The 576716-nt window shown below is 41.4% G+C and overlaps 5 protein-coding genes across 23 annotated transcripts; 3 read left to right on the top strand and 2 right to left on the bottom strand.

The window, feature by feature from the left end:
- Positions 1-145941: 145941 nt before the first annotated feature.
- Positions 145942-177542, bottom strand: ERMARD (ER membrane associated RNA degradation). Of its 12 annotated transcripts, none has more exons than XM_030556814.1 (20): positions 177458-177538; positions 176370-176525; positions 173557-173721; positions 171940-172108; positions 167151-167290; positions 166450-166551; positions 165065-165154; positions 163669-163766; positions 162711-162847; positions 160332-160446; positions 159491-159593; positions 159041-159070; positions 157568-157636; positions 156687-156860; positions 155610-155693; positions 154386-154465; positions 153244-153372; positions 151263-151472; positions 147950-148063; positions 145942-147270 (listed from the first exon to the last, which is right to left on the bottom strand). In XM_030556814.1, exons 3-20 carry the CDS (start codon positions 173593-173595, stop codon positions 147096-147098), a joined length of 2058 nt encoding a protein of 685 aa, XP_030412674.1. In that variant the 5' UTR covers positions 173596-173721; positions 176370-176525; positions 177458-177538; the 3' UTR covers positions 145942-147095. The 12 variants fall into 12 exon arrangements, with proteins under 12 accessions (XP_030412674.1, XP_030412672.1, XP_030412671.1 ...); XM_030556812.1 differs by lacking the exon at positions 177458-177538 and adding an exon at positions 177052-177451; XM_030556811.1 differs by lacking the exon at positions 176370-176525 and having other exon boundaries at positions 177458-177542.
- Positions 177543-177565: 23 nt separating this feature from the next.
- Positions 177566-194654, top strand: TCTE3 (t-complex-associated-testis-expressed 3). Its single transcript, XM_030556822.1, has 4 exons — positions 177566-177726; positions 192613-192831; positions 193731-193889; positions 194489-194654. The coding sequence occupies exons 1-4, from the start codon at positions 177646-177648 to the stop codon at positions 194597-194599; spliced, it is 570 nt and encodes a 189-aa protein (XP_030412682.1). The 5' UTR covers positions 177566-177645; the 3' UTR covers positions 194600-194654.
- Positions 194655-198032: 3378 nt separating this feature from the next.
- PHF10 (PHD finger protein 10) lies at positions 198033-222603 on the top strand. Of its 2 annotated transcripts, none has more exons than XM_030556805.1 (12): positions 198033-198139; positions 204485-204591; positions 205257-205387; positions 206343-206420; positions 207442-207575; positions 207681-207830; positions 210711-210820; positions 214402-214555; positions 215151-215306; positions 220413-220521; positions 220820-221008; positions 222378-222603. In XM_030556805.1, the coding sequence occupies exons 1-12, from the start codon at positions 198071-198073 to the stop codon at positions 222461-222463; spliced, it is 1473 nt and encodes a 490-aa protein (XP_030412665.1). In that variant the 5' UTR covers positions 198033-198070; the 3' UTR covers positions 222464-222603. The 2 variants fall into 2 exon arrangements, with proteins under 2 accessions (XP_030412665.1, XP_030412664.1); XM_030556804.1 differs by having other exon boundaries at positions 206337-206420.
- A 935-nt stretch (positions 222604-223538) lies between these two features.
- C3H6orf120 (chromosome 3 C6orf120 homolog) lies at positions 223539-230361 on the bottom strand. 3 transcript variants are annotated; one of them, XM_030556806.1, is made up of 2 exons: positions 230058-230361; positions 223539-224588 (listed from the first exon to the last, which is right to left on the bottom strand). In XM_030556806.1, exons 1-2 carry the CDS (start codon positions 230312-230314, stop codon positions 223976-223978), a joined length of 870 nt encoding a protein of 289 aa, XP_030412666.1. In that variant the 5' UTR covers positions 230315-230361; the 3' UTR covers positions 223539-223975. The 3 variants fall into 3 exon arrangements, with proteins under 3 accessions (XP_030412666.1, XP_030412667.1, XP_030412668.1); XM_030556807.1 differs by lacking the exon at positions 230058-230361 and adding an exon at positions 229504-229983; XM_030556808.1 differs by lacking the exon at positions 230058-230361 and adding an exon at positions 229731-229983.
- Positions 230362-239905: 9544 nt separating this feature from the next.
- Positions 239906-460193, top strand: WDR27 (WD repeat domain 27). Of its 5 annotated transcripts, none has more exons than XM_030556801.1 (25): positions 239906-240147; positions 247590-247791; positions 248142-248283; positions 250946-251070; positions 260687-260800; positions 269047-269098; positions 269783-269853; positions 270852-270966; positions 271639-271771; positions 277846-277949; positions 278391-278458; positions 282871-283004; positions 288938-289020; positions 295759-295837; positions 298262-298336; positions 304546-304649; positions 307243-307332; positions 313870-313991; positions 315346-315479; positions 324180-324277; positions 325448-325569; positions 343495-343592; positions 347989-348091; positions 369677-369775; positions 459322-460193. In XM_030556801.1, the coding sequence occupies exons 2-25, from the start codon at positions 247597-247599 to the stop codon at positions 459367-459369; spliced, it is 2508 nt and encodes an 835-aa protein (XP_030412661.1). In that variant the 5' UTR covers positions 239906-240147; positions 247590-247596; the 3' UTR covers positions 459370-460193. The 5 variants fall into 5 exon arrangements, with proteins under 5 accessions (XP_030412661.1, XP_030412660.1, XP_030412659.1 ...); XM_030556800.1 differs by having other exon boundaries at positions 239906-240513; XM_030556799.1 differs by lacking the exon at positions 239906-240147 and adding an exon at positions 240636-240865.
- Positions 460194-576716: the final 116523 nt, after the last annotated feature.

Genomic DNA, 576716 nt, shown 5'->3' with positions numbered 1-576716 from the left:
TTTATTTTTTTTGAGAAAGAGAGAGATAGAGATGCATACATACATATTATATATATGTAGAGATCTACATCCCTATGTATTGCAAATTGAATATATTTGCAATGAACAGCTTGTAAACAAGTTGCCAATCAAGAATTAGCCTCTGCAGGTATACACGTATAATTCTAACTAACATATACATTTGAAGATTTCACAATCTGGACATGAACAAAAACAAAAATGAAAATCAGTAATTTGGGTAGGGGGATAAGTTATCCATTTGTCTTTACTGCTGAACATTTTGCTGTCTTTGTTCTTTTTCCCTCCCTGAAAAGAAAGGGAGAAAGCGAGAGAATACTTGTCCTTAAATGTCTCTCCAGACCAGAGGAAAGAGAGCTGTGAATATAATCTTGGAGAGGGCTGCTAACTGCCAGCGTCAGAAAGGACAAACCTCCAGCAGACAGATTAGAAAGTGAGCTGTAATAACAAATAGCAATTGTACTTGCCCCCCCACCGCCCCCTAAAAAAACCCTAATCCCAGATTCCCATCATACCAAACAATTATCCAGCATTATTGTATTTGTTTGCATACAAGCTGTGCCCACTGAGGCTAATAGAAATGTTCAGAAAATGCCAGTAAAATCTCTGAGGGGGAGGATCCAAAGCCTCATGAGATTTCTTTTTCCCACCAACACATAATTAATCAATCCCCTCCTCAAACAAACACACACACACAAAACAGTGGCTATCCAGGCCCTGAGTCTAAACAAAATGAGCATGAGGCAAATTAGACAACTCATTCTCTGTTCTAGCCATGTTTGATCAAGGAAGTGGAGGGCTTGAATCACTGGCCAGTCTATTGGTCTCGTGATTCTTACAAATGGACAACCCTGGGTTAATGTTTGACATATCTCTTAAAGGGAAGGGATACCTCTCTTAACCTGTCTCTAGCTAGTCTGCAAGATCCTTCAGAAAGCAAATATCAGGTCACTGCCCATCAATCTCCATTCTCCCTCCTCCTTCCCTCTCCTGTCCCCACACATTTGTAAGACAATCAACACTGTGTATCTTGATTAAATAAAGCAAAACAAAGAAGGAGCGTTGGCAGAAAAATAAACCCATGAGTATATAATATTACAAAGTAAATGGAATAAAAGGAGATGGTAGTTTAAACAAATGAATGGGGCATCAATTCATGTAGTAAAAATTAAGTTCCAAGAAAAGTACTGTTGGCATGATCCTTTGAGGTATGACTGCTGAAAGTCCTCACCTGCCACTGAAATCAGGCGGACCTGAGGGCACTCAGACCCTCACAGGTGGTTCTCAGTACCACACATGAGCCCTGATTCAGGAAAGCACTTAGGCATGTGTTTAAGTCCATCCTTATTCTGGAGAGCCTTAAATGTATGCTTAACTTTAAGCATGTGCTTAGATGTTGTCCTGCATAGGGATGATTTCCTGAATCTAGGCTTCTATCAGGCCTCAGGATGAGTTCAGAGGAGTCTTTTATAAAGGAGGTCCAGTTTGCTTTGTGTGGAAACAAAAGTTCACACAGCACTTTATATAAGTACAGGAGTTAGGCCAGTAAGGCAAATTTCCTCTTCACCCTTAAGCTTGAGCTGTGATCCAACTTTAAAGCCACCATAAAGCTCCTTTGGGTTGAGCATTGGCCTGCTAAATCTAGGCTTCAGAGTTCAGTGCTTGAAGGGGCCACTTAGGGAACTAGGGCAAAATCAGTACTTAGTCCTGCTAGTGAAGGCAGGGGGCTGCACTTTCAGGGTCTCTTCCAGCTCTATGAGATAGGCGTATCTCCATATATATTATGCTGAGCCCAGTGTGTGTTTATTTTTAACTACCTACCTATTACCAACCTATATTACAGTAGAACCTCTGAGTTACAAACACCTCAGGAATGGAGGTTGTTCGTAACTCTGAAATGTTCATAACATTGAACAAAACATTATGGTTGATCTTTCAAAGGTTTACAACTGAACATTGACTTAATACAGCTTTGAAACTTTACCGTACAGAAGAAAAATGCTGCTTTCTTTATTTTTTAAGTCGTTTACATTTAACACAGTATTGTTCTGTATTTGTTTGTGTGTGTGTGTGTCTGCTGCTTCATGATTGCATACTTCCCATTCCAAATGAGGTGTGTGGTTGACTGGTCAGTTCATAACTCTGGTGTTCGTAACACTGATGTTCTTCTGTACTCTCAATCTTTTACCTCTAGGTGCAGCCCACATTAGTATTTAGTGAACATTATGGTCAGATGTCAGGAAACTGCCAGAATTTTTATGCAAATTCATGTGGTTAGCTTGAACAAACTGTTTGTCAGCAATGACTTTGGGTGGGGGAATTTAGGATAGGCAAGGCTGTGCGTGTGTTACATCCTTAAGATACATATTGCACCTGGAAGTAGAAATCAAAATTGTATCAGGAAATCTTTCCCTCTTGTTTTACAATTTTGTATTTCTTTAGCAATATATGCAGGGATGAGCGTGGTTGCAGTATATAGGTCAGGTAGATGAAGGGAGGTTACACTTATCTGAACTGATTCAAACCTGAAAGTAGACTTGATTTGGAACTTGTAAAAAGTTCAGGTTTATTCTAGTTTATTCCCACTTCTCATTTTACCCAAACTCATCCCTAAACATTAACAGACAAAATATGCCATTACCATTGTGGCAAAGCTACAGTTTAAAAAACAAAATTTAAACATGTAAAATATGGAAATGAACACATTAAAGGAAAGTAGATAAATAATCAGATATCTTCAATGTCTATAGACTCAAATAAATTTACATGTGTAAAATATCATATCACACATTTGTAGAATAACTCTGCCTCCCTGTACACACCCAGACACCTTCCACCCACTAGCTTTACAACATACACATACACATTCCCAACATAAGCTACAAAGAGTCTCAAATCAACTTCTCCCAATCACACATGGCCCATCCACCCTTACAAAGACCTAATTATTCTAGTTCATCTGCCCACTCTTAGCCAGACATACCAATATCTTGTATCTTAACCTTCATATAATCAAGACTGGAGATTTTTCCTATTCCAACTTCACATCATGATCAAAAAATTACAAGATATCACATCTGATTTTCCATATATAGTCCACAAGCAACACCATTTCCTTCTGTACTATTCCACTATGAGGCAGAAAGCCCAGTGAAACCTATTCTTCTTCCTTAAATGGACAGGAAATCCCCTTCCCTATTTACCTGATCAATTTGAGTCAGAAATCCCATCTTCCTTTTAAAGGTCACATATCCTTCGTTACTCAGTCTACTGTACACACACATATATATATATATAGGCTCAAATACTGTCAGTTAGCCACTGGCCTGATTGGGGGCTAGTAGATTTCCAGTCCCTCCCTGAGCAGCCCAATGCATAGAGGAACTATACAGGCTGCACTAGCCCTTAGGATCATGGAGACTGAGTATTCTGTAGTAAACAGGACATTGGACTGTGAACCTGCAGCTCTGCCAATGATCTTGGGAAAGCCACTTCCTCTTTCTGTGCCTCTGTTTCCCTTTCCGCTCTTTGCATGTCATTTATTTAGATTGTCAGCTCTTTAGGGTAGGAGATGTCTTTTACTATGTCTTTGTACAGTGCCTAGCACAAAGGTGCCTCTAAACACTACCATAATACAAACAATAACAACAGCAGTCTGCTCCAGGGGCGCATAGAGGGGGAGGAGTTTGCCACGACTTTATCTCCTCTTTTCCCTCACCCCTGGAGAGCACTAAGGTTTCATTTCACATGCTACCCTGAGCACAGGCACCGTGATTGTGACGATGGTTGTGTGAGGACTGCAGAGAGCCATAGAATTCAATTTCTGTACAAGGTACAGCAGGGATTTGAACCAAGGACCTCAGACCCAGTAAGTGAGGACCTACTACATCACTGGCGTTGAGATTATACAGAATGGGCAGTACCTTTTCATTTATTCAGAGGTTTTAAAATGTTCTGAACTGTAGTTGTGATATAAATGAACCCCTTGTAAATCAATGAGGGGACTATCCAATCAAGTTCCAGCCATTATTGGACTTCAAACATGAACTTCAGTCTAACCAAGATCCATGTCCCAGTATCCTCTCAACATTTCTGTATTTCTTACAGGACAGTCAAAGCAGCTTCTATCCCTGCCATGTGTGCAGAGTGCTTTTCTTGGCAAGAGTGACTTATTCACAGAGCTTGTTTTTAGAAAGGATTTTAAAATTGGAAACAGCACACTTTTATTTTTTTGTTAAGCATTCATTTTTAAACGTCGAACAATGATGACATAGACCTGTAAAAAGCAAAAAAAGAGTCCTGCAGCATCTTAAAGACTAATCGTTAGTCTTTAAGGTGCCACAGGACTCTTTGTTGCTTTTTACAGATCCAGACTAACATGGCTACCCCTCTGATACTTGACATATATCGGGCTTACACTGATGTCTCATGGCTAGAAATAGTGCACAGTGACCGCTGATGCGATCTCAGACTAAGAATGCACTTGGCATGACTCTTGATCAGCCAAGAAACTCCACTGTGGGTCCATTGTTAGACTTTAGAACCTCGCAGTGGCATCAGAGAAGCGATAATGTTCACAGCGAAGGAGTATACGAGGCAATAAATTTTTTGTGAGAGATGCCAGTTGAAGCGGAGGCATTTGAAAACCACAAGAATACGCCAAGGCCAGGAACATTATTCCTGCTATACAACAAGCAAAACAGAAGACTCAACAGACCATAAAATGAAGGGGAAAATCATGTTTTTCTTGCCTCAGGAGGGTTTGAAAATTCAGTGCTGCTGCGGCTACTGCTGCTATTAAGGACTTTTCATTTATGTCAATTCAGGGGCAAGGCTTAGGTGAACAATGGCTCAAGGGCATTTAACTCTGAAAGTGCTTCACAAACATTAATAAATAGAGCTGAGCAAATAATTTTCAGTGAATTATCCAATGAATGTAGCTTTACAGAGGGCTAGTTTGTGCCTTTGTCTTGATCTGTTGAGGGTAGAAGTAAAGGGGAAAAGGCTCCCTCCTCTACTCTTGCTCTGGCTGATCTTGGGTCTGTATCTGCTGCTATGTAGCCCCTGCTCTCCAGATACTTCACCTTGGATGGAGGCAGAGATTTGAATCTGCCCATCCCTTCCATTCACTTGCCAGAGTAACTAGCCAGGGATAAGGATTAGAGTAAGCTGAATCCTTTTAAGGGTTGAAGTTACTTACTTCTTATCCCTGCAATCAGAGGGGAGCAGGGGCAGAACTGTAACCAGTAGGGTTTCTCTACCTCCAAGGGCTACATCTGGAATGGCATTTGCCCCCTGCTCACAGCTATGTCTAAAGGCACAATCTAGCCCTGAGACTTCAGGAGCAGATTCCAGTTTCCTAAGATCTATTAATTATTTGCACAGATTGTAAACTCTTTGGGACATGAACCATCTTTTTTATATGTATTTGTAAAGTGTTTGATCAGGGCCTACTAGGACATGTTAGAATAATAATGATATCAGTAAGAATAATTTATTTTAAAGTAGCCAGTGAGTTTTGCAGTTTCTTTAACTCTATGAATTGATCATGAATAGTTCTTGGCAAGTGTTCAGTATCTATTATTTGAATCCTGTTAGTTAGCTGTGATTGGACTGGTAAGACTCATGGTATTGTTTATTTTCCTTGACTGGATTAGTGTTCAAGCATTTCCATCACAAACACTCCTACATCACAATCAGAAATTCATTTTCTGTGAATAACTAGGCACATAACCCTGTGATTTGCTTCAGTTAACGTTCATGCTGGTGAAAATTGCATGGATAGTCACAGAAAGCACATACAAGAGGCATGAGCATGGCTGAAGCAAATCATTTAAGTTTTTGAACAAAAAACCATAGAAAATTTTGTACAGCAGTCACTCAGCTCTATTAGACCCCTGTTCAGGAAAGCATTTAAGCATTGCTTAACTTTAAATGTGATTTAAGCATGTGCTTAAGGGATTTCCTGAATAGAAATGATCTTAAATGTGAGCTTAAAGTTAGACACACGCTTAAGTGCTTTCCAGGAATTGTGTGACAACCAGAAATCAAACCCAGACCTCTCTCTCTCCCTCTCTCTTTATATATATATAAATAAAGGTGAATAATTCTGCAAGAGAGTGGTGGAAAGGAATGATGGAACTGAACATCTACATAGCGTCAGAAATTCAATATTGTGTACAAAAGGATAGCGTTGCATCAGGCAGTGACTGACAGACAATTTTCTTGCTGCCTGTGTGTTAATCATTATTCAGTGATTAATGCTCTTACTGCATTTGTTTAATCCCTTTAGAATGGCAAGATTCTGCATTGACAGATTCTTTAGCAATGCAGATAGATATCAAAAGCTTCAGAGTTCATGTTCTTATCCAGATATTGGGCCTTGTCCTGTTTTGTGTGAGCTGGAAATAATGCAAGGGGACCCTTTCTAGGGGTGTATAAGCACTTCTGCTTCTAGTCCCAGTTGAAAAAGAAAGCACAGAGGTTCACTAAATGCAATAAAGGAGTTAAACCAGATTCTTTTTAAATCCCTAAAAAGGTTTGTTTGGGGCTTGGGTGAAGTTTATCATTAGTTTTTTGATATTCCTTTAAAATATGTAATTGCTGAAGTTATTTCAATATATTAAAGTGAATGTAGTGTTTGTGAAAGCCCTGTGCAACACCACCTGCCTCTTATAAAGCACTTTCATCCCTAGATCTCAAGGTGCTTTACAAAGCAGGTCAGTTTCATTATCCTTATTTTACAGTGGAAAAACTGAGGCACATAGCTGTGAAGTGACCTGCTTAAGGTCACCCAACAGGCCAGTGGCAATGCTGAGAATAGAATCCAGGTCTCCAGGATTCCTGTGTAGTGCTTGTCTACCTGGCCAGGCTGCTGCTGGACTGGGACTTAGAAAACCTGAGTTCTATCCCTAGCTCCATCCTGGACCTGCTGGGTAATTCTAAGCAGGTCACTTCCCCTGGAGTCTCAAGTTCTCTCTATCTTCTGAACCAGGGGTAGGCAACCTATGCACATGTGCCAAAGGTGGCACACAAGCTGATTTTCAGTGGCACTCACACTGCCTGGGTCCTGGCCACCTGTCCAGGGGGCTCTGTATTTTAATTTAATTTTAAATGAAGCTTCTTAAACATTTTTAAAACCTTGTTTACTTTACATACAACAATAGTTTAGTTATATATTATAGACTTATAGAAAGAGACCTTCTAAAAACATTAGAATGTATTACTGGGATGCAAAACCTTAAATTAGAGTGAATAAATGAAGACTCAGCACACCACTTCTGAAAGGCTGCCAACTCCTGTTCTGAACAAATGCGATATAGGCAGTAGCAAAGAAAGCTTTTCCATATTGCTCTGCCAGTGTGCCTCAACCCTGACCTGGAGGAAGCATCTGTAGGGATGAGAGAGTTTTCAAACCTCTATATGTGGTCCTTATCTTCTCCAAACAGTTTTTACTCCTTCTTCATTCTATTACTTGTCTATATATATCCTGCATAAAGTGGTACAAGGAAAAAAGTTTCATATATTTGGAAAACAGATTGATCCATGTTTTATGTTAATTAGAGCATTATAAAAGGGAGGCTTGTAGTGTGTATTTTTGCCATGGGAGATAGCAGGGAAGAGAAGGCTAAGAAACTGAGAAGAAGAGATAGTTACAATTCACTGCCAAAGTCATTCTTGTTAACCACAGACAATCCCTGGACTTTCTCAGGGGTTCATTCTGTGAGGCGGTGAGCATCTTCTGTTCCCACTAAGCTCACTACATGATACAGCAGCAAGTGCTATATCAATGCCAATAAGCAGAAAAAAAAATCAGTAGAGACAATCAGGCTGTTCAAGAGAAAATTAGGAGCCAATCAGTAGCTAGCTTTAACAATTAAACCATACATACAAAGTCACCTTCATGATGAGAAAGCAGTATCAATACTGATTAACTGAATATACATTAAAGCTTGAAAAAGTGTTGTGCTGGGATTTCGAATTGGATGAGATATTTGCAGTCACTAACCAGTATTTGTTTTGGAAAACATTTTGATGCTTGCTTCTAAGAGTTCTAATTTAATGTGTAAGGATCTCTAGGGAATTTAGTATGGTTACCAAGAGGTCAAAGAAGAACTTTAAAGCAGAACTGAGGGAGAACAATAAACACAGCTTTATTAGAGCATGGAGGACAAAGCTTTTGTGCATTGGGATTGTAAATAAATCAAATATAGAATAGGTAAAGGTGGTATCAAAAGAAATCAAGTTCTGCCTCATTGTCTCATTTCCCAGGCATTTGTAGCTCAGCCCATCAGTCTGGAAGTGTCAGGGCTGGGAAAGGCTGCTGTCCATGGTGACTGCTTATTATTCACAAGGACTCATCCATAGGAACAATAAGGATCAGCTAGAGAGGAATATTTCCACAGACAATGCCCCAGTCTAATCGTTTTCTGTTTTTATTCTTCTTGAAGTCAAATCTTTTAACAGCAGAGGAGCAGGTGTACCATTATTACCCTTAACTCCCTTTCATACTGACCCCAGAAAAGGCAAGAGCGCATATGCTTATTAAGGCCAAACCACAAACCAACAGCGAAAGGGCACAGCAGAACCAGGCAAACATGATGCACAAAGATATGAAGGGTGCTCATCTATAATGATTTATCCAATTAGATTGCTACATGGAAATGACGAATTCCACTGTTCCAGGGAAGTGGGCCCATACTGATGTTGTGGATCAAAACTTGCCAAAGGGGTCTTTGAAATCTGAACTCAGATCTAGCAAACAAACCCAGTTTTTAAAAAGGGATTAATAACAACCACCATCCATATATTTTGTAGTGTTCATTTTGCACTTGACTCTATGTTGATGGCAATGTTATTGGTTTAAAAAAAAAAATGAAGACCCCAGAAGATCGTAACCCAGTTTGAAAGGAAAGATTTCAGGCTTCTGCCTGATACTTTTAAATGTACTTTTATTTGTAGGTGTTTGTAATGGCTTTCCTGCCTGTCTCATCCTGGCATTAGAAAGCGCTCTGATGAGCTGTTTGGGTCATGCCACCTACAGCAAACCTCCAGCAAGTGGCTTTTGGTAATGCCAAAATGGTGACTGGAAGCAGGATCACTGTGAGAAATGCTAACAAGACTAACAGTCAACAAAATCCTTTTCCTCAGGAGGTGAAGAAAAGAAAGTGAGCAACTGGGTAGGAGTTCAACAGTGTCAAAAGGTGACCAGGTTCAACTGTTCCCTAATTTACTACCGCTGATTGACTGAGAAAGCCTTCTTCTTTTGGTAATAACTTGGGCCCCAGTCATGAAATAAGATCCACTCAGGTGAACCTCCGCACTTGTGTGGAACCCAACTAGAATCAATGAGGTTCTACAAAGATACAAGGGGTCTGCCTGTGCTAATGTAATGCAGGACCTGGGATCTACGGAATAAATTTCTCCACCCTGGTACCTGAACTGAACTATCTGCGCAGATCCTTTGTGTTCTACATGCCCTTATTCCAATTGTCCTATTTGCTTGCTCATACAGCTCTTAAAATTCCACTTAGTAAGTCCCTAATTCTCTGATCAGCAAATGCTGTAAGGAGAGCTGGTAAAAAAATTGGAGTTTCTTTAATTGAAAATTTGGAAAATTTCTACTACTGTGACCTGCTGTGACCTTCCAACCCATGATCCCCATGTAAAAGCCACTACTGCTCTCTCAATCACCTCTACTTGAATGATGTTCTTCTTGTGCTTTGGGCACCTTCTTTATGAGTATATTATATTTAGATATATTTTTTGGTCTTAATTATAATTAAATGAGTCTCTGACTTGAACTACCCATCAGATTTAAACAGGCCATTGTGATGGTTTTGGCGTATTCAGGTAGCGGGCCATGGAAGCGTTCAAGTCAGAAAAGGGAAATGCACAAAAATGAGGAAGTTAGTTAAACGGAAATTAAAAGGAACAGTGCCAAAATTGAAATGCCTGAAAGCTGCATGGAAACTTTTTAAAGACACCATAATAGAGCTTCAATTTAAATGTATATCCCAAATTAAAAAACATAGTAAGAGGACCGAAAAAGTGCTACCTTGGCTAAACAAAAAAATTAAAAGAAGCAGTTAGAGGCAAAAAGGCATCCTTTAAAAAGTGGAAGAAAAATCATAGTGAGGAAAATAGAAAGGAGCATAAACTCTGGCAAGTGAAGTTTAAGTTTGGCTTACTGGTCTGTAGTTGTCTTTTTAAAAAAATTGGTGTCACATGAGCTATCCTCCAGTCCTCAGGTACAGAAGCTGATTTAAATTATAGGTTACATACCACAGTTAGTAGTTCTGCAATTTCACATTTGAGTTCCTTCAGAACTCTTGGGTGAATGTCATCTGGTCCTGGTGACTTACTACTGCAAAAAGGAGAGCTGATTCCTCCCAAACCGGTGACCAACACTGTAGTTAGATTCACTAAGCATTCACAAACTGTGCTTCTGAGCCCCCAAAACTGGTTATTAAGAACCTGAAAAAAAAAAACACTGCCCCTTTTATTGCATTCCAGTCTCTGGCTTCCAATCAGCACATAGGTCCAGTAAAGTGAGAAGTTACTTAAAACACTATTCACTATCTAAAATGTTTTTCTGATCCCCAAAGTTCAAGCCACATTACCAGATCAATATTAGTTTGGATCTTACCTAAAATACCACACTGCCAGCCAATCCTTTAATATCTAAAACCAAAGGTTTATTATTAACAAAAAGAATAAGAAGAGAGTTGTTAAATGGTCAAAGCAAACAGATGCATACATATGACTTCAGAGTCCATATATCAGGTTCTTGTCAGCACTGCTGAGTTTGCTGGCTTGTAAAGTCCCTCTAGAACACATCCAAAGCTTGGGTGGGTCTATCAGTCCTTTGATCAAAAGCTCAGTTTGTAGAGAAGTTACTCCAGAGGTGAGAAGCAGGATTGAAGTCAACATGGAGGTGATGCAGCAGTCTTTTTATATCTTTTCCCATGTGGCTTGTACATCCTTTGTCCCAAACACAAGCTCACAGCACATGGGCATGGAAAAGCACTTGGAGTCCCCTGTCCACCAGCATGGCCCTACATGTCTTGCTGACTCATAGGCATAGCCCATGTCTTCTCTCAATGGGTTCATTGTACCCTTGCTAGGCCATCAAGCAGGCTAGATAGTGCTTATATCAATCTGTCTGGAGGTGTCACTCATATACATAGCACAAGTTTAAGATACCAATATAGCACACATATTTATAACTTGTGATGTAAAGATGATATATACATATAAACAAGCATTTCATATTTAGCAAATCATAACTTCTCCATTGATACAGTCAACTTGTGGAGCTCCTTACCTGAGGAGGTTATGAAGGCTGGGACTATAACAATGTTTAAAAGGGAACTGGATAAATTCATGGTGGCTAAGTCCATAAATGGCTATTAGCCAGGAAGAGTAAAAATGGTGTCCCTAGCCTCTGTTCTTCAGAGGATGGAGATGGATGGCAGGAGAGAGATCACTTGATCATTACTTGTTAGGTTCACTCCCTCTGGGGCACCTGGCATTGGCTACTGTCGGTAGACAGATACTGGGCTAGATGGACCTTTGGTCTGACCCGGTATGACCGTTCTTATGTTACCTTACATGGCATATCTTGTATAAGATTCATTGCCATTTTGTAATATTGTAATATTATAAATGCCACCCATATTCCATACAGCATCACATGAGGTATCTGTTGGAGTGCTGCAGAGATCTATTTTTGGCCCAGGATCACAGCCTGATCTAAAACTTACGAAACTCTGTGGGCAACTTTCCATTGACTTCAATGGACTTTGGATCAGGCCTTTATTCAATATCTTTAGTAATGACCTGCTGAATGGAGTAAATGATATGTTAAGGTGTCAATGACTCTAAACTGGGAGAGCTGCCAAACTTGTGAGAATGCAGAAATAATAAAAAGGGATTTAGAAACCTTAGAACCTCAGGCAGAATACAACACAATGAAATTCTACTTGGGAAAGTTGAAGCTAAATCAATTTGAGGAAAAAAAATCCAAACCAAAGTAGTCAATGAGATGGAAACACTGAATGCAGAAATGCTGAAAAAAAGCTCTTGGATCCCAAGTTAGGCAGGAATTTGCAATGTGCTGTATCTGGAAAAGAACATTCTAGATTTGAGTCTCATATTGTGGAGCAGTGAGGTAATATTCTCTCTCAATACAGCTCTGGGGTGACCTCACCTCAAATATTGCATTGATTTACGAGCACATTGTTATCAAAGAAATATTGACAAGCTAAGCTGTTTGCAGTGTTGTTGTAGCTGTGTTGGTTCCAGGGATATTAGAATGAAAGAGCTTATCTCAAAGCTTGTCTCTTTCACCAACAGAAGATGGTCCAATAAAAGATATTACCTCATCCACCTTGTCCCATTGATGACTGGAACAGTTCAGAAAAGAACCACAAAAATTACCAGTGGCCTGTAGGAACTGATTTACTAGGAAAAAGTAAGAGTTAAATACATATAGCTTAGCTACAAAATGAATTGGAATATAGGAAATTGACATAGTAGAGCAGATAGTGGTCTATCTAGTCCAGAATCCTGTCTCTAATAAAGGCAAGTATCAGATGCTTCAGAAAGAGTCCCAGTGACACAACTGAGCCTTGGATCAGGCCACATACCCCTAATGGAAGCTTCCATTCAATGCTTTCTCCAGTGCTCTGGCCCTTTGATTAAAGCATGCCCATTTGTATATTGGATTTTATTGGGGAATGAAATGCTTGTCAAACTTTTGGAGGATGATGCAATAGACATTCTTATAGAATTTCTCAGAGAAGGCTTATGGTATATTAACATTTTCATCTTCACTCTTTGACTAAATTAATGAGCTGAGCTATACCATGCCACTGTCTCTGTTAAGCTCCAGGCATTTCATAACTGGATGGAGTGCTCTGTCCATTCAAGAAATTCCATTTTACATCATCTGAGATTTTAGCTCAAAAAGTCTTGTGGAAGATGGAACTTTGGCATTTACTTTGCCTCTTATTTATGCTGGTCAAAAGTGAGTCAGCTTCTGATGCCATCTCATCTAAAAATGGAAAAGAATCAGAGGGGGAGTTGTTTTTTTCTAACACTGAACAAGGAACTTTATTAAAATAAAGAAAAGAGTATTTAAAACTACTCCATGTCTCTGTTTCACCACAGAGCTCCTTCTTAAAACTCCCTAGGCTCCTTTTGGCTGCCTTCCTGAGACAGCTCTAAAGAAATGGTATACTTATGCCTCACCAAAGGGAGCAGGATTTCACTCCAAGGATAAAGAGAAATTGGTTGTATGGAATAGATGAGCATATTAGAAGTAAAGATATAAAAATGTAGAGAGGGAAAAGCTAGGCTGAATGCCAGAAAAAATTTCTTGAGAGCATCATGATGTGAAAACTCCATTAACTTGGGATATTCAGAATTAAACTGGCCAAGACAATGTACTGTAGGGTACCATTTTGTATTAGGAGGGAGAATGGACTAGATGACCTAATTGATCTTTTCCATCTCTTGCTTTTCTAATGTCTGTGATTCTCTCATTGCAGCAATAAATCTACTCAACTCTCAGCAGTTACATTAGCGTTCTTGTGATCTGTGTGGGATTTTGGGAATAGAGAAAGAGCTAAAGAGAAAGATTTTCTATATCAAAGGTGTTTGACAGATGAGACAAAATAATGAGGTGAAGAAAAAAAGGGAATTTTGCAGATGTATTGTGGAGAGTTGGTGGGTTTTAAGTCATGTTTAGGGCATATAATTTTGGGCATTTTTCAGTAGGACTGCAAAAGCAGGCACATCTTATCGTATTAAGCAAAGTGTACAGAACAAAGTTAGCCTGTACTTTCTCTTTCTCTTGCCTCCAGGAATTAAGGAGACTACTTATGTATGTAAAGTCAAGCTTGTGGATTTCCTCAGTGATAACATTGTGACATCCTGCTGCGTAAGAGCTGTCAAACTTGGACCCTGGGTGGTTCCACCCATGGCCAACTCCCTTGATTTATGAGTCATTCTCGAAGAGGCATTTGCTGTGACTAATCCATGCTGATAAAAAATAAAGACACATTCTCACTCTAGAGCTTCTGTTTGAAAGAAATTACTAAAGGCTGCATAAAAGAGCAGTTGGAAGTAAATAACTATCGTGTTAACACTCAAACGGCTGTGCAAATTGTTAGAACTGTGGGGTTTTGCCTGCCAGCATGAACTGCATGAAAGAGCTGCAAACACTGTCCTCCCACAGCATTGCTGCAGAATAAAAAGGAAAAAGCTTTGCTGAGGTAGCTTGCAGTGTTGGAATCATAACCAGGTCACTTCCTTTCTGGCAGCCTATAAAAGTGCCACAGGAAGCCTGTAATATACACTGACGCTAAGCCATAAAGAAAAATGGGGGAGTGGGAGAGCCAGGATAATGGAAATGTAAATATAAAAAGAAAATCCTCTGCAGACTAAAGACTGAAATCAGTTCAAACAGGAAAAAAAACCAGACACCTGCACATGCAATGTTAAATTGCTCATTTTCTGCTACAGTTTGGCAGCCTCTCTGTCTTCTTGCCCATGCTCGGTGCTGTGAAATCTCTAGGCTCAAAGGGCCAGATCCTCTTCTTACTGAACCAAGTGATAGATTCCAACTGGCTTCCATGAGAGCAGGATCAGGCTCAAAGTTAGAAACATTTTATGTAACAATCATGCCACCATCAAGTGCTGGGTAAGCAGAATTGTTTTGGCAAGTTGCTCACTCTTGCAATCACTGTGAACATGAAAGGGATGTCGTTTTACTGCTCCCGTCGCTTTTAACTATCCGTAAGGTACAGAGCAATTGCTGTACTGGAATGGAGCAATGGTCATCTAGCTCTGTATCCTGCCCCTGACAGTGGTTTGTACCGGATGCTTCAGAGGAAGGTGAACACCCTCCCCTCTGCCTCAGATGAGGCATATGGCCAATTGTGCAAAATTTCTTCAGGAACTCAGCTGGTGATCAGCTTATGGGCTGGAACATGAAGACTGATAGCCTTTGTAAAGTCTATCCTAGCTAGCATAACTGCAGATGCTTTTCCTATCACACAGACGTCTGATTCTTTTCTGGATTTTGCTGCACTATTTATCTCAATAAGGTATGCAGCAGTGAACCTCTCTTTACCTCTGCCCTTATCCCACATGTTCCACTGGTCTTTATACACTCAAATGGTACGTCTACACTGGGGGTGTGATTCCCAGCTTGTATAGACATACCCATGCTAGCTCTGCTTGAGCTAGTGCCTAACAATAGCAATGTACTGCCCCGAGTACAATCCTGCCACAGACCCACTGCTGTTTTTAGGTGCCACCTCCAGCAGAGCTAGAACAGGTACGTCAAATGTAGATGTGCCCTAGGCGGCAGTGGTTGTAGGTTAGGGGGGTTCAGTAGTATTGCAGTATCATTGAGGCAGGTTTTAGGATAACCTATTTAACTGATGACAAAAACAATTTCTAAATAAACATAGCACCACAGCTGCTGTAATCTAGTCAGGCTTCACCCTCTGTCTCTGCAACTGCTTCTCCTGTGTATATGACAGAGAGACTGAATTAACAGTAAGTGTAGCACTGTATACTGTTTTGCAGGATATGTGGCTGAACCCTTTGTAGCACACTGGGGAGATGGGTTGGGGGCAGGGAAGAAAAAGAGAGAGAGAGGGAGAGAGAGACAGAACGAACGCTGTCATCTTTTAGCTTATCTAGACTCATGGGTGCTAAGTTACATGGGCCCATGGTGCCTGTGCTCCACCAATATTTAGGAACGTGGGCCTGGTTCCAACAACGTTTGGGCTTACCGCGCTTTGAGGGGCTCTGCACTTCAGGGGGACATGGGGTCCAGGGGGGCCTTGAGGGTTAGTGAGGGGCCTAGCGCTGGCAGCTGGCAAATCTCCTAGTAGAGGCAGCTCATACCTGCAAGGGAGCACTTTTGCCAGCGTACCTTGAACCACTTCTTTGCAGATACAGCTTATTCCATTTGGAGAACTTTTCTGCCAATATAACCGTAGGGCTTTTGCTGGCATAGGTGGATTTTTAGGTGTGATTTTTTCCCCCCACAATCCTAACCAACATAGCTATGCCAGCAAACTTTTAAATGTAGACCAGACCTAAATTCTGGGAGATGCTCAGATATTACTGTATACAGGTTAGAAAATTACATAGTAGATAGATTTGATTGATCAGTGCCACATAAATCTAGGGTCTCTGATGCATAATTTAGGCCTAATATGGTATAGTGTACATGGGGAGTTACTGGTGGCAATGAATCTCTACATTAACAGAACAATATGCCATGTAATCCAGGGCTCTATATATGATATGCTATATTATGATACTTGTACTCCAAATAAAAATTGTTGAAAAGAAAAGAAAAAGGTTAAAGAAGAGAAAGTGATGCTAAATACAAGCTGTGATGGGTTTGGGCCCTGTGGGGTGTCACTTGATCTGCTGGGGTGCCACTGAGTCAGCCTATTCTGCCAGCCTGGGTCCCCTTTACCTGGCTTTGCTGGGTTAGGCTCACAAGCCTCCTCCAGGCAAGCACACAGGCAAGGCCACACCCAGCTGCACAGAGAGACAGATCTGCTTTGGAAAGATTCAGCCTTAGGGGCTCACCCCAACACTCTGGTGCCTACTCCCTTTAAGGGATACAAACCCAAAGGTTTGATGAAATTCACCCCCTCCCTCAATGTGGAGGGATATATTCACAACTTCTTGCCCCTTCCTCCTCCCTCCCCGGTTAGAAATTACCTAAACTGGGTTATATTATAATCAAGAAATACATTTTTTAACTACAAAAGGTGAATTTTAAGTGAATATAAGAGATAACAGACAGAACAAAGCAGATTACTGACCAAATAAAGCAAAATACTCAAGCTAAACTCAATATATTTAAGAAATGGGTTACAAAATGTAAATTCTCACCCTAAATGTTATTTTAGGCAAGTTGCAAAGTTTCTGTGGTTCATAGTTCCAGCTATATTCCTTTTCAGACTGGGCCCATCTCAGTCTGGACTTCCCCTTTGACTTCCCTGCAGGTGGCTTTAGCAGTCTCTTCTTGGACAGACAGACCATGGAGAGGAGGAGGAGTCCCATTTGCCTGCCTCCCTGCTTTATATAAACAGGATTTATACAAGGCAGGAATCCTTTGTTTCCCAAACTTGACCTACCTTCCCTTCTAATGCAAAGTTACAAGAAGTCCCAGGTAATGTTTAATATCAGGTGACAAGACCACCTGACTCTGTAGTATCACAGCATCCATGAGTCAATGGCAGTATGGAGTATCTGAAGGAAGGCTAAGCCTTTTCACAGTCCATTGTCCTTGCTTATGGGCCATCCACCCTGTCTGGCCTTTCCATTGTTGTACCTGAAGTGTTAGCAGTGGACGTCACCCAAACTAGCACAGTTGAAATACAGATACATAGTGTGACAAAGTTTCTCCTCTACCTTGGCGAGTCCTGCACTTATTGGCAGATTTGCTCACCTCAGTGATCTTCCCCACAGTCTGGGTCAACTCCTCCTGTGTCTGATCAGGAGTTGGGAGGTTTGGGAGGAACCCAAGCCCGCCCTCTACTCCAGGTTCCAGCCCAGGGCCCTGTGGATCTGCAGCTGTCTATAGTGCCTCCTGTTAACAGCTGCATGACAGCTACAACTCCCTGGGCTACTTCCTCATGGCCTCCTCCAAACACCTTCTTTATTCTCACCACAGGACCTTCCTCCTGGTGTCTGATAACGCTTGTTCTCCTTAGTCCTCCAACAGCACACTCACACCGCTCCTCACATGCACTTCCTCTCCTCTGGCTCCTCCTCACCTGACTGAAGTGAGCTCCTTTTTAAACCCAGGTGCCCTGATTAGCCTGCCTTGATTGGCTGCAGGTGTTCTAATCAGCCTGTCTGCCTTAACTGGTTCTAGCAGGTTCCTGATTACTCTAGTGCAGCCCCTGCTCTAGTCCCTCAGGGAGCAGATGCTTGCTTCTCCTGGGGCTAGTAGCTGATATCTCTTCAACCGCTCTGCTGTAGAGGAAGGAGGGAGAGGGCTGTTGCTGTTGCTGTTCCTGCTGGGGACTGGGCCCTCGCTGCTGCTGTTTCTGCTGCTGTTCCTGCTCCTGCTGCTCCCCTGGCTGGGCTAAACACCACCACCTACCCCTCTCTCTGCTGTCTGTTTGCTGGCTGGCTGGTGGTCCCCCCCCCACCTCAGTTACTGCTGTTCTTCCACCTACAGCCCCTTGGGGGAGGGGGGGCTGCTGTCCTGCTTCCCAGAGAAGAGGGGAGTAAGGGACCCCAGCTCTTGTTGCTGAGACCACCACCCTCTGAGCGGGGTCCCTCCTGCCTGGACGCCAGACCACCACCGCCTGGAGCTGCTGGGCCTACTGTGGCTGTTGCTGGGGAGCTGTTGGTGCCCGGAGGAGGAGAGGAAGGAGAAGAGGACCACCTGCTGCTGGAGACAGTATGAAGACCACTGTGGAGGGGGCTTTTCTGGACTGAGTCTTTTTCACACTGTGCTCTTGTGGTGGGGGTTTGGACTGTGTCCGCTGGGGCACCGGGGGTGTGGCGTGGAGCCTGTCCCCAGTCCATCCGTGTCCCCTTTGCCCCCACCACCATCGTTGCCCCCTCCACAACCCCCGCTGGCTGTTTTCCTTCTGCTTTGGACTCCTGCCTCTGGGACTGAGCTGCTCGCCTGGCTCACCACGCCCACTTCCACCATTTGGGCCTGCAGCAGCAGCAGCCAACCATTGACTTTTTGGCACAAGTGCCTGTGGGTGCCCCACCTCCCCCCTCATACTGGACTGACCCCCTCCCCTTTGCCACATTTGTCCACCCCACCTATTTCCCTCTGCTGCCTGATAGTTCTGCCCCGGCCCTGTAGCTGTCCCCGTGGTCCCTCTACCCCAATCTCAGCTCGCCCTTTCCCCCCACCCTGTGCTCCCCCAGCCCTGATCGGTTCCCCCCCATGCGCCCACAGCCCCTCTCAGGCGCTTGTGCCCTTCCCCATTTGGTTTCCCCTTGTTCACTGCACTCCCCCCTCTGCCGTTGCCCCCCTGCTCCCCTAGTGCAACTGGAGGAGCCGGAACCCCCCTCTGCGTTGGTGCCCTGCAACAATCCCACCCTTAGTCCTTGGTTGCTCCCTACGCCCCTTTAGCCTTCCCCTTCTGGCGCCCTCCTCTCCTGCCTGCAGCCTAGCGGGGAAGGGTGGCCGCCTCCTCTCCTTCCCCTCCCCTCGCTGTTTGTCCCCCTCCCCGCTCTCGTTATGGCGGGGGATGCGGCGGGGGAGACCCCTCGCAATGCTCCCACTACCCCTCCTCCACCTGCCCCCGTGTCCACTGCCCGAGCCTCTACCTCGACCGCCGCTGCCGATCCACTTACCACCGCCCCTGCTGGGGCACCGGCGGCGGCGAGTACTGGGGAGACCTCCGTTGCTGCCACTTCTCTCGCCCCTTCTGATTCGGGGGGAGCCCCCCCAGCCGGTGGGAAGGGTTGGGGTGGGAAGAAGGGTAAGGGCCCCGCTAGAAAGGCTAGGCCCTCCATGGCAGAGACTGCCCCGGCTGCCGCAGCCCCGCTACCGGCTGCGGCATCCCTCCCCGCTATTCCCTCCACCAGCTCTGCAGGTGTCCCTCCCCCGGCCCCCAGGGCGTACGCCTGCTGCTGCTCCTCCGACCGCTGCTTCCGCCAACATCTACAGCAGCCGGGGCCCCTTTCCCACTTTGACCAGGAAGCACGGTGTCCGTTGCCTCCTGGTGCCCGCCTCGCCCCACGTGGAGACCTACGTGCGGGCGTTGGCCAGGGTAGTGGGGCCCACGGCCATCGTGGCGGCCTCCAAAATGTACGGGAAGGTGGTCTTCTTCCTGGCATCCGAGGCTGCCGCCCAAGAGGCGGTAGAGACGGGCCTGGCGGTGGGGGGCGTGTTCGTCCCCCTGGAGCCGTTAGAAGACCTGGGGGTCCGCTTGATCTTGACCTCCGTCCCTCCCTTCCTGCCCAATGCCGCCCTGCTGCCCGCCCTTTCTGCCCTGGGACGCCCCGTCTCTGTCATCAGCCCTCTCCCCTTGGGCTGCAAGGACCCCGCCCTCCGTCATGTTCTCTCGTTCCGCCGGCAAGTGCAGCTTCAACTGCCGCCGGCGGCACGTGGCGGAGAGGCGCTCGAGGGGTCCTTTCTGGTCCCTTACCAGGGAGCCCACTACAGGGTGCATTATTCAACGGGGGAGGCCCGGTGCTACCTCTGCCGGGCGATGGGGCACGTCCGGAGGGACTGTCCCTTGGCCCAGCACGGAGGAGCATTCGGGACCCCCGAGCCCCGGCAAGGCGCCGGCCCTGTCATCGCCGGTCCCCCTAGCTGCCCGGCACCTGAAGCTGCCCCTCCTCCTCCTTCTCGGTCCACCTCTGTGGAGGAGGGTGTGGCGGGGCTACCGCCAGCCGTGGGAGAGGGCTCGTCCCAGGGGGAGTCCTCCCCGGTTTCTGCTGTCCCACCACTGCCTCCTCGAGTCTCTGAGCCATTGCCCTTACCCCCCGAGCCGACCCCTGTTAGCCAGCCCCCGGATGATGCCATGAAGGGCTGGTCCTTAGTGCAGGGGAAGCGGGGCAAGCGGAAGGCTCGAGTTTCTTTACATACTTTGGATTCGGAGGCCCCTCAGAAGAGCAGGAAGGGGGGCGCCGATGTCGAGTCTTCCGCCTTGTCCCCTGATGACTCCCAGTTTGTGGTGCCGGCTGGGGATGCCGTGGCAGCACCGGAAGGTGACACCGCCCCTCCTCCGGGGTCCCTTCCCGTGGATGCCCCCGAGGGAGCCTCTCTCGCCCCCTTCCCACTTGGCGCCTCTGAGAGCGCCGCGGTGGGTATCGCTTCGGATGCTGGTGGGGAGGGCCCTGGGGTGGTGGACTGTGATCTCCCTCCCATCTACGCAGAAATCGAGGCCCTGGGTTTGACCCCGGTCACGCAGGGGGAGGACGACCCTCTGCCGGCGGGCCTCGATCTGGGCGACCTCACTACATCCCCCCTGTCCCTGGGTTCCCTTCCCCTACCCGCTGTTTCTGCTCCCACCTCTGAGGGTCCCCTGGAATCTTCCCTCGACTCGGCTGTGGGTGGCACTCTGTTGGCAGCTGCCGAGCCCCTTGGGGCGACGGCCAGTGCCCCGCTGCCGAGACCCGCTTCCCAGGAGGTGTCCCTCTTGGGTGTGGAGGACCCGCCCTCCTTCCTCAGCGGGGACCCCATTGACCACCATCTCTCTCTGGGTGCCGAGGCTGCCGCACGTGCCACAGTGGCTGAGCCCGGCATCATTAGGGGTCCCCTGCCCACTTCCCAGATCCTTGAGCCTAGCCAGGAGGAGCCACCTTCCGGCGTCTCACCTATGGAGGCTCCGGATCCTGCCTCTGCCTCCTTCCCGGATTCTCTCCCTGATCCATGCCCTACTCCTGTTGGCCCTGTCCTTATCCCCCCCACTTCCTGTGATGCCAGTGCCGCCCCTGGCAATACCTCCCAGGGAGCGGGTTCACTAGTTCTTTCCTGTCCCGACCCCCCAGGGGCTGCTGTTCCCCTTCCACCGCCCCTTCTTGATTCTGAGAGCGGGGCGGGTTGTGTGGCGTCGGTCCATCTGCTGCCACGTTGGGGATCTGCCCCCTGCCTACCCGCCTCGGTGGGCCACGGGGCTGTGACGGGGGCCCCACTGGGGGCCAGTCATCGATCAGTGGCCCCACCCCCCCATGCGCTGAGGGAGGAGCTGCGGGAGTTCCTCGAGGACGTCCGTGGCTCCCGGAACAAAGTCCATCTTGCGCTCCAGCGGTGGGGGGGATTTCCATCAGGTCCTCCGGGCCGCGAGGGCCCTCATGGGGGAGGGTAAGAGGACCGGGAAGCAGACCGCCGCGGCCTACCGGCGGGTCCGTGTCTTCCGTGACTCCTTACTCACCTTCGGGGTTGGTCACGGATTGCTGCGCGGCCTGCCGGAGGCCGTGGGCGTGTCTGCCAGCGAGGATCACCCCCAGCCCTCCTCATGGCGCCGATCATCCTTGCCACCTTAAACACCCGAGGCTGTAGGATGGGTCTCCGCAGGAGCCAGGTGCTCCCCTTCCTCCGGGAGGGGGGGTACTCTGTGGTTTTCCTGCAGGAGACCCATACGGATCCTGCCGCTGAAGCTAGCTGGCGGCTGGAGTGGGGGGACGGGGCCTACTTTAGCCACTTCTCTGTCTGAGCGGCTGGAGTGGCGACCCTGTTCTCCCCCGACCTACGGCCCGAGGTGCTAGGGGTCGCCGAGGCTGTGCCGGGTCGCCTGCTGTACCTCCGGGTCCGTGTGGAGGGGCTTGTGGTTAATCTCGTCAACGTTTACGCCCCGACATTGGCCCCGGAGAGGCTACATTTTTATCAGCAGGCGTCCGCCTTCCTTGGCTCCCTGGATCCTCGTGAGTGCCTGGTCCTGGGAGGGGATTTTAACACCACCCTCGAGGAATGGGACCGCTCGGGGACCGAGCAGTGCCCGGCAGCTGCGGACGTCCTCCGGGAGATTGTCGACCGCCACTCCCTGGTGGACGTCTGGCGCGACCACCACCCAGACGACGTCTCGACGTTCACCTTCGTCCGGGTGGAGGCCCATCGTCGTGCCACTCCCGGCTGGACCGTATTTACCTGTCACGTTTCCACCTTTCACGGGCCCACTCCTCCAGTGTTCGTCCGGCCCCCTTTTCGGATCACCACCTTGCCACCGTGACGGCCTCTCTCTGCGCGGAGAGGCCGGGGCCGGCCTATTGGCACTTTAATAATAGTTTGCTGGAGGATGTGGGCTTTGTGGCATCCTTCCGGGAGTTCTGGCTGGCCTGGCGAGGGCAGAGGCGCGCCTTTTCCTCGGCGCGGCGGTGGTGGGATCTGGGGAAGGTGCGCGCCCGGCTCTTCTGCCGTGACTACACTCGGGGTGCCAGCCGACGGAGGGATGCGGCGATAGGGCAGTTGGAGCGGGAGGTCTTGGAGCTGGAGAGGCGTCTGGCCGTCAACCCCGAGGATCCATCCCTCTGCGGAGCATGCCGGGAGAAGCGGGAGGAGCTCCGGGCCCTCGAAGACCATCGGGCCCGGGGTGCTTTTGTTCGATCCCGCATCCACCTCCTTCGGGAGATGGATCGCGGCTCCCGCTTCTTCTACGCCCTGGAAAAAAGGAGGGGGGCCAAGAAGCACGTCACCTGCCTCCTGGCGGAGGACGGCACCCCCCTCACGGATCCAGCGGAGATGTGCCAGAGGGCCAGGGCCTTCTACGCCACTCTTTTCTCCCCGGATCCGACCGATCCTAACGCTTGTAGAGTGCTCTGGGACGGGCTCCCGACGGTCAGCACGGGCAACCGGGACCGGCTAGAGCTGCCTCTCACTCTGGCCGAGTTCTCGGAGGCCCTCCGTCACATGCCCACCAATAAATCTCCGGGCTTAGACGGGCTGACCGTGGAGTTCTACCGCGTGTTCTGGGACGTCCTCGGCCCACACTTGGTCACCGTCTGGGCCGAGGCTTTGCAGAGCGGGGTCCTCCCTCTCTCGTGCAGGCGAGCCGTGCTGGCCTTATTGCCGAAGAGGGGGGACCTCCGCGACTTACGGAATTGGCGTCCCGTCTCGCTCCTCAGCACGGACTACAAAATTGTTGCGAAGGCCATCTCGATGCGGCTAGGGTCCGTGCTGGCGGACGTGGTCCATCCAGACCAGACCTACACCGTCCCGGGCCGCACCATCTTTGATAACTTGTCTCTGGTCCGGGACCTTTTGGAATTGGGGTGTAGGGATGGTCTGTCATTCGCCCTCTTGTCCCTGGATCAGGAGAAGGCGTTCGACCGGATGGATCACGGGTATCTCCTGGGCACTCTGCGAGCGTTCGGCTTCGGACCCCTGTTTGTGGGTTTTCTCCAGGTGCTGTACGCTTCTGCGGAGTGTCTGGTCAGGCTCAACTGGACCCTGACCGAGCCGGTCAGCTTCGGGCGGGGAGTGCGGCAGGGGTGCCCCCTCTCGGGCCAGCTGTACACTCTGGCGATCGAGCCCTTCCTCTGTCTCCTCCGCAAGAGGTTGATGGGGTTGGTGCTTCGGGAGCTGGGGCTGCGGCTGGTCCTGTCGGCATACGCCGACGATGTGCTCCTCATGGTCCAGGACCCGGGCGACTTGGCGCGGGTGGAGGCTTGCCAGGCTGTGTACTCGGCGGCCTCCTCCGCCCGGGTCAACTGGGTCAAGAGCTCTGGCCTGGTGGTCGGGGATGGGTGGCAGGCGAGCTCCCTCCCACCTGCGCTTCAGGCCATCAGGTGGAGCGCGGGTCCGCTGCTCTATCTCGGCGTTTACCTTTCTGCCACGCATCCTTCTCCGCCGGAGAACTGGCAGGATTTGCAGGGCAGGGTGACGGAGCGGCTCCGGAAATGGACAGGACTACTCCGGTGCCTCTCCCTTCGGGGGAGGGCACTGGTGCTTAATCAACTGGTCCTGTCCATGCTCTGGTACCGACTTAACACCCTGGTCCCGGCCCCGGGTTTCCTGGCCAACCTCCGGACTGTGATTCTGGAGTTCTTTTGGCCAGGGACGCACTGGGTCTCTGCAGGGGTCCTCCACCTGCCCCTGGAGGAGCGGGGGCAGGGCCTGAAGTGCTTACGCGCTCAGGTCCATGTCTTCTGCCTCCAGGCCCTGCAGAGGCTCCTGTTTGGTGCGGGTAGTCCGGCGTGGAGCGTATTGGCGCACGCCTTCCTCCGCCGCTTTCAAGGGCTCCGATACGACCGGCAGCTCTTTTACCTCCATCCGAGAGGTCTTCCGCGAGACTTCTCCGGGCTGCCGGTCTTCTACCAAGACCTCCTCCGGACCTGGAAGCTCTTTTCAACGACCAGGTCCGTGGCGGCCACCGTGGGGGTTGACCTCCTCGCGGAGCCCCTGCTACACAATCCCCAGCTTCGTGTGCAGGTGGCGGAGTCCCCCACGGTGTGCCAGAGGTTGGTCTCGGCGGGAGTCACCAGGGTCGGAGACCTCCTGGACTACGACCGGGGAGACTGGCTGGATCCCCTGACGCTCGCTCAGCGCATGGGGCTCTCCAGACCTCGTACTCCCCAGCGCGTACTTCAGGAGGTGAAGGCCGCTTTACTGCCCGCTGCTCGGGCTTACCTCGACCGGGTCCTGCGAGAGGGCACGCTCCGCCCACCCTCCACCCCAGGCCCCGTGGACATTTTTATCGGGCCCCTGCCCCGTGGACCCAATCGGCCACCTCACCCTTTCACTGCCAGCCGGCTGCATGATCTGCAGCCGGTTTTGTTCCAGACTGCGCCACGGAAACATCTGTACTCGCTCGTGCTCCATACCCTTCACTACCTCACCCTCGCATCCCGCCCCGATACCAAATGGCGGGACCTCCTGCCGCCTCTCGAGGGTGAGGAGCCCCGGTGGGCCAGCTTGTACTCTGCCCTGGTCCCGAGGCCCGCCGGGGATATCAGTTGGAGGCTCCTTCACGGAGCCGTGAGCACGGGCGTGTACTTGGCGCGGTTCACATCTGTCCCTAGCACCTGCCCTTTCTGTGGTGAGAAGGAGACCTTGGCACACGTTTATTTGGAGTGTGCCAGGTTGCAGCCCCTGTTCCGGCTCCTCCTGAATATTTTCCTGTGTTTTTGGTTGCACTTTTCCCCTCACCTTTTTATCTACACGCTCCCCATCCGTGGCCCCACGAAGTCGCGGGATCTCCTTCTCAACCTCCTCTTGGCCCTGGCCAAACTGACCATCTACAACACCAGGGAGAGGAGGTTGGCCGACGGGATTTCCTGCGACTGTAGGGCCTATTTCCGTTCCTCCGTCTGCTCACGCATCCGGGCAGAGTTCCTCTGGGCGGCGTCCACTGGCTCCCTTGACGCCTTCGAGGAGCAGTGGGCGTTGTCCGGGGTTCTCTGCTCGGTGTCCCCATCGGGTTCCCTTCATTTAGCCCTATGACCTCACTCCCGATCCTGTTTTTTTTCATTAGTTGTCCCCCGTAATTATTTGGTGTCCCAGACCTGTGGGTCCTCCCCTTAGGCTGGGGGGAGGCCCTTTAGAAGTGGGCGGGCTTCGCCCGCACACCCCCGCTGGATGCCAATAGGACCAGTATATTTTTTCCCCCTACCAGACTCCTGTACCCCACTGGTTTGGGTCTGTCACAATAGTCAATATTCCTAACTTCAGATACAGAAATGATACAGGCATACAAATTGGATAATTGCATTCAGTAAATTATAACCTTTCCAATGATATCTTACAAAACCCATCTTGCATAAAGTACAGCTCAGTTATGTCATATTCATATCATAAGCATATTTTCATAAAGAATATAGAGTGAAACATCACACCAGCAATTTTAAAATGCCTCAGTCGTAGACTGATCCATTGATTTCATAGGGGGTTAGAAAGATTTCCATTGAGTTCAATGAAGTTGGGTCAGGCACTATAAGCATGATGGCCTCCAGTTTCTCACACAAAATCACGTACACAGTTATTAACACTAATTGGTGCTCTTTTTACCTTTGTCATCAGAGGCTGATCTATATCCTACTGGAGGTTCTTCCAGGTCATTGCAAAAGCAGATTGCTGGGGCATTCTGGGGAAGCATGAACTCTGTTGTCCATGCTACACCTGTTCTGTGTTTAAAGATGTCAATTTGGCGCCTTTCCTTAGCACTGAAATTCATGTTAAAATATAAATACAAATATTGAGCTTAAGAGAATCCAATAGGATTTTAATCGATTTTAGCTTTTAAAGTTAAAAAAAAATAGGCAGCATCTTTTTCACATAAGGGATATTGTTTTTTTATAAATAGCAATCTGAAACAAAGTTGGATACCCAGCAAGCAAGGCTGCACCCAGCGCAGTTTATCATTTACTAACAGCAAGTTACACATTGTAAAACGGTGTAACCTAGCCCCATGTTAATTTTTAACCGGATGCTAAGCCTCCCATGGCAATGTTTTGAGATTGGCCCTTCATCTGGTCAACTGGTGTATTATGTTTCTGATGTGTATTGGCTCTCCATTTTAGAATGAGGGCCCCTCTGGGGAGAGGTTTCAGAGGGGCAGCTGTGTTAGTCCGTAACAGTAAAACCAACGAGGAGTCCTTGTGGCACCTTAGAGACTAACAAATTTATTTGGGCATAAGCTTTCATGAGATATAACCCACTTCATCAGATGCATGGAGTGGAAAATACAATCAGCAGGTATAAATATACAGCAAAGATGGGAGTTGCCTTACCAAGTGCCGGGGTCAGTATGTATCTATGTGTCTGGGGAGAGGATGTATCTTTTCTTAGTTAATGTACATTGCCAAGCACTTAATAAAGAGCAATGCCATTACCAAAGAGCAGTTTCTTAGGAAAATGCTAAAAATGTGTCTGGGAGCTGTATTGGAGCAAGAGAAATAATGCTTTTTTTATTTTTAAAAGTGGTTCCCTATTAATTTAACATGCAACAAAAAACAGTTAAATAACCTCTTCACTAGGAACAGATGAAGAAATTTGATAAATTAAATACCAGCTGAAATTCAGACCAAACCTGAACAGAAGCTTTTTGGTTAAATTGACTTTTAGTTTTCAGTTTTAAGGTAGTTCTCACCCTTTTGGATCCCAGCCGGGACCGGGAGCTGAAGTGTTAAAATACTCTGCTGTGCCTTTGAGAGAGGCTATTCTTCAGGTATTATATAAGTTGTGACCAGAAGCAGGATGTACTGGTGATCTTGTGAGAGAGCCTGTCCTCATTTGATTTCCAGTGCAATCTCACAGATTCAAGAGATGTTCAGATAGTTCAATACAGTTCGGATAGGTGTCCAACATTTGGGTGCTTATCTTCAGTGTTTATGAACCTTCACATTCTTCAGCTTTACCTGCCCATCACTGAGTTCCACTCCAACGTGCTTTTCTTTTAACTGGTCTATTCCTATAACTAATGAATTCAGCGAAGAAGACTGATGTTTTATGGGGTACGTTACAGATTGGATCCCACATGGTGCATTCATTAGGTTAGTTTCCCATTCTCTTTCTCCTTTTGACATACTAGAATTTTATTCTTTCATCCTATCTAACCTATCTATCTGCAGTACCTATAACCCTAAGAGCTGCACATGGCTACGTGTCTATCTAGTTTTTTACATGACCGCCGTAACCATATTCTGTGACTCTCATGAATAAAAGTGAGAGCAATCATATCTCTCTACTCCTTCTCTGCCATCAAAAAGAAAACATGTGGGGGCAGGGTTTTCCCATTTATTTATATATTTATTGGTGGTGGTTCATTTTTCTATATACCTATCTATCCATGTAACAGCAAGGGTAGAAAAGATGGTCTAATAGCTAGGGCACGGACCTAAAACTCAGGAGACCTGGAGGTAATTCCTTTTTTAGCTGGGCAATCTGTAGGACTTTGGGCAAGTCGCTTAATCTACCTGTGCATCCATTCCCCATCTGTAAAATGGACTTAGCAGATCCCTTCCTCATGCAGAATTGCGAGGGGAAAAATCTATTAACGGTTGTGAGTAGAGCTGATTAAAGCTTGGAATTTCCAGTCCATGAGAAATTCAATACTTCAATATTTGTTTTCATACTGTACTAGAGCAGGACAAAAGGTTAACATACCAAAAAAATGTCTGCTGCAGAAGTCCAGAAAAATTTTAGTTTTTAAATATCAGAATGAATTCCTGGTTTGGTTCAACATCAAACTGTGTCCACCCGAGCCATTGTGGTGCCTCATAGGAGTTGTACTTTGAGTGCCTCATCTCCTCCATGCTCCATTATGGGCCAGGTGTCTTGGCCAAACTACATATCCTATGATATATAGTGGGCATATAATTCCAATGAGCATCATCTCAATTCAGCCAGCAGGGAGACTACAATTCAACATGGGAGATGTAGTCCAGCCAGGAATCTTGGCTCGTAAAGACAGAAAGGGAATGAGGCACCTGAATTACAATTCCCATGAGGCACAGCAGCAGCTCAGGCCTGAACCAAAATATACCTTCATTTCACCTTTCCTAACCAAAAATAATAAATAAAAAAATCCCACAGAAAAATTCAAATTTTGCAGAAACTTCATTTTTCACCGAAAAACATTGGGAATTTTCCATCCAAATCAGCTCTAGTTGTGTAATGCTCAACTATTGTGATTATGAAGGCTGTGTAAATACTTAGATAGACCAGGGTACTCTTGTAGCAAAGACAGGATGACAGGAAGGGTTTGGAGGATCACTTGGGATTTTGCCCGGCTAGGTTTGGCTAAAGGCTTCATTGTATTTTGAAACATACTTGGATTTGGTATAAAGAAAATAAACACTCAGAATTATTCTTTCTATTCATTTGCAACAGGGACACTGTCCTTAAGCAATTGCCCAAGACTCCAGAAAAAACCTGCTGGCAAAGGGAAATGTATCTTTAATTAAATTGGGAGCAAAATTATATACCTCTAACTTTCCCTTTCACAAGAATCCTCCTGAAGGAGGGGGCTGTTGAGATACAAAATAGAAACATTAGCAATATCCCTGGCATTTCTAGAGACAGGACGATGAGGGAGGGAGTGACAACTCTGCGACTACTTTGGGAATTGGATGAATTATTTATTAACACTGTGACATAAGCCATCCGTTATTACCTACACATAAAAAACTGCAACAGCAGCTCAAACCGGGCTTGGTAAACTAGTTTAGTCTATTTATCTATCCAGGGGTCTGAACATGTTTCTGGATTCCCTGGCCCATTCCTATTCTGGCAAAGATGAACTCTGAGAGGTCCATTCTAGTAGAATAATTTATAATTAAAGCTATATTTTTCTAGTGATGGTGTTTCAAGGATGTTAGCTTGTTCCTCAAGTCTCTGCTTCAGGGATGTGAATTCTCCCTTGATTCACCCCTGGAGCCAGGGTAATACAGAACAAGGGCAACCCCTTGTTTGGATCGATCTGTTCTTCTATCTTTCATTTGTATTCTGGTTAGCCCCCTGGTATTTTAAGTGAGATAAAATAAACAGTGACTAGAATCTTCACTCAAAGTTTAAATCAAATCTGATCTTAACTGCTTAGGAAGTTTTTAAAAATTCACTTAACTTCGTTTTCCTCTTCCTCCATTATATTTCATGTTTGTGAACTTTTTAACTTCTGGATCCTGGTTAGGACCAGAAACAGAAATGTCCCGATCCTAAGGAAAAAGCTACTATCATTGTATTTCCAGCCCAACCAGGAACAAGGAATGCTGGCAATCTTGCAAGAAACCTTGTGCTCATGAGATTTCCAGCCCAATTTTGTAGTTTCATAAAGATTTGAGTTGTTCGATCTTTGGGTGTTTCTCTAAACTGTACCTCTGAAATTTTCAAGGGTCGTCCATCACTGGGTTGTTTTCTTTTCTGGTAATGGCAAAAACAAGACAAGAAAGCAAAAACAATTGCTGTGGAAACAGTGCTGGGAAAAACGACACTCCCAAAGGGACCTCAGGCAGTCCCCAAAGCCCTAGAGAAACCCAAAGTGCCAAGCTCGTCTATGACTTTGCTTCCATTTGAACAGAATGAGCTTGCTTGTCTGAGATCTCTGGAGCGCACATATTAAAGCCGATGGCTTTTGTCCAGAATCTGTCCCCGAAAAGCACCATTCCATCAAGTTCATTTGCTCCTGTTGATTCAGCAGAACACGTCAGGGTTCAGTGAATGGCAGATAGTGGGAGCAAAGGTGCTTTCTTTCCCGCCAAACGCATCTGCTTTATATGTCTATGAAAAGTAGGCAATTGTCACTCTCCGGAGCTTTCCAGACATTCCCTTCTCTCAGCATCACCATTCACTAGCAAGATGGGTATGTGAAAAAGAGTAGTCTGAGTGGAGAGATGGCAGAATAAAATATTCTCATCTCTGCCCCGCTGCGGCTGAGAGCTTGTTTAATAAAATAAATACTGCTAATAATATTGTTTAAATAAAGTACTAATGTGCTGCAGGGTTTAGCTATGTCTTCCACTGCCCAGCTGAAGCCATTTAGAAGAAAGTGATACCCTGGGATGTCTTTGGGCAATAAATCACATTCCCTGCTCTTGTTTCATTTAAAAGCGAAGGGTGCTGAGTTTTACTGGGCCCCCTCTTGTCATCACAGTCTGTGATTTGCAGTGCCAGGGCCAGACTTCTCTTCCCTTTTTTCTCCCAACTGCCACGAGATCACATTACATTAGACAGAGAGGTCTGCCAGGTCACGGCCCTGGTCACCGTTGCCTACTTCCTGTTTCCTGAAAACTCCATACTGGGAATATTTTTCCTTTTATTTTTCCTTCCGAAAAGCTAGTTGAGGGCCTCATCCAGTCAAAGGCAACCATGCAAAGAGGCTTGATTGGTGTGTGTGCACCTATATGAGCCAGAGAGGGAGAGTTGGAAGGGGAGGCAAGGAGTGAAGTTACAGTCTTGTGTCTGGAAAATGCATTTCATACTGTAGCACCACTTGTGACAGCCTTTCAAACGAACCATTAGCCTAGCAACAATGCACTGGTGTTACTTGGAGCTCCCAGTAGCAGGGTGTACATGTGGGAATTGTTCCAGCTGCCATTCTGGTAACTGCTAGTTAGTAAACTTGAGCAAAATAAAACAAATAATGGATGTCTAGTCAACCCTGATTCACAGGGGAGAATGGAGCAAAGTGCATCCCTGCAGAAAATGCTCCTGATGTGATTAAAGAACAATTTACTCAGATTGGCTTAAAAATCAATCTCATGATTTTGGGGGAGCCTTCACTAATGATTTTTTTAATAATTGGGTTTGACGATAATATAAGTGCTCAGCATGTGCCAAACTTCATTCCATTGAAGTCACTGGTAAAACTCTCATCGGCTTCAATGGGGAAAGCATTAGGCCAAATGCTGAGCCCTGTTGAAAAATCCCACCCAAAGATGTCTACCACCATCCTAAGGAATGTTACCCCAAGAAACATGGCTCCTGCTTGCCTGCCTCATGACTGAATTATTTTCAAAGCTCCTCTCCGGCCGTGCAAACAGTTTAGAGCATGGTTGCGTCTCACAAGACATTTCTACCACTGGGCTCCATTGAAGCCAACACAGCTATGATGTGAGGATGAAAATGGGGAGGAAATAGAGAGTTCAAGCAGGCGCAATTATAGCCAATAATGAACAGGCGTGGTGAAAATCCCATGACTCTTGTCTGAAAAGATCCGATCCTTAATTTCTGCTTCAGGGAGGTGAAATTCCCCCTTGATTTACACATTCCAGTATTCTTGAGTTGCTGGACAAGATGCTGAGGAGTGAATTATTATTAACCGGGAAGGTCCCTGTCCCAAGGAATGTAAGATCTAAATTATACAGAGAACACCACACAAATCCTAGCATGTTTTGGGTCGGGAAGTGAATTGGGAAAGAGAGAATCAGCCATGGAAACGGAATATTGCTCTTTGCAGAGCATAATGCATTCCACAGAGAGCCCAGTGTAGAAGATGTTTTGTTCCACATCATTCTTGTTAATCACATTTTGTAATTTTAAAAAAATTAAATAGTTTTCTGTTGAAAGACTTCCTGGAAGAAGTGTGTTATAGAGAGGTGTTTGAATGCATAGAGGGTAGTTGCTGGTACACAAAACGTTGAAGGCTCTTTCAAGTATACGGGGCATGAAAAGTGAAAGATTTGACAGAAGTGATTAGACAGTAGATCAGCAGAGAGCTACTAGAGTTGGAAATGGAATAAGAAGAAAAGAGAGGAAAAAGGTAAGCAGGCATGACACTGCATAGAGCCTCAATGATACAGATCAGATACTTGAACCAGCAGTGGCGAGCAGGTGGGAGTTAATGAAGGGATTCAAAGAGGGACATGACATGTCTGAGCAGCAAGAGCCAATGATGTTTGTAGGAGCTGCATTTTGGATGGGCTGGAGGAATGTGAGGTGAGATCATGGCAGGAACAGAGGAGAAGGATGCAGTGGTTAAAATTAGAGAAAACCAATGCATGGATAAGGGATTTAGCAGTCAGACCAGAGAAGAAAAATATGGATGTTAGGGATGTTCTAAAGCAAAATACAACAGAATTTGATAACTGCAGGCTAAGTGGCAGAGAAAATGGTGGAGTTAGCAATGGGAATGGAGAAGAGGAGAGTATTTTGGAGGAAAAAAGAGTTCAACTTTTATCATGGTGAGTTTGAGTTGTCAGTGCACATCCCAGAGGAGATGGTGGAATGACATTCAGAGATGCAAGATGGAACAGAAGTGGACAGGTCAAGGTGGATTGGGAGATTTGGGAGTTGTCAGCATAGAAGTTATAGGTGGAGTCCCAAGAGTCTCTCAGGGATAAGGTGTAGGTAGAGCAGAGGAGGGACCAAGTCCAAAGTCAGCAGAGAAAGGCAGGACTAATTGAAAGGCATCATGAGAACCAGAAGAGTCACAAAAGCTCAAGAAGCGGAAAGAACCAAGGAGAAAAACTGATCAACAAAAGACAGACGGGGCAGGTAGCAAAAATAAACAGGAAAAATACAAAGAAGGCTCTGTCTAATATTGATCATACACAATAACACTTCAAAAAATCGTAGTGTGTGGCCATTAATGGGGAGTAGAGCTTTATACTAAGGTTTATCTTATAAACTTGCTTGCACATAAGTAGGTTGTGTGTATCTTTGACTAGTTAAGTAGTGTGATATCTTAAATTTTCTGAGAGGAGAACTATTCTTGACCCTGTGATTTATAAACAGCTGTTTCTGGAGAGCATGTAGACCAAGGTGAAGGAAACAAGGCCACTGCATGCATTGCTCTTTTATCACACATTCAGGTTTCTCACTCCCTGCCATAGGTTTGCAAATCTAATGCAACAGAGTTGCTTAGAACACATTCATTTTTCTCTTTGCTTCAGAGTCTCTCAACTCACCCTCCTGATGTACCAGTGAGTTGTGCAATAGTGTTTGAACAAGCAACAGCACAGGTTGAGTGTGCCAGAAAAGAGGTAGAAACAGGAGCACAGTGGGGTTGCAGGTGAAGATTTGGAGTATGCTTTGGAGTAGTGAGGATTCAGGAGAGATCATGGTTGTCGTCTTGTTACAAATTTTGTTAGGAAGGTGGAAGTTTTTCGTATCCCCTTGCACTAAAGGGCTAACAATACATTAGCTTCTCCAGGAAGAGAGGGCTAATGGACATTTGGATGTCCAATGGCGCACAGAGTCACTTCATTATATTCTCCTATTGGTTTGTGCAGTAAATTTTACACATAGTTCCATTCACTACAGTGTCTCTTATCAGGGTAGACCTTGCACATCAGATCCCAGTATCAGAATCCAATATGTGCTGGCAGAGTGCACACTTGGGTATGTCTACACTGCAATCAGTAGTGTAGGCATACCTGAGCAAGCATTGATTGAGTTAGCTCACTAAAAATACCAGTGAAGCCACAGCAGCACAGGCAACAGCATGGACTAGGCACCCAAGTTCACTTGGATCCCTGGGTATGTACTCAGGTGGCTAACCCATGCTGCTGCTGCTTCACTGGCACTGCTATTCAGGGGCAACATCTGTGGGGTAGTATGTAGGGTCACATGCCCCCTCAGGTTTGCTGCTTGGCTTGTACTGAGCATGCTCACCCAGCCTGAGCATGCTCAGTAACACGGCTAAAGCCAGCTGCCCTCACTCTGCCCACGCACTATCAGCAGGCACGGGTCATCTCTGCTGCTATTGTTAGTGAGCTACTTTTATCAGTGCTAGCTCAGGTATGTGTACACATGCTGTAATCACACCTCTGATTCGAATGTAGTCATACCCTCAGAGAACAGGAGCATCTGTCTGCCATGTAATCATGATGGAATGCAGGGAAGGAGACTACTGGTTCTTTTCAAGGTCCATATCCTGCAGTAGCAGGGCCATTAAATACAATTAGGGTTACTGGGGGCACAGCTGGGTTATCGGCTCAAGAGTGCGAGAATTCTGGGTTATTTGTGATCTAGGAAGCCCATAATGGGTAGCAGTTTTCCCTGCCACACATTGGGGTCTGTGCCATAGAGAGAGAAAATTTGTGGAATTTTTTTATTTGTGAACACCTCAACAGTCCAAAACTGTGGCATTTTACTTCAGAAAGGGGAACTATGCAAAAATGAGGAGATTAGTTATACAGAAATTAAATGGTACAGTGACTAGAGTGAAATCCCTGCAAGCGGCATAGACACTTTTCAAAGACACCATAATAGAGGCCCAACTTAAATGTATACCCCAAATTAAAAAATGCAGTAAAAGAACTAAAAAAGAGCCACCGTGGCTTAACAACCATGTAAAAGAAGCAGTGAGAGATAAAAAGGCATATTTTTAAAAGTGGAGGTCAGATCCTAGAGAGGTAAATAGAAAGGAGCACAAACACTGACAAATTAACTGTAAAAATGTAATAAGAAAAACCAAAAAGGAGTTTGAAGAATGGCTAGCCAAAAACTCAAAAGATATTAAAATGTTTTTTAAGTACATCAGAAGCAGGAGGCCTTCTAAACAACCAGTGGGGCCCCTGAAAGATCGAGATACAAAAGGAGCACTTAAAGATGATAAAGTCATTGCAGAGAAACTAAATGAATTCTTTGCTTCAGTCTTCATGGCTGAGGATGTTAGGGAGATTCCCAAACCTGAGCCGTCCTTTGTAGGTGACAAATCTGAGGAATTGTCACAGATTGAAATATCATTAGAAGAGGTTTTGGAATTAATTGATAAATTTAACAATAACAAGTCACCGGGACCAGATGGCATTCACCCAAGAGTTCTGAAAGAACTCAAATGTGAAATTGTGGAACTATAAACTATGGTTTGAAATCTGTCCTTTAAATCAGCTTCTGTATCCAATGACTGGAAGATAGTTAACGTAATGCCAATATTTAAAAAGGGCTCTAGAGGTGATCCTGCCAATTACAGACCGGTAAGTTTAACGTCAGTACTGGGCAAATTAGCTGAAACAATAGTAAAGAATAAAATTGTCAGACACATAGAAGAACATAAATTGTTGGGCAAAAGTCAACATGGTTTCTGTAAAGGAAAATCATGTTTTACTAATCTATTAGAGTTCTTTGAAGGGGTCAACAAACAGGTGGACAAGGGGGATCCAGTGGACATAGTGTACAAGTTCCCTCACCAAAGGCTCTTACATAAATTAAGTTGTCATGGGATAAGAAGGAAGATCCTTTCATGGATTGAGAACTGGTTAAAAGACAGGGAACAAAGGGTAGGAATAAATGGTACATTTTCAGAATGGAGAGGGGTAACTAGTGATGTTCCCCAAGGGTCAGTCCTAGGACCAGTCCTATTCAACTTATTCATAAATGATCTGGAGAAAGGGGTAAAAAGTGAAGTGGCAAAGTTTGCAGATGATACTAAACTGCTCAAGATAGTTAAGACCAAAACAGACTGTGAAGAATTTCAAAAAGATCTCCCAAAACTAAGTGATTGGGCAACCAAATGGCAAATGAAATTTAATATGGATAAATGTAAAGTAATGCACACTGGGAAAAAATAACCCCAACTACACATACAATACGTTGTGGGCTAATTTAGCCATAACTAATCAGGAAAGAGATCTTGGAGTCATCGTGGATAATTCTCTGAAGATGTCCACGCAGTATGCAGCTGCAGTCAAAAAAGCAAACAAGGTGTTAGGAATCATTAAAAAGAGATAGAGAATAAGACAGAGAATATCTTATTTGTCTTCCATAAATCCATGGTATGCCCACATCTTGAATACTGCATACAGATGTGGTCTCCTCATCTCAAAAAAGATATACTGGCATTAGAAAAGGTTCAGAGAAGGGCAACTAAAATGATTAGGGATTTGGGATAGGTCCCATATGAGGAGAGATAAAGATGCTAGGACTTTTCAGCTTGGAAAAGAAGAGACTATGTAGGGATATGATAGAGATATGATAGAGATATATAAAAACATGAGTGGTGTGGAGAAAGTGAATAAGGAAAAGTTATTTACTTGTTCTCATAATATAAGAACAAGGGGTCACCAAATGAAATTAATGGGCAGCAGGTTTAAAACAAATAAAAGGAAGTTCTTCTTCACACAGCGCATAGTCAACCTGTGGCACACCTTGCCTGAGGAGGTTGTTGAAGGCTAGGACTATAACAGGGTTTAAAAGAGAACTAGATACATTCATGGAGGTTAAGTCCATTAATGGCTATTAGCCAGGATGCGTAAGGAATGGTATGCCTAGCCTCTGTTTGTCAGAGGGTAGAGATGGATGACAAGAGAGAGATCTCTTATGTCCCAGGAAATAATGATATACAGCAACTCTCCTAAGAGAACATGGCACTGACAGATAGAGCAAGTGAGTGCTACAGGTTTGTGAGACTGGTGTGTGTGCTGCCGAATGGCAGTCAGAGAGCAAAAGTTTGCCTCTGACATGTGTGCACAACTTCCATTAACTGGTCTGGGAGTGACACATGTCTCTTTGAGGGCAAGACTTGGCCCACGGTGTAGTTCATGTCTGCAGCAATTGTTCTATCCTGACTGTACAGAGCAATTGTAGTAATTCTGATTTCCATGGCAATCCTGTGGGGAAATGAGGGGGAAGCCTCAAGGAAAGGCAGAAAATTGAAGATTTAATGACTTATTGATGCTCACTCAGCCCCCTACTCACTGTTAAGATTAAAGGCTCAACGTGCTTCCTGTGTATCTAATGGCTGGAGTTTTGTTTTGTTTTGTTTTGGCAGAGCAGTGCTGGGCCTCTAATACCTTCTTCACTGTTTCTTCTGTCAGGAAATACACCATAGGGAGCAAGGATTCATGTGTCAAATCTCTCCAGGGGCCAAAGGGGCTGTATGGAAAACAAATGGGAACAAAATAGCTTTAGAAGCGGGCTTCAAACCTATACAAGAAATGTAAAAATCTGCTTTCAAGCTACTCACAGTCCTGAATCAGTAGCAACCACAGAGTCAAATTCTACCCTCACTTACACATATGCAACCCCACTGAGTTCAATAGCCTCACACAGCTGTGAGGGGAGAATTTGGGCCTGGATGTGTAGAATTTAAAATGACCAGCAAATATATTTCAAAACAGATTAACTGAAAATCAATGTATCCTTCAGAAGGCTGCATTTAGGAGTCTGCATTTCTGCCACAAATAATGACAATCCGGACTAGGCTGAACTAGTCCTCTCCCAACTGCTGGCTGTCTTTCAAACCCAGTCAAATCTCAGTATGTTTTGAGGTTCAGTAAACTGGAACATTCTCCCCTACCAGGGAAGAGAGAGGAGCAATGCCCCTCACTTACTCATTTCTCCCACCATCCTTGTGACTTTCCGTTCATACCACACCAGTCACTCTGAAACTCCTTCAGCCCCTTACTTCAGTGTGGATGGTTTCTCTTCTGGAGCCCAGTTGTAGTTAACCCAAATCTCACGGCTCTGGGGTGTGCAACACATTTGGAAGCATATCACCCCAGAGCATGGGAAACACAATGTCAGCAGCAGTAGGGCCAAGCAGAAAGAGTGCTAACAGTGCTGCTGGAGAAGGGAAGCAGCATCTCTAGACTCTCCAATTTGAAGAGGTTGGAGGGGTAGGAGAAAGAAGGCTTTGGGTCATCACCCCCTTGGAGATATGAGAATGCATGGGTTTCCATAAAAGACCAGCATTCCAGGGTAGTTTTAGGGGCAACTGTTTTCCTTATTATAACAAAGTTTCTTGCTCAATGTTAGACAGAAGAAACTTTTTCTGTGGTTCTTTCCATTGGGGATGGGGAATTTACTATAAGAATTGGGTTAAAATAAATGGATAAGCAGTCAGGCTTTAGGTCCCGAGGCCAACTTTTAGGTGTAGCTTATTCACAGTGAAGCTGACCTCTGAAGTTCATAAGGTTCACCCATTGCTAAGAACAACTCTCTGAAACAGCATCCCAGCTCTCTTGGATGATTGCATTGGATGTCTTCCTACCACATTTCCAGGCCTCTTATGTGGTGGCTTCAGTTTTTGCTGGGGAACACAGACCCTCAGCTGAGGCTCTGCCATAAGTGAAGGACAAATCCCTTTTCAGATAATTAGCTCCAAAATGCAAGTATATTTTTAAATGACAGTTTAGCACAACTGTGATCAAAGTTTCACAGGGGCTTGTGCAAACTTTTTTGTTCAGTTTCACTGCCCAGGTGTTTATACCACCTGAATTTAACTTTCAGTTTTATGGTTTAGATGAACCCAAATACTCAAAGGGAAATAGAGCAAAACTCAGCCAAAAGCTCCAATTTTGGCCTGATTTATGCTCTTTCACCAGGCAAATCCAGAGCTCCATGAGTTTTCACTCCAAATCAATCCAGGTTCATAAATCTCTGTGAAACTTTTCATGAACCTGTCCCAAGTTTGGGCTTTGCAGTGCAACCTGAAATGGGAAGAATTATACCTGGCTTCATTATAAAAGTTAGGCAGAGGTTTAATTTTTAAGATGATGCATAAACATACAACAGACAACGTAGCCAATGTCATTACGCCAAGAATGTGTTTCCTGTCTGATTCAAATCTGCCATTCAACAAGGCCCTGATCATCAAAGCTCTGAAACCTGTGTGCTACTTTAAGCATGTGAGCTGTGCCACTGACATCTGTGAGACTACTCAGATGTTTTGAGTTATTCACGTGCTCAAATCCTCTGATGAATGAGGGCTCAAATGAGCAGGCCAGTACTGAAATCACCCATTCAGTATCATTTGAAAAATGCCTCAATTTCCTTTTCCTTACGTTATGTTGTCATTTTAAATTTCCATTTCCTCTCTTTTTAAAAAAAATACATTGTTTAAAAGGCTTCCTAATTCCATCCTCAATGAGTCTTAGGCTCACTCATTTTTCATCCAGAGAAATCTGTCAACCTGCTATGCAGAAATTCTTCATTCTTCCCACTAGCTAAATCCTTCCTCAGTTTTAAATAAACCATCTCCAGTAACTTACAAGGGCACTTGATTGTCTTGCCCCCATACAGTAGCATCTCTATGTGGTTACTATAAGCCAAATTCATGTTAACCTTCTCTTAGAGCCAAAGAGTTTGTGTGTCTGTGTGTGACCATACAGGGCGGTTTGTTTGTATGTGAATATGATGGTGTGATAGGATATATGACACTCTGTGTGTGTGTGTGTGTGTGTGTGTGTGTGTGTGACTGTGAGTTTCTGTGCGCGCACACACACACACACACACACACACACAATTTACGGGGGGGTAGCTTAGCTATAAAACATTATTCAACGCCATGCAAGCTATATAAGTGAGCGTTCACTCAGGCATTTCAAGCAGTGAGCAGAAAGGTCTTTCCAAGCTAATATCTAAGGCTGTGAAAATGGGACATTTTCCCCTTCAGTGCTGCAATAATCCACCATGCAAGGCAGGGTTAAATTTTCTCTTTCATTACTTGCCAGTCACTCCAAGTGTTGCTAATGTCTGAAATCAAATCTGAGTGTCTCTCTAGCTGGTGTGGTTCTGTGGGCCTTTCTTCTCCTCTTTCTCTTCTGGTTGGGTCCTCATCCCCCATGAACCTGTCATCACATTAAATATGTATTATTTAACTCAGCCTGTGGGAGAAGCAGTGATTATGATGTATGTTAATGGCCACATCTGCAGCTGGATTACCCCCTAGGGCTCTACACGGCTCATATCTAGGCCCATGACATACTGCCTCAAAGCGGAATCATAACCAGCAAATTTGCACCTGACTCTGTAAAATATGATTGCTCCTTTTCTTTTTCATTTCCCCCTTAATCTCCTCTGCCCACACACACGCCCCCACCTCCTCATGCCTGCAGACTGCTCCTAGGCTCCAGTAGAGCTAACTGACTGACCCCTTCCAGCACATCAAGGGGGAGGACATGAAAGTGACAAGACTCGTGGTGTGTATGTGTGTGTTTGTGCATGCACACCGTGCTTAGAGACTTCCCCCCTGCAAAAATACTAATGCTTAACATTAACAATGCATTGTGTTTTTCTTGTAGGACACGCTAAAGAACCTGCCAGGAAAGGTAAATAATTTTTTTTTTTAAAGGCCAGGATAAAGACACCAGTCTGGGTGGCAATGAATGTTTGCAGTTCACTTATAGAGAAAGCAGAGATAGGTCTGAATTGCAAAATTCAGATCTGGATCCAGGTTTGGATTCAGTGCCCCTTCCAAAGTTTGGAGTTGTTTTGATCAGGGCTTACTTTTTTGGACTATTCTTACCCTAAATGCAGAAAGTTCTACTAAAAATTGCAATCTGCTGGCCTGGCTTTCTTTGGCCTCAGCAGGATCTTAGCTACGACAGTGATAGGCACCTTATTAAGAGGAGCCTAAAATAGATCGATAGATAAGGATAGATTGAATGGAAAATATAGAATGGCATTTTCAAAACTGTTCTCCAAAATAACAAGACCTCATGCAACAGAGGTGTCTCTAACACCTGTCTAATCAAAACAGGGAGCTAGTTTCAATGTTATTCATATAATAGACATGCTATATTGCCCGTGTACAGCCACGGCATACTGGTATAAAATTTCTCCAAGACCAATCAATTATCATTGCTGTTCCACTGCATTCTTACATTAGGGATATTAATTTCTTCCAGCTTCAGTGACCACCTCTTACATAATCTTGCTGTTAAAAACATGTTAATCAGTATAACAAAGGCTCTTTGAAACTACAAATGCAAAGGAATTTTGGAAGTCTAGATGGTAAGGGCTTTGCCCAGGGCCCCATGCATGACGCTGCATAGAGCGGCTCTGCCTCCAGAGCAGAATGGGAAGCAGATTGTGACTTGGAGTTTTTATCTGCCTCTTGATTGTGCCAGTGATCCAGGGACAGAGATGTCCCCTGCTGCAGCCCAGTGCCTGGTACAGCATAAGTCTCCTAGTGTACTGTCACAGCTACAATGACAGCTGTGTTGGGCAGGTGGGGATCAAGGATCTGCATGGGAAAGGGAGGGGCTCCTGTTCAGAGACTGCTTTCACTCTGCCCTTCTACCCGCAATGCAGGGAGCCAGCACAGGTGTGTAAGGCATCCTCTTATTCCATGTACGATTGCATGGATTGTTAGGCCATGATGAGCAGTGGCAGCTATTACAAACCTCTTCCTTTTCTTAAGCATGGGGTCAGATTGTGATTCCCTTACATTACACAGTACTTTGCACCATTGACTGCAGTGGGATTTCTCATGGTGTAAGATGCTACTCAACATAAGTAAGAGTATCACACTCTGACCTAGTTTAAGGTTTCTGGGCCAGATCATCAGGCGGCGTAAATGAAGCCAACTGATTTACATCAGCTGAGAATCTGTTTTTAACAGATGCTTTTGCCTTTCAGGACAGGGATGACTATAGTAAAGCTGCTCATGCATTTTATTTTTGTATTATTATTATTATTAATAATATTATTTTAGTTTGCAAGTCAGAGTTCACTCCGAGTATATCACCTCTAACACCAACACGCTCCGAATTGAGAGGGTCAAACTCAAAGTTTAACAAAAGAGGTTAAGAGATGATTTAATCACAGTTTAAGTAACTACATGGGGAACAGAAATTTCATGATGGAGGTCTCTTCCATTTAGCAGACAAAGGTACAACAAGATCCAATGGCTGGAAGTTGAAACTAGACAAATTCAGACTGGAAATATGGTATCATTTTTTAAGCGAGGTTAATTACTCCTTGGAACAATTTGCCAAGGCTTTCGGTAGATTCTCCATCACTGGCACTTTTAAAATCAAGCATGGAGTTTTTCTAAAAGATCTGCTCTATTACAACCATAGCTATTGAATTTGAAGCAGGAATTAATACAGGGAAGCCCTATGACCTGTATTATAAATGAAAGGGTGTCATATTAAATGACCACAGTGGTCCCTTTTGACATTGAAATCTATGAAAAAGATGACCAAAATATAGAGAAGGGAGAAATTTTCTCCTAAGAAAACCCGTGGAGAAGAGAATGAGGATTTCTGCAGAGAAAACTTTATATGGAGATCTCTGGCCAAGAATAGAATTGTTTAATCCGCAGAAGTATCAGGCAGATGAAGAAAAAAAAGGAGGACATTTGCAAAACATTACAAATTGCACCAAATATGTCAAAGCATCAGTGCAAAAACTTTCATCTATTTTTTAAACCAGTTTCTTTGACTTGCCATCATTTGACATGTTTTGCTGAAATGCCGCACATTTTTGCTATATTCCAGGAAATTAGAGAAGAAGGAACCGCTTGAAAGAATACCTAATAACTCAGTAATAAATTAAGGAATGTTTACATTTTTACTTCGGTAATTGAAGAAGCAGAGGATTGATGGATTAAGGCCCAGAGTTAGTGCTCAGACCTTTCAATGGGTGCCTTAAAAATAAGTCTAAATAAATAAATATGGTCATTTCCATGAGTGCCCAACACAACACTACATTAACCCAAAGGATAAATGCTGCTTGAAGGAGTTGAAGTCAGTAAATAGAAAGAAGTAAATTGGATGAGTCCATTCTGTTGATCCTGTCAATTAACAATGGGGAACAAGAAAGGATGAATAAAAGGATGAAATTTTTTTCCAGTTATTTTTTTCAGGCAAAATTATTTGCCAAATTCAACCCAAACTGGCAAACAGTTTTGGTGCCCTCCAACTCAGATCTACTCAGCACCTCTAGCAAAATCAAACCATTTCTATTTAGTTACCTCATTGTGGGTGTAAATGCCAAACTTTAGGCATCTCCATTTTAAAATGTTGGCCTCAGCATTTACCTACTGCGGCCTGACCTTATCTCCTGGTCTCAGTCTAGGAAGATACTAGGTTATTGTGTTTATTATTTATTATTTGTATTGTGGTCGCTCCTAGGAACCCGGGTCATGGATCAGGACTCCAATATGCTAGGTGCTGTACAACACAGATCAAAAAGAATAGTCCCTGTCCCAAAGACCTTACAATCTGTAAGTGCCTCGTTACCACAGATACCAAGAGTGATAAATGCTAAGCCTGCTGTAAGACAGATACAACTATTATCACCCAGTGACACTCCCCTAAATGGTTTTGAACACAACATCCCTCATTAACTTGGTATCCCTCAGGTGATTCTATGGTATCTCCTCTGCATTTGCCTATATCGTTTTGTCTGGATGGAAACCTTGTTATGAACTGGGGAACACAATTGATTTAACATAAGAACTTGATTTTTAGTTATTTTTCTTCCATTCCATTTCAATGCATTTCTGTGGCATCAGTGGAGCTCTGTGAAGGCCCTTTTGTAGAGATAACAATACCTCCACACTGCTAACTAAAGACTTCATTTCTTGCAAAAGGTTGAACATCTGCAAGAAGATGCTGACTGAGTGGCCTGGTCTACTAGAGGAGTCACTGGGTGCTGAAGGTGTCCAGCAGCTGTCAGTGGACTCTGAGCATCTTTTGCAGGATCAAGCCCTGTCTATGCCTTTTATTGCACAGGTTCAACTCATTTCCTCCCATCAGATTATAAATTAATTAGCACCTACCCATTTTCTAATGGGAAAAAAAGGTCCATCACTCATCACATTTCCTATTAAAAAATGTTCACATCATACAAATAGTTTGGTGATGTAAAGATGTAAAAACAGCCACATTGGACCAGGGATATCCATTTCAGTGGTTAACTAACTAATCTTTAAATAATTAAACTAGTATTAATTATTTAGTTATTATTTAGTTTAATACCTAACTTAGCACCTTTATGAGGATTCATAAACCCACATGGGAGCTCTGAAGTGGATACACGGATTGTCTGTGTCTTCTTTAACTGGACCATTTACACAAGTATCCCTTTTCTAAAAAGCACCTCTTCTTTCAGACGCCATATATTCATATGGCCAATCTGTTTTTTTCTTGCGCACGTGAATCATTTTTGATCCTATAGAATTGCCTGTGATATACAAACAATATGGAGCCAAAGTCTACTCTCATAATGATGTAAATTCTGAAGTAACTCATTGACTTCAGTAGAGCTAGTCTAGGTATAATGCAACTGAGAGCAGAACTTGGCCCATGGGATTTCAAATGTCCCTCCCTTATTTCAACATGTTACTCAGTTCAGACCCAAAGTTACCTATGTGCCACACAAACTTGCTTTTATTGATGAAAATGATTTACATAAGAAGTAAAGAATCATGAAACTGATCTGATAGAGTTCTCTACTCCAATGGAATGAGTCTTACTACATTTGAAGTTTCCTCCATGAATAATTTTTCAGGGTCCTTGTCAGACTCTGTGTCCTATATTTGGGTCTTAGCAGGTTGAGACTTAAGGTCACAGTCACGTAGATGCAGTGGCCAATTCTGCTTTCCTTAATGGAGCAAAATCCCCATTGACTTCAACTGTAATCAAAGTCTTTTGGACACAGTCGTCATGCTGCATAGATAATATGCACAACTTACCCCAGAGAGGAAACAGCAAAAACCCAGTCATGCCATCACTAAGTCACAAGAGTCATTCTAGGGTGACTGTTTTCACTCTCCCATTGCAAACTGGTACCAATTAGACTAATTTCCTGGGTCCAGTGCGGGCAAAAACTTTGTGTCCTGTGAACTGATTCATACAAGATGCCCTCGCTTCTTTTGGCCATTATCATTAACTCTTCCTCTTTCCTGATCCTTTGAAAAGTGATGGTTCCCCTCCCCCCCAGGTTGTTCATCACCATGAAAGGGGAGGGGAAGGAACAGCAGCAGCAGTTTGACAAATGACCCCGAGCAACAGATTAAGCAAATGGTAAAAATTAGCTGTAATACAAACTCCCCAAACCACCCCCTTTGCTTCCCCACCAGCAACCACATCACAGATAGGCTGCAAGAGATCTTCTAGAGGCCCTTAATTGGCAAGAACACATAAAAGGAGAAGAAGTGGGGGAAAGGATGACAAAAGTGCATGCAAATTGTTCACTAAATATAATTGTAATTCAGGAGAGACTCACAGCCTAATTGATTCTCAACTCCAGCATAGCACAGGCATTAAGAAGAATGTCTGGCAGGGAATGCCCTGTCTCCAACAAGCACTCACACCCCAAAAACTATGTCACAGTGTGTCATAAACAGATAGTTAAGGGTTAATAGAACAGGAGTACTTCATGTCTCTTTTGCCTGTAAAGGGTTAACAAGTTCAGTGAGCCTGGCTGTCACCTGACCAGAGGACCAGTCAGGGGACAGGATACTTTCAAATCTTGAGGGAGGGAAGTTTTTGTGTGTGCTGTTAGTGTTTGGTTGTTGTTCACTCTGGGGGCTCAGAGGGACCAGACATGCAACCAGGTTTCTCTCCAATCTCTCTGGGCTTGTCTACATCACAAAGTTGCAGCGCTGGTGAGGGGGTTACAGCGCTGCAACTTAGGAGGTGTACACATCTGCAGGGCATCACCAGCGCTGCAACTCCCTGTTTGCAGCGCTGGCCGTACTCCCGTTTTGTCTCGGGTGTAGAGGATCCAGCGCTGGTAATCCAGCGCTGGTAATCAAGTGTAGACACTTACCAGCGCTTTTCTTGACCTCCGTGGAATAAGCAGGTATCCCAACATACCTGAGGAAGCCTCTGGTAATCAAGCTGGTCTCCTTCCCCGGTTTGCTCTCGCGTTCCCCGAACCCCGAGCAAGCAGGTCTCCTTCCCTGCGGTTTGCAGGGTGGTTCGGGGAACGCGAGAGCAAACCGCGGGGAAGCTAGTCTCCTTCCCCGGTTTGCTCTCGCGTTCCCCGAACCCCCGTGCAAGCAGGTCTCCTTCCCTGCGGTTTGCAGGGTGGTTCGGGGAACGCGAGGGCAAACCACGGCGAAGCTGGTCTCCTTCCCCGGTTTGCTCTCGCGTTCCCCGAACCCCCCTTGAAGCCGCCCAACAGCGCTGCAGTATGGCCACATCTAACACCACTTGCAGCGCTGGTTGCTGTAAGTGTGGCCACTCTGCAGCGCTGGCCCTATACAGCTGTACTAATACAGCTGTAACAACCAGCGCTGCAAAATTTTAGATGTAGACATACCCTCTGATACAGGTTCTTATAGATTCAAAATAGTGAGTACTAGGTGATAAGGCGAGTTAGGCTTATGTTTGTTTTCTTTATTTGCAAATGTGTATTTGGCTGGGAGGAGTTCAAATGTGTATTAGGCTGAAAGGATTTTAATTTGTACTTGTATACTTAGGCTGGGAGGGTATTCCCAGTGTCTATAGCTGAAAGACCCTGTAAAATATTCCATCTTAAATTTACAAAGATAATTTTTACTGTTTTTTTTCTCTCTTTAATTAAAAGCTTTTCTTGTTTAAGAACCTGATTGTTTTTGTATTCTGGTGAGACCCCAGGGGACTGGGTCTGGATCCACCAGGGAACTGGTGGGGAGAAAGGAGGAGAGAAAGGTTAATTTTCTCTCTGTGTTAGGATTACTTTCTCTCTCAGGGAGAGTCTGGGAGGGGGAGAGAGAAGGAGGGCGGAAGGTGCATTTTCCTCTCTGTTTAGGATTCAAGGAGTTTAAATCACAGTGATCTTCCAGGGTAACCCAGGGAGGGGAAGCCTGGGAGAGGCAACAGTAAGGGAAAGGGTTTACTTTCCTTGTGTTAAGATCCAGAAGGACTGGGTCTTGGGGGTCCCCGGGTAAGGTTTTGAGGGGACCAGAGTGTACCAGGCACTGGAATTCCTGGTTGGTGGCAGCGCTACAAGTACTAAGCTGGTAATTGAGCTTAGAGGAATTAATGCTGGTACCCCATCTTTTGGACGCTAAGGTTCAGAGTGGGGGATTATACCATGACACAGTGTCTTACACAAATGAAAACAAGGGAACTCAAGGGAAGCCAAGCCCTTGCTAACTCACCCTGATCTGGAGAGTCTCACACTACCTTGACATGAAAGGCATGGAGTGAACATGAAGTTTTAGCCCTCATTCTGAATTTTGGGGGAGATCTTCCAAAGTGACCAAGTGATTTAGGAGCACAAGTCCCATCAAGTTTCAATAGGAGTTGGGCACTTAACTCCCTAGGGCACTTTTGAAAGTCCCACCCATATGTATTATTGTCGGGTTAAGTCAGACCCTTGATGTTGGGGGTCGTACAGACCTACTCCCCTTACAGTTCATTCTGATAGTCTAGCTAGAAGCTGCCTCCTCCCTAGTCCTTCATGCAACTATTTGATTAGTGGTGTGAGTGCCTTCTCTTCAAAATCTGTAATCCGGAACAGACTCAGTATCACACTCACTGCCTCATTGACTTGCCAACTTATCTCAAATCTCATCTGAAAATGTCACTTTTCTCTCCAAATGTCCCTTAAATGACAGCAGAGAGAGGGAGACATTAACTCCTTAAAGCATTCTGGGATAGAGTTTATATGAAAGATACTATACAAAATAAGCAGTTATATTGTATTACTTTTTAATATTTTAAGGGGGTTAAATTTTCAATTGGTGTAAATGGGTGCAGTTTTACTGACTCCAATGGACTTTAGCCCATTTATACCAGCAGAAAAGTTTGTATTTATTGGAATAAAAATCTCCTCTTCACATAGCAGGTCTTGATTCCAATATTCTGCTTTTCCTGAACGTATGGATCTCTCTTGCCGGCAATGGGAGACATGGACATATGGTTGTGATCTGACACATGGATCAGAGGGGAGAATCCTGCCCCTAATCAGATTTTAAGGCACACTAGAGACTGCTTTACTTCAGCACAGTGAACATGACAGGGACTACCTTGGCAGACTCTAACCTGTCTCTCATTGATATCATAAGTCACAACAGCTCCCCTCACATCACTAAACATAATCATGAAAACACTTCAGCTGCATTTTCTCTCCCTGTACTACAATGCCATATTAATTCTTTTTAGCCAAACAGTAGTTACTGCATCTGCAGATTAAGTAGCTGATTTTCTAAATGGAATAACTTTCATTTTTTATTTCCTAATTTTCCATCATATTAAAGGCAATTAGTCTGAATCATTCTCAGCACTTCACAGGCAAAATTTCATTTTAAATCATTTGCATGAAGAAGAGATATGCAGGCCGAAAGTGGAAAAGTCTTTCCTGAGTCTGGTGAGCCAAGCACAAGGAAGAGAACTCAAGGTTCAGGCATACTTCTGGGTCTTGGCAGAGTTCATTTCTTAGTGTTCACTGTTCCTGAACTGTCCATTTTCGATGGAGTGTCTGGAAGATCAGTAGAGGCTAATGCTACCTCACCACATCACAGTAAAACATGGTGTCATGCTGCAGTGCCAAGTCTGAGCTGATCATTTCTGTGTATTATAAACAATTGAATAATTGTAAGGGGCCCTAGAGAATATATTTTGATGAACGCAATGTGCCCAAACGAGAACCTCTCAATCCAAACACTTTTGAATTTCAGCAGGTTCAAATGTCAATCTACAGATCTAAATCTATTCTAATAATTCTAATTCTAACTTGAATCTCATCTCTGAAAGTCCCCATTTTACAGTTCTCCGTGCCAGGTCAGCTGCAGTTGAAATCTCAGAAGAACAAGCATTCGTATGAGATATTGGCCCAAGTGGTAGGCTTCATCTTGTGCAGGAATCTTGTGACAGCAGATTATCTCATGAGATCAGCTAATCTAAAGATTTTCAGCACTTTGGGCTAAAATCTTACGAGACAGCTAATTAAATTTTTCTGTCACTGAATTTGAACCTCAGTTCTGATTGGGCCATGAACCCAAATCACATGCCCTAGCACCATCTCCTCACATCTTGATTTGACCCTCTCAGTCGGTCTATAGTTTATAACTTCTGGTATCAAAAGATTTGTGCTATATGTTCCCCATGTTTTGCACTCTGGTGAGGTAAAGCCTGGAGGCAGTCAGACTAGTTCTACGGGTTGGCATGCAGAAGACACAGAGGAGAGAGGCAGCAGAAACAGGGGGAAAAACCCATGACCTATTATTTGCAAACAAGTTCCTGCTGCAAATATGCTCCAACAATTCTAAATACAGAGGAGGGTGGCTTCTTGAAAGTAGTCTCTCCTAGCCCCTAATATAGCCATCCATGGGACCGGCTCACCCACCATTTAAAGATTCTATTTTTCCTAAGGCATTCACTACCATAGACATGATTGGCCCTGCCCCGTAGTGCCACTAGTGTTTGCTCCCAACACCAAACCAGAAGATTATATCTTTTGATGAGTGGGGAAAAGACAAGGGGTCCCACAAAGGATGGAGGACCGTGGTAGGAGAATCTATCCAGGAAAGAGGAGCAAAGCTAGACAAGAAAGAAAATCAAGAGAATGCAGAAATAAAAGGCAAGGAGGGACCAAGAGAAAAAGAAGGACAATGACAGGCTAACAATGCTGGAGCACTGTCAGGGCATGGACTGGCCCAGTGCATGGCAATATTGCATACTAGCACCTATCTCAAACTACCATCTTGTTCTGTGGAATCTCAGCTTTATTTTTTTAATAGCAAGTTTGTAGCTGTTATGCTTTGAAGAAAATATCAAAAATATGAACTAACACTGTATCTACGTTATGGAGACTATACCAGCATGGTTATGTCAGAACAGCTATGCCAGCATAACCCTGTAGTGTAGATTGCAGCCTACATCAATTGAAGGGTATTTTCTGTTGGTGTAGGAACACCCTTCCCTGAATGAAGTTAGCTATGTTGATGGAAGCAATCGTCCGTCAACATAGTTGCGTCTATACTGGGGTTACGTTGGCATAGCTACGTCAGTCAGGTGTGTCTTTTTTCAGCCTAACTTTTAAGTGTAGACCAAGCTTGAGTGTAACAGATGCAGAGAAGACTCTGCAGAGATATTGGATAATAATTGTGATAAGCACAAACTTCCCCATTCATCTCAAAGAGGGGATAACTCAGATGGCCCAGTGATGAGAATTTAAATGTCAGTATTTGTAACCATTTTATTTCTCAGGTAAGAAAGGAGAGGGAGGGTTCCAGATCCACTATGAGTGACATCTCATTTTGGCGATTCAGATGAGTGGAGCTTACTTTGTGGGCAGAGCTGGGATGAGTACCCTCTCAATTCCCCCCCCAGCTGAACCCTTTAGCACAGTACAAGGGGACCTTAAAGTCTATGAGTCTATGAGTCTATGTTGTGGGAGTTGGAAGAAAAATCTATTAATCCATTTCAAGGAAGGTTCTTAAAAATGGGACTACTGGCCTGGGGGGTTGTGTTGATAGCACTATCCCTATCATGTACCACTCTAAAACCTTGTAATCCAAGTTAAGCGGGGGATAAATGTTTAAACCCCAATTATATCACTACTGCATGGTAAATATGATTTATTAACTGTTATTTAAATGGAACACTAATAAACCATTCATGTTAGTGACACTCTACTATTACTAATTTAAGCCTGATGTGAGGAAATGTTTAACAGTGCTATAAAAATGACTCTATGCAGTGTTAAATCCTAGCACTGGGTCTCATGATCCATGAAATTAGATGGCCTTGGAAGACAGCGTCACTTATTAACTTTGCTGGCACCATTGTAAAACATGAGGCAAATATTTTCAATAGGAAATTTTGGACCGTCCAACATACAAGCTCTTAGATACTCAGGTAGCTTCAACTATAATCTGAGCTGCCTGATGCTTATTCAAAGTCAATTCTTCCCTGGTTAATTGCTTCCATAAACACAATCATCTTGAAAAGGGGTCGCACTCTTAAGAATAAATAAAACTATCCATTGGGATAGTTCTCACTACCTCCAATGGGACAAGTCACTTCAACAGCAAATTTTTGTTGGAGGACACACAATTTCATTTTTTCCCAGCCTAATTAGCCTGACACATTTAAATATATTTTATTTGAATAATAATAAGTATTATTTAATAATTTGTTAGACATCAGGCTGGGAATCTCCTAAGAACACAGGCTTTCTTGTGAGATTTTCTAAACAATCCAATTGTTGTTGGGATGGAAATACTGTAGTAACTTTTCTCATGATATTTTGTTGTTTTCTTCATGTCAAAACCAGAAAATACAAATGTGCTTAAAAATGCAAAGAAAAATGTGGAGAAAAATAACAACTACACTTTTCTAAGATTCAGACAGTTTGGTCTGAACTGGCACTAAAGTTTTAGGTTGGTCCCTTTGTCTCCAAGTTGCTTAGCAAATTCTTCAGAGATACCTAATCTTTACCCACCTAGTTCATTCCCATCTACTCATTATCATGGCTTTAGAATCCAGTTAAAGACCTGATGCACATTGTGTCTGTATTTTCCTTAGATATGCTGTTTGCTTCTAATTTTTGGCCTAACATTATAGACAGACAATCTTACTTTTTTCTTCAACTGAAGCACTTAATAAAGGTACTTTTAACTGTGTTTAATATAAGTTCTGAGTTTTAATGATCTAGAGTCAGAGGTGATGTGAAAGCTGGTGTAACTTATACTTCCTGGACCACATTCAGATGCTAAGAACAGATAGCTCAGTGGTTTGAGCATTGGCCAGCTAAACCCACCATTATGAATTCAATCCTTCAGGGAGCCACTTAGGGATCTGAGACAAAAAAATCAGCATTTGGTCTTGCTAGTAAAGGCAGGGGGCTGGACTTGATGGCCTTCCAGTTCTATGAGATAGGTGTATCTCCATATATATTAAGTCTAGAAAGGAGTTTGGTATAATTTACACTTTCTTCCACTCCCTATGCTGAATATGTTATACAAGCTTAGACTCAAGATCAAGTTCAGATGAGATGTGAAATTCCAACACCTTTCACTTTCCAACAACCACTCTGCCCAGTGTGGAGGACTCTGCACTGCTTGGATTTACAGCATAAGGAGCTGGAGAAAGTGTAAGTTAAAGTAGGGTAGAAACTACTTAAACTTACACTTTATTCTAGGTCCTTAGGCTGCAAGTTAATAACACCTAGATCTTATTTAGCACTCTTCACTAGAAGAGCACTAAGTGCTACAAAGGTAGGTTTGTAGCATTAGCCTCATTTTATGGCTAGGGAAACTGAGGCACAGTGTGGTGAAATGATTTGGCTAAGGTCACCGGTGGAAAAGCCAGGACTAGAACTTGGATAGCCTGAATCACAGTCTAGGGTGTTTGTCACTCAGGCCATATTAAGCCAATTAGAGTCTTATACATGAGAAAAGTCATTGTAAGTAGGTCTGAGGGAGTCTCAGTGTAAAGGAGTCTAACTTATACACCACTTCTGAATTGGACCATGTGGAGATCTACTTAATGTGTCCTGATCTCTCCAGTTTCTCTTTCTCAAAGCTGATTCCTAGTTTCAAAACAATTATCAGAACCAAACCAAAGTGGTTTGTAGGCCATTTCGCCTACATGCTTCTCAGAGGTAATTCCAAGCAAATATTTACAGAATATTCATTGGGAGTTTAAATACAAAATTCAACACACTCATATTGGCACTCAATGAGAATTAGTCACTCTTCCTTTTCTCACTATGAAAAGGGCCCCAAAAAACAACTCTGTTCTCCTTTTCTAGCTGCTTAGTATATATGTTTAATCATGTAAGGTAACATTTTCAGAAGTGCCTAAGATACACAGGGTATATCCACACCCGTGACTGGACCATGCCAGCTGACTTGGGCTCGCAGAGCTCGGAATAAGGGCAGGTCTACACCAGAACCGCTATGTCTGGTGAATAGTATCAGAGGGGTAGCCGTGTTAGTCTGGATCTGTAAAAGCAGCAAAGAGTCCTGTGGCACCTTATAGACTAACAGACGCTTTGGAGCATGAGCTTTCGTGAGTGAATGGTGAAGATGCTCTATAGTGACTATGTGGGCAGCACTTAGGTCACTGTAACTTGTGTGGCTCAGGGGGGTGTCTTTTCACACCCCTGAGAGATGTAAGTTAGAGAGACTTAAGTAGTACTGTAGACCTGCCCTCAGGGGCTATTTAATTGCAGTGTAGACATTCAGGCGTGGGCTGCAGCCTGAACTCCAGGACCCTCCCACCTCACAGGGACCTAGAGCCCAGGTGCCAGCCCTAACCTGAAAGTTTACACCACAGTTAAATAGCCACTTAACTCAAATACCACGTGCCTGAGTCAGCTGGCATAGGCCAGCCATGGGTTTTTAATTTCACTGTAGACATACCCACTGAGCAGTAACTTACACCACAGGTAGTCCCCAATTATTTTACTCAGCTGCATGTGTTTAGATATATAAATGCCCTTTAGATGTGTGACTACAGGTTTTATACACACACCCTTCTTGGGTGGAAATTAGAGAAAGATTTTTGAAAATATATCCCTATGAGCTGATAGTCCTGCAAGAGGAGGGGAGGAGTCAATGGAGGCAACACCAAATATAAGCCCCAGGAGGATTGCAAGGGGGAATAGGAATCGAGAGGACTTGCAGCCGGTGGGTGTGGGAGATAGACAGGAGAAGCGCACTGTCACCAGGAAAAGGCAGTTCTACGCGATTGGAGACTTCTTACTGAGAAGAATAGACAGGCCTGTGACTAGAGCTGATCGGGAGAACAGAAGGGTGTGCTGTATGCCGGGTGCTAAGATACAGGATGTGGACCCAAGGCTGAAAAGGATACTAGCGGGAGCAGGGAAGAATCCGTTGATTGTCCTTCATGTGGGAACGAATGATATGGCTAGATACTCTCTGGAATGTATCAAGGGAGACTATGCCAGACTGGGGAAGACGCTTAAGGAAATCGAGGCTCAGGTGATCTTCAGTGAGATTCTGCCGGTTCCTAGAGAAGGGCGACAAAGGTGTGACAAGATTATGGCGATCAACAGATGGCTCAGGCAGTGGTGCTATAAGGAGGGCTTTGGGATGTACAGCCACTGGGAAGCATTTACGGACAGAAGACTGTTCTCTCGGGATGGACTTCATCTGAGCAAGGAGGGAAATAGACTTCTAGGATGGAGGCTCGCCTACCTGATTAAGAGAGCTTTAAACTAGAAATTTGGGGGAGATGGTTGGGAGATATTCGGGAGATCTCCATGCCGGAATTTAACCTTGAGAGGGAAGTAAACAAAGTAAGAGAGGATACAGCCATGGACAGAAGAATTGGCATAAGGAGGAAGGGTAGTGTAGATAACAGACTAATAGGTGATGTTGGCGGTAGAATGTCCATGCCTACCAGGGTACAGAATGTGAGTGAAGCCAAACGGCAAAAATTAAGATGTCTGTACACTAATGCGAGGAGCCTAGGGAGCAAAATGGAGGAACTAGAGCTACTGGTGCAGGAAGTGAAACCGGATATTATAGGGATTACAGAAACGTGGTGGAATAGTAGTCATGACTGGAGTACAGGTATTGAAGGCTATGTGCTGTTTAGGAAAGACAGAAATAAAGGCAAAGGTGGTGGAGTAGCATTGTATGTCAATGAGGAGGTTAACTGTAAAGAAATAAGAAGTGATGGAATGGACAAGACAGAGTCTGTCTGGGCAAAAATCACACTAGGAAAGAAAGCTACTAGAGCCTCCCTTGAGATAGTGCTTGGGGTGTGCTACAGACAGCCGGGATCTGATTTGGAAATGAATAGAGACCTCTTTAATGTTTTTAAGGAAGTAAACACTAATGGGAAATGTGTGATCATGGGAGACTTTAACTTCCCAGATATAGACTGGAGTACAAGTGCTAGCAAGAATAGTAGGGATCAGATTTTTCTGGATGTGATAGCTGATGGATTCCTTCATGAAGTAGTTGAAGAACCGACAAGAGGGGATGCCATTTTAGATTTGGTTTTGGTGAGCAGTGAGGACCTCATAGAAGAAATGGTTGTAGGGGACAACCTTGGTTCGAGTGATCATGAGCTAATTCAGTTCAAACTAGATGGAAGGATAAACAAAAATAGATCTGGGACTAGGGTTTTTGATTTCAAAAGGGCTAACTTTAAAGAATTAAGGAAATTAGTTAGGGAAGTGGATTAGACTGAAGAACTTGTGGATCTAAATGCGGAAGAGGCCTGGAATTACTTTAAGTCACAGCTGCAGAAACTATCAGAAGCCTGCATCCCAAGAAAGGGGAAAAAAAACATAGGCAGGAGTTGTAGACCAAGCTGGATGAGCAAGCATCTCAGAGAGGTGATTAAGAAAAAGCAGAAAGCCTACAAGGAGTGGAAGAAGGATGGGATTAGCAAGGAAAGCTATCTTAGTGAGGTCAGAACATGTAGGGATAAAGTGAGAAAGGCTAAAAGCCAAGTAGAGTTGAACCTTGCAAAGGGAATTAAAACCAATAGTAAAAGGTTCTATAGCCATATAAATAAGAAGAAAACAAAGAAAGAAGACATGGGACCGCTACACACTGAGGATGGAAAGGAGGTTAAGGATAACCTAGGCATGGCCCAATACCTAAATAAGTACTTTGCCTCAGTCTTTAATAAGGCTAATGGGGAGCTTAGGGGTAATAGAAGGATGACAAACGGGAATGAGTATATGGAGGTGGATATTACCACATCTGAGGTAGAAGCCATACTTGAACAGCTTAATGGGACAAAATCAGAGGTCCCGGACAATCTTCATCCGAGAATATTAAAGGAACTGGCGCATGAAATTGCAAGCCCGTTAGCGAGAATTTTTAATGAATCAGTAAACTCAGGGGTTGTACCGTACGACTGGAGAATTGCTAATGTAGTTCCTATCTTTAAGAAAGGGAGAAAGAGTGATCTGAGTAACTATAGGCCTGTTAGTTTGACATCTGTAGTATGTAAGGTCTTGGAAAAAATTTTGCAGGAGAAAGTAGTTAAGGACATATGGTAATTGGGACAAAGTACAACACAGTTTTACTAAAGGTAGATCGTGCCAAACCAACCTGATCTCCTTCTTTGAGAAGGTGACAGACTATTTAGACAAGGAAAATGCGGTAGACCTAATTTACCTCGATTTCAGTAAGGCATTTGACACGGTTCCACATGTGGAATTATTAGTCAAATTGGAAAAGATGGGGATCAATATGAGAATTGAAAGGTGGATAAGGAACTGGTTAAAGGGGAGACTACAACAGGTTGTACTGAAGGGTGAACTGTCAGGCTGGAAGGAGGTTACTAGTGGAGTTCCTCAAGGATCGGTTCTGGGACCAATCTTATTTAACCTTTTTATTACCAACCTTGGCACAAAAAGAGGGGAAGTGCTAATAAAGTTCACGGATGACACAAAGTTGGGAGGTATTGCTAACATAGAGAAGGACCGGGATATCATACAGGAAGATCTGGACGACCTTGTAAACTGGAGTAATAGTAATAGGATGAAATTTAATAGTGAAAAGTGCAAGGTCATGCACTTAGGGATTAATAATAAGAACTTTAGATATAGATTGGGGATGCATCAGTTGGAAGCAACAGAGGAGGAGAAGGACCTTGGGGTATTGGTAGATCATAGGATGACTATGAGCAGCCAGTGTGATATGGCCGTGAAAAAAGCTAATGCGGTTTTAGGATGCATCAGGCGAGGTATTTCCAGCAAAGATAAGGAGGTGTTAGTACCGTTATATAAGGCGTTGGTGAGACCCCAACTGGAATACTGTATGCAGTTCTGGTCTCCCATGTTTAAGAAGGATGAATTCAAACTGGAACAGGTTCAGAGATGGGCTACTAGGATGATCCGAGGAATGGAAAACCTGTTATATGAAAGGAGACTCAAAGAGCTTGGCTTGTTTAGTCTATCCAAAAGAAGACTGAGGGGAGATATGTTTGCTCTTTATAAATATATCAGAGGGATTAATATTAGGGAGGGAGAGGAATTATTTAAGCTTAGTACCAATGTAGATACAAGAACGAATGGGTATAAACTGGACACTAGGAAGTTTAGACTTGAAATTAGATGAAGGTTTCTAACCATTAGAGGAGTGAAGTTCTGGAACAGCCTTCCAAGGGAAGTAGTGGGGGCAAAAGACATATCTGGCTTTAAGATTAAGCTTGATAAGTTTATGGAAGGGATGATATGATGGGAGAGCCTAATTTTGGCAATTGATCTTTGATTATCGCCAGATAAGTATGCTCAGTGGTTGGTGATGGGATGTTGGATGGGATGGGATCTGAGTTACTGCAGAGAATTCTTTTCTGAGTGCTGGCTGGTGAGTCTTGCCCACATGCTCAGGATTTAGCTGATCGCCATATTTGGGGTCTGGAGGGAATTTTCCTCCAGGGCAGATTGGCAGAGGCCCTGGAGGTTTTTCGCCTTCCCCTGCAGCGTGGGGCATGGGTCACTTGCCGGTGGATTCTCTGCAGCTTGAGGTCTTCAAACCACAATTTGAAGACTTCAGTAACTCAGGCATAGGTTAGGGGTTTGTTATAGAAGTGGATGGGTAGGGTTCTGTGTCCTGCTTTGTGCAGGGGGTCGGACTAGATGGTCACATTGGTCCCTTCTGACCCTAGAATCTATGAATCTATGAAATATTTTCAAATGTGGCTGAGAAAATATCTGGCTTCTTGCTCTCTGCTGCACTGTTATTTATGTTCTTCTTTAATAAAGGAGAAAGCCTCCTATAACATAATCTATCTATGGAAAGAATGAAACACAATTAGGAAAAGAACACACCTCTATTTAGCAGGTGCAATATGGAGTCTGTGATGACATTTTGCTTCTTCCATACTTCACATTCCTCCTACCTAGCTTTTGTGTCACTTTTGTTACCCTAAATGTTGAAAAGCAAAGATCTTCTCCTTTGAAGAAAGATAATTTGGGGCAACAAGGAGTTAAGAATTAGGTAATATTAATTAAAGTAAACAGCACTCTTCGTTTTACCTTCCAAAAATGTGATAATGAAACAATAAAGTCAGTCATTGATTCCTGGCATCTTTCCAGTATTCTGAAGTTTTGTTATGATTTACTGGACACAACAATGTCAGGCAAATCTATTATCTTCCAGATTGCTGTTTATCTCAAGCCCGGTCTCTAGACCTAGCTTTTTTTTTCAAGGCATGCAGCTTTATCTTGAATTCCCAGAGACTGACCTGTCTGACTCCTGCTAGAAGACACTATGGTTACTTTCCAAACTATGCACAGATATAAACATATAAAACAAACAAAAAAAGATGGTGATGCCAGAGGCTGAGTTATATTTTGCACTTTATTTGTTTTCAAAATGCTGTTGGGTTAATTCTACCCAGCATCATACAATAGCATACTCTTATCAAAATGCTGGCAGACTGCTAAATATTTGACCTTATCCTCTGGTGAAAATGTAAACTCAAATTCCACTGACAACAATTCTACCTCTAAACTCCTTCCTCTGTTATATCCATTATATGTGCCAGGCTTTTCACCAGGGACCTAAGCCCAAGTCCATTGAAGTCAATGGGATTCTTTCAAGTGACATCAGTGGGATTTGGATCAGGCCCCAGTTTATTAGCGATGGGACAACAATTGTAGAGTTTGATCCTAGTCTGATTTTGGCTGGAGTTCAGGATTTTAACTGGAGGATGAATCAAGAGCTGGGCTTGAAAACATTTCTTGCAGGATTTGTTGCTAGAATCTGTACTCCCAACCTCTATTAGCACTAGCTTGCAATAAACTGATACATTTTTAATTCATTTTTTTTCCCTCCAGTGACATAGGAGATTCCTTCTGTCACTCATACTTCATCATTCTACCAACAAGTTCTACCATAGGTTGGCTATTCAGTAACAGAGAAACTATAACATGGTAGCATATAATTTAGAGACAGTGTCTCATAGACAAGATGTGCTTTTTATACCATGATGTAATTGTTTAGATGCACCTAATTTCTTAATTAACTGAAAGCTTGACATTAAATAGGAGAGCACTATAAATACTGTGCTCACCAATCTCTTGGATTCCCAGCATATTGAAAAGATTTTCCTTAGTGGTTGATTTCTGTAAAATATGATCTCACAAACTATCAAAGGCTACTAGAATTTACTGAAACTCAGATTAACCCTTTCCCACGTGGGGCCAGAAGCATGGTAACAAATAGGTTTCAGGGGGCACCTGAGTTTTTCCTGCTTCTTTGCAGTGCCTCAGCCTACTCTCCCTAGTCCCACCCAAGGTTGGAGCCCCATCTCTTCTGCTCCTTTGAAGCACCATGGTATCGCACTTAAGCAGCAAGTTTTCTGTCAGCATATTGCAAATTGTGCACCCACACAGATTTTTGCTTTTTGTTTTCATGACAAAATATCAGGAGTGGAGAAATTGTTTACGGCCATTGTATTGTGAGGGCCAAATTCTGCTCTCATGCACGCGGGTATAAATCTGAAGTTAACACCATTACAGTGAATAAAGTTAGTCTGGATAATGGATTTACATCACTATAACTAAGAAAAGAACTTGCTGCCAGCCTATCAGTTCGGGGGGATGTGTGGAATCATACTCAATTGTTGTGGAAGAAGACAGAGTAAATCCACTATCCTTCCATGCTACTGTTCATTGTCCAAGGCATACTCATAGGCACACGAACCTTGCCATCATTGTGCACCTCATTTTTTTCTTAGGTTGTTGTCAGTTTTCCAGTCAGAGAGCCAAACCAGATGAACTTGATAGAAAAATGCCCAAAAGGCTCTGCTGGAAGAAAATGTTAGTGATAAATTTGGAGACTCATCCATGTTATTAATCTGTTCCTCTAAGCTATACCTTGGACAATGTACAGTATCACAGAAATATAGTGGATTTAGTCTGTCTTCTGCAACAGTTGAGTATGATTCCATACATATTCCCTAGAACTGATAGGCTGGCAGAAAATATAGAATCAAATATCACATGCACATTGGTATGTACCGTGCCATGGCTCCACTGATGAATGTATCATCTTTCTCTGGCTGGGCTATAACTGGATTAAGTGAGGGCTTCTTGCAACTATGGGTTGCTACTAAATGCTAGTGGGTGATTTCTATGATGTCTGTGTTGGTGATGAAGTCTTTCCATTCAGTGCCCAGGATCTTTTGTAAGCATCTTATTTTTGAAGCCATCTAGTTTTCTGTCTATTGTTCTGGCAGATCTCACAGCACCATGTTAGCACTGAAATTACATTTGAGTTGAAAATTCTCAGTTGTGTTCTGGTGCTGTACACCTTTGATTTCCATACATTGTTGAGTTTAGCAAATGCTGTGGATGCCTTCCCTATCCTTGATGTCACTTCCTTCTTGAGGTTTCCATAGGCTAGCATGGTGTTGCCCGGACAAATTAACTTTGAAGTGTTTTCTTGCTGTCAACATCAGACTTTTCAGTGTCTAGGCCTCTAGAGACTGACTTTCACCAGGAGCCTTCTTGCAGCACGAGGGATCTGCAGCCTTTTTTACTGAGATGATAGCTTAGTTCCATTTCTATAACCCAAGAGTAGTTTTTTTTCTTTTAATACAGCGAGGTGATTAGCCTTGTGCTCAGTCCCCCCCCCCCCCCACCAGTTTATCTGGCCTGGGACTGGCAGCCACATCAAAGTGCAACAGGTGAGGTTTACACACAATTACCAAGAAGGAAACATAATGGAATATACCTGGTCAAATCACACATTCCACGCTTTACTCAGCTCTAATTTGAAGGGCAGAGGTCTCAAGAGGTGAATAGCAGGTGAATTAACCCCCTCCACTATCTAAACTATTTCAGTAGAAAGTGCAGACAGTGAGGTAGTTATGTATTTGTTTCTGGCAGTGGAAACACCAAGGGGTCACTTACTACCTTTCAATATAATTTATTTGGCGGAGTGGTGAGACTTCATATACTTACTGTGACTCCTGTCTATAGTTACTCTTGATCACTAACCATTTAGCCTGAGAGCTTGCAACTAAATACAATACAGTAGGTCCCAGTCATTGACTGAAGTCTGGCATGAGCAGCACATCCAGTGTTCTCTACTGGCTGCCCTCATATAACCTCCTGGCTTTCTTTGGTACAAGTGCTTTGGAAATGTCATGCTGCATGCTTTATTTCTTTATTTAAGCCATCATCACTTTAATAACAGGTGCTGGAGAGGCCTGTATTCCCGAGTACAGTGAAATCCTAGAAGCATGGCTGGTATGTCTATGTTTCAAAAGTTTAGGGAATGAGAAGCTGGAATGAACAGCAATCACTGGACAACCCCGGCTGAATGCTTCCTTTGTTTTCAGTATGATAACACTAGGAAGAGCTAATTCACCATCAGAGAAAAGTTTGTAGGCCCTATTTATATTAATTGCTGTGTTTGGGTGTATATACCCCATCTTAAAGCAGGAAAGGCCAGGCAGGGGATCTGCCTCTTCCTGGAGAGCCTGCTTTGCCTGCTGATTGGGGTGAGAGACTTTCTAAATGGACTCAGCAAGACTGGTATTGAAACCAGAAGACAAAGTGGTTTGGGGGCTCTCAAAGGTAAAGAGCAGGGATAATTCCTCCTTCTACTTATACATTCCTTCTAGCTGAGGGGAAGAACTGAGTCAGGAACCTGCCAGAGCCAGCCTGACTGATGGGCCAGGAGAACATGAGGAGCAGCCTGCTCCACCACTGCCTGAGGATGGCGCTTTGCCTGAGGAGGTTCTTGAATAAGGGGCTGTCTAGAAAGTTCGTAACATAGATTTTGCTGATTTTCAAGACCTACCCATTCCCTTGTAACACTGAAACAATCATGCAAAATTAAGGACCCCCTTAATGTGTTATATAATCTATGGACAGCCCCTAAGACTGATTTTTTGTGTCTGTTTTTTAGAAATACTGAAAGGACACACCTCAGGGTTTCTCAGTAGATTTTTCCCAATGACCCAAAGCTGAAGAAAGCCTGGGTCTATTGTGCTAAAAACAGGTTGGGGCCATAAAAGGGACAGTATTATAATTTTCCTTTGCATCATTTCTCCTTTATTTCCCTGGCATGATTTTACAGCCACTGGCCAGCCTTCTACACTGCTTTTGATGGTTTCTTGACCCTAACATCACCTTTTGTAACTGGAAACAGAAAAGAGCCTGAACTGACTCAAAAGGTGTATAGCATTCTTTATACAGCTTCCCTTAAGGTATACTTTGTGGGTTCTGAATGTGCAACAGTTAAATGCAAACTCTTGCTAGGCTATGATGTCTGAGTTGACAGTCATTACCTGTATCATTGGAAAGGTAATTTTCCCTAGACTTTTAATGATGTCTCTGATATTGCCTATGAGTTTTCAGACTTGCTCTGCAAATGGTCAGCCTTGAACTCCTCCACCACTATAAGAGTTGAAGGTCACAACACCATATAGCTTTGGAAGGCAATTGTCCCTAGATTAGCAATGAAGTCTAGATTTGACCTTTGAGCTCAGTGTCACTAGAACTGGGGCATTCTTATGTTTACTCCTTAAAAGGCTATTTCCACTAGTAAGTACTATTTTAATAGAAGTATTCTCCTGAATTGCATTGGTTGGTGTGCTCTTATATTACTATATGCTAGACATGCCTCCAGAAATCAATATCATTCTAGGAAGCGGTGCAAATGCCAAAGATTTTGACTATCCATTCACATTAACAGTGAAGAAAGATTTGTCAGTGATCCTCCCAATGGCACATATCTGCTCAAAAGAAAACTCTGTCTTTTTTTCACCATGTATTTATAAGCCTTTCTTTTGTGAGGCATCCTGTTACGCAAGACCTTGGCTGCAATCCAAACCATATTGGGCCCCTTATAAGCATCCCTTTTACAATCTATCTTTTACAGTAATACACCAGTCCCTTGTTTCCCAACAACAGCTTTGTATACATAAAGCTTTCTTACTCCCAAAGAAGCCTTCAGACCAGTCAGTGGTATGATGTCTGCCATAAATAGCAGTTCCCGCCACTCAGTAGCATTCATCTGTAAAGGCACTATTCTGAAAACTAGCCGCTTCTTCAGAATTTGGCAGGTAGATGACACCTAAACCCACATCTGATTTAATTTGTTTCATATTTGTGTATGTGTTTTCCATGTTCTAGACTGTAAAGATACCGTCACAGTGTTTAGTTCAGTTAGATCTAAAGCATGCGAAGTATATAGCAACTATGCACTGATACTAGAAGAAAAATCCTCCTGAGCTAGTTAAAAACTTTGAGGGCTGATTTCATTTCCTGAGAATGTGGACATTTCAATTTCCCCTATCCAAAAAATCAACTGGCACCAACCCAACACCAAGGAAAATGACTGACTAATGTATGGGTCGTACTGTACCATGCAAGGAGGTAGCACCAACACCTCTGAATTAATTTCAAAATGAGATTATTTGTCAGGATAGACCAGAAATTGAACAGAATGAAGTGGATAGGTACTACCAATGCATGCTCATACCTTCCATCTTAAGTAGTTTATATCACTTAGCCCAGTTAAAACATGTCTAGCCAGGAGACAAAATACCTCATTTTCAAATATGTCAGAGTAGTCTATTAAGTCCACCTTAATAGAACAGACAAGATTATAACTGTTGTTTTCATTATTTGTATGGGTTTCTAATTTAATTCTGTTTGTGTAATGTAATAATATATACACATGAATGCCCTCTCATGGAAATTGTAATTGTTGCCTTCCAACTATGACTCAGCCACTTGCCTAGGGGATGGAACTCTGTTAGCAAGAGAATAAAATACAACTAAATGTTTTCATTAGCATAAAACATAAAGGGCAAATAAGCAGATTTTGTGCCCAGGCTGGTAAATTTTCAGGCCATTTCGAAAGTTGAATTTTAGTATGTAGGACAGAAAATGCCTATTGTACTAGCAACCCAGAATCCCTACCTGGAAGTTAGATGACTCTGTTTTTGAAGACTGGAAAATAAAGCAGGGTAGATTCTCAGCAACAAATGTGTTTACAGTGACCAAAACAGTCTCTAATGTCAGATACCAGGTGCCACCTCAGCACAATCATAAATAATAATAAAGTCCCTTAGCCTGATTTTGATCAGAGTTACACTGGTGTAATTCAGAAATAACTCCACTGAAGACAATGTATTTACAGTAGTAGAAAACCTATGTGAAAAAGAGAATCAATCTTGTGTCTTTTCCTTAAAAAAAAAATCTGAAAATCCCTATGTGTACAATATGCCACATCTCTCAAGATACTTGACATCTTGGAGTCATGGTTACTATATCTTTACTCTAGTCCAAATTATAATATCTTTATCATTCACTTTCTTCCTGCCAGTGTTGTTTGGCAACACAGTGTCTCCGAACTGCAACCTAGAGAACATGACAATTGGACTCTTTGAAAGTAGAAAAATTGGCATATGGGCTGTATTATTGGCACTTTTCCCAGCTGAGATTCACAAAGGCAAGACCTTTTAATCATGTACCAAGACCCTATCTGCACAAGATAGTCTACCTGAGCTGCTTTGAATCCAACTAGGCTTCAGTACAGGCCAGTACAAGCCCTGAGTGGACCCTGGCTTTGTATTTGTCTCACTAGTCTTGTCTGAAGCCCGTGCTCCACGGTCTTAATTGCTGTTGTTACCTGCGCTAGCTGGATTCAAGTGAGCACAGGTAGGCTAGCCCATGCACAACTTTTGTTGTTTAGACATACCCTAAAGACACTCTTGAAATGAAGTCACTTGCCAAGACCACCAGGATATATTAATTTGGTGCTCAATCCTGCTCCTCTTGATGTCACGAGGAGCAAATTTTCAAGTCAGATTTTTAAAAACATATTTGGAAGAGAATGGGAAAAGGGGTGAGGAAAGAGAATTTTCTCTATTAGTTCTTCACCTGAAGATATCACGGGACTAATGTGATTGGAATAAACAAGTATAAATGTGTGATTTCAACAGAACTTGAACTCCTATGGTGTTGGGTATTAATGTAAGCCACAGCTGAAACTATGGGCTGTTAGACTCTATTGGTTCAACCAAGAGCATAGGCCACATGACTTTTCCACTGGAATGCTTTCAAGGTCTTTTTTTTCCCTGTTCCTAACTGAACTCAGGAACCTTCATGCAAACGGACTTAGTCACAATTAGATTTCATCAAAGACTGTTTATCTTGGTTTTTAGCCTGCTTGGGTTAAAACCAAGATAAATTGCAAGTTGGCTAAAACCACTAATAAACACCCACTTTTTCTGGTCATTACAGTTGAGGAATGTACAATTCATATAGGTCTTATATTTCCACCACCCTATCCTGTCCTTAGTCAGCAATTTGTCAGGTAACTGAAAAACAAAGTTCAATAGTCTCTCTCAAAATGTATTTTTCTCTTCTTTCCCCCCTTTCACTTTTGTGCGTCATAAAACATTTACAAAGGAATAAAGCAAAACTGGCCCAGTGGAAAAGCAGCATGTTGCCACATGTGAGACAGAGAGCAAGGAGGTGACTCTTAGTTCATATTCCTTGGAGACAGGTACAAGATACCATGCCAAGTGACAAGAAAAACAAAAACTCACACAAATCAGAGATGGAAAATAGCTATTAAGTCAACTTTTCAACTCCACTCCCCAGACTACATCAATGTAAAACTAGCCTTTTCACTATTGTATATAAAATAGAAACTATATAAATTGGTAATCTCAGCTGACACTGAAATACAGGCGCCTCTGGAATGAACAAGATCTCTACCAAACAGAATACAAAAACACTGCACAACTATTTAGTGATAGATAACTTCCCAGTTGAAACTGTCAAGGGAATTTAGTTAGGCAGCATGTAATTAGCCAAACTAGAATTTGATCAGTGTGGTTACAACTTTACTGCTGCAGAATTTAATGCAGGCAAGTGGTCAGGATCCCGATTTTACTGACTGCAGTTGTGAGTGGCATTTCACTTATACCTAGGCTGAATTTGGTCTGGTACTACCAGTGGGCTAGAATTTAAGGGTGCTTCTCCTGTATTTGAGCCTCATATTGATTTAGCTTAAGCTAGTTCTATACTTATGGAACACCAATGACTACAGTGGAGTTAGTCCTGATTTACAACTTTAACTAGTAGAATCACAGAATAGAATATCAGGGATGGAAGGGACCTCAGGAGGTTATCTAGTCCAATCCTCTGCTCAAAGCAGGACCAATCCCCAACTAGATCATCCCAGTCCAGGCTTTGTCAAGCCTGGCCTTAAAAACATCTAAGGAAGGAGATTCCACCACCTCCCTAGGTAACCCATTCCAGTGCTTCACCACTCTCCTAGTGAAAAAGTTTTTCCTAATATCCAACCTAAACCTCCCCCACTGCAACTTGAGACCATTACTCCTTGTTCTGTCATCTGTTACCACTGAGAACAGTCCAGATCCATCCTCTTTAGAACCCCCTTTCAGGTAGTTGGAAGCAGCTATCAAATCCCCCCTCATTCTTCTCTTCTGCAGACTAAACAATCCCAGTTCCCTCAGCCTCTCCTCATAAATCATGTGCTCCAGCCCCCTAATCATTTTTGTTGCCCTCCACTGGACTCTTTCCAATTTTTCCACATCCTTCTTGTAGTGTGGGGCCCAAAACTGGACACAGTATTCTAGATGAGGCCTCACCAATGTCGAATAGAGGGGAATGATCACATCCCTTGATCTGCTGGCAATGCCCCTACTTATACAGCCCAAAATGCCATTAGCCTTCTTGGCAACAAGGGCACACTGTCAACTCATATCCAGCTTCTCATCCACTGTAACCCCTAGGTCCTTTTCTGCAGAACTGCTGTCTAGCCGTTTGGTCCCTAGTCTATAGCACCGGTTGTAGTAGAGCTTGGCAGTGAAAAGGTAAGTATATTCCATGGAAAGTTTTAGAAGAAACAAAAAGTTTTTTCATTTTATTCAGAAATTTTTGTTTCAGTTTTCAACAAAATATTTCTAAAGGGAATATTTTGAAATGTTAATTTTGAAGTAAAAACCCCCTCTCACACTTTAAACTTTTATTTTTTGATATTGGAAGAAGGAAGGAGCGAGTGAGAGAAAGTGGGATTTTTCACACCAAAATTAAATAAAGCACTGGGGATGATGTCATGTAGAAAACAGACTGAAGTTAATAGACAGGAAAACATTGACACTAAAACTAATTCTTATCTGTGTGGCTCTTTTGGATATTGGCATATAGCATGGCACTACTATGGGACAAAAAAATTACTGGATGACTTTTAGTCCATGTTATTAGCTTCTGTAGAGGTCACTATGAGCCTGATCCACTGAAGTCAAGACTCCTAGAAAATACATTATAAGTAAATACATTAAAGATGATGAGGCACTCAGATTCTATGTTTATGGAGGCCATTCAATAGATTAGAAAGATTAGAAATGCGTTGAGTAGGCTGTGCCTTGAATCAGACCTTGTATATCCAAAGGACACTATGACTTGAAACTGAAGTCACAATCTGATTAGTAATCCCATTCCATTATTTTATGCTGGGAAAAAGCTTTTGAAAGATAGAGTGATTTGTACTCTACAGACTTCAGAAGAACAGCAGATTTGGGGCTCTAATCCAAATCATATAGATTCTTCAGACAACATTTTAAAAATAACAGAGAAATCAAAGCAGTGCTTTGGAAAACTCACCTGCTGTTCAAAATGATGTTCAATATCATGAAGCTCATTATTACTAGGGAGCCTCTGTTAAATGCATCCATGTTGGTACTCAGAAAATTAAGTAGAAAGAGGCCGAAACAATAGAAGCCAAGAATTTCAAAGGTAACTAGTGATTTGAGTGCCATAATTTTTGGATGCCCAACTGGAAACACCTTTAAGGCATCTAAGTTTCAGAAAGTGCTGAGCAACAACCTTCCAAAAACAGTCCCCTTTAAAGGTACCTCCAGCTGGACACCCAAAAACCACTAATCACTTTTCAAAATCTTGGCAAGAATTCAGATAAGGATGTTGCCCCAAACTTCCCTGAAATTGAGGAGTAATTCAAAGTCAGTGCTCAGGTTCTTGTCCATAGCAATCACAATTATAACTTATGAACTTTGGATCTGGTTCCAGATTCAAACTTTCCAAAAGTCTGGAGTAGTTCAGATCTGTGATTCCATTTTAAAGCCATCTCTAAATTTCGATTAAAGTTTATTATTTTATTGAAAAAGTTTGATTTAACCTGCTAAACTTTTAAAAATGTTACTAACCAACCATAGCAGCATAAGTTCAGCTCTCATATACTCAGACAATTACCAGAATCAGAGTTGTATTCTTAGATTAATAGATTTTAAAGGCTTGAAGGAATTATGATCACTTCATCTGACCTCCTGCATAAAACACAAAGCAAAGAACCTCACACACTAATTCCTGCATCAAACTCATAACTTCTGTTTGAGCTATAGCATAGCTTTTAGAGAGATTGTTACATGAATGTTTTCTGAACGGCAGTTGTGTGGCATCATATATATCTGTAACTGGAATCATCATTGATGACTGTAGTGGCCATCTGTTGTCTCCTGACTTAAGATGGTAAGATCTCCCGGCAAGAAACTAGCTTTTGGTTATGTATTTGTACAGCACCTAGCACAATATAGCCCTTGTTCTATTATTAGAAGCCAGATGTTCTGGCAATACAATAATAATAATAAATAATAATAAATGGCAAGGAAAACCCCACATCCGAATGGATCACACGCATGTTCTCTCCCCCAAAAATAGTTAGATATGTGTTCTTCTATAATGCTATTTTTTTATTTGATAACAAGTGGGCCAAAACTATAAAAATGGCTTGTTGCAAAGGGAAGGTTGGGGAGGAGGAAATGACCTTAACTTATAAGTGATACACTCAGATGGTCAGCTTTTTAATTTTTGTGTTGTTGTTGTTGTTGACTGGGCCGGGATCTGGGGGTTTCTTGCCTGGACTCACTTAGGTGAAGGCAAAAAGAAAGAAATGGGAAAAGAGAGCGCCTTCCTCTGCCTCCTCTTTATGAGCTTAACCCAAAACTCGCTGAAGTCAATGGAAAGATTTAGCAGATTTAAATGGGTTTTGGACTAGGCCAGCGCAGGATTAAACCACAAGTTTGAGCCATGAGCTCTTTCTAGTCTCTTTGTAAACCTCCCACTATCCCCAAGTCCCACAAAAAATCACTATCAAGCTCTTTTTTTTTTTTTTTTACTTCTTTAGTAAAAGCAACAAAACTCAACAAATGTGGAGGTTGGAGAATGAGCAATTTTGGAGATATGAGCAAAAATAAAAAGGGTTTTTTTTCAAAAAGCCAAAACAGGAAAAAAAAATTAAAAGTCATAATTTCACATTTCTTTTTCTACCTTGTTTCCCTCCACCCCAAAAAAACACACTCCAAAACCTTCTCAGTAAAATTCTACCCCAAAATGAGATGTTGCATGTTAAATTTGGAGGGAAATTTTGCATGTGATTTCTTTTAGGGAAATGTGGGTTGAAACTTAGGCATAGAATGGGCAGCTAACATCAAGTTTAACTATGGAGCATCTACAGCTACAGTATACGGTCCAGAACACAAGACTTTATAGCAGCGATTCAGCAGTGTTGGTGACCATTATTGGAGAAGGCTGTACTATTTATTTTTATGAGGACACCTTTTTGCTTTTCATTAATCCAGCCAAAAACATTAACTTCTGGGAACGGTGTGAAATTCCTCAAGCCCTCCTGCACCGCATTGCAAGCTATATTCTGCAAGATGGTCTAGATGCTGTTAACCTAACTCCAGCCTGCATGTTTATCCAGCAGAGTTGTACCAGCTGCAAAGAAGCTGCTACTATTAATATACAGCATGGCCTGATCAGAAGAGGAAAGTCAATGGGGAAATGTCCAGTCAGTGGTGGCAGCAGGCAGGCATCCAAGCCTGAATTACTGGCAGACTGTAAGTGTTTTTATAATTTTCCTGAGGGTTTTTTTTTTTTAAAAACACTGTTCACATTCCTCGGAGTGATTTTCTCTCTACCCCCACCCCCCGATTTCTATGTACATGCATGCGTCACTGCACAATTTTTCAACTTTGTTTCATGGTGTGATTGGGGGGCGAGGGGGTGGGAGCAGAGAAGTTGCCACATGTGACCCTACAGTGTGACAACCTGACCAGCTAGGGAGGAGCAGAGGGAAGGTTCTGAATGGAGTCATTCTTGAAGTCAGTTTGAATCAATTTAATTGTTAAAATCTGGGGGAGAGAGGGAGGAAGCAGACCGCAGACTAACACTGTGGGGTTAATGGAAAAAGAAGTGATAAAATATAACCTTATAGCCTGCTGTGCAGCAAGTCTCTGAGAGATTAGAAAGTTATTGAGCGAGAGAACAATTAAACTGATTTGTAATTAACGCGGCAGAGAGTAAAAACAGCAGAGTTAATGGGAGACAAAATACCACTTGCTGGGTTTGTCCCTAAAAATGTTTCTGTCCCTAACCCTTTTCCTCTGTGCCTCATAACAACTTTGAAGAGTTGTCAAGTCTGAGTTTGAGGGTAGCACCACTGTGTGTGGTGGCATAATTAACACTTTCATTGCTGGGCCCTTTTCTGTCTAACACAGATTTCAAAGGTGTGCTTAGTACACAATCATTATGCAGCTATAAAATGGAAGCAATTATTTCTGATACTTCAGACAGCTGTATAAATATTCACCAAGGGCAAGACTGTCTTGCGTCCACAGCCCTGTGCTGGGGCAGCGGGGAACCACTTTCTGTAGAGAAATATCTGGAGACATTCTGCCTCAGAGAGCTCCCCACAGTGTACTCTGGGGAAGAGGACCAGGCAACACCCCTTAAAGGGATGCAGATACTGTCTCCCCCACCTGTCATAGACTCACAGATTCCAACTGATCATCTAGTCTGGTCATCAGGTATAACACAGGCCACAGAACTTCCCCAACCTAATGCTTAGACCATCCAATTGTGATTTTAAAATTGCCAGTGATGAAGAATCCACCATAACCCTTAGTAAATGGTTCCAATGATTAATTACTCTCACTGTTAAAAATTTGCACCTTGTTTCCAGTCTGAATTTGTCTAGCTTCAACTTCCAGCCATTGAATCATATTATACCTTTCTCTGATAGATTAAAGAGCCCGTCATCAAATATTTGTTCCCCATATAGACACTTGTAGACCTTAATCAAGTCACCCCTTAACGTTCCCTTTGTTAAACTAAATAAATTGAGCTGAGTCTATTACTGTAAGGCTGGTTTTCTAATCCTTTAATCATTCTCATGGCTTTTCTTTGAATCCTCTCTAATTTATCAACATCCTTCTTGAATTGTGGATGACAGAACTGGACACCGTATTCCAGCAGCAGTCACTCCAGTGCCAAATACAGAGGTAGAATAACCTCTCTACTGCTACTCAAAATTCTCCTATTTATGCATCCCAGGATCACCTGAGACTTATTGGCCACAGCATCACACAGGGAGCTCATTCATGTCCAGCTGACTATCCATCATGTAAGTACAGCCTACATTCTTTGCTCCTAAGTGTCTACATTTATATTTAGCTGTATTAAAACACATACTATTTTGCTTATCCCCTTGGTGTGTGGTAACTTATTGCTGGCCTATCCAGCTACTCTGGCCAGCGAGGGGGGTAGAGCAAAGGCTCCACCCACTCCCTTGACCTGTCCTCCTCTCTCACTTGGTCTGAGGAGTCAGTGTGTGGGCATGTGGCCTTGCACCAGACCCAGGGTTTGGGTAGCCAAATAGCAACATAGCAAGGCTCTTGCTCCCTGTGTGGCTGTGTCGTCCAAACCACAATCTAGCTTAAATCAATGTGATCCGATGATTGAAAAGACTTGTATGCTACAGTGAGTTTTGCTTAGGATGCCTCTATTTCTGTGAGTGTCATTCACACACTTCTATACTATTCGGCACATTGGGTTGCAAGTTTTTTATATTTTTAGTGCTGTAAAAGAATCGATGTAACAAAATACAGCAAGAGGATTTTCCTTTTTTAAGCAATACTGTGATAATTAAGGAGGCCAGAGAACAAAAGAGAGAAGATGGGGAAATAAAAGAAGAGGGGGAAGTGAATGAACATGCACTTGTAATGAGCTACTTAATTCTATTACTATTAGTATTAATAATAGTTAATGAGCAAGTGCTAGTGTAATTTCTTTTTTTCTTTTTTTTTTAGCGTTCATAAAGGTGGTTGCTTGATAAGCCTGGGGAGTAAAATCTTTTATCCATAGAACAGATACAGCACATATAATGACACAGGAAGCCTCTCACACTGCCCTGCCAATGAGTCCAAATCCTGCTTTAAAGGGGCTACCTCAAGTTGTGATAGGGGAATGTAGTTTCCATGGCCCAGCCAATCTGTGGCCTCTTTGCAGAGACTGCCAGCTAGGATGCCAATTAGTGCCACCTGGGGCGGTGGTTTAATGATAGGGACACCTGTTTCCTGAGAAGTGAAGCGAGTCCTATTTGGCATGCTCTGCCAATGAGCCTCGTTGGCTACAAATTGATTTTCAATAAAAGCAAGCAGCTTTGTTTATAAACTACTATAGGTAGACTGACGGCTTCATGACGAGAGCACAGAAGTAACAGTCATTACAGCAGTATAAATGAGTTTGTTTATTCAGCAACAGCACATCTGCCAGGCTGTTGTGAAGTAATCTGCTGCTACAGCATACAATTAATTCATTCTCAGAGGCAAAAAAGAGATAATAATCCACATATATATTTTTTCAAAATCCACCAGATTTTCAGGGAAATCCTATATGGAATATTTTGTGGGGAGCTGCCTGGCCATTACTATGCCAACAGGAGGACTATTGGTCCTTCTGTGTGTGACAGGGATATTGCCCTTTAGGACAGTCCTGCCAGGTCATTAGTGTGTAGCCCACCTGATGGGCGAATGCAGGGTGCATAGGGCATAAGACTATGAGAAATACTGAGTGTTTTGGTGTTACGCAGAGCTTGCTGGAAAATAACAATTCTGTTTCATGAACAATATTGGGGATTTGAAATTTGTTTTCTTTCCAATGTGGAATGAAAATGAGACCTTTCAAGCTTTTTGTGAAAAACCTCAAGCAAGAGACCCACTTCAGAATGGCCTCATGGGTAGGGTACTCAGCTGGGATGGGGGGAACCCAGGTTCAAGGCCCTGCTCTGCCTGATTTTCAGCAACAACTTTAACCTAGGTCTCCCACAGCCTGGTGAGTGCCCTAAGCACCAGGCTCTAGTGGCTGTCGCACATGAACAGTTCAATGTGCTTTGTGTAAAAAAATAAATAAACACACCTTGATCAGCTCTAGTACTATGTAGCGGGAAACATAGCTAGTAACAGAGTCTAGTTGGGAGTAATCAGTCTTGAGTAGAACTCTTAAATGGGTGTTTTTATGCTGTCCCGGCCTGAAGCAGGAAATCAGAGCAGATCTAGAGTTCCAAAAAATCATAGAGCTGGGGGTTGCTTGGATGCAGGGTTTTCATTTGGATCATTAAAATGTTGGAGCTATTTGTAACATTTAGATCCAGATCTTGGTTTAAATTTTGAACATTCTACAGTTTTTGGAGATGGGGAAGGGAGGAATTTAGGAATATATGTAAACTTCCTGCATGTTGTGTGATTCCTTCATGCAAACATCAAGAGACAGATAAGCCACAATATTTTTGATGCAAGTGAGGCCTGGAAAACTTATTACAATACCACTGAACTGTCAAATGACTAAACAGAGGCTTGTCTTTTGACACGAAGAGCACATTCGTGATCAAAGACAATGGTAGCTATGAAATACTATAGCTTGGCATGCAGTCAATATTTCACAGCTTCCATACTGATGCTTATTTCAATGTCAGCAAAAGCAGAAGAACACGTTAACAAGAGAAACAATTCAGACTGAGGGTCTCGATGGATGTAAGGCTAAGTGTGCTAAGTGTGACTGTATGGCATCCTGGACAATTGAAGCTAATATCTTTTAAATGAGTGAAGAAAAAAGAAAGAAAAGAGAATGCTACCGTCCTGGGACCAAAAACTTGTTTCCCCAGCCTCCCCTCACCCCTCCTCCAACCTCCAGTTTGTGATTGGAAGTGACTGGCAGGCCCAGCTGATATTGCTGCTGCTTGTCCGGCCCCATCCAATGCTCCTGACAGATGTTTTAATCTACTGTTTGAAGAATGACTTCTACACAGCTCTGCTGTTCAAACATCTGTTTCTGTTTAGATAGACAGAGTCATTTCAAACTGCACCGGCCATGCCACACACTGGGAATTGTTTAAACGGCAACCCAAGTTGCTTACATTACTCCATTACAGCAAGAGGAGGATTTACTGCAGCAAAGCTTGACATATTTTTAAGCCCTGTAAAATAGATCATTCATGAAAAGGGAACAGTTTAGCTTCCTAAATACATCCTTTTTAAAAAGGAGATATTCACAATTACAAATCCGAGAAGACATCTCTGGAAAGCAAGGCTTTCCTTTTCTATGCTTGTTCAGGTTTCAGCTCTAGAAATTCTAGTTAAGCTTTGATTTCACTTTTATCCTTGATTTTTCCAGTTTTCATGTATGGTGTGTGTGTGTGTGTGTGTGTGTGTGTGTGTGTGTGTGTGTGTGTGTGTGTGTGTGTGTGTGTTTTAATATGCCACCTCTCGCCCTGCTGTTCTCAACACCGTATGATTACTATTACTCCAAACAGCATATGACACATTGCATGTCAGAAGATATTAAAGCAAGGTTTCCCAGTGGGAAGGAACATCAAGAATCCAAATTCAAAATGACAGTTCTATGAGCCCCACATGAAATCAACCAACACAGCCTAGTAGGAAGTAAAGAACTTATATACTCTTAGTTGTTTATACCTTCCATACACCCTCTGAAGTTAGAGAGGATACATTTACCTCTGCTCTCTCTTCCCCAGCTTGTCTATTAATTCAAACCTTGGCTCACAAGAGGTATTTCCAAGCTGCATTCTCTGTAATACACACATAACAGGGTTTCATTTTCAACTGTCAAATAATTGATGTATAGGGCATGAAAGGATTACAGGGACTCCCAGCCATCAAGTGGGAGCTCCCGTGATTTGGCCTATTGCTTGTGTTAATGTAACAGGTGTGGTGTGCTTTGTTACTGTGTTTGGCTTATTTCCAGTGGTGAAGAATCCCCTTGGGTTCTACTTTTAAAAATAGACGAAATTGGAACGCTGCCTACAAAGTGATAGAATGAGCACACTGTGAGTTTGACCCCCTCCAGTTCTAACAGGAATTAGCAGGATCAAACCACATGCTGCATGATCATCCTATGTGTTTTCTTTACTATCCTTTGCCTCTCTGGGAGTTTTAATACTTTTCAGCACAGAAGTCTATGCAACAATCATCCTGGTCAATAATTCATCCCCAACGGTAAGCTTCTTTAACTCGCACCTTTATCAGTAAAACATACTAAGACATTTTCATCATTCTACAATGTTTATTTTCTTCATGGACAAAAGAACAGGAAAAAGTTCTGAAGGATTATAAAGCAGAGGCTATATAAGTGAATATGAATACTTTCTCACACATACATCTCATCAAATTTATTATTATTTATGATCTATAGGTTGGTTTTTGGCCCACATTGATCAAGGTATTTAGGAAGGTGCATAACTTTAGGCCTGTGAATAATCTAATTGAAGTCAATGGAACTACAGTACTCACATTCTTGAAGTTATGTGTATGCTAAATACTTTGCTGAATCAAGACCACTAGCAATTAGCCTGGAAATAGGGGCTAGCTACAGCTGCATAGCGATAAACCATTCTTTCAAACAGGTATCAAAAGCAATCAAAAGAAGCTAATGACATTTTCTGTGACCCACCTTTTGATCAACTTCTCCTCAGTTAAATAAGTAAGGGGAACTGAGGAAACACTTTGAATTATAAACACATATTAGTTTCAGGTAAATATTGCTAGGAAAAGAAACAAGAAGCTAAAGTAAAATAAAGAGAAAAAAATCGATGTTATATCAAGGATTAACACCACATGCTATAGAGGAAGTAACACATCCCGCTACTGTGAAAGGACTCAAGGAACCATGGAGCCCTCCTTAATAAGGTATTTGAACTAAGGAATCAATCAAAAATGGGGATTAAGGAAGAGACACATTTTGCCTTGATGAAACATGGCATGCACTTTGTTGAGACATGACAATGGAATTCTAATGAAAACACTACATAGTGAGTGAAACTTCTTCCTCAAGTCATTGTTCACATGGATCCCACTTCTGGTATGCACATGCCCTGTGCAGACAAGGTTGGATTATTTTGGCCAGCAGTGTCCTTTGGGGCCACACTTGCACCCTGTGTGTCTTCATTCCCACCACCACCACCACATACACACACAAAGGCATAAGCAGTGGAGTAGTTTGTAGATTCCTAGACCAAAAGGAACCAGTGTTATTATCTAATATTACCTCCTGTATAATACACACCATAGAACTTCCCCAGGTATCTTTCAGTTTCTTCTAACCACCCATAGTTGCAAGACAAAATCCTTGGCAGCATCCATTTCTTTTGCACACTATGTGACTTAAATCCATTTAGTGTTCATGTAGTTAGTTAATTTAGTATATTAGGCCTTGTCTACACTACATGGGGAATTCTATCTAGGTTGCGCAATTTAAGTTACATGAATAGCGTAACTCAAATCAACGTAGCTTAGATCTACTTACCGTAGGGTCCACACTTTTTGAGGTCGACAGGAGATGCTCTCCTATTAACTTCCCCCTACTTTTCTCAGTCCAGTGGAGTACAGGAGTCAACAGGAGAGTGATCTACAGTCGATTTAGCAGGTCTTTACTAGGCCCACTAAATCAACATCCAATTCACTGATCGCCACTCGTCAATCCCCCAGTAAGTGTAGACATGCCCTGAGTCCAGATAGTTTGCAGAGTGAGTGCAAAACGCTACCAAATCAGAATGGTGGTGTTTCGCACACAGCCTGCACAATTGTAAATGGTTACACAAGATGCAAGATAATGGAGAATCAGCCCTTTGTCTGCACAATTAGAAAGTGTGTGTCTGTGTTTTACTTTTTGGGAAGTGTACATTTGCACATGTATGGATTTACATGTGTGTGTTCATGCATGCAGTTTTGTGTATGTTTGCGTATACATAAGCATATTCTGTATGTTTGTCCTCAAATTGTACAAAAAAAATTCTCACAGCTATCAAATGCTGTTAAGAGACATGTTCTTACAGCTTTGCACAAAATACAACAATTTTTACTCTGACCTTGAAATTGTCCTGAAGACTCTTTCTTCTGAAGCATAACCATCATTTCAAAACACTAGTTCATCCTTTATTTGATGAATTTATCTTTGAGGAAATTGCCAATTTTATATAGAGGGTGGAAAGAATGCAGAATTTTTGTTAGTAACAAAAGGCAATATTTCAGCCTGGATACAATTAATGTATATTCAAAAAATGTCTTTGCTTTCAAGGATTTTTATTCTATAAAAATACAGATAAGTAATTTTAGCTTCTCTCTCTCTTTCTCTCACACACACACACACACACACACACACACACACACTGCTTAGTGAAGAAGGGAATCTAAGAGAGCTAATTAACATTATTATGTAATTAGGAATGATCTGTCTTAAAAATCACACAAGAAAACCATGACTGTTTACTGTAAGGTTGCATAAGGCAACATGGCTAACCTGTAAAAATGGGATCTATTCCGTGGTTCAGGGTCAGTTGTCCAGGATAGAGATTTTCACATGAGTGTAACCAGTATTGTGTGGATTGAGGTGTTCTAGTGACCTTAGCCTGGGGTGCTTAGCACCTAAATACCTAAGGCAGTTAACTCTACTACATAGGAGGATACTTATCTTTATCCTTGACTGAAGACATAGGAGAAGAGCTCCCTGTCATGGGGAGCATGATAGGGCTGTCAGATGAGGGGTGCTTTAGCATCCTTGCTGTATATAGAAGAGGAAATGTTTGGACATGCTCCACATGTGCCTGCTAAAGTTAAAAAGGTGTGTATGTTGGGAGTGGGTGCATCTAAACCATTCAACCCCTAGTCCTACCTTGGGTCAGTTATCCATTCTACCCAAACAAATGCTACTGATTATATATAACAAAGATAAATGCTACATTGCAGTGCTGTGTTTATTAAATCACTGCATTTGTAGGGAATTCCTTGGCATTGTTTGTCTGTGATATAAATATTTTAAGTCTCTGTCGGTAACTGAAGCTTGTGTGTGTATATTACACAGCGTACTCCCTTATCCGGTTAAGAGAAGCAACAGATGCAAATTGTCTAAACAAACATTTTGTTTCTTGCTCCAGCTGGCTTGATCATCATCACTCCTTCTATCCCAGCCTCCTTTAGTAATTTTTGTTGAGCACATCGTTATTACAGGCGAAGACATTAGCTATGGTCTTCCCCAGTACTAAAAGAAGCTTTCACGAATTCAGCCAACAGTTCCATCCAGTCAAAACCATTGGGTACTTTTATTAATTCCCCCTTCCTTGAAATTAATCCTAGCTATTCATAAGAACAGCCATACTGGATCAGACCAATGATCTATCTAGCCCAGTATCCTGTCTTCCAACAGTAGCCAATGCCAGGTGCTGCAGAGGGAATGAACAGAACAGGTAATCATCAAGTGATCCATCCCCCATTCTCAGCTTCTGGAAAACAGAGTCTAGGGACACTTCAGAGTATAGTTTTGCATCCCTGCCCATCCTGGCTAATAGCCATTAATGAACCTATCCTCCATTAAGTATTCTAGATCTTTTTTGAAACCTGTTATATTCCTGCCCTTCACAACATTCTCTGGCAAAGAGTTCCACTGATTATCTGTGTGTTGTATGAAGAAATACTGTCTTTTGTTTGTTTTAAACCTGCCGCTTATTAATTTCATTGAGTGATCCCTAGTTCTTGTGTTATGAGAAGTAGTAAATAACACATCCTTATTTACTTTCTCCACACCAGTCATGATTTTATAGATCTCAATCATATTACCCCTTAGTCATCTTTTTTCCAAGCTGAAAAGTCCGTCTTATTAATCTCTCCCATGGGCGGTGGGTATAATAGGCCAGGGTAGGCTCTGCCTCTCCCGCTGCTACCATGGCCACCAGACGCCCGGTTGCAGGGTTTAGCAGCCAAGTTTTTGCTTTATTATGACCCATGCAGGTTCCAGGGCAGCCAAAGAGGCACATACCACCTCCTCAGCCACCCCGGAACCTTAATGGGGCGTACCAAAAGCATCCTCTAATAGACACTTTTCCCCGGGGGTGTTTAATCCAGGGACAAGAGGCACAGCATGGCTTTGGCAGGGGGGAGGCTCAAGGCTTCGGCCCGCCTGGGCTCCTTCTGGCAGGGATGGGGATGAGAAGGCTTGGGGCTTCCGCAACCGGGGGTGGCTCTCCAGGTGGGGTGGGCTTGTGGCTTCGGCTGTGGGGGGAGGCAAGGGAGGCTTGGGGCTCTGGCTGTGGAGAGGGTGTGGGCAGAAGGGGCGGAGCCAGGGGCTAGCCTACCCAAAGAGGGGCGCCACCCGCCACTCATGATCTCTCCTCATACAGAAGCTGTTCCATACCTGTATTTGTTGCCCTTTTCTGTACCTTTTCCAATTCCAAATTATCTTTTCTGAGATGGGGAAACCAAATATGCATGCAGTATTCAAGATGTGGGAGTACCATGGATTTATACAGAGGCAATATGATATTTTCTGTCTTATCATTTATCCCTTTCTGAATGATTCAGAACATTGTTAGCTTTTTTGACTGCTGCTGCACATCGAGTGGATGTTTTCAGAGAACTATCCACAATGACTCCAAGATCTCTTTCTTGAGTGGTAACAGCTAATTTAGACCCCATCATTTTATATGTATAGCTGGAATTATGTTTTCCAATGTGCATTACTTTGAATTTATCAGCATTGAGTCTCATCTACCATTTTGTTGCCCAGTCACTCAGTTTCTTGAGATCTCTTTGTAACTCTTCAGAGTCTGCTTTGGACTTAACCATCTTGAGTAGTTTTGTATCATCTGAAAATTTTGCCACTGTTTACCCTTTTTTTCCAGATCATTTATGAATATGTTGAATAGAACTGGTCCCAGGTCAGACCTCTAGGGGACATCACTATTTACCTATCTCCATTCTGAAAACTGACCATTTATTCCTACCCTTTGTTTCCTATCTTTTAAACACAGTTACTAATCCATGAGAGGATCTTCCCTCTTATCCCATGACAGCTTACTCTGCTTAAAAGCCTTTGGAGAGGGACCTTGTTAAAGGCTCTCTGAAAATCTAAGTACACTATATCCATTGGATCACCCTTGTCCACATACTTGTTGACCCCCTCAAAGAATTCTAGTAGATTGGTGAGGCATGATTTCCCTTTACAAAAAAACATGTTGACTTTTCCCCAACAAGTCATGTTCATCTGTGTGTCTGATAATTCTGTTCTTTATTATAGTTTCAACCAGTTTGCCGGGTACTGATGGTAGGTTTACTGGTCTGTAATTGCCATGATTGCCTTTGGAGCCTTTTTTAAAACTTGGTGTTACATTAGCTATCCTCCTCTCCAAAAGAAATTAGGCTACCAGCATATTTAATAAATATAAAGTGTGACCATTTTTAAATTATTATGTTCCATTTATAAATAGTTTATAAAGTGTTATTAGATTATGAATAATGTTTTAATAAATGGTTTATCAATCATTATAGAATCCAACATGTTAACACTGAAGAGCTCTCTTGAGCAATGACACTTTTGGTTAGCTCTGGAAAACAGATTTCGAGACAATAGCAGAGGAAGAGAGCGAAAATCTGGATCATTTATACACAAGGCTGAATGAAATGGTACCAAGTTGCATGCAGAAACTATCAAGATACAAGAAAAATGTTTTTGTTTCAAAAATATTTTATGGAAGAAAAATGTTAATGGATCAGTGAAGAGAACTGAAAAGAGACTGTACATCAAGAGATGGTTTGGAGTCTGTGATGTGGGGAGGAAGGCTATTGAAACATATCAAGGATGACAACACCACATCTGTCATTCAGCAAGTCCTGGAGAATAACAAGGAACTGAAAAGGGCAGAGCAGAAATTGGTTCTAGGCAGAAATCAAGTGCCCTGCATGAAAACTAGGGGCAGATTGGTACATGAACCTTTTAAAATATTGGATCATATAAATACGTTCTATCAGGATCTATGCAGAACAGAACTTCAACAATTTCAGCCCCTTCCCAAGTGGCACTGATAAACAGCTTGGTGAAATGCTGGATATTCTACCAGAAGAAGCTGATGACTCCATGAAAAAGGGCAAATACCCTGGGCCACATAGAATCACAGTTGGAATGCCGACTGCTGGAAGATCAGTGCTGGTGCCGGAACAGATCAAATTTTTCACTAAATGTCCAAAAAGCAATGAAGTCTCAGCAGTATGGAAGACATCAGCTATGCTGTTGCTTTTCAAAGAAAGTACGTAAAGTCTGTTTTGTCTCCTACCATCCAATCAGTCTACTGTCATGAGCATATAGGCTGCTCATGAAGGTCCTTACTAACAAACTAACTGTACCACTGGATGCAAACCAGCCAAGAGAACAAGCTGGCTTCAGACAGGGTTATTCCACCATGAATTCCATTCTCACAGTGCAAGAAGTTTGCAGAAGTGTCAAGAATACATTTGCCCCCCATACTTTACCTCTGTGAATTATGAGACCCTTCAATAACATGTATATGAATGCAGTGTTTCAAGCATGCCTGCTGTTTACATCAAGTTGCTTAGGAACATTTTTTAAAATATGAAAGCCTTGCTCGAAGTCCATTCAAAGGGAGGCAAGGCCCAGATCAGAAGAGAAGTATGGCAGGGCATGATTAGAATAACATTAGATTATGGCTGTACTAGCAGTAGTCTTCAAAGAGCTTGACTCATCAGACAAAGTGGTAAACATTAATGGATTATGGCTGAACTATCTGTGATTTGCAGATAATAGCACAGGGAGCTATCAGGAAGAGAGATGTGTGTCTGAATCACAAGATGACAGAGGTCATTTCAAATGTACATGGTGCACAGGCACTCAATAGCCAAATTCAAGGTGATAGAGTCAAGTAAATGGAAGACTAGGTCTCTCTAAGTTAAATTGATCACAGAGACTGAATGCGATGGTAAAATAGAAAGAAGACTTAGTTCAAGCTGGGTGGCATTCAGCAGCCTAAAACAGTTTTTTTCAGGAAGGATGCCCCTTGCCTGAAGCAGAAGTTGTATAGCACATGCATTCTGCCTGGTGTCACCCATGGTGCTGAAACTTGGACACTGAAAAATAAATTGGAAAAGCCCTTGAAGAGAAGCCTAAGAGGAGGGGAGAAGGCAATGTTGGAGATCACATTGAAGGGCTGGAAATCAAATGGGGGTTTAGCAATAAATAAAAGATATATGATGTCTTTATTTATTAAAAGGAAAGAAAGTGAGAATTTGCTGGACACGTTGTGATATAGGCAGACAAAGCATGGTCCAAGAATGTTTTAGAATGGTGTCCTGTGGATTGCAAATGAAGCAGAATATGGCCAGGAATTTGATGCAGAGATGAGCTGACAAAGTAGGAAGGAGTTGCTTGGAGGGGAATAGTGCAGGATCAAAGAAAGTGATTCTTAAAAGGGGAGGTTATTGTCTAACAGTGAACTGCAAATGCCTGATTAAAGAAGAAAGTGCACTTGTATCCTTTGTTCTTTACATGCACATTCTCATACAAAGAATGTAGCACTTTAAACTTGAGTTTTTATAACTGTAAAGTAATTGGCTGGAAGAATAGTTTTTGAAGTTAGAGAATCCCAGTTTAGCTTATTTGTACATCCTCTATACCTTGAACTATATCATTTTTATGTAGGTCTGATAGACCAGTTTAAGAAATGAAATAGAAGCCTTCTCACACCCATCATTAATTCCAGTTTCTGAATTTTAAGAAGGAGTCAATTCTTGAATCAAATTCAGGATAACAACAGAACACAGCTCTTCTTTTTCCAGTTTCTAAAGAATTTCCCTAGTTCCCCTGTATAGCTCTTGCAGACTCAATCTAAGTAGAATCCTCCAAACCGCTCATGCCTGCAGTGATGAATCTGAAAGCAAGAGATTTCCTGTAAAGCTCATCCATGCAACTAGCTCTTCTTCCTCTGGAGTTTTCTGCTGCATTATTCCAGAGGTGTGGCCTCTACCAGTGTTTCCAGAATGCCAGTGTGGCTGGAGGATGCTAGCAGATGTGCCCCAGAAACATGAAATTAAGTAAGCCATGTGTGTTTCATAATATCTCAGTACATATGAAGGAATCTCAACTCTGACTAGCTGCTGAAGAAGTCCCCTCAAAGTTGTGATTAAGAGTAGGAGGTGGGGAGCATTGAAACGGTGGCTGTCTTAGCTGGGGCCAGGATTGAAAGGCCTTTAGAAGGGCAAAAATGGACAATGTGCCTGGAGGAGAAAAGACGATGAGGGACTGAGCAGGTGTGGGAAGTCCTATCAGTAATAAAGAAAGGAGGAGGAGTGGTGGTAGCCAAGGGAATGCCTGAGATAGCTGAAGAGATGCAGATCTCAGGCAGCCATTACAGAAACTGGACCAGTGCCAGCTGTTCATCTGGCAGTAAAACTAAGGCATGGAAGGCACTGGGAAATCCTGGAGGAGTATAGCCACTGGTGAGAATGGAAAGGGCCAAGGTAGGTCAGAGAAATGTCACAAGGAGACAACAATGCTTGGAATTGGAATAGTCACAGGGACAGAAATGATTACTGGGACTGGAATGGCTGCCACTGAGAAAGCAGCAGAAGAAGCAGCACTCCTGATATTTATTGATTCCAGAAGGGTGCAGCAACAGATCTGAGTGGTGCATTAATCCAGAGGAGCAGAGACTAATTGAAATATTCTGAGCTAAGGAACCAGAGGGGATGACCATGGCACTTGAAGATGACAGCAATAAAATGAAAGGTGGGCAGAGAGAGAGATCAAAGAGCCAGCAGTTTGGCATTGCAGGGTCTCTGCCTGAAGATCAGAAAAAGATTCTGTTTTAAAGTGTTGCAGAAAGAAGTGTGGCAGCTGGGATGGAATTCTGTGGTGGAGGATGAACCAAGATATGGAATTAGAAGCAGGCCCTGGAGAAGGCAGTAGAGAACTGGAGAGGATGTCCAAAGTCTATTGCTCTGAAGGTAGAGATTTTGTACAAGCACTTGCTTTTGCTTCTTAGGCCTCCTCCTCCCCACTTTCTTGCTTCCTTCATTTAGGTTGAGGGTATCTTCCACATACCCAGTGAATCATGAAGAGGCTGATGGAGCTATATTACCTGGGTTTACTGGGAGAAGAAAAATGACTCCTTGGTAAAAAATGGCATTGGTGCACAGGTTAAAGGATAATGAAGCTCTGGGGCTTAGACACTGAGAAGTGTTCTCTGTGACCCCTTCTGTTCACTTATTTGCAAAGGTTATAACAGTTCCCAGAAACTCAGTGGGGAAAACTGTAGTCACTGTCTCATCCACCACAAGTCTCATGATATCAGCTATTACCGAGGATGACCAAAAAGGGTCATACCTGAGAAATAACGAAGAGGGGCTGGAATACTGTGTGTGAGAAGCTGCTCCCATATGTCTCTGGGTCACCCTATTCCCTCAACTAACCCTCCCATGTCAAGGAGGGTTGACTGGGGGATGGAGAGGCCCAGAAGCAAGCCCTATATGGATCTAGCTCCATCAGAGATAGGATGGTGGTCTCCACTGGGAAAAGAGAGGGAATGCGGTGGCAAAGAGAAAGTGGAAAAAAAGCAGAAAAGCCTCTAGATTAGCTAATGATAATGTATAAATATAGGCAGGCTTGGGGAACATGATGGGAGAGGTTCAGGGTGCTTCCAGGCACATATTCTACCAGCAGGTGAGGGAATGTGAGGTTTGAGGTAAAGGTGAACTGGAATTTGGGGACAGTTTAACAAACCAGGCTGCCCTACTACAACTGACACTGTGGAACATTGTTTCATGGAACGTCCTTGGTGAAAGGAAGTCAGGGAAGGGCTTGTTAAGATAATGGCCCTTTCTATTTTGTTGGGGAAAATAGGGCCCAAATTCCTCTGATGTGAGAAATAAGGAGTGGGAAGGGGGATGTTTTATTCCTGATTAACATTTCTCTCTCATTCTTATGGAAGGCAAGGAGCAAGGTGTCTCTAAGTAAACATATTCTCACTTGTGCTAGTCCTTAGGATGTAGTTCATCACGCTCAGGATGAGGTCCCCATAGGACGGTAAGGGATGGACAGTGGGACTTGCCAGGTGTATTTTGCAGCTGGCAACATGTACGAGCTCTACAGGGAATGTATGAACCTACTCCCGTTGAACAAAATGGAAGGTTTCCTATTGACTTCAGTGAAAGTAGGGTTTGGCCCTGTATAAAGTGGGAAGACAGTGTGTTCTAATCAGTGCATACGGTGCTGGACCTTAAACCAGCTGACCTGGATTCTAGTCCCAGCTTAGCCACTACTCTGCAGTCTGACCTTGGATGAGACATTTCACCTTTTGGACCTCTGTTTCTCCTCCAGCTCAGGGTCTATCTAATCTATTTAATTTAAATTCTCCGGGGCAGGGACTGTCTCACTGTGTTTGTACAGCACAAGGAGGCCATGATCTCAACGAAGGCCTGTATACATTATTGTAAGACAAAAGCTTTTTTAATAGTTGAGCTCTTTGGGTAAGTTACACTGTTAACTTACAGTTTAGGTTGCGATGGTAAACACAATTTGCATAAGACTTACAAGATTTTTAACTTGATTGGTTGTGATAAGTCAGCCAACATTTCTTCACCCATAAATTTCACCTCTCTAAAATCCTCCTCCTTTATCTGCATTACAGGTTCATTCAAAATTTTTAAAATATAACTTGTATGCAAAAAATTAAAAGCAAAATCATCACGTGCACATACCCACATATGAAGCTGCAATAGTTGGCATAGAGATATAATCTGCTTCTAGTCTCTGTGTAGAAGCAATACCAGTATTTTTGTTAGTTTCTACGAACAACATGTCTCTAGCAATAGTTCTACTCAATATTCCATCTCCCTTGCCTGGTCCTCCTGGAATAGCTAAATAGAAGGCTAAGCGTTCACTGTAAAAAAGCGTATTTCATGCACCTTCACAGTTTGTTTGTTTTTCAGAAAGGTTTAAAGTCAGAGTTATCTGCTTCAATATGGCAAGAAATGTACATTTTGCTTTTTGTATTTTATAGGAATCTAGTGTTGTCACAAGAAGGTTTATTAACAGGCAGAATTATAACCTTACAAATTTTGCATTCATATAAATTGACACAGGATTGTAACAGATGGGCTCTGTTTGGATTTGGTTTTTTTTAACAGCTCTGAGGAAGGTTCTCAGCTAAACTGTATTAGACTATCCATCAGCTCAAGGACTGAAAAGAAAAAAAAAATCCCATTCATTTACAGCTACAGCCCTCCAAGTTAAAGCCCCTCTCGCTTAACAGCAGCAAGTGGCAAACTTAAGGAAGCAATGGGTCATGGGAAAGGTCTCATTAGATCAGTGGGAGCACACACTAAACAAATACAGCCACATGGATGTACACATTTAAATACTGCCCAAGGGAATATGTGGACATATGTTCAGCGTGGCTGAGAGAAGCAGGCTTTAGGCCTCAAGAAAGCTGAGTTTAAAAAAAAAAATTCCATCAATCAGTCCCTGGTCCTGTGAAGTATGAAGATGAAAACTGCAAAGGAAACATGTGCTCAGCTCTCTTCACCAGCTGCCCCATTAAGCAGCACTGCCCTAGACACACTATGATCTCAATTCCAGGCCGCTTAGGCCAGGAGCAGAAAGAAAGAAAGAAAAAGGAGGCTAATATCACTTAGCTTTTCTCTGACCCATTCCCTGCCAATGCCAAGGCAATTTGCTTTACGTTAGCCTCATTCTTTTCCAGGGGGCTTGTTGGGTTTATATGATAATGGTGATGCTGCTAACACTGCAAAGCAAAAATAAAAGAAGAAACTCAAACATGAGAATCTCATAGTGCTGACCCAGCTGGTGCCAACTGGAACTCACCATTTGAGGTGATTGTGTCACTTGGGCATTGCCCCTCTTATGAAAATAAGGTAAAATCAAAGTAAAATAAATGTCTTTATCTCTCTATGTGCCACTTGCAGCAGTCAATTGAACAGCACAGTGCTCTTCCCTGTTGCAGATCACAGTGCCATGCAGGGATGCTGTATGGGTGCAAATCCTACCTTTAGTACAGTATTGATGGGGTTCTGCTACACAAAGGTATGTGTGGGCAGGGGGTAGGGATTATGGGGAGGGAGCAGAGGGGCATGGTCTGGAGCAAAAAAAGAACAACAAAACCTCCACCTCTTACTGCACTCAGGGTGCAGAGCAGAAGCTCCTGATTCCTATTTACATCTGGATTCCACTGTTCAGGAGGGCAGCAGTGGGTCACCAGTTTGGCTTGAGTGCAGAAAGCCATCCTCTGAAGAAGCCTGGAGGGTGGGCTGGAGGATGGAATATGGGAGACAGTGGGATACTTGGCTGTCAGTGAAGAGCACAGGCTCTCAGAAGAATGAAAAATAATCATCTGGACCATGCCTGAACCTGGAGACTCATGCTACCCTCCCCACAGGTGCTGTATGATGTAGAGGTTGGAGTCACCCAGGGGATGATGCTTTACCAAGCACTTTCAAACTGCTCAGTCTGAGGGATGAGAGGTGGTTTAGATGCTTATTTTCTTCACATCTCTTCACCCATTCTTAGTTAGATGCCTGTGTATTTAGAAACAATAAATCAGTTGCTAGGACAGTTCCATACAGCAACACACCATTTAAGCTATTTGATTCCTAGACTCCACAGACATGGCCAGGCATGGGTCATGGGCCCCAAATAGTCTGTACATTGGCCCCACACAGAGTGGGATAGCTGTGCCATGTCCAAGGGTGCAGAAGGGGCCATGCTCTGGGAAGCATTCTCCCTTCCTCAGGCGTAGTATCTCCAGGAGATCCCACTAGGGCAACGCCCCTCCTCTGCACCACCCCCAGCACAACCAGGGCTTGCAAAGCCACAGTTTGGTGCATACACTTGTGTGTGTTGTCAAACATTTGCCAATCAACCTGAATCTAAAAATGTACTTATGGTTAGAAAAGTGACTGGGGGGAAAATGGACTCTTCATACACCTCTGATCTACCTCGAGGGAGTATTCAAAAATCAGATCTGTTTACTTTCATGACTAGAAATAAGCTTTTCCTCCTCGCTCTGCAGAGCCAACACAGCAATGGGAAAGTAAAACGGATTCTGTTCTGACATGCATCAAATTCTAGTTTCAGAATCTTTATCACTGTCAAGGAGGTGGGAAACAGAGACCCTGAAATTTGGTTTTCTGATCCCGAATCGCGTTTTCAGGGCTGACAGTGGAAAAAAATGTCCTTCTATTTGTAAACTGAACACAGTGGAAATGGACTCTTTGAGAGACAGACAATGCACATGCAACACCCAATGTCATTTGTAGTGTCACTTTTTTAGGCTAACCCTGCCTGAGCGTCAGCCAGGGGGCACGAGCAGAGTTTTGTCCCACAGTTGGGTAATATAATTTGAGCTGATTGACAACAGTGTATCAGTACTGGAAATCTGATACAAACACTCTCTTGTATTTGTTGTCTTTAATTCCACTGCCTTTTCTCTGAGATCCAGCAACCGAAGTTCAGCTTGTTTTCCCCTGGAACACAATGTTTTTGCCTCTGGCTCCGATAAAGTGGAATTGTTTACCTACTCTGTGTTTCCAGATCCTGCAGCCCTAGTGACTTAAGAAAGAATGTGTGGTACATTGGCCAGATCCTTTTTGTTTTACTTCTTATAGCAACTGTGTTCTATTATATTTGTTTCAGATCAATCTATTTTATGCCAGGTAGGAAGAAAGAAGCCTAATCTGATTTGGATGTTCATTGAAAAACCTCCCAAAAGTTTGAATAAGTATCTTCTGTGTTTTTCCTGCAGGATCACTCCAGTGCACACAACTCTGCTATAAGAGCTAATGTCAGATCTGATCCTGTAAAATCTGACAGGTGACTGAAATCGTACTAAGCCTGAACAGGACTGGAGTTTGCTGAGAAAACATGTGCTGCAATTTGTGATCACTAAGTAGAAAGGTCAGATTTCTAGCTTTATGAGGCAATGGCTTGAGAGGAACATGGAGGAAGGGGGAAAATTCCAATGGCAAAAACCAGTGAGATAATGGAAAACAAAGAATATTTTTCTCATACACATGTTCAGCTGTCCCTGCGCAACAAAGCTGTGATAGCTCTCTCCAGGGAAAGGGAGCTGAAAATTGGTTTAAAAGGGCCAGGCAATAAGAGAGAGGTTCAGGAATGTGTGAATTTGGTGTTCCAGTGATCTCCACCGACAAGTCATCACAGAAGACTTCATCACATCACTCTAGCAAGTTCCGCATAAGCAAAGAGCATCCATTTTAAAAGAAAGCCAGGATTTTTGCCAACCGGCAAACTGTTGCTGAAGGACACAAGGTGAGTAATCCCAGTTTTTTGGCATACATTGCCATGCTGTGCACATCTCCTGTTCAAGTCAATGAGAGCAAAATCCCCACATAACACAGAAAATGTAGGGTTTTGTGTTATTTGACATTCTCCCACTGAAAGAGGAGGGGAATTTTTGTAAAGTGAGAAGGGGAAATTTGCAAGTATTAGCTAGAGAAGATGTACTATATAGATCAGTATTGGACATTATTTACACACATTTATTGTTGAATACTGTAGTTTGAAATAAAATATTCTCAAAAAGTTGTAATACTGGTCTCAGGTAATTAGCTCTGTCAATTCAGGCATACAGCACTCCACCAGCCCCCTATTACCCACTCCCACACACACAAACAAAAAGCTCTTCAAACAAAACAAAAGGGAGAGGGAAAGAAAGGGAGAGAAGCCTGCATATTATGTCCCTCTTGATCTGCAATATGGATCTGTTCCAATCTAGCAGGTAATTAAATGATGAGGCGTCCTTTTTCATCCACATTTTATGTTCACAATCAGGTCTTTGGAGTATTTATGTAATTAAATCATGTGATCCCCAGTAATGAAACTCTTAATTAGCAAAAATATAATTAAACCGGGTTTCTTAAAAACTAAATGTCACAGCACTTTCTAAGGTGGTTTGCTTTTAAACATCCATACCATTGTGTTAAAACTGAAAAGAAAAAAAAAAGGGCTGAAACTAGTTTTTAAAAAGTACTCTGATAAATGACTTCTGTCATGCAAAAATCAGCAGAGTACAGCTTTTTAATTTTTGCAGAACAGAAAAAAAACAAGGTTCAAGCAGAGACCTTTGTATGGCAAGTTTCACTCCAGTGATTATTTAGAGTGAAACTACCTTTTCCCGGGCACGCCTATTAAAGCTTCCTGGCAGGGATCTTGCTATCAGAAGGGGAGCCGCTTCTGTCTTGGTATCTCCCCCACCCAGATCCTCTTTGTGGCAATACACTGCCACCATCTCACAGGCATCCTACTAGAAGCCCCAGGCAGCTGCTCCTGTCCCAGTGTCCATCCTCCCTCCCCCCCACCCCCACACCCACCCACACCCACCCCTTTAACAACTGTCTTCAGACTCTGCTCTGTTTGTTTATTTATTGGTAACCTTGTCCACCTGCCATTCACCATGGATCTCACCACGCTCCTCTTTTACATCATAGTATCTGTCCTCCTCCTTCCCCTCCCCACTGGTTCCATTTCCACATCCTTGTTACCTTCTCCCCTGCCCATCTCCATCCGATCTGTTCCCCTCCCCTGCACCAGCACAAAACCAGATCCCACACCCACACCCTCCTCCTCACCTCTGGTCACATTTGCCTCAGTTCTGGCCCTCCCTACAAGTCCATCCTCTACACCACACAGCCCTTTCCCTGCCACCCGCTCTGCCCCTCTCATACCACCATTCGTAACCTCTCATCCCTTCTCTACTGTCCTCCAATTCTCTTGCAGTCTTTGGACCACCCACTTGATCACTAAAAAGATCACAGCCATCCATGACCTCTTCATAGCTGGCAGAGACCTAAGTCCCTTTGTCTTACACTGCCTCTTCAGCTGCCCTCCCTTATGGAGGTCTCTCCTTCTCTCACACTCCACATTATGGATCAGACAGGGGTGTTGGGCTTCTCCTCTCTTGTTCCTGCTGCTTCCAATACTCCCTCCTCCCCATTCCCACTCTTTCTCCTCTTTTGGACATCACTACATCCAATATTTCTCTCCTCTCCCCCTTCATGTTGCTGCCATCTATGGTCCACCCAACTCCTTCCCATCAACCTGCCTCTCCAATTTCAACTCCTGGATCTTTCTTCCTCACCTCACAGTCTCCCACACCTATCTTTGATGACTTCAGCTTCTCTGCTGATGACTCATCTGACCCCTTCGCTGCACATTTACCCACCCGCAGCTCTTCATTTGACTGGCAGCCCTGGTTGAATTGTCCCACTCACCAAGAGACCTGTTCATTTGACTTGATCTTCACCAAGGACTACTCTCTCTCTCTCTCTCTCAACTCTCTGATGCTGAGAATTCCAAAAGACTCTAAGGAAGAACAGTGTCCTGTTGACAAAAGCTCTCTAACATATCTTTTCTGAAATTTTATAATGATCTTGTGTCCTCAAACATGCCTGAAATGGCCCTTTGGTGTTCTCTTCCCCCATTTCAGCTTCATGGATCACCTTGTGCACAGGTGACTTATGACTTTTGAAGTGAGAATGAAGAAGGATAGAGCCCCAGTAGCAGAGCTCTCTGGCTGAAGCTGATCGACTGTAACAAACTTTTTTTTTCAAATCTTGCATGTCATGGCTTTTCAGGAAGCAAGGAAACATTTCTTTGCCTCCATTATGTACAAAGTCTAGATCAGAGTATTTTGTTTCAGGTGGTGAATAGCTTGGAAAATCTAAGATGTTTTCATTTGATGGCTGATTCAAGTGCCTCCTCTTTTAAGATAATTTCTTTATAACTTTGCAGACAAATCTTTCAGCTTTAGATGGAGCTGTCTGTTTCCTTGACAGCAGGGAAAATTCTTCAGAGGACAAATGCTGCTACTTCTATGCTTTGTCACTCCTTGAAGTACTGTAATTGCTGGAAACCCTTCCTCCACAACCCATGCTCTGGATCCATATTTGTCCTGGCTTCGAGGAAGAGAGGAACCCATTGTTGAAGATTATCAATGCTTCCTTGAGGACAGGTTGCTGGCTTGTATACAGCCATTGCTCAAGAAACCATCATTTGATGGTGACAATCATTGATATTCGCTGATTAATTTTGCAAGAAGTCAACAAGTCTACAAGGCAAGGTCAATATTCCTAGAAACTTGCCATGACAATGGTTTTGCTCTTTGCTTGTCCAATTAGACAGACATATTAAGAACACTTTGTGACTGAAGTTGGGAGTGAGGCTAGCATTTCATATGTGTCTCCTTTCCCACAAATGTGGATCTAGTTTTCTTGGAGTGTGATTTACTCCTTCTCATAACACAAGAACTAGAGGCAACCAAATGAAATTAATAGCAGCAGGTTTAAAACAAACAAAAGGAAGTATTTCTTCACACAACGTACAGTCAACCTGTGGAACTCTTTGCCAGAGCAGTTATGAAGGCCAAGACTATACCAGGGCTTAAAAAAGAACTAGATAACTTCATGGGACTAGAATAGGTCCATTAATGGCTATTGGCCCGGATGGGCAGAGATGCAAAACCATGCTCTGAAGTGTCCCTGTTTGTGATTGACTTATGCTCCGGATCACAGGTTTGTGACATATTAAAAATGTAATCTAAATTATCTTGGAATGTTCTTCTTATCCATTAAGTGTCTAAACCTTTTTTGAATCTGCCAAAGTTCTTGACTTCAGTGATCTTGGGACAATGAGTTCCACAAGTTAATTATGCACTGTGTCAATTTTTTTAAATCAGTTTTATATATTTCCAATTTCATTGAATGTCCTTTTGCTTGAGGGCAAATAGGCATGCCCAATTTCCCTTCTCTATACCATGGACCATTTTATTTACCTCTATATCCCCTCCTTAACTAAACAGATCCAATTTTTCCACTTTCTTGTATGAAAGTGTATAGATTCATAGATTATAAGGCCATGCGTCAAAGACATGTTGTAGCCTATCTCTGGACTTCCGATTTTTTTTATATCTTTTGAGACAGGGTGACCTGAACTGAACAGAGTACTCCAGGTGAGATTATGCTATCCTTTTACAAAGGCATTGCCATATGCTCAGTATTGTTTTCTATCCTAATCTTCAATCTCCCCAATATCCTCTGTGAAGACTGATGCAAAGAAATAATTTAGTTGATTGCAATGTCCTTGTGCTCCTTCATTGCTCCCATGACTCCCTGCTAATTCAGTGGATCTACCCATTCTTTCACAGACTTCCTGCTTGTAATACACTTCAAGAATTTCTTATTATTTATTTTTATGCCACTGGTTATTTGTTATTCAAGTTCCCGTTAAGACTTCCTAGTTTCCATCTTAAAGTACACAGGTAGAATATATGCTCCTTATTACTGGATTTACGTGCTCTAGATTTCCATTTTCTGAAGATTATCTGTCCAGTCTGAATAATCTCCTGAGCCTTGTCATTTAGCCATACTAGTTTTGTCTTGACTTCCATCATCCTTTTGCTTGTTTGTTTGTGTAGGGTTACGCATGCCGTACAGCATTTTTAAGCAGCCTCCAAGTAGAATCTAAGGATTTTAATTTCCCACTTTGAGATTAAGGGACTTCTGGCACAAGGACAATATAGTATTAAATACCCACTTACCTAAAATATACCACATAAATGAATGACCCTTGGGGTTGCTATCCCTCCTGAAATTTGTGGAGTATTCCTTAATTCAGCTTTGCTCTTGCCAGGTTATAGCATTGTGTCTCAGCACAATGGATGCCATTAATTTTGGGGCATCCAATATGTAAACAAACCCATTTTATTACATGGGGTTGTCTGCAATGTTTTCTGGCAAAGAGGACGTCATGAATAGCTTTTTGAAGTCTAAATGTACAGCAACTGCTTTAAATCACAAAATACTTGATCCTTATTGACAATTTCCATTTACAAATCTGAGCTCTTTCCATTAATCCTTTCCTCTATTGATTATTTCTTATGGTTCCTCTATCTTTTTGTTGTATTTTACATGTGGAGTGACATCTAAGATTTTCTTCTCTACAGATTCATAGATTCCAAGGCCAGAAGAGACCACTGTGATCATGTCATCTCACTTCCTACATAACACAAGCCATAGGACTTCTCTGGATTAATTCCTGTTTGAACTAGAGCAGTGGTTCTCAACTAGGGGTACATGTACCCCTCAGGGTACTCAGAGGTCTTCCAGGTGGTACATCAACTCATCTAGATATTTACCTAGTTTTACAACAAGCTACATAAAAAGCACTAGTGAAGTCAGTACAAGCTAAGATTTCATACAATTACTTTTGTATACAGCTCTGTATACTATACACTGATAGGTAAGTACAATATTTATATTCAATTGATTTATTTTATAATTATATGGTAAAAATGAGAAAGCAAGCAGTTTTACAGTAACAGTGTGCTGTGACATTTTTGTATTTATATGTCTGATTTTGTAAGCAAATAATTTGTAAGTGAGGTGAAACTTAGGGGTATGCAAGACAAATCAGACTCTTGAAAGGAATGCAGTAGTCTGGAAAGGTTGAGAGCCATGGAACTAGAGCATATGTTTTAGAAAAACATAGAGCCTTCATTTTAAGATTACCAATGATGGAGAATCTACCACAGCTCTTGCTAAGTTGTTCCAATGGTTAAATATCCCCACTGTTTAAAATAAAAAGAACAAGGAGTACTTGTGGCACCTTAGAGACTAACATGTGGGCTGAAGCCCACTTCATCAGATACATTCAGTGGAAAATACAGTAGGATGATATACACACAAACACACACACGAAAAAATGGGTGTTGGCCATACCAACTCTAATGAGACTAATTGATTAAGGTGGGCTATTATCAGCAGGAGAAAAAAAACCTTTTGTAGGGATAATCAGGATGGTCCATTTCAAACAGTTGACAAGAAGGTGTGAGTAACAGTAGGGGGGAAATTAACATGGGAAAATAGTTTTTTGTTTGTGTAATGACTCATCCACTCCCAGTCTTTATTCAAGCCTAATTTAATGGTATCCAGTTTGCAAATTAATTCTAGTTCTGCAGTTTCTCATTCAAGTCTGTTTTTGAAGGTTTTTTGTTGAATAATTGCAACTTTTAGGTCTGTAATTGAGTGACCAGGGAGGTTCAAGTGTTCTTCGACTGGTTTTTGAATGTTATAATTCTTGACGTCTGATTTGTGTCCATTTATTCTTTTGCGTAGAGACTGTCCAGTATGGCCAATGTACATGGCAGAGAGGCATTGCTGGCACATATCACGTTGGTAGATGTGCAGGTGAACGAGCCTCTGATAGTGTGGCTGATGTGATTAGGTCCTATGATAGTATCCCTGAATAGATATGTGGACAGACTTGGCAATGGGCTTTGTTGCAAGGATAGGTTCCTGGGTTAGTGTTTTTGTTGTGTGGCTGCTGGTGAGTATTTGCTTCAGGTTTGGGGATTGTCTGTAAGCGAGGACTGGTTTGTCTCCCAAGATCTGTTAAAGTGAGGGATCATCTTTCAGGATAGGTTGTAGATCCTTGATGATGCGCTGGAGAGGTTTTAGTTGGGGACTAAAGGTGACGACTAGTGGCGTTCTGTTACTTTCTTTGTTGGGTCTGTCTTGTAGTACATTGCTTCTGGGTACTCTTCTGGCTCTATCAATCTGTTTCTTCACTTCAGAAGGTGGGTACTGTAGTTTTAAGAATGCTTGATGGAGATCTTGTAGGCATTTGTATGTGTCTGAGAGGTTGGAGCAAATGCAGTTGTATCTTAGGATACGTCTACACTACGGGATTATTCCGATTTTACATAAACCAGTTTTGTAAAACAGATTGTATAAAGTCGAGCGCACGCGGCCACACTAAGCACATTAATTCAGCGGTGTGCGTCCATGGTCTGAGGTTAGCATCGATTTCCAGAGTGTTGCACTGTGGGTAGCTATTCTGTAGCTATCCCATAATTCCCGCAGTCTCCCCCGCCCCTTGGAATTCTGGGTTGAGATCCCAGTGCCTGATGGGGCAAAAATCATTGTGGCGGGTGGTTCTGGGTAAATGTCGTCGCTTACTCCTTCCTCCGGGAAAATAACGGCAGACAATCATTTCATGCCCTTTTTCCCTGGATTGCCCTGGCAGACACCATAGCACGGCAACCATGGAGCCCGTTCAGCTTTTTTTTTTTACTGTCACCGTATGTGTACTGGATGCCGCTAACAGAGGCGTTACTGCAGCGCTACACAGCAGCATTCATTTGCTTTTGCATGATAGCAGAGATGGTTATCAGTCGTTCTGTACCGTCTGCTGCCATTGTAAATTGGCAGTAAGATGACGGTTATCTATTGTTCTGTACTGTCTGCTGCTATCATGGGTGCCCCTGGCTGAGGTCGGCCGGGGGAGCAAAGGCAAAACTGGGAATGACTCCCTGAGTCAATCCCTTCTTTATGGTTTCTAAAAATAGAGTCAGTCCTGCCTAGAATATGGGGCAAATAAACTAGAGAACCAGTGTATCAGAGAGCACAGCTGCTCCGTGTCAGATCCCACAGAAATGATGAGCTACATGCCATTCACGGGGGGTGCCACTGCAACAACCCCACCCGTTGCTTCCCTCCTCCCCCAACCTTCCTGGGCTACCGTGGCAGTGTCCCCCACATTTGTGTCATGAAGTTATAAAGAATGCAGGAATAAGAAACAATGACTTGTTAGTGAGATAAAATGAGGGGGAGGCAGCCTCCCGGTGCTATGACAGTCCAGGCAGGACATTAAGCGGTGTGGGGGAGAGGAGCCCAGCATGCCGCTGCTATGATAGTCCAGGCAGGACAGAATCTTTTCTTTACACAGGAAAGGGAGGGGACTGATGGAGCTCAGCCCCCAGCTGCTATGATGAGGATGGTTACCAGCCGTTCTGTACCATCTACTGGGAACGACCGGGAATCATTACTATTTTTACCCAGGCGCCCCCAGCCGACCTCACCTGAGGCCAGCCAGGAGCACTCACGGGCACATGACAAGGACGGCTAGCAGTCCTACTGCACCATTTCCCACCAGGGAGGGGAGAGGAGCGGATACTGCTCTTCACTGCCGCAGCATCTTGTCTACTAGCAGCATTCAGTAGACATAGGGTGACATTGAAAGAAGTCAAGAAACGATTTTTTCCCCTTTTCTTTCACTGGGGGGGTGGGGAGGGAGTAAACTGTTGAGCTATACCCTGAACCACGCTGGACAATGTGTTTGAACCTACAGGCATTGGGAGCTCAGCCAAGAATGTAAATATTTTTTGGAGACTGCTGTGGACTCTGGGATGGCTGGAGTCCTCAGTACCCCCTCCCTCCCTCCATGAGCGTCCATTTGATTCTTTGGCTTTCAGTTACTCTTGTCACGCAGCACTGTGTAGCCTGGAGATTTTTTTCAAACGCTTAGGCATTTCGTCTTCTGTAACAGAGCTCTGATAGAACAGATTTGTCTCCCCATACAGCAATCAGATCCAGTATCTCCCGTACAGTCCATGCTGGAGCTTTTTTTGGATTTGGGACTGCATCGCCACCCATGCTGATCAGAGCTCCACGCTGGGCAAACAGTAAATGAAATTCAAAAGTTTGAGGGCTTTTCCTGTTTACCTGGCCACTTCATCCAAGTTCAGATTGCTGTCCAGAGTGGTCACAGTGGTGCACTGTGGGATACAGCCCAGAGGCCAATACCGTTGATTTGCGGCCACACTAACCCTAATCTGATATGGTAATGCCAATTTTAGCACTACTCCTCTCATTGGGGAGGAGTACAGAAACCGATTTAAAGAGCCCTTTATGTCGATATAAAGGGCCTCGTAGTGTGGACGGGTACAGCGTTAAATCGGTTTAACGCTGCTAAAATCGGTTTAAACACGTAGTGTAGACCAGGCCTTACAGTTTAAAATATGTGCCTTATTTCTAGTGTAAATTTGTCAAGCTTCAACTACCAGCCACTGGATTTTATGCTGTTATCTGCTATATTGAAGAGCCCTCTCATCAAAATTCTGTTCCCCAGGTAGCTACTTACAGACTGATCAAACCACCCCTTAAACTTCTCTTTGTTAAGCTAAAGAGATTGAGCTTCTTGAATCTTTCATTACAAGTGAGGCTATTTTTTTGAAAATTTGAATACATTTAACAGCAGAGGAGCAGGAAAACAAGGATTATGTCATGGAAAGAGAGAGATCAAGGGGCCCAGGGGCTGGGGGAGGGTTGGGTACAAGCCTACTTCACACTTACTCTGCAGTGGCGGCTCCTGTTTGGTGGGATTGGACCCAGATTCCCACTCTGGGCATTGCAACCTGGCCCACTTGGTCACAACATCACTCAGGTTTGGCACATCCACCCCGCTATGGATGGAGACTGACATCTGAAGGGCCAAAATTGATTGGCATTGTGACCTAGCACTCAGGATTAAAATGCCATTCACATCTACAGAAGGGCAGACACACCAAATCTGAGAGGCTCTGCCACCATGTAGGCCAGGTTGTAATGCTCAGAGAGGAAAGGAGCTGCTGCTGCAGGAGTCATGAACTTTATTTGAATTCATAATTATGTGAACACTGATCTCCACCCCAAAATAGTAACCTTAATTATAACAGATGTTCTCCAATCATTTAATCAGTCTCATGGCTCTTCTTTGTACCATCGCCAATTTTTCAACATCCTTTAAAAAATGTGGACATTAGAACTGTATGACGCTAGAATACTGTATGCAGTATTTCAGTATTGGTGTCAAAAATGCTGTGTACAGGAGGTAAAAACCTATCCCAGCTCCCATTCACTACTCCCATGTTCGTACATCCAAGGATCGCATTAACCCTTTTTGCCACAGCATTACACTAAGAACATAACATAACATAAGAACGGCTGTACCGGGTCAGACCAAAGGTCCATCTAGCCCAGTATCCTGTCTACCGACAGTGGCCAATGCCAGGTGCCCCAGAGGGAGTGAACCTAACAGGCAATGTTCAAGTGATCTCTCTCCTGCCATCCATCTCCATCCTCTGACAGAGGCTAGGGACACCATTCCTTACCCATCCTGGCTAATAGCCATGTATGGACTTAACCACCATAAATTTATCCAGATCTCTTTTAAATGCTGTTATACACTGGGACCGCTTGTTGAGTTGTTAGTCCACTGTAACTCCTACATCCTTTTCAGAGCCACTCCTTTCCATGATACAGTCCCCCATTCTGTAGGTATGGCCTGCAGTCCTTGTTCCTAGATGTGTGATCTTGCATTTGTTTGCATTAAACTTGTCTGAAGGAGCTCAGTTACTAAGCATTCCAGATCCCTTTGTATGACTCTTCTATCCCTCATTATTTACCATTCCACCCATCTTTGTCTCATCTGCTAATTGTATCAATGATTTTATATTTATTACCAGATATTTGATAAAATTATTGAATAGCATTGGGCCTAGAGCTGATTCCTATGGAACTCCACTGGATATACTCCCCTCCAATGAGGATTCTGCATTGATAACTATTGTTTGAGATCTGTCTGTTAGCCAGCTCTTAATCCATTTTGTGTGCTTAGTTGATATTGCCTGGTGCTAGTTTTTCAAACAGAACATCATGCAGTACTAAGTCAAACAAAATCTTGCAAAATCTAAGGATATTACCTCTGTGCAATTGCCTTTTATTTACCATACTTTTAATTTCATCAAAAATGAAATTGAGTTTGTTTAACAAGACCTATCGTCCCTAAAATCATGTTGACAGGCATTAACTAAATAAAATCCCCTCATAATATCCATCTTCTTCCTTTATCTGCCCCAAGATCCTCTACCACAATAGAACTTCCTTCATTCACAAACCCTCTCTGATACATTGTTCGCTTCTACTCATGACAGCCATCCTCCAACAACTGAATTCAGTCCAATCCATTTCCTTTGCTCTGACTCAGTTAAACTGCCTGACCTGAAGAGTCCCTTTGTGTTTTAATCCAGCTCACCTACAGCTCCCTTGCTTTTCCTGTCTGTCACTTTCCACATGGTGTTAAGCAAGTTCCAGTCCGTTCTGCTTTTCCAGTGGATGCAAAGTATTTGTGGGCAGGGGTATTTCATTAGTGAAACACAGCTATATTAAAATGCCTGAGTTCAGGCTTGAGGGTACAGGCAGTACCAGGTGCTCAGGGAAGCTAGGTAGCGAGAGAAGTGAACTCACTCGTGAGTAGGGCCTGTGAGTGAGAGCAGAGGAGAGGTATCAGGCAGCTGTAGCTTCTTTTATGCAAGGGATTCTCAGGTGTGTAGCTGAAACAGGGTAGGAAAGGGAGGAAGTTTGTCGGGGGGCAGTGGAGAATATTAGAACAGCTCCAAAACACTGGTGATAATCCTGTGCACTCTATCTATGGATCTCGAAGCATTTTACAAACAGTCACGAAATTGCCTTTCCAACATACCTGTGAGTTCAGGAGGTCTTATCCCTGTTTTGTAGAGGATGACACTGAAGCACAAAGAGATGAGCATGTGACTTGCCCTAGGTCACCCAGGGAATCAGGGGCATGCGTAAGGTGAGGGCAAGCTGGAGCCTGCAGCCCCCCCACCCCCAATCAGTGGGGGCACAGAACTCCTCCAGGACCAGGGCAGGGAAAGGGAGCTCCTCTGGGAGTTGACTGCTCTTCCTGGGGTAGGGGGCATGAGGCTTGGTGGAAAGGGAAGAACCAGCTCCTCCAACTGCATTGGGGGTCGGGGGGCACAAACCAGCTCCTTTGGCCATGGGGGGAGGGGCAACTTTTTACTCCTGCGCATGCCCCTGCAGGGAGTCTGCAGCCAAGCCAGGATAGACCCCAGGTCACCTGACTCCCAGTCCTGAACTTTAACAGCCAGACATTCCTCTCTCCCCTTAAGGGTTTGGGTTTAGTTTGATCACATACAAAAAGGACAAGATTCAAAACATTTCTCTTAGCATCAGTTTGCACAGCTCTGCTACTAAATCATTGTCTTACTGGTTATAAAGATATGTTTATCTAGCCCCACTTCAAATCACACCCCAGAAGCCACACACAGACTAGTATCTTACCCTTATCAGTTAGGGCATCTTTAGTACTGGGACGAGGGTGCCACAGAGACTCCTGCACCTGCTGAATTTCAGCCAATATACCCTAGCTGATTCTGAAGTACTACACCACCAATACTAGGAAAACCACAGTCTGGGAAGAGTAACTATAGAAACTTCCGCAATAATTACAGAGCTGGCATGGGGCTGCACAGAAATAGAGAGGAAGCCACATTTATGGTAGCCTGATAATCTGTACCCAGGGAGCTAAAGAAAAGGAGGGGCACACCAAAACCACATAGCATGAGGGACTAATCTCTGCCTTCTGGACAAGTGCAGTATTTGCTGTAAAACCAGTGGCAGCTGTGGTTTTGTCTCTGTACCACCGGGGGGGGGGGGGGGGGGGGGAATCATTTGGTTAAATATGCCAGTTACCACATTGCACCTGTTTTTGAGGTATGACCCAAGAGCAGTCTGATCAAGTCAGAAGTCATTTTTACCAATGTGAAACAAGGCAAATTTATATTGATTTTGGTTTAAGGCTGGGTTTTTAATGTGTGAAGCAGCATGTAGCACAAGATAGCTAGATCTGAGTGGGAGAGCAAACATAGCTATGGAAAAAGCTAACTATTCAAGCAGCAAAGAGTCTTGTGGCATCTTATAGACTAACAGACATATTGGAGCATGGGTTTTTGTGGGTGAATACCCATTTTGTCGGATGCATGTAGTGGAAACTTCCAGGGGCAGGTGTATATATATGCAAGCAAGAAGCTTGCTGCTCCTGGAAATTTCCACTACATGCATCTGATGAAGTGGGTATTCACCCACGAAAGCTCATCCTCCAATATGTCTGTTAGTCTATAAGGTGCCACAGGATTCTTTGCTGCTTTTACAGATCCAGACTAACACGGCTACCCCTCTAATACTTCAAACTATTCAAGCAATTCTGTTGTGTTCCATACTCAATCCTCATGTTTCAGGACATAAGCTGATAACCAGATAGAGCCAGGAAGATATAGACACCCTTCTATCCTATTTAGTAGTTTATTGAACAATTGGATGCATTACGGGTAGTTAACAGCTTCTCCTGAAGTAGTAAGCATTGGCCACTGTTTGAAACATACTAAACTACATGTGCTGTATGTTAGGGCATGGCAGTTCCTATATCCACAAAATTACCAGCTAACTTCTAATTTCAGAATCTTTAATGCTGTTGCTGTCAGTGCAAAGCAGAAAGAAAAGAGAGTTTTATTTGCAGACAGTAGGCAGAGATCACAGTGCTGGTGCTCAGACAAATCTTGTTTTGACTTGTAAAAATAAAAAGTAACCCCCAAGACAATAACTTTACAGAGTCACTTTTCTGGCTGTGACCTCTCCCTCATAACATTGATGACTGATTTTTATAAAATGGTAAATTGGTTATAACTGGGGATCAGACAGAGCGAAATCTCACTCACTGCACACACCTTAAAGGAATTCTACTGTTTCTTACCTATTCTACTCACTATAGTAAATTCCCCGATTCTATCTAAGATTTATGCTCCAAAGAAAGATTCCCACAACTTTTGATTTTCAAAAAAAGAGAGAGTCTTATGTCTTTCAAAAAGATCACAGTTTAGACAGAGGCCAATGATTTACACCTATCATCAGTCTCCAATTATATGCCCTTTACAGCCTGCCAATAGAAGTCCCAAATAAGAGTCTCACTTATGACTGCCAAATTTTGACACTGAAACTGAAAAAAAACCCCTCCATCTGAAGATAATAAATCTGCCAGTACTACTAACCAAACCTTAAAAGCCTGAGTTTTCAAGAAACCTAGCTACAAGGAGAGCCCAGACAGATGCATGATAGAGTGTAGCAGACAATTTAAAATGGCAGCATGGGGAAGGAGCACAAACAGCAAATGTGGTGCCGTTTTTAGGTTTAAGAAATAGGGATGGTTCGAGGCCACTACCAGCTTCCACAGACTAAATGGAACAGCCATTTCAGTGATGTTGTTTTAAACCAGCTGAGAATCATATGGAAACAAGGATGCTAAAGACAAACTATCACTCAAGCTGGCCAAAAATCTAGATGTCCACTCCTCCTTTTAGTTTTGCCATTATGTATGCATGAGAGAATCAAAAGGCAATAGTAAACTTTTCCAGGCAAGAACGTTATTTTCCTGCTAACTATGAAAACACCTACCTACCCAGCCTGCTGATGGTGCTACAAAGACAAAGAAGTTGCTTCTAAAGAAAAGAAAGGTTCCTTTTTCATGGGGTAGCTGGCCTCTGTTTTGTACTGACAATGTTCACAGTAATAGCTTATTTGTTTGTGTTCTAAACTATTATGTGGTCACTAAATTCACCTGCATTTTGTACCTTTACTTAGCTGTGTGGAACTACTCAACATAGGGTTATAATGACCCTGAGAAATTAGCATGTTTCCCCACAGCTGAACAGAGTAGATAATGCTTTAGCTGCTCTGGCATTCTATTATTTTCATACCCCCATATACCTAGGTTTATTCTCTTGTTTTCATTTTCCGAGGCTTGCTTTCTTCCTCCTTATGCTTCTCCTGCCATAGCCCTCTATTTGCCTTCTCATTCAGTGCCAAGACATTCTGGCTAATCTAATGTCCCTAGAACTATCACCCTGAACATGCCAGCCATTTCCTTGATCACCACCTCCACTCTTTATAACCTTTACTGGTCTATATGCTTTTTCAGCATGCAGCCCTCTCTGGTTACTCAAGTCATTTAAAAAAAATTTTTTGCTTTTTTTTTATTTTAGCTGCAGCACCTATCTTCCCACTGCAGTATTCTCTCTGCTACAAATCCCTTCCCAGCCTTCAGTGTTCTGTATTTATGTGCACCTGCCCAATTAGCACCTAATTAAGAAACACACCTGCAATGGCTTTACTTCTACCCACTGCACGACAGTCATTAACTCTCTGTGGCACATTACATTAATGCCATCTTTTTCTCCTAATCTACTGTTATGATAAAAAACAAAAAGAAAAAAACCCCCACATTTAGCTGATAGTGAGCCAAATTCTAACCTCAATTACACTGTTGTAAATCTGGAGTAGCTCCAATTTACACGTGAACAATTTCTAAATTTCACTCTGGTGTAATTAAAATCAGAATAATACCCTGTAGGGCATATTATGGTCTTAGTAAAAACCACACAAGCTGGCCCTGTATGCCTTACTATTAATGGTATAATTAATACCCAGTGAAAGACAAAAGAGATGTTTTTAGGCAAACCAAGACACACTTTTTAGAAATATTCTTTTTTTTACTGAATTTCAATCCCTATCATACATCTATTTTAAATGTATAGGTAATGCACAAGGACAATAGTCACATGTAGTTATCTTCACTGAAAAAATAAACATCTTCTTTTATTATAAACTTGTGTAAAATTTGAGGGGTCTCAAATTAAGGCTGCATTTAGAGCCCACTCTTATTTTTGGTGGTGCGCCTTCTAAGAGGTGATATCTGAAGAAAAATTGTAACAGTAGAACCCAAAAGTTGTTCTACCTACTATCTATCCTGCCTCCATCAGTGGCTCATGTTAGATGCTTCTGATAAGGGCAAACAAAGAGAAAAAACAACTCTCCCTCCCTTTGGGTCAGATCTCAGTACCCTTACACCAAGTTCCTTGCTCTCTGAATAGTTCCAATGAAATCAACAGGATTACCCCTGGAGTAAGGGGCACCTCAGTATGAAAGTATCAGGATCTGGCCTATTGAAGTGAATGACAAACTTCCAGGTTCACAAAGGGATTGAGGCACCTAAACCCCACATTTAGGCTCCTAAATCCCAATTCTAAGTACCACTGTGAGCCACAAAACCCCTGTCTGGCTGCCTCCTAACCTGTAGGTGCCGAAACTCACTTTGGCACCTAAGTTTTCAATGTAAGAGTTCCCTTGATGCCTATGTTTCTGCCTCTGGGAGTGTGCACAGCTGCCTCACTAGGTGTCTGGATGCCTATCTCTGACCTAACCCCCACTCCAATCCACAAACCAGAGGCTGATGTGTGGGGGGGGGGTACACATCTCTGACTGTGGTGCTACAGCCATGAAGCTCCCATGCTCTCTCCTTCTGAAGCCACTCCACTGTGTGTAAATAATTAAAAGCATCATTAGAGCCAGTGGACTGGCCCTGGGGTCTCTCAAAGTGGGTGCCTTCACCACTAGACTATAGGATCATTCTCACTGTATGGCTAAATGATTTTTTATCCCATGTGAAACAGCACCAGCAGGAGAGTCTGAGGGAGCCTCATACTAGGGCATCCCATAGCTCAGTGATTAGCATATTTCTCTGAGGAGTGGGATAACCTTGTTCAAACCTCTTCTTCCTCAGGGAGGAGTTGAACCTGAGTCTCCCACTTTTTAGCTAAATGCTCTACCCACTAAACCAGGGGTAGGAAAACTATGACATATGTGCTAAAGGCAGCACACAAGCTGATTTTCAGTGGAACTCACACTGCCCAAGTCCTGGCCACCAGTCCAGAGGCCTCTGCATTTTAATTTAATTTTAAATGAAGCTTCTTAAACCGTTTAAAAACCTTATTTATTTTACATACAAGGATCGTTTAGTTATATATTATAGACATAGAAAGAGACCTTCTAAAAACGTTAAATTGTATTACTGGCAAGCAAAATCTTCAATTAGAGTGAATAAATGAAGACTCGGCATGCCACTTCTGAAAGGCTGTCGACCCCTGCACTAAACTCACCAATCTAAATTCCCTACCTCCTCAGGCCATTTTGTGTAGAGTTAAGCAGGCATCTAATTCATTCTCACAAGCAACACCTCAGTTGCCTGAATACAGGCAAGGGGTTCCGAGTTGTGGATCATTCAGCACTGCAACACTTCAGTCCCTTTGTGGATCTGGAATTCAGTGTAACAGAATCAGGCTGAATGTCCCCAGCAGATTGTAACACTGCACCTCTGTGTCTCTCTATAGGCATTTATGCAGCACATATCACTGTATCTAAGCTACCTATAGGAGAAATGCCTTTGACACCCCCATGGCAATCAGTTTCTGCCCTGAAGCAGGAGATTTGATTACCTTATCTTATCATGTAGAAATACAAATATCATAAAACTAGCTGGCCCCTTTTGTGTTTTTAAATCCAGGCAGAGTATTTGATTCTATTTCTGTGATGGCCCTGCAGCAATGAATTTCTCAGACTGACCCCACAGAGTACAGAGAAGCATGACCTTTTATTGGTTCTAAATTTGCCCAGTATTCATTTCATACAATACAAACACAAACAGGCTTCCAATGGCACGAACTAGAAACAAGCATTGTCACATTTTCTGATCACTATTTTTCATTCAGTATTAATGTTCATACAGTACTCCACGTTAGTCCTCAAATTCAGCAGTTCCCCAGATCCTAAGGAACCGGACTGTCAGTGAGGGAACCAACATTCTGTCACTAATTAGCTGTGTGGCCTTGGGAAAGTCACTAGGACTCCAATCCTACAAAGACTTACGCGTGCACTTAACCTCAAAGGCATGAGTGGACCCATTACAAGTTTACTACAGTGGGCCTATTCACATGCTTGAAGTTAAGCGTCTGCGTAGACTTTTGTAGGATATGGGCCTAAGCTACCTGCTTACTCCAAGAGGTGGCCTGCCCATGTCAGGATTGAGGCACAATGGTGGGGCAGCATAGGGATACTCGCACAGGGCTGTGCTGTCCCTGTCCTGTGGATAAATAGAGCGCTTCATTGTCTGAAGCTGTCAAGCCAGCAGCTTTCCATCGCATTACATTTACACACACATACCCCTGTATAAAAAGAAGGAAAGAGAGAGACAGCTTTAAGATTGACACATGCTTGTCTTATCCTGAAACACTGATTTCTGCTCAGCCCCTGGTTAGTATTATTGGTTTGTTGTCACCATTGAAAACAATCTGGACCAATTAAAAGGGCATATGTAGGCAGGACACTGTGTTTTAGGACAGAAGGTGAAGAAGCACATCTGCTCTTAGTAAAAACTGCACTTTATTTCATAGCAGTGCCCCCCAAACACTGCAGCTTACAGTAAGGGTACTACAACACTCGGGAGCAGGACTGCAGAATCCTTGGATATTCTTAAATCAGCATAAATCTTTAAAATGACTGCAGGCCAAATACAAATTCTCTTGTTCTTCTCTATCCTACATGTTGGGTTCATTTGAATAATCTCTCTCATCAGTCCCTCTAACACAGAAGGCAAGAGCAGTTTCTTCAGAAAATGAGAGGAAAACAAACCCTGTCCTAAAAATACCCAGCACTGCTTTTTATTTTAAAAAAATGGAAAAAGGCAGGAGCCAAGACAAAAGACAAGATTTGTCTTCAAATAGCAGCACTTAAATGCTAAGCTCCAACCATGGCAGGTGTTTCCAATCCTTGATGAGCAGGTGCAGTAAACTGGCTATTGGGACTTGCAATGCCCTCCAGCCAGATTAGAGCATTCATTCAGAGAAAGAAAAGGAATGTGCAAAGCCATCAGGGATCTGGCCAAACACGGGGTGACTCTCAAGAAGGCCACTGCCTGTAAAGAGCCCAAGGCCAAAATAATCAGAGCCTCCTCTTTGGTCCCTGCTTTGCATTTGTCATACCATCTCTCACAAAGAGTAAGGGCAATCGAGCTGGGCTAAACCAGTCAGGTTTGCCTTGAGCATCTTTGCATGCAATGCAAATCGAACTCAGAGAGTTACAAATACAATGTACGGGCTCAATCCTGCAAACACTAAGTCCCAAGCAGTAGCGCTTACTGTGTACTATGGACCAGATGTTTAAATGAAGTTAGGCATTTAACTACCTTTAAAAAGCTGTCCCTGTGGAAATTACTGTAGTAAACACTAGCCCCCATAGTAAGTGGCTCCAGGTCTGGGACTAAGCAGTGCCTAGACCTCCTGTGGGTGCTATAAGAGAAGGAATAGCAATCAGAGCAACTCTTGTGATTTTATCATGTTGGGTGTTTTTCTTAAAGCCTCTAGAGGTATGTTATTTTGGGGGGGGCTGGGGGGAACTCAGCTTTAAGTAAGTTTCTAACCTTCATGGTTGTGGAGAAAAGCTTGATAACGTGAGTGTACCCTAAAAACTCAGAAGGCAAATAGAACACAAGGTTTATTTATTTGTTTTTAGATTTTTCTCTTTAAATGTAAGCCAATCTCCTGATTTTTCAGGGCCTGACTCGTGAGTTTTGAACTCTTGAGGTTGGCAGTACTGTATTCAAGCAGTTACAGCACTAGAAATGTCACATTTATAAGGCATAAGAGTAAATGGGGACAAACAGGGGACAAGGACTTTGACAGAAAGTAAATGTTAGTATCAATTTGAGGCACTTTTCTTGCACAGATCTACCAGAGAGCACAGGCTGCTACTACACATACACATGGGGCTGGTTCTCTTCTAACTTACAGAGGTTTAGTTCCACTGGCTGCAATGGAGTTACTCCTGATTTACACTAGTGTGAGAATCAGGCCCACAGAGTCAGACACACATGAATATGTGCACTCTGGCCTTTCATGTGATTGATGTGTTGGTTGGAAATCATAATCCCACAACTCAGGAGGAATTCTTAGCAATGAGAGAGGAAAACTTAAACTTTTCCTGGAACAATAGGCATTACCTTTCCAATTACATTTATAGAGAGGAGCTAGAATATAAATATCAAATAGATATTGTATTAGTGAAAATCCAGAAATAGGGGAGTGCGAAAACAAGAGATTGAAACAGAGTTGGTCTATGTTTTCTGTAAATATCTATATAAGTGGTGGTTGTTTTTTTTAAACCCATTTGTTTGTTTTTCTAATATAGATATATGTAAATAGGGGATCGAGAAAATAGGTTTTGTAGGATTATGTTTTGTTTGCTTACTTTACATTTTTAAGTGACTGTGAGCAGGCGAATAGGAAGTTTGGTAATTATGAAAAAACTTCTAACAAAATTTTAATTAAAAAAAAAAGAGACAGATTGTTAAAATAGTTCCCAATTTTTGTATGCAGTGTTGTTATCACTGTGTCAGTCCCAGGATATTAGAGAGAATAGATGGGTGAGGTAGTATCTTTTGCTGGATCAGTATCTGTTGGTGAGAGACACAAACTTTTGAGCCACGCAGAGCTCTTCTTCAGGTGCTCTGATGATTATAATGGACAGCTGAGGTCTGATTTCCTGAAACTGACCACAACATGTGTCTAGTGTGATGATGTCATTACACTCCTGTGCAGCTACACTGTAGCTGCAAGCAACAGCGTACTGGTGGCTTCCAGAGTCCCACTCTCAGATATGTATCTCAAACACACAGGCCAGGTTCTTGCACAAAAGAAAGATTCCAATTTTATACTTTTCATAAGGCCTAAACAACAAACAAACAAAAACAGGACTTTCAGACCCAGGGTGTACATCTATCATGACTGGCTGACCTGAAGAAGAGCTCTGTGTGGCTCGAAAGCTTGTCTCTCTGAGGCCTGGTCCACACTACAGTGTTAAATCGATTTAAACAGCGTTAAATCGATTTAACGCTGTACCCGTCCACACTACAAGGCACTTAAAAATCGATATTAAGGGGTCTTAAAATCGATTTCTGTACTCCTGCTCAACGAGAGGAGTAACCCTAAAATCGATATTACTATATCGATTTAGGGTTAGTGTGGACGGAAATCGAAGTTATTGGTCCCATTCTTTTACTGAGCTACCCAGAGTGCACCACTCCGGAAATCGATGGTAGCCTGGGACCATGGACGCACCACCGAAGTAATGTGCCCTAGTGTGGACACGTAAAATCGATTTTATAAAACCTGTTTTATAAAATCAATTTTATTAATTTTGATTTTACTCTGTAGTATGGACGTGGCCTCACCAATAGAAGTTGGTCAAATAAAAGATATTACCTCACTCACCTTATCTCCCAATTTTTAATCAGCCACACTGGGGAAATACAGCAGCTAACAGCCCATGTACCTAAGCTCTTTTTGTTTAGAGACTATATAACAACAGACAAGCAACCCCACCCTGCCAATCCCTCACCCTTGTTTTCGGAGGATTGTCTCTAGGAGCTAGTGAATCTTCCAGTATCACTATCCGTTCATTCCTGGTCCCTTTTGTTAAAATGGCCAACAAGGGTATAGATTAATGCCGACTGTACCTAGGAGTTTTGTAATTCTGCCAACTCTCCAATAGTAACAAGACAAAAACTACCAATTTATTCAATATAGTCTTTCTGGAAGGCCATGTATTAAATTCCATTACCAGTCCACCCAAGCCCTCCAATCCTGCAGAAATAGTGGTATTTTATCCTGTATGTGCGTGCTTCACACACATTGCATTGTGGTTTGCAATGTCACTTTACTTTGCACTATCAGTGGAAGATGATGCCTTCACTGTGATTCATTGACTAGAAGAACACCAATCCATTAAAGTTACTAAGTAAAATGAACTATTCTTTTTTTCTTTTTTCCTGATAGTTGGGCAATTAGGTGGGAAAGCACCCAGATGCTGCTAACATTGTCAGATGTGTCCAAATTTCTCTCTGCCATCCAATCTCCCTATACAAAGCTATCTTAAACCTAACAGATCCATTCAGTGGAGGATTCTCCCTGTATACAGTAATCCTTCAGCTTCATAGAGCCCCACTAGTAGGTGTTACGCCACTCCTTCGCTGCCATAGAATTCATGTCCAGTGAAAAAGGGCCATGGCTAGGTTGTCCCTGCACCCCAACCATTCCCCAGTTCCCAGAACAGCCCCAGGGCTGCTAAGCAGCCAGCAGAGTTTAGAGCAACCTTTAGGCTGCTAACCTGCACTGAGAAACAAAGTGAGTGCTGAACTGGTCAAAGCCTAAAGCAGGGATTGGCAACCTTTGGCACGTGACCCATTAGGCCTGGAGCAGCGAACCATGGCCAGTGGGAGCTGCAATCGGCTGAACTTGCGGACACTGCAGGTAAAGAAACCGTCCTAGCCCACCAGCAGATTTCCCTGATGGGCTGCATGCCAAAGGTTGCTGATCCCTGGCCTAAAGCCACCTTTGCCTGACCATTCTCCTCAACTCACGCACATAACTAGTTCAATGAGTCTAGTCCTGTATACTGACTTGGTGAAGTCAGAGGAGAGTAAGAATAGTGATTGCCCTAACATTATCGCAGTCATATGGAAAATAGAACCTTTGTCTTTGTATGTCTTTAGAGTAGATGATGGGAGAGACAAATGTATTTGATAAAAAGCTCCATAAAAGGCAGAGTTGACTGAAAATGTCTTGTATTTTCAGCTATCTGCTGTACCTTAGTGTAGTTCCACTGCAGTGGGTGACAGTAAATGCATTGGCCAGGTTCCCTGGAAATTAAATGGACTCAGCATACATTCTAGAAATCACCAAGTGAAAAATCAATTCATCAATGCATGGATCAGTCCTTTCCATATGCACAGTTAACATCATTTCCCTCACCTCCTTTTCCACCGCTGTCCCCCAACTCCAGCTTTCAGTTCCTTGCACCCCACAAAGAGTTATGTCAAGTAAAATATGCCAGAAGAAGCTTCACTCTCACGGTGCTGTTGTTTGTTGATTGTATACATAATTGTACAAAAACCAACAAAGAAATAAATCCACTGGCAAACAGGCTGCATCTTCACACTCTCTGTCTGTCCACTCTATTCCTGCAGTCAGAGGAGACACCTCATTAACAGCTTGTAATGAGCTGGTAAATAATAAATATATGCAGTTATCTGATATGGCAATTACAAGCACAGCTGACGTCAGATTGCACAGCTCTAGAATATTATTATTGAATGAGATTTTAGCAGCACCTCATTTCCCCAAGCTTTCATCCTCTGCAGAGATCCTGTGTGCTATTCTTTTATTCTCATATAGAGACTGCTGTCAAAGGTTAGCCCATGGAATAAATGGCACATTGTACACTAAACACTCTAGCAGGAAATGTTCTATTGTTTGTAATGTTAACCATGCCAGTATATATCAGTCTTCATCTAGGACTCGGCCCTGCAAACATTGAGCATGCTGGCCCTGATCCAGCAAAAAGTTGAAACGTGCTTAACTTTAACCATATCAGTAGCCCCATTTCTAGCAAGTAAAGTTAAGCATGGGCATAAGTCTTTGCAGGATCAGGGCCAAAGACCCCAGAAGTGACCTTCACGCATTAATTCAGCTCCACAACACAGAGGCATGGAAGAATGATTCTATTCATGTCACAGCTGGGGAAACCAAGGCAGGGTAAAATGATGTGAAAGCGGGTGGTGCCACTGGGAACGCAGAAGTTCTAAACCCTACTCATTCTCAGCTAAGGTTGTCTGTGCTTATTAATTCTTATTCATTTATACTTAATTTATAAATCCCACGTGAGACAATTAAGTCTTAAAAATCAAACCTGAACTCTGACAGTAAAAACCACTGCAGACTCGCCTGATAATGAGTTGGAGTCTCAGTTTTGAATAGATATGGATTCAACAGGTGAAGTGTGTTTTTTAAGCTAATGAGGGCCCACTAACTAATATTTGTAAAGCACTTATAGAATGTCAGGTGTTCTATCAGTATAGCACGACCCATGATCAGGAGCGCCGCCAGCTTTTTTGCTGCCCTACGCAGCGGAAGGTCCTGCCTCCGAAATGCTGCCCCCAACAGAGGCGGCGGAAGGTCCAGCAGCTGCGGTAGCTGCCTTGCAAATGTTAGCGCCCTAGGCGACCGCCTTCTAATGGGTTGCGCCGGCCCTGCCCATGATTAATGTAGTATTATCATTGCCCAAATCCAGAGCCCTCTGCCTGGCCTGAGTAGCTGGGATCGGTGCTGAGCTAATATGTGCTGGACAGGGGCCAGTTCACCACTGGGTCTGAACAGGCAGTCCACTCCCAGCTGGCAGTGTAGCACTGTGGAGTCACTCTGTGGAACCCACTACAGCCCAATGGCTAGAGTAGCCACAACAGGCCTCCTATGTGCTCCCTCATGAAGGGTGAGATGGGAGGAACCATAGAGTAGCAGACACTCATGTCTCACCCCTTCCCAATTCTGCCCATGGCCTGCCTCCTCCCAGCCCTTGTGTGCTGTTGTGCTGTGGGCCCTCTGTGGAGTCAAGCTCCACCTTCCACAGAGGGTACTGGAATGGAGTTACTGTGCTGGCTGGGTCTGGTCATGTCTAGCCCCCTCTTCCCCAACCAAGTGTGGCCACTTTTCCTTTTGCATAGTGAAACTGCACCAGTTCTGCCAAGAGGCCTGCTGTGGCTATGGAAGTAGGGGCTGAATTTGACCCTAAAAGCCAAAATATCCCAAAAGAGGCTCTTTTCACTAGCACTGCCAGAACTGGCAAGCCAGCACTGTGTGTCTCCTAAGAAACCTGAATGTCTGAACTTTCTAAGGTTAGCTCATGAGTAGGAAAGAGTCTTTAAAAATTAATCACAGGCACAGCAACTTGCCCTTGCTCCCTGACAGAGACAGAGTCGGGGAGTAAAGAAAACTGGTTATCTTTGCAGCTGTCTGATCACACCAACCCCCAAGAATGGTCTGACATTGCACAGAGGGGATAACATTTTAGATGTCTTCACATCAGACACCAGTAATTCTACCCTGTAATAAGAAGGTGGTTTTGGAGAAAAAACGAACAACCAACAGTGGGAATATCTCAGTCTTGCAGCACTGGATAACTGGAATTCCCTCTTTCTTTAACTCTTTGGGTGGACAGCAGAGAAAGATTTGCTAGACCTATCCTGAATTTATCAGGGCGTTACTAATTTTGAGATGTCCCTACCACCACATGTCTTCAGTTGGGAAACCCTAATAAGTGCCTAGTTATGCATACTCTGAAAGCGCAACTGCCAAAGCAAAACAAAAAACAACTCTGGAATGCCGCCCCTGGAATTCTGCAGCCCCAAGCATGTGCTGGTTTGCTGGTGCCTAGAGATGGCCCTGCTGCTGAGTCCTCTGTATCCCGACCAGCTCTGGTCATGGAACCATTAATCAGCTACTTATCCACTCTGTGTCTTATTTGGTGTGGAACACAACCCAGCACCCACTGGTCACAATGGTTTTCAAATAAGCCACCATGCGAGCCCTGTAGTAGAGCAGTAGTTGCAGCACTAATGAAAGGCATTACCTTTTTCTGTGATCTCTCATAACTCTCATATATGCCACGTTTTACTTTCTGAGGGATTCTCTGAGTGTGATTCCAAAGCACTGAGGATCAGCCAATTTCTCTGCCCCTCAAATTTACATCCAATCCCACTTCATGGTTCACTTAAAGGGCTGGTGCCAGATCCTCTAATCCAGCCAAGCTGCACTGGCCATTGTGGGGAAGGAAGAGATGTGACTTTAAGCCACTTTTCCATGCCCTGGATTGTGGGGCTAGTGCGTGCCCAGGCCTGCACACCTAGAGCAGCCTCAGCAGCTGCAGGACCAAGCACTCAAAGTTCCAGCTCACTTCATCTGACTCAAACATGGCAGGCCTCTGCAAGCTCAGATTTCCATTGGAACTGCCTGCATAGCCCTGAATGATTTTTCTTCAGCCTTCAAAGCAGTGTGCGTAGAAAGTGATGTTAGAGAAACATAGGCCCTGAAAAAGCCTGATATGCTGCCACTGTGTTTGACAAGCCTGTAAATATTTCCTTTGAGACTTTCAGAAATTATTTATTATAGTAATTATTAATGAATCAGTAAATATTTTTATGGTACCCAAAAGTGAATTTCACAGATGCAGCCACCGTATCCCGTTGCTACTAAGGAGCCAGGAAGGAAACTAAGCAAGTGTGATGGGGAAGCAGTTGTATAAATCACTCACAACACCAAAGTGCGGCAGAGCAGGCTCAGAGTTTGCAGCATGAGCTAAAGTCAGCATCAAAGTCAGGAATTTGAGTGAGAGCTCTCATTTCCTCTGCTTCTGTGGGCTAAAGGTGGGCCTTTCGTGTTCCTTAAGAGTAGCTTTTTTGATAACTGGAATTAATCTTCCATAGACAACCCCATTTCTGTTTGATCGCATCTCCTCTTAGCTCACTCACCAAGGACTCTTGAGTTCTGAGCATTAAGTTATGTCAATTTCCAAAGCCTCAACACTTTTTCAACAATTGCTTATTGCTGAGGACTTGTAACTGATCATTTCCTTATTGTACATATTCCTCTCTCTCTCTCTCTCTCTCTCTCTCTCTGTCTCTCTCTCTCTCTCTTTCTAGCTCGCTAGCTCCACAGGACTTGTCCAACTCCTCCTCCCAGCTCTCCCAGTAACCTTTACAGGAAAAAGCAGCCCATTAAATGTGAGGTGTTAACTGCTCTTGTGACCACATATTCCAAGATGTTTCCTGCTCATGTTTCAGGAGCAGCCTGCAATGCTGCAACCCCCACTGGGGCCATTCTGTCAGTCCAGGCATTTAATTAGCTAATTACAACCTGCTGACATGAATACACAGAATATGGTGTTCAAAGAGCAATTTTTTTCAATTCATTTATTATTAACCCCCAGTAAACATCTGATATGCTCTTCCCCGAGGGGACTGAGTGGTAATTGGTCCCTTGAATGCTGAGTTCTCTTACTAATGGGCCCGAGCTGGAACCAAGTAGCACCATCTGTCAGTATTTGCACATACATCCCCTTGTGCCTTTCACATTTGGGAAAAGACAAAAAAGGAAGAAGAAAAGTCTCAGACATATTTTGAATGTGGTCAGGCCCAATCTCCTTTGTGTAGCATTCATCACTCACATGTCTGTACCCTGCCCAGGAAGGATCATGCAGCGGTCAGTGGAAAAATCCCTTACAGGATAAGCTGGTTGGGTTGGCTTTTCTTTTTTAATTTCTTCCTTCCACATTCAGTCATGCATCTGCATAGTGTTTGAGGTAAGCATGGAAATGACTCTTTGCTCAAGTGCTCTGACTGAAGAGGCAAGACAACAGCGGTGGGCATGTTATGTTTTCTGAAACAAAAATGCCTTAAAAGCACGAAGGGCGAGACAATGGAAACCAGGTGGAAAGTTTTAAGATAGCTGGTCCCAAATGAAACTCCTTATCACTAAAGTGACCATCCTGCACAAGAGCTGCCAAACTAGACTTGATTTATCCACATCTCAGATAATCGTTAGTGCCTGAGAAAGGTTGTTATTGGTAAGGTGGTAGCATTTACAGGACCCAGATGAGATAAGGGGCCAGGAACTGCACACACACAGAGAAAGACAGTCCCTGCCCTGAGGAGTTTACAGTCTAAATACACAAGGCAGACAAAGAGTGGAAAGGGAAACATAGGCATAAAGAATGGAAGTAGCTAGTGAAGGGGTTCTCAAACAGGGGGTCATGACCCCTCAGAGGGTCATGAGGTTGTTACATGGGGGTTGCCAGCTGTCAGCCTCCACCCCTCTTCACCACCAGCATTTATAATAGTGTTAAATATATATATTTATATAAAATTAACTCAGAGGCCTGCTGTGTGAAAGGGGTCATGAATACAAAAGTAGTATAAGGTCACACAGCAGATCAGTGGATAAGCTGAAACTAGAATGCACCTCTCCTCACATCCACTGCAAGGGTCTCCCCACCAGACCATGGTGTCTCCTCACAGAAGTAAAACCAATAGCTCTGGAGACTGTAGTCCAATAATTATCCGCAGAACAAGGTTGGCTGGGCAAATGCTGCCGGAAAACTTCCAAGAAAAATTGTTCCACATTTTTTAAAAGCATTCACTTGTGTGGCATTGACATTACTTTGGTATGTGCTTTCTATGAACATCCTAGCAAATAAGTGTATTGGCAAGAATGTTCCCCTAAACAAGGTAATATTGGAAAATATTTAGAGAAAGAAAACTTGGAAACATCTCTCTTGTAAACAGCCATGTATCTGCTTAACCTTATGCGTGTGAGGAGTCACATTAAATTCAATGGGAATAATTACACTTGTAAAATTGAGCATGTGAATAATCTCACACATGCTTTAGAAGAGTTATCTGAGGAGATCCCTGAGCCCCTACGGTTGATATTTAGCAAATCTTGAAATGCTGGGGAAGTTCCAGTGGGCTGGAAAAAAAGCTAAAGTTATGCTGATATTTTAAAAGGATAAAGGGGATGACATGAGAAACTATAGCCTTGTTAGCCGGACGTCAGTCCCTGGCAAAATCACGGAAAGACTAATACGGGACACAATCAGTAAAGAATTAATGAATTGTAGCATAATTAATGCCAATCAACACGGTTTTATGGAAAACAGGTCTTGCCAAACAAACTTGATAAATTTCTGTGACATATTTGACTTAATACCACCCCAAATTCTGATTTATAAAATTAGCACTGTACTAAATCAGTCACACATTAGATTAAATTGATTAAAAACTGGCTAAAATATACATCTCAATAAATAATTGTAAATAGGGAATCATCATCCAGTGGAGGTGTTTCTAATGGGTTGCACAAGGAACTGTTCTTTGCCCAAAGCTATTCAATATCTTTATCACGGCCTGGTCTACACTATGCGTTTAAACCGATTTTAGCAGTGTTAAACCAATTTAACCCTGTACACGTCCACACTACGAGGCCCTTTATATTGATATAAAGGGCTCTTTAAATCGGTTTCTGTACTCCTCCCTGACGAGAGGAGTAGCGCTGAAATCGGTATTACCATATCGGATTAAGGTTAGTGTGGCCGCAAATCGATGGTATTGGCCTCCGGGTGGTTTCCCACAGTGCACCACTGTGACCGCTCTGGACAGCAATCTCAGCTCGGATGCAGTGGCCAGGTAAACAGGAAAAGCCCAGCGAAATTTTGATTTTCATTTCTTGCTTGCCCAGCATGGAGCTCTGATCAGCACGGGTGGCAATGCAGACCCAAATCCAAAAAGAGCGCCAGCATGGACCGTACGGGAGATACTGGATATGATCGCTGTATGGGGAGACAAATCTGTTCTATCAGAGCTCCGTTACAGAAGACGAAATGCCAAAGCGTTTGAAAAAAAAATCTCCAGGCTACACAGTGCTGCGTGACAACCGTAACAGGAAGCCAGAGACTCAAATGGATGCTCATGGAGGGAGGGAGGGGGTACTGAGGACTCAAGCTATCCCACAGTCCCCAGCAGTCTCCGAAAAGTATTTGCCTTCTTGGCTGAGCTCCCAATGCCTGTAGGTTCAAACACATTGTCCGGTATGGTTCAGGGAATAGCTCGTCAATTTACTCCCCCCCCCACGTGAAAGAAAAGGGAAAGAAATCGTTTCTTGACTTCTTTCAATGTCACCCTATGTCTACTGAATGCTGCTGGTAGACGCGATGCTGCAGCAGTGAAGAGCAGTATCCACTCCTCTCCCCTCCCTGGTGCCAGACGGTGCAGTAGGACTGGTAACTGTCCTTATTATCAACCCGTGAGTGCTCCTGGCTGGCTTCAGGTGAGGCTGGCCAGGGGCACCTGGGTGAAAATAGGAATGATTCTCTGTTATTCCCAGTAGATGGTACAGAACGGCTGGTAACCGTCCTCATCATAGCAACTGGGGACTGAGCTCCATCAGCCCCCTCCCTTTCCTGTGTAAAGAAAAGATTCTGTCCTGCCTGGACTATCATAGCAGCGGCATGCTGGGCTTCTCTCCCCCGCACCGCTTAATGTCCTGCCTGGACTGTCATAGCACCGGGACGCTGCCTCCCCCTCATTTTATCTCGCTAACAAGTCATTGTTTCTTATTCCTGCATTCTTTATAACTTCATGACACAAATGGGGGAGACACTGCCATGGTAGCCCAGGAAGGTTGGGGGAGGAGGGAAGCAACGGGTGGGGTTGTTGCAGAGGCACCTCCTGTGAATGGCATGTAGCTCATCATTTCTGCGGGATCTGACATGGAGCAGCTGTGCTCTCTGATACACTGGTTCTCTAGTATACTTACCCCATATTCTAGGCAGGACTGACTCTATTTTTAGAAACCATAAAGGAGGGATTGACTCGGTGAGTCATTCCCAGTTTTGCCTTTGCGCCCTCGGCCGATCTCAGCCAGGGGCACCCATGATAGCAGCAGACAGCACAGAAGAACAGACAACCATCATCTCATTGCCAATTTACACCAGCAGCAGACGGTACAGAACGATTGATAACCGTCTCTGCTATCATGCAAATGCAAATGAATGCTGCTGTGTAGTGCTGGAACATCGCCTCTGTCCTCGGCATCCAGTACACATAAGGTGACTGTAAAAAAAAAAAAGCTGAATGGGCTCCATGGTTGCCGTGCTATGGCGTCTGCCAGGCAATCCAGGGAAAAAGGGAGCGAAATGATTGTCTGCCGTTGCTTTCCCGGAGGAAGGAATGAATGACGACATTTACCCAGAACCACACCCGTGACAATGATTTTTGCCCCATCAGCCACTGGGCTGTCAACCCAGAATTCTAAGGGGCGGGGGAGACTGTGGGAACTATGGGATAGCTACAGAATAGTTACCCACAGTGCCACGCTCCGGAAATTGACGCTAGCCTTGGACCATGGACACACACCACTGAATTAATGTGCTTAGTGTGGCTGCATGCACTCGACTTTATACAATCTGTTTTACAAAACCGGTTTATGTAAAATTGGAATAATCCCATAGTATAGATGTACCCAATGATTGGGAAGAAAATATAAAACCACTGCTGGTAAAGTTGGTATATGACAAGGTCAGTTCTATGGAGTGACCTGGATTGCTTAGTAAGCTGGGCACACACACAAGGTGTGTTTTAATATAGCCAAAGGCAAGGTCATACATCTAGGAATGAAGAATGCAGGTCACACTTATAGGATTGGAGAATATATTTTGGAAAGAAGTGACTCTGAAAGAGACTTACGGTAATGATGGATAATGAACTTGAACATGAGTTCCCAGTACACTGTGGCTAAGAAATACGAGCCATGGATGGATAAGCAGATGAATATGGAGTAGAAGTAAAGAGGTGGCATTACCGATATATAAAGCATTAATGAGGCCATTGCTGGAATACTCTGTTCCATACTGGTATCTTACACTTTTGAAAGGATGATGACAACCTGGAAAGGGTTCAGAAAAGAGCTGTAAGAATGATGCAAGGTTTGGAAAATCTCTCTTACAATGAGAGCTTAAGTAAAAGAAGTTCAATCTATTTAGTTTATCCAAGAGAAAATTAAGAGGTGAATTGATTAGTTTTAAAATACCCATATGGGGAGAAAATTTCTGGTACTAGAAGGCTCTTTAATTTTGCAGACAAAGGTATAACAAGATCCAATGGCTGGAAGCTGAAACTAGACAAATTCAGAGTAAACATCAGGCACACATTTTAACAGTGAGAGTAATTAACCATTGGAACAACTTGGGAGGTGGTAGATTCTCTGTCACATGAAAACATTGGAAGACTAGATGTCTGTGTAAAACAGGGGTAGGCAACCTATGGCACGCGTGCCAAAGGCGGCACGCGAGCTGATTTTCAGTGGCACTCACAGTGCCCGGGTCCTGGCCACCAGTCCTGGGACTCTGCATTTTAATTAAATTTTAAATGAAGCATCTTAAACATTTAAAAAATCTAAATTTACTTTACATACAACAATAGTTTAGTTATTTATTATAGACTTAGAGAAAGAGACCTTCTGAAAACATTAAAATGTATTACTGGCACACAAAACCATAGATTAAAGTGAATAAATGAAGACCCGGCACACTACTTCTGAAAGGTTGCCAACCTTTGGTCTAAAAGATAAGCTGTAGTTCAACCAGAAGTTATGGGCTTGATGCAGGAATCACTTGATGAAATTCTATGGCCTGTGTTATGTAAGAGAACAGACTATGTGATCATAATGGCACCTTCTGGCCTTAAAACTTTATGAATCCAGGAACTTTTGACCTCCTGCGAGAAACAGAAGTAGGGGCAATGGGTATCTGGCCTGGAGCACGGTGTCAGTGGTGTGAGCCAGAAGAGTCCTTATTGCCTTAAGGTGAAGCCAAGATGGGATACACTATATGGAAAAAGACTGTGAGGAGTGACCGGCATAGGGGATCACAGGTTATATATATCACAAAGGTTGCTTTAGTTCTCTCAAGAATTTGCAAGGGTATTGTAATGAAAATTTACATCTGCCTTTTTTCTTAAATTTTGATTTACCAGAAACTCAGATTGTAGGAAAAACTAGCTTAGCCTGTAAATTTTCAGCAATATCCTTCAGCAAAATATCACCAAACTCCAAAAGAAAGGGAAAGAGACTCTGGCAGTAGCAGCAAATACTTAGAATGAAAAAAAAACAACCACATAACAGTTGAGGTGTGAAAAGAACAAGCCATCATCAGCCAGTTTCTTCAAAAGCAGGTCCCTGATTCTAGACAGCTTGGTCTGCTGCCGTCTCATACAGATTCTGGGGAGATGATTCGTCGTTATCAACAAGTCATCCTATACAGAATGAGTCAAATGTGGACAACAAACAGGTAATGACATCTTCCCTGGACTCTTGACAAGAATGAGTCAAATTCAGGGTAATACAATCTCTGAAATCCAGGGTCCATAACCCTGGAGCAGAAATGGACACAATGCTCCCACAGATGAGATGCTGAAAAACTATTAACAAATGGGGGCCCATGAGATTGGGCAGAGATTGTTAGGAATCTGCAGGCAGCCAGTGAAGAGAGCTTTATGGTCCCTTCTACTGCAATTTGCCAAACGTTTAAGCAAATTTTAAACATGCTCATATAACGGTAACTGTATCTTTTAGCTCTTTAAAATGTTTTGGGGCTACAGTCTATATGAAAGACAAAACGCAGAATAGTGTTGTATTGTGGTGATACACCGACACTGTGAAAGACTCTCTAAAGGTTAGGAAAAATGTTGGATCTGGAAAAGCCCTGAAAAGGCCAGATGCTTATCTGAACCTTTTGCAGTCTGTCTCTCACTTCCCCACTACTTGGCTGCATTACTCTGAGCACAATCTGCCCTGCCTCCCTACCATATCATATTTTTATATTTTGCTCAGTGCTACTTGAGATGACTTGGAATCTCAGAATCAGAGAGACCCAATGTGCCAAATTAAGATCCAGATCCAAACGACAAGGCTGTTCAGATCCGGAGTATTGGTCTGGCCCATTATAAAAACAGAATTCGCCACACACTTTAGATCCAGGCTCCAGATCTGAACTGCAGCAAAGTTCAGAGATGTTCACATTTTGGGGACGGAGAGGGTTGAATCAGGCCCATCTCTACCTAGAAGAGATAGGTTTAATGTTGATGAGCAAGTCTGAATATGGTCAGGTACACCAAGGATGCAGGCACCCCTTCTATTGGGAAACTCTTTTTAACCATTGAGGATTAAGCAGGCAAGTCAGTGAAGGGAATGGTCTTTTCACCCTTGCACTGAATTTTTTTCTTGGTTCTTGTGCATTTTTTCCTGAGGGTCACAGTACAATTCCTCCTCTCAATGTTTTGGGCAAGCTGGCTACCATCCCTCCCATTTTGGCTCCAAATGCCGCTCTCAGCATAGTATGGGTTTTCTTTAATATCTAGCTGCAAAACTTTTCCACTGAATTGTCTCAATACGTCAGGGAGCTCAGAAGTTCTATCCTTGCTGGTATTGCAAAAGTTCTTACATTTGTAGTTTAGATTTACTTCTGCAGATGTTCCACGCTGTTCTCTAGCATCCCACTATTTTTCACAAGCCTTCCAGAACTACTTGCAAGAGAATCCTCAGTCCACTGCATGATTTAGGGTGATAATACTGCAGCACAAGTGATGTTTCTCAACCTATAAACCAGATCTACAGCATCCAGCTTGTCACCTGAACGGACTGCATCTGTGCAGAGAGCAGGGCGCCAATTTTAGAAAGCAGGGTTCTTACGGGTTTAAGGCAATACAGGGTCCTGAATGCATCTCACATGTGAACTCCATGACCCTGCCCCTTTCTGGGTGGCAGCAGGTTCCAAAATCAAGATGACTAGGACAGTTCACACCTCTTCAAGCCATTGTTTCAGGCTGTCTGCAGACTCAAACAGGCTTCCGTAACACTTGGTTCACATTTTTGAGCTTTTCTTTGCATCCATCAGGGATAGAGCCTTTTTTCCCACGAAAGCTGAGATTCTGATTTCAGCATGTGCCTTTAGGAGCTGGCCCCCTTGTCACAGGCTTATAATGCCCATGTCTTAATCAGGCCCTCAGTAGGTTCCTAATACAAGTGAATATTAAACAGTTCAGCAATTTTCTAGTTGTTTTCTGTAAGTCACATAATGGAGAGGCAGGCTGAGGCTTTCTGATGGAAAAACAAGTCTTTTCTTTTTCTTGTTGTTGCCTTTTTTATGTGGCATTATTCAAACAGGTTGGTGCCTGAAAACTGAGCTCATCATGGCAAGGGCAGTTTAAAAAAAAATCATGAATTAGTTATTTTCTAACATGGCTGACTGTATCACTTATCAGCCCTTCAATAGGAGAGTTGGCGCTGCTCTCTTACCATGTGCACACTAATGGCTCGCTCCTCTATTATCTCCTTTGATCAGACACAGGTGGATGACAAGCCTTCTCCTTGTCTGTTGAAATAGGTGCCTGTTGTTGTCAGGGTGATTGTATCTAATTACATCCTGGTTAATTATCAAATATGATTAATTATAACAGAGCCACTCTGCTCTGGAGATTGGTGCATCTTCCAGATGTCACACTCCTGTCTGTAGGGTGCAGTTCCCCAGACCTCTTTTCAGTGTGGACAAAGTCATCACTGAGAAACACAAGTACACATGATACACGCTAAACAGTCCAGTATTCTTTATTTCCCCCCTCCCAGTCTTAGCGATGATCAGTCTAGATCACTTTCTGTGTAATTTGCACTGAAAATACAGGTGTCTTACATTCCTTTAAATGGTCCCATTCACGGATATCAATGAAGTTGCACCTTCTTGTGCCAGGTCTGAATTTAGTCCTCTCTCTCTCTGTTCCCATTTGCTCTTGCACTTTCTATCTTTTTCTCTCACATAGTCTCTGTCCAGCTTTCTCTCTCTCAGACAATCTCACCTCCTTAGTCCATTACCTCATGATGTGTACAAGAGTACAGGAGGGAGAAAGATGTGTCAAAAGATATAGCAGGAAAATGGGTCCCCTATATACCTGTGACCATCCCAAAACAATGTGGACATCACCCTGAGCACAGGGGACAATGGGTGGTGGTTCATATAATACTGTAGGCCCCCATCCTGTTGGATTCAGACTTGACCCTGATGTTACGTGCACTAGTGATTTGCAGGCTTGATTTCTGAAATGCACCATGCCTGGGAATGAAACTGCTTGCCATAAAAACAAAAGTATTTGTTATTGTAGAATGAAGCCACCTGCAACAGAAGCTACTAACGGCACATCATCCCAAAGCACCACACTCCTTACTGGCTTCTTGTTGAATACTGAATCAAATTCAGAGTGTCAGCCTCCACGGGGGTGACCACCTCACCCTGAGTGATCGCAACCTTCCACAATAGCTACAATCTCCTGTGAAATTGAACTATGGTCTCATATATGACACTTGAGGGCCGGAGGCACAGCTGACCCAGGATCTGGGGAGCTCACTTCCAGAAGAGATCAGAATGATAATGAATCTCAGCAATCACAGAGCAGAGTGCAAAACCCACTTCTTCAACCTGGGCATCTCTCACTAACCCCACCAACAGCCCCATCTATAAAAATACCACATCAATTAAAACGGCAGAACCCAGGAGGAGAAACAAACACATGAACACTTCAGGCAAACCGTAAGGTGCTCACACACTGCAGTGAAGGTCACGGCATAGCCACTGGAGCTGGCTGAACATTTTCGACATTTCCCATTTTTCACTGATATTTCAGATTTTGATTAAAAAAATATGTTCATGACCATTTTTGCAAAAGGTTCCTTGCTAGATGGATACAGCACACTAAGCCCCGATAAGGTCTGGGACAGGGTGACGAAACTGTCACCAAAATGCACATATGAATATGGAACAAGGAAGCAACCCGTGCAGTGGCATCTGGCCTCTGCGGCCGGCAGGTTTCCTTGGCAGTGTGCTGGGACAGTCATAAACAATGCTTTGAAGTGCCAGACATCTGTCTGCTGAGCTGAGGGTCTGTAAGTGAGGATCACGGGAAGCCCACATCACCATATTGTAGCACAGTTGTCTTCTGGGTGTACCCGTATGACAGCACTAATGACCTTTATGTCACCTTTCTCTATTAGGGTCAGTGACGTGCAAAGAGCCAGTTTACCATTCTGCTGACTGCTAGTCAGTGATCTACCACTATCTGTGGACACTACCGCTGGTCAGTACTGCTTAGCAGGTCCATTATTGCCAAAGTGGCCTCCCTGAGCATCAAATTTTCATCATGCTTTTAACAAATTGCCTAAAAACATACATTAGAACTACCATGCCCCGCTTTAACTGGCACCTCCACTGCAGGCTCTTCTAATTCACAGAAGAGGTTGGATGACTTGATACAGATGCTGTTTTCATTACTCATTAGTCCCCTGTTGGACATGATACTTTGCTTGTGCACATCACTCAGACACTCCTGCACAAGCTGGAGCAGCGCCACAGCTTTTCTATTTTCATGTGCATTGCTTGTCTTTCTCCAGGCCAATTCATAATTTGTGTCTCTTTCAGATTATTTGCACTGGGAGTGCCAATTTGTGCCTTGCAAAAAAAATACTTAATTTCATATAACAGTTCACATAAAAGACAGAGAGCTTTGTTCTCCACCTCGGGATTTTACCTCATTGTGATCCCTGCTAAGGCTTCACTTTCCCATAGAATAAAGACTTCGAACTCAGGGGCTGCAAAGACCCATTTAAAGTGGGTGGGTGGGACATAGATTTGTTCCCCTACACCTGACCCTCCTCTTCCCCTTCCAGGCTCTCCCTTCCCCAGCAGCCTCACACACACACACATACACATGGCCTATGAGCACTACATCTACCCCTTCCAAGTCTGAGTGAGTGTTGTTGTGACCAGGAACATGGGGTTGCAGCACCACTCAGGTTTGGGTGGTGCTGCAAGCCTGTCCACTAGGCCACAACGCCACTCACTTTAATTTGGCCTGAATGCCCTCTGTCATCACAGTGCCACTCAGGTTCGGCCTGGCCAAAAAGTGGTCAGGCCATGGTCTGGGTTCCCAACCCCACAGCTTGAATTGCTTACTGACTAATTCCAGCATCATTCTGTCTGCCCTTTGCTGGAGCTTCTGCATCTGTGTAATATCCCTGCAAAGAGGGGAAGAGAATAGAACTACAGAATACACAGATCATTAATATCACTCAGCTCTTATACAATTTCTTTTTACATTCTCTCTCTATATGTAGGAATTGCCAGACTGGATCAGATCTGAGGTCCATCTAGTCCTTTCTCTAACATTGCTCAGCACCAGATACCTCAGAGGAAAATGCAAAAACCCCACAGTAGGCAGCTGTTTGATAATCTACGCCCACTAAAGTCTCATCCAAATCTTTAATAGTTAGAGATTGTTTTAAAACCTGAAGTACTGATGTTTTTATCACTTCCAAAACTCTTTGTTTTCATTAACCTTTATAACTCTGGATATTCTTGTTGTCCATATAAATGCCCAATCTCTATTTAAATCTTACCATATTCTTGGCATTAATGAGATCCAGCTGGAGTGAATTCCAAAAAATTGTTTCCCTTTATCAGTTTTAAATGTGCTACCTTTAATTTCATTGAATGCCCCCTAGTCCTTGTGTTATGAGATGGGGAGAACCGAAGTTCCCAATCTACCTTCTCTAGACCATTCAGTATTTTTCACATTTTTTTCTCATGTTTTCTCTTCCTCATCTCCTCTTTCCAGTGAACAATCCAATCTTATCAATCTGTCTTCCTATGAGAATTTTTCTGTCCCCTTGATCCTTCTTCTCACCCTTCTCTGAACCTCCTCTAGTTCTGCAATGATCCTGTGCAGCTGAGATGACCAGTACTGCACACGGTACTGTATTCCAGATGAGTGTACCATTGATTTACATGAGATATTAATAATTTATATTTTTCATGTTATTCTCCATCCTGTTCCTTATTTATTCTAACATCTGGGGTTTTGGGGGGGGGGGGGTTTGACTAGAGCTGCACACTGAGCACAGAGATCCTCAGTTCAGCTGTCCACAGTATTGCCCAGGTCCCTATCCTGAGTCAATGCAGTTAATTTAGATCCCTGAAAGGTGTCTGAGTAGCTCCATTTTTCCCTCTCCAACATGCAATACTTCGCCTTTAATCAAACTGAACTTCATTCGCCATTGTGCCAACCATTTACCTAGTATGACTGAATCCCTCTGACATTTCTTAGTCTTCTCTGGACTTGGGTAACTCTGTATTACCTGAAAAATGGGCTTGTTCATGCCACCTTTTTCAGACCATTAATATAAACAATGCTGGACCTAATGCAGAACCATGAGGCACTCTGCTGTTAACCTTTTGCAATGATGAAAATTAGCTGTTTATTCCTACTCTTTGATTCCTATCTCAAAGCCAGTTTACATGTATGTACAGGACAGTTACGTAGCAAGGTGGTATAAAAAATAGTGTTGTTGACCCTCCCCAAAATCCTAAGGCTGTTCCCATACATATGGATGCGATTACAGTGCATCCAAAGACAGAAGTTCTCTTGAATTCTATTGCATTTAACCCACAAACATCCTCCTCTATTTCTAAATCAGGTTGGGCTTGCCGGTGGTTCTGTGAGCTCCAATTGCCCATCCCTATGCATAACCGTGACAGGGTGTATCAGCCCCGCAGTGGTACAGCAGGAGTTAACCCTTCCCTCTTAGCTGAAGAGGCCATCCCCCTGCCCCCCGACTCTGCTGGGCATGCTCCAACTGGAAGCAGGGTATAAAAGCCGGCAGAGCAGCTCAGTCTGGGCTGATTGCCAGTGGGGAAGGAGATGTATCACGAGCTCCTGAGGGAGGACCACCTGCACTACTAGATGCAGAGGCCAGCCAGTTGGAGATGGGCCCAGACACACTGGCTTTTGACAGCGCGGAGAGTGGCGAGACCAGAGAATTCCAGAGATAGACGATCCCAGAGATTCAGGTAGGAAGTAACCCAGGGAGATTTTGCAGGGAAATGATCACAGAACTGGAGCAAGGCTCAGTGTGTTTTGGTTGGAGCCTCGTCGAGCTGGTGGCAGGAAACCCCGCCACTCATAGGGCCCTGGGTTGGGACCCATTGGAGAGGGCAGTCCCACGTCCCCCAATCCCAGCCACCACCCACCCCGGGGTGGTGACACCACTCACCAGTATTACCGACTCTGGACACTATGCTGCACTGCCCTGAGAGCAAGGGCCATACCATTGGCTCGGGCCATTAGGCCCACTGCACTGAGAGATTGACTCTAGTCATTGAGCAGCACTGCCCTGACAGGAAGAGCTGTAGTATTGACTCTGGCCATTGGGCCACATATCTCTGAGAACAAGAGCTGTATTACTGACTCTGGCTGCTGTGCCGTACTACCCTGCCAGCAAGGGCCGTAGTACTGACTTTAGTCACTAGACCAGACTGCCCTGATAACAGGAACCATATCATTGACTCCAGTCGTCAGGCCATACGGCACTGATCACAAGGATCGTGGGACTAAGGCCACAGGGTCATGCAGCACTGAGACCAGGGGCTGCCCTACAGATGCAACCATAGGGCCAGAAGTGCCCCCACTCCCACTCCCAAAGGGTGACAGGTGTATCAGCCCCAACACCTCATTATTTTAAGGGAAGAACAGTGTGCAATATGGCATTGTCCAACTGCGTCAGACCCAAATATGACAACACAGAGAAAGACAAGAGAGGTGCCAAGCATGAATTAAGTCTGCATTCTCTCAGAACAATATCGCCTAATACAGATGTGTCCTGGGGCATACAGAGCTATAGTGATAATTTCACAGAATTAATTTTCCCAAAATTAAAATGGTAACAACACAGAAAAGACGAGGCAAATTACCAACAGTAATCAGTCTCCGTCTATCTCTTCCCCTTCCCCTTGTATGATAATTATGATAATTAATAAGCTAACAAGCTTCTAGTAAAAACAGTTCCAGAATTTCAATGTATAATTAATATTTACATCCATAACAAGTTGCCATTTATAGTACATGTTGATTTTTTTTAAAAAATCAACACTTTATACTCAGGAGAGAAAACCCTTCAGAGAACATGCACAAAAAAGGCAGCCTAAATTCAGAAATTGTGTCCTTATTATTTTATGTGGGGATGTTTTTAATGCCTAGAACTTTAGCATCTGAGTTCCTTACAAAATTCAAAGACACTCACGCACACACAAAAAAGATATCCCCAACCTGTCTCAATTTCAGAACATGGCTGCATCCGAATGGGCCTCATAGTGTCAGGCATTGTAGCACATTGTCAAATGCCTGATCCTGCTAAGGCACCTTACGTCATTCCTTGGTGACCAGGCTTGGGTGGACAGTCAGATGCAGGTTGCCAAGATAAGGGCCCTTCACTAAATAAAGCTCTGCTGCCCATCCAGAAGTGTTCACCCCTAGGAACCAACAGCTGTGGTGTCCCAGCTGTGATGGAGTGTAAGGTGAGAGGTAGGCTCTTTAATAAAATAGGGCCTGTAGTTCTTATTCCAGTGGATACCACAGTCAGATACCATGGTGTGGATGGATGGATCATTGGATGGATGGATAGATAAGATATGGACAGATGGATGATAATATCATCCCACAAGTAGCTAGGTAAAATACCACAAAGGGAATCTAAGCAGGTCTAGCACCCATAGTGCAAATTAAAGCTTTCTTATACCATCAGAGAGATATATAAGGGACAATCTTGATGACAGATGCTAATTCAGTAGAACGAAACCCTTTTTCATACCATGTCCCCAATTTCGGCCACTCACAAACGGTTCTCTTCAGAGGCATTCTACTTCCCATGACACCATGTCCTATGGCATTTCAAGGGAGTTGCTGCAGGAACTGGTGCAATGATTTATGGGGCACTCCTGGTTTCTGAGCAGCACTAGTTGCAAGTGATAGAGCAAATCTGTTTCAGCTGAAGACTAGATATAAACAATGGGAGCAACGTCACCAATCTACTAGCCCAGAATATTGCTGGCAAGAACCATTGCTTTTATTTGTTATTACTCATCCTGACGTGTGTTGGTTGGTTAGCTAGCTTGCAGAGTGAGCATTCCCTATAGTCACTATATTTTGTGTCATACAAACCACTCAAAAGGAGTAAAGTGGATTGCTCCCAGTAGGTTGGTCGGACCATGAGAGCATCAAGTCATGACACAATATGGGAGATCCAAATTTAAAATCAGCAATGATTACAAGACTCTAGCTCCCTCCAGTGGAGACCATGCGCTGCAGAGGTGATAAGCTTGGCTGCCGGCTAGTGAGCAGGGTGGAATACAAAGACAAAGAGGAAGAAAAATGAAGGCAGGAGAGATATTTGTGTTAACTATTTCAGACCTGGAAAATATAAATATAGAAAGATGAAAGTCTCTCTACAGCAGAGGGAATTAAAGACAGCAAAGGAGATGTTGGTGGCCATACCCTGGAGGTGAAACCCTGGGAGATGTTGGTGGCCATACCCTGGAAGTGAAACTCTGGAAACAGCTCAGGAGAAGGTTTAAGTTTTGTTGTTATTTAAATTAATATTTTAAGGTAAATCATCAGAAGTGAGGAAGTTGGAACTATATCCTGTGTGTGCCCTGTGCTAGGTTAAGAAAGGACTGTACAAGATTGAAAAATTTTGGCTGTCTCTGTGTACAATGCTATACAATTGACCACAAAGGAACTTGAATTAATCAGAATATTTTGCATCCATAGAGACATGCTCCCATTGAAACATGCACCCACTCCAAATCTCCATTTTCACAATACTTCACACAGAAAGTAAATAAGCCATTCCACTGTCATGTTTCTTCCAATCTACCTGCCACAGAGACTCCTGCTGATGGCTTTATGGCAGGGCCATTCTGGTGGTGTTTCCCAGGTGACAGACAACCTAGAATTAATACACTAAGATTTAGTTTTAAGATACAAACCCTGTATCTTTGTTGTATACATCCAACCTGGATGGATGTCTGCACACTTACTGATTAAATACTCACAAAGTGTCCAGCCCTAGGAGAAGCTGAGTCTTGTATTTCAGCTAAAATGGATTCTTCAGGAGCTATATCTACTGTGGTTGTTCTCATGTCCTGGTCAGCAGTGTGGGGAGGGGATCTTTCCAAAATGCTACATCTAGCATTTAAAGAATGATGATCAACATGACTTTATGGGAAATGAATCAGTGCTTGCCAAAGTTTTTAACAGGGTGGGTAATTAACCATTGGAACAAGTTTCCAAGGATTTGTGGTGGATTCTCCACCACTGGAAATTTTTTAATCAAGAGCAAAATGATATGCTCTGGTTCAACCACAGCTACTGTGCGTGTAGTAGTAATTAATTCAGGAAGCCCTATGGCATGTGTTGTACAAGAGGTATACTAGATGATCACAACAGTCCCTTCTGGCCTTTTAAAACTACAAATCTCTAGTGATGGTACAATCTCTGGCACATCTTTCAGATATATAGGATCCAAAAGTGCTAGAGAGATTTTTCCAGTTATTCTTAGATGTATTCTTGTCTTCTTTGTTATTTTTCTGTTCCTTGAAAGAAACAGAAGTCATGATCAGAACCCAGCTGTTCCCCTCCTCAGTTTTGCCTCTTGCTAGATACATCACCTCAGGCTGTAGCCACTACCCTTCTAGTCAAAGTCTGGTTGCAACTCCTTACAATGCCTGTCAAAGGATTACTATTAAGAGGTGTGCAATACAATCTCCCACCCCACTCCCAAAGAGTCAGATCAAATTGTCTCCATAGTCTTAGCCTCATATTGACAAGGAGAGAACACATCTCCCAGTAGCATTGGAACGTGGCTCAGTTTATCTTTCCTTAACAACTTCTTTCTGGTAAAACACTACTCCCTGGTTCATATTTGATTCTTTAAAGCTCAATAGTGCAGGGATATCTTGTAGTAGAGGCAATGCACACAAAGGCTTAGTGAGAAAGAAGTGTCCTTAGCTTCCAGCTGGACCCACTAACTCATACTTCAACAGGTGATGATTTTAAAGTTAACCTTTTTATGTCTCTGCTGCCACTGCTGACCGAAATCAGGTCAATCTCTTGGCTTTGTCCCACAGTTTGCAATGCGACCTTTATAAACCTCTCTCTTTTTTTGTAGCCAAGTAAAGGAGTGTGGATACTCTAGGAAACTGACCAATTCACAAGGGGTGTATATTTCTGTTACTGATGCCATTTTAGCAGATGTGTATACATCAGGCTTTCTCTTTAACACCATGCCATAAAATCCCAGTGTAAGGCAACATTCTGCTCCTGTGAGTGTGAGGCAAGAGGTGTAGTGGAACAGAGCAGCAGTGACTCAGAGGAGAGTCCCAAAGACATTTGTCCTGCATGGGGTGCAATGGGTAAGAAAGATTGGGAGGAACCATATGCCTGTAGCACTTCTTGAATCGGCTCCCAAAGGGATCAGTGGGAGCTCCCACTAGTGCTTCTGTCAAAGACAGCAAGTGGGCTGAATGGGGCCAGGGTCCTGGCCACAGTCCCAGGATATCTGACTGTGGTCCCATGGGGCTGTGGAGCACTGCAGGGTGCTGGGTCAGGCCTCCCACCTAGCTCTGCAGGGAATTGCTCTAGGTCTGCATTCTGTAGTATCTGTGCACAAGAACACTGAGGAAAAGAGGCCCCCTGGCTGTCTCCTGACAAAAGCATTCATGCAGGCAGGCTAGAATTTTGTGCCAGTGGTTAGTCAGTAGAAGACCTGATTATTTTATCCCTACACAAAAATGTGCTTCTGTGCAGAATAACAGAAAATACTCTACCCCTCCCCGCCTCCCACATATATTTGTTTTCAATGAGCTAAATCTTTGAGGAAATCCTCTTGGTAAAGCTAGTTAATAAGATTAGATAAAGGTTTTTGAAAGCAGAATGCTGATATAAAAATCAGAATAGCAGAGTGCCCAGAGCACCAGCTGGCTTTTCTTTCACTCATTCAAATGCAGCTGGAGTGCCCAGCCTGCTAACATTAAACCTGACAGTGATAAGCAATAAGCAGGGAAACAAGAGCAAGATGCTTCTGGAGGAATTTTCCCCTTGGTGAGAAAGGTGGATTAACTCTAATTCTCAAAGGCAGCTAAACCAAAACATTTGCCTAAATTCAGACATAATTTAAAAACTGATCTGGAGAAATGTGACAGCCCAAAGTAGCTGTGAAATAAGATCTTAAAGTCACAGCCAATGATTTTATTTAATGTTGAAGTTGACTTTTCTTTTAAAGGAAGGTAACTGTTGTACTGTACAATTCAGAGACCAGATTAATTAGATGTAATGATTAAGAGTTGTTTAGTTAAGGACACCAGGTGAGGGAAGGATATTGCAGGCTATGATAGCTCTGTGCACACAAAGGCACACAGTGCTAGGCAGCTTAACCTGCAGCGTGCTGTGTACACAGCAGGCTAAAGAGAGAAACATTAACTAAATCACAAGATTTGGATCATTTATCTTATCGTTGCATGGGGAATAGTTTATCTTTCAAGCAGGCACACCTGCTCTCCTTGTAAAACTTTACTCCTGCCATTCCTGAGAGCGTGTTATTGTTTCTTGTTCAAACATTCCACTGAAGGAATGGGATGGAGCAGTATGTCAGTGCTGGACAGGGTAGGGCATTCCCCACCCCCCAACTGATTCTACGGGCATCAGCACAGATCAGAAGTAGACAAGCTCCAGTACCCATTCAAGTTACCAGCACAAAGGATGGTGGGCTGAAATCAAGAGACCTTTACAAAGGTTACAGAGAGATTTTTTTCATTTAAGATTCTTATTGATTACATAGAGGGGACAAATATTATTTTCATGTTAGAGAGGAACCAATAGAGGGAATGTTCAGGGGCCAAAATCTGGATCCCTGTACTAAATCCTGAGCAAATAGGCAGGCAATAGTCAGAGGCAAGAGGAAATGGAATCCTCCTCTTCAGGGCAAAGAACACCAGTACAGCCACTGCTATGGGCAGAGGTAGTAGTTGTTGCACTGTCGTACAACGATTGTGGCCGGTGGCTCTCCATAGTCATGGACCAACTGCTCATGCTCCAGTACACCCACAACCTCTCTGCCTGTCTCACTGCACAAAGGGCTGCTACCTTGCAGCATGCAGGTCTGGTCCTGCTCCCTAGCCTTAATGCAGGGCAATCACAGTGGTTCTGTTAGATGTATGGTGTCCTGCAAAACGGGACAGCAGGATCTGGCCTTCAGCAACTAACCTCAGTCTTAGCCATCCAGTCACCCTTGTCTTTTAATCCCCTTTCAACCTGAGCCCACAGAGTGTGCACATGATGTCAAAGCAAGAGGGGCAAAGTAGTTCAGATGAAATGCAAACCACTGTGCCTTTCTCCACAGTCTTCTAGCCTTTCCCAATTTTTACAACCTTTTCTGAGGTTCAGAATTGTTGCCCCATTTACCACAACTCCATACTGCCAATATCTAGCCAAGAATGTGAGTGAAATTACTAGTTCAGACTATGAAGAAGCTCTTGTGAGATTCCCAGCCTGGTTCTGTAGATTCAGGATGTTCCAGTAGGCATCCAGACCTTAGGGCATTTATCCAAACAGAAGCCAAACTCCAAATTTCACCACCTGTGTGAAGTCATGATATGATACAGACATGGGGCTAGATTAGCCACTCTGCTAGGAGATATGAAGGGCGTTCTAGGAGTGCTTCATCTCTGTATATAGGTAAATAGTTAGTTAATAGATAAGGTGCCAGTAGATGACACTCAAAAATATGCAGCAATGGTCTTGCATTTTGTAGGACCAATAAAACTTGTTGTTGTGCACTGCAGATGGCTTCCTCTGTGCAGCAGGGCTTGGAGGGCTGGAGGGCCTAATGGTTGTGTCAAAGAGGTTGTGTCTCTCTGTCAAAGAGGGATCATAATAGTGCCTGGTTCCTGACCCCAGGCTGGGAGCATTTGGGCCTTCCCCTGTGTTAGGGCCTTTGCCCTTAAGTTTGGCATGGTAGGAAGACCCAGGCCATCCCTCTCCACCAGGTCCCAGCCCAGGACCCTGTGGTAAGTAACACTTAGGTTCTCTCCTCATAGAGAACCTAAGTCTGTCATCCTGTGCTACTTCCTGCCTATGTGCTCCCTCAGTATGGGGAATGGCTTCTATAGTCCAAACAGTCAATAGTTTCACAAACAAAGTTCTAAATGAGAAGGTTCCCTGCAAGACCTGCTAGATCTCAGAGTGGGTGGTGGTTAGAGAAGTCACTGCCTGAGGGCATTACTCACTCTGTGGTCTCCTCTAAGGCTTCACCTTCTGTCTGGCTTCCTAGAGAAGGATTCCTCTCTCCTGCAACATGTCCACCACCTTTTGCCTGGGCTTCTGAGCTCCTTTTAAACTGCTCCTCCAGTCAGAACATGCTCGGCAGGCCTGTAGGGGAACAGTTTCCTGGGCCCAGTATTGCCTTGTACCCCCTTTGGGCATAGGGTGGGGTTTGTATACCCCATCACAAGGTCCTTACATCAGCTTTTAACAGGGAGCATCAAAACAGCACAAATCCAAGCCAGATTGGGTGGTAAGCATGCAAAAGAGGAGCACACAAACCAAGGACGCACCTCCTCCCTCCCACCAAGTCTATGAACACTCTTTCATGCAAATACTAAACAGGGATCCACTGATTTCAGGGGGAAGTAGCTAGTCAGAAGAGGACAGAGTTAGGAGGTAACGCTACTTTTTGGAGTATCCTCCCCAAGCAAACTGAGCAGCATTTCCCATGGGGACAATGCTGCTAGTTTCAGTATTAACTCATTCTCTGTACTTCCTCTCCTTTCATGGATGAGGATAACATTTAGCCACCTGAGACAGAGCTAATGGCAGCCCAACTTCCAAGTCAGCCATGCCACTAGGAGAAAGTGGGGCTCAGGGAGTGGCACAAAGGGGCAATCCCTCTGAGTGGATGTCCCCCCACCCCAATATCCACAGGCTGGGGACTGGATTCCTTGCAGATCCTTGGCATGGTCAGAGGACCATCATCTTTGTTTTTACAGGTTCCCTCCAGAAGTAATATCTAGCATTGTCGATGGCCCTCTATTGCTATATTTGCTTATTTTTCCACCTTCCGTTTTCTTTTTGCATGGAAGCAGATGAAATCGTCCTAGGTATCCATAGAGCAGTACACTACCAAAGTTCCTTCATTTGATGTTAGCACAGTTCACGTAAAAGTTATTTTTCCTTAATCAAGGAAATAATATTGCTGAGAGGAGAGTTTGCTGCCTCATTTTTCCAAGAGACGTCTTTGTTCCTATGTGGGAAGTAGTCCATCAAATCCTAACGATAAGTGAATATGAGTCATAATTATTAATTTTTGTTGTTGTACCGTTAGTTATGACCTTGGAAGCCAAAACCAACTACCAACCAATTGCTTTTCCACCTTTGCAGTCCTCCATACATTTTAACTGTGAGGGAAGTGTTATTTACCCCTTCACCTAACACAAGCACCGGGGGTCACCTGATTAAATTAATAGGCAGCAGGTTTAAAACAAACAACAGAAAGTGCCATTTCACACAACGCACAGTCAGCTTTTGGAACTTGTTGCCAGAAGATGTTCGAAATGTCAAAAGTATAACTGGATTCAAAAAAAGAATAGATAAGTTCATGGAGGATAGGTCCACCAATGGCTGTTAACCAAGATGGTCAGGGACATAGCCCCATGCTTTGGGTGTCCATAAATCTCCAGCTGCCAGAAGGAGACACTGGACAACAGGGGATGGATCACTCAATAATAATCTGTCACAGGCCACTGTCAGAAGACAGGTTACTGGGCTAGATGGACTATTGGACTGACACAGAACGGATGTTTTTATGTTCTTTTAAGGACTGCCTCATTTTCAGCTGTTCTGTTGCTCATTTTCAATGTACTTAGCCCTTCCCCTGTAATTTAGTGCTAGAGTGTGATATTGACTAAAGTCCATAAAACAGACAGCTTGAGAAGCTGCAGTATAATCATCCCACCAATGTGCTTCTGTCTGTTCTGAAGGGACAAGCTAAGGGGCGAAAGGTGGTGGAAAAGACACTAGACAGAAAGTTAAAAGACCTCGGATCTATTCCTGACCATCCCACTGACCTTGGGCAAGTTACTTCAGCTCCATGCCTCCATTTCCCCTCCCACTCTATCTTTCGATAGTCTCTTTGGGACAAGGACAGTCTCTGGACATGAGTTTGTACAATGCCTAACACAATGGGACTGTGATCTTCCATTCAGTTCAGATTATTATTTATAATCTCACTTAGGGCTTCTTGTCACTACTACGCTAATGCAAGTAATACATGATAATAATGCAGTCTCAATGCCCATTTAGTTCTTGCCCTCTGTCCTGAGATTGCCAACATCTCTCTTTCTTCAGTATAGTGGCTCAGTTCTAGGTAACGATCTGTCATTTTCTCTGGTTTAACAACTTCCATGCTATCTAATATACTTGGTATATGGAGCATGCCAAAAACAATGTGCTTTGTACACATGCAAATGACAAGACAGACTTGAGCCAAAAAAATAAAATAAAATACAAATCAGGTTAAACTGGCCAGTATTTCTAGTTCAAATAATGGATTTAAAATAAATAAATAAATGAAAATGTTGGGTGGCAAAGCTTTAAAGCTCACAATGTGATTCTACATGTCAAGCAACCATTGATTAATCTGAATGGAAATTAACACCAAACTGGAAGATAATTGTGCAGCAGCTACGTAAATCTTGGCACCAGAGCACAGGTGCTGGACCACATCTGCCATTGCATATAGCATATAGGCCATTACTCTTAACCAGAAAACACCCTGTCTACTTTTACAGCATAATACTCAAGAGGATACAGAAATGCTATCAATTTGATAGTCATCAGTTCTATAATTGTTCCACAGTCACCTCCCCGGAGATAGGTTTATTATCAGATTCATTTTTTGAGAGGAATAGATATTCCCAACTAGAGAGGGAGCACACCCATTAAAATGACACATAGAATAACATAAATTAGAAACTGAATGTAATCCCCTGGATTGATGATTCCAAGGATGCATATTGTCCCTCTCATCCCCCTCTACCTGCCACGCCAGAGAAGAAAAATATTTTGAAAGAAAGTGTAAGGATTGCCTCCTTTTAATGGTCAATAGAGCTGTGAAGTAGAGGGACTTTCTCCCCTGGTCCAGGTCCCTAATCATCAAGAAAATCATAAAGAGCAGTAACAGGGAATGACTCATAGAACATTATTAGTTTAGGAACCCTCGATGTTTTAGGAGGGGAGCCAGATTTATTTTACCTTCCTCTTCTGTCTCTTTTTCCCTCCTCTTTCCTCCTTTTCCTTTTTTTTTTTTTTTTTTTTTGTACTATATAAACCATAAGGCAGGGCATCCAGCTGCTTCCACCACAGAACAATGTTTGGGCAGAGTCCATGTTGACACAAGTGCATTATATCCGGAAGGGTCAGCTGCATCTATTTTTTTTTCTTTCTTTGCAAACAGGGTAGGAATAAACTGTGCATCTCCGCAACCTCTCTATTGCTCCAAAATTAATGAACATGCCTAATTATCATCGCTCATCATTGAACTATCAACATGTTGTAGGGTATTAGTATTCTTCCCATTAAAACTAATTAGTAACCCCCCTCTCTTAACACTAATTATGCATAAGATGTGCACTGAGGACAGGTTAGATAATATCTCTCCTTCCTATCTTCTGCTCTTTTGAACAAGTAATATTACTTCAGAGAAGGCTGAAACATGAGGATTCAGGCTAACAAACCCTAGCCTCCTACATAAGGACATCAGCAGGATTCAAACATGTAATCCGGAGTATCCCTAACTCAAACTGCTAACAGCTTCGTCAAGGGAAACTCCTTCCGCTGTGAGTAAATAGCAAGTGGTGAGAGTGAGTGAGGCCAACCATTAGAGGACAACACAATCACACACAGTAACCCAATGTATTACTCCAGGACCACAAAGGAGGAACTGAAGCAGAAAATTCATCGTTAACTAAGAGCAAGGTAGGCTCTGTGGCAGCAGAGTGGTGGCCCACTCAGGTATTGCTGTTTTTACTTCCACTGTTTTTTTACCCACTGTTGTTAAAAAACCCAAACCTTTAAAGAGCTTAATATAAGGGATTTTTAATATCATAAAATATATCTGGCACTCTAGCAATGCCTTCTACCCATTTACAGGGAGAACCTAGACCCTGGAAACCTCTTGTATCTAAAAGTCAAGTTCCTCTGCAGCAAACTGGTAGGCCTGAGAGTTTCTACCTCCTGGATGCTAGAATTGTCCAAGCATACACCTTCTTTTCTAGAGCAGGGACATGAGGGAGCTGTCCATAACACCTGAAGCCTTCTGAGCCTCTGCTGAGGACTAGGGAACTCCAGCAGTGAGAACAGATGGGGAGAACCTGTGGCAATCCAACTTCCACAGAACCCCCGTTTGGACTCTGCAAGAGGAGCCCAAGTCCCCACTGGAAAGGCCTAAGGAGACAGAGGCAGTGGAATAGGGGGGCAGAGTTGGTCTATGTCTGATGACTCCTCAGGGACATGGGATGGAGAGCACTACCTACCTGAACCCCTCATGTTATCCATTCATTTTTTTTCTTGTATAGTGGGGGGTTCCCATGGACTTGGGATGCTCCACCTAATCCCCATTTGATAGCGGCCTTGCAATCTTGGTGTTGAAGCTCACATTAAAGGACTGTGCTAGTGAGAGCAGTTATAGCAGTCCAGGTCCCCAAGTCCCATAACATGGCAATTCTCTCCTGTGCTCTGATTTAGGGACATCTTGGCAAACATATTGGCTTGCAGCCCAGGAAAGAGCTGATGGCAGAAAAGGCCAATCTCTTACATATAGGCCATTGCAACAGTCAAAACATTTTGCCTGGACGTCTCGAAAATACCTTCATATTTTCAGCAGAAAGAGTATCCTCTCTGTCTCACCATGTAGGCAACAACTGTGATGGGAGGAGCTGTTCATACAAAGGGGTGCCAATCTTCCTTCTAGCATAGAGATTCATCTTCTGATGCAGAGATAGGAAGGAGCTGCCATTAACCCTAGTTTTGGGAAAACTTTGAACAGCATCAAAGTTGTCATAGTAAGAGAACAGGAAACCTCTTGAACTGTTCTGGATGTTCTAAAAAGGGCATGTTTCTTCTACAACATACTGTAGGTGTTTCTGTTGCATTCTACTTTAGAGTACACTTTGGACGGTATTCTCAGAAGTTCCTGACTGATGTAAGAGCACGAGTCCCTTTGGTCTTTAATGGGATGACTGTAAGGACACTTAGGCCTAAATCCACAGAGATACTTAGGCTCCTAACTTCCAGATTCCTTAATGCTGACTGTAGTTTATATTTTATTAATTTTCTGGTATTTGTTACAGATACAGACAGGTTTAGAAAATGTTTATGTTCAGTGATCATATGATTACATAAAAGCAAACTGCATTTAAAAAGAATACCACCACTAATTTTTCTAAACCAGTTCTTAGTGTGTTTAATTTTATATAACTAGCCCAACTGCATCTTCAAGTCTCTAGAGTGGCACTGCAGCTCCAAAGACTTGTGCTTCTTCCCTTAGTGCCGGATCATAACAGTTGTCTGTTCTGTATAACACATGTTTACACAGTACATTTACTTCCTGTAGCTACAAAGAAAAATTAATGAATAACCATTCCTGCACTTTAATTTTGCAGGGTTGTGGGCAGGATCAGTGCATGGGAAAAGAGTTAATGTTCAGCCTCTCTCTGGCACTTGAAAATGTGTGACTGAAGACTAATCCCTTACATAGAAAAGAAAACATGGGAAAAACTGGTCTTGGCTGGTTCTCCGATGCTTTGTTGTAGTAAAACTGTGAGATGCATATATATGGAACAGAAAAGGTATTCAGTGAAGAATACCAGAAGCCATGGACACTCCATGATAGGCAACACATTTGTTGCACTTGTGTACACTCCCTTAGCTTCTTTCCTCCAGAATAAACACATGGGGTCTCATGGTGCCAACTTTTACTACCAGGGATAGTCATCCTGCCAACACTTACTACCAGGTATAGTCCCATTGATTGAAGTCATGGAGATGGGGGAGCTTTTCAGAAACCTCCAGACCTGGCAAATTGGAGGTATTTTCATCCTAATCCATCTGTGATTAGAAGCCTATATGCCAAAACTAATTCCATTTGATAACTGAACTTCATTTACTCTTGGGGTTTCAAAAAGAGATGTCCCAACTTTCTGTGGCACCCCTCCCAAGCATGGAACCTGCATGTTTAGAGTGGAAAAAGTCATTTTAAATGGAAGAAAGATGTTTTGTATGTAACTGTAAAAGCATTGCATAGTAACAAACATGCCAAGTAAACCACTGTGTTAGTTATATTGTTCTATTTGCTTGAGTTATCTAAAATACCTCTTTCTAAAGCACTGAGTGAATGATGTAAACTTGAAAAGGCAGCACACATGAGCACCAATCCGCTCTAAGGGAAATCTAAATAGAACGAGTCAGATGCTCAGCTAGTGTAAATTGTAATCGCTCCATTGCAGCCAACGGGAGCTAGGATATCTTACCCCAACCAAGGATCAGTGCCAGCATCTGTTCTATGGTTTATAAAAAATGGACAAATACCATATACAGAATAGGTGCACTAAACCAAGTTAAGACAAGAATATTTCCTGGTAGGAAGAGGAGGTCCCAATACTTCTGAAAGGGGTTTGTATCACAGTGTAAAGAAATTGTTTTGTGCAGCTGCAATCCATGCTACCTACTTTTTAACTGCAACCTCAGTGCTACCCGTCATGGGCTTCAAAGGCCACACAATGAATACTTCTTAACAGGGTGGCATATAAGATAGCACATTTCAGTTCTTACTAACGGGTTGAAAAATCATTACAAGTAACAACAAAGCTGAGATGCAAGAACACAATTTCATATCAAACAGATTCTTTAAAAAAACAAAACCTAATGTTTTCTTGAACACAGATTTATTTAGCTTTTGAGAATAAAGGATTAGTTTTGCTCATGATATAATTCTGACTAATGAAGAATAAACTGGAGTCATTTCCTTTTACAATGCCACCAACATACAGTGTAGTTTTTTGATCACATCCCAAATTAGCTTGAATTGCAAAGCTAATAATTGAGCCAACAGAGCCTACTCTTGGAAATGTATTTGTTTTTCTCTGAAGATCTTAACTTTGGCAAATTTCATAAATCTTGAATGCGTGGTGGTGAGCCTGATGCAACTATCAAATTACTAAAACACTATTTGTGATGCGCCTTTTCAGACAAGTCTTAAGGTTATTTACAAATCTTTTGAAACAAAGATAGAAAAAACCCAAAATTTTAGCACAAGTGATGACCACAACACATGACGTTGCTATTTAGTAGATATTACTGCTAATGAGGCTTAGAGATAATGGAGTTTCTTTACTACCAGTCACGGGGAGCAGCTGAGAAAGAGATCTTAGGGTGCAATATTATTTCAGTTAACAAATGCTGCCTCCAACTGTTTGCTGTAGTGAACAGCAGATTCCTTTAAAATTCAGTCAGACAATAAATATTGAAAGTAGAGCTGGTAAAATTACATGTTGCTAATAAATTACTGGATAAATATATCTTTGCATAACAAAATAGCAGTCCCAACACAAAAGGATTTACGATCTGTTTTTAAGCTTTGTCAGTCACTTATCCTTATTTGGGACTATTTGGTTATATGACATAATTTCTGCCCCTCATCTTCTCTCACAAGATTAGAGGATAACAAATTAATAACAAATAGTGAATAATGAACAGCAAGTACTGCGGGGACGGGCTTTTTGTTATATGTTTGTACTGTGCCTAGCACAATGTGATCCTGATTGGGAACCTTTCGTGTTACTAGAATAGTTTATATGATCGAAGGGTACGAACACTTGACTCAAACTGAATGCTTTCTATCACTTTTTTCAGTATTTGATCCTCAAAGTGTTAAATTTCTATTCCCATGCAAAAACTAAACAGTTTTGTGACTGGCAGCCAGATTTATATTGAGACTTGTTCAGTTTTAATATACAGTATTTTATTATCTGAAACCTCCCCAACTGGGGGTGGGGGGGAGGGAGAGTACTTGCCCTACCTTGAAGGCAGTGGTCTGGAATGATCTCATAGGTTTCTCTTCCATTTTTAGGATGGGATTTTCAAAAGCAGGTGAGGGGCTGATTTTCTTAGGTGCTTTTGAAAATCCCCATTTTGTACCCATTTGTTACACTTTCTTTGGTATTCGGAGTCAAGCTCTTCAGGGCAGGGACTGTCTGTAATTCCATGTTTGTACAGTGCCTAGCACAACAGGGTCCCACTCTTCCTTGGTCCTTCAGCACTACCATCATAAACAAGATTAGTAATATTTTGTATCTGGATCCTTGATGTTATGTGGAAAAACAAAGGAACGCACAGGGCATTGATGGCTATTCATTTTTCTTCAGTGATACACCTCTACCCCGATATAACGCGACCCGATATAATATGAATTCGGATATAACGCAGTAAAGCAGCACTCTGCCGGGGGCGGAGCTGCGCACTCCAGAGGATCAAAGCAAGTTCGATATAATGCGGTTTCACCTATAACGCGGTAAGATTTTTTGGCTCCCAAGGACAGTGTTATATTGGGGTAGAGGTGTACTTATTAAATAGGAGTTATGGAAGGACTGCATGAGGAACAGCACTTATGTTAAGCCTATGAAATTATCTGAAAAGGTGCTTGGTAAAAAGCACAATTTTCTTAAGTCAAGCTCTGCCTCTCACATTTGTTCAACACCAGCATGAATGTAAGATCAAGAGAATTTCATAGCTCTAAAGACGAGGGGATTAGAACACTGGTCTATGAATAATCACTCTGATGCATTTTGTGCAATCCCAGGAATTTGAAAAATAACTCAACTTACAAACAATAACAAACAAATCTTTTCACATTTAAGCTTGAGAACATACTTTGTGAGCTACTGTGTTCTGAGCAACTTTGAAAATATGGCATCTTTAATGGTATATAGAGAAGCTGTACTGTTTTGAAAGTCTAGGCTCAGAAGTTATTTAGTTACAAAGTCAGACAACAGTCAGCAAAAAAAAAAAATAAAAAAAATCCAGTGTGTTAATATATGCATACACTTTCTGAAGGCCTGCTGTTTCTTCACCTTACTAAATGATCAGAGCTGAAGTTCCTTCTCTTACCTCAAAGCCCAGCACACAAATTCCAAAGAAGTGTGGCTAGAGGATGGGCAAAGTGTAGGTAGTCATGGCAAAGAGCTTGTTAGCATGTTCTTCAAAGCCCATTTAGCTCAAAGGACAGGCACCTGTGCTTTCAGGAAACTAGACTAAGAAAAATAAAACACTTTCTATTTACCCTACCATTCTTATTCTTAACCTTGCAAAAGCCATGAGAAACCATGAGCCACACATGCAGCCATGAGACCCAACAGAGTAAGAAATAAGTGAATGGCTGATTTAGAACTAATTGCATTTTCCAAATGAGATCCAAGAATGTCTGTCTAGTGATGTTAGGAACAGAGGTCCTACTAGATGCTCCAGAGGTTGGAAGAATGAAGGAGGAGGGTTGTAGTTTGCCACATTCAGTACTGCAAAGTGGTATGCCTGCACCCAATGGCCAAAGTTTTCTCAGACAAGATGTGCAATGTGTAGGTACAACCTGTGTGCATCATTGTAGACAGTACGCCAACAATGATCAGAGAGTCTCTAAAATCTTTGTTATGCGCCTAATAACTACTTCTATATTTAAACAATGAAATGAAGGGACTAAGCGCAGTGGCCTGAACCAGTGTAATGTGGAGAAGTTTCCCACTGCCTGACCCTAGTGGCCAGTTAGATCAGTGATCATAATTCTAACCTACATCACTCACTGCAATTCTAGACCTCTCTTTTTACGCCCATGCCACTAATTTTCGTTTCCTTCTTTGGAACATTCCTAATTTCTATGTTCTTTTGACGATGTGATAATGAAAAGTGAATGTTTAAATGCAAAAATTATAAATACCACCTGAGAAATATATAGGTACTGTTGAGGAAGAGGTATATTTGTATGTAGCAGGACTGACAAAGCTTGTGTCTCTTTCCTGGACAAACAGAATATATAAAATGTACAGGAACTAAAATGATAATTGATCCACTAGTTCTCCAACTGGGATTTTCAATGAAGAATCAATAACTCCTAAAAAATGCAATTCAGATCTTTAATGGTGTTAGCCAGATCCCCTTTGATTAAATTGTGAAAGAAACATTACTTTCTGGATGCATATAACACTAGTGACAAAGTTACCAGACAGCCAATGGAGATCTTCATACTTCTATATAACCTAGTTAATGGTTTTAGAATACAAAAGAAAAGGATATCTCTGGAGTGATCTTCAGACTAAACAAGTCAATCTTTTATTGTAATAAGCCTCTTACAGCACTAACATATAAATACTAAAAAATGGTGACCTGACCAAGAGGCATTTATTTGTTTTACATCCTTTAGGAAGAACACGTGGATTGATGTTAAAAAGCTAGATGGCTTGTTTATTGAATTCATGCAGGCCCCTTTCTTTCCTTCTTTTTTTTTTTTAAAGGGGGGGGCAGAAGAGAGCTTTATTTTCATAATTTTTGAAAAACAAAGACAAAAATGAGGTATGCAACATAAGGACATAATATCACTTTTAGGATTAAGATGAACATGTCTGTTTTCTGATTTTTCAATGTACAAAACCAAATTTCTACCCAAACTATGAATAATTAAATATTGCTATTAGCAGATAAAATGAAAAATTAAACTAACCAAAAAAGGTACCATGACAGTGAGTGTAAAAAATACTCAATATTTATCGCTGAGAACACAAAAATGTTAGTATTTCTGCATGTAAACAGTTGCAAATTCTAGACACAAACTTTCTTTAAAAAAAACAAACAAAACAAAACCACACACACACCAAGGTTTGCCCATTTCTGTGCTAATATCAGCAAACAAGGATTTCAGGAAATGCTGTTAACTCAAAATATTGTAACGTGGTTTTGTTGGTTTTTGTTGTTGTGGGGGGGGGGCAGGGATTTGTTTAAGCGCATATGAGAGATAATGGGTTGCATGTGGCCATGAAAAGGGTCAAATATTAGCTTCACCACACTGAAAGCTTTTTTTCAGTTCAATATTTTTCCCAATACATTTATTCAGTTGTTTTCCTGGTCATTTTCAGGTATACTATAAAAAAAATAAAAAAAAAAACAAGTTTAAAGTACACATAGTATACTTAAATAATAGATCTATTTCAAATCATTTTGAGGTAAGAGCTCAGAGTTCCGTTGTGCACTTGACAAAATGTTCCATTTTCAGGAAGTGCAATTATCCAACTCCAATCAGCAACACTGTCATTATGTAAATGCCAAATTCTGCTTCCAAAGGCATTTTGATGGAAGCTGCACTCAAAGAAAGGAGTAGAAATATTCTAAGAATTTTGGCCACATTAAGTTTTGAGGCATTAACAAAATAATAATTTTGAGATATAACAGAAACCAAGTGTTTTCAAGACAGCTTCACTTGTGTCGCTAGCTGCATTAATGTTAGCTTTCTCTCGCTGAAAGTCCTAATTTTTATCAAAGCTTTGTGTGTAAGCTTCATGGATTCATCCCATTTGTTTTTCTCTGGGCTTGTGTATGTCACCAAGTTTTCAGTATACTGCAAGATTGACTTTAGAAACCTACAAGGAATAAAAAAATATGAAAAAGTCATTCTTAAAAAGACTTTCTGAAAGGAAGACAGACCAGACCTTGATGATGCCCAACTTGGGAGACTTGGAAATCAGGAAAAAGTAACAGCCCCAACTTTCACATGACCATTGCTACATCACTTGCCCTTTACCAATGGCAAGGGTGGGTGGAGAGAAAAAGAAAGGTTCAAGCAATAATTTTCAGAATTGCAGTTCATAGCGGTGCACAAAAAATACAATATTATGGGACGATAGAAATACAACAGTATATAGAGGAGTTCTTGCCTACAATTTCCTTTCTTTGGCAACCAAACACTTTACAATGCCTGTGATCTCCAATTAAGTGTAGAGTGGAAATAATGAAGTTGATTACATGCTAAAATCAAAAGTTTATTATGTATTATTAATTGGAAGTCTACTAAAAATTGAAACTGTGGCTAGCTGAACCACATGTTGTAAACAAAGAAATTTCAGTTAACGAGCCCCTCACCAGTCCCCCAAATTGTTACTGCAATGACAGAGGAAACAGACTGACTACCTGATGTACCACATGCTGTTAAACCGCAGTTTCAATAAGGATACATAATGTAAACCAAAGGTATTCAAAGGAGGGTGAAAACAGTCTATATTATTCATTTATTTTAATTAAGCAAATACTCTATACACTCACTTTATATACTGCTGATAATCACAAGGATTCTTCTCACAAACAGTATGGATGTTGATTAGTTCCAGAATAATCAACATTAAAATCAGCCGTAACACAGGAGACAGAAATTTAATGCTAGAAATAAGCAGAAAATTGTAATAGAGGTTTTTTTTTAATACAAAACTGTTCTTCAGATTTCCTGTTCCACCCTAAAATGGGTACGGGGAGTGAAAGAAAGAATTCTGAAAGATTCATTAGTGAAAAATGGGGCAAAGATCATAGTTATGAAACTCCTGGCTACAGCACAGGAACAAATCTACATGGACACACCCCGAGAGCCCCAACCAGGGGTATTCTATCTGCTACACAAGAACCATAAACCTGGAAACCCTGGATGTCTCATCATGGCAGGCATTGGCAATCTTACAGCAGGATTATCTGGCTATCAGGACTCTCCCCTCAGACCCTACACTACCACCACTCCCAGCTATCTTTGAGATGCCACGGACTTCTTGAGGAAACTACAATGCATTCAAGTATCAGAGGGGTAGCCGTGTTAGTCTGGATCTGTAAAAGCAGCAAAGAATCCTGTGGCACCTTATAGACTAACAGACGTTTTGGAGCATGAGCTTTCGTGGGTGAATACCCACTTCTGAGGAAGTATTCACCCACGAAAGCTCATGCTCCAAAACGTCTGTTAGTCTATAAGGTGCCACAGGATTCTTTGCTGCTTTTACAATGCATTGGTGATCTTCCTGAAAACACCATCCTGGCCACTATGGATGTAGAAGCGCTTTACACCAATATTCCACATGAGAATGGACTACAAGCTGTCAGGAACAGTATCCCTGATGAAGCCACAGCACGCCTAGTGGCTGATCTTTGTGACTTTGTCCTCACCCACAACTATTTCAGATTTGGGGACAACTTATACCTTCAAGTCAGTAGCACTGCTATGGGTACCCGCATGGCCCCACAGTATGCCAACATTTTTATGGCTGACTTAGAACAACGCTTCCTCAGCTCTTGTCCCCTAGTGCCCTTACTCTACTTGCGCTACATTGATGACAACATCATATGGACCCATGGAAAGGAGGCCCTTGAAGAATTCCACCTAAATTTCAACGATTTCCACCCCACCATCAACCTCAGCCTGGACCAGTCCACACCAGAGATCCACTTCCTGGACACTTCAGTGCAAATAAGTGACGGTCACATAAACACCACTTTATACCAGAAACCTACTGACCACTATACTTACCTACATGCCTCCAGCTTCCATCCAGGACACAACACATGATCCATTGTCTACAGCCAAGCTCTAAGATACAAATGAATTTGCTCCAATCCCTCAGACACAGACAAACACCTACAAGATCTTTATCAAGCATTCTTAAAACTACAATACCCACCTGGGGAAGTGAGGAAACAGATTGACAGAGCGAGACGGGTTCCCAGAAATCACCTATAACAGGACAGGCCCAACAAGGACAACAACAACAGAACACCACTGGCCATCAAGTACAGCCCCCAGCTAAAACCTCTCCAGTGCATTATTAACGATCTACAACCTATCCTGGAAAACGATCCCTCACTCTCTCAGACTTTGGGAGGCAGGCCAGGCCTCGCTTACAGATAACCCCCCAACCTGAAGCAAATACTCACCAGCAACTACACACCACACCACAGAAACACCAACCCAGGAACCAATCCTCATAGCAACCTCATTGCCTACTCTGTCCCCATATCTAGTCTAGCAACACCATCAGAGGACCCAACCACATCAGCCACACCGTCAAGGGCTCATTCACCTACACGTCTACTAATGTTATATATGCCATCATGTGGCAGCAATGTCCCTCTGCCATGTACATTGGCCAAACCGGACAGTCCCTACGTAAAAGAATAAATGGACATAAATTGGACATCAGGAATGGTAACATACAAAAGCCAATAGGTGAACATTTCAATCTCCCTGGACATTCTATAACAGATTTAAAAGTAACTATTCTTAGGGGAAAAAAAACCAAACCTTCAGAAACAGACTTCAAACAGAAACAGCAGAACTAAAATTCATTTGCAAATTTAACACCATTAATTTGGGCTTGAATAGGGACTGGGAGTGGCTGGCTCATTACAAAAGCAGCTTTGCCTCTCCTGGAATTGACACCTCCTCATCTATTATTGGGAGTGGACGACATCCACCCTGATCGAATTGGCCCTGTCAACACTGGTTCTCCGCTTGTGAGGTATTCCCCAATGCCCGTATATGTAACTTTCACTCCATGCATCTGAAGAAGAGAGGTTTTTTACCCATGAAAGCTTATGCCCAAATAAATCTGTTAGTCTTTAAGGTGCCACCAAACTCCTTGTTGTTTTTATAGCTATGAACAATTTACAAGCAAGAAAAAAGCCACATATTTAAGTTTCCAGAGGAAAAAAATGTGTCAAGATAGCATTATGGTCAGTGCTGAATTTATAACGAAAGAGGTGCCAGGGCTCAAGCAGTTTTTTACATTCATAACTAATGCGGCAAGCCCAGAGGTGCCCAGGACTATAAACTGCCAAGCCTAGAGGGGCCGGGACTTAGCCCTGGCAAAAATTAAGTACTGGTTATGGTTGAGAGTACATAATAATTTATATTAATACACATTTTTAGTGACACCATTAAATAAGCATATATATGACTCAGGCATTTTAGCATTTGTAATCCCAGATAAAATGAAAATTCTAAAAAGTTAAAAATAATTTTAATTTTCCTGACCCCACTCATATTCTTAAAGCTTAATCATAGACCCCAAGCAACACTGCTGGTTAGGTGTTACATGAATGGAATCCTAGCCATTACTCCTGATCTGGGCCAGCATCCTACTTGATAAAATGATGAGAGAAGCAGTGATAAGATGGGGATAATCTCTGTAATTCAGTTTTAACTGACTGGAAGTTTCACTTTTTTTCCTCCTTTCCTTTTTTAGTGCTTAGGTTCATCCAAGAGAACAAACTAAAAAAACCAAACATTTAAATTGCCTTTTTATTTGGACCCTAATAATTCCAGGCCAGACAAGAGAAAAATGTTAAAAGATACCCAAATAAATTTTTCTCCTGTTTGAGTTTTACTTGCATTAATATATTAGCATATAATGGAAATTAGGGAAGATTCTTAACTCTAAGTAGACCAATGACAAACAAACCTAGTTAGCTTTAACATTTTAGAAACAGAATATGGAAGAGTATACATGCAGAGTAAAAGGAAAGAAGTGTTCGGTTACTCTGATAAGTCCACTCTTAAAATTACCTCTTCACCTCCAAAAAAAGGAAAAAAACATTAACCAACCTGTTTAACATTCGTAGATAGTTATGCCTCTGCCGCGAACGCAGTATCTTGTTTATCCACTTTTTGTATCTCATTTCAGTGCTAGCAATAACTTGATCTGACACTTGATGGCACTGTGTGCTTATCTTACGGAACACAACCAATATTTCCAGTACAGAACGTGGGCAGTACAGGGTACAAATGTGCGTATTACAGAGTTGAACCAGCAGCCTGTAAAACAGGAAAATGTGTGTTTCATTTTTCGTTAGCAGGGTTTGAAAACTGAAAGATTTCACATCCATTCCAGTGTAGCCTACGCTAAAAAAATTCTAATCCGGATGTTTTAGAAACAGATTTACTCAGTCTCCTCGTGACTCACCAAAACAAGAATCTTTAGCATGAATGATTTGTATTTTCTCTCACATTACTGTAAGTAATATCATATCACTAGAAGTTTGAAATGTTTCTCATTCCAGGCCAGAGCAGTAAAGAAATAAATACCACAATATACAAACAATATATACGAATGAAACAGGAAGAGTCTGTTTTAAACCTCTCACTAATTACAGTTCAGTTCACAATACAAATACAAAAACACAAAACAAAACACCATGAGCTAAATAGTAGCAGTATGCCAAGAACTAGTTTTAACATTTCACAGAATATAAATTGTAGTTTCAAAAAAAAACTAACAAGCAAGATATTTTGCCATGCCAGACATAATGGTCGTAACTGTAAAAAATCTTAAACAATATTAAGAAGACTCCTACTTTAATGCTTTAAAAGGGATTTTAGTGCTTGTGAAAAGTGACATTAACAGCAGTGGAAAACAAAAGTCTTCTAACTATAAATTATGTAAACTAAAGGCAACAGAAGAGCCATCTTCAACATGCTATCCTGCCCACAGGCAATGAGCCTGATGCAAATGAGAAGAGAAAGCTGCTTTGTTTTTAAATATATTAATTAAATCAGTGGATTCTTTGAGACTGCCAGCAAGGATGCATTTCACATCAGTGGCACTGACGATTGTACTGATTTAGACACTTATCCTGTACAAAGAGGTTAAGTCCATCAGTTCACATTAACAAGCTCACCGAAGAGCCATCACGAGGAAATGACCGTAGGTCACTACTTCAAATCCAGACCAGGGCGATAAAGAAAGATTCTATGCAAACCCTTAAGCGGGACTTTTTAAAAATGTGAAATGAAATAAGTTTCAAAATTGAAATTGAAGTAATGTGAGCTATATTTAGACCTCCCAAAAATCTCAAACAAAAATATATAGCAAATCTCAGCTTCTACTTCAAAGACTCAAGAAATGTAAGTTTGGCTAGTAGAGAAGTATGTAGAGGTAGATGAACACTTGAGTGTCATGCACACCTGTAACACCAACCATAATGCTAAGACTAAAATTTCTAGTGCAGAGTGTTATACAGTACCATAAAGCATATTGAAGGTAATTTAGTCAAGTTATTGTAATAAATTTCTTGTGCATCTGTAACTATTTTCCTTCCCCACTTCTGAAATACAAGCACGGTTGTTTCTTCAAGCTGCACTAGTGGCAAAGCAAAAAGATTACAACAGCTTTCTGAACCTCTCCCCTTCATTCTGGGGACAGTTCTCTGTTGAATCCTAAAGACTTTTAGACTGAGGAAACTACAGTACCATACAAATACACCTCTCCCCCGATATACGGCTGCCCTCGGGAGCCAAAAAATCTTGCTGTGTTATAGGTGAAACCACGTTATATTGAACTTACTTGTATCCACAAGAGTGCGCAGCCCCCCCACCCCCGAGCGCTGCTTTACTGCGTTATATCTGAATTCATGTTATATCGGGGTAGAGGTGTACATGTGATAGTTCCAATCAAACAATGCTGCTCTATAGATAAGGGAAGGAACACTTGTCCAGCGAGCTCTCATTACTGCCCCACATTCCTTTTATTTCCAGAAGTAAATTGTATTAAGGCGTGGACTCAAGGGTGAGGGAACATTAAACTTACTTCTCACTTAGAAGATTATTCATTAGATCATCTAAAATGTAGCAATTCTGGGGCAAATGGTGTTGCAACTGAGAGAGGATTTCTGTAGTCATAGAAATACAAGGACTACTTTCTGCACTTCTTTCCAACCTTAAAAACAAAGAGAAAAATTACTTTCAGAATCCTTCACAAAAATAAAGACGTGTGTACAGTTTACATCTTAACACAGTCAATTGAAGCAAAAGCTATTTTATACATGCCCAGTACTACCCTGTAATCCTTTGGCTCCTTTCGTTCCATTTTACAAGCAAATTCTTGGGTTCTCCATCTCGAAAGCAATGTCCTTCAGTCTCTTCAGCCCCCCTATGCATCATCATCCCATCTCCTTAACTTTCTTTTCCAGAATCCTGCAGCTTGCTAAATACTTCTATTATGTACAGTCAGACTTCCTATCTTCCATCTCCTCAGGTTCCCTGCCTTCTGTCCCTTCCATATCTCCAAAACTGCCTCATAAAAATCAATAATGGCCACCTCCATGTCAAGTTCAGGAGAATTTCTCATTCTTATTCTTCCTAATCTCTCTGTTTTTATAAGGTCTCCCATCACTGTGGTATCCAAGCTTCTACCATGAGAAGTTATTTAAAAAAATTTTTTGTTTTGGTCTTCTCAGCTAATTGCCTCTCCTTCTTCATCCCTACTCCTCTTCAGTCCTCTGGGTTCCCTGTCTACTTTGCTAGCAGCTCCATCAATATCTTAGGGAAGAAGCAGCCACCAATCTGTTGGCATCCTTCAGGCTTCTGTTGCATTCTCTACTTGCATTATATTCCTAGCAATATGATCATTTGCATCATTTCAGCTCTCACTCTGCCAATGACATCAAAGTCTTGTTCTCCACTCTGACACGGCCTTGCAACTGTTTGAGACACCTACTCAAGCGTTCCACAATCATCTCAAACTCTGTTATTTCAAAACAGAAATAAAGTCAATAGAAACCTCCATTTTTAGTTTAAATGAAGTTGCCACAGAATTCCAGGCTGCTGTACCAGATTGCTGTAATAGACAGGAAGTCCTGCTGCAGAATTTATGTCCCAGTTGCTATGGAGAATACAGGACCTTATAAGTATGGTTTCAAGATATGTTTTTTTTAAATGGATCAGGCATACCCTGGAATTTCTTGAATTTGCTCTTCAGGCACTATAGGAAGCTCAGGCCATGAACTAATGCTCTTCATACACTCCAGCACCTAGGAAGTCAAATACACCTTAATAAAGCCAAACTTCAATACAAGATATAGCCCATATGAGATACATTGCAACAGCAACACATTTTACTATTTTAATTTTTAAAAATCTTTGTATCTTGTAAGTCATTCGTTCAGCAGTTACAATTAAGGCATGTATGTTCAAGACATAAGGGTGGAAAGTCCTAAAATAAATGAAAAGTTCATGCCACAATATAAACTTAAATTGCAGCCATTTCTTTCTTTCTTTCCTCATCATTTAATATGAAAGAATTAATCAGTACTATCACTGTAATGTACTTCATATCCTCACTAACTTAAAAAGTTTGTATGAAGGAACTGTCTAATACAGATCCAACTCAATAAAGAGAGAGAGAGAGACTTATCAAGCAGTTCGGTGGTTCTCATACTGCGATCTGCAGATTACTCTCAGAGCACTGTGCTCAGTGGGGCACCACTCCGTGCTTCTGGGGCAGGGGTGCCCCTCCTCCCACTGACTTGGTCCACTGCTGCTCATGCCTCCTTCCCGCATGGAGTTCCCCTGGCCAAGCTGCTTTGGACCAATTAAAACTGTGATTAATCATGATTTTTTTTTTAAATCTTGTGATTAATCATGATTAATTTTGTTAATCATTTGACACCCCTAATATATAGCGACATCTCCTACTAGTTTTAGTCTAATCCAAGACATCTATGGTTTCCAAAAGCTTTTTAGACCAACTGAAAAAAAAAATGGTCTCCCTAGGCAAAGATAGCTGTAGAAGTCACAGAAATGTAGAGCTGGAAGGCACCTCAGGAGGTCACATAGTCCAGTCCCCAGCACCGAGGCAGAGGCAAGGACACCTAGACCATCCCTGGCAGGTATTTGTCTAACCTGTTCTTAAAAGCTTTCAGTGACAGGGATTCTACAATAACCTCTCTTGGGAAGCCTATTCCAGTACTTAACTATCCTTATGGTTAGAAAGCTTTTCCCTAATAGCTAACTCGAGCCTCAATCAAGAAAAGAAAATAAACTGCATGAGTAGATAAAGTTTAACTTCCCTCAAGAGCCTAACAGTTATTCAGGACTATCAAAGCAAAAAGACAACAGTTAAACAATTTTTTAAAGATGTATGGAATGTTTACCCTCCCTGTCATATCTACATACCTGTTTCTTAAGTCGGGCAATAGGGTGAAACCGAGAACGGTAGCAACTTGCACAGCTGATCAGTGGTTTAATGGCTGTGTGTTCCTAGTTCACAAAAATAAATGATAAAATATATACTATTTTTTTTTAAAAAACAGATCCTGATCCTGTAAAGACTAATGCACACACTTAACTTTAGACATAAGACTGTCTCATTGACTTCAAAAGGGATTAGTTATATATGTTCAATTAAATGTGTCAAAGTGAAGGATCAAGATACTAATTAGTATATTCGGTATTCAATAATTTTTTTTTTAATCAATACAATTTTGTGTAAAAAAAAAAAAAAAGCTCCAATCTCCACTGGAATAGAACATGTTGTACCTTGATGCTCCAGTAAGATGAGCTATACCTAATAAATGAAGGTTTGGCTCAGTAGAGCTTACATTACTATATTGAAATTAGGGAAAGTAATCCTAAATATCAGTAGGAAACTGGGAGGAACATGCTTATTGACCATTAACACTGAAATACATGTGTTGGTAGATAATACAACTGGACATGACTCAATACAGTATATGGCCAAAACCACATTTCCATTATTGTACCAAGTTCACATTCAGAGTTGTATTCGGTCAGATTTTATCTCCATAACTGATTCAGCCACGCTTTAGTGTGAGCACTTTTAAGTACTTCAATGGAAGATACTGATACACTGGAGGTAATTCAGAGTTGAGCTACCAGGGAGATAAACAGCAAGGTGGAGAGGACAAAATGATAGTCTTAAATTAAATATATACAATTTAGGTAAAAAATTAAGCAGTGCAAGTAAAAGGGAAGAAACAAAATATTAACAAGAAGGGGTGAAAAGAACAAACCAGGTTCAATTCAGGAAGGGCAATATTGGGGACAGTTTATCTGTTTCATTTCAGTATTACATAACAATGCTAGGAAAATATTTAAAGCTTAGTGTGGCACCCTCAAAGGTGCTGAGGGTTAAAAACAATTAAGAAAGGTGTAGCCCATAAATGGTTTTAAAATCATATTTGGCATCCAAATGATTATACATTGTTCCACTTGCAAAATACCAGCTCCTACCTTAAGAGCTGTGAGCTCTTCCACTTCTGAAAATCTGCATAAAAGTGTAACTGAAAATGCAAGTATCTGATTGGCTATTTCTCTTGGAAACTCATTTAAGTTGATCTCTCCATGGCTTAAATGATCTCTTACACGTGGACCCTCTTGATGGTTCAAGAAATCCCAAAGGAATTCCTGTGGAATCATGTGTGGACAAAACCTAAGTAAATAGCACAATTCTACAGAAACCCTAATAAGCACGCAATTCTTGGGGCACAAAAGGCACTTAGGCCCATATGAAATGGAGCATTTAGAGGGGCAAGAGGAACACCTCAAACCTCAATTCTTTAAAAAAGGCAATTCCCATTTTGGGAAAGGTCTGAGGAGAGGTGAAAGGAAAAAAAGAAAAGGAATCACAACAAAAATAGCTGAAAATGACTAAATTTAAGCAAAGACTCCTGAGTCTATGCTTTATAGCTCTGGCAGATAAAGTGGAATTGAGGGTCAGAAACAATGAAGTAGTCTGGATGGCAATATGACAAACAATGGTTAAAAGGAATAAAGTCAAGATGTTAATAATAAATAGCCACCTTTCTATTAAAAAAAAGGTAATTCCTGCTGGCAGAGAGTTTCTTGATGCCAGGTAATAAAGCCAACTCCCTAAAAAAACAGATGTTCTCAAGTTAGGTTTCCTTTTCCACTTCAAAATTCTGTGCTGTTTTAGTTAATCTTATATTTATATGCCAAGTATTATTTTGCCTTATTCATAATGAAGCAGGATCAGGGGCACTGGACTGCAAGCTCCTGGGGATGTGATCTTCTTATGTCTAAAGAATCTAATACACTCTTAGCACTATCAATTATAAATGTATTGCTAAATAAAAAGCACTTAATACACTTACCATTGAAGGCTCTCCAAGAATTAGAGGAAGCTGATTGATCTCTTTGTCATTCAGCTGTTTTGTTAGCATCTAGAAAAAAAAAAGCCTTTGAAACTGAAGACAATTTAATGTTGAACAAACCCAAAGTAATACAGCTACATGAAAAATACTGACTATAGTAATAAGCATCCATAACATTAAACTAGCACCAAATCTCCATCCTTTGTTTTATTAGCAGTGATGGACAATCTGGGATAACAAAACATTTTGGCTTTTGGAGAGTTAAAATAGGAAAGAAATGGGTTATTATAGGCTGTTTGCTTCGGTGTATATTTGCATTTATTTCAAACAGGTGATCCTATGGAGATAAAAGAGCATATTTTGTTTTTATTAGTGACAGAAAATGAAGCTGTTTACAGGAAATTAAGTTATTACCTACTCATCAAATAAGTAACAGGGACATACAAAATACTGCACTCTCCAGCTTTGGATTCTGTATTCCATTCTGTGGCAGCTTTTGGGACCAAGCTACTTTCCTGATTTTATGTACTGCAAAACCACTCTGCTTTGGAAATAGATCAATGTTTATGGGGTTAAAAAGAGGACTGAAAGAATTCTAGTTCATAGAAACTCTTGATTCCAAACAAACTTGCTGATCTTGGATCAAAAAAGTACAGCGTAAGTGCTGTATTTTAGTATGGTCACTACCAAATTAGTGGCTCCATGGCTTTTCTTCCTTGAAGTAGAATACTGAATATTAACCTCCTATATCTTCCTAAAATATACCAAATCCTATTCAATATAGGCAAGAGAGAGTTTCAACAGTTTAATTAAAAAAAAGTGTTCTACCACAACTGGGAAAAAATCATCATGTGTGTCCAACATGGTGGGAAAGGCTTTACTGACCATTAGTACTAAATAGTGAGTGTATATATAGATAAAAACAATAATGGAGTCACAATGTAGATCAATACCAAACATTTCATGTTAGTCATGATCGCTCATTAAAGATTATAATTTATTGTTTGTTTCACACCCCAAGGACTAGCGAGATAATATCCCTTCTTTGTACATCACTGCTTCAGAATATTGTGTACACTTTGGAGTACTTTAATGGAAAATAAATATTGATAAGATGGAGGAAATTCAGAATTGGGATACCAAGAAGATAAAGGACTAGGAGGAAAATACAAAAGAAGTGTACACTGAGGAGCTGCCAGGAGTTTATAGATGTTGTAGTGAGTCTTATTTTTCTGTCTCTGCCATCTCAGGTCTGTGAAATCTTTTCTCAACTTCAAAAAGTCCATGGAATTATCTTTATTTTGAAAAGACTTCAGCCAGGTCCATTTGTATGATGATAGGCATTAGTATCTTTAAATTTATTTTAGTATATTTAATCATTCCATCTTTCTCTGTGCTTGAAATCTATAAACACTTTACTGTAAAGAAATAACACATGTTCAAATAGTCCAAAAGATTTTACAGATAACTTACCTCATCAAAAGTAGTATAAAGAGAAGATGACTACAACAGAAAAAAAATCACAGTAATAATTCCATTTTCAGAAACATAAAATGGTGACACCAACTGCATTTACATTTTGAATTTTAATCTAATCACCATGACAAACCAGAGTTGCTATAAATTGGAATCATCCCTTTAAGGTAAGAAAAGAGGTAAACATAGCATAAGCAGTTTTCCACTCTTAAGTTCTTACATTCAAGTGACAATGCTATACTGTTGTATTTTTCAAACCGCTGTAAACGAACGATGAGAGCTGTCATGTGACACTCTAAAAGGCATATCAGAGGTCTATAAAAAGATCAAACTATAATGTCCACTTAAAAGCTACTTGTTTAAGTACAATATTAAACTATTTTAGGACATGCTTGAAGCTTGTTATTAGTTATTATAAAGTTACCACGGTCATAAAAAGAAACCTACCTCAGCAGTTAACAGTCTATTTGGACACTTATTAATTGTGGTGAAGAGTAACCTAAGTCCAGTTTCCAGCTGAGGGAGTAACAGTATAACACAGTCAGCATACCTGCAAAATTAGTGGAATGCATGTAAGATTTTAATTTTTTTCTTTAAACACACACTGATCTTTGTGGAAGCTATAACTATTCATAAGCACTTATAAAAATCTGTATTACAATGATAAAAGATCAGGGTCAATTGTGCTGGGTGCTGTACAAACATACAATAAATGACAAACCCCGCCCAGAAAATAGCTTATAACCTAAATAAAGACATGATGTGACAGGTTGGTGTAGCATGTAATGGGAAGGGAGGACAGAACTAACATTGCATATGATTACACAGATCTGCAAACGTGCAAAGTTCACAGATTCCAATTTTTTTTTCCATTAATTTATTATAATGCTTTGTTTTTTGGTCTCAATTTTCTGTGACTGTCATATAAACTCTTATGCTGACTTCAGAGTCTAGTTTAGAATTCTAGCGGTCGCTTGTCTATTGAAGAGGTCTGCTATTCTCTCATACAAGGGTTTCACATAAAAAAGTATAATATTTAATTTTGACTTTATGCTGCATTCTAATGAAAACAAAGTTTAATGCAAATACAAGCAAAACTGAATGCCAGGTCCATGAATTGTACACTTGCATGAGGCCAGTCTAACACGTTTAGATGCCATTAATGCTTCTGGTTCATAAAGCTTTGCAAGATAACAGATTATTCCACAAATAGCGGATGTCTACAGTAAAAAATCATTTTGAAATAAGGAAAAAAATGAAGGAAAATGTAATAGTGCAGTTTTGTTACCTGTGTTGCCTGAAAGCTGTTAGTGCAGCAACCCAAAATGTTAACATTGGTTTTAATACAAAACTGGATATCTTTGCTAGTTCCTCAGTTAAGGAAAGTGCTTCATGATTAATATCTACAAATCAGCAAAAACATTTGTTTAAATTAACAATATAAACTGAAATGTAGAGAGTTAGACTTACTGAAGAGGAATTATTCAAAGCACTTCATTCAAAAATACAAATTATTTCTGCTTAATCTGTAGAGAGATCTAACAGCTATTCAATTATTTGGTTAAGCCTTTTAACATCAACTAATAAAGCTGTACAGTTAAAAACATTTAAGCTCAAAAATTGAGAAGACTGATAATAAGATGCATTACCGGTGAGCTGTTATACAAGACAGACTAAAATAACACATGAATTTTTGTCACAAACAGATAGTTAAGGGCTAATGCCTCTTTTACCTGAAAGGGTTAAGAAGTTCACCTAGCCTAGCTGACACCTGACCAGAGGAACCAATGGGGGAACAAGATGTTTCAAAAGGAAGGAGGGAAGTTTTCCTTTGTTTAGTCAGTTTCAGTTTCAGCCGGAGTGAAAAGATCAAGGAACCAGCCTCTTATTAGAGTAATAAGTTTCAGAAAGGGATAAATAGGTTTATGTTTATTTTCTTTGTAACTTGTCTTGGCACCATTAAGGGAATCATCAAATTTGGGTATTCTTGTGTGTATTAAAGTTTTTGCCCAGGGGAACATCCTGTTGTCTGTGAGAGTAGCTGGTATGCTAATCTCTCCCAGAGGGTTTTCTTTTACCTTTCTTTTCTTTAATTAAAGCCTTTTTTCTTAATACCTGATTGATTTTTCCTGGTTTTTGAGATCCAAGGCGGTTGGATCTGGATCCACCAGGAGGTGGTGGGAGAAAGGAAGGGGGATGGTTAATTTCTCCTTGTTTTAAGATCCAAGGGGTTTGGATCTGTGTTCACCAGGTAATTGGGGAAGTTTCTCAAGGCTAGCCAAGGAAGGGAGTGCTTGTGAATGGTGGCAGCGATACCAGATCTAAGCTGGTAGTTAAGCTTAGAAGTGTCCATGCAGGTTCCCATGTCTGTACCCTAAAGTTCAGAGTGGGGAAATAAAATAACACATGAATTTTAAGAACTGGTTGCTGCCTATTGGCAAGACTAGCACTCCACAGCAAGGTAGACCTGAGTTCTGTGACACTATGGTGGAAGTTCTGCATCACCTTCAGATAAACTTATAAAGTGTAGGTTTTATTATTTATTTAATTTCATGAAGAGTCAGTATAGTAACCCCCGGTGATAGTTTAATATTAACTAAATTTTGTGCTGTTCCTACATTTTCATTTTTCTGTGTTCCTCAGATTGTTATTTTTAGGTTTCAGGAGTTGACAACTCATTACGATAAATGCTTCTCAAAGCCATTGTGTCAGGCAACCTGGACACACAGACATCACTGCATTAACTTTAATTAGGTTCACATTATGAAGCTCTTCTCTGTAACCATAAGGACTAGAAATAATTTCCTTTCTAAAATAAAGCTTAGATTCTGAAGCACAATGATATGGCAAAGGACAAATTCAGAAGCAGCTTGGAATTTCATAATACAGGAGGGCTGAACGTTGGGCTGGATTTTGCCTTCAGAGGCCTGGTCTTGGTTGCACCAGCAGAATGAGAGTCCATCTGGAAGTGGGTCAATGTAGCATAAAAGTGTCCATAACCCCTATTAAGCTGAAGGACTTGGAGCATACTGGTGCCCCCCACAGAGTGGGAGCGTTGTCCAAGGTGGGACATAGCTAGGGAATCCAAGAGCTTCCCCTCAGACAGCCTCTACTAGCCGGTTTCTAGAGAATCCCAGCTAAATAAATAAATAAAAGATGCTTGTCTCTGGCAGAAGCCCCAGGATTTGGCAGCAGTAGCACTATACCTTGCCCTCCCTTAGGACTGAATCTCCAGTTGGGTGCAGAATGAAGCCCTTCACAAGCCTATGTGGGTGAATGAAACATTGACTCTGCAGAAAGTTAAAAACTTTGCAGAGGTTAAGTAGGAGATTCTTTATTACACAGTTTGTACTTTCATTATCAACAGATTAGAGCATGTACTATAATCCTTATAAAAAAAGCTTAAACTTCATGGGCTTAAATGCCCAATTTAGATTTTAGACATTCTTTTTCCATTTATTTACACACATTTATTTAAACTCTATTAAGTGTATTAAAATATTTCTGCATTTTACTTTCTTCATTTAACAGCACTACACACAGATGTCTTAATTAAGGGCTCAATCTAGAACTGTGGAACAGCCATTGTTTCCAATGGTAGTTTTGGGTTTACAAAGAATTCAGGAGCCAATCTTAAAATGTTTATTGTTAACAATTAGATACTTGCCTGGAAAAACGTCCAACTCCTTTAAGTTAGTGAAGGCTATATAAGGTCGATGTACTAAAATGGTTTCAGTTTGCAAAAGGTATACCTTTAGCAACTGGCCCAATCCTGCAGTTAAAATAAGCAGCATAGAGCAATATCTAGGGGAAATACCACAACATCACAATATGTTAGAAGAGAGAGATTGTACATATATTCCAGAAAAAACTGATGTTTGTAGCACAGGGACATTCTGAAGAAATTTCCATGCACAAGATCTTGAGATCATTGCCTTTTTAAAGCAACAGATCCAATCCCCCTTCTCTCCCTGTCACCTGAGTGCGAACACCTAACATCTGATTAGATGAAAGAAAACAAGGAATTTAAAAAAACCCCACTTTCTAGCAGTGTCAGCTTTTGATCTACCCCATTCCCCTCCCTTTTGCACTTGCTTATTCCCACCGCTGCTCCAACACACAAGGCATCAGGATTCCCAAAAACAGCACTGACTCACTCACTTCCCTATCAGCACAATTAAATATTTTAAACTCAAAGTTTAACACCAAAGCAAAAACAGCTCTTGAATGAATCCCCCACTCGCCCAAACACAAAATGAAACTTGACTAGCCAACTGAGAGCTGGGAAAACCATTGGCCATGGCAATGTTATTACAAAGCAACAGTTTTAAAAAAATAAAATAGTGAAATGCTGCCAGGAGTTTCCCCTGCACTCTGCCATGCCTCTATTCAACCACAAATACAGATTCTGTTCACTAGTTTCATTTAGGGTTGAAATACTCAGTTGGAAGTAGATTGATGAAAAACAAGTGTTCAGAAAATCAATAGCCAGAAGACTGTGGAGGAAAATATACTCAGTTTTTAATTTAGAGAGAGAGCTATTGGTTATGTTGAATGTTCCTCTACAGCTTGCAGCCTGACAGGCAAAAAAAGAGACATTTGGAAGCACTTCACTGGTAACTTACTTTGCAGGAATTTCTTGAGGGGAAGCAAATCCATGCCACAAAATGTTACGGAGATTTAGACCATATGGAGACCCAATGAATACTCTTAGCACATTCATCTAATTGGGATAGAGGATAATTAATACATAAGGTAATATATATTTCAACTTTTGTATGCCTTTCTACTGCTAGAAAATTTGAGACAATTTTAGCTGATATTAATATCGTCAAGGAATGTCCTTAAGCTTAGCCCCATCAAGTTGATCGATCATGGATTACAACACAAGCCACAAAAATAATTCACTTGTGATGCATGGCACACTCTAAGAGAAGGGTTTTTTCCCCCATTTTGTTTGTACATTACTCAGTTTTTTATGTTAAAAAAAAAAATATATAGGAGCAGCCAGTCTATCACAAAAGTTACAAACTATGCTGGATCAGGATGAACAAACAAATTTTGCTCTATTTTCTAAAGAGAATAAATCCCCAGTAATTTCATATACATTAATATAGATGTATTGATGTAACAGCAGAACTTGGCCCAAGAGTTGGAACTTCTTTAGTCAGGCTGGATTTTCCAGATTCACATCCACAAGAGGAAAAAAAAAAATCTCAAACTCTGCTGGTTGTTTATTTGTGAAACTTGGATTGCACACACTATCAAAACCCAAAGATCATCCTTATAAAATGTATGTTATATATTGGTTAAAACTACTGTATAAAGGCACAAACACACTAAACTTCTGAAGCAGTATCAAATAACTCATGTCTGTCTTTCCCATTATCTATTTTTAGAAGTGTAAGATCTTTGAGCAGAAACTGTAACTTCTCTCCTGTTCACATGAAAAGCCTAGCATGATGCAAGCACTACCAGAAAATACCATCCCCTTTTTTTTGGCCAGCTGCTCTGCATCACTATGAAAAATACTACTTCTGGGAACTTTAGAAGGCATTTCACAACAACATAGTGACAAATTCCTTTAAAACTAAGCTGTTCTGATGTGACATCTTCTAGCTTGCATTGGACTATTATAGTTTGTAACATTGCATTCTAGAAGTCATAGACCTAAAATGTTTAAAATTTCTGTAATGTCTGATGTTAATTTTCACATATAAAGATTTTTGGTTAGAGACTATACAGAATATAAGAGAATTGATACAGTATATGTACATCACCATAAAAACATATTTCCAAAGATTAAAATTTTAGCTAATATTCTTGCACTATTTCCTCCCCCAGTCGACTACTTGTTGTACTTAGTAACATTTGGAAAGGTATCGCAACTGTGTACATACTGCAATATTTACAAACTCTTGTTCAACTTAAGTTGTAGTTTGCTTGGAACCTAGACATCTTATAAAAAGGACAATGCACCTCACATGCAGTAAGAACTGACTTCAAATACCATATACTCACCACAGATTGTCCAAAGACTGCAGCAAGCTCCTGAGATGCAAGCAAATCTCTTAAAAGGAATGGACAGTCCTTACCAACTAGTAAGAAAACCTAAAAAATTAAAGCAGGATATTGTGAAACAATAATAAATATGTCTCAATATATATTTAAATATTTCAAGTATACAACTATTTCATTTCTACATCAATACTTAGTTCAACTAATAAAACATTTTTAAAAAACCCTCTACTTTGAAGTTTCATGAGATGATAAAAAAGGACAAATTGGAATAAGAAACTCTATCATGAAGCAAATAATCTAAATCACAGAATCTTACATAGGTAGTTTCTCTGATTCCTGTGCCACTTTAATTCCAGTACTAGAAAGAAGATAGACAGACACTAACTAGAAATTAAGAGGTAAATTATTTCTACAAAGAGGCAAGAATTTGGTGAGGAAGAGGCATGGCAAGAAGCTTAGTTGAAAGACTGCAGAGTACAAAAAAAGTGGTGGGGTGCAGAGGGGCCTCAACAGTGGGTTTAAGCCCACAATCCAATGGCATTTACTGGAAAAGGCTAAGTAAAGCTCATGAATTAGGACATTCATAGCAGATCCTCAACAGAGTCAAATGTAGTCACACAGTCTCATGAAGAGCCACTAACCAGCTACAGATAAGATCATATGCCTAATTTATCATTTCTCCAATACTGGCAGCCAAGCCACGGCTGGATTTTTGACGTAGTAAAGAAATTGAAGAATTCTTCAAACAGAGACCATCTTTTCTCTAGACATTATTCCAAGAATACAGGCCAGGAGTTGTGAACTTTTACTACTGAGAAATTAAATTTTAGGATACAAGGGCAAAAGCCATGCAACAAAGGCAAATCATTCCTTGTTCTTAAAGGCCTCTTTGGCCAAAAGATAGAACGAAATCGTTCTAAACTAGTGAGCACCATAAAAGGAATTTGCATGAAAAGCAAAGCTAAAGGAGTAAAAGTTTTCTTTTTCATGTAGAAATTGACTCTGCAAGCAGCCCAACACTCTACAGTACGCTACAAAACAAAACCTGGAGACAAGCTTCCAGTTAGTGAATAGATTTTATTTTCGGGCTCCCAAGGTCATACAGAGAAAGAGGTTGGGGGGCTTTTAAATCAGAAAAAAATGTTACTGTTCTAACATCCTTAACTAATTAGTCAGTCTCCTTTAACCTTGTAATTAGGTCAAGAACAGAAGTTGCCAGCTGACATCCAGATTTCAAGGCAGTATATGAGGCTTATATCTTACAGGCTGCCCTATCTATTAACATATACAACAGAATCCTAGTTTCAACTACAGTAAGATCTGCAAGCACATTTCTTAGCTTCTTAAATCAAAACTTCAGCACAACCTTAACTGTTTGCACTTACATCACCTAAGGCTCGCTCCAGACACGATGTTAGTTTCATTAAGCTAAGTGCAATTCCTGTAGCTTCCATGCTATCCAGTGCAGCAAACACTTCAAGGAGTAGCTGTGAGGTTAGAAGAGAGGGGAAAAGTTATGCTTCCCCACTGTCAATGCATTAACATAAAAACTGAAGAAAGCTGTCAAACACATAAAAATACGGTTAGCTGAAATGAAGTCTCCCAAGTGTTTCTTGGTACTTTCCCCCCCGACTCATATACAAATATATAAAGACCTCTCTGTCCATGAGACCAGATTGCAGAAAAAGTTGGCAAGATCACCACCTACAGAATCATTTTAACTCTCTGTTCATGCAGTACACAGCCTTTGATTTCTGACACAGAAAAACAATTCAACAAAAGAAGGACCCTTCCAGAGAAGCAAACAAACATATTAGGCTTCACAGAAAAGCAAAGACAGTCCTACTCATCCATTGGCACAGGCCAAATACATGTAGTAGATTTTTTGATTGTGATAACATGGATAAATTATAGCATATTTCAGCATAGTTCTTATCCTATTACTTCATAGGATGACAATTAGTTTCAAAATCTGAAAGCTACAGAGGGTAATTTGCTTTGCTATTTCCTTTTGTGTAATTTGGTCCCAAACTCTTCAGACAGTTGCATCATTTAAAATATTTACTGCCAATATTAGTTTTCATACCTCAGTACAGTTTGTCCACTGGAACCACAATGAGTACTGAACTTCAAACTGTTCCATGGTCAGGGATTGTAGATGCAAATGAACAGATTCACATAAAGGTCCTAACAGCTGCACACTTTTTATATAATCCACATTTTGATCTTAAAATTTAAAATAAAAGGGTGGTCAGAGCAGTGAATTTCAAAAGGTCTACTGTCTCAAATCCTATGGAGAATGAAACTTGTTCTCATCAGGCTATATGTTTTAAAAATCAAAAGTCCCTCTCACCCTACACATATTATTCTGCCAGGACAACAGGACACCTGTAGAAGATGGAAAATGAAGGAAGGGTTACAATGGAAAACAAGACAAAAGTACCTATCCTAAATAAGGAAAGGTAAAAACTTCTTTTTTTTTTTTTAATTTAAGGTGTACAAGCTAAAGGGATTTTTTTAAAGCCCTGTTCCAATAGAAGTTGGAAAAACTCATTCATATGAGAAAAAATACTTTCCTTACCTAACAACCTGAAATACAGGTAGTTGCTTCTCTCTTTCCTACGTACTCTAATGAGATTTCCTGTTTGACAGTTACCATGAATGTCATATTCCAATATTTTGCCTCTATGTTTTACAGATAAAAACAACAACTTTAAATGGTGTGTTTCCCTAACATGGGCTCAGACAATTTCTTAGGTATCTAAACAGTGTGTGCTTGCAAAATGCAGGAGTAGAAAGGGAGGCTGAGGTTGCAGAACCTAGTTTTAAGTGATTTCAGAAAGGTCACAGAGATGGGAATAGAACCCAGAACTCCCAGCCCCATGCCTTAACTGCAGGACCATCATTTTTGGAAGGCCAGTACATTCACTCATAAGTATAAAGTGGCAAGATGGCCAAGTGACCTGGAAGAGAGAAGTTGTATGTAACATGGCAATATATAAAGTTGTTCAACAAAACATTTGTTACAAAAATAAATGGTGCACAAGTTAACGATGTACTGCAGAGGGCCAAGCAGAATACTGTTTTATAATGCACTTGCCTATCATCTCTACCAACTCCACTACAGAGACAAGTAATATTATCTTGCATAAATGACATGAGAAAATGAATCATAAAACTACCATATGAGTTGGTATAATTGGCAGCCTCTCAAACAGAGGCTGGAATGATAGCTATGCTGGGATTAGGACAGAAGTTTAGTGACAAAGCTGTACAGGTTGCCTGCTACAGGTCGTGCTGACCAGATTTCTAGCTCATGTAAGTTGGAGAAACTCCACTGACTTCAAGGGAAAAATGTCTGAGGATATGGCCCAGTACATGTCCTTTTTCTTAGCGTTATATCCAGGGCCGTCCTTAGGATTTATGGTATCCTCGGCAGGATTATCAAACTGGTGCCCCTGTGCCTGACTTGATCTGAGCAACACAAACATAAGCTTACAGTATTGGAAAACTTGCCACATGCATGTTATTAAAACCAGTTTAACTTAATTAAGCACACTGTAATGCTGATGGACTAGCACTAAAGAAGTAGCACTATAGAAAAAATTCTGATTTGACAGAATAATGCAACTAATATATATTTTTTAATTTGTCAACATATTATTGGAAATTTATATGAAGAGGTATTGAAACAAGGATTTGTTTTTAATTAAAAGCAATCTTTCTGGCTTTTGGCGCTGCAAAAATCAGTAATAATGTCATCGTATGACAAAGACAAAGTGATGTCTTGTTCGATTGCAAGAATAGTAAGACCAGTCAAGTGTTCCTGACGCCTTGTAGAGTGGAGATAGTTTTTAATGAGCTTTAGTTTTGAGAAACTCTGTTCTCCTGATACTCCTGCTACAGGAATTGCCAGTAGAATACGAGTGGCAATGTACACATTAGGATATATATATCAACAAGTTTGCTGGTATGAATAAACTGTACAATGTCCATCACTGATTTTGCATGTGACAACACTGATGACAGTGTACTCAATTCTTCATACAGTTCAAGTCCATTTAAATCAAAAATATCACTGTGCTTCAGAAGGCTCTCTAGGTTCTTTCACTTTGTCATTAGTTGCTCTTGTTTTCCTATTTCGTTGAATTTAGTTCCGCTCAGCCTGCTGCCAGCTGAGTGAATGGAACCCCAGGCCGACAGTGGGTTGAGTGGCTCAGCTGGGGTCTCAGTTGCCGGCCTGCTTAGCCTGCTGTCAGCCTGAGGTTCCTTGAGGGTCCCCAGGCCAGCAGCGGGTACTGAGTGGGGCCGGTGGCCAGAACTCTGGCTGGCAATGGGGCAGCAGCCGCAACCCCAGAGCATCAAAAATCAGCTGGCATGCCACCTTTGGCACGTGTGCCATAGGTTGCCGACCCCTGCTCTACACTAGTGGTTCCCAAACTGGGGTTCGCGAACCCCTGGGGGTTTGCAGAACATTACAAGGGATTTGCCAGAAAAATTTCACTAATGGCGGCTAGAGGACCCCGGGTGCTGGAGACAGCAGGTGGGACCCGATTGCAGGGCAGACACCTCGAGCTCCAGGGAGAGCGGGGCCGGGCAGTTTGGGCTGGCAGCCTGAGTCCTGGCGGTCAGCAAGGGAGCCAGCAGCCTGAACTCCAGTGCTCTGTGCGGGGCTGGCAGCCCGAGTAACAGGAAGAGTGGGGCTGGGCAGTTGGGGCTGGCAGACTGAGCCCGGCCCCCGTCAGTGGGGGAGCTGGCAGCCTGAACCCCAGCCTGAGCCCCAAGAAGAGCGGTGCAGGCAGTTGGGGCATCCATCACAATGAGGAAATTTAAACTTAAATCCCTGAAAATATTCATTTTTAGGAGGGGGTTCATGACACTTCACAATTTAGTGAAACGGGTTCGCGGGCTGTTAAAGTTTGGGAACCCCTGCTCTATACACTAGTAAGGAGATGAGCATCTTACAGTTGTTGGAGGGCTCTATTTAGCAGTAACAGGGCTATAGGAAAGTCAGTCAACATTTTTTGTTTTTCTGATGAAAACTGCCCCACCCCCTTCCCCATACCAAACTTGTCACAAATAATTGTTAACAACTTAATTTTCTGTTTCTGGCTAAGATATTGATTTTTTTTTAAATTGAAACTGAATTCAGGATTGTTGGCAAGCATTTTTGACAAACAAATTTGTTAAATGACAATCTAAATGGCAACACAGCACTGCCTTCATGCTTGGCTCACCCCCCAGCCTGCTGGTCCAACAGCTGAAGTAGAGGAGGAGATAGGTGGAAAACTGCAGGACCCCAAAATCCACCTCTTAGGGTGCAGAGTGGCAACAGCAGCAGCAAACCCTCAGGTCCGATCACACGCCAATAGGCGCCTCTGCCAGCCCAACGGACCATGGTGAAGTTAGCACAGCATCTGATCTCAGGGACGGGGCACCCACGGAGCCACAGCAGCTCATCCTGCCCTGTGCAGCTCCGCCCAGGGGAGAGATGCGCTCCCCAGCTAGTATGACCAGATCTAGATGTCCTGATTTTATAGGGCCAGTCCCGATATTTGGAGCTTTGTCTTACATAGGCACCAGAGCCTATATAAGAAAAAGACCCCAAAATTGGGACTGTCCCTATAAAAGTGGGACATCTGCTCACCCTACCCCAACCCCCTGTCCTGATTTTTTGCACATGCTATTTGGCTATCCCCAGCCCAGTCCTGTGTGACCATTCCAATCCTGGCTGCCTGCCAAGGAAATGAGTTACTTTCACTTTCATTCTTTAGCAGGCAGCCAGGGAGGAGAGGGGGGAAGAGGGGTGCTCTGTGCAGGTAGGGAGAAAGGTGGGGTGCTCCATGGGGCAGGGGAGAGAAGAATGGATGTTATGGGGGACAACAAAGGATACTGCCAGAGCCGCTGAGCCTGCCTCACCTCACACCGGGGGAAAAAGAGTCACACTCACAGGTGAGTTCCTTCCCCCACCCCTTCCCAGAGACCCGAGCAGCCAAACCCCTCCCTCAGACTGTGCTGGATTTGGCTCTCTCTAGGACCCAGAAGCCCTGCTCTTACATGCTCCACTGCTTCCCGTCTGTCCGGCAGAGCGGTGCCCCCAGACCTAGTGGTGCTCTAGGTGGCTGCCCAATCTGCCTATGGCTAAAGACGGCCCTGGTTATATCATCTCTTCTCTTTAGGATGAAGTTAGCATCCATGGGGGAAAAATAGCATGCCCTGTAAGCTGTACTCACATACGTAACTACTACATATGACTGAGGCAGACAACATAACTTCTCTCGTTTCTGTCATCCCTGGAAGCAAGTGACATCATTTGTGTTGCAGCAGATTTGTCAAATGAAAATTCAGCAGGTTCACCTTGTTGCTCATCTTCCATTGTGGCTAAAGTATTATAAAATGCTTTAGAGAGAAATACTACCTCTATATAACTGGTCTAGGAATCAGCACAGCAGGGAACAACAATCAAAGGGCAGTTGTCAGAGTGTTTTAGATTTCTTGCAAGAGGGGTATAAAGAAAAATAAGATCATCTGGGTGGGAAATCCATGAGGTGATTTTTAAACTTATTCTCTCTGTACCAACTGATTTTTCATCCAGCCACCATGATTTAAAATAAATAAATAAATAAATCAGATAGTATTTGAAGTATATATTCTGTGTTTTGGTTTTTTACCATTTCAATGGAGTTTTGTGTTTACCCTCTTCCCCCAATAAAGATTTAAAGCTCTTTTTAAAAGTGAATTCTGTAACACAACCTGTGACGCAACTGTTGATGTACTATAATACAATGTCCTAACCATGCTAGGTCTATCTCAAACTGCATTGTGTTTTTGGTTTCAGACACATAACACACAATAGATCTAAAGCAAACACTGACCTGATTCACGGTAATGCACAAGCTCTGCGATCGTTCTCCAACATACGTCACCATTTTCAGACACAATACTATGAACTGAATGGCTGTCTTCTATCTCAAATCCAAGTTTGCAAACCATATAATGCACTGCAGGGGAAAGACAGGTGGTGACTGGGTCAGCTAGTGACATCTGGAACACAAAACAAAGGGTACTTTCTGTTACCAGGAAAAAGAGTATAAAACAAGAAAGTCACTACTTAGTGATACTGTAATCTAACGTATGTATTTACAATTGTGTTCAACATGGTGATCCAACTAAAGTCCATTCAATACTATAATCAGGGGAATCATCATTTCAGAAAAAAATTGGGGGAGGGAGAGACAGCACAGTTGTGTCAGCATAAGAAAGTTATATGTGATTACATTATGCCCTGAGAGGGGCCAATAAGTGGAGCATATAGATATATGAAAAATCTGGGGGGAGGGCAAACCCCAAGTTCTAGGACAACTGCCCCCCTTCCCTCAATAGCAAAGGATTCTGTAATACAAGTTCCCACCACATATGTGAGAGCAACCTAAATGGGCAGAACAACACAGGATGGTGAGGCTGTAGAACTAGGGTGGGGGGAAAGCGGGGGGTGCACACAAACTTTTTGGCCTGAGGGCCACATCAGGTTTCGTAAACTGTATAGAGGCCCAGTTAGGTGAGAGGGGTTGTGTCCTGGCCCCCACCTCCTATCTGCCCCCTCTGGGACTCCTGCCCCATCCAACCTCCCCTGTTCCCTAACGGCCCTTCTGGGACCCCTGCCCCATCCACACACTCCCACTCCCTGTCCCCGACTGCCCCCGGAACTCCTGCCGCCCCATCCAACCCCCCACTCCTTCCTGACTGCCCCCCCCCCCCGGACCCTATTCAACCCCCCATTTCCCCCTCGACCACCATCCACACCTCTGCCCCCCCACCTTGAACTCCCCTTCTCTCTAGCCAACCCTGCCCTGCTCCCTGTCCCCTTACCGCACTGCCTGGAGCACCAGTGGCTGGTGGTGCTACAGCTGGGCCATGCTGCCGCCGCCACCACCACCCAGCATAGAGCACCGGGTCAGGCCGGTCTCTGCAGCTGCGCTGTCCCAGGAGCTCACAGCCCCACCACCCAGAGCATTGTGCCAGTGGCGGAGCAAAAGAGCTGAGGCTGCAGGGGAGGAGGGACAGCAAGGGAGAGGCCAGGGGTGTTGTATCAACCAGGCAAGGTACTAACAAACTTCAACAGGACTTTATTTTTAAAGTGGAAACCTCTTTACCAAGCTGCTGCTGCACACTCTGTAACTCTCACTCTGCCTCCTCAACTCCTTCCCCATCCTTCCTGTTTCCTATCCTTTCAGACTCCCAGTTCTAATAATCACAAGCAACATCTAAACACCACAGGGCTAGCCTCCCGGACCAGGAGCTCGGGAGCTGGGCAGTATGGTCCCAAGGGCCGTAGTTTGCCCACCCCTGTTGTAGAAGGAGAAAAAAGAAATAGTGTATTTGCATCATCTTCTCACACTTCAGAATAGAACTCCTGAATGGGATCTTTTTTCCGTGTGATGAAAGGAGAATAAAGAAAAGAGCAACCATCCATTTCAACATCTCCTGCTTACCTCCTGGATTTCTGTGGGAATTAATACTGCTTGAAGCATGGTTTACAAGGAGTGAAACCATAGGCCCTGAAGTTCCATTGAGAAAACAAGTCTCTTGCAGGATTTACATGCTCCACAGTGAGGGAAGGGAATGACAAATTATATGCATAAACAGCTTCCAAACCACTATAAACAGAAAAGTGAAATTATTCCAAAGCAGAAGTATAAATCCAATTAAGTTTAACTTAACAATAAAAGTGCTGAAACTTGTATTGAAGAGTGCACTGAACTATGAAAAATGAGCAGAATGAGAGGAAATGAAGTAGTAAATATCCAAATGTCTACCCACAAGTGACCCACATACATTCAGGTTTTACCTGAAAACATATAGATTCACTTGTGATATTTATTTAGATACATCTGGTGCCTATCTTAAGTTCTGAACACGACACGCTTAAAAAACATCAGATTTTTTTTTAATCCAACAGTTCAAATCCAAGCACACACTCACTTTCTCTTAGTAGGCTCATCACAAGAAGAAATTAAAAATGCCCTCTTCTGAGCCCCAAGACTCCCATTACTAAGTATCTTATCAACCCCACATATCAACCCACATTTTCCCTAAGTGCTACAAAAACAAGAGTATTTTAATTAGGCTTTCAGAAGGCCTCTGACAAGGTCTCTCACAAGATGCTACTAAAGAAACTAGTATGGACTCAGAAGAATAGTATTACCATGGATGAAAAATGACCAAGACAAAAAACAAAGTAGACAAATGGCCAATTTTCATCATGGCAATATAGTTTACCAAGTTTCCATATTAGGTCCAGTGTTGGTTAACATATTTATTATGTGGGAAAGGGGGAATAATGAGTGAGAAAGCAAAGTCTGCAGATAACACAGAGTTAAAATCCAGAGATGACTGAGGAACTTCAGAGGGACTTCACCATACTAGGTAAATGGGCAACGTGATGGTAGATGAATTTCAATGTTGACAAGAAGAACATAATGTACATTGGAAGGAAATATTTGAACTAACAGACCTTACAGGATTCTGTAATATTTTAGTCTAATCCTGGTTACTGGGCTCAATGCAAGGATAAGTGGATTGGGTTTAGTGCCCTGTGATGTGCAGGTTAGACTAGATTATTAATACAATCTGTTGGTCCATTCTGGCCTTAAACTCTATAATCAGAGGCCTAGAAAAACTCTCCTATGAAGACTTTGAAAAGATTAAGATAATTTCCTTTAGTAAAGAAATGAACAAAAGTGAGTCTGATAAAAATATATAAAATAATTAGTAGTGGTGAGAAACTACTAACTAGGAGCTGTGTGAGAAAGACCCCACCAAAAGGAGACATTCCAGAAAGTGAAAGATGGCAAATTCAAAACTGATAATTAGATTGTGGAACTCACTGTCATGGGATATTGACTCTTACTAAATGTTTGGCATTAAGAAAGATTGATAAGAATACCAAGTCATATCAATTATTGCAAATAGTTCTAGATGGGATTAAAATCTCATGGTTCATATTTTAAATTGTTCTCTTGCTATTAGGATGAGACTTTCATGGGGACCCATTATTTCACATCTGCTTACTTGGGGCACTACCTCCCTCCCCCCCGGCATCTGCTGCTGGCCACTCTCAGAGACAGGATACTGGACTATATGGACAATAAGTCTAATCCAATATGGCAATTCCTATAGTTCTAACTAAATCAGAGAGAAATGTGGCAAACATTTGATTTTGTTTGGGAACAGGGGCAACAGATTTTAAAATATTTATTAATTATAAAAATTAAACATACAAAACTATTACCATACACTGTTTTACATATATTGTTTGAGAACTATACTTGCAATTATTAAATCAACAGGAAACACACACACAGGTGATAGAAGTTTACTATGCTGTATATTAACTTCATTATATTTTTCCCTTAGAGAGCCAGGCAATAACAGTTACCAGGCTGAACCATTTTCTGCATGTACTTAAAACAGTAAAAAATCCACTTCAGCTTGTATAGAGGGTTCTTTCATGTCTGGAGAATAGTTTCAGATAGATGGCCCCTAGAAGTCCAGACTTTTAGTACTTAAACTAGTATGGAAATTCATGTCTTATGCATGGCCAGAAGGGAGAGTATCCAATAAAAATTCCTCGCTCATATAAGAAAAGAGTAAGGAATTGACGCAAGTTTATTTGTGGTTCCAGGCTTTTCTCTAGATGCTTAGGAAGTTATTTCCCCCCCGCTCCTCTGTGGACAAAATTTAGGGCAAAGGCAGCAAAGGTACTTTTGTTCACTCTCACATATGTGCTTGCCAAGAAAAACTTCTGGTCTTTTCTTCTTTCTTCAGCCCTCAGTCCCAGCATATACCCCAATATAGTCACTCCAGAGTTAACCCTGCTTACCCAAGTTTTAACCCAATGCTCTTATGATTCACACACGAGAACTTTTTACTTGAGTTTGGAGGTGCTTTCTTCCCCAGCTAGCTAGCTAGCTAGCACAGCTGAGTTAGAGTCCAAGTTCTGCTTTAACTCTGGCTGGAAACCACACACTTTAGAGTGAGGACAAACAAAATCACACTAGTGCTGCTAATTATCCAATACTTTCCCATAGTTCCCCCTGAAGGATAGACAAGTTTTCCCACAACTGACTGGGAAAGAATTCTAGAGCACCTTGTTACAAAGAAGGATGGCATATGCTGCTGACACACACACAGGCAAATCGAGAAACAGCAAGGACACGGTAATTTGGACATAGCTTTGCAGTGGTGATGCTCACACCCAGGTTAGGGTAAACTGGGCACAAATCACTCTGCAGTGTAGATATACCTGGTAAAGCAGTAGGGAGTGGCTGCTTTATCCCAGTCATGCCAACTTTACTGGGCCTTCTACCAGTGCCACTTAATGTCCAGCTGAATCCAAGGAAGGACAACCAAACAGAGGACAGCCCCTCCAAAGGTGTGTTGTTCTAAGAGTGACTCATTCCTTAAAGTAAGCGAGGAAGAAATAAAAGGGCCACTTCCTTGGAAAAGGACAGAATCCTTCACTATAAGGATATAACTGACCAAAATTCCTCTAAACATATGGTAAGTTCAGAAGCAATCTATCCAGTGGTACTATATTTATTTTCCTGAAACATTTACTTTCTGTACTATTAGATGACACACCGTTAAAAAGTGTATTTAGCAGACTACATTTTACCTTGTGCACTTTTCCTACACACATTTTATTCATTTTAACTATATTAAAAATGAAAGCTGCTCCCTGTGTTCACTTTAATGTAGTATTTTAACAATGTAAATCAAAGTCCGGTTTCCCTGAAGTGACATATGCTCCTCACCAGGTCAGGAGCTGCTATGTCTCAAACTAGCCCAGTTTAAGCATCACGGAGACATCCCGATATGCTATATCCTAGGGTTAGACTGTCAGTGTCTCGAGGAGTTTAATGTCTGTTTCACGGACACTCACAGAGAGCTGAAAAAACGCTTTAACCACCAGCTACGAAACTAACCCCGAGGGGGCCCCCGTCCCAGGGAGCGAGGTGGCGGCGCAGCACCGTTGTGGCCAGTGTCACACACAGGAGTTCCACCCCCGATAGATCCAGTTAACCGGGCAGCGGGGCTGAGCACGACGACGGTTTCCTGGAGGCAGGAGCCGTTATCCCGGCCGGAGCCGCACGCCCAGCCCACGGGGGGTGGGGGAGGGCAGAGAGGCTGACGGCGGGTGGCTCCAGCCGGGGCCACCCAAGAGATCGGGGGCAGGGGCGTGAAGCGCGTTACCCCAGCGGGAAAGGGCGCGTCGCTGTATTGCAGCTTCCCTCCTCCGCCCGGGACATCCAGGGCGGAGGCATCGCCCGCGCGGAACCAACACTCCGAAGAGCCGCCGCGCCGCCTCCCACCCGCCCCGCGCGCAGTTACCTCGCCTACTTCCGCCTTCCTCTCCCGCCGTCTGACAACCAGTGACGCTCTGCCGTCCGCGGCCTATGACGACATCACGGCACGTGCGGGAAAGCCTCACTCTGGCGCTGCGCAGGGCGACGCTGGAACTTCTTAGTGGCCGTTGAGGGAAGGCACCGAGCCCGGTCTCCTTCGCCGGGGCGGCAGCCATGGACAAACACGCGAAGGCGTCGAAAGTATTGTCGGGGGGGATGGGGGAGCGGCGTTTAAGCATGTTCGAGAAAGACAGCGTGAGCAGCAGGCAGTGCGCAGGCGCGGATTGGGGAGGGGGCTTGTGCACGCGCTTGGACCGGGGTGGCGGGTGGAACGTCTGTGGCGCAGGTCCTCGCGCTCTGAGTGAACATCAGTTGCGATTTGCCTCCTGGGGCGGGGGGAGAGAAGAGGGAGTCAATGGGAGTCTCCTGCCTCTGAGCGCAGCGGCGGGGCTGCGGTTCCTGCACGTGCCCATTTAGCGGGCACCTGCCTGTCTGCCCAGCTTGCTTCCAGCTTTGCAAAATGTCCTGGGTGCCTCCGTGCAGCAGGGAGCCTGGGCTGAGGCAGGGGTCAGTGCGCTTTGATCTCCACCGCCCCTGCTTCCCGCTGGTTGGTGTGTAGGCTGGCCCATTGCACCTTCTCTTCTTAATTTAGATGCACCCCTCAGACTCATTACTGCTCATGGACTGTGCTTGGCTCCTGGGTGCAGGTTGTGACCTGCTTCTGGCCAAGGGTTCGGATCCATAAGCTGTCTGCTCAGTTTGATCAGTATTAATCAAAACCTGGTCTTTTATAAGATCCTTCACACTAATCCCTCTCCTGCTGTATCACTATCCTTTGGGACTTGACACACACTCATGAATCAGGTTGTATCTCACTCAGGAGAGGCCCTAGCCATTTTCCAAACCAGGGAAGAAAACACTATGCCTTCATCCCTCCCTCCCCCCACCCAGCAGCAGAGCAAAAATGGGAGGGGGACGGATGCAGCACAGCAGCTTGGCACCACTTGAAGTTGGCATTTAGGGTGGCTGCCCAAAAAAATCACCAGATTGGCCTTCAGAAATGTGATGACTTTAAAAAAAGTTATATTGTGTGGTTTTGTTGTCTCTTGATTTTTTTTAACTCTGTGCATCCCCAGGATGCGTGCATAACTGTTAGTGTTGCCCACTGTCCCAAATATATGAGGTGATCTTGGCCTATGCTACGGGAACTCTCACTCCCATATCTGCCTGTCTCCTGCCCAGAAATTAGTCCTGTTATGCTGTCTTTTCATTACTTCTCTACCACCCCCCAGCCTCATCTGCTCTTCCTACAGTAATTCACCATAGGCTTGGGGGGTGCAAAAGGATTCCACTTCCCATGCTGAGATGGGGGCAGCTCCAGGGGTGGTCCTTATCCCCCTCTGCCCCTTCCTAGGCCAGGTGCTATAGTGGAGAGTGGGAAGAGGAGCAGAGGCACCATTCTGTCTGTTTCTCACTGATGAAAGAAGCAGAATTGTGATGAACTGCTAGGTTCTTTGCTCCTTCCTGTGAGAATAGCAAGCCATAGCGAAGAGATTCTGTTAGCGTCTGGCAGGGCTGAACTTCACAAGGGGGCTGGAGGTCCTAGTATCATTACAAGACAGGCTCCAGAACCCTCTGAAATATTGTGATAGTGATGATGAAATGCTAAGGGAAATTAGAGAAGCTATCAAAATAAATAACTCAATAATAGTGGGGGATTTCAATTATCCCCATATTTACTGGGAACATGTGACCTCAGGACAAAATGCAGAGACAAAATTTCTCGATACTTTAAATGACTGCTTCTTAGAGCAGCCAGTACGGGAACCCACAAGGGGAGAGGCAACTCTAGATTTAGTCCTGAGTGGAGTGCAGGAGCTGGTCCAAGAGGTAATGATAACAGGACCGCTTGGAAATAGTGACCATAGTATAACAACATTTAACATCCTAGTGATGGGAAGAACATCTCAACAGCCCAACACTATGGCATTTAATTTAAAAAAGGGGAACTATGCAAAAATGAGAGGGTTAGTTAAACAGAAATTAAAAGATACAGTGACTAAAGTGAAATCCCTGCAAGCTACATGGGTGCTTTTTAAAAACACCATAAGAGAAGCCCAACTTCAATGTATACCCCAAATTAAGAAACACAGTAAAAGAACTGAAAAAGAGCCACTGTGGCTTAACAACCATGTAAAAGAAACTATGGTTTGTAACCTGTCCTTTCAATTGGCTTCTGTACCCAATGACTGGAAGATAGCTAATGTAATGCCAATATTTAAAAACGGCTCTAGAGGTGATCCCGGCAATTACAGACCGGTAAGTCTAACGTCGGTACCGGGCAAATTAGTCAAAACAGTAGTAAAGAATAAAATTGTCAGACACATAGAAGAACATAGATTGTTGGGCAAAAGTCAACATGGTTTCTATAAAGGGAAATTGTGTCTTACTAATCTGTTAGAGTTCTTTGAAGGGGTTAACAAATGTGGACAAGGGGGATCCAGTGGACATAGTGTACTTAGATTTCCAGAAAGCCTTTGACAAGGTCCCTCACCAAAGGCTCTTACATAAATTAAGCTGTCATGGGATAAAAGGGAAGGTCCTTTCATGGATTGAGAACTGGTTAAAAGACAGGGAACAAAGGGTAAGAATTAATGGTAATTTCTCAGAATGGAGAGGGGTAACTAGTGGTGTTCCGCAAGGGTCAGTCCTAGGACCAATCCTATTCAACTTATTCATAAATGATCTGGAGAAAGGGGTAAAAAGTCAGATGGCAAAGTTTGCAGATGATACTAAACTGCTCAAGATAGTTAAGACCAGAGCAGATTGTGAAGAACTTCAAAAAGATCTCACAAAACTAAGTGATTGGGCAACCAAATGGCAAATGAAATATAATGTGGATAAATGTAAAGTAATCCATATTGGAAAAAATAACCCCAACTATACATACAATATGATGGGGTCTAATTTAGCTACAACAAATTCAGGAAAAAGATCTTGGAGTCATTGTGGATAATTCTCTGAAGCTGTCCACGCAGTGTGCAGCTGCAGTCAAAAAACCAAACAGGATGTTAGGAATCATTCAAAAGGGATAGAGAATAAGACAGAGAATATATTTTTGCCCTTATATAAATCAATGGTATGCCTACATCTTGAATACTACGTACAGATGTGGTCTCATCTCAAAAAATTTACTGGCACTAGAAAAGGTTCAGAGAAAGGCAACTAAAATGATTAGAGGTTTGGAGAAGGTCCCATATGAGGAGAGATTAAAGAGGCTAGGACTTTTCAGCTTGGAAAAGAGACTAAGGGAGGATATGATAGAGGTATATAAAATTATGAGTGATGTGGAGAAAATAGATAAGGAAAAGTTATTTACTTATTCCCATAATACAAGAACTAGAGGTCACCAAATGAAATTAATTGGCAGCAGGTTTAAAAAAAAAGGAAGTTGTTCTTCACACAGCGCACAGTCAACTTGTGGAATTCTTTACCTGAGGTGGTTGTGAAGGCTAGGACTATAACAGCATTTAAAAGAGAACTGGATAAATTCATGGAGGTTAAGTCCATTAATGGCTATTAGCCATGATGGGTAAGGAATCGGTGTCCCTTGACTCTGTTTGTCAGAGGGTGGAGATGGATGGCAGGAGAGAGATCACTTGATCATTACTTGTTAGGTTCACTCCCTCTGGGGCACCTGGCATTGGCTACTGTCGGTAGACAGGATACTGGGCTAGATGGACCTTTGGTCTAACCCAGTATGGCTGTTCTTATGTTCTTGTTACTCAGGAAAGGAATCACAAAAGTTAACAATGCTGCAAGCTTCTCTCTTAAGCACCTCAATACCAACTTCATTCAGTACTTACCCTTGAAGCATGAATCTTCCATAGACCTTCATGTTTACCTCACAATGGTACAGTGTCACTGGCTTGTCTTGGAACAAAAGTTCTCTGTGCTCTGGAATCTGATTCCTGTTTCCTGTGGTGATTCTGTTTTCCCAGCCAGTGAGGTTAGAATAGCTCCATACACAACAATGGACTGATTCTAAATTGGATCACGTACTTTGAGAGATACTCTGGAAGGGACCACACTTAAAATATAATGCAATTGAGAAAACGATTGCTATAACATTTACTAACACTATTTACCATGCTAAAAGTACAGCAAATATGAAGTAAAATGGTATTAGTATGTAATTGCATTACTAAAAACTACTAGGAGACTTATTTATGGCCATTGAAAAGGTTTTGGTACAGAGAATGATAAAGATAAGACTTAGTAAAACTGGCCCATGGCCAGAGATCTTTAAAAGACTTTGGTTTGCCGCTTCATTCAATGGCCCTTCCAGCATAAGGAGAATTTCGAACAATTTCCCAACATTGGTAACAATAGTTCAGCTCAATGGTATTAGCATTGTTGGGAGCCTTAGTGTAGGCAGGCTGCTGGCTGCCACTGATATTTTTAACATTGCCTCATGTAACCTACTCAGAACATGTCTAATTGACATGTCATTGAAGATTTCTGTGACCCATCTATACTAGGATTCTCAATGTTACTAATTGGAAATGGTGGGAGATTTTTAGAAAATGTCTTTACCGTAGACAGGGCTGATTTGTGTAAGTGACTTCTCAGAGAAGAATCTGCATAGCTTCCTTTGATTTTATAATCCTAGATGTCCCCTATCCTTTCCTCTCTCCAAGGACTTAAATAAAAGTTTCTGTGAGCCCCTGACTGGACATCTTTATAGGTATTTTCAAAGTACTTAATCTCTTCAGCGTATCTGTATGTCCTCCATATTCTTAGATATTTTCATTCACCTTTTAGCATCACAGCCTAGTAGCTGGGACACTTTCTGTTCAGGTGCTTGTTCCATTCTGCTGCCCAGTTAAGCAGCTGATGACTCTACCTGCCCTGAACTATCCCTGCAACCAGAAATTGGAGCTAGGAAACCTGAGGAAACAGCAACATTGATCTCAAAATAGTCTTTTTTGAACATGTTAAAAATTGAGTTTTTGCTGTAAAAATGTGTTTTCAGAATAGCAACACCATTTGATTAAATTGTTCTTCAAAATATGTCGCACACATGTATTTTGCTCAGGTGTACGCGTGCCCAGCACACCACAGCTGGAGAGTTTTCTGCAGTAGTACTGTTGGGAATGCATGTGACCCTGCATATCTTCGTGATCCCTCCTGAGGCTATATATAAGGGCAGCAGCACCCTCCCCCCTCAGGTCCATCTCACCACCTGTGCCTTGATTTGGAGCTTCCCAGGTGGTTTACCTGGATGTTTTTTTCATCTGCATAGTTAGCTAGTTTAGCTTTCCCTTTATCTTTTAATCGTTAGCCATTAGTACCAATTAGTTAGTTTATTCTTTCAGTTTCAGTGCTAGGCACTGTTGCTATGCGGTGCTCTATGGGCTTTAAGCACTGCCCATTTTCTGAAGTGTTTACACTGCCTCCCGCCCTCCAGATGTGCTGCCTTTTGTGCCTCTGGGAGGGGCACATTAAGGAGAGGTAAAGTATCTGCCACAGTTCAATAAAAGAACAGAGATTTCTTGCATCTCAAGCTCCATCTGATAGAGCAAGCAATGAGGGGATCACTTGTCTTCTCACATTCTGGCTGTCAGTGTGTGTGCAGTTGTCTTGGACAGATCCCCTGGACTCTTCTCCATGGAGAAAGTATCAGAGGGGTAGCCGTGTTAGTCTGAATCTGTAAAAGCAGCAAAGGGTCCTGTGGCACCTTTTAGACTAACAGACATTTTGGAGCATGAGCTTTCGTGGTTAAATACCCACTTTGTCGGATGCATGTATCTGACATGCATCCGACGAAGAGGGTATTCACCCACGAAAGCTCATGCTCCGAAACATGTTAGTCTATAAGGTGCCACAGGACTCTTTGCTGCTTCCATGGAGAAAGAAGTTCTTCTCCAGACCCTTCCCAGAAAAAGACACACAAGTTAGACTGAGGTCACTCAAAGTTGATGAGTTCTTCAAAAAAGGACTCAGAACATCGTCTGCCTATAATGAGATCCTTGGAGGACTCATCCGATACCCAACATACAGCTGGACTGTCAACCTGTAATTCCCTGGCACCACATTGGGATGACTTTAGTAATGTACTATCGACTCTTGGACTTCTGGAGGACACCTGTTGAGTCTGGGATCAACACACATTGTTTCAGCGCTGACCTTTTTGGCACCGACAACCCCACAGGCTTATGACACAGCAAAAGATTTGCTTTGTCTCTCCCTTCCAGACTCTCTTGTGGTTCGGGAGATGATTGCTTTGTCAGCACCTCCTTTCGTACTGGGCCTGTCCAGTGTACTGTCTCCAGTGCAAAAACTATTAGTTTTGTTGACTACTACCAGCTAAGAAGCATGGTAGGGGCTTGGCTCCTTCTCTGATGCCAACTTTGACACCAGGGCACATAGAGTCTGAAACAACACATTCTCAGCACTGACACTCTCGGTACCTTTATGGTCATCTTCCTTGGTACTGACTCCACTTTCTGCTTTGGTCCTGGCTATGGGGTCTTTCTCAACACCACCTCAAGATGCTGTACTATCAACTTCTTGTGAAGCCTTTATGGTACTGATTACCGTACTTACTTCAGTACCAATGTTGTCCTCTTCACAATGGATGAGTTAATTCAGATTGTCTACTAGTCCCATCAGGCTTTACATCCCCAGTGCCTATTGACTATTTTGGTGACTCCTCACAGACTGGTTTGGAGTCTTCCAATAGTTCACCATCTCCTCCCAGGCACAGATGGTCTAGCAGATAATCCAGACTGCCTCCTGAAGGGGCATATCAGTCCCAAAAGAGGGACAGCTCTTGTGACAACAGGGACAGATCACTGTGGCCAAATTCTTGCTGATTCTAAATGCCCTGTGCTCTTCCCCAGGGCTCTTTTGGAGCCTCTGGGTTCTCTCATTTGTCCAGAGCCTGATCACTGGTCCAGACTAGAGGAAGATCTTCAGAGCACACAGTAACAAAGGTGCTGGAGTTGCCTGTTTTGGAGATACAGAAAGACACTACACTGTTCCCCCTGCCCAGCCTGTGCATCAGGAGGAACTATTGCCTTTAAGAATTGATTTTACCATAGGAGGATCCATCTGCTCCTGTTAATCTTTCCGCCTCCTTGCCTGATAATTCTATGATTCCAGACACTTCTCCAGTTCTAGATGACTATATGATCAGGCACTTCTGAGAAGAATGCTTGCAGCTCTGGGCATTCAAGCAGACCTTTTGCAAGAAAACACAAGCTTTGGGACATTCTATAGGGTTCTGCCCCTGGTTGGGGAGCACTAGCTATTAATAAGGCACTGCTAGAACTGGTATAGACCTTATGACATACACCAGCCTTCTTAGCCCCTATAGCTATGTGCATGGATAAATGCAAAGATGTGAGTGTTTTTATTCTCATTCTGCACCTAACTCTGTAGTATTGATGGCTGGCAATGAGAGATCATGACCAGGACGACTTAAGTCAACTCCCAAAGGTAAAGAACCCAGGAGACTTAATTTACTTGGGAGAAAAATTTACCACTCCTTTCTTCAAATGTTCATAGCAAATCAGCAGGTGGTTTTAGCTAAATATGACTTTGTAAGCTGAGATGCAATGTCTGAATTTATTGAAAAATTATCTGAAAATTTTAGGGAGGAATTTAAGGCTTTCCTGCCAGAAAGTTACATTGTGACCAGGACTGTCTGTACTTGACGCAGCTGATGCTTTTTCTGGAGTGGTGTCCTCTGCAATAACAATGAGGAGAGAGTTCTGGGCATAGCTAGTTTGTTGAATATCAGTATCAAAGACTTTCCTTTTGATGGTTGTCCCTTTTTTTGGACAAAACAGATGAGACGTTACATTTATTTGAGGACTCACAAGCTGCCCGTAGCTCATTAGCAGTGTATAATCTAGCCCCCAGGAGACACCAGTACAGGGCTCAACAGCAGCAACAGAAACTATTATAGACAGCATTTTTACCATAAGACACAGGCTTTTCAAAGAAAAAGCTCAAATCTCAACTAAGGAGGTCATCTAATTCAAGCATTGCATAGATAAGTGGGTCCTAAGCATTGTGGGACTGGACTATTCCATCCAGTTTCTTTCTTTTTCCCATCCTCGCTCCTCTGCACACACCCCGTCTTTCTTCAGGGACTCTTCTTGCTAATCAGTGCTTCTTCAAAAGGTTGATACTTTGGTCCATCTGGAAGCTGTAGAGGAAGTTCCCCTTCAGAGTTGTGGATAGAATTTTTCTTCACGATAGTTGCCCATTCCCAAGTCAAAGGGTGATCTGAGACCCATTCTAGATCTTTAGAATCTCCATAAGTCCATAAAAATACATAAGCTATCACATGGTCTCTCTAGAATTGATTATTCCTTCCTTAGGTCATAATGGCTGGTTTGCTGCCCTAGATTTATAGGACATTGTAATAGAGTTTATTCACTGCTAGGCACCCCGTCATGACTGGGTGTGGCGTAGCAGCTCTTCACTAGGCGATTACCCCTATTGATGGTCTCTCTGGTGCCTTGGTAGTTTTTCTGCCTGGTAGCTTGTCCAGTGACTCAACACTTTGACTAGTCCACAGTCTTTAGTTTGGGACAACTGTGATCCAAACTAAAGTCCAAAAATGTCTTAACATTAAAATAGAATCTTCTGCCTTCTCTGGGGCTATTTCTCAGACTCTTTCCTGTTTGATTAGAGTCTCTTCCAGGCCTCTCTGCTTGGAGAGCTTTTCCAGTCTCTCCCCATTCCTGAAGAGCTTTTATCTTGTTGATTCAGGGCCCTGCAGAAGTCTCTCCTGATCACTGCAGTCCCTACAGATATAGTAGCAATTTTCTGGGCTTCCCCCTTTATATTGCAACTTACAGCTTTGACTGTCCTGCCTGTATAGGAATCTTCCTGCAGCTCTGTCCTCATCTGGACTTTATCACTACTTAAGCCTGGCTCCTTTTACTGTAAGAATCATCTGATTCCTCTCAAGTGGGGCCCATCTATAATCAGGTTGACTTAGCCCCAGACTTAGCCACCCTATTACAGGTACCTACTTCCATGTGATGGTTTTGCCAAGTCATAGAAAGTTTCTAAAATTTCTGATAAAAGACCAACGTAAGTACTTCCTTTTGGCTGGTCATTGGCCCATGAGTATTCACCAAATGTGTGAGGGTAGTGCTGGAGTATATACACCTGACCTAATATGCCAGGCTGTGCCTGTGCAGCCATCAGGGGCTGCTGAAGTCAGTCTATTGACTGATCAGCTAGCCCTTAGACTTGTTGGTCTGTGTACCTGTTGTGGTCCTGGCATCTTTGGAAGAATGGATGGCTCAGAACAATGTGTGCAGGGCCATTCCATTCTCTTGTCCCCTTGCATCCAAAACAGATATCATCAATGCATCCCTGATAGGATGGGGTGCTCTCCTGGAGGGTTTACTGACCCAAGCTTTATGGACGGAACAAGAGAGTACCCTTCACATCAATGTGCTCGAACTTCAGGCAATTCAAAGGCCTGTTGCACTTTTCTCCCTCACATTAAGGGATTGTCAGTTCAGATTCTGACTGACACTACAGCTAGGATTTACTACCTAAACAGACAGGCAGGAGCAAGGTCCAGTCAACTTTGTCAAGAAGCTATGAAATAATGAGACTTATGCATCACGGATGATATTACTCTTATTGCCTCCCACTTACTAGGCTCCCAAGACCTCTTGGCTGATCATCTCAGCAGGAGATTTTCACAAAACTATGAGTGGGCTTGGAAGAACAGTGTGTGCAGAACCATCTTTCATGCTTGGCGTATCCAGCCAATCAGACTATTTGCAACAAAAAAGAACAGGAAATGCTGTCAGTTTTAATGTCAAGTGGGTCACAGCCCAGGCTTTTTGACCCCTGCTTTTCTCCTTCAGTGGGGGCCAAGCCTCATGTATATATTTCTCACCATTCCTCTCATCACACAGGTGATTTTCAAATTCAAACAAGATGTCATAAACAGATAGTTACGGGTTAATGCCTCTTTTACCTGTAAAGGGTTAAGAAGCTCAGTAAACCTGGCTGACACCTGACCAGAGGACCAATAAGGGGACAAGAAACTTTCAGATCTTGGTGGGGGGAAGTCTTTTGTTTGTGCTTTTTGTTTTGGGAGTTGTTCGCTCTTGGGACTAAGAGGGACCAGACGTCAATCCAGGCTCTCCAAATCTTTCTGAATCAGTCTCTCATGTTTCAAACTTGTAAGTAACAGCCAGACGAGGCGTGCTAGTTTTATTTTTGTTTTCTCAACTTGTAAATGTTCCTTTTTGCTGAGAGGATTTTACCTCTGTTTGCTGTAACTTTGAACCTAAGGCTAGAGGGGGTTCCTCTGGGCTTTATGAATCTGATTACCCTGTAAAGTATTTTCCATCCTGATTTTACAGAGATGATTTTTACCTTTCTTTCTTTAATTAAAACCTTTCTTTTTAAGAACCTGATCGATTTTTCCTTGTTTTAAGATCCAAGGGGATTGGATCTGGACTCACCAGGAATTGGTGGGGGAAAGGACGGAGGGGATGGTTAAATTCTCCTTGTGTTAAGATCCAAGGGGTTGGATTGGTGTTCACCAGAAACTTGGTGAAAAAGCCTCTCAAGGCTGCCCAGGGAGGGGAAGGTTTTGGGGAAACAGGAAGTGTTCCAGACACTGAAATTTCTGGATGGTGGCAGTGTTACTAGATCTAAGCTAGTAATTAAGCTTAGAAGTGTCCATGCAGGTCCCCACATGTACCCTGAAGTTCAGAGTGGGGGAGGAACCTTGACATAAGACCATACCAAAATAATTCTTATAGCTCCAGCACAGTTGTGACAGTGCTAGGTTCTCGGATCTTCACAGCCTCTATTTGATCTCCATTGACTCTGCCTTCATTTCCAGAGCTACTGTCCCAAGAACAGTCAGTTATTATACCCAGACCTGGACAGCCTGCATCTTACAGCCTGGGTATTGAGGGGCTAGATTAGGCAGATAAAGATTATTCATTGGCAGTTCAGGAAGTATTGCATAACACCAGAAACTAATCCACTTTATCTGTTCATTTAGCCAAGTGGAAGTGGTTTTCAGTCTGGTCTATTCCCCATGTTGTACCTGTAACAGAAGCTAGAATACAGGATATTTTATAGTACCTGTTACACCTGAAATCCTCAAGTCTTCCCTAGTTTCCCAAAGGGTCCATTAGGAACGATCTCAGAAATTCATCTATCAGCCCAGGACAGGTCAGATTTTTCTAACCCAGTAGTTTCCAGATTTTCAAAGAGGATTGATCAGCTTTTCCCCCAGTGAAGGATGGGTAGTTGCCTTGGGATCTCCACATTGTGCTAGCTGTCCTAATGGGTCCTTATAAGGTTCCTTGTGTCTCAAGGGTAGGGTGCCTCACTCAGCAGCAGTGGTGAATCGGTGCTCATGCCAGGTGGGTCAGTCAGGCATTCGGCTCCACAGCCGAGCAACTGGGTTTCATTTCAGCAGCTATTCTCCAATCCCACACCCCTTGAATAGCACTCCTTGACTTTGGTATATCTCCAGTTATTATTAACATTATTTAATCTCCTAGAACTGGAAGGGACCTTGAAAGGTCATCGAGTCCAGCCCCCTGCCTTCACTAGCAGGACCAATTTTTGCCCCAGATCCCTAAGTGGCCCCTTCAAGGATTGAACTCACAACCCCTGGGTTTAGCAGGCCAAAGCTCAAACCACTGAGCTATCCCTCCCCCCCCAAGACCACTCCAAGACCACTGTTTATAATTTAATATATACTCAAATAAATGTATATATCCACATTTACATTTTTGGCAGCTTAAAATGCTGCTGGAAAAAAGTTCAGATTAGTAAATTGAAGGACATTGTTTTCAGCTGAGCCCATTGAACTTTGGTTTCATGGTGGATGAACGTAATGTCCAGATCTCATTCTTAGACAACAAACTCTCCTGTCAGTTACACAGATAACTACTATAACTAATACTATTTTGGTTCATGTTTTTTTACAAAACTAATACAATATGACAATACAGAGATTAGGAAGTCTAAAATTATTGCCCTATAAATTGTATGCAGTGTTGTAGCTGTGTCACTCCCAGGATATTAGAGAGACATGGTGGGTGAGCTGTCACCTATTATTGGACCAGCTTCTATTGGTGGAAGCTCAAAAACTTGTCTCCCTGCCCTATGAATTAATGTCTAGGGCTGGCTTGCTTCCTTCTACAGTAAAATCCCTGAAGGGAATAAAGAGCGAAGAAAACTTGAGGTTCCCCTTGTGGAAAATTTCCTATTTTGTTTTACCAGAGGGTGGGATCTACTCCTCACTCACTGAAGAAGATGCAGGATATGCTACTAAACCTTTTGAGTTCTGTGGATCCACACTGATGTTGAAGGATCAGTGGGAGGTCAGGGTCATCAGCATGAAGACCTTGTGTCTCAGTGTGAACTTTGTCCCCCTGGGCACCCCACCTCCTTCTCCCTAGCTGTGGCTGCCCCTCATTCTTCTTTAAAAAAAGCTCCACACATTGGAGAGGGCTTTGTGGGAAAGGTAATATAGTTCCAGATTATACAGATTTTTGGGGGAAACTCCCCTTAAACATCTGTAAAGCTACCTCATTGTCCTCCATGAAATCCCTCCTTAAAACTCTCCTTTGTCATGATGCCTACAAAAATGGTTAACTGGTGTGTTGAGACCAGACCACTACCTATCCTGCCCACTGTTATTCTCTCATGGATTCCTTGTGCTCCCTGGTTGTGTGTATTCACTTGTCTTTTTTTGTATTTTGATTATAATCTCTTTAGGGCGGGGACTGTCTTTTTGTTCTGTGTTTGTACAGCACCTAGCTCAGTAAGGGTCCTGGTCTGTGAGAGAAGGCTCCTAGGTGCTACTGCAATACAAATACTACTAATAATTACATTTCCTAAGGAATTGACAAGGGGTTAGTCTGGGGATGATGTGTGTCCCTCTTGACCCCATCGATCATGGGGCAGCCCACTCCCTGTTCCTTACCACCTCCTCAGAACAGATCCAAAACCCATGTCTGTATGTCTATATCTCCATAGGACTGGGGGTTGCTAACATAGTGGCAGCAGATCCACCTTCTGGGTAGGAGAGGTGAGACCTGCACATGGAGAATTCACTTTAATCATGGCTGGGGAAATGTCACTTTCTTACTGAAATCATATGCATTCATTGTAGTGACAAAAATATGTTTATATTACTTTTGACTCCTGGTAGAACTGCAAAGTCAACACACCTCTGGAAGACTGATTTTTATTCTATTTTGCCTCTGCATCATTAATACGATTACTTAAGATTCAGCTGTAGTACCAGATTCTGCCCTCAGTTACTATTGAAGAGAGTGACATTATACTAGTGTAACTGAGGGCAGAATTTGTCTGTGCAGACTCTTTATTAAAGATAAAGATGAATAAACAAAAATGATCACTTCTTCACCTTCAGATGCTGTAACAGGTTCCCCAGGGTGCAACCTGGAACTGGGGTATTGCTGAGCCCTCTGGCACCAACCTGGGCTCCCTCTCACACTGTGATGCTGTGACAAGCTGCAAACCTCACCAGGTACTGCACTTACACAGCCATCCACTGGCAGGGATGCACCCAGCTGAGTAACATGAATGCTTCTAGCCATGAACTAACAATGGAGAGGCTCCAGCCAATTCCCCCAGCTCCCCAGCCTAGGATCTCAGGGCTGTATCATCCTGCACTGGTCAGAAGCCTGACCAGTGTAAGTTTACTACCAGTCTGCCCCTCCCTCAATGTGGAGAGGACATGTTCTCAACATTGTACACTGTGCAGATTTCCCAAGCATTTCAGCCAAAACACGCTGTTTAAGGTAAAATATAAAACAAAATCTAAGTGATTATAAGTTATAAGCATACAGATCAAAGTTGGTTACCTAAGAAATAAAAGTAAAATCACAATCTGATAAACTAGATAGGATTTGAATCAAGGATTCTCCTTTCCAGCCTGGGACCACCTCCCCAGTTCAGTCTTTGTCCTCCAGATGTGTTTCCAGGTGTTGAGTTGTGGGAGGGAGTGAGGCTAAGTGATGATGTCACTTCCCCTATTTTATAATTTCTTCCAGCTTTCTGGAAAGATCCTTTGCTATGATGAGTCAAACAGTCTCCATTGTCTACGTGCTCTCTCTGAGAGGTCTCCATTGTATACAGTTCCTGGGGTAGTCCTTGTGAGTATGGATTCCCCTCAGTGGGCCATCATCAGTGTCTGGCTACTCCATTGTTATATCTGAGAGGCTCGTTGTGGGGGTGTTCCCAACCTCACAGCGTATTTCGGTATCATACATATAGCAAAACTTCATAACTTCCCATACAATGGTAGCATTTATAATCCAACAGGATATTCATGTTCAACAGATCAAGACTTTTACAATGATACCTCACAAGGTATACATTGTACAAAACATAATTATATGACAGTGGTGAATATGAGGGTTTCAGGGTGCTACTTTCAGGCACAGAGTGCCGCAGATCCAAAACTGAGCTTTTAGTTCTTGCAAATAGAAAAAAAAAACACATTTCTGCTTCAACACAACATATAGGCATCTCTGCAGTGCAGTTTGTACAATAGTTTTTCAGAATATAATCACACAAAAGATCAATAAACAAATCAGTAGTAACATTTATTATATAGGTATTGTATACAACATCATCATCAGTACTGAGAATTTTCTACTGATAACACAGGTGTTTAGATAAGTAACTGTGAATATGCTTTCTAATACTTTTGAAGGATAATAAAAAGGATTTATTGACAGATTGATTGAGGGTTTCTTCTCCCCTGAGTGCCCAATTCTGCCTGCACTGATGTCAACTGCAAAATTTGCACAGACTTCAGGGGAAGCAGAATCAGAGCTTAGATGAGAGGATATAAACTTTGGCCCTTTTCCCAGAAGGAGCATCAGATAACTAGCGCACTCCTCAATTATACATAACAGAGGTGAACAATTCACAGTTTAGTTTTTTTCAGATATCTCGAAAGATGATCCCAAACAAAATTCAGGTCTTTCCCTCTAGCGATACCATTTTGAAGTGTCAGAAAACTTTCAACAATCAAATACCAAAGCATGATACTAAGCTTTATTTTTTTCCTTTTGTTTTAAAAAGTATGCACAGATCATAAAAGAGAGAATGAGAAGTTCAAGCCATGAAGTTCACGGTACGGAACCAATGGATAATGAATCGTTTGCAGAGTTTGGGAAAAGTGAAATATTTACATTGAAGACTAGCATGGCAAAAATAAGATATGCCAATACATATAAAATGGAGCCATATAGGAAATTCCAGGCTCATTTAGTAAGAAACAAAGCTCAACATATACTAACGGTAGAGTAATACTTTTTGTTTAAATTATCTGTATGTAAGATATTTAATTTTAGTGTAAATGTTAGGCCCCAGTCACTCAAAGACAGCCCTGGGGTTACTACAAAGTTACTATAAAGTTAAGCATATCCATAAGTTCACCCACATGCTCATCACAGGCTCTGTACTGTAAGATACTGAATATCCTTTGCAGGGTGCTTGCTAAGCACCAGCAGTGAAGTTGGAAGTTGAGGGTTTTCAGCTCTTTATGGGATTGGATCTCTTTTCTGTTACTAGATTAAAATGGGTCAGAGAACTATCCAAAATAAAATAAATAATAGGAAATTGTGGATTTATTGAATTTTATTCCCCTAATTGGTTCGGGTAACATTTCATGACATGAGAGCAAAGTATTCCTGGTGGTGTTCCTCTGGTGTTATTAACAACAGTCTGATTGCCGTATGTGAAATCAAGTTAAATGGTATGAGGGACTCTGCTCTGGAGAATCTCCTGAGGCAGTCTATAGTTGCCAAAGAGCAGGGAAGTTATACTATTTACCCTGAAAACTAAAAACTAATCCCATTGACTCTGTAGTGCTGGAGACGTGTTGTGGATATGCAGACCAATGCTCTCTAGGCTATTTTACATGAAATTGAGTCAAAAGGAAAAAAGTACACTTCTGTTCATCTCAAAGAAAATTAAAAAATTTGTTAAAAATGTTTTAAAGTGAAATATTTCAATATTTTGACGGATAAAATGTTTTGCAGTAAAAATGATTAACTTTTTATTTGGGGACGTTATCTATTGTTTACAAACATTCCAGTAGTTTACTTCCTTTTTCTTTATAGTTAAAAGTAAGATTTTTTTAGACAAAAGCTTGTTAGGATGGAGATTAGTTTTTTTTCTTTTAACTCTTTTGATAGCAGCGACTTCAAGAAACCAAGTATAATGGTGTGACTAGTATCTTCTTGTGTAATTCAATCTCAGAAGAAATATTAACAGCTGTCAAGGACATGGGCTTTGATCGCTATAAGTACGTAGTAACAGTCCTAATCTTGCAAAAGTCTGGTCAGGCAATAAAAGTGAGTAGACAAATTAATTTACTCATAACATTTTCACAAAATGAGTTAGATGGGGCCCGATTGTGCCTCTTGGGCATACCACCACATTCAGAGTGGTCCAGATCTGCATTGCTTTAGGGTGAGCTACCCCTTGGAGCTCTGAGGTGCAGAGGAAGCTCAGCTGCTCTGTCTCACTTAATGGACTGCAGGATGTACACCTCACCATGGCTGACTAATACTGCTGGTCAGTGTGAAGAGGACACGAGGTTTGCCTGAGTAAGTATTACAGATTTAGCCCCAGTGTATGTTTCAGTAAATATTATAAAAGTCATAAGGAAAATCACAGAACAACATTTTTTGGCTACCAGATTTTCAGAGCTCTTAAGGTAAATTTTCTCTAAAGGAAAATAAAATGCATTTAATAAATAATAATAAAACATTCAGCTTCTTTTAATTTGCAGTTTTATATACATTCTTACTATTTTAAATAAATTAATATAAACTAGCTGCACCTATATAATGCTACATGTTCATTGTAAGGTTCTACTCTGAAAAATATTTCCTTAAGACTTGTGCTCTTTTAATCATTTATTAGTACTTTGTTCTTTTCTCCCCCATAGATCTCCAGCAGATGGGTCTGGGATGTTGCAAGGGACAACTGGGTTTCAGCTAAATGTGAAACAGAATCCTTCATTTCATTGGCTTTGATAACGGCTTGTTACTATGAGTAGTTTTATAAAAGAAGCCTCTGTTAACGGCCATCACAATACTCTGTATAATTGTTCAAAAATCTTCAGAAAGTTATAGTTATTTTAGAACACTTTCTTTTTTAAGTTAAAAACAGCTGATACATTGAAATGTACATAAATTTAAACCAATTTTACCAATTATTTTCTCTATATATTTTAAAATATATATGGGTGAGTGTGTACTGTATACATCTGTCATAATGCTGTATTTATGACAGGTGCTAAGAACACAATTTGCAAGGTGCTGAATGTGGCTTTGGGCATTCTAAAGGATAGGGTTCCAACAAATTGCAAGTGACAATTCCTTTCATAAAAGGGAAATATTCTGCACCTTGAGGTGACTCTGAAACAGAAAAGTAACATTGTATTTACTCTCAGTTGTTGTCATATTCATCAAATTCCACAGCAATAATCTCTTCAGAGATCTAGTAATAAGGGAAGCCACTGTAATGTGGCTTATTTTTAAAAGCTTTTCTTAGATTAAATACATTTTCCCCACTGTAACCAGCTGTTTTTTCTTATGCCTGTTAAACTCTCATTTTTGTATTTTGAAGTTTGGGACATTTCATTTAAGGTCTCAGTTCTGCTCCTGTTGAAATCAATGGGAGTGTTGTCACTGACTTCACTGATACCAGGATGGACCCCAAATTACAAACTGTCAATTGTTTTATAATCTTTAGTCTAGAGGCTGATATATTGTATTTACTGGATTCAGTGACTTTTTTTCATTTTATCAGACTGATTCCTAATGACAACAAAGCCAGAAGAGTTGTAAAATCCATACAGTGACAACCTGAAATCTTAGGAGATGGATATGTAATTGACAGTTAATGACAACTGTGTGTGTGTGTGTGTGTGTGTGTGTGTGTGTGTGTGTGTGTGTGTGTGTGTGTGTGTGTGTGTGTGTGTGTGTGTGTGTGTGTGTGTGTGTGTGTGTGTGTGTGTGTGTGGCTAAGACAAAATTTGCCAAGTATTTATAAAGAATGTTAGAACTGCTGCTATATTAACCTAACAATGACTCAAATCTGCTATTATTTCATTGATATTGTTCAAACGTAACAATTCAGAAGAAAATAAATAGTATTTGTTTTCAAAATAATACAGATCATGTTTAATTTTCTGTTAAAATGCCTGATGGCTTGGTAATGTAAGGTTGTAGTTAATGCCTTATACCACAAAGCAAGGGTGGCTTTAGTGTCAGGGTTCATGGGTTCAGTTGTGCCTGTAGAAATCACCCTGCAGTGCTGGCTCTTGTCCCATGAGGCTGGGCCATATTCCCTGCTCTGGGCATTGTGAGAGCCCCCTGCCTCCTCTCACCCAGGACTTCCCCTCCCCGTTAGGGTTGTGGTGTTGGGCAGAGTGTGCTGCTGTGGGTGGTCAGCACCTGTCCCCTCTTCAGTTTAGTATAGTGCATGCATTGAATCAGGAGGCTACATCCACCCCTGCTACAAAGCAAATACTCTAACATAGACAAAGCATCAGAATGGAAATTTCACCTGGACATGGTAACAACTGGCTTCTTCAAGCTTAAGAAACTTGGGCTCCAGTCCAGTATTCATATATGTAAATATACATATATAATGTATCATATATAAAATTCTTATCCTGCAAATGCTAACACACATAATAACTTTGCACATGTGAGTGGTCCCACAGAACTCAATGGAACTACTCCCATGAGTAAAGAAGTATACACACGTGCTTAAGACCTTGCAGAATGAGGGCCTTTTCTATAAGTAGGCTTGGCAGAATTCAGTTTTTTATCATTTTGATGGATAATATCAATGTTTATTTTTAAGCTTTTTTCTATTTGCATTTTCACAGTGGCACCAAATTATGGATTTTAAGCATTTTTTATTTTTATTGATTTACATTTTTACAGTTGCAGGAAATTATGGGTTGACAGAAAATAATTATTTAATGACGACAAGTGTTGAGATTTAAAAAGTTCAAACTTTATAATTGTAAAAACACAAATTGTCAATGTAACGTCAAAATATATAAAGTAAATATCCTTGAATCAAACTTAAGTTTTTAAGCACCATTTTTATTACTTTGCCTTTGTAAATTTCCATTATTGATGGAATTATTTTTATCAGTTTGTGTGCGTACAATGAAATCAACATTTACCGAGTAAAAATCTTTCAATGCTATATATAAGGGTTTATCCATATTTTGTTCTTCATTTGAACAGCTTGAATGGTAATATAAATCCTACGTTAACATGGAGGAGGTAATCCACCCTTTAATGACTGGAACTGATGTGAAGCTAGAATCCAAACTTTGTACAGTGTACAGTGAGACTATGTGTTCAATAGTTTCTCTATGCAAAACTCTGTAGAACAAATTAGCTTCAAAGATTTCTTTTCATAGAAGTGTTTTTTTATGGAGAAGAAATTGTGCAGTAAGTAAATATATAAAATGTCACTGGCTGACACTTTAATATTCTAAGACTGTCACCTACTGTAATACTGAGCCTCCCAATGTTCGTGCACAAGTTAACTTCTTGATGGTAGTACATTTCAGTTATTCTTAAAGTTTCTATAAGCTTTGAGCAAATAAATTTTTTTATTTGTTTATGTGTGGCATGAATAAATACAGATTTACAGAGCCTAGCATGCAAATTTATCGCCTTAGATGACAGGGATAAATCATGCATCAAAGCCATGAAACGGGCTACAAATGCAATAAAATTAAGGTGTTCAAATAGTTAACAAATGGGGGAAGGAGGCACGGCGGGGAAGGGGCCAAAGATGCTCCTTGCCTGGGGCATCATTTGGGCTAGGGCAGCCCTAAGTGGGGTCCCTTCTCCCACTTGGGCTGACAGCAGGAGCCCCTCCTCCTGGGGCTGACAATAGAGCCTCTAGTGGACCGGGCTGAAAGCAGGAGCTCTGCCTTGCCAGGACTGACAGCCGTCTGGAGCCCGGCTGCCTGGAACTGACAGCAATTTCTAAGTACAGTACAGTTAAGCCTCACGCCTGACCTGGCAATAGAACTCTCGCATGTTAGGCGGGGGAGAACTGGGGCCTGAAGCAAACAGACAAAAATATCCGGACATTTGCGAGTTCTAGCAGGAGAGCCCGAGGGAGGCTTAATTTTACTTGGAAATCGAGTGTCTGGCGATACATTCACGAGACTTGGCTTGTCTCGTGCCTGAGACTGGAAAAAAAGCCAGGGGCCACTGGGGCTCTGCCGAGGCCAGGGCGCTTCCCGGGGAGCGGAATCGAGGGGCTAGCACGAAGTGAGGCGAGGGGAAGACGGGCGGGGGCGGAGACGCGGTGAGGAGACTCAGGAACAGGGCCCCCGGGAGGCCCTGGCAGTGGGGCTGCGAGCGACGGGCGCGCTCCAGGTGCGGCCGGCAGGTGGCGCTAAGGGGTAGGACGAGGAGGGCGTGACGCCGGGGACGCTGCGGCTTCTCGCCCCGCCCAGCGGAGGGAGTGGGCGGTGGCGGCCATGGCGGCGGTTCTGTCCCCGCGGGTCTGTGACAGCGACCCGGCTACGCCCGGGGCCCAGTCCCTGAAGGTGAGAGAGGCCGGGCTGGGAACCCTCCCCTCGCCGCGGCTCAGCGGGACTTTCGCAGGGAGAACCGGGGGGTGGCGGCGACCAGGGTGAAGCGGGGGCAGAGGGGGGCGACCTGGGAGAGAGGGAGACCCGCAGCGTGTGTGTTTCGGGGGGAGTCAGCCCTGCCCCCCCGGTGTTATGGGGGGTGACCAGGCGGCCGGCGGGGCGAGCAGCCAGCCCCTGAGGGCGAACAGGCTGCAGCTCTGCGCCGTCCCGTCCCACACCCCTCCCTCTCCGTGCCCCTGGTCCCTCTCCACGGCCCCAGACCCGGCCCCCAGGCCACGGGCCGGGCCTCAGACCGTGCGCTGGAGGGAGCCCCCTGAACCTGGCCCTGAGCTGAGCAGGTGCTGGGATATAGAGCCTGGAGGCCTCTTCGAGTGAACGGGCTACAACAGCTCCTCGGCCTTCTCGCCAGAGGGACCAAGCACGGGGGTGGGGTAGAGCTCCTGGGCCTCAACCAGTGTTGGGTTCCAGGCCTAAAAGTTGCCCAGGTTCAAGATCTGGGACTGGCCCTGTACAGTCCTGCAGCAGGTGGAAAACAGCACCCATGGGCCAGGCTCATAGCTTTGCAAAGGGTCTGGGCTTTCATAGATTCATAGACTCTAGGACTGGAAGGGACCTCGAGAGGTCACGGAGTCCAGTCCCCTGCCCTCATAGCAGGACCAAATACTGTCTAGACCATCCCTAATAGACATTTATCTAATCTACTCTTAAATATTTCCAGAGATGGAGATTCCACAACCTCCCTAGGCAATCTATTCCAGTGTTTAACTACCCTGACAGTTAGGAACTTTTTCCTAATGTCCAACCTAAATCTCGCCTGCTGCAGTTTATGCCCATTGCTTCTTGTTCTATCATTAGAGGCTAAGGTGAACAAGTTTTCTTCCTCCTCCTGATGACACCCTTTTAGATACCTGAAAACTGCTATCATGTCCCCTCTCAGTCTTCTCTTTTCCAAACTGAATAAACCCAATTCTTTCAGCCTTCCTTCATAGGTCATGTTCTCAAAACCTTTAATTATTCTTATTGCTTTTCTCTGGACCGTCTCCAATTTCTCCACATCTTTCTTGAAATGCGGTGCCCAGAACTGGACACAATACTCCAGTTGAGACCTAACCAGCGCAGAGTAGAGCGGAAGAATGACTTCTCATATCTTGTTTACAACACACCTGTTAATGCATCCCAGAATCACGTTTGCTTTTTTTGCAACAGTATCACACTGTTGACTCATATTTAGCTTGTGGTCCACTATGACCCCTAGATCTCTTTCTGCCGTACTCCTTCCTAGACAGTCTCTTCCCATTCTGTATGTGTGAAACTGATTGTTCCTTCCTAAGTGGAGCACTTTGCATTTGTCTTTATTGAACTTCATCCGGTTTACCTCAGACCATTTCTTCAGTTTGTCCAGATCATTTTGAATTTTGACCCTGTCCTCCAAAGCAGTTGCAATCCCTCCCAGTTTGGTATCGTCTCCAAACTTAATAAGCGTACTTTCTATGCCAACATCTAAGTCGTTGATGAAGATATTGAACAGAGCTGGTTCCAAAACAGACTCCAGTGGAACCCCACTTGTTATACCTTTCCAGCAGGATTGGGAGCCATTAATAACTACTCTCTGAGTACGGTTATCCAGCCAGTTATGCACCCACCTTATAGTAGCCCCATCTAAATTGTATTTGCCTAGTTTATCGATAAGGCTATCATGCGAGACCGTATCAAATGCCTTACTAAAGTCTAGGTATACCACATCCACCGCTTCTCCCTTATCCACAAGACTCGTTATGCTATCAAAGAAAGCTATCAGATTGGTTTGACATGATTTGTTCTTTACAAATCCATGCTGGCTATTCCCTATCACCTTACCACCTTCCAAGTGTTTGCAGATGATTTCTTTAATTACTTGCTCCATTATCTTCCCTGGCACAGAAGTTAAACTAACTGGTCTATAGTTTCCTGGGTTGTTTTTATTTCCCTTTTTATAGATGGGCACTATATTTGCCCTTTTCCAGTCTTCTGGAATCTCTCCTGTCTCCCATGACCTTCCAAAGACTTTCCAGTGTTTCCATCATTTGTTTCTTGCTTCTCCCCTTTTCTCAGATTCAAGGGTGACTTTAGCAAATAATATCTGAAAGTATTTTGGAAAACTCAAGTTTGCAAATGGTCTAAAGGATTGATATTCTTAATACGTATCACCTTTAATCAGTACACAGGAGACTAAGTATTATCTCATTTATATAGATGGGGAAACAAAGGTACATAGAAGATAAGTGATTTATAGTCACACAGGATGTGCCTGGCAGAGCTGAGAGTAGATTCATATATTTTGAGTCCAGAAAAGACCATTTTGATCATCTGGTATCATTTGGTCTCCTGTGTAACCTAGGTCATAGGATTTCAGTGAATGAATTCCCTTTTCAAGTCTAATAGCTGTTGTTGAACCTAGACCATCTCATCTGGAAAAAATCCTGTGTTATGAGCTGGATGAAAATTTGTTTTGGGTTGAGTTTAAAACCCATTGAGATTGATAAGTGTAAATTCACCCTTCAGTTAACATAACTGTAAGCATATACCCCCAAGTAAGAGAAAAGGAGTGTGTGCATGCACCCCAGAGCTTTTGCTGAGTATTGCTTTTGGGGAAGAGAGTGAGAGAGAGAGAGTGTGTGTGTAGGGGAGGCAGAACATAGGGGAAAAACTGGAATAGACGAAGACCCTGAACGAGCGGCTGAAAGCATGGTGGCTGAGCTGAAGAAACTGGGGACAAGTTTTTGGGTTGAGGTGCAGAATGAAAAGAGTGCACTTGGTGCAGTGAGCAAAAGAAGCTGTTTCCTCCTTTTTGATTTCTTCTTCATTCAGAGAGACAGATTTTTGTACATTCTTTAGAAATAAACAAAATGCTTTGATAAAATACCCATCACTAATTTCTGCTCCCATTTGGAACACCTCGAGGGCCCCAAACTTTGACTAACTGCTCAGGTTGAAAAGGGGCAACATTCGATATAAAAGTTTCTGGTGATGGCTGATTTCCTGCTCTTAATTTTGCACTTCATTTCTAGTCTGAATTTGATACACCTTTGTCTGCTAGATTGAATAATTCTGTTTTCAAATTTCTGTTCCCCATGTAGGTACTTATAGACAGTCAACAAATAACCTCTTAATCTTTTTGATAAACTAAATAGATTGAGCCTCTTGAGTCTCAAGGTGGAGGCATGTTTTCCAATCTTTTAATCATTCTCATGGCCCTTCTTTGACTCCTCTCCAATTTAGTTCTTTTAGCTACACCGTGGCACTGTCAGCTCATGTTCAGCTATTACCCACCATGAACCTTAAGTCTTTTTTTTGGAATCGCTACTTCCCATGATAGAGTCCCCTGTCCGATCTGTATGACCTTATGTTTGGCTGAAACACAGTCAGCCCAGAGCCATGTCCTACGCATCACACTACATCCTTTTATCTCTTAGGTGATGTCTATACTACGGACCTTATAGTGGCACAGCTGTACTGATGCAGCTGCTCCGCTGTAAAGTCTCCTGTGTAGCTGCTGTGCCAGAGGGAGAGAGCTCTCCTGCCGACATAATTAAACCACTCCCAATGAGCTGTCCACACCAGTGCTTTTCTTGGTGAAACTTCTGTCAGTCAGGTGTGTTTTCACAGCTGTGACCGACAAAAGTTTTGCTAACAAAAGTGCTAGTGTAGACAAAGCCTTAGTCTCTAATTAGAAGTTTCTGAGGTAGCAACTGCTGAAATCATTTTGGGATTAAAAATAATGAAAATGGAGAGGTGAGTAAATAACTCTTTCCCCTTTACTACTCTCAGGGTTCTCAGCAGCCATTTTTGGGGCAATGCCAAATCCAGCATTAGAAAGCATGGATCTGAAAATGAAAGCTTATGCTCAAATAAATTTGTTAGTCTCTAAGGTGCCACGAGTACTCCTGTTCTTTTTGTGGATAGACATCAGTTGTCAGTGTTCGGGGTCTCCTGCCATACTCTCAACTGTTGTTGAAAATGGTGTGGTTGTGGAGGAGATGGGATAAAACAATGTTCAGCACAGTTATAGAAATTATCAGTGTATTATGTCTGTGCTCTTAGTATTTAATATTAGGTGACTCATTAGCTCTGTGCTCTCCTTCATTGAAATTTATTTTAGTGCTGAAGCTACATGGCTGATACTCGGTGGTTCCTACCGACATTTACAGGCTGAATAACAAACAAAACAGGATTTTGATCAATGAATATTATTTTTCCATAGAAGTAGTTATTGTAATAAAACTATAAGATCTGGTGTTCTCACAATTTTTTTTCTGCTTCCCTGTGTTTCTTTGCATGAAAACCACCTCTTTTAAAAGGACTCCATCAGCTTGACAGTCAATTAAAACAAAATTAAAATTGATCTAGTTACACCTGCTTCAAACTTCTTACTAATTTTTTCCCTAATTTAAAAGTTTTCTCTCTTTTTTTGCTATGTGAAGACCCACACAAGCAAAAGGGGGAAAAGACTAGCCATAAAGCGTTGTCAAATAAACAAAGTAAAACAAAAACAGAGAGGAAGACAGACATGTTTTTTTCTAATCTTTTGATTGTATTGATCTTACAAGTGTTATGTAGCTAAAGTAGGGAAAATTAGTTTATAGATCTCCGTTCTCTCTTAAAATCCATGTTTAAAGTGTTATATTTAGATTAACATCAATATAAATGGAAAGACATTCACTAAACAAGGCCTAATAATTGTACCGGTCATTAATTAATAAATACTAAGTGTAACTGTGGGGTTGACTGTTTTTGACAGGTTAGTTCTTCCATCAGCAATATTTCACAAATGTTATTAAACAAGATGAAGGCTTTTGTTTTCTTCCAATGATTTGTAATGTGACACAGAGTTGCAGCTACTAAGATGGTATATGGCTGATATTCAGTGGTTCCTACATCTGTTTACAGGCTGAATAACAAACTATATGGGATTTCAATCAATTAATATTATAATAAACTTCATTTTTTAGATATAGTTGACTTATTCAGTGGATATCCCAACAATAAGACCATGGGTTTCATTGGTCCTTCATTTTGGTAGCATCTTAAAATTTTATATTTTTTTTGTCCTGCCCCCTCCTCCCCTGTTTTAGGGTATGACCCTCAAGTATGAGCAAATCTCATCACAACATACATTCTAAATATCATCCTTTCTCTTGCTTATAGGTCTCTTTAAATCTGACTGGGGAAAGGCACTACTGATAGAGTAACGTTTCAGAGTAGCAGCCGTGTTAGTCTGTATCCGCAGAAAGAACAGAAGTACTTGTGGCACCTTAGAGACTAACAAATTTATTTCAGCATGAGCTTTCGTGAGCTACAGCCCACTTCTTCGGATGCATAGAATGGAACACACAGACAGGAGATATTTATGCATACAGAGAACATGAAAAGGTGGAAGTATGCGTACTAGCAAGAAGAATCTAATAAATTGAGATGATCTATCATCAGCAGGAGAAAAAAAACCTTTTGGAGTGATAATTAAGATGACCCATAGAAAGTGTGAGGAGAACTTAACATAGGGAAATAGATTTAATTAGTGTAATGACCCAACCATTCCCAGTCTCTGTTAAGTTTGTGTAGAAGGTTGGTTTTTCATGAGAGTATCTAGTTTTGAGAGTTCAGTCTTAATCTTCCCGTTTGCTGTATAGGATGTTGATCAGGTGGTTTCGCAGTTTCTTTGAGAGTGTGTGGCACAATCTTGTCAGCATAGTCTATGTGATATGTAGATTGTAATGGATTTTTTACCTTTAGTCCTTTTGGTATGATGTCCATCTGTTTGCATTTGGAAAGGAAGATGATGTCTCTCTGTATCTGTACGAGTTTTTTCATGAAGTTGATAGTTGTGCTCCAAGTTTCTTCACTGCTCAGGGGATTTAGTAAACTGTCCCAGATCTTTAGCAGATGATGTGCAGACACAGTTACACCTGTAGGCATGTGGGCGTGCTGGGCAGAGGCAAAGCTCTGCCCACCTGTGTGACAATGGGGGAAACATAGTGCCTCTGCAAAACCTGGTTCCCCTTCTGTGCTGGTAAGCCTGATGAGTAGCCAGCACAAGGGAGTAAGGAACTGTGCAAGCCAGCCCATGATTTGGCGCATAGAACCCTTTTGAAATAGCACAGTACTTCAAGGGAGCAAGTTTGTTCTAGTCACAGCCACCTTTCACAATCCCAGAATAGTTTATTACATTTTTGTGAGTCTTTACATTGTGATATCCTAATACATTAAGTACATGCAGGACTTCTTGGCTTTATTTTTAATGCTTGCTCTCCATGTTTATTTCAGGATGACACAGAAGAAAATTCAAATGATAGCAGCCAGCCATCAAAAAGACGACGTATGGGCTCAGGGGACAGTTCCCGAAGTTGTGAAACTTCTAGTCAAGATCTTGGGTAATATCACTTTACTGAGGTTTTATATTTTTTAAACACTATTTTGTTGTGTTTTTCCAGAAGTTTTAACATTAGCTTTTCTTTCTCTGCTTATATGTTGCTCATGCATTTCTCTGACCTCTGCAGTGCTGAGGCATGGTGAATTAAAGTGGCATGTGAGCAACTTCCTTGCTTCAACATTGCTTTTAATGTAGTGTAATGGCGTGTTTATTTAATGCAAATTATGCCAAAGTGCGCTTTGGTTATCCTGAGGACTGACCTTACTTGTACATTTGACTTTTTTTTGCATTTTATAATTTTATGGCTTTTTAAATATCTATCTTTCAGTAGGAATGCCTGTTTTCTTATTCTTACCTTGTCAAGGATTATACAGTCCTTGATTTCATGTCCAGTGATTCATTGATAAATACTAGTTTTGTGAAACACTAGTAAAATGAAACACACTGAATGTGTGTAATTTTGAGATGGGATAGGAGGATATATTCTAAGGGGCTGAACCAACTTTCTACAGGAGTGTTGTGTTGACTTAAATGGGAATTAGATCAAGTTCTAGAAGCATGGCATTGTTAACAATTACTTTGAGTATTCTAACACTTTTTATGCAATGTATATTTTTTTAGCAAAATGTACTACTATTATTTCAAGCCCTTTGTTTTTGTGTTTAGCTTTAGCTACTTTCCTGCTGAAAATTTGATAGAATACAAATGGCCACCTGATGAAACGGGAGAATACTATATGCTTCAGGAGCAAGTCAGTGAATACTTGGGTGTGACCTCATTTAAACGAAAATATCCAGGTATCCAGGTTGAAAAGTGTGTGTAAAAAAAATCTGTCGATTCAGATGTGTACAAACTGGCAACTCTCCTCTTTTGGAATATAACATAGATCTTTCAGTTAAGAGGACATAGTCAAGATAAAAATCAAGTTTACCCATTTTTCTATCTCTGTTACTAATAATTAGCTGAAAATCTGGGCTGAGATTTCAAAAGTGACTAGTGATTTTTGGGTGCCTATGTTGAAATTATGTAAAGGAGCCTGCTTTTCAGAGGATGGAGTGCTTAAGTAACTTCTGTTAATCGTGCCTTAATTTATTTTTGAGTGTTTGTTGTTATTGGGAACTTTCTGAATTTTGCTCAACTTGGATACTGAACTAGGTTGGTCAGTTTCAGTTTTCAGTTCTTGCACAATAGTGCAATACATTATTTCCAGGTGGGGGGAAAATATCAGAATACTCAGGAGGATCTGTGCTTCACTTATGTGAGAATTAATGACAATCTGTCTTCTCCATCATTAACTACTATAATCCTTACATTAGAATTTGTAAAACACTTTTCAAAAACTTACTTTCTGCCTTTACTATTTGTCAGTGTCATTTTAATGCAATTTCTTGGAGGGAAATCCTAATTTTTAAACTATTTATAAAACTATTTATAAAACTATTTATAAAAGAAACATTAACATCTTTTTCTATAGTAGTGTAGTAATTTTGTCTGTTAAATGAATATCCCCTTAGATTACATTTTATTAATGTAATTTTTTTCAGACTTTCTATTCTTATCCCTGGATTGTACTACTGCTAAACTAAATATTAACTAAAATAAACATTTTATTGTTCAGACTTCCTTTTTCAGCATGTGGAAAAAAAGTTGTAAACTAGTTTTTGGCCTAGTTTGAACTTCTTTAATGATGGATTTGGAAATGTATAACGCTACATGGTTTTACTGCTGTTTTGTCCTCTCTTGGAGATTTAGAGAGACGAGATCTGTCTCATAAGGAAAAACTCTACCTCAGAGAACTAAATGTCATCACAGAGACTCAGTGTACTTTAGGTAAGAAAACAAAATGAATTTTCAGTTTTCTGATGCAGTTGGATTAGGCTAGAATGTTTGATTCCTGCCGTAAAATGATAGAATCAAGTAATTTTTGACTAGACATTTAAATTTGGTTTTGATTGCAATAAGGTTATTTATTTTACCTTTAAAATGTAATGTAATGTAAAGTTAAGAATGTGTAACATTTGGAGTCTAAGGTCTTCAACAGACTACTAGATCTTCACGTTATTTTTACCAGTTCTAATGATTTCATTTGCTGAAGGGGATATTTTATTAATGTAGGCCCTGCTTTTCCAAGCTGATCAAGAGAAACTCTGTGTCGGCATGAAGACCTATTGTCTTAGATGGGGCTTTGTGCAGCTCTAAAGGTCTGCCTGTGTTGATCAGCTTGCAGGTTTGAGGTCGTGTGAATTAGGTTAAAGTACTTGAGTGTATTCATATCAGAATGAAAATCTTAATATTTTCTTCTTTCGCTTATAATAAACATTAGGTTGGATTGACGTACTGATTGATTAATGTCTGTCACAGTTCTGTTCTCTTTGATATCACAAATCTATGTAACACTGCACTCTCATTTATACAGGAAGTTGACTGTTTTATAAAATCACTTTCATTGCTTCCCTGTATTCTGTATCTTTTGATTTGTCACTGGTTTATTTAGCATATGACAGAATCTATAAACAGAATAACAGCTGCATAGTATTTTGGGCTGCTGATTTTTCCTAATTTTTTTTTTAAAGCAAAACATGAGGCTTTAGACATACAGCTTCCATTAAATTCATTGAGAACCACACTGTTAACCCCCCTAAAATGTTTTGAAAATGGAGGAGTGGTTCATTTTAGAATTTTTTAAAAAGAGTGTTATTGCAGCATAATTTCTATGTTCAGTGAAAGGTGTTGTGTATGTTAGGCTCTCTGCTTTAATGGCAAACTTTACAGTAGACTACGGGTCAAAATGGTAAATGACTTAAAATTTGTTTTGCAATGTAGCATTATTAGTGTTTTTTATCTAATCTAGGTCTAACAGCCTTACGCAGTGATGAAGTGATTGATTTGATGATTAAAGAATATCCTGCCAAACACGCTGAGTATTCCGTAATACTGCAAGAAAAAGAACGCCAGCGAATAACAGATCATTATAAAGAGTACTCTGTAAGTAATCCCTCAGACTTTAATGAACCAGAGCTAGAACATACTGGGCATGTGGATTAAGTTTCAAATTTGTCTTGTAAATTAATACAATTATTTTTATTTCAGCAAATGCAACAACAGAACACACAAAAAGTAGAAGCTAGTAAAGTTCCAGAATATATTAAGAAAGCTGCCAAGAAAGCTGCAGAGTTTAACAGCAATTTAAACCGGGAACGAATGGAAGAAAGAAGAGCCTATTTTGATTTACAGACACATGTAGGTTGACTTAAATGTATTGCTTGATAATGACAGTTAGCTCCTTGTTTATTATAGTAAAGATGTCAGTCTCTTTGGTGCTTTTTCTGAAAACATATTGTTGTAACCACTCTTTATCGTAATATTGGATTAGAATTAATTTGGGTTAGAAATAAAATAGATTTGAATATATACATTTTAAAAAGTAATTTTGCCAAATAGAATAGAGCTTTCCACTTTAGCTTTTTTTAATATCCTTTACATTAACTAATTGATTTCTTAAGCTGGAAAGACTTCCATGTGAGGAAGCACTATTAGCACTACCTAGTTTAGACATGAGACAAATAAGTGTTGTAATAGTATATAAAATAGCATAAAGGAGGTCAGGTCATTTGGATGCCCCTATTACCATTTCTCATAACACAAGAGTATGGGGACACCTAATGAAATTAAAAGGCAAGAAATTTAAAATTGATAATTACTGATTGTCAAAAAGTTAGCTTGTGATAGTAAATTCTACAAATTATTCTTGATGCAAAAATTTTAGTAGTATTCTAGAAGGGTTTAGACATTTATGAATAAAAATATTTTATATTGTTCAACTGAAAGGATAAAAGTATGTATTAGTCTTGCTTCAGAATTTAAGCCAAGCATTGTTTGCCAGAGAGCAGTTAAGCGGAAGCTTTCCCCATAGATAAATTATTGCATAGTAGTCCATTTGAAGATTTTAGACTTTTCTGATATTGGCCCCTGTCAGTGACAGGCTAGCGGACCATTGATCTGCTCTTTTATGGCTGTTCCTGTGAGATTCTATTTTGTATATGCTCATCATACCTGATACTTTTGTACACAAAAGTCTGCTTTCAAAGTTAGTTCCTTGTTCTTACTACTCTCTATTATTATGCTGCTCTGGTAAAATTGCATTTTAAAGATGCTCAGTATGAAAACTAATTTATGTTTTACTTTATTTAGCAGCTTGTATGGTAATGTAAATGTAATAAAAGGGTGTATTACAGAGTCATAATGCCATAAAGGAGATTAGGTATCCATTGTGTTAAATATAGGTCTGTCAAGTGATTTAAAAAAAAATCGCTCTATTAAACAACATTAGAATACCATTTATTTAAATATTTGTGGATGTTTTCTACATTTTCAAATATATTAATTTCAGTTACAACACAATACAAAGTGTATAGTGCTCACTTCATATTTATTTTTGATTACAAATATTTGCACTGTAAAAAACAAAAATAGTATTCCTCAATTCACATTATACAAGAAGTGTAGTGAAATCTCTTTATCATGAAAGTTGAACTTACAGATGTAGAATTCTGTATAAAAAATAACTGCATTCAGAAATAAAACAACATAAAACTTTAGAGCCTACAAGTCCACTCAGTCCTACTTCAGCCAGTTGCTCAGACAACCAAATTTGGTTACAATTTAGATGAGATAATGCTGCCCGCCTTTGTTTACAATGTCACCTGAAAGTGAGAACAGGCATTCACATGGCACTGTTCTAGCCAGCATCGCAAGATATTTACATGCCAGATGCACTAAAGATTCATATGTCCCTTCATGCTTCAATCACCATTCCAGGGGATATGCGTCCATGCTGATGATGGGTTCTGCTCGATGTGATCCAAAGCAGAGCGGACCGTTGCATGTTCATTTTCATCATCTGAGTCAGATGCTACCAGCAGAAGGTTGATTTTCTTTTTTGGTGGTTTGGGTTCTATAGTTTCTGCATCTGATTGTTGCTTTTTAAAAACTTTTGAAAGCATGCTCCACACCTTGTCCCCCTCAGATTTTGGAAGGCACTTAAACCTTGGGTCCAGTGCTGTAGCTATTTTTAGAAATCTCACATTGGTATCTTCTTTGCGTTTTGTCAAATCTGCTGTGGAAGTGTTATTAAAACGAACATGTGCTGGGTCATCATTCGAGACTGCTGTAACGTGAAATATATGGCAGAATGCAGGTAAAACAGAGCCAAAGACATACTGTTCTTCCTCACCGAGTTCAGTCACAAATTTAATTAACACGTTATTTTTTAATGAGCATCATCAGCATGGAAGAATATCCTCTGGAATGGTGGCCGAAGCATAAAGGGGCATACGAATGTTTAGCATATCTGTCATGTAAATACCTTGCCACGCTGGCTACAAAAGTGCCATGTAAAGCCTGTTCTCATTTTCAGGGACATTGTAAATCAGAAGCAGGCAGCAGCATCTCCTGTAAATGTAAACAAACTTGTTTGTCTTAGCAATTGGCTGAACAAGAAGTAGAACTGAGTGAATTTGTAGGCTCTAAATTTTTACACTGTTTTGTTTTTGAGAGCAGTTATGTAACAAAAAAAAGTCTGCATTTGTAAGTTACACTTTCAGTATAAAGAGATTGCCCTACAGTGCTTGTCTGAGGTTAACTGAAAAATACCATTTCTTTTGTTTATCATTTTTACAGTGCAAATATTTGTAATAAAAAATAATATAAAGTGATCACTGTACACTTTGTATTCTATGTTGTAATATAAATCAATATATTTGAAAACGTAGGAAAACATCCTAAAATATTTAATCAATTTCAATTGTTGTTCTGTTTAGCTGTGCGATTAATCGCGATTAATTTTTTTGAGTTAGTTGTGTGAGTTGTGATTAACAACCGTAGTTAAATAGGCATTTTATTATTTAGATTTTTATAGAATATTATTTTGACAGTAGAACTATAAAATATACTGTATATAATATACGCCCTTAAGTGCTGCAGTGAATCTGGGACAAATCAGGTGACTGTTCCAGCATAATAAAGGCCAAGTTCAAAAATGTGGAAGAGACAAATGAATTAAAAAAAAAAAAGGTTGCTTGTGTGGAAAATGAGATCTTTGTTTTGTATTAAACAATACAGATTATCCAGGTGCCTCAAGGAAAATACAAAATATTACCTACAGAGAGAACAAAGGTTAGTCCTTATCCAGTGGCTCTCATACCAGGCCAGTTCCAGGAGTACTACAAAAGGTACATAAAAAGATATCATAGTTGCTGTCTATATTACATCTACTTGCTTGTATATCCCAGGAAACTAGCTGTGATGAGTAGTAGTGATAATACTTACAAAATAATTTTGAGTGAATTTTATGTCCGTGAGGTATGTGAGTCTGACCGACCAAAAGACTGAAATGCATTCTCCACTGAACAAGTTTGGCAGTGGCAGCAGCAGTGCAAGCTTCTCCACACTGCTCTGTCAGTGTGCCTCAGCCTTGTTCTAGAGCAGTGATGAGCAGCCTGTGGTCGCGGGCTGCATGCAGCCCGTCAGGATGATCCGCTGGTGGGCTGCATGACAGTTTGTTTACATCGACCGTTCACAGGCAAGGCCACAGGGAGCTGCGGGTGCCCATGCCTGCAGACAGTCAATGTAAACAAACTGCCTCGCAGCCCACCAGCGGATTTACCTTGCTGGGCCACAGGTTGCCCGCCACTGTTTTAGCGGGACCGATTTGACATGCAACAGAGAGTAGTTCACTCTGTGTCCATTCAGTACTAGGGCTCTACAGAGACTGTCAAGAGTATGTGTGATATGTCTAAATTTTGTATTGCAGGCTTGTGGTCAAACACTTTCTATGCAGCAATTTTGCATGAATGCAGAGAAACAGTTTTAGGAAGTGGTTTTTCTAAGACTGATCATTGCTAACAGCTAATTTTGATTGGTTTTGCATGGCCTAAGAATGTTAGGTGAAATTGGATGTGTGTGAGAGGAGGGAAAGTTTTGATAAACGGGCCCCTCTCCCTCTCAAAATGCCTATGCTTCACTGTGTATATAAGCTTTTAAAACCTCTGCCCTGTGGCACATAGCCTTAATATGTTGTATTGCCCAAGATTAGCCTGGAAATGTTTTCTCCAGAAACTTCCATGTTATATGTAAGGGTTGACTCAAGTCAACTAAATACCTGAGAAGCAAATGGAGATGCAGCTTGATTTGGTTATTAGAACAGATAACCGAGAGCCAAGATTTTATTCCTGATTGGTGCTGGATTGCAGTGTGACCATAGGCAAGTCACGTATTCGCAGTAGGCCTCAGTTTCACCATTGATAAAACAGGAATAGTGGTCCCCTTGGTAAAGTGCTTTGAGGTCCTCAGATCAAAGTTGCTGTATAAGTGCAAAATGATTTCCAAAAGGGTATGGTTTTACCAAGAAGGGTTATGTGCACACCTAATGCACCTGTACTTTCCATTCATCTTTTCTAATGCTGACTGAAAGTAAAGGTCATTTAAGTGGAATAACTAATGCACAGCAGCCTTCTAAGGTATTTAGTTACTAGGAATATAGAGTTTGTATACCTGCACCATTCATTGTATGTTCCCAATGAAAAAACACTTAAAATGTTAGAAATTGAGGCAATATCTGAAGGATTATAACTTCATTAAAATGTTTGATATTCTGTGTCGTATTAATCCTGTGCCACAGATTTCACGTGTTAAATTTTTTTTCCCATTTTGCTGAAAAAAGCATGCTCATTTCTAAAGGAAGTACATTTCATAATTAATATGAAATGTGCATTAAATATAATTGGCATATTTTTGAAATTTCAATCCACATAATTCTGTGTCCCTTACTGCTTTCTTTTGGAGCCTAATTAATAATTGTGAAATTTGTTTTATACTTATATATGTGTCCATATGGTATTTTATGTAATATAAAATAAATAGCCTCTTGGGGATAGTAAACATTACTTACTGGAGGTTTCAGTGTATGCATTGTTTGATCTTTGGTGAATATGTGGGTGTAAAATGTTTGGCATAATCCATGGAACAATCTCTTAGATTAACTGTCATAATCATCTTCCAACACAAATATAAATATAGTTAATGTATTAGTCCACATTAAGATGCTGTTCTGTATTAATTTTGGTTAAAAATAGGGCTGTCAAATGATTAAAAAGATTAATCGTGAGATTTGAAAAAAAGGTCACAATTACTGGCAGTTTTAATTGCACTGTTAAACAATAATAGAATACCATTTATTTAAATATTTGTAGATGTTTTCTACATTTTCAAATATATTAATTTTAATTACAACACAATACAAAGTGTACAGTGCTCGCTTTCTATTATTTTTATTACAAATATTTGCTCTGTAAAAAGATAAAAGAAATAGTATTTTTCAATTCACCTCATACAAGTACTATAATGCAGTCTCTTTGTCATGAAACTGTAACGTACAAATATAGACTTCTTATTTTTTTATTAAATAACTGCACTCAAAAGCAAAACAATGTAAAACTTTAGAGCCTACAAGTCACTCAGTCCTACTTCTTGTTCAGCTAATAGCTAAGACAAACAAGTTTGTTTACATTTATGGGAGATAATGCTGCCCACTTTTTATTTACAATGTCACCTGAAAGTGAAAAGAACAGGAGTACTTGTGGCACCTTAGAGACTAACAAATTTATTTGAGCATAAGCTTTCGTGGGCTGTAGCATCTGATGAAGTGGGCTGTAGCCCACGAAAACTTATGCTCAAATAAATTTGTTAGTCTCTAAGGTGCCACAAGTACTCCTGTTCTTTTTACAGATACAGACTAACACAGCTGCTACTCTGAAACCTGGAAGTGAGAACAGGGATTCGCATGACACTGGTGTAGCCAGATATGCTGAACATTTGTACATGCTTCAATCACCATTCCAGAGTATATGCTTCCATGCTGAAAACGCTTGTTAAAAAAACTGTGATTAATCATGCCTAATTTTTTAAATCTAGCTAATTTGTTTTGTATTAATCATTTGAGTTAACTGCAATTTAATTGACAGCCCTAGTTTAAAATAATTAAACCTATCCTGAGTCTGCCAGCTAGAACAAAGCACCTTGAACCAACAAACATGTTAAATCTATCTCTGGGTATTTAGCAAACTGTTGGTTCTACTTCTTTTACTGTACTCATCTAAGCCCTGATGCTGTGTTAGTATCTGCTAGTATAATTTCTTTGGCTGTGCACATACCTGTTGACTTTAATGGAACTCTACAGTGGCAAAGGGAGTGCTGAATAACAGGTTCCAGTGCGGGATTGAAGTCTTAAAAAGTTCTTTTTCGTGCAGCTCCATATGATGTTGAATAACTTCCTAAACTTTGTGTCTCTGTGAATTCTCAAACAATTGGGGGATCTATTTAGTTGATTGCTCAGACACTAGGATTTCGAGCTTGATCCAAAGCTCATTAAAATCAGTGGAAAGACTTCATTGTTTTCAGTGGTCTTAGGATCAGGCCTTTGTCTATAAGGTGTGAGGGAACATGCACCTTTTACTGGACTGAGTAGCTGAAGTGTTTTTTTAAAATGTAACCAAATATTCTTTAACATGGAGTAACATTTATGACCAAGAAGCAGAGATGTATTTGTGACCCAGATTTTCAGAATTGTGTACATAATTATTGTTCATGTGCACACAATTGTGGTAATGTTATATGCAATTAAAAATGGGCTTTCAGCTTGTCTAGACTTTTTTTTTAATTTTTCACTGCAATTAAGTGTTTTTATATTTTGTTGATGGTGTGTGTGTGTGTGTGTGTAAGTATATGGTAGTAAACAATTATTTCTTGATTTTAGATACTCCCCAGATGAACTTCGTTATTTGCCATTAAACACAGCCCTTTATGAACCACCTTTAGATCCAGAACTGCCTGCACTGGACAGTGATGGAGATTCGGATGATGCGGAAGAGGGTCGAGGGGATGACAAACGGAAAATCAAAGGCAATTCGGTAGGATAAATTGAAAAGTGATCTTTAACAAAAAAGAGATTCTCTTTCTTCACCTTCCCTTTGGTCAATGTCAGTAGTGGCTTCACTTGGATTTTTAACATCTGTGTCCAGTAGAGTTTAGGTTAAAGGAGAACTGTGAGGCAGAAGCAAAATAAAAAGTTTTTTGGTTTTACCATTTTAATGCTTCTTTTAGATGCCAAATTTCATGCAGTTTGGTAGCATGTTTCAAACATGTGTTGGGCAATTTATCTGCCTTTCTGGCCTGTATCTGTGAAAAACTTGATAGATGTTGAACATCTAGCATATTGGTAAATAGTTTGGTTTTGACAAGTCTTAAATTAAAACAATTTAGAAGAAAGGATAAATGCTTCTTCACCGATTTTGCATCAGGATCCCCTGGAAAATACTGGAACCCTTGTGCTGTGATGCCAGCCTCTGTGTGAGACATATAGACATAAAAGGTTACACTAAAACAGGCCATACCATATTTAAATTTCAGCTGTGCTGTAGGTAGGAAGCCATTAACCCTTGTTGGCATTGGAGCTTAGAAAAGACTAGTTTCTCTCGCTCAAAAAAAGTTATGTTTTTATTATAGGACAACTCGTCTGGCAATGTATCTGAAGGTGAATGCGCCAATGACAACCAGGAGGATTCTTTTCAGGGAAGACAAAAAACAAGAGACAAAAGTGCTACTCCAAGAAAAGATGGTTCCAAACGTTCTGTACTGTCCAAATCAGTTCCTGGGTACAAGGTAGAAGAAAAAAGCCCCTGACTCCGCTTCTTTACTGACCAGCCTCTCTCCCTGAAATATTTAACTTTGTTTTTAAAAAATATGGAAGTTCTGCTTGCTGTACTTCACTAGCTGCTCTCCTGTTGTGCTCTCAGCTGTTTGCTTCTTTCCTTCCTTTTTTGGCTTTATTTTACTAGGGGCTTTTCTGTTACCCTGGCTGTGGAGTGGCTTCTAATTCTGTGTCATAACTGATTTCTGAGCAATTACAGCAAAAAAAAATGGCTGTTATAAAGAGAATTTTATATTTTCCTCACTGCTTTAATGTAGCAGTCAGAATTACCTGTCAGTGTAAAACCAGCATTGAGTATTCGCTGTTTTTGTCTTAGTAGTAGTTAGTGTGGCAGCAGATCATGAGACCAGTGCTGTAAAGCGCAGCAATATGGCTGAATATATTGTCATAACATGCACTTAAATAGGGCCTTTCATCCTGAAGGATCCCAAAGTGTTAGACTATTTATAGGTTTTACATCACTTACCGATAAGTGCAGCCACCTTTGGGGCGGAATGCAAAACTAACTACAGTTCAAGCAACACTACCCGAACACTTAGGACAGATATGGAGAATAACAATTTATCTAATTCATGTTACAAAAGGAATTTCTGTCCGCAGAATGTTCTTACTCACGCTAAAATTTGGCTATGATAATAAGGCACTTTAACATCTGTAAAGCAGTGATTACCAAACCCAGGACAGAATAATCAATACTAATAATGTAACCCTTTCCCATTAGTCAAATGAGGATTAAATATATTTCAAGAGAAACTGGAGTTCATCTGCATGATTTAAATTTTAGTCTATGGAACTTTGTACAGGAAAGGGGTCTTGATTGTACACCTTCAAAAATACATGTGGTCCAATCCTGCTCCCATTGAATTCAGTAAGTTTGCCATTGACTTCAGTGGGAGCAAGAGCAGCCCCATTGTGTGGAAAGATGCTACAGTAAGGAAGCGTTTAAACCATGGTAATTGGGAGTGTTTGCCAAAAGATGCTGTTTTAAAAAAAAAAAAAAGCAAGATTTTTTTTCTGTGATGTCAAGATCGTATGTTTTGGGAAATCTTGCAGCAGCAAAGGTAATTGTGGGCTGTTAATGGTTTGAATTTTACAATTCAGGAATGTTTGCTAACAATCTAAATTTACTGTTGATTGATAAAGAAGCTATACATCAAACTTAGACGTTAGTTGTAATAAGAATTGGACAGCGTCAGTTGATTGGAAAAGGTTTATGTAGATTCGATAATTGCACAATACGTATTTTTTGCAGTTTATAACAAAACTATCAAGCTTCGGCCATCTCTCCTCTTTTGAGGAGTATTTTAAGATAGATGCAAATTATGGATATTTGAACTGTGTAATATAAATATCTTTTTATATATGTAACTTTGCGAATTGCTTATTACAGACCCAAACTCACGCCAGTATTTTCAAGAATATGAAATCCAAAGATGAAGTTTGAAAAAGTGTTAGCATTGTTTAACTTTATATTAGAGATTGTATGCGACTGGTCTGACAGAAAAAGGAGCTTCATTTAGGTATGAAGACCACAAAGTACAGTATCTGTTTGTTAGTCTGCTCTGTCTAGTGGTCTTTTGAATACATAGAGAGAACGAATGAAACAGAACCATTTGTAAGGTTCTGAACTCCTAAGTGTAGAGCTGTACAAGTAATGCAGTACTGCAGTTTGAAAATGGACCCAAATGGGTATTACCCATTAGTTTAAACTACCAATTATGTTAGTAACAAAGCAATTAGTGCAAGCTAATTTGATAACTTACAGTGCCAAAATATTTGTATGGCATGTCTTCACAACTTCAGTGTACCTAGCATTACTCAAAGGTGATGCATCAGGCTGTTGATACCTCAAGAGGTGGTACAGCTGTGCATTTTTTTTAAATGGGAATTTTAAAACATTTTTCATATGCCCCTTACATGAAATATCTTAAAACTGATTAGATGTGAACATTCTTGTTAGAGGTGGCCTACAAAAAGATTGAACAGATATTGATATACCAGAACGTACCTAAATATGAAGGCACTTTAAGCTGAAGGCTGTAAACCGATCTTAAATGTCCTTTTACATTTTGGGATTTTTGGTAATATTTTTCCTCTGTATTATTCAGTTTGTCCACATTTTATAGGATAATCTTTAGGTTACATTTAATTAAAATTGAAGGATAATTGCTGCAACATCAACATATATAAGTGAATAGCTATAGTCAATACAGTAGAAATGATACAATGGAATTCTCATATTTACTTCTCTTTTTAAGCAGGAAAACTGGTGTATTTTGTATGAAGCCATTTTTATTAAGTGTCAGCCTTTTAATTGATATTATGGTTAGCACGTTTTATATTTCGTTACATCACAAAGTGTATGCGTCTTGGATGTTGCTGCAATTGATGCAGGACTGGCTACTACATTGCACACACAGGGTTCTGTTCTCAGAGTTCAGGAGGTTTTTGCACGTAATAAATCTGCCATGTGTTAAGCTACTAGGTCCTCAAAACATTTTGCTTTGGGTTCACTATATATGAAATTTAAATGCCTTGCCCACAGGCAGCAGGACCTCAGAGAAAAATCATGCTTGTCTGAGTGTTTGCAAATGCTTCATTTAAGACTCTGAGCTGCAGCACAGGAGCATGGAAGTTAGTTACAGAGTCCCCCTGCCTCACCCTTCATCAAAATAAGATGAAGGTGATTTGGAAAATAAAATGGTCAAATGGGATATTATGATTTCCCATACAGGATAGACAGATATTTTCATAGTGTTCCCTAAAAGCCATTTAATTTCTTTAGGCTGGTAGAACTTGAATTGCTTTGAAATGTGAATACCTTGTGTTTTGTTTGGTTTGTTTTTCTTTTTTTTTCTCCCCTCTCTTTCTTTTTTTTTTTTTTAAAAAAGGGTGCTTCCGTACCTTGGGGCTCTCTGTTTTTAATATGCTGTGATTATTTCACTGTTTCTAGTGAACACAAGTTAGTGGAGTGGAAGTAGAGGGAAGTATTAACAATAAATACACATGTCAGTGTCTAATTTTATAATTATATGTATCGAAGTACTAACTATACATACACTAACAGGGGTACAGTAACCAAAAGTTCACTTTAGTTTCAGTGGAGTGAGAGGGAGTTTGCTGCTATATATTATGGCAGTATAGTATGAATAATTCATAGCTGAAATAGAATTTGGATTAGAGAAGTGCACTTGCTATTTTAGAGAGGTTTGTTTTACTTAGCTGTAGGTAAAAGAACACAACAAAAACCTTACTCTTAGAATGTAGCAGTAAGCAACAAGAGGGTAGATAAACACAGCAAGACTGAGGTTTAAGTATGTGCCACTATCCTTTTGTTGGGAAGAGCAGGGTATACAAGGTATATATGTAGGAGACATAGAATAGTTACCAGTAAGAATTTTCTATGTATGCTTTCACTTCCATGATATTTATTTTGTAGAGACATTTGTGAATGTTAGACTTCTTTTACAGTTTTACTATATTTATGTATAAAACAGGTTTGACTATGCTTTTTTAAAATAAATAAGCAAAAAAAGTCTCTCTGAATGCCTCTGTCATCTTTTGAAAAGGAAGTTGTATATAAACATCCGGTGGGTTTTGTTTTATTTAAAACTCTTCAGGCCAGACAAGTTAAGCAGACTATAGCCACAAAAGGAGGGTTAGTAACTTCAAACATTTTAAAAGCAGGGCAATGAATTCTGACAGATTAAGAATTGCTGAAGACGTTAATTATCTTGCTAAATGTTAGGAAAGAGCTGGCTGGTAAATAACATTTTTGTTTTAAAAGGTGCAGTATTGAATACTTTTTTCTTTTTAATAGCTTTATGTTCCCTGCCATTTTTATTAATACCATCTTAGCTTAAAAATAGTCTACCACTTTTATTCTCTCTTTCATTTGGCAAGTTTTTTTGTTTTAAATAGAGCAAGTCCCATTGTGACTATTTATCAGCAATCCCACAGTTCCTTAGGGAGTAGGATTTTAGTTTAAAATTCCTCTATTGACTAGATGATTGCTTCTGTACAACGGAACTAAAATATCACTGAGACAGATTTTTAAAAATCTCTGGCAGTAGTGGATTTAACATCATTAAGTGCTGTATTTGAATCCAAACCTTCATTAAGATGCAGTAGGTTGAAGTCTGACATTAAAGCTGTTTGAGTGTCCCTTTGAGAAACAATTTGATACCTTAATTGTATTTTTTCTTTTCCTCTAAGTAAAGCTATTGCTAGTTTATCTTTTGGGTTTGGTCACAAAATTACTACACAAATACTGGGAACCGCACAGCCAATTTAAGCACCTGGGATTTCTTTGCCTTAAATAGATGTTATGAACACTCAGTTCCTTTCTTTCTCAGTTCACTCTCTCCTAGCAGTGTTGTAAATGTAGAATTGTAGTGTTTTCTATAGCAACAGCAATCATGACTTTGGTATAGAAAAAAGGAACAGTAAAACTCATTAAAGCAACACAACTAACTTGTCTATTAGACATTTTGGAAGCTTAAACAATACAAATTAAGTGTATTAAATTGTATCTTATTTTGTGGTATTAATTTTAAGCTTCCATTCAGATGGGTTAAGTAATTTTGCATTTCTTAAAGGATATTTATGTTCTCCTTGTGTACATGGAAGCTTGTGAATTTGGAGATTCATATAAACATATTCTCCTATTCCTACTATATTTGAACAAATTTGATTTAGCTTTAAAGGTATAATATAGTGTATGTTATTTGTATTCACTATTAAGGGAAGTGCTAGCTGACAAGCTTGCAGGAGGATCTAGCATACACTTTTGTTTTGGTTTCATTTTCTGTAAAATGATTTACATATAGCTCACTGCACATGCTCTAAATATCAAATTTGTATGCATCTTTCCTAAGATTTTAAAATAACCAGTGTTTGTCAATATCACCTTATGTCTTAAGAGTCACTTCAATCACAGGATACAATTTACATTAGTAATTTACAAAAGTTAAAATGGAGATACCTTAACAAATTTCCTGTTAAATCCATTATAAATTCTTCTGGGATGAATTTATAGCCCTCTTCTACCCTTCCAGCCAAAGGTCACTCCAAATGCTATATGTGGAATTTGTCTGAAGGGTAAGGAGTCCAACAAGAAAGGAAAGACTGAAGCACTTATACACTGCTCCCAATGTGACAACAGTGGTAAGTATCGATATACACTTTAACTGGAATGCTGGAAGTTTTAATTGCCACGTTTTACTACTTTCAGTGGAAATATTTTGTATAATAAATTTGCATACAAATATTTCAGTCTTCCTAGAAACACTTTTTCTCTTTAAAATTTCCTTAATTGTACTTAAGTATGTACTAGAACACATTCACTGCACTGAGTCTCTTAGGTGAGCTAAACTTGATTTTTGTAAAATAGCTATTAAGTTATTCTAATTATTTTACAACTTCATTTCTAAAGGTGCTATTAATAATATTGGTTTTAATCTAGGCCACCCTTCTTGTCTTGATATGACTATGGAGCTTGTTGCTATGATTAAGACCTACCCTTGGCAGTGTATGGAGTGTAAAACATGCATTATATGTGGGCAGCCTCACCATGAAGAAGAAATGATGTTCTGCGATGTGTGTGACCGTGGTTATCATACCTTTTGTGTGGGGCTTGGTGCTATCCCTTCAGGTAATGAAACAGAAATTAGTCTTTAAGGGCTGGGGTTTTCTACTGTGTTACAAAATTATACTTCCATAGGGGTGTATGAATTAGTTGACTGTAAACATTAAGTAGCGTCTACAGTGTAAGATGGCATTCATTGAATTATCCAAAACAGCAGAAATGAGTTTTTCTAAAAATTTTCTGTATATTTTAGTAATGTACAGAGTATAGGATTGGCAGCTTCACTATTTTACAACACTATGACTGTTCCTGTCAAAATTCGAGTAGCGCTATGGCTCAGAACCCCATTTTCAGGATTCCCACAAGATATTGAATACCTACCTTCATCCATAAATGAAGGACGTATAAACTTTGCATTTCTCCCTATTGATAGTATAACCTTTGCATTGTTTTAGAAGCTTTAACAACAGTACAAATGCTTTATTAAAGTAGAAGAAAAAAGTGTGTGCTCCACTCCATCTGTGTAAATACACTTGACCCCTTTTTTTTACGTCACAACTTGCATCTTCAATTAAATAAACCCAGTAACATGCTTAAACTTGAACAAAGCTGCTATGTGCAGTCATTTATACCTACTTTACATTAATATAAAAGATACTGATTTAGTAGCATTTTTCACTCATTTTGCTCCTTTGTAAATAACTGCACAAGGTGTAAGGCAGTGTAGAATCAGAATTAAAGAACTAATCATTGACTGGAGTTGTCAGTCCGATTTTGTAAAACTAAATCCATGTCGCAAAATACAGCTACTGTATTGATGCACGTACCCATTAAGTTCTGCAATGCTAGCATTGCTGTAACAATGATATTCAAGTCTTGAAAACATTGTGAGCCGCACTTGAGTTGACAGTTGTTCCATTGCTGCTGAACTCTTCCATTCAAGTTGTGATTGATTTACACTAGGATCTACATAACTGAGCCATACTAAAGGTAGAACATAAGTAGAAGTCGTTAATATTCCTCTAAAGTAGTCAATCAACAAATAAAAATGCTTTGATCTAATGCACTCAATTTTCCTTGAGTCACAAGTGAAGTATGGGTAGTGTTTATTCTTATCTCAAAACCATCCTACAGTAGCACTGGAGCTTCTTAATTGTTGTGAAGCCCAGTCATGTGATCACAGGCCAGTCTGAGATACAGTGAATATGTGGGAATGTATATACCACCACCTGTTCCTACTCAGTATTATTACTCTTATGTACTTACATTGTCTTCAAATTTAAAGGAAGAAATATTAACTTCTAGACATTGGTTTATATTTTGCATGTTACCAGCACAGGTAGTGCAAAAAAAAAAGTATTTACTCATCTTGTAAACTAGTCATGGGTTCTACAGTTAATAAAAATATTAACTAATGTCAACTTTTCTTTCTTAGGTCGCTGGATTTGTGACTGTTGTCAAAAAGACCCCCCCACACCTAGAAGAGGAGGAAGAAGGGGAAAAAACAGCAAAGAGGGCTAAAGGAATAATGTTTGCCTTCCAATACAATTAACTGCACAAATTGAAGTGATAAATTTGGTGCTATTTAACCAACCACTCTGTATATGGAACAAAACCACTTAAGCATCTTTTACCAAATAAAATTTTTATAATTTTGGCTATGAGTTTTCCTATGATGGCAGTAATTGAGCATGTATTCTGTCATAACAGTTTAGATTGACAACTCAAATTTTTATTCAAGAGGGAAAACTTTCAAAAAGTCTTCTCAAAGAGGCAGTTTATAGCAACACTTGTATATGCCAATGTTGAATAGCAGTAACTTCTATGTGGAGAGAAAACTACACAAAAGTTTAGGTAGCTGCATAGCACTCAGTTTTATTCCCCATGATTCAATCAAAGCAAAGCATTCAATTACTTTAAAATAATCAGTGTTGCTTTAATTAAAAAAAGCCATGACTTTGAAGCTTGTAGGAATAATACCTAAAAGTTTCAATGCATTGCCAGAAAATCCAGTCTCCTTTATTATGAACTAGTTTAAGTCTCTATAACTGAAAATAGCTTGCACCCCAAGAATTAAATGCATCTAATTTTCATAAAGATGCACCAACAACCATAAAGAACAGATGATACTACGGAAGTGGCACTAAAATTGTGGTTACACTTCAGAAAAGAGGTATATATATGGAGAGAAACCTTTTTCTGCTTATGATAATGCAGGCTGGGTTGCTTTTAATGAGAAGTGACAATATTGCTTATATATTTACAGATATAAAAATAGCTGAATAACTGATTCATTATAATTCTTCCTTGACTAGAAAGATCAGCCTCTGCCTGCAGAGAAAATAAAGATGGCAAACTTGATTCAGGTCGTGATTTTGGGCGCATCAGTTTAAATGCACAAATTGATACCTTAGAAGGTTGAGAAAGCACTGAGCACCTACATTTTGAAAAGTCAGGCTCTTTTAAATTGGATCTAACTAGGCACCTAAAATCACCTGACCTTGACATTTCCTGGTCTTTGTTACACTGCTTTCAAGTTCCAGTGGTTGCCAGCATTTTAAAGTGCCACTTGCTAAAGATCTGTTCACACTGCAAAGAGATTAGAAAATTAGTTCTTTATTTTAAATTGGATGAAGTTGATAAAACCACTTTTCAGATTTTACAACTTTCTTTGTATAAAATTGTGTCACTTTAATAGAAAATACAGTGAATTATTGAGGTCCATTTTCTTATGCACCTATTCAAAGTGATACATTTTAATAAGATTTTCTTTATTGTACATTCACTTTAACCCTGGATTTATAAAGAAAACTATACAAATACTGTGCTTTCTGCTCATTTTACTTCTGGAAGGTGGGAAGGGGGCTTCAATACAAAATTAAATATGGCTTTGCTTTTCCCCTCTTCAGCATAGAAAAAGTAACCTTCAGGTAACTTTACAAAAAAGAGTACCAATGCTCACAGCAAGCCATTCATGTTCAATGTCATAGGCTATAAGTGCACTCTACTCCAGTGTATGTCCAGTTGATTATTTTAAAAAAGAATTTCAAGTATAAGTTTCAAAATTCCAATGAGTATAGTCCAAAAAATAGATTCCTCATCCTGAGATTGATCTGCTGGTGAATGAGTACGCTTCTGGCTTGCCTCCATCTCTTCGGGGTTGTAGGAAGCCTCACCAAATGGATAATCTACAATTGTTCTATCATAATATACTTTCATTTCAAACTCACTCTCCGAGTGAGAGGGATGACCATAGATTCCTATTCCCACTGGGCGGCGGAAGTGGGCTGGTACATAAACAACATCTTGGCCACAAGTTACAGACTGTAACTCATATTCATCAAAACTGGGGTGAAGGGTCATATCAGATACATACAAATCTGCATCGCCTTTTAAACTCTGCATCTGAAGTACTATCTTCCCTTCATGATTTAGTCTCAAGTAGCTATAGTTTCCAGCTCCAATCTGACCTTGGACTACGTGAAGAAGAATCCATTCATCAGGTACATCCTCTTCCTCAAAGCTATCACCCATAAGTAATGCTTGAGCTGCTAGAAAGATCACCAATGTTTTCTTCCAATGTGCTGCCATAACTCTTATGTTTGACATTAAAGGAATTTTTCCAACATCATGTGTTGTAAATACCCTGTTAATACAGAAGAAATAATTCAGGTTTCAATGTGATCCACTTTTGGAAAAGATCTCTTGAATTCCTGTCTTTGAAGTACCCAAGTCCCTACAAAATTAAGTGAAATGTATTCTGAGATTTTATATGGGTCCAATAGCTCATCCAAAATGTAAATGTGCTAATGTGAGGTTTAATATACTTGATTTGCTTAACTAGAAAAAGCATAAACAGTTTTAAGTAGCAACTGCTCAGCAAACACATTAGCTTGCTGATGTGAACTTATAGTACTGGGTCAATATCTTATTTCAAATTAATAAACTTAACATGTAGTGGGTGGAATGAGACCTTTTGTCAAAAAAGGATAAGCTCCAGTAGTGATTTTATGGTTTGGAAAAAGTATTCAATTAAGGCCTTTGCATTTGAAGAAGTGTGACTTAGTTTGTATTAGAATAGTTTTGGGCATGTCATTTGGTTTTTCATCTAGCTTTAGTAGCATAGTGAGGTACACACCTGGATTTGTGTATAGAGATGTATATGGGGACACCTGCATATTGAGAATTATGACTGATTACATATTTAAGTAAACAAGTTAGTGGATCTATCAAAACACAGATATAGTTTAAGAAATCCTGGAGTTATCTAAATAAGTAAAAACTGTTAATGTAACAGCTGAGTTTGTGTACGTCTAAGTGAAATTCAAAGGTATGTATGTTTCTCATAACAAATGCTGTCATACTGAATGTGAAAAGGCCATGTACGAAGTCTGTACAAAGAGGCAACATTTCAGTTCCAAGTCCCATACCTGGTTTCAGAATATAAAGTTGACCATATCAATTTTTTTTGCATTTAAAATTAAGTATTCTAAATCTACCAAGAGTGTCATGTTTCAGCCCCAAAATAAGTTGGTCACCACTCTTGGTTTAGACTATCACCTTCATAAAACATACAACAGTTATAACTGAATATTAATATAAGCAGTTATTTGTATTATAGTACTCAAAATGGGCTAGGTGCTTTCCACTCATACAGGACAGAGTCCCTGCCTTCAAGAGATTTCAATCAAAAGTTCTTGTACAAATTTCACCTAGCTTTCTAAAATTAAACATTTATAATTAAACAGGCTGGAAAGGCATATTGAGTGAGGTCCTGCAGAGATCAGTTCTGGGTCTGATTCTGTTCAATATCTTCACTGATGATTTAGATGATGGTAGAGAGGGTACACTTTTAAAGTTTGTGGATGACACCAAGCTGGGAGGGACTGTAAGTGGCTTGGAGAATAGGAATAAAATTCAAAATGATCTGGACAAACTGGAGAAATGGTCTGAAGTAAATAGGATAAACTTCAGTAAGGACAAATGCAAAGTACTACACTTAGGAAGGAATAATTATTCTGGTCTACGTCACGCTGATTTGGCCTCAACTGAAGTATTGTGTCCAGTTCTGGGGGCCACATTTTAGGAAAAATGCAGACAAATTGAAGAAAGTCCAGAGAATAGCAACAAAAATGATTAAAGGTCTAGAAAACATGACCTATGAGTGAAAACTGAAAAAATTGTTTATTCTGGAGAAGAGAAAACAGAGGGGTCATGATAACAGTTTTCAAGTACGTAAAAGGTTATAAGGAGGAGGGAGAAAAATTGTTCTCCTTAGCCTCTGAAGCTAGAACAAAAAGCAGTAGATTGGAAATTAGGAAAAACTTCCTGTCAATGTGGTTAAGCACAGGAATAAATTGCCCAAAGAGGCTGCGGAATCTCCATCATTGGAGATTTTTAAAAGCAGGTTAGACAAACACCTGTCGGATGGTATAGAAATAATACAACAGTCCTGCCATGAGTGCAGGGGACTGGCACAGATGAATTATTACAGTCTCTTCCAGTCCTATGATTTATATAACCCTATAACTTGCAGAATGTTCTGCTCTAAAGACTTTTACAATGTAAGGCCACAATTTTGCAAAAGGTACATGAGGGAAAAGAGCGAATGATGGCATTTGAGTGATGAGGCAGACAGTGGATTTGTGAAAAGTGACAACGGACAGAATGTTTTAGGCACAAAATTCATGTCTTGAGAACCTTATCCATTTTAATTTGAGCAAGTAGTGGGACATCCATGAGAAGATGAAACAGGAAAAGATAGAGAAGTAAATGAGAGTATTAAGAGACCATAGGAACAACTGAGGCTGCGCCAAGTGGGTCGCTGATGGGAGGATGAAAGAAAAGCTTGCAGAGGGGAGGAAGCCAAAGACATCTCCCCCAGGGAACATGCACTGGACTAGAAGGAGTGGGATCTACCCTGAAGAAGTAGGCAGTAGTGTGGGAGAACTAGAAAAAGGCCAGACGAAGCCAGGGTCACGGGGGGATATAAAAGCTAGACCTGGTGAGTGATACCCGAAGCAACGAAACCGTGACCAAATGCAAGAAGTATGGGTAATAAGCAGGAAGAACTTGCTCCAAAGCCCAAGATTTGGTGGTGATGGGGGACTTCAACTATCCAGATATATGTTGGGAAAATAACACCGCGGGGCACAGACTATCCAATAAGTTCCTGGACTGCATTGCAGACAACTTTTTATTTCAGAAAGTTGAAAAAGCTACTGGGGGGAAGCTGTTCTAGACTTGATTTTAACCAATAGGGAGGAACTTGTTAAGAATTTAAAAGTAGAAGGAAGCTTGGGTGAAAGTGATCATGAAATCATAGAATTTGCAATTCTAAGGAAGGGTAGAAAGGAGTACAGCAGAATAGAGACAATGGATTTCAGGAAGGCGGATTTTGGTAAGCTCAGAGAGCTGATAGGCAAGGTCCCATGGGAATTAAGACTGAGGGGAAAAACAACTGAAGAAAGTTGGCAGTTTTTCAAAGGGACGCTATTAAGGGCCCAAAAGCAAGTTATTCCGATGGTTAGGAAAGATAGAAAATGTGGCAAAAGACCACCTTGGCTTACCCTTGAGATCTTGCGTGACCTACAAAATAAAAAGGCGTCATATAAAAAATGGAAACTAGGTCAGATCACGAAGGATGAATATAGGCAAATAACACAGGAATGCAGAGGCAAGATTAGAAAAGCAAAGGCACAAAATGAACTCAAACTAGCTATGGGAATAAAGGGAAACAAGAAGACTTTTTATCAATACATTAGAAGCAAGAGGAAGACTAAGGACAGGGTAGGCCCACTGCTCAATGAGGAGGGGGTAACAGTAACGGGAGACTTGGAAATGGCAGAGATGCTTAATGACTTCTTTGTTTCGGTCTTCACTGAGAAGTCTGAAGGAATGTCTAGTATAGTGAATCCTTACGGGAAGAGGGTAGGTTTAGAAGAGAAAATAAGGAAAGAGCAAGTAAAAAAATCACTTAGAAAAGTTAGATGCCTGCAAGTCACCAGGGCCTGATGAAATGCATCCTAGAATACTCAAGGAGTTAATAGAGGAGGTATCTGAGCCTCTAGCTATTATCTTTGGGAAATCATGGGAGACGGGGGAGATTCCAGAAGACTGGAAGGGGGCAAATATAGTGCCCATCTATAAAAAGGGAAATAAAAACAACCCAGGAAACTACAGACCAGTTAGTTTAACTTCTGTGCCAGGGAAGATAATGGAGCAGGTAATCAAAGAAATCATCTGCAAACACTTGGAAGGTGGTAAGGTGATAGGGAATAGCCAGCATGGATTTGTAAAGAACAAATCATGTCAAACTAACCTGATAGCATTCTTTGATAGGATAACGAGCCTTGTGGATAAGGGAGAAGCGGTGGATGTGATATACCTAGACTTTAGTAAGGCATTTGATACAGTTTCGCATGATATTCTTATAGATAAGCTAGGAAAGTACAATTTAGATGGGGCTACTATAAGGTGGGTGCATAACTGGCTGGATAACCGTACTCAGAGAGTAGTTGTTAATGGCTCCCAATCCTGCTGGAAAGGTATAACAAGTGGGGTTCCGCAGGGGTCTGTTTTGGGACCGGTTCTGTTCAATATCTTCATCAACGATTTAGATGTTGGCATAGAAAGTACGCTTATTAAGTTTGCGGACGATACCAAACTGGGAGGGATTGCAACTGCTTTGGAGGACAGGGTCAAAATTCAAAATGATCTGGACAAATTGGAGAAATGGTCTGAGGTAAACAGGATGAAGTTCAATAAAGATAAATGCAAAGTGCTCCACTTCGGAAGGAACAATCAGTTTCACACATACAGAATGGGAAGAGACTGTCTAGGAAGGAGTATGGCAGAAAGAGATCTAGGGGTCATAGTGGACCACAAGCTTAATATGAGTGAACAGTGTGATACTGTTGCAAAAAAAGCAAACATGATTCTGGGATGCATTAACAGGTGTGTTGTAAACAAGACACGAGAAGTCATTCTTCCGCTTTACTCTGCGCTGGTTAGGCCTCAACTGGAGTATTGTGTCCAGTTCTGGGCACCGCATTTCAACAAAGATGTGGAGAAATTGGAGAGGGTCCAGAGAAGAGCAACAAGAATGATTAAAGGTCTTGAGAACATGACCTATGAAGGAAGGCTGAAGGAATTGGGTTTGTTTAGTTTGGAAAAGAGAAGACTGAGAGAGGACCTGATAGCAGTTTTCAGGTATCTAAAAGGGTGTCATCAGGAGGAGGGAGAAAACGTGTTCACCTTAGCCTCCAATGATAGAACAAGAAGCAATGGGCTTAAACTGCAGCAAGGGAGATTTAGGTTGGACATTAGGAAAAAGTTCCTAACTGTCAGGGTAGTTAAACACCGGAATAGATTGCCTAGGGAAGTTGTGGAATCTCCATCTCTGGAGATATTTAAGAGTAGGTTAGATAAATGTCTATCAGGGATGGTCTAGACAGTATTTGGTCCTGCCATGAGGGCAGGGGACTGGACTCGATGTCCTCTCGAGGTCCCTTCCAGTCCTAGAGTCTGAGTCTGAGTCTATGACGATACCAAGGACATACCAGCTTTTCTCCAAAAAAACCTTTCAGAGCGGGAGAACCTGCTTTCTGTTTAGCCCACAGGCACTCCCGGGGCTGAGGGAAGAGACGAACGAAACATACGACTACCCCTGATTTGCCAGCTCGCTTAGCCTAGTTCTGTAGCTCTCGGCACCCGCTGAACGGGGCCACGTTTCTCCCGGGCACCCCGGCAGGGCCCTTTTCTCCCACGCCTCAGACGAGCCGAGCACTTTCTCTGCTGCGCCCGTCGCCTCCCCGGGAACCTGCCCGATGCCGACAGCGTTCAGCTCTCGCCGGCGTCCCCCGGCGCAGCCTCCACCCTAGGGCGGGGATCGCCGCGGAGCCCAGGGGCCCCGCCCGGTCACGGAGCAGCGGCGATCGGACAACAGGCTCTACTCGCTGCCCCTGACAGGCGCCAGGCCCTGCCCCGCTCGCTGCCTTAGCCGGGCTGGTGACAGCGGCGCACACAGGCGCGGCCCCTCCCGAGGCACCTGCCTCCCGAGGAAACAGCCTGAGCCCCGCGGTGGGACGGCGGCTCTCCCCGGCCCCCCGCTCACCCCCAGGCCGAGCAGCTCCGGCCCCCGCGCCGTGCTCCGCTGCTGAGACTCAGCCAGGCCGCAGGTTCCTGCTCTCGCGAGAGAGCCTGTGTCCAAGGCAGGGCGGTCGCGGTGGGAGGCGGCGCTGGGTTTACCCGCCTCCAGGCGTCCCCATGACAACCGGATGCCGTGAGAGCCCGGCAGCTATTCGGGGCAGCTGCCCCCCTCCCGCAGACGGAGCTCAGCTGGTTGTGGACCGGAAGTGCAGGTGGCCGCATGGGGAGGAGGGGCAGCCACGCGCCGCGTCACCCCCGTCCAGCAGAGCTGACCTGGCACAGCGGGACGTTCCGCATCTGGAGCTCGTGCTGCGTCCGGGCCACTCCCGCTCTGAGCCCGCCTCTCTCGGAGCCTAGCCCCGGGTCAGCCCTACCGCCAGGCGTCCCTGCACTTTGATCTTTATCGTGCGTCAACGCAGATCAGAAAACAGGTGGTGTTACCACAAGACCTCCACACCCGTGGCAACGGGTCAAAGTTCAAATGTGGGTGCTTGACATTAGGTAACGAAGCCTCCGTGTAATGCACTTTCACTCACCTTGGATCTCTCTTACTCCTACTGGGTGGACCACTGTAAGGGTATGTCTACATCTACAATTTTGCAGCGCTGGTTGTTACAGCTGTATTAGTACAGCTGTATAGGGCCAGCGCTGCAGAGTGGCCACACTTACAGCAACCAGCGCTGCAAGTGGTGTTAGATGTGGCCACACTGCAGCGATGTTGGGCGGCTTCAAGGGGGGTTCAGGGAACGCGAGAGCAAACCGGGGAAGGAGACCAGCTTCCCCGCGGTTTGCTCTCGCGTTCCCCGAACCCCCCTGCAACCGCAGGGAAGGAGACCTGCTTGCTCGGGGGTCGGGGAACGCAAGAGCAAACCGCAGGGAAGGAGACCTGCTTGCACTGGGGTTCGGGGAACGCGAGAGCAAACCGGGGAAGGAGACCAGCTTCCCCGCGGTTTGCTCTCGCGTTCCCCGAACCCCCCTGCAAACCGCAGGGAAGGAGACCTGCTTGCACGGGGGTTCGGGGAACGCGAGAGCAAACCGGGGAAGGAGACCTGCTTGTTTACCAGAGAGGCTTCCTCAGGTATGCTGGGATACCTGCTTATTCCACGGAGGTCAAGAAAAGCGCTGGTAAGTGTCTACACTTGATTACCAGCGCTGGATCACCAGCGCTGGATCCTCTACACCCGAGACAAAACGGGAGTACGGCCAGCGCTGCAAACAGGGAGTTGCAGCGCTGGTGATGCCCTGCAGATGTGTACACCTCCTAAGTTGCAGCGCTGTAACCCCCTCACCAGCGCTGCAACTTTGTGATGTAGACAAGCCCTGAGATTCAGAGAGACAAGGTGGGTAGGGAATAGCTTTCATTGGCCCAAGCTCTATAGGTTAGACAAGCTTTCAAGCACCACAGAGCCCTTCTTCAGGGCTGGGAAAAGAAGGCTCTGTGTCAGGTTTCAGAGTGGTAGCTGCGTTAGTCTGCATCTGCAAAAAGAACAAGTACTTGTGGCACCTTAGAGACTAACAAATTTATTTGAGCATAAGCTTTTGTGGGCTAAAACCCACTACATCAGATGCATGCAGTGGAAACTACAGTAGGAAGATATATACACAGAGGACATGAAAAAATGGGTGTTGCTGTACCAACCGTACAAATGTAAGGTGCTTTACTAGCAGCAGGAGAAAAACAAAACTTTTGTAGTGATAATCAGGATGGCCTATTTCCGACAGTTGACAAGAAGGTGTGAGTACCATTATGGGGAAAAAATTAGCATGGGGAAATAGTTTTTACTTTGTGTAATTACCCATCCACTCCCAGTCTTTATTCAAGCCTAATTTAATGGTGTCCAGTTTGGAAATTAATTCCAATTCTGCAGTTTCTTGTTGGAATCTGTTTTTGAAGTTTTTTTGGTTGGAGTATTGTGATTTTGTGGTCTGTAATTGAGTGACCAGGGAGGTTGAAGTGTTCTCCGACTAGTTTTTTAATGTTGTAATTCTTGACATCTGATTTGTATCCATTTATTCTTTTGCACAGAGACTGTCCAGTTTGGCCAACGTATATGGCAGAGGGGCATTGCTGGCATTGTGTGGCTCCAAAGCTTGTGTCTCTTACCAACTGAAGTTAGTCAAATAAAATATATTTCACCCATCTTGTCTCGCTAGTAGTCTGGGACTAACAGGGCTACAGCTACACTGCGTATGAGATTTGTGACTCTGCTACTGTCTTCCTGCTAACAGACTTGGTCCTTTGGCTCAAGCAGTACACAGTGGTGTTTCTAGATTTTTTGGACATCTCATCAGCAATCCCTGCAGATAACCTGACTGATCACCTAAATAAGCCCCAGATTTCCAGAGGTGCTGATGTGATGTCCATGTATATGGAAAGATTTGTATATTTACATGTGGAGGCCCTTTGGTTTTCTTCATCTTCAAAGTTCTCTATAGATCGGCTTGAAAGTATTAGATTTTTATTGGTAAATGTTGATTTCACTGTACACATACAAACCAACAAAAATGTTTCCATCAACAATAATTTACAGATATGCAAAGTAAGATAATTGTATTAGTGTTTGATTTAAAATATTTACTGTGTATATTTTAACATAGGGTGTTAACATTGTTTTAACAGTCATAAAACTTTAACTTTTTGAATCTCAACATCTACAGTCATTAAATAATTATGGTTTGTCTCCCCCTATAACTTCCCAAAATTATGAAAATTTAAATTAATAAAAGTCTAAAAAATACTTAAAAATAAGCATCCATCAAAATTAGAAAAAAAATAAAAATTGAATTCTGCCAAGGCTATCTGCATCCAATTTACTGTTTGTATTAGAGGGAAATCCAAGTTAGCCTCCACCAGCTTACCACAAAGGATCTGATGCTTCAGTTTTTCTCCCCACTATCAGAATTCATCTCTTTTTCCAGTAGCAGGCAAACATATTTTCTCTTCACTGCTGCTTCCTTCAAATTCACAGAAAAGCCTAGGTGTTCTGCTCTACCTGTCCTATTCCTTGCCAGGGAGGGAGCTGCAGGAGCTGCTGTGCTCTCTGTCCCCTATATGGAGGGAGGGGGAAAAAGTGCTGGGAGTTGGGCAGAAGGATGAAGTTGATGTTGGCCATGGGAGGCAGAACAGGAATGGGGAAGAGGGAACAGTCTGCATCCTCATGGTGCTCTGATTAGGAGAACCAAGAGGATTCAGTGAGGGCTATTAGCTGCTCCACTCTTTCTATTGCTTACCTGAAGCAGTGAGTGGAGCTCCTGACTCTATTGACATCCATTAATGGATAGAATAGTATGTCGGCTTAAGCACGTGTGCTCTTGTAAACTCTAGTTGCTACAGCCTAAAAAGGAGATAAGCCCTACTACTCTACTGCACATATGTGAATTTTTCATGGGTTACTACCCGTTATATAGTATCAGAGGGGTAGCCGTGTTAGTCTGGATCTGTAAAAGCAGCAAAGAATCCTGTGGCACCTTATAGACTAACAGACGTTTTGGAGCATGAGCTTTCGTGGGTGAATACCCACTTCCTCAGATGCATGTGAGGAACTCTCTGATATTATTTATCCTGTCAGGGGCTAGGGTATATTTGAGCAGGTGGAAATCTTCAGCGTTGCAGTTTGATGAGAAGCAAGGGTTTGGTTTTTTTTGTGAAAACATAAAATTCATGAGCTTCAACCTCCTGCTCAAATATACCCTAGCCCCTGACAGGATAAATAATATCAGAGAGTTCCTCACATGCATCTGAGGAAGTGGGTATTCACCCACAAAAGCTCATGCTCCAAAACATCTGTTAGTCTATAAGGTGCCACAGGATTCTTTGCTGCTTTTACCCGTTATATAATAAAACGTATAGTTCTCATTCTGATTGCCCAGACACTAGTTTTACCCAAGTGTGACTTCACTGATTTCAATGGAATTACTACTGATTTCCTACAGTGTAATTGAGAGATAAACCGGGCCCCAAATTATTTGTTTTCAACATATATAAATATTATGTGTAATTTTATCATCTTTAGACATTAGCTAGTCCTTGAGGATGAACTGCCTACATCAATGTGCAGGCACAAAGCCATGTGTTCCTGGTAGATCACAACTCACATATTGTTTCTGTTTGTTAATAAAACATTAATTGTATAAAAATGGTCACATTTTTAGGTTTGATACAAGTGGTTTTAGTTACAAATATTTGTCCTTTGTTATTTCAATTTTAATTAGATAATCAAATTTATAAAATTAAATTAGATATGTAAGAATGTCTAGAATACTTAGTGGCTTCTTATTAGGTACTAAGTGGTCTGCAGAAAGAATTATCCGTATTTTTAAAGAATTTGCATTTCTCAATTCATTTGACACAAAGTGACAATCATCTTGTTTAGATTATTTTCATAGTTTTTCAGTAAGGCATCAGACATTTAAAATGGACTAAAGTCAATTAAGTGAATACATGTTACAGAAATAAAGACTTTAAATATATTTTTTGCTCTGTATCCAAATAAAGGTGAAAAAATCTATTAGTAATGTTCCTGGACACTAAAGATTACAGAGTTGATGTAGCAAAGCATAAATCTGTTTAAAATATATGCTGTAAATAAATAAGGATATGAAGCCTCTCACCTGTAGGTCACCTGTTTGCAACTAATTCTTTTTTCTATCTGATGATTTTTTGGTCACCTATGAGATATGAGTCAATCTCAGTTCAGTTCAGAGTGACTGCTACCCACATCATAAAAAGAGAGGTCATTATACATTGGCACAATGTAGTGCCCTTGATGGCAGCTTTTAATCCCTACAGACAGTCCTTCCAGTTCAGGATGGAGGGATACTGATGGAGCAGCATGGGGAAGCTTGCACTGCCAATATCATCACTGTACCTTCATTGTGGGTGAATAGACGACTTTGGTTGCCACGGTTGTGAAACAAACATCTTTCATGAGCACTAAATGAAATGTGTGTTTGCTTTAATGTAAACGCCTTTTCACATCTGCAGTAATTAATTATATTGAGTCAGATTCTCAGCTGGAGTAGATCCTTTAAGACAATGGAGTTAACTCCAGTTTACACCAGCTGAGGATCTGACCCATTATCTCAATGGTATAATTAAAATAACTATTTCAGAGAATAATCTAATAAAATGTTAACCATGATCTTGCTATTGCTCCATCATATTATTAATACCTGTATTCCTTCTAAAGTTTCCCTATCTCCCTATATGAATCATAAATATGGAAAGGTATCATCACTAGAGCACAGTTGCCATCCATATTTTTATCCTTAAATATTCTGTACAGTAATCATTTTGGTATATCCATGTGATTGAAGAAGAAGACCTCTTTTTTCATGTGCAGGAAGTCAGACTAGATGATCATAATGGTCCCTTCTGACTTTAAAGTCTATGAGTCTATAAGTCTATGAAGACCTGAGTCCAGCTGAACTTCCATTACTTTCCAAACTTTCTCTTTCTAGGAGTCACCCTAGTTGATGCTGCAGTATGTTTTTTTTTAAATGTATGGAATGAGGTAGTGAGGGAGGGGTTCAAAGACAACTGGCTTCATCCAAGGTTGACAATGTTTCTCCACTATGGGACAGTTCCTAAAAATTACTTTGGTTTTGCATTACCCACTGAAATCAATGGAAGTTGTAGATACTCAGCAACTCAGGATTAGGTCCTAATGGCCTGATCTAAAGTCCATTAAAATCAATGGAAAGACTCCCATTGACTTCACTGGGCGGTGGATCAGTTCCTCCCTGATTCAGTTAAACAATGTTATAGCTAAGGCTACAATTGAGTCACTGGTATTTTCAATAAAAGTCATGGACAAGTCATAGGCAATAACCAAAAAGTCATGGGCTGGTGACCTGTCCATGATTTTTACTAAAAATACCCCTAACTAAACCTTTGCTGCTGGGGGGGGGGTGCTTCCGGGGATGCTGCTGATCGTAGGGGAGCACTCCGAGTCCGGACCCCGCTTTTGCTGAGGTGGTGGGTGACCTGGGGCCCTCTAGCTGCTGCTGCTGTGGAGGGGACAGCTCAGTGTCCCCCAACCTCCACTGCTGCTCCAGGCAGGGGGTGGCGGCCCTGGCCCTGCAGCCGCTGGGGTGTGTTTGTGTGCAGCCTAGGGTCCTCCGGCTGCCGTTGCTGCTCTGGGCAGGAGGTGGCCTAGGCCCCCGCTGCTGCTGCTAGGGGAGGAGGCATAGGCCAGGGTGCTGCTGCTGTTCCCGGACTGCTGCTCTGAGGCAGCACATGGGACCAGCCACCTGGGGTCGCCTGAGCAGGGGCCTGTCTGGCTGGCCCCAGGGTCACCCCAGCTGTTTGGGCGGCCCTGGGGTAAGTCACAGCAGCTACTGCAGAAGTCACTGAGGCCCTGGAAAATCATGGAATCCATGACTTCTGTGAAAGACACTCAGCCTTAATCATAGCTAAAGAAAGTGAAAGGTGCAAGTAACATCAAATGGTAGGAAGGAATGGGAAGATGCTTGCTACCTAATATCATGCCTACAACGGCTACCCAAACCATGTTTACATATGTTTCAAAATTAGCTCTTTATTTTTAGGCACTATGATTCTCTTGCCTAAAGGACACATTTTAATTTGGATATGGGCGCTTATCTTCACTTGTTGGTGACTAAGCTGTCATAACATTCGTGGCTGCAGCAGTTACATATGATTTCTTTGTTGTCATCACAATGCTGAAATAAAATGTTTTATCTGGTACTCTCACATGTGAGGCAAATGGAGAACTGAAACAGTAGCAATGTAAACTATATTCTTACACATTTTTGACCCAAGTGAATGGTGTTCCAAATCTGTCTGGGAATTTTATAGCTGCAGCTCTAACAAGGATCTCATCTTGGTCTGCAAGTTCTGTCTAAGCCCTTTCTGGGAAACCTTCAGGTCTTGTTTTGGATCTTATTGTAGGGCTTGTATTACATTATTTTTCTGAAGCTTGTTTTAGGTCTTGCTTTAATTTAGTTTGGCCTGTGGTTAGATGTTTGGCTGCGTGTGTGTGTTCTTCCTATGTGCTGCCCCAGCTCTGCGCAAACAGCCAGCACAGTAGACTTTGAGTGAATTATCCAATGACCACAAGATCCATTAAGGTACCATGGTGCCAGACCAGGTTTATTGTTGACAAAGCATGGTAATAGCACCTGGCAGACTCTACGAGGATACTAAGACATGTATGCTTATGACAAGGGACACAGCTCAGCGAATGGCGGGACTTTTCATTCATTGACTGGCTAAAGATACTTTCTTTAAGATAACTTTTTAAATCAGGGTATAAAAATATATGTACTGCCTTTGACATAGTTAGTCACTGCCCCCTGACATGGCTAGTTATCAGCCATCACCTTGTACATGTTGGTTTGATTAAAACATCTTTATTATGTACTGTTATCTTAACCATATCTTTTAGAAGGGGTCAGTATGCTCCTTTTATCCTTAGGAAATTTTTTTGTACCATTCTTAATATTGGGATGTTCTGGCACCATTTAATATCAGGATGTGTTTGTGTGAGTACTCTGTGCTTAGCTATTTTTAAGAATGTGTATTTTTGCAATATTATCCCTGTTCTTGCCAGATTCTGTGAGTAGGTCCTGCCTCATACCAGACCTCTGGTACAAGGGGCTTATGTCTCAGGCTCTCTTCCTACTACATGGCCATCTTTGATTTCTGCAAGCACTGCCATCATTTCTTCTATCTTGGTTCAACAGGTACACCACCTCACAACCTCTCTCCTTGGAAAGCAGATCCCACCTTTGACATCAGTGTTACCCCTTTTTAACTCAAGCGATTAGTCAAAGTTCAGGGCCCTGAGGTTGTTCCAGTTGGGAGTAGAAATTGATGATGGAATCTGGTATTTTCTTGGATGCAATCTTGTTTATTGACAAGAAATGTACAAAGTCCTGCTTCTAGCACCACACCCAAAACCTTCCTGTAGGCTTCTCCAGGGTCACACCATGCTCTCAGGCTGCCACTTGGCTTTCTTTCTGCCTTTGAGTCTCTCTCATTCAGTCTGTTCTGCCTTCCCTCCCAATCAAATACACACAATACCAAGCAAAATCCCTCTGTCCAAAATTCCCAGGTAGGTTTCACAGCCCCTTTTGTCATGGACTGAATAAAGACACCAGATTTATGGATTATTACAGTAATCTGTAACCCACTAATAACAACCACCTCCTCCAGCTGCTTCCACCCCCATTCCTTTCCTCCCTATGACTGGAGGGGTGTGAATGGGCCACTTCACCTTGAATGGTCCCTTGAAATACGTTAAGTACTTGTGCTAAACAATCTGTGCCATCTTGTATTTAGCAGTGACACTTGGTGCTAGGCTTGGTCTGCACTACAGAGTTAGGTCAACATACGGTATCTTATGTCAACCTAAGTCAGTGTCTATACTATAACCTTGCTCCTGCCAATGTAACTCCACGAGAGGCATAGGGTTTATGTCGGTGTAGCCAGGGCAATGCAGTGTGCATAGACACTGCCAGCTGTTGGCTGTCTTGTCAATTTGAAATTGACAAGAAAGCCAGCTCCAGGATCCCCTGCCAGGCTGCTGCTAAGTCTCTACTCCAAGCTGGGCTGCTGTCTGGACTCCCCACTGGGAGCCCTGCTGCCCCCTGGGTCCTGGCTCCTTACTGGGAGCATGGCAGCTGACTGGAGTCCTGCAGGAGATGAGAAGTCCTGCACAGATTCCCCACCACTCCTTGCTGGGAGTGGGGAAGTGAGAAGATGGCAGTGCCCCACACTGCCCCTCTTCAGTTGGTGGAAGCGCTTCTGATGAGGATGTGCACCACCAACAGAAGAGGGGTAGTATGGAGTGTAAGTCAAACTAACATAGCTTGATTAAAGATTGTAGCGTAGACATGCCTTTAGTTTCCCAGACCTGAAGAAGAGCTCTGTGTAAGCTTGAAAGCTTCTCTCTCTCACCAACAGAAGTTGATCCAATAGATATTACCTCATCCATGTTGCCCCTCTGAATGGGACAGTCATTAAGGGGCCTTAAAAATGCAATAAGCCTTCCCCTAGAACAAATGGATTGCTGCAACCTAGCTAAAACCAGTTGTTTATTTAAGAGTGAACTCTAGATAAGTGGTAACCAAGCAATAGGCCTGATAGCAGATCTTGATCACCTGAGCAGGGCCTTTGAGGTTGACCAGAAGAATGAGAGGACAGAAGGGTAGGGAATTATAAGTTCTAAAAGGACCAAGTCTGGTCTGAGTATGAGCAATGCTCTCACTGTCCAGAACAGAAAGAGAAGACTGCACTGAGGTTCAGGAGAGGGGACCTGGAGACCCCTGAAGGCACTGACTAAATCCCAGTGAATGCTCAGGGATGGGGAGGAAACTATGGCTGTGAACCAAGTACAGGTGTTTCTCATTTTGCATGACTCTGTTTATCTCTTGTGGAGACAAAAGAAATGGTTAGTTTAGCAATCCTCCTGCATAGTCTGTGTCTTCTCTGCCTCAACTACCACATCTCCCTGAAGGACAAACTGTGAATCAGAGCGGCACCCACAAGGCAGGAGTTCTGGGAAAGGCACAATTAATCTATTGGGCAGTCTTGTGGGGTTAAGGACTGGTCTTGAGGCTAAGGCCAAAGGAAGAGACCCTGCGGGGAGCATACCCAGGCCAAGGGGAGCTAGGAGCACATGGCTCCACTGAGTTCAAACGTAGGCACCTGGTGATTGCCCGACAGAGGGCAGCTAGAGCAGGTCTGTGGTGTGCTATTGGGCACACGCTGCTGAGTGCCCAGCTGTGCAGCCTGTGTTGCTGTACAGCTGGGTGGGTTTGGGGCTGTTGTCCCGAGGTCAGAGGCGGGTGTGCTGTAGCCATCGGGCGGCTGACCCTCCTGCTCTCCACCCCCACCGAGGGGCAAGCGGCAGGGCACCAATCAGGGCTTCTCCCTGCACCGGGCGTGGCCCCGCGCCCTCCCGCTACACCTGGCAGGGGGCCGGGAAAAGGCAGAGCGGTTCGACGGCCCGTTGGCATCTCCGCTACCTGGGAAACCGGCCGGCTGCTGCTGCGTTCTGCGCTGGGAGGCACCGCCCTGCTCGCGGCAGGTAGCGCGGGGATGGAGCGATGGGAGACAGAGACAGCCTCGGCCTCTTTCCCCAGACCGTGAGTGCCTGCGCCCCCGGCGGAAGTGCACTATCGTTATCGCGCTGTGACGAGTCCTAACGGAACTAACAGGCCCCAGCTCAGCCCCGCCGCGGCCGGGGGGCGCCACTTGCCGGTCCCTTGGAATGCGCGAGGGCGTTGAACAGGACGGTGACTGTGAGTGACGGAGTTGGTTTGACCACGTGCCCTCTGTCTCCACGGAAACAGCGACACATGGCTATGCCGGGTTTAGCGCCTGTCGCTCCCCCAGCGGTGTGAGCTGCGCAGAGTCACCCGCCGCGGGGCCGTACGTAGAGCCAACGTTAAACGTCAGTAGGGGAGTATCGTGTCCCGCTTCACTGCCCCCCCTCCCCGTGCGCACAGGGTGGGGGCAGGGAGCCCTGGGGCGGGCTGGCCGCGGGAGGGCGGCGGCGGGAGAGAAACGCTGACCGGGCTGGGCTACACCGGGCGGCGGTGAAACTCCTCCAGCGCCAAGCAATGCTCAGACTCGCGCTGTGCCCGCTGCGGCACGTTAGCGGCGGGTGTCTGTTGGAAGCGCGCATCTGATGCGCCTGCTTTAGTTTGGGACCCGAGTGTGAGTCTGCAGGGTGAAATTGACCGGAGTGTGGCTGGGCCGCTCGAGTCCAGTTCAGCGATCCTTCTTGTGAGCGTTTAAGTCAGGTATGTCTGAGCCTTGTGCTGGTCATACGGGTGAATTATTGCACCCATGAAAAGGCCCCTTGAGTTCTAGGAGGAGGTGTGTGAAATCTGTTCAGGTAAGTAAGAGTAAATCAAAACTAAAAATATTCTCTAAGGCTTTGGTTCTCAATCTCAACCCTTTTGGGCTCAGGACTCACTGGTAAACCTGGATGGCACCCAATAAGTAGGTTTTGTGCCCTCTCTGCCCACCACCCAAAATCTGGTTTATTAACTATTTCTTACCCAGGATATTTAATATACACACTAATGTAATAAGTACAGCATGTGTACCTAGCGGTGGCTTCTGTCCTACAGGGCTGGCTGGGCTTGGCTTCCCACTCATTTTGACCTTTGGGGTTACAGCACTGCTCAGGCTTGGCCCAGTCCCCCTGATGAGGGCCCAGCAGGGTCAAATTTGTGCAAGTGGTGTTGTGACCTGGTAGATGGGATTGTAATGCTACTTACACATTTGTCCTAGCAGATTCCCCCATTATCATGATGGAGGGGCGGCTGGGTCAAACCTGTGGGTGCTGCAACACTTGGAATGGGGAGCCAAGCTTAGCTAGCTCTGTGGGACTAGAGATACAGGATCTGCCTCTCTGAGGGTAGTATAAGGCAGGCTCTGTATCTTGCCAACTTTGTAATATTTAAAAAGTGGACACTCCAGCAGGAGTGCCGGAAACTCCCCATAAGAACAGCCATACTAGATCAGACCAAAGGTCCATCTAGTCTAGTATCCTGTCTTCTAACAGTGGCCAATGCCAGGTACCCCAGAGGTAATAAACAGGTAATCAAGTGATCCATTCCCAGTTTCTGGCAAACAGAGGCTAGGGACTCCATCCGGGCTAATAGGTCCATCAGTGGTTATCTTCCATGAGTTTAGTTCTTTTTTTGAACCCTGTTATAGTCTTCCCAGAGCATGTTGTGAAGGCCAAAGAATTCCACAAGTTGACTTTGCATTATATGGAGAAATACTTCCTTTTCTTTGTTTTAAATCTGCTGTCTATTAATTTCACTTGGTGCTCCCCTAGTTCTTGTGTTATTTACTCCTTCTCATAACAGTTCCTTATTTATTTTTCTCCACACCAGTCATGATTTTATAGACCTCTGTCATATTCCCCTCTTAGTTGTCTCTTTTGCAAGCTGAAAAGTCCCAGTCTTAATATCTCCTTATAGAGAAGCCATTCCATACCTCTAATAATGTGTGTTGCCCTTTTCTGAACCTTTTCCAGTTCCAGTATATCTTTTTTTGAGATGGGCTGACCACATCTGCACATGACACACTATTCAAGATGTAGCCGTACCATAGATTTATACAGTGACAATATGATATTTTCTGTTGTTATCTAGCCAGATATCTAACAGAGGGAGTTTGCCTGGGGGGAGTTCCCACAGATTTTTTGTCTTTCAGGCTTCTGTGAGCAGTAAATACATCATCTGAAGAGGTTTCAGAGTGATAGCTGTGTTAGTCTGTATCAGCAAAAACAATGAGGAGTCCTTGTGGCATGGCACCTTAGAGACTTAGAAGGAAGACGATATGGATAGTGAGCAATCAGCTGTTGTGACTTGCACAGGATGTGCCATGTTTGTTCTTCTCCCAGAGGACAGAAGTGACTTGGTCTGTATTGCAAGCTGGTCTCCATATTGGAAGAGAAGGTTAAAGGATTAGAGACCCAAGTATCAACCTTGCGTTGCATCAGAGTAAATGCTGACTTTCTGGACAGAAGTCAGCATTTGGTCCTGCAGGCACAACATGCTGAAGCATCAGAGAGGGCAGTGCAGAATGAGGAAGAAAATTGGCAGCATGAGACCTCCAGAAGAAGAAAAAGGAGAAGCCATGTACCCCATGCAGATAGAAGTAAGAAACTGTTTTCAGGCTCTCTGCACAGGTACTGCAGCAGTGAATGGTTTGGAAGAGTCATCTGAGGGAAGGATCAGAAGGAGACCCCATTGACCAGAAGGCATGGGATGCATTTATGTGGGTTCCACAACCACTACTCGTAAGAGGAGGAGACGGGTGGTGATGGTTGGGGACTTCCTCCTAAGGTTGACGGAGTCTTCCATCTGCTGTCCAGACCGGGACTCCCAAAGTGTACTGCTTGCCTGGAGCTAGAATTCAGGATGTGACTGTCTGCTGAGACTGATCAAGCCCTCGGACTGCTACCCCTTTCTACTTCACCAATGATACTGCCAAAAATGACCTTGAGCAGGTCACTGTAGACTACGTGGCTCTGGGAAGAAGGATAAAGGAGTTTGAGGTGCAAGTCGTGCTCTTGTCCATCCTCCCTGTTGAAGGAAAAGGTCCAGATAGGGACCATCGAACTGTGGAGGTAAATGTGTGGTTGTGCAGGTGGTGTCAGAGAGAGGGCTTTGGATTCTTCGACCATGGGATGTTCTTCCAGGAAGAAGGATTACTAGGAAGAGATGGGATCCCCCTAACAAACCGAGGGAAGAGCTTCTTCAAAGGCCGGTTTGCTAACCTAGTGAGGAGGGCTTTAAAGTAGGTTTGTCAGGGAATGGAAACTTAAGCCCTGAGGAAGTGGGGAAGTGAGATACTGGGAGGAAACACAAAGGGGAGGGTGCAATGAGGGAGGCCTCCTGATTCATACTGAGAAAGTAGTGCAGTCGGTTAGCTATCTTAGGTGTGTGTACGTGAACACAGGAAGCCTGGGAAACAAGCAGGAAGAATTGGAAGTTCTGGCACAGTCAAGGAACTATGTTATTACAATCACATCAGAGACTTTGTGGGGTAACTCACGTGATTGGAGCACTGTCATGGATGGGTATAAACTCTTCAGGAAGGACAGGCAGGGGAGAAAGGTGGAGTTGCACTGTATGTAAGAGAGCAGTGTGATTGCTCAGAGCTCCAGTATGAAACCAAAGAGAAGTCTTGAGTCTTTGGGTTAAGTTTAGAGGTGAGAGCAACAAGGGTGATATTGTGGTGGGCATCTGCTAACAGTGTTTCTCAAACTGAGGTCTGCAAACCCCTGGGGGTCTGTGAGAGTACTCCAGGGGTTCCATGGGCCCCACCGACCAACTCCTCCCCCTTTCTCATAGTACCTCCTGCTCGCTGCTGAACAGCTGTTCCCTAGTGTGCAGGAAGCTCTGGTAGAGTTGCCTGCCTGGGTCTAAGGCAGGCTCCCTACCACTCCTGGAAGTGGCTGCTAGGTCCCTATGGCCTCTAGGCACATGGGCAGCCAGGAAGTCTCTGCGTCATGCCCCCACCCAAGTGCTGGCTCTGCAGCTCCCATTGACCCAGGAACCGTGACCAATGGATGCTGCAGGGGCAGTGCCTGGGTGTGCGAGGGCAGCATGCAGAGCTTCACTGACCACCCATATAGCTAGGGGCCACAGAGACCTGGAAGCCACTTCCTTGGAGACATAGTAAGCGCCTCCGGGACCTCACACCGTGAACACCTTCCGTACCCCAACCCCCTGCCCCAGCCCAGAGTCCCTTCCCAGAACCCACATCCCAACCCTCTGCCCCAGCGCTGAGCCTGCCCCTGCACCCCAAGCCCCTCATCCATAGCCCACACCCTCAGCCCCTTCCCGCACTCAAACTCCCTCCTGGAGTCCACGTTGCTCACACACCCTAGTCTAGTGAAAGTGAGTGAGGGTGGGGGAGAGTGAGCAACAGAAGGAGGGTGGATGGAATGGGCAGGGCCTTGGAAAAGGGGCAGGGCAGGGGGTCCCTGAACATTTTAAAATCAGAATGGGGGTCCTTGGGTTGCTAAAGTTTGAGAATCGCTAGACTGTAAGGCGGATAGAAAATGGGCTAGATTGTTGGGCTCAACAGATTGCAATCAATGGCTCAATGTTAATTGGCAGCCGATTTCAAGCGGAGTGCCCCAGGGGTGGGTCCCGGGGTCAGTTTTGTTCAACATCTTCATTAACGATCTGGATGATGGGATAGATTGCACTCTCAGCAAGTTCATGGATGACATTAATCTGGGAGGAGAGGTAGATATGCTGGAGGGTAGGGATAGGGTCCAGCGGGACCTAGACAAATTGGAGGATTGGGCCAAAAGAAATCTGATGAGGTTCAACAAGGACAAGTGCAGAGTCCTGCACTTAAGATGAAGAATCCCATGCACTGCTGCAGGCTGGGGACTGACTGTCTCAGCAGCAGTTCTGAAGAAAAGGATGTGGAGATTACAGTGAACGAGAAGCTGGATATGAGTCAACAGCGTGCCCTTGTTGCCAAGAAGGCTAATGGCATATTGGGCTGCATTAGTAGGAGCATTGCCAGCAGATAGAAGGAAGCAATTATTCCCCTCTATTCCACACTGGTGAGGCCACACCTGGAGTATTGTGTCCAGTTTTGGGCTGCCAACTACAGAAAGGATGTGGACAAATTGGAGAGTCCAGCGGAGGGCAACGAAAATGATCAGGGGGCTTGGGCACATGAATTATGAGGGAACTGGGTTTATTTAGTCTGCAGAAGAGAAGAATGGGGAGTGGGGGATTTGATGGCAGCCTTCAACTACCTGAGGGAGGGGATTCCAAAGAGGATGGATCTAGACTGTTCTCAGCAGTGGCAGCTGACAGAACAAAAAGCAATGGTTTCAAATTGCAGTGAGAGAGGTCTAGGTTGGATATTAGGAAAAACTATTTCACTAGGAGGGTGATGAAGCATTGGAATCAGTTAACTAGGGAAGTGGTGGAATCCTCATCCTTACAGGATTTTAAGGCTCAGCTTGACAAAGCTCTGGCTGGAATGACCTTTGTTGGAGTTGGTCCTGATTTAAGCAAGGAGCTGGACTAGATGACCACCTGAGGTCTCTTCCATCCCTAATCTTGTATGGTTCTATCCCTTTCTTAGTGACTCCCAATGTTCTGGTCACTGTTTTGACTGCCGCTGCACATTGAGTGGATGTTTTCAGAGAACTATCCAGAATTACTCCAAGATCTTTCTTGAGTGGTAACAGCTAATTTAGACCCCATCATTTTATATGTATAGTTGGGATTATGTTTTCCAACGTGCATTACTTTGCATCTGGTACTCTGCTGCCCAGGCATCCAGTTTTGAGAGATCCTTTCGTAGCTCTTAGTTAAGTCTCTGGCAGACTGTTACCTTGAGTAGTTTTGTATCATCTGCAGATTTTGCCACCTCACTGTTTACCCCTTTTTCCAGATCATTTATGAATGTGTTGAATAGGACTGGTCCCAGTACAGCCCCCTGAAGGGACACCACTATTTACCTCTCTCCATTCAGAAGACTGGCCGTTAATTTCTACTCTTTGTTTCCTATCTTTTAACCAGTTACGAAACCATGAGAGAACCTTCCCTCTTCTCCCATGACAGTTTACTTTGCATAAGAGCCTTTGGTCAGGGACCTTGTCAAAGGCTTTCTGAAAATCTAAGTACACTATATCCACTGGATCCCCCCTTGTCCACATGCTTGTTGACCCCCTCAAAGAATTCTAGTAGATTGGTGAGGCATAATTTCCCTTTACAAAAGCCACATTGACTATTCCCCAACAAATTTAGTGTTCATCTATGTGTCTGATAATTTTTGTTTTTTACTATAGTTTCTACCAGTTCTCCGGTACTGAAGTCAGGCTTACAGGCCTGTAATTTCTGGGATTGCCTCTGGAGCCCTTTTTAAAAATTGGCATCCTATTAGCTATCTTCCAGTCCCTTGGTACACAAGCTGATTTAAATGATTAGTTTACAGACTGTAGTTAGTAATTCTGCAATTTCATGTTTGAGTTCCTTCGGAACACTTGGGTGAATACCAAAAGGATGCCTTTTTGTCTTTCTCTTACTTTGTTGTCTAGCCACAGTGGCACTTTTTTGGTTCTCTTACTATTTTTTTTTTTATTTGGGGTATACATTTCAGTTGAGCCTCTATTATGATGTCTTTAAAAAGTTTCCATGCAGCTTGACGGGATTTCATTTTTGGCACTGTATCTTTTAATTTCTGTTTCACTAACCTCATTTTTGTGTAGTTCCTCTTTCTGAAATTAAATGCCAGCTCTGCTTCCCTCCCCCGGCCCCACTCCCCATTTGTTCCTCTTCCCTCCCACCCCTGACATTCACTGCTTCTCCCCCATCCCCCTTCTGCCCTGGTTGGAAGGGTGTCATTTGTGGAGCCATGGCTGGGAGCTGCAGCCGCCTAACGCAGGTAGGAGCCAGCCTCGACTGTGTAGGGACTGGTGCAGGTGATGACCTGGTGCCTCCCACACCTGCAGTAACTATACTTTGGGTGTCTGGTCAGGAGATTTGACTGGACACTGTCAGGTCCCCTGTTTGACCAGACGTTCTGGTTTAAAAAAAAACAAACAAAACTGGGCACCTGATCACCATAGCTGTCCTCCTTCTGCCTCCCCACAGGCTTCCCACGTGACCTTTTGATGCATTCTGATGACCCAATTTTGGGCCATGGTCTGCAGGTATATTATCTTATCTAACTTTGCATGCAGAACACTGTCAGATTTTTGGAATTGTTCTTGTAATATTGTCATTCCTCTACAAGATATTGCTGGGCACAATCCTGCAAGATGCAGAAAACCTCTTTTGTAAAACTGAGTACTCTTTATCTCCAATTGTTCAGGGTATTTGGCACTTTTAGAACTAGGCACAATGTCCAGTAATCTGTCTCTGACAGTGTTCTATACTGGATGATTTGGAAGATGGCAAAATGGAAAAAACAAAAAAATCGTAACGAGAACTTAGTGCTATTCTAATGTGAAGTTTATTTCAGATATATTATGGAAAGCCCAGTGGACCTTTGTTTTACTGAAGAAGGATGTAGCCATGACATAGTTCTTGAGAAACAAGTGTTTAGATCCAAAGTGCCAGAGTCTCATGTTCAACTTGCTTGTAATCTACATTACTGTGCTTTTCCTTTGAATGGAAATGAGCTATGCATCTGGAATACTGGCAATAGCCCTGCTCATCATCAGGTAAAGACCAAAACTTGTGTGTTTAGATTTTCAGTGTAATATTATTCTAAAGAGCACTAAAATGGATGAAAAAAAGAAAAACGTTGGGTTTGGGACAACATTTTTTTTTGCAGTGTAGGCTATTGTCCTTACTAGACTCCACTTTTTATATCTGGAATGTGTACAATTATTTGTTGTTTTGGCAAGCAGGCAGTAAGCTATAATGCAGTTCAGTAAATGGATTTTAATCATTAAAGAAACTTCCATTTGGATGAATGAGCATTGCTAGTTATTCAGATAAGTGTTAGCTGTATTTTTTTTCCTTTTATTTGCTATGTCTTCATCATAATTGGAAATGTTGTATTTGCCAGCCATTGCACTTGGTAGGACACCACCATTCAATCACGGCACTGGCTTTTGGAAGTAAAATCAATCCACTTCTTGTCTGCTCTGCTTCTTGTGACTATGTGATAGTATGGAACCTGGATGAGTGCACAAAGAAAGCACTACAAGGTAAGGCGTTTTTATAGAAAAGTTACTTTTGAGTAGCAAGTGATAAATGTGACTTCTTAAGGCTAGACTCTGCCATCCTTCGTCATGACGAGTAGTACCTTATTCTTTGATAGGAATTATCATGGATCAGATCAGCAGTCTTTCTCCTGAGGGAGAGGTTCGCTAGAGTACTCAGGAGGGTGTTAAATTAATAGCAAAAGGAAAGGGTAGAAAGAGGGAAAATGTGAGTACTCAGCATAACAATGAGATGTTGAGAACAAAATTAATCAAGGAACCAAAGGACATGAAGAGAATAAATTCTTTAATTGCCTATAGTCTGAACTGAGTTCAAACCAATGCAGGGAGCCTGTGTAAGAAACAAGAGGAATTGGAATTGCTTGTTTATAAGCATAATTTCAATCTAGTTGGTGTTACTGAAATCTAATGGGATGATTCATGCTCATGGCATGTTTAACAAAAATGGTTAGAACCTATTTAGGAAGGACCAAGTCAACCAATGGGGAGGGAGGTTGGTACTCTGTCAAAAATAGCATTACCCATATGAGTTACTTGTAACTTGGAAGAAAATTATCTTGAATGCTTATGGATCAGTGTTCTAACAGACCTCCTCTTAACTGATAAAGAGGAACTGATCATAGAAATAAAAAATATTGGTAGTTTGGGTACAAAGGATCATGACTTGATCACATTTATAATGTGCAAGCAAAATTTAAAGTCCAGATGGTTGGGGTGTGTGTGAATGATGATTGAGAGTCTTCAGAACCTCTTACTAGATGCCCCAAATGCCACAATCAAGGAAAAAGACCATAATCAAAAAATATTAGTCTGGTACAGAGGCATAGTGAATGCAGCTATGTAAAATAAAAAGTAATAACTGAAAGAGAGGGGAAGTTGATAGCACAATATATAAATCTGAAGTTAGGAATTGTAGCAAATTGCTAAGGGAAGCAAAAGGACACAAGGAGACCTCTATAGCCAGCAAAATTAAGGACAATAAAAAGGAGTTTGAAAAATGTATTTAGGAAAAATAATTCTGACAATGGTATTGATTCATTACTAGATAGAAATGGCAGAATTATCAATAATGCAGAAAAGGAAGAAGTGTTTAATACATATTCTGTTCTGTATTTGAGGAGGAAAAAAGTGTTAGTCTCATCATGTGGCGATGCTAAAACTCTTTTCATCCTCTAGAGATACTAGTGGAATGTTAAACAGCAGCTATTAAAGTTTAGACATTTTTTATAGCAGATAACTTGCATCCAAGAGTTTTAAAAACTTGGGCTATTAACATTGATTTCTATTAAGTCTTGGAACACTGGGGAAGTTCCAGAAGACTAAAAGAAAATGAATGTGTCCATTTTTAAAAATGTTTAATTTATAGGTCTGTCCGCCTGGTAATGACCCCGGGCAAGATAATGGAGCAACAGATACAGGACCTGATTAATCAATAGTTAAAGGAGGGTAGTATAATGCAAATCAATACATGTTTATGGAAAACAGCTGCTGTCAAACTAACTTGAAATCCTTTTTGAGAGACTACAGGTCTGGTTGTTAAAGATAATAGGGTTGACGTAACGTAATTTAAGCTTCTGTAAGGTATATGATTTAGTACCACTCAACATTTTGATTAAAAGCTAAAATGATATAAAACGAACATGGCACACTTTAAGTGGATTAAAACCTGGCTAACTGATTGGTCTTGCAGTGTAATCATAAATGGGGAATCGTCATAGCGGGTGGCTTCCGGTGGAGTCCCACAGGGATCAGTTCTGTACTTTAATATTTTTACCAATGCCCTGGAAGAAAACATAAAATCACAATTGGAAAAAAGTCTGCAGACGATACAAAACTTGAAGGAGTGGAAAATAATGAAGAGAACTGGTCACTGATTCAGAGCGATTGGGGTTGTTTGATAAACTGGGCTCAAGCAAACAATATGTTTGAATATGGCTAAATGTATATATCAAAAAACAAAGAATCTAGGCCATACTTTCAGGATGTAGCATTTTGTCCTAGGAAACAGTGACTGTGAAAAAGACTTGGGGGTCATGGTGGATAATCAGCTGAATATGAGCCCCTGTAAGATGCTATGGCCAAAACAGCTAATGCAATGCTGGGATGCATAAATGGGAATCTCGAGTAGGAGTAGAAGAGGTCATTTTATCTCTGTTTGGCAATGGTACAACTGCTGCTGGAAGACTGTATCCAGTTTTGGTGCCTGCAGTTAAAAAGGATGATAACATGGAGAGGGTTCAGAGAAGAGCCAAAGAATGAGCAAAGGATTGGAAAACACTCTGTTTATAGAGTCTGACTCAGAGAGCTGAATCTATTTATCTGAAAAAAAGAGAAGGTTAAAGAGTGACTTGATTACAGTCTTAGAAATACCTACATGGGGAAACAAATCTTTAATAATGTGCCTTTCAATCTAACGGAGAGAGGAATAACCTCATCCAATGACTAGAAGTTGAAGCTAGACAAATTCAGACTGGACATAAGGCATATGTTTTTTAACAGTGAGAGTAATTAACCATTGGAGTAATTTACAAAATGCAGTACCCATTCAGTTACTAAATTTATAGTTATGCTTTAAATTTAATACTATATTGAAGTGTTTGAATTTTTGTTTTTATGACACAATACTAATCTTTTAAAATAACTACAGGGTTAATGCCTCGAGGAATTGTTATAGGAACTCTTTTGGGAATGGTACTTTATGTACGATTTAGTCCAGATGACCAGGCTGTGGCAGTATGTGCTGGAAATCGGATATATATGTTAAATGCAAAGGTGAGTTGTCTTCTCTCTTGAAAATAGATGTTGAAGATTCTAGAAACATGTTCACTTTCAAATTAAACCATACTAATTAAAAGCAACACATTTTTCAGAAAACCTAATACTTATTGAGCAAAAATATATTCATCTGCTCATAAATGACAATTAGCATGGTTTAATGCTTGGTATTAGTATATATCCTAGAAAAAAGACAATATTAAGATAAGGTTCAGAATGTCAGTAACTTAAAGGTAGAAAACATTACAGGGATGTTGTAACTATTCCCAAATTAAGCATTATAAACTGAGGAAATTCAGAATTAAGGTTACACTTAAAAGATATCATCATAAAGCCGCTGCAGTTAGTACATTACTCATGTGGCTACATATTAGGCTCCTAGTGTCGAGGATGCATGTGCTCACCAGGAATGCTTTTGTTGATGCACAGTGTTGAGTATTGTGGATAGGTATCCCAGCGTGCAACTCATCATTATCCAGTGCAATGTCTTTTGGGAAGTTCTGGCAATGCGCAGTGGAGCAGAAATAGTTTGTATGGATGACTGGGAGCAAAGGGTCAACTTCCCAGTATGCAACTTTCTCCATCCCATAATGTCACCCATATCCCGTAATTTTTGTGCTTTTTTAAAATATCCCATGAACCTGCATGGCCGTCCTCGCTGTTGTCCATCTTTCACAGAAGCATGGAATCTGCACAGCTGTGTACTATTATGCGCATAGCAAGCACTGGACACACAATACTCAGGTATTTGCAGAACAGCAAGAAGAAACAAATCATCAGAAACAGGATGATTTCATGGAGGACAGACTGCTGTGGGATATGGTTAAACTTCAAGGTTGTTGGGTGGCATTAATTCACGGAGCAGCCACAGACAGTGGAGCTCTGCTTCTGGACCCAAGAAACAAGTACTGTCTGGTGAGATCACAATGTAGTGCAGGCTTGGGATGATGAGCAGTGACTTGAGAACTTTTTGGCTGAGCAAGGTCGCATTCCTGCATCAGTGTCGCACTCTCTCCAGTACTGGGACATCAGAATAAGAGCAGCACTGATAGTGAAGATACGAGTGGCAGTCTTACTGTGGAAGCTTGCAAGGCTTGATTGCTATCAGTCATTGGGAAATCGTTTTGGAGTTGGAAAATCGATTGTGCAGGCTGTTGACATGCAAGTTTGTGGGGCCATTAATCGCCTCCTTCTGTGCAGGACTGTGACTCTTGGCAATGTGCAGGATGTAATGGATGGATTTTCAGCAATGGAGTTCCTGAACTGTGGTGGAGTGATAGACAGCATACACATCCCTATTTTAGCAGCAGACCACCTTGCCCCAGAGTGCATCAGCAGAAAGAGCTACTTTTCTATGGTTATGCAAGTGATGATGGATCACTCAGGATGCTTCACCAACATCAATGTTGGCTGGTCAGGGAAGATGTATGATGCTTGCCTCTTTAAGAGCACAGGACTGTTTAAGTTACAAGCAGGGACTTTCTTCACTGACTGGTGAATTAATGTTGAAATGCCAATAGTGATCCTAGGGGCCCAGCCTAACTGTTGTTCCCCTGGTTACCGCAATGGCACCAGGAAAAGATTCAACTACCAGCCCAGCAGATGTAGAATGACAATTGAATGTGCTTTTGGTAGATTGAAAAGTCAGTGACATTTGTTTCTTCACAAGACTGGATGTCACTGAGAAATAATCCCAGTGGTTATAGCTGCCTGTTGTCCTGCATAATATCTGTGAGATAAAGGGGGAAAAAATTGCCACTGGGGTGGATGCAGAGGAAGGAGCCTCAGTAAGTGCGTGAAGGTGGAGCAGCTGTCTACTGAGCTTGAACAACCAGACACAAGGGCTATTAGAAAAGCTCATAAAATTCAGAGAGTCTTTTAAAGAGCACTTTAACAGAGAGCCACGGTAGTGTGTTGTGGTGGACTGTGTTCTACTTGGCCTTGCAGTTTTGGGGTCTGGTAGGAATTGTGTGGTGTTTGGTACACATCTATGACTATAACACTGTCAATGCACCTTTTGATTTTGTGGTGCTTGCTGTACATTTATGATTTGATTTATTACGCTGTTTATTCCTGTGAATTGTCACTCAGTACAATAACAACTAAGTGAGTGCTTTCAGTACCGCTTGGCACTTTGCAACATATGTTGTGAACTAATGAAGATAAAATATTTTCCAATAAGAATTTTATTGAGTAACAAAACAACTGCCAAAAAAATTGTGCAATTTTAAAGCAAATACTTTAAAATAATTTAAGTTCTGGTCCATTAATTTTATTAAGGGGAAAGAACATCCATGTCCGTTTTGGCTATACATACAGCTAATTGTGATTCGTACAGGTTAGTGTATGCAAAGCTGTGGTTGTCCTTACTGTCCCCCCCTCCCCCCAGTGAGGAGTGGTAGGGATAAGGCCCCTAATACTGTATAGAATGTTGACGGTGGTGGAAATGCTGTAATGGGGTTTTGCATGGACTAGAAAGGTAGATGAGCCTGTGCTTGTTGAATCTGTGGGTCCACAAGAGTCTGCAGCATCTGTGTTTGCTGCTGGGAAAGCCCCATTATGTCTTGGTGCATCTCCTTTTTTCCTGCAGGGACTTCAGGGCCTTTCTCCTGTCTTGTTTCCTTCTCCATACAGTCTGCAATATTCATCCTCCAGGCCTTCTGTTCATGATCTGGTGTCGCAGTGGCTTGCAGGATCTCTCTGAACATGTCATCCTGAGTTCTCTTCTTTTTCCTGGAGGGGGGGAGAGGGATAGCTCAGTGGTTTGAGCATTGGTCTTCTAAACCCAGGGTAGTGAGTTCAGTCCTTGACAGGGCCATTTAGGAAACTGGGGTAAAAATATCTCTGGAGATTGGCCCTGCTTTGAGCAGGGGGTTGGACTAGATAACCTCCTGAGGTCCCTTCCAACCCTGATACTCTGATTCCTTCTTATCTGGGTAAGACATGCTGCAGGCGCGAAGAGGCATCCCTTCAAGGGTGCAATGATGCAACTGCTAAAGTATCTGTCAGTGTAGTCACAATAGAAAGTGAAAGTTAAGACCATGAATGCCCTTCCCTTGCTCCCCTAAAGTTTTAAAGACATGATTATTGACACTTGTCCTTCAAAGTGTTTGTGCACAACACCACTCACAGTACCAGCCATGGTTAGTATGGCCCACCAAGGACAAATGAAGTGAGTAGGGATTTGCTTAATTATCTGAAAGTATTTGTATAGGGCAATGGCACTGAATACTGGCACCGTTTTCCACATATGGTGGTGATTTTATTTGAGATCACTTCTGAGAATAACAAGGGGACAAAAAGGACAGCTGCTGCTGGTGTCCCTTTCATGGATCCACAGGATTGGTGCTACATCCCCCAGGTTTGAAACAGTCTGTAGGAGGAACTCTTTGTTTGCCAGACCCCCAAGGAGTCTCATTCTTCCTCCAGGATAGACCATACACCCTCACCTCTAGGACTCCAGCACTCCTACTTCACACCATGAGTTCTGTTCAGCAAATCCAGCTATGATAGATTCCTGTTGGAGACTTGCACACTCTTCAGGGATTAATGCACCTCCTGAAGCATTTGTAGTGATATTCAAACAGTGTTGCCAAAACAGGGTTTATTAGTTAACTGGAATACAGCATAGGAAGCCCTCTAGGTTAGCATCAAGAACCGAAGGTTAAAATGTAGCCCAAGTCCATTTTGGTTACCCCTGAGCCTAGCCATGTTGTAGTGAACCCAATTGTTCACTCTGTCTGTTTCTCAGTCTGACCTCTTTTGTCAGATCCCAGGCGAGAGCACCCCTCCTTCCAGCAGCCAACCCTTATCCGCCCACCTCCCCAGTCCTATGTTCTCAAGCTGGGGGCTGTTGCTCAATTTTGCTGCTGAGAGATGTGGAAATCTATCTCTTTTTGAGTTTCTGGTTGCTGGGTGTCCATTGTCGTCTTGGATTCTCCATTGATATGGGGTTGGCGTCAATTCTAAAGGCACTTGGCTTATATTTCAGTAGCCTGTTTACTGCAGTGGTGCCTGCCTAAGTTATCACAGACCATTTCATACTGCAGAGGAAGAAATAAGGCTGCCATCCCTAGAAACCTTCAGGAGAGGATTGCAGAGTACATCCATGAAAGTTTCATCAGGCTCTCTCAGGAGGATTCAAGGGACATTGCTATGTACATCAACAAACTACTCAGCATATCCCCTTCCTCCCCCAGCCTGATTTTACAGGAGAGTAAAAGCAGATAACAATTCTACCTCTTTGTACCACTACCTTTTCCAGTATGAGTAAATTAATGCAGAGTCAGTAGCTGTGTCCTGCTAAGTTGGGGGTGCCATTACTGTAATGGAAATAAACATATATATTTACCTGCAGTTCCTTCACTACAGTCCAATCAGTCCCGACAGTCGAGCACAGGTTAACTTGGCTTATAATGCTTGGTTTTGAGATAATTACAATGTCCCTATAATGTTTTTTACTACACAGTTATTGATATTTATTCTCAACCATAACTTCTTTTTAATACACAGCTTTTTATGTGGGAATTTCCTTTTTTTTAATTACTAAAAGTTTCATACACAAACGCTAAACAAAAAAGCCAAAGATGAATGCTCCCATGCAGTATCTCTAAGGATCTGAGGCTATGTAGCAGGGGTCGGCAACCTTTCCGAAGTGATGTGCCGAGTCTTTCTTTATTCATTCTAATTTTAGGTTTTGCATGCCAGTAATACATTTTAACCTTTTTAGAAGGTCTCTTTTTCTATAAGCCTATAATAAATAACTAAACTATTTATTGTATGTAAAGTTAAAAATTTTAAAAATGTTTAAGATGCTTCCAGGGCTTTGAATCAGAGCCCAGAGCTGGAGCACAGAGCAGCTTTGGAGCAGTGGAGCTGCAGGTTTTTGCCTGGAGTGGAGCTGGAGTACAACTCCAAAGCCCTGGAAACTTCATTTAAAATTAAATTAAAATGCAGAGAGCCCTCGGGCCGGTGGCCAGGACCCTGGCAATGTGAGTGCCACTGAAAATCAGCTCGCGTGCCGCCTTTGGCACACATACTATAGGTTGCCTACACCTGATACTATATATCAGTCTTAAATTATTTTTTTTTAATTTGAATTTTCAAGGGCAGATACATCATTACCGCAAAGTAACTAGAGTGGATCAGCTGGTCACCAGAGAAGCACAAAGCAGCCAAAGCATGCTAGTAAATCTTTCCCTTAATTTGCAGTTGACTGAATGGCTTGCTGTATTAGTGAGACTAGTGCTTTGTTGCAGTTCTCTCAGATATGTTGCCTTAATGCACAGTGAAGTTGAGGCAATGGTGCCATGGGAACCTTTCAAACATTTATGATCAAGCTAGCATGGTGCCCAACTATCACTGCTCTTTAAAGATTCCATGTAATCTAGCAGTAAGAACTGTTGACACATGTCCAGTCTTCCTCATGCTAAACCAATATAATCATTACATGCAAATTAGCTGTACGGGAAATGGTGATTGGTTGAGGTACTTTTTATGTCACAGTGGCCTCTTTTAAGAGTTACTTGAGCTATTGACCTGAGTCTGTGTAGCTTATTCAATAATAGCAGTTGGATACAACAATCATAAATAATTTTGTTTAATTACAACCTGATATCAAATATGCACAGGATTTCAATTAGATAAACGGACACAAACGTTCCATATAGTTAAAATTAATTAAGATATTTTTTGATAAAGGGAAAAACTCAGATGCTACATTTCTTAAAGGACCCATTTTAAAATAGTTTCAATTCAAAGTAATAAATTTATTTGTAAATTCTCAGAAAAAAATATTCAGTACTCAAAGAGTAAGTGTGGTAAGTTTGGAGAGGATACAGTGAATTTTTCATATGAAACAGGTTGAATCACCAATTTAAGTGCAAAATAGAACTCAATACAACTTAATGGAATTGCTCGCTCACTCATTCACTCATGCCCGTCACCCCAATCGGGGTATGGGCTGCCAACAACAGATCTCCAGAGTCCTCTATCCTGTGCCATTCATTCTAACTGGTTCCAGGTATAGCCCATTTTTTTGCTATCAGCCTGAAGATCACGTCACCAGGTGTTTCTTGTATGGCCTCTTTTCTGCTTGCCTTGGGGTTTCCACCACAGTGCCTGTCTGGTGATGTTAGTTGGCTGCTTGCGTAGTGTATGTCCTATCCAACCCCACCTTCTCCTTCTGATTTCTTCCTCTGCTGGGAGTTGACAGGTGCTCTCCAAGAGGTGGATGTTACTGATGGTGTCTGGCCAGCGGATCTGGAGAATCCTTCTGAGGCAGCTATTTATGAAGGTCTGGATCTTCTGGATGGTTGTTTTGGTTGTCCTCCAGGTTTCAGCTCCATACAGTAGGACTGATTTCACATTGGAATTGAACAGTCGAATTTTTATTGCCAAAGACAGCTCTCTGGAGCTCTAGATGTTCTTGAGCTGTAAGAAGGCTGCTCTTGCCTTACCAATCCTTACTTTGATGTCTGCGTCTGTGCCACCCTGCTGGTCGATGATGCTACCTAGGTAGGTGAAAGACTGCACTTCTTCCAAGGGGCTTCCATTCAATGTGACTGGGTCATTACTAGTGGGGTTAATCCTAAGGATCTTGGTCTTGTCCTTGCGAATGTTGAGGCCAACCTGTGATGACGTGGCTGCCACTACGTTGATCTTCTCTTGCATCTGCTGTTTACTGTGCGAAAGGAGTGCAAGATGGTCAGCAAAGTCCAGGTCATCAAGCTGGGTCCACAACGTCCACTGGATTCCGTTCCTACGCTCGTAGGTGGATGTCTTCATAATCCAATCGATTACAAGAAGAAAGAGAAGTGGTGACAACAAGCATCCTTGCCTGACTCCAGTTTGCACCTGGAAGCTGTTAGTAAGCTGCCCTCCATGGATCACTCTACAGTGTATACCGTCATGAGTTCTTGATGAGGTTGACCACCTTTACTGGGATACCGTAGTGCCGAAGGAGCTTCCAAAGGGTCTCTCGATCCACGCTATCAAACGCTTTCTCATAATCAACAAAGTTGATGTACAATGAGGAGTTCCACTCTATAGACTGCTCAACTATGATGCGAAGCATTGCTATCTGGTCCGTGCATGATCTGTTCTGCCGGAAACCTGCCTGTTCATCTCGTAGCTGTGGATCGACGGCATCCTTCATTCTCTCTAAGAGGACTCAGTTGAAGACCTTCCCTGGCACTGACAGGAGTGTGATTCCTCTATAATTGGCACAGTTGCTAAGGTCTCTTTTTTTTTTTTCTTGGGGATTTTGATGAGAGATCCCTCTTTCCAGTCTACCGGAATCACTACTTCTTCCCATATCTTCTCGGGGGGGATTACATCATTTCCACTGAAGCATCCAGGTCTGCTTTCAGGGCCTCTGCTGGGATGTCATCAGGTCCAGCCACCTTCCTATTCTTCATCATGGTGATGGCTTTTCTGATCTCATCTCTGGTTGGTTTATCGCAATTAATTGGGAGGTCCTCGTTAGCTGAGTTGATATCTGGTGGATTTGGTGGTGCTGGTCTGTTCAGGAGTTCCTCAAAGTGCTCCGCCCATCTGTTCATCTGTTGTTCTATTCCTGTTATAGACTTTCCCTGCTTGTCTTTAATGGGATGTTCTGGCTTGCTGAACTTTCCAGACAGTCACTTGGTAGTATCATGCAGCTGTTTCATATTACCGCTGTATGCTGCCTTCTCCGCTTCTGCTGCCAGTTCATCCACATACTGTCTTGTCCTTCCTGATATTCCTCTTCACTGCTCTGTGGGCTTCAGCATACTCTTTTTGAGCTTTGGCCTTTGCTGCTCTAGTCCTGCTGTTATTGACTGCTGCCTTCTTTTGTCTTGATCAAGGTCTCTGCTGTGATCCACTCTTTCTGCTGGTGTTTCTTAATTCCGAGCACTTCCTGGCGTACTGATCTAAGTGTCTCTCTCACTTTCTGCCATCTGTTTAGTACACTGTCTTCCTCTTTCTCAAACCAATCCTGTAATACTGAAAACTTATTCTTCAGCCTCAGTCCAAAATCTTCCTTGGTCTTATGGTCCTTCAGAAGGCTGATGTTGTACTTCACTCTGCTGTCTGACATGTCTATCCAGTTCTTTTTCAGCTTCAATCTGGCCACCACTAAGTGATGGTCAGACGCCGCGTCTGCTCCTCTTCTAACTCTAACGTCCTGCAAGGATCTTCTAAACTTCTTGCTAATGCAGACATGATTGATCTGATTTTCTGTCATGCCTGCTGGTGATACCCAGGTACTCTTGTGGATCCGCTTGTGAGGAAAGATGCTACCTCCTATGACCAGGTTAAGTGCACACAAATCCACAAATCTCTCTCCATTCTCACTCATCTCTCCCAGAGCGTGGTTCCCCATGACTTGTTCATATCCTGTGTTATCAGGTCCAAGTTTGGTATTAAAGTCTCCCATAAGGATGATGATGTCTTGGTCTGGGAGAATCTCTAATATTTTCTGGAGTCTGTTGTAAAAATAATCTTTGTCATTAATTGGAGCATAGCACTGAACAACATTCATCTTAATCCTCTTCAGTTTAGTTCTGAAGGATGCTGTGATGATCCTGGGACCATATGCCTCCCAGCCAATCAGTGCTTTCTGTGCCTGCTTGGACAACATGAAGCCTACTCCCTGTGTGTGGGTGCGTCACTCTCTTCATGTCCTGAATACAGCAACAACTCTCCTGTCAACAGTCATCTCTTCCCTGCTTGCGTCCATCTTGTCTCGCTAATGCCTGATAGTCAGGTTGTTGCTCCTCAGCTCTGCTGCAGCCTGCGCTGTCTTTCCTGACTTGTACATGGTCCTCACGTTCCATGTGCCTATAGTAATCCTCTTGGTTGCAAGAAGGGTAATCGGCTTAGTGGCTTCCTCACAGCTTTTACCACCCAGCGTCATACATCTTCGAATTGAAGACCCTTCTTTTTCCAGGGTAAAAGTCTCTGTTGTCTCTATTGTTGGCATTTCTGTAGCAGGTTGGTTTTTTTTGTTGTTGGTTTTGTTTTTGTGTTTTTACACGGGGTGGAGTTGCTAGCCCCACGCCCAACGCTCCTCCTTTATCCTGACTTGGGACAGGCAGATGGCCCCAAAGGACCCCTCTGGTGGAGTTAATGGAATTGCAGTGCCTCTATATCTTTTTTGTTGTGACCTAGATTAACACTGGAAATAAATGGTAAACAATCATTACATGATTTTGAGAGCAGGATTGGTACCAAGAAAAATATAGCATGGTATCAGCCTTTAAGAAATTGGGAGGGGGAGCGGGAGGAAGAAAAAAAACCACGGGCATGTTGATTTATTCTAATTACTGGGGAAGACATTAACACAAATAAGGGTGTGTAAATCCATTGAGGATAATAACAGAAATTTATAGATTAACCTGAAAGCATTTTTATACCATTATTGTGATTGGAGAAGGAAATACAGTAGACAGTGATTTTTGCCAGAGATACAATACATTTGCGAGTAAGAAAACAGGTGTAAGTGAAATATTATGTGCCCCAGTTTGACATGCTTTTTGTAGTGGTATTTTTTTAATTACTTAAGTCAGAACAAATGAAACTTTTATTTTGAAGTTTGATCTACTTTTCTTTCTTGTTCAACTAATCACAGAATGAGGCTATATTAACTGAGTTGGAAGGCCATCTGGCTCCAGTGACTGCAGCTGAGTTTTGTACATGGGAGAGAAATATGCTTATATCAGTCTCTGAAGACAGAAGCTTTAAGGTAAGGAAATTATACTCTACTTTTAACACGTGTAGTCTATTTGGAGTAAAATGGGCATTTTCCCCCTTTAAATATTTAACATAAGAATGGCCATACTGGGTCAGATCAGTGGTCCATCTAGCCCAGCATACGATCTTCTAACAGTGGCTGGTGCCAGATGCTTTAGAAGGAATGAATAGAACATGGCAATGTGTTTAGAGATCCTTCTCCTGTCATCTAGTCCCAGCTTCTGGCAGTCAGAGGTCTAGGGATGTCCAGAGCATGGGACTGAGCACCTGACCATCTTGGCTAATATCAATGGATGGACCTATCCTCCAGGAACCTTGTTTCCCTTCTCTATAGTTTTTCCAATTCTAATATATCTTTTTTTGATACGGGATGACCTGAAATGCACAAAGTATTGATGATGTGGCATTATATTTTCTGTCTGATTATTGATACTTTCCCTGATGGATCCTAACATTCTGTGAGCTTTTTTTTGACTGCCATGGCAAATTGAACAGATTTTCAGAGAACTATCCACAGTGACTGCAATATCCTTCTTGAATGGAAACGGCTAATTTAGACCTGTCATTTTGTATGTGTAGTTGGAACTATGTTTTTTTCTGATGTGCATTACTTAGCTTTTATCAACACTGATACTTAATCAAGATGATATAAAACAAATACCAATTGATTCCCTGCTCCTTAGTTGAACTGGTTGGGAATTTCCATCAAAATGATTTTTTTGAAGTAAAAAATGCAGTTTCCACAAAATCAGAATTTTTTCCATCAGCAAAATCTAAATGAAATATTTTGCACCAGGTCAGTTTGACCCTAATTGAAATATTTCAGTTTGTTTAACTGAACAGAAAAGTTTGATGTTGACTAGTGTAAAACAAAAGTGCATCTTACTATGCTGCTGCAGTGCCTAATGGGAGTTTTAGTTTGGATGCTTCATATCTCCATTCTCTCCTATGGGCAGATTCCTTGGCCAAACTACATCTTCCATGATGCACTGTGGTCTGCCCTTTGATCAAGTTACGTGATGGGGAAATGCAGTCTGACTGGGGAGCCCAACCCATACGGAAAAATTGGAACATGAGGCAGGTTCCATGCGGTACTATGTTACCTGAGGAAGATGCAGTTTTAATGTCAAACTAACTCAAAGTCCAAGTCAGTTAAACACACTGAAATAAAATGTTTCAATACAGGAATGTTAAAATGTTTCATTTCATTTTGACATTTCTGAATAAAATTCTTTTGTAACTTTTTGTTCAGTGAAAATTTTTGTTTTGTTTTTTTGTCCAAATTTGAAATAAGTCAAATGTTAAAATATTGGGATGTCATGCAGGATGGAAATTCTGATTTTTTTTCATTCAGCTCTAGTCCTTAATTTATCTTGGTGGAAAAAAATGTGTGTGTGTGTGTGGGGGGGGGGGGGTGGGGGGTGGGGGTGTCCAGATCTTGTGGAAAGGAGTACATTATCAAGAAAATACATCTGCAGAAAAAATTCCCTGTAGTTGTTTGTTAGCTCTTATTTTGGTGTCCTTGCTCTGCAGTGCAGGGGTGAGTTCCGCACAGAGTTCCAGGGAGGTGGCTTTGCACATCTGAAAGTTCCGCAGCCATGTTCGTCATCCCATATCTGCATCACAATCCAATCCTACCACTCAGTGCTTGTTTCCGGAGCCCAATAGTAACAGTCCACCATATGAAGCTGTTTAGTGAATGATAACATCAATCTTGGATGGTTTCTTTCCTTGGCACACAGGAGGGCAGGCACCACAGATTCTCTTTCAGATTTACAGCTCATGAAATACTGCAGGATCAGCCACATTGTGTTCATAATACTTATCACAAGACTGGAGTGTAGTGCAGTATCCATGCTTCCAGAGATGATGGGTGCATGTTTTACAAGGGCCAGTTGAAAAACAGTGTGAAATGTAGTCAGAAGCCCATGGAATGATGGGATGGAAGAGACTGTGTATCATGGGATGGAGAGCCTGCCTCCAGGATGTGCTGCAATCCATTCCCAGAACGCTTAGCCATAGGCACTGAATTTTTAATCTACCAGGGAGTGCTCCCCCCCTAGGCCCCAACCCGACTCCAGTCCCTTCTCTCCAATGCCCCACCCCATCCTGCTTCTTCCCATGCCTGTTCCGACCCCACCTCTTCCCCCATCCAGTTCCACCTCCTCTCCCAAGCAAGCTGTGCCCTCGCTCTTCCCCGCAGCGCCTCCTGATGCTGCAAAACAGCTGCTCCATGGCAGGCGGTAGGTGCTGGGAGGGATGGGGAGGTGCTGATCGGCAGGGCCTGCAAGAGGCGCTCGGAGGAAGGGGAAATTATGATGGGGGGCTGCTAGTGGGTGCTAAGCTCTCACTATTTTATTTTTTTTCCAGTGGGTGCTCTCCCTGGGGCCAGCTGCTTGAGCAGCCCTGGAGTTGGCCACACTGGCCACTGTAAAAGTCATGGAGGTCATAGAAAGTCATGGAATCTGTGACTTCCACGACCTCTGTGACAGACATGAAGCCCTCTCCATAATCTGTAGATCAGCTTGCAGCAGCAGCAGCACACCAGAGTGACTGCTTTCCTCCATTGCATTTTGGTACATGTGCCACACCTCCTTGGCTTTCACGCGACAGTGCTGCAGGTCCCTCTGTAGCCCTTCTCCCCTATGCCCCAAGTGACCTGCTCGTAGCCAGCCCTGGAGCACCCACAGAGTCAGTGCCTATGTTTTTAGCAGCAGAAGGTGGCGATTTTGTACAGTGGGATAAATACCCATGGCGTTCTGCTCTCTGTTGGTGCTAGAGCACCACCTGTAGACACGCTCCGCCAACACAAGGAGTGTTATGTGAGCATGCAGAAGCGATGTAATTACAGTGGTTTATGATAGTCTATGTGATTTTAATTTGACTTAGGCCATGTCTGCACTACAAACTTAGGTCTGAAATGGAGCAATTACTCAAGAGGCTTCAGTACAAGTTTATGAATATTTTTAAATATAATTTCTCCCCCCTAATAAGTCTAGCAAATACCTGTAGGGGCAAGTCTTGAATTGTTTTGAGACTGTACGTATATAAAAATAATACTCAAATATTATAGCTGGAACACTAGCCATAGTTAAGGTTGAACAAGTTTTTCCATTCTAAGTCATTGTTTAGAATTAGTCATAAGTTTCTTTTGCTTTTAGGTTTTGGATTGAAATTTCCTAGGCTAGTTCTATACCTGAAGAGAATATTTTTTGAAAGCTTGTAAAACTTTGGCCATTTCAAAGTATGAGAACAGAGGAAAACACACTTTGTTCCATTATTAAAACATTCTTGTAACTTTTTGAACAGTTGTGAAATGGCTGGAGATGGAATTTAAATTAGACAAATTAAAAAAGCTGTCACTGAGGCCTGCTCTACACTGGAGAGTTAGGTTGATGTACGGCACCTTATGTTGACCTAGTAATATCAGTATGCTACGTTTCTCCCGCAGACATCACTTGCCTGCTACATCTATTTAATATCTCCACCTCTGTGAGAGGCGAGTGCTTAAGTTAGGTCGACGCAATGGCAGTGTAGACCCTGCCTTGCCAACTGCCCAGTTGAGCATGCCAGCTACATGCTCCAACCTTGCTCCTGCCTGGACTGCATGGGAGGTGGTGGACCTCCTCGATCCATGAGGAGAAGAGGCTATGCAGGCACAGCTCCAATCCAGCCATAGAAATGTGAACATTTACGAGCAGATCACTTAGGGCATGGAGGAGAAGGGCTACAAGAGGGGACCTGCAGCATGGTGTGTGAAAGCCAAGGAGGTGTGGCAGGTGTACCAAAAGGCAATGGAGGCAAACAGTCAACTCTGGTGTGGTGCTGCTGTAGGCTGATCTACAGATTATGGATTGGGCTTCATGTCTGTCACATAGGTTGTGGAAGTCATGGATTCACTTAATACTCCATTCAGCTCCTCAATACTTGGGTCTTTCCATTAGGCCATGTATATGTTCAGAGTTCACAGGCCTCAAGCCTTATGCTAACTAAGGAGGCTAATGTCTTTCAGGATACAGACCTGTAGGTTCCTTCCATCATTTCTGAATATAATAAAGGCAAGCTAGCCCTATATGCTACAGTCCTCCCTTTGATAGGTTCATTGTTAATGAACCTATCACATAAGTTTAGGGTCTACCCCTTTGTTTAAAGCCATGCTTTTTACATAACACACTAGATACAAATAGAGGAGAATTGCCCCCTGCCCAATTAGTATATGTGCCTTTGTCATGTAACAAAATTTTGACCCTGTGACTCTGCATTTCATTTGACCAAATAACCAATTATCAAAAATATATTATTACAATCCTGGACTTTTCAGTATCAAGTATTATTCACTATATGTCAGCCTTCTGATAAGAGCCTCTTACTTGGTTAGCCTGAAAGGCTACCAACAGTGATAACAGTGGATTCTGTTAGTACCTTCCTTCTGGCCACGTAGCGGTGTGTTCATCTCAAACATATTGTATCTGCCAATGTACTGATACTGCTTTTCAGAACAACAGGCCATTGGTGGAATTTTCCCCATTTGAGTGATAAACTACCAGAGGAGGTACATTGATGGATTCATTGTAAACATTGTCTTTAAGAAGACCTATTGGATGGATGACCCCAAGTGACCGAACACATCCTTACCAGACTGAACACGACAAATAGGCGTTGGATGGGGGAGACAAGGTTTTGCTATGATGTAATCTTTGCTCACTAATTAAAACTCTTAGTTAACTGTGTCACAGACCCCATACCTGATCAGTAGCAGTCTGGCATTACAAGCTTCCACAGGGCGGTCACCATTTAGGCCTGGTCTACACTATGTGTTTAAACCAAATTTAGCAGTGTTAAACCGAATTAACCCTGCACTCGTCCACACAACAAAGCCCTTTATATCGATATAAAGGGCTCTTTAAACCACTTTCTGTACTCCTCTCCGACGAGGGGAGTAGCGCCCAAATCGGTATTGCCATGTTGGATTAGGGTTAGTGTGGCTTCAATTCGATGGTATTGGCCTCCGGGCGGTATCCCACAGTGCACCATTGGGACCGCTCCGGAAAGCAATCTGAACTCTGATGCAGTGGCCAGATAGACAGGAAAAGCCCCACAAACTTTTGAATTTCATTTACTGTTTGCCTAGCGTGGAGCTCTGATCAGCACGGGTGGCGATGCAGTCCCAAATCCAGAAAGAGCTCCAGCATGGACCATATGGGAGATACTGGATCTGATCGCTGTATGGGGAGACAAATCTGTTCTATCAGAGTTCCGTTACAGAAGACGAAATGACAAAGTATTTGAAAAAATCTCCAGGCTATGATAGAGGCCACAGCAGGGACTCAGCGCAGTGCTGTGTGACAAGTGTAATGGAAAGCCAAAGAATCAAATGGATGCTCATGGGGGGGGGGAGGGAGGGGGGACTGAGGACTCCAGCTATCCCACAGTCCCCAGCAGTCTCCGAAAAGTATTTGCATTCTTGGCTGAGCTCCCAATGCCTGAAGGGTCAAAAACATTTTCCTGGGTGTTTCAGGGTGTATGTTGTCAGTTTATACCCTTCTTCCCCCCCACCCCCTCCCCCATGAAAGAAAAGGGGAAAAAAATTGTTCCTTGCCTTCTTTCAGTGTCACCCTATGTCTACTGCATGCTACTGGTAGACGGGGTGCTTCAGCGCTGAACATCAGCATCCCCTTCTCGGTGGCAGATGGTGCAAAATAACTGGTAGCCATCGTCATCACCAGCCTGTGAGTGCTCCTGGCTGGCCTCAGTGAGGTCGGCTGGGGGTGCCTGCGTGGAAATGGGAATGACTCTGTCAGTCCCGGCAGCCGGTACAAAAGGCTTGGTAACCATCCTCATCATAGCAGCTGGAGTCTGAGCTCCATCAGCCCCCCCCACCCTTCCTTTCATGACTAAAGAAGATTCTGTACTCCTGGACTATCATAGCAGTGAGAGGCTGTGCTCCTCTTTCCCCTGCCCCCCACCCTTTAATGTCCTGCCTGGACTATCATAGCAGGTGGAGTCTGCCTCCCCCTCATTTTATCTCACTAAGAAGTCAGTGTTTCTTATTCCTGCATTCTTTATTACTTCATCTCACAAATGGAGGGACACTGCCACAGTAGCCTAGGAGGGTTGGGGGAGGAGGGAAGCAACAGGTGGGGTTGTTGCAAGAGCATCCCCTAGAATGGCATGCAGCTCATCATTTCTGCAGCTCTGACCCAGAACAGCTGTGCTCTCTGGTTCTTTAGTACACTTGCCCCATATCCTAGGCAGGACTGACTCTATTTTTAGACAAAACATAAAGAAGGGAATGACCTGGGGAGTCGTTCCCATTTTTTGTCCATGCGCCCCCAGCTGACCTCAGCGAGGCCAGCCGGGAGCACCCATGACAGCAGCAGATGGTACAAAAGGATTGATAACCGTCATCGCCAATTTCCAATTGCAAACGGTGCAAAATGACTGATAACCATCATCTCATCGCCAATTTACAATGGCAGATGGTGCAATAGGAATGGTAACTGTCTCTGCTAATGAATGTTGCTGTGTAGCACGGCAGTACCATGTCTGTCAGCAGCATCCAGTACACATACAGTGACAAAAGGCAAAACAGGCTCCACAGTTACCATGCTATGGCGTCTGCCAGGGCAATCCAGGGAAAAAGGGCATGAAATGATTGTCTGCCATTGCTTTTACAAAGGAAGGATTGAGTGACGACATTTACCCAAATCACCCGTGACACTGTTTTTGCTCCATCATACATTGGGATCTCAATCCAGAATTCCAATGGGCGGGGGAGACTGTGGGATAGCTACGGGATAGCTACCCATAGTGCAACGCTCTGGAAATCGACGCTAGCCTCGGTACATGGATGCCCACTGCCGAATTAATGTGCTTAGTGTGGCCGTGTGCACTCGACTTTGTATACAATCTTTTTAAAAAAAAAAAAAAAGTTTCTGTAAAATCGGAATAATCCCATAGTGTAGATATACCCTTACTTCTCTGCTGTCAGTGGAGCTCTCATTTTAGTGTCACTGTGCCAGATGGCTGGGGTGAGCTCCTTTCACACTTCCAGGAAAGTGGCCTTGTGCATCCCGAAGTTCTGCAGCCAGTGTTCGCCATAACGATGTGATCCTACCAGTCAGTGCTTGTTTCTTGGGACAAGAACTGACACTCCACTGTGTTCAGCTGCTCCATGACTGCCAGCAGCAACCAGGAATTGTTTCTTTCCATGGTTTCCAGCAGGGCTATTTGAAAGGAATTGTCATATTCTGCATGGTGACTCTTTTAGTGGCTCTGGAAATACTGCAGAATCAGGCGTGTGGTGTTTGCAATAGTGAAGAATTACGCGGGATTCATGCTTCTGTAGAGATGGTGAACGCGCGGGTTTGATAGGCTTTTGAAAACAGGCACGAAATATGGGCTGTGGAACAGTGGGATAGCTATCCAAGGTAGCTCTCTGCATCAGTGAAAGCACTGCTAGTGATGATGTGCTCCACTAACACAAGGACCGTAGCATAGACATGCACAACCAACTTAGTTTCTGTGGTGGCTGTGTGTTGACTTGACTTAACTAAGTCGACTTAATTTTGCAGTATGGATGTGCCCCTGAGTGTTCTAGTGAAAATTGTTTTTTGATTTAGCTGAGTTAGGAAACTTTGAAAATTGCATTTAGCAGTAAAATTTTAACCATAACATGCTATGTCATTTCTTAAGGAAGCTTGTGATTTGCATTTGTTCATGGCTAGCTTAGACTTTGTCAGCACCCAAAAGTTGTACTGATTTTAAGTAAATTGTTCTAGAAACTGGTTAAACTGGTGCAGGGTCCTTGTGTGGCCTCTCCGAAATCAGTTTGAAAGTCTTTATGTTGATTTTAGATTAAGGTGGTGAGGATCACATAAGTTTTTAAATGATATAAAGCATTCTTAAACCTATTTAAATAGTGCTGTCCTCTTGTGTGAATAAAATTTATTTAATCAGTTTCTAAAATGATATAGTTAAATTTCTCTACACACACGTTTTACCAAGCTTAAACTGTGTTGTGAACAAATGCATCTCATAAACAGTATGTTGAACGGAACCATGTCTAGTCATTGCCTTTTTTTAATGTCTGTATTTCTCTAGATTCTTCACTTGATGTAGATTTCTAGTTTATATCCGTTTGCAATGTTTTACTTTTTACTTCAGATATACTTTTTTCTTATTTTATTTTTCATAATTATCTGAATATTTACATTTTAATGTACGTTTTTTCCAAAGGTTTGGGACTATTGTACTGGATTGCTAATATACCAATCAGCAGTGTTAACAGGTATAGTTTTCTTTCTTTGTATGCCTGCCTTTTGAAAGGAAAGCATCTTTCACACTAAGAAAAAAATAAGTGTCCACCTTTGTGGGTTGATATACTCAAAATAACAGTTAGCTAGTAAGTCCTAGGGCCTTAATTTGAAAATTTGAAGTCGGTGGGAACTGCAGCATCCCTGAAAATATGGATTTAGTGCCAAGTTAGAAATTTTTGGCCTACTTACATAAAATATAACTTGCCCAATTAAAGGTATTGCATAGGCACATTTTATCTGTGTTGGTATTAGTGACATGCTTGGATTAGTGCCGTCTCATTTAGTGCATATAGGTATTTTATGTTATACTAGTCCCCGTTATATTTGAGCACCTTGTTCTTGTCATTCATCAGATGCTATGTATGGCACAAAGAATCTTCCCATTTTGTGTGCATACTGTAATAGCTTCTACGTAAATTCTGTGTTAAAATTTTCTTAGGAAAATCACAATACATGGCGTTTCCGTGTTGTTTATGCTCATTTTTATTCTAATTAGGATACACACATGAGGAAAAGAGCTATTTTGTTTTCCTTTACCACAATTTGAAAAGATACATTAGCATGTGCTTATGGCCCATTGACTCAATTGGCACCATATTTTTAAATATAAAATCTGATTTATGTGTATTATAAAAATAACTGCATTTTTTTAACAGCATTTCCTTTGCTAAGTCTGTTCATTGATGAAGAAAATAAACAGATTATTACAGGATGTGCTGATGGGCAGGTGAGAATCAAGCAAACTCTGTAAATATTATTTTTTGTCAAAATATCAAAACATTTAGGAACATCGGGTATATCAGGAAATGTCACAATCTCTATATTTGGAATTGTTACAAAACAACTTTAATTAGCATAATTCACTGCTCTAAACCTTAATTTTGATTACTGATCGCATAGAACTGATCTTTAAAACTAAATGGAAAAACTTTTCTAAATACATTGGTAAAGCTGTTTAAAATCACATATTGGTAATAGAATATACTGTCTATGTAGAATGAGAAGTTGCAAGTTTGTTTTAAAATGAGGTGTGAAAATCAATTAATTTTTTAATTTATTGGCCAATCAGCATAACTTTTAGTCTAAGCTAGAAGTATATGGGCGAGTCTTGCTGGGAATCCTTGCAAATTGAGATCTGTGGTAATCTGTAGTTTAGTCAATCTTTAAGATTGTTTTTGAAAAAGTCTTACTATAGCCATAAAATGCTTTATTCACCCACTGCACCAGTTCAGAGGAGTGTGGAGAAAATGAAAGGCTAGACTGTTGTTGTGTCTAGAAAGTGTAAGCAATAAAGGACATATATGAGCCAATGAGATATCACATGCAAGTTTCCAAAGGTTTCTGTAACATTTTATAATCATTTAAAAAAGATGATGGAGATTTTCAAAGGTACAAACAGCAGTTAGACACCTAACTCCCATTGAAAGTAAATGAGGATTAGGCTTCTAACTGCCTTCTGGCTTTGAAAATCTTTAGTCACATGTTAAAACACGAATACACGTGATTGACTCTTTGTGTTACAAATTCTGCACTTGTGATATTAAAATTTCCTAAAATCTGCTGTTTAAGCAATGAGATGCTCCACTGTGAGGGGTAAATGGTATTAATTTGTTAATTAGGCTGATAAACTTGAGACAAAACACTAAATATTACCTCCACACTGTGCATGAGTGTTATCAGTATCAAAAAGCTGATGCTGTGACTGATTCTGTCCTCCTCCTTCAGCTTTGGATCTTCAGTTTGCTCAGTGGACACCAGTACCGTTGTGTGGTACATATAAACTTAAAGAAAGAGCGAGAAAAATTCTACAGCAAAACCGGAAAATCTAGACAACAATTAGGTATTGTGATGTTTCTAGAACACTTTTTTCTATGTTATGCTTTCATTCATATTGTATGCTACTGAATGTATTCTCTTTATAACCACCATTAGTTGAATTCTGCCCTCAGATTTTAATGTACAACTCTCACTGACTTCAATAGGAGTTAAGCCCGTGTATCTAGGAGGACAAAGCTTGCCCTTTGTGTATATGAAATGCTGTGCTTTGTGGATTAGATACTGTTCTCTTTGAAGTCAGTGAGAGGTTTACCTTCAAAGGAGAGCAGAATTGGGTCCTGTTGAGTTATTCATTGCATGTATAACTGGAATAAACATTTGTTAATTCCTCTGAAAGTTCTAAGCATCTTTATTTTTGCTATTTGCTTTTCTTCCCACATCAGTCTCTCTGCGGCATAGTGACTGTTTCCATCTGATAATGACAGGACTAGGTTTCTGAGACCAGTCACCCTAAAATAGCAAAATAGAGTGGTGTTGTTCCAGAGAGGGATGAGGTGTTTCTAGTGTGCTGGCTCTGATATTCCCATCTGCTAGAGCAAAATCCTCTAAATGCGATCTCTCTTCATGCCAGTACGTTGTGCTACCACTGTGCTAACCTTTTTACTTCTTTATTCCATTTCAGTCATGTTTGATCCATTTCACTAGTCTGATAATAGTCTATGTCTGTCTTCTTTAGATCAAATACAGAAGTTTTCTAAGCTGTACAGCACAAATGACATGAGACCAGAAGAAACAGTGGAAACAACATTGCCAGTCCTCAGAATTGAACACTGTGACCAATCAATAAATTTAGGCAAAGAAGAAAAGTTGTAAGTGCAATAAATTATCATTGACTATTTATTTGGCTGAAAACCAGGCCCAACAATTTGATTTTGGCTCTCAAATTACTTTGACTGCAAGCTATTCTAATTTCATGATACAATAGTAACATTAGTTCGTTCATTCAGTGAGATGGAAGCTCTAGTAATTTATTCTTACTTAAGCAGAATATACAAAATAATTTACAAAATTAGCTTCTACTCTGAAAAGTAATCCTTTTTTTTTAAAGAGGTATTGTGAGATTCCATTTTTATGATCTCTCCATTTCAAAATCAACAGTGCTCTGTTAGATGTAAAAAGTTCTTTTCTTTTTAATCTGCACTGCAAACTCATCTTGGAATCTAAAAGTCATGCTTGGTTCTTTCCTTCTCACGTATTGCAGGCCAAACGGTGCCCATGGCAACACTTGTATAAACTCATTGCTCTCAGTAGGGCTGTAAAGGTGTAACTCACTGGCCTTGCAGTTGGACTCTATAAACTATTTTGTTGATGTACAAAAAGGAATAGAATCCAGCTGCCTCTCTGATAGTTCTGTTTTCTCTGCCGGGTTGCCAGCAGTGAAAGTAAGCTTTTGTTAAATTTCATCTCTAAAGTTAGCAGCAAAGACTCTGAATACAGAGAGGGAGCACATCTGTGAAGTAAGTGGGTGCCTCCTGGACACAGTATGTAGAATTCAACCACACTTAAAGGGCCTGAGGCAAATTGCGAAAAAGCAAGACAATAATAGTCAAGATTGCTACTCAGGTTCTCCCTGTTTATGCCAAAAATGTTCAGGGGTCAGATCTGTTGTAATCTTATGTTTCGCCTATGCAGCAGTACGTAGGAAAGGTCAAATTAAAGATGAAGAGGCAGCTTCACTTACTTTCTTCTGTCAGTTACAGTCACATCCTTAATGTTTGTAAGTGTAGCTTTTTATTTCATTACCTCTTTTTTTTTTTTAAAGAACTTTTCCACCAACATCCCACTGAAACCGATTGAAAGTGGTTTAATTACTGCTGCAGTTGTACATTGATGTAACTTAGGTTGACTTATTTTTGTAGCGTAGACTTGTCCGGAGGGTATTAAGTTCTAACAAAGCTTGAGGTTTTTTTATGAAACAAGTCATATATGTCTATAAAGTCTAAATATATTAGGACAACACTGTAAGCTTTATCAACCAAACTCGTGATAGTATCCAAAAATGATATCAGACGTGAAAGTCCTATTTCCCATAAAACCATGTTGATTGGCATTAATTATGCTACCATCCTTTAATTCAACTGTTAGTGTCCCATGGTGGACTTTCCATGATTTTGCCTTGGCTTGATGTCAGACTAATTTGCCTATGATTCCCTGGGTCGTCCCATTTTAAATATTAGTATAACATTTAGCTTTTTTCCAGTCCTCTTGAACTTATCCAATGTTCAACAATATGTTAAAATTGGCATTAATGATTCAGAGAGCTCTTTGGCTAATTCTTTTAATATTCTTGGGTGTAAATTGTCCAGTCCTGCTGATTTAAAAATGCCGTGGGAAAAACATATCTCTAACCACAGGAATTTGCCTTTGCCAAACTTCAAAGATCTGCAGTGAACAATGGAGGTATTACAGCTTCAAAACAAACAAAAAAAACCCTCACAAGATTATTATTATTAATTTATTTATTATTTTAATGTTAGGCAATCTAAATATAGGGAGTTCTACCAGATTTCTCTCTAAGAGCTAGTATTCCACAGTGGAGGTTTATTTAGTTGTATTACTTTCACTATACTGGTATAGTTGAAATGGTATAACTTCCCTAGTGTAGATGCAGTGGGTAGGTCTATACTTGCAGCACATGCAAAATATAGACATTGCATGCTCAGCTAGAATGTGTATAAACAGCAGTGTAGATGGTGAGACATGGCTTAGGTGAGTAGAGCTCCCTACACATCTGAACCTGAGGGTATGTACCCTACGTGGCTCTCTACATGCCCAAGCAGTGCCTCCCAGGTCTAGCAGTGGAGTGTTATGTGCCTCCCCCATGCTGGAGCCTTTTCCCACTACTGGCGTCTTTCACGGTGGTGGGGAAAGGCTCTGGCAGCTCCTCGCTAGAGCTACACACTACAGTGAGTGAGGATACAGCCTGCATTTCACTGCGGTCTGTACATACATCACCACAAGTGTAGACAAAGTCACAGTTTTACCAATATAAAAGCGCATGTACTGGTATCGCAGATTCTTGTGTGGGAAGGGAAATAAAGTGTAGCAATATAAGACACCTTTGTACTGTTATAACTGTGTCAATTAAATGGGTTGTACCAGTATAACTGTTTCAGTTAAAAGAAAAAAATAATAAAATGACACTCCTAATGAAATAGCTAGACTGGTACAAAGACTGTTTGTGAACCAGGCATAGGAGACCTCTGCCTTGTCTTTTATTGGTTGATATTCATGTGACGTTGTTCTGGGCATGGAAAATGGTTTGGAACGTGTAAAATGTCTAACTCTCCTATGTAATATGGAAATTGCTGATTTAAAGTAATCCATCATATTGAATATCAAGGTATTTAAAAACTTGTTACAAAGATTGAGTGTCTAATTCTCCTCTCAAAATCTTTGTAAATCAAGAGTCTGTCGACTGAAGTAATGAAGTTTCACCAGCGTGAAACTGGTATGAGATGAGAATCAAGTCCCATATGTACAGTGTTCACTTTTTATAACAGAATAACATAGCTGCTAATTTAAAATTAATTTTTTAAAGTAGAAGTCCCCACATGCTAAGGACTGAACAATAAAAGCATATTTTCTAGCTAGAACATGACAGAAGCATCAGAAACCACGAATAAAATATTTTCATGCTCTAATACTTAAGACAGGGTTTGACTGTTTTTAAAAAAGGAAAAGCTGCACATCTGTGGTGACAATTTGCATACCAAACTTTAGTCTCGTGCTTTTCCATTTCCTCACTTCAACTCTTGAGCTCTTGTTTCATAAGCAGTACTTAAAACATCTATTGATTTTTTTTTTTAATATGGAATACAATTTTTAAAAAATGTTGATCCAGGTGTTTGTTTATTTTGACATCAGAACATTGTTAGTCTTTGTCATAAACAAATTTTTATATTTTTCCTAAGCACATTTCTCATTCTTTGGGATTATTGCCTTGTAGTTCAGTTATAGCTCTTTCCATAAGAGTAGTGGCTGAAATTGCAACAGATCAGTCTGGTCCCTTGCCTTCTGTGTTTGAGTAGTGGATTTCATTTTATAAAATTTCCAGTGTTACTGCCTTAACACGTGTGAACATTCTAGGTTTTTTCTGGCTTTGTTAGGGTGGCATTTTCCTTAATTCATGCAAGTTCTCCCCTTCTCATATCCTGATTATGTCCAAAGATATCTTTAAATTATCTTTGCTGGGTTCATGTTATAGGTGGGTAAAATTAAGGGTATATACAAATATGCATAGTGTTTGCATATATTCTTTTTATATAGAGATATTACATTGTTCCTCTCAATTATTGCAAAATGCAATAATTAAAAAAAAAGTGCTGTGTTTTTGTTTAGCACTGTCAAGTGGTGAAATTGTATTCTTTATTTTAAATTCCATTTTAAACCCAGTTTGGTGCTCTTACTGCCCCCTCACCACACACTCTGGTAGTGGCACAAGGAGTGGAATAAACAGAGAGCAAATCCTGATTTTTTTTTTTTTTAAATAGATAATAACAGGCCAGATTCAGTCATCCTTATTCGTGTTGAGTAGTATTTTACTGAACAAGTAGTCTCAGTAATTGGTGTTAGAACATCATTCAATCTTTCAAGTTCTTTCATGGTTGCCTTCTGTTTTTTCCTATAATTTGAACTGAGTCTTGGAGCATCATTGGTGTGTGTGGTTTTTTTGTGGTTTTTTTTTCCCCCCATGACTTTATTACTACATTTTCACTGATTACATCTTAGACTTTTAATTATTGAAGTATTGGAAAACTGTACAATCTTTTCTCAGTCTTCCTTTTAGGGTCTGATAGAAAGGCCATTGTTGTCAGTGGAAAGATTCCCTAAGTCAGTTGGCTCTGGATCAGATTCTTAATGGGTGGTGCTGAAGGAACTTATAGTTTATTCTGAAAAGCAAAAGGATAAGTGCAGATCTGACAAAGCACTCAGTCTAGAAAAAACACTGCTATTAAATCTTCAGTTTCATGTGTAAAAATGTATGTTAGTGAGAGAGAGAGTGGTCCACAAAGATTCACCAAAAACGTGCATTTTGACTACATTGTTTCGATATTATTGGAGGAATGAAAGAACCTGGAGAAATTTGGGATTTTACTAAGAAGGTTTTGCAAAATATTTGAGAACTTTCTGCAGGAAAATATTTTCCCCACACGTTATAGTTCTTGCCCTTATTTTATTTGGCTTTTACAATGCAAACATGACAACTTTCTGTACTCAATGGGTCTTGCATTTTATTGTGGTTCACTAAAGTGTGTGCAGCAATATTAATTCTTAAGAATTATTTGTAAATGAACCTTACATGTACATAGAAAATATCCTAAATATTAAGCAAAAGAATTAAAAAAATTTGGCAGAGCACCTTATAGTTGCTTGGTAAGAACAAATCATGACAGGATACTAGATACAGTATCTGATTTAGGGAGTAATGCCAGGACTATTGGTCACAGGATCAGTGGAGATCATATAGGTTGTGTACTAGAAAACTTTTTGTTAAAGAGAAACTGGTGGTTGCCTGCTGTTTTATTAACCTCTTATTAGTCTGACAGTAGCATTCACAAATGTCTGTTAGGTAAACCTGTTTAGAAACTGAAATTCCCATTGTATGAGGAATTCCAAAATGTGTCTATATATTTTAAGAATCAGAACAACCAAAAAACCAGACATTTTGAAATTTCCTGCAGAACAAAATCCCCTCATTTAGTTTCAAATAAATTGAAATGACATTTTGTTTTGATATTATTTACGTTTTATTTTAATACTATCAAAATTATTTGGTTATGACTGTCAATTAGACGTTAGTTATATATTTTTATAATATAATATAATATAATATAAAAGTCAAAATGTTTGAATATTATGAAATGTTTGATTATTTTTTTTTATATAAATTGCTAACTGGTAATTAGTACTATAATGGCTACTTGGTATTAGAATAGTAATTGATAGTCTAATTGTTTTTAATTGGTACATGGTTTGTTCAACCAGTATTCTATCTGGTCACTTGTAATGGGTCTAACTGGTATTTTGTTTAGTAATTGATAATTTTCTGTTATAGTTGGTATAATATAGAAAAACAGGGAGCCCACCCAGAAGCCAGCCAGCTAGAATTCTGGGGCAGCCTGCCTGCCTGGTGGGCAGCTGGGGCGCTGGGCAGCTGGGGAGCCAGGCAGCATGCCCACTAGGTCAGCAACTCGGGAGCAGGCTAGCTGGGGATCCTAATTTTCTGCCAACCTGCCTACTCAAGTGGACAGGCCAGCTTGCCAGCATATCTGGCTTCCACTGAAAATGTTGATGGAACTGGCATGTTTCCCTTGAACATTTCAATTACATCAAATCAGCATTTTCCAGTGGAAAATTTCTGACCACTTCTACTCTTAGGATGTCACTCCACCAGATGAGAAACAGCCCACTCATAGTAATAGGAATAGGAGGAAGTCTTAAAAATGAAAATACATTAGTAGAAATCTTAGAAATACAGTGTGGTAATTTTTTGTAATTGTTATATTTTAGAAACTGTCGTAAATGTTGATTCACTACTATAAAAGAAACACATACTTTTCCCATTCAACTTTTCGTTTGTTTGAACTGTATTATGATTAATTTGACTTCTCTCTTTCAGAACCTAAACGTTTTGAGCTGTTACAGAAAATCATAAATATTTCTGTTCTTCTCAAAGCCTGTCAACTTTTCTAATTTACTTGTATTTTCAAAAAATCTCCATTTAATGTTGTAATGCCCAGTTTCATTTTTTTGGGATGCAATTTTTCTTTGTTTCTGTGGTGGTGGAATGGGGAATATCTTGAACAAAGCAGTTTGTGTGTATCTTAAGTGAGAAAAAGGAAAACCTACAGATAATTCTTTTTCTTCTGTTTACAATTAGTTTTCCTGCAGTAAATGCCAGATGTTTGTGGATAGGAAGCTCTACTGGTTTGTTCATAATTAACTTGGCAAACTTTGAATTAGAAGCTGTTTTACATTATAAAGGTACAATCATAAAATATTTAATTACAGTTTGATATGATTCATAAGTATTTATTTTTTCCCCTCTGATCTGATGTGAATGATATAAGTATTGGTATACAAAAATGGTTGCATAAGGCTGAAAGCCAGGGCTCCTTATCAATATGTGGTTATAATTCACATGCTGTCCCTTTTCCTAGTTGTGCTGATCAGTTGCACTAGCACACTGTTATGTAATTATTAGTAATGAATTTATATCTAATTTTATAATTTATTTATGATTATTAGACATAAGGGCTTTGTTCATGTTGCTCTTCTACTGATGTAAACTGGGAGTATCTTTACTGAAGACAATGGAGTTACACTGGTGTAAAATTAGTACAGAAGTGATTTGCACCCAATATTTTCTGATTTAATTTCCTGTTACAAAAGAGACAATACAATTTTACAATTTTTCTGGTAAAGATTACAGTGGCCTCACCATTCAATTTGCTGGATCATGCGCATTAATGAGGAAGGCAGTTAATGGGAAGGTAAGCACACAATTACTATGTTTGTTTAACAAGTTATTAAGTATTCAGTAACGTTCAGGTGGACAGTGCAAATACTGTTCAATTAGTTTTAAACTTCTCTGCTTTATTTTCTAAAGTTTTGATATCAAAATGTTGAAAGCATGCTGAATAAATTTTTGTTTTCCTTGCTGCGAATTGTCTAGTACTTTTTACTGAAGGTAGTTGATGATTCTACTGTATAGTCAATGAGTAACTTTAAAATCCCCACCATATATATACTATTATAGATTTGTCTAGTTTTTGGTATGAACCTCAGACAGTTATGAGGTTTGTGCCAAATGAGGCAGGTGCTCTGGTGGGGAAGAAGATATAAGCAGTCTTCCTCTCTCTTTCCTAATCAGGGCCAGCCCACAACATTTTGGCACCTGAGGCAGAGAGCTCAAATGATTCCCTCATACCCCCTCCTTTGAGCCAAAACTTTGAAAAGTCTCAGTTCTGCCTTCTTCCTATTCTACTCCTCTCATGGTACTGCTCTGCTACCTACCCCAATAAAGGAGAACTAACAACTTAAAATGCCTTGTTCAAAAATGTTAAGTAACACTTAACTTTCAAACATCTGAACAGCAAATGTAACGTTTCTTGTCTGCATAGTAAACACTGGCATTTTTGTCTGTTTGAATAATCAAAGTGGTGCTTTATATGCTGCCTTGTTTGCAAATATTTGAACTGCTTTCTGAAGGTCCACAGTCTGGGCCAGCTCATGCTCTGTTGAGATGGTTGCAAGGCTGACCAGCCTATCCTGTGTCATTGTGGAGTGTAGATGTGTTTTTATTAACTTCAGCTTGGAGAAGCTGTTTCTCCACTGGCAACTGTTACAGGAAGTGTTAGAAGTATGCGCAGAGCAACAAAAGCATTTGGAAAGAGGGGGATCATCTTATTTGTGCACATATATTCCAGAACAGCCTCTGGAGTTGATCCTGTTGAAATGTAACTTGAAAGGGCTTTCAGTTCATCACCTAAATCTCTCACATCAATATTGCGCATGTCATCATGTGCCAACACTGTCTCTAGTGCCTTGCATTGCTGGTGTAGGTCTTTTTCAGGTATAGTGAGGAGTTTTGGAATATCATACAACATCCCAAATATACTGCTGTGTTCATTGAGCTGTATGAAACATTCTTCAACTGACTGTATTGCACAATCTAGCACCTGGTTAAAGAATTCAACTTTGAATTGTTGTTTGGGGTCTCTTATGGGATTATCCTGTGCCTCATAATGAAAATGTCATCTTTGGTGACTCTCTTGTATTCTTGCATGGGTGGGAAAATAGCTTCAGTGTGAAGTTCCTCTGCCAACTTCTATGCACTCTGCAAAACGTTTTAAAATCCCTCATCTGACTGGTAAGACTGTAGGTATGACTTTGCTTTGTCCAGTTGTTCCATTGCTCCAGATATATCAAGGTCAACACCTTGGAGTCTCTTGCTTACAACATTTATTTCAAACAGTATGTCATGCCACAACACTAAGCCACACAGAAATTTTAAGTTATGTATGTTTCTGGTGATTCCATTTCCCTCTGCCACTTTTCTCCCACAAACAGTTCCTGTCATAGCATTATCCTTTATAATGGCAACTATGGCATCATCTGTCTTCCCAATTTGGTGTTTGATAGGCTTTATCACCTCCACTCGACTTTCCCATCATGTGCACTCAGTGGTTTCGGTGTCAGAGAGGATGTTCCCAGATGTTGCTTCAAAATTTGCCGTTGATGAGCTGTTGCAGAGTAAAATACATAGATGCTTTGAATTACATTAAAAAATTCAGCAGCTTCACTAGAAGCTGATGCTGCATCACTGACCACCAAGTTCAATGAATGAGAACTGCATGGGACAAAAAAAACTCAAGGGTTTAACTCTGGGATCTGTGTCTGCACTCTTCTGTTCTTTCCTCTCATGTTGGCACCATTATCGTATCCCTGACCTCTCATGTCAGCTGTCACAATTCCTGTATCTTCCAGCTTTTTAAGAAGCACAGTTGTCATACCAGCTCCTGTAGTATCATCAATGTCAATAAATTCTAGAAAATACTCTCTGACAATCACCATTGCAGGGACATTTTCACTAGGTTCTGTTGTTGTTACAAAATGCACCATTAAGGTCATTTGTTTCATCTGGCTGATGTCAGGTGTGCAGTCCAGAATAACAGTAATATCTTGCTAACTTCAGATCTGCCACAATCGTCTGTTTGACTTTTGTTGCCTGTAACTGTGTGATCTCATTTTGGATTGTTTTTTCCAAAGTAGTGGTGTGTGTGCATTTCTTGGGTGGTGACTCTTCTTAGATACTTCTGGAGTACAGCATCAAATTCAGCCATCAGCTCCACAGTTTTAAGGAAGTTTCCATTGTTTGGCACATACAGCTGATCTGAAGTGCCATGCAGTGCTGGGTTTTGGGTAGCAAGCATTCTTACAATGGCAATGAGCCTTTTCAGAACATTTTGCCAATATAGAGACTCTGATGCAATCTTCTTTTGATGCTGATCATCTATGGTGGCCTTTACCCTTAGTCTCATCTCAAGCTCTTTCCACCTATGGAATGCTCTCTGGTGATTTGCTGTCTTCTCATGGCATGCCAGATTTCTAGCCAGATTTTTCCAGTCCTTTGTTCCTGGAGAACCTAATGTGGCTGGAATGTTAGACTGGAACAGTTTGCAACAAAAACAGTATGCGGCATTCTGGATTTTTGAGTACATAAGCCATGGCCTCTTCACTTTGTCACCATTAGGGATTTCATGCCAGTAATGTGTTTGGATGGAAACGTCTATTTTCATTGTCTTTGGGGAACACGAAGTTTTTCACTTGCTGTGGCCTATGCAGTACAAGGAAGTCCATCAGGTTACTGTTCAAGCGAGTCCACAGTCCTGGATCATCTAGACTTAAGGAACTAAATTCAGCAGCAGCTGTTTCTTGCACCTCCACCATGCTCTTCTCTGATCTACACTTTTCTTCAGGAATGTGCATGGTTACGTCCATTTGAGATGGAGATATGGATGCTGCAGTAGCTGCCAGGTCACCTGCAATCTGACTAACTGGAAGATCAGGCATCTCCTCACCACTCAGATCCTCACTGAGGCTGGAAGGCTCCCCGTGAACATCTGTGTCTGTGTATCTCAGGAGAACTCCTTGCTGCTTAGATAGAAAAGCTTCCTTTGCTTGCTTTCTTTTTCTGAATGCTTCCCCAGAAGGGTGTGTTCTTCTTTCACTTATGACTGCTGTTCTGTGCCAGCTATAGTGGCTCTCAACACTCAGTTAAAGGGGACAAATAAGCAGACTGGTAGCAAGGCCTGAGTGAGGGAAGAGATCAGTGTTTTTAAGGGCCTAGCTGGCTCCTACTACTTCAGCTGACTGCCTGTTCTCCTCAAGTGGGTTCAGGGAAGCAGCAGGAAACAGGAAGATCCCTGAGAAGCTGGTGTTAATCAGTCCAAGCTCCTGGGGGTGCTATAGAGGTACATAAGAGGCTCCTCCTCCTCTCTCTCCCTGCAGCTCCTGCTGCTTTCTGTTATTGCCTCTCACCTTTTCTCCTGCCTGCCTGTTATGTCTCTTGTGCCCTCCTTCCTCCAGCACAGCACTCCACCATCTCTGTGCATCTAGAGCAGAGAGAATACATATGCACCAGCAGCAGACACAATTGTCTCCACTCTGGGTCCTAGTGGCGCCGCCCCCCCCAATCTGACACCTGAGGTGGCCACCTCAGTTCGCCTCATGGTACGGCCAGCCCTGTTCCCAAGCAAGCTGCAGGGCAGGATCCCTCTTAATCCTTTTGAGAGAGCTCTGAAAGTTATTTGATAAGGTGGCAGCTTGTGCACCACATCAAAAAAGCATGCCCTGTTACTTAGGGCATGTGAGTTTTTCCTGCTGGTATGGCCTATTTGCTGCAGTGCTTGTTACCCACAGGACTGTGAGCTGAGCGAAGGGCCTTATTCCTGCTTAAAAACAAGAGCGGTTTTTGTTTTAAAGATGACTTCTGCTCACTCATCCCTTCAGCCCAGGATCTTGATATAAATTGACTTCCTTGAAGACCCTTGGAATTTCCTCCTAGATACTTCCTTTTCATGCTACTTTTGTGGTATCAGGATTGTAAGGGGGTTAGAGTTCACACTTCACCCCAGGTATGCAGGCCAGTTTGTGAAGCAATTAAGTTCCTTAACCAGTTTGAACATATGTTTAGGAAGACAATGCTGCCCTCCTGAATACTGTTTAACCCTTTGTTAAATGGATTAGATCCACCCGAATAAAATCAGTTACTGGTTTATGAGCAGTTTTCGGAATGGCATTGAATAATCCCCCACTTTCTGCTATCATCAATAATGTTTATCTAGAATTATAGCTTAATTTGAAGTGAGGGGAATGTTATGTCATGGTCATGTCTCTGCAGGTTTTCTGCTTGCTTACTTCGATGTTTGAAAATACGATTGCTTTGCTGGAAATTAACCTTGCTGCTTTGATGAGATCTCAGCAGAGTGATTTTCTCTTATGTGGAAAGGAAAAGAGGCTTTCAGTTATCGCAAGGTATGGGATGGTTTCAAATATTTGGTGGTTCTAGTAGTGTCCCGATAGGTGCTCCACTTCAGATGTGTTTATAGTCCACGAACCTTTGATCAGAGTTTTTTGTTGTAGAGCCCGTTTGGCCCATGCATGCACCCTACACATCTTCCTGCTACATAGGGCTGTGCAGTCAAACTGCCCTGAGTTCCTTCTCTGCTGCCTCGTCCTGAGACAGATTGGCAGTGTGCCTTTCTGTTCAAAACTACAAACTAATTACCGTTCCTACTTACTTATACCTAGTGAGCTAACTAGCTTGTATTTTGAAGGGTTAGTCTCAATTCCTTCCCCCTTCTCCTGAGGAGAAGGGGAGAAACCTTCTCAGATCACTGTTCTGAAGTATGTCAGGCTCTCTAGGCTTCAAACGGTGCCTCTCTTTCCAGAAAGCTCTCCTGGTCAGTGCATCCACTGCTTGGAGGAGTCGTATGTCCCTCAAAATTGCTCTGTTTGCTCTGCTTTCTTAGCTCTGCCTATAAAGAATTCAGAGATGAGACTCTGACTCTTAATGTTGGAACATTCTCTCCATTCAGTATCAGATCCAGGCCAAGACCTTCCCCTGGCCATCAGTTATAAGATTGGGGTACTCCACCCATTTTTGTGCCCTTCCTGGTGTCCTCTCCCCCCATCCCCTGTTGCTCATCAGGGACCTTTCTCACGAGTCATTCCTAAGTCAGGAAGTTGACTCCCTTCTGCGTATAGGAGTGATAGAAAAGTTCCAGTTGAGCACAGAGGGGAGGAGGCTTCTAATCCAACTGTTTCCTGGTCCTGAAAAAAACGGGGGATGGAGACCTGTTTTAAATTTAAGACTCCTAAATAACTTTTTGAAATCTCAAAAATTCAAGGTGGTGACTCTCTTAATGATAATTGCATCATTGTAACTGGGGTATTGGTTGTCAGCCCTTGATGTTCAGGACACCTATTTTCATCTCACAATTCATTCATCTCGCAAGCAATTCCTTTGCTTATTGATGATCAAGATCACTATCAGTATTGAGTGCTCTCATTTGGTCTCTCTTCTGCCCCCAGGGTGTTCTGGAAGATGTTAGCAGGGGTTGCAGCTTACCTCGAACAACTGGGGATAACTATATGTCTGTGTTTAGATGACTGGGTATTCAAGGCTCAATCTTCAGTGAGGTTCTTTCTGCATTAAGGATGGCAAGGTCCCTGTTCTGTGAGCTAGGGTTGCAGATCAACATCAAGAAATCTATTTTGACCCTGGTGCAATGGGTAAAGTTTATAGGGGCCTCCTTAGATGCAATATCAGTCAGGGCTTACCTGCCCACTGTCAGGTTCCTGATGTTAACAGCTTTAATCTCAACGATTCAAATCAGCCCACAGACATCAATAAGAAATTTGCTTCAACTGCTCAGACACATGGCAGCATGTACCTTTGTGACACTTGGTGCCAGGCTACACCTTCAATGTTTCCAGAGCTGGCTCAGGACTGTTTATACTCCAAACACAGTCTGAGCAAGCTGGTGTTGGTACCTTGTCAAGTTTGTGATTCTCTCAGTTGTTAGAAAGACCCAAACAAGGTCTGTGTGGGAGTTTCAGGACTACAGGTGAGAGTTGGACTCTCAGATACTCAATCAAATCTTTGACTTGAGGAGTTCCAGATATAGATCATTGCCAGCAAGAAGTGCAAATGACTTTGCTTGACGGGAAGGGTGCTTAGACCATCTCTCACTGGTAGATGCCTTTCTTGTTCTGTGGACAAGAGGCTGTCTCTGATGCCTCTGCCTCTGAGGGTGGTAAACAAAATCAAGCATGACAAGGCCAAGATCATATTAATAGTTCTGACATGGCCAGACAGACCTAATTCACCTAACTGTTTGTCAGGCAACGGCTCCTCTGTCCATTCCTCCTCTTCTCTTTCATGAAGCAAGTCGGCTGTTTCATCCTAACCTGAGGATCCTTCATCTCAAAGCTTGGCTTCTCAATGGTTCATGGGAATAGAGACTTCATGTTCTGAGGAGGTACAACAGGTATTATTGAACCGTAGAAGAGATTCCATGAGATATACTTAACTTCACAAGTTGAAGAGGTTCAGCATTGGTGTGTTCAGAGACATTTTCCATCCGCTCACTCATCCTTCTCGATATTTTGGACTACCTTCCAGAGTTTAAAAAGACAAAATTATGTACAAGTTCTATCAGGGTACACATAACAATTATAACAGCTTCTCTTTCTTCAGTTGAAGGATTTCAGTTTTCGCTCATCCCACAACTGTGAGGTTTCTCAGAGGATTGCAGAACCTTTTCACTCAAGTTAAGGAACCCACTCTAATCTGGGATTTGAATCTGTACTTAAATGCCTTATGAATCTTCCTTTTTGATTCAGTGGCTACCTCTTCACTCATTAATTCTTCTACGAAGATGGCCGCATTGCATCTGGCTGAAGGGTTGGAGAAATAGAGGCTCCAATGGCGGGCCCTCTGTTTATAGTATTTTTCAAGAACAAAGTTTCCTTATGTCTTCATCTTAAATTTTAATCAAGGTGTCATATGAGCTTCATATTAATCAACTCGTACATCTTCCCATCTTTTTCCCAAAACCTTATCAGTCCAGGGAGGATGCTTCATTATAAACGTTGGATGTTAGAAAGGCATTAACCATTTTTCTGGGCGGAATCAGGTAATTTAGGAATTCACTCAGACAGTTTGTGTCCATTGCAGTTAGGTCTGAAGGTTCAGCAGTTTTCACCCAGAGTCTCTTGACTGGGAGACTTCTGATTGTGCTGTATCATGTTACAGATCATCTGACATTCAGCCTCCTTCTAGGGATTTGGTCCATTCCATGAGATCTCTCTCTAACTCTATGGCCTTGCTCAAATGTATTCCTATTCTGGACATTTGCAAGGCTCCAACTTGAACTTCAGTTTATACCCACTATGTACCTTTTCCAGACCTTATTCAGTAGTCCAGTCTTCAAGATCGGATGCTGCCTTTGGAAATGCAGTCTTATCTGTGGATGTGGCTCTGAAGCCCCATCCTCAACCTGAGGCTACTGCTCAGTAGTCACCTGAAGTGAAGCCCCCTGAAGAAGGAGAGGTTACTCACCCTGTGCAGTAACTGGAGTTCTTTGAGATGTGTGTCCTCATGGGTGTTCAGCTACCTGCCCTCCCTCCCCTTTTGCTTCAGCAATTCCATTGAGGACTTTGCGGTTGAGAAGGAACTGAGGGCATTTTGACTGTACAGCCCTTTATAGCTTCAGTCTGGGGCACAAGGATGTGTAGGGCAAATGTGTGGGCCGAACAGGTGGTACTACCAAATATCTCAGCTCAAAGGTGCATGAGGTGTAAGCATTGAGTGTCTGGAAGAACTCCAGTTACTGCACAGGGTGAGTAACCTCTCATTTTTTCTCAGTGTACAGAACTATGGATTTGTATTCTAAATCTGAAACACACATTAGAGGTTCTATTTTTCCATGATCACATCTTATTAATTTACTCATTTGCCTATCACTGTAAAATACTGTAGTTTAGCTAATATAGTGGGTGAAATCCTGAAGTCCTTGGCAGACCTTCTGCTGGCTTCAGTAGGGCCAGCATTTCACCCATACTGTCTTTTTGGACTCTTCAGTTAGCATTCAAATAAATAGCAATGAATTGGGTTTTTTAAAAAAAATTCTTAGAGAAGGGGCGGGCAAACTTTTTGGCCTGAGAGCTGCATTGGGTTTCGTAAGTTGTATGGAGGGCTGGTTAGGGGAAGGGGTCCTGGCCCAGCCCCTGCTTCCTATCTGCCCCCCTCCCTGGGACTCCTGCCCCATCCAACACCCCCTGTTACCTAATGGCCCCTCTGGGACCCCTGCCCCATCCACACCCCCTGCTCCCTGTCCCCTGACTGCCCCCAGACCTCCTCCACATCATCCAACCCGTCCTCTCATTCCTGATTCTCCCCCCCCCCAGATTCCTCCCCATCCAACCACCCCTTCTCCCTGACTGCCCCTGGAACCCCTGCCCCTGACTGCCCCCTGCTTCCCCATCCAACCCCCCCTCCTTCCTGACTGCCCCCTGGGACCCCTGCCCCCATTCAACTCCCTGTTCCCCCCCACCAACTACCATCCATACCCCTGCCCCTTGACCACCCCTGAACTCCCCTGCCCTCTATCCAACCCCCTTGATCCCTGCCCCCTTACCGCGCTGCCTGGAGCATAGGTGGCTGGCGGCACTACAGCTGCGCTGCTCAGCTGAAGCCGGGATGGGCCACGCCGCTGCCGCCACACAGCACATAGCACTGGGTCAGGCTGGGCTCTGCAGCTGCGCTGCCCCTTGAGCTCACAGCCCCGCCACTCAGAGCATTGTGCTGGCGGTGGAGCGAGCAAGCTCAGAATGCAGGAGAGGGTGACAGTGGGGGAGGAGCTGGGGGTGAGCCTCCTGGGTCAGGAGCTTGGGTACCAGGCAGGGCAGTCTGCAGGCCATAGTTTGCCCACCCCCATCTTAGAGTAATGTTTTGGGAGTTCTAATCTTAGGCCAGGTTTGGCTGTGCCTGTGTGGTCCTTGTAACACCATACGTTTGGGGTAGACTTAGTCAACTGTGCATTCTTTAAATTTGCACTTTGCAAAACACTAATTGGTATTTCTCTATCTCTATCTGATAGCCAAAAATATAACTTATAGTATTATATTCTAATATGAAGATTGTATTGTGACAGGTCGGATCACAGAAAACTCCTTGGGAACTGACAACTGATGTGCTGGGATTACCTCTGAGACCACTTTCCCTGGCAGATTGGGACTTCAGTGCCCTGCCTGGTTTGAGCCAGAGACACTAGCCTGCTACAAACACAGACCCAGGTCTGAACAACTTCCCCCAAAAGCTACAGGCTTAACTGAAAACAGTTTAAGAAGTGTTCCTGTCTCCAGCACTCAGATGCCCAGCTCCCAATGGTGTTCAAACCCCAAATAAATCTGTTTTACCCTGTATTAAGCTTATACAGGATAAACTCATAAATTGTTCACCCTCTATAACACTGTTAGAGAGAGACGCACAGCTGTTTGACCCCTCCCCCCGGTATTAATACATACTCTGGGTTAATTAATAAGTTAAAACGTGATTTTATTAAATACAAAAAGTAGGATGAGTGGTTCCAAGTAATAACAGACAGAACAAAGTGAATTACCAAGCAAAATAAAATAAAACACACAAGTCTACGCCTAATACAGTAAGAAGATGAATACAGATAAAATCTCATGCTCAGAGATGTACCAATAAGCCTCTTTTACAAACTAGCCTCCTTCTAGTCTGGGTCCAGCAATCACTCTCACCCTGGTAGTTACTGTCCTTTGTTCCAGTTTCTTTCAGGTATCCTTTGGGGTGGAGAGGCTGTCTCTTGAGCCAGCTGAAGACAAAATGGTGGGGTCTCCCAAGGGCTTAAATAGACTTTCTCTTGTTGGTGAAGATCCCTCCTCTCTCCTATGCAGAATCCAGCTCCAAGATGGAGTTTTGGAGTCACATGGGCAAGTCACATGTCCATGCATGACTCAGTTCCTTACAAGTGGCAGCCATTGCTTACATGCTACCTTGAACATCCCCAGGTAGACTTCTTATGTTGATTGGAATCTTCCAAGGTTCCCTTGTCTGTTAAGTGCTTCTTGATTGGGCACTTAACTTGCAAATTCCTTTCTTAAGAAGCTGACCAAATGCCTTACTAAGGCTACTTAAAATCAAACAAGCACATGGCCAATATTCATAACTTCAAATACAAAAATGATACATGCATACAAATAGGATGAATGTATTCAGTAGATCGTAACCTTTGCAGAGAGATGTTACATGGCATATGTAGCATAAACCATAGTCCAGTTATGTCATATATACATTCGTAAGCATATTTCCATAAAGCATTATGGGGTGCAACGTCACATGTATCTAATGCAATTTTGTTGATTTTTATCTTTAGTTGCTCTCTGTGGCCAAATTCTCCATTGTGTACTGAGTCTTTCAAGAAGGAAAGCTGCAAACCTACCAATAAAAAAAAACTTGGTAAGTGTAAACCAATCTTAAGGTGAACAGTCAACATACAGATTCTTCATAATATTACCTCATATAGCTAACTAGTGCTATATCTAGTCAATATATTATTTTCGTTGTCAACTTGTAAGTTGCATTATATTTTCAATTCTATGCTTTATTTAGTGCTACTTTTCTTCCTTAAAATGTACCTGTATAAGTGGTGTTCTTTAAAAAAAAAAAATTAAACTTTTGAGAACTTTTTGTAGGGAATGTGGAACCTTTGATTATGTGTCATTGCATTCACACCGAGGAGTTAGATAAAAAACATGAAATATTGTTGCTGGCAGATTGCAACATAACACTATTTTATTTCTTGGAATGATAACTTGCAAGATCGCAAGAAGAGAGGCAAAGCAGGCTGGTTCCTAAACTAGAGGAGCACAACTCACCTCACCTACTCTAGCTGTCTGCTTGCAAAATTGACTGCTTTTGGGTCTAGTTTTGTACCTCTTCCTAGAGAGTGCTCTAGTCTGCAAGTAGGATGAGGGCCCCACCTTGAAATTTGAAGTGAGAGTCTACAATTTAAGAGTTTTCAGTGCACCACACCTTTTCAGTGTGCACATGTGATTCAAGTTAGTTAGTTTGCTCTTTTTCCAAGGAGATTTACTGTAATTTTCAGTATTGTCTTCTTTAAATTTGTATGTATTTATGGTCAATTTTCCGGTCCTCCTCTTGAATGAGTTGTCTTTTTGACAACATTTTTAGTGAAAACAAACCCCATGCAAACGCAGAGCTTACTTGATTGTAAAGATTTCAATGGGTCTACTTCCAATACCCATAGTAGCACATGTACCATACGAATGTTGGGGCTGTTAGACTCCCCACTTTGTTGCAGGATGCCTCTCATTCCTCAAAGCTCTGTCTGAAGTGGGAATCCTAGCAGCTCCTAGAGCTCCAGCTTGGGGAACCAAAGGCTAGCAGACTTTCTGCTGTGGAGCAGCTAAGTGAAATTAACATTCTTGTCATTTTCATGGCTGCTATTCAGTGAATGGCAGTCATAAAATTGACAATAATGTCAGTTTCACATTTTGTTCAGGAACACTAAAGTGTTTATGAAATGAAGTTTTTGAGAATCTCTGGTTCAATGGGAAATTTTGCTTGCATTCCAAATCAGAATGAAAGCATATTAATAAATACTGAAATACCCAAGTTTCGGCTGGCTTTAGTCACATATGCACTTTAAAGGGTTAAATTTGGCTCACTATCTTTTTTTGAGTTGACAACATGTACAAAATATTTAACTTCACATTATAAAAATAGTTTTAAGTATTTCAAAATGGTTTTCTGTAAGTCTGCCATCAGTTGTACCCCTATATTTGGTTACACCCATATAATAATCTTGACTTGGATGAGCTCCATACATTTTACTGAGAGCAGAATTTGGTGCTTTATGCAAATTTTAAACTGTAATATAGTAGCTAGTTAGTAGCTGCTTGATAGTGATTTAATTTCCATGCCTTGACTTCTGTGATTGTTCAGAAATATGTTGGTAAAAGTTTCTCTTTTGGGAAAAAAAAATTCACATGGGAAATGAACATACACAACCACAAAAATATCACCTTCTTTTCTTATAGAAGCACACAAGAGACAACTGTAATGAAATGGACAACTAAAAAGGAAATGATATTTATGCACTGTACTGTTCAAATGTCTTTAAAATTGAGTCAGTTCTGCAAAGAAATATTAATAGAAATTATCAATTTTAAAATAATGTAATCATATTACTATTTATAATTACCTTTTAGACTAACTTCATGAGGACTCAGACCACATAAAATATCCCATACTGTAGTATTAATTTATGATCATATAGTAAAGCTTCCATTATTGGGACTCTAGTTTGAAATACATGTTTTACAAAGTTGGTCATATGGCTAATTGTTCAACTGTTCTGCCAGTTGTTTTAAGTTTTTGCTGCTGCTTCTAATATACTGTACGAAATCATTATTCTTGTACTTCAGGTGTTACTGCTTGTCCCCTTTTGAAATGTTTTTCTATTTAAGATGACTAAGTTAGTTTATTTTATGTTTAATTTGTACACAATAATTGTCAGTTACTGTAATTCTCAGAAGTTGAACATGCAGACATTATGAAATTCATCTCTTACAAAGGAACACATGTTGAGATGCATTCTTCTCGTTTAATAACACAACTTCCAATCAAGAGAACAAATGCCCACTTTGATTAATAGGGCATACTAAAAGTGTATAATATATTATAGTAATATTGTTCAGATGAGGTTGATGTAAGTTTGAACTTTGTGGAATTGCAGCAAAGAATCCTGTGGCACCTTATAGACTAACAGACATTTTGGAGCATGAGCTTTCGTGGGTGAATACCCACTTCCTCAGATGCATGTAATGGAAATATCCAGGGGCAGGTATATATATGTGTGCTAGCAAGCAAGCTAGAGATAACGAGGTCAGTTCAATCAGGGAGGATGAGGCCCTGTTCTAGCAGTTGAGGTGTGAAAACCAAGAGAGGAGAAACTGGTTCTGTAATTGGCAAGCCATTCACAGTCTTTGTTCAGTCCTGAGCTGATGGTGTCAAATTTGCAGATGAACTGAAGATCAGCAGTTTCTCTTTGAAGTCTGGTTCTGAAGTTTTTTTGCTGCAGGATGGCCACCTTAAGGTCTGCTATAGTGTGGCCAGGGAGGTTGAAGTGCTCTCCTACAGGTTTTTGTATATTGCCATTCCTAATGTCTGATTTGTGTCCATTTATCCTTTTCCGTAGAGACTGTCCAGTTTGGCCGATGTACATAGCAGAGGGGCATTGCTGGCATATGATGGCGTATATTACATTGGTGGATGTGCAGGTGAATGAACCAGTGATGGTGTGGCTGATCTGGTTAGGTCCTGTGATGGTGTCGCTGGTGTAGATATGTGGGCAGAGTTGGCATCGAGGTTTGTTGCATGGATTGGTTCCTGAGCTAGAGTTATTATGGTGTGGTGTGCAGTTACTGGTGAGAATATGTTTCTGGTTGGCAGGTTGTCTGTGGGCAAGGATTGGCCTGCCACCCAAGGCCTGTGAAAGTGTGGGATCATTGTCCAGGATGGGTTGTAGATCTTTGATGATGCGTTGGAGGGGTTTTAGCTGGGGGCTGTATGTGATGGCCAGTGGAGTCCTGTTGGTTTCTCTCTTGGGTTTGTCTTGCAGTAGGAGGCTTCTGGGTACACGTCTGGCTCTGTTGATCTGTTTCCTTATTTCCTCATGCGGGTATTGTAGTTTTGAGAACGCTTGGTGGAGATTTTGTAGGTGTTGGTCTTTGTCTGAGGGGTTAGAGCAGATGCGGTTGTACCTCAGTGCTTGGCTGTAGACAGTGGATCGTGTGATGTGCCCGGGATGGAAGCTGGAGGCATGAAGGTAGGCATAGCGGTCGGTGGGTTTTCGATATAGGGTGGTGTTAATGTGACCATCACTTATTTGCACCGTGGTGTCAAGAAAGTGGACCTCCCGTGTAGATTGGTCCAGGCTGAGGTTGATGGTGGGATGGAAGCTGTTGAAATCATGGTGGAATTTTTCCAGAGTCTCCTTCCCATGGGTCCAGATGATGAAGATGTCATCAATGTAGCGTAGATAGAGAAGGGGTATGAGTGGATGAGAGCTGAGGAAGCGTTGTTCCAGGTCGGCCATGAAGATATTGGCATATTGTGGGGCCATGCGGGTACCCATAGCAGTGCCACTGATCTGGAGATATATATTGTCATCAAATTTGAAATAGTTGTGTGTAAGTATAAAGGCACAGAGCTCAGCAGCCAGTTGTGCTGTGGCATCATCAGGGATAGTGTTCCTGACAGCTTGTATTCCATCTGTGTGTGGGATGTTTGTGTAGAGAGCCTCTACATCCATGGTGGCTAGGATGGTGTTTTCTGGGAGGTCACCAATGCATTGTAGTTTCCTCAGGAAATCAGTGGTGTCGCGGAGATAGCTGGGAGTGCTGGTGGCATAGGGTCTGAGTAGAAACTGGACAGTCTCTACGGAAAAGGATAAATGGACACAAATCAGACATAAGGAATGACAATATACAAAAACCTGTAGGAGAGCACTTCAACCTCCCTGGCCACACTATAGCAGACCTTAAGGTGGCCATCCTGCAGCAAAAAAACTTCAGGACCCGACTTCAAAGAGAAACTGCTGATCTTCAGTTCATCTGCAAATTTGACACCATCAGCTCAGGATTGAACAAAGACTGTGAATGGCTTGCCAATTACAGAACCAGTTTCTCCTCTCTTGGTTTTCACACCTCAACTGCTAGAACAGGGCCTCATCCTCCCTGATTGAACTGACCTCGTTATCTCTAGCTTGCTTGCTAGCACACATATATATATATACCTGCCCCTGGATATTTCCATTACATGCATCTGAGGAAGTGGGTATTCACCCACGAAAGCTCATGCTCCAAAACGTCTGTTAGTCTATAAGGTGCCACAGGATTCTTTGCTGCTTTTACAGATCCAGACTCACATGGCTACCCTCTGATATTTGTGGAATTGATCATTTAAAAAAATAATTCTGTTAACACTTAATACGCTCTCCGAAACATTTTACAGCAACTGGCAAACCATTATTCCAGAACACATTGATACCTGTATGAAGTATTTAAGATGCTTATGACAGGACTTGTGAAACAAAGTTTATATAAAATATTTGGCTAACTTGTGCTTTGTACTGGAAGTATTTTTGTAATTAATTAATAGTGCTCGTGGTATATCTCTTATAGTTACTCTCTGAATTTATTATACTGTTTACGCTGCTATTGGTGTTCTGCATCAATGTAGTTACTGTTTAATACAGTAAGAGTAAGAGAATTTTTGACAAATATAACATGGTAACAATTCTGGAGGTTTAAAATAGGCTACATTTTCTGATATAGTGAAAGCACTGGTTCCGTGTCAGTGTTGTTAAACTGCTCTTGAGCTGAAAATTAAGACTTACCACATGATCCAAGGTTCTTTAAATAGAGGTTTGTAGAAAGTAAGTAACTGCTGAGATGGCATTTGAAGTTAGAGCAGAAGTTATGTGTGTCTTAAAAGGCCAAATTCTGTTTCCAGCATCACATATGGTGCTCATTAACTCAGTTGGAAGCTGTGTGTGTAGCAGGGGCAGATGTAACCCTAAAGAATGTAATCCGTGTCAGTTCATGAACAGGCGTTAGAAGAAACCAATCACTCTTCCTTCTCAACTGGAGGAAAAGTGGTGCAAAAATAGCTGTTGGAACTAGTGTATGAGAAATGCAGAAGAAAAAAATTATTTAAAGTAGTACAGAGTACATGAATCAGCCAGATGAGATAACAGTGGGAAGGAGAACTATTCTGTCTTTGGATAATTGGGTCTTAAAAAAAAACCATGTATGATTAAGCCGTTTGCTATTGTATGGGGGATGTATTTGTTGAACCTTGTCATAACATCATAGGATAAAATTGGGATACCTTTTGTCTCCCATCATTGTTTAATTATATATTGCTCAGACTTGTAGTCCATAGAGTTTCTAATAGTCAATAGCATTTGTAATGGAGATGTAAGACATCTGCTTAGGGAGGCTGTTATGTATATAATTTTCCTTTTGACTTTAGTGGGAGCAGGTTCATGTGCATTCTTTAAAGTAGACTGATGTCTTACTTTCAGTTAGCTCCATAGCTGTATAAGGTTGTCAGGATAGTGAATCCAGCTGTGTCTGTGTTCATAACCATTGGCAACTTATGACTTTTGTAGAACATCATCCAAGCAAAGTATATCAGGCTGTCCAGTATATCTTTCAAGAGGGACTAGAGATGAAGGCATAATTTGTATGGTTTGTCCTCACACTTCTAGCAAAAGATCACTGATTTGCCTTGTGACATGAACCCCCTAAGACTCACAAACAGTGTGTTAACCTGCTGCCAGATAATATTCTTCCCTATGAATTTCATCTAGGAGAGGGGAAAAGGCTGCTTTTAAGTAAAAGCATCTCATTACTTAGTTTTTCAGGTACTAGAAGAAAATTTTTGTCATCTTATTGTCCCAGTTTAATAGAGGTGGTGCAGCTACCTCCACAGATATGGCAATTTCTGCAGTGTCCTTGGGAGATCTTATTGAGTTCAGATAGCTTTGGAGACCATTGTATTATAAATTCAAACCTTATGTACTATTGTGGGATTGTATATTACTTGTCTAAGGCAGTGGTTCCCAAACTTGGTTTGTGGCTTGTTCAGGGTAAGCCCCTGGTGGGCTGTGAGATGCTTTGTTTACCTGAGCATAAGCAGGTACGGCCGCTCGCAGCTCCCAGTGGCTGTGGTGTGCCGCAGGGCTACAAAATTATAAATCTTCCTGCAATTGAAGGCTTTTATGGAAGCTGGTATCAGAGATACCTGTGATCACTTTCAAGTGAATGTTGTAGAAGGTGAAATATTAAATCTAATATTTAATACAATTTTTATCTGATCTTTAGCATTTGTTGTTTTATTGATGTCACATAAACAGCAATATGTAAATAGAAATATAATTTATATTTTCTGAACTGTCCTGTTACTGATATTCTAGACAATTAATTTGACATATCTTCCATAATCATTATCCAATTTTAAATATTTAGAATGTATAACAATTTATATATAAGGAGACAGCAAGTGTTCCATTATCTTAAAGAAATAATTTCCCTCTAACCTGAATTATGGAAATGTAATGTTTAAGAAAATTCTGTACTAAAAGTTCAAGCTATTTTAATGCAGGTATGAAGAGCACAATGAAAGACCAGTCACTGGTTTTCCACAGTAAAATTAAGTCATCAGGTTACACAACAGCACCACAGTGAGTAGAAATGCTATTAAAGATATTTTATATGGATGTAATATTACTGTACCTTGTTTCATTTTTTATTGTGTAGAAATACCTTCTGGAAACTGTGGAATAAATGATGTATTGAAAATAAAATAATGGTGCAAAATACAGATAAATAGGCTGCTAACGATGTGTTAGGTTGGTCATATTGTATTTAATTTCTATTGATACTTAATAATACCTCATTTAATCAATAGGGATAGACACATGTATTCAGGGGTGAAAGTAACTCCTGAAAACTTATTGGTCTGGGGGCCTCAGGCAGAAGAGGTGGGGCTGTGGGAGTCAGCATCCCCTGGTCCGCACCGCCCTGGGTTCCAGTGATGATTTAAATGGCCCAGGGCTCTGGCCGCTGCCCCTCCCTCCATTGGTAGTCCTGCTGGTAGGGACCCGGCAAGGCTGCCAACAGGGGAGAGGGGCGGCTGGGGGGCACAAAAGACGCATCAACATTGAAGTGCTTTAAGCAGGGCCCTTGCTTTAAAGTCAGCTGGGTGCGGGCCAGTACCAGCGGCCACTTTTTACCGGTATAGTATAGCGGCCCACTTTAACCCCTGACTGTACTTCTCTTGCTTCTTTCCTCCTTTTCCACTCGATGACATTCTCTCTCCTTCCACATGTACTTTTGGTTTCTGTTTTTCTCTATTAAGTCTATTTAATAAAGAGTGTGCGATAATTCCCTCTTTCCTTTCTTGTATATGGTTCTTGCTCTCTTACCATCTTTCTCTCTCCTTCCCTTAATTCTCTTTGCTTCTGCCAAGGGAATTAACATATGTTCTACTCCTCTACACAGCTGAGAGGCAGCTTAAAGGGAATGAGAGAGGAGCACCAGGTGGTGGTAGCAGGGTAACACCGACAGATCCCGGTCGTCAGCAGGCAGGATCGAACCTGGGACCTCTGAAGCTTAATGCATGAGCCTCTACTGCATAAGCTAAAAGCCACTTGACTCTTAGCTAAGGTTGTAGCAGAGTCATTAATCTCTAAGGGTCTCGGAGCAACTGGAGGGGACACCACACCCAGAAGGTGTGTGTGTGTGTGTGTGTGTGTGTGTGTGTTACAGTAGCACTGCAGAAGCAACTTCCCCATGGTGCCTGAGAGTGCAGGAAGCCCATTAAGGCTGCCCACAGTAGCACTCGGACAGCTCAGTTCAAGCTCATCTGCAGCTATCTTCAGTAATAGCCAGTGCTAAACCTCCCAGTGCTAAACTCCTCTTCTGCTGCTGCTTCACAATGGAGGAGACAGTAGGAGGGGAGGTAGCCATCAGACCTAACAACAATTGTTTCATGTGATAGCATCAGTTTATGCCTAGGGCAACCCTTGCTTTGAGTGAAAAAAGAGGTAGGTTAGAGATGTCATCAGGGCTTCTTTCTCTTCCCCATTTTCATCAGATGCCAAGTCCTTTAACCTTAAAGGTTATCTTGTTTATATTTCAGGGCACAAGTGTGCCCTTCTCGGTCACTTTTGACCATCAGCTAGAATCTGTACTCACTAGCACCTACTCATGACAGCTACTATTTCCCCCTAGTTTTTCTGTATGGGCAGAAGGTGAAAGTAATTTAACTAACATGACATGTTTTAACCCCATAGAGATTTTGAGATGTCACAATGTGACCATCCAGGTTAAATAAGTGAGTAAGTTAAGTTGCCGGCATGTAACTGAGAGTAGAATTTAGGCCGGTAAAAGTCACTCAGTGTTAAGGTTAGCTCACAAAACATTTATATCCACGCTGGGTGTAAGTTGTACATAAATGCACAAGATTCTTAGATCCCAGAGCCAATTACGTATGTGCGCATGCGTGTGTGTGTGTGTATGTTTGTGTGGATATTCATAAATATTAATAGTTGTGGTAAGATGAAGGAGGAATTATGCTACAATTGTGTGGGCCACCAGTTTGTGTCCTTGAAAGAGACTTGGAGAGAAGGGTAACATTGTTTGATTTGGGCTAGGAGGGCTTGTGGTTGTTCTGTGAGGTGATTGATTGGGGCTGGGAACAATCATATGTGCGAGAAACTTCCATCTCCTATTGGCAACTTTTTCATGTCATCTCCAAGTTTGTAGAATGAGCTCTATCCACTTGGTACAGTGACATCCTGCTAACTACTTGTGTAAAAAGGTTGCTGTTCAGAAGTACATATCTCAGGCCTTTATGTTCTTCAAAGGGTAGCACCCATCAAGTGTGTTTATTACAAGCAATATTTGGGAGTGAACTACAAAGTAAGACGATTACAGGGATCAATTCTTCTGTTATGTGTACATATTTCTCACTGTCACAAGGAACAACTGTGTATGAAGAGGAAAACAGAATCACAGTTGTTTTAAATAAAATACTTATTCCTGAACAATGTTTCAGAAGTGCCTTTATATAGGTATAGCAAAGCCTGTTTTCTTCTTCGCAGAATGACCATGTTTTCTCCAAAGACTAACTTGAAGAAAAATAACAAGATATCAGAGTGGAAGAACAGTTGCAAACGGTAGGTAATTCAGTGGATTCATTAAAAAATATATTGAAATGATGATAAATAGATGTTTTACTTGAAAAGATATTTTGTAGATACCTACTTCATCTATTGGACATTTTAAAATTGGGTATATGATTTGAACTAAAATGCTGCTTAGGTTTGCTATGAGATGCATTTTTTCTGATGTACGGCTGGAAAAACTGCTAAATGTTGTACTCTAAAGACATTTTAGGTTACATTCATTAATCTTAAGTAAGCTTTATGTACAAAAGATAACATTTATGTTCTCTCTATTTTTAAAATGATGCATTTAATTTAAAAAAGCATATTGGTGCTGAACGTGTTTGGAACCATATTCCCAGAAAGTGTTTTTAATGTGTAGTTCCAGTCTGAAAAGTTACTAAATATGGCTTCATGAGGTTCTGTGCTTATTGTAGCTCATATGTGTTCATTTTACAAATGGAAATCTATTTGGCCTGATTCACCACTATGGTACTCCAGTTCTACGCCTGTGTCAGTCCACTGAAATCAAAACTTTTTCCCTCTCGTAAACATATGTAGTCCCATTGAATATAATGAAGCTGCACAGATTTTAGTTAGGGTGGAATTTGACCTGTAAAATCATCATCACTGGCAATGATACACACTCCAGGTCTCAGTGTGATCTTAAAGAGATGACAGTTTTATGCTGAGTTGTGAAATGGATGTACCACACCCATTTGATCCTAACTGCCAGCCCTGTAAATTCCCCCGGGAATCTGGCTTATGTATGTTGCAAAAGCAAAAATTAAGTGTGACAGTAGTGGTTGCTCTTAGCTTTTCTCTTTTTATTAGCATTTCTGAAATGTATAATAGCATAGTGCTAAATGGTGCACTCCTTAATCACTTTGGAAAGCATTTAGATGAATAGTACTATTGATATTAAGAAAGACTTGCATAATCTAGTATAGTATCTAATTCCCACTCTGACTCTGTGGTACTAACGAGTAAAACAAAACAGTTTTTATTTGTGACTGAAATAAGCAGATGCAACACACCATGAGTATATATATGTTGAGTAAGAAAGTGTTTTACATCTTCACTTTTCAGAGTAGAACCATATTTTAAGGCACTGTCCTACGTAATTTTGTCATCAGCAAGAAATAATACAACAAACTGATTTTATTTTTTTGGTGTGGGTATCTGAAAAAAGACTTGGACGTGGAATTAATTCATTATTAGGCTACCTGACCAAGGCTGCCATTATGACACGTAACCAGCACATCCATCATACTGTCTGTAAACTGGAAAATACTGGTTCATCTTGAAAGAATTAGTGGTTATTTTTTTAATTGGCAAGCTGAATAATGTAAAGATATGCATATGAGAGTCCTAATTCCTGATAACTTTTGCATAGATGGCTGGTAAATTATTGACATTGATGCAAACAGATACAATACTTGTAACCTTCCTTTCTGATGTCAGTCCGATCCTTCAGTGGGATGCATGCAGGTGAACTTCAGCATCTGCAAGGGGTGCCTCTGAGATTTTGTGCAGGTGCAAGTGTCTGCATGTCTACGTCTCATTGCAGGATCAGGGCCTAAAGAGTCATTTCAGTGGTTTTTCTTACCTTTGGCAGGGAACAATATTCTGCAGATGCTTATTGGGGTTCTGTAATTTAGCTAAGGCTGAGCTGAGCTTTGCATTAAAAGTAAGGATTCACCCTGTGTTTATGTATAGGTTTTGAAGGATTAGATTTTTATTGGCAAATGTTAATAAATACAAACCAATTGAAATATTTTTACTCTATGATCATTAAAATTCACGCGTAGGCAAAGTAAGTAAAGTGCTGCTCAAGAACATAGTGGAGTTTGATTTAAGGATATTTACTTTGACATGTGATGTTGACAATTTGTGTTTTACTGTTATGAAGATTTAATTTTTTGAGTTTCAGCATCTGCTGTCATTAAATAACTGTTGTTTGATTCCCCCCACCGTAATTTCCAGTAACTATGGACATTTAAATAATTAAAAATTGAAAAAAATGCTTAAAAATATAAATATCCATCAAAATTATATTAAATAATCATGCTGCCAAGTTTAGTTATATATGGAGAATAACATATCTTCACCTGCTTATATCACATAGTTTTTTGAAGGCAGAATGGATTTTCTGAGAATTTACAAGGAAATCCATTAATTAGTTTGAGTTAAATGGAATTAAAAATGAGTTCTTTAACAAATTTAGTGTCAGGTGTTCTGAATGATCTCAGTAATGGAGTACCAAAGTATTCAAACTTCCCATATAGTTAAAATTATGTAAGTTTTTTTGGTGGGCAGGCTATATTTGAAAAGATCAGGTTGTAATTCAGGTAAGTTACTATGCATCCAATTGTTATGATCATAGACAGCGTCAGGTCAACAGCTCATGTCACTCTTAACTGGGACCATTGTGACAGCAATGGTAAGTCAAACAATCATAACCCTTCCTTTACAGCCAATTTCTATTTTACAGTGCTATTAGTTGTGGTGAGTCAGGGGTATGTGAGAGATTCAGATCATGGGATGTAAAGAACTCTCCTTGATGGGTCAGTTGGTCCAGTTGTAGCTGTTTTTTAAAGATTCCCTGATACCATGCTACCATCTCCATGACGTTGCGGCCTTGACTCCGCTGTGTATTAAGGCAGTAATATTACAGGAGCTGCAGCAAGCAGCTGTAAACCTAGCTTAACTGGTCAGTATGCTTTGGCTGCTCTAGAGGAGTGTGAAGCACTCAAAGCATACCAGTGAATCTGGCCGTAAAAGTTAAAATAAATAAAATTATCTAATTTAGGGTTGCTATTACATATCTTCAAATCATTAGAAGTATTTGCTTGGTAGCATTCTCTTTAGAATTCTTGTTTAGTGTTACTATCTACAAATTTTAATGTTTTTTTTAAAAAAAAGAATATTCCCAGACAAAACTGTTATATGATGGAGTTAAGGCTGAGAATAAATATCAATATCTTAAGGGAAAGAAACACGGCTGCTACTCTGAAACCTATAAGAAATACTATAATTATCCCCAAAATCCAGCATTATAAACCCAGGAAATTCAGACTTAAGCTTAACTTTAAAAGAAATCCAAACATGTCAATGTATGGAATACACAGTTAAGGCACTCAAAGAACCTTAACTCTTCCCTTTAATGACACCATAAGGGGAAAATATGAAGAAAAAAATTAAAAATGGTTTTAATTTGAAACCAAAAGCACTAATATGCATCAATCATCATTGTACAGTTATTGCTTGTTGTGACTACAGGACAGAATTAAGGTTGTCTGCATACTTTGTGTATTTGCACAACTTCATATTTAGGATTTTTTTAAGTTAACGTTAACTCATAATTTACTGGGTTTCAGTGCTTGGTTATTGTGGTAATTAAAACATCCCAGTTATGTTTTTTACCCTTCAGTTACTGATATCTATTCTGACTCAACTTTTTCTTACCACAAGTTTTGTCTGGGAATCTAAAAAAGAGGGAAGATGTATGGATGAATTATACTTTTAATTTACTCTAACTGTAATAGAAATGTTTAGCATGTAAAGTGAAAATGTACTGTTCTTATGACAAGTATCAGAGGGGTAGCCGTGTTAGTCTGGATCTGTAAAAGCAGCAAAGAATCCTGTGGCACCTTATAGACTAACAGACGTTTTGGAGCATGAGCTTTCGTGGGTGAATACCCACTTCCTCAGATGCATGTAGTGGAAATTCCCAGGGGCAGGTATATATATGCTAGCAAGCAAGCTAGGGATAACGAGGTTAGTTCAATCAAGGAGGATGAGGCCCTGTTCTAGCAGTTGAGGTGTGAAAACCAAGAGAGGAGAAACTGGTTCTGTAGTTGGCAAGCCATTCACAGTCTTTGTTCAGTCCTGAGCTGATAGTGTCAAATTTGCAGATGAACTGAAGATCAGCAGTTTCTCTTTGAAGTCTGGTCCTGAAGTTTTTTTGCTGCAGGATAGCCACCTTAAGGTCTGCTGTGTGTGGCCAGGGAGGCTGAAGTGCTCTCCTACAGGTTTTTGTATATTGCCATTCCTAATGTCTGATTTGTGTCCATTGATCCTTTTCCGTAGAGACTGTCCAGTTTGGCCGATGTACATAGCAGAGGGACATTGCTGGCATATGATGGCGTATATTACATTGGTGGATGTGCAGGTGAATGAACCAGTGATGGTGTGGCTGATCTGGTTAGGTCCTGTGATGGTGTCGCTGGTGTAGATATGTGGGCAGAGTTGGCATCGAGGTTTGTTGCATGGATTGGTTCCTGAGTTAGAGTTATTATGGTGCGGTGTGCAGTTGCTGGTGAGAATATGTTTCTGGTTGGCAGGTTGTCTGTGGGCAAGGATTGGCCTGCCACCCAAGGCCTGTGAAAGTGTGGGACCATTGTCCAGGATGGCTTGTAGATCCTTGATGATGCGTTGGAGGGGTTTTAGCTGGGGGCTGTATGTGATGGCCAGTGGAGTCCTGTTGGTTTCTTTCTTGGGTTTGTCTTGCAGTAGGAGGCTTCTGGGTACAAGTCTGGCTCTGTTGATCTGTTTCCTTATTTCCTCGTGCGGGTATTGTAGTTTTGAGAATGCTTGGTGGAGATTTTGTAGGTGTTGGTCTCTGTCTGAGGGGTTAGAGCAGATGCGGTTGTACCTCAGTGCTTGGCTGTAGACAATGGATCGTGTGATGTGTCCGGGATGGAAGCTGGAGGCATGAAGGTAGGCATAGCGGTCGGTAGGTTTTCGATATAGGGTGGTGTTAATGTGACCATCACTTATTTGCACTGTGGTGTCTAGAAAGTGGACCTCCCGTGTAGATTGGTCCAGGCTGAGGTTGATGGTGGGATGGTATATCGTCAATCTATCCAACTACACACTCAGCCCAGAAAAAAAGTCTGTCCTATCTCGGGGACTCTCTTTCTGCCCTGCCACCCCCACCAACATGATACAGTTCTGTGGCGATCTGGAAGCCTACTTTCGCCATCTCCGACTCAAAGAATACTTCCAGGACAACACTGAACAGTGCACTGATACACAGGTGCCCTCCCACCAACAGCACAAGAAGAAGAACTCCACGTGGACTCCTCCTGAGGGTCGAAATGACAGTCTGGACACGATCCATTGTCTACAGCCAAGCACTGAGGTACAACCGCATCTGCTCTAACCCCTCAGACAGAGACCAACACCTACAAAATCTCCACCAAGCATTCTCAAAACTACAATACTCGCACGAGGAAATAGGGAAACAGATCAACAGAGCCAGACATGTACCCAGAAGCCTCCTGCTGCAAGACAAACCCAAGAAAGAAACCAACAGGACTCCACTGGCCATCACATACAGCCCCCAGCTAAAACCTCTCCAACGCATCATCAAGGATCTACAAGCCATCCTGGACAATGATCCCGCACTTTCACAGGCCTTGGGTGGCAGGCCAGTCCTTGCCCACAGACAACCTGCCAACCAGAAACATATTCTCACCAGTAACTGCACACCGCACCATAATAACTCTAGCTCAGTAACCAATCCATGCAACAAACCTCGATGCCAATTCTGCCCACATATCTACACCAGCGACACCATCACAGGACCTAACCAGATCAGCCACACCATCACCGGTTCATTCACCTGCACATCCACCAATGTAATATACGCCATCATATGCCAGCAATGCCTCTCTGCTATGTACATTGGCCAAACTGGACAATCTGTACGGAAAAAGATCGATGGACACAAATCAGACATTAGGAATGGCAATATACAAAAACCTGTAGGAGAGCACTTCAGCCTCCCTGGCCACATATAGCAGACCTTAAGGTGGCCATCCTGCAGCAAAAAAACTTCAGGACCAGACTTCAAAGAGAAACTGCTGATCTTCAGTTCATCTGCAAATTTGACACCATCAGCTCAGGATTGAACAAAGACTGTGAATGGCTTGCCAACTACAGAACCAGTTTCTCCTCTCTTGGTTTTCACACCTCAACTGCTAGAACAGGGCCTCATCCTCCTTGATTGAACTAACCTCGTTATCCCTAGCTTGCTTGCTAGCATATATATACCTGCCCCTGGGAATTTCCACTACATGCATCTGAGGAAGTGGGTATTCACCCACGAAAGCTCATGCTCCAAAACGTCTGTTAGTCTATAAGGTGCCACAGGATTCTTTCTGTTCTTATGACATTTAACTATGTTTTCCTTAACTTTCTTTTTTTTTTTAAAGAAAAAATAAAGAATATCTATTGGAAAATTCTCCTCCAACTAAATCTGAGAGACAGATATCAGTAGCTAATAAACCAACTTCTATTTGCTGTATTCAGTATTCAGGTATGTATCACCACTGAGAGATACTATTGTCCCTGACATCCAGGAATTAAAATAAGGGATGTGGTTTATTTAGGCATCAGCTTTACTTATCTGGGAACTGTCTAGTAATAATTTGTATAGTTTTTGGGTCATTTTTCCTTCCTTAATTGTCTGCACCCGTGTCATAAGCAGGTGGTTAAGGGTTAATGCCTCTTTTACCTGTAAAGGGTTAAAAAGTTCACCTAGCCTAGCTAACACCTGACCAGAGGAACCAATGGGGGAACAAGATGTTTCAAAAGGAAGGAGGGAAGTTTTTCCTTTGTTTAGAGTTTCAGTTTCAGCCGGAGTGAAAAAGATCAAGGAACCAGCCTCTTATCAGAGTAGTAAGTTTTAGAAAGGAATAAATAGGTTTATGTTTATTTCTTTGTAACCTGTCTTATGCAATTGGAGGTAGAATCAAATTGGATATTTGGGTGTATTTTTTGTGTAACTAAATTTTGTGCCCAGGGGAACATCCTCTGTGTTTTGAATCTGTTGTCCATGAGAGTAGCTAGTATGCTAATCTCTCCCAGAGGGTTTTCTTTTACCTTTCTTTTCTTTAATTAAAAGCCTTTTTCTTAATACCTGATTGGTTTTTTCCTTGTTTTTAGACCCAAGGGGTTTGGATCTGTGTTCACTAGGGAATTGGTGAAGTCCCTCAAAACTACTCAGGGAAAGAAGTAGTGCTTGGGGGATGGTGGCAGCGATGCGAGATCTAAGCTGGTAATTTAAGCTTAGAAGTGTCCATGCAGATCCCCACATCTGTACCCTAAAATTCAGAGTGGGGAAGGAACCTTGACAACCCGGCGGAGAGTTGCCATCAGCCGTACACACCTGGTCCCCGCCTCTTGCTGGGACCCCTGATATTCCCTCTTACGAGGGTTTGGGAAAAGAGGTTGTCTCCTCACTCTACCAGACATTAGCTCAGCTTCTTTAGAGAAATGCCTTCCTCTAAGTTCATTTCCAGTTCCAGGTATCAAGGAACTGGATCCCTTTAAAAAGAATACCTTCACTGGACATCTGTTTGGGGTAAAAAGGGGTGTTTTAAGTTGTTGAGCACCAAGTAATTATTACAAAGATTACTAAAAATGTATAGTCTACAGAAACAAGATAGTTAGTCAGATCTTGATAATTTTATATCTTACGTTTCAAGAATGTGTCTCCCACTATTTTAGACTAAGAGGGGACACCACAATTAGAGACAAGCAAAATAATCACAATTATTAATTATGGCTACTTTATTAAAGAAAGGAAAATAAACATAAAGAAGACTGAACAAAGCAGAACACAAGCTATAAAGAATGCAGCTGAAATAACCAATCTCTTCTGTCTCTGTGGAGAGCTTTCAACAGAGATTACACCTTGAGTGGGCCCACTTTTGGTTTGGACACTCTTCTGTTAAGATAAAACCAAAGTATATTATTCCCAAAATCAGCAGAGAGTTCTGTCTTGGTGTATCAGAGATAGCTAAAACAATTTATAGATGGGCAAAGGAATTTTGTCTAAGGGTTGGTGGATCCTGTCATGGATAATTTAAATAATTTTATAAATCAGTAGACATAAATAATCTTAAATCTTATGAAACTAAAAAGTATTTAATTCAAATAAATGAAAGAAGTCATTCGATGAGTGATCTTCAGACTGTCAAATTAATTAATATTCAGAATCTATATTCAGATTGAATTCCACCATTTATCTCTTATTAGCAAGGTTGGTTGATATTCCTTCTCCAGGAATACATAGTCAAAACAATTTGCTATTTGACAGGAGAATGCTTTTAGGAAGATTAGATTTCATAGCTGGTGAGGTAGGTGTATTAGAGCATGGATTTGACCCCAAGCTAGGAATGTCTCTTTCCTTTTTTAGTTAGTTAGTTTATTTTGGTTTCTGGTTTGCAAACTTTTTTTTTATACTAATTTACAATGGGATTCCACATTTTAAGCCCTAAACCATCTTTACTCTTTCAGAAATATTATTTGGGTTAAACAGTTTTCCCATTCCACTACATCCAGGAAAGCATTAAAAGGCTTGATCCTGCCAACATTTGTACACATGAATAACTTGACTCAGATGAGAAGTGCTACAGAACTTCTTAGTGACATTTGCAGGATTAGGCTATAAAGCTATGGTGGAGTGGGCTTGTGCCCGTTTGCTTCAGAAGTTATCAGAATACTGACAAAGGAGTCTTGGTGCTCTCATAAGAATGTTTGTTTATTTTTTTATTCTGGTACCCTAGAAAGGGGGATGTGACATTTGTACATAAATACGTAGTAATTTTCATAAATCAGGAAGTAGATAAATGTGACTGCTCAATATTTCTGTAACATTTGTTTAGGATTTTTTGTTTAAATATGTGACATTCTGCCATGTAATGAGTGATATTCTCTCCCCCTACATCTCAACCGATTTCCGTAGAAAGGGAAAATGGTAACCAAGTTAGGTGAAAGCTGATTATATATTATGTGCTGTAACGTGTTTTTCCTTCTTTCTGATATATTTATTATTTAAAAAAAACCCTATGATATTAGACACACACTCCTCACAACCCATAAACTTGTAGGGAATCTTTTTACAGGGGATGGAGAGCTGTTAGCTTGTGGCCTAGCTGACAAATCTTTACTGGTATTCAATTCCAATCTGACAGGAAGACCGGCTGTTTTTTCAGGTAAACTGTTTGTAAATATAGTTTATATGGAGTGGTGCATTTTCAGTTTAAATAAACTTGTACATTTAATTAAAAGATTCCATTCTTGTCATTATATGAAGAATTTAAAAAAAAACAAACCCCTACTAATTCTGAGTGAAGATATAGTAAATTTGTATGTCTGGCTAACATTATTCCAGGCTTGAGTTGGCTTGTGTTTTTCCAGAGTTCCTCAGATCACTGAGAAGATAAACAACAGAAATGTATGACATGTTTCAGAGTGGTAGCAGTGTTGGTCTGTATCAGCAAAAAGAATGAAGAGTACTTGTGGCACGTGGTACCTTCGAGACTAACAGATTTATTTGGGCATAAGCTTTCGTGGACTAAAACCCACTTCATCAGATGCATAGAGTGGAAAATACAGTAGGAATCTCTCTGTCTCTCACACACGAAAAGATAGGGGTTCCCATACCAACTCTTAATAAGACAAGTCAATTAAGGTGGGCTGTTATCAGCAGAAGAAAAAACTTTTGTAGTGCTTTGCTAATTTTTGTGCGTGTTTTGCTAGCTTCTTCAAATTCTATTTATTTCAGGCAACCCTTGATCCTCTGGATCATGGTGTATCCATAAAAGATCTAGACAGGTTCCTTATGAGTCAGCTTATGGCTGACAAGCCCTTTTCTAGAGCGATGCTGTTTGTTAAAATTTCACAGATCCATGTCTCGTCTGAGTTGGAGTCCAAGATTACATTACACTGCATTCTTCTTTCTCACTTTGCTTCCATCCTCTGGATCAAAGCTGCTTCATGTTGAGCTGCACCTAGTGCCAGATATTCCCTCCAGATTGGACAGGATTCTGCATGCTCCTCCCAGCTTTCTACATGGATGTTGAACAACTTCATATCATTTTTGCACACATTTTGGTACTGCCGTAAAGGGCGGCTCTGCTTTCTAGAGCTGTCTCGAATCTCTTTGTAAAAAATATTCTTGGAGATCATTCTCCTGACATGACCGAGCCATTTCAACCTCCTCCTTGTTAGTACAATGTAACCTCAAAGATACGAACACCAGAGTTCTGGACTTACCGGTCTCCGACTTCAGTCGCGCAGCTCTGTTTCTGGTTTCAGCCTGGAGGGGTGGGGTGGTGCCAGAACTTGGGACTTCAGCCCCATAGCCTCGTTCCTGGCTTCTTCCCTGCAGGGGGTGTCGGTTTCAGACCCAGCACTCCCCTTGTAGCTAAAGCCCTGAGTCCCAGCATGCCCGCCTCCCCAGCTGAAACTGGGAGTGGAGACATGGGGTGCCCTGAGTCCTGGCACTCCCCCCCCCCCCCCGGAAGAAGCCGGGAACGGAGCAGTGGGGCTGAATCCCCAAACCTCAGCATCCCCCCCCCCCAGCTCTAAAGTCCTGAGGGTCAGAACCCCTGACCCCCTCTCCCTCTGTGGCTGAAGTCCATAATGTCTTGTTTGGAGTTATGGAGATTTCAGAGTTACGGACAATCTCCATTCTGGAGGTGTCTGTAACTCTGAGGTTCTACTGTTGTTTACTGTAAGTGTGTCAGTCCTGTGTGCTCTAGCATCTCTGTGTTTGGTATTTTGTCTTCTCACTTTATTTTCAGGATCTTGCACAGGTATCTCATATGGAGACTATTCCAATTCTGTTAGTCAATTCAGTCTGAAGGTCAAGATTCTTACTGATCATAGAACCCAAGTAGCAAAAGCTGTTGACAACTCCAAGAGATTTACTCTCCAGAGTGATGTCAGGTAGCAGTGAATCAGTGTTAGAAAGTCATTAAGTTTTCACTTACATATTTCTGGTTTTGTGATTTTTTTTTTTTAAGTTAAAGGGTTTTTTCTTTCCAATAAAGCATTGGATAATATGCAGTTATGCTAAAAACTATGGAATAAGATTTTTTTAATAGTATGCTCCCCTCTTGCTTAAAAACAAGCATTGTCTATAAAGCAAAAGAGCAAATAGATGTGTTCTTTAAATCTAGATTGCAGCCGTAACCTCTAAACTAGTGTATGCCGAATAATCCTTCTTCATGCTAACTTAAAAGCCTTCTCAAAGGCATATGTTTGTTTGTAGTGGAATGGTGCTAGCACCATAAGTACAGTTGTGCCAGAATTTTCATTAAAAAATGAGCTTTGATAGGAGGGGGGTGTTGTTTCTAACAGAAGACATTTGTATCTGATGTTCCTTGTCCTCACTTTTAAGATGATTTAGTCTATTACCTTATTGTATTGACAGCTGTCTTTGCCCTATCAATGTTCTCAGCCTTCACCACCTTCCGGTTTACTTCTTACACACACATTTTTTCTCTTTATCCCTTTCCAGCCTTTATATATGACACACACTGAAAAGATCTGCAAATCTTATTTATCTTCAAATCCTTTCTTAAGATGCATTCAGAACATTGCTATTTGATAATAGCTAGGCAGATGGCAAACTACACTGTGGGCATAGTTAGTCTACCCAAGAATGTGCTTGTTATTGTTTATCCTGTGGCATATGCCTATCTGTGTTGTTTACTTCAGCTTTTTATCATTAATCTAGACTGTGAATGCCTTTTGTGCTGGGATGATCTCTTAAATACATTTATAAAGCCTCTAGTAACATAGGGCCTGAATCCCTGTTTAGAGCATCTATGTGCTACTGAAATATAAATAATAAATAGTATGAGATTAAACATTTCAACTGTGTAGCACCAGATCTGTGGTGGCAATTTTTTGTTTGTTTGGCTTTTTTTTCCTCCCTTCCCTTCTTGCCCATTTCAGAATATCAGGAAATCCTGTATTGATTTCCTACTTACTTTCTAACAACTGTGCTGCTCTTTGGAGCACCAGATGAATATGTTTATAACTTCTTTTTTTTGTCATAGGCACTAATTCTCATTGAGAATGCAAATTCATGGCAAGTTTGAACTTCAATTAAAAAAAAAAAAAAAAGGCGGCGGCAGCAGCAGCTGTTAAGTTATTTGAGTGCCAAGAAAGCATTTGGACATATTTTTTGACTGGTCGAAAACACCTTTTTGTACTACATCATTATGGAGGAGCATTACAGCCCCTATATACCAAAATCCGGTTAACTGGAGCTCCTGGTTCAACTTAAACTTGTTTTTTATCTCCTGTGGTTGGACTGCATTCCTATTCAAATTTACCTATAGGTGCCACAGCATTTAGAGCAAGGCGAAGAGTATGCTGGTCAGCTTTAAAAGTGTTACAGGTAGCATGGCTCTTTTGAAGCCAATCACTCTACAAAGCCAGCTGTCATGCTATTCAATGTGCCTCAGGATTGGGGAGCCCTGAATGAAGACTCTTTTGAAGCCAGTTGGCCTCTTCTTTACTATGCTCTGGGGATCTAGACTGCAGAAAATGTAGCTCCTGCAGTTTTCCAAACCTCAGATTTTCCTAAGGTTTCTCATGTGCCCTGCCATTTTTGGGAAATGGGAGTTGTGTTTTACTGTATTTTTTACTTTTTACACAGATAACGCAAGTACCTGAATAGAACTTTACAAAATTTTTAAAACTAAACAATATAAAACCCCTCCTTTGTTCTGAGAATAAGTACTGGCTTTGAAATTTTACCTGAAGGGGTATGATTGTTTTGGGTATGGAAGTTATTGCACTGTGATATGGACATAAAATGGAAGTGTCTTCTCTACCTTGATTATTGTGTTGTTATACAAATAGTAAAGCATAACAAAACTCAAGATGTACAGTATTAGGCAGTTGACAGGTGAAGATGTTGAGTCCTTGACCTGAAAAGTTTACAAACTAAATACTATAATTTAATTTATAAACCAGTTTATATTGATACACTTCATCATTGAAAACCTTAACTACAGTTTTCTCTTGTTACATGCTGCAACAGTACAACTTCACAGGTTGATTAAAGTAATATAAAGATCTGTTCCAGGAAGAACTGCAGTTGACTGAATTATAAAGATGTGCACGAGGGGGCAGCATAGGAACTTTAAATGTCAACTGAAATTCAACACATTTCTTATAGGGAAATAAGATTAACAAAACATAATTGGCTTTTACGTAACATTTTTCTTTGAATTGTATGCAATTATTAGCAGGACAAATATATTCTAAAATAGAAATGATCAATTAACTAATTGATTTCTGTATAGTGTGTCTGAATTTTGAACTGCTGTCTTCATAAGTAGCTAACTCTTATTTTAACAGCCTCAAACCAAAACTAAAAAGGCTGCTTCTTCCATAAACTGTTTGTTGATGAGGGATTATAGCTCTTGTAAACTACGATCAGCAATCAATAACTATCTCTTTTATGAAATATTTTCTTAATAGTTAGCAGCTGCTGTAGGACTCTATCTACAGTGGAAGCCACTTATTTCCTTGTGGTTACAATAACAAATTGCTCGCAATAAAAATATAAAATTGTACCATTGTAAGGCCTACATCTTCTCAGAGTTGGAATCTGGAAACCATTTAATAGTATTTAAATGGATATTTTGCCTTCAGGTCAAATTCCATTAAAATATGATACATATAACTAACTATTCATGGTTCTTTTCTTTGATGTAGTATTGCCTATATGCTTTAGTAAAGAAATTTCCTTGAAGGTAAAACTCAGGTCTCCTTTCTATTGACTTCACAAAATTAGATTTAGGATTACCGTTATCTGTAGGTGAGGGAGGTTCTTTTGTAATTGTTGATCTTGGTGGTGGTGGTTGGTTGTGTTCTATAGAATCAAACCTTGTCTGACAAAGTATCTGGTAGCACTTCAGATGGCTGAGGCAAATGCAAGGGTGCCTAAACCATTTTACAACCATCTTCCAATGCCATACTCCTGCAGGTCACAGATACTGTGCCTTCTTGACCTACTCCTTTCAACTGTCCTCCTAACAGCCCTGTTGACTTCATCTGGAATTTTTGACACTCAACACCTCTGATAATCAGGTTCCAAACACCTTAGTTAATCATCCAAACAATGAGGTTCACAACATTTTGAGAATGGAGGCCCTTTGCGTCTAAGCTTTCCATTATTTGGATAACTTTGTAAAAGAGATCCTGATTCAGAGCCCGAAGACCGTAAATGACAATGGAAGTATCACCCTTGTAGAGTTGGAGTTCTTTTGAGGCTGGGACCTTTCATCAGCAAAACTTTTACAGGTCCTAGTGGAACTGCAGAGGTTCAGGAAAGGGAATCAACCATACTACTTATACTCTGGTTTCAGTAGTGTACGTTTGGTGGTGTTCAACCTTTTGCTGGGGACAGGGGTGAGTCCTAAGGGTAAGTGGTCATAGAGGCTGATTAATCAGAGAATAGCATTCTCTGACTTTGGAAACCTGACATTAAAAAGGTTCATTGCAGTTCCTTTTTCTGGGGAAGTTTTGTGCTACAATTTGACTAATATTAGTATGATCCACTGCTAAATTACCTATTTGAATGGGTTGATTTTAAGCAAACAAACTGTACAGTCTCTTATTTTAGCAACATATTCTGCAAGATTAATTATATATTTGCAATAGTGTATTTACAGGCAATTCAGTGTTTCTCATTTGCATTTTTCCCTTTAGACACATCGCAGTGAAAACCCAATGTCTGAAGCAAATCTTTTTTTTTTTTTTTTTTTTTTTTAAATCAACCCTTGCACAATATGACAATGTTTTTTAACTCACCCATACCAAAACAATTACTTCATATGACCTGGCTTCACATGCATATTTATGTGGCCAGAGGATTTTCTACAAATGTACCTAATATCAAGAGCTAAAATGTACACCTGATTTTCAGTGAAACAAATAAAGCTGCTGTTGATCTTATGGAACAAATTGAAGCAAACTTCGGAAAGTATTTTATGTTGGAAGACAAATTACCTTTATGAGCTTTCTGAAAATCCTAATGGTATTTTATTTTAAATGCAAAAGAAGTCTGTAGATCTCTAAAAGATAAATCATCAAACTAGTACAATAACCAAGTCTTGCTGTAGGCGAAAACTCTGCTCTGCTTAGTTTATCATTATCTCACAAGTAAAGATCTCCAAATGCCCCATTGTTGCTAACGTATATAGAGGCTTGAAAGGATTCATTTTTATTTTTTCATTAGGTTTGATGGACAGTGGTTTTTACACAGAAGAAGTTCTTTAGTGTTAATTGACATTGATATTGCAGGAATTAAAAAATATTCAGATACTATTTCAAATTTTGAGTAAATAAGAATGACCATGTAAAAATCAACTATGTAATAAAATCAGGAATAAAACATGTATTATTTTATATTATTTTCTCACTAATTCCCTGATAGCATTGGCAGCAAAATGTGCGCCCATTGTATAAAATGTAACAATTTGATATTTTTCCAATACTTCTTTAACGTGAATTTGGATTATTAATAAAAGACATTTTTCATCTGTTTTTGGGTGGAGAGAAAAATCAGCAAGTATTGATGTTTACTGATTTAAATCAAACTCTTTTGAAGCCTATATCTAAAAGCTATTTTTAAAATGCTGAATAATTATATCCAATCAATGTTATTTCTGGATGAATGTGAGAAATAGATTTTCTGATATTTCCATTATTATTTTTGTTAGGTCATGATGGTGCAGTTAACTCTGTTGGCTGGAGTCATGACAAGAGGTGGTTAGTTTCTGCATCAGAAGACAGAACATTAAGGATCTGGTCAGTCCGCAGTACAGAACCTGCCCTATTTCTGGTAATGAGTAACTCATGTCAGTTAGAAACATAGTAGGTCCTGTTCTGCTTATTATCAGTACCCAAAGCTCTCTTGTTGGGAGCCCAGCTTAGGACACACAGTTCTTGACTCAGTATTACCAACTTCAAGAGATGAAAAATCATGAGACAGACCACCAAAAATCATCAGATTAGCCCTCCCCCCCCCAGAAAAGATCTTTTTAAAAAAAAAAAAAGATATTGGGTTTTTTAGGTTAGTCTCTGGATTTTTGAACTCCCCCGTCCATCCCCAGGGTGTGTGCATGTGACAATTAGTGTTGCCACTCTCCCACATGTACTGGATAAAGTGATTTTGTCCCCTGTTTGCAGGAGCTCTCACCCCCACATCTGCCACTCTCCTGCCCAGCAATTAATCCAGCCCCCTCTCAGGTCAGTTCCCTAGCCTCCATCATCATCACCCCATCAGTTCAGGCCCCCTGCTCCACTAACCTCAGTTCACCATCCCAGCACTCACCCCATCTGCCCAGAACCCACCATCAATACAGCCTCCTCACCTCATCAGCCCCCATCCTCTTCACTTCAGCCCCTATACAGCTCCCAGGCCATAGTTCAGCCCTTCCAGCCTCACTTCTGGTCTTCTTAGGGTTCTTCACCCTCCTCAGGCCTGGGGTGGCTGTAGTGGGGTCCCCTCTCCCACTTCCCAGGCTCGCAGGGGAGCAGCTTCCTGGGGCAGACTGTCACTCCTTTCTAAGTAAAATTAAGCCTCACTTAAGATCTTGGTGATAGAGCTCTACATCAGGATTTTTTTTTCCAGACATGGCTGAGAATGAGAGGGGCTTAATTTTACTTAGAAAGCATGTCTCTCGGGATAAATTTGTGAGAGTTGGCATGTTGTCTGACTTGGAGTTGCTGAGTACTTACTGCTCTGACACCAGTGAGAATGATGGCACACAGCACCTTTGCAAGTCAGGCCTTGCATGTTTCAAGTTATATAACCAAAAATTGAGGCACCCAAACTTCTGAAAGTTCTGGCTTTACTCACTATATAATTCTTCATACTTTTATTGGCTCTAGTCTGTAACACCATGTTTAATTTCAGTCTATCCCTGAACTCTGATCTTAAAAAATTGAAGTTTAGTAAGTTAAACCAGATTATATTAGATTTAACTGAATACAGATGTTATTAACGTGGTGCCAACTAATTTAAACAAACAAACCAAAAAAAGTAGACCTTGGGATGAGTAAGTATTGAGAACGAAAAAGGCATATCTTTACTCAGCTAACCTTTTATATCTTAGTGCTATATATTTCCTGGAAAAAAATATATAGTATATATTATATAGATTCTACTAATAATTATTCACTTTGCATTTCAGGGCAAGGAAATGTTCCATAAATCTATACGCTTTGCACAGTTTTATTACATAGATACGTTTATATTGCTGTGTTGTGGAGCTGAATTTCATCTATTAAGTTACTATCTTGACACAAGCAAGGATGACCTAAAACGGTTGGTAAACATTTCCATTAATGGAACAGTGGAAGTATTCTATCAGTCGGTGCTTTTTATTATTTTAACAAAAGTAATCTTACATATATCTTTGTCCGGGCATCACAGAATGAAAATGAATCATGTCCCAAAATTCATGTCCCAAGAATGTATTGTCAGAGGCAAAGGTTACTACTACTGTCATCATTAAACTCCTGAAACTGCTCCTTACATTCTGTTGCCTCTGCTGAAATATGTATTTATGCCTTAATTACTTCTCTTTACAGTTATTGCAACTAACTTTTTTATGCTCTTCCTAAATATTTTTTGAACTTCAGAGGTAGCCAAAATTCATTTGCCAGAGCAGGAAAGCAACCATATCACTTCCATCACTTTCACTGGCTTTCTGTCAACACATACAATTCAAATATTGTTTTCTTAGGCCTGGTCTACACTACGCGTTTAAACCAATTTTAGCAGCGTTAAACCGATTTAACGGCGCACCCGTCCACACTGAGGCCCTTTATATCGATATAAAGGGCTCTTTAAATCGGTTTCTGTACTCCTCCCCAACGAGAGGAGTAGTGCTAAAATCAGTATTACCATATCGGATTAGGGTTAGTGTGATCGCAAATCGATGGTATTGGCCTCCGGGCGGTATCCCACAGTGCACCACTGTGACTGCTCTGGACAGCAGTCTGAACTCGGTTGCAGTGGCTAGGTAAACAGGAAAAGCCCCGCGAACTTTTGAATTACATTTCCTGTTTGCCGAGCGTGGAGCTCTGATCAGCACGGGTGGCGATGCAGTCCCAAATCCAAAAAGAGCTCTAGCATGGACCGTATGGGAGATACTGGATCTGATCGCTGTATGGGGAGACAAATCTGTTCTATCAGAGCTCCATTACAGAAGATGAAATGCCAAAGTGTTTAAAAAAAATCTCCAGGCTACACAGTGCTGCGTGACAAGCGTAACGGAAAGCCAAAGAATCAGATGGATGCTCATGGAGGGAGGGAGGGGGTACTGAGGACTCCAGCTATCCCACAGCAGTCTCTGAAAACTATTTGCATTCTTGGCTGAGCTCCCAATGCTTGTAGGTTCAAACACATTGTCAGGGGTGGTTCAGGGTATAGCTCGTCAATTTACTCCCCCCCCACCTGAAAGAAAAGGGAAAGAAATCGTTTCTTGACATTTTTCAATGTCACCCTATGTCTACTGAATGCTGGTGGTAGACGCGATGCTGCAGCAGTAAAGAACAGTATCCTCTCTTCTCCCCTTCCCAGTGGCAGACGGTACAATATGACTGCTATCCGTCGTCACCATCAGCCCGTGAGTGCTCCTGGCTGGCCTCAGGTGAGGCTGGCCGGGGGTGCCTGGGTAAAAATAGGAATGATTCCCGGTCATTCCCAGTAGATGGTACAGAACGGCTGGTAACCGTCCTCATCATAGCAACTAGGTGCTGAGCTCCATCAGCCCCCTCCCTCTCCTGTATAAAGAAAAGATCCTGTACTGCCGGGACTATCATAGCAGCGGGATGCTAGGCTCCTCTCCTCCACACCGCTAAATGTCCTCCCTGGACTGTCATAGCAGTGGGAGGCTGCCTCCCCCTCATTTTATCTCACTAACAAGTCACTGTTTCTTATTCCTGCATTCTTTATAACTTCATGACACAAATGTGGGGGACACTGCCACGGTAGCCCAGGAAGGTTGGGGGAGGAGGGACGCAACAGGTGGGGTTGTTGCAGGGGTACCCCCCATGAATGGCATGCAGCTCATCATTTCTGCGGGATCTGACATGGAGCAGCTGTGCTCTCTGATACACTGGTTCTCTAGTTTATTTGCCCCATATTCTAGGCAGGACTGACTCTATTTTTAGAAACCATAAAGGAGGGATTGACTCAGGGAGTCATTCCCAGTTTTGCCTTTGCGCCCCCGGCCGACCTCAGCCAGGGGCACCCATGATAGCAGCAGACGGTACAGAATGACTGATAACCGTCTCTGCTATCACGCAAAAGCAAATGAATGCTGCTGTGTAGTGCTGCAGTAACGCCTCTGTTAGCGGCATCCAGTACACATACGGTGACAGTATTTAAAAAAAAAAAAAAAAAAAAAAAGCTGAACGGGCTCCATGGTTGCCATGCTATGGCGTCTGCCAGGGCAATCCAGGGAAAAAGGACACAAAGTGATTGTCTGCCGTTGTTTTCCCGGAGGAAGGAATGAGTGATGACACTTACCCAGAACCACCCGCAACAATGATTTTTGCCCCATCAGGCACTGGGATCTCAACCCAGAATTCCAAGGGGCGGGGGAGACTGCGGGAACTATGGGATAGCTACAGAATAGCTACCCACAGTGCAACGCTCCGGAAATCGACGCTAGCCTCGGACCATGGACGCACACCACCGAATTAATGTGCTTAGGGTGGCCGCGTGCACTCGACTTTATACAATCTGTTTTACAAAACCGGTTTATGTAAAATCGGAATAATCTCGTAATGTAGACGTACCCTTAATCTTGAAACTTCTGCATGGATTTCCTCCATTCTGTGTAGGCCTGTTCTACTGTATATACCTACTCCTCCCCCATTACCCAGTTTTTCTAGTTCTTGCCTTCTTTTTGTCCGTTTCCCAAGTCTCCCTACTGTTACAGGTCATTCTCTCACTTGAACTGACCCAATTATATGGAAATGCCACTGACTTCCTGTTAATCTTTTAATTTATAACCGAAAGTTCACACCCTCCGTCTCCCATTACTGCATGTTTCTGTTTTCCGTTCACTGTTGCTAGTTTACAGCAATACCTTTGTGCATCTGTATAATTCTAAAATTTCATCTTTTGATCTTTATGGTTTTTATACCACCACTATTTTGCAATTTCCTTTCTATTATTTTAAACTTTTAAAAAAAATGTAGGCATACTGCTCTTCTTTTTTTTTTTAAAAAAAAAAAAGCTTTAAGGTAATTTATAGTGGTACTGTAGATTTTGGGGTAGGGATAGGAAAGAATTAAGGGCAAAAGAGTATGGATATAGTGCTTACTACTGTGAGATAATAGTAAGGACGTAAGCTCCTAAATTGGGGAAACTGTCATAACTTCACTGGCCCTGTGGCCTTTCTGTAAAATGAGGGTAATACTCCTTACATACCTTTTGTAAGTCCATATTTTGATCCTAACATGAGATGCTATAGAAATTCCAATCCTGATGTTTCCGATCCAAATGACTACAGCTTTATTTTCTAATTCTAAGCTTGTTTAATGAATTGATTTTCTTAGTATTTTTGTGGACGTAGACGCTACAAAGCAATTAAGTTGTAGGATAACTGTACGATAGCTAATATCTCTATCTTTGTTCAAATATTTTCCTCTTGATGCTGCAGGTATCCATTAAATCAGTATCACTTAACAGCCAACTCCCAGAACCATGCCATTAGTTTCCTTGGGTTATTTTTTGTAGTGCTAAAAAGGACAAACTTGAAATTGTTCACATTATATTAAAAAACCCTAAAATTATTCTGAGGGCCAGTTGTTGTTGTTGTTGTTGTTGTTGTTTTTAAAAAGGCATTTTAAAGAAGTTTAATTTGCTTTGACATTTTCTTTATGGTTTCCCTCCAGTCCATTTTCTGGCATTTTTACTTTGATAAAGCACAGTGTCACTTCTTTTGTTTCTCACAACTCTCACTCCATGAGTTTGGAAAAATGCTTGTTGGATCAGATTCAAGTCTAGAAGGAACCATAAAGAAAGGATTAAAGCATTAATTAGAAGAGCATGGTAATGCAGTCTGGATGGCCAATGGATTCTCTTTTTTTTTAGAGGTGAAGACAATACAATAATAAATAGTAATAACAATCTTAATGCTTTTTCCCATTCTGTGGGACCTTCCAAACAAGGGTGTCAAAGAGTTCTGTAAGCGTTAAAGAATAAATATCACAATATCCCTGTGAAGTGGGGTAAGTATTTTTTAAATTTGAGAAGTGAGGCAGAGAGAGCCTTCTTTGCAAATGTCACACAAGAGGTTTGTTGCAGTCCTAGGAGTAGAATCCAGATGACCTGACTACTGCATCTAAATGATTAAATGCAATATCATCCTTTTTATCAACAACTTTTTACACTCTCTCATGTTACCATTTAGTTAAATTTCCTCATGTCAGCATAAATAACTGCTGGTAAAAGCAGTGAAAATTCACTATCTGCCGTTAATTTTAATTTGTTTTCAGACTGTGATGCTTCATATCCTTATGTGCATTCAGTCCATTTAAAGAACGTGAAGCAGACAAAACTCATTTTTTCCCCCAATTTTGCAGTCACCCTGACATACCTTTTTGACAAGGGAATCAACAGTATGTAAGGAATTCAAAATGAGATAAAAACACTATTCAAATGACTGTGAACTATTAATTTGTTTATCAATTATTTTAGCACTTATTCATAGTAACAGTATGTACCTAATAAGTGAACAAACTATGGAACATGTTCTCTGACATTTTAAAATGTCAAGCTGTACTAGAGAGAAGGTGGCTGAGGTAATATCTTTTACTGGACCAACTTCTGTTGGTGGAAGAGACAAGCTTTTGAGCTTCACAACTTAACAGAAGTTCATCCAGTAAAAGATATTATCTCACCCACTTTCTCTCTCTCGTTCTGGGACCAACATGATTACAACAACGCTGAAAACAAGCCGTACTAGCACATGCTGTGCATGGATGGGCAGAATTCCATACTAAGTGTTTCAAGCTAAAAAAAGCCCTTAAAATGCTGATAAATAGCAAAATGTTGAGTTCAGGTACGTCAGAGTTTTATGTTCAACAGGATACCCAGGGGATGACCTGGAGTTTTACTGCACAAAAATAAGCTTGTTCTAGCTCTCTATGCAGTGCTTGTTAGGGTTTGTTGTTATCCAGTACATCAGATTTCTGACTAGCTTGGTAATAGTGCTTAATATTGGTAAATCCAATCCTCCCTTTTGTCATGGCCTTTGTAAAGTTGATTGCTTAACCCTGGATTCCTTTTTTCCCCAAGTGAATTTTACTATGGATTGCCATTGATTGGATTGGCAAGAGACTTCCTGAAACTAAAACTGAAAGTGTTTGAAAGATGCAGTTAAAAATCTAAGTAGTCATCCATGCTAGTAGATAATGCAACATCAAACAGAAAGAATTTAAAACTAAAAGGGCCAAGCAAGTCACTAAATTAGCTATCTCTCTGCATATTCAAGAATGTATCCCTCTAGCGCAGAGATATGCAGGGCTCTGTTACTAGTCATGTAGGTAATGAAACAGAAGATACTGAAAGGAAAGTCTCTCTTGAGTTAATGGAACATTCAAAAGAAGTCTCTGCATGTTCGTTTGATGACATTTCAGATCATATCATCAGGAAGCCTGTACCTGATAAAAAATATTGAGTTTCACATCTGCAGAAAATGGAGAGGGCCTACAGTTGTATTCAGAAATGAACAGCAAAACTGTGAGTGCTGGGTCTAATGATGTAAACCACACGGAACCCAAGAAGTGATGGCAGTGTGTGTTTTAATCAAAGCAGTGCTAGACCCAGTGATATGCTGAGAGATCTAGGGAAGAAGAGAGCTCCACAAGTGCCTTTGGGGACGTGAATTGCAGTGCCTTTTTTCACTGTAGGGAAATAAGTGTGTGGAGCATAGGCCTCGCACCCTCTCCAGGGTGCTTGAGGGTGAGACCTAACAAACCAAGACTGTGAGATTCAGTTAGACTTAGTTGTGAAATATCTGAATGTAAGTGATAGGACAAATTATGAAGTGATGCACACAGACACAGAGCTTTTCTGTTTTACACCCCAGTCTGAGTTCTCTTCACAAGATAAGGAGTTCAATTTACATGTGTGTGTGTGTGATGTGTACAATCCTTTTAAAAATATAAAACATCATGTTATTGACTGGGCTAGTTTGAATATGGCTGTCATCTAACCACAGATAGTGTGAGATGATGTGTTCATGGGCATCTCCAAAATAAAGTTTGAAGCAAAGAGGAGATTGTAAAACGAATTATTATGTAATCAAACATTTTGGTCTAAAAGCTGAAATATACTGCTCAAATATTTGCTGAAATGCAAGTACAATATTTATATTCCAATTCATTTATAATTATATGGTAAAAATGAGAAAGTGAAGACATTTTTCAGTAACAGTGTGCTGTGACACTTTTGTATTTTTTATTTTCTGATTTTGTAAGCAAGTAGTTTTAAAGTGAGGTGAGACTGGGCGTATGCAAGACAAATGAGACTCCTGAAAGGGGTACAGTAGTCTGGAAAGGTTGAGAGCCACTGGTCTACACTACACAGGTTGACATAATGCAGCTTATGTTGACCTAATTATGTTAGTGTCTACACTACAGCCTTCCTCTCCCCAATGTAAGAGCCCTACTACACTGACATAACTCCACCTCCATGAGAAGTGTAAGGCTTACATTGGTGTAGTTAGGATTATACAGTGTCTGTGTAGATACTGCATTCCTTACATTGGCTGTTGGCAGGAGACGTGAAAGTGATAAGAAAGCCGGACATCTAAAGCCCAGCTGTCCCCCACTCCCCTGGAGAGCAGGGTGGCTGGATCCTGCTCCTGGTTGGAGCCGGGGCAAGAATGGACCCTGCTGGGAACTGGGGCAAGAAGCTCAGGCAGCTGGACCTGACTCTTGGCTGGGAACCCAGACAAGAATGGACCCTGCTCTCAGCTGGGAGTCAGTGTGAGACGTCTGGGCAGCTGGACCCCTCTCCCAGCAGGGAACGGGAAGTAGAGGGGAAGGGCAGCCTGCCGGGAGCCTGTGGAGTAGCCAGGCTTCCAGCAGGAAGCTGCCAGAGGAGCTGAGAGACTGGGCTCTCAATTCCCCACACTGCCCCTTGTAGGTTAGTGGAAATGCTCCTGGTGAAGATGTGCACCACTGACCCAAGGAGGGTAGGGTGGACATACACCACCGCAGTAATTACTGCAGTGGCTGTAAGTTGACCTAATATAGATCAACTTATGTTTCTAGTGTAGACATACCCTAAGAGGCTGGGGTATGTGGTGGCAGTAAGCTTTAAGCCATGTTTGCGTCATCCTAATCCTGGGCTACTCTGAGAGGATCTTGGTGGCATAATTTAGACCAGTCCTGGGGGGTCAATTTAAATTATGACAGCGACTCAGGTTGCCTTAAGGGCTGCAGCATTGTGTGCTTGTGATGTGCCTTCTGGCTGTCTTCCACAGTGCCTCCAACAGGTGTGTCCTCCCTAAACTTCAACCAGGGCTTTTTGGGCTCCTTTACACCTCTGTGACTGTTTGACCAAACACAAAGTGAACAGAGTGGTGGGAGGTTCTTACTGTTGAACTTAGTTTTAATTTCCTCTGCTCAGTTGTGATGCTGAAACAGAAATATTTTTTCTTTTCTTTTAATTAATTCTTATCCTGCTCTAGGATTAGCAGGTGAATAAATTTTTAAATAAAAACACAAAACATTTTGTTCCAAATAAAATATGTATCACTTCCAGAATACCTCTTACTTTATGCAAGGAATACTAAGCTCCTGTGGATCCTTTCTATCTGCTAAGTGCAGTCAGTTTTCTGAAGTCACTTCCTCTTTCGTAGTCATATCCCTCATTTTGTATAATCTTCCTTTCCATCTGCAGTCAAGCACTAAAAGGTTTCCTTTTCTCTACTCCTCACAATTGCACTCTGTCATTCCAACCTCCTCATCCCTCCAATCAGTGCTCTGGCTAACGCTCCACAAAATCCTATACACCATCACAGCCATTCTTCCCAGAGCAAAGCTAGCATTCTGTCCCTGAAAGTGGAGAGGAAAAAAATTATATACGGTTCTTCTGTCTGACCACAGTGCCTCCTGAATGTGCTTGGGCCTCTCATTTGGGATGGATTCTTTTCTTTTCAATTAACTTCTGTTGCTTTCCCTTCCAGTTGTTGTGGAAAGAGTATTCTACTCTTCGAGCCTGATCCAATTCTCATTGGAGTTAAGGGAAAGACTCCCATTGACTTTCAGTGGGATTTGGAACAGGTCCTTTATCTATTGTTCGTGTGTGTTGGGGACGGAAGGTATCTGTGCCTGTTTCTCTAGACTCAGCTCATGGAGTTGGTTTGCTTCATGTTTACCACTCTGTCTCATGGACTACTGAATTCACCTGTGAGCAGTTTTTTACCTGAACCATGACAGAGCAAACAGAGTGCCTGTTGCTAAAACTTGAAATCTTTGTCTTAATCCAGTCTGCATTTGGATACACATGAGACCTCAACCAAATTTTTTTAAAAAACGTTTCAGAATAGATTTCTAGTACCGTGCTGGGGGTCAAACAAGATAGGGTTTGTTTGTTTTTTCATCCATTTTCTCTTCTCCCTCATACGCAGCATGTGAAATGCAGCACCATACCTAGTGATATTTCTACTTTCATAATCATTATAATTGGAAGATTTACTCTTAACACCTTCTGGATGGAAGGCTGAATTATTTTGATTTTAAGTAGGTGGAAAGTTGAACATCAGTCCATTAGATCAAAAAGTACTCATGCCTATGTTACGTGTATACATGTTTTTTCCTACTGTGAGTCTTCCAACTAAATTGTTTTTTACTGGCACCTTTATATTACTGTGGCTTTGTCTGGTAATAAAAAGGGGATCTTGGCTTCCAGCTGTTTCACTAGAAGTTTACTTTTAGTCACAAATTATGACTCTTTTTTTTGCTAAATACTTCATTAATTTCATATCTTTTGCAGATATAAACAGAAGAGCATTTGCAAATCAGTACAGAAATTCCCCATGGCTTCTACTGTGGAGATTACCAGCCTTTCAGCAATAAATGATTTCTACTCTTGTATCCTGGGTCCTGGATAATTATTGTTTCTGTACAGTATTTTAGGCTGAATGGCTTGGAAATATTCAAAATAAAAAATTGACATGAACTCTATAGCTAGTGTCTTTTTCTACAATTATAATACTAATGTAATTGTTTTCATAGTAGTCTTGTTGGACTCCAGCCTAGCATATTAATGTATTTAAATTGTAAATTTTTTGAGGCAGGGACCGTTTTATAATAATATATGTATATGGCAACTAGCACAGTGAGGCCCTGCTCCATGACTGGAATCCCTAGGAATGACCATCAAATAAATCAATAATACTTTGAGTAAAATTATTTTTATATTTTTATGAAAGAATTGTTGCCTTAAAAGTGTCAGATTCCAGAGCCACAAGGGACCTCTATGAGCATCTAATCTGACCTCCTGTATAACACAGGCCATAGAACTTCCCCATAATAATTCTTAGAGCAGATCTTTTAGAAATATATCCAATCTTGATTCAAAAATTGTCAGTGATTGATAATCCACCATGACCCTTGGTAAATTATTTCACTGGTTTATTACCCTTAATTTATGTGGACTCAGGAATATTTTACTTATAATCTGATTTCTGACACTGACCTTGCTTAAATCACTTCATGACTGCTTCAGCTTTCCCATCTGTAAAATGGCAATAGTAATACTTCACTATCTCACTGTGCTATTGTGAGAATTAATTTGATGTTTTAAAAATGTTTGGAGGCAACTTCCCTTCCTCCAAAATACTATATAAATGATGCTGTTATATATGCCTATATAGTGATGTATTCTACAGATCCTATTAGCAAGAATTTAGGATGACCATTTTATGCTTGGCAAAGACACAAGTGAATAATCCTATTCCACACACATGTAGCACTGTATTTAAAAAATCAATTTTCTTGCAGGCTGCTGACATACTTTGGCCTATTTGCTAGTAAGAATCTGGCTGTTGAAATAGTTAAGGAGTTTGTTTCAATTGAAGTATGTATATATTTGTGCCTATTTTTGATCAGTACAAGTATCCTGGTTATGGAAATTTAGTATACTTGATTCATAAATGTAATTTATAAACTAGATCTTGTTAAAACATAGGTATTTTTTTTTGCTCTTGTCTCCATTGGATCTGTTTGTGTTGTTTGAACTTTAACTCACAGAGGTTACAGATATTATTCTTGCAGCTGGTAGCAACCGAACCTTAGAAGTTTTTGACCTCAATGCAGGCTGCAGTGCAGCAGTGATACCAGATGCTCATTCTAGATCAGTCCACCAGATCTGTCAAAATAAGGTAGGTATTTTATTGATTTTTTTTTTAATATTAACATACTCAATAAGGAGCATTCAGAAAACATTAGGTAATTTAAAAAACTTGCCATCTCTCCTGTGCAATGTATTTAGTGTACAATAAGATCGAAAGGCTAGATCGTCACAGCCTTTACTTAGCTGCAAAGAGGAGTAAGCAAGATATTCTCTTGCTTCATGCTCAGCCCTGCTCAGGTGCACGACAGTGCTCCTCTTCTTACTCAAGGTAGATTGTAACATTACAGTCTAGTCTAAGATGAGCTATTTACAGCAACCAAACTCCAAAATACATTTTTGACATCACAATGGTTTTATAGCTTTCTATTATCCCTATTTGATTTTGTCGTTTAGCTTTGCAATACCCTGTTCAAGCTTCTTAAGAGTCTTCCAAATCTATTTATTTCAAAACATTTTAATGCAGATGGATTACATTTACATTGGTTATTTTTTTATGAGACCCAGATAGATTTTGTGATAGAGAGAACTTGAATTAATAGTCTTTTGCTAAGGGCAGTGAAGATAGGTCTGAGTTTCCCATCATTTTCCTGATTATCTGTGCATCCTTAAAATCGATGCTGCCCCAAGCCAAAGAGGTCAGTGAGTTGTAATGAAAGGTACTCCCTGTCTCTAGGGCTAAGTATCCTTCCAATTTCCTGCTGCCAACACAGGACTGAGTTAGGCTATGTACACACTACAGCTTAAGTTGGTATAAATTATGTCACTCGGGAGTGAATAAGCCTCCTTTTGAGTGACATAAATTTCACTAACCTAAGTGCCGGTGTGGACAGGGCTACGTGAGTGTCAGAGCTTCAGCCACCGACATAGCCTCCACAGCTTGCGGGGGCTAGAGTAATTAAGTCCACAGGAGAGTTCTCTCCCGTTGGCTTAGAGCGTATGCACTAGTAGTGCTACAGTGGTGCAGATGCAAGCTCTGCAGTATATTTAGCCTTTGTCTCTGCTCTGCTCCTCTCTGTACTAATCTGCTGTTGTGAATACTGGGCCAGCTAAAAGCTTCAACTAAACGTTCGCTTAAATAATAGAAGATTATTACTTTTTTAAAGGTCCAAGCAGGAATGAAAGTAACTTAAGGACTCCGGAGTACCAGTAAGTCCTTTAGGAGGGGCGGGACCTCAGTCGGAAGAAGTGTGGCCTCTACCGGAAGAGACGGGGCCTTTAGATCCCCAGGCCCTTTAAATCAGGGGCTGTGGTAGCAGTAGCTGGGAGCCCTGGGCCCTTTAAATTACCCCCCAGAGCTACCAGCTGCAGAGCTACCAGCTGCAGAGGTGGCTGAGAGCCCTGGGGGTGATTTAAAGAGCCCGGGACTCCAGCTGCTGCTACCGCACCGGAGCCCCAGGTCCTTTAAATCACCATGGGAGGGGGCTCCCGGCTTTCCGCTATCCTGGGGCCCCGGCCTCTGGCAGAGCTTTAAAGGGCCCGGGGCTCTGCTGCAGTAGTTGCAGTCGGGAGCCCCTGGCCCTTTAAATCACCGCCAGAGCCCCACTGCCGCTACCCCAGGGCTCCAGCAGTGGGGCTCGGCTGGCGATTTAAAGGGCCCTGGAGGGTAGCGTCAGTGGGAGCCCCAAGCCCTTTAAATTGCTGCCAGGGGAAGCCCATCTGCCCCGGTACAGTGCACCAATTCTTGCCAGTGTCCCATACCAGGGCGTACCTGCTTACTTTTACCTCTGGGTCCAAGCTTTTTGTTATTTTGAAGAGTTCTTGTAACAAAACACAACTGCCCACTTCTACAGATACAATAGTTGTCAGTGAGGTTTGAACCATAGACCTTCAGTGCCAAAAGCACCACTTGAGCTAAAGGAGAACTTTTACCCAGGAGACAGTAATAGGCTGTCTGGCACTGGTCACCAAAGCCATCACGTACACTGAAGTGATTATATACACAGACCTCCTACGCTCTGCTGGCTCCCTGTTCTATTATGGGTTCAGTTCAAGTGCCTGATCCTCATTTTCAGAGCCCTTACACAAAGGCAATTAGTCTATCTATTGGTTTGGAAGATGTGGCCCTTCAGGGATACTTCTCTGGGGCCAGAGTAGAGCAGTTTCATTGCAGGTAGTCTGTGATAGTGGAACCCCTTACTACAAGAAATCTGGATATGCCTGACATTTGGAAACAATGCAAAACCCATCTTTTGGGGGAAGGCTTTCCTCCAGTGATGCGGAAAGAATGACCCAGTGATATTTAGTTATCTGTTTAAAAGCAAAACCTGAACCAACCTAAAATCCGTCTGTTTGTGAATAGAGATAGCTGCAGAAGCAGACATGTCAGTGGAGGTGTCTGCAAACTGCGTATGTGTGGGAGCTGAACTAGTGCCTTGTTCAGTTCCTTGTCCTAAGAAACCGAGTTTAGTTGGGAGTTGGTGGATGGAGGCAAGTAAGTGAGGGAACAGAGCTTTGGAGACAAAGGAAACATTAATCCTCATCTGCTCTTCCCTCACTATGAGCTCAGCAGCACTTTTGGGATACCTGCAGACCTCACTGTCCATTACAAAGTTTTTTTTTCCAATTTAGTTCACAAACTGCATCAGAAAGTCAACTGGGTTCATGGAGACTGGAGAAGAGAAAAGGGACCTTACAGGTCCTGGGAACATGAAGAGAAGGAAGTGTTTGACTTTTTTTTTTTTAATTTATTTATAATATGTATAGCCAAAATCGGGGAGAGAAGATGCTAATTTTCTTTTCCCTACTTTCTCTTCTTTCTTCTAGGAAATACTTTTCCTAGTGGAAGGATATTTTAAATAATGCCTCTCCCTCAAGTTGTTGTTTAAAACAATTTTTTATAATAATGAAATGCGGAATAACTGAGACATAGTCTAATAAAAGTAATCAAGTTTGGGGTGTATATTTAGTAGGCTATTGGCGTAATTCTCCAATGATTGAATGCAGAGTGACTATAATCAGTCTACCACCACACAATCCAATCAAGTCACACACTGATGATGATGATAATTCACGCAATAGAGTAGCTTATTTCTACATTAGGCTCCAACTTCTCATTTGCATTTATGCTTCAGCACATGGACTTTCAGATTTATAGTTGGATCAGAGGATTTGGGATTTTTCATTTTTTTAAGAGTTTTGATTCCCTTATAAAACTACAAAGTTTCCTATGTAATCTATAACTGAGCATCTTATTGTATTACACTTCAGCATTTAGAATATTGTTCAGCTGTGATCACTTGATATATATATATTTTTCAACTGTTTTGGTTGTCAGACTGAAAAATCTACATTACACATTATTTTGAATGACTTCATGAATATTTTGTCAGATAACTAAAACCAGGCATGAGCAATGTTGTGAATAAGAGTTTACTAATGTTTTTCCTTAATTTTTTTCCAGAAGTGAGTGATTTAATAAACCAAAGATAATTTGAAATTAATATAGCCCTCCTTCAGTTCTGTGAGTTAATAGTTTAGTACATGTTCTCTGCCATGTGCAGCTGGTGTTTGCTTGTCAATATTATGAATTAAATATTTTTTCAAGGATTCCTCTTGTGTGACTTGATACTGCTTATTGGATTTAGGATCATTACAGCCCAAATGTAGTTACCATAGTGGAAAATAGTTTCAGTAATTTTATTACAAACCCCACTCTTCCAATTTTCCTCTATTACTTATAACTAAAGCTGCGTTCTAGTTGTGGGTATTTAGTAAAAGTCATTGACAGGTCACGGGCAGTAAAAAAAAAAAAAAAAAAAATTCATGTCCATGACCTATCCATGACTTTTACTATATACCCCTGTCATAGCATTCCCTCTCAGACCTGAACCTTAGAGTTCAGAAAATGAGATACTAGCACCTGAATCCTCTAAGCTTAATTACCAGCTTAGATCTGATAGCACTGCCACCACCCAAAAATATAGTGTTTTGGGGCACTCTGACCTCCCCAACCTTCCCTGGGGACCCCAAGAATCCAGATCCCTTGGGTTCTTAAAACAAGGAGAAATAAACCATTCCCCCACCTTTCCCTCTCCCAGAATTTCCCTCCCTGGGCTATCCTGAGAGATACTGATCCAACCTCTTAAATCACCATACCTTCCCTTCCACAAAGAGGCAAACAGAATCTCTCTCTGTTTTCCTTGAATCTATCTCTCCCCCCTCCCGTCTCCCCCACCCGTCCTGGTGAGTTATCCCAATCCCCTGGAATAAAACAAGGGAAACAAGAAAAAAAAATCAATCAGGTCCTCTAAAAAGAAATCTTTTAATAAAAGAAAGGAAAAAGTAAAGAATTATCTCTGTAACTTCAAGATGTAAATATTACAGGGTCCTATAGCTTACAGACACCAGAAAGAGACTTCCGCCCCCAGTACCAATACAAATCAAAATATTCCCAGCAACTACACACATAAAAGTTACCCAGCCAGATCCACAATTGCAAATAGAGTAAAACAATCAAAAAGCCTAAACCACCTGTTTTTACTTACTATTTGAAAAGAAACTTAGAGAGCCTGTAGTCCGAGAGAAGAACACACAACGGACAAAGAACACACACAAAAGCTTCCTTCCACCCAAATTTAAAAGTATCTTGTCTTCTGATTGGTCTTCCGGTCAGGTGTCCAGTTCCCTGCTTGTAACCCTTTACAGGTAGAAGAGACATTAACCCTTAACAATCCATTTATGACAACCCCTAACTGAAACTTGGGCTGGGGCACCATGGGGTGGGGCAGGTGCCGGCGCCCAACCCCTGACCTCTACTGGTACTGGAGGATGGGGGAGTGGGTGGCGCTTGGCCTGGGATCCCCGCTGGTGCTGGGGGGTGTGCATGGCGGGGCTGGCAGGTTCCCCACCCAGCTCTGATTTGCATTTCCCTGCAGCTCCTAAGGGAGGGGCGGTCAGGGGGGCTCTATGCGCTGCTCCCGCCACAAGTGCCAGCTCCGCACCTCCCATTGGCTGAGAAGCACAGCCAGTGGGACTTACAGGGGGGTGTCACCTGCGGGTGTAGGCAGTGTTTGGAGCCCCTTTGCCCCTCCACCTAGTAGCTGCAAGGACATGCAAGTGGGAGACAGGGAGTCCCTCCCCAGGTAAGTGTCGCCCCACACCCCAACCCTCTGCCCCAGCCTTGAGCCCCCTCCCACACATCCAAACTGCTGCTGCTGACCAAGGGGCTGCTGACCTCGGGCAGTCCCTGATCTAGCACTAGCCACTGCAGAAGTCATGAAGATTGTGGAAAGTCACGGAATCTGTAACTTCGGTGACAGCCTCGCAGCCTTACTTATAACACAAGTATAAAACTGATCTTGGTCTGAAACTTCACATGGAAGAGTCAGAGGAGAAAAATGTTTTCAAATTTGATTTAAATAAATTCAGCTGTTTGTTTCTGTGCTAAAGTTGTTTTTTATGGTTTCTGGTTTTTTGCACTCCCATAAATCACCATTTTTAAATGAAAATTTTATAAGCAGTTACTCCATAATCTGGATTTACAAGATTTTTTTATTTTATAGTATTTAAAAACAGTGACATAGGACTAGATTATCCTCTCATCTGTTTCCTACAGGGAGAATTCAGGCATCATAAATCACACTGGAAGGGCCCAGAATCTGTCAGATGAAGGGAAATTTGTCTGCTAAATAGCATCATTCTTTAAACTCTGAAGTCCACTGTCATGATTACAGGGCTGGTTGTCACTTCTGTGGCCTTTGTGGTCTGAGTGCACAAGTATTAGGACTTTCTTGTCTTTTATTTCCCCTGGGGTTGAATTTTCATAATTCTCCCACTCTTAAAACCGGGCTATGGTATCCTGTGGAAAGAACAGGAAAGAAAAATGTATGCCCAAATAAATGTTAGTCTCTAAGGTGCCACAAGTACTCTTACTCTTTTTGCGGATACAGACTAACACGGCTGCTACTCTGAAACCTGTCAGTAGCCTGTGGGTCAACCAGGTTTATTTGGAAAGTTAGACTGAGTTCTGGCATCTAAAGTTCTTCCCATCATGAGTATGTGGCCAGTGATGTACAGGGACAAAACAGTCTCCTTATAACCAAACTATTGTTTATTTTGCAGGCAGAACAAATCTTTGAGAGAAAAAGGGTTTTAAAACTACAAAGAGTCTATATGCATATCTGTCTTACCTAAAGCCTTAACATCTTCTGGTCATGACCTAGACAGGCCTAGCTTCTTCAGACACTCCCATCAAGGTCCTTTGTCTCAGCCTACTGTTACCTTACTTGAACGAGAGTGTCCTTTTTAACATGCTGCTTCTGTATTCCCAGGCTTTGACCCTTCTGGTCAAAACTAGTCCTGTAGGCCTAGCAGGAAATCAAGCAGGGTCTTCAGAGCCAATGGATTGTCCTTTAGCAAATTTCAAATGTGTGCTGCGTGGTGGCTTATTTTGAGTCATTCTGTTTTCCCAGGCAGCTCTATTGACTTGACTTAAACATCCCAGTAACCAGGTCCATATACAGTATTGATAAATTGTCACAGAGAAGCTCCAAATCAGTGAGATTCTTCCACATTAACTTGGCATTTGGGATCTACAATTTTAGGAGGGTTTCACTGAGTAGGGGTAGTGCTTAGGTGTGGCATGACTAAGATACATTGGATCATCATCAACCTGGCAAACTTGCAGGGAAGCATCAGCAGGAAAAATATCATTCTTATAGATTCATATTCTTTGCTGGCAAGCTCCCATGGAAAGGGTATTAAAGGCGAAGAGCTGTACCATGGGTTAATGTGGAGGAACCCATCCCTTCCTGTAAATGTTTTTCAAACTTTTTTCCAGCCCTCAGATTTTCAGGATCTCTCCATGGAGTTTAGGTCAGTTTTGGGGCTGCAAGGTAACACTCATTGTTCACTCCATAGACAGCAAATTCTGCCCACACTCCTTACTGGATGATTTTTTAGAAATATGTGGAATTTTCACGGTCTCGCTTGTGGTGAAGGGGGATTCCTCAGAAGGGAATGATTCTGACCCTAAATTACTTATTTTAGGAAAATATCAAAAATCCTTTTACAGTGTTTTTGATCATGGTGTTAGTGCTTGAATACAGCAGCCAAAGTGTTAAGGAGAATCTGAACCTTACAGCCGAATCTACAAAAAATATTTTGTAGTCAGACTTGATAGAGAAGCTGACTTCTTACGTCAACAGTCCCTAGATGGATGAAAACCTGACTCTGAAATGAACTCAGTTATACTGAGAATCAACAAATTATGGTTTTTTAAAATTTTTTTATCAATCTCATGAGCTCTTATTTAAATTCACATAAGTAAGTGTGTTAAAGAAACTCATGTGTAATCCTCCCTATTATTGGAAGGTTGAGTTAAATGATGGATGAGCTTATGTACTAGACATGCTGCAATGTCTAACATTGGGGTAGATTAAGGATGGCTTTTCATCTTTATTTCTGAATTTCTTTGCTTCTGTGGGTTTAAAATAGTTCCTCAGTGCTACTTTCACATAACTTTTTGTGATTATCTGGAGATGTGGTCTGGTAAAACCCTTAAGTATGCTAAACTCCTTCAGTATTATTTGTAACACATACATGCTTAGACTTTTTCTGGCTTCTCTTTTTGCCCTGTCAGCTGAGTGTCTTCAGGTTACTTCAGCAAAGAACACTTTAAAGCTGTGGACAAGTATTCATTTGGGAGAAAAATTAGAGGCACAAAGGTAGACTGTGGTATAGCAAAGAAAACTGATCTTGTTTTATGGAAAACTGTAAATGAAGCTTCTAAATCAACTTTTTCAGTTACATAAAATACATTAATCCTTAAAACTAAACAGCTCAGTGGAAAAAGAAGTTATGAAGTCAACTATTTAGTTATTGATGTGTATATATTAGGGAAAAGCTCTTATAAGAGAGGAATCCTGCACTCAGGAAAATAGCAGGGACCAGGAAATCACTGAAGAAGGTTTTTTTTGGTAGTGTGCCTACCACCATGTGCATGTTTGCTTATTTATTGTTATGTAGATGCATCACATTATTTTCATGGTTCTGGACCAATGTAGATGAGCAGCTATTCAGAGTTTGATAGACAGAGCCCTTAAGTTCTAGCTGACTACATTAAAATTTAGCTAGCTCAGAAATAGTGGCCCTCTTGAGTGAAGTGAGTTGCAGGTTGTTGTCTAAGTAAACTGACTACTCATGCGCCTTTCTGCCTGAAAATTGCTCAGGAAATAAATGAACCTTTTGTCTCTCTCAGAAGGTTGTCGGGTATGTCTGGTAATACTATCTACTGGGGGGAGCCCTATCTATTATGTGCTTAGAAGAAATGAGGGCTGATGTGCAGAGAGCAATAGGATACACCCCTCAGCTGTTCTCCAAAGCTCCTTGCCTGCAAGCAGGAAAAAGGAGCAGTAGCAGTTAGAAATCTTCTAGTTTTGCCTCCTCCTAAGGGCTATACTGCAGGTTCAAATAACTCTTTTGCAGTCATCAGAAGAATAGTGTGGTTTATTGGATAGAGCACTGCACTGGGAATCAGGACATCTGGGTTCTATTCCTGGCTGTCACTAGCCTTCTGGGTGACCTTGGGCAAGTCACTTCACCTCTCCATGTGCATGTTTCCCCATCTCTAAAATTGGGATAATGATCTCAAAGAGCTTTTCTGATGCAAAATTCTGTATAAAAACTGTATAATGGGGTTCACTCATCACTCTGGCACCTCCTGCTGGCTGACTTGGGAATTAGCTCTGAGTGTTAGTGCATCCTCTGCCTCACCACCATCACTCCTGCTCTATGACCTACATCTCTCCAAGGACTGTGGCATCCTCTTCACTGACACAACCCTCCGGCCATGCCAAACCCTGTGCTTCCCCTGTCATGGTACAATTCCCCACTCTGAACCTTTATGTCCAAAAGATGGGGTACCAGCATGAATTCTTCTAAGCTCAATTACCAGCTTAGAACCTGTAGCGCTGCCACCAACCAGGAATTCCAGTGCCTGGTACATTCTGGTCCCCCCAAAACCTTGCCCGGGGATGACCTTAGACCCTCTGGATCTTAACACAAGGAAAGTAAACCCTTTCCCTCACCGTTGCCTCTCCCAGGCTTCCCCTCCTTGGGTTACCCTGGAAGATCACTGTGATTCAACTCCTTGACTCTTAAAACAGAGAGGAAAATCCACCTTTCCCCCTCCTTCTCTCTCCCCCTCCCAGACTATCCCTGAGAGAGAAAGTAATCCTAACACAGAGAGAAATTAGCCTCTCTTTCTCCCTACCAATTCCCTGGTGGATCCAGACCCAGTCCCCTGGGGTCTCACCAGAAATTAAAAAAAAACAATCAGGTTCTTAAACAAGAAAAGGTTTTAATTAAAGAGAGAAAAACAGTAAAAATTATCTTGGTAAATTTTAAAAAATGGAATAGGTACAGGGTCTTTCAGCTATAAACACTGGGAATACCCTCCCAGCCTAAGTGTACAAGTACAAATTAGAATCTTTTCAGCAAAATACCAATTTGAACTCCTTTCAGCCAAATACACATTTGCAAATAAAGAAAACAAACATAAGCCTAACTCGCTTTATCTACCTAGTACTCACTATTTTGAACTTATAAGAACCTGTATCGGAGAGAAACCTGGTTGCACGTCTGGTCCCTCTGAGCCCCCAGAGTGAACAACAACCAAAATCTAACAGCACACACAAAACTTCCCTCCCTCAAGATTTGAAAGTATCCTGCCCCCTGATTGGTCCTCTGGTCAGGTGACAGCCGGGCTCACTGTTCTTGTTAACCCTTTCCAGTCAAAGAGATATGAAGCACTTTTGTTCTATTAACTCTTACTTATCTGTTTATGACACCCCCCTTCCAGGGGAACTGCAGTTTGTTGTTAAGCCACTTCCCTTAGTGGCTACTGCAACAAATTGTCTGGCCACTTCCTTGTGGCCCCAGCATCCTCTTTGCCCTTGCCTCACGACCTCAGCCTGCAAACCCTAGCAGCCAGCTCCCTGCTCTGCTCTGTCCAGGGTGCTGGCAGGTGTCTCAGCCCTCCAGAGACATAGTCCTTCATCCCTGGGCTCCTAGCAGAGAACTGCCTTCCTCTGCCCTGCATCTCCCTTTTTATATGGACAGCTTGGCCCTGACTGGCCACCTCCTTCAGCCCTTCTCTGAGTGGCTATCTCTGGTGCAACCTCCCTAGGGCTCTATTAACCGCTTAGAGCCCAGTGTGGGGCAGGTACCCCATAACAAACTGTGTATTATATTACTATTATGATTCTTGAGGCACTTGTTCCAAGTGAAGGAGGCATGGAAGTTGTTCCATTACTTCAGAGAGATGTGCCGGGGAGGGGTGCGTGATCGCTCTTGCGGCTTCCCTTTGCTTTCGTGTCAGAAGGCATTTTTCTGCAGGGAAACAAATCTGCAGGGGACATGAATTCTGCATGTGTGCAGTGGTGCAGAATTCCCCTAGGAGCAATTATATGCCAAACAAATAGACTCCACAGGATTTTTCATCTGTGTGGATTATTGAGAAGATCATAGTCATGAGGACAAACGTGGTTTCTGCAAATAAATGCTCCTGCATGGAAAGAGGACATGTACTATGCTTGAAAGAATCCAAACCAAGGGGATAGTGCAGACAATTTTATATCCTGGGCCCCTACTTTGGTCAGAAGTGAGGCATTTGAGCACTGTTTTTGGGGGTTTTGTGTTTTGTTTTTTTTAAACACCTAATAGCATTTCATATTTCACTCTTGGACAAAAACAAATACTCTAAAAATTATTCTGCTGGGATGAATGGGCAAATACAATTTTGCATGTCTGAGCTATAAATTTGTAACTACATTAAAAGATGTTAAGGCCCTGTAAAGAGAGAATCTAGGAAACATCAAAATTAAAGTGGAAATTTAATTCAGTATCTCCTCTTATACAGCAACATTATGGTAGTTTCTAATTAAAGTATCAGAGGGGTAACCGTGTTAGTCTGGATCTGTAAAAGCAGCAAAGAATCCTGTGGCACCTTATAGACTAACAGACGTTTTGGAGCATGAGCTTTCGCGGGTGAATATCCACTTCGTCAGATGCATGTCTGACAAAATGGGTATTCACCCACAAAAGCTCATGCTCCAAAACATCTGTTAGTCTATAAGGTGCCACAGGATTCTTTGCTCTAATTAAAGTATCACATACTCTGTCTAAAGTTTAGGACTATCCCGTAAGGTGCTGAGGTGTCTTCTGAGAGACATCAATTTCAGTGGGATTTTAGGGCACTCAGCATTTGTCAGGTCCCTCAGTGCACTGGTTGGACAGTGTCCATGTGCATTGAATGGAATGAAATGTAATGAACAAGATAGGGACCATAGAATATCAGGGTTGGAAGGAACCTCGGGAGGTCATCTAGTCCAACCCCCTGCTCAAAGCAGGACCAATCCCCAACTAAATCGTCCCAGCCAGGGGTCAAGCCTAACCTTAAAAACCTCTAAGGAAGGAGATTCCACCACCTCCCTAGATAATACATTTCAGTGCTTCACCACCCTCCTAGTGAAAAAGTTTTTCCTAATATCCAACCAAAACCTCCCCTCTCCGCAACTTGAGATCATTATTCCTTGTTCTGTCATCTGCTACCACTGAACAGTCTAGATCCATCCTCTTTGGAACCCCCTTTCAGGTAGTTGAAAGCAGCTATCAAATCCCCCCTCATTCTTTTCTTCTGCAGACTAAACAATCTCAGTTCCCTCAGCCTTGCCTCATAAGTCATGTGCTCCAGCCCCCGAATAATTTTATTGCCCTCCACTGGACACTTCCCAATTTTTCCACATCCTTTTTGTAGTGTGTGGCCCAAAACTGGACGCAGTACTCCAGATGAGGCCTCACCAATGTTGAATAGAGGGGAATGATCATGTCCCTCAGTCTACTGGCAATGCTCCTACTTATACAGCCCAAAATGCTGTTAGCCTTCTTGGCAACAAGAGCACACTGTTGACTCATATCCAGCTTCTTGTCCACTGTAACCCTTAGGTCCTTTTCTGCAGAACTGCTGCCTAGCCATTTGGTTCCTAATCTGTAACAGTGAATGGGATTCTTCCATCCTAAGTGCAGGACTCTGCACTTGTCCTTGTTGAACCTCATCAGGTTTCTTTTGGCCCAATCCTCTAATTTGTCTAGGCTCCTTTGTATCCTATCCCTACCCTCCAGTGTATCTACCACTCCTCCCAGTTTAGTGTCATCTGCAGACTTGCTGAGAGTGCAGTCCACGCCATTCTCCTCATAAAAAATGAAGGACCAACCCTTACGGCACTCTGCTTGAAATCGACTGCCAACTAGACATGGAGCCATTGATCACTACCATTGAGCCCGAAGATCTAGCCAGCTTTCTATCCACCTTATAGTCCATTCATCCAGTCCATACTTCTTTGACTTGCCGGCAAGAATACTGTGGGAGATTGTACAAAAAGCTTTGCTAAAGTCAAGGAATAACACATCCACTGCTTTTCCCTCATCCACAGAGCCAGTTATCTCCTCACAGAAGGCAGTTAGGTTAGTCAGGCGTGACTTACCCTTGGTGAATTCATGCTGACTGTTCCTGATCACTTTCCTCTCCTCTAAGTGCTTCAGAATTGATTCCTTGAGGATCTGCTTCATGATTTTTCCAGGGACTGAGGTGAGGCTGACTGTCCTCTAGTTCCCTGGATCCTCCTCCTTCCCTTTTTTAAAGATAAGCACTACTTTAGCCTTTTTCCAGTCATCCGGGACCTCCCCCGATCACCATGAGTTTTCAAAGATAATGACCAATGGCTCTGCAATTACATCTGCCAACTCCTTTAGCACCCTCGGATGCAGTCCATCTGGCCCCATGGACTTGTGCTTGTCCAGCTTTTTTAAATAGCCCTGAACCACTTCTTTCTCCACAGAGGGCTGGTCACCTTCTCGCCATGCTGTGATGCCCAGTGCAATAGTCTGGCAGCTGACTCTGTTCGTGAAGACAGAGGCAAAAGAAGCATTGAGTACATTAGCTTTTTCACATCCTCTGTCACTAGGTTGCCTCCCTCATTCAGTAAGGGGCCCACACTTTTCTTGACTTTCTTCTTGTTACTAACATACCTGAAGAAATGCTTCTTCTTACTCTTAACAGCTCTTGCTAGCTGCAACTTCAAGTGTGATTTGGCCTTCTGATTTCACTCCTGCATGCCTGAGCAATATTTTTATACTCCTCCCTGATCATTTGTCCAATCTTCCACTTCTTGTAAGCTTCTTTTTTGTGTTTAAGATTAGCAAGGATTTCACTGTTAAGCCAAGCTGGTCACCTGCCATATTTACTATTCTTTCTACATATAGGGATGGTTTATTCCTGCAACTTCAATAAGGATTCTTTAAAATACAGCCAGCTCTCCTGGACTCCTTTCCCCCTCATGTTGTTCTCCCTGGGGATCCTGTTCCCTGAAGGAGTCAAAGTCTGCTTTTCTGAAGTCCAGGGTCCGTATTCTGCTGTTCTCCTTTCTTCCTTGTGTCAGGATCCTGAACTCGACCATCTCATGGTCACTGCCCCCCAGGTTCCCATCTACTTTTGCTTCCCCTACTAATTCCTCCCGGTTTGTGAGCAGCTGGTCAAGAAGAGCCCCTAGTTGGTTCCTCCAGCATTTGCACCAGGAAATTGTCCCCTACACTTTCCAAAAACTTCCTTCAAATCCGTGCCTTATTTGGGGCCAAACTTTATTTAGCAACAGCAGTATGAATAGACTGGAGTGGAGTGAATTTAGCATCTAAAAAGACCTGAGTAGAGAAGATTATTAGGGAAATTTGGGGCATCATTCTTAATTTCCAGAGAAAGTAAGAATGATGCCCTAAATTGGTACCACATACTGTCATGTGGTACCTTTCTTGCCTACTCTATTCTTGTAATATTTCAAAATCCTTTAACTTGCACTTGAAAAGTTAGTCTCAAAAGATTGAGCAAATTTATTATGTCTTAATTCTTTTAAGAAGCCATAAATATAAATGGGGAGTCTATATTCTGTGAAAATCAGAATGCATAGACACAGTGGTTATGTTGAATAACATCGAATACGTTCTCTGGAATGGGTATTCAAGTGTAACAAGAAAAATGTAGCTAAAATAGTAGAATTGACTGGGAAGTCACTATTTTAAAAATTTGTTAAATAATCCTAAATTGGTTTGCTTCCCTAGTTGAATAAAATCATTGTATAAGGTAAAATGGACTTGTACAGCACTTTGTAGAATGCCAGAAATGAAGATATAAGCATTATTTGAATAGTATTCAGAAAAAATATTCCGCATGTCTATCATATTGTGCATTGTGGCTGTTTACTGGAACAATAAATGATTAATAGAAATTTCAGAACTGAAAATAAACATCAGAAGGATGTAAGGATGGGTGACCTGTAATCTTTTTAGACTTTACCTATATCTTGTTTTGTTTTTCTAACAAATATTCCATTCTTTCATTTTTAAAAAATCATTGTTGTACAGAGAATGTGAAAGTATTTAGACCTTGGATGTTGCACAAGAACTTGCAAGATGAATAGCAAGCACAAGTAAAGGCTAGATATGAGCTCAAGTACAGTTAAGAGTATAGAAAATAAAACTGGAAAGAACTTCCTTGGTCATCAAATCCAGTCCCTTGCTACTGCAGACAAGTCCATCATATAATCCCATTCATAAATTTATCAAACTCTGTTTTAAAAATAATTAGGTTATTTGTCACCATTGCTTCTATTAGAAGTTATTTCTATAACTTCACTCCTCTGTTGGTTAGCAACTTTCTAAATTAAGCACTAGTGACCTGCTTCAATATTGATTGAAATTGGTGGGTACTGGAGCAGGGTGTGGTTTTAGTCCTCTACACCTAGAAGTAATATTCAAGCCTTTTCTGCTCCCTTACACTCATGAGCAGAGGATTAGCAAGGTGTGGTATGCATGTGGAAAGTAAGCATGAATGAGGAGACATGAGTTCAAATTCATTTCTCAGCATGCAAATAAAGCATTTGTCTATGCATTCCCATTTTTGGCCTTACTCCTAGTTACTAGGTGGGACTAACCGTGTAACCACATAAAAGTACTTTCAAAAATACAAGGTTAGATAATTCCCCTGTGTTCCGTATCTTACACATCAATTTTTGACATGCTGTTATGTGCATCACTTAACATGTGCTGTGCAATATTCAGCATTTTGGTCCCAATTCAACACAGTTCTTACACACAGGTGTAACTTTAAGTATGTGAGAAGTCCCTCTGAAGTCAATGGGCCCTATAGCTTCATGGGGACTGTACTATCACATGAACAAACACATGAAAAATGCAGTTCACAGTAATGTGCCCAAATATAATAGTGCCAGTAAATGTGAAAGTAGATCATTTTTAATCATTGGCTAAATAGATTTTCCTGGCTGGACTTCTGCATTCTTCTGTGCAGATCTAAGAGTGTTCATTCATGGAAGCAATATATTCTGATAGAGAACTCCAGTTACTGGTAGGTAAGCTAGCATTCTTTGATTAGATACAGGCACCTGGATGTAGTGTTTCCTTTAAAAAAAATGCAATGCAAAATTATTTTTGTATAGTGTCTTTAGAAAATACTTCACACAGGCTTACAGCTTGAAAATATAAGCAGCATATGCAGGACTTTATTCAGCAGTGGTAGTGACAACATCTAATAATGGCTGGATATCATAATTCTGTGTCAAGGACACTAGAATATTGGAGAATAGAGAAAAGTTTAAGAGAGTTAGGAGTTAGATTTAAAGGGACATAGTGTTAACAAGCCGTAGAGAAGAGAGAGGGTTTGAAAAGGGCTTGTCTGATTTTTTTTCCCTACCTTGCACATTATGAAATCATTTACACCTATGTAAAGTAAGTGTGAATTGGGTGTAATACACTACCAAATGACTATATAAGATGCAAGGCAACGGAAAAAATAAGGTCTCGTGTGTCTGCCCTGAATTATGGACAGGGGGGAGAGCTTGAACGTAAAATCAATTACCCAGGTTCAGAAATGGAAGGAGGACAGAATTAAAACTAGTGGAATTCAATGAGTTCAGTGAATAGTCTAGAGAATAGGAAGAGATGAGACTGAAGCACAAGGGACATGATGCTTAAAAGGCCCTTGAAGGCTACCAGGGAGATTTTGCAATGAGTACAGAAATGGACAAGAAGTTAGTGAAGATTTGAGGAGAGGGTTGTGGGACAGGGTGGAACTGGATTTTCCTGTTTCTAGTTATCAGTTGAAAAGAGCTGATTGTATGTTGGCCATATTGCAATTTGGAGATATGAAATAATGTTACAACACCCAAGACAATTGTTGGCTCCATACTCCAGTTGACTTGTGTGATACTGTTAAATCAGTAGCATAGTGCAGGTTGGAGCATCCTATGAAGCAGGAGATGGGGATTCTCAATTTAAGGAGAATAGTACAAGAGAGAGAAGGTGAGGAGGCAATTACAAGTCTATTACGTGAATGCTGGATGCCTCATTTAACCTTGCCATTTGGGGAATTAATTTGTATTTCTAGAGTTGTTATCATTACTCTACCTGGAGATCACTTTTATGGCAGTGCTCAGTATCCATTGACTAAATATTGGAGTATTTCCCAATTGTACTCCAGCTCTTGTGAAGAACAGAAGATTCTTGGCAGCAGAGCACCGATTGCGGGAAATGACCTTGAGGTTTCTGTTGTATGCAGCCAATTCAAGAACTTGAATAGGTGGTGAGGGGAGTTGCACTGTTTAGTTTTAGTTTCCCAGTAACAAGATTTGTAGCTAGCAAAAAAAGACGAAGGTTTGTCAATATGGATGTTTAGAAATGAGAGGAGTTAGACTGGATTTAATTATTTAAAGACATGAAGCCAAATTCAGTCCTGGTGTGAACGAGTGTAACTTCTATTAAAGGCAATGGAAATTACACCAACTTATGCTAGGGCTGAGTTTGGTCCATTTTTAGTATTGGCCTATCCCTGTATTATAGGGTTTAGCTCTGTAGAGGTGGTTAATCCCTGCGTTTTATTTTTTATTCTATTTATTTGTTTGCATGTTGATGTAAGTTCTATTTATAAGCCCAAACAAACACCATAACTAAGTTGAAAGTTGCTAAGAAAGTCCTTGCTTATTTTGCATTTATATAAAAACATTTGTTCATTCTATGGTTGTTACACTCTTAGATGGATTATACTTTGGTGGAGAATATTAACATATGTCGCCTTTGTATAACTGACCCATCTACAGTGTTTCTCTGAGACAGAATGTAAAGTATTCAACCCAAGGGCTTGGCAGCATGATAATTCCTTGTGGAAGGGAGCAGAGAGGAGGGAATTTTATGGTTTGCTGACCCCTACTATGTATAAAGTTTTTGTGGAAAATGGAAAATATGGTCTGAACCTCTCAATAAGGCAGTGTGAGATGCGAAAGCATTCCTGTTCTCACTGCCAGCAGCTGGTATGCTGATCATGTATTCCATAATTCTTAGCAAGGTAGTTAGAGAGCCAAGAGGGGTTCTCTAATGGCTACACACTCAGTGGGGTGTTCCATAATTTCTAGAATGAGCTGTTGCTAAGGAACTTCAAGTGTTTCCTTAGATTCTTTATTAAAAGTTCTTTTGCTCAGTGTGTCAGTTCCTGCCAATGAGAGTAGCTGTTTCCCTGTTCTTGTTGCCTTATTAAGGGCTGTTGGTCAGGCTGCAACCTGTCTCTTTGTGTGAAGACTTTGGAAGGACTGTAGTATGGATTTGCTTACAACAGATAGTTCCTCCAGCAAAGAGTTCTAAATTTAGCAAGGGGTACATTACAGGAAGAGGGTTTTAGAGAGGTGGTCTTGAAGGTTCATGTTCTGAAGAACCTGAAGAGTATGGTGTGTGGCAAACTCATGTGAAGTACATACAAATTGAACCCTGACGGTATTACAAAGCCCCAGTTTTATATTTCAGCTCAAGGTAGGTAATGTCTGTGTAGATTTTAACTGAATGCATGAAATCTCTAAACACCTGAAATGCTGCCATCTGAAAGAAATTTCTTATGTTACAGGGATCAGCTTTTAGCACTCAGCCGCTTGAAGCTTACAATCTTTTCATGACCACAGCCACTGGTGATGGCATCAAACTGTGGGATTTGAGAACACTGAGGTAAGGCCGGATTACTTACATTAGAACTAAAGTCAGATATTATCCTTATTCAGAGTCTTCATACTTTCTTAAATAAGTGAGGTATAATTCTTTAATATCTGTACTATGCTCTGAACATATCAGGCACATGCTTACGATTTTATGAAGAAAATGGCTAGCCAGCAGTAGCTACAGTAAACTCAAAAGTAGTTTTTTTTTCTTTATAATAAATATGCAGGACCTGATGTGTCTCTTGGTTACACATGTGTTTTTTCTACTATTCCAGTATAAAACTAGTATAATGGAGTGCAGAATCAGGCTTGCAATCTTGAGCTTTTTTTTTTTCTTTTTAAAGGATAATCTCAGATCGTTTGTTTATAATATTAACTGTTTTTATACAAAATAAAAGTTACATTTTAGCCCTTGGTTGCCCAGGGAAAGCTCACTAAAGTAGAAGCCATTGAACAGTCAACATTTGTCAACTATTGCCACATATTTACCTCAGATATCACTTATTTCAAATATAAAATAGTATGTTGTGCTATGGGAATGACAGTGTTTCCAAAACATCGTACCAGCCTACCTGTTGTAACAGATCCACCATATGAGCTAGTGTTTAAAATGGGAATGGACTTTTATGTAACTAAATTATTGTTATGAAATAACAGCCAGAAATGTATGTGGTGCTTTCTAAAACCAGACTTCCCCTCCTCCAAAATACAATCTAGCACAAGAAAAGATCTCCTGCTGCATCTCCCACAAAAAAAATCCCAAACCAAAAAAAAAAAAAAAAAAGAGGAGGAACAGCTGTTCAGAAATGGGAAGATTTGGGGAGATCTCTGCTGAGGAGGGTTAGGTAGGAAATATTTCTAAAAGAAAAGGGTTTTAGAGAACTGATTTGAAAGAGAGGGGAGGTGCATTGGTTTCAAGTGATTTTCTTGGGTTTCTTGTTTGTTTTTATTAAATGTAATGTATGCTTTATTAGTTTGGTTTTTTGGATTAAGGAATACTTGATGTTGTTTTCAGTTATTTTCACTGTTTTTGTTTGTAAAAGATCTGTTAAGCCCATAGAAGGGCATGTAAGGTCTTGCCAAAGTATGGCGCCTTATTACCTACACCAATGTCAAAAAGTAGTAAAACTGGAAATTTCTGTGGTTGGAAACTATTATGTTCCTATGTTTTTGTAATCAGCTGGTCTAACTACTATTCTAGAAGAGTAATAAATGAGTTGAGAACTTTTCACAGATCACTTACCTGCCTTTTTCTTTTTAAAATATTAATGTAAGCAAAGCTGGTGAATGGTAAAGTAGTTAAAAGTAAAAGGTGGGTAATCAATTAAATGTGTCCTGAGGGGGAAGGGAATAATTTATTTATGTTCTTGCTGCTTGTTTAGTTTGGCAGGGTCATTATATTCATTGAGTTCAGATGGCTAAATTAAAAAAAATTAAAGCAAGTCATTTGTGGCCCATATTTAAAGTAACTGTCTGTAAATATGAACTATAATGCTCACTGGCAGTGACTGTTGTAGTGAAGTTGCCAAAAAGATTGTTATATCCCCAACTTTTCACTATCTTATAACTTTCTAAAATGTTCTCCTGTTCAGATGACATTTTCTGTCCTTGCTCTACTCACAAATGGAATTTTCTGGAAAAATTGACTTTTTTTAGTCCTTTTTTTAGTTCACGCAGGGAAGAAAATAGTTTACTCTCCCCTTTTCACCTACTCCAGTAGGTGTTATTCACATAAAGAATTAAAAAATGGCTGAGTTTCGAGAATTCTGATTTATCATGGAAGAAGTCTGCGGTAAAGGGGCATTGAACAGTTATGCACTTTAAAAATTTTTGGTTTTATGTCCCTAAAGCTCGTAGTACACAAAACACATGGATCTCCCTCATTTTTTTGTGTATAGGTGTTACTTTGAACATGTCTCTAACATATACATTCTTGACCTGGTTTTTCTTGCTTATACCACTAATCCATCTCAACATTTGCATTCCTTTGGAACAGATCATTTACTCAAAGTTTCTTCTTTGTTGCCCAACACTCAATGCAATACATTAAAACTGAATGTATCACTGTTTTATAGATTTTCCCTTTTTAATCCTACTGATATTTTCTGTCACACTTTTTGGTGGTCAAAAAGTATTTTAAAGACATCCTGAAAGCCAGCATGAAGAACATTGATAATAAAACTCATGGGAAACTCAAGCCCTCAACTGATCAAAATGGAAAAGGACCTTGTGGCAATGATCCCAGTATTTCAAGATCCAAGGAAGACAACAGGAAACGGCGAAATGGGAAAGGAGGAGAGAATGCATTGCGCCTGAGTCAATGATCCAGGTCTACCCCATACACCGGGAAATATCTGCCTCAACAGTGAAAAGATCTGTAGATTCTGAATTGGTCTCATTAGCCACCTCTGGATCTGCCAGTGATAACTGGCTATCATTTTATGGAAGACACTCATCAAACTCCGAGAGATTGCCAACAATTTTCCTGACACATATTATACCACTTAACGTCTCTCCGTTTGAGCCCAGCATTAATTATCCTAGCTCTAATTTCATCCTCCATTACCCCAGATTCTGGAACCCAGATACTTGAAACTTTTTTGCATTTTCAGTATCTATCTGCCCTTCTAGTTTCAAGGATAATTTTTCAGTGTTCACGTTATTGAAATGCCATACCATATACTATTTTTTCTCTGTTTATTTTGATCCGATGTCTCTCCAACACATCTCTCCATTTTTCAAGATCCTCTTCTAGACTGTCTGCTCACTGCATAGAATATCATCTGAAGACAGCATCCACCAAGGTGCCTCTTTCTGTATGTTCCTTGTCAGAGTATCCAGGACAAGGATAAAGAAGAAAGGCTCATTGCTGATCTCTGATGCATGCCCATCTTTACTAGTAGTTCGTCTGTTTCACCACTAGAAGTTCTCACTATTGACATTGCATCTACATGCATGGCTTGAACAAGCCACACATAAAAGTTTTGGTACCACTTTCTCCCTCAGACACCACCATATGACTTCTGGTGGACCCAGGGGCGGCTCTAGGCATTTTGCCGCTCCAAGCACGGGAGGCAGGCAAGCCGCCGAAGGCAGCCTGCCCGCTGCCCTCGCAGCGCTGGCAGAGTGCCCCCCGCGGCTTGCCACCCCAAGCACGCACTTGGCATGCTGGGGCCTGGAGCCGCTCCTGGGTGGAACTCAGTCAAAGGTCTTTTCCAAATCAATGAGCACCATGTGAATATTTTTCCTTTTCTCTCTAAATTTTTCCACTAACTGCTTCAGTGCAAAAATAGCATGTAAAGGGGGAAGTATACTGTAAGTCTTCATCAGTATGAATAGTGTACAGGAAATGCAGTAATAATTAACTCAACAATAGATCTTTCACTACCACTCATTTTTGCTTTGTCTGATAGATTTTAAGCATCTAGATATTATATGTTCACAAATCATTGTGAAATGTATGCCATGATGTATATCCAAAATCCCAATGAGAAGAAGAATTCTGCTATTGTGCATAAACTAAATTGGTACTCTTCATACAGAAAGTTTCTTCATAAGAATGTTTTAATGCCAGTACATTGTTTTGGTGATTCTAGAGGCTACAACTTGCTGTGAAGACCACAGACTTAATCTTGGCACATAATAGATTTCAAAAAGATGTACCATTTTATTCTGTACAAAGATATCTGGAAAGTCCATATAATTGAAAATGTTTATAATATAGTGCAGTAATATTTCAAAAACGTCATTCAAGCTGAATTTAGACATATCAAGTTTAAAAGCAATTCACAAATAAATAGTTAAGGTAGGATAGTGCAGTCCATTGACTTTGCTGTTTCGACATACAGTAGTTGTAGAGAACTATACACTGCATGTTGTGAAGCAGCAGTACAGAAATTGGCATACAGTGTCCAGAACTCACATGAGAGAGAGAGGAGTTTTGGAGCTGCCTGAGTCAAATGAAGTTGGACCCTTTATGTGTATTAACATTAGCAGAGAATTTTTAAGTACTGGGCTTGAGAGTCAAATTGGTCTACTAAACTGTGGCTGGAATATTTGCTGATTGGGTGATCCCAGATTTAAATTTACAGGAGTGTTTTTGTGTCTAGCCCAGAAAATTAAAATCTCAGATGGAAAAATTCGAGTTGGTAACTTTACATTCTAACTTTCCAGTGTTTCAAATTTATTTTAGTAGATTATTATATTCCTTTAACATCAATTACTCCTATCCGCCTGCAAAAATGATATTGAAGATTTAATTTCTAGTACTGTATTGGTAACTAGGCAGATATTGATCTGAATTTAGCAAAACTTAAAATAAGTGATAGTAACTAGCAACTCTGCAGCTAGTTTAAAAAACTACTTTTTAGCCAGCGTTAATTCAGTTTATTTTAATTCCCTTAAAGGTGTGAACGTCGATTTGAAGGGCATATTAATCGCTGCCACCCATGTGGAATAGCTGTCACTCCTTGTGGGCAATTCATAGCCTGTGGATCAGAAGATAAAAGTGTGCGTAATAATATTTTATGACTTTTATTGCAAACTATAGAGCTGCTTCTAATATATGCACAAAAAGTGTCCTTTCATGCATTCTTCTGGGGCCTTAGATAAAAAGAGCAGAAAAACTGAGATCTTGTGTGCTCTCTTTGAATACCAGGGATCCTATTTCACATTGGTAAGACTCTGGGCTTCCCCTCATGGTGTAGGCTAAAATGTCATCGTCTTTTTACTGTTATGTAATGCGCTGTGTGTCTGTTGGCTGCATTTTCATTGGGGGCGGGGGGAGAGAGAGAGAATGTGTTAGTTTGAGCACTTTGAGTCTTTGAGATAAACTTTTACTTACCTTTGAAAAATAGTAGATATGTTTTGGATTCCAAAAACCTGAAAGAGCATACATATCTGATTCTTGACATCACAAAGATGTATGCATTGCCTCTGACATACCATGCATTTTCTTGCTTGGCAGAGAAAATAATTTTCTTTTAAATAGTTCACATTCCATCATTTCTCCTTGAAAATGCAACAGACTCTCAGAATTCAGAACAGTTTTTAAAGGCTAATTTATTACATTTTATGCAATGCATGATTCAGAGTTCTCACTACCACTAACAGTGGATGGTACATAGTGCCCGTTATGGCAATTCCTGTGATGTGCATATCTGAACAATAGGAACTGTGTAGAAATTACAAACTCATTTTGCGTAGATTGCCAAACTGCCTTCAAGTGGTGATGACTTTTATTAATGGGCTGGAGATGAATCAGTGACCTAGATGAAAAATGAGAAGGCGTTTAGCTGCATTTAGATCCTGCTGGAAATGAATCCCAATGGTACAAGTTCAGTAGAGTGTGTTCTTGTTTAAAGATGGTTTCTCTTTTCTCATTGGCTGGTACCATCAGACCCTGCTGTCACCTATAATTACTTCTGGTATGTGTGCATTTATTTTAGAGTAGCAGACACTCTCAAATAAAAGCAGACTATTATTTGTACAAGTATTCAAATAATGTAAATTTTGATAGGCTATGCATTTCTTTGCATAATTTTGACTATACCGTTACGCTTGATAGCAGCCTTTGCTCCATTTCTTCATTGATTCACTAGAGGGTAGTTATTTTCCTGGCTGGTGATATATACTTTGGGTACTCTGCACCATATGGGATCAGGTTTCTATTGAACATAAATCTCTTCAAAGCATTTTGGTAGGGAATCTGTTTTACTTTCATCTATGCTCTATAAAAAGTGACAAAGAGTCCTGGGGTTAGTCTAAGGTGCCACAGGACTCTGTCGCTTTTCGCAGATCCAGACTAACACGGCTACCCCTCTGATACTATACTTTTTATAGTTAACTCTTTAAGGCTATATGAGTAGGATGAACAAACATTGATCTTCAATTCAGAAGCGAAAGTAACTGCAATAGCAGACTGTTGTTGAAACCCTGGCTCCTAACACCATATGCAGGCAAGTGTTTTGATGCCTGGAAGATCTGTAGTAATTAAGGTTCTGTTGATATTTCTGTTGTCTGAATACTGGAAATCTGCTTTTCAAAATGTTCTTAAAAAAAAAAGTCATTTTCAGAAGAGAGGGTTTTTTTCCCTTTAAGATGAAATATAATTTAAATTGGTGCTTTGAAGTTTCAACGGTATGCTCTTGGTTTATATATGATATGTAAATTATTTGTTGAGATTGATAACTAAGGCCCATGATAGGTAGTATAAAAATACATATGACCAGATTGTAAACCCTGTTCTGCTCCCTTTGTGCCTCAAGTCCTGTTGGGATACTACTGATATGGGAGAGTCCCCAGTAGGTGTGGAGTCAGCTGAGTTAGCTTCTGTGCCTCTCTCCTCACCCTTTGGTGCTAGGGAGGATTTGTTGTGGGTGGTGAGTAAAAGTGGTTAGAGCATGATGCAATATTCATTCCAGCTACCACAGCTGGCATATGGTCTTTATGGGGCTCTGCCAGCTAGTGCATTTCAGTGCAGCCCCTGGGTTGCTCTAATTTGCATCTGGCTCTGGACAGAGAATCATTGAGCTGTTTAGCTTGTTGTCTTTCAACTGGCACTCCTACTCCTATGGTTCTGCTTTACTCATAGGCCAATTGCTAAGATGTCTTGAACAGGTCAGGAGTCATGAATACAGTGATACAGCATGCTTTCTCAAGTATAATTTGATATGCGGAAACCTGAATCATTACGTCAAGTTTTTAAAAAAATAATTCTTCATATTCTAGGAGTAACAGCAAATGTTTGATGTGCACCTTATTCCTTAACTTTATTAAAACCCACTGTTTACTGCAACTGGCATTGTTAACAACATAGATCATTGGACAGTGGGATATAAATACTATATATGATGATTGGCACATTACAGAAACTTGTTAATATCTGTGTGCTTAAGACTGAAAATAAATTAGGGGCTAATCAGTGAAATCTGCGAAAACACTTCAGCTTTTAGCGCTTTTTGTTCATTGTCTGTACATTTATACTTCTATGTTTGACTTAAATCAGTCCCAGCACTGGAATTTTGGATATTAATATTATTGCATTATGTGAGTTTAGATATCATTCATCATTTTTTGTTGAACCAGTTTTTCTTGACCATTCGGAAAGTTTAGAACTCCATTATTTGATTTTTAGCAAAGGATCTGAAACTATCTGGTCTAGTAGGATAATATTTTAGTTTTTATCCTTTTAGGAGGACTTCTTTAAAATGTTGAAAGTTAAGAAACTTTATAATTTGTATTGTTCTTTTTAAATTTAAAAACAAATCAGAGCACTTGACATTCCAGACATATAGTCAAAGCTAATAACATCCCGACAGTTGTATCGAGCAGTAACTGAAACAGTTTTTCAGAGTATCTAAAGCCAGCTACTCTTATAGTCCATATTCTATACTTGAGCATCTGCAGCAGCTGAGGAAATTTTTGTAAGGGTGTAAGAAATACAGCAACATGGGCAAAGACCTTATCTTCAAGCCCTGGATTCTGGAAAGAAGTTTATGTAACTTTTTTCTCTGCCCAACAAGTCAGTAATGATGATGTATCTTAAAGCCATCTGTGATTCCATTTATCAAGCACAGTGCTTGCACCTCTTCTTTAAACAAATGTGAATTGAATTTGAAACCAAACGAGCCACTACTGTAATATAATTGAGACATTAATCTTAAACTGTCTTTGTATTCACTTTAAGAGAAGTGTTTAACAAGGAAGAAAATGTGTTGGCAACATTGATTAAAAGCAAAATTGAAACCATATTTCCACAGGGTGCGGAAACAGATCACTGAACCATGTTACTATAAACAAAGAATTGGAGATGCTATCCTCCTTTCCCCCTTCTTATGAAGTATGTTAGCCCTATTTTTTGCTAAGAACAACTCACCACAGCTCCTGTTTGGTTTGAGCAAGAGCTGTGTTTCCTTTTGACTCACTTGGCAGAACTATTACTAGTTAATGATGAGGATTCCAGTGCAGTGGTGTGGAAGCTGTACATGCAGGAGGTCCAGCCCATGGGATGAGGGCCTCTGCTAATTGATCATGTCCTGTCAGAATAAATGCTCTCTGGTGTCAGAGAGCAGTTGATAGTGAAGGCAGGATCAGTTCTAACAGTTTCCATAGCGTGAATTTAGTTAGAATCATGTCCAGTGATTACAGAGCACGCTAAACCAGAAATGTTAATTTTAAAACAGCCTTTTTACTTATGGCTATCAATTTGATTTTTGTAAATAAATGAATGGATGTGGTAATAATTTCTTTCAGACCAATCAAATGGATCATTGCAAGTCTCTAAATAGAAAATAAGGGTATGAACCAAAAGCTCCAACCAGTATCAGTGCTCCATTTTGCTGAACTCTGTATAAAAACATTTGCAGAAATGTTTGGTGCCCAAAGAGATCACAATCTAAAAGAAGAAGAAAAATCTGATGTGTTTGGAAAATAACTATTTTAAGCACACATTTCTGAATGTATGTGTGTCTTGGCTTCATTTTCCTATACTGTATTTAATGAGGTTTTAGTTAGCTGACTGATTTAATTATACAATAAATTATTTCCTTCAGGTTTCTTTTTCTTTGAATATCTTTTAGTAAATTCCAAGATTGCAGAAATAAAGTGGGGAATGTAGAAGGAAAGATTTAGGTCTTTAATGATATTTAGATTAGTTTTTTCCAGGTCTCTTTGAACTATAGAGTTTAAGGGGCACAATTTGGCCTCAGTCTTGAAATGCAGCTTGGTAGCATGCACTCCTGTGCCCACATGGAGTCTCAGACTCCAGTGGGACTTTGCCTGATTGCAGTGGTTTACATTGACTGCATTGAAGGACTGGAGCTGTTTTTTAGCATGAATGGTTTCAACCTTAATGACCATTATAATTATGTACATGTTGTGTGTAAAGTTCTAGTTGCTTTTTGCATTTTCACTGTGTATTTCACTGTGATAAAGGATTGCTTATGGTAATGTATTTTTAAACTTGTTCCAAGCAGAGAATCAAATTTTGGGTGCTCCAGAGTTGAGCGTGCAAAATTGGAGAGTATTTGGAGCCTGTTCTTCCCACTCCAGTGATCATGAACAGGAGGCAGTCATAATACAGCTGCCCACACACCTTGTTCTAGCATCACTATCAGCATGCAGCAGTCCCGGCAGAGGGAATTTGTGCAGACTGCTGGTGTAAACATATTTATTATCCCAACACCTTTCCCATCAACTTGTAGTTGGAGGGCTGTGATAATGATAGTGCAAGTGACGCTGGAGCCATTATCCCTGTTCTTGGTCTTTATGGGCATAATGCCTCCAGCCACTACCGTGCCTGTAACACACTCCTTCCCACCACCTAATGCAAGCCTGGCTCTTAAGAGTCATAACTTTAGCCAAATTTGTTTCAGACATAAAATTCTGGCTTTGGCATAACATAAAATCTATAGTTTCTTGAAAGCTGACATGTTTAAGCCTAAATAACTACTGAAGTTGCTGTTTTATAGAACTTTAATTCTAACAACCCGTACATTTAGTGATGTGCCAACACACATTTATGTGGTTATAATCCTTTCACCCATCTATAAATCAGGTGCTGTCTCAAAGGTTTTCCCAATGGATTACCTTCAAACTGGTAACATAAATTCATTAGTGTTATTGTGTGATGTTTGCTATCTTTGTCTTATGTAATAGAATTCCAAAACAGTTTTATTTTTGTATGCTCTTTCACCAAAGTGTATAACTTTCTAGATATGTATTACTTATATTATCAGTACGTCTTTGTGAAACAATATAATGCTGACTGACTGCTAATTTCATCATCTACTTAACCATATGGTAGCAGTATTTTGGTTCTAAGAATACATACTCTAAAGAACTCTTTCATTTTGAATAGTTTTTAAATTACTTTTCTTGTATTTCCTCCTTCCACCCCTAATTTTTGTTAACTGATTTTATTGGATTTGACATTTACAATAAGTGGCTATTTTAATAATGCTTCATTCAACTTGGGGAACAAATTTTAGCTGTAATAAAGTGTTGAGTGCTATTCAGCATTTATCTCCTGAGACTGTCTCCTTGTGAGGAAGGATGGTCCACTGGTTAGAGCACTAGCTTGAGCAATAGAATATCTGGGTTCAATTTTTGCTATGCCACAAGCAGCCTGTGTGACCCTAGGCAAATCACTTAATCTGTCTGTGCTTCGGGCTAAAAACATTCTATAGCGTGTGAGTGACTTATACTAATGTGATACCTAGTGCATATAGAACACCACTCCTATGCATCCATTTAAAGCAGGGGTTTTCAAACTGGGGGTTGGGACCACTTGGGGTTGTGAGGTTATTACATGAGGGGGGTTGCCAGCTGTCAGCCTCCACAAAAAACCTTGTGTTTCATCCAGCATTTATAATGGGGTGTTAAATATATAAAAATGTGTTTTTAATTTATAAGAGAGGCAGGTCTGCACTCAAAGGCTTGCTATGTAAAAGGAGTCACCAGTACAAAAGTTTGAGAACCACTGATTTAAAGTATATGTGTACTTTCTGCCAGGTGGTGACAGCAGCAACAAGGGTCAATATCCAGGGGTTTATCTTAATATTACAAAACAGAACTGTCTTGAGCCCCAATCTAGAAAAACTAAACACTACACCGGGCACCTGTAAAAGGCAATACTTCCCTACCCACAAGCACTGAATCTGTGTATAACAAAAGAAAACTTTTATTAAGAAGAGAGGTAACACAGCATTAATTTGGGAGAACACAACAATGATTCAAAAGCATGTACACAATAAGTAAACACCTACCCCCACAGAATCTTGGGCACTACTTTGCCTTAGTTTCCCACCTTGCAATATGAAAGTCCAGTGGACAAGTGTCCCTTCAGTATGCCACACTCCTTTTCCCTCTGTTGTACCCTGCTCATGGTTTGTTAGTTTAGGGTCTAGGTGCATTCGAGTGGGTTCACCTCCAACTCCTGAGGGGAAGTGTGTGTGCTCAAGTGATGTTTCCAGCTCTGTTCACTGCTGTCATTGCTGCTGTTGGCTGCAGTGCTATGTTCTGAGGTTCCACCACCTAACCCAGTTCTTAGTGATTTCACTAGTTAGCAGGGAACCTCACTGCTGCAGCCTCCTCTTCGTTTGTTCATCATAATCCTGTCCCCACACCAAGAGTAAGACTCAGCCCCCTAGATCAGCTTATCAGTGATTACACCTGTAGTCATCATTAACAAGAAACGAGGACTCTCAATTGAGCCTAATCAACTGTTTGTAAACGCTGGAGAGAAAGGGTCCTATGGCATCTAGGACCCTTTAAACAGAGTTCACACCACCATGCAGAAACACCTATTCCCATCCTTTCTGTTGTTCAGATGGGACTGGCATCACTCCCACCCCCGCTCAGTGAGTGAGGATCAATTGAGGGTGACTTTGTCAATTAGGGCATATTAAGTACAGTTCTTCTGCCCTTTAGTCATACAGTAAAAATAACAAGATTGTATTATCCCTGTATCCAAGACTTAGGTGAATTTTAACCCAAAACAGTCAAAATTGATCACTTTGGCAAAGCAGGTCTGTCTGCTGATCACCTAGAAAAAACAATAGGTATGTCTATGCAAATGTGGTCTGTTCCTGAGGTCTTTTTCCCCAGTTCATCAATAGATAGCAGGAGAGCACTCATTCAGACCACTGGCTTACTGAAGACATACAATATTGTCTGACTATATAATGGCTTCTTAAGAACCCGGATGGCCTTCCTGTGGACTGCAGAGACATGAGAAATGACTTTTTTCTTCATGAAGTCCCTTGTTACTAAGATGGAGAAACTCTTGGCACAGATCTCTACGATAGATAGCCTGTAAGTGCCAGAAGCAATTCAGCTTGCTTTTTTTGGGGGGAGGGGGGCGATGAAATGCATCTAAAATATTTCCTGTTAACGTAAGGTCTAAAATTAATTTATTTTTATTGGCTAAATACCTACTCATGTTGTCTCTTACATACTTGAGTTGTTGCTACCATGTAGGTGACACTGGTGAATACAAACATCTGTTTTTAGTAGCCATCTCTTTCATTTAAGATTGAAATGTTTCTTTAGTAATTTGGAGTTCTGATATCTGAGGTAATCATTTTAATCACCACCTCAGCTCCTTCATGATGACAGAATATGAATAGACAGAAGTGTCAGAATAGTTGTGAATATCACGCTGTAGATTGGATCCCCAACACTAAAATCTTTGGAACAAGAAACAAAAGCCCGAGTTCATCAAAGGCATACCATCCAGATTCTTTTCATTTTTCCATCTCTAACAAAATAATTGCAGAGAAAGGATGGTCTTGTCGGTACAGCACTGCATTGAGACTTGAGAGATTTGGGTTAGTTTCCTGGCTCTTCTATAGACTTCCTGTGTCATGTTGGGAAAGCTAGTTAATTTCTCTGTGCTTTAGTTCCCATGTGTAATATTGGGATAATGATACTTCTTCTCTTTCACCCCTTGTCCATCTTATCTGTTTAGATTGTAAATTCTTAGACGTAGGGTCTGTCTCCTACTAAATGTTGCCATGGTGCTAAGGACAGTGAAACCCCAGTCTCAGTCGGAGTGTCTAAACACAATCATAATACAAAGTAACTGGCCAAATAAAGTTAGGCCAAACCCTCAGCTTGATGGCATTTCTCTCTTTTCTCTCTGTAACATGATAATTTTTGAAGACTACATCTGATCAATTCCAAAATTTCAAGGAATGTTCTAGCTGTCTGGAAAGAACCTTATTGATTTGGTGATCATCAAAAAAACATGATTTCCACTAAAATCAGAAAAGAGTTAATGGAAAATTTGCAAGCAGCTCTACCCTAATCCCTAATCTTCACCCTGTATCCCACTCTCCCATCGGCCACTCCTAAACCTCTTGGCTGTACCACTTTTCCTCCCCCACCTGCCTGGAGCTCTGCCCCCCATTTCTCCCCTACCAAGGTCCTCCATTCTTCCCTCTTCTATTCTTCTGGTGATCCCATATGTCAACATATTTTTCACTAGGAGGGTGGTGAAGCACTGGAATGGGTTACCTAGAGAGCTGGCGGAATCTTCATTCTTAGAGGTTTTTAAGTCCCAGCTTGACTAAGCCCTGGCTGGGATGATTTAGTGGGTGTTGGTCCTGCTTTGAGCAGGGGATTGGACTAGATGACCTCCTGAGGTCTCTTCCAACCCTAATATTCTATGATTCCATGAGCACTGCACTGCTCTTTGTGTCCCCCTAACTCCCTCTTTTTAACACCAAGAAGCTGCCCAGTTGAAAGACCTTACATCTGTATTTCCTAATTTTTTGACCTTGCCAGTTACAGTCCTGTCTTGAACCTTTTCAATTCAGGGTAATGTTTTTTTTTTAAAGAAGTTTGCATTGGGACAACTCCAGCTTCCTCTAGATCTCTCTAGTTTCTTGGATCCCTATCCATGTGGGTTTGGACATCATTTATGGTACAGAGATGGCATTAATACCCTTGATTGCTATATTTCTGGTGATTGACAGAAGTCAAATGTCTATAAGAATTTTATTTGCACTATCAGAAGTTGACTTAATACTGTTGACTTTCATGCAGGATTTGGCAGAGTTAGGTGGGATTTTTCTTTGGGGCAAAATTCCTTTCTCTCAAAAAAAAAAATCTGGGGGTGATACTATGGAATTGTTCTTTGGCCTAAAGTCCTCACATCTGGAGTCCCTCAGAGTTCCATTCTATCACTCTTCCAGTATAATGTGTATGGGAGGCTGCTGTAGAGAATCTGAGGCATTTTGGGTTGCAGTGTTATGGGTATGCCAATGATACTCTGACTATAAATGCAGTCTAGGAAGTGCAGGTTTTGTGCCTTTTTTCAGTGGATATTACGCAGAGATCTGGATAAAAATGAAATTGTTGAGGATTACCATGGAAAGGATGGTGATACTAGTTGATAGAAGGAAGAACTGAAGGGGATTGTGATGGCTCCATTCCATATATTAGTACAGTAAATCTGTTTCTTGCAAAGGAAGGATCACATGCTTGGTTTACTTTTCTACTCCTGACTCTTTGGTTTCCCAGAGAGCAGTGATGGTTTCTAGTACTTTTATGCATCTGGAGTTAGCTAAGAGATTGCTATGTTTCCTTACTAATATGAACCAGGCCTTTGACACCTCCACATAGAGTTTAGAAGCAGCACAATCTTTTATGATGACTCAAATCTTCAGTTAATTCAGAATGCAGTGGTTCATTTGCTCAGTGGAAATGGGTGAGCAGAAGCACAATACACCTGTGCTGCCTGGCTTACTGTTCGATTCTAGATCAGTTCAAGTTTTTGGCTTAATCTGTGATGCTTTCTGCAGTTGAGGCCTGGCCACCATGGACACTGCACCTTGTTGCATACACTATGATAGCTGAGAAGTTCGTGTTAGCAGAAAGAAGGCTGTACTTCCCTAGCTAATGTGGAAATTCCCTTTTCTGGTGGTCCCACAGGATATGTCTATGCTGCACCCCAGCTGGCTTATGCCAGCTGACTCAGGCTAAGGGGCTCTTTAATTGCCGTGTAGACATTTGGGCTTGGGCTGGAGTCCAGGTTCTAGGACTGTGCAAAGTAGGAGAGTCCCAGAGCTCGTGCTGCAGCCAGAGCCCAAAGGTCTACACTGCAATTAAACAGTACCTTAGCGTGAGTGCTAGTCATCTGGCATGGGCCAGCCACAGGTGTCTAATTACAGTGTAGACCAGGGCTCAGCAACCTTTCAGAAGTGCTTTGCCGAGTCTTCAGTTATTCACTCTGATTTAAGGTTTCGTGTGCCAGTAATACATTTTAACGTTTTTAGAAGGTCTCTTTCTATAAGTCTATAATATATAACTAAACTATTGTATGTAAAGAAAATAAGGTTTTTAAAATGTTTAAGAAGCTTCATTTAAAATTAAATTAAAATGCAGAGCCCCCCAGACTGGTGGCCAGGACCCGGTCAGTGTGAGTGCCAGTGAAAATCAGCTTGCATGCTGCCTTTTGCACATGTGCCATAGGTTGCCTACCCCTGGTGTAGACATACCTTCAGAGCTCAAGTTTGTGAGTCAGCAGATCACAAAACAAAGGCTAACTTTTAAGCATTAAATAATTGTAAAAGTTTGGCTGAAAAGTATATACAACTCATCTCTTAACTAAGGAATCTTTCTTACAGAGAAAGAGCCCAGTTTCAAATGTGGACACAGTGGGTATCATATCAGCACTTATACATGTTAAATGGTTATGCACATAATTACCCATTTTTAATGCCAAGTTATATTATTATTTGGACACTTTTTCATTTGAAAATGAAGCTTAAGTTTGCAGACTGTGTTAAAAAAGAAACATCAGATATTATGTTTACCTTAAAGAGCTATGTCATCAGTTGCAGAATTTTATTCAGTTCCATTACTAGGTATCATCTGTATTTCTAATAATAAACTGCATTATAGTCTCAAACATATTGTGGAAAGGGAAAATCCTGATTTTGTAGCTTTCCTAGGGCAAATTCTTTTCTCTGTATTAGATTTAAAAGTGTAAGGTGACTCTATATACGTTGTTAAGTGTTCTAGGGTTCCTGTTACTGAGTCAACTTCAGTATACAAAACAGGAAATAGAATTACTGTATTACTACAATTTTATATTATGGAAAACGATAGAGAATCTCAGCAGCAGCCAGGAAAGAGGCTTTTGCAGGAAACAAAATTTAAAATTTCTTAGATCTTAGCCTAACCACATAGTCCCTCAGGAGAGAGAGACGGTGGACTTGAGGAGAGTTTTCTGAGAAGAAAACATTAAAGCATTAGTTCTGTACTTTGTCAAGCTTAGGAAATATTATAAAAGTAAAACATTTATACTTTTAAAACCACTGCCTAGATACAGCAGTGATTGGTGGAATATAATTCGTATAGGCAGACAGATAAAACTTTTATCTGAGGCCTCAAAATTGGCTATCGACCGCTAACTAAAATAAGGGAAGAAAATGAATCATAAGCTTCTGAGAAAGGAGATTTACAGAAACAAAACTGGAGTTTGATTAAGACTTCTGCTTATAAATTTTTATTCTCCTGGAAATTTTGAAAAAACTTTACCTAGAAATGTATGCTGTGCTGCTCACTTAAAGTATATTGTGGTTTTAGAGATGTTACTGGTTTTGGTGGTATTCTTCAGTTATAAGGGGTAGCAGAGCTCAAGCAAGGATTAGGGGTTAGGATGACCAGACAGCAAATGTGAAGAATGGGGATGGGGGTGGGTGGTAATAGGAGCCTATATAAGAAAAAGACCCCAAAATCAGAACAGTCCCTATAAAATCGGAACATCTGGTCACCCTAATTAGGGTCCCTTTGTAGGAGGCATTAGTTTAGCAAATAACACAAAGACAGGCTCTGCACTTTACACCTCTAAAACTGTAAGGGATTTTTAAAGCATACCTACTCCATATGGTCAGTGTTCTGGTGACATGTCTGATTAGATTGACACTTCCCTTGCCACACCAAAATGTGGACATGTATATAGGAGATCTGGGAACTACAGAATGTGAAGCTATGCTTATATAGGGTGACCAGATAGCAACTGTGAAAAAATGGGATGGGGGGTGTAATAGGTGCCCGTATAAGAAAAAGTCCCCAAAAATGGGACTGTCCTTTTAAAAACGGGACATCTAGTCACCCTATTCTTATAGATACTGATGAAATTTGTTTTATTATACATGAGCTGGCAGTGACACTTATGATTAAGATTGCTGAACACTTTCAATTATAACCCCTATAAGGGTCTGGAATCTGGGGTTGTGGTAACTGTTGCCTCTATGTCACCAGTGGGAGCCAAGTGAAGCAGCATCCAGTGTTTACTGCAGCAGTAGGCACTACAGGAAGTACCACCTAAAGAGGCCAGAGTGACAGAACCCAGGGGATGCCTGATTGGGCCACACCAACAACTGAAACCAGGAAGGTGCCCCAGGGAGCCATCTGAGCAACAGTGCAGATGCTGGCTTGCTACAGACCTTGTCTTTTGCCACATCTTACTCCTGACTTCAACCCTGGCCCGGCTTGACCTTGGTACCTGTTTCCTGACTTGAGTTGGTAACTTGTCTCAACTCCTGCCTTTGACCCCAGCCCAAGGGACACTACCGGCCTGGTTATCTCCCTGCTGGCCTTTATGAGCCCCTTTTCAGAAGCTGATAAATTTGTCAAACCTTAACTGCCTGGTTGAAATTTGTCGTCTGCATCAGGCTGATTTCTTTTTCTTTTTTATAATTTCATCTGAAGTAGTTCAACTGTTTCTGAGAATGACATTTAGAGAAAACCCATTCTTTTGCTAATGTTAAAAAAAATCCTTACAGCCATTCGGAGAAGCTCTTTCATCTCCATTCTTTGCAGCAGATTTGAAATTTGGACTTTGAAATTGGCTGGGGAGGGAGAGGGTTGCCCGAGGTCAGAGAGATGCCTATTATTATCGTGAAAATCCACCAAGCTTTCAGAAAATTGTTATTTGGTAGAGGCTTACAACTAATTTTTTCAGAATCCGTCCGCACTTAGCAGGGCAGCTGGGGAGACGCAGGGCTTTTCCTACAGTTGCTGCTTGCGCTGTGGCATTGAGCACCAGGGCTCAATTAAGGGTATGGCTACACTTGCACTTAAAAGCGCTGCCGTGGCAGCGCTTTGAAGTGTTGAGTGTGGTCACAGCGCCAGCGCTGGGAGAGAGCTCTCCCAGCGCTGCACGTACTCCACATCCTCTACGGGTGTAGCTTGCAGAGCTGGGAGCCGCGCTCCCAGCACTGCGGCACTGTTTACACTGAGGCTTTACAGCGCTATATCTTGCAGCGCTCAGGGGGGTGTTTTTTTCACACCTCTGAACGCTAAAGTTGCAGCGCTGTAAAGCGCCAGTGTAGCCATGGCCTAATAAGAGAGTTTCTGTCTTGTGCTCTCAGGCAGCATGGAGGAAAGGAGGAAGCAGCTTGATTCAAAGGGAGAGGAATGAGAAGCAGGGTAGACAGCAAAGACAAGAGGGACAAAGCCAAGCTAGGAGCAGTAGGAACAGAGCAGCAGAGGGTCAGTTTGAAAGCAGAGAATGTAAGAAATCAAAGTGTACAGAAGCTCTTTTCAAACAAAGGTTTAGCCTATTCAGCACAGTCTTCAACCCTCCTAGCCCAGGAGTATTAAGTAATTTCCCATTTGAATAAACCTGCTTCTCCTCAAAGAAGAACCTTCACCATTTTCCCTCTTTCTCTTGCTGTCTTCACATACAGCCTTAGAGAAGAAAGGACCGATACACATACATTAAGTGCACCCATACCCTTTCACACTGCAGTTTTACTGAAAGTATTCTGCAAACCTAAAGTAAAAGAAAACACAAATAGGTGTGTGGTTATGGGTGCAGGAAACTTGTTTGGAAACTAATGGCACTGATGATTTTTACTTTTGGCTGACCCTTGAACAAAGATGGAAAGGAAATATCAATATCTACTGAATCAGTATTTTTATTACAAGAAATTAGTTCTAATATGAAAAAAGGGATTGACTTTGGCTAGAGTCTGTAGCAGACTATATGCACACATGCATTTTGGGTATTTTGGAATACGTCCTTGCCTGCTCCAATTTCTATTTTATGACATTGGGTTTGCAGAAAATCTGTTCCATTTCTATAGTTGAATTCATATTCAACACTTTTCACAGTCATTGGTGTTATGGTATCATTTATTATTCATTTACTATTTCTAAAAAAAAATGTGTTAAAATCACCTATAGTAAGTAAGGATAGAGTATTAAAACAGTTTGTGACTTTGAAACTGTAGTAAAACTAGAATTGTGGCAGACTCAAATAGAATTTATTGATGTTGGATTTACTCCATTCTTAGCAGTGCCTGAATGCAGCTTGTTTAAAAATAAAGGAAATCATATTTAATAATTAAAGTTAAAAATAACTTACTGAAAGGTTCTTCTTGGATCTCACACGAAGTTGAGGGTTTGATTCAAAAGTTCATTGAAAAATTGGAAGCTGTTTCTGTGCATTATGTTTGTCCTGGTAATGTGTTTTCTTATTTGTGACAAACTTATATCCCAGTACTTAGTATTGGCTGCATGGACACTAAGACAGCGCCACATGTTGTAATGGCTTCCATGTTGAAACAATTAGTGACTTGCTTCAAAAACTGCCTCAATATTAGACACAAGCTATAACCTTCTGTAAAAGCTTACTGCACAATAATAGTCTCATGCAGAAAATCCATAAACGGTCTGCAGACTCCAAAAGTGGGTGGCAGAGGAGAAAAGTATTGTCTAGAGAAATTCAAGAGGAGTCAGGGCAAGGGCAAATTAATACAAACACTATTGTGGAAAAGCAAAGTAAGTTGCTACTGAAACCTTAAAGTTGCATTAACTTACAATCAGCAAATCTTCGCTGTGTTGCAGCAAAATAAAAATGTATTATTGCTGTTTAAGCACAAAGCATACAGGGGTCTTCTGCAGAAAGAGGCGTGTGCATGTTTGAGTGGAGTGGGGTTGGACACAATGGGCTTGAGAGAGTTTGCTGCATGTTTCCATGTGCCATGTCTCCTTTCTGCAGATTCTCCTATATATGTAGCAGTGCAGTGCTTCAGAGATTCCTTAGTGTAGGGATCAATTGCACCCTCCTGTTGGAAAACCTTCAGTGGGAGCCTAAAAGGGAGAACACCAATGCAAAAATTCAGCTCACTCAGTTCTATCCCCAGTTGATCTGTTGGACTGGGTCAAGATTTTCTTTATAGAACAGACTACAGAAGCAGCGCCCCCATCCCATCCCTTCAGTTCCTGGGATATGTCCTGATTCCGGGATATGAATGAGGGGGCCTATGCATCAACACCATCTCTGTATCTCTGGCAGCCAGCCCTTTGCTATGTCATTTTATTTAGCTGCTTAACTTTAAGCACCCTCATTTGAAAATTTGTGTTAAGCTCTCTTTTCCATTTGTAAAAGGGAGATAATATCCACCTTTGTAGAGAATGATTTGTGATTTTTGCAGGGGAAGAAAAATGCTAAATAAGCACTAAATATTAGGTCTGTCAATTAATTGCCATTAACTCATGCAATTAACTAAAAAAATTACAGTTAATCGCACTGTTAAACAATAGAAAATCAATTGAAATTTATTAAATATCTTTGAATGTTTCCTACATTTTCAAATATATTGATTTCAGTTACAACACAGAATACAAAGTGTACAGTGCTTACTTTATATTTTTTATTACACATTTGTACTGTAAAAAACCAAAAGAATTTGTATTTTTCAATTTAGTACAAGTACTGGTAGTGCAATCTCTTTATCATGAAAGTTGAAATTACAAATGTAGAATTATGTACAAAAAAAACTGCATTCAAAAATAAAACAATGTAAAACTTTAGAGCCTACAAATCCATTTAATCCGATTACAGGCAATCGCTCAGACAAACAAGTTTGTTTACATTGACGGGAGATTTTGCTGCCCGCTTCTTGTTTATGATGTCACCTGAAAGTGAGAACAGGCATTCGCATGGCACTTTTGTAGCCAGTGTTGCAAGGTATTTACATGTCAGATATGCTAAATATTCGTGTGCCCCTTCATTCTTCACCCACCATTCCAGAGGACATGCTTCCTTGCTGATGACACTTGTTTAAAAAAAAAATGCTTTAATTACATTTGTGACTGAACCTCTTGGGGGAGAATTGTATGTCTCCAGTTCTGTTTTACCTGCATTCTGCCATATATTTCGTCTCGGATGATGGCCTAGCACATGTTTGTTTTAAGAACACTTTCACAGCAGATTTGACAAAATACAAAGAAGGTACCAATGTGCGAATTTCTAAAAATAGCTACAGCACTTGACCCAAGGTTTAAGAATCTGAAGTGCCATCCAAAATCTGAGAGGGATGAGGTGTGTGGAGCATGCTTTCAGAAGACTTAAAAGAGCAACACTCAGATACAGAAACTACAGAACCCGAACCACCAAAAAAGAAAATCAACTTCTGCTGGTGGCATCTAATTCAGATGATGAAAATGAATGTGCGTCAGTCTGCTTTGCTTTGGATCGTTATCGAGCAGAATCCATCATCAGCGTGGACGCATGTTCTCTGGAATGGTGCTTGAAGCATGAAAGGACATATGAATCTTTAGTGCATCTGGCACGTAAATATCTTGCTGCTCTGGCTACAACGGTGCCATGTGAACGCCTGTTTTCACTTTCAGGTGACATTGTAAACAAGAAATCCGCTGCATTATCTCCTGCAAATTGTAACCAAACTTTGTCTGGGTGATTGGCTGAAGTAGGACTGAGTGGACTTGCAGGCTCTAAAATTTTACACTGTTTTATTTTTTAATGCACTTTCTTTGTACATAATTCTACATTTGTAAGTTCAACTTTCACAATAAAGAGATTGCACAACAGTACTTGTATTAAGTGAATTGAAAAATACTTTCTTTTTTTTTACAGTGCAAAAACTTGTGTTGTAATTGAAATCAATATATTTGAAAATGTAGAAAACATCCAAATATATTTAAATAAATGGTGTTCTATTATTGTTTAACAGTGCGATTAATTGCAATTAAGTTTTAATTGCTTGACAGCCCTAGTAAATATATATTATACTTTCAGTTCTGCATAAACAAGAGACACTAAGTTCTACACTGGTTTACCCTGTGCAAATATTTTAAACAATGAGGTTAACAAGGTGTAGCACAGAATCTAGTCCAGAAAAGTCTCAAACAATGTATATCTTTCTTGAATTCAACTATGAAAGGCACTGCATGTCAAAATAATGTGTTTGTATAGTTGAAAGGGCTATACATTTACTGGTTAGCACCAGTCCATAGGATTTAAGGAGATCAACTACCAACTGATTTATTTATTTTTAGAATAATTAGAAGTAAAATAAACCTGCCAGTGTTACTTTTAATACTAACTTTGTCCCTACCGCACCCCTAATCCTCAGGATGAAATTGACAGGTGTTTTAACAAAAAACAGTTCTGCTGGTTTTAAGATTTAAAACAAATCTTTACTTCACTTTTGCACTATAGGAAAAGAATTATAATTATGTACAACTTTCTGACTGCCAGAATATATAATTTCCCTTCCAGGTTGATGATTAGCTGCAGATATTAAAATATACACCAATTAGGACATAAATGAAGGATAGCCATTAAATATCATCAGTGGCCATATTTTCAACTTCTGCTTTCGAAACCACAAGATAAATGTGAAAATAAATGCATTTAATAGTTGGATTGCAGGATCCTTTTGTGAAATTTCTGGTTTTGGTAAATTAAGGATTTTAAAACTGAAAAGTCTATATGATCTGTTTTACTCTGCTTACCTGTTATTTATGAAGGAAAGGAGTATCTGCACACCACAGAAAGTATGAGGAGAAAAGACATCTTAAGATGACAACTTCCACAACATAAAATGTAGCTTCATACTGAAGATGTTCTCTGAAAAGCCTGATCTTTGTTACTTATGGAAGCTTTGGATAGTCCCAGTCCGATGAATTTGTGAAAAGTAGGCTTGAAAGAATTACAGTAGAACCTCAGAGTTACGAACACCTTGAGAATGGAAGTTGTTTGTAGCTCTGAACAAAATGTTATGGTTGTTCTTTCAAAAGTTTACTACTGAACATTGACTTAATAAACTTTGAAACGTTACTGTGTAGAAGTAAAATGCTGTTTTCCCTTTTGTTTTTTTAGTAGTTTATGTTTAACGCAGTACTGTACTGTATTTGCTGCTGCTTTTTTTTTTTTTTTTTTAATTTTGTCTCTGCTCCTGCCTGATTGTGTACTTCAGGTTCCAAATGAGGTGTGTGGTTGACTGGTCAGTTCCAAACTCTTGTTCTCATAACTCTGAGGTTCTACTGTAGATTTTTACCTGGAAGTGTCGGTAAATGTCAGTTTTACCATACATACAAACTGACATATTTCCATTGATAACAATTGAAATTTACAGATAGGGAAAGAAAAAAATGCTGCTAGAGAACTTGAGTCAAAATCCAGTGATTTAGACTTTTGAGTTAGTCTTGTTACAAATGGACTAGTGAATGAATAATAAAAACAGGTCTGATTTGTTAATTTAAGGATATTTACTTTATATATTTTGACAGGTGATGTTGACAATTTGTGTTTAATGGTCTATAAAGTTGTTGACTCTGTCATTAAACAATGATTTACCCCCATAATTTCCCACAACTGTGAAAAATCAAAACAATAAAACGAAAAATTGCTTAAAAGTAAACATTGACATCAGTCAAAATTCTAAAAAATGAATTCTGCCAGGCCTGGTCATAACTTACTGTAAGTCAAATTCTGCCACCCTCACTCATGCTCAGTAGCACCTTGTTCTATAAATAGTCCCATTGAGTCAAATGGGATTACTCACGGACTTTGTGCCCTTAATTCAACCCTCCTTTGCATATATACTATGAGACTATCTTTAATGATCACATATTAGTGGCCCCGTGTGTTAATTTTCTGCAAACCATCCAAACCATGTGGTGAGTACAGAATATATCACTTCCCTGAGGGCTTTCCTATGGCATTCATCACTGTAGTATCTGAGTGCTTCTCAACCATTAATGAATTTAATGAGGTGATATTATTATTTCCCTTTTACAGAGGGTAATTGAGGTATGGTGCGATTAAGCCTGAAATTATCAAGTATCAGCTAAATGGGGTGTTCAAGCTGAAACTTTCCAAAAGAAATAAATTCTAACCCGAGGCAGGAGCCTGGCATAGAAAATTTCATCTCTAATGGCTGCAGTTGGACAAAGTTATAAACCACTCAAGACAGGGATTTATGATAGTTAAGATTGCCTAACACTACCCGTGCGCATCACTGCCAGCTCTCTCTCTAATACGTTCATGTATTTTAAAAGAAGTAGTATGTTCCTTCTTAGCTCAAATCCTGTGAAAGGTTGATTTATATGCTGTACAGTGGAATGAGTAGTCTATTCTTGTAATGATGTTTATTAATACAAAGAAAGCTAATTTACAGGATTAACAGCCAGTAGTTAAATACATTATTGGACAATGTTAATGCTTCTATATTTATGGTAGGGACTCATAGACTTTAAGGTCAGAAGGGACCATTGATCATCTAGTCTATCCTCCTGAACATTGCAGGCGACAGAACCTTACCCACTCCTGAAATAGCCCCCTAACCTCTGGCTGAGTTACTGAAGTCCTCAAATCATGGTTTAAAGACTTCAAGCTACAGAGAACTCACCATTTACACTAGTTTAAACCTGCAAGTGACCTGTGCCCCATGCTGCAGAGGAAGACAACCTTTCCTCCCCCCATTGGGTCTCAGCCAATCTGACCCAGGAGGAAATTCCTTTCCAACCCCAAATATAGTGATCAGTTAGACACTGAGCATGTGGGCAACACCCACCAGGCAGATACCTGGGAAAGAATTATTTGTAATAACTCAGAGCCCTCCCCATCTAGTGTCCTGTCACCAGCAGTTTGGGGATTTTTACAAATTTTTCAGGCAGAGAAGTGACATTTCGCATAAGTGAAACATTAGTGCTGCACTGGGGACTGGAGAATAGAGAAGCTGCTCACAGGAATTCTAGATCCCCTGGATGATGCAGCTCTAAGCTCCATTGTAGCTACATGGGAGTGCAGGGCAGTTGTGGGCTGATGCTGAGGGGAGTTTATTGCATGAATATAGTGTACCACAGCCCATGTAAAGGGAATGTAGAAGAATAGGATGCATAGATGCTGCAGGCTCTATACCTGAATTTGGGTGAGGATTTTATTCTCACCAGCATTTCTGTATTTTCCACATGCAAAGACCTTTTACTCTGGCTTTGAGGAATCATAATTTTCCTGTGTCTCTACCTAAAAGAGCCTAAATTTGATGATATAATGTCTTTTAAAGAATAAAGTATTGTTACAACAAAGTCTGCCTATTCAGAAAGGCTTTCTTATCCTAGGCTCCGAAATGCTTTCATGAGTTCCATGTTCATCAGCACAAGCGCAGAGACATAGTGAAAAAGGAACATTCAGTTTTTGGAATTACTATAAAACCTACTCAGATTGCTGTTTTCAGATACAGTGTTTTCTCAGATACCATTACAATGTATTTTCTTCTACATTTTCTTTGCTGTATGCTAAATCAGTTTTACTCAATGTTCTGTGTATTCCTTATGCATTGTCTTTTTATGGGCTTTGAATATAAATACCAGACAACTGAATGCCACATCTACTTCCTTTCTTCTTACCAGCTGAATGGTACAGTAGAGCAGAATCGTGCGTTGGCATCTGATTCCTTAAAATTGTTCTGCATACAAAAATACAGGATTTATTTTCAATACATTTAACTCAATTAAGCAAAACAAAAGAACTAATGTTAGAAATTTAAGAGCCTGATCCAAATCCCTTTGATGTCAGTCGGCTTTAGATTCAGCCCTTAGTGCATTTCTGCTTTGGTACCATTTCATCAGTTAAAAGCTTGCAAACAGTAATTTTTTTTCCTACTAAATCTACCTTCAGATGTTTGGCTGACATACATTTATTTCCCTTCCCCACACACTCTCCTGAAACTTTTTTTGGTCAATTCCTTATCAGTGCATCTGTGTCACTAATTATTTAGCCATTCCACATTATTGAGAACAGTGTGTCAGTTGACAGCTGCTAAGAACCATGAACAGAGAGAAGACAATATTGTTTTAATGTGGCTGAAAAACAAATAGCAGCTTTTTAATCATAGACGTTAAGATGGTAGGGCTTTTTAACACTTTTTTATGCAAAAAGTAGATATTTAGATTTTGAAGAACATCTTTATAGCAAAATAACCTGTTTAAGAAAGGTCATACTTGGCATGATTTCAGTGTCTACTTGAAACACATCCATAGACCATTTTCCCTCCCAAGGAAAAAGTTAGAATTGCTCTTTTTCTAACCATTTGTCCATTAGGATACTTTAAAAGCTAACATTTGCTAAATCTTTCTTGGTATTATAAAATGTCACATCTATAGAATGTCAGATCTGTAGAATTTGTATCTATCTGACTATTGTGAAGTATTTACTATAGCCAAAACGTGTGAGCCAGAATGCGAATTCCTATCAAGCTATACTTTAAAGTGTTCAGTAGAAGCCTTTTTAAAATGAAAATTTAAACTCTTTTTGTCTTTTAGGCTTACATATATGAGATGCGTTCGAGTACCTTTTCCCATAAATTGGCAGGACACACGGAATCAGTGATCAATGTGGCTTTTAGTCCCTCGTCTCCACAGGTACACTTTTTCCCCCTTTCTTTCTTGTTGTCATTTAAATGTATACAAGCGTCATGCAGCAGCGGCGTTGGGGTTTTTGGCGCTCTAGGCGGGGGTCCTTCCGCGCTCCCGGTCGTTGGTAGCAATTCTGCGGCGAGGGGTTCCTTCCGCGCTCCCGGTCTTCGGGGCACTTCAGCAGTGGGTCCCGGAGCGAGTGAAGGACCCGCCACAGAATTGCCGACAATGACCCAGAGCGCGGAAGGACCCCCCGCCGCCTAATTGCTGCCGAGGTCGGCAAAATGCTGCCCTCCCAAATCCTGGCGCCCTAGGCAACTGCCTAGATTGCCTAAATGGAAGCGCCAACCCTGACTTCATGGTAAACGCCCTTGTTGGCAGTGAAACATTCTCTCTCCCTTGTCCATCTGTATGATCTGAGTGGCATACAATGGATTGTAATTATTATTATGAGTGTTCACATTTATCTTTGTTATACACCAGCATTCATAATGAATTGAGTCTCTCATATAAATAATTTAAACTGATTTGGAAAGAGCTCATCTTCTGTATAGTTTACTTGAATTCAACCTGCCTTCCAGCATCAGTTTATGTAGTCTGAAATGTATTGGTGCTGGGAGTCGAAAAGATAGCAGAGGAGACAAGACTGAGGCTACTGTTGGCTCTCAGCTTCTCTCTATCCACAGCTTTCCAATAAGCGTTCTCCTATGTCAATCCTGCTGCTGTTCTTAGCTGTCTTCCACCTGTGTTTCCTGGGTCAGAGGTAAATGAGGGTGAACTATTAAAGAATTTATGCTTCCCCAGTATTGCTGCTGCTTGTTTTGAGGAGAGATTTTTTTGAGAAACAAGTTTTGCAAGGCTGAAGGCTATTTTTATTAGCCTTAGAGAACATAACTCGTGATGTGTCAGCAGAACATTTTTAATTCACATTTTTTAATTATTCCTGGGTAGGTGCTTGAGGTTGGCAAAGTTCAAGTGGTGGTACTAAACTCCTCCTCCCCCAGATATCAGTTTAAATAGATCTCCTATGCTTAATATGTACAGTATTCCCTTGTACTTTCCTTTACTTACTGTAGGCAATATACTGAAATTAAAAAATGGCAACTTTTACTTAGTTATCTACAGCAAATGTCAAGTTAAGAACTGTAGCTGAAGATACTTTTCTAGAATACTTGCTTTGCAGGTTTTCCATTTCTCATCCTCTTTTCTTCTTTCCTCCTTTTACAGAAGGAGAAATACTTTTTGAAATCTCATTGTAAAAGAAGTGACCTTTGAATAGTTTATAGATGGGTTAAAATAGAGAGACAAAAAGTGAGCATCCTAGGGGGGTTCAAGCTACATTTGTTTCCAGTAATGAGCGGATGCAATAGCAGAGAGAGAAGGGATTTCTTGGAAGAGGTGATTCCATGCACAGACATCCTTAAAATTGGTTCTAACCATATTGCCGTCCCCCAGTAATATGCTTGCAAAATGTCTTTGTCAGATGTTGTGACTCCTTATCCACAACAAACAAAACACACACACACTTTTTATCTGGTTACATTTTGCCTTTGCAATGTTTAAAAAACAACACCCCCCCCCCAACCAAATATTTGTTACAGCAAAGCTAAAGCTTAGTTACAATAACAAACTCCAAGATTTATGAAAAGATGGTGCAGCCAAGTCTAGGTTATGTCAGGATGAAAATAATACTAATGAATTCAATAATACCTGAATTGTACATTTTAATAATTCTGGTAGCATGTTATCCTTCACCAGTGTATCTACGGCAGCCGTTCTCAAACTGTGTGGCGGGACCCCAAAGTGGGTCATGACCCTGTTTTAACGGGGTCACCAGGGCTGGTGTTAGACTTGCTGGGGTTATGTAATCATTTTTGTTGTCAGAAGGGGGTTGCAGTGCATTGAAGTTTGCGAAACACTGATCTATGATTATGCTCTTAATATATGAGAAATTTGCATTAGAAGAAATTCAATTTGTTTCTGGACTTATTTTCAAGGATTAGAATTGTCCTTTAAACTAAGTGTTTTTGCGGTGCCTAGCATAATGGAGTTTTGATCCTGATTTGGCAAGTGCTACATTAATACAAACTGCTAATGTCTATGGTTAATCTTTGATGGATTGTCTCATTTTTATGTTTAATCCTTTCTATGGAATTTATTGGACTATTTAATGGAGTAATTGTTTAACACTTTCCATTTTTCCTATATACAAATAAATGACTGCAATTCTTATATAGCTAGCCTTGTCCTTTATACTGTACCGCATCAATACTTAAATATCCTTTTTCTGGGACTCCAGATATCTGGGTTTTGTCCTATTTCCAGCTCTGCCACAGACTTCCTGGGGGATCTTAGGCAATTTACATACTTGCTTTGTATACCTCAGTTACCCGTCATTGAAATGGGAATAATACATCAGTCTCTGAGCAGTGTTTCTAGAAAAGTGCTAGTATTTGAGTGCTAGAACAAAGTTAGAGAAATATTAGGGTTGTGGATTTTACTTTCTTTATTTTATAATCTGAAGGGGCAAAAAAGATTTACTTGCTAATGTATGACTTAAAGTGCAGGTATAATTGCTATGAATAATTCTGTAATAGATGTAAAGGTGATATCTGTAGATGAATGTATTATGAAAACAGGTGTCATCACACTTGATGTCTCACCAGTCCATACACTATGCGTTTTTGCGTTCTTGAATATGCATATGCTTCAGTTGTAATATGGCTATGATGCTTATGATGTAACCTATGGTACAGAGGCTGTTAGGTGGATTTTTATTATTAATTTTGTGTTTAATTCAAACTGTAGTATACAGCGGGAAAAGGGGTACCCTGTAAACTATTTGGACCAACTTCAGATTTGCAATAAATGGGTGAATGGCCAAGTTATATAAGCCTTTGAGTAAAGTTGGAACATGCTGACAGAGTCTTAGATTTTAGCAGGTAAATTACCCAAAGATTCTGTCCACACAGCATACTCCAGCTTGGCATTGAGCTGGACTTTCCCTGCAATTGCAGCTCTGGGTTACTGTGGGTTATACTGAGTCTAGGTCCAGTTAACAGCATGTGAACTAAGTGTAGCGACCCTGTCACTTCTATGTTCTCAGACTCCCTTCTCACAGGAGCCATAGAAAGCATCATATCAACTTTCTGCTGACCTGCATGCATGAAGTTATCCATACAGCTGCCAGTTGGGAGACTTGCTTGTGGATTTCTCATATAGTTGAAGTTAGCATTAAAATCACCATACTATTCAGAACTGGCTACAGATAACTTTGGGTGTGTCTGAAAAAATGAATTATCCTTTACTAGCTTCTACCACAGTATATTTTTCCTGATGGTCACATCTGGAGATTTCAATTTAGAAAAAAAATCCGTGTGAGAAGTCCATTCTTCTGCTGTACTGGGTCACCAGTGACTGTTCACTTAATCATCAAGTACATGCCATTTTCCCACAAGCAAGCCAGTTTTTGTAAAGTCAGGGAAAATTCTTTTTCAGATTTTTATTTACTGATTTTGGCTTTGATTGGTGTTAAATCAGTCTTAGGTTACCCTTTTATAGACTGCATTTTTTCCAATATCATAAATAGCACTTTGAGACTCTGCAGTAGCTTTTCAGAGCTTGAATTATGTGGTTTTAGGACATGGGGCCAAATTAATATCTGTGATCCCATTGAAGTGAGTTGAGTTGCACCAGAGAGGTCTTTGACTCAGAATGGTTTCTCTCTCTGCGGCCAGTTCAGTTGTCTGCATTAATTTACCAACATATCAAAACTAGAAGGATGCGTGGTTCATTAGTTTTGAGACAGTTACTCTTTAACCCTTTAAAGAAAAACATACTTTGTGTCTGAGGAGGATACTTGTCCACTTGCTATTTACTTTAAACTTCTTTCCCAAGAGACTAAACTTCAAAGAGTAAAAAGTGCCACTGAGTTGTAAAAATCCTTTTACAGAGATTAGACTCCTAGACTCTAAGGCTGGAAGGGACCATCATGATCATCTAGTCTATCCTCCTACCCATATCAGGCCACAAAACCTCACTTACCCACTCCTGTAATAGACCATAACCTCTGGCTAAGTTACTGAAGTCCTCAAATCATGATTTAAAGACTTCATGTTACGGAGAATTTACCATTTACACTAGTTTAACCTTGCAAGTTACCCATGCCTTATGCTGCTGATGGAGATGATCTCCCTCACCCCGAGGATCTCTGCCACTAGTAACCTCCTTCCAGCCTGACAGCTCACCTTTCAGTATGACTCATTGTAGTCTCCCCTTTAACTAATTCCTCATCCACCTTTCAATTCTAATACGAATCCCCGTCTTCTCCAATTTAACTAACAATTTCCTATTTGGAACTGTATCAAATGCCATACTGATATCCAGGTAGATTAGATCTACTGCATTTCCTTTGTCTAAAAATCAGTTATCAAAGAAGGAGATCAGGTTGATTTGGCACAATCTATCTTTTGTAAAATCATGTTGTATTTTATCCCAGTCACTGCACACCTCTATGTCCTTAGCTACTTTCTCTTTCAAAAATGGTTTCAGCACCAGTAGTTCTGGTTCTTCCATTTTGGAACAGCGAGACATCAAGATGATATGGAAAATTCTTGTGCAGATATTCCATTGTCTCCTGAATGGCCAAAGATAGATGCAGACTTACAAAAACATGCTTTTTAAGAAACAGAGAGAATATAATAAGTTCTGTGCACCTATTCATCCATTCTAGAACCTTCTATAGCTTAGTTTTTCCCAGTAACGTGAGCTTCATGTTCCAGTTCAGCTGTTAACATTGGCTGATGAGCCAGAGAAGGCTGAGAGAGAGACCATTACATGTTTCTCCCAACCTGGTCTGTCTTTTATGCAAAGTCTCCAATTCTTCATCCACAATGATTTGAGATCTGTCAAACTCAGCTTTTTTATATCTACTACTTTAGCTGGAGAAGAAGTTGTTTCAGCAGCCCGTAGGTCTTTGAAACAGATAGTTTGAAATGGTACTCTATCTTTGTTAGGAAATGTGGGTCTTAGCCAAAGCTTATGTTGCAATTCGGTCAAGAGAGATGCTACCACCTCTGCCTTACTGAATCCAAAGAAGACAGCCACATTAAAAAGAAAGACCTATTGTTAAACTTGCATATGACATGCCATTCAAGGTTCAGTATGTTCTCTTCTCATGACATTGGGCTAAATTCTTCCCTCCCACCTATGCAATCCCATAGACTTCAATGGGGCTTCACTGGTCCATGTGAGAGCAGGATTTGGCCCAGTGTGTCTCTAGACTAGATGTGTACTTCAGCCTAAGTCCTTCTGTCCAGTGTAGTCAAATGCAAATAGATACTTTTAATCTTGTTAGTAAAGTTTTGTTTAAATATAGTAATAATAAAAGAAAATATAGCTTATAAAAGTAAACTTATAAAATCATAACTGTCCAATTCCCAACTATTAAATGAATTCAGAGATCTAGCCAAAGCATAACCATATAAATACAACCTGTACTATGCTCTGAATTTTGCCAAATGTAGGCCAACATTCAAAAGGACGACTCGCCTGACTTTCAAGGCCTGGTTCCTCAATACTTTCTGGAAATCAGGCCCCAGACAGATGTGAAGTTGGGCATCTAAAACTCAGTGGCTACTTTTGAATATCTTGGCTTTGTGCTTTCTTGAACTACTGGAGGGAGCAGACTTCAGAACTGCAGGCTCTGTCCTGCTGATGGTGCCAGGGACTTGGACCTCAAGAACCAATAGTTGGAATGACCCAGCCGATTGGAACTTCCTCAGTGAGACACAGGGAAAGAGGGATTCTCTCCGTTAATTCATTACCAAGCATCTTTATTTGCATATGTCGTTTTTATCTGTTTCTCTACATCAGGGGTTGTCAAATTTAATTGCACCCCGACCTCCTTCTTACAACAAAAATTACTACATGACCTGAGGAGGAGGGACCAAAGTCTTAGCCCGCCCAAGCCCTGCTACCCTGGGGGGGGGGCAAAGCTGAAGTCCCAGGGCCTTAGCTCTATACAGGAGGGCTGTAACCTGAACCCTGCCACCCAGGGCTGAAGCCCTTGGGCTTCGATTTTGGCCCCTGGCGGTGGTACTTGGGCTTCAGCCCTGGGCCCCAGCAAGTCTTATCGAGCCCTGGTGACCCCATTATAATGGGGTCGTGACCCACTTTGGGGTCCTGATCCACAGTTCGAGAAACACTGCTCTACATCTATCAGGCACACAAACCAGTGGGAGAACACAATCTTCTTTTACAGAGTCTAATAGAAAGCACTGACATTGTAGCTCAGTTTGTGTAGGACTTCACATTCTGCAGAAGATAAACTTATTTATGCCAGGAAACTACTCTAAGCACACATGACAGCTGTGAAAAGGTGGGGGGTGATTTTTTTTTAAAAAAAGCTTTCCGTAAGTGAACAAAGCTACACAAGGACAACTTAGTTTAATCAAGGGCCTCTGCAATATTACATGTGTTGCCAGCAAGCCACAGCTGCACACCACATGAGTATGGCTAAATGTGATTGCTGCTATCAGGGATGTGTAGAAGTTTCTCATTCCATAGCACATTAATAATAAAGTACTTTAGTGTATTTCTTACAAGTTTAGCTATTATATTGAATAGTGTTGTAGTTTTAGAAATATTTACTTTTTAGTGGTGAGGGAGAATACTATACACTAGACTACACAACTGTTCAGCTTTATAGTGAAAATCTACTTACAAAGACTCCTGACCCATAGAGAGGCAGGTCACTAGTGGATTGAGGAAGGTGAGGGTTGACTGGACAAAAGGGAGGGAAGTTTCTAACAGAAGTTAGAGAAGTAGAAATAGGATTTGTTGGGGTCCCTGCAGGAAAGGCAGTTGTGGAGAGTGGGGAATCACACACCTGGCAAGCTGGAGAGAGGGAAACAATCACGGGGAATGCTGTAGAGAGGACTAAACTACCTAAAGGAACTGGAGAGAAAGTACCCACAAATGTGCAGGAAAATAAGAGACTATATTGACTAAGAGATGGAAAATTCTGGTCTTTACAACAGCTTGTAAAATAATGTAACACAGTTTGATAAAAATGTGACATCCCTCCCCTCTCTCTCTCTCACACATACACAATTCAAAACACCATCTATTTAAAATCTTAACAGTAGCTATTAAGGAATGTATCACAAAGAAAAGTCCTGCAATTAAAATAAGGCTAGACCAAATACAACGAGTACGAGATGGAATAAATCACAACCCATATCTTACAGTCCTTGGAACAGCTCAGAGAAATCTGGGTCTTAGCAAACAGCAAATAAATTATTAAAAGAAAAGACAGACAACTTCTGTGTCAAATTAAAATATCAACAGAAAAGGATTCCAACCTTCCAGAAGAATCTCATATAGTCATATAGAACATCTTGGTCCAGCTGCTGGGACATGTCTGAGCTGTGCTCAGCACAGTATGGGAGACGAAGCAAATGTACTGTTAAGTCATCTTTTATGCCTCCTTCCCTACAATCTTCCAATCCCCAGCATAAAGTAAAGTGGCCTTAGGATTGCTATACTTTTGTGCCAGCTACCAACAGCCCCCAAGTGCTGACCTGGCAGCCAGGGATGCCTCAGCCATGCTCTTTTTTCTTCCAGACAAATCCCTTTTTATATGGGAGGCTGAGAAGAGTATATGCTGATATTGTGACTGTCACCCAATAATGCCCCCATGACAGGAAAATTCTCACGGGGGAATGTTTCTAGCTGTTTTATTTCTGCAGAGTAGACACCAAGATCTGTCCATATCCATACCTATTCATGTATAATGATGCCATACCAACCTCAGGAGACTGATTCATCTGCAGGTTTGCTCACAATTAACCAAACCCCAGCTTGACTTTCTACTACCATTGTTAATGTCACATTGTTATTTTCTATGTTTCATCATTTACCTTTAGAATAGAGATGTCTGGTTCATGACCCTAGGCCAGGAGGTTTTGGCTTATACTCACATCTGAGCCTTTGCTCTTAAGGGAGGCATTTCAGAATTTCACTCCTGATTTCCAGTAAGAGCAATATAGCGGTCTGGCCCATGGCCTATTTGTATAGGGGTATGAATGGATCTGTAAGAGAATTAAGTAGGAAGAGAATGAGAAACAGACAAATTCTATGAAGTAACTTCTGCCTGAATAGGAAATAACCTGAGCCAAAAATAAGCTTGTGATTTTTTTTGTACATTTCAGCCTAAACTTTATTGTAAATTACAGAATATTTTTAGTTAATTTTGTTAAAGCAACAAAAGACCTTACCCACAAATTAGGTTTTATTATCATTATTTGTTGTATTACAGATTTAATTTTATTCCATTAACTATCAGTGTGTCAAGAAGCAGGCAGCAATAGCTAAAATGTAATAAACTCTAATATTTAGTCTAGACAACATCCGTCACAGAGTAATTTCAAATATCTATTTAAAGGAAACCATATCTGGGAAGTAAAAGAATCCAGGAGTTGAGCACTGCTTCTTTATTTCTTCCTCCCCTCCCCCCCAAAGTACTTCTCACAGCTTGGTTGGGGGGCTAAAAATAGCAGTGTAGATGTTTGGGCTGCAGCTGAAGCCTGGGCTCTGAGACCCACACTGGGATCTCAGAACCTGGGCTCCAGTGTGAGGCCAAATGTCTACCGTACAATTTTATAGCCCTATCAGCTGACCTGGGCCAGGTGCAGATCTTTTATTGCATTGTAGACATACCCACAGAGACCATGCACTCCTACTGAAAGTTAAATTAACCCCCAGCCTTCTCTTGCTCATACTGGAGCTGGTATAAATCAACCCACAAGATCAGGGAGCTTCTTCCAGTTCCCTGAATCTCCCCACACTCTTCTTCACTGACAGAACTCAGACTCAGGGGAGAATCTATGTTGCATTAACGGTGACTTTTTACATTATATTTGATATAGTCATAATGAAACACATTGTTTCCTCTATAGTCCAATTGAGGAACAGTTTTTCACATGAGTAGTGTCACTGAAATCAGTGGAATTACTCACATGAGTAACAGATCATCAGCTGGGAGCAAGGGGATCACAGACTAGACCAGTATGTCTAAGAATCCTTGTTGATAAAAACTTTCCATTTTCTTAACAGCAGTAATTTTTCTCTGTGTGTCAGGTAGCAAGATGAAGTTCACCAATAGTGAACAATGCTCTCAGCAGTACCAAAGTTAATGACATCATGTAGTAATTTCCTTCCTAAATCTCTTTTGTTTCCTAATCCTAGCTGGCACTGAGCTCTCAGTTCTTTGGTTATGTATCTTTAAAGGGGAACTACTTTCCCACGTATTATTGAACTCTCAAAGAAATCTGGAAGTCCTTTCATTGGATCCTCAACCTGAAACACTTTAGTCATATTACATCTGAATTACACATGGAATTTTACTGGTTTGAACTTCGAGCTGGCCCTCCTAACTCCAGTAGTAGCTGGCCAGATACAGTAACACTCAATTATGGAATATTCCTTCTAATGTTAGCTATTTAGGAAAACCTCTGTCACTGTCCCCCTTTTACCACTGTATTTCTATTTATGCATTCTCTTAATCCAGCATATTTTTCATTAATCATATTCCAGATTGAATCAAACTTTAAAAATAATCATGCACTTCACTGATACCTCAAATATCTAAGTTAGGCAAATTTTGCTTCCAGTGCTGCCTAGTATGTTATCTCTGAAGTGCAAACATGCTTATCCAATATTGGCACTTTAAAAGAATGTTGACAGATTGTGCCACAACAAGGAGAATCAGAATCAGTAAAGATGATGAAAGGGTATGTGGTGAAGATGACAATGAAGCAAATGAGGTATGAGGCTACTATTAGTTGGACCTTTTTTACACACTTAACTTAAGAAAAATATTAATGTATGACTATACAATATAGAAAGCAAATGGTTATATTCATATAATTTAGGTGATTAAAATATTCTAAGTAATTAGGGCCAGACTGTTGTTAAACCACCATTATGTCTAAGTAACAACATTAATTTCAATAGAATTACTCCATTTTTCTGTATACACGTAATGAAGAACATGACCTGGGCCTTAGTGTTTCTAAGTGGTTCTGCATCAGAAAAAAGTAGTGAATTCAAGATGTTAATATTCTTGCTAGTCAACCATGGAAAAGTTTTGCATTGTATAGACACATTTTGAAAATGTAAAGGATCTCAATCTAAGTTTGGGAGATAGGATTGATTAAAAGTTTCTAAAAAAATGTATACACTAAGTTGCCGAAAGTTAAAATGATGGCTTTAGCGTGCAGCTTTTTGTGAGAGCCATTGGTAAAACAAATAGTCTTATATTTTTTATAAAAAACATATTAGTAATGAGGAGTTGGGGGAAAATGTTCAGTTAGAATTATTATATGTATGGGAAAACAGAAGAAAACTAAATCTAGCTTACTATAATATTATTTACATTATCACTTAGATGCATAACATGGTCAAAAATCATGTCCTAGATTTGAGATGGAATGTATGTGTATATATACATAATATATACATATTTTATATTTAAATATATGATAAATTTGACTAAGATGCGACAACTGTGAGTGTCTCGCAAATTACTGTTTTACAAACAGAAGATCTGGTCTTCACTTTGACCATTTAAAACTTTTGGTCTACAAGATCAAAGGAGTCAAATTTTTGTAATGCTTTGTAATCTGCAGAGTTCTTTCCAAACAAAACACCCAAATGTAAATACTGAGGTACAGTATCTGAAGATAAAGCTTAAATCCAGCTGGTACAGTGAGGCCATATTCCTTTGAGATTTTGACTACATAGACAGGAAGTTGTGGATTAGGCTGTAGTGAGCTATTGCCAAGAAACACTGAGCATATTTTACTTATTTTGAAAATACATTTTGCATCAGATGAGCTGTTATTTTCAGCAACGTTCAGTTAATGTTAAAATATGAACTAGTTTGCTAGTTTCTCAGTTTCTCATCACCCAAGTTCCAGAGTGGCAGATAATGCATTAATTTTGTTTAGGCAGACTGGGCATACTAGTGTTCATAAAACATATTTACATGATGCTGTCAGAGTGACCCATCTGTTACTCATGTTTATCTCAAATATACTGTTACCCCTTTTGATCCAAGCAGTTAGCCAATATTTGGGGTCTTATGAGTTGTTCCATTAGGGAAAGAAATTGATGATGGAGTCAAGTATGTCTTTGACACAGTCCTCTTTATTTATAAAGAATGAATTAAAGTCCTGTGTCCCTGTCAAACAACTGGTGATCGTTTCTTTGCTGCTTCTTTGAGTGGTGATCACCTGCATGTATTCCACTGAGGGTATGCATGACCTCGATGTGCCTGAGACCAGAAGATTTTTCACTAGCAGTGTCCATTGGTCCATACCTGCACCTTGTGCCTCCTCATTTTCCAAACCGAGGGCATAAGAGGAAGTGCAGACCTATTTCCTTTCTGCCGACCACGGTCTGAGACAGACCCCCTCAGCATTCCTGCTTCTAAATCAGTTTTTTTGGTAAACAGTTCTACTCTCTTCTAGGTAGTTAGATAGTTTTAGTACTTAATAAGATAAGTGCTTTTGGAATCAGAGGGGCATTCCTCCTCTGTTACCCCTCTCTTTTGGGGTACTTAATATGCCTAAGATCTCTGGCTTGAAGTCCTGCATGGCCTGCCCCCACAGGTCTTCCCAGGAAGTGACTTATACAACTCTTGAGTATGTTGCCTTGGGGAGCCATACATCCCCTCCACAGCAATATATATATATATTTTTGCATTCATTCTTTTCTACCCTGAACCCAGCCATTTTGTGTATTCTGGCTCTGAAGACACCTGAGGGAGTGGTTGATGAGCCCCAGTCTGTCCTCCCTGCACATTGGCTAGAGGCACCTAGTGGGTGTCCCTCCTGGTCTGACGGACTCTGGCTCTGGACCATCAGATACCAGACCTAAGGATTATAACAGGCAAAGATGGGAGCGGAGGTAAGATCAAACACCCCCATAAGAAGCATGGAAATCCCCATCCCAAAGCTCCTAAGAAGAGAACTGCCTCCCCTATGCCCTCCAAATTTAGTGAGACTCTGCACCCCAATATGTGAGTGTTAGGAGCTCACAGGGAGCATGTATCCCCTACAGACTAGGGACCAAGAGACTAGGCAACAGTTCTGTAGAAAAAGACCTAAGGGTTACAGTGGACGAGAAGCTGGATATGAGTCAACAGTGTGCCTTTGTTGCCAAGAAGGTTAATGGCATTTTGGGCTGTATAAGTAGGAGCATTGCCAGCAGATCGAGGGACGTGATCATTCCCCTCTATTTGGCATTGGTGAGGCCTCATCTGGAGTACTGTGTCCAATTTTGGGCCACACATTACAAGAGAGATGTGGAAAAATTTGAGAGAGTCCAGCGGAGGGCAGCAAAAATGATTTGGGGGCTGGAGCACATGACTTATGAGGAGAGGCTGAGGGAACTGGGCTTATTTAGTCTGCAGAAGAAAAGAATGAGGGTGGATTTGATAGCCGCTTTCAACTACCTAAAAGGGGGTTCCAAACAGGATGAATCTAGACTGTTCTCAGTGGTGCCAGATGACAGAACAAGGAGTAATGGTCTCAAGTTGCAGTGGGGGAAGTTTAGGTTGGCTATTAGGAAAAACTTTTTCACTAGGAGGGTGGTGAAGCACTGGAATGGGTTACTTAGGGAGGTGGTGGAACCTACATCCTTAGAGGTTTTTAAGGCCAGGCTTGACAAAGCACTGGCTGGGATGATTTAGTTGGGGATTGGTCCTGCTTTGAGCAGGGGGTTGGACTAGATGACCTCCTGAGGTCCCTTCTAACCCTAATCTTCTATGATTCTATGATCCATACCACCAGTACTGAGATCTCTGAGTGTCCCAAAACTGCTGACCTCAGAAGAGATGGGATTCTGAGACTGATCCCTGTACCAGCAAAGGAGCAGTTGTCGACTGGACCAATGGTACTGTACCACAGCAAGATAAGACTTGGTACTGGCACTCACCATCCAACCTAACTCAGCAATACCTACTATACTGTAATGACATGTCAGGAATCAGGGTCTGCAGCAGAGCTAGTCTCCAGGTAGTCTCATCAATACAGCTGGCCTCAACCTCAACCTAACTCATTGGCTCCATCAAGAGGCAGAAGTTCCTCCTTCTCCCCATCCATTAGCTCCAAATATACTGTCCTTGATGGCCTGGTTGTTTGTTCAGACCCAGACTCACTGATATTCTCAAAAAATCTAGGTAGAGACCCACACTATCACTGCACCAGAAGAGTCCATTTTAGTTTCAACACAAATTATAAAATTCATTGAAGTGATTCCAAAGTTTATTGCAGCCAAAACATTCTTCTGCCAGGACATATTCCACATGATGAGAGACTTCATTGCCCAGCTTCAACTGAGCCCTCAGACTATAGTTCTATCCTGCCCAGTCCTTCTAGGCCAGTAGCTCTCAATCTTTCCAGATTATTATACACCTCTCAGGAGTCTGATTTGTCTTGTGTAACCCAAGTTTCACCTCACTTAAAAACTACTTGCTTATAAAATGAGACATAAAAATACAAAGGTGTCACAGCACACTGTGGCTAAAAATTGCTTACTTTCTAATTTTGACCATATAATTATAAAACAAATAGATTGGAATATAAATATTGTACTTACATTTCAGTGTGATATTTGAGCCTGTTTTTCACTTTTTAGCCTTGTCTGAAGCCTGAGCCACAGGCAACAGGGCTGAAGCCTGAGCCCCAGGTGGTGGGGCTGAAGCATGTAACTTAGCTTTGTGGGTCTCCCTGTGGCACTGGGGCCCTGGGCGATTGCCCTGCTTGCCACCTCCTAATGCTGGCCCTATGTATCTGAGGTGTTGGGGGCATGGGGAATGGTGGCTTTCAGAAAATCAAAGTGTGCTCATGATGCCACTCTGTGAGGTGCTTGTCAATTCTGATGCACAATTCAATCAAATTGTCCAAACCTAATGGAGGCTTCACCCGTGAAAGCTCATCCTTCATCTCCTCATTTAACCCCTGGCAGAAATGGTGGTGCTGTGCTGCCTCATTTCATTTGGTGTCACAAACCAAACAACAAAATTCAGCAGTGTACTTGGTTACAGGCTGGCTTCCCTGCTATAAGGTCTGAAGGGTTGCTTCAGCGGTCCACACACAGTTGGGGTCACCAGAGATAATGGACATAGCCTGTATGAATTCCTCTAACTGTTACAAGAGGGGGATGGACTATTCCAGGAGCAGACGCCCCAGTCAAGGCCTTCCCAGTCAACAACTGTAAGATGAGACTCAGATGGGCCAGGTCCATGGGGAATGAATAGGAGCATAGGAGGAACAGGAGCCAACATTGGTTCAGGAACCCCTGAAACTTGTCCCCATCACTGTCAAATTTGTTGGGCAGGGGAATCTTCATCTTCAGGAGGGGCAGAGTAGAAGGAGCCAGCAGAGCAACCTGCACCTGCAGGGCCACATTCTGTGATTGCAGGGCAGTTACTTGCACCTGCAGGTTCTGGATGGCATCTGTCAGTTCCACTGGGGCCTTAGAAGGGTCCACGCTAGCATGGAAGGCCCCAGCCTCAATTTTAAAGGCTTCTCAATTTGTCAGTTGACCAGGATGAGGGTGGTCTGGGCAGCAGGCCTAATGATTGGGGCCAAAGCCATGGGTCAAACCAGAAGGCATAAACCAAATACCAGAACCAAAGGTTGAGCCAAAGTCCCTAATCAGAAGCCAGAGCCAAGAGTCAAACCAGAGGGCAGGATCTTGAGCGAGAAGGGTATCGGGCAAGGAGCAGTTCAAGGCAGAGGCAGGACAGAGGCAAGACTGTGGAAGACAGGAGCAGTAGGAACCAGGTAATGCAGGAGTAGGCACAGTGGTGTGTATGAGCTGGAGCTGTCCAGCACGGCGCTTCGGTAAATATTTTCAACCCCCCTGAGTTTTTATAGAATGTTTGGGGGTGGGGGGTTGAAGTCGTGAAGGGCTCCAGAAAATACTCCACAGAATTTAAACCCTGGGTGTGAGTATTGAGAAGCCAACAAGCTGCTGCTACTGCTGGCTTAAGAGCCAGCCTGCTGGCCTCTCCAGCCAATCAGGTTGTGTGGCTAATTAGGCAGCCTGCTGCAGGCCAGCTGTATTGATGAGACTACCTGGAGACTAGCTCTGCTGCAGACCCTGATTCCTGACATGTCATTACAGTATAGTAGGTATTGTTATGCTGGAGATTGAGTGAAAGCTCGTTGAAGCTCCAATAGGAATAGAGAGATTATTCTACCTCTGTATTTATCACTGGTGTGACTGCTGCTGGAATATGGTGTCCTGTCTGGTGTCTGCAATTCAAGAAGGATGTTGATAATTTGGAGAGGATTCACAGAAGAGCCATGAGAAATATTTAAGGATTAGAAAACATGCCTTACAGTGGCAGATGCTGACAGCTCAATCTGTTTATCTTAAAGAGAAGACAAATGAGTGACTTGATTACAGGCTATAAATACCTACACAGGGAACAAATATTTGACAATGGGATTTTAATTTTCAGAGAAAGTTGCAAAATGATACAGTGGCTGGAGGCTAGGCAAATTAAGACTGGAAATAAGGGGCACATTTTAAACAGGGAGGGTAATTAACTATTGGAACAATTTACCCAGGGTAGTGGTGGGTTCTCTATAATTTAAAAATTGCCAATCCAAGACTGTTTAAAAGATATATTCTAGGAATTTTTCCAAGGAAGTTCTCTGGCCTGTGTTATACAGGAAGTCAGACTAGATGATCACCATGGTTCCTTCTGGACTTTGAATCTATAAGCTGGTGGCTACAACTGCAGGTCATTTAAGAAAAATGTAAAAAGCAGTTAAGCTCCTTTATGGAATACACAACTGAATCAATAGAAATCACTGCCCAAAACACATGCCATATGCAAGGCTGGAGTGGGAGTTGAGTCATGTGATCTGAAGGCTGTTCCCTAAAGGCATGTGTGACAGAGAAGGACAGCATTGCCACAGAAATCACACAAAGAAGGCAGCAATGAGGCCCCAGAGACAGCCAGAAGCATTTATAATAAGACCCTTAGAAAAAGCTAAGGAAGATCATTTTAGGCCAAGTGGTAGCTAGAAGGAGGAGCTGGCTTGGAACTGTAAAAGGAGGTTACTTACATTAAGCAACTGGAATTCTTGCCTGATACCCTGCCCACTCCAGTTCCTGACCTCGAATTTGGCCATTGGCTCTGACTACAGTCTCCAGCTCAACCTTCGGCTCTGGTATCCAGTTCCTGGCCTCCTGTTTGACCCTTGGCTCTGGTTTTTGACTAAAGAGTCCAGCTTGACTGTCAACTCTGATATCTGGTTTCTGCCTTCTGGTTTGACCCTTGATCCTGGCTTCTGTCTACTGACTATGGCTCTGACCCCAACCAAGATGCCTGCCGACTACTCTGGCCTCTAGGCTAGACTGCTCTTGTTCCGGTTGGCTGACATGCCATTGGTACTCTTTGGATTTGGAATACCACTGATTTTGTGTTTCAGGTTCAGAGAAATATTGCTTTACCCCCTAATTAAGAAAAGTTGCATGTCACCTAGGAGCTAAGTATTCAGACACACCAAACAAATCATTGGGGATATCTTCCAAGATTATACCCTATCAAAAATACTGTAATTATATCTTTTTTAACCACTGACATTAAACCATCTGTGCAATCAGAAAGAAATGGAAACCACAATGTATTTTGCACTTCGAAAAGGAAATTACTTTGCAAATATTTCATTACTTGAACAACTGCTTTCTGCTGTGATTTTTCAGGGTTTTTTTTTAAAATGTGAAGTATTTTAATAATTTTGTATACTGACTTTGCTTCAGAAGTTTTAACACCACAATTTGTGCTTTTTCTCTTTAAATCAGGTAACGATGGCATGATTTTATATTCCTACTATTACCAAAAAGAGAAAAAATGCAGCATTTTGGTTACATTTAAAGAATTAAAACTAGTTCATTGCATGTCTTTATGGATCCTAGTGATGGGTGAAATAATTCAGATAAAAGAATAGCCCCCAAAGCTTCAAACATTTTTAAAACTAAAATTTTACGGTTTTGAAATGTTTGGATATATTTTTTTCACTTCTAGTTTCCATCTGTGATCAAAGCCAACCAGTAGTGTTGGAATACCCCCTAACACTAGCTATTATTTTGGTGGGAGAAATGTCAATATTTTATCCAATTTTGGATACTTGTGAGGTTTAATTTTTTTTGTTTAAGTTTAGAAGAACAATGCAAAATGTTAGGTTTTTATATAAACCCAAAGCTTTGAGCTTCGCCTACCAATGATTGTTACAATTAATACAAAAATTAAAAAACATTCTGGACCAGAACATTGTTAGTTAAAATCACATGACAATTTAAAATACACAATATTCTATTATTATAGACTCCTTTTACAAAAAAGTAAAAATGTTTCATTAACCTTCTAAAAAAACATTAAAATTCTATTAGCTGTATGTTTATTGACAGATGTAAAAATCACACTGATTGACAAAAACCATTCATGACTTTAGTTCTGAATTTAGAGAGCAGAAAACATCCCCAAATTTTTCAAAGACTGTGTGATATTTTGTTTGAGTAAATACATAAATGTGTTTTTATTTTACCGTTGTGTGATATCCATCAAATAAAATAAACATTATGCTGGAAAACTGAATAAGGTTATACACTTACATCAGGATTCTATTATATCACAAAGAAAACAACTCAAGTTTCACTCGTGTAGTTATGATTTCATCAAAAGACCTTCATGTTGTACATACGTATCTTGCAGTCATCTAGTGTAATAGCCCCACAATCTGCTCTCTTTAAACAAGACTGCATAAAAGTTTGCCATCAACTACTTCTTTCCCTTTCTCTACCTCACATCTGTCTCCTGTTCCACCTTACTAAAAATTTAATTCACTGTTGCCTGCTGTGAATATATACACCATTGTCCGATAAGGTGAATGGACAGCACAATCTCTGGTTTTATACATCAATAGGACGTATGGTTACTTTTAAGAGCCAGGACTACCTGGTTTCAGAGACTGTTCCTATCAGTTTTACAGCAGTTAGTGCTTTCTCCTGGTTTTTGTAAACCAGAATGGTGTGGTCACCTGAAGGATCCTACTGGCCATCTGAGCTGGTGAAATTGATGAAGAACTAACCGTATGTGTCATACAACAAAGGTGCCAAAATGCCCTTCCTGGAGCATTCCTTTGAGCACTCTGAGCTAGACCTCCTCCCACCAACTCTGGTGCAGCTTCACCAGTAGCAGCAACACAGAAACATTTGTGTTCACAGAACTCTTGTGTGCACCCATCAACATTTTGACTACAGTGTTTCCTAACCCTGCTCAAAGCCAATCTAGATGCCATGTTTGTTAGAACAACAGCAACTACAAGCACTTTGTCTATGCTAGTATTTCTGACATTATTACCATTGGCACAAATTTTAGGGGGGAAATATGGTGAAGAAAATGCAGTAGAATCAGGTCTATATAGAAAGACATTGATTGCTGCTACCCTAAAGTAAACTTTTTAAAAGGTGAGATGCTAACCCAAACAGTGGTAGCATTGAATAATTGTTCTGTTTGTATTGTTGGAAGCAAAGAATCTGGAGGCTTTGTGTGGCTTGGTATGTATGTACAGTAGGTTTCAAATGAATCAATAATCCCCTTCTGTCAATAAGATTTTAGCCACATTTTATGATGAACTATAATTCTGTTACACTGACGTGAAATACTAATTTATGGGTTTAATAGAACATTTTAGGATGAGAATCTGTAATTTTAACAGTAAACTATGATTACTGCATCTACGATATGTCTTAAGAATTTAGTAAAACCCACATTCATTAGAGGTTTATATGTAGAAAAAATGTCTCGTTGGGAAAGCTTGTTGTTGTCACTTACTTGCCCCTATAGTTCATGCAGTGGATGTTGAGTTTGATGCCTCTATTGTTTTATATTAAACTTTACTGAGATGTTTTTCTGCCCCACTTTCATCTGCCACCACAGTTCATTAGGATTTCTCCATTATCTTTTGACAATCACCGAGGCCCAGATTTTCAAAGGTGTTTAGGTGCCTACCTCCCACTGAAATCAGTTAGGCACTTAAATACCTTTGGGGATCTGGGCCTGAGTCTTTCATTTTATCCCTCTTCCTTAATGCCTGGCAAATCAATTAAGACGTTAATTATACTATGGTGCAACAGGAGGTACAGCTGGCTAATGTTTTAAAGAAGATGTGCACCAGCCTATTATTTTCCATACACATTTATTCCTCTAGCTCATTTTTATCTCCAAGAATTTAGATTCATGACCTTCACAAGCTCACAATATTCTCATACAGCCACAGATACATCAGATAGATAGCTCCATTAGATGTTACTGTCACTGAAGTCAATGAGGATTTTGCCATTGCTATAAATAGGAAGCAGAATCCCTGGATCTTTGAGCCAGATTCCCCACCTGTCTGCAACAGAGGGGACCAGTGCTGCTGAAAGCATCATATTTTTACTTGAAAATATGTGGGCTTAGTAGGGGACAATGCCAAGGAGCATGATTGTTGCCCTGCTCTACTCTTCCCAGCTCCACTCCAAAATCCCATGAATCATTGACCCTCCAAAGCTCCAAGAGAGGAGCTTCCATAAGATTGCAGGATTGGAAGGGATGAGGTGCAGAGGTGGCATTCCCTCCTTTCCTTATATGACTAGCAGAAGAGCTCTGCTGGAACAGAGTCATTTCCACTTGTGGAAGCAAAGGGGGAAGATCTGGGCTTCCGATTGTGAGCTCCCTAGATCAGGGATGTATCTTGTAAAATTCCAAACAAACAGATAACTATTAGTAATAACTTTTTCCTTCTGCTGTAATTTAGCCAAAAATTATAGACGGATTTATATAGTTTTCAATATTCCCACTAATTTATTTCTATTACTGCAAATTACTGTGAAGTTCAATAGTAGGCAGTACTTGTTCTGTGACCATATAATATATTTTAAAACTTTCAATTAACATTAATAAAGAACAGTTTTAGCATTATAAAATGACACATTTATAACCATTAGCTGGTATGTATGGGACTCATATTAGAGCTGGTCAAAAATTTCCCACTGAAGCTTTTTTGACAGAAAATTGGGTTTTTGAGAAAATATGATTTTTCACAAGAAGTGTTTACTTTCTTTGGAAAATCGATATTTTGTCAAAAAACTCAACTGAAAACCAAAAATGTTTTTGGATTTTGGCCAAAACCTGAAATATTTAGATTCAAAATGGTGTGTGATCATAGGTGCTAGAACTAGTGTGTGTGTGTGGGCGGGGGGTGCAGCACCCCCTGGCTTGAAGTGGTTTCCAATATCTATGGGGTTTATAGTTTGGTTCAATGGCTCTCAGCACCCCTGGTTGCGATGCATCATGGGAGTTTTAATTTGGGTGCCTTATGCTCCTTTTCTCCCTTGTGGTCTGGGCTGGGCTCTCTGGCCAGACTATATCTCCCATGAGGAACTATGGCCTGGGACTCCTTCTACACTTCTTCCCTTCATTAGAAGGGATGAAAGGGTGTTTCTGTATCCAGGTAAACTTCCATTAACTTAATTGTAATTTGTGGATGATCTGTACCTCTGAATATTGAGTCATTAGGTCAGAAAAAGACTCTGGCAAAAACCCGCAAATGCTCCCACAAACTTTTTGAACTGTTCTAAGAACATGCATTACAAGCATAGTAAGGAGAAATTTTTAAGGAATACAAATTGTCTGCACTTTTTTTAGTAAAAAAGCCAGAGCCTTGGGTACTTCTGGTTTTTAGATTCAAATTTGACTTTGTCAATATGTTCAAAGATTTTGGAAGTCTCTTTTTCAATCAAGTCAAATATATGGTTTTATCAAAGACCTTTTTCTGATACTTATATGATAAAGACTTGTGTGGCAAAATGCGGGTTTTAGCTTAGTCTTGAAGGAGCCTGGAAAGCTGGGCTGCCATCTTGAAGAGACATCCAGCTCCCCTTTTGAAGAAAGGAGAATTATTGTGATGTGGAGCTTGTGAAAGTAGGGAAAGAAACAAGGAATCATAAAGGAATACCTTATCTGATTTTATGCAATGTTGTAGCCACGTGGGTCCTAGGATGTTAGAGATAAGGTGGGTAAGGTAATATCTTGTATTGGACCAAAGAAGTTGACCATATATATAACTCCAAATATGCTGAACAACTCTGCAGAGGACTTCAGAAAAACTGAGGAACCACTTGTTGCACTTCACACATTCCAGAAGTGACATCTCAGATAGGACATCACCACATGCTCCCACACACTGGAAGAAAAACAATCAGGAAACTTACCTGGAAATCATGTTAGAAACTCAAAAGAACTATTTAAAAAAAACCTGATGACAGGCATCCAACACTAAAGAAAATATTACCTCAATCACCTTGTCTCTTATATGATTGTATACATGTATTTGTGTATGTGTGTGTACGCATGTATATAATCTACAGGTAACAAATTTAAAACTAACATATCGTGAAGCTTTTTTCTATTCAGAAATTTGTAAAAGCTGTGAAATAATCCACCATTCAAAGCTGTTGATTCCAAAACACAAGCTCTCCAAAAACAACTTAGATGGCCATTTCACATCTCCAGAGACTGAGACTTGATTGGATAGAGAGGTCTTATTAATTTATCAAAAATGCCTTATATTCACTGCTGCCAAATGTTCTAACTCGATAGAATTACTTTTTTTTTTTAAATACTGCAGCAAATGAGAGCGAACCTCATGCCTTATCTCAGACTGCAGATGGTCCTTTTTTAACTCACACAGGCCTCATAACTGACAAGCCAGATAACAATCTGGCTTCTCAATTATTTTAAGCTAAACTTCAGGGGGCATATGTCCTATCTTATGCTGTTTGTGGTATATCAAAGAAGGGCTGATGCAATGTGAACACAGTTCTAAGTCTCAATTTATTAATGTGTTCATTCAGCAGAAATTTAGATACACACCAAATGGAAACTTCTTTTTCACTTACACTCAGACAGCATCATCTGTGGCCTTAAAATAGCTACCTGATCCTCATCCTTATCAATAAAACAGTATACATATTTGGGGTATTCCGTATACTTGCATGTTTGCGATATAGATTTTCTTGAGTCCCATTGCAGGCCACTTAAGCTGTTGGTCATGGCACCAACCATGAAGATGAATGGAGGTATTATTATCTCCCCTTCACACGCTCTTTCCTCCAAGTCCTCTGTCTGTCTCCCCACTTCTCTTTCACCTCTCCCACCCACTTTCGGTTCTTCTCCCCTTAATTAGATAAAAAAAATGAAACCTCTAAGTATCTCATATACAAGAATACTGCAAGAAAAAAACACTACGGTACAAAAACATTATAGGGGAGGTGAAAACCATTCTAGTGGCATCCCTGGATTGTCAATCCAGCCATTTCCATCAATATTAAAGTTAACTTTAAAGTATATTTTAAAAAGTCGTCACAGTCCCTATATTCAGAGAGCCTTTTTGTGGTGGTTGAATTAAAAAAAAAAGAAAACTAAAAATGTCACCATGATGGAATATTGTACATGATGGGGTGATGGAAACTACAAAGGAAATGATCACCACATTTTTACTACAGTATGTTTTTTTTCTTTACCTTAATAAATCTCTACAAATTAACTCAAAATGTAAAAAAAGGTCCAATAATCCTTATGTAAAAACTAAGTTTTTGTGTTATAATGCAGTTGGAAAAAGTTGTGTTTTATTAGAGCGAGTTATCAATGATAAGAGGAAAAAGTTAACTAATGCTTTAGTGTGAAAAACTTAGTTTATATGAAAATCCTACATTTGTATGATTACCATACATTTGCATTAAAGAAAACGTGATGGAGTGTACAAACCCCGCCCTGTGCCCCTAGGGGTTAAAAGGCAATAATGAGTCCAGGAAGCCCTGCCCTTACAAGCCTGCTGAGCATGCTCCAGCAGGAGGAGCAGGTTCAGAGGAGCTCAGAAGTTCAGGTGAGGGGTGGTGATCAGGCTGCAGGAGAAAAGAATCCTTCTCCAGGAAGCCAGTGAGAAGGTAAAGTCTGAGAGAGACCGCAGAGCAGGTAAGGCCTTCTCCTTCAAGAAGCAGCAGGTCTGCTTGTTTGGGACTGTGTGAAGCTATTGAGTGTTTGGACTATAGGAGTCACACCCCAAAGTAGAAGTACACATAGGTAGGAAGTAGCCCCAGATGGCACATTTAGGTTCTCTAGAGGGAGGAACCTGCCATTGTTACTTCCCACTGGACCCTGAGCTGGGGCCTGGGTCCCCGTATGATACCCCACTTAAGGGCAAAGGCCCCAGATGCAGTGGGGAGGCCCAAATGTTCCCAGCCTGAGGGCAGGGGCCAGGCACTGTTACTGCCCCTTAAGAAGCGGTGGGAGGTCAGATGTACTGACCACTAGGCCACCTGGCCCTCCAAGCACCCTATCACAATATGGGTCACTAAAATAGTTTAATTAGATTTATGACTGATCAACACATTCTTTGTAATGATAAACAGTGGAATTTTGAAGCAAGATTGCACAAAGGGTCCAGATTTTAAAACTGAATTAGTTTAAAAAAAAAAAGTGAGTGAATCAACACCTCTCTAAAAAGAAACCAGTGACAAAAACCACACATACTGGAAGTCTCTCAAATGTCCAGATTTGCTTTTGCTGACACGGGTACCACATTGCACTAAGATCTCTTTGTAACAAGACATTACCTTGCAAAAGCTCATCAAGGTGATGATCTTACTGGAAAATACTGTGCGTGTTGCTGATTCATTGTTGCAGCTGGATAAAAGGAGAGTTGGAGTGGCTGTTTACAGTGAGAGGATCTAGCATGTGGGTGGAGTAGTTTGTGAGGCAAGCATTGCCCAGATCTTTTATAGTTTATTTCTATCTTAATAAAGCCAAGCCTCAGGAATGAGATCAGTTTTAGACCTTACACTGCTTAAGGTAGCTGCTAAGGAGTCCTCTAGTGTAGATGAGGTACTAGTTCTGTCAGCCAATTCTACCCCCTTCCCCAGCAGGAAGGGGCATTCCTGGATGGGGGTTGAATTGGGACCAAAGTACAAGGTGTTCCAGTGCTCCTGGCCAATAGAGTGATCCTGTGAAGGCCAATATCTGATAGCAAAAGTTAGAGCAGAACTGAGGTTGCTGTTAACTTGTACTAGGGTTTTTTTGGGACTGCCAGTATTTGGAAGAATGTTAAGGCACTCACCCTATACCCTATGGAGGATAGAGTCCAATATTTTCCATAATCTCTCATTTAAATCCCCATCTCCCAGTATACGTCTTTCCTTTGTTTAGAACTGATTTTTCTAATTTAAGTTTGTTTAGCTTCATGGTTTGATAAGTGATGCAGAACTGAGGAACCGCTTTTCTTCTTCCTTTGGACACTTCATCACATACTTGCAAATTTTACACCCTGGATGAGGTTTGAGTGGGTTTGGATCACACATTAACTTTGGGATCTTCTTTGTACCTTTGAAATGGAATGAATAGCTTGTTTAGAAGTCCTGTATCTGGAGAAGTTGGGAAAAAATTAAAGAAGGGCATTGGTTAGTTTGGGTTTTTGTTTTTTTCTTTTTAAATGGTTTTTTAAAAATGCTTGTCTGTATTCAGTTTCTCTTATGTAAATCATAGTTTTGTTCTAAATTGGTTATATTGTAGTAGAGACTTTTTTGACAACCTAAAAGCAGCAAAGAGTTCTGTGACACCTTATAGACTAACAGACATACTGGAGCAGGAGCTTTCATGGGTGAATACCCACTTCGTCGGATGCATGTCATGTCACATGCATCCGACAAAGTGGGTATTCACCCACGGAAGCTCATGCTTCAATACGTCTGTTAGTCTATAAGGTGCCACAGGACTCTTTGCTGCTTTTACAGATCCAGACTAACGCGGCTACCCCTCTGATTTTTGACAACCTGTTTCTCTAACTTGATTCTCCCATTCATTTAAAACTGTATGAAAAGTGGTTGTATTTAAACATTTACCTCTAAATGACCTTGACCTCCCCAGGAAGGATTAACAACAGCATAATTTCATCAGTGTTTTTTTGGTGCTAACTTCTATTGGTCACTGTTGTCTTTAATATTTAACCTATTTAAAAATTGAATTTTGTTTTAAGAAAGAAGACTTGCTCTTGTACTCCTTAGATAGGGGAAACTCCCATTAACTTGTGACAAAGATACCATGTTCTAGCTTTCAAATTCATATGTTATTTATAAATTTGATAGTACAGTGTGGACTCAGCTTAATTAATTCTTTTACTACCATATATAGTCTTGCTGAGAAGGTGTTCAGTAGAAATTTGAGGGAAATGTTTTCTACAGTTGTTTCGTAATAACCGAGGTCTTCAAAGTGTATATTATCATACCATATGGCCAACATTGCTGAGACATGAGAATCCCTTTATTGGTAATTGTTTCACATGGATAATATTGTCAATTACTACCTGCTTGTACATTGCCTACCACAATGGGTGTCCTGATCCTGATTGGGCCTTTAAGGCTCGACCTTAGTGCAGATGATATAATAATAGTATAGCCTGATGTGTTAGGTATTCCTGTTTCAACTTCAGATGATAATGGAATGATCAGCAACAAAATTGGATATCCAATAACTTGTCATTTGTAATTAAATGTTCACTGCAATATATTGTGCGCTTCTATATGTTTATCTAAATGACAATAATTCTTTAATGTTTAGCATTATTTTAGAGATGATCACTGTGAGATCAACAACCTCAGCCATTCTAGAAAATAATGGTGTAGCAGGGTGGACCACTGCTCCGGCCCTGAAAGGGTTAAAACAGCCCTGGATAAGGGCTGGGGCTGGAGAAAGCAGCCTTTTAGGCTGGGCTGATTGGGGGAAGTGGCTTCAGCTGGGGCCATGCCCCAAACTGAGCAACAGGCCCTTATATAAAGCAGAGAAGCCAGGAGCACAAAGAGTCTCCCTCTGCCTGTAGAGGGAGAAGGGCCTGGCTGCAGGGAGCTAGTACTGGGGGTTGCAAAGTGCAGCCCAGAGGTAGGCCAAGGCAGCAGGTCCAAACCCTCCATGTCAGTGATGAGTTGGCTGATACTGCAGTCTGCCCCAGGGTTTGGGGTAGACAATGACTGGCAGTAGCCATACACTGAGGCAAGGGGAGACCCTGAGAACAAGGGGTCACTGCCAGGGGGCAGCATCCTATGTAAAAGGGCACTGGGTCCAGGGAGGGACATGGGGCCAGTAGCTGGAAAGGCCGATCACCGGCCTGCAGAGGGCACTCCGAGCTGGAATATTGAGCTAATTCCCGAGGACGACCAGTAGGGGGCGCCGCGGGGGTGAGTCCACCTGGTTACAAATGGATTTAAAACATTCAGAATTTCATTAAAATGAAAGAATTCAGACTATATTCATAATGGACCCAGTGATTACATCCATATTCAGTCCTTGTTTGGACAAAACACATTTATTGTTATTTATTACCTAATTCTTATATATACACACACATTAATGTCATTGGGCCAGATTTACAAAGATATTGATATGTCTAAAGACGCAGATAGGCACCTAGTGAGATTTCCACATCTGCATCTTTAGACATATAAATATCTTTGTAAATCTGGCCCGTTGTCCTTAGTTGTGTGTTTGAACTGAGTATTGGGCACTATATACTTTATAGCCTTTACTAACTAGTCAATAGATGTACTTTTATTAGGAGGAACAGCTTCATTTAAAATAAATATAGAACAATTGTATAAAAACATAAGGAAAATAGGTTAAGGTACTCCATGCCACAGAGTTTTATAAATCATACATGTCTATCGCAGCATATAATCCTTTGTACTATGCCTTGAAAACAAATTTTGTATCTGATCAAATGTTTGAGTATTCCTTATTAGATACAAGTTGGGACAAAAGGCACAAATTCAGCAACGTCCTTCAAAATTTATGACAGGTAGTCATTCTGGCTTGTGAAGAAAATTAGAAAAACTACTTGGACTGAGATTAAGATTAATGAGAAAATAAATCTGAGTTCAACTGAAACTGTATGAACAAGCTAGAAAGGAAAAATTCCATTTGTGGGATCTGACCAGGGCTGCCTAGAGGTGGGGGCAAGAGGGGCAATTTGCCCCAGGTCTCGCAGGGGCCCTGTAGCAGAGTGGGTCTCTGCTCCTGCCTGGAAGGGGTTAAAACAGCCCTGGATAAGGGCTGGGGCTGGAGAAAGCAGCCTTTTAGGCTAGGCTGATTGGGGAAGTGACAGCAGCTGGGGCCATGGCCCAAACTGAGCAACAGGCCCTTATATAAGGGCAGGGAAGCCAGGAGCCCAGACAGTCTTCCTCTGCCTGTAGAGGGAGAAGGGTCTAGCTGCATAGAACTGACAAGGTACCTAGAGTAAAGCAGGGCTGGGGAGCTCCTGCCTGGAAAGCCCCAGGCTGTGGCCTAGAATTAGGCCAGGAGGTACTGGGGTTGTAGGGTGCAACCTAGGGTAGGCCGTGGCAGCAGGTCCAAACCCCTTTGATGATGAGTGGTGGATACTGCAGTCTGCCCCAGGGTGTGGGGCTAGACAATGACTGGCAGCAGCCTACGCTGAAGCGAAGTGGGGATAGAGGGTGGGGGGTTCCCAAGGAGGGGAAACCCCTAAGGGAAAGGGGTTGCTGCCAGGGGGCAGAACCCCACGTAAAAGGGGCACTGGGGTCCAGGGAGGGACACGGGGCCTGTAGCAGGAAACAAGGCAGATCACCAGCCTGCAGAGGGCGCTCCACTGGAACCTGAGCTAATTCCCAGGACAACCAGCAGGAGGCACCATGGGTGTGAGTCTGCCCCTCTACAGGCCCCCACGAGAGTTTTTCAGGGCCCCTGGAGCAGGGCGCTTCACTCGCTCTGGGGGGCCCAGAAAACTCTTGAGGGGCCTGGGCCCCTGGAGCTTCTTCTGCTCCTGGTCTTTGCCAGCGGGGGATCCTTCCACCCCGGAGCGGAAGGACCCCCCCCAGCGGCAAATTATTCGGCAGTGAGGGGCCCTTCTGTTCCGGGACCTGCTGCTGAAGTGCCCCGAAGACCCGCGGCGGGGGCCCCCCGCCACCGAATTACCACCGAAGATGCGGCTGCACTTCGGCGGCGGGTCCCGCTTCGGTGGCAATTCGGCGGCGGCAGGTCTTCGGGGCACTTCGGCAGTGGGTCCCAGAACAGAAGGGCCCCCCGCCTCTGAATTACTGCCGAAGCGGGGGCCCCCCACCTTTGAAGACCCCAGGCACCCGGAATCCTCTGAGCGGCCCTGGATCTGACAGAACTTCCACCCATAATCTTCCAGCAATGTTACATTATAAGCATTATATCAAAACAGACCTATTGACTGATCATAACTTTTTGGTGTAGTACTATTACTGTCTGTCTTGTGGAGGCAGTTGCCTTGTGGAAATTAATCTGTTAATTTCGCATACCTCACTAAACACACATTTTTGTAGTCACACAGAAAGAAAGCACAATCTTTTTAAAACAGAGTTCTACCATGCATGGTGATCAGGCCAGATATCACAGACATTTTGGAAACCCAATTCAATATCTTAGAAAAGAGATCACCAGACTAGATGCATTTCTAATCCAAGCACTTTGCTATTAAGAATTTTCCCCAAACATCCCCAGAAGATTATGCTCCCACCTATTCATGGCCACCAAAAGTGATAGGCAGCCAGTGGAAGTAGAGTATCTTAGTTGAAAAATGAAACTAATGTGTTGGAAATTTCCTATGGTAGTACTAATCAAATGTCTGTAAAACATATTTAAACACTTCAGGGTAAAAAAGTAAAGGCTGTTAGTGCACTGAATTTTTTTCATAAAGTCTGCACAAAATAAAAGTAAACATGTGTGACAGACACTGAGAAATAAACCCATCAGAAATGACTTCCATTGGAATGCTGTAAATGTCAATTCAATGTTCGCTTCATATTCTTTTTCTGTACAGCATGAACTAATTTTTCAAGTATTTAAAGATAATAAAATAAGATAATATAACCCATGAAACAATAATGTATCTAGTTGTGTGACCCCATCACAAAAGTATCTGAATATTAATTTTATTGTATCAATCTTGCATGTATGTGAGTAGTCCTTTTCAGTCTAAAATATCTCAAAATGCTGCATACACACACACAGAGAATATAAAGCTGGAGTTCAGGAATGTTAGTGCCTCAATTAAGTGATCAGACACTATGGTGATGACGACAGTATAAAAGCCTATATAGAATAGCATAATCAGAATTTAATTAACCAAATTTGAATTTAGACAGGAGAGTGTGTATGTAAGAACCCTGATCTTGAGAAAGTTCTGTGAGATTTTAATGATCAGATTTTGGCTAACTTTCCTATCTGTAAATGTAAAATACCAAATGAAGAAATCACAGGGCTGTGTTCTAAGTGATGGTATAAAATGGGACTATAGATCATATAAACTTTGGGGGAGTATGACATTAAATATTATTCTTTCACCTGAACAAGTTTGTTAGGATTCCATAGATATGTGTTAGAAGGGACTAGAGAATTTGTACTGTAAACCAAATGATAGGTTAGGTCTGGCAGTATTTTGTTATATCTGGGGCATGTAACTAATTCCTTTTGGTGCTTTTAAGTAGAGCTAATATTTCTTGCTATTACCTTTTCAACTTCATATAAAATTTATAAATTTCTCTTTACTAATGACATGGCCTAATATCCAAGGTGAAAACATATTGCAAAAACATATTTTAGTTGGGGGGGAAAATGTCCACAAGTCTCAGTTACCATTTGCAGATTGGCTGATAATATCAGAACAAATGTGGTGCTGTTTAAGTGCTAATATATTTTTCCAGTAGGCTGTACTGTCTGCTTTAGTTAAGTATCTGTCAAGTTTCAGCCTTTTTTTTGGAGAGAGAGAGAGAGAGAGAGAAAATGAAGGGCAGCTCAGTTCTGTCTCCCATAATAAATTCATGAGGATTTCCAACCTCCTTTGGCCTCTCTGATGCAGTGTCTGTGGTTTTTTAATGTGAAGTATGAACTATTGCTTTTTTTCTTATAAAGCACACATGAATCCAGAGACGACAAATTGCAGTTATGTGAAAATTTGATGTTCTCTTAAATGAAACTTTTGAGAGTCTTCCATCAATATTGTATGTATTTAGATAGACAATAGTTTAGTCAACTGAAGTATTTCCCCCCCCCCCCAGTACGTGCTTGTTCCAAATTTTGAATCCAAATTATTTTTATAGTTGAAGACTGGAACAAATTCTGTCTACAAATGACTCAACTTCAAAATGTTTTGTTTGCATTGCAGAATATGATACACTCTCCATTGGAAAGCTGCTAGTCTGGCTGGCTTACCTAATTTCCCCACTTACTTAGCACGCATTATGCAGCAGTACAGAAGAACGGACATATTGGGTCAGACCAGCATTATGCAGCAGTACATAAGAACGGACATACTGGGTCAGACCAAAGGTCCATCTAGCCCAGTATTCTGTCTTCCAACAGTGGCCAATGCCATGTTCCCCAGAGGGAATGAACAGAACAGGCAATCACCAAGTGATCCATTCCCTGGCACCCACTCCCAGTGTGTGTCAACCAAAGGCTAGAGACACCATCCCTGCCCATGCTGGCTAAATAGCCATGGATGGACCTATCCTCCATGAATTTACCTAGCTCTTTTTTTAACCCTGTTACAGTCTTGGCCTTCACAATATCCTCTGAGAAAGAGTTCCACAGGTTGTTGACAGTACATTGTGTGAAGAAATATTGCCTATTAATTTCATTTGGTGACCCCTAGTTCTTGTGTTATGAAAAGGAGTAAACACTTTCTTATTTACTTTCCAGTCATGATTTTACAGACCTCTATCATATCCCCCCTTAGTTGTCTCTTTTCCAAGCTGCAAAGTCCCAGTCTTATTAATCTCTCCTCATACAGAAACTGTTCCATACCCCTCATCATTTTTGTTGCCTTTTTCTGTATCTTTTCTAATTCTAATATATCTTTTCTGAGATGGGGCAATGACTTCTGCACACAGTATTCAAGATGTGGGTGTACCAGGGATTTATATAGAGGCAATATGATATTTTCTGGCTCATTATCTATCCTTTTCTTAATGATTCCCAATATTTTGTTTGCTTTTTTGACTGCCACTGCACACTGAGTGGATGTTTCAGAGAACTATCCACAATGACTCCAAGATCTCTTCCTTGAGTAGTAACAGCTAATTTAGTACCCATCATTTTATATGTATAGTTGGGATTATGTTTTCCAATGTGCATTACTTTACATTTATCAACATTGAATTTCATCTGCCATTTTGTTGCCCATTCACCCAGATTTGTGAGTTCCCTTTAACACTTCACAGTCTGCTTTGGACCTAACTATCTTGAGTAGTATCTTAATTGTTTTAAGTATCTTGAGTATTATCCCATGCTTGCACAGCTTGTTGCTCTTAGATTCTGAAAGATAGCTCTTTAAAAGTTATTGTAAAAATGTTAATAGTATCCCTCAATTAATTAAGTTCATTGTTTCATTATTCCAATAAGGTCTGCATAGATAAAAACCTGTGATAAAGATCTCTGCATAGAATAAATCTCATATGTAATTAAGCAGGAGATATATAAATGTATTTTAATAGAGTATCCTTTCCTCTTGAAAATATTGAAGACATTCTGTCATTTAAGACTGTTGACTTTGCTCTGATCTGCAAAATGTTTTCCTTAGAGGAACGTAGATTAATCAATAGTAAAATAAACTTTCAGGCTGTGGGGAAAATGAGACAGAAAGAATCTAGAAATAAGACATTCTTGAGCTCCAGCATATTGTATTTGAATGATCCCACGCTTTCACACTTTCTGCAGTTGAGAGATTTGGTGTATAACACACTAAAGTATAATAATGAATCAATGCCAAACAGCAACAAAAAAGTGTTATCTGTTCCTTTCCAGTGGGCCAGCAAGTTACTGCATGGACAAACATATATGCAAGAAAATTTCAGATCTGACAGGAGTACTTAAAAACAGCTTTATTTTAAAGCAGGGAAGTCATTAACTCTTGATGGTACTGTACTGATTTTACAGTCAACACTTGAATAAAGAGGTGAAGTTGTGCAATAGAAAGACCCACATTACTGCCTGCAATGAAGTAGGGAATTCCCTAGTAATGCTAACAATCCTGACCTCCTCCAACAGGGAATGTAAACTAGAAAGCATGATGGAGCCAGGAAGATAAGAAGCTGCTCTCTTACTCTGAAGGAGTGAGGGTGGCTTCCCAGCTGAAGAAAACCAATTTCATCTATAATTCCAGATTTGGACTAGGGAAGAGAGGCTTTTTTACATGGGTGCTTTGGATGGAGGAACCTTAAAGAGGCAAGAGATTTGTTTATTTCTTCATCTACTCTTGTAAATAAGCAGAATAATAGGCTGGTACCCACTGTGGCTATCTGGCCTGTCATAGTGCCTTATTGCAGAAGTGAAAAATATTAATAGTCCTGAAGCTCCCGATTCTGTAACCACTGCCTGTTCCATTGAGTTATTTTAGACTCATAGACTCTAGGACTGGAAGGGACCTTGAGAGGTCATCGAGTCCAGTCCCCTGCCCTCATGGCAGGACCAAATACTGTCTAGACCATCCCTAATAGACATTTATCTAACCTACTCTTAAATATCTCCAGAGATGGAGATTCCACAACCTCCCTAAGCAATTTATTCCAGTGTTTAACTACCCTGACAGTTAGGAACTGTTTCCTAATGTCCAACCTAAATCTCCCTTGCTGCAGTTTAAGCCCATTGCTTCTTGTTCTATCATTGGAGGCAAAGGTGAACAAGTTTTCTCCCTCCTCCTGATGACACCCTTTTAGATACCTGAAAACTGCTATCATGTCCCCTCTCAGTCTTCTCTTTTCCAAACTAAACAAACCCAATTCCTTCAGCCTTCCTTCATAGGTCATGTTCTCAAGACCTTTAATCATTCTTGCTGCTCTTCTCTGGACCCTCTCCAATTTCTCCACATCTTTCTTGAAATGCGGTACCCAGAACTGGACACAATACTCCAGTTGAGGCCTAACCAGCGCAGAGTAAAGCGGAAGAATGTCTTCTCGTGTCTTGTTTACAACACACCTGTTAATGCATCCCAGAATCACGTTTGCTTTTTTTGCAACAGTATCACACTGTTGACTCATATTAAGCTTGTGGTCTACTATGACCCCTAGATCTCTTTCTGCCATACGCCTTCCTAGACAGTCTCTTCCCATTCTGTATGTGTGAAACTGATTGTTCCTTCCTAGGTGGAACACTTTGCATTTATCTTTATTGAACTTCATCCTGTTTACCTCAGACCATTTCTCCAATTTGTCCAGATCATTTTGAATTTTGACCCTGTCCTCCAAAGCAGTTGCAATCCCTTCCAGTTTGGTATCGTCTGCAAACTTAATAAGCGTACTTTCTATGCCAACATCTAAATCGTTGATGAAGATATTGAACAGAACCGGTCCCAAAACAGACCCCTGCGGAACCCCACTTGTTATACCTTTCCAGCAGGATTGGGAGCCATTAACAACTACTCTCTGAGTACAGTTATCCAGCCACTTATGCACCCACCTTATAGTAGCCCCATCTAAATTGTACTTTCCTAGTTTATCTATAAGAATATCATGCGAGACTGTATCAAATGCCTTACTAAAGTCTAGGTATTTCACATCCACCGCTTCTCCCTTATCCACAAGGCTCGTTATCCTATCAAAGAACGCTATCAGATTAGTTTGACACGATTTGTTCTTTACAAATCCATGCTGGCTATTCCTTATCACCTTACCACTTTCCAAGTGTTTGCAGATGATTTCTTTGATTACCTGCTCCATTATCTTCCCTGGCACAGAAGTTAAACTAACTGGTCTGTAGTTTCCTGGGTTGTTTTTATTTCCCTTTTTATAGATGGGCACTATATTTGCCCCCTTCCAGTCTTCTGGAATCTCTCCCGTCTCCCATGATTTCCCAAAGATAATAGCTAGAGGCTCAGATACCTCTTCTATTAACTCCTTGAGTATTCTAGGATGCATTTCATCAGGCCCTGGTGACTTGCAGGCATCTAACTTTTCTAAGTGATTTTTTACTTGCTCTTTTCTTATTTTCTCTTTTAAACCTACCCTCTTCCCGTAAGCATTCACTATACTAGACATTCCTTCAGACTTCTCAGTGAAGACTGAAACAAAGAAGTCATTAAGCATCTCTGCCATTTCCAAGTCTCCCGTTACTGTTTCCCCCTCCTCATTGAACAGTGGGCCTACCCTGTCCTTAGTCTTCCTCTTGCTTCTAATGCATTGATAAAAAGTCTTCTTGTTTCCCTTTATTCCCATAGCTAGTTTGAGTTCATTTTGTGCCTTTTCTTTTCTAATCTTGCCTCTGCATTCCTATGTTATTTGCCTATATTCATCCTTCGTGATCTGACCTAGTTTCCATTTTTTATATAACGCCTTTTTATTTTGTAGGTCACGCAAGATCTCAAGGGTAAGCCAAGGTGGTCTTTTGCCACATTTTCTATCTTTCCTAACCATCGGAATAACTTGCTTTTGGGCCCTTAATAGTGTCCCTTTGAAAAACTGCCAACTTTCCTCAGTTGTTTTTCCCCTCAGTCTTAATTCCCATGGGACCTTACCTATCAGCTCTCTGAGCTTACCAAAATCCGCCTTCCTGAAATCCATTGTCTCTATTTTGCTGTACTCCCTTCTACCCTTCCTTAGAATCGCAAATTCTATGATTTCATGATCACTTTCACCCAAGCTTCCTTCTACTTTCAAATTCTCAACAAGTTCCTCCCTATTTGTTAAAATCAAGTCTAGAACAGCTTCCCCCCAGTAGCTTTTTCAACTTTCTGAAACAAAAAGTTGTCTGCAATGCAGTCCAGGAACTTATTGGATAGTCTGTGCCCTGCGGTGTTATTTTCCCAACATATATCTGGATAGTTGAAGTCCCCCATCACCACCAAATCTTGGGCTTTGGATGATTTTGTTAGTTGTTTGAAAAAAGCCTCTTCCACCTGATTAGGTGGCCTGTAGTACTCCCAGCACGACATCACCTGTGTTTTTTACCCCTTTTAGCCTAACCCAGAGACTCTCCACACTTCCGTCTCCTATGTCCATCTCCACCTCAAATTTTAGGAGTTTTAATGTACAGTGATGCCAAAGAAGCGGTGCCAAAGAAGAGAATATAAAAGGCAATGTTGAAAATCCATTTATTTTGGGTTAGCAGAATACTATACATTGGATGGCAAGCTGGTTTAGAAGAGATCATGAAAAATTAAGGATTTGCAGTTGTCATTGCAATTGTATGTATGATGGATTAGAATACCTTTAAAAATAGAAGACAAAAAGAGATGAAATCAAGGGAAATTATACACATCTCCAAGGAAATGTTTGTTTTTCATTTTGAATCTTGTGATTGACTAGTACTTAAAAATGATGCATGAACATTGAGGTGTTGGTAGAAACACCATAGTTAAAGTTGCACAGAGACTTGAATTTAGTGTGGGTTGCATCCTTTTATTATGTTTAAAAAAATTTGTAGCATATGAAACTTGCAATACTACTTGAGATAACGGTGGAATTTTTAGGAAACTTAGAAGTAAAGCTGTTAATTAGTTTTGGTGTTAGAAGCATTTAGAAAATTTTCAAAAGAGGAACTGGCTGGGCTTAGAGAGGAGAGATGTTATGAAGCGGGGAGAGTTTACAAGCCTGAGGAGCTAGGATGAAGGGCTGAGTAAGCATGGACGTTAGCTTGCTTCCCCTGTTCATCCTGCTTTTCCATCTGTGCTGCTCTGCCTTGCCCTTGGCTGCCATACCCAGGTTGTCTCCCCAGCATCACAATGCATCTTCTGTTCCCTGCTCCCCTGCATTCGTAAATACATAACTATATATATGTTTACAAGAGGAATGTGGAAAAGGGGGCTGTCATAAACAGATAGCTAAGGGTTAATGTCTCTTTCACCTGAAACACCTGACCAGAGAACCAATCAGGAAACTGGATTTTTTCAACTTTGGGTGGAGGGAATTGTGTCTCTGAGTCTTTTGTCTGTCTGCCTGCTTCCTCTGAGCTTTGGAGAAGTAGTTCTGTTTTCTAGTCTTCTGTTTCTAAGTGTAAGGACAAAGAGATCAGATAGTAAGTTCTATGGTTTCTTTTCTTTGGTATTTGCATGAATATAAGTGCTGGAGTGCTTTGATTTGTATTCTTTTTGAATAAGGCTGTTTATTCAATATTCTTTTAAGCAATTGACCCTGTGTTGTATCATCTTAATACAGAGAGAACATTTGTATTTTTTCTTTCTTTTTTATATAAAGCTTTCTTTTAAGACCTGTTGGAGTTTTTCTTTACTTCAGGGAAATTAAGTCTGTACTCACCAGGGAATTGGTGGGAGGAAGAAATCAAGGGGAGAGCTGTGTGTTGGATTGCTAGCCTGATTTTGCATTCCCTCTGGGGGGAAGAGGAAAGGGCTTTTGTTCCAGGATTGGGAACGGAGAGGGGGAATCACTCTGCGTAGTTTCACAGAGCTTGTGTCTGTGTATCTCTCCAGGAGCACCTGGAGGGGGGAAGGGAATCAGGATTATTTCCCTTTGTTGTGAGACTCAAGGGATTTGGGTCTTGGGGTCCCCAGGGAAGGTTTTTCAGGGGGACCAGAGTGCCCCAAAACACTCTAATTTTTTGGGTGGTGGCAGCAGGTACCAGGTCCAAGCTGGTGACTAAGCTTGGAGGTTTTCATGCTAACCCCCATATTTTGGACGCTAAGGTCCAAATCTGGGAATAAAGTTTAACATGGTGGTAGCGGTGGGATATAGACAGAATCCAGAAGCCAGTAGGAAAATTATATTTTTCTTTTCTCTGCTAAGGGCTTTTTAGCAGAGAGAAACAGTTTGGTTTTAAAAGGGAACCAGAGAGAATTTTTTTTTCTGCTCTCTCTGGCAGTGTGTGCCTTGCATGTTAAGCAAGAAACTGTTAAGAGTCTTTTGTCATGCAATAGCCCTCCCATTAGGAGGCAAGTACCAGCACTTATATGCATGCAAATAAAGTGGTTTTTCTGGTTTCCCTTCATTGAACATTAGCTAGAGAGAGAAAGGGAAAAAAGCACTGTTGCTAGGCAGACTCCAGGAGGGAACAGAGCCTGCAGTTCAGAAGATAAACACCGGAGGGCACCCCAACACAAGAAAACAGGAACCATGTCTACCAGGACAAAAATGGAGGCCGAAGACCAATTCAAAGAAGCTGAACACAGGCGAGAGATGGAAAAACACAAACAGGAACTAGAAATAAAACAAAAAGAGATGGAGATAAAAGAAAAGGAAGAAAACATGAAACTGGCAGCCTTCCAAAGAGAACAGGCAGCCCAAGAGGCAGCACACAAAAGAAAACTAGAAGAAGAAGAGGTGGCCTACCGAAGGAAACAAGCAGAAGATGAGTTGGCCCACCGCCGAGAAATGGAAAAACAACAAAAAGAGAATGAAGAGAAGGAAAAACAGAGAAAACATGAACTGGACTTGGCAAAAGCTGGGCTGCATGTGCCAGCCAACCCTAACAACCCGGCGCCAATTATTGCTCCACAGCACAGGAAATTTCCCACCTACAAGGCAGGTGATGACACCGAGGCCTTCTTGGAAAATTTTGAAAGAGCCTGTCTTGGGTACAGCATCCCCGAAGACCAGTACATGGTAGAATTAAGGCCACACCTCAGTGGACCTTTAGCAGAGGTGGCAGCTGAAATGCCTAAGCAGCAAATGAATGACTATAAACTTTTTCAAACCAAGGCCAGATACAGGATGGGGATAACCCCAGATCATGCCCGTCGGCACTTCAGAACCCAAAAGTGGAAACCAGAGGTGTCATTTCCCAAACACGCCTACTACATTGCAAAAAACTATGAGGCCTGGTTAACAGGAAACAACATTCAAACCTTGGAAGAACTGAACCTCCTCATACAAATGGAACAGTTCTTGGACGGTGTTCCTGAAGACATCACACGGTACATACAAGATAGAAATCCCAAAAATATCACTGAGGCGGGGGAGATTGGAGCCAAATGGATGGAACTGGCAGAAAGCAAGAAAGCTACTGTCAAGGGGAACGATTACCCCAGGGGGCACACAGACCATAAACCCTACAACCGAGGACAGCCAAAGACCCCACATACCACCCAAGTAAAGCCACAGATACCCTACCCTTCCACCTCACCAGTCTCCAGTAACTCACCTCGGCCCAGTGACCCATCAGATGGAAGATGCTTTAAGTGTAATGAACTGGGACATATCAAGGCCAACTGTCCAAAGAACACCATGCGAGTGCAATTCATTACACCACCATCACACCAAAGATCCCCAGGCCCAGATGCCTCTCAAATACCCTTGGAGCGAAGGGAAAATTTGAGAGTGGGCGGAAAGAAGGTTACTGCGTGGAGAGACATGGGGGCACAAGTGTCAGCTATCCACCAATCCTTCGTTGACCCCAAATTCATCAACCCAAAGGCCAAAGTTACAATTTACCCCTTCATGTCACAAGCTGTAGACTTGCCTACAGCTCAACTGCCTGTCCAGTACAAAGGCTGGTCAGGAATGTGGACTTTTGCAGTCTATGACAATTATCCTATCCCCATGCTACTAGGGGAAGACTTGGCCAACCAGGTGAGGCGGGCCAAGAGAGTGGGAATGGTTACACGTAGCCAAACCAGGCAAGCTTCCAGACCCATTCCTGTTCCTGAGCCGTCCACAGAAGCCCCGTCTGTGTTACCAGAGACCCAGACAGAGGCAGTGGACCCGGATTCCATGCCTACCACTGAAACAGCCACAGCATCTCCAGTCCCAGGCCCGGAACTGGAACAGCAACCAGCACCAGCAAGTGCAACCACATCTTCAAACTCAACGCCAGAGGGCGCCAGCGAGCCAGAACTGGCAGAAGCAAAAGACAGCCATACCCAAAAGGCTCAGCCAGAGCCTGAAATACCCTCAGGTGCACCAGCGGAGAGCGGTTCACCAGCAACGGAAACAACCCCATCACCTACATCGCTTCCAGAGGGACCAAGCCCAAGTCCACAGTCTGAGGAAGAACTGGTGACCCCAGCCTCAAGGGAACAGTTCCAGGCTGAGCAGGAAGCAGATGACAGCCTTCAGAAAGCGTGGGCGGCGGCACGGAGCACCCCACCGCCTCTCAGCTCTTCTAATCGATCCCGGTTTGTTATAGACCAAGGACTTTTATACAAGGAAATTCTTTCTGGGGGACACCGGGAAGAATGGCAGCCGCAAAAACAGTTGGTGGTTCCAACTAAGTACCAGGAGAAGCTCTTAAGCTTAGCCCATGATCATCCCAGTGGCCATGCTGGGGTGAACAGAACCAAGGACCGGTTGGGGAAGTCCTTCCACTGGGAAGGGATGGGCAAGGATGTTGCCAAGTATGTCCAGTCTTGTGAGGTATGCCAAAGAGTGGGTAAGCCTCAAGACCAGGTCAAGGCCCCTCTCCAGCCACTCCCCATAATTGAGGTCCCATTTCAGCGAGTAGCTGTGGATATTCTGGGCCCTTTTCCAAAAAAGACGCCCAGAGGAAAGCAGTACGTACTGACTTTAGTGGACTTTGCTACCCGATGGCCAGAAGCAGTAGCTCTAGGCAACACCAGGGCTAACACTGTGTGCCTGGCCCTAACAGACATCTTTGCCAGGGTAGGTTGGCCCTCCGACATCCTTACAGATTCAGGGTCTAATTTCCTGGCAGGGACCATGGAAAAACTGTGGGAAACTCATGGGGTGAATCACTTGGTTGCCACCCCGTACCACCATCAAACCAATGGCCTGGTGGAAAGGTTCAATGGAACTTTGGGGGCCATGATACGAAAATTCATCAACGAATTCTCCAATAATTGGGACCTAGTGTTGCAGCAGTTGCTGTTTGCCTACAGGGCTGTACCACATCCCAGTTTAGGGTTTTCACCATTTGAACTTGTGTATGGTCACGAGGTTAAGGGGCCATTACAGTTGGTGAAGCAGCAATGGGAGGGGTTTACGCCTTCTCCAGGAACTAACATTCTGGACTTTGTAAGCAACCTACAAAGCACCCTCCGACACTCTTTAGCCCTTGCTAGAGAGAATCTAAAGGATGCTCAGGAAGAGCAAAAGGCCTGGTATGACAGACATGCCAGAGAACGTTCCTTCAAGGTAGGAGACCAGGTTATGGTCTTGAAGGCGCAACAGGCCCATAAGATGGAAGCATCATGGGAAGGGCCATTCACGGTCCAAGAGCGCCTGGGAGCTGTAAACTACCTCATAGCATTTCCCAATTCCTCACTAAAGCCTAAAGTGTACCATGTTAATTCTCTCAAGCCTTTCTATTCCAGAGACTTACAGGTTTGTCAGTTTACAGTCCAGGGAGATGAGGCTGAGTGGCCTGACGGTGTCTACTACGACGGAAAAAAAGACGGTGGCGTGGAAGAGGTGAACCTCTCAACCACCCTGGAACGTCTGCAGCGGCAACAAATCAAGGAGCTGTGCACTAGCTTCGCCCCATTGTTCTCAGCCACCCCAGGACGGACTGAACGGGCATACCACTCCATTGATACAGGTAATGCTCACCCAATCAGAACCCCACCCTACCGGGTGTCTCCTCATGCCCAAGCTGCTATAGAACGGGAGATCCAGAACATGCTACAGATGGGTATAATCCGCCCATCTACCAGTGCATGGGCATCTCCAGTGGTTCTGGTACCCAAACCAGATGGGGAAATACGCTTTTGCGTGGACTACCGTAAGCTAAATGCTGTAACTCGTCCGGACAACTATCCAATGCCACGTACTGATGAGCTATTGGAAAAGTTGGGACGTGCCCAGTTCATCTCTACAATAGACTTAACCAAGGGGTACTGGCAAGTACCGCTAGATGAACCTGCCAAGGAGAGGTCAGCATTCGTCACCCATGCGGGGGTGTATGAATTCAATGTCCTTCCTTTCGGCCTTCGAAATGCACCCGCCACCTTCCAGAGGCTGGTAGATGGTCTACTAGCTGGACTGGGAGAATTTGCAGTTGCCTACCTCGATGATGTGGCCATTTTTTCAGACTCCTGGCCCGAACACCTACTCCACCTGGAAAAGGTCTTTGAGCGCATCAGGCAGGCAGGACTAACTGTTAAGGCCAAAAAGTGTCAAATAGGCCAAAACAGAGTGACTTACCTGGGGCACCAGGTGGGTCGAGGAACCATAAACCCCCTACAGGCCAAGGTGGATGCTATCCAAAAGTGGCCTGTCCCACGGTCCAAGAAGCAGGTCCAATCCTTCTTAGGCTTGGCCGGATACTACAGGCGATTTGTACCACACTACAGCCAAATCGCTGCCCCATTGACCGACCTAACCAAAAAGACCCAGCCAAATGCCGTTAAGTGGACTGATGAGTGTCAAAAAGCCTTTACCCAGCTTAAGGCAACGCTCATGTCTGACCCTGTACTCAGGGCCCCGGATTTTGACAAACCATTCCTAGTAACCACAGATGCATCTGAGCGTGGTATAGGAGCAGTGCTCATGCAGGAAGCAACAGATCACAACTTCCATCCTGTCGTGTTTCTCAGCAAGAAACTGTCTGAGAGGGAAAGTCACTGGTCAGTCAGTGAAAAGGAATGCTATGCCATTGTGTACGCCCTGGAAAAGCTACGCCCATATGTTTGGGGACGGCGGTTCCAACTACAAACTGACCATGCTGCACTAAAGTGGCTTCATACTGCCAAGGGGAACAACAAGAAACTTCTTCGTTGGAGTTTAGCTCTCCAAGATTTTGATTTTGAAATTCAACACATCACAGTAGCTTCTAACAAAGTTGCTGATGCACTCTCCCGTGAGAGTTTCCCAGAATCCAGTAGTTAAAAAGTGTTCTTAAAATGTAAAAGTCTGTTAGTTATATACTTAGTAGTATATGTAAAGGTGCATGTGTTGTATTAATCTGTTTATTTTCAAGTTCTAGAAGGAAATTGCCGCCAGTGAGCTTCCCCACTGTCTGCAATTTGGGGGGCGTGTCATAAACAGATAGCTAAGGGTTAATGTCTCTTTCACCTGAAACACCTGACCAGAGAACCAATCAGGAAACTGGATTTTTTCAACTTTGGGTGGAGGGAATTGTGTCTCTGAGTCTTTTGTCTGTCTGCCTGCTTCCTCTGAGCTTTGGAGAAGTAGTTCTGTTTTCTAGTCTTCTGTTTCTAAGTGTAAGGACAAAGAGATCAGATAGTAAGTTCTATGGTTTCTTTTCTTTGGTATTTGCATGAATATAAGTGCTGGAGTGCTTTGATTTGTATTCTTTTTGAATAAGGCTGTTTATTCAATATTCTTTTAAGCAATTGACCCTGTGTTGTATCATCTTAATACAGAGAGAACATTTGTATTTTTTCTTTCTTTTTTATATAAAGCTTTCTTTTAAGACCTGTTGGAGTTTTTCTTTACTTCAGGGAAATTAAGTCTGTACTCACCAGGGAATTGGTGGGAGGAAGAAATCAAGGGGAGAGCTGTGTGTTGGATTGCTAGCCTGATTTTGCATTCCCTCTGGGGGGAAGAGGAAAGGGCTTTTGTTCCAGGATTGGGAACGGAGAGGGGGAATCACTCTGCGTAGTTTCACAGAGCTTGTGTCTGTGTATCTCTCCAGGAGCACCTGGAGGGGGGAAGGGAATCAGGATTATTTCCCTTTGTTGTGAGACTCAAGGGATTTGGGTCTTGGGGTCCCCAGGGAAGGTTTTTCAGGGGGACCAGAGTGCCCCAAAACACTCTAATTTTTTGGGTGGTGGCAGCAGGTACCAGGTCCAAGCTGGTAACTAAGCTTGGAGGTTTTCATGCTAACCCCCATATTTTGGACGCTAAGGTCCAAATCTGGGAATAAAAAGAGATGAAATCAAGGGAAATTATACACATCTCCAAGGAAATGTTTGTTTTTCATTTTGAATCTTGTGATTGACTAGTACTTAAAAATGATGCATGAACATTGAGGTGTTGGTAGAAACACCATAGTTAAAGTTGCACAGAGACTTGAATTTAGTGTGGGTTGCATCCTTTTATTATGTTTAAAAAAATTTGTAGCATATGAAACTTGCAATACTACTTGAGATAACGGTGGAATTTTTAGGAAACTTAGAAGTAAAGCTGTTAATTAGTTTTGGTGTTAGAAGCATTTAGAAAATTTTCAAAAGAGGAACTGGCTGGGCTTAGAGAGGAGAGATGTTATGAAGCGGGGAGAGTTTACAAGCCTGAGGAGCTAGGATGAAGGGCTGAGTAAGCATGGACGTTAGCTTGCTTCCCCTGTTCATCCTGCTTTTCCATCTGTGCTGCTCTGCCTTGCCCTTGGCTGCCATACCCAGGTTGTCTCCCCAGCATCACAATGCATCTTCTGTTCCCTGCTCCCCTGCATTCGTAAATACATAACTATATATATGTTTACAAGAGGAATGTGGAAAAGGGGGCATAGAGGGGAAGTATTGAAAGGATTAAGGAAAGGTGGTGCCAGTAAACAGGAGGCCATGAAGCAGATGCAAGGGCCAAAGGTGCTGTAGTGAATGAGAGATGTTCTAGAAGTATGGAGTGACTCGTGGGACGATGCGTGTGGAGAGGGCATTTAGGGGATGAGGGTGCCATTTTATGGTGGGAGCGGAGTAGTCCAGGGTGAAGAGGTAGATTTCAGGGGATGAGCATAAACCCACACACTATGTTACTGTGGTTTATTTCTTCCCTCCTGGTCTCTTCCACATAGGAGGTTCATGTGTCTGCTACAGTTGCCAGCTAGAGGATTGACCATAAGTGGGAGGCTTCCCCCCCCCCAGCTAACAAAAACAAAACAAATAAACCAGCCATGTCCCCTTTAAGAAAGTGCCCAAACCAACTCCAGGTAGCAGAGTTCCTAGTTATCTTATTGTTCTTTGAAGCAGGCAGGCTTTCTCCCTTTCCCTTACATGTTAGCTCAGGGAAGAGTCACTTAGCCCAATCCATAAGATCCTTCCCTCAGAGCTCTGAGTCAGAGCAACCAAACATATAATTAGAAAACAAAGTTTAAGGCCCAGGTCAGACTAGTATTCTGAAGCCCAGGAGAATCCAGCATGGCTTCTGGTCCCCTCTCTTCTACTCAGCTTCTTTTTCCTATTTGTTTATATCCCCAGGGCAGGGCAGAGTACTCCTTGATTGGGCCCTGGCCATAACCTCCTGATTATTCCTCAAAGGGGTAGTACACCCTGCCAGAAGAAGTAAACATCAGATTTTAAAAAATACCTGAGTAATTTAGCCTCATAAATGCCTAAATTAATTTTTTAAATGGGACTTAGCTTCTTAATTCGTTTAGGAGATTTTGAAAATTTTACCTATAGGGCCCTTTAGCTCAAGCAGTGGAAGCCTTAGTTGTCATGTGACAAGTCTGGAATTCCATCCCTCCTGATGATCCGTGATGGATGGCCATAAGTGGCAGGGAATAGTTTGCTTCCTCGTCTAGAGGCAGCTGGGATAATGAGCTTGGCCAGGAGGAGGTGGGTAGTCTCTCTTTATTTGCTGTCTCCTCCCCTGTGCAACCCTGCCTAGTGTGGCTAGCCTTGTGACAGCCAGCCTACTGGGAGGGGTGAAAGATGTAGTAGGAATATAGGATTGTATGCACACGCTCTGAATATAAAATTGCTTCCTGAGTCAATCACATTAAGACATTTTTAGTTAACTTAATTTCTGTTGTTTCTGTGTTAAAACTGCTTAAATACAGCTATAAGATTTGACAAAGGCAGGTATTGTTCCTGGAATGTGGTGAACCGCTGAGAAATCAGGATGACTGAACTCACATCTCTGTACATCATCTTTTTGATTAGATAAGTTCCTTTTTTGATTAGTATATTTACATGCTTTTAAAATAAATCATAAAGCTTTTCTTTGTAATACTGTATACATTTGCACTCATCCACTGCTCTCTACTGCCAAACCACACATTTCTTCTAGACCTTGAGGTCTGAGGGGAACAGGTACATTTAACTGTTAAAGGAGACCAAGCATTTAGAGTTATATTTGCTTAGTATGGGATTTAATCTGTTTGATAACCTTACTGTTGTATCATAATTCCATTTTTGTTAGTTGATTGCTTAAGATAACAGTCTCCATTGATAGCTTACATTTGTTTATGTAAAACATTAGCATTACTGCTAATAGCACTGGTCTACAATTTTTGAGAAGTCGTCTGCTTCAGAGATAAAATGTGATATTTTATTATGTATTTTGATGTGCTGAATTCAAATATGACAATTAAAACAACTGGCTACTGTTTCTAAGATATTTAAGTTTTTACATTTTATGTCTATGTATATTGTGTAGATAGTAGAGTTTTAATCATAAATTGTAAACCTAGGTCTTTTCATGTGTTTATGGTTGCTTTACATGATACATAAAAAGGACAGGTGAAATTTAACACTTTAAAAATCAGCAAAAGGGTTATATAAATAAAATTTATTATGAAACAAAAGGCAAACTATTATGTACATAGTTTAGTCCTATTCAGTGTCTACTTGGCGCTTCTTGGCTTGTCTCTTGTATTCATTAAATGGAGCATCTCTTGTCACTGTCCAGCAATAGTCTGCAAGCATTGATGGGCTCCATTTGCCCTGATAGCCTGCCAGGAGATTCCACTGCTGTCGTCTGGAGCTCAACAGCTCTGCCTTACTCTTGGGTAGTTCCAAATCCCTGACAAGCTCATTCAGTTCACCTTGTGTTATGAGGTGTGGTTCAGAGGAGGAAGATGGGAGAAAATGTGGGTCCTGTGACATTGATGGTTCAGGACCAGAAGTTTCATCCTCTTCCTCTTCCTCGTCTGACTCAAGTGAGAATGATTCTGGAACCGGCAGTCCTTCTCCGTGGGGTACTGGGCGTATAGCTGATGGAATGTTTGGATAATGCACAGTCCACTTTTTCTTCTTTGACACACCTTTCCCAACTAGAGGCACCATGCAGAAGTAACAATTGCTGGTATGATCTGTTGGCTCTCTCCAAATCATTGGCACTGCAAAAGGCATAGATTTCCATTTCCTGTTCAACCACTGGCGAAGAATTGTTACACAAGTGTTGCAGCATATGTGTGGGACCCACCTCTTGTCCTGATCTCCAATTTTGCAGCCAAAATAAAGGTGATAGGCTTTCTTAACCATAGTGGTTATACTGCACTTTTGTGATGCAAAAGTCACTTCACCACAAACATAGCAGAAGTTACCTGCACTGTTCACACAAGTACAAGGCATCTCCACTCACTTTGGCTAAACAGAAATGTGTCCCTTTGCAAAATCAAACACTGACAAATAAGAGAGCACGACACTGTATGATTTCTAGAGCTGATATAGGGCAATTTGTTCAGCAGAATGATGTAAGCTTTGTTATGATTGCATCATCCATGACTTCTAGGAATAACATGATGCAATTCATATCATGTATGATGCAATACCAGCATCAGATTGCATCATTCATTGTTTTGCCTGAAAAGCAAGTACTGTCCAAACCCAGTCATAGATTTATTCATAGATCCAGTCAAAGATGTATTTTAGTCATTTCTGGTTTAAATTGAGATCCCTTCCCTTTATAACTCACTTATCCTCCGCCATTTCCAAGTCAAGGGTCGTATATACTGACCCAATAGCATATCTTGAAAACTAGAGCCAATCAACAATTTTAAGCATCATTTTCATTCTCAGTGACCCAGAATTAGTAAAGTTGGACTACATTTATTTCAGAAGCATTTTGGCTGTAGAGTAGTGTAGTGGTAACAATGACTTCCATGTCTTTCTCAGTCAGCCAGTATACTTAGTTATTCTTAGTGGTTTATATTAGCAAATTCTTAACATGTTAGAGAAGATCTACCCATGAATTCTACCCATGATAAAACTGTATGAAAACAGCCATTTTACTCCTTCCAGTGGTCTGGATCATACTACATGAGTCCATTGTGCATTGTCTAGTTTTGTGTCTGTGTTAATAAAATGCCAACACCACCATAGCAGATAGAGATGGGTTTGAGAAACCAAAGTGATAAATAATCAGTCAAAATATAATGTTGTAGACAGTTGTTAGAACCGGATCATTAACATTGACAGTTTCCATTTTCAGATGTGTTGGTCATCTATTAATTTCTCAAACTTTCATCCTTTAGGCTAAAATTTTCCAGGTCTAGTCTTATCCAAAGTGATGTCTTTCTTTCCAAATTAAAAAAGAAATGTTCAGCCACTTTCAAGAAGGGAGTGAGTGAAAAGAGCTGCTTTACTGTTTGTTTAGTTTGCTTGTTTTTGGCTTATCTTGAACAGCTCAAGTACCTCAGCAGTGTATGGTAGAAGCTTGAAATTTGACAGGCACATAGTCCTTAGGTTGCACATGTGCCTTTAATTGATCCAGTGAAAATCTATTTTGACTTTGTCAAATGAGGAAGGTTTAAATAAAAATACTACGTATACATGCATTAGACCCCACCTCCTTCATTTCCAAAGTAGGATATTTGTGGAGAAAGTGAGCTGGGGTCCTTGTCGCTTGTGCCTCATGTGTTGGTGTTCAGTTAAATTAAATGGGAGCCTGTGGCAGGGCAGTAGACTCACCAGTGCAGCACCTCCTGCTGGTTGTATCAGGAATTAGTTCTTCCAGCCCAGAGCGCCCTCTGCAGGCTCCTGTCTCGCCTGCCACTGGCCCCCCATGTCCCTCCCGGACCCCAGTGTCCTTCTCAATCAGGGTTCCGCCCCCAGCAGTAACCCCTAATCTCAGTCTTCCCACCTAGGGGAATCCACAACCCTCTAGCCACACCTTGCCTCAGTGGTTACTGCCAGTCATCATTTAGCCTTGCTCCTCAGGGCAGACTGCAGTTTGTAAGCCACTCATCATCAACAAGGGGGGGTTGGACCAGCTGCCTCTGCCTCTACCTATATCTGGGCTGCCCCTCTGCAGCCCTAGTACCTTTTTGTAGGCCCTTAGCTTGGTCTGCAGCCTGGGCTTTGCTAGGTTGGAGCTCCCTAGCCCTTCCCCAGCACTGCCCCACCCTAGGTACACTCCTCAGCTTCCTAGGCAGTCAGACCCTTCTATCTCATGAAGCTAGAGAAAGCATCTGTCTCTTGAGCACCTGGCTCACAGCCCTTTTGTAGGGCCAGCTGTGGCTGCTTTCCCAATCAGCCTTTCCCCAGCCACAGCCCTCTCCAGAGCTGCTTTTAACCCCTCTGGGCAGGAGTAGGGTGACTACCCCACTCCAGGACCTAACATTGAAAAGTAAAGATAAAAATAAATGTTGAACACCAGTTTCATTCACTTTTCACCTTCCAGTCTGCATGCTGAATAAGGCATGCTGGAATATAGGTTAATAGACAAGGCAGCAGAGGTTCTCCAAGAGCAAGGTAGACAGCCCTCACCGTATTGACTTTGCAACTATGGGGCAACGTTCTGATGTGGAGTTGAGAAGTCTTTGGGAATTTTGCTTGATTAAAGATGCCCTTGGTTTCTTTTGACCCATGGAGTCACTGAATGTAGTCTTGACTCAGACTTTGCCACATAGCAGGGCAATGACTTTCTGGAATGGCACTATTCGTATTTATATAAGTCTTTGGAAGAGAGTAAACTTTTCCTTTTTAATTTTCAATGCAGATTATTGTGGTTTAGTACACTAAGTGTGGGTTGGTACACTTTCTTTATATACACACCATTCAAAGAGTTCATTCATTAGATAACTATTTTTAAAATCCAAGTATTTGTCATCATATTTTGAAGAAAACTTCAGTTCTAACTAACAGTGTCAAATTTAAGAGCAGCAAGTAATGCCAAATATCATTAGTATTTCCAACCACATTCAGAAGTGATTAGATGGCTTTATAATAAAATGTTTCTATTCAGCAAGAGTATTTATCTCAGCTTGAAACTGTTAAAGTTTAGGAAGGTGGGAAAGTAGGATGCAGTCGAATATCTGAAAATGAACTTGTTGAAATTTAGTCAATTAACATTTTAAATGTGAGGAAAGTTTCTGGTATGCAGGGAAAATACAGCTGCTTCTCAACTCTGGTTTGGAAAACTCATTGAACATGCAGTTCCACTCCAGTTTCTGTTTCTGTATATGAAGCGCAGAATGCTTTATGGCAAAAGCATCTGCCTAAAGGAATTCTAGCATGTCAATAATACAGAAGTTCTATTTTCTATACCTCTAACTTCTTGCTGCTAGCGCTCCTGTGTAGTTGTTCTCATTATAACCATGGCATTGCTGTGTTCTAGCTGGAGCTACTTTTAAATGGGGAGTGGGGAGAGTGTTCTTCATAGTGCCGTTCTGGGAACATGTATTTTTAAAACATTAAATTAGTATAGTTCCCTAAATAAAAACACACAATCTGACATACCACTGTAGAGAGAGCTTACAGGCCACTACAATAAGTAAGTGTTCTACTGGTGTTTTTTACATGTATTGTAACATGTCATTGCCAGGTGAGAAGTTAATTTAGTCCCAATTGTTTCCTGTCGATAGAGCTGAGTAAACATCTTTCCATACCTAGATACCATGTACGATTTGATACCATAAGAGGTTAGGATACAGGTAGCTAGATCTGGCATGACACTCTGGCAGTGGAATGGTGAGGGTCAGCAATGAGAGATGGTAACATAGGAGAGAAAGCAATTTGGAGAAGCATGCAGATGAGAATGCATTGGATAGAGGCAGGGAGAGAAGCCCTCCTTTCTGAAAGAAAATGGGGAAAATCTGAAGAAGAGAAGAGAAGTAAGCACCACTGGAAGCTTACCCACACTTTAGTCAAATTCCAAGCACCTACACAAGGATGTTTCTTGGTGGCCAGATCCAAACAGTTTATTACTTCTTCTGACACTGGAGTGCCACACAGTAGCTAGAACATGGCCATGAATTGGGCCCATTATGTCTGTTTACAAGTTTGAACAGATTATTTTCCTCTGAGTTCTCTTGGGGCCTGTGCCACAAAATAAGAGGGTGGGTTTTTTTTGTTTTGTCTTAAGTAGAACTCCCCTACATGTGGATCTGCTGGGCTAATGAACTTTTCTGTGATTAAAATGGGGTTACAGACTTTGTGAAACCGCAGCATTTAGCTAAAAACCTCACTTCTCCGGCTCCTCTTTATAGATTGGCTTCATGCTGTAGACTAGGGCTCGGCAACCTTTCAGCAGTGGTGTGCCGAGTCTTCATTTATTCACTCTAATTTAAGGTTTCACATGCCAGTAATACATTTTAACGTTTTTAGAAAGTCTCTTTCTATAAGTCTATAATATATAACTAAACTATTGTATGTAAAGTAAATAAGGTTTTTAAAATGTTTAAGAAGCTTCATATTAAATTAAAATGCAGAGCCCCCCTGGACCGGTGGCCAGGACCCGGGCAGTGTGAGTGCCACTGAAAATCAGCTTGTGTGCTGCCTTCGGCACGCATGCCATAGGTTGCCTGCTCCTGCTGTAGACTGATTCCCTGGTTGATGTGAGGTCATCTGTGTAGTGAGTGTTAGAATGTCACATCAGAGTAGCAATCAGCAAACCCTAGGCAAAGCTGGATGGACCCAAGAAAAATAAATGTTTTAAATTAACATTTTACTGAATGCCCATGGAGGCATACAGTTGCATATTGCTGTAGTTGAAGTAATTTGATCAAAATAATTTATGGGTTATAGGTTACTTTAAAAGAAATATATATATAAAATCTGCAGAGCAGTTGCTGTGACATCAATAAGTCATCCAAACAAAATATTAAGCCCTGAATATGTGAAACTTAAAGAAATGACAGAATTAAAGAATAATAGCTGTCTGCCACTATGGTCTGCATCCATCAGTGTGTCTCTTCCAACTTGTAGATCTGTGCTGATCATGCTCCTTTGGGGATAAACAAATAATGATTTCTCCAGGCTTCTCCTTCTCTGAGTCTGAGCAGGAGACAAAATTTTTTGGCTGTTATTAAACAACTTTATTCAACATTGACATATTTCATTAGTAACCTTCAAGAATTAATGCTCAGATTGTTTAAGCTAGAAATATACCTTACATGCATTAATGTAAATAATGCCTGACAGATACTACCATTATAATGCCCTGTAAGCATTTTAGAAAGATTAAAGTTCTTGCTGCTCTTGCTTTTCTAAAGTTATTTCCATTATAATTCAAACATCATTGTTTTCACTTCCCCTTCCACATTTACACATTTGGTTTTGCAGCAATGGAAATTAATTTGTGACGAGATTCCTGGGGTGCAGCCTGGGACTGTGGGACCGCTGTGCCCCTTTATCTCTCCAGCCTGGGCTGTCTCTCACAATGCTTTGCTGTTGACGAGCAGCAAGCTTCTCCAGGCACTGTTATCACTCAGCACAACAGCATGTGGAGCCCCACACCCAGCTAGATTGCATGAGCCACTCATGAATCACACAGAGACAGACACCACCCAAATGCTCCCAGCCTGGTACCTCAGGAATATACCATCTTGCACTGCTCAAGATGAGCAGTGCAAATTTATTAATTGGTTCACCACTTCATTAATGGAAAGTGGATGTGTACACCAGCCTTTGAAAATCTGAGCAACCACCCTTACCAAACACTTCAGTCAAATTCACTAGTAAAGATAAACAGTTAAATTTATTGACTACAAAAGATAGATTTTAAGTCATTATAAGTTATAGGCAAAAAGTCAGAGTTAGTTACCAAAATAAATAAAATATAAGCACGCAGTCTAAACTCTCAACCCTATTAGACTGAGCAACATCTAGATTAAGCAGTTTTTCTCACCCCACTGGATGTTTGATAGTACACAGGTTTCACCCTTGAAACCTGGGCCAGTCTCCTCAGTTGGTGTCTTAAGTCTTCTCTGAGTGTACTTGCTGCTTGAAGCATAGATGGGGGCAGGAGAAAGGTGAAGCATGGACCCCCTGTGTTCTGTTTTATGCCCTCAGTCCCATGTGCTTGGAGAACACACATCCAGGTGTTTCTGCTTGGCATTGCTGAGTCCCCAGGCTAAGTTGAGAAATTCTCCTGGTGTGGCCTTATGCAGGTGAGTCATTGAATTGTAGCTCTTCCCTTGCTGGACACTGGCTGTTGGTTGTTTGACACCCGGCCTGGGCGTTGGTTACTTTCCTTGCTGTTGTCTCTGGGGAGCTAATACCTGGCTGATTCCCCAACTGTACAGCATGTTTTAGTGACAGCCATACAACACAATCTCATAACTTCATATGCATTAAAGAGATGCATATTTAGATAGAACAGTGACTTTCAGCAGATTATAACCTTTCCCCTGGTACCTCACATGCCATGCTTATATGCAATATCACAGTTATATACAGATGAGGGATATGGGGGTTACAAGACATTTCCCCAAGGTGTAGTATGTCACAGACTTCTGAATGTGACCATCAAAGTACCTGGGTGAAGAGCCTAGGTGATATTTGCAGCATTTTGCAAACATCCCAAATACTTTAGCTGTATGCATTCATCTGGAAAGGCAAGTTCATTACTTATGAATGGCACAAATATGTATGGATAATGAGAACAGACAGAATGATTGTAGATCATGGATGGGCAAACTTTTTGGCCCGAGGTCCACGTCAGGGTATGGAAATTGTATGGCAGACCATGAATGCTCATGAAATTGGGGGTTGCGGTGCAGGAGGGGATAAGGACTCTGGCTTGGGGTGCGAGCTCTGGGGTGGGGCTGGGGATGAGGGATTGGGGGTTCAGGAGGGTGCTCTGGGCTGGGAATAAGGGATTTAGAGGGTGGGAGGGGGATCAGGGCTGAGGCAGGGGATTGGGGCATTGGAGGGAGTCAGAAGTGCGGGCTTCTAGTGGTGCTTACCAGAAGCAGTGGCAAGTCCCCTCTCCTTCTCCTATGTGGAGGTGTGGCCAGGCAGCTCTGTGTGCTGCCCTATCTGCAGGTGCTGCCCCTGCAGCTCCCATTGGCCACAGTTCCCAGCTTGTTAGCATCATCTTACTCCAAGTTTCTTATATTTGGAATGAATTTTTGATGCAGTTGTTTGTATTTACTGATACAGAATACTTTACCTGTCAAAGAGTTCTTTACATAAAGTCCCTAAGCTTTTTGTACAGTTTAATGTTAGTGAATTAATATGAGCTTTTTTTTTTAACTGCACCATTTGCAAAGTGTACATGTTTCAGGGACAGCTGCTGATATTTTAAAGGCCTTGCAATCTGTCTGTCGATATAGAAAGGAATAAATTGAGTATGGATGAAATGTTTGGTGTTGGGAATATTTGTAATTCAGAAATAATTTCATATATAAATCAGTCTCTCATGGAGGTGCTCAGAGCACTAGCACATCAGTGCACAAATCATAAAAACACAAAATTATCATAATTAAAAACTTTTAAACAAGAAAAGCACATAGAGGGGATGCTTGCAAGTAATAAGCATCGTCATGATTTCATTTGCAGAAACCACTTTTTTAACTTTTAAGTGGGGAGGGAGTGGGTAAGATTGATATCAGGTGTTATAAAACAAGATGAATGGGAAAATATCAAGGAACAACAAAACTGAAAACATTTTATTTTTATAGATCCTTGAGGAAACTGGGGATGGGTGGGAGAGACAGACATTCTGCACTAACAAAACAATGGAATTAGTATTAGTAATACTGCACCAAATATGATTTAAAAAATTAAGTTGCTTTGCTGTCAAACCATATGGAAGTATGCTTATGTTTACTGAAATGTGGATTCCCATGCCGTTTTTGTTGTTTGCATATCAACTACCAGTGTATAGTTTGGATTACTACACAAAACGTTAGAATGTAAATAACAATATCAAATATCTTTTAGACACTGACTCCAATTTTTGTTTACAATATGTCAGTATATAGTCCAGTGTTCTGTTTTAATAAGTGAAAATAAATGTAAAAATAAAAAGCATGTTACTGATATATTAAAACACAATTCTAATGTAAGTTATGGTTGAGGAAAAAACAGGGAAATAATATACTTAATTATCTAGGTAATTTTTGTTCTTCAGAATAGCAACTGCTTTTACCAGAATGAAAACTCTGGCTTCAAGAAATTGGTTTTCTGAATGATTATAATAGACTATTAGTATTTGCTCTAGAGTCTGCTTTTCAGGCCAGGAACTTGTGGGTTGATATCTCCAAATAGGGGGTTATAGAATGTATGTTGAAAAAACCCAAATTTTTTGGGAGGGGCAATCGCGTTCTAAACACACACATTTATTTAAAACTCCGTCCTTCTAAATATGCATCATTTTAAACACTAATTTTTAATATTCACATATAGGCAAATGTTTTCTTGCACTCAGTCAATGATAGGATCAGAGCCATAGGGCTTAAACTTGCTTTGAATGAAGTAAGTGGAAATGTTGCCGTCCTCTTCAATGGGAGCAATATTGGAGCCAGAGTTTCCACTGAATTCTTACAATGAGTTGTAGTAGTATTAAACATTTATATTACAATAGTACCTAAGGCTCCTGATCAGGATTGGGACACCATTGTGTTAGATGCTGGACAAACACATAAGATCATTTTTTTTTATTTCATGGAGGAGTTTAAGCTTCTGTTGACTTGTTTTCTTAATTTTCTCAAGAAAACATTAGAAACAAATCTGATGCTATAAACTGAAAGGTATGAAGAAGCAAATATGGCATTTAGGCTCCAGTCCTGCAATTGACCCTTGCAGTCATACGAAGTCCCACTGATTTCAGTAGGGTTTCTCCACTTGCTTTATTGGACCGTGGGTTTAGGAATAAAATTGGTCCCCGATCCTGCAGTCGTTACTCAAGAAAAGCTCCCATTGTTATGAGCAAGGCTGAAGAACTGGACCCTAACTTGCATATCTTTTGGTTCTTGGTATTTTGCAGGGTTATTAGAGTGTAGAATTAAAAATATTTTCTTTTGTATTCATAAGCAGAATTGTGGTGGTGTTAGGTCAAATTTAATGCTTGCTTAAATGCTTAATCAAATAATTTAGAGGAACCTTTCTAATGGAAATGTCCTTTTCATGTAACCAATGTACTGCACACTGAGCGTGTTACTTGTCATGTTGCATTTAAAGGTTTTGCCTGGCTATACAAACAGTGTGCTCTTCAGGGAAATACATTTTAAGAAAGCTATAATCTCATTTTGCTGTCTGTTTTCCTTTTATGGGCTATGACATTCCAGGAAAATAAGACTGTTCAATGTAAGTTTGTTTTCTCACCTCTGAGTATTTTGTGAAATATATAGTATTGATGTAAAAAAATCAGTTTGCCTCCAACTTCAATGGCGCAACTTAACGTTTCCTGCCAAATATTATCCATATTGTGACGATTTGGGGAATCTATTGTGCACAGCTTATGAATCCTGTTTGATATTGGGGATTCTCTGTGTATATGTCAGACTGCAAATTCCAGTTTGAATTCTCTGGTGTCTTTTGTCTCCATGTAGAGTTAAAATGTACAGGAGATAATGGAAATTATTGCACCTGGCACAGCACTAACAATGAAAGGTTGATGAACTGTGATCATCCATTCAAATGAAGTATCCTTGGACAAAGAGATGCTACTACCCAGGGCAAATGAGTTTTTCAAGTCTGAACTCCAGGCGGGAGGTAACTAAGCAGCATATCATTTGGTGGGGGACTTTGATCACCTGTAGAGGCTGAACAGGGAGTTACCTGACAAAGGGGACTGGAAGTTAGAGAGAGAGGGGTTTTTGCAGGGCATTTTAGAGAGTGGTCGGGCACTGATTGCAGTGATCAGAGGCAGAGAGATTCCATGATTAGGGAGAGAAGGCATGTGCGAGACAGGAAGGATCCTGAATATCCTAAAGGACTCTTACTTAAACTCAAGGAACACCTGAAAGAGAGGATACTTAGGCAGGGACATGCATACAGGTGTGTTGTTGTTTTCTTCAGACCTTTATATGTCTTGTGCTGTCTGCAGTGATTTTTTAACCTTTCGCAATGCCTGGTGTTTCTGTTTGCTTCCACTGTCATGTGTCCCTGAAGAGGTGAACTGTAATCCAGAGTACCCATGAATGGGAACGGTGGGAAAGGGTGTATTAAAGCAATAAAGGTGGGGTGGGGGAAAGGTTCATCACTGGTTGTGGAGGCCTAGGGCAGCTGGATCATGAGATCCTATTTCCATGAAGGTTTAACAGAGCCTAAGGAAAGAGACAGTGCTGGAGCCCAATGAAACTTGGGAAGCTTATACCACATGGATCTAGTGTTGTGGGACCCAAGTGTAGCAGCCTGGCAAGGGTCCTGCAGGGTGAGCTTGACCAGGGCTGTGACAAATAGTTTTACTTATTTCTAGTGCTTTCTGGTTCAAAGTGTAAGTTTCTGTACATTCAACATCCAAAATAACAGTGTTGGGAATGGATGCTTTAACAAAAAGGTTGTGGTCATGGGGGCTGAGTTAAATGTACGGTTTGGGGTGTGTAAGATAGCTGTGGTGGTCGTGTTAGTAGTAAGGTTTGTGGTGGAGAAAGTATGGAGGGTATGAATTGCAAGATAGCTCACCATTTCTTTTCTTGTGATGTCTTCCACAGGCATGTTGTGTGGGTATTGACTTGTAACTGTTTCACAGCAAAGTTATATTCTATTCCCCATCCTTGTTTATCTTATAAGCAACTCATTATTCCTAAGCCTTACACGCTGGTAGAGCAGAAAAATAATGCTCTATACTTAAAATCTTAGCTTGGAAAGAACTTAAAACTATAGAAAATGAGGGGAAAACTCTAAAAACCCACAAAGATAAAATTGCACACAGTGAGCCAAATTCATTGTTTATGTAACTCTACTAATTTCAGTGGGGCTACTTCAGGGATGAATATAGCCCAATATGTTAAATAACAGAAGTTTTTTTGGCCTGATATTGAATGTCAGCAGTTTTAAATGAAAAGTATATCATACAATCCGTTGTTAAATATATTTTACAAATAAGCCAATCTGATATAAATTATTAGATTCTCAGTGACACTTTTGCAACTGTTTGTATTGAAGCTCATGTGCTTTCATCATGGAAGATGGTTCAGATTGTAGCTAATAACTGTAGATCTAATATCTGGCTAGTAAAAGCTATTTGTTCGTAACAGTCTCACAATCCACTCAGCTCTTCATATGGACACTGTGGAGATCTCTAACATTGTTCATATTGTGGTCATACCTAAGGAATGTGTCAATCTAGTTTATATAGCTGGGTGGTAATGTCTGTTCCGTTCATTTTTCTTTGTGTGATTTATAAACCCAATTTATAGAACCTTGTCCTAGGACATGGTTGCCCTGTAATGTCAACCCTGCTCAAGCATGGCACTGCGGATGCTGCCTGCATTAGTTTCTTTCTCTCAAGTGGGGAGGGATAGCTCAGTGGTGTGAGCACTGGCCTGCTAAAACCAGGGTTGTGAGTTCAATCCTTGAGGGGGCCATTTAGGGATCTAGGGCAAAAATCTAGCAGGGGGTTGGACTAGATAACCTCCCAAGGTCCCTTCCAACCCTGATATTCTATGATACAACACACAAATCAGTGCCAGAGATATAGGTTGGCCCTCCAGCCATGTTACAAACAACCTTCACTCCTTCCAGGGTTAAAAAAAAGTTCTTCTGCAATTCATGGTCTTCTCTTCAGCCTGCCCTTTGGGCCCCATTCTCAGCTGTTTTATGGGCTGCCTTTTGAGTCTGTCCCCTGCTCCATTATCCTGTACTCAACCCCTAGGCTGGATCCCCTGGAGTTCCATTCTCAGCCCCTTCTGGGCTCTGTTTCTTGCATCTTTCCCTGCTTTGGTACAGAGCACTGGTGCCGAGGCTGTTCTCCTAGAGTACCTGGCCTCCAGCAGACCCTGACTCAGCTAACCCGCAGGAGTCTGCTTGCTCCCTGGGGTTCCACATTCCTGACTGATCTTTTTCAGCCTTTCTTCTGAGGCCCAACTGATCCCCTTAGTCTCATTCCATCAGGCTGGGAAGCAGCTAATTAATTCTGCCACAGGTAGGGCTGACTCTATCTTCTCTCAAAAGGAGTCCTTCTTTTCTAAATACATTCTTAAAGTGCTCCATCAGCCTGCCTCAGGCTTTCTGCATGACCCACCACAAATCACTATCGAGGGACAGACTTTGGAGACATTTGAGCACTTCTGCTCCTCAGTAGCCAACTTTCTCAAAACGTAAAAATCGACAGTGAGATACAGCATGGGATCCAGTGTGCAAGTGCTTCCTTTGGGAAATTGATTAGGTGCGTTTTCACAGACTGTGACCTACGCAGGAAACCAAGATACAGGTCTATAAGATAGTTATTACTATACTCCTTTATGGGTGCAAAACCTGGGTGACCTATTGACAGCATAAAAATGGCCATACTGGGTCAGACCAAGGGACCATCTAGGCTAGTATCCTGCCTTCCAGCAGTGGCCAGTGCCTGGTGCTCCAGAGGGAATGAACAGAGCGGGTATTCATCAAGTAATCCATCCCCTGTCACCCATTCCCAGCTTCTGGCAAACAGAAGCTAGGGCAGGGGTTGACAAACTATGGCCCTTGAGGATCGGGGGATTGTCCTGCTCTGCGTGGCTCCTGGAAGCAGCGGCATGTCCCACCTCTAGCTCCTACACATAAGGGCAGCCAGGGGGCTCTGCGTACTGCTCCCACTCCAAGTGCAGCCCCCGCAGCTCCCTTTAGCCGCGAACTGTGGTCAATGGGGGATGCAGGTGTGGTGTCTGCAGACAGGGCAGCACGCAGAGCTCTGGATAGAAGCCAGAGTGGGGGACATGCCAATGCTGGGAGCTACTTTAGATAAGTGCTGTCCGGAACCTGCAACCCTGACCCCTCCCTCACTCCAATCCCCTGCCCCAGCCCTGATCCCCCTCCCGCTCTCTGAACCTCTCAATCCCAGCTCAGAGCTGGACCCCCAACCCCTCATCCCTAGAGCCCATGCCCCCAGCTGGAGCCCTCACCCCCTCCCGCACCCCAGCCCCCAATTTTATGCACATTCATGGTCCACCATACAATTTCCATACCCAGATGTGGCCCTTATGCCAAAAAGTTTGCCCACCCTGAGCTAAGGACACCGTCCCTGCCCATCCTGGCTAATAGCCAATGATGGACCTATCCTCCATGAATTTATTTAGTTCATTTTTGAACCCTGTTATAATCTTGGCCTTCACAACATCCTCTGGCAAAGAGTTCCACACACTGACTGTGTGTTGTGAGAAGAAATACTTTCAGAAATGGCAGCTTCATACCTTCAGTAAGTGGTGCTTGTCAAGTTTTAGAGGCAGGAGAAGCACGCAAGCACACGTAGAGCTGATCTATGCTGAATGTTTTTTAACCGATCAGATTCCATGTGACAAAAGCACATGACTCCAAGAGCATGGATCTGTGAAAGCAATAAAAACAGCACTCCAATTGCTGATAAGTAGTGTAACCTGACTTTTTTTTTCTTATTCAGAGTGCTTTGAAGTTCTCATTTTGGCCTCAAAATAAATATTCTTCTGTCATTAAGTAGCTTGATGTTTTGTTTTATATCCCAACTGTAATTTGCTTCTGCTCTTATTTTTTGCAAAGTACAATACTTCATTATATCTAAGAAAAGCTAAAGTTAAACTGTAAGAATCAGTTCAGAATAAACTGTGGAGTTTAGTAGTACTTTTGATTCAATGCGATTTCCCTTAACATGCTTCTTCAAGAATGTAGTGATCTAAGTCCTGTGTAATGATTTCTTGTGAAATTATACTTCCATAACTTTGATCATGGAGCTGCAGTAGCAACTTCCTAGTTGAGGTTATAATTCTTCCCCCACCCTCTAAACTAGATTTTGTAACAAGTACACATTTCGGGAAAACCGCACAAAACCATCTCCTTTTTATGTGAAAATTTGCAAGTTTAGCCTTATCTCAGAGAAAAATATCTTGAGGATGTTTGAGATCAGTTAAGCCATATTCAATTTGTGTGTCCTAGAGCAAATAATATACTTCCCTTTTTAAAAAGTATTTCTAAATTAAGTCAGCAACGCATGTTTTCAAATTTTAATCAAAGTTATGTGACGAGTGTGTATGAAAACATGGTATGGAAGATCATGCAACAGTGTTTAGGTTGTTCAAAGCTTTTACTATGTATTCCTAGACTTTCAAACATTTTTATCATATTTATATAGTTTTTTAGCAGAAATTATTGGTGTCTTTACAGCCTTATCAGTCTTAACAAAGGTGTTTGGAGATTATATTATGGTTGCTAACTGATCATGGTTTATTTCTATTACTTGAAGTTATGGCAAAAGTCAATAGGAACACAATGCTAGGAGTGTCCCTCTTATTTGTAGTCTCATCTCCTAGCTTTGGAGGTGGTACCTTTTTCCTTCAAATTTTTCCTTTAAAATCAATCCATTGTCCTCATTCTAGTTGTCTGGAAACTGTTCCCAGTCACTTGTTGTAAGTGCTTTATACAAGATATAGTTCCTGTCCCAAAGAATTTACAATCTGGATTTTAGATGTGAAGTGAATGTGGGTGTGTCACAAATCTGTCCATGATAGAGTGCCTCCTGTACGAGCTACATGGGGAGCGCACACCAGTCCAATTATCTCCTGCCCTAGCAAGTATTACAGGGCATCTGTCTAGTGGGCTGGCAATCAACCCTCCAGCTGAGTCTCATCCCCTGTTGGAGTCCCAGATAAAACAACAAAACCATCTGCAGGCAGTAAACAGGGTTAAACAAAAGGAAGGAAAAGAGAAACCAGTAAGCAGCTCCCTCCAGAATACGAGTCTCTCTTACTTCAGAGTGGGCTCTAGGAGTATCACTATCCACTTCAGAGTCCACTTGGGTTCCAGTGGAAGTATGCTCCCTCCCTTCTGCTCAGGGTACAGGGTGATCAGACAGCAAATGTGAAAAATAGGACTGTCTCTATAAAATCAGGACATCTGCTCACCCTGTCAGGGGCCCTGCACCTTCCTTCTGTGAGGGCAGGGACTCTGCAGCCTGTCAGTCATCTCTTAGGGGCTGGAGAGGCTCAACAGTCTGCTCCCTACCCAGGGTTGCCCAGGTCTGAGAGGAGTTCCCTCCCTTTTGACTTTTGTCTCCTTTCCTGGCATGATTTATAGATGTAGAGGGGCATCTGAACCCAAAGCAGCTCCTTAACCCCTTCCAAGCTAGTTTGGGGTTTATATACCCCATCACAGAGTGACAACGAGTATAAAGAGGATGGGACAAGGAAGGAAAGGGATCACAGCACAAAGCTGAGGGTTACAGCAATAGCCCATATGGTGTGTGAGAATTGTGCTGCAGTTCTAATGAGGAACTGAAAAGTTTATGAAGCAGTGCAGTTAGTACCAAACTCAGGTCTAAAATATTCAAAATGTGGAAATCCTTACAGGGATGTAAGACACTTTAGATTGCATTCAACTCATGCTGAGTTAGAGCTTTTACTTTTGATTGGAAAGTGGCTTGTATTTATTGGTACAGACAAATACTTAATCTAGTATGATGGTACAATTATTTGATTAGATGAAGATATCCTGTTAAAGAGAATTAAAAAACACATGAACCAAAATGTTCAAACTTGGGTATCTAAATTTAGACGTCTTAATCCACATTTAGTCACATAAATAAGTGACCTGTTTTCAGAGGGGTGGAGCACTGCAACTTGCAGTTAAACGAAGTCAACAGGAGTTGTGAGTGGTCAGCACACCAATTAGGCACTTATTTAGGTGACCTGACTCTGGATCTACATGCCTGACTTTTAGGCACTCAATTTTAACAACTTTGGTTAGAAGGCACAACAAAACCTATAAACTTTCACCTGTTAATGATACTATGACTGTCATTCCCTTAAAAGTAATTAAGGGCTATTGATAGCTGTACTGGTCCTGGAGACCATTGCCAGTTATTGGAAAGAGATGTAATGTAGACACAGGATGATGCACTTAAAATATTTTAAAATGTCTTTAGTCTAAAAATTGTTTTGTTTTTCATACCCATAAGAAATAAAACACTAAAGAAGACAAAACACTGACATTTTTATTTCAATAACAATACTTTTAGGGCTTATTGTCTCATGTACACGTTTTGTGAATATTGATACCTTAGGTAGTAATCCTAACTGACGACAGCATCATTAGTGGTTTAAGGGCAGAATAAATCAATTATACATGTCTCTGCACTTCCACTTGTAAAACGAGCTATGCGTGATTTAAGTATCTTAAAAATACGTACATCTTTCTAAACATACAGAAACTTTATGGATCACTCTTACTCTTTAAGAAGATGGGCTTGATTCTCTGTTCACTTACACTCATTTTTCATTGATGTAACTTTTCTGATTTCTGTGGAGTTACTTTTGATTTATCCTTATGTTCCTAAGAAGAGAGTCAAGCACCAAAACCTTACTATTAATTTTGATAGATGTGACTTGGTTCCCATTATGGCATTCCTTCAAAAACAAGCTGCATTGTATCTGTGCCAGAAATTGATATGATGTTAGTACATCCAATGCAATGTCAAACACATTGAAAGTTTGACTAAAATATGAGCAGCATATGCTAATGCTCTAATACACATGTCATAGTGCTAACCATTTAAAAATGAGGGTGGAAGGGTCTGAACATAAGAGTACTATCAAATTTTATAGTAGGAAAATAATTTCTTCATAATGGACTTGATTTAGATCTCACTTAAACCAAAGTTAGTTAGGAGTAACAATATAGAAGCCAATGGAATTATAAGAGTTGAAAACTGATCTGAGATCAGAATCAATGCCAATGACAATCATGGAATTCAAATGACTTTTATTGCATGCATATATCATATATACTTCCAATCTGTTTGGACTTTTTCATCAGAGGGCTATTTACCATTATGTAAGAGTATGAAACTCTCAAAGTTCCTGGCAGTATGTTCAAAATGCATGTTGCAGTGTTAGGTGATCTAAAGCAGGAATAGCAGCCTTTATAGCTAGAACACACCACAAAACTCTGGGGTTGAAATCCTGGCTCCATTGTTGTCACTAGCAAAAGTCCTTTTGACTTTAGTGGGGCCAGGATTTCACCCATGAAGTCTGACAGACCCCAGCTTTTTACTAGAAGTAAAATTCAGCATCCAAGTTGTTATGAACCCTGTAAAAGATGGAGTTTCACATTAAAATGCTGACAGGGTGTTAATTATAGTTACTTTTCCAGGCAATACTATAACTTAAGATGCATTATTCAAACAATCGAAAGCCGCAACAGTTGCACTCCTCTTCAGTGGATGAAACATAAAAGCAAGACATTTTTTGTTCATTGATTTATAATACCCTGAAGAACAGCTGTATATTTGCTGTGCGCTACATTTTGTATCACTAAATTGTAAAGAAACAGTACTGATTTGCACTCTTGGTTTTTAGTACAAATTGGTGCACTACTTTGGATTAAATAGATCCAGACGGATTCTTTTTTTCAACTGAACACAGCCTGGCCCATTTCTGACATTCAAGAAAGTTTGTTTTAACTTAAAAAAAATGGCATGGCTCTGCTCCTCCTGGTTTTCTGTTGGGACTGAAACAGAACAACCATGAGAAGGGATACTTTCACAGTATGTTCTGTTCTACCAAAAACCAGGAAGTCCTGGAAATCTAATGGAAAATCTATTTTTGCTGGATTTCCAAACCAAATAAAATAAACACAAAATCAAAATCGGACCTTTTTCAGTTCTGCTTGCTACTTCTCTTTTCTAAAGAGCAGACAACAGAAGTAATTTGTTTCAAGCATATATGTTGGCAAAATGAATCTCAAAATCAGATGATGGTGGCATTTTTTAAAATGCTAAAACCTAAAAGTAAATCAGGTGTTGTCTGCCAATTGGAAGCAAAATATTCGAGCAGGCTTAATCACCAAGGCCTGGTTCTGGCACCCTTACTCTGAGTAATATCATTGATTTTAATGGGACTACTCACAGCTATTCATGTTCAGTAGTACCTTAATCAGTAAAACTGTGGTAAACTCATTTACAGAATTTTGTGTGTGTGTGTGTGTGTGTGTGTGTGTGTGTGTGTGTGTGTGTGTGTGTGTGTGTGTGTGTGTGTGTGTGTGTGTGTTGCTGAAACATGAACCATATCCCTGACGGTCCATAGGAAACAACTATATAAAATGAGGCTAAAGGGGAACTCTTCCTGGACAGGCTCAGAAAGGGCTCTAAAAAGCTTGTCTCAGCTGGAAGAAGCTCCAAGTATTTTACAGAGTATAATTATTCTAAGTTTGTCAAAGAAAATGACCTGAACTGGTGGAATAGTGATACTTTCTTCAAGTACTTGTCTGTATATATTTCACTGACAATGCACATGCTCCTTGTGTACTCAAGTTTAGATTCTTTTGGCCAGAAGTGTGCTCTGGGGCCACACCTGGGCCCTGAGTGTCCTTACGCCTACAACCTGGCCATAAAGGGTGGCGTGAGGCCAAACTCTCCTCAGTTCATTCTCATTGCCAGTGGTTACAAGTTGGAACTGCAGTGTCACAGTTTCTTTCCTTGCTGTGCAGTTTACCCATTACTTTGTAGATAGATGGGTACTTAGCAGTTAGTCATAATGTTAGTTTTAGATAGTTTGATAATGTTTCCTTTCTTATTTAGAGGAAGAGAGCCTGTTTGCCTTTTTGCCTGGGAATCTGCCTCAGTACTGGGATCATCATTATGACTGAACACAGATCTCCAAGCTTTAAAAACTGCCCATCATAAGAGACAGTACTGCCTCTTAACAACTGGCACATAAAATGTTTGTGTTTGGGTGAGAGGTATATAACAGATTTTTTTTTAAAAAAAAAAAAGATCCCAAATTGCTAGGGAGTCTTATAGAAGATGTTCCTTCTGGAGAGGTCAATGCATGACTGTCCAGGCCCTTCAGTAGCTGTGGCAGATTTTCCTGAGCATTCATCTTCAAAAAGTGCTCCTGCTGGGCCCCTCTGCTCATATATCTGAGACAACCATTCCTGAAGATCCATCCTCCTTAACTGGTAAAACCTGAGGGTGTGGGGAGAAAAGAGCACCAGGCCACCAAAGTGAAGAGATCCAGGTCTCCTTCATGTTCATATAGTGTTCTTCTATGAATAAAGGTATATAGCTGTTACCACCCCACATCAGTACTATCTAGGATAAAAAGACATAATAAATAGTTATTTAAGTCTATTTAAAAAGCTTTGCATCAATGATTTATTTCCCATGAATATTTACTGAAAATTATGATAAACAATATCAATCATTTGTATGTTACAGTTACTTTACAATAAAGTAAACACTTGACTCCCAAAACAAAACTATTCCAATTTTTCCCTTTTGTAAATTAATTAACTTTATTAATAAAAAGGAATTTTTTTTTAAATTTGGCAAATTTTTCACTGTTGTTCCAGGTATCTGAACCAGAAGGATAAAAACACCCTTAAAAAGGAAAAACTATCACTGCTGACAAAGGTGAAATTTTCAAGAGAGGAAAAAGAGAAAATAGTTTCTTGAAGGGGACTAGATCACTTTCCATCTATATGGATTGTGGGGTTTTTTTGTTTTGTTTTTTGTTTTGTTTTGTTTGGTCGTCTAGAACAGACATAAGTGACCAACAGAAAGGTATACTTGTTGGTATACTTGTTTTTAATACCTGTCACACTACCTGGAGCAGCTCACAACTGAGAGTGCCGATCTCAGGTCAGACAGTCAGAAAACACGGCAGGTACCCAAACTGGTGGTGTATTCTATAACTAGATTCCACCAAACTAATAACAAGCATGCACTCCTGAATTACTATATTAGTCTTGCCATGGAGGCACAGGCAGTCCACTTAAACTCTCCAGCACATCTTGCCACACACAGATAGACTGGACTTTGTGATGAAAGTTACCAAAAAGCAAAAATCACCACAGATTAGGTCATTCCCAACCCCAAAGGACCAATCACTTACCCCAGGTCAATGGATGCTCTTGATCTCATGCCAAAGACAATGCTATAGTCAATTTCTCTAGTAAACTAATTAAAGATTTATTAGCTAAGGAAAAGGAAAGAGTTATTGAGAGGGTAAAGCAGGTAAAATACATTAATAGGTGAGTCAGAGCTTGTAGGGCTAAATGATTGCAGAGGTGCAGTAATCTGCTAGTTTTCCGTAAATCTTTCAGAGATACCCAAACTGCCTTTGGGGATCTCTGTCCAATCACTCAGAACTCCCCCTGTCAGAATCCATCAGTCCAGAGATACAGGGTCACTCCCACTGTTCATTCTTATTTCATTTCAGCCACATGGCTCTTACCTCTTCCTCCTGTGGGTATATTGTCATTATAAGTGCTATGGCATTTGTGATAGTGGATGCTGTTGGGAATCTCCAGACACTCTATGCTGGTGCTCCTCACAACTTTGTGATTTCACTGGTCACTTCTGCCTGTTCAAGTGTGACAGAAGAAAAAAACTTAAAGACTGACTGCATCCACTGAAGAAATACTATTTACAGGTCAAAATAATATGTTCCTGGCTTGTAATATTCATTTGTCCCTCTAATATCTGTATGACTAGTATTGGTTAACAACCTGGGAATTAGTAATATGATGTGAGGATGTGTAAAACACTAATTAGTAGGTCTGTCGATTAATTGCAGTTAGCTCACGTGATTAACTAAAAAAAATTAATAACAATCGCACTGTTAAATAATAGAATACCGATTGAAATGTATTCAATATTTTTGGATGTTTTTCTGCATTTTCAAATATTTTGACTTGTATTACAACACAGAATACAAAGTGTACAGTGCTTGCTTTATATTTTTTATTACAAATATTTGCACTCTAAAAAGGATAAAACAAAAGAAATAGTATTTTTCAATTCACTTTGTACAAGTACTGTAGTGCAGTCTCTTTATCGTGAAAGTGTAACTTACAAATGTAGATTTTTTTGTTACATAACAGCGCTCAAAAACAAAACAATGTAAAACATTAGAACCTGCAAGTCCACTCAGTCCTACTTCTTGTTCAGCAAATCGCTAAGATAAACAAGTTTGTTTATATTTACGGGAGATATTGCTGCCTGCATCTCATTTATATCACCTGAAATTGAGAACAGGCCTTCACATGGCACTTTTGTAGCTGGCATTGCAAGGTATTTACATGCCAGATATACGAAATATTCATATGCCCTTCCATGCTTCGGCCACCATTCCAGAGAACCGGCTACCATGCTGATGCTCATTTAAAAAAAAATAATGCATTCATTAAATTTGTGACTGAACTCCTAGGGGGAGAATTATATGTCTCCTGTTCTTTTTTACCAGCATTCTACCATATAGTTCATGTTATAGCAGTCTCGGATGATGACCCAGCACATGTTCATTTTAAGAACACTTTCACAGCAAATTTGACATACAATGTGAGATTTCTAAAAATTGCTACAGCACTGGACCCAAGGTTTAAAAATCTGAAGTGCCGTCCAAAATCTGAGAGGGACAAGGTGTGGAGCATGCTTTCAGAAGACTTAAAAGAGCAGCACTCAGATGGGGAAACTACAGAATCTGAACCACCAAACAAAGAAAATCAACCGTCTGCTGGTGACATCTGACTCAGATGATGAAAATGAACACGCATCGATCTGTTCTGCTTTGGATCGTTATCGAGCAGAACAGATCATCAGCATGGACACGTCCTCTGGAATGGTAGTTGAAGCATGAAGGGACATATGAATCTTTAGCACAGCTGGCATGTAAATATCTTGCGATGCTGGCAACAACAGTGCTATAAGAACACCTGATCTCACTTTCAGGTGATATTGTAAAGAACAAGTGGGCAGCATTATCTCCTGCAAATGTAAACAAACTTGTTTTCTGAGCCACTTGGTGATTGGACTTGTGGGCTGTAAAGTTTTACATTGTTTTGTTTTTGAATGCAGTTATTTCTTTGTACGTAATTCAACATTTGTAAGTTCAACTGTCATGATAAAGAGATTACACTACAGTACTTGGATTAGGTGAATTGAAAAATACAATTTCTTTTGTTTTTTACAGTGCAAATATTTGTAATAAAAATAAATACAAACTGAGCACTGTACACTTTATATTCTGTTGTAATTGAAATCGATATATTTGAAAAATGTAGAAAACATCCAAATATATTTAAATAAATGGTATTCTATTATTGTTTAACAATGCGATTAATTGTGATTAATTTTTTAATTGCTTGACAGCCCTACTAAATAGCCTAAAATTTAAAAGGGAGGGAGCAATCCTAATATATAAGTTATTAACAACTTCATTTCCGATGCTAAACCAGTAAAAAATGAGTTAGCTTCAAATTAGAAGTTTTAAAGAAAGCTTGGCACCTAGGGATTTCCATTGGCATTTAAGGATAATAGTTTTGAAAATAAAAACAGGGGTCAACCTACTGTGGGATTTACAGCACCAACTTGGAATGTGGCCTACTGCCAAGGGTCTGAGGTCTGTATTTATAGCATCAGATGGTGATGCCAATATACCATAGTATGGGCAGTAACGGTTGTTGATTTTATTTGCATACTACATTTGGTACACAGTTTAAACTTATTGAGCAGTGACCTTTCAGGTCTGATAACTGCAGCATTAAGGGCAATGTAGTCCAGAATTTTCTAATTGGGTGCTGTTACATCTGAAGATGTGCTCATACAGCAGAATAGAGGTGCATTCTATCCCTATTTTATCTGGGTGTCTGATTCTTTCCAGGTTTAGTTTCCAGCTGGAGCTTCACCAAGCGGATATTTGGTTGTTCCCATGTGTGTGGAGTTCCGACTTGGAAGGTACACTGAGAGGACGTTTGGTGTTTCGTTGTGCAGAGCAGTGAAAAGAGCTAATAAATTCTGTGACGTTCTGAATAGCCTAAAGGAGGCTGGAGTCTTTAGCAAATGCTCTCCTTTCTGAGCTAGCTGAAAAATTTAGAGAGAAGCAGTGGAATTTACCTAAAAAGAATCTGAAAATAAACACACACATTTCTATGACAGATTGTTTATAATACTTCTTGAAGTGGCTGTAAATAGTAACTAACTATTCTGGATTTGGATAATGGCTTTTTTGACTTTTATTGTTCCTTTATATAGATTGTGAACAGAAAGGGGAAAAACATGAATTTTAATTATGTCCACAAACAGCTGTTGTGTTTTATATTGTTTTAATCCCATTCCCTCTCTCCCTTTTGTCTGCTATTCATAACTACACAGAATAATAATTAAGGAAGTGGGGAAGCAGTCCTATATGTCCAGCTTCAAAACATGCTGCTATCGAAGCATGGAACGATCAAGGACGTTCTTTTAAGCACTGTACATATGCAAAACAAATATTGTATTTGGTAGCAGTGTCATTTATTAATATTCCCCTTGAAAAGTAAAATACCAAATTTTCTTGTTACACTAAGATTTCAGGTCTGCAAGGGCTAGCCATGACAAACCTCTGTAGCAGTGGAATCTCTTAAACGAAGGTCTATGGCATAAAAATGTCAATAAGCTATTCTAAAGCAGAGATGTAAAATGTAAGGGTCACATTCAAAAGTGGTGCTAGACATCTTGGTATATATGTTATGCCGCTTGAGTCACAATGGAATTCAGGAAGATTCTAAATTTGCTGTGTCGATTGTTTTGAATTTTAATTGCTGTCTAAATGGCATATTGGTTGTGTACAAGTATCCCAGTAAGACCACCAAAATGCTAATATAAGGCCGTGTGGTGATGGCAAACAGAAAATGGTCACTGTAAATGGCAGCAAATTCTGAAAGTTATTCTGTGCATGGCACAACTAGCACTAATGGTTTTAATTGTACCTTTCAGTGTCAATCTCAGACCACATGTCTATTTTCAGTACTTTGTATAGTGCCCATTACTGTGGTATCTGAGCACCTCATCTTCTTTAATATATTTAGACTCACAGCACCTCTGAGATAGGGCGGTGCTATTATCCCCACATTACAGATGAGTAGGGCCCTTTGGTTTTGACCAGAAATTCTGTGGATTGCAGTGTAGCCTAAAATAGGGACATAGGTGCCCTAAATCTGAGGATTAGGCACTTAAATCCCTTTATGGATCTGGGCCCAAGTTTTAGGGCTAAATATAGGACTGGTGGTGCATGAAGCAACAGACATCTACTCCTGCAGTAGGAGTTGCAAACAATGGCATAGTTCAGAACTCCTGCAAGAAGATGGTCTGAAGAAGAGGCAGTTTACCTTGAGTTTGTTTGCTTTCAGCATGTGTAAGAAACAGCATAACATTGATTCACAGCAGCAGCCAGCAGGCATATGCAGGAAGGCCTAGTCTGCCACTGCATTGTCACAAAAGCATAAAGACATTTTTCAAAGAGAAGTGAGCAAGTGCTGCTGCATTTAGACCGTGCAACGTATTAAAATTAAGAGGAGTGATCAATGTAGCACATAGAAGCCAGGCAAATCTTTGTTGTGGTGTTATGGTAACTGGTCTGTTCAAATTGCTTGAATATATTTTTCTCAGACACCTATCACGCTGTGATCTGCTCAGGGCTTTAGGGTTTCTTCTATTTTTGTCTAAGAAGAATGGTCCAATGACTAGGGCGTTAGCCTAGGACTTGAGACACCTGGGTTCAAGTCTGTGTTACCCCAAAGACTTCCTGTATGACCTGAGGCAAGTCACTGTGTCTCTTGGTGCCTCAGTTCCTCATTTGTAAGGCCCTTCATTTTCAGTTTATACTAACTTTTACCCAAAAAATCCTGGGTTTTACAAAAAGTATTTTTTTTCTGATTTTCACCCTATTTTTGTATCATTCACATATATAAAAAATAATTTGTACTAGGAAAATACAGTACATTGCATGAGACATAAGTATTACGATAATACATTCGTCTGTGTGTATATACAAAGCTATCTGTTGAAGTAAGGCTATGTATTAGTCTAGAAGATACACACAATAAACCAGGGGTTCTCAAATTGAGGGTCGGGACCCCTCAGGGGGTCGTGAGGTTATTACATGGAGGGGTCGCAAGCAGTCAACCTCCACCCCAAACCCAGCTTTGCATCCAGCATTTATAATGTTGTTAATTTATAAGAGGGGTCGCACTCAGAGGCTTGCTATCTGAAAGGGGTCACCAATACAAAAGTTTGAGAACAAATATGCACACACGCAAGCTCTGAAGTATCTGTGCATCTGAGTATACTGATGAATGTCACGCCCATCACAAACATATTTCATAGACTTTAGGGTCAGAAGGGACCAATATGATCATCTAGTCTGACCTCCTGCACAAAGCAGGCCACAGAACCCTACCCATCCACTTCTATAACAAACCCCTAATCTATGCCTGAGTTATTGAAGTCTTCAAATTGTGGTTTGAAGACCTCAAGCTGCAGAGAGTCCACCAGCAAGTGACCCATACCCCATGCTGCAGAGGAAGGCGATAAACCTCCAGGGCCTCTGCCAATCTGCCCCAGAGGAAAATTCCTTCCCGACCCCAAATATGGCGATCAGATAAACCCTGAGCCTGTGGGCAAGACTCACCAGCCAGCACTCAGGAAAGAATTCTCTGCAGCAACTCAGATCCCATCCCATCTAACATCCCATCACAGACCACTGGGCATACTTACCTGCTGATGATCAAAGATCAATTGCCAAAATTAAGCTATCACATCATACCATCCCTTCCATAAACTTATCAAGCTTAGTCTTAAAGCCAGATATGTCTTTTGCCCCCACTACTCCCCTTGGAAGGCTGTTCCAGAACTTCACTCCTCTAATGGTTAGAAACCTTCATCTAATTTCAAGTCTAAACTTCCTAGTGTCCAGTTTATACCCATTTGTTTTTGTGTCTACATTGTTACTAAGCTTAAATAATTCCTCTCCCTCCCTAATATTAATCCCTCTGATATATTTATAAAGAGCAAGCATATCCCCGCTCAGCCTTCTTTTGGTTAGGCTAAACAAGCCAAGCTCTTTGAGTCTCATTTCATAATACAGGTTTTCCATTCCTCAGATCATCCTAGTAGCCCGTCTCTGAACCTGTTCCAGTTTGAATTCATCCTTCTTAAACATGGGAGACCAGAACTGCACACAGTATTCCAGATGAGGTCTCACCAGTGCCTTATATAACGGTACTAACACCTCCTTATCTTTGCTGGAAATACCTTGCCTGAAGCATCCTAAAACTGCATTAGCTTTTTTAATGGCCATATCACATTGGCGGCTCATAGTCATCCTGTGATCAACCAATACTCCAAGGTCCTTCTCCTCCTCTGTTGCTTCCAACTGATGTGTCCCCAATATATAACTAAAATTCTTATTATTAATCCCTAAATGCATGACCTTGCACTTTTCACTATTAAATTTCATCCTATTACTATTACTCCAGTTTACAAGGTCATCCAGATCTTCCTGTATGATATCCCAGTCCTTCTCTCTGTTAGTAATACCTCCCAGCTTTCTGTCATCCACAAACTTTATTAGCACATTCCCGCTTTTTGTGCCAAGGTCAGTAATAAAAAGATTAAATAAGATTGGTCCCAAAACTGATCCTTGAAGAACTCCACTAGTAATCTCCTTCCAGCCTGACAGTTTACCCTTCAGTACGACCCGTTGGAGTCTCCCCTTTAACCAGTTCCTTATCCACCTTTCAGTTTTCATATTGATCCCCATCTTTTCCAATTTAACTAATAGTTCCCCATGTGGAACCGTGTCAAATGCCTTACTGAAATCGAGGTAAATTAGATCTACTGCATTTCCTTTGTCTAAATAATCTGTCACCTTCTCAAAGAAGGAGATCAGGTTGGTTTGGCATGATCTACCTGTAGTAAAACCATGTTGTAATTTGTCCCAATTACCATTGATCTCAATGTCCTTAACTACTTTCTCCTTCAAAATTTTTTCCAAGACCTTACATACTACAGATGTCAAACTAACAGGCCTGTAGTTACTCGGATCACCTTTTTTCCCTAAGTGCCTAAGTTTTTGCAGTAAAAGTTCCCTTGGTGCCTACGTTTCTACCTCCTAGGCATGCACACTGCTGCTTCTCCCTAGGCATCCAGACATCTATCTCTCACCTAAGATCCAGAGAGATCCACAAACCAGGGGAAGATAGGTGCTCCTCTGCGTAACTTGTATGCTCATAGACCACGTACTGGATTAAGCCCCATTCAAAATCTGGCCTGTGATGGTGGTCCCAGTGCCCACCTTATAACTTTTAACCCAGGGGTTAAGATACTTTCCTGGGATGTGGGAGACCAGCCTTCAAATTCCCCCCTCTGCCTGAAGTAGGGAGAGAAGATTTGAACAGGGGTCTTCTACCTCTGAGTGCTCCAACCATTAAGCTATGGGATACTTTGAAGTGGGGCTCCCTCAGTCTTGCCTGTTGAAGCTGTCCCACTGTGAATAAATAAAGAGTCATTGGAATAGGGGGGCTGGACACAGGGTCTCCTACCTCAGTGCCCTGACCACCAGGCTATAGAATCATTCTAGCATGCACACACTTCTTTTTCTCTCTCTCTCTTTGTCCCAGTGACTCTCAAGTATTTGTACACAGTAGAACAGCTTCAACAAAAGAGATTGAGACTCACACCAGAATAGCTTAGTGCTCAGCACACTTTCGTGAGAAATGGGAGACCCTATTCAAATTCTCCACCACCACCTTGCCCCCAGACAGAGCAAGGAATTGAATCCAGGTTTCCTACATCCCAGGTAAGTTGCACTTACTGTTGAGCTCCCTCACCACCTGCCTGTTTGTGTGCGATGAGACAGGTGCCTCACTCATTCTCACAAAAAATGACTTCGCCACTTGATTCCAGGAGAGGGGTTCTGGTTGTGGATTGCTAGCAGAGATAGGCACCTCCCTGCAGCCTGGATTTAGGTGCCTAATTCTGTGAGAGGGGTGTGGCTTAAGGACACACCCCTCATTAACATTCCGCATTGGCTAGCTTAGGTGGAGAGTTGCCTAGCGTGCTGGTTTTTGTGGTACTTATCTCTCTCCATTGTATAGGAGCCTAGACACCTAATTTAGGTGTTGTAGATTGCAGTGTTCTGTGATTTTCTAGGTATCTAAAAGGTAGGAGTTGCAATGCTCAGCACCTAAGTTGTAGCACCTAAGTTCCTTTGTGGATCCAGGCCTCGGTGTTTGTAATTTTTGATTTTATGCAAAATATGCCAAGTGTTGATTGCATGGGAAGAGGATGTGACTTAAAATATCTAGCAAGGTAAATAAACACTATGATAACAGGCAGGCTGGGTTTCTGTAGGGGTTTTTAAACATATACTGTGCCATAGGAGAGCAGAAGCTAGAATCAACTAACTTCTATGGAGTTTTGACCACTTACATCAGCAAAGAATTTGGTTTTAAAATCCTTAACTTACAGGAATGCACTCTGTAAGAATCATGCAAAGCTGAAAGACCAAACAGGTGACTTAAATGATGGTGTAAATTATGCCTCATATGTTGGTATATGTGAATGCAAGTTGACATAAATTATGTATTGAAAAGGCAGAGTATAGGGTAGTAGTCATCATAAAAGCAACCAAGAGGAAGGTGTGTGAAAGAAAGAGGACGTTGTCAGATAAGGTCACGTTTGCCAAGGTATTTTTCTGAAAGCAGTCCTTTTCCTTACTGTATGGGGAAATATTTTCCTTCTGGTTCAGGAATTCCCGCAACCTTATCTGGATTTGGTTTTGATTGACTCTTTAGTTACGGCATATTGCACAAATGTTGTAGCATTCTTGGGTGCATTGGATCTCTTTTCCATGGGCAACCACACAGGTATGTCCAAACTCCTGAAATCATAGAAAAATTGAAACTGTTCCTCCTTTAAAATTAGGTTTGCAGTGTTCTCACAGCATCTCCCTATGAGCCTCTCAAAATAATGTCTGTTTACTGTACCTGATGATCCTATTTCTTGTTGCAGTATCTTCTGCCAGAAAATTCAGGGAGCTGCGTACTCTTATTCTGTGAAGTACAAGGACCACCTAGATGATTATCCCCTGAACTTTGTAATCCTCATGACGCTGCCTGAAGTCAGATTGAAGTTGATTTCTACATTTAATTTGAACCAGGAAATACTGTTGCCTTCTATTTTGTCCTAATCCGCAGAATTGCATCTGGACTGTTCTAGAAAACCTTGTAAAAAGGAAATGAATAAATAAGGAAGTTCCATTTTATGCATAGACATCTGGAACGACAAACAGCTATGACTGTGATGGAAATTAAGGTTCAGAAAGATATACTGTACATACCTTTGCCACCTGGAATCCTGTTGCCTGCTTATCATCCCCTGTTTGAACTGGTTGCTTGGGACATCACCAGGATGATCCATGCTAATAATTTAATGTTGTCATTTGTCTGGTATTTGTTCCTCTTTCCTTGAACAAAGGCAGACAGAATCTAATCGAGAGAGTGCTGCAGTAGATTGACAGGCAATGAGCAGAGTCTACCAGTGGAATTTCTATGCAGTAATTGTAGATACTGTGTTTGGAGGTAAAGGGACTTGAGGAGTTCTGTGTGATCTGTTTGTCTATTGGCTAGATTTCAGCAAGGGCTGTGTGGCTGTTAGGGCACCTGAGCAGGTTAGGTGAAAGCAGTTCTTTTCTGGAGTCTCTGTGATGGGGCAGCACTGACTAATGAATCCAAGAATATAAATCATTGTCAAGTGAAATCCTAAGCAGGCAAACAGAAGAGGCTAACAGGTAAGTTTCTGAGGGAGTTTGCAAGCTAAACTGTACGGAAAAAATTTCCTGCATGTATAGCTCTACATACCCAGCAATGGAAAAGTTATTGTAACCTGCAAGGGCTATGCCATGTTCTATTTCTTGTCTGAAGATAGAGACTTCCTATGCACAAAGTACAAATTGATGGCTGTATTGGAAGAAAAAATCTGAGGTCTCAAGGGCAGTGATTGACCTTGTATAGGTCAGACAGACAGAAGAGTTCTTGGACAGCCAGCTATGGGCATCACCTCCACGGATACAGCTGGAGAATGAATTGGTTTCAAGAGAATGGAAAACAGAGGAGAACTGGCAGTTTGTGACAAAATAAGGAAATGGAAGCAGGAGACATTCTGTACAGCCAGAAGTAGAAGATGGACAGTCTGAGACTGCTGGAAGAAAGAGGACCAGGAGAAATTCACCTCAGGTCGCAATATCTAATCACTTTCAGGTACTCCGTGCAGAAGCTGCTTATAATGCACAAGAAGATTCCAGTTGAGAGGAGGAGCAGGGATCTCCCCAGGATACACTTGAGGATGGATGCTCAGCTTAATCCTTGAGGACATCAAAGATGCTCAAAAGAAGACTGCAGACAGTCTTCATCGGGGACTCAAAGTTACTGAGAGTGGATAAAATATTCAGTAGGAGGCAAAAGAACAGCAGGATGTGGGCTGTCTTTCTGAAGCAAAGACAATACACATCACTGAGGGACTGAATCCTGCGGACAAGGGTCTGTTGGTTATGAAAGATACTGGCATGATTGACGCTGCTCTAGAAGACATTTTGCAGATCATTAAAAGCTTCAGGGATCTCAGAAGGGAGCTGAAGGACAGGAAAGTACAGGTGATCTTGGAAGTAGTTCCTAGTCCACATTTCAGAGACAATAGCACAAGATATCAGAGGTAAAAAATTGGCTAGATAAGTGCTGTAAGATTAGGGAGTTTTGCTGGGGGGCTTTGTGGAACATTGGGCCACCTTCTCTGGTGAAAGGAGAATGTATGGCTTGTACTGCTTTGATCTCAATGCTCAGTCTTCAGGGTAACCAACTGGAATAACTGACAGCTGAAATTGGTAAAATTGCTGAATATACCCTACTTAAGAAAGATAAAGTGTGTAGAAGAGGTGTGGAGTACAAATTCCTAGCAATGGTTACAGATCTAGTACAAGGCAAGGATCTAAAAATTATGTTGCATGCAGAAAAGACAGATGTATTCAATAAATATTTCTGCTCTGTATTTAGAAAGGAAGATGTAATTTCATAGATAGGAAGACATGTTTGGCTGATAAAGGTAACATTGTTGACCTTATAGCCTTCTTCTGTAGTGCATTTGATTTAGTCCTGCATGACATTCATTTTTTTTAAATTAGCATTGTATAAAATCTGCATCACATATGAAATGAAGTAAGAAGTGGTTGACTGATAGACCTGAAAAAGCAATTGTAAATGGGGAATCATCATCCAATAGACGTATTTCTGGTGGGGTCTTGCAGGGATCTGTTCTTGGTCCAATGTTATTCATATCTGTATAAATGATCTGGAAGAAAATATAAAATCATTGCTAGTAATGTTTGCACATGCCACAAAAATTGGTGGAGCAGTAAATAATGACAGGTCAGTCATACAGTTTGAACTCAACTGCTTAGTATATTGGGCTCATTTGAATACAGCCATGTGCAAGGTCATGCATCTAGAAACAAATGATGTAGATTATAAAAGATGGAGGTTATATCCTGGAGTGTAGGATGAATGAAAAAGACTTAAGGGTCATCACAGATAACCAATAGAGCATGAGTTTCCAATGCAATGTTGTAGTTAGGAGGCTTGAGTACCTGATTAGTGTTCTTACCCAGGTTAGAATGTGTAATTCCCTCCTAAGCAATGGAATATCTAGAAGGAATAGAAAGATGGTATTCCATCTGTATACAGCCATTACTTAGTGAGACAGGCTACTGGAATACGGTATCCAATTCTGGTGTCCACATGTCAAAAAAGATGATAAAAATTGGAATGGGTTCATAAAAGAGGCACAAGGGTTATATGAGGTCTGGAAAACATATCTTATAGGAATATTCTTAAGAAGCTCATTCTATTTAGTTTATCCAAGAGAAAGTTAAGAGTTTGACTTGATCATGATCAACAAGTACCTCTATGGGAGAGAGTTATGACAGCAGACAGCTCTTTAATCTAGCGGAAAATGACATAATGAAATCCAGTGTTCGGATGCAAGACAAATTTAAACTGGAAATAAGGCACAGAGTTTTAACAGTGAGAGTAATTAATGATTGGAACAAATTATCTGGGGATGGTGGATTCCCATCACTTAACAGTTTTTAAGTGAAGATTAGCTGCCTTTTAAAAATATATGCCAAAGCTCAAACAAACAGTTGTCTTAATGCAGAAATTACTGCCTGACGTTCTTTGTCCTGTGTTTATGATGGAGGTCAAATGAGGTGATCCTAACAGTCCTTTCTGGCCTTAAAATTTATGAATCTGTAAGACCTAGCTTTCAAGTTGTCTGCAGATTTCAGAACTAGTGAAATGTTTGTCCTGAGAAGAATATATTTTGGCAGCACTGCTTGAGTCATATTTCAAAGACAGAATTGAATACATACTTCACGTTCATCCAGCACAGACATTAATCACTGACAGGATGTCCTTTGAAATAAAGTGCTTCAGGCAATGTCATCTTTGTCATTTACTCTCCCCCCATTCCCATATGTAGCCCTAGTGTATAATAAATAGTAACACAGTATGCCACACTTTTATATTGTTCCTCTAATTGCTTTAGTTACCACAATGATGGACACTGTATAAGAATCTGAAAAGAATAGACTAGAAAATGACGTATTCAAAATTTATTTGCAAATCTAAACTAATGTACAAATTACACATAGAGAATTACTACTTCAGAAACAGCAATGTGGTCACCTGTAGAGTGAACTGCAGCAACTGTTTTAATAATTCTCATTAGTTCTGTGCAGCAGGTTAGGATAGGAAGTGAAGAGTTATTGATCTGTATGAAGCTTCAGGGATCATTTAGGGAGACATCATGGGCCAGATCCTCAGTTGGTGTAAGTCAGTGTAGCTCAGTTGAAATCAATGGAGTCAGGCCATTGTACACTAGCTGAGTCCCTGGCTAGTGTTCTTACCTAAGTTATATATATACCTGCCTCTGGAAATTTCCACTGCATGCCTCCGACGAAGTGGGTATTCACCCACGAAAGCTCATGCTCCAACACGTCTGTTAGTCTATAAGGTGCCACAGGACTCTTTGCTGCTTTTACAGATCCAGACTAACACGGCTATCCCTCTGAGGGTACGTCTACACTACGGGATTATTCAGATTTTACATAAACCAGTTTTGTAAAACAGATTGTATAAAGTCGAGTGCACGTGGCCACACTAAGCACATTAATTCGGTGGTGTTCATCCCTGGTCCGAGCTAGTGTCAATTTCTGGAGTGTTGCACTGTGGGTAGCTATCCCATAGTTCCCGCAGTCTCCCTCGCCCGTTGGAATTCTGGTTTGAAACCCCAGTGTGTGATGGTGCAAAAACAGTGTTGCAGGTGATTCTGGGTAAATGTAATTCCTTCCTCCGTGAAAGCAACAGCAGACGATCATTTCGCGCTCTTTTTCCTGGATTGCCCTGGCAGACGCCATAGCATGGCAACCATGGAGCCTGTTTTGCCTTTTGTCACTGTCACAGTATGTGTACTGGATGCCTCTGACAGAGGTGGTACTGCAGCGCTACACTTCAGCTTCATTTGCCTTTGCAAGATAGCAAAGACGGTTATCAGTTGTTCTGTACCGTCTGCTGCTGTCATGGGTGCCCCTGGCTGAGGTTGGCCGGGGGCGCAAAGACAAAAATGGGAATGACTCCCCGAGTCAATCCCTCCTTTATGTTGTATCTAAAAATAGAGTCAGTCCTGCCTAGAATATGGGGCAAGTGTACTAGAGAACCAATGTATCAGAGAGCACAGCTGCTCCGTGTCAGATCTCGCAGAAATGATGAGCTACATGCCATTCTAGGGGGTGTCCCTGCAGCAACCCCATCCATTGCTTCCATTCTCCCCCAACCCTCCTGGGCTACCATTCCAGTGTCCCCCCATTTGTGTGATGAAGTAATAAAGAATGTAGGAATAAGAAACACTGACTTGTTAGTGAGATAAAATGAGGGGGAGGCAGCCTCCCGCTGCTATGATAGTCCAGGCAGGACAGAATCTTTTCTTTACACATGAAAGGGAGGGGGCTGATGGAGCTCAGCCCCCGGTTGCTATGATGAAGACGGTTACCAGCCATTCTGTACCATCTACTGGGAATGACCGGAAATCATTCCTATTTTTACCCAGGCGCCCCCGGCTGACCTCACCTGAGGCCAGCCAGGAGCACTCATGGGCGGATGATGATGACGGATAGCAGTCATATTGTACCATCTGCCACCGGGGAGGGGAGGGGAGGGGAAAGGATACTGCTGTTCACTGCCGCAGCATCACATCTACCAGCAGCATTCAGTAGACATAGAGTGACATTGAAAAAAGTCAAGAAACTATTTTTTTCCCTTTTCTTTCACGGGGGTGGAGGGGGGGTAAATTGACAAGCTATACCCTGAACCACCCCGGACAATGAGTTTGACCCTACAGGCATTGGGAGCTCAGCCAAGAATGCAAATACTTTTCAGAGACTGCTGGGGACTGTGGGATAGCTGGAGTCCTCATTCCCCCCTCCCTCCCCCCATGAGCATCCATTTGATTCTTTGGCTTTCTTGTCACACAGCACTGTGCTATGGACTCTGTATCATAGCCTGGAGATTTTTTTCAAATGCTTTGGCATTTCGTCTTCTGTAACGGAGCTCTGATAGAACAGATTTGTCTCCTCATACAGCGATCAGATCCAGTATCTCCCGTACGGTCCATGCTGGATTTGGGACTGCATCGCCACCCGTGCTGATCAGAGCTCCACGCTGGGCAAACAGTAAATGAAATTCAAAAGTTTGCGGGGCTTTTCCTGTCTACCTGGCCACTGCATCTGAGTTCAGATTGCTGTCCAGAGCGGTCACAATGGTGCACAGTGGGATACCGCCCGGAGGCCAATATCGTCGATTTGCGGCCACACTAACCCTAATCTGATATGGTAATACCGATTTCAGTGCTACTCCTCTCGTTGGGGAGGAGTACAGAAACCAATTTAAAGAGCCCTTTATATCGATTATAAAGGGCCTCGTTGTGTGGACAGGTGCAGTGTTAAATTGGTTTAATGCTGCTAAAATCGGTTTAAATGCATAGTGTAGACCAGGCCTGATACTTACCTAAGTTAGAATGTCTGATTCCTTCTCACTGCTTTATCATGGAGAGAGTGACTAGGGAAGTGTTATTTATCCTTTCGCAGAACACAGGAACTAGAGATCACTCAAATTAATAGGCAACAGGTTTAAAACAAACAAAATAAATAATTGGGTTCAAAAAAGAATTAGACAAGTTAATGGAATATAGCTCCATCAGAGACTATTAGCCAAGATGATCAGGGATGCAACCTCCATGCTCTGGATGTCCCTACTGGAATGTCTACACTTCAATTAAACATAGATGGCCAGCCTGTGTCAGCTGACTCAGGGCTCGGGTTGCGGGGCTATTTAATTATGGCGTAGATATTCAGGCTTAGGCTTGAATGTGTGTGTTTGTGTTTGTAATGAAGAAATAATCCAAATAAAAGCAATTCTGAATAATTTCAGAAGTACACCGTAGCTCCCTAATTTATAGCACACACAATGAGCCTGTCAAGTGTGAAATATCAAAAATAAAATCTGTATTATGCATACCTTCATCTAAAGTCAAACAGCTGGAACTTTCTAAAGCCACAAACCTCGAACTTACAGCATCTCCTTTGATGTAGCATCACTACAGAAGGATATTTCTCAAAACCAAAAATGTGGTAACACTGAGCTTCCTTTGCAAACTGCATACTGTATTAGGAAGAATTCCAAGAAAAGTCTCTGAGCCTTGCAATTTAATCTCATGATCACCTTATTTTTTCCAAAATAAAGGACAATTAACATCCTTCCACCATTATGTTCCATCTTTAGCTTTCTTTACTTTAATACGACCCCTCCATTATAGCCCATCAGTGCTGCTGTCAATATCCTGGTTTACTGTACCTCAGTCTGGCCGCTATAATCAAATAAGCAGAGGAGGATTATGCTTAATTAAGGCTTCTGTATTTAGGATAAGAAGAGATTAAATGTTTTCTCCCTAAACTATTTGTTTTGCATAATCTTGAATACAAGTGATTCCTATTTATCTGCTGTAGCTCTTCTTTCAAGTTCTTTCAGGTAAACCTTTTTTGCTGAGAAGGGCAATGTTCTGTACTGATTGTATTTATATAGAATGATTTTAATGTAAATGAAATATACAGTGAATACAAAGAAAGGTATCCTTAATGGTTACTGGAGGAAGTGATCTGTCAGTGGATTGCCCCAGATCCCACTGCTTGCCTGTTGAGGAGATTAAAGTCTATTGCAGTTTTCACTGAAAATCTTGCTAGTTCAGTGGAGGAATCAAGGTGCTGGAAGCACCCCTCTTAAGATCTTCTTGTGTTAGAGGAGACTACACCGATCATCTGCTGATCCACTGGCATAAGCAGGCTTTTCTGGATATCTTTTTCTAAAAGATGCAGTTATCACACATGTGCCATGCCACTCATGCACCTCATGTTCAGCATTCTCTGGCAGGTCTGTGTTGGTTAGTTTTCCTCCCAGCCATCCACCAAATCTGAACTCAGGTAATTACTGTCACAGTTGCCTTCTGAACTTTGGGGCCCCTCTTTTGAATGCGGAAGTCCCAGGATGCACAAATTTGCACCAAAACTCTGCACGTCTTGCAAGACTGGGTGATGCCATGAGCATGGGTATTATGGGGGAGTGGGAATGCAGAGGAGGCTATGGGGTGGTGGCATTGGGAGGAAGGAAATGAACAGGCTTTAGTGGTCATGGTGATGGGAAGTGAGAGAATTCAAATAGGTCTGGATAAGCATCCAGTCTTTCCTATACTTCCCCAAGCAAAACCTCTGCTGTACCAATTGAAGTTCTCTCCCCTCATTAATCACATACTATAGATTAGAGAGACAACATGGGTGAGGTAATATCTTTTTATTGGACCAACTTCTGTTGATGTGAGACAAGCTCTAGAGCTTACACAGAGCTCTTCTTTAGGCCTGGGAAACTAATTCAAAGTGTCACTGTTATATAAAAGATTTGAATAGATTGGTTAGCATATGTAGTTAACACATAAAAGGGACTATTCAAGGTGAATTGGCCCGTTAACATGCCTCCAGTCATGGGCAGAGGGAGAAAAGTTGCTGGGGAGTTGGGGGGGAGGTATTAGTGATGTACCAATTATTGTAATAAGCCATAAATTCAATATCTCTGATTTTGTGTTTAGCAAAGTTATGAATTTAAGTTCCCAGGCTTGTCTTTTGAAAGTTTTGTGCAGGTTTCCTTTGAGGATGAGAACTAGTAAGTCAGATATAGAGTGATCACTTTGTGAAAAATGTTCACCCACAGATGATAGGGTATTTTGGTCTTTTATCTTTGTCTTTTCTGTGTGACTTCGTTCATTCATTACTTGAGACCAGTGGATCACCAATAATGAGATCCTTCAGAGAACTGTTCTATAGTCTATGCGGACTACACAGGACATTTGCAGGCTTCACTGGTTGGGACATGAGCACATGTCTCAAGATCGTCTGCCAAAGGCAGTGCTCTATGGCCAACTTAAAAACCGCCTCAACTCAGAGGAAAGACAAAGCTCCGATATAGCGACAAGGTCAAGCAAGGCCTCAAGAAATCAGCATTCCCACTGACAATTTGGAAAATCCTGCCCACAATCACTCAGTTTGGAGAAGCCAGGATAAGGCTGGTGCAGTTACCACGGAGAGCCATCAGAGAACCTAGTCTGAGGCCCACAGGTGAGCCAAGAAGCAGAGTATGCTCCAACCTCTGTCTGGCAAGTGGACCTGTAGCCATTGTGGAAAGGTTTGCCACTCGCATATCAGGCTTTTTTCCCATACCATTGGTAAGCACCACTGAGAGACCGACTTTGTCATGTCTCCTTTCATCTGTTAAGATGTTGGACAGCCAATGATCATCCAAGAGTGTCGGATTTGTCTGGTTTCACCCACATAATTGCTATTGGGACATTTAGTGCACTGGAAAAGGTACACCACATGTTGCGATAGGTCTGTGTAGGACCCAGGGATCTTGAAAGGTGTGTTATGGGGCATGCATTGGTGTATGAAACAATTTTTGTAATGGGGCTGCTGAAAGCCATTGAACAAAACTGTAAACTCTGTAGATGGTGGAAACCACTTTAAGCTGTGGGTGCAGCAGCACCCCTATTTCTAGTATCCCAGGGCAGTTTTGATCATTCTAGCAATGGAGATATGTCTGCAGATCCTGCCAGAACAACAGATGCAAAACTAGTCATCTCACTGTACCAAATGCGTTTACATCATATCGAAGGACATTGCACATTTGAGTTGAAGGGTTACCTACATTCCACACAAATTTGATATCACCTCACTTTTATTGTTGAAAAACATTTGCATAATCATGAAACTGAACTGTTAGTTATTTACACTAAAGGTATGAATCACACACCATTTTAAGTTTTGTGTGTGTGTAGATTGTGCCCCTCATTTGGGTCTGTCACACTTTGTGAGCCTTAACGAGTTGAGAAATATGCCTCTGAATCTTTCCAGACACCTTCAGTTTTTCAGTCCTTATCTTGCCACTTTTCTTCCTGTTAGTGCTCCCATTGCTACTTTCTTGTTCTGTTCTTTGTTACTGTTACATTTCTGTGCTGACTGCACATGCAAGAATAATGGGAAGTACTCTCTGATCCTCTGTCTACTGAAAGATTTTTGCTAAAGTAGCTTAAGTGTACCTAGAAACCACACACCGGTATAAATTTGAAGAAGTTTTGTTCACAGAACATTCAAGCAAAAAAATCAATGTTTTGTTCAAAATTTGAATGGATTCTAAATATACTTGAGCGTGTTCTCTCATCCCTAATTTTAATAGTGCCAGTGTCTGGATTCAGAACCATCCAAGGAGCTGTGGCTTGACCACTCAGTAGCCTCCATGATCTATATTAGTACAAACTGCAATTAACTCTACCAAAATTTAATGAGGTATTTTATTAATTAAAATGTAGGTATACTCTGAAAAAAGAAACATTTTGTCAAAATGTTATCCTGGGCTCCTCTGTCTTTCAGTGATTTCCACAACAAATGTGCTCATTTTACAGTTACTTTTTTTTTCTAACTTCTAGCTGTGTAATCTCATCATGGAGTCTGAAAGTCAAGATGGGCTCTTTCTGACACACACATGAATCTTCAGTGAATCTGCACTTTTAATTTAATTACAAATCCGTCGATAAAATCCAGGATACACACTTGTAGCTATATTTTCTGCCTATCCTATGCTTCTAGCAATAAAAAGTGGCAAAAGTATATATTGATCAGTAAAGTTAACAGAGTAGAGTCTCAATACTCACAAATAGTAGGTCTTTTGAGTAAGGTGTCATTTGTAATATACTGTCTTTTCAGAGTAGAACCATACTTTATAATTTCACTATGTGACCTTATGGTAAAATTTGACTTAGGATAAATTTTTCCAAAGTGTTTAAGTGACTTAAGCTTCTAAGTCCCATTTTCATGAGACCTATTGACTTCTAATTAGACTCAGGCTCCTGTATCATTTAGATGCTTTTGAAAATTCTACCCTTAATCCTACTACTGTAATACTAGCCAACTTTTTATGAGATTTGATAGAGTACTTTGTATAACTTAAAAAAAAAACAAAAACGATTTCCATGCACCAGCCTGGAAGCAGAAAATGGTGAAAATTTCACAAGAAATCATTCTTTTGTGATTTCTGGAACAATGTCCAGCTCAGTAAGTAGCTGGGCACGACAATGATGGGTACCTTTATAGAACTACCTGAAACAGACAAGAAAATATTGCAGACTCAAGGGGTTTGGATGAGTTACAATTAGTCATGTGGACTTCTGAGTGCTTACCTGAACTAAACCTCCAAACATGCTGTGGTTTCCTCATTCACTTCTCTTAAAAGGTGCTGTATTGACAGACTTTGGATACTGAAATCTGCTTTTTATCAACAGTCCTGGGAGGAGACACACAAAGCAGTGTGCAACATTGACATAAATTGTGCCCCAGATACTCCAGTGGTGGTTGAGGCTTCTGAAGCTACAGAGTCCTACAAGAGCCACAGTGGGCAGTGTCATATTGTAAGAATTGCCCCTTTCTCTGCTACTGATTGGCCTGTGGAAGGAACGGGTGGAGGAGAAGCAACTGGGGCCTGGTCTACACTGAGGGGGGCAGTGTCGATGTAAGATATGCAACTTCAGCTATGAGAATAGCGTAGCTGAAGTCGACGTATCTTATTTCAACTTACCTCCCATCCTCACGGCACGGGCTCAACAGCCGCGGCCCCCCCCCCGTTGACTCTGCTTCTGCCTCTCGCCCTCGTAGAGTTCCAGAGTCGATGGGAGCGCATTTGGGGATCGATATATCGCGTCTAGATGAGATGCGATATATCGATCCCCGACAGATCAATCGCTACCTGCCGATCTGGGGGGTAGTCTGGACGTACCCTGGAAGTGTCAAAAGGGAAATCAGAGGATCATCAGGCATCAGGCAAGGATGCCGAACACCTATCTTCTCTGCAGGAAGCTCCTTTGGCAGCCACTGACTTCTTTTAAAGCTTCCTGTGGACCTAAACTGTCTTCCCACGGCATCTCCTAAAACAAGTGGCGGCAGTACATGTGAAGAGGCAACTATCCACCTAGAGGAGCAGCAGAAGTTGTGGGAAGCCTTTTTTAATCTACAGCCAGTGTAAGTGAGTTGAGAAACCAAGGGACCACTAAGGAGAAGGCAGAGCCATTAAGGACTTGGGAATGGTAGCAGTAAGGAAAAGAGACAGTGTTGTTAGAGGTATAGGGGGAAGAGGCAAAATGGGTTAGGATGCGAATTTTTGATGAGTGATGAAAAGAGTAGAGCATGGAAAGAGGAGATGTCAAGTCATGTAGGAAGGAGGATTGGATTCAAACCAGTGAGTAGTGTCTCCAGATCCCCTTTCCAGTTCTTGTGTCAGCCAGTCCCTGCCTACCAGTTGTGCTAATGTACACCAGCTGAGTGGAAATGCCAGTTTTGCAGTAGTTTATCTAAATTAATTCTCTTATGAAAATTAACCAGATCTCACTCAAACATAACTCATGAATACAGACTCCTGATCTCGCTCCAACCCTGTACATTCTTTTTCCATCCCCGTACAAATCTTCTTTCAGCTGCTGGCTCAAACTTGGTAGCTCTGTAGTAAATAGTGTTGCATTTTTAGTCATTGTTTATGAAACTATAAGGATTACATGGTGTGGGAGATGAGGAGGGGTGGAAAGGGGAGTGCACACGTGGAAAAATAATTTTCTTGTTGACATGTGGAAATGCCTGCAGAAGCTTAAACCAAGCAATACTTTTTTTCATCTAAGCTGCACAAAATTTAGCCTCACTGGGGAATTTTGAGAACTAGTCTCTAATTCTTTTAAGATCGTTCACATGCTGGGATGAAATTCTCCATCACTGGCTTGTCATATCCTTCAGCAATGGAATGTAAAACTGGAAAACAGCTCAGTTGGATGGCAGGCTCAACCTATAGGATGTATTTTTCAGCCCTGTTTTTGCAAATAAGCCATTTTGCTGCATAAGTAAACATCAGTGTTGATTGAAAGAAATTGTTGGAATTTCAAAATCTTTTTAATCTCAAAAGCTGTGTGTTTTTTGTCAATGAAAGTAGAGGAGGTTTATAGAAAGAGTATCAATTCTTTGAAATTGATCAATCCTTCCAGTTTAGGTATACCCTGCAAAATTATTGTAAAACTGTATTATGATGTTTCTTGTTTATTGTCTTTGAATAATTCAGTATCAAGTTCAGTTAGTTTGAAATTGTCTAGCTGCTGGTCTTGAAAGTGAAACTGGATTCTTTCCGGTTCATACATCATCGCCAGCAGTAAGAATTCTTCAGTTAGATTCTATTCTACTGAATGGTTATCTTAATTCTGTCTCACACTCCGGGAGCTGAGTTGGTTCTGCAATGCTGACAAGAATAAATTATAATAAAAGCATATTGTATTATTGTCCTACATCATATAGCACCATACTATTATCACATTCATTACCATAGTACCTAGGAGCCACAGTTACGGCACATAAGGAGCAGAACACCATGGTGCTAGGCACTAGACAAACGCAGAACAAAAAAATATTCCCTTCCCCAAAGAGCTTATAATCAAAGTATAAGACAAGAAATAACAGATGGCTACAGACAGATGGAGAACAGTGAGACATATTGGTCAATGCCATAGGCAGTGGAATGCATTATGTATATCAAAAAAAAATGAAGTCTCCGCCCTGAGGATTTTACAATTTATATTCAACATATGACAACATGAGAGGGTAAACGGATATGTGGGAGGAGGAGGGCTAGAACAAGTAGATATTTTATATACTTGTCATTGTTCCAATATTCAGATACAGAAGTAGAGAGGGAACCAATGGGGACTTTCAGAAGGGGATGACACTGCTGGAGTGGCAGGTAAAGAATATGATTTTAGAAGCAGCATACTGCATAGATTTAAATGGTGTGGTGTGTTTTGAGGTTGCAGCAGTGAAGATGACAGATTAGGGCAGTAGGCATGGAGACAAGAGCATATTTTGGCCATGTTATAAAGGAAGACATAGCAAGAGTTAGCAATAGACGGTATAGAAAGAAAAGGATATATTGAGGTCAAATGGCAACAAAGATGTGAACTTGGATGACAAAAATAGTGAAATTATTGATGGTGATTGAAGAGGAAGAGAAAAGTGAGGATTTCCAGAAGACATTTTATGTTCACCATGTTTGGTTTGACATTTCATGGCGATGCAATAGAGAGTAGGTCACAGATGAGGAAACGAACAGAAAAAGGGAGGGATGTAGAATAGATAAGGGAGTCTTAGCATAGAGGTGGTGGTTGAAATCATGATAGTGGAAAAGGATGCTGAAGGACAGGGAGAAGAGAAGACAACCAAAGTCAGAGCCTTGAGCCATGTCACTTGTCCAACCGTGAGACAATAGTGACCTTGGTGAGAGCAATCTTGATGGATTGCTTAGAGCACAAGCTGCAGTGCAGATTACAGGCTATTAGATGTTTGTCATTCAAATGAGCAGATCCGACTCTGGATACACACATGGTGTAGATTTCTTGAATACCAGGTGCCATTTGTACATCACTTTTCTGACCACAGCTGCACTTCAAGGTTTTGTTTATGCAATTGTAGAATGTGCTGTGTACTCTGGTTTTATTACCAAGGAGAGGATGATGGTGAGGAATAAATATAATATAGAGTTCTGAAATGCACATCTTTAAAGTATCTCTTTTTTTTAACAGAAGTTTGTTCCTTTTTCAGTGTTCTTTCACTCAGAGGAAATCCTTATACTGTATTTAACATCAGTGAAAATTAGTTTATGTGCAAAACATATTTGTTCATATGTACCTTTACTAATAATGAATGCTTTCCTTTTGTCATTTGTTACAACTTTTTCATTCACCCACACCCCCACCTGTTTGATTTTCTGCATGGTTTATATATATAATTTGGTTTTCCAACTGTTCATGTGGTAACTGATTTTGCACCAAACTTGAAAATAGCCAATTGGGAAAAAATTCAAATAAAACTAGAATTTTTGGATTAATTAAACCTGTATCTTAAACTGTTTTAAAAATGAAATCTGGACCTCTAGCTATTGGAGTAGCTTAAATACATCCTAAATTTATTTAATTCATGTCAGTGCTCATCTAAGCAAATTTCACTCACTGAAAAGAACTCCATTGAAACCATGTGTTCTTTTCTTTTTGAACTACAGCTCACCACAGCCACCTTGGATGGCAAACTCCAGTTGTTTCTACCTTGATGCTTGCCAGCCTGTGGAACGCTGGCCTTGGTGCTCTGGAAATAACAGCTTGCTGACAGAAAGGAGATTGGCAACTGTGCAAGCCGCAAAATATTCCTTTTTAAATTACAGTTGCAGAAATAATGTCACTTACATTGGAAAAATAAGGATAAGGTACAGTGTGGTACAATTGTACTCATTCAGGCCTCAGTACAGCAAAGACTTAAGGATTTATGTCAATGGGGCTACTCACATGCTTAATGGTAAGCATGTGCTGCAGTGCTTGGTTCTATTGGTGTCTCTTATCTGTAGATTGGTGACACAGTTAAAATAGAAAGTGATCCAGGTTTAAAGCTAAAATTTCTGCCTATAACTAAAGACTTGAAATGCTCCCTTTTTTTTTTTTTAAAGGTGAGTTCCTCATTCTTAATGAAATGACATTAGGAGTCATATTGGTCCCTTGTTTATATCTATGCAACTCCCATGAGGTTACTGGAAGTAACTTGGGTATAGCAGAATTTGGTCCTCATTACTGAGACAATCTGATTTACAGCCATTTTATTGCATTCTGTTATCCGTTGTACCCATTCTGCTAAGTTATTAGGGATGGGGGAAAGACTTTTATTTTAAAGCCTTTGTCTTCACAGAGCTAACTTGATATTTTAGTTTGGTAATTTACTTGTTTCGTTTTATTGTGACAGTAGGGGTGTGCCCCATTTCTAGAAATAGAAAATTTGAAAAGTATTGAAGTAGAAAATTAGTTCTGGGAGAAAGCTTTTGGGGTTTTATTTTATTTATTTTTACAATCTTTAACTATGTTTGCCCCTAATCTTTGAAAATTCTGATGTTGGATGTTTTGAATAATAAATAATAAACTGATGTTCATACTATTCATCATCTGTCTGTTTAAAAATGGGGAACATCTAAGACTGTGTCCTATGTTAATCTGAATTGTGTGATGCTGAGAAAACTTTACCCTTTTATATGGACTGTGGTGCCAAGCCAAACAAACTTACCAGGACAAAGGATCATTAAGTCTTATAAAACTCCTTTACTCTTGTCAGCTCAACTGTCTTTAGCTGGCCAATTACATACAACTGAACTTTCTTCTCAGACCTTTTCCTACAGAGCCACAAGGGAAAAAAATGGGATTTCTACACTGCCTACACAGATTAATAAAACTCAGCAATGTGACAGATGCACCTTTTTACAGTAAGCTTTTTAAATACTACAAGATAATTGAATTTAAAAAGTGGATGATACCCCCTTGGTTATATGCACAACACTTATGTTCATTTAGTATAAGAAGGTTGATGTTTTAATTACACAGAAGTCAAGATTCTTTTAAGGTTTCTAGATTCCATTAATTCTGTGCTCTTGCATATAAACTTTAGCTGCTTCTTGCAGAGCTAAGCCATACACTTACTGTATGTTAGATTCTGACACCTTCACTCTCTCAAGTAGTCTCACCGAAGTCAACAGGACTGCTTGTGGAACAAAGTGCTATTCATCGTGATTTAGAGTATCAGAATTGGTCCCCATGTTATCTCACATTATATGCGCAATAGTATATTGTAGGCTGCTGGACCTGATCACTAGCCTAGGAAAAACAATTGGCCACACCCAATTCCATTTGTATCCTTTTCTTTGGGGTTTAGTTGGTTTTTTAACACACAAATGCAAGGAAATGTGGAACAATAACAAGAAGCAACAGTCCTGTTCTTGACAGAAATTGTGGGGTGCCCTGGTAGCTTAAGGGGCTTGTCCTCTGCCAGCTTATCCTCTTGCAGCCTTCTGCTGCAGCCACAGAAGAATGTACTCTCAGCTCTCTCTGGAGCTAGGGACCTCACTTATATCCTCCAGCTGGGAATCAGACCTAATCACTAGATACTTTCCAGCTGGGTTGGCTGATTCCGAGCACCTGGCTGTTGGGCTTCTCTCTAGAACAGTGCTGGTTGACCCCTGGCCCTAAAAGTGACAGACAGCCCTGTTATATACATAATGACGTGTACAGTGGGCTAGGTTCGCTCCAGGATCTACCAAAGATGACATTAACCAAGGCTTTAGTTGTGGAAACTCCAGGAGGGGATGAAATTCCATTGGCACAAAGCAGCTACAATCTCCTCTTTACTGGAGGAGCCATAGCCAGGAGCCGCGCCAGGGTTTTTGGCACTCTAGGCGCAGGGCCGGCTCGACGGTCCCGCGGCTCCGGTGGACTGCAGGAGGTCCACCAGAGCAATCTGCCGCCCTCCCAAATCCTGGCACCCTAGGCGACTGCCTTGGTCGCCTAAATGGAAGCACTGGCCCTGGCTATAGCTTGCCTGTACAACTCAGAAGGTTGGTGCTTCTATCTAGGAAGAGTGCGTGGCCAGGGCAGGCAAGGAGTGCTCTAATTCAATGGCTTCTGCAGGTGGAACTTCTTCAGAGTTCTGTTGCTACTTAAAACTGACTCACATAGCAAATACTGTTAGGGTGGTCTTCTTCATTACCTAGAATAAATTTCCCTGACGTGCAAGGATCTTAAATGACACAGAGCCTTCCTGCACTAACTTTACTAAATCTAGCATAGGACAGATAAAAGGGTTACCAACATTTTTCAGTATAGGCTAATCAATTATTTTTCCCCAGCCTTGTTCTCAGAAATGGTTGAACTGTTTTGGCTGAAATTTACTAAAAAATACCTTAGCCAGAGGCAGGCATTCAGCATGCAAAATGTCAGCCCACACAGTTGAAGTTTTGTAAATTTATAAGCACCTGAAAATAAGATCTTTATAATACGATGTGTCAGCCAACTTTAATAATAGGCAGCACTGGCAAACTATCCCATGAGTGGAAGTATGCAGAAGACACACAAAGAAGAAATGAAGATTACTTACCTATAACTGGAGTTCTTTAATGGGGACTCTGCATACTCATGCTCCCTGCCCTCCTAACCTGCTCCTTATGGAATCCTGATTCTGTAGTTTGATAATCCACTTTAGTGGTTGGAAGGACCTGACCACTGGTGCCAACTCCCCTTCTATGGCCATGTCCCTTGAGCATGCTCAAGCACTGGGCAGGAGGGAAGGAGAGGGGTAAGGTGCTCCTAAGGGACACTACTACTAGAAGATTCCACTGTCCTGCAGCACCCAGTTGGCACAAGCCATGAGTGTGAGTATGCAGAGTCCATCTCAAAGAACTCCAGTTACAAGTAAGTAACCTTAATTTTTCCAGTCCAGCAAGTTCTGCTGAATGCCACAGAGATCCTCTGTTATTCAGCATTTTTTACATACTTTGGTCCTGGTCTTGCAATTGGATCCACATGGGCAGACCCTTCTTCCTGAATGGCTATCCAAGCGCACATGATTGGAGTCTTTGGAACTAATTCTGATCCTACTTACACCATTAGTTCAGTGGAATTGCACCTATGTATACGTGATCAGAAACAGGTCATTAGGTTTCAGTCCTGCTCCTGTTGAATTCAGGGGGCCATTGATATGAGGACAGCTGGGTGGGCCTTGAATACCATTATAATATGTTCCATACAACTGATGTCTTAAACCAAGAAAGACACACACACACACACACACAAGGCCACATGACAGTCTGGCATTTGTTCTTCCATAAAAAATAACAGTGCTCCTCTTGTGCTCTCATTTGGCTATAACAACAAGTAGGGAGCCAAAGGGAAAGTACACAGCTACAATTAGTCTACTTAATATTGCACAACTATACATTACAGGATTTTTCTTTTCACCCTCTGATAAGAATGACTGATTTTTAAATATGGTGACTTTCCTGTTCTGGTGTAGTTTTGTAGTAAATAAAATATTTTAAGAGAATTATTCTGGATTCTTTAAATATTAATAGTTATTAAGTTTTGTTCTCTGGGTTTACTTTATACTTTTTTTTGGCTCTTCCAAGCAGATGGGGACCTGATGGTTTGTTTCTTGACCCACACTTTCCAGTGCCATGGCCACCATCTTTCCAGTTGAGGAGGATTAGTCCTTTTGGAGGACATCAGTCTTGCACCTCAACTGGCTGGAGGAACTGTTGTGAAATAGTAATAGTCTTACTATTATTTATTATTTGCATTACCATAGCACCTTGATGCCCTAGTCATGGACCAGAAATCTATTGTGGTACTGTACAAACAGAACAAAAAGATGCTCCCTGCCCCAGAGAAATTACAGTCTAAGCATAGGACAGTACACAACAGATGGACCAAGACAGACCAATGAGTCAGTAGAAGGTAACAATGAGACAATATTGGTTAGCAAGAGAGGCAGTGGTCTTAGCATACCAGCACTCTAATCATTGTCAGGTGTTTTGTAGGCATCACAGAAAATAAGAGTTTTAAGAACATAAGAACAGCCATATTTAGTCAGACCAAAGGTCCATCTAGCCCAGTATCCTGTCTTTTGACAGTGGTCAGTGCCAGGTGCTTCAGAGGGAATGAACAAAACAGGTAATTATCAAGTGATCCATTCCCTGTCGCCCATTCCCAGCTTCTGGCAAACAGAGGCTAGGGACACCTCGAAGGGATTTGAAGGATGATAATGCTGTAGTCTTTATGTGGCCGAATGATTTTAACATCTTTCAAAGGACAATAACATATCTCATATTGGTCATGTGCTTTTTTTTTGTTTTTGTTTTTGTCAAATGAACCATGGATACCCCTACAACAGGGATTACACCTAGGGAGTTATATATTACAACAAAGTGTCATGCCAACTGCTGCACATCAGTGTTAAATCACTAAATATTCAACATGAGTATCTTGTATTTACTAGAAGCAGATATTTCAGTCCACAAGGTGAAGTTTAACTGTAGGTCATTTTCGCAGGTTTGCCTCATTTTTCATGAAAGTAATTTGTTGCTAAGGAGAAGATGCTTAACCCCACACCTGCACTTACTTGGCAGTGGGGTAAGGCAGGGGTTGTGGTCGGTTATTGGTTGTTTTAAGGGATACACTGCTGCTCTGAATGTGAGGTTGCTGTGAAACCTTCAGAAGAGTGGAGCAGCTCAGTCCAATGCTGACTTGACACATGGGCCATGTCTTCACGACAAAAAAAGTGGAGTTTTTTACAGTGGGATAATGAACATGCATTAGTTATGTCACTGTAAAATCCTAGTGGTTCTGTAGTTTTTACCTCTATGTAGGTAGGTGAGGTCAACCATAGGCAAGGGGTATAGTGTTAACCTTGCTGTAAAAGCTAATTGCAAGTTGTCTCCACTATGGTTTTGCTAACACACGTTAGTTATCCTGCTGTAAAAAAACAAACACACACCACCACCTGTTTTGGGCAATGAAAACATGGCCTTGGGTACAAACCCTGTTTGCTTGACTCAGCTGCTAACTTCAGTGATGCTCTGCACATGAAAAAAAGGAGCAGGAGTTGGCCCTTAAATTGGACACATTAGTTAGCATCCAGCAGTTAATCTCAGGTCAATTTGGCACCCATGTATCGCTGTTGACTTCAATAGAGCTGTCAGGGCTGATTTCCCACTCTGGCACTTCGAGTGCAGAAGGTGGGGGCCTCGCAAGGATTCTAAAAATTAATACTGGCCACTCAAGGTTTGTATTAAATTCCCAAGGTTGCAGCTTCTCTCTGACCTTGGATGGGTAGATGCTGCCACCACCCAAAAGCAAAAAAATATTATTTCCTTTGGGGTATCCTCAAGCCCTTTCACCCCTCATCCGGGGAAGAGCTGAGAAAGAAAACAGGAAATTAGCTGTTGCCCCCAGCTAATTAAACAACATGCACAAACCTCTTAGGACACCAAAAATTCAATCCTGTTCTTAAAAAGGGTAAATTTTATTAAAAACAAAAAGAAAATACATCTGGAACTTAGGCTTTTGCTAGATTTAAAAAAACTCACTTACAAAAATTAAACATCAAGAATAACCTCCTAGAGGTCCATCTTAAAGGTTACAAGCAAAACAAAAAGCATTTGGGGTAGCACAGGAGTCCACAAGCCAATAAGAGATAAACCTAATCACATCTTTCTAAACACTTTCTGATTTATGAGTAGGAGTTAGGTATGATCTGATGATTTCCATACCTGACAAAAAGCATTTTACAGAATAGTCCCAGCCCCGTCTCTGCTCTGTCTTCTTTCTGGAGAACAACAACAAAACAGACCAAGGGAAGTTTTTCCCAATTTTAAAAAGTTCTAGCCTTCCCATTGGCTCTTTTTTGGTCAGGTGCCCACTCCTTTCCTTTTACTTGTGGCCTTTTTAACCCTTTACAGGTAAAGCAAGCAGAAAACGTCTACCAAGAGGGATTTTATAGGCAACTGACTGGGTGGGTGTCCATAAAAGGGAGCTACCCCCACCCTTCATTTATCACAACAGCTATTCCTGCTCTGCACTAGTATTAGTGAAGAGAATCAGACCCCTGATATTTTCCAAATGCCATCTAATCCAGCTGCTCCAACAGCACAGTTTGTTCTATGTTTGTTCACTCTCATGGGATTTGCTGTTTACAGAACGGATAAGGAAGAAATAGATTTCTGTTTTCTTCTCAGAGGTGGCATTTTCTCTGTTGCTGGATATTTATGAGCCTTTCATGAAACGGTAACAACATTCTACTACAAAGGCAGGCAATTCCAGCGGAGCTGCTTCCAGGTTCCCAATTGCTGTTTCTCTCGTTAGCTCTGGCAAATGTGGGGAGCTAGCTATATTCTTCCAAATAGTTCCCGGAACAGTTGAATTAATACAAGAAAACAATTACCACAATTCATCAAGAACACAGGACATGCTTCATTCTTCTACGTGTGCATATCCGAAGTGAACATTGCTTCCATTGTTTCGGACTGCAGAGGAGCCATATAATAACAATAAAAATGAAGTGTGAGGGTGAACCTGACTTCGCTATGTCTTGTTTTAATTTTAAAACAATGCAGAATTTCCATGTTCTGAACATTATTAGCCTTCAGTTCTTGTTAATTCAATTACTTTCTTCTTTGTCAATCAGCCTCTTTCATGGAAAAATATGTGCCGGGTCAACTTGATCCCATACAACCATGATTGAAGTCAATGGGATTTTAGCCTGCCCCCAATGCCGCTCAGACTGGGCAAAGCTGGAGGCTTTCCACACAAAATGCCAGCATCATATATTGGGCATAAAGTGGAACAACTTCATTTGTAACACAGATGTTTGTGGTTGCTCTGGTCTATACACTATTGGGGTCTTTGTCTGCAGCCGGCCTCCTATGCTTTTCAGACATGTCACCAGAATGCCGCAAGATGTTCTGGTGAATGCCGTTCTCTGGGTGGGCTGGTCTACACTTGGAGAGGGGGGTTGATATAAGATATGCAACTTCAGCTATGAGAATAGCATAGCTGAAGTCAACGTATCTTATTTCGACTTACCTCCCGTCCTTACGGTGTGGGATCAATGGCCGCAGCTCCCTCATCAACTCCGCTTCCTCCTCTTGCCCTGGTGGAGTTATGGAGTCGACGGAGAGCGTGGCGGGGATTGATTTATCATGTCTAGATGAGATGCGATAAATCGATCCCTGATAGATTGATCGCTATGCGCCGATCTGACAGGTAGTGTGGATGTACCTTGGGTGGCTTGTAGCATCTGGGATAAAATTCCACCAATTGAGTGCTGGAGGCAGCTCAGAGGCAGACCCCCCTACTACATGGGTGCATTAAATTTGTTCTGACAGTGGACTTTCAGCCTGTTAAGCCTTGTGGCTGCAGAGAAACTGACCAAATGGTGAACAATTGCTACGGCCGATCGTTCGGCTAAGCACTAAGAAGAGGAAGAAGAAGCATAAGGCTCAAGCAATCTGAGCCCAGTTCTGTACTTACGTGGAAGACTCTCTGATGAGGTCAGAGCAAGTTGTCTATTGGGTTTTTTTAGTCACAATGAGATGCCATGAATGAAGAGGGGAAAATGGATTAAATATAGCCCCAGCTGTAGCGTTAGCTAGTGGATTGATTCAACACTTTGCATTCATTTCTGGGTCTGCAAGCCCCTTCCAGAGCCTGTTTATAACTAGAGCTGCAAAAAGTAAAAGTGCTTAATAATATGGTTGAAATCTTGCTACCATGAGATGCAGAGAGCTGCCAAAATGTTTTGATTGAATGCTTTTTGCTTTCCCAGGGCAGCACCTGCCCCTTAATGTGCCATTTGAGCTCTCCTTTTGGAAGACAAAAATTCTTGCAGGAAGCTTCCATTTCCACAATGCTCAGAGGTGTCTCATTTCACCTGTGTGTGGGCCTAGCTTGGATGCACAGGCAGCTACCAGTTGCTGGGCAGAAACTGTTGACTCTTGGCTATGCTTGCTGCTTGGCTGACCAAAAAGTCACATCCCATGTGAGGATGTTGGTGTCAGGTGGTAAAGGTTCTAGAAAGGCACTGAAAGTATCCTTGGGATAACTGCAAAAACTTATATAGAGTTACTCTGGAGGGAGTTTGGCCCAATAGTCCACAACTGTAGATAAAAAGGCAACCTGAGGAAAGGAAATAGCTATGTGATCTAATAAATCTACTCCGGCATACATGATTTTATACTGCAGAAAGTGCAGTCAGAAAAAAATTAAGGTTCTTCCTCCTTCCCCCCCGGCAGCTGCAGTCTCCTTGAATAGTGCTCTACATTGTGGTATGTTTCTCTGCTCCACCTTCCACATTCCCTCACATCCATGAAGTCATACCAGTGTGTATATCTCAGAGGACTTAAATAAATGGACCAAACACAATGTAAATGTTGTAACAGGAGGATCTAGTTAATACGGATTATACCTTCTGTCCTCACAAAGCATTACATTTAAGGTTTTTGTTTAGTTATCTAAAGTCTTTTTTTGATCTATACTGCACTCTGAATTCATTATGCTAAAAGCCATTGAACTGTCTAGAAAATGGAATGTGTATAGTAAGAGGTTTGTAAAAATGTCATTTGAAGCGTCATTTGTCAGTCACTCTGGCAAAGTATGTAATTTATTCATGCTTGTTTGTCAGCCATTTGAACTCTTTTCCAGGCTACTAGCTTGTATCTTAATTACAATAAGGATAATAATTATTTCATTTTTCAGCACCCCCTGCAGAGCTCTGTACCATCAGGATAAAATAAGATTCATATGGAACCCAAAGTGGTGATGTGAAAAAGTAAATTTTGGATGGAGGTGACTGGAAATCTAAGGCACTTTTTCAAAAGCGAGGAGAGAGGGACTGAGACAGATGTCAAGGATGAAGGAACTTCCCCTACCCCCCCATCATAGAGTATGTGTGTACACACACACACACACACACACACACACACACACACACACACACACACAATATTATTTTTCACAGTCACCTGGTGGGCAAGCTGGATAATGTTTTAAAGTTAATAAATGCCAGAGCTGGACTGGAGCTAATGTACAGACATTGTTGTGTATATTTAATATAATTAATTAATATTAAATAATACAGCAACTATAAAAAAGTAATTAGGCAGGAGAGTAACCCCCTCCTCTGGGGAAAAGCATGCAGGAAGGTTGGAGATTCCCTCTTGTGTAGTTTTCTCAAAATTCTTCCATTGTAGGTTGCCAAATCCTGTGCAAGAAGCAAGGGATTCAGTCCCCAAGCTCCACAGATCCCCTCTGTTTCCCTATGGACATAAGGTCCTGTCCCCTCCCTTCCTGGTACTGGGAGCTGTGCATCCTCAGCACCCTTAAAAATTTGATCAGTTATTTTTAGGTGCATAAATATGAGTTTAGGTGTCTAATATTAGACATCTAAACTTGAAAATTTTGGTCTAACTTACCATCCCAACGTCACAGTGTGTGTCAGAGGCAGCGCTCAGGCTAGAATTCCAGACTACATAATTGTAGTTCCATATTCTCACCACTGGAGACACCTATCCTTCTTTGTAGTACTCCTCCTTTCTCTGGTGGGTAGAGAAGCTTGGATGTTGGAAAGATAAAGGTATTTGTATAGAAAGGATAATTATAATGGAATGAATTGTTTACAAACAGCCCAAATGTGTCCTTGAACTCTTCATTAACATTCTGTCGAAATAAGTCTTAAAATTAAAATCTGTATTTAAAAGCAGGGTTGGAAGAAATAATATTGTTATCTCTGGGCACTTCCATTCACCTCAGTCTCCTTCTTATTCTCTCAACCATTCCCCTTGATGAGTATCTGCTTCTGCTTTTGCAATTTTCCCTTTATTGGAAAAAGGACTCTCCTGTGCTCGACCTCGGACACCAGCCTAGAGTGGGGTGTCCCAGGCTCCATCCTTGCAGATCCCCTATTGTTAGATCACCTCACCTCAGGCAATGGAACTGTGTGGAAATTCCAAGCTTACAACCAAATTCTTTATAAAGTCAGGTTCTTATCTGAAGATAGAGAACAAAGATTTTAAACAAAAGAAAATATAATTTTCTGATCATATCTAGATTTTACTTTTCTTGACAGTTAATCAGGTTGGCTATCGTAGTTACAGTAACAGTAAGCAATGCTAAAACAAACGTATCTTCAGACAGAAATGCTTGAGTCTGGCCTGCTTTATCTGACCTGGCAGCATTCACCCTCCTTTGTTGAGGGGTTTGCTGGGACACTCAACAGAGGAGGGGGACAACCTGCATTTCCCCAGTTGATTTTCTTAACATATTTCCCTACACCCCAAAACAGCTCAATCAGGTCTGGGCAAATTCCATTCTGGGCTATCAAAAGTGAACAGGCTGAAAGTGACGGCTGTTCCACTGATTGGATGGTTGGGCTATCGTGTCTCAATAGCCATACTCATGACCAGGAAAGGTATTTTCTTCTCTCAGAGGGCTTTGTTTGTCTGAGAGTAGTTCTGGTCCCTTAACCCTCCCTTTGTCTATGTGTATTAAAATAGAAATGTATCTGTTACACATCTAAAATATATTTAGTAAATGGTAACAGTAAAGCTGTCCAGAAAATGAAAATCTCTTCCCATGAAAATATCAGCATAAAAAAAAAACACTTTTGAAAGTCAATACTGTAATATTTTTCATAGAAAGGGATTTCCATAAAAATTCCATTTCAGGAGAAATAACATGGGGTTTTTTGTGTGTAGCTTGCTGGCTGCCCACCTGGTGATCAGGGTGGCCAGGAGTTTTCCTGAGCTTCCTGGGGAGCTAGAAGCTCAGGAACACCAGGGGAATGGACTAACTGGGGAGTGGCCTGCCAGAGACTGTGGAAACCCAAGGAGCGTGGAAGTCAGGATGCTGAGGAGCCTGGGAACTGACTAGTTGGGGAGTGGCCACTAGGCTTCCTGAGTAGCCCAGCAGGCAGGCTGGTGCAGAGCTGGGGAGCCTGTAAATCATTAGAGCCTAGGAGCTTTGCATTGAGTTGCCAGCCAAGCTAAGGAGGTAAGTGGGAGAGCTAGCAAGGCATCAGAGAGTTTCTATCAAAAACTGCCTGGTTTTCACCACAAATTTTGATGGAATTGATGCATTCTTGTGGAAGCTTTTGATTGTGTCAAATCAGCATTTTCTGATGGGAAATTCGAAGCCAGTTGTAGTGACATATCATGACATCTCAGCAAGCTCAGAAATGTGCAGACCTGCTTTCAGAGCAGCCAAGCATCTACAACAGGGGTAGGCAACCTATGGCACACGTGCCGAAGGTGGCACGCAAATTGATTTTCAGTGGCACTCATAGTGCTCGGGTCCTGGCCACAGGTTCAGGGGGCTCTGCATTTTAAATTAATTTTAAATGAAGCTTCTTAAACATTTTAAAAACCTTATTTACTTTACATACAACAATAGTTTACTTATATATTATAGACTTAAAGAAAGAGACCTTCTAAAAACTTTCAAATATATTACTGGCACTCAAAACCTTAAATTAGAGTGAATAAATGAAGACTCGGCACACCACTTCTGAAAGGTTGCCGACCCCGATCTACAACATCCATTCACTTCAAAACGAGAGTTGTGGCTGCTCTTCACCTCTGATCATCAGCCCCAGATGTGACTCATGCAATTTGCAACTCTAGCTCCTTGAAGCAACAAATTACCCAAATAAAGCTGTTACCCTAGCTCCTATCTAACCAGCACGTTTGCTGTTCTAACCAGTGCATTATCTCCTGTTCCAGCGGTGCTTTAATAGCTTGTCAAAAGTTTGAAGAAACTGGATGTTCACAGGTTGGGATCCAGTCAGTCCATTTTTACTTGAATGTGATATTTTGAAGGACGAGGAAAAGATTGCATTCTTCACATTTTATGCCACATAAATCATCGTCTGTTAAATGATTTTCCATTTTTTTAATCAAATGCTGCAATCGCAAGATGAGGTTATGACTAGACTTGTTGGCAGAAACCCAACACTAGTATATTCGGATTTCTTCCTGGTGCACAATAATCATACAGGACTTTGGGGTGAGCTTAGAAACAGACTGTAAAATGTAAATTTGCTCAGTGCAAACTACTGTAGAACTGCCAGACATGGTAGATCACTTTGTGTCGAGGCTGCCTAAAGTTAATAGCAGAACCACATCTTCAAATCATATTTACTTTGCTATGCTAAATAAACCAGAAAGCTGGCGTGTTTCCCCTTGATTTCAACTAAAGTTTCAAAGTCAATGACCTATTCTTTAGGTTTGTTGATCATTTGTGTTATTGCAATATCCCTTTATAATCCAGTAAAGTCACTCCCATGCTGAAAGTAATGTTCTGTTTCAAAATAAGGGATTCTTTTCTAAGGAGGGGAAAAAAAAACTTGGGTTGTTAGGGCCTAAAATTTGTCCTGCTTTAAAACTGGTATAAGTTGATAGAGAATGTCTTTAAAATTGTTATAGCAGGACAGCTATGTTAAGGTTGTGAAATGTTTTCCATTTTGAAATAAGTGATCCCATCAGAGACATCAACATCTTTCTCACAGTACAGTTAGACTTATCTGATTCCATGCTTTCTAGAGACTTTGTTCAGATGAAAATTAAACATCGGCATGCAAAAAGACTCATTTTTGTCTGGTTTGATCATTTCTCCCACCAAAGAAGCAATATCGGCAGAGATCAATTTGTACTGACGCACATATGGTATGCAGAAGGTTTCCGACAGCACAAGCACGGATGATGTTTCCTGCATACTATTATGAAGGACTCTGTGTTGCATTTCCAGTGCTGAGTAACTCAGTGGGTGGCTGACAATAATTTGTTTATATCCCAGAAATAGATAATGAAGTTAGGTTTGACAATTAGTGTTTTGTTTTTTATTTTGTTGGGGGTGGATTTTGTGTTTCAGGGATATGAAGCCAAATGTGTGAGTAACTCTGGCAGTCAAACAGAGGAGTGGATTTTCCTCATCCTTGGCTGTGCCTTGAAATAAGAATTAACAATATTTCATGCGTTTCCATCTTCAATGGGGTGTATTCTCTTTTTAAGCCTAAGGGGGCGGAGCAGAAGACCCTTTTCCAGGGATGTTGGTGCGAGCACAAGCCAAAACTAGAAGAGAGGATATGGTCCCAGGGAATTAGCAGTGATCTTCCCAGGACACTGTCATCTTAAGACCTGGGGTTAGGAGCCCTGTAATACAGAGTGAACAGGACTCTCCTCTCTCCAGGCCAATCAGGATGAGCTCTCAAGGAGAGAAGTGTATATGGGTATGTCTACACTACAGGATTATTCCGATTTTACATAACCCAGTTTTGTAAAACAGATTGTATAAAGTCGAGTTCACATGGCCACACTAAGCACATTAATTCGGCGGTTTGTGTCCATGTACCGAGGCTAGCGTCAATTTCCGGAGCGTTGCACTGTGGGTAGCTATCCCATAGTTCCCGCAGTCTCCCCCACCCCTTGGAATTCTGGGTTGAGATCCCAGTGCCTTATGGGGCAAAAAACATTGTCGTGGGTGGTTCTGGGTACAGCCTCACCCCTCCCTCCATGAAAGCAGCAGACAACCGTTTCATCTCTTTTTTCCTGGGTGAACTGTGCAAACGCCATAGCACAGCAAGCATGGACTCTGCTCAGATCAAGACCGCAATCGTGGACATTGTAAACACCTCGCGCATTCTCATGCAGTCTATGCTGAACCAGGACTTGCAAAGCCAGGCGAGGAGGAGGCAGCTACGGCAGCGCGGCAACGAGAGTGATGAGGACATGGACACAGAAGTCTCTCAAACCGCAAGCCCCTGCGCTTTGGAGATCCTGCTGGTAATGGGGCAGGTTCTAGCCATTGAACGCCGATTTTGGGCCCGGGAAACAAGCACAGACTGGTGGGACTGCATAGTTTTGCAGGTTTGGGATGATTCTCAGTGGCTGCGAAACTTTTGCATGCGTAAGGGCACTTTCATGGAACTTTGTGACTTGCTTTCCCTTGCCCTGAAATGCCAGAATACCAAGATGAGAGCAGCCCTCACAGTTGAGAAGCGAGTGGCAATAACCCTCTGGAAGCTTGCAATGCTAGACAGCTACTAGTCAGTCGGGAATCAATTTGGAGTAGGAAAATCTACTGTGGGGGCTGCTGTGATTCAAGTAGCCAAAGCAATCATTAAGCTGCTGCTACGAAAGGTTGTGACTCTGGGAAATGTGCAGGTCATAGTGGATGGCTTTGCTGCAATGAGATTCCCTAACTGTTGTGGGGCAATAGATGGAACCCATATCCCTATCTTGGCACCGGAGCACCAGGGCACCCAGTACGTAAACCGCAAGGAATACTTTTCAATGGTGCTGCAAGCACTGGTGGATCACAAGGGACGTTTCACCAACATCCACGTGGGATGGCCAGGAAGGGTTCATGACGCTCGCGTCTTCAGGAACACTACTCTGTTTAAACTGCTGCAGCAAGTAAATTACTTCCCGGACCAGAAAATAACAGTTGGGGATGTTGAAATGCTTGTCATTATCCTGGATGACCCAGCCTACCCCTTGATGCCATGGCTCATGAAGCCATACACAGGCAGCCTGGACAGTAGTCAGGATTTGTTCAACTACAGGCTGAGCAAGTGCAGAATGGTGGTAGAATGTGCATTTGGCCGTTTAAAGGCGCGCTGGCACACATTACTAACTCGCTCAGACCTCAGCCAAACCAATGTCCCCATTTATTGCCGCTTGCTGTGTGCTCCACAATCTCTGTGAGAGTAAGGAGGAAACCTTTATGGCAGGGTGGGAGGCTGAGGCAAATTACCTGGCCGCTAATTACGCGCAGCCAGACACCAGGGCGATTAGAAGAGCACACCAGGAAGCAGTGCGCATCAGAGAAACTTTGAAAACGAGTTTCATCACGGGCCAGGGTACGGTGTGATTGCTGTGTTTGTTTCCCCTTGATGAATGCCCCCCCGATTGACTCATTCCCTGTAAGCAACCCACCCTCCCCCTTCGATTACAGCTTGCTTAAGCAAATAAATTCAGTATTGTTTAAAAATCATGTATTCTTTATTAATTCATTATAAAAAGAGGGAGAGATCTGACAAACTATCCCGGGTGTGGTTTGGGAGGAGGATAGGAGGGAAGGAAAAGGCCACTAAAAAACATTTCAAAGTAATGACAGCCTTTTGGTTGGGCTGTCCACGGGGGTGGAGTGGGCGGGTGCACGGAGCCTCTCCCACGCATTCTTACACGTCTGGGTGAGGAGGGTATGGAACATGGTGAGGGTGATTACACAGGGGCTGCAGTGGCACTCTGTGACCCTGCTGCTGTTCCTGAAGCTCCACCAGACATCGGAGGATGTCAGTTTGATCATGCAGCAGCCCCAGAATTGCATCCCGCCACCGCTGATCTTCCTACCTACACCTCTTATCTTCCTGCCCCCACCTCTCATCTCGAGCGTCTCTGCTCTCCTCACATTTGTCCCTCCTCTCCTCACGTTCTTCCCTCCTGTCCTCACGTTCACTGGCATCTTTCCTGTAATTTGATACCATGTCCTTTCACTCATTCAGATGAGCTCTTTCATTGTGGGTCACTTCCATGATTTCCGAGAACATTTCATCTCGCGTCTTTTTTTTCCGCCACCTTATCTGAGATAGCCTTCAGGAGGGAGGCTTGACAAATTTGCAGCTGCATGAGGGAGGGAAAAAAGGGAGAGAAGTATTTAAAAAGATACATTGTACAGAACAATGCTTATACTCTTTCACGGTGAACAACACTATTCACCTTACATAGCACATGTGATTTCACTACAAGGTCGCATTTTGCATCTTAATATTGAGTGCCTGCGGCTCTGGTGTTAGAGATCTCACAGACGCAGGTCCGGGCAGCAGAATTTGGCTTGCATGTGGCCATGGTAAGCCATTGTCTTTCGGCTTCTGCAGCCTTCATATACACAGTGCCCTCCTTTCCCAAATACCAAGCAAATCCCGTTCAGTGCTGCTTCTTTCCTGTTAACATGCAGCAGCAGAAACCACCCCCCTATCTATTCTCTGGGATGATCACTTTACCCTTCCCCCCACCGCGTGGCTGGTATCTTGGAAGATCACTGCTAATCACCCCCCTTGCCCCCCACCGCGTGGTTGGTAGCAGGGAAGATCCCTGCTAGCCAAACGCGAAAAAGCTCAGCACCATTTCCCCTCCCCCTGCTTGGCTACCTGCAAGGAAGGATTTCTTTTAAGCAACAGGCAAACAGCCCAGTAGGAATGACCATTTCTGTCTCCTTAATTAAATTCCTGAATTTCATCCAGATTACCATGAACGATATCACTCTCCTGAGGATAACACAGCGAGATAAAGAATGGATGTTGCTTGAATGCCAGCAATCACCGGGACCATACGCAGCTAGGCTTTGTCATGCAATGATACCAGATTACTTGCTACATGCATGGCTTGGTCAAGTGTCCTACCATGGAGGACGGAATAAGGCTGCACTGCCCAGAAACCTTTTGCAAAGGCTTTTGGAGTACCTCCAGGAGAGCTTCATGGAGATGTCCCTGGAGGATTTCCACTCCATCCCCAGACATGGTAACAGACTTTTCCAATAACTGTACTGGCTGTGAATGCATCCCAAGTCCTCAGGGCAAATTAATCATTAAAAAATGCTTGCTTTTAAACCATGTTTTATATTTACAAAGGTACACTCACCAGAGGTCCCTTCCATGGCTTCACTGTCTGGGCTAGTGGCTTGGGAGGGTAATTCCGTCTGGGTGAGAAAAAGCTCCTGGCTGTTGGGGAGAATGGAGTGCTGTGTGCTCTCCGCAAGCTCGTCCTCCTCTTCCTCTTCCTCATCTTCCCCGTCCACAGAATCCTCAGCCATGGCTGAGATTACCACCCCCACCTTGGAATCCACGGACAAGTGTGGGGAACTGGTGGCGGATCCCCCTAGAATTGCATGCAGCTCAGCATAGAAGCGGCATGTTCCCGGACCTTCCATTTGCTTCTGTGGTTTTCTGGTAGGCTTGTCTGAGCTCCTTAACTTTCACACAGCACTGCACTGAGTCCCTGGTGTGGCCTTTCTCCATCATGGCCTTGGAAATTTTTTCAAATGTTTTTTCATTTCGTCTTTTGGAACGGAGTTCTGTTAGCACGGAATCCTCTCCCCATATAGCGGTCAGATCCAGTACCTCCCGTGCGGTCCATGCTGGAGCTCTTTTTCAGTTCTCAGGAGACTGCATTGTTATCTGTGCTGATGGGCTCTGCATGGTCACCTGTGCTGGTGAGCTTTCCACGCTGGCCAAACAGGAAATGAAATTCAAAAGTTCGCAGGGCTTTTCCTGTCTACATGGCCAGTACATCCGAGTTCAGATTGCTTTCCAGAGTGGTCACAGTGGTGCACTGTGGAATACTGCCCGGAGGCCAATACCCATCGATTTGCGGCCACACTAACCCTAATCTGACATTGCAATACCAGTTTCAGCGCTACTCCTCTCGTCGGGGAGGAATACAGAAACTGATTTAAAGAGCCCTTTATATCGATATAAAGGGCCTCGTGTGGACGGGTGCAGGGTTAAATCAGTTTAACGCTGCTAAATTTGGTTTGAATGCATAGTGTAGACCAGGCCTATGTGACCTTCCCTTACAGAACAGAAAGTGTGCTGACAGAGGAAGGAAGCCTGAACCAGAAGACCAGGCTTCTGCTGAGCAGGATAAGGGCTCTGTGGAATGCAGGACATTGGAGATGGATATGAACTATGGGGTTACTGTGATGAACCTTGCATTTGGGTCACTGAGGTCTATTTTGAATTTCAGGGAAGGGCTGGTAATAGCCTGAGAAAGGCTAAAAGGTGTTCCTAAGGCTTTTTTCAAAAGAGGGATGGCACTGCAGAAACAACAGGGGAACACCTTGCAAATAGCAACCCTGCTGTGCTAGCCCATTATTTTACAGCACTTTCTTCCTGGAGTGGTGAAAACCTCTTTAATGCCCCTTAAAATGTATGGTGTACAAGATGTACTACTGACGTCCAATCCCCTGCACTCATGGCAGGACTAAATATTATTTAGATCACTCCTGACTGGTGTCCATAATCTCTATGGATAGAAATTCCATGCTTCAATAATAAGTATATAGTAGTAAGTCACCAGGATGGTGACAGTGACTGTGAAATGCTCTGAGAGATCAGAGAGTCTATAAAAATAGAAAACTCAATAATAACGGGGGATTTCAACTATCGCCATATTGACTAGGTACATGTCATCTCAGGACAGGATGCAGAGATAAAGTTTCTTGACCGCATAAATAACTGCTTCTTGGAGCAGCTAGTCCTAGAACCCACCAGAGAAGAGGTAATTCTGATTTAGTCCCAAGTGGAGCACAGGATCTGATCCAAGAAGTGAATATAGCTCAACTGATTGGTAATAGTGAAGATAATATAATGAAATGTAACATCCAGGGGCAGGGAGGGGACACACCAAAGAAGCCCACACTGTAGCATTTAACTTCAGAAAGGGGAACTACATAAAAATGAGGAAGCTAGTTAAATGGAAATTGAAAGGTACGGTCACAAAAATGAAATGCCTGCAAGCTGCACGGAAATTTTAAAGGCACCATAATAGAGCTCAAATTAAATATATACCCCAAATTAAAAAAAAAACACACAGTAAGAGGACCAACAAAGTGCCACCATAGCTAAACAACAAAGTAAAATAAGCAGTAAGAGGCAAAAAGGCATCCTTTAAAAATTGGAAATTAAATCCTACTGAGGAAAACAGAAAGGAGCATAAACTCTGGTACTCATTCTGTGACAGGGTGCTATCAGCAACATCCTGATCGCTGACCCTGCTGCAGCCTGGAGATGTAACCAATATCATGGTTGAACCATGACTGGGATTTGCGGCTTGTTTTGTCTGATTTTTATGTTCTTAGATAATTGGCTTTCTGAATGACACCGATGTGGTGTGTGGCTACAGTAGCATATGTATCTATGCCATGCTAAGAGTCCTAGACTCTTGTGATATTGTTTGGAGCTGCTAACTGCTAGTGGAATACAAATAATAATAATGAATAATATGTGAAAATAGATATGCAGATTATTTCAGTGATGTAGTTGCTGATTATAGCACAGGCAAATGGAGAGCTAAAGTGGGTTCAATCCTGTCAGTGTGGAAGTCAATGGCAAAATTCCCACTGATGTTTTTGGGGGTCAGGATTTCACCCAGAGTCTAGTATTTGCTGTTGCCACGTGCAACTTATGTGTGAATTTTTTTTTGCACACTGTTCTGTTGATTGTTCCCATTCTTTACCTTTAAATCAGTCCAAGCCTCTATCCCAGCAAGTTTCAAGTGATTAAAAGCCAAATCTTTCAGAAATATTTTTAGGTGAGCAGGTAGAGCCTATGGAGAGGTAGCTGAGTTTCATGGTGGCTGAAGAATTGTATGCACTGCTTCTATATATAGCCAAATCACCTCCCTCGCCTCATTCAGATCGCACCTGAACCCTCATTTCTGCTGCCTCATCAAGGAGAAGTCGGTTAGGAAACAAACTAATTTAATGGCACCAGGAAGGCATATGCCTTATTGAGTATCTCTCTGAGGTAATTGATGAAACACTAGTCATTTCTCTACCTTACACTCCCTTTGGTCTATCACCTTCAGTATGGCATTGTGTCCAGTTTAGACTATAAGCGTTTTGGGACTGGGATTATGTCTTCAGTAGTTTCTTTCAGGCATCTAGCAAACTTTTGGGCATGCAGAATGAATGAACAACAACAACTGTAACATCCTTAGGATGAAATTCACCTTTGGTGCGTTGAGCTGATGCAAGGCTCAGGGATCCTCTAATTTATGCCAGTTGCAAATGGACACAAGGGCAGAAAACATAGCCATTGATTAGTGTTGCATATGGGCATCCTGACCATTCTCCTCTCCTTCATCCATGTCCCCTTTCCCCGTGTATCCTAGCAGCAAGGGGTGAGAATGGTGGAAGAGCCCTTCTATCAATTCTGTCACTCACTGTCAGATCACTCTTATGATGGGGTGATCACACTGGCTATATAGAGCTTGAACATGCCTGAGGTGCAGCTGAGAGTAGCAACACCATACCAGGAGGTCTCGTTCATTAGGGCATGCAGTACATGCCGTGGCCTACTACCAATGCAGGATTATCCCTTATTCTTGTCAACATATTTCCTCATCACTGGAATAGTGGGATTCTCACCATTTCCCTGACTATTTTCCTCAATGGACATCATTTGTCATACAAATGCCATCCAGTCTACCTTGGAGTAACCCTAGATAGATCTCACATATCTTAGCCACAGTTTTTCTTAGGTGGTTAAGGTGAGGATGCCTAACAACCTTCTAAGCAAATTGGCCAGCACTTCATAGGGAACAAGTGATCAAACACGCCAATTGTCTAATTTAGCCCTCTGTTACTCTGCAGCAGAATACTGTGCTCCAGTCTGGCTCCATTCCTCTCACGTTCAATTAGTTGACACACAACTACATTCAATAATTTGCATCGTAACTGGGATGGTTTGACCCACACCTGTACATTTGCTCCCTGTTTTAAGCAACATCACTCTTTCCCACATCTGTCTTGATGACCCTACAGCCAGAATGGCTGGGAAGATCAAAGCAAACCCAAGTCTAGTACTATACACTGCCCTATTCCACCACCCAAGCGCATGCTTGTCATCAAGGCACCCATTCTGGGCCCACTTGCCCCGCCCAGAATTCTCTGCAGTGTGGATGTGGCATGAAGAATGGTTTGCAGCTGACATCAGAAACCTGTCTTTCATAATTGACACAATTATGCGTGTACTCAGCTTTGATGTGCCACACTGGACTGCTCATGGGCCCTTCTGAATTGATTTCAGACTGGCCAGGGTCTGAAATACTTTCCCACCTGGGGCCAATGAGGATCCCACATGTGGCTGTTTCCAAAGACTGACAATGCCATACATCACTGATGACTTCTCTGACCAAATTTGAAGGTGGTTGAGGGCGTCACTCTTTTCTGACGAGGCTGCTGCAAATTGGCTTGGCAAGCTCCACCTCCGATAAGGACAATTTCCCGTGAAAGAATATCCTACAATCTAAGAGTTCAATCCTGTACCAGTAGAGAGAACAGCACCTGCCATGTCTTTGTGAGTACAAAATCTTGAAGATTTGAAATGCCAAAATAGAATGCATGCAAGGGAAAAGTCACCTCCACTTCCATATATGAAGGATAATGATGAAATTCACGTAACATATAGCAAATGCTAATGCTTTGTTTAGCTACTGGGCTTGAGACAAATCCTGTGGTGCATGCTATGCAAACAATGCTCAGTTGATCCATCAAAACAAAATTATGACTATAGTAGTAATGATTAAACACTTCTTCTCCATGATCACATAATATGTAGCAGGATCAATTTAGGCATTTGGTTTGCCTTGTGCCAGAACATACATAATCCCAAAGGACATTATTTGAACATAAAGTTTTGTTGAATCACAATTCCCTCATTGGAGTCCTCTTGCAACATCTCTTCAAAAGCAGATACACATACACAAAAACTGGGACTCCGCTGTGATTTATTTTATCTCCATTTTAATGTGTTACTGATAGCTGCATATGGAATCTTTATTAGCACAAGCATATTGCTAAGAATAAACTCCATGTAGGATTTATGATCTCAGAGTCTCGGCCAAAACAAATAATCCTCCTGTGCTGAGTGGTGTTTTAGGTTGGTTTTTTTTTTGCATTCTGGTTTGTATTATGCTGAATATCTGATATGATTTCCTATCACTAGATCATATATAAAGGTGAGATGAATTCACCTTTTTGCTTAGTCAGTGACCACCATGCTCCTTGTTTTGCTTAATACTAGTAAATATATCTATGTAATACTGAATATGAATCCAAACATCACTATTCTTTGGGCCCCTATGCCATCTTTGCACCTTCCTTCAGGCCTGCTCCATATTCCCCACTTGCCCTCTTTCTGCTTCAGCTTTCCAGTTCCTCATTGCCCAGCTATCCATGTCATATTGTCAGCCTCTGACTAGACCCATTATTTCCCCTCAGGTTGGAGACTTCCAGCAGCTTTCCCTTCCTGCTTCCTCTGTCATGACAACCCTTCTTCATGGATTTTGACCAGAAAAGATGCATGTCCTGCTCCTTTTGATTATAAGGGAAGTGCTCAGATACTGCAGTGCTAGATGCCATTATAAGACTCTCGGTGGATCTGTGGGCTTGCTTAGGACACCTATGTTGGCCACAGGGAGAGGGCAAAATGGGAGAGGACATTTGGGGACATGGGGGAGTGGCAGGCAGGATCTGGCAAACAGGTTATTAATAGGCCTACTGAGCTACTTTAACCCCATCTGGTTCCAGAAGGGATGATATAGGCCAAAGATCTTTTTTCAGATGGTTGAAGTAACTCGCTGAATGGCTAAACAAGAGATCGGAGGGACCCCATTGCAGTACATTACCAATGATGTGTTTGGAAGCTCACTGTGTAGACAGAATTCACCTTCCTACTTACACAGAAAATTGCTCTGTCTCTAGTTATTCTTTCATGCTGATGACATATTTAAGTGCAATATAAAACTACTGGACATAATGCTGCCAGGTGCTTTATAATAAAAGCTGGGTGAGCTATTTGTAATGAATAATTTATCTAACTAACCTTTCCCTTTTTTTGGTTAATTACCTTATAAACTTGTTCATAGGCCAAATATTTTTGGTAAAAAAGTGACGCACTGGCTTATAAACGGGTCTACGCCAAAATTTGATGATTTTAAACTCTCTGGAATCATTTAATTGAATATCTAATACATTGTTGTTTTGTTTACCTGGAGCATTTGCAGGCAAAGAGCTCTTCAGCTCCCTGTGGCTGCGGTTTGCCGTTCCCAGCCAATGAGAGCTGCGTTAAGTGGCGCACCACTTCCCACAGCTCCCATTGGCTGGGAACAGCAAACCGCGGCCACTGGGAGCTGAGAGGCTCCGTGCCTGTGAACACTCCATGTAAACAAAACATCCTGGCCCACTAGAGACTTATCCTAATTGGCCAGGAGCCAAAGTTTGCCAACCCCTGAAATATAGGGTCGGCTTATGAAAGGATCATACAGTTTTTGCTATTTTTACCTAACCATCTTGAGGGGTCAGCTTATAAACAAATGGGCTAATGAATGCGTGTAAACGGTAGCCACACAGATTTGGCTCTTCTTCGATCTATTAATTATGTGTAATTCTCAACAAACATTTTATGCAAGCATATTTTATGCTACACTTTGTTTGCAAACAGTTTGCTGGGATCATATCTTTGAGTATTTGTTATTTGAGGTGTTTGACCAATAACATGAGTCACATGGTATTGTTTCGACCCTATGATTGGATGAAAAACTCAGTACAAGAAGTAGGCAGCTTCGGGTACAAATAGTGAATACCTGTAATCCTGATCAATCTCTTTGTTTGGATATGGTATCTGCATGCAGAACAACCATACACTTATATCTCTGTGAGCAAAAACCTGTTTGCAAGACTTCACTAAGTGAACATGAAGGAATGTGAAGATAGCTAAATAAGAAAAAATCAAAATTGACAAAAATGTTCCTGAATAAGTTCTTACTGCTGGAGCATCTCTAACTACAATACTATTACTTTGCCCTCTACAATGTGTTCTGGTCCATTCTCTGATGTCGAAGTGATTTACAAACCTCAATTAAGCTTTGTACTGCCCTTAAGAGAGAGGTATTATCATAGCTGTTTTACAGATAGGTAATCTGAGGTCCCGAGAAGTTAAAATCATAAAGCAAATCAGTGGAAGTCTGGACTAGACTCCAAAATTCCTGATTCTTGCTCCAACCACTACACAAACTACCTTCCTTTATCATCATTATCCAGGAGGCAGGCCTATGAACTACGAAAGAAGCATGCCACTGGGAGCAAAACATGAAAGGACTTAAAAATCCAACCCTCTGCAAGAGTGGATATTGTACACCATGAGCCAGATTTAGGCAACATGTCAGTAGTTGACAAAAAGCATATTTTGTTCCTTCCTTTTTCCATTCATCTAAAGCTGGAAACGCAGAAAGTTGTGTAACATTTCTGAAGTTATTTGGAGCTGGCTGCAGCTGTTTATCATACTGAATAATTATAAACATTTGATTGTCTGACAAGAATTGCACAGGCAGCTTGCTCCCCGTTGTGAACAGCACTATTGCTGAACCCCCAACAATACTGTACCATGTGTGCTGGGGCCTGCTTTTCATTTAGAGTTAGCAGATGATGAGCAGGAATCCAAGACCATGTTTTGCTTCTGACATTAAAATCAAGCCTATGGATGAGACTGTGGATTAATTTGCCCAGAATTCCAGGCAAAGTCTGGAGATCTCCATTTCAGTGTAAAATGTTCAAGTGCTAAGACACAGGGCTGGTCTACACTAAAACTGTAAGTCGACCTAAGTTACACTACTTGAGTTATGTAACTGAAGTTGACATAACTTAGGTCAACTTACAGTAGTGTCTACACCATGCTGTGTCAGTGGGAGACTCTTACCTTATATTTCTCGGGGAGCTGGAGTACAGATGTAGATGGGAATGTGCTCTCCCAGCAATTTAGTGGATCTTCTCCAGACCCGCTACATCAACACCGCTGCATCGATCGCAGCAGTGCTGATTTAGCCATAAGTATAGACAAGCCCATAGTCATGTATAAAGTGTAGACTTCTATTGGCAGGCTCTAATACAGTGGCTCTCAAACTTTTGTACTGGTGACCCCTTTCACATAGCAAGCCTCTGAGTTTGACCCCCCTTATAAATTAAACACACTTTTTAATATATTTAACACCATTATAAATGTTGGCTGCAAAGCAGGGTTGGGATGGAGGCTGACAGCTCACGCCCCCCATGTAATAACCTTGCGACCCCCTGAGGGATCCCGACCCCCAGTTTGAGAATCCCTGCTCTAATAACAGACAGGCCGGGTCAGGGATTTATAATAATCTTTGCAATGATTTAAGTCACTGGCAACCTATAGTAACAAAGCAGGTTGTAAACTCTGTAGGTTTCCAAACCCTGTGGAGGGCTGGCATTTGCAAAATATTAAAAAAAAAATCATACAATTAGCCAAAGAGAGAAGAACACAAGAGTGCTTTATTTAAGATAACAACAAGGTAGACTACCTGCCACTTCTTAGGTGCTAAAATAAAGAAGCTTTGTCATTGATCACACACAATATGGTATCTACAGCCATCTGTTCCATTAGCTGAATCCTGCCTTTACCTGCTAGAGATGTGATAGGTGATGGCTGTGAGGTGACTGCCAGAATCATCCTGCTGGAACGGAGCAGGGTGGTTGGGAGGAATGTGTGGTGATCATTATAAAAGCGCACAGATCTACTGGGTTGGGGCCCAACACAGTAGGCTGATGGGTGTCCAGTAGGGTGTACTTTTACCAGGGCTGTAACTAGAGCTGAGTGAACAACTGTTTTTTCAGTGTGGCCAGAAAACCGAAGAATTGGGGGAAATGTTCGGTTTAGATTCTGAAAATGTACAGATTTTGATGACAAAGTGGAGAGGGAGAGACAGACACACACACTCCACCCCACCCCATCGCTGTCTCTTTAGCCCATTGGTTAAGGCAGTTGCTTGAGATGTGGGAGACGCAGATTTGAATATCCACGCTGAAGCAGGGACTTGAATTCAGCTTTCCCTCCTCCTAGCTGAGTGCCCTAATAGCCTATAGTCTGGTGGCTGTTCTGAGCTGGGTTGCTCTCATGCTGTCCCACTTTGTAGAAATATGTAACTATTCATTGTTTCATGGAGAGAGAGAGTGAGAATGACTGTATACCTGGTGATTAAGGCCGGCCCTTGGAAGGTAGAAGCAGCTTCAAATCCCTCCTCTGTACCAGGCAGTGAGGAGATTTGAATCCACTGAGCGAGTGTGTTACAGATGCATACACGGTGACCTGAAATGAACATTTCCAATGTGCTAACAAGTTCCAAACAGTTCTGGATCCAAGTATTTCACCTGATTTTTCAGTTTGATGGCTGAACCAAAAACATCAATTATTTGCACCATTCTATGTGACACCTACTTTAGCTTTAAAGAAGTGCATGTGTTTTGGGGTGACTTGTTTTGTGGTCAAGAGAAGCTGGCAACTTTCATGGCTGAGTGGGACCATTCCAGAGGCAAATTAAGCCAGGATGGGTAAATGGCTTCAGGGATGCCTTTGATACAGCATGACTTCTTTTATTGTGGTGGTCTCAGTTCTTGGCACTGTGTTTTATTGTACTTTGCTGAACATATTATGGTTTATAGCAGTTTACTGTACTGGGGATTTTTTCTTCCCCTTATTTGTAACTTTTTGGCATGATCATTAGTTTGTTCTAGTTGGTTTCTTTCACTCTTTCTTTGAAGTGGATTTCAGCTATGCTGTTGACAGTATCTTTGTGATTCAACACCCTCAGCATATACATTTTTTATTTCCTTTGTGCCACTGGCAGCTCCATTACAGGGATGCAGTTGGTATCACTTAGTGGGGTTCTGAGTCATGCACGAATTAAATGATTCCTTTGTCTTTGGAGTTTCTTTCCATTCTGAGCTGTCTGTGTGAATTCCTCCCATGTTGCTGATTGGTTGCAAATGCATGTTTGCCTTAATGGGAATTTCTGTTGTTGTTTTCCTGTCATGATTGAAGGCATATGTTGATCTCTTCTGGACCCTTTATGGAACAGAATTCTCAAAGTATGCAGGAGAAGAAGTTTAATTTTACTTTGCACTGATCAACACTGAATTTCATCTGCCATTTCGTTGCCCAGTCACCCTGTTTTGTGAGATCCTTTTGTAACTCTTTAGTGTCAGCTTTGGACCTAACTATTATTTCATGTTCATTTTCACTCAGATCACCTTCCAGCCTCATCCCAGCATGCAGGAGGTGCTGGGAGGGAGGGAGAGGAGTTGATCAGTGGGGCTTACAGACCCCCTAGAGTACCCTCCCGGACACCAGTTTGAGAAATGCTGGCCTACGTGACATGAATTGGGTGAGGTAATGGAATCAACTATATAGCTGACTGAGCCAAGGGGAAATACTATTATTTAGGAGCACAACAAGGGTAGTGTTAATTTACCTAGGTCTTTATGGACTTAGGAGAACTGGTCTTCTTAGGAGCTTTCCAGTATTTATGGTTCCAGATTGTCTGTTCTTATGGTATTTCCAACATTTTGTAGTATTTTGGCACTTGCACAATAAGTCATAACCAGAAAATGCAGAGGGGCTCTTTGCACAGACCTCCCCACAACACTGCTGGTCGAGTGGTCCAACAGCACCTCCCTGGAGTTGGATAATCATCATGTCTCCCCATCCTAATTTTTAAGAAAAGGCATAGGTGTTGTAAAATGGAGTTGAAAGAACGTGGTTCTTTTAGCCAGAATTTTATGTTTCTGACCCTTTTGTTGTATGGTCCTCACACCATTGCATTATTTCAGTTTTGTGCTTGTATAATCCGTTCAAATCAAATCAGAGTAATGGAGTGGTGAATCTTACCGATGAGTTCATTACAAATGCCTAGACATGATGATAATTGTTAAATCAAAATCTAGAGGGCTTGACTTTATACCTATTAAAATAAATGAAAAAATTCCACTTGATTTAATGTGAGGAAGATCAGGCCCTGAGTTCCCATATTTCAGAGTTTAAGGACAGAAAGGACCACTGATCATCTAGTTGGACGTCATGTATATTAGAGTCCATTGTATTTCACCTAGTAATTCCTTCATTGTGCCCAGCAACTTGTGGTTGAGCTATACTGTATCTCCTAGAAACAGATCCAGTCTTGACTTAAGGGTTCCAAATGGAGGATCCACCACATACCTTGGTTATCTGCTTCAATTGCTAATTACTGATACCATAGAAGATTTGAGTACTATTTCCAGCTTGAATTTTTCCAACTTTCAGTCATTTTTTCTATGCCTAGAAGAGGAACTAATTGTGGTATTTATGATACTCACAGATATCACAGAAGAGTAAGTGTTGACTTTTTAAAATAGCAACCTAGGTGGATAAATACATGGTTAACTTTCACTTTCATATTTCTATGTTTGCATGTTTCCAAGTATTTTCTGACTTTCAAGCAAGGTTACTGTGGGTTTGGTTATAAAAATGGACAAAAATATCAGGGAGACATCGTCCCAGACTGGCTTGCCCCGCTCAAATTATTACCCCTTATTTAAGTAGGAGAGTGACCCTCTGTCATTTCAATATAGTCCTGCCCAAAGCCATGGTTGGTTATATTTCTCTCATAAAAGTTCTAAGGGTAAAAATCCTTTATAAAACAACAACTTAAAATGGAAATTCAAGCCTATTAAAAATCATATTCACACTATTCAGGATGTATTTCCTCAACAGCACAGAAGTCCAGTCTTGTCTGATTCAGTCTCTTATTTCCACCATCTTCATTTAAAATCCTTCCATTCTGGATTTTATGTTTAAGGAGCCAAGTAAGTAAGTGGATGACTTGTTGCCAAATTCAAGAGCTCTGAATGGCAAAAGTCTTTGAAATCACTACTTTATATCCATTTTCAGATCTCTTACAAATGGTTTTTATGTGAATTGGAAGGAAACTTGAAAATGTCTCATACAACCCCCAAAGGCCAGGATTACAAGCCAACATTTCAACTGATGACTATTCAGGCAGGTCAATTCACCTTTTTACAAAGAATAAAATGATGTATCCCTGGAATAATATTTAATGTGAACAAATTCTTACCTCAGAAAAATTTCAATGCAACATTTTGAGATTTGTTTAATTTAAGAGGAGAATTTCTGAAGCATTCAGTAAGTGGCTTCATCAAATTTCAGTACTGATTGAAACACAGTTGTTAAAGAGTTTAGCTAGGCTCTGCTAGAAAATCATTCCCTGTCTCAACATTAAACCCTTCCCCCCTTTCACTTCACAAGTATTTAAATAGTTACAAACCAGCCTTCCTATGCAAATGAAAACAACATACTAGAAACCTCTCTGGAACAGTGCAAAATGCAAGGTTCATACAAATACCAGAATGAAAGGAGAACTGAAGGCAAAATTAAGGAAAAACATGAATTAATGGAGGTAAATTGTAAACCTTAAAAAACCCACCAAAAACTATGAATAGTCCTAAACAACACAACACAACTAACATCCCAACAATAACAGCAGCATCTTTCATAGATTCTAGACAAGCAAAATCCAAGCCAACAAAATGCTTTCCAGTTTGTAAAAGTTTTAAAATCTGCCAAGGGAGATGTCCTGGCCTTCCGAGCAATGGAGCAAGAGTAAGCTCCAGCAAATCACATGTAAAAAACATAAGAGAAGCAGATTTTCCAGGCACTCATTCAGGACAAGAGAGGTCTCCCTTCCAATATTACACAGCATTGAGGGGTGGGAATTGCAGGGGCTCTCCTTTCAAATACGAATGAGCCCAAATGGAGGGGAGAGTTCTCCTTTCTCTAATATCAATTCATTAAATAGAAACTAATGGATATAGAGAACGTCATTGTTTTTTACTAGTGGGGGAAGATTCTGGAATATTTGCTCTAAGCACTTTTGCACACAGCCCATATAGAAAAACTCCTATAATCTTTCTATAGAATTTTTAAATCGATTTATAGAAATGTGTAGCAGGGATAGAATTCTTTCCTGGTTAATGTAATTTCTATTGGTCCCTATTGGTTTAATTTGCATTGCATTCCATAGATTTTTTCCATAAGGGAGTAAATTTTAAATGCAGTGTACTTGATGGTTCCTTAATTTACTCCTTGAAATAACTGACTGGGGTTAATAAATGTCTAAGTGATTTTTTTAAAATGTCGCAGTTGCTTCCATACAGATTTGGTTTGACCGATTAGCACAGTGTTGGTATTCATGTGTCTGCGGATTTTTGCTATGCTGTTTTTGTTTGAATTTGTTATCCAGTTTGGAAAAGCCACACAAATCAATGAATTTTCAAAAATGTCTACACTTGTTCTTTCTACTTTCTGGGATACCCCTCCTTCCCTTTTCCTCATGTTACACATTCTGTTCTTCCCCATTCTTCCCTTCTGGAGGCTTTGGGAAGTTTGATAGATGCTACTCAGTTTGAGTAAAAGGTTTTTCTCATGAGACACTATTCAAAACAAGTAAGAGTATCAGAATCCAGGTGGAGCTTTTTAAGGCACCCAGAAGAGCTAGGTGCCCAAATCCCAGTGGCTTTCTAGGGAAGTGGGTACCTAACTCCATTTGTCGATTGGAAATTTTTTTCACTCCCTCATGCCTTTTGGGCCAGAGATATGACTTCCCCTCTGACTAATTTGTGACACTTAGGTCCTATCTTTGCCCATAATGCATTTATTTTTTTCTGTATTTCCTTATGAGTTATCTTGACCTATACAACTGTTTCTGCTTCTACTATTTCTTATGAGATAGTGGTTGGCAGTGACTTAACTATATGTTGTACGGTATCATGGGAAATGTGATGCAACTTCATTGCTCTGGTGTCCTTTGTAAAGGCTTTGTCTGTTATCTAGTTAGATTATAAGGTCTTCAGGGGAGAGCAGTCTCTAAGTACGTGTTTGCGCTATGCCCAGCACAACTGTGTTTTGACTGCATCTGCGGTCTCTAAAGTGGTGCCATAAGACAGCTTTCTAAGGAGTTATTTATTTATGTAGTATTACAGGGTCAATAGCAATGTGAAAAGAACTCTTCAGTCGCAACTCTTTAAAAAAACAAAAGCAGTAACAGCAGGAAGATAAATGCTCTACTGAAGGGTTATTACCCATGTTGTTCCATGTGTTCCTGGAAAAATACTCATGCATGTAGCTGAAACTCTGGCCTGTGGTGTCATACCCGGAATTGTTACTTAGACACATCCATCTAGAAAAGAAGTTACAAAACCAGTGGTCTTGCTAATATAATGGCATCCTCATCAGCCATAATAATATAAGGGCACCACAGATGTGTTTAAAAACTTACCTATCCCGACAACAGACGTGCAACGGTTCTCCTTTGTGCAGAGACATCTGACTCTCTTAATTATCTTTAAATTAGTTGTTACCTCTGAACTCATTATGCCAGCAGACAACAGGATTTCAATCAACTGCTCCATCCCCATTGGTTGCCAGGGCCTCCTCATTTCCAACAAGAACAAGTAAAAGTTGACAGGTCAGAGTCTCTATAACCTGGAATATTGCTTGACGTTAGTAAGGATCTTTGCACAGGCAGTAAGCCCGAGAGTGCATTGTTATGAACAGAAGGAAGGAAGGTGGGTAACGAACCTCATAAATAAGATAATGCCCAGTACTGCCAAAGGTCAGCACTCTGCCAATCCCAGTGACATTACCTTGAAGATGAATCTGAAAACGAGCAGTTGGCAAGCCCGGGGTCACTGCCACTGACTTTAGAAGCATTCTCCATCAGTTCTGTGCTTTGGCTCAGCAGTTAGGCCAATGTTTCTGCTGTTAACAATCAGCTGATTTGAATTGAATGATCCTTCCCATACACTGTGTTTTATATTACTGGACACCATGAGTGACTTGTATATGCTAGTCCGTAGCCTTCTTTTCAACTTAGGAAAATGGCTAAGTGAATTAAATTATTTCTTCCCTTTTGTTGATTTCATTTTTCCTTCCCGTTTGGCCTTGTTTTCCATTAAAACTTCTATAGTGAGCCCTATTGGCTATGGTCATGTTCTAGATAACTTATTAACTGCAGGCTTCCAGCTGTTGAACTCCAAGCCAGCAACCAGCTGCCGAGCATGATTGCCGCACAATGTGTTTATCTTTTCCAGGCCACTGAACAAATCAGAATACAATTCAGTGCTTGGGGATGTGGGTATTTATGCTTTACCTCCTGTTGCTCAGTGACAGACTCTTCTTCATTGTAGTCTGCTTCCTTTTGTTTTGTAAAAGCTTCAGGAATAAAGACGGAGAACTCCAACTGAAGTTCTAGTGTGGGCCTTCGTGGCAATGATCCTCTTGATTGCAAGAAAAAGCTTCCATTTCCAGGCAACACTGAGGCTGAGAGCCCTCATTTTCCCTATGACCAGTGAATAGAGAGCCCAGGAAAGAACTAGCTTTCCTCCCCATCGGAAAGAGCATTCATTCCCTTTTATCATGAAATGTCCAGTGCTTGGCTTTTCGTCCTCTCTTGATATCTCCATCTAGGTGAGAACATCAGGCTGTGCACTCCTATTTTCCTCTTCTCAAGGAATGAGGGATGTCCACAATGAACACTAGCCCCTCTGGAAAAAAGAGATGCAGGTGTAAACATGAATTGCGTGTGTAGATCCTTTAAGGGTAAGAAGATATTGATATCACTGCTAGGTGGGTTCTTAGGCTCCTGGGATGCACAAGTACCAGGCTGGGAGGAATGGTGGGCAGCCACAGCAGAATCAAGATCACTGAGACAGAAATCAGACTTGGGTGAGTGACTTTAACCAGCACTCACTGATTTCTTTTGTGTCTAACTGAAAACAGTGTTGGTTTTGTTTTTAATTTGGTAAAAGGTTCATCCCTTTCAAAAAAGGAGAATTCTTGGCGCTTCACTTGAGTTTGGAGGTCTTATTATGGAAATTTTTTCAGTTACATCTAAACTTGATAAACTTGGCGAAGGTTGGGGGCATTCAGATGGGGTTTGCATTGTTCAGTTTTGCTGTTTTCTGTTTTAGGGTTAATGTTTTTGCCCTATTTTGGGGGGTTGCTTAGTCAGCTCTTTAAATAAAAAGTCCATGAATATCTTGGAAGCTGCCTGTGATTTATGCATGTTCTCTCAATTAAGGGGAGGATTACCAGTCCTCTTGTCCACCTTCCTCTCTCCCTGCTCCAGATTGAGAAAAGTTCCTCATTCTCTTTTTCTTGTTTGAATATGGATAAGATTGTTCCCTCTGCCCTACTGCCTACTACCAACCCATCAATCCAGTTGAAACTAGAGCTGGTCGGAAAATAAATTAAAATGTTTTCTTAAAAAAATCCTCTAAAATATGTTGGCTTTTCATTGGAAACCAAAAGGTTTTGAAACTATAAATCTTCCATGAAAACTCTAGTTTGCAAAAAAAAGTGCCATTTTTTGTCAAATATTTTGAACGACAAATTTGTAGCCTCTCTTGTTGAAACATGATTTTTACAGCTTCAAACTGCAAATAACTCCATTGTCATGTGAATTTACCTCAACTACAATAGAAAACTTCACACCTGTGGCATGATCTTATGACAGGGCAAACTCAAAAGATTTGGAAGGCGAATTCAGATAAGCCCCTAAAGTTTGGATGCTCATTTCAACTATAGCTGAACTGTCCAAACTACTAGAGACTGCACAAATGGGTGGGTGATCTTGTAAGAACAGAGTTTCTTGAAAGATTTCTGGTATTTCCTGCTTTTGGTCAGGCTGGAAAAAACAGGAGTACAAGAACAGCTAGAACTCCAGGTAGATCCTGGTGAAACCTAATTGATGAATGCTGCTGGTTCTTGTATGTAATAATTGAAAGTCTCAGATTTGTGTCTGCTTTCTTTTCATGGATGGAGACAACATTGTCTTCCAAACAGAGCTAGCCTCTGGAGTCCATCCCAGGATTTGAGACCACAGCAAGGGTCAGTGCTAATTTCCGCTTTATTAGACATGCAGGTATGTAATGGCAGTTTCTACTCTTCTTTTTATAATGGAGACAACGTGCAAAAATGTAACAGGGTTGGAAGACTGTCACTGGCATTTTTGCTAGAAACAATTAGCTATCCCCGGTCCTGCTACAGCTGCCCAGTATCAGCATTTGGGATCCATAAATTCCATGGCCATGTGTCCCACCTGCTCTAGAAGAAAGATATCTGACTGCTTGGTGGCTGTGGAGAGGCTGCAGTATGTAATAATACCTATGGATTTGTGTTCCCAGGGTTTCCTCTGCCAGCGGATGCTCCTGGAATCAGCCCTCAAGGGTGCGGGGTGGTAGGAGTGCCCTAGAACAGAGGGGTACTTAGTGTGCAAAAGTTACTGCTGACATAGGCTGCATTAAAACTTGGGAATGATTTAGCCTTGGTTGCTGGGGTGGGGTGGAGTGGAGTTTGGGTGAGGTGCACCCCTCATGGTCCAATCCCTGGTTTTCTGATGTAAGCAATGGGAAGTGAGGGAGAGAATGTGCTGTGGGGGCAGATGACCTCACCACTGTACAGACAAGGGTTAGATTTGTGTTAATTTAAAATCAGTCTCTTTAAGCACTGAATGGTGCCATCAGTTGCCTATTTACTGGATTTCTTGAAACAAGGCCATCAGTTTGCAGCCCCAGATTTTTATTTTATTTTATTGCTCAGAGTTTGTTCAATCTGTGCTTGAATTTTAACAGTCAATGAGAATGTCCATTTACTGTATTGGTTGTAAGAGTTATTCTGTCAAATGCAGCCCAAGCTGCTGTTTTAAGGCTTTGCAGCGGGTCCCCCGAGGTCACAGCCAACCAGGGCACAAGAGGAGTAAGTGAAAGTGCATGTAGTGTCCAAGATGTGCCAATATCAAGATGTGGATGCAAGTTTCAGGAGACAGTATTTATTTTAGAGAAGGGAAGGTATTAAAAAACATTGCCTTCCATTACAACTAGAAGTTGGGGCTGCAAACTGATGGCCTTGTAACCCCGGGAAATGCAAGTCAAAGAGCCAAATCCTTTCCTAATTGGCACTGCAAGTGGGAGCGTAGTCTCTAGCAATTGCACCTGTTCTCTCTTGCAGGAATCCTACAGGCCAGGACAAGAGCCCATTGTGCGGGAACAGGGGAAATAAAAGTGGAGACTCACTCCGCTGATACTCTAAGCAAGAGCTGTATGCTGTTGATTGCAGCATTTGTGCAAACTGGGATTAATTGTGGTTTCTAGCCAATAATCCATACCCCCTTGCAGAGATGGCTACCGGGAAAACACATTTGTTGGCCTTGTCTTCTAGATCATTCTTGAGCACTGTGGAGAGATTCTGTCCTGCTTATTTTCTCAGGGTAGAGATGGGGAGAGCAGTCTGCTCTGCCTTTTCTTTCCATCATCACTCTAAGCACATCTGGGATAAAATCTAGTCCCCAGGTTTGACCTGTGGTTAGAGCTGCTCAACACGTTTCAAACTTTGAAATGTATCTGAGAAACGGACTCATTGTTCACAAATTCTCATGACACATTTCCGCTCTCTCTTTTCATAACAGCTCGACCTGTGGTCCTTACACTAGACGTTTCCTATGAAAAATAGAGGGTTGATAGAAAAGCAAATACCTAAGCAAGCATGTATGGCCAGCTTATCCTTTCTGCTAACTTTCGTTGAACTGCAGGCAGGAGGAGCTGTGAAGTTCTTTAATCAGTGTATTAACTGGAGCTATGCAAATAATATTTACTCATTGAACTTCATTCTTTTTTGTTTGCATGCAAACTGTGAAATTCCTGACTCTATTCATTAGCTGAAATCAGCTGCAAATTTCTTAATGAAATTTCCATCAGCAACAAGAATAGCTTGTGAAATGTTTGTTGCAGACATTCAACGTACAGTGGAGCAGCCACATTTGCTTTTTATTGCTGTTGAAAAGATCAGTATTTAAAACATAAGCTTTCCTTTAAAAGCAAAGGGTCTGCAGTTAATACGACAGTGGGCTGTATCCTCAGCTGGTTCAAATTACTAATCATGCCTTGATTTACACCAACTGAGGATCTGACCCAGTTAGAGGTTCTCCGCTCCATGCTCCTCTAACACAGGTTATGTTTCTTTTTTAGTTTGGGCAGTGGGGCATGTTTGTAGTTACAATCCATAGAGCTCCTGGAATCTCAGTATTCTGGGTGGGGGAATGATGAAATTATAGTCCCCTGGCTACTTTAAGGGGACCACACCTTATTTGGCTGAAGAATCATTAAAATTCCTTACAAATTCAGAGTTCTACTTTTTGGTCCTCAAGTTTAATTTTTAAATATTTATATTAATTTAGATAGAGCTACATTAAAATACTCTGCTGTATCAATGGAAAAAACTATGGTGAGTTTATGAACTCAAGGACAGGGACAGAGAGTTAGGGTGATTGGTGATGAAACACTGGTAATCTTCCTATGAAAGCAGATCAAACTCCCTTTATTTGTATTATTTACAAACATCAATAGGAATTGTTTATGGCCAGTGGAATGAAGCAGAAGGGAAGACAGCTTCCTTGGCTGGCCTTTCACAGAGTTTAACAGATTCATGAATCACAAAGGAATAAACACACTCAAGTTCTTAGTCCTGTACTTGTTTCTGAAGACTGTGTAATCAAATTGGCCACTGTGGTTAATTGGACACACTGCTTTATATGCATATATTTCAGCTAATATCTATCTGTTTCTGTGGTTTTGCTTTGGGGTTTGTTTGAGTGTTTTCACTTTTCTTTTAATCTTAAGTTTTTGAAGACTCTGAGCTAAGAGTGTGAAGGAAACTGTCTGTAGTTTTCACATGGTACCATTTGGAGGCACAGGAGAGCTGAAGAAATGATTGAGACGCCCAAGCCTAGATCTTCTGTGAAATTCCACATTACAAAAAAAAAGAGAAAAAGATATTAAAATCTGATTCACTGCAACAGGAGGGAAGAGAGCTTCTCTCCATTACAGCTTCTGTTCTTTAGGACTGTAACAGATTTTACTTCGTGGCATGCAGGAAGGGATGAGAGTTTCTGGAAGAGAAAACAGACACCTAGGGGAAGTGCTGCTTAAACTGTCAACATCTGATAGCTGCATTTCAACATCTGACCACACTGTGCCCCAACTCTCTTGGGATGGATAAAGCAAATTCTGCAGCAGTGAGAATGGGAAAAAGGTTGAATCTGGGTAATCCACCCTCTAGCTAAAGAGTTGAAATGAATTGCCTTTGCTACTCCTCATGTATGACAGTTCCATAGGTTAGGAGGGTCCCAGACTCAGAGGGAAGTGTACGATAGACAGGAACCTGCACAAAGGGAGTTGTCATGATATTTTAATGTTTGATCTGCTTGTCTGGGTAGAAAATGAAGGCAGCCATTAGAGTTAAGAAAATGATTGTCAGGGAACATGCCTTACTGGTGTTATACTCAGCACCTGAAAAGAACATCATTGCAGTGGCCAATAAACATTCCTTCAAGATCTAAATCTGACATTTTTGCATAAGCATGCTTTAGAACGTCCTCTGATTGTTACCTGGTGACTTTCAATAGTCTTCTAATAAAGATGCAGTAATTTCTCAAGTTTCCTATTAACATATACAGTACTTGGAATTTTCTCTAACAAATATTCCTGACCATGGCCCTTGAGGAGATGAAGGATGATTTGTGGGTAAGTCCTCTCTTAGATGGTGCCTCTTTGAGCTATTGTAAAAAAATAAATATTGACATAAGAAATTATCATAAATTCACTCCCCAAGGTGGTTTTACCACCCTGGGAGAATGAGGAACAGAAGATTGTCACTGTCTTTTGGATGTTTTTTCCCCATGCATGTTAGAAACAAAGATTGAGGTGTTTTCAGTGGGTTGGCAGAGCTTGCTAGTTGAACAACAGAGTCTTCTGGACTAGCAATAGAAATTTTTGAGTCCCAAACAGAACCAAGCCAATTAACATTTTCTGATTTGACAAATGTCTGTGATTAAGTCTTAAACATTGCTTCATTGTCCATCTATAATAGATAGCAGCATGGTAGGCTTTGAGAGGCCTATCTTGCTATTGACTGATGATTTTGAATGAACAACCCTCTGTCTTTTCTGGAAGAGAATAAAGTTTTAACGGCCCTGTTGTAATCTTAAATGTTACTTGAGCTGTAACTTGATTTCATACTATGGGAAGAAGTAAAGAAAATTAGTATTACACCTTATAATGAAAACTCTTTGGGTGGGACCAGAGTTCAGGCATCTCTCAAGTGTATTAATATTACCCCAACACACTACCATAGACAACATGTCTCCAGTGTGGTAGTCTGGTATAATATGATATCTTGTAGACTTTATTAAAAACAAGGCACCAACTGGAGGATAGCTAATGTGACACCAATTTTTAAAAAGGGCTCCAGAGGTGATCCTGGCAATTACAGGCCTGTAAGCCTGACTTCAGTACCTGGCAAACTGTGGAAATATAATAAAGAACAATATTATCGGACATATAAATGAACATAATTTGTTGAGGAAGAGTCAACATGGTTTTAATAAAGGGAAATCATGCCTCACCAATCTACTCAAATTCTTTGAGGGGGTCAACAAGCATATGGATCCAGGGGATCCAGTAGGTATAGTGTACTTAGATTTTCAGAAAGCCTTTGACAAGGTCCCTCACCAAAGGCTCTTATGCAAAGTAAGCTGCCACGGGATAAGAGAGAAGGTGCTCTCATGAATTGGTAACTGGTTAAAAGATAGGAAACAAAGGGTAGATATAAATGGTCAGTTTTCAGAATGGAGAGAGGTAAATAGTGGTGTTCCCCAGGGGTCTGTTCTGGGGCCAGTCCTATTCAACATGCTAATAAATGATCTGGAAAAAGGGGTAAACAGTGAGGTAGCAAAATTTGCAGATGATACAAAATTACTAAAGATAGTTAAGATCCAGGAAGAATGCGAAGAGCTACAAAAGAATCTCTCAAAACTGGATGACTGGGCAACAAAATGACAGATGAAATTTAATGTTGATAAATGCAAAGTAATGCACATTGGAAAACATAATTCCAGCTATACATATAAAATGATGGGGTCTAAATTCACTGTTACCACTCAAGAAAGAGATCTTGGAGTCATTGTGAATAGTTCTCTGAAAACATCCACTCAATGTGCAGCTGCAGTCAAAAAAACAAACAATGCTGGGAATAATTAAGAAAGGGATAGATAATAGGACAGAAAATATCATGTTGCCTCTATATAAATCCATGGTATACCCACATTTTGAATACTGTGTGCAGATGTGGTCACTCTATCTCAAAAAAGATATATTAGAATTGGAAAAGGTTCAGAAAAGGGCAACAAAAATGATTAGGGGTATGGAACAGTTTCTGTATGAGGAGAGATTAATAAGACTGGGACTTTTCCACTTGGAAAAGAGATGGCTAAAGGGAGATATGATTGAGGTCTATAAAATCATGACCAGTGTAGAGAAAGTAGATAAGGAAGTATTGTTTACTACTTCTCATAACACGAGAACTAGAGGTCAACAAATGAAATTAATAGGCAGCAGGTTTAAAACAAATAAAAGGAAGTATTTCTTCACACAACACACAGTCAACCTGTGGAACTCTTTGTCAGAGGACGCTGTGAAGCCCAAGACCATAATAGAGTTAAAAAAAGAACTAGATAAATTCATGGAGGATAGGTTTATCAATGGCTATAAGACAGGATGGGCAGGAATAGTGTCTCTAGCTTCTGCTTGCCAGAAGCTGGGAATGAGCAACAGGGGATGGATCACTTGATTTCCTGTTCTGTTCATTTTTTCTGGGGCACCTGGCACTGGCCATTGTTGGAAGACAGGATGCTGGGCTAGATGGACCTTTAGTCTGACCCAGTAGGGACATTCTTTTGTTCTTATGTGAGCAAGATTTTAAACAGCATTTTAAAATTGCTTAACATTTAGTGAACCCTGAAAGGGAGAATGGAGTAAATGTATTGTGACAAAGAACTGTGTGTGCAGTGCATGCATTGCTAAAGTCTGAGACACAGAAATGCCTAACTTGTCATAACTCTGCCAACAGCTATGCAACAGGAACTCCACTGAAGTCAATGGCATGATTCTGGATTGACACTGACGTCAAAGACATCAGAATTTCCCCTCTCCATTATGATCTCTTTACTCTGGTATTCTGTTTTAAACTGTTGCTATTATGTGATGCTTCAGAGGAAGAAACAAACAAATCCCTAATAAACCAGATCAATAACAAATCATTGTACAACAGCTGTTTGCAGTAGCAAATCCCTTCCTGACATCTCGGTGCCAATCAACATATACTATGAAGCATCAAGGTTGGTTATCCTTTCCAAGGTGCGAAGTTCCAGCCAGAGGATGGAGAGTGACAGGACTTGGTCGGGAGCTGGATTTTGTTTCTCTCACTTTGCTTTGTCTCCTCCTAATCTGTTCATCTCCCCCATTTCCCACCTCCTTCCAGCCTTGCAGGTGGCATGGGAGCACTAACCACTTGGAAAGAGGCAGCCCACTTGCTGCCCTCTGTCAGTCTAGTCATAGGATCTCTCAGTGCTACAGTAGCTGGTGTGGAGGCTGCGTACTCACCAGGGGAGTGTTGATGTGTTAAACAGAGCAAGGAATATTTAGGGGAGCAGGAGAATGGTCTCAAATGCAGGATACTCCTACTTCAGACAGGAGTCTTGGCTGTTTTGCCTATTTCATTTGTAGCTGAAATATATTACTAGCAGTAATAAAATTATGCACCCCCTTAGAAATCCAGCCACTGGGGCTTTGCTCCTCTTTGTAATAAAAAGATGGAAGGGCTAGAATCTTTAAAACATTACTACACAAATGAACTGCATAAACGAATATATACCAGTTATGAGAGAAGAATGTTTGTGGTGATTAGCTGTGGGTGTAGCTAGAAAAGAGTATTGAAGAGCTTTTTTTTTAAAAAAGAAACCACATAAAACAGTGGCTATTATGGGCCAGATTCTTATCTCATTTATACCAGTAAACTTGGAGTGACCTCAGTGGAGGAACTTTACAGCCATGTGTAAATGAGATCAGAACTCGGTCCTGTGCTGGGGAAGATCAGAAACACTGCTCTACTGACCCTCTGACAAAATCTATAGGGCAAGGCAGGATTGTAAGGAAATAGGCAGTAAAATTCTCATAACCCTTTGCAATCAGACATGAGACATCTCTTTCCCATTGTTTGCAGATGGCTCCTATGCTGAGACATCCACTGAAAAGTTTGTATAATGTCATGCTGTGGTGCAGATTGTGTCTGATAACTCAGAGTTGCTTTAACTTCCTATCCAGATTCTGCAGTAACTTTGTTTTGCTAAAGAGGAGTGCAAAGTGCTCTGGCTTTGGCTCGACTCATCTTTCGCGTGTGACCACTCTTGTGGAGTGTAGGCGGATACATGGTGAGAGGAGTTTTTAGCTCGTGTGTAGGACTGTCAGGTGGGTTTTCAAGCTGCCCTATTCTCCGTAAGATTGGATTTACCTTGATTTGTATTTGAAACACACAGAAAAGGGACAGCAAAGTTGAACCAAGGGGGAGCTTCAAAGTACAAATGTAAAATGTACTGGGGGTTACAAAGAATGAGAATAATGACTCCAACGCTGATGGTTAAAACTTGGCGATAGAAAAATGACTAAATATGTGGCCAGAATAGGAATAGCAATTAGAATGTAAAAGCCTGAAGTAAATATTCACCAAGGAGCAAATTCTGCCTCTGCAGCAATGGAGAGCTCTCTGGAAGGGGAAAGCAGTACAGTTGCACTGCATGAAAGGGGAACACTCACCTGCCCTTGCATGGGGTGAGCCTGGAAGACCCTCCACTACTTGAAAGGCTTTGTTAGGGTCTTGAGAGTGGGATTGGGGCTACTGACGCCTTACAGCTGCTGTACTGATGGTGGAACAATTCTGCAGTCATTGTGGGATTCTCCTTAACTCCTTTCCTATTATGCATCTTCCCAGTCAGGAGCAGCGCCAGGGTTTTTGGTGCCCTAGGCGGGGGTCCTTCTGTGCTCCCAGTCGGCGGAAATTCGGCAGCGGGGGGGTCCTTCTGTGTTCCCGGTCTTCGGGGCACTTCAGCATCGGATCATGGAGCGAGTGAAGGACACGCCGCCGAATTGCCGCAGAAGACCCGGAGCGCGGACGGACCCCCCACGGCCGAATTGCCGCCGAAGACACAGAGCGCGGAAGGACCCCCCACGGCTGAATTGCCCCGAGAGCGGCAAAATGCCACCCCCCCAAATCCTGGCGCCCTAGGCGACCACCTAGGTCGCCTAAATGGAAGCGCCGGCCCTGTCCCCAGTCCATCTACTCCAACTGAATGCTGGACTGCGGTTTTGCCCCCAAATGATTAGGTGCAATCTGTCAAACCAGTCAGGGAAGTGTATTCTGATGCCTTATGGGGAAGAGAAGGACCTTTCCAGCTAAACAAACTGTTGCTTTGTTAATCTGTTTCTTTTCTCCTTTCAGAGAAAAAAGAAACAGATATGTGAACTCTCAGCACTTGTGACAAATCCAGCAGCTGGACGCTGAAAACTTTGCTGAACATAAATCACTGCTCAGACGGATTATGTTTTTAATGAAAACTCTCTACTAGTTAGACAAATTATGAAGTGCAAATTATTTGTAGCACTCTTTGCGATTCCTGTTGTTTCTGTGCCAGTTGACTGAGGCACTTTGCATGGACATGGAAGCCTGTTAAAACAAGTGGCAGAGGAAAAATACCCCTATTGCTTAGATAGAAATGGATCCATCATATAAAACAAGCCTAGATAATTATGGCCTAATCCCCAGTTTTGCTAAAAAAAAAAAAAAAAAAAAAAATCATGCCCCCCTCCCCCATGCCACTTTGCTTATTTCTAGTCTCACGGAATGTGCTGTGCAACAGACCAAAGCACATTTTGTTTAGCTGATGCTTGCCACGGATGACAGTGTGCTCCAAGCTGGCAGTACTTCCTAGTGGTAATACTCTAGACCGTGTCACCTACTGATGAGAGTCCAAGGGTCACTGTGCCTAGTGGTTACAGCCCACAGTAACATCACCAAACAACAAGCATCGCAGACCTGGAGGGTCAGGGAGAGAAGGGAACTCAGGCCCACCCTGCTCTCATGGGTTCCAACGCAGGGCTCTTCAAAACAGTAGTCCATATATGGGGTCTAGGGTCTGGTGCCCTTACTCATATTCCCTGGGTCACTTCCTATGTCTGTTGCTATACCTCCATCGGTGTCATGGCTCTGTCTTGAGATCACTCCTGGCTTCCTCCCAGGTTTGTCTCTGGAGCCCCTTGCCCTGGTACCAGTAAGCCACCACTCTTGGATCCTGCAGTTAAAGGGCTTCCCGTGGCTTAGCTATAAGGCTTGGTTCCAGCAGGTTGGAGTCTTAGTGGCTTCTTGTCAGGAGGTTGATGCACCTAACTACTCCCTTCCTCAATAAGTCGAGACTGAGCTGAGCTGCTCCCTGCATGCCCAGCAGAGGCGAAGGGGCATGGTTTTCTGCATCCACAGTAGCTCCTTAACCCTTGCATCAACACTTCAGAGTGGATACACCTTGTCACAATACTCAAATGTATGCATCACAGAAAGATGGGAAAAGCTAGGGCTGATGGTCAAAGTACCTGCTTCTAGCTAGGTGTTTGCTATTGGAATCTCCTACTGATCATCAGTGCTGGTCCTTGGAATGGGGAAAGCTTGGCGTGGTTAGTGCTAGGAGTTTGGGGGCCACCTGCAAAGTTAGTGCTTGAGGACGGGAGGAATGGTGGAAGATTTGTCAGTACATCCTGATGCTGTTATTATCAGGAAACATTATTGGATTGTTGATGCACCATCTTATATTGTTAATGTCAAATACAAAACCACAGTGCTGTGCTACCCTTAATACCTTCAGAATGAGTAGTCCTGAAAGCTGGATTTGCTCAATGTAGAGTAGATCTAAGAGAATGAGTACTGTTCTGGGTGGTGTTCCTTCCCCGATTAACAAGGCAAGGCAAGGGAAAGAACACAATTAGCTATGCTCTCCACACATGGGAGGTGATGAACCGATTTTCTCCTGCCCAGAGGAGGTGGAGCTAAGCCGTATAAGTAGCCTGAAGGAGCTCATTTGGAGGGAGACAGATCTTTCAGACACCCTGGGGTAAGGGTTAACAGGCTGGCTACACTAGAGGAAGAACACTACAGGAGTAAGTTAGGCTCCTGCAGGGGAAGCTCAGGAAGGGCCAGCACGGGAACTACTGTGAAGCCTGCATGAGGTAGAGGTATTATTAGTCTGAAGATTTTGTTTTATTTCAATTTATGTCACCCTGGAAGGAATTTAGGCTTTTATATGACTTGGCTGGAGGACCAAGCCACAGAACAACCCAGAGAGGGAGGTGGGAAAAGACACAGGCTGAGAAGGGCCATTGCAGGCCAAGGAAGTTATCACCAGGGATGCGCGAAGGATGGAATCCTCTGCAATGCTGTGTCTAGGCATGAAGGGGTGCCCTAGAGGTAGGGTGACCAGATGTCCTGATATTATCAGGATTGCTGAGATATCAGGGGTTTTGTCTTACATAGGAAACTATACCCCCTACCACCCCCGTTCCCCTACGAAAAAGGTGTCCTGATTTTTTCATACCTACTATCTCGTCACTCTACTTAGAGGTGAAGATGCACACGTACACAAGGGATCACTCCAGATGTGGAGATTGCAGTTGCCTGAATGTAGGAATTGCCAGACTGGATCGGACCTGAGCATCCATCTGACCCAGTATCTTGTTTCTCGCACTGGTCAGTACTAGATGCTTTAGAGGAAGGTGCAGGAAACTTGGCAGGAGGCAGATGTGGGATAATCTGCCCAACAGGAATGTCTCATCCTAATCCTTAAATGTTAGTTTGGTTTGAGGCCTGAAGCATGAGGTTTTATATCCTTTCCAATTTTTTTGGATACACTAGTTATAAATATCCAGTCTCCATTTGAATCTTGCTAAGCTCTTGTCACTGGAACACTAAGAAAGAACAAGAGGAGCATGCACAGGCACATAAGGCCAAATTCTGCTCCCAAAGAAGTCAAAGCAAAACTGGCACCACTTTCCCTAGGAGCAGGAGTGGGGACTTAGAAGGAAAAATTGGGATATCACCAATAATGACAGGTCACAAAATGCGAAAAGACTTAGGCTGAGGACTAGGATTCCCTCTCTGGCATTCCAATGGGATGCAATGCTCATTTGTAGCATTATCAGGTTGCAAGATATTGAACTTTAAAAGCATGACACTGATTCCTGGAAAACTCTATTTTAGCTCTTTTTTTTAGAAGGCTCAAAATGGTCATCATGCTACTCCCTCCCCCAGAACTCATAGTGCTAAGTCAACGTGGCTTTTCAGGTGGAGGGATAAGTAAAAGTATCCATGCAATTTTAAAAATTCATTTCCTCCCTGCAACATATGGAACATAAACAAAACACCAGCTCCTTCTGTAACAAACCAGAACTGTATGCACAGACAAACACTAGTTGTCGCAACGATCAACCCCAGAGCCTTTAGCATCAGAAAACACACACTTCTACCACTTGAGCAAAAGGAGATTGAGTAAGAGGGTGGATCGGTGCTGTGGCCAGCCACTAGAAAGTCATAATTATGCCTTCTAGTCTAGTGTATAACAGTTTGAGTGCCACTAAAATGTTTATACCAGAATTGTGATTAGCTCATGTGTCTCTTTCAAGGTCCTGATACTGGCTCTTGGTCCAGCAATCTAAAGCTGCTGGAAAGCTGTTGGTTGACTTTCTAGGAATACCCCTTATTTTAAAGGGAATCTGTGGAATGTGTACAGCCTTCAGCCTGCTCCAGATCATACCAGGAAACACAAAGGTACACACAGTTACTTCTCTGCTCGGGAGGGGAGAGGGGGTCAGAATTAGGCCCACAGTATGGTGTATTATTTGCCACTTGGGGGATATGTTCATTCCAAACTCATGCTAATGAAATGATAACACCACGTGGTAAGGGCTTCCTTTTCTACATATTGTGTTAAAAACACTCTATTTAGATAATGTTTTTTAGAAGCCAAAGTCAAGTCCTCAAAGTTGGGGAATGCCAGACTTACAGTTGCTCACATGACCTTAATTCTGCCCCCTTTGCATCCATTCTGTGCACTGGATGAGGCAAGGGATCATGTGGGAAAATAGTATGTGATCATATAATTCCTATATCATAATTCAGCCCCCTTGTTTGAATGTGGTAAGATTGCACAGGCACCCTCAGCGGTGGCATTTCCTAGCTTTTGAGTTCTTGACTCTGCAACCTAAGTAATCTTCTTTTAATGTCATTTTTTACATGAAATCTCCTAGGTTTAAAAAACAATTGTTAAACTGTAAGGCTCCCCTCTCAAGCATCATGCTCAGGGTTAAATCCTGAACTTCTAACATTGCAGCACAGACTGCTACGGCTTGAGCTGCCAGACTAACTATAGTAGTTAGTAGCAAGAAAAAGATGTTGTCCTTGGAGAGGAAATGGGTCACTGGGGCCACACATTGGGTTTTGGTGATTGTCAGGGGGAGCCAACTGGGCGTGCACTCTCCCCTGTGTCCAGGAAGTGGGGAGCTCCTGCCTCATATGGTTTCCCCCAGAAAAGGCTGCTGGGGGCCATGTGGAAACCCCAATGACAACTTCTGCCCCTCATTAATGTCCCAGAGGGGGGACTAGGAGCTGGGACAGGTGTGCCAAGTCCCAGGGGTGTGGTCAAAGGGGGAAACTATCTCTCTTTTACTGGGGGGAGGGATAGCTCAGTGGTTTGAATATTGGCCTCCTAAACCCAGGGTTGTGAGCTCAATCCTTGAGGGGTCCATTTAGGGAACTGGGATAAAAAAATCTGTCTGGGTATTGGTCCTGCTTTGAGCAGCAGGTCAGACTAGATAACCTTTTGAGGTCTCTTCCAACCCTGATATTCCATGAATCTATTAAACTCTGCTACTACAGTTACTCTGGCAGCTCCCAGGCATTTCCAATACAGCACATGCTGCTGCCACTATCTTGGGAGCAATGCAGGGCCCAGCTCTTCAGAACATTCATGAGGGGTTGTTATTTTGGCATGCTGCCAAGATCTTCCCAAGTAATACAAGCAAGAGAAGGGAAATAATAACTTTTTAAGAGTTTATCTCTCTCATACCTCAGCCAAATCTGAACAGAATCTCATGGGAGAAGCAAAAGGCACCAGGGCTCTGACCCTGCTGAATTTCAAAGGCATGCTGTAATCAATGGACATGTTGGACCAAAATCACATTATTGGTTAACATAAACATTAAATCATGGGCTGACTGAACTGCAAAATATACCAGAGTTAGAATCGGCTCTGCTCTATTGTTCTCTAGTGGGAGACAAATTGTTCCCTTTGTACCACTCAGCAAGCAGATGGTAGCATTTTTGGATTTTCAAAAGCAAGAAGTTAGTGTCAAATCTAAAGCTAGAATAATAACAGGAAGTTATGTCCACTTGGCGTAAGACACTTTTGTTTATGCCAGGCTGGGAGAAATGATTGAACTTGTGTCCGCTGAACATTTTGCATATTAGAGTTTTATTAGGGCTACATATATCACCAAAAAGCTAGCAGAGACAACTTGTAACATACTAGCAATGCTATCTGCGCTTTTTCTTTCAGACTATTTTGTGACGCTCTGATACTGGTAGTATTTTCTCCCCCTTTCTTTCTACTTGCTTTCGATGTAGGTTTCCGGCGACACTGTTGGAGTGTGGGGAGGGGTGGGGGCAGGAAGGCAGATTGTGTAACTCCAAGTAAAGAGTTAACAAAGTCACTGTGTCAAGTATCAGAGGGTAGCCGTGTTAGTCTGGATCTGTAAAAGCAGCAAAGAATCCTGTGGCACCTTATAGACTAACAGATGTTTTGGAGCATGAGCTTTCGTGGGTGAATACCCAATACATGCATCTGAGGAAGTGGGTATTCACCCACGAAAGCTCATGCTCCAAAACATCTGTTAGTCTATAAGGTGCCACGGGATTCTTTGCTGCTCTTAAAGTCACTGTGATTACTCCAGTGGTAGTTGCAATAATACAGCCTTTTGTGACCACTCCCATTTTTTTTAGACTTTTATCCATACTACTACTAGGAAGTGACAAGATTTGAAATTGGAGAATGCTCTCTCTCTTTCTCCCCTTCCCCCTATTTCTAGAGAGAGGCTTTCTGCAGTAGAGGCACTTCAGTTCTCTCCCTCTCTTTCCCTTTCTACATTGAGGGCTCAAATGTGCAGCAAACACTTACTGGTGTTCTACACTTGCCAGGATGCTGTCTCTGATCTTGATGATGAATGGAAGTTTTACTGAACATTTGTATCCATAGTATCGTTTCACTTGCAGTATCTCTGTGAGGAATCCCCATAAATAATCCATAAGAAGATGTTTCCGTAGCTCTCACTTGCCAAGCTCTGCAAAGTAGGTTATTTAATTAGAGATGCTGAGAGATCCAGTAGAGAGACTTCCTTTTGACAACTGACACTTTGAGCAGGCTTGCCTTGAAACTGAGAGTTGACAGCTACACACTTAAGAACTGGGGATGGGTACTGGAGGGAAGAGAGACTGACCTGAGAAAATAACAAATCTGAGCTGCTGTTTAGGCTGGAAGTTGTGGGAAAATGTTAGTAAGTGTTTGTCTTTAATTATTTCTCCACTTGGAAAAATGCCTTAAAATCTTAAGGCTTTAACTTAGAAGTTTTAAGGTGGGTCCCAACTAAGAATACAGTAATGCCTAAGAATTCAGGGCCACTTATAGAACTGTCATTCAGAGTTAAATCTGTACAATCAGTCACTTGCTCTGCTTTTGTAACAAACTTGTGAAGGCTCACTAGTGGCTAGTCCACATGGAGGATTACAGCCTCCTACTGCCATTTGAAAATGAAGTTATCCTTCTAGCTCAAGTAACAGCAGGCTCACATGATTGTGTGCTGAAAGTTTTGGGTTCAATTCTTGCAGACAAGTTGTGGTTATTCTTTTCTCTGCAAGCGGAAGTTATCACGCTTTTGCTCACTCTGCAGATTCCCTCTTCATAATCTTAAATTGTGGGACTAGCCCTTTCACAATATAGACCAATCAAGAATTTAGAAACTGCTGCTAGATGCTGACATCTACTATATGCACATGTAGATATGCGAGGGAAGCCAGAAAGAAAAGAAATACACGTGGCTTGTGTCAAGTAGAAGTAGCTATTAAACTCGACCTTCCATGTTTGTGGTGAACTATTTTAGCAGCCTATCCATACTGCAGTAATAAGACCTTGGGCTCCAGCTTCCATCTGCAGACAATCAAAAAACCACTTAAAAGCTCCAGGTCAGCAGTGCAGGGAGAAGCACACTCATGCAAGGTGATGCACTTTCTCTGCAAGTCACAGAGATTTCAGTCTCTACTGCTTGAGCAGAATGGGGATTGAGGACAAATCAGGAGCATGGCCAATGGGTCCATGCATTACAAAAGGTCCTCAACTTCATGTGGTATTGGTGGGAGCAGATAGCTGTATCCTTTACTTCTCCTCATGCCTATGTCTACACTATAAGCTGGGGTGTGACTTGTGTATCCATACATTAGCTGTCATTGAGTTAGTGTGAGTAGAAATAACAACATTGCTGCCGTAGCATCGGTAGTGACAGTGGAGGCATGGCTGAGCTGTGCTGAGTACAAACCTGCCTGAAACCAATAGTATGTACTCAGCATGGGTCAGCCATACTTCCACTGCCACTACCCATGCTACCACGACTACATTGCTATTTATACTCATGCTAACTTGGTGAAAGCTAGCACAAGTACATGTATGTGAACAGGAGAATCATTCCCCTGTCTTGTACTACAGCCTAGTCAAAGAGGTATCCTGGTCATTTGGGGATGAAGATTTTATTTCTCCTCCAAAAGCTTTATCCATTTTCCCCAGGATTTCTATGAAGCAAAGTCTTCAGAGTGTTTTAATGCCATGCTAGAATTCTTTTCAAATGTCACAAATTCCCCAAAACCCAAACCATCCAATTATCTTGGGAAGAGAGCCTTTATAAATATACCCAACAAGCCGAATCCATCAGGGAGAGGAACATTACTGATGTGCCATGGAGACATGTGCCCTTGGATGGAATAAACTTTTATATTGTTAGCTAATGTTTCAAATGATTGGGTTAGCATTCATTCCTCTCCACTAAATAACTTGGGTTCCGGAAGCTTCTTTGGAATAGAACACAGTAATTCTAGTAACTGTATATTATGTAGTGTGAATATTGAAAAGCCAGCCATGCCAGATGGAAAATACCCCATGAGTTTATTGTGGTTTTTCTCCCACTCAGATTTTTTTCCTTTTGTTACTTGTGTGGAGACTCGGATCCTACCCTTATTGACCTGAAAACAGAGTGAATGTGCTATTCTTTCAGGTGTTTGGAAGTAGTAATTCAGGGCAGTAAGATGCAAACAAGACTGTCTGCTGCTTTGTTCAATCACTGCTTTGCATCTCAGTCCAAACAAAATGGAAAATGAGGTATAGAATATTTTGAACTGATAAGAGATTTTTTTCCCAATAACAGGATTTTTATTAAATGTTGGTTTACATGTAGCCACACTTACTAGTACGATCACTCTTTGCATAATAAAACGTCATGAAAGTCTCAGTGGATTAGACCATCTCTGGTTTGAAGAATATGGCTGTGAGAGTGAATGTGAAAGTGTAAACAAGCAAAACAGGCAGAAAATTACATACTACAAGTCTCTTCGTGTGTCTGAGGAGTAGATACCCTCCAGAGAGACTGGACTTATGACACATCTTTGTGCCTTAATTCATTGTAGGCATCCTGGATGGAGTAGTTCATAGTCTTGGGGTTTTATTAGTATAAGTCATTACTTAGCCATGTTGCTAGATGGGAGAATATAATGAAAAGTCTGTTCATATATTGTTTGGTGGTGATCTCTTGAGAGCCCATCTTCTGTGATTTTATGTGCCTCCATCTTAGCTCTGAGAATAAAAGCGGTTTCTACTAGGCAGATGTGAGCAAGGTAGGGATGGAGTTTCTCCTCCTCTGGAACCTCAACAGATTTATACATTTTTAAAGCCACAAGGGACTGTTGCAATCATCTCGTCTGATCTTCTATTTAGCAGAGGCCAAATAAATGTTTGTTTTGTAACCTTGCCCTGGATTTGCTTTGTGTCTGTTTCCCTGCTGACATAGCAATCCACATAAATTCCATAAGAAGTTTAGTTGAATAATATGAGGGAGATTCTCAGCCTTTGCTCCACTAAAGGGGCAACCAAAGTTTTTCCTGTAAGAGAGGAATTCTCTACAACACCCAATACCCTCCTCACTCTGCACTGGGGTTTAATCAGGACTGGCACAACCCATTAGGTGACCTAGGCAGTCGCCTAGGGTGCTAACATTTGGGGGGCAGCAACTGAATCTTCGGCTACCCTGGTCATCAGCAGTATTTCGGGGGTGGGACCTTCCAACACCTCTGTCAGGGCGGCATTTTGGGAGAGGGACCTTCCGCCGTCTCTGTCGGGGGTGGCATTTCAGGGGCAGGACCTTCTGCCGCCTAGGGCGCCAAAAAAGCTGGCGGAGCTCCTGGGTTTAGTTGAGAACAAGCTGAGCATATAGTATTCTGCCAGTGCCTCAGCCCATACAGTGGTCCCCATGGAACTGCTCCAAGTGGTGCAACCTAGAGCAATTCTTAGGTGGCTCTAAAGTTATGCCAGGAAATCACCCAGTCTGGGATTGGAGGAGTAGAAAATTGGTTTAGAGCTCTCCTTCCCACCCCGTCTCTTCAGCTGCAGTGAGTGTAAACATAGCATAGTTGAGGATCTGACTTGACAGGACTTCCTTCTGCATTCCAAATACACCTTTTCTGATACCTCAAATAATTCGTCCTAGATTTTTGTTTCTTTCCATTGGGTGAATGAAAAGGCAGTCTAGCTTTACTGTTCAGGACAAACGTTGGCTCAAAATATGTAAACATAGTTACTAACTCTACATTTTCATGTCCCATTTAATCTCCTAGTATTGGACTTCAGAGTGGTTTCGTATCAGTCCAACCAGTCTCTACAAGATGAATTATCTAACTAAGGTTGATGGGAAATCTAGTAAGGGGGCTTTCAGAGTCAGAAGGTAGCCCCATCTATTGTAATATTTTACACTTTTCTTACCCTCTCCAGAAGCCTATGGAAAGTATGATCTGTTCCTATACAGTATGTCCATTTTGTATTACTTGCCTACAGTGTGTCAGAATTGTGCCATGTGACTTTGTGAGTAATGCTTACCTCTACCTCCTGGTCTTACAAGTTCTTATGAACTCCTCATCCTGGTGATGATATAGGTAACCTATGTATTTGCTTTATAAGGCTTTAACACTTTCAGAGTCTTTGCCTTTGGTTGACCAATAATCTCCAGCCATTGTAGCTTTCTGCATCACATGACCAGGTAGATAACAAATCTTTCTACCATTCATTAACTATTAAATATTTTTACATTGCTACAGGTTTCTTCAAACAGTTGACTCTAAGAACTCCCAGACCTTCATTTAAAGAAAAGAAACAAATAGTTTCCCAAATTTCTATAGGGAATTCCTTCAGGAAGATGCCTTATGTTGCCATTAGGTGTCTGCAGTTACTTAAACATCACCTTTCTATTTGAGTCATGTAGTACTGGGCCTCTTGAATGTTTTTTTATTTCTATGTCAACTCTATTCCTGCTTACTTCATCATATTTCTTTGTTTTAGAATATCTTAACACATTTGTGGTACTGTAGCCATGTTGGCCCCAGGATATTACACAAAGTGGATGAAGGTAATATTTTTTTTATTGGACCAACTTCTGTTGGTGAGAGACAAGATTTCCAGCTACACAGATCTCCTCTTCAGGTCTGAGAAAGGTATTTAGTGTCACAGCTAAATACAAGGTGAAAGTTATTTAGCATAAGTAATTAATGCATATTGTAAGAGACCATTCAAGATGACCATTCTGTAGTCACAGGACACGAAAAGGGGGGTTAATGGGTTATAGATTGTTGTAATAAATCAAAAATCCAGTATGTCTGTTCAGTCCATGAATTTTAGTGTCTAGCAAGGTTATGAATTTAAGATCCCAGTCTCGTTTTTTGAAGGTGTTGTGCAAGATGAGGACTGAGAGGTCAGCTACGGAGTGATCACTTTGTGTAAGTGTTCACCCACAAGTGAAATGTTGTTTTTGTCTTTTATCATTTTGATTTGTGAGTTCATTTGAGAACCACAGTTTCTTTAAGATACAAATTTGAAAGGGATTTAAACACTTGTTCTTCAAGGAATATGCTAGCCACTGAATGAGAAGAATATAGGGAATGGCTTCTAAGTTAGTCCACAATTGTCCAGTATGAAGTTTCTTGCACCCACCTCTGAGTCATCTGGTACTGGCTATTGTCAGACAGGATACCTCATAATGGGGACCATTGATAAGATCAAGGGTCATAAATTCTTTGTTACTATAAGTTTAGGAAGAGCTAGTCAAGGGCACACAAAGGTGTGCACATAGTTTTTTCTACCAATTTAACTATTTCAGTAGAAAAATCACATCCCTAACTGAAATAGTTAAATTAGTACAACCCTTAATATGGCACAGTGGTACAAACACATTTATCTTGATATTACTGTATCCATGTTAAGTGAGTTGTACTATTTTTAACTGTAATGCCTTATCTGGGTGGATTTTTCATGGGGATGGCAAAAGGCACATCCTGGACACAAACACCACCCCAGCCAAATTTAAACCCCTGCTCCAAAGCACGGGGGTGTAGAGCTTTACAAATGCAAGGTCACTAGAATTTTTTATCATGGACAAAATGTATTTTTCCCTCACCTCATTATTGGAAATAGTCAAAGGGTTTTGGCTAAAATTTTCCAGAATAATTCAGTTTGAGGCATATACCTTATTTTGAAAACTTCAGCCCATATGATTAAACTTTTCAAAGCTATAAGCAACTGAAAACAGGCTCCTATAATGGGAAGAGTCAGGCAACCTTAATAACAGGAGATGCTACTATCAATATGGTAAGTACCTGTTGATGCTGCATAGGAAAACATTTTTTAAAATTCTGTTTAGACCCTATTGTGATTTTTTGCATCCCCTCGCCACCTTTTTTAAAAGCTAGTTTGCTCCTGCTAGCTCTTCTTTGTGAAGTCATATATAATTATGAGCAATGCCACAGTGGGTTGCTGCAGCAGTGATCACAAAGTCATAAGCAAGACAGTGACTTCATAGTAGAACTAAGCAGCAGGAACTGATGGACTCTAAAGACCATTGGATGACATTTTTATTCAAATGGTTCATTCAATGTAAAAATATTATATCCTTTCCCTTCTCTTCTTCACCCAGATAAATAGAATGTGTTGTGGGAAATAGTGGAAAAACATCATCTACCAATTTACATGCACATACTTCCTCAGAATATGCAAAATACTCGACTTTCCTACACTTCATAGGTCAACTCTGTGAAAATGTGCACTTCACCATCACTAGATGGTGATACAGAACAGTTTGGTTTTAGTTTAGGGGCCATGTAATACTTGCAGTGGTTTAAGATTATTTTATTTGTGAGTTTTATGCGACATTAATTGAAAGTTCAGTTTAAAGTTGGTGTAGCTTAGGTGTAAGTGAACCAGAGCATTTTCTGTGCTGTTTGGGGGTGAAAATAACACATCCTAACCTGAAAACTGGACTGGAAAGAGAACTGTTCAGTAGATTACAAAATACTAAGAGCTGAAGACCCCTTCATTAGGAAACAGACAGTATCCAGCATTTGGGACTGAGAAGTACAGGAACTGGAGTATACTGAGACTGTAAGATTGAGGACATCTGCATTCTGGCTGGACTGCATGGCTGCAAGGAAAAAATGAAATCTTGGTTGGGAACAGGCCCAGTGGCACTGGCTGCTATGTGGCCCCCTGAGCCTTTCCTCTGAGGGACCTGCTATCCTATTTTTTATGGAAGTGGGAATGTTGGGAGAGGCAGTGTATAGTACCCAGCATGGGGCAGGGGATGATATTTCCCCCACTGCAAGAGAGCTGGGGAGCTAGCGAAGGGGCTGAGTCTCTCACCCTGAAGAGCTGTCTGACACTCTGAAATTGAGCTGTAAGAAGGGAAGTAGGGGAGCATCAGGCCAATGCTCAATCCCTCATGGGATACTTTGCCAATCCCACCTGCCCTCTGAGTAATCAGAGGGCAGGTGGGAATGGCAAAGTATCCCATGAGATAGGTACAGGACATATAGGGCCATTGGGGGAGGAAGGGGATGTCATTTGCATGAGTTTCACGCCCACTTTCATTGCTTTGTCTCAACTGTGGAGACTGCATAGCCATCAGCTTCTCCCTCCATGGTGGCCTCATCATCTAGGCATATTTGGGGCTGCTGTGAAGCTTTTATACACAGAAATAAAAGGATAATATGACTTGCTCCCGTGAAAGAGGTGGTCAAGTTTTGGTTCTATGGCTTTATACATTAATTAATTTGCAATCACTTATATATAGCAATCTATATCTTACTGGTGATTTTCTTAATTTGTTTTATTTTGTGGCCTGACAGCATGAAGTAATCTGAACTAATGTAGTCTGTGAGCCAGACTTCAGATTAATCAGCTGGTTTCAACTCCTACAGGCAGAGGAAGTGGTTTCTGTAGCAATAGGAACCAGGTGACAGCTCCTTTAAAATATTTCCTTTCTTGTTCCAGTCTTTTTTGTTACTTAGGATTCCTTACATTTTAGCCTACCTCACCAAACCCTGTAAGATGTGTTCTGGAGTGCATCATAACCCAGGGGAAAATAGAGTAAATTATCATGGTACGTTACCACAGTAAATCAGTTTTTGCGGAAACACAAATATTATTTACTACAATTAACTTACTATAGTAAGCTCACTACTGGTCAATTCTGGAAGGTCCTATTCAATCTTTACTCAAGCAAAACTTATACGGCTGCACAAGGGTGTTGACAATCTAGCCCTGTTCGAGCCCAGTTAATGTATAAAACAATGTAGTATGTATCAGAGACAGTACTAGCTTAGTGGCTGTGGTTTTTTTTTATTTCTGTACGTGCTATAAAATTTCAAATATTATATATTGGCATCCCTCTTCTGAGTAATAGCAGATGCAGGTTGGTTTCCTGTTGGAGGAGGACACGATAGCTTAAGAATAACTAGTTTTATTTATACTATAGACACCAGTCCTTGAAAAAGGTGGTCAAACAGCATGTACACAAATCCCTCTTTCAGGAATCTCAGCCAAACCACTACTGCCTGGTTCTCAGGAAGCCCTAAGAATTGACTATGCTTAGAGAGAATAAAGCAGAAGGCAACCTCTTCTGCTGCTTGCAATGGCTCTCCCAAAAGAAATCTGTATCACAGAATGAACAGCAATGCAGCACTTCTTCAAATTCTGAACAGTGATTATATCCTAAGAAAAAGAACCTGTAAAACTATGTAACAGCACCTCTCTTAACTTTGCCATAACAGCATAATGGCATCAGCTTTAAAGCTGAAATATGTACTACTGGGTATATTGCATTAAAGTTTAAGCTGACTGTAATAATTTGAATCATTCTCCCTTTGGGGACAGAATCTGACATTCTTATTCATGGTATAGGCTCTGCCAATTAATTGGGATGTGATCTTGGATAAATCACTTAATCTCTCTGGGTCAATTTTCTGTTCTGGAAGATTGGGATAATACTTACCAACCTCAGAGGGAAACAGGATACAATAATTAGTTTGCCATTCAAAGCACTTTACAAAGGTTGGAGTTTTGAAAAATACTCAGCACTAACCTAACTCTGCTTCCATTGAAGTCAATGGGTGCAAGTCATTTATAGCACAGGGAGCAAAGTTAGGTCAATGCCAAGCACTTTTACAACCCCCCCGCCCCAAATATGGAAAAAATGCTAAGTATTTTTCAAGGTTTCTCCTTTCGTTCATATGGTTTCCATACTCTCACATGCAGGATCAGAACAAACTGGCCTCTTGTATCTGACAGACAGAACTATCATTTTTGACACCCAAATACACTGATGGTGGAGGCAAGGGGTGTTAAATACATGATTAGATTTTGAAATCTGAGTTCCGCCCTATGTACTAGTTGATTTTTGAATAGAAGGGCTTGGAAGTAGAGTTTGGTTGCACTAACCAGAGGAAACTGTTTTAATGCAATACACAAAAGTGTGTCCCTATTGCTCTAATTGACCTTCCCCAAAAGCCTGTGAAGTATTTGAAACTAAATGAGGCTTTTGAAGAAGTTGCAATTGACTCAAGAAGGTCAACCTTTTCTGCCCACGTGGAGCCCTATTGAAGTCAGTGGGGTGCTGGGCTGGAGCAAGAATCTGCAGTCAGTTGCAGCCTATGAGCACACACCAGCCAGCAGAGCCATACATTCCTGTTCTGGTTTTCTACCAGAATGTCAAGATGGCTGCTACCATCCGACAATGTTTTTAAGTGAACTATTCTGGTGGCCTGTTCCAACTATGGAAAACCACCCAGACTACCAGGCATAAAAGTCTTCTTAAGGAGCATTATTATTTCTTTATTTTATCACGCTGAAATTGTGCCTGGCATTTATCATGTACCACGCTGCTTACAAGTTTATTCCAGGCCCATAGCAGAAGTTCCTGGACACTTCAATCTTCAGTTGTTTCTCAGGGATGAAGTGGATTCTTCAAGTGCTTGTACAGAAGTCTGAGATGCCAGTTCAATAGTGAGATATGCAGGAGGGAAGAACACGTGTCCTCAAGAGTGAGGAAAAAATGCAGGACTTCAAGTGAGAAAAATGGTAGATCAGCTGATCCATATCCAGTACTGAGGTATGTATTGGCTGTTGTATCAATATGCATCACTCATCTATGCAGAACTTTCTATGGTTTGTATTAGTACAAAAGGAGCTAGCTAGTAGGGCATGGTGCTGGGCGTCCGAGCTCATACATCATATCCCTGATGTCAGTGGGGCAGCTAGTGGAGGAAGGTTCAATTCATTCTAAGGGCATCAGAATCTTGCCCAATACTGGGATGTGAGATTCAATAGCAGTGGATCAGCCTGAGCCCAAGTCTAGCTGCCATCAGGATAGGATGTAAGACTTCATTTTTAGTAGTCATTCCTCTCAGAGCTACGCAATAGGATGAGCCAGACAATATGTTGCTGGAAGCAACCAACTAAAAACTACTCATAAGGCTTAAAAATGAGGGGAAGAGTACATGTTCCTTCTATTGAATAAAGGTTGATAAGTCTCAAGTTTACTTCTGCCTGGATACTATTTTTTTATTATTTGTATTACCTTAGCACTTAGGAGTCATAACTGCATTAGAAATGCCTAGAATTATAATAAATAAAGTAATTGGAGTGTTGTTTTTTTCTATACTTACTACAGCAACACACTCTCCTTCCAGGTCAAAGCATGGTCTGCTGTATAAAACCAAAGTTTGTATAGTGATCTGTGACTGCTATCCCTACACCACTCCAGAAAAGGGGGTTGGGCCTGGCCAGTGGATCAACATAGTCATGTGTGCATTGGCCACCTGGCTATAACCCCCAGCCCAACCTAATTGTTGCGTGTCTCTTTCTCTGAGGAAAAAAGTTCTACCATAGAAAAAATCTCTTGTAGGGCCTCTTTGGGTATGTCTGTGAAACACACGACAGCAAGTTTCACCATGTGGGTTGACAGACTCGGACATGCTCTAGAAAAAGCTATGCAGACATTGTGGCTCGGTCTATAACTCTAGCTCTGAAGCCCGCCCTCTCTCCCTAAGATTTGGAGACCAAATGTCTACATAGCTATTTTTAGCAGTGTAACCTAAGCCCGAATCTGTCAACCTGGGCTCTGAGACTCTGCCATGGGTTGCTGCTTGCTGTGTAGACATGCCAGTGTCATGTGTCATGTGTCTTACCATGTGTCTTGCCATGTGTCTTGCCTTTTATCCTTCTTAGATACCTATTTGGCCCACATCACTATAATATCTGAGCACCTCAGAACTTTTACTGTATTTATCCTCATAGCTTTCCTGTAAGGCAGGAAGTGTTGTGATCTCTGGTTCACATATCAGGAACAGAGACAAAATAAATGGCTTGTCTAAGGTCACACAGGAAGTCTGTGGCAAAGCAGGGATTTTGAAACCAGGTCTCCCAGCTTCAAGGCTTATATCCTAAGCATTGGACCATCCTCCTGGCCCTCATCTTCCACTAGAAATATTAATTATGTCTATATCTATTACTTATCTATTACCATGACTGTTAGCCAGAAGCTGGGAGTGGGCAACAGGAGATGGATCACCTGATGATTACCTGTTCTGTTCATTCCCTCTGAAGCACCTGGCATTGGCCACTGTCAGAAGACAGGATACTGGGCTAGATAGACCTTTGGTCTGATCCTGTACGGCCATTCTTATGACTGCTGAGTGATTGGTAGTGCTGCAAAGGGTATTGATGGATGAATGAATAAAGCCAGGGCTGGCCCTAGACCAAAAGGCGCCTCGTCAGCCCTCTGACTTTGATCCTGCACGAGTGACTTTATGCATTTGAGTAGTGCCATTGAACAGGGCTGCTCCAGGTTGCAGGACTGGGACCTTTAATTATTTTTAAACTAAATCTCTTCATCCATCACTGGGGACTACATCCAGGCCAAGGCTTATTTTTAAAAAGAAACCATTTATGAATTATCCTGGCATATATGAAAAATTCTTATGTGGTAAAGAAAACTAGACTCTCACCAGCATGACTAAAAAGCGCACACAATTTTTCCAAACATTTTTTTTAAAAAGTACTTTTGAGCTGACAAATGTGCCAAATCCTGGGAATAAGCATTAAAGTGTCTCTTTCACCACTACACTATGGTGTAAAGTTTCTACTGTGAAGTAAAGGTGGATGTGACAATGAATCATCCATGCTGGTGACAACACTTTAGTGAAATGCTGGGGCTTGAACTGGTGGGGGTGTTACATAATGCATTTAAAGTCAGAGCTTGTTCTTGGTGCACAGGCTGAGCAATGGGGAATCTCTGTGTGGGCAGGGCATTGGTGCGGGGGCGGGGGAGAAATTCTCGCTAGGCAATGGGACAGGAGTGAAGTGTTGTCAGAAGGGGGGATGGCTGGGAATTCTATAGTGGTAGATCCAGTTGCTTCATCTCTGTTTTCCCTCAGCCTGCTCTGTGCCCCCAAAGCCTCTGCCTACTAGGGCTTAGTGAGCCCCCACGGAGCACAACACAGTGGTGCCCAGAAGGTGCAGACCTATGTGTTGGGTTGCAGTATCCTGCTCTCCACTCTCCTTAAATTGCAGTGGTCCCTCTTGCAGCTGTGTGTGTGTGGCGGGAAAGGGGGGGTGGATTTCATCCCTGGTGAGTGAATATATATGAGCAAGTATTTGCTGCTCACTTTTTTAAAGGTACCCCATATTTTTTCCAATACTTCATGTATAGTTTGTTATACTATGGGGGAACTATTTGGACCTTTGACTGACCCACTGCACTGTGTAATCACCAAGTCCGGCTGGGGAAAAGAGCTGTGTAAGGTAACAGCTGATAAAGCAAGGGTTTACTAAACATTCAAAATGACAGATAGGGTGTAAAAGACCATTTTATTTAGGGCACCGTAAGAAAGTGGGCAGAGTCTGAATCCCTGTATGTCTTTCAGCTTTATTATGTTGAGGTTGGCAGGGAGATGGCATGCTTTGTTTTTGTGTTTGAGATCATTTGTGTCAACACAACGAGGAAGCAACTAAATACAAAGCATAAAAACTCAGAACCAGGGGAATCTTATCACCTACCTCACTAGGCAGACAGGACAGACCCAGAAGGGGAAATAGCTGCACTGGCAAAACAAGTGCCTATGTTCTTACATATTGTCTTTACTTTTAAATGTAAATAAGCTGCAGAAGAATGAAAGCAAATTAACTCCACTGCTGCTCCCAGCTTCTCAGCATGAACTCTCACCCACACTGTGTATCCAGCATCTGCCTTTCGGCTGTAACACTGTAGAACAGAACTAACAGAAATCACCCTTTGTACCCAGGGACCCCAAGCCAAGGCTCCTCCTCCAGAACTCTCCTAAGCTAGAAAGGAAAGCTTTTCTGACTGCAGCAGCTAAGCAGCCTATCCTGAAATGTCGTAAGTCAATTACATATAACGTACCTGCTGCACCCACGTAGGTTCCAAATACTAATTTCATTTGCCCTATAACTGATGTTCTGGAGAAGCAACACAGGTAAAGATTCTCTCCTTTCACACGGTCTAATCATCATAATGCAGTCTCTCTTCCTAGCTAACTTCATTCTGCAGCTAGAGACCCTAATCCAGATCTCCCTTACACCTGTGTGAGTTGGTACTAACTCCATTGCTGTAAAAGGACATAAACCATTGTAAAACCAGTGTGGGGGTCAGCATCTCCTTTATATTCTAAAAACAAGATTGTCGCTGTTTCATTTTTTTTGCTATCTCCTCATTTTACATCAGTGTAAATGACAAGAGAATCAGGCCCAATATCTATCATATCAGCTGGGTCAGTGTAATAGAGTTAGTGGCTTACTTTTGTGCCATTTGGGACGGCCTACAGTCAGGGGTACAGAGCCACAGCTCTCCAGGGGAAGCATTGGGGAACATTCTGCCTTCAGGAGGAGGCAGAACGTGTCCCGGAGTTCTGGGCTCAGAGAGGCTGCATGCCCACTATTGTATTCCTTTGAGGGGGGGTGAAGCTGTACCCGACAAAGCCAGGACTGCCTGTCCTCTGTGCTGTACATCCACAGGGGATGAGGGACAGAGCAGCCCCTGTGCTCACAAGAACTCTTCCTGACTCTTACACAGGGCATGCAAGGAATATGGAGGGGATAGGGTGAGTGAGGAAAGGTTCCTTGTATCACTGCCCCAACACAAACTGTGGACCCACATAAAGGCAAGGCAGAATCTGGCCCTTAGTGAATAGGTTCCTTGGGGATGAAAGGTGCTATATAAATGAGAGGGAAATAAGCAAAACCTTTGTTTCTCTTTTTTCCTTTCCCTTAATCCTTTGTTGATGTGGCTAACTGGATTTTTGCTGTGACTCAGAATTCGGAGATTTAGCAGCAATGAATTTCTCACTGCTACTGCTATGGCCCTAATAGCAAACAGCTGAGTGAAGAACGAGGTCCCAGCTGAAAAACAAGCAGAGCATTCCCTCCCCCTGCTTGGGCTGTTACTGCAGCAGCAGCAGCAGCAGCTTCAGTGTTATTGTAAGCCCCTGCTGTTGGAAGCCAGTTCTGGGACTGTAAGCCTGGTTATATTTAGACTCCTACCTCTGTCATTGGGGAATGGCCCGTACCATTCTCCCTTTCTGTTGCAAGACTAAAGTGTGAGACTCAAGCTGGCCAGATTCAAACTACAGTTTAAAGTGCAGTGTCCGACACCTCACTTTACGTAGTACCCAAACTATGTGGCACAAACAAAGCAAAGTAGGCCCAGGTGCAAAGCAGATTTTTTATAAGCGGTGGCTTTCTGAATAAGTCAGGGCATTTTTTTAAAACAGTCAAATGCTTTACCGTAACTTCCCGTATTTGAACAGAGTGAAAGTTGGCAGGAGCACTTTAAATTCCCAGCCTTATGGTTTTTTGAGCTGCTATATAGTAGTTGAAGTTGTGCCAGCCTTTCCATTATAACACCCCTTCTATAACATCTCTCCTCTTTTTCAGAGATTTCAAACATGCTATAAAAATTTGCTGCAGGCTAAAATCTTGGCACATGAAATCCCAGCCCAGGTGTGACTTTTGAAAATGACTATGGGCCAAATCCTGAAGTCTGTTTAGGTCTTGTCTACACTCCCGGGGAGGAGGGGGGAGATCGATCTAAGTTATACAACTTCAGCTACGTGAATAATGTAGCTGAAGTCATGTAACTTAGATCTACCTACCGGAAGGTCCACATTACACAATGTCGACTGGAGATACTCTCCCATTGACTCCCATTGCACTTCTCGTTGAGGTGGAGTACAGGAGTCGCCAGGAGAGCAAACAGTCGATTTCACAGCTCAAGGACCCGCGAAATCGAGTGCCGATGCATCGATCACTGTGCGTCAACCCCCTGGGTAAGTATAGACAAGTCACTCAGGCAGCACTTGTATTTACTTCAGGAGGAGTTTTTGCATGAGTAAGGACTGTGTAGGGACCAAGGAAAGATGTGAGGATTTGCCAAGCTAGTCACAGCTAATATATGAATGTGTTTGAGATCTATTTGAATGATATTGAAAATTTGTGTCCAAATTTTCAAAAGTGGCCATTGATTTTTTTGGCTGCCTCAATTTGAGGCATTTTGGACAGGGCCCCTCAGATTAGTGGCCACATTTGAAAGTTTGGGTCAGACTGTCTGTGCATCTATGTGATCAAGATTTTTTAAAGTGTGAGATTTTTCCAAGAGAACTAGAGGATTTAGCCAGACAGCTCTCATGGAAATAACAATTAAAATGCTTTAAACATCTCAATATGAATGTCCCAAGTTTGATGCCTAAATATGGATTCAGGAGCCTACACAAGTACCCTGATTTTCAAAAGTGCTGAGCACTTGGAGCTCAGCACTTAAGAGCTCAATTTTAAGCATTTAGGGTGAAATCCTGGTCTCACTGAAATCTCTGTACATCAGAGAGGCCAGAATTTCACTCCAGCATGTGTGAGTTTGTGTTTTCTAATATAATTTTTTTTGATGATTTTGATTTCTAAAAGAAACAACATACTTTAAAAGTTTTGTTGCCTTTACACTTCAACACTGATTTTCTTTTGTAGTGCAAATTTTTGAAACCATAAGTACTATAAAAAGCCTAGAATGTGAAGTCTGTAACATAGGCCCTTCCAGGTGAATGAAATCTAAGGAGCTGACTTAGATGATTTTGTTTTAAAGTGATTGCATAGGAGTGGCAATATTTTAACTGCGTCAAGAAAATGTTCTTAAACATGGGCTCAGTGCACTGTGCTCATCAATGTTTAACATTCTAATAACAGTCTGTTTCTATTCTTTTCCCTCAGTCCATTGACTCATCTAGTACTGGCCTCCTCCCTGTCCTTTCACACAGATTTTCCACTATGAGGAGAGACCCATCTTCACTGCACTTCCTGCTACTTGTGAGAGTCTTGCAGTATCTCTGCTTCAGATGTCCCCCTCTTCAAAGAATCTAAAATCTTCTTTCCTCACTTATTCAGTTTCTCTCTTCCTCTTTTGATTTGTCTCTCCAGTTGTATTTAAATCTATAAAGAATTTTGGAATGCAGTTTGTGGCAGATGCTATACAAGATTAGATACTGTATTGCATTACAGACTGTCAACTACATCGTCTGCTGGTGGTTCCAAGTTGTATTTTAATAGGATGAGACATTCTGTCTATCCAGCTGATTTTAAGGTGGTGCAGTCGTAAGAAATGTAGCTACTCAAAAGCTTCTTTCAGAAAGCAAACAAAGAAAAAAGTAATTCCCATTTAGAAGTGGGATGTGCCTCATGACTTATCTTCCATGCTTTAAGGCATAAAGAGATCCCTCTGGCTCCTTTAACCCTCTATATTTGTATGTCTCACTGTATAAATCTATAGCCACACAAGTTTCCTAAAGATTAACTCACTTTTTCAGCTCTTAGTGCCTAGGTAGTTGAAGGACACAGGTTTCCTCTCTAACTAGTGAATTTACTTCTGTTGATGGTTTTCAGTGAGTTATTGGGAATATAATACATAGGATTAAATAAGGGAAGGAAAGCCTGTGCTGTGGGACAGTGGTCAAAAGTGTTTAAAAATAACCAAGCGGGAGTTCCAAAAATATTTATCTTTTGAGAAGAAAAATGAAATAGCAAGTGATGTAATTACAAGGGAGAGATAGAGGACCAGCACCCTGTTGCTTTTGTGCTTCTGTTCCAAATAATCACTTTGGAATATGTCAGAGGAACAACTGTCGGTTGCTGTAGCCCAGAAATGTTTGTCAAACATTCTCCTCGGGGGAGGAGAACTCCAATGAACACAGACCCTTTTGCTCTAAGAATTGCAATTATGCCTATCAAACCTTTGTACTTTAAAGTTGCTATAACTGGAACAGGTCAGAGTGACTTTGGATCTATGGCGTGTAACCTGTGTAAACATATCAATGTTTTATATCACCTGCTAAAGCTTGTCTGTAACGTCATCGTTTCCATAGTTGTCCCTTTCTTGAGGAAAAAGAAATCTCTTCCTCCTCCCACATCACTACCACGTGTGCCAGCTGGCACCTGATGCTGCTGTTTCTAGTTTCACTGAAGAATGGCATAAAGCAAAAGATCTAATGCGGTACACCAAAGCAGTGCTGTTCCAAATTACTGAGAAGTACGAATATTGTTAGAGGGAAAAACCTCCTTTTCCAACCACCTTTTCACAAGGCATTCAAACTCACTTTTTATACATGACCTGGTAGTAGTAGTTTCTACAATTCAGTAGGGGTAAAAAGTGCAGCAGAGGGAGGTGGGAGAAGTGTTTGGTATTTGTCCCTCTTGCACCTAGAAGACTTTTGAGCATTCAGTGAAAATATAATGGTCGTAAATTGCACCGAAGACAGAGAGAGGTTTTAAATATAAGATGGATAATTTTCCGAGTTTTGAAATATAAGCCTCTCTACTCTCTTTGCAGGTTTCTGTTACTAATTTCTTTAACTTTGAATTTGCCTTGGTGACACCTTCCCTCCCATTCATGATCATGCAGACCATCTCCCTTCCCATTGATGATTTTGTAGGACCTGAGCAGTGACGTCTACAGCAATTGCTTACTCAGAAATGGTTTTTTTGGAAAGGAGTTGTAGTTCAGCTGGTGGCACTCCTTCTGGAAGGTGACTCTTGTTTTTTCTCCTTGTCTCTTAGGCAGCAGTGGCTATTCGTGGCAGTAGCTAGATTCCTCCTCCTCCTCCAGCAGTTGCTTTTAGTTGGATCCAGGCTCTTCTGCTCTGGGTTGCACTATGTTAACCCAGCTCCCCACATCCCCAAGGGACTGTTCTGGCAACTAGGGACTGCTGGGTCATCGAGATGCTCTGGCCTCATCATCCCCAGGCCATGCCCTCTACTTTGAGGGGGAGAGCAGAGCAGATGCTGCTATATGGCTCTATCCCATTCATGGACAGGCCCATATCAGGGAGAATCTGCAGGCAGCCAGATCCACTCTATGCCAGCATACATGCCACAGCATACAACAGGGGCCAAATCTGGCCTCTGATATGAAATTATTGCCTCTTAGGTCGTGTATAAACATAAGTTTTACCAATTGAAAGGAATCCATTTAGAAACTGACATAAAATCAGAGTAATCCCCTTGTGTACACACTCTTCAATTGGTTTAAGAGAGTCTTGTATCACTTTAACTAAACCCAGTAAGGAATCAAACTAAACTAAATTAAATTAATATAAGGCATTCAAACACATGTAAAAGTGTCCATGCTGATTTGGTTGAATCACTACAACTTTTGTATGTAGACAAGGTTGATTTATTTTAAAGAATTCTTCCCTATCATGGTGTGAAGGTATTTAAGTTACTACAGTCTACATGTGTCTGACGAAGTGGGTATTCGCCCACGAAAGCTTATGCTCTAATACTTCTGTTAGTCTATAAGGTGCCACAGGACTCTTTGTCGCTTTTCACAGTCTAGTGGTTAAGGCTGTTACTCAATGGCTAATTTAAGTTTGGAATTATCAATTCAGTACTAATTCACGAGAAGCTGTCATCTTTGCTATAATGTATGAACCCACTCTTCTGTATAATTGACTGTCTTTACCCACTTTCATTGTAAAGTTCTTCAGACTTAAATAGAATGTAAAGGGAAACAAATTGTACATTTGGCCAAACATCCACAGTAGGAAAAATACACAAAAAGGAAAGGCTTATAGAGATGGGTCTGAGAATCTGGCCCTAACTCTGCCTGCTTTGTGTTACCTCAGTGCTGCAGCTAGAATAATTTAAAGCAGACGTATAAGGTTCTGCTATTTTGCTGGGGCTGTTCCAGCACCCATCTGCCTCAGAATCAGATCAGTGTGGTGGAAAGATGGCTTTGAGTCAATTTGCTTCCTGTTCCTCCTTTGTGGTGCCTAATCTGGCTCATGAAATTCATTAGAATGATACATTGGAGTCACACTGATATAAACTGGCATTTAACACATTTCAGAAATATTATCCAGCTATTTTATTTGGACTATACTGTGAGCTGCTTTCAATTCTATTATTTCTTCAGTGCTTAAAATGATTCTATGGCTGACTGGAAAACTGATAGGATGATGCCATCAGACATACCGTGCAACAGAAATTCAACTGGCTGAGAGGAAAGAGTTTTTAATATATATATGTAGGGCCGTTTTTTTCAAACTCTGTTGTTGTTAAGCTCAAATTCCTGAAAACACGGGTGGGAGGAAAGCTGTCGTTGGTAAAGATTCAAGAGACCCACACTGCCCCCTTTAAATACTTCAGCAAAACTAGGGGAAACCAGACTTGCCACTTCTGTTATTTCTAAGGTAAGGAACCTTTTCTTAAAGATAAATCAAACAAGAACCAAACCTTTTCAAGCCTTCAGTTTACGCCATAAATAAGAATACACACCAATTTTCTCCTTTATAAATCAGCTGAGCTTATTTCTTGTTGCAATGTTTCAAAATATTGAGCAAGATTTTAAAAAATGGCTGCCCAAAGTTAGGCTTTCAAGTCTGTTCCCCATGAGCTGAGATGGGTGAGTGGGAGGGAGGCGAGACTGTGGAGGGGGCAGTATATGGCCCAGTATCCTTATCATCTTGCCATACCGGAATAGTTTGGCTTGATATAATAATGGCATCTTTGTCGACATAATTTGAGTTTTTCGTGGCTGGTTGGAAGAACGCAACCCTTTCCATGTACAGTTTATTCCATGAATGAAGAATCATTTGCTCTGGGCAAATAACTTGAGGATTTTCTTGTTCAAACTAGACACTAGAAAGCTGCACATGCCCTTTTATAGGCAATATATGAAATGTAGTAATAAATTCAAAGAATCCAAGATAACCTCAACCAGAAGCCAATACATATTGCACATATTATACATTCAGAACATGCATTAAATGCTAACAATACTAATAACATTACAAAAATAACTCTTGAGAAGGAACAGAAAATCTGTTTCGAAAGACAGCTCTTTCAGGAAAAGAAACATTCCTTTGGCGGTCTCTTCATCCCAGTCCCTGGTAGACACACAAAATCTGGCATGATTGGCAGTCTCCTCAGGAATGGAATAAAAGAAGAGTTGTGTCGCTCAGGATGTAGGTGCTATGGTGGAGCTGTATGCTGGGAAAGTTTACACAGCACCTGCCTCATCTATGGAGGTTCTTGTGCAAATTGTGAGGTTTCTCATTTCAAGAGGATCTTTAAATCACCACCAAAAATGTAAACACAACCGCATTTCTCTCATAGGTGAAGGATATTGTTAGACTTGAAGTTAAAAAATAATAGCAGTCATTTCAGCTGAGCCTCAGGTAGACAGAATACAACTATCAAAGGTGATGCAAAGATTTTGCTGAATCGATTTCTTACCTTTAAGTTTGAACACATCTGTGAATTTTACTTCTCTGTGTTTCTCATAGAATGACACTCTGTTTCAGCAGACTCTTTTAAAGAAAGAAATGGCAGTCACACACACCCTGGATCTGTCTGAAACTCACAGGTTGACACCCCATATACCTCATTGTATAACATTTTATTGAATAATTCATTCACATGTTGTGCTGGCATGTGGACACTGGAAAAGGGTTCCATTCACTGGAGGTGTGTTTTCTTGTGAATAAGCCTGGGACTTAGCTCTCACCCCATCTGGCCCCCATTTCTGTAAATTGCTTGCACTGTAGTCCCTTTCTCCCTCCATGGCTCAGGATACGCCTTCTTCATGTCTCAGCCCTCTGGCCAGATCACTATATAGTCCCCATCACCTCTCCAATCCAGGGTACAAAAGTCCTACTGCACAAGATGTCCTTATGCAGTCTCAGGCAGTCTTCTGTTCCAACCCCAGGTCCTGTGCCACCTTGCTAGTGGCTGAATAGGGGAGCCCAGGCCCATCTACTACTCCAGGTTTCAGCTCAGGGACCCAGTGACTAGCAACCTGAAAGGCATCCCATGTTGATTTGAAGACACCTAGATGGGGGAATCTACCATTTCTCTTGGTAACTTGTTCCAATTCTTAATCACCCTTACTGTTAAATTTGTGTCTTATTTCTAATTTGAGTATTTCTGGCTTCAGCTTCTAGCCACTTGTTCTTGCTCTGTCTTTCTCCGCTAGATTAAAGAGGCCCTTTAGTACGCAGTATTTTCTCCCCTGTGAAAGTGCTTCTGCATTGTCATCAACTCACCTCTCAATCTTCTTTGTGTTAAACTGAACAGATTCAGTGCTCTATTGCTCTCTCACTCATTTTCTCCTGCTCTCAAATCATTTGTGTGGCTCTTTTCTGCACTCTATCCAATTTTTCAACATCTTTTTAAAAAGTGAACACAATAAGTGTATGTGCTATTCCAGTATATGTCTCACCTCTCTATTCTTGCTCCCTTGTTCATAGATCCAAGGACTGCATTAGTTCTTTTTGCCACAATATCACGCTGGGACCTTGTGTTCAGTTGCTTGTCTACTACGGTTCCTAAGTCCTTCTCAGAGTTACTCCTTTCCAGGATATAGTTCCCCATTCTACAGGTAAGGCCTGGATTCCTTGTTCCAAGGCGTATAACTTTACATTTGGCTGTATTAAAACACATTTTGTTTGCATGGGCCCAGTTTACTCTGCATGATTGCTCTGTCATCATAATTTACCACTCCACTAATCTCTGTGACTTCTGCAAATTTTAACTGCAGTGATTTTTTATTAACTTTCTGACCATTGATGAAAATGTTGAATAGCATCAGACCTAGTACTGATTCCTTTGGAAACCAACACACTCATTCAATGATGACTCCCCAACGACAACTATTTTTTTAGATCTGTTCCTCATTCCATTTAAAATGTGCTTTATTGATATTGTATAATGCTAATTTTTTAATCAGAATATTGTGTGGTAAAAAATCAAATGCCTTTCAAAAGTCTTTCACATCTGCATAGTTATCTTCATCATCAAACATGTAATCTCAGCAAAGAAGGAAATCAGGTTTGTTGGACAGGACCTATGTTCCATAAAACCATGTTGATTGGCATTGTTATTTCTATCCTTTAACGCTTTAACAGTTGAATCCCATATTAGTTTTTCCTTTGTTTTGCTTTTGCCCAGGGTTGATGTCAGGTTAACAACCCTATAGGCACTTGGGTCATCCCACTTGCCCTTTTTGAATATAAGCACCACATTAGAACTTTTCTAGTCTTCTGGAATTTCCTTAGAAATTAAGTTATGACAAGATCACAGTTAATCACGGTTTTGCCACAAACTTCGGTCTGGTGGAGGATTTAAATGGAGACTTTTTTCTGAGCGGTGACTGTCTTCAGAAAGAAATCATTTCTTAAGCAGCATAATATTTTTAGTGAAACTACCTTTCTCTTCACTATTTATCTAGATTTTAATACAGGCCCCTGTCTGTAATTGGTCACAGCAAAATGCTGGATCCAAGTACTTCCTAAATATCCAGAGACTTGAATCAGAACTTTGTTGCTCAGGTACATCTTTGCTAAAAAGGTCCAACTTGAATACTATTGGGCCAAAATCTGTAGTCCTTGCTTTTGTCCAACTCTACGAGTCACACAAGGTGACTTTCAGGAGAGGATTACATGAGTTGACACCAGATTTGCATTATTAATTTACTGGACATTTGAATCTGCTTTTGTGTTTGCCATGTGCTCCATTATTTCATTTCTGTGTACTGGAGCAAGGTTAAAGAGAATTAGACCAATACATCCATAATTACCTAATGATGTGGTGGATTCTCTGTCACTTGAAGTGTTTAAATGAAAACCAGATGTATTTTTGAAAGAGATGCTATCGCTTAAGTCAAATAGAAGTGATGGGTTTGATGCAGAAATTACTGGGTGAGGGTCTATTGCCTTTATTATAAAGGAGGCCAGACTAGATTATCATAATTGTTCTTTCTGGCCTTGGAATCTCTGAATCTGTTCTGTGTAATAACACCTCTTTCCCAGAAAATATTACTAGTACAGCAAGGCTTCATAGACAATGCACCAAATTCTGCTTTCCAAAACATTGGTGTAAATAAGGAGTAACTTCTTTTAAGAAAATGGAATTTGTTCTAGGTTACATCAGTGTCACTGAGGGCAGAATTTGGTTCATAGTCACTTATGCCTTTAAGTACTGTTGTTTGTAAATCTTTCACATGCAAATATAACTATGGCAAAGAGTCTAGATTATTTTGGAGAGAAGTCTTTGGAGTACAGTGCCAGCAAGCTGTTTTCTTTCTGTCACTCTTGGTCTGCCAAAGGAACAATGGAAGCAAGACCTCTCATGACAGCAAATAGTTTTGAAATTTAATATCATCAACCGGATATTGCCTAGAGGAAAAAGGAAAAAAAAGTTTGTACCCGGAAGCTAAGGGATGTGTCAGCCGTCTGCTGGAGTAGATAATAGATTAGGCATATACCACTGTGTCTCTTCGAACATTCAACCCACTACCCCCTTTAAAAAAAGAATACTGCTGACCTAGTAAGAAAAGTCTAATTTATTGTATCCAGTTTTTGTATTGTTTTAACCTCTAAAAGCAAAGTAAATATCAGGCCATCAGACCACTGCTGGGAATTTGAGGTTTAGTACATAAGCTGTGCCCCCAAAAGGAATGTGTGCTCACACAAATAGGTGACTGCACCTATAAGACACCAATGCTCATGCAAAGGGAGGAACTGCGTGCAGATAACTGGTAATGGCATGCACATGCACCCACCTGTCTGTGCTGTAATGTATTTTGCAGGTGCAAGTATGCTTTTACATGCAGTGACCTGTTTGTGTGCACATGCATATTTTGCAGGCACTGATTCCTTGAAAATTTCTTTTAGAATAAGAATAAAAACAAAACGTTAAATTCCAGCAGTCTAATCTCCTCCAGCCTTCCTTCTTATTTTGACAGCAGCATTAGAATAAACTACTTTGGGGAGTTATAAAGGGCCTGATGTTTAAAAATGTCAAGTATACAACAATGTCTTTACTGACATTAGATCCTCAGTACCTTTAATGCAACACAGTTGTATGGTTATATACAGTCTGTCTTTCTTGGTGTCTTGTACTTAAGCAGAACAAAGGGCTCCAGCAGCTGCATCTCCATGTTGTCCTGTTCATAAATACGCTAAGGAAAACAAAATAATTCTGTAGTGTTGCTAAAAATAAATTGCCATTCCAAAGCAGCCATTACACTCAATGAAGTAAATATATTTCATGCAGCCCACTGAAATGGGAGCTTTTCAGAAGCCACAGCATACTGGATGTAACCAGAACTCTCAGATGTTAAGCATTAGATGGGATGTGCCTCAATTTCCCCGCCAAACCTCCCTGTGTTTTTCCGTGTAGCTTTGGACCAAGAGGGTCCACTTCCTGACCTCCCACGTCCTCCTGCTTCCCGATCTTTCTCCTAGAGACTCAATTATTTGCAGCATTACAGGGAAGTTTTTCTGCCTTTTTGCTTCCATAGCTGAAGAGATTCTGAGATTCTATAAAACTGCAGAGTATCTAATTTTCTGTCTGCTTTTTCCAGTCAAGATGTTCACTATACTTTTAACTGGGTAATTGAGTACAGTTTTCTTGGCTTATGACATTTTTCTGTCTGATTTTTTGTAATCAAAGGATACTTGGCCAATATTGTGCCTACTGTCCCCAAAAATGTCCTGAGTTTTGCCATTTCCCTCCTCCTCAGGCCAAGCTGATTTACACCTGCAGCAAGTGATGTTTGTCATCAGTCAGTAACAAGATATGCTGCTTCTGGACAAACAAATCAGCAGCCCTAGATTGGGGCTGAAGAGAAGTAGTTTTGGCACAAAGCTGTCTTTACATCTGACCAAGAAACAAGAAAAAGATCAAGAGGGGAAAAAAGAACAGTGTAGAAACAGAAGTGATAGAGCTGTACACAAACCTCAATATCCAATAACCCAATTAATGTGTATTCAGAACTCTGGACTCTTTAGTCAATTGCTATGTCAGTGAATCTTTGGATTCAAATGAAGTTCCTCCTCTTACCACATCCCCTCAGAAAGGCCCCTTATTTCATTATGTTATCAATCCCTATCCACTACTTTATTGGTTCCTTATTCAGTAACAACCTTACCAGCCTCTTTTATCTTTAAGAAAACTAAAACTCAAGGCCTGGCAACTCTGTCTGTGTGCTAGGACTACCTGATTGATCTGTCCAAAGTCCACATAGAGCTTCTTTATCAAACACACCTCAGCATGCCTTGAACGTCTGATCAGGATGCCTCTAGAACACATTCACTGTACATGGAACAGCTGGTTTCTTGTTCCTTTGGTGAAGTTTTCTCAAAGGGAAATCAACCTGAAAGGGAGTGATTAGGGTGCAAGAAGAGGAAAATCACTCAAGTCTGAGTCTGTTGAGGAAGAAGAAGGCATTTTCTGCAAAATGTTGTGCTCTTTGCTTGCACCTACTGAAAATTTGGCACTGCTCCTCCTCCAAACTTGATCTGTTTTGGGGTTTGGCAAAAGGAGACAACTGCAGTGGGGAGAGGGGGCAAATGAAATGCAGAAAACTGAAGAGAACGGAAGGAGCCATAATTATACTGAAGACATTGAAGAAGCATAACTAGTTGTTTCTAGTGCCTCCCCAATAAATTAGTTCTGTAGTCCACAGGTCTGTGCTAAATAAGCAGGGTGAATTGCTCAGACCTTAAAGAGATTTCTTATGCCAGAAATGCAGCTGACTGAGAAACTGAATATTTATCTTATCTCTGAAATGCTAGTCATATACTGTCTGCTTCGGGTGCTTTTGTATGAAAGGGATATTTAGACATATAGCCAATTATGTTAAAGCCTTAGACTGAACTCCAATCTGTTGGTAGGAATTCACTTAGTCATGCCTTGGAGGAGCTTATGTGCAGAGATAGCAGTTCTGTTTAGAAGCTGTAGCTATTTGGCATGGTTTTACTGTTTTTAGGTTAAGGGCCAGATTCTGATTTCATTTATACCCCTGTAAATCCCTGACTCAGATGTAAACTAGTATAATAAAGATCAGAAATTGGCCTATCAAGTATAAAATAACGTTGTGTTAAAAAATGTCTTTCTTGCAGTTAAAAGAACATGAGTACTTGTGACACCTTAGAGACTAACACATTTATTTGAGCATAAGCTTTTGTGGGCTACAGCTCACTTCATCGGATGCATGCAATGGAAAATACAGTAGGAAGATAAGTAGGAGTTAAATTTCATAGCTCCATTCTGATAGGTGAAGAACATACTTCATGTGTTGATGCTCTTTTATTACTTAACCCCACTTTATAGACAACTCCAGACAGTGTTAAAAGAGACACAATATGGTACTTTGTGAAACTCTTCATTAGTTTTTAGTGCCTCTTGGTGTTCATGAAAAGTTCCAGCATGACAGTCCTGCAGAATATATGTCCACAGAACAGGGTTCAGCTCCAGCAGCACCAGTGCAATTTTCCCTACACTGCATTGCCAATGCACCCTAATCTTGCTCTAGAAGGACCAGCTCAAGGAATGAGAGAGCCTTTCAGTCCTGCCAGGTTCCTTGGCTTCTTTTCTGAGAATTCCAAAAAGGGTGCCAGTTGTGAGGGTGGTTTTGCTCCTTGTACTCTGTGCTGCATATTAGAACTGGAATGCCCATCAATCCATTGCTTAGTGATCTACAATAATCTTGGTTCCCAGGTGTTCTTGGTTACCTAAATGGATTTTTTTTTGTCTTTACCTGCTACTATGATATCTCAGTGCAACTCTCAACGCAGTCCTAACTGTGGGTCTGCTGTGATGCCTCCATAATAGTAAAGACTAGAATAATCTGAATTCTATTAAGCACAATGGGTTTCTTGACTGTGCAGCAGTATTCCCTGTGAGATGTAATAGACATGTACTCTGGGTGATATACAATGGGAAAACAGCATCTCAAACGAAAGGGACACCTTTAATCAAAGCCAATTGCATGCCAGATTTTGGTATTATAGGGAACCATGGGTCTGAAACATGCTGCAAATGTCTCCTTTCTGCCTGTGGAATTGCGTTTCAAAAGTATTAGACAGTTAGTCATCTGCTGGGGAGTTTTCCTTTGCAACACAGACCCTGCTAAATGCTAATTGTTTAGAAGTTTAGATCTAGCAAATCATCACATCATACATCTGCTGAAATTTTAGTTAAATTGTAAACTTTTTGAAGCATTGTGAAACAAAGTTGTTTGAAACTTTAATTAGCTGAATGGTACATTAAATTTACTCCTAATTGGTATGTAACCTATTGCCTAAATTAGCCTCTGTATCAGATGACTGGAGGATAGCTAATGTAATACCTATTTTTAAAAAAATGCTCCAAGGTCCATCTTGGGAATTACAGACTGGTAAGCCTAATTTAAGTAACAGGCAGATTGATTGGAATTATAGTAAAGAACAAAATTATCTGACACATAAATGAACACAATTTGTTGGAGAAGAGTCAATATAGCTTTTGTGAATGGATATCACATCTCACCAATCTATTAGAATTCTTTGAGGGGGTCAACAAACGCGGACATGTGGCTGCAGTGTATCTGGACTTTCACAGGGTCCCTCACCAAAGGCTCTTAAGCAAAGTAAGGAGTCCTAGGATAAGAAAGAAACTTCTTTCATGGACTGGTTAAAAGATAGGAACTGGTTAAAAGATAGGAAGCAAAGTGTTGGAATAAATGGTCAGTTCTCACAATGGAGAGAAGTAAATAGCTGGGTTCCCCAAGAATCTGTACAGGGACCTGTGCTATTCAGCATATCCATAAATGATCTGGAAAAGGAGCTGAACAGTGAGGTGGCAACATTTGCAGACGATGATATAAAATTACTCAAGATAGTTAAAATCAAATCTGACTGTGAAGATTTACCACGGGATCTCGGTAAACCAGGTGACAGAATTTCATCTGCCATTTTCTTGCCCAGTGTTGATAAATGCAAAGTAACATACATGTGAAGAAAATAATCCCAACTATACATACAGAATGATGGGATATAAGTTAGCTGCTACCATTCAAGTAAGAGATCTTGGAGTCATTGTGAATAATTCTCTGAAACATCTGCTCAATGTGCAGCCACAGTCAAAAAACCTCACAGAATATTAGGAACCATTAGGAAAGGGCTAGATAATATGATAATAAATCTCATAATGCCTCTGTATAAAGCCATAGTATACCCACACCTTGAATACTACATGCAGTTCTGGTTGCCCCATATCAAAAAAGATATATTAGAATTGAAAAAGGTGCAGAGAAGGACAACAAAACCGATGAGGGGTATGGAATAGCTTCCATGGGAGGAAAGATTAAAAAGACTGGTACTGTTCAGTAGAAAAGAAACGACAAGAGGCAATAAGGTAGAGGACTATGAAATTATGAATGGGTGTGGAGAAAGTGAATAAGGAAGCGTTATTTACCCTTTCACTTAACACAAGAACTAGGGGTCACCTGATTAAATTAATAGGCATCAGGTTTAAAACAAACAATAGGCAGTGCTTCACACAGTGCACAGTCAACCTGTGGTATTCATTGCCAGGGGATGTTCTGATGGCCAAAACTATAAGTGAGTTCACAAAAGAATTAGATAAGTTCATGGATGATAGCTCCATCTGTGGTCCAAGGTGGTCCGGGATAAACCTCATTCTTCGGATGTCCCTAAACCTCTGGCTGCCAGAAGCTAGGACTGGACAAGAGACGGATCACTCGATAATTGCCCTGTTCTGTTCATTCCTTCTGAAGCATTTGGTGCTGGCCACAGTCAGAGACAGGAACCTGAACTAGATGGACCATTGATCTCACCCAGTATGGCTGTTCTTATGTTACATGGGTATTTAATAACTTGCGTTCCACTGGGATTCAGAACATGAATGAGGAATTATTAATTTTGCAAATACCAGGCTATAGGTGCTCAGGCCACACATTAAATTATCCTAATGATTTTACATATTAAAAGTAGAAAATATTTAACTCATTCACAGAAAATGCAGCACAGCAAACGAGACAGATACTAGAATAGTCTGGCTTCTGTGATTTCCCCCTCCCACCCCATGCCATAGTTTTTCCTAGCTTAATGCTAAATGTGTTACCTCTTGCTATAGTATCTGTGACGTTGCACTCCATATGCTTTATGAAAATATGCTTGGAATGTGAATATGATGTAACTTGAATATGCTTAATGCAAAAGGTCTCTTGTATGGTATCATTACTTATTACAAGCTTATAATCTACTGACTGTGTTCATCCTGTTTGTATGTGTGTATCATTCTTGTATCTAAAACTAGAAATATGAAGTTAACTCTGAGGTCCTATTGTAATTATGCAAAGTGTAGGACATTAATGGTGGTTTAGAATCTTGATGGCTCCCATTAACCAGGAAAATTGGTTGTAAATGGCTCTGTTTACTTGTATGCCTTCTTGTGGTGTTGTGAGTCAGGATGGAAAGAATGGAGGTTTGGAGTCTCACAGGACATGTGACCATGTCACCTGGTACTGGAATCCATCTTAAACCTGGTGCTTTTCCATTTAGAAGAAAGAGTGGGAACCCAGAGAGAGACAAAGGATTCCTGCTTTGTACCAAAGCTATAAAAGGTGGTGGAACAGAACAAAGGGAGCTGCCGTCATGAGAAATCCCCTAATTTCCACCTGAGCTGGCACTAACAAGAACTGTACCGGGGAAAGGATTGAGCCCAGACTAAGAAGGAGTCTAGTCTGTGAAAGAATCTTTTTGGAACATCTCTGAGGGTGAGATTTACCTTTATTCAGTTTCTTTAATGTATTAGGCTTATACTTGCATGTTTTGTTTTATTTTGCTTGGTAACTTATTTTGTTCTGTCTGCTATCGCTTAAAACCACTTAAATCCTACTTTTTATACTTAATAAAATCACTTTTGTTTATTATTAAACCCAGAGTAAGTGATTAATGCCTGGCGGGGCAAACAGCTGTGCATATCGCTCTATCAGTGTTATAGAGGGCAGACAATTTATGAGTTTACCCTGTATAAGCTTTATACAAAGTAAAATGGATTATTTGTGGGTTTGGATCCCATTGGGAGTTGAGTGTCTGTGGGTGCTGAAAATAGGAAACCTGTTGAGCAGTTTTGGTTAAAGCCTACAGCCTTAGGGGCATGGTTCAGACCCTGGGTCTGTGTTGCAGTGGAGTAGCATGCCTGGCTCAACAAAACAGGGTTCTGGAGTCCCAAGCTGGCAGGGAAAATGGGCTCAGCACGTCAGGTGACAGTCCCAAGGGGACCACTGTGACTGAACCCATCACAGTGTCTTCCCAGCATCCTTTAATAGTTATACATCTTTGGCAGCAATTCCTGCTGTCCATGATGGGAACAACCCCCCAAAAGAAGAGATTGTAGAGGATTTCATGTACAGTGACTCCCCCTTAGTTCTAGTGCTAATGCAGCTGTTCTCAATCAGTCGCAGTATGTCCTATGTCAAATCCTGCACATATCAGATGTGACCTAGATGTGGTTCTGATGGGCATTAACACCTTGAAGCCAGAAATGAGGATTCCCTGGTGCTTCTCTTGTTACTGACAAAATGGCAAGTTTCATAACTAGCACCAACATTGAAGTATGCTGCCATCTTTCAAATTATCCAAAATTTCAATGTGCTATTTGTGCATTGATGGATGTACAGTTATAGCTGTTGAAAAAGAAGTTACATGGAATATAAATAGCTATTCAAGACAAAAGCTACTGTATAGCCTGAGGTCTACCAGCTGCTGGACAATATGAAGTTAAATATGTACAAAATATAATGACATAGCTAGTCTCTGCTAGGTTAAAATTAATGAGGTGCGAGCATCAAATATGGTCCCAAAATTGAATATGATAAATGATTTTGACTTTAAGGGAAACGTGTTTTTGACTTTTCTAGTGGCATGCCCCAGTTTTACCTACGCTTTCTGTTTGGCTGGATATAAATGGCACACTGATGCTTTGAACTGTAGGTGATGGATTAGATACTCTTCCCAAAATGCCATGTTTTTCTGTGAAGAATGTAGCTTTCCAGTCTGGAATATGCAGTATAGCATAGTGAGCCTTGAAAAGTGTATTATGCTAATTGCCTTAGTGTGCACTCATATATATCTTTGTCTAGTTCTGAAATGTAACAGTTCTTGCTCCAGGGGACTGGTTAGGATTAGGTTTTAGCCAATGGGTCCAGCAGTACCTTGCTTCTAAAGCGAATGTATAATATTTTCTCCCTTCTGAGCTATCTGGCATGCAAGAGGCTTGCAAATTAGTGAGGTCTATCATGAGTTTCCGAATCTCTTATGGGAGAAATATTATGGAAAAAGAAAAGCTAAAATTTGCAGCTGTTTTTATCACCTTGGTTTTGATAGATTGTTGCTAAATGCAACAGTGAAAACTGTTTGGGGGACTTGCAAATCTTCCATTGCTTAAAGCTACAGAAAACCTAGGCTTGTTTCATTGTAATGGAAAAAATTAAATGTCATCTTGCAGTTCTTCCTGCATTTATTTATTTATTTTTACTCCATGACCATCAATGCACTAGAACGACTTGTCTGATGCTGGTATCTAGTTGCTACTATGGGTAACTGCGTTTGCTACTGATCTTTAAAAATAATGTTGGTATTGTTGATATAAACTTGGATGAGTCCTGTACACTTTTTGTAGCCTTTAACAGCCTTGTGGGTGGGGCCTGCCCAGTTGCCCAATGTACTTCTCCCACTGGCCTACCATGGATTCTGCTTCTCTGTCTTCCACCATGCAGTGACTGTAGAGGTTATTGCAGTATTTCCTGCGGAGCAGTTTGCCATGAGGAGACAGGGGATCCCAGCAATGGGGGATATGAACTCTGGGGGAACTGGACGCAGAACATTTTCAGAACATTTTTTCATTTGGGGCGGGGAATTAGGAGTTCAGAAAATCAGGGAGTTCATGAGAACAGGGATAGAAGTTGGTAGTTCATAAGAAAATGAGATCTGGGGAATTGAGAAAGCATGGCTGCCAAACAGGAGTTCTACTATAGTATTCCCATTTTACAGCTAGGGGAGACTGAGGAAGAGATGCTAGTGTAACTTGCCAAAGGCCAGAGGGCTACCCAATGCGAGATTTATAACTTGAGAGTGTCACAGTTCAGGGGAGCTGCACCTGTACACCCAGCAAGGCTTCCAACTCCCTAGCTGCTGCCTTTCTTGTACAGAGACCTGCATCTCTCTCCCTTCTGAGGGGGATATTTCCAAGCTGCACAGTTCCCCGCCTCTACTTGCTTTCTCTTCAGAGATGATTAACAGTGTGACTGCCCCCAGCTAGAGATACCATGGAGCTCTTTCTCTGCAAGACTATTTTATTCTTAAGATAAAACGCTGCAGAGAAAACTTTAAGAACAAGAGAAGAACTTACACAAGTAAGTTACAAGTAAGTAATAAGCTTACTAGAGATCACCCCAACTCTAACCTGGGCCCTGGCAGGAGCAGTCCTTCAACACCCCATCCCACGGGTTTCCTTGTCATTTCCACGTTTATGACAGCTTCAGCTCAGAACAAACACATAGTTGTATGGGGCCCCAGTAGGCTCAGCCCTTCCAATACTTCCTTAAGGATTTTGGGACCTCCCTGGACCAGAGGTCCCTTTCCATCGCTGGATCAGGAAGAAGGCCCTGAGCTGCTTAAAAACCAGGCTATTTATCCACAAATCCTTTCTTTGTCTGTTGATGCCTGGAGAATCCAGTTTGAAACTAGTGTGTGGACAGCTCTCCAGTGGGGTGGCTTCAAAGAGCTGATAATTGTGTGTGTGTGGGTATGTCTACACTAAGGGGTTATTCCGATTTTACCGAAACCAGTTTTTTAAAACAGATTTTATAAAGTCGAGTGCACGTGGCCACACTAAGCACATTAATTCGGCGGTGTGCGTCCATGTACCGAGGCTAGCTTTGATTTCCGGAGCATTGCACTATGGGTAGCTATCTCATAGTTCCCGCAGTCTCCCCCGCCCATTGGAATTCTGGGTTGAGATCCCATTGCATGATGCGGCCAAAACAGTGTCGCGGGTGATTCTGGGTAAATGTCGTCACTCATTCCTTCCTCCGTGAAAGCAACAGCAGGCAATCATTTCGCGCCCCTTTTCCCTGGATTGCCTTGGCAGACGCCATAGCATGGCAACCATGGAGCCTGTTTAGCCTTTTGTCACTGTCACCGTATGTGTACTGGATGCTGCTGACAGATGCGGTACTGCAGTGCTAAACAGCGGTATTCATTCACCTTTGCAAGGTAGCAGAGACGGTTACCAGCCCTATATCATCATATGCAATTGGAAATTGGCGATGACGGTTATCAATCCTTTTGTACCGTCTGCTGCTGTCATGGGTGCTCCTGGCTAGCCTTGCTGAGGTCCGCTGGGGGCGCATGGACAAAAATGGGAATGACTCCCCAGGTCATTCCCTTCTTTATGTTTTGTCTAAAAATAGTCAGTCCTGCCTAGAATATGGGGCAAGTCTACTAGAGAACCAGAGAGCACAGCCGCTCCGGGTCAGAGCCCCAGAGATCCCACAGAAATGATGAGCTGCATGCCATTCTAGGGGGTGACCCTGCAACAACCCCACCCATTGCTTCCCTCCTCCCCCAACCCTCCTGGGCTACCGTGGCAGTGTCCCCCTGTTTGTGTGATGAAATAATAAAGAATGCAGGAATAAGAAACACTGACTTTTTAGTGAGATAAAATGAGGGGGAGGCAGCCTCCCACTGCTATGATAGTCCAGGCAGGACAGAATCTTCATTAGACATGAAAGGGGGAAGGGGATGAGGTGCTCAGCCTCCAGTTGCTATGATGAGGACTGTTTTCAATCCTTTTGTACCGTCTTCCAGGAATGACAGGGAGTCATTCCCATTTTTGCCCAGGTGCCCCCGGCCGACCTCACCGAGGCCAGCCAGGAGCACTCAGGGGATGATGAGGATGGTTTCCAAGCCTTTTGTACCATCTGCCATCAGGAAAGGAAGGGGAGGGGATGCTGCTGTACAGTGCTGCAGCACCGCATCTACCAGCAGCATGCAGTAGACATATGGTGACATTGAAAAAAGGTGAGAAATGATTTTTTTCTCTTTTCTTTCATGGTGGGCGGAGGGGGCTAAATTGACGACATATACCCTGAACCACCCGGGACAATGCTTTTGACCCTTCAGGCATTGGGTGCTCAGCCAAAAGTGCAAATGCTTTTCAGAGACTGCAGGGACTGTGGGATAGCTGGAGTCCTCCGCCCCCCTCCCACCCTCCATGAATGTCCATTTGATTCTTTGGCTTTCCGTTACGCTTGTCATGCAGCACTGTGTTGAGTCCCTGGTGTGGCCTCTGTCTGGAGATTTTTTCAAATGCTTTGGCATTTCATCTTCTGGAATAGAGCTCTGATAGAACAGATTTGTCTCCCCATAAAGCAATCAGATCCAGTATCTCCTGTACAGTCCATGCTGATCAGTGCTCCATGCTGGGCAAACAGGAAATGAAATTCAAAAGTTCATGGGGCTTTTCCTGTCTACCTGGCCAGTGCATCTAACTCTAGATTGCTGTCCAGAGCAGTTACAATGGTGCACTGTGGGATAGCTCCTGGAGGCCAATACCATCAAATTGTGGCCACACTAACCCTAATCCGAAATGGCAATACCGATTTGAGCGCTACTCCCCTCGTCAGGGAGGAGTACAGATATTGATATTAAGAGCCCTTTATATTGAAATAAAGGGCTTCGTTGTGTGGACGGGTGCAGGGTTAATTCGGTTTAACGCTGCTAAATTTGGTATAAATGCATAGTGTAGACCAGGCCTGAGTGTGTTACACTTAGGCCTGTTCTACACTACACGTTTATACTCAATTCAGCAGAGTTAAACCAATTTAACCCTGCACCTGTCCACACAATGAAGCCCTTTATATTGATATAAAGGGCTTTTTAAACTGATTTCTGTACTCCTCCCCAATGAGGGGAGTACCGCTGAAATCAGTATTGTCATGTCGGATTAGGGTTAGTGTGGCTGCAATTCGATGGTATTGGCCTCCGGGCGGTATCCCACAGTGCACCACTGTGACCACTCTGGAAAGCCATCTGAACTCTGATGCACTGGCCAGGTAGACAGGAAAAGCCCTGCAAACTTTTGAATTTCATTTCCTGTTTGGCCAGCATGGAGAGCTCACCAGCACAGGTGACCATGCAGAGCTCATCAGCACAAGTAACAATGCAGTCTTCTGAGAATTGAAAAAGAGCTCCAGCATGGACTGCATGGGAGGTACTGGATCTTATCGCTGTATGGGAAGAGGATTCCATGCTAACAGAACTCTGTTCCAAAAGATGAAATGAAAAAAAATTTGAAAAAATTTCCAAGGCCATAATGCAGAGAAGCCACACCAGGGACTCGGTACGGTGCCATGTGAAAGTTAAGGAGCTCAGACATGCCTACCAGAAAACCAAAGAAGCAACTGGAAGATCCGGGGCGGGGCCGAAAACATGCCGCTTCTACGCTGAGCTGCATGCAATTCTAGAGGGGTCCGCCACCACTACCCCACCCCTATCCCTGGATTCCGAGGTGGGGGTGGTAATCTCAGCCTTGGCTGAGGATTCTGTGGACGGGGAAGATGAGGAGGAGGATGAGCTTGCAGAGAGCACACAGCACTCCGTTCTCCCCAACAGCCACGAACTTTTTCTCACCCTGACGGAATTACCCTCCCAGCCCTCCCAAGTCACTATCCCACACAATGAAGCCATGGAAGGGACCTCTGGTGAGTGTACCTTTGTAAATATAAAACATGGTTTAAAAGCAAGCATTTTTTAATGATTTATTTGCCCTGAGGACTTGGGATGCATTCACGGCCAGTACAGTTACTGGAAAAGTCTGTTAACATGTCTGGGGATGGAGCGGAAATCCTCCAGGGACATCTCCATGAAGCTCTCCTGGAGGTACTCCAATAGCCTTTGCAGAAGGTTTCTGGGCAGTGCAGCCTTATTCCGTCCTCCATGGTAGGACACTTGACCAAGCCATGCATGTAGCAAGTAATCTGGTATCATTGCATGACAAAGCCTAGCTGCGTATGGTCCCAGTGTTTGCTGGCATTCAAGCAACATCCGTTCTTTATTTTGCTGTGTTATCCTCAGGAGAGTGATATCGTTCATGGGAATCTGGTTGAAATTCAGGAATTTAATTAAGGGGACAGAGATGGCCATTCCTACTAGGCTGTTTGCCTGCTGCTTAAAAGAAATTCCTCCTTGCAAGTAGCCAAGCAGGGGGAAGGGGGAGGTGATTGACGCTGAGCTTTTTCGCGTTTGGCTAGCAGGGATCTTCCCTGCTACCAGCCACGCGGTGGGGGAAGGGGGTGTTTAGCAGTGATCTTCCATGATACTAGTCATGCGGTGGGGGGAGGGGTAAAGCGATCATCCCAGAGAATTGGGTTGGGGGCTGGTTTCTGCTGCTGCATGTTAACAGGAAAGAAGGAGCACACAATGGGCTTTGCTTGATATTTGGGAAAGGAGGGCGCTGGATATATGAAGGCTGCAGAAGCCGAAAGACAATGGCTTACCATGGCCGCATGCAAGCCAAATTCTGCTGCCCGGACCTGCATCTGTGAGATCTCTAACACCAGAGCCGCAGGCACTCAATATTAAGATGCAAAATGCGACCTTGTAGTGAAATCACATGTACTATGTAAGGTGAATAGTGTTGTTCACCGTGAAAGAGTATAAGCATTGTTCTGTGAAATATATCTTTTTAAATACTTCTCTCCCTTTTTTCCCTCCCTCATGCAGCTGCAAATTTTTCAAGCCTCCCTACTCCATCCCGAAGGCTATCTCAGAGAAGGCGGCGTAAAAAAAAGACGTGAGACGAAATGTTCTCTGAAATCACAGAAGTGACCCACAATGAAAGAGCTCATCTGAATGAGTGGAAGGACATGGTATCAAATTACAGGAAAGATGCCAGTGAACGTGAGGAAAGGAGGGATGCTCGAGATGAGAGGTGGGGGCAGGAAGATCAGAGGTGTAGGCAGGAAGATCAGTGGTGGTGGTATGCAACTCTGGGGCTGCTGCGTGATCAAACTGACATCCTCTGGCGTCTGGTGGAGCTTCAGGAACAGCAGCAGGATCATAGAGTGCCGTTGCAGCCCCTGTATAACCACCCTCACCCCTCACCATGTTCCACATCCTCCTCACCCAGACGTGTAAGAACATGTGGGGGGAGGCTCCGTGCACCCATCCATTCCACCCCCGTGGATAGCCCAACCAAAAGGCTGTCATTACTTTGAAATTTTTTTAGTGGCCTTTTCCTTCCCTCCTATCCTCCTCCCAAACCACACCCGGGCTACCTTGTCAATTCTCTCCCTCTTTTTATAATGAATTAATAAAGAATACATGATTTTTAAACAATAGTGACTTTATTTCCTTAAGCAAGCTGTAATCGAAGGGGAGAGTGGGTTGTTTACAGGGAATGAGTCAATCAAGGGGGAGGGATCATCAAGGGGAAACAAACACAGCAGTCACACCGTACCCTGTCCTGTGATGAAACTCATTTTCAAAGCTTCTCTGATGCGCACCGCTTCCTGGTGTGCTCTTCTAATTGCCCTGGTGTCTGGCTGCGCATAATCAGTGGCCAGGTGATTTGCCTCAGCCTCCCACCCTGCCATAAAGGTCTCCCCCTTACTCTCACAGAGATTGTGGAGCACACAGCAAGCAGCAATAACAATGGGGACATTGGTTTGGCTGAGGTCTGAGCGAGTCAGTAATGTGTGCCAGCGGGCCTTTAAACGGCCAAATGCACATTCTACCACCATTCTGCACTTGCTCAGCCTGTAGTTGAACAACTCCTGACTACTGTCCAGGTTGCCTGTGTGTGGCTTCATGAGCCATGGCATCAAGGGGTAGGCTGGGTCCTCCAGGATAACGACAGGCATTTCAACATCCTCAACTGTTATTTTCTGTTCTGGGACTTAATTTCCTTGCTGCAGCAGTTTAAACAGAGTAGTGTTCCTGAAGACGTGAGCGTCATGAACCCTTCCTGGCCATCCCACGTGGATGTTGGTGAAACGTCCCTTGTGATCCACCAGTGCTTGCAGCACCATTGAAAAGTACCCCTTGTGGTTTATGTACTGGGTGCCCTGGTGCTCCGGTGCCAAGATAGGGATATGGGTTCCATCTAGCGTCCCACCACAGTTAGGGACTCCCATTGCAGCAAAGCCATCCACTATGACCTGCACATTTCCCAGAGTCACAACCTTTCGTAGCAGCAGCTTAATGATTGCTTTGGCTACTTGCATCACAGCAGCCCCTATAGTAGATTTTCCCACTGCAAATTGATTCCCGACTGACCGGTAGCTGTCTGGCGTTGCAAGCTTCCAGAGGGCTATTGCCACTCGCTTCTCAACCGTGAGGGCTGCTCTCATCTTGGTATTCTGGCGTTTCAGGGCAGGGGAAAGCAAGTCACAAAGTTCCATGAAAGTGCCCTTATGCATGCGAAAGTTTCGCAACCACTGGGAATCGTCCCAAACCTGCAAAACTATGTGGTCCCACCAGTCTGTGCTTGTTTCCCGGGCCCAAAATTGGCTTTCAATGGCTAGAACCTGCCCCATTACCAGTAGGATCTCCAGAGCGCAGGGGCCCACGGTTTGAGAGAATTCTGTGTCCATGTCCTCATCTCTCTCGTCGCCGTGCTGCCGTAGCCGCCTCCTCCTTGCCTGGTTTTGCAGGTCCTGGTTCATCATAGACTGCACGAGAATGCACGAGGTGTTTACAACGTCCATGATTGCTGTCTTGAGCTCATCAGGGTCCATGCTTGCTGTGGTATGGCGTTTGCACAGTTCACTCAGGAAAAAAGGCACGAAACAGTTGTCCACTGCTTTCACGGAGAGAGGGGTGAGGCTGTACCCAGAACCACCCGCGACAATGTTTTTTGCCCCATCAGGCGCTGGGTTCTCAACCCAGAATTCCAAGGGGCAGGGGAGACTGCGGGAATTATGGGATAGCTATGGGATAGCTACCCACAGTGCAACGCTCCGGAAATTGACACCAGCCTCAGTACATGGACGCACACCACCGAATTAATGTGCTTAGTGTGGCCACGTGCACTCGACTTTATACAATCTGTTTTACAAAACCAGTTTCTGTAAAATCGGAATAATCCCGTAGTGTAGACGTACCCTTACAGCCCCCTCCTACTAGAGGAGTTACATACAATGCCACAAAAATACATACACAATTGCGTACTTAATACAATGGATCCAAAGGTACCAAACCTAACTTAGTGAGGTTTAACTTAATTCAACAAAGTTTCTTAATTGCACAAGGTTTGTCCAGGATGTTGCAGGATCTTATCAGTCTGTCACACAGTTCCTGCCTTCCAGTACTATACTCAGACCTCTGGGCCAGGCTTCTGAATTCTTGACAAAACTCCTTCCTTAAAATGGAAAGGGAAGTATTTCCTTTATGAATTTGGGGAGGAACTCAAAGGAGACTGAAGTAATAAATGGCACTTTGCACGGGAGTGAATTTTACCCTTAGCCCAGAACTGCAAATTGTCCTCAGTACCTTGAAAGCAAACAGTGACAAAAATCCTCAGTAGCACTGGAAGAGATCTAGGACTGGACCACTGATTCCCATAGTCTGTTCCGAGACGCTCTTTGCCATTCCTTGGGTTGAAAACAATTGTGATTTATAGTGGAAATAAAAGCTGCTACTGGAAGATGCAGTCTATCTCTATGTAAATGTCTTAGGAATTTGGGGGGGTTGGTCTGGCTCATTGTAAGGAGCAGATGTGAAGCTGTGATCTAGACCGGGATCCCAGGCCCTCCATAGTTTGAGAGTGTTGTTCAGTTCCAGGGTTTGTCTTAGTCAACTGTCTGATGTCTGTATTTTGAGAGAAGGGTTCCTGTCTGAAAAACAACAACACGGACATTTCAGTGTGCATTAGGGAGCAGAGTTTTGGGAACATTGTGGCATTACTGAACAGCTGTAAGGACATTTTGTTCAAGCCAACTCAGATGATTGTTAGAGTTAATAGCAGAGCAGAAGATTGATGGCTTCGGAATTATCAAACAAAGCAAATTAAAGTACTCACAACATTTTCTTTTGCTTCATATTGCCGTACACATCTGCATGTGTTTCACAGACTCTTTGCAGGGGAGCAATCTCAGTGCTGTAGATATGGTAACTCTATCTAAAAACTTACCCGTGAGTCTTCGGTACACAAAAATGAAACTGTTTAACAGGAATACCTTGGACAAATGCAATTTTTGTTTCCATCATCCCCCAAAACTTAAATGTAAGGTTAGTAAACTGTGCTACACTGTTAAAAATAATGGAAAGAAGTGGATGTGTCATAAAGCAATGGTAGGAGCAAGAAGCAGAAAACTAAGGAGGGAACAAGACAATGAGCACTGTTGAGTATAATAGTCCAAAATATTATCCATTTCAACAATGCTATGGAAGGGATTATTATCTAGCAAGCGACAAAGGAGAAAGTCTGGTGGTATTTGTGCAGAGGAGAAGATGGCATAAAAAAAATCAATCCAAACTCCCCCGACTCATAAAGAATTTCTACCATTTGGGCCCACACCAATATTAAACACCTCTTAAAGTTTTCTAAGTTTGATTTAGAATAAGCATCTGAAAAGTTTAGAAGCTGATGCTGACCTTCTCCAGATGGGTTGGTTCTGCAAAACTGGGGTGGAAATCTTGCAGGAACAAGGTATAAATACATAGGATTTTGAGCACTTGCAAATATACGTCCAGCTAGAACACAGAGTACAGAAGCATGGGAAAAGAAAGAAAAACAGTCAAAATAGGATAATAGTCATTTAAAGATATATGTAAACCCTTATTTGAATCATACCCGTTCCCTTATTCTTAGAAACTTCAAGAGATGAGTAGGACACATAGCCATTGTTCTTATTCACTGCTGATGTGTCACTCACTGCATAGTAGCTGCTTTAAATGTAGTCAGACGTGTAGGAAGATCAAAAACTAAGCAAATGGACTGGGTGCCATAACATTCACCCTTGCAAACATAATGCAGTCCAAGTTCCACCATTATGTCATCAACAGTAAACCCAGAGAGCCAAAGCAAATAGATGACATATCAACTGATAATGTTAGGCTAAATTATAGTCAGGAAAAGTTGTTCCAGGCCAGCACACTAATCTAAAATATATTCATTATTTATGTAACGTCAACCAAATATTTGTTCTGTGCTGTCTCTCATGTTAACTGCAGACCTACAAGCTATCAGCTTCTTCCCATTTTCCATTGACTGTTACGTTACTTTGCAATTATACACATTTCAGCCTTATTTCTCTTGAGCTTTAGCAGTGATTGTTTTAACATACTGTATTGGACTGAATCAGCTCTCCAATACCCCACAACAATCTGTCTTTACACTAGTAAAAATGAGAGCAAATTTGGTCTGGAGGACTTAAAAAAAATATTTTGACTTCTAACTCCCAATATAGCTATTTTGTACCAGAATGTTAGGTTTCATCTGTCTTCATCACCATTCTTTTACAAAACAGTTTTAAGAAGCTCTTCAGTTGGATATTCCACATTGTAACATGGCTCTACTAAATCAAGAACCAGGAAGACGGCCAAGCATGTGCACCTCACTTCCCATATCTTTGTCCCTCCCTTAAATTGTGAAAAGATTTTTTTAATTAAAATTACAGCTGTTGGATCCAGTTTTGGTGTATGTTATCTGGACAGTACTGCCATTTGGCCGAATGCTGATCTACTTTACACTGCTCTGACTTCATTACAGTCCAGTGTGTTTGTACTGGTGTAACAGCAAGAAGAATTTGTTTCATTGTCTTTAATTGCACATTTGGTAATAGTAATAGGACTTCTCAGGATGGACAATTTGGTTAATAACTCTCAGTACCACATAAAATGACAGCTTGCATCTTACAAGACACCCTATATTACAGGCACATAGCTTGTTTTCTCACTTAATCCTGTAGAATGGGTTCAATGGCTCTGAAGTTGGTAGCTGAAGCTAATTGGTAAAAGCTGAGGTTTCTGATGATCATATAAAGGAAATGATGGAAATCGATGGCTAAGTAAAGGAAATTTTATGATAACAAAATGGCAGTTGAAAGGCGTGACTGGAATAAGGACAAACAATTAGTGGCAGTTTGTGGGTTTGGCACCAACTAATGGATTTTTAATGTTCACTTATATCCACATCGTATTCTAGCCCCTAAGAATTATTAGAGCGAGGACGGAAATTATGTGTGAGCTTGAGTGACTGCTTTGAAGTTATTTTAAAGAAACTAGCTTCTTATTAGCCATGAGTTTAGTTCTTCTGACACAGCTGATTTTTGACCCAGAGATGACACTGTGGAAAGGCATAAACAACATTGACTGGCAACTTTGTTTGCATTCTCACAAGAAAGATCAATGATGACATGGAAATAGAGACTGAACTACCCTCTTACCAGTAGACATTAGCTTTAGTATCTCATTAGCTGGGAGGTGAAGGGAAGGTCGCTCTGCTGGTGACCATGTTTTATTTAGAAGACTTCAGTCTCTAGGGATCGCAACAGCACTCAATTAGCTTAGAAAAATAAAAATCACATTATCCATTGGTAACAAAGAATGGAAAATATTGATGGAGTGACCATAAGGCCAGAGTTCGTTTTGCAGACTCGACCAAGAACATGTGGCTGTATCTGTTTTCATGGCACCACTATAAGTGATCCTGACATAAAATGCCTAAGACAGCTGGATGGTGCTTTGTCATATGAAACTAATGTCCCCTCACTTCATACCTTACAATGGGGCAACAGATGGGTTTGGGGGGCAGGGCGTGAAGACAGGAAGTGTGATGGGATGTGCATATGTGTGCAGATATCACTTGGGCAGCAAGTGAAAATGAAATGGGAGAGGAAGCAGTGAATTAAATGATTGGGTGGATGGAACACTCTAGGTGCAAACTGGCTGATGAAAGTTAGACAAGTTCATTATAAAATGGAGAAGTTTCTATCCTCGGTCCAGAGACTCCTTGTGAAGGTTATCCAGTGTCAAGGTAGAACTCCCTTACTCCCTGCAGGCAGGAATGTTTCCTGACCCAGGTGCCACAACATACAGATGGGCCTAGAACACAGATACTAGTACTCAGAATTTAAAGTACCTCCTGCTAAAATGCTGGGATTTGTCTGTACTCACACTGCAAAAGTGTAAGCTTTATTTAGCCATCATTTGTTTTCTGGCTACCTAATGTTTGTTTCCAACCAAATTTCTCTTCCCTGGTTGAAAAGCTGTGCCCAAAAATCTTGCTTTGGCTGGTAGCAAAGCTAACTTGTGTAGCCGACATCTGGCATGGATTTTAGGGACAATTAGTGGGTTGGGTATTTATAAGTAGATTTTGGTATTTGTGATGAGTATAGTTTGCTATACATGAGATTTCAGTGCACCTTCACTTATGGGACACTGGCAGACTTGTGCCTGGTGGCTTTCTAAGGATGTGGTTATTTAGTATCAACCAAGAAAGATAATTCATAGTTCTGTGGTGCTTTTCAAAGCAATAATTGCCCAAAATTGCTTAAACAAATCAAAACTGTAGAACTATTATGGAACGTCTACTTTCCAACTCAGAGAAGGCACTGGAGTATATAGGGGTACAGACATCCCCTGGGTTCACCAAAAGAATGTCATATAAGATCTCTAATGAAAACCTGTATCACACTGGTCATCATAACCATGGCGAGATGTACGTATGGAGAATGTGTGAGGAGTTTTGTATATCTACACTACACATTATAGTCTATAATTAAAAACAGGTCACCCAAAGATAGCATGTCCTGAGACAAAGTCTTCCAGATGGGAGGAGTTGGGGGTAGGAGACACTTATCTCTGGGGGGACCATCGTATATTGTATGTCTATTAACATTATAAGTCAAATGGTAATGAAGAGCTGGAAGAGACTTTGGAAGAAAAATAACAGGAAGAGGTAAAGAGCTGGTGGGAAGGGGAGGATGGAGCCCTGTCTGGAGGAGGTGATGGAGGTGAACATCAAAGATCTGTTCTGCTATATTTGAGGGTGTAAAAAGACTCCCTGGCATCCTTCATCTTGGAAGTAAACTGACAGCAAGTTTGCTTCATGAAAAAGGTTTCTCAACCAGGCTTGGTTGAAAACACTGAAGAGAATTTTGGGTGAGGAAAACTTCTTTAGAGAAGAGAATAACTGGTTGCTTAAATTTAAACTTTAAAAATGCATGTTATGATGTTGTTTTATATGTAACCATTTGTTCCCATCTCTTAAATATCTCTTAAATTCAGTGCATCTGAATCTCTAGCCTTTCTTAAATAAATTTCCTTTTATAGCTGAACTCAAGTGCCATGCATAATACAGGAGTGGGGATTTAAGGTGAAATTAGTAAGCTGTGGTTTGCTGCTCCTTTGAGAACAGAGGATCTGGGATTTCTGTGAGTATCTGGTGATCAGGGACTGGATACTACGGGGGAATATTTTGAAGGGATCCAGGGCTGGGATGCATCTGATGTCAACCTGCAAGGCAAACCCGTAGCTGGCATAGCCCAGGGGAGAGTAGTTGAGCAGGCTGGTGGTGCTAGGGAGCTCACACCCAGATAGTACAGGCTTGACTTCCTCACAAGGTGATAACAAAGTGACTCACAGCCCTGGGTGCCCTGAGAAGTGTTGCATTTCTCTGGTGCTTTTCAAATTATAATCATCCCAAATGCCATACACTAATCAAAACTGTAGAGTTGTTGTTCTGGGGTGAAATTTTCTCCCTTAAAAAAGAAAAGATGAATTATCTTGTAATATGGTAGCACCTGAAAGCCTCAGCGGAGACTGGGACCCCATTGTGATAGGCAGAGTACAATCACACAGCAAGAGAGAGTTCCTGTCTCAAAGAACTTAGTCTAAGAGCCTGTCATAAACAGATAGTTAAGGGTTAATGTTCTTTTACCTGTAAAGGGTTAACACAGGGAACCAAAAACCTGACCAGAGGACCAATCAAAAGGAAACAAGACTTTTTCAAATCTGGGTGGAGGGAAGTTTTGGGTGTGAGTTCTTTGTTCTTTGTCTTGGGTCTGTGCCCTCTCAGCTCTGAGAGTGATTTTTCTATCTCCTGGTTTTCTATCTTCTGTTTCCAAGTTGTAAGTACAAGGATAGTAAGACAATAGGTTTATATATTTTTTGTATTTACATGTGTGTAGTTGCTGGCATGTGTTAAATTGTATTCTTTTGGAATAAGGCTGTTTATTCACTTTTTTTCTTAAGCAATTGACCCTGTATATTGTCACCGTTATACAGAGACTATTTTTAATGTCTTTTTTCTTTATATAAAGCTTTCTTTTTAAGACCTTTTGGAGTTTTTCTTTAGTGGGGACTCCAGGGAATTGAGTCTGCAGCTCACCAGGGAATTGGTGGGAGGAAGAAGTCAGGGGGAAAATCTCTTTGTGTTAGATTTACTAAGCCTGAGTTTGCATACCTTCTGGGTGAGGGGGAAGAGAGATTAGATCTCTCGGTACTTGTGTTTCCAGGACTGGAAGCAGGGAATCTCCTAGGGTCATCCAGGGAGGGGAGCCTGGGAGGAAGTAACAAGGAAACAAGGGGAGGGGGGTATTTCCCTTTGTTGTAAGACTCAAGGCATCTGAGTCTGGGGGTCCCCCAGGGAAGGTTTTGGGGGACCACAGTGAGCTAGGCACTGTATAATTCCTAGCTGGTGGCAGCGATACCAGGTCCAAGTTGGTAACTAAGCTTGGAGGTTTTCATGCTAACACCCATATTTTGGACGCTAAGGTCCAGATCTGGGAAGAAATGTTATGACACCATGTATTTTTTAGTAAAGTAAGCAAATCTGATTTGGAACACACCCAGGGATCAGATCTGTTCTGTAGCAAGTTACTTCTTGGAACATAACTTTGGAAAGAGGAATAGAAAGATGAAGGAGAACATTCACCTAGAGGTGAGGGAGGGGAGGAAAAGGAATGAAAGATCATGTAGGATGTAAAACATGTAAAAAAGAGTGGAAGGAGGAGGGCTGGAGAAAGAAATGTACAAAGAAAGCAGAATGCAGGAAACAAGAGATGGCATCTTACCTTAAGCCCATTGAAGGGTATAGAAAGACTTTCATTTCTGTAGCCTTTGAGTCAGGCCAATACTGATTGTCAGCATGCAATGGTAGAGAAAATGTCTGATCCAAAATGCTACAGAGCTTGCATATATATTTATTTTTTACTTTGGATGAAGAAAATATTTCTTTTTTATCTAATGCTAAAAAAATGTTTTACTGCTATATTGATGCAAGTTTTGGAATTCTCCCACACAAATATGACTGCAGCCATGCCCCTGATATAACGAATAGGGTGTCTCAATCTGGATTACAATCCTCACCACTCTGCCTAGATTTAAGAAAAATATTTGTGTGGTTGGTAGAGTTTTCATTATTTGGTTTGTTACAGACCTGCGATAGCCATTTAGCAAATTCAATATAAAACTTTTAATTTTATTGTTGCTACCTAAGCAATAGCAGTTAAAGCCTCCAGAGGTGTTTGAACATTAATCTCCGAACTGTTGTGATCATTACATAGTACTTACATAATAGCAGCAGAGAACTGGAACAAGTAGGCAGAGAACGCTATTTCACAATGTTCTTGTCTGTATGAAATCTCTGGAAGAGTCCAGTTCTAAGAAAACATTCATCTCTTTGTCTATTGGCTTGGCAACTTAATTCTGCACTAACTGCTGTATTACACATAATAATCTCCCACTCTGTCATGTTATGTGAGAAGGAACGTAAGGTCAGCCCCCATTGGTTTTTGGATTGCCTCATTTGGTTATTACTACCGCTTCTTCCCCAGAAAACACTGTCGCTGTCACTGATACAGTTCCTACAAAGCTGAATATGTTTACTTGTAGTAAAAGTATCATATCAGTCTTGTTGTTCAGTGTAATACAGTTGTTTGCAACTTTACTGCTGGTGGTTTGCTATTTGAATGTCTCAGTTTGGAGAATGCAAATAGATGAGTCAGATTTGCTGTTTTACTCATCATTAGATTTGGTCTACACAGAAAAGTTAGACCAACATAGCTACAGTGGTAAGGAGTGTGCAAAAACCATATCCCTGACTGACACAGCTGTGCTGACCTAAACCCCCGTGTAGTTGCAGCTATATCGATGGAAGAAAGCTACATCTATGGAAGCAAACTTCATTCAGAGAGGTGGTGTTCCTACACTGATGGGGAAAACCTTCCATTGCTGTTGGCTGTGTCTACACTACAGGTTTATGCCGGCATAGTTCTGGAGTGTAGGTCTAAGTCTGTAGATTGTAGTAAGTTTTGTTTTCTGTGTGTATGTCTGCACTACGGAGGATATACCAGCATAGCTAGATTCCTGTAGCTAGGCTGTCATAACCCTGTTGTGCAGTCTGTAGCGTATACTGATGGAAGGGATATTTTTGTTGGTGTAGGACCACTACCCCCAAGCGATGGTATCTAAGTTGACAGATGCATTCTCCTGTTGACATAGCTTTGTCTACTCTGGGACTAGATAGGTATGGCACTCGAGGATGTTTTTTCACACCCCTGACATAACTATCTCAATCTAACTTTTAGGTGTAGACCAGTGTGATGCTGCATGATTGAAATAGTACCATTTATATCAATGATATTGCCACTGTTAGACAATTGCAAGAGATCTTGTTCAAAGTATGTCATGTAAGTTGTCAATGGAAAAGTTATGATTTGCTAAGTATGATTATCCTGTTTATATGCTTGTATATTTTTGTTTCTGAAGTTATGAATATTGGCTATGTACTTGTATCACTATTGTGTTTGTTTCTAGAATAACACCCACAAGATATTTTAAATCCAGTCTTGCTAGCACTGTGTGAATGGATTATTCAAGCTTGATTGCCCATAAGGACGCTTCACTTTCACAATGGACCATAGAAGAAACTAATTGGTTTGTGCAAGTCAGCAGTCTATAACATCACTGTTACAAACCTGAGAAAAGAACATTGCCATTATTGAGTGTATATGATCTATAAACTATGTTATCTCTCTTCTTCTTTTCTTTATTAATAAACCTTTAGATTTTAGTTATAAAGGATTGGCAGCAGAGTATGCATTGGATAAGATCTGAGTTATATATTGACCTGGCTATGTGGCTGATCTCATGAGATCAGGAGAACTCTTTATTTGATTAAACTGATTTTCAACAATCACGCATCATAAAGTCGAGTGTCTGGGTGGTGAAATAAGGGCTGGAATGGCTAAGGAGACTGCATTTTTTACTTCTTATTAACCAGTGTGGTGAGACAGAAATTTACTTTTGTTATTGGTTTGGTAAATCTAATAATAGAATAACCACCAGTCTGGGTAGAGTCTGCCCTGCTTTTCACCAGTTTGCCCTGAATCTGGCATCCTCGGCTGTGTCTACATTGTCACTTTCAGTGCTAAAACTTTAGTTGTTCAGAGGTGTGAAAAAACACCCCCTTGAGTGACAAAAGTTTTAGCACTGAAAAGCACCAGTATAGACAGTGCTTTATTACTGGAAGCTGTGCTCCCAGCAATAAAGCTACCACCCCTCGTTAAGCGTGGTTATTTTTTATTGCCAGGAGAGCTCTCCTCTGGCAATAAAGCTGGACTACATTGCCCATGCCAAAGCGCTGCCGCAGCTGCGGCTGTAACCTGGGCAGTGTAGACGTACTCCTACTGAGACATGGAGACACCAGGACTGTCTCATATGCGCCTGACCTGACAGTGTCCCTTGAAAACACGAATGTAGTATACTTTAAATGCACCCAGCATATGGTATTCAGTGAAAGGCTTCACATATTACATATTTGTTTCTAATATATTTATAGAAATTTTGGACATTCAGCTGGGAGAAACTACACTGCAGTTTTGACTCTCAAAAATACTAGAGAAGGCATAAAACATTGGCACAAAATGCAGAAAAATAGGTACATGCAGACTTCTCTTTACATCTAAATCTTCTCAGTGTTTTTCTGAGGTGTCAGCTTCTGTTTAAAGCTGACCAGTCTGGAAAATGTTCAATTAACCCTAGATATAGTGTATATTAGTATCTATTGTATTAAGGTAGCACCTATAGGCCTTGGAAGTCAGTAGGCAGATATACCAGCTGGGGATGGTAAAATAAAGCCCGAAATTAGACTATGTCAAGTCCCTTTCCTCAAGGCTGGCTTTATTAACACAATGCTATTTTGAAACAAGAGCAAAGGAACTCAGAATCAGTGTTGCAGACTCTCACAATTTCATCACTAGTCTTATTTTTTTCTTAATGCTCCAGCTCTTGGAGTCATGTGATTTATAGGAGACTCTGTTTTCATTTTATTATAAGGATTCTAGCGCTTGTTGAAGAAGGCTCAAAAATCAGATGGCAAATAAAAAAGAACCCAAAATGTATTTTAATAATCTCAGGCAAGACAGACAAAAGGAGGGAGAAAGAAATACAACCTAAAAGCAGCAGACATGGAAGTAAGACACGGACACATTAATTTACTTGCCCAAGCTCAGACACAAAGTCTGTGGCAGAGTTAGGAATTGAGCCCAGATCACTAGAGTCCCAGTCCAATGTCTTAACCGCAAAACCCTTCTAAGGTTCGACTGAGGCCTAGCCTTGCCTATATTTGTAAGATGTGAAGAGAAGGTGCAAGGAGCATTGCCCTCCCCTTTGTGTTCCTGTGTAAGGGGCAACCCTCTTCTTATACTGCTGAGGAGCAAGGATTTAGGGTGATAGGTAGTCTAGCACTGACAGTGGCACTAGATATGCCAGAGGCTGTAGCAATGGATTCAGTGAAGGTGTGGCCATTGCCCTGTCCCCTCCTTTGCTCATCACCCTCCAGAGCTGGGTCAGTGTATGGAGGCAGATGAAGTGCATACAACATTATTTGCTAATCACAGAATATCACGGTTGGAAGGGACCTGAGGAGGTCATCTAGTCCAACTCCCTGCTCAAAGCAGGGCCAATCCCCAGACAGATTTTTGCCCCGGATCCCTAAATGGTCCCCTCAAGGACTGAACTCACAACCCTGGGTTTAGCAGCAGTGTATCTGCCTCAAGCACAGTACCTCAGACTGGGCCTTTATCAGAGCCTTCACTTACTACACTGGGAATTGTTGCAAGTGCATAGACCCTCATAAAATCATTTTCCCTGGCTACTGTGGAACTCCCTCCAGCACAGCCCTGTTACCCAGGTTCTATGTGTGACGACAGATTTAGACCTTCAGGTAGCACGGTAATACACTCATTCTTCTGACCACATTAACATCAATACAATAACAACCCGTTATTTATAAAGAGCTTGGATCAGCCATAACGCTATGCTTTGCTTCTGCACGGCCTGAATCCGTGAAAGCCAACCTTAGTAAGGCTTCCACAAAACAGGAATGCAATGTGTTTTTCCCAAGTGGGGGCTAAAGCTATCAAGAGATAACATGAATTATTGTTACTCATATTTTAAAAGCCCAAGGTGAGACTTCTCCCACCCTTCCCCACCAAATTTTGGAATATTTTCTCCTTCTCCCGTGTTATCATAAGATTTGAATATATTTCATATGAATTTGTTTTTCCCCTCTTTTCTAGCAATACTTTATAAGCATGGCTACTGCCTGGCACTCTTTGGAGGAATCATGCTAGGCCCACAAGTTGCTCAGCTTCCTGGAACTCAAGTAATCTGAGGATGGTGAAAAAAGTTCCTAAAATGTGCGGTTAATATTAATCATTAGCTGCATTTTTTCCAACATGACTAATAATCTGTTCAGCCAGCCTTGCATTCTTGCTCACCTAATCCAGACAATGACACTGTGTAATAATTCAAAGTGAATGGACTGTGCTTTATAGGTGATCAACACTTCACTGTTCCTAAGCCCCGTCAAATCATCATTTATTTGTGCAGAAAAATGGCATTCCCTTTGCTAATTTCCTTTGACTATGCATATCTCATAAAGCATGTGTTAAAGTGCTCTCAGAGACATACAAGGTCTTCTCTGTCCTCACCAATCATTATGGCTGTAACAATTTTTGATCTGCACAGCTTTGTTTAAAGACTTTTATAATGCTGCTGATTCCTTGTAGGGAGATGGGGTGGGAGTAAGGAAGTGTTTTTTTAACAATAGATGGCAGAAATAGTGTGAATAGCCAGGTGAAATGGGCTGAATTTGCCAATCAGGGACTGTTGCAAGCCTAGCCAAAGATAGGCATAGAGTAGAAACACAGCTAAGTCTGAGAGGGGGTGCCCTGATTAACAAATTGCAAGATTTCTAAATCTAAGATTTCATACAATATTACTATTTCTGCAGTGCCAGGAGTGTGCATAGAACTTTACAGACAAACACAGTGGGGCGAATTTAGATGTGCTGTATAGGGGAGTGCAAGTTACACAACAGGTCAGTGGATCAAAAGGAATACATGGGAAGCTCGAAACTATCTTTCTAAGGGATGGAAGAGGCTACAGGTCACATCACCCCATACTCCCTCTAACTTTATCTCTGTATCTGGTCTATGGTTTTTGCCCAAAAGGTCTTAAAGTCTAATATCCCAGTACTGTGAGGGGCTGAATGCCTAAGTTCAGGAGTTGCTCAGTGCCTTGCAGGATCAGTGTCAGTTAGATCAGACACCATGTGTCAAGGGAAAGATGACAATTGACATGGATGTAAGAATGAGAGGGAGGCATAAACATTGTAAGATAATGAAGTCACCTGCATTTTTACTGAATGTGGAACCATATGATTTGAAGGGCCCGCAAGGGTCATATAGGCTACCAAGATGCAGGGTTTGTTGTGTCCAGCCTCCTTTTGAAAACCTAGTATGTGAGTTTCTTTATTAAAAGATAAATGTACTGTAATTGAGGTGACGTGACAAAATGGGGGGTGAGAGAGATGAGTGAAGAAAAGGTATTTGAAAGGAGTAGGCTTTGAGGTGAGATTTGAAAGAGGAGAGGGAAGTTACATGGCACACAGGACAGTCAAATCAAAATGCACAACAAAATAATTCAGATGATTTATTACCAACTTCCCATGCAGACAAAACACATGCTCACTGCATGCTCCTCTGCATTAGGACTCAATTACAATTGTCACTCCGTCCTGAAAGAATCAGGAAATTAAAACACCCAGAATGGGGTGGATATTGTCAATACTACACTCCTTTTTTGCTAATGTCATTGCTTTCTCACCAACAACAAGTTCCCTTCAAGTCCATGTAGTGACAATTCCTCTCCTGGCTATAGCTGGGCCATCCAGCCCAACTTAATCCTTGTGGCTAAATGTTTCCACCTACTGAAGTTTTACTGCTTATTGTTTTCTCAAAAAGTAGTTGTTAATGGGGAATCATCATTGATTGGGGGTGTTTCTAGTGGCATTCCTTAGTGATCAATGCTAGGCCTAACACTATTCTGTATTTTCTTCTGTGATCTGGATGGAAATGTAAAATCGCATACAGGCTATGTCTACACTCAGACGCTGGGATTCCCAGCTCCAGTAGAGATACTCGCACCAGCTCTCATCAAACTAGTGCACTAAATATCATACTGTAGCCGTGGTTGCATAGGCAGCAGTGAGTAGTGGCACAGGTTAGCTGCCTAATCAACTTTCCTATGGGGATCTGGGCGGTTTTGTTCCTGGGGCACCTAGCCCCTACTGTCACTCGCTCTTGCCTGTGTTACTGCAGCTACACTAATATTTTTAGCATGCTACCACAAGTATGTCTACTTGAGCTGGGAATCAAACCTCCAGCTCCAAGTGTAGATGTAGTCACAGAGTGATCTGGACCACTTGGAAAGCTGGACCTGTTCAAACAAAATATGTTTTAATGCAGTCATATGCAAAGGTATATACATCTAGGAGCAAGGAATGCAGGCCACACCTAAAGCAGGGAGTTTCAAAAGGATCTAGAGGTCATAGTGGATATGCACCTGAACATGAGCTCCTAGTGGGATGCTGTGGCCAAAAAGGCTAATGCAATCCTTGGATGTGTAAACAGGGGAGAAATGAGTAGGAGTAGGGAGGTGATTTTGCCTTAGTATATGATACTGGTGAGACCAATACTGTAATACTGCATCCATTTCTGGTGTCCACATTTTAAAAAGGATATTGTAAAATTGGCAAGGTTACAGAAAAGAGCCACAAAAATTATCTGGGGGCTGCAGAAAATGCCTTGAGGAGACAGACTTAAGGAACCCAATATGTTTAGCTTATCAAAAAGAAGACTGAGGGGTGACTTGATTACAGTGTGTAAATACCATCTTGGGGAGAAAATACAGGGTACTAAAGGGCCCTTTAGTCTAGCAGAGAAAGGCATAACAAGAACTAATGGCTGGAAACTGAAGCCAGACAAACTCAAATTAGAAATAAGGTACAATTTTTTTAACAGAGGGTGATTAATCATTGGAACAAACTGTGAGGGAAGTGGAGAATTCTCCATCTCTTGTTGTCTTCAAGACTGGATGCCTTTCTGGAAAATATGCTTTAGCTAAATACAAGTTACTGGGCTCAATACAGGGGTAAATGAGAGAAATGTAATGGTCTATGATATGCATGAGGTCAGACTAGACGATCTAAAGGTCCTTTCTGGGCTTAAACTTTATGAATGTATTCATCTTTTTTTTGATATGCAATGAAATATTGGGTTTAGAGGTACTTTTGCCACCACACACAACTAAATGCAGTCCCTAGTTCTTGCCAAGTCCTTGCACTATGTCTGTGAAAGAGATGCATCTCTTCCTGGTACTTAGAACTCCTCATTAAATCAACATAAAACATATTTGGGTAGGGAAAGAAAAGACTGTAACTTTAAGATGCAGTCTACCTGAATTAATCATTGTTACATGAGACTGAATGAACAGATTTTTTTAAGCTTAATATTTTGATCCACATTGAGTTATTTATTGCATAAAATGGGCTAAAACTAAGCCAACCAATCCTAGTTAGTCATAGGGAAATATCAATAATTTTTAACCAAATGAACATTTATAAGAATAAAAGGCCATTCAGCAAACATACTTGGCCACCAAGGACAGGGTTGCCTTGCTCCTTTCTGAGGATAAGGTGTTCACTACAAGATTCTCTTACTATCTCAGGTAAACTTTGTAGATTAAAAATTGGTCAACAGCACAACTTTATTTCTTGCCTTGTAGTTTTTTTCCTCTTATAGTGGGACCTTATTGGCAGCTTTTCAAAATCCACATAAATTATGTCCTCTGGGTTACTTTTTCCTAGTGTTCTATAAACTTAAGAAAGAATGTTATAGGGACAGAATTTTCTTGTACAGAAACAGTGTTTTTATCTCTCTCTCTAAAAGGTGTGTGTGTAATTTTTCTTAAATAACACAGAAATGCACTTTCTAAAAACAAACATTAGATGAAACAATATTCATTCCTAAGTGAATCAAAAGTCCTATAAAGAACTGTAATAATAATAACAACAATAATATAATGGTATATATTACCATATATCACATTTTTGTATATCAAAATTAAACTCATATTGTTCCTATGTTGACTTAAAATTTTCTGGGTGATCTCTGGATTGATAAATACTAAATTCTAATGGGATACTTTCAGGCATAAACTTTATCCATTTGAACAGTGAAAATATGTATTCCTTTGTTCAATATCTCATTGCTTGGAATTTGACCCTATACAGTTATACTGTACTGAGCTAAATATAATTGCATTCTGTCTTAAATTAGATTCAAACAGTTGCCTGGTACAAAGGTGACTGTCACCAGGCAGTAACTTCCAGGATCACCTGTGGCTCTTAAAAAAATAAAATAAAAACAAAATAGGCATCTCAGTGGTGATATCCTAATCTATGGACCTGATCCTGTGACATGCTGAGCATCTTCTACTCTCTCTGAAGAAAATCAGAGTTAAAAGAATTGTTAACTCTCAGAAGCTCACTGGATTGTGTCTCCAGGAATAGTTGCTCTGTTTAGAGATAGGTTACAGTATGGAGCTTTCTCAATAATTCAGTCATTTCGCTCCTTATTTCCTTTAGGAGTCTCAGATGAATATCACTGGTCTCTGCCTATCTTAGATATTTCAGTAGTAACCCATCTCTGTCAGGTTTAAAACATATCCTGTTGTTTACGGACAAGTTATGTGCTTGGTGCAGGAGCTAATACGTAAAAATGTATGGCCTGTGTTTTGCAAGAGGTCAAATTAGGTTATTGTAATGGTCTTTTTTGGCCTTAAAGTCTGCAAATCTACAAGTATCTAAGTATCATCAGTTATTTACTGCATTTGAAATTCTCAAGTTACTCCAAAATTTCCAATGCAGAAACTTTGATTTCTGTTGAGTCCTTTTAATGTCTTCCCCTAAAAAGTCCCCCATTATCCACAGGAAATAACAATGTAAAAAAGAATTTGTCTGACACATAAAGAAGATGATCAAGACCCTGGTTCAGGAAAATATCCGTATTCGGGAAAGCATTTAAACCCATGCTTAACTGCAAGCACTTGCTTAGGGGTTAAGCTTGTGGTTAAGTGCTTTTCTGATTCAGAGTCTAATTGCCTTTCCTCTCCTGTGGTGGTCAGGAGGATTCACCATTCTTCCTGCTAATGTTAATGACTTTTTATTTTGTTAAAATAATTTGCAAAGGGCCATCGTACACCAGATTTTCATCTGGTGTAAACCAGACTAGCTGTCTGCAGCTATGGCAATAGATACCATTGGACGCTCGGGCCCATCATATGTGCATGGAGCTGAATGGCTTATCACAGCCTAGCAATGCAGGTGAATATGGTTCCCTCTTGAGGAGCCCTCTGAAGGTGGCATAGATTAGATCACAAGGATTCAAAAGCTCAGTAAGGGATGTAAAAGTTGAAATGAAAAAAAAATTACCTCACTAGCGCCAGTCAAAATATGAAGAAAATATTGCAATTCAGTAACCACCTATGAAAAAGATAAAGAAATGTTTAAGAATAGGGAAGGAAGGGTTAAATAGCTACTGTCATTAATGAAACATTCCATTTTTGTAGAATATTGAGATGGGTGTATCTGGCATATTAAACAGCAGGACAAATGTATTCTGCTTGAAAACATCTGAAAAGTTTTGTTGCATTCCAGTAATTAAGCATGAAAATAAATGTGATGCTGCACAATATAGCTTCATTCTGGGGCAAACCATCAGAGAGATCCAGGATCATCTCAATTGGGGCTGGATGAAGTGTCTAAGAAAACTCATACTCTGTTTATCAGCTCATTTTGTACTGTACAAGCTAGACCCAGTGGATAATAGTTCCATGATTGTGTTTAGAATCTCAGAAATTACTGGCCTCTTACAGTTTCCTTGAGATAATGCAGGCATTTTTGCCTTCATGTATGGTAATATAATGTGTTTATGTAGTAAGGTGATGTAGTAAGGTGATGTTCCTAATGGCCATGAAACATTGGGAGTGTAAGGAGAAAAAAGAGAATTGCACCTTAGGGTATGTGTACACTGCAGTTAGACACCTGTGACTGGCCCATGCCAGCTGAGATGGGCTCAAAGGGCTATTTAATTGTAGTGTAGGTGGTCATGCTCAACCTGCAGCCCAAGCTCTGGGACTCTGCCACCTTGCAGGCTACACTTGTGGCTACAGTTCAATTTTTAGTGTGTTGGCTCAGATGAGAGTTAGCATGTGTATGTGTACCGGAGTTGTGAATCACATCCTTACCTCGCAGTGTAGATGAAGTCTTTGAGTACTTTACTCCCTGAGTAGTCTCATTGAAATGTAATTCTTGGATGCGTAAATAGGGGAATGTTGAGTCAGAGTAGAGAGATTGTTTTACCTCTGTACTTGGCACTGGTGTGACTGTTGTTGAAATAATGTGTCCAATTCTGGTGTCCACAATTCAAGAAGAATGTTGGAATACTGGAGAGGGGTTAGAGAAGATCCAAGAGACTGATTAAAGGATTTGAAAACATGCCTTGGGGTGTTTTTCACCTTTTTTTTTTAATTGTCCAAAAGTCAATTTGAAGTACTATTTCAAATTGAAAAGTCAAAACATTTCAACATTTTCTAAATGAAATGTGTTGAAACAAAACAGCTGAATTTAAATGTTTAAAAATAGTTGAAATGAAAAGTTTTGACTCTTTCAAAAAGAAGTTCAACCAAAACCTTTTGCTGAATTTGACCCTAATTTGACTAATAATTTTATTACCTGAAAAATGCTTTTTTCAACAACAAAAGAATACTTTATGAAAAAAATTCACCCAGCTCTCCTCTCAACCCCCCGATATGTACCTGTATCCTCGACTTTCCCTTAAATTTTTTTGTGTAGGGAATATACTCTGAATTTTCTCTGTATTTACACATCCTTTCAGATCTGAAGAATTAAACCTTCCTTCTCTCAGATCAAAATTTTATTCAGTGTTGGTGACCCCAGCTCTCTACTCCAGGTGTGCATGTGTTGGGACATAAATAATATCCCCTTTGGGAAGCAGCTGCCTATCCAAACTTGGATGCATGAATGCCTGGAGATGTCAAATCTCTTCAAATTTCGAATCATGATAATTTAAGGGGGAAAAACTTGCTTCACAAATTCCTTTAAATCAAGTATCATATCTGGCTAGTGGGCAGACATGAGAGTTTGGAAATGGCATAGATATTACTGTCTCACCCCTTAAGAAATGTTAGCAGCATATTGAGAGATTTATGTTTAAAAATACACATTAATAAGTGAAAGACAGTAGCTATAACAGTCATTATGGCTCACTAATTAAGGCCTTGCTTCGGCAAAGCACTTAAGCCCATGCTAAAGTTTAAGCACATATGTAGTCCAGTGGAAACCAATGGACTTACTCACATGCAGGACTGGCTTTATGAACTGCGGGGACCGATTCAAATACCCGGCGGCGGTCCGGGGCTTTGGCAGCACTCTGGGTCTTCCACGGCACAGAAGGACCCTCTGCCACTGAAATGCCGCCGAAGACCCCCGGAGTGGACCCCCAACTGCCAAAATGCTGCTGAAGACCCCCAGAGCGGACTGCTGCAGAGTGAGTAAAAAAAAAATTAAAAAGGTGCCTAAGGTGTGGGGCCCTCTTAGGCACGGGGCCCGATTCTGGAGAATCGGGGGAATTGGCCTAAAGCCAGCCCAGCTCACATATTTATATTTAAGCATGTGCTTATGTGTTTTGCTGAACTGGAGCCCGAGAGGAAATATTTGGGGGCATGAAGATCTGGTTTAATTAAACTAACCTATATGCATTACTTTTCTACTTTCATGTTGCTGTAGTTAGTCATGTAACCAGATTATGGAATGTATTCCTATTAACATGAAAGATCATGTAAAAATAAGGCCAATTTTTCAAAAACTGGTTTGTGGGCTCCATGCAGCCACCTCTGGAGTGGAATGTGGCAGCACTACAGTACTAAATGGAATGTTTTTGGAAGTGAAATAAGGAAAAAATGATGAAAACATCCATTTTAAACCAGAGGGGGAACTGGGAGAGCTGTTCTTCCAAAGCTGTTTCCACTTGGAATATTTAACACACACATTTAAAGAGTGAGTAAAGCTTGACAAATATTTTCCTACAATGACAAAACATAAAAAATAAGAAACAATAGAATGATATATGGGGAGAGCATATTAAAAAACTTGAAAGGGAAGACCAGATCTGTGATTCCCAGGTCCTGATATTTTTCACCATAGCTTTCTCTCTGGGAGACAGGACTGGTAACAGAATGGAATGGAGTGTGTGTGACCCTCAGAGTGTCTCTGCATGGGGAAGTTATCCCAGAGTAAGGTAGGCTGTGGGTTTAAAGCAAAATGGCTATTATGGAATAAGTGTGTCCACATGGGGAACTAAATTTTCCTGTGTAGACAAGCCCCCAGTTTTATGGATCATACAGAGCTGCAGGAATAATAGTCTTTTCCCACAGCTCTCAGGGCATGTCTACACAACATGCATTACAGCAGCATAGCTGTAGTGCTGCAGCTACGCTATTACAGCATAGATACTCGTTACAATGATGGAAGGGTTTTTTTTCCGTCATTGTAGTAAATCCACCTCCTGGAGAGATGGTAGCTATGGTTCTTATGTCAATCTAGGTGCAAATACTTCAGGGGTTAAGAGAACCTAACTATGTTGCAAAGGGCGTGAAATTTTTCACAGCCCTGAGTGATGTAGCTAGATCAACCTAAATTTTAGGTGTAGAGTAGACCAAAGTCTGATCAGACAATAGGCATCACCATCAGGATGGCTATTGTCCCTGGCCATGTGCCCACATTCTACAGTTTGTAAAGGCAGAGAGGTCAGCAGTGACTTAGGATGCAATTTGCATGGTAAGTTCCACTGCTCTCAGAGAGGAACATTTTGCATACCGTTGCTGTCCTTAGGCTCTTCCACAATTCTCCACATCCTCTTTGTTGCATGGAGCAGTGCTCAGCGAGTAGTGGCCGTGCTGGAGAGAGAGGCAGCTACTTGGTGGTGGTGGGGTGATATTACCATATAGCTTCTTATGCCATTGGTATGTTTAATTCAGCCTCATTTCTGTGGATTTGTCTCCTGCGCAGAGAAGAGTTCTGTATACCCTGTACTGTAACCAAGGAAGTTTTTGGTTTATATTTTTAAAGCAATAAAATTAGTCTGCAATGTGTAATTTAGGAAATCACTTTGCCCTATGGAGATTCTCAGAGCCTGGACTTCTCAGGTTATTTTCCAACCATGGTGTTGACTGTAGGGCAGTTTGAAGGGAAGATGCATTCCATCTTCAGGAAAAATCAGTAGCTTTAATGTGCAGCCTGAGCTGGACAAAGCAAAGGCAGGTGCTCTGGTGGGAGGCAGAGGGTGGGGAGAGGAATGGGGTGGAGGGAGATGATGATTTGCACTCAGAAAGGTTAAACACTTTTCTCCAGACTTAGGAATGTTCTATTTTGTTTTTAGCAATAGACTTCTGAGAGGGAAGATGTGTGATGCAAGACAATTGTTTCCCCAGGCGTGTTATTGGGAAAATATGCCTATTTTGTCTCTCCAAAATTTTCTTAACAAAACTAAAAATATTTTGCAGCGTTTTCAGGAACTCTGCTTTCCACACTTGCTCTCTTTTTATGGCCTTTTCTCGCTGCTTAAGTATTTCATGCTGCCTTTTATTTCCCAGCAATTGTAAGTAGCCATGTAAGTAAAGGAAGCACTGGCCAAAGTAACATCAGCTTCTCCTCTTCATGAAATTGCTTGTGCCCTTATTTACATGTGTTTGGTTGCCTGTGGTGAACACCTGACTGTTGTTGCGTCTTTCTTCTAAGCATGTGGATTTTATTTTTTTTAAATGTAAACAGTAAAACCATAACTTTCTCCATAAGTTTTTTATATTAATTTTTATATATTTTTTATTTTTCTAATTATATAAGTGACTATTACTCTAATGTTTAGTCTACTCTAGACTGACATAATAAGAAAAATGACATAAAACTCCGGCCTCTGATGTACACACCCACTTAACCTACTCCATTAGGAAAGACTGGATTGGCTTTGCAGCATGCTCTGATTGTTGGTCTATTTAGATTCTTTCATGGATGCCATCACTGTATTTTCTGCATGCAAATGCAGGCTCTGTTGAACCAAAAGGAGAAAGCAAGTTCCAAAGTTAAGGGAGCTTCACCCAAAGCACCATGCAAACAGCTCCCAGAAGTGCAAACTGAGGGACTGTCAACTTTAACACCTCTGCACCCCTACCTTGTTGGGCTTATTTGATGGCCAAACTTCTGGAGTCTCTCGCTCAACACCTGTCATTGGCAGGATTGATGCCAAGGCACAGATTTTGTTGAGGATACTGACACAGCAGTTCTAATTTTCTGGGCTAATGCGAAGGCAAAGATCTGTACTATGTCACAGGCTCAGGATGAGAGGAATAATTGCCAGCAAGTCTTAATGCTACACATCAAAGCTGGGGAATACTCCATTATATAATGAAGAGTATCATTCGTATTCACAATGGCTGTGGCATTATTCAACCAGAATATAAGGCAACCTATGGCACGCGTGCCCAAGGCAGCACACAAGCTGATTTTTCAGTGGCACTCACACTGCCTGGGTCCTGGCCATCGGTCTGGGGGGCTCTGCATTTTAATTTAATTTTAAATGAAGCTTCTTAAACATTTTAAAAACCTTATTTACTTTACATACAACAATAGTTTAGTTATATATTATAGACTTATAGAAAGAGACCTTCTAAAAACATTAAAATGTATTACTGGCACGCGAAACCTTAAATTAGAGTGAATAAATGAAGACTCGGCACACCACTTCCGAAAGGTTGCCGACCCCTGACATAAGCAATCCTTTCCTACTGGCCAAACAAGAATTTTTCACTGAGAAAAAAGTGGATTTACCAAAGGTCCTATAGGTAAGATCTCTTTTCCCATCTGCTTCATGAAGAGTCATCATTTCAGGAAATTCCAGGCCCACTTGCTCTGCTTTTTAGCTGACCCTTGTCACTTGGCCTACAGCATCCAACCAGGATCTATCAACATGAGTAATTTTAAAAAGCAAACAAACGTAGTCAAAGATATTCTAAAAACAGTGCCATACGAAGGCTCCCTAGGCTAGCAAAAAATATCTCACCACCACCGTTTGGTTTAGAAGCAGCCAATACACCTAAAGACAGATACAATAAAAAAATATGTCCTGATTTAGTCATTTTCAGCTGTGCAAAGTATGGTAGTGTTTATACACACTTGTTACTCATTATGCAGCTGTTAATGACTACAATCGGGAGAAGATAGGGAAGCATCCCACAAAAATCCCCATGCCCCCACCCCTTGGCAAATAGTGGCATGGACCTAATGGAAATATTCTCGTGGTTGGAGAGCAGATGAAACTTAGGGCTGTGTTGAAAATGTTTGTGAAATTTTCTACTACCACCAAATGTTTGTATTTTTATTACATTTTTTCCCAAACTGTATTTTGGCTACAAGCAACATGCAAAACAAGAAAATAGCATTGCTGAAGAATGACCTAAATTTCTGGTTCTAAATGGTTCCGTATCAGCACAAAACCTTTGTAAAAACAGAACCAATTCTGAATTTTCGATGAATTGCAGAAGTGGTCACATTTCATAAACTCCTAGACTCATAGGTCAGAAGGGACCAATATGATCATCTAGTCTGACCTCCTGCACAAGGCAGGCCACGGAACCCTACCCGTCCACTTTTATAACAACCCCTAAACCAGGACTGAGTTATTGAAATCCTCAATATTGGTTTGAAGACCTCAAGCTGCAGAGAATCCACCAGCAAGCGACCCATGCCCCACGCTGCAGGGGAAGGCGAAAAACCTCCAGGGCCCCTGCCAATCCGCCCTGGAGGAAAATTCCTTCCCGACTCCAAATATGGCGATCAGCTAAACCCTGAGCATGTGGGCAAGACTCACCAGCCAGCACCCAAGAAGGTTTTTAACATTTTCAAACTCCTCTTTTGAAAAGGGTGCCAGGAGAGAAAGTGGACAGATTGGAAAAGCATGAACTATATAGCCAGTAGTGCCTGATCCTTACCATACTTCCCCAGAGCACAATATCTACTTCCTTTTCCCTCCTGTCCTGCATTTTATGCTGATGTTCAAGGGATATCTTACCTTAAAATAAACTTCTGTGTGACACCAGATGTAGCAGGTTCATTCACTGGCAAAAGAGAACTAAATTCTTCTCCATTAATATAACTCCAGCTTTACACCAGTGTTACTGAAAAGACTTTGGCCCAGAATCTCCAGAGTAGTACATATCCCACAGCATAGCTATTGGGGAGGGAAAGTGGTAGAAAATGAAGAAAAAGGAATCGTTTACCTGGGAATCAAGTAATCCAGGGAAACTTGGTCTCCAGAATATTCTCTATTATGGAAAAACAAAATACTGAATAATAATTTGCAGGGAGAATTTAAGTTGGCACAGTTTAAAAGTTTCTTCTGGTTGCACAGATATCACAGCTTGTATTCAGTTATAAGCAAGAATGCCAAGAACCAGAATTATATATAAAACTGGAAGGAACTTTTTGAGTGGACCAGCTTCAGGTAGAAAATTGCATTCAAATTGGAATTGGCTATACATCAGGGTTAACATATATTCTTAAAAACAGTACCATGGAGTATGTAACAACAGGATATGATCAGACTCTCAGTTCAGACATTTCACCTGATTGTAGATATTTTCAGTGTCCACTAGCATCATGTTCAGGCATTGGTTATTAATGGTAAGTAGTTAAAATTAGATGTTTGTGGTTCATTTGGGTTAGGTATTAAGGCAGCAGTGTGAACAGCTCACTGGTGGAGTAGCTTTTGTTGAGAAACAGCTCCATGAAATAACATGATTTCAGCAGTGTGTTTATCTGAGCCAGTAAGAGAAAGAGGGTCTTATTTCATTCAACAAAAATCTGAATGGAAAGAATGACATTTAGAACTTCCTTTCCAAGTCTACACAAATGAAATATAGCATCTTGATTTCTTACACCTGGTATTTCTCAAATCATAGCAAATAGTTGTTGGGATTATAGTACATACCAGGTTGACTCAGGTGGAATATCAGATTCATCCAAAAATGACATTGCTTGTCCCATGGGTCAAAGAAATATCTTCCTTGAATAGTACATAGCAAAAGAAATTCTGGCAACCATAAGGCGTTCCTGTTCTTATACCCGTTGTCTTATTAATGTTCTCTTCACTTCCAATGACTTAACTTGTCTGATATGCTTGCACCTCTCACCTGTCCATCCCCCCCATCACCCTCTCTTTTGCTAAGAACAAATCCATTCTTTAGAATTGCTAAGGTAGATCTGCAATCTTGGGGCTGTGTCTGTGCCCTTGACGCTGAGCCAGCAATCCCTAGAAGAGGGGTTTGCAACATTTTCAATATTATGGACCACATGGTTATACAGAGAGAGACCGTCTCCCATCACACTCTGGGCATTCCAGCCTTTGTTATGTCACTGGCTGAGCACCTCTAGCTGATTGGTCTGATGGTCAGGCATAGGAGACCCTGAGGTTACTGGCTTAGGACTTGAGTTTACTAACATGGGGCTGTAGTACCTACCAGAGTAGCTAACATGGAAAAACATTGGGAAGTATTCATATTTTTAATTATTTTAATGAAATATGTGTTTTGTCTCTTAAGATAGTGTGTGTGTGTGTGTGTGTGTGTGTGTGTGTGTGTATGTATGTGTCAGGTGGAAGAACAGTTTCCCTTTCCCATCTGTACTTTCTCTCTCCCTAAATTCCCCATCTCTCCCCTGGATATGCTTCTCTCTGCCCTGGTCCTCCTCTCTCCTGCATAATCTTCTCTCACTAGAGGCTTCATTCCTTGAGGGTGCCTCATATTTCTTCAATTCCTCCCCTTTTGTAGGTTCAGCCCCTAACAGAGGCAGCTTCTTTGTAATGAAGACCTAAGATATATGTAAAAGGAATTCGAAATAAGGAGGTAGCAACATATGAGCAGCCAGTTCTCCTCAGAGCACCGGCAAGAGCTTTGGGCACCACAGTCTGAGGATGGCTGCCCTAGAAAGCAGTAACTATTGGGTCTGTGCATATGCTCCTGTGGATCTTAACATTTAGAATATGGTTACATTAAAGACCAGGGCTGCTTCAACCTTCTTCAAAGTCTTAGGTTGCTCTTCAAGCCCATCGACGCACAACAGTTAGCCTACCTCTCGCTCTGTGAGCCTCCTTGAACCTGGGAAGGAAGAAGCAGAGAATCAGGTCCCCTGTAGACCACTCCTACACATTAGTAACATTTTGGAAGGTGCTAGGGTAGTTTGATAAATACGGCATAAGAACTTTAGAATAGACACTGTGGTGGCAGTGCTGTGATGGCATATTTAGGGTTGTGGTCTGTTTTGCACTTAAGGCAATCTCTTGTTTTTTATGAAAAATACAGTGGACCAGATCTTTACCCGGTGTAAATCAGTGGTTCTACTAAAGTAATTGGAACTATGCGAGTTTACACTAGCTGAGAATCTGAATTATTAAGGTCCAAAATTTCATAATTGTTTACATGTGCAAATATATGTGCTTGCACTCCTTGTGATTTAAAAAACAATTACAGTGATCAAATGTGCACATGCCCATTTAGACATGTAACTGCCCAGTCTAAATGTTAATTTTTAGTTATCAGTTGCTCACAATGATTGGCTTTTTCTGAATAGTCTCTGGGTTGCCCAGTAGGACTTGTTCATATATTTTACATTTGTTCTAACAGAGGGCAGCCGTGCATCTGCCAACTTTAAGAAAGTCAAGGTATTTTTAAAAAACCTGAACTACTTTCTCTTAAGAGGGCGTCCAGGGTTTAGACAGAATCAGTCACTTCCTAACTGAATTCCAATGTTCAGCTTCAGCATAATGTTAATTGAATCATTGAACTGCAGTTCACTCACAAACAGATTTTTTTAATAGTCCCATATACAGTCAGCCCTAAGGCTGTGAGATTCTGCACTGATGTGATACTTGCACTCCTGTCATAAAATAGTGTTTGCTGAAGTGAAACACATTGTGCCGGGTCATGTAATGCGGAAGCTCTTATTTTCTTCAGAGACAATGAGATCTGGAATCCCAGCCTCTTACATTATTGTGAGAAGAGTCTCATCTGGGGAAAGCAGAGAAGTTTGTGAGTGTCATTTCTATGTTTCATCATCTTCCCAGCAATGGAATCCTCTCAAAAGTCAAACAACTCACTTAACAAACTGACATGTTTAATGAGAAATAAAATAAACTCGAGGCAGCAGATGTGCTGGTTTGAAAGAACATATTTTATTTTATAGGAGACATATCTCTTAAATTCCAAGCACTTATCCAGATCCATCATCGTATCACATGGATCTAGGAGGGGAAATGGAATGAAAGACAGTTGGGACCAAAGGTTGAGGGAACATAACAAAACCAATCAGAGCACTACAGTCAGCACTGAAACTGCTCAACCAGTCCTAAATTACTTTGTTGGGTTGAGGGTTTCTTTGTAAACAAAGTACACTAGCAACTTGGGCCCAGATCCTCAAAGGTATTTAGACCCAGTGAGAGATAGACACCTCAATACCTTTAAGGATCTGGGCTTTGGTAAGTATAAATAATAAAACAAAAGGTGAACAGATAAACCACACAGGGTTAAAGTAATGACAGGTTCTGTATTCTTGGATGTAAAGCTAGGAGGGGAACTAAAGGAAGTTCTGTTCTATTAATACACAAAACACTGTGTGTCAGTCAAGGTTGCTGTATACACAAAACCTAAAACTCAAGGAAATGAAAAAAGCCTAGTAACAGTACAAACCCTCTACTCCCTCACCAAGAGACATGCACATAACCATTCACTTATCTATTAATCTTCAGATATGCTCTTAGAATGTTTTCAGAGAAGTTCTACAGAATATGTTATACAGGGAGTCAGGCTCAGTGGTCACAGTGGTCCCTTCTGTCCTTGGAATCTACGAATTTATGAAGACCATTAACATAAGCACTACACACCACAGAGAATGCACCACAACTTTACCTCTGCCCCAGCCTTCCAGTACTCTCTGCCTCAAACCTGAGCATGTGTAGTTTCACAGAATTGGGTAGAATGAACAGTGTGTGTGTGTGTGGTGGGAGAAGAGTCTGTTCTGTTTTTGTAAGTGGAATTGGGGAAGGGATGAAAGAAGACTAGCAGTGGGGCAGAATTAAGGTTGTGATGCATTCCCAATTGTGTGGTGTTCTCTTAATTATTATGTATATGTGGTTGGGGGAGTAGAGGGTATGTTAGGTTGGTAGCCTTAACTTTTTTTGTTCCTTGCTTTTTAGGTTTTATGTTAGGTGTAGAGCCACCTTAACTGCCTCAAAATGCAGGGCTTTTTGTGCATAAATTTCCAAGATGTTTTAAACAGGATCTTCCAGAAAGCAATGGAGCTTCTTGCGATGGGGTATCCTCTCATGAGACTTGTAAACCTCTGTCTGTTCACCCCTACTTCTAACCTTTACCTGCAGTTAGGGACACACTCTCACAAAGATCTGGTTGCTAAATATTTTCCAGTTGCTATCGGAAATCTTTTCACTTGCTGAACAGAGATACTAATTGTGCTGTTTAACAAATGTTCTATCATTTTCCAAATGTCTAGTAAGTATTTGCTTTGCAGGGAAATTTGAATCTGTTTTCATGTAAAATAATGCCAAGAGATCGCTGATTAGCTAGCAAAATATAGGACTGTTTTGCCATCCTTATTCAAGTGAGTAATCTTTATTCAGACAGTTACTTCCATTTAGGTTGACTATACATATGAGATCAGTCAACCTGTGCCTGTAACACATCATGCTCCCCCTTGATAATATGGATAATAATAAATAACAATGACTGGCATCTTGGATGAGTCACTGGGAGTGAAGTGAACCCATCCACAAACAGTGAGCTCAGCACCCGGAGTGAGGAGCTGCCTGTGGGGGTGCAGGAACAGCAGTGTCTGAGGTGGCTCAGCCTCCTGGGCTGGGGAGGAGTGGAGTACCTGCTGGGAGTCTGTGCTACTGAGGGAATAAGCAACAGCTTCCTCGATGTGGTAGTGTTGCTCTGTGGCCTTGGAGAGTCTGGAGATTTGAAAGAAGCGGTAGGTGCAGTGGGCCTCAATCTGATACAGGGGTGAAGACTGTGGAAATGAGAGTTTTAGCAGGGAGCTGTCTTCCCTGGGAGCTGTGAAAGGTGGTAGTATCATCTATGTTGGACAGAGGCCTGACTGGTGTGGAGTCTTCCTCCCTGACAGGAATTTGTGAAGCTTAAATAGAACTTTTAAATCGACAGTTGGTTGACGTTAATTGATTTGGAGAGGAGCTCACCCTTTCCCCTCCATAGGGGGTAGCAATATCACAATGGTGATTGCTGAGTGGTGACTGAGCTGGAGCAAGCTGGGAAGGAGCCCATTCTCCCACTCTGTTGGGAATAGCGGGATGGCCCTAATTTGAAGGCTGAGAGGTCTATTCTACTCTTCCCCAGTTGTGAGAGGTCTTGAAGTATGTAGGCATTTGCCTTAGAGATTGTTTGCTTCCCGCCAGCTTGACCTGTGTATCCTCATCTATTACAATTAACTGACTTCTTCAAGAAGCAAACTCTCTTCCTCACCATCAAGAGTTTGGCACATGCTAGTTCTGTTTTCCTGCTACTTTGAAGTCTAGGGGAAGGAACCCCCTGGAAGTGTCTTTATCGACTGAGTATCTTTATAGACTAAGGCTCTTATAGACTTAGAACTTATGAATAGTAGAAGCAATATCTACTAACCTGTATCATCACAGTCAGTGGACTATAATTCTCCTTTTCATGATTCCCAGTTCCCATTGGTTTTATCTTTGTTGAAATCTCTTGTGGAGGAGTTAGAGAGTTTTAAGAACTCTCTTTGAGTTTAAAATTCTGTTGGGTGGATTACAGGAGGATTGATCTAACTGGAAAGCTAGATTCCCTCCCTCACTGCAGCCCCACACACAGCTAAATGTAATCTGGAGATAGAAAAATCTAAAATTATAGATAAATTTGACTCAAAGTGGGAATATACAGAACTTTATTAATGTTCCTAAAGCTAACTGAAGAGAAATTCACTCCTCCTCTTATTGGTTTACCATAGACAGGATCTCCGAGGTTTCAAAAATCCTGTCTCTTGATTTAAATACTTCCAGGAATAATTCTCCCTCTCTTAGCAATCCTTCAAATATCTGTCTTAGAAAAAGCTGAAAATTTGGCCCTCTGATGCTTGACATAAATGGGTCTCTGTGTTGATTTTTTAGGTTTTCAAGGGGACTGTATTCAGACAGATAGACCCTTACAGATTTTGATCTAAACCAGTTATTGGTTGATAAGGTTAGTTACCATTTAACGGTTAAGTTCAAGAGGCACCTTTATTCTCAATATGTGCATGAGAGTTGGAGCGTAGAATTTTCTTATTGGCGTATAGTTTCTAGAATTTGGAAATAGTTAAGGTCCCAAAGCTCTGAAACATTTAAGGCTTCATTTCTAGAATAGGAACCACTCTTGCAATATCCTTACTCTAGTCTACAGCACATTCTCAAATTATGTAAAATATGATTCTTTGGGTCTGCAAGAAGAGGTTCTTATTATTTAACTTATGAGAATATATTTTAGGGTTTGCATCCTCTTTTTCTCAGATACATTCTAGTTCTTTTTGTAATATTGATTTAACTGGGTCCCCCATGTTTGATCCTTTGATCTCTTATTCTAGGCCCAATAGCTTTACCATTTCCCCTTCCCCCAAATGATGTTATCTTTTATAGGAGCCTTGAGATAGAATTTCAAGAGGATTCCCCTCCACCATTATGTTCACAATCTCCATGTAGATTACTCATCAAAATAATGTGGTATTTGGAGATTAATCAAATTCTTACAATCAGGCAGTTGGATTCATTATTTATATTTGACTAAATTGTCCAATTCCTTTGCCTCCATCCAGAAAGGGTTTTTGCGAGCACAATTTATGTGCTTTAGGGTTTTTTTTAAATGTTTGGAAACTTGTGATTTGATTCTTTT

This window comes from Gopherus evgoodei, chromosome 3, assembly GCF_007399415.2.
Source record: "Gopherus evgoodei ecotype Sinaloan lineage chromosome 3, rGopEvg1_v1.p, whole genome shotgun sequence".
NCBI lineage: Eukaryota > Metazoa > Chordata > Testudines > Testudinidae > Gopherus > Gopherus evgoodei.
The sequence above is the reverse complement of the archived record's forward strand: the minus strand, read 5'-3'. Positions and strand labels throughout refer to the sequence as shown.

Coding starts and splice junctions, on each gene's coding strand:
- PHF10 (XM_030556804.1), top strand. CDS start 198,071: ATGGCGGCGGTTCTGTCCCCGCGGGTCTGTGACAGCGACCCGGCTACG. Junction 206,421..207,441: donor AGAGACTCAGTGTACTTTAG/GTAAGAAAACAA, acceptor TATCTAATCTAG/GTCTAACAGCCTTACGCAGT. Junction 207,576..207,680: donor ATCATTATAAAGAGTACTCT/GTAAGTAATCCC, acceptor TTTTTATTTCAG/CAAATGCAACAACAGAACAC.
- ERMARD (XM_030556811.1), bottom strand. CDS start 173,595: ATGCTTCAAGCAGTATTAATTCCCACAGAAATCCAGGAG. Junction 172,109..173,556: donor TTCCCACAGAAATCCAGGAG/GTAAGCAGGAGA, acceptor TTTGTGTTCCAG/ATGTCACTAGCTGACCCAGT. Junction 160,447..162,710: donor GGAGTTGGACGTTTTTCCAG/GCAAGTATCTAA, acceptor GCTGATTTGTAG/ATATTAATCATGAAGCACTT.
- TCTE3 (XM_030556822.1), top strand. CDS start 177,646: ATGGACAAACACGCGAAGGCGTCGAAAGTATTGTCGGGGGGGATGGGG. Junction 177,727..192,612: donor GCATGTTCGAGAAAGACAGC/GTGAGCAGCAGG, acceptor TGTTTTAAAAAG/TATGCACAGATCATAAAAGA. Junction 193,890..194,488: donor AGTCTGGTCAGGCAATAAAA/GTGAGTAGACAA, acceptor TCTCCCCCATAG/ATCTCCAGCAGATGGGTCTG.
- WDR27 (XM_030556801.1), top strand. CDS start 247,597: ATGGAAAGCCCAGTGGACCTTTGTTTTACTGAAGAAGGATGTAGCCAT. Junction 251,071..260,686: donor TATATATGTTAAATGCAAAG/GTGAGTTGTCTT, acceptor AACTAATCACAG/AATGAGGCTATATTAACTGA. Junction 278,459..282,870: donor GGAAGGCAGTTAATGGGAAG/GTAAGCACACAA, acceptor ATGTCTCTGCAG/GTTTTCTGCTTGCTTACTTC.
- C3H6orf120 (XM_030556806.1), bottom strand. CDS start 230,314: ATGCGGCCACCTGCACTTCCGGTCCACAACCAGCTGAGCTCCGTCTGC. Junction 224,589..230,057: donor CGGAGCTGCTCGGCCTGGGG/GTGAGCGGGGGG, acceptor CTGTATTAACAG/GGTATTTACAACACATGATG.